General features: G+C 40.1%; 3 protein-coding genes and 2 long non-coding RNA genes across 29 annotated transcripts; 2 read left to right on the top strand and 3 right to left on the bottom strand.

Moving 5' to 3' along the window:
* Positions 1–170206: 170206 nt before the first annotated feature.
* LOC109145069 lies at positions 170207–471529 on the bottom strand. Of its 14 annotated transcripts, XR_005601579.1 has the most exons (12): positions 471350–471529; positions 468077–468375; positions 390605–390693; positions 335675–335788; positions 334455–334546; positions 326156–333716; positions 310539–310611; positions 271560–271714; positions 205568–219996; positions 186627–205334; positions 175597–176795; positions 170207–175259 (listed from the first exon to the last, which is right to left on the bottom strand). XR_005601579.1 is itself a non-coding variant. In XM_039550021.1 (7 exons), exons 3-7 carry the CDS (start codon positions 415571–415573, stop codon positions 219779–219781), a joined length of 615 nt encoding a protein of 204 aa, XP_039405955.1. In that variant the 5' UTR covers positions 415574–415609; positions 468077–468375; positions 471350–471522; the 3' UTR covers positions 214103–219778. The 14 variants fall into 14 exon arrangements, 1 of the variants encoding a protein (XP_039405955.1); XR_005601581.1 differs by having other exon boundaries at positions 333608–334546; XR_005601578.1 differs by having other exon boundaries at positions 326156–334546.
* Positions 173198–179713, top strand: PRL (prolactin). The gene is made up of 5 exons (XM_010402914.3): positions 173198–173562; positions 175063–175244; positions 175636–175743; positions 177169–177348; positions 179228–179713. The coding sequence occupies exons 1-5, from the start codon at positions 173535–173537 to the stop codon at positions 179417–179419; spliced, it is 690 nt and encodes a 229-aa protein (XP_010401216.1). The 5' UTR covers positions 173198–173534; the 3' UTR covers positions 179420–179713.
* A 24049-nt stretch (positions 471530–495578) lies between the features above and the next one.
* SOX4 (SRY-box transcription factor 4) lies at positions 495579–500108 on the bottom strand. Its single transcript, XM_039549547.1, is given in 2 exon segments — positions 495579–498518; positions 498521–500108. Coding segments are annotated over 2 exon segments (1299 nt in total). The 5' UTR covers positions 499212–500108; the 3' UTR covers positions 495579–497910.
* Positions 500109–516788: 16680 nt separating this feature from the next.
* On the bottom strand, positions 516789–533458 carry LOC120409707. Its single transcript, XR_005601474.1, has 3 exons — positions 533394–533458; positions 530581–530663; positions 516789–516832 (listed from the first exon to the last, which is right to left on the bottom strand). It is a non-coding gene; the product is annotated as an uncharacterized LOC120409707 (long non-coding RNA).
* Positions 524744–559811, top strand: LOC104691437. 12 transcript variants are annotated; one of them, XR_002273414.2, is made up of 6 exons: positions 524745–527031; positions 527248–527287; positions 529725–529836; positions 530635–530669; positions 531430–531473; positions 541186–559811. It is a non-coding gene; the product is annotated as an uncharacterized LOC104691437 (long non-coding RNA). The 12 variants fall into 12 exon arrangements; XR_002273415.2 differs by having other exon boundaries at positions 527265–527287; XR_005601472.1 differs by having other exon boundaries at positions 524744–527031; positions 527265–529836.
* Positions 559812–576716: the final 16905 nt, after the last annotated feature.

A 576716-nucleotide genomic window follows, 5' to 3' on the forward strand; every position in this document is an offset into this window, starting at 1 on the left:
GGGGGATGCAGAGATCCACCCACAGCCCGTGGGGGACGTGCTCACGCCAGAGCGGGTGGATGCCTGGAGGAGGCTGTGATCCAGTGGGAGACCCAGTGGAGAGAGGGGGTCCTTGCTTCCGGGCTGCAGCAGCCTGTCCTTGGAGGACTGCACTCCGTGGAATGAGACCCATGGCGCAGCAGTTTTGGGAGGACTGTGTGCCCGTGGGAGGGCCTCACACTGCAGCAGGGGCGGTGTGGCTGCTTCTCATGAGAGTGGATTCACACCAGGGAAGTTCACGGAGAACTGTCCCCCGTGGGAGGGACCCCACGGCCTCACAGGAGAAGACTCCTCTCCCAGAGCAGTGGAAGGAAATCTCGGTGACAGACTGACCAAAGCCCCATGCCCTGTCTCCCTGTGCTGTCGGTGGGAAGGAGGGAGGGGCTGGGGGTGGAAGGTATTCTAAGGGCTTATTTTACATCTCATTATCCTCCTCTGATTTTGTTAGTAATAATTTCACTTCACAACTTAAGTTGAACCTGTTTCACCCTTGAAGTGCTTCTCCTGGTCGTTATCTCACTCACGAAGCGTTTGTTAATTTTTTTCCTTTTCCCTCCTCTGCCCAGCTGTGGCAGGGGAGGGTGAGCGAGTGGCTCTCATGGGTGCCTGGCATTGGGCCAGTGTCGAACCATGACAGAGCCATAAAAGGCTTCCTGGCCATTGGTTGAATTGCTCTGTAAAACTAGCTTGCTTTTGCCTTCTCTTTTATGCTTTCTTTTATTATCTTCATTATTGAACAGACTTCTGTAGTACTTTATATCATGTTATGTATGTTAATATCCTAGACTAAATTTTTATTTCATTGCTTGGTCCTTTGGCTGGTGAATTGGACCCAAACCCAATTCTTCCAGACACAATAGGGGCTATAGAGGTAAATATTTTCTTTCTTGTTAAATACTTAAGAGCATGCTTAAAGAGTTGAGCACATTTTACTCAAAAGACGTCATTCATTGACAGCAGAGAATACGCAGGACTAACAAAGGCAAAATCATCCATCTTTTTTCTGACCTCAGCCTGCTACAGACCTTCACTACTGTGGGGATGTTTTCTTACAAAAGTACTTATTTTACTTATTTTACAAATTTACTTATTTTACAGTGTTTGTCTTCATTGCCGAAAATAGAGAAAGTCCTGCTGGCTCAGAGCAGAGACTCTTTCTCTTGGAAAATAACTTTCTCTGACATTCACTGGGTGTAGAAGAAGCTCACAAAGCTGAGAGGACTCACAAACAGCACCTTCCTGTTACCTCTGTTCACGAGACAGGAATTCTCATGTGCTGACAGTTAAATGAGTGAGAAGTCTCACTGAATCACACTGAGAAATTTTCTCCTTGCTGGAGTGCAACAGTGTGCTGTAAAAAGCTGTTTGAAAGTGAACAAGTCTCAGCTGAAATAAGTGAGAGCTAACAGGTTTGGTCCTGCCTATTACATTCTTTTGTAAACATGGGAGAAGCTTTCTGTGAAGATTTTCCACGATCCATTAGAAAATTAATCTTTTGTCTTGCACATACACCTTAAACAGAGACCACTTAATTGAACGGTGGATGAGATTTGTAAGGAAAGCTACACTTCTAAAGCAAGACAGAAGAAAAATTTCATTCATTTAAAGGATTACATTTCAGACTGTGGACAGATAAGAAAATAAGTTTCACTCAGTGTTGCTAACAACAGAAAGCTACAGGCTGCAGGACTTCAGGGTTCTCCTGTTCTCCGTAAAGTTTAAACTATGAATTGAAGGGAAACATTCAGCCTAATATTTGGCAAACCTACCTCTTTATTCCACTTTGTCATCATCCATAACAACTCATGGCTTTCACATGGAGAGGAAAGAATTGCTGAGGAGGAGGAAGGGATGCAGTTGCAGAATTAATAAGCCGAAGCTGCAGTGGGAGATTTTGGTTAGACTTTAAGGAAAGTCATACCCCAAGCCTCAGATTCTGTGTTGCAGAAGGCAGTTTTCTATCACAAAAGTGAAAAATCGATCTTTCAGATTTCAAATCTAACAAACCTGAGGCATTTTTCCTGTGCACTATAGACAAAGCTTCTTTTTAATACTGAGGAAAAATAAAAAATAACAGTTAAAAATAACATCTGTAAGTAGAACACACATAATTTTCTTCTTAAAAAAATATAAACAAGCATATACACATCAGGAACATACCAGCTGATACATTATCTTTTACCTCTATTTATTGCTCACTTGAGGACAGATGCTGATGCCTTTACTCACAATGAGTCAGCTCTTACTCTTTAAACAATTCTACCATTGCCTAAAACAGACTTGTAAGAGGAGTAAAGAACTGCTTGAGTACTCCTTAGGGGAGTCAGCACCTGGCCCTAGAAGATACATTCATTTTAAGTATACTTCTGAAAACAGACCAATGTTTAGGCATTGCCACTTTTGATTGTTAAATTGCTGTGACAAACTTGCCAACTGGCCCACATATACAAAAAAACAGAATGACAAATATTTGCATCCAGCACAGAGTGGTTACGGAGTAAGTTTTCTATGCTTGCATGTGCACACACAGACACAATTCAGCTTTTTGAAGTAGAACCAAATTGAGCAAAATAGAGTCCAGAAGCTTTTACCACTGCGCTGAAGCAGAGGCTTGGTAACATGGCTCTGCTTGGTGCCCTCTACAAAATGGTGCATTCTAACTGGAAGCATGTCTGCCTGACTCCTTTGGGAGTGAGAAAGCATCCAGCTGCCCTCCTGGTAAGGGTATCACTGGTGAGGGAGCTCGCAAGCCAACATGAGAGGTGTTCAGCAGCAATCAGCCTTTTGAGAGATCAGGTAGTGAATGGAAAATATGAAGCAAAACCTGCACCAAGTGAAAGAATTTCCTTGTTAATCTATTTCCGATATTTGCCCTGCAAGTTGTCTTCATTTGCTGATGCCCCGTCCCTGAAATCAATGACACATATAGCAAATTGTAGTGAAGGGAGACAGAACATAGTGAATGGTCCTCTCAGGTCCTCCAGACCCCCACCTCTCTGCCAATAAACACAGTTGTGTCTGTTAGGATATATCAAATGGTTGCACTTCAGTTCCTATACCTTTTCACTAACAGAAAAACTGGAAATGTAAACTCTGAGAGTACCAGAAACTTAGGCAGAAAGGCAGATGATCGGTTCTGCTTCTGAGAAAGCCCAAGAATACCAGAAGCCAAGAACACCCAAGCAGAAACAAGGACTTATTTTAGGGATTTGAGCCAAATTAAATGTTATTTTAAGAAAAATGTCATGAGTATCAGTGAGATTTGTGTTTGGGGAAAAAACTGTAGTCAACTGCTCTTCTGACCAATTCCACAGAAGAAAATGAGTGCTAGGAGTGAAGAGTTCTAACTTGGGAGATGTTTACTAAGCTTGCCAGAAGACTTTGTTTGCTTCTATGTCTTGCTTGTCTGTGTCCTGGTTTCATGTCTGAGAGTAGCAGGATCACAAGATCAGACTTGTTCAGGCTGGAAGAGACCTTGAGTGTCTCTAATCCAACCTTCTACACAAATTGAAGTCAGGTGCAGGACTAGCTCAGGTCTTTATCCAGGTATATTCCCAAAACAATGTGATGAGAACTTTTACAATCAGAGCTAGTATGAGCATGTCATCAGCTTTATGACAGTAGACTTATTTTCTAAAGGTGGGGTGTTACAAGTCAAGTAATACAGCCATAGCAAAATTGACCAATTCCGACAGAATACAGGGGCAAAATCTTTCATGAGATTAAACATCTACCAAAGTCCGACCAAGACAATTACTTGTTTGAATAAGTTTTTTACAAAGAAACATTATTCAAAAAATTATTTTTCTGTTGGGCCCTCAGAGATAAATACATACACAGAATCTCTCCAAATATTAGACACTTTGATGGCCACTGCCACCACCTACACACCCTCACTGATGCACACAGTGGTAGCTCCATGCTAAAGATTTTTTATAATGCTGTTTTTAAAAGGAAAACTACATCAATAGTCTCTACAACATCTTTTGAATACAGACATGATCTAGGTAGGAGTACAGCAGATGGAAGATCATTATAGATGTAGAAAAGAAGTGTTGTAAAGCAGATGGTGATCAGTTGTTCAAGTTGACTAAAATGAAGCATGATTTTTTTGTATGAACTACCAAAAAATTCCAGTCATGAGGGCAGGGAGGGGTAGACCACACGGGAATTCTGTGAAAGTGGAGTAGGCTCAGTAGAGCCTTTTAAGAACAAATTAACATCTGCTGGAGTTGAAGGGTCTACTTTGGGTTAGTTCTTGCTTTAAGGCAAGAGTTATATGAAGTATACTTTCTATCCGTATTCTGATTTCATGACATGCACTCTGGTCTCATGGATCCAGCTTTTCTTTGTCATTTTCAAGTGTTAGCTCCCAGGCTTGTAATGTCACATGTGAATCTAGAGTTCAGGAGTAATTAAATAAACAAAGAAACAACCACAACAAAAAACCACCACCACCACCCCCCCAAAAAAACCCAACAACAAAAAAATCCAGAAAACAAGAAACACTGGCTGCTGGAGATAAAAAACAGAAAAATCATGGGAATGGCACAGGGACAAAAAGGAGAGCAATGAGTAAGCAAGACAAAGACCTGAAGGACAACAGAGAGGTGAATGCCTAGAGCTTTAATGTTATTCTTGAATTTGTTGACAGAAGAGGTAGACAGTACTGTGCAGCACTTCCCAAGGCATAGGACTTGATTTCTCTTGTCAGCAGACTCACAACATCATGGAAGAGCTGTGGATGGGACAGAACCCAAGAGGGAGAGTAGCAGCCTTGGGTTGGGAAGGGCTTTTATTAGTAAAGACTGTGCACCTTTGTGTGATAAGTATAATTCACCCGCATCACAGATGAGGTAACTGAGAAACAGAACTGTAGACTCCTGGGTGTCAGGATCAGATCCTACCCAATTTGAAGTCCAATAGTGAAATGTTTCTTCATTAACTATGAAATTGTACATTAGCTCTTTGTCAGAAGGACACATGAAAAGAGAATCCTGGTTTTGCCACAGCTCTTGTCCCACAAAACCCTGTTCTCGAGCTCCAGCGTCAAAGGGCTGTTCAAGCTGGCAGAACGGAATCTGATCTGCAAGTTAGAGCAGACTCTGGTAAAGGAACTGTATCTACTGCAGACCCGTGCATCTATCTCAATACTTGCCTTAAACAGGAGGAATGGTTGGCAGTTAAATTGCCTGGCTCCGGCAAAACTTCGAGGGGAACAGCAAAGAGTCATTTGCATAGCTGTAAAAGACTTTAGACTGTTGAGTGATTGAATGAAAAATGAAAATAAATATATTCACCATGAAACAAGACAATTTGAATCCAGAGCACTTTTTTCAACCATCTAAAGAGTATTTAATGGGTATTAAATTGTAGCTTGTCTAGCGTAAGCATAACCCTTCAATTCTACCATGGGTGTCTAACCACAGAAAAAAGGAAAAACATGAGTGTCCTCATAAAGTTGAAGCCTGTGGGTTTGGATTAAGAAAGTGACGTGATTTTTTTTTTTAGATCAAAAGTTCAGTCTGGGATTTTTTTGCAGATTCCCATACCTCTGCCCTGCCAGGCTTTGACTGAAAGCGACAGCAGAAGTATCAAAATATCTCATATATTCCTGTTCTTGAAATATTCCTGGCCCAACCAAACCCAGAATACTACTGCTTTCCCTGACCACTGGCTTATAGAGATTTGTTCTTCCAGGATGGTTATTTAAGAGGTGTGACTGCCATACTCAGCCAAGCAGTGTTTACTTCCTCTGTTGATCCCCTTTCCCAGAGATTGCTGTCATTTTCCCAGGGGAATGTATGCTCAGGGTAGGGCAGTGCTTCATCAGCCTCCCTGAACCATACACAAGGCAGCTATTTCATTGCAGTGATGGGCAAAGTGTTTCCTTCCACTTCTTTTTGTGCAGCCACACGTTATACATCCCCTAATGTGGGGAAAAGCTGCAGACGTGGATCAAAGCTGCTAATAGAATCATGGGATAAACAAGGCTTAATAGGCTAACTACTTCAAATGTGATTAAAGTTACAAGAAACCAATCCTTCTCCTTAACCAGGCCTGGCAGTTCCAGGTTAAAAACTGATTTTGTGAGGTTAGATGCTCTTCTTCCACATTAGTCTTGTTTCTGTGTTTTTCCCCTGTTCCCACAAGCTGCAATTTGCACATTTCCCAGCAGAGCCCTGCCAAGCCATCAAACAGACAAGCTGGCAACTTTAGGGACTGAGCAGCAGTTTCAAGCAGAAGAGAAGGAGCCAGTCAAAGGCTCAGCTCCCTTCCCCCTCCAAGCAAGCCTCTGCTATAGTTCTGTAGGTCCTTGTATTTTTATTCACCTTTCATAACCAGTAATTTATCAAGTCTAGCTCTCCCTGTCGCTTGCAGGCCTGTATATTTTATTGATTTAAAACACAGAAGACACTAAACTTAGACTGTTCCCTTGCAGCAGATACTGCATGTAATCGCAGATTTCTGCATGTTCATCTTTAAAGCTATTTCACATATTACAAACATGAAAAAAGGTTATTTTTGTCATGTTGATAGTTATTGTGACCCAGGATCAGCTAAATGTAAGAGAAATTAATACCATAGTGTCAGATCACATAGATGTTCATATTGTTTCATATCTGTAAAATATTCTGTGTTATTGTTACGTGTTTGTAATCTGCCAACAGTAAGTTCAAGACAGGAACAGAGCTGCAACTGATGTCACCTGGAATACAAAGACATTAAATTGCTAAAGAGAAAAAAGGTAGTATTTAGGAGACATGTTGCAACACCTGATGGATATTTAAAGCATCAATCATTTTCTGTATCAGTGAGTCTAAAATCATTTGCAAGGCCTGTAGCACCTGGTAAGGGACAGCTTTCCTAAAAGGAAGAGTTATTAATCAGATGAGACCTATGCAGAGGTCTGTGTGATCAAGAACACCACAGAGAAGGTGCAGAGGGATTGAACCTGTCACAACACCAGAGCTAGGAGACTCAAATGAAATTAGCAGGTGGTAGGTTTAAAAAAAAAAAAGAGGAAGTACCTTTTTTTAACTCGTTACTCCATGGAAATTCATTACCACAGGAGGTTGCAGTTGCCAAAGGCTTGAAGAGCTCCAAGAAGTGATTAGACAAGATAACAGGAGAAAAGTTAACAAAAGGCTTCCAAGCACAGAGGCACGGTTGAGGTTGCAGGGCACGCCTGAGCCGTGGGAGGCAGGGAGAACAGCTATACTCTTGCCTGTTCTTGTACCCTTCGTGACACATCTGTCCTCAGCTACGTCCAGAGACAGGACACTGCTCTGTGGGGCCCTCTGGTCTAAGCAGGACAGCCATTCTTACACATCGGCATTGACTGGCGGCCGATGTGCCAGATCTGGCCAGTAAAGCACTTCCACCTGGCCTGCTCTCTTTTCCCAGGGGAGCCCACGGAAAGCTGCTCAAGAAGCAGGTGCCACCCAGATGGCTCAGCTACATTCACTCGCAACCCAGCACAGAGATGAAGGGTGGTGGCTGCTGGCAATGCAGTCTCTGCCAGGCAGACACACAGCTCCCCCAACTCCCTCAAAGCAGCAGTCATCAGGCTGCCAGTCTCCCATCCCATCTTCTGCTCCCTCAGGGAAATAGGGATCACCTCAAAGGGTTTGCTCAAGGCAGAATTGGGAGAAGCATTCAGTGTGTGTGGCAAAGGAGAGATATTTTGGACAGAGCAGTTTGAGCACTTACGGTGTGAGAGAGCACAGGGGACAGGTGAACCTATAGCCTAGACTAAGCTACAGTGAATACTGCAGCATTTTCAGCCTCATAATCCATTGAAAGATATCATAAAATCAAAATATAGACCTAAAATCTTTGGCATATCTTTTCTACTCTCCTGGTAAATCCACTGAAGGCAATGGAGCTCTGTTGTCAGCTGCCAGGGCATAGGATCAGACAAAAAATGCAAGACTGGCGAAAAAGGTTTTTCCCCTCTGTTTATCATATTTTTTTCCTCCTTATGTTCCAGGGCAGAATTACATGGAAAATGATTATTAATCTGCTGTATTAATTGAAATAAAATCTCTACTCCAGCTCCCAAATGTATCCCTAACCTGATCTCCTTATTCAGCATAGAATCTATGATTCTGAGGTCTTTGAATGGCAGAAGCCCGAAATACCCTGTAAAGGTACATTGGAATCTATAGAATTTTGTAAGATGGTGTTGATATTCAAGGAACCTAAGCAGCACGAGTTTGTTATCAAGTATTCTGAAACCTGATTGATGTTCATTTATGAATGCATGTATAATGTATATATCTCAGTCACAAGTTCATGGGTTACGTGCCTGTAAAGAAATCTGTGAAAACTTAAACAAGAAGCTGTCATCTCATCACCCTTGAAAAGCTGAGACAGCAGAGAAAGGTACTTTGCTAATGGATCTCTGGTTCTATTTTTGCTTTGTACGCAATGATTTTCCTTCTACCTTTTAGTTAATTCAGCTGCTTTGCAATTTAAAAAATATGTTTAACACAGCAGAATAAAATATTTTGTGTTTTTAGTGATCCTTTGAGAAAAATGGATCAGAACCTTCCTTATAGCCTCCCTCCAGACAGTATTGCCTTTTTAAGAAGTTGGGGTTGTTTTTTCTTGTCTGCTCTGGTTTCACAAGATCAAGTATATCTGGGCAGCAGAAATTATGCAATTGTGAATAACTTAATGGCGGGCAACATATATTTTGAACACATCCGCATAACTAATTTAATTTTCAGGAAACACCACACTATCTCCTCCAGAAAAAACAAAAAAAGTAACAATGAAAGGGACACACACATCCCTTTTTCTTGAGCAGAGAACCCTTATCTTCTTAAAGCATTAAACATGTCAGCTCTTTAAAATACAGCCAGATGTATAAATCACTGAACAATGGAAGGGCTCTTAAAGAGCCTGAAATGTATCAACATTTGCTGCCAAGGGTATATGTTCTTTCAAAACTCTTCAAACCACCTTTTTATTTTTTTCCCTTCCATTTTCCTTTTTTCTTTTCAATATCTGATGAATAATGTTCCCAAGTCCTGTCCCTGCAGAGGGCAACAAAGAGCTTCGCTGCTGGTCAAATGGTTTGTTTGTCACCCTAATGAAATACTATAGCCAGTTATACCATCCTCTGGCTACCAGGTGCTGGCAAGGCCCCAGGAGCCACCCTGAAGCTCTGAGCTGACCCATCACCTCTCTGAACATGCTGCTGCTGCCCAGCTGTGGGTGCACTTCCCCAGCCAGCTGTCCTGGTGGCCAGGCTGCGCATCAAAGCCTTGGTTGTGCTGCCTTATCGACCCACGTGTCTCCCAGCAAAGTGTGTAAGACCTGTAGAAAAAGAAATGTAGGCAGGAAAGATAGATCTGTACTCATTCAAAACATCATACAATGTTTTGAAGGTAGTTTGTTGTTATTTTTTCCCCCTCGTCTAATGCAGTTGTTAGAGTACCAAGCTTTTAGAAATCTTGAATCAATAAACCAGTTTTGCTTTGGAGGAATAGAAACATTGATTAGCAAAAGCACAAAATAATATAAAGAATAAAGATAGATGTAGAAACCACTTTCAGGTTCTGCAGAACCCTTTGCTTGTTCTGCAGGAAGTGTTATTAGAAAGCCTGAAATATTTAAGTATGTGGTAGTTCAAGCTGCATTCTTCCACATACAGAATATATATTCGTATCCGTATTTCTTGTCCTTTGTCTATAGGGCTGACTACCAGTTCCTATAAATGTCTGTGTGTATTTGTGTGTAAGGATGTCAGAGTTGGGGAGAGCAGCCCTCACTCTGCCAGTGCGGCAGCTTCCAGCATGCCATATGCATTATGGCTTGCAGCACAGACCGTGCCCGCAGGCTGACAGGCTCCGTTCTGTATCTCTTCATTATAATGAACCCCTGACAGCACTGAGAAAGGTTCAGGCAGCAGGAGCAGCCGCAGGAGTCCACATCCCAGCTGCATAAATCAGGGCTATCACTCATCAGGTAAAGGCTTAGACTGGCAACTTGGGGAGATGTTGAGGAAAACACAGCAGAGCCCTAAATAGCAGGTAAAGAAAAACCTGACAGCGCTGGATTGTGTGAGCTGTGCTGCCTAGATACATGCAGGTATTAATGCATGCTTGTATCCCTACCAATATACACCTCTACATTACCCAAATACCTCCCAGCTGCAGAGCCTTGTTACTGAACAGCAAGCCAAATGTCCTGTGATAAATAACTCTCTATCACATCTGAAGCCTTGCTCAGATCTTGGAGCTGTGATGGTCGAAGCCTAAGTGCAAGAGAGTAGACAGGATGGAACGACATCTACCAAGAGAAAAACTGAAAGAATTGGGTGGGGAAATCCAGGAAGGCTTTTGGCCAGACCAGTCTTTTTCCAGGTCTGAAACTGTCTGGGAGAGCTCTTCCCACATTTACACAGGAAGGAAGGGTTTTATTCCCGCAGACTTAGTGCGTTGTGGATACAACCACTCCCTCAAGTGACTCAGACTTTCACATGTCATACAACCTACATGTTTTCAAGTTGAGGGCCTAAAACATGTTTAGAAACTTCAGGGCCTGGGAAAAAAAATCCTGGAAATGCATACAGAAAAAGTTACTGTTGGAAGGTTTTTTTTCCTTGGGCCTAGTAGGAAAAAGTTGGAGGAGAAAAAAAAGGGAGTCTTTCATGTGAAATACTCTGTCTCAGAATGAACAGTGAAAGAATGTTTAAATTAATGTTTACAATGATACTGGAATTTTTCCCTAAATGGATATTTTTTCTGAACATCTCCTTCCATCCCCTCACCCTTCATACTTTCCAAGGAAAATATTTGCCATTCAAGCTTGCAACATTTCCAAAATTTTTACATCTGTAATAAGGTTAGGGCCGGGGATAGGACTTGGGCAAAGATCTGGGCCAGTAAGGTAGGATAAAATATGGCAGACATGTTGTAAAATGCAATTTGTTAAACAGAAACTTGAGTCTTGGTTTCTGGCTGGTACAGACATGAGATCCTGACTAGATTTGAGGAGCGGTTTATTCCTGGAAACCCACTGTGAGGTTGACAGCCTGTGCAAGTGTGGGTGACCTGACTAATTCTGAAGCTCACAAGCATCTTTCTGTAACTAACAGTCTAATGGTTCCTTATCATTCAGAGAAAAGGGATAAAATATGCTACAGTTTTAAAATTACGCCAGAGTGTGTCAAAAGGTTACTGGACCCAACCAAGGACTAGAGGAGGCAGCATCTGGGCTCAGGCAGACAGAAATCCTCTCTTGAAAAAGGATGCCCATGTTCATCTTCATCTTTGCTTCTGGAAATGAGCTTTTCTTATCTGTATATTAGAGCTGCAAACTCACTGGGTTTCTCTTTGGAAGCCACAAGTTCTTGTTTCATGTAGAAGTCACCACCAGTCTTGCTTTCTCTTTTCTAGATTTAATTGTTGCTTCCTATCATAGGGATATGTCAGCTGGTAGCAAATACACTCAGGTGTGTAGGGAAGCATCATCTTCAGCATATTGTACAACAATTACTATTCAAAAGCAAGGTACCTATATACATTTATTTTCTATATTAATACTTTCTACATTACTAAGTATATTTAACTAGCTAAATCAGCAGACATTTCTGTTCTTAAAGAAACAAAGTTTCATTTTCATAAAGACAAATATTTTAAATTTGACACAAATTTCTGGGTTTTCCTTTCCTCTAAGGAAAAATAAAGCCCTCTGATATTTCTCTTTTCCTTAAAAAGCGATGTAGATGTTCTGCCTTTCTTAGAGCCCCCTTTGCATAGCTCAAGTGGACCTGTGATAGCTGTCTGTGTTCTCACAGTAAATATAATGTCTCAAAGCAACAGAGAAAGGTTCTTTAGCCCAGGATATGATCCCATATCCCACATTCTTTCAGCCACAGATCCAAATTTGTTAGGTGCCTATTTGCCCTCTGTAAATAACGAGAAGGCTAATTACAGTTCACTACCAGGTGTGATTCAGAAAAGTCTTTCCTAACATAACTCCCTCTAAGGACCCAGCTGACTTCAAGAAAGTGTTTTTGGAAACTCAATTAAGAGCGTGTCTCATGTTTTAATAGTGAGGTCAGACCTTGGAAAAAATTGTATTCATGCTATTTTACACCATCTCTACATAATTTTATATAGTGTAACAATTGTGTTGCTTCTTAGGTTCATCTAGATGATAAGCTCAAGTTGAAAGCAGGAAGAAAAAGCTGGCGCAGAATAAATGTATGAAGGGTAGGAATTAGCCAGTGGCAGTGCTTGTTGCAGAGGCATTCATCTGTAGCTTCCTCTTACATTTCTTCCTCCAGAGGCAAAGTTATACAGTGTCCCTCCTTACAGTGCTGCACAGTTTGCTTTTCACTTTGCATTTTTCACGAATATCAAGTTCTCATACCTCCTCATACCTACAGGTCTGTGGCTCCAGAGTACTTAGAAAGATTTGACAACAGTAAGTTAAACTCTGTTAGCACCCATGCAGCCCCAAAAATTCACACTGGGAAGCTACATACACGTTGACACTGAGCTGAACAGTATCTCAGTTACACCCTCAGGTGACTTAGGGTAAAGGCTAAGAATAACTCCTCGGTGCATACAAAACTTTACAATTGGCACGCAATTACAATACCCACAATTTTCACCATTATTTGCTTAGGTACTGGAATTGTGCTGTGGATTATCTGCCCAAAATACCTGCGCAAACACATCTCAGCCTTCACCAGGTCTCCTCTGTTTTCCATTACAGCTCAGGAAATAGCTGGGAGAGGAAACTGCATTTCAAATATTTGTACTAATACAAAGCTAATTTCTCAGTGAAGGTTTCTACAAATCTTTCATGATTGTTTCATACAAATCCTTGCAAGTTCAAGTTCCTCAAAAAATCCACAGAATAAAATTCTTCCTACCTCATTCACCCTCAGCAAATTTGAGCTGTGCTGTAACCTGACTGCAGACATTATCAATTCCAATAGAGAATTTGATCTCTGAGTTTATAATTCATAGTTTTCAGTGGGAATAGTTACATAAATCACACTGGTTTGCTTTTGTTCCCTATTGCACAATATAGCAGTTTGACCGTAGCAGAGTGAAATTTTCATGTTACACCCAGATATGGATTTCAAAATTTCTTCTCTATTGGCTTATTACTTTGGCCACCAAAAGAGGGAAGGAAACAATATGATATAATTAAAAAACACAATGTACATGTTTAACAAAAAAATTTAACTTTTAAAACTGGAATATCCTAAATGAAACAAGAATAAATAATAGTCTAATAACTATGCTGACTGGATGCTTTAAAATATATACCATGCGTGAGAATTATTGATTACTCAGTATAACTGCATCAGTATAAGAAGGGAGGTACAACTGAGTCCAGGGAAACATGCACAGATCTCTGTACCTCTAAAGAGCTTGGCAGCAAGTTACACTCTGGATCCATCCAAATATCCTTTTGTCAAACACAACTTATGTGTTTCTACCCAATTTGTAGGGGTCTTGAACTCTCACTAAACCAACCAACCTCACAAACACACTCCTGCTCTTCATGAAACAACTCTGAAATATTACAGGAGCCATCAGGAATGCCATCCTGATGGGTTTTAGTCAAGATTCATTTTGGCAAAAGATTTCTAGCAGCATGCTTCAGGTTTAAATTTCCCTGGATATCTGCCCTGGTCTCCTTGGAGCTGTGCCTAAATGTCTAACTACAACCAGGTACAGAGGAGAATGAATTTGCTTTTTCTGGCCCAGAAGACCCGCACTGGGGAGGGAAGAGCAAGGAGCTGGTGAGCCCCAGGGGTAGTTTCAGAAGCAGAGTCCTTTCCAGGGCTAGCCTTGACAGTCTCAGGCACTGAAATACTTTTGGGATGTGGGTTTAGTTTTCCTGTTTGTTCATAGGAGAAGTCTAAGATGCGCAGCTGTTTCATTGGCCTGCCGGTCTGTTCCTGTCCTTTACACTGTCTGGCACTGTGTGCAGCCATTTAAACCATGGAAAGAGCAAGTATATCATTAGGCTTCAGCCAGGAGTTGCAGGTTATTGACAGTTTACATCAGTACCAATTACTAGACTGGGAAAAGCAGTGGAAAATCAGGCCTTTCGTTGAAATACTTAGGTGGTATGGGTAGTGCACATGAAGTGTTCTGAAACTGCTTCCGTCTGTCTGCTGGCTTGCAGAAGGATGCACAAGCCCGCTCCCTCATTCCAGTACATCAGTGAACTTCACGTAACATCAACTGGACTTTATGGATGGTATTTATTTTAATAATTCTGGGTGAAATCCCAGAAAAATCCATGTTTTCTCAGAGGAAGCACATGCATATGAGTTGCAAAAACAATCTATTTTTCCTGGGGGGAAAAAAAGAAAAAATCTTAGGAAGTGGTTAACATAAATAAAGTGAACATAATTTCAGAATGAAATTGTGAGGGATACTGGAGTCACCAGCAAAACTAATTACAGCTTAAATGTCTTGGACTTGAGCCCCTCCTCAGCACAGATTCTCATCCTGACAGGCCATGCTACTGTTCTCCTCAATGAGTGTTAAACTCGGAGAAAGAGGCTACAGCAGCAAAGCTTGAGAAAATTAATCTTCTGTGGTACTTCACTGTACCAGAGTACATTATAACTTTACCTATTAGCAAATACAGTACTGTGCTCATGACTAGCCAGACCAGCAGCATGAACAGGAGCCACTTATTTTCTGAAGGAGAATAACACTTTTTTCCCCCTTTTTTTTCCTCTTTCACCTCTAACCTCCTGTGTGCTCTACTCTAATGAAAGGCCAGAGGTTAGGACTTTATTTTCCTCCAGATCATGAATGCAAAATAGCGCCAGCATGAACAGTTCAATGACCCCTGTGTGTTCTGAAGCCACCGAAAAATGAAAACAAATGTTAATCTGAGGCCTGACTCAGACTCTCTTTGCTGATCTATACTTATGGAGCACATTAGGGCCACTTATGAAATGAGGCTGAGGGTGATCTTTGACCCCGCTCCACTTTCAGATGGCCGTGCTCCATTTGCTGGGGCCTGGCGCTGCTGCTGGCCTCGAGCTCAGGGCTCCTGCTCCTTCTCCCGTGGTGCCCACTGCTTCCCAAGTGCAGCTTACATAAGCCAGAGCAATTGCCAGCACACATCAATGGCAACACTCCAATTTAAGGGTAGATGGCTGGAGTAGGTGTTATTAGTACCCTGTGTCAAGCTGTGATTGCTCACATATGGCTGCAGGCTGAATAGCACTTTTGATTCAGGACAGAGAAAGAAGTTGGTGGTGAGGAAAAAAAAAAAAGGAAGATGAAACAGTCTCGAACTTACCATTTTCTGATTTGAGGTGGTTGGATTAGAAATCCTCTTCTGGATTCCTAGGTGGTCCTGATCTTAAGGTCCTAGTCCTGTGACATTGAAGCCACATATTCAATAGCAAAATAGTTTGTGAAAGACTTCTGATGAATAACACATTCTTCTTGGTAGTATGACAAAAGCAAAATAAATGCCTTCTCTATGAAATTATTATTAAACAAGAGTGAGGTTCTTGAATTTTATCTCATCATTCTGAGACAGACACTTTCAATTCCTTTTTTTTTCTTTACCCTAACCTTTTTCCAGTTCAATGTCTGTAATGCAAATAAGAACCAGAGGTTTAAGTCTACACTGTTTAGCGCTGAAGATTACTGTTGGTTTACAAATGAGACCTGTGAGAAGACTGCTAAAGAATTTGCTTTTTTTTTACCTTTTTTCTTGAAAAATCTTCTGAAGAAAAAATCATATATGTCACATCAGCTTCTATTTTAATATTTCTTACCGCAGAATGGCCTAAAAAGCAAGTATTGTGCATATACAGTGTTGTGCAAGGGAAAAAGGAAGAAAAGAGATATAGTTGACCCTATTAAAGCTTGCATATGGAAATGAACAATTACGTAAAATTGTCCTTATGAAACAGTCACGTCTCAAAACTAAAAAAAAAAGCCAATGAACATTTTGCTTGGGATGGGCTGAATATATTTCTAAGATTACAGGTACATAAAGCCCTGATATACTAATGTATTGTAATTCCCTTCTTCTGCACTTAAAAGTGATGTGCAATTTTCTCTGTTTCAACAGGGCTCTTCAAGTGAAAAGGCTGAGCACTAGGGGTCAGAAATCACTAGATGTTCTCTTTCATTAAACAACAATTGTTTACAAATTTCCTGTATAGTTCAAGTGCAATTAGTTTCAACTGATTTTAAAGAGTATGATTTCATATCTGGTTTTGGGGACATCACCTAGCATGGTACTTGGAACAGTAAAACTAATGTTTGCCCACTGCAGCCTTTGCCAACCTTTGTTTCAGGCTTCAAGGTAAAATTAAGTCAGATGATAATGTCAACAAGTAGTGGTTAGCAATTTTATTGAGAATAACAAAAAAATCATACACTGTTATTATTCATTATTTTTGTATCAGGTAGATGGGTCTGGCATATACTGATTGAGTTATTCAGAAGGTCAAGTCTTTGATGCCCTGATGGATACATGTATTGGCTGGTACTACAAAGTCAGCATTTACTATGAGTTCTTAATGTACTATCAGCAGATACTCAAGAAAAAAGCACTGCAAGCTCTTAATGGTGAGAACCATAAGTGGGTAGATTAGCTGTAGCTGTATATTTACCTTTAAGCCACAGCAATTGGTTAGTCTGAGGAGGAAAAACCTGATGTGTGAGAAGGAAGGGAAGAAGACAATCACATCTATAGGAGCTGTGGATCACCAGCATTGCTGGAAGACAAACCATTTCAATTTAAGGATGTAAAACTAAATATAAACATGTCTTCTTTTGAGTTCCCCAGCTTGCTGTCTTTACTCATGTTTCGAAATCTATCAGTACTTTTCAACAGGTATAGCTTGACAGTGCCTCTTGCAGAAAATATTAGTCTCGAAAATTCCCCTCCTACCTGACTCCCTTGAATCCTGAGTGGACTCACTCAGAAATCCAGGAGCTGAACTGAATGCTGATAGGCAAATGTGTGGAAAATTCACTCTCTTTCTTTAAAATCCTAAATATTGAAGTATTCAATTTAACATGTCTTGCTTTAGGCTAAGTTAATTCATTGATGTAATTTTGAAAGAAACATGGGATGTCAAGTGGTATTTTGCAGAGCTGTTCGGGAGAAAAATCTCTTCCCTTGAGTGCTTCATGTCTAAATTTATGGAATCCTTTAACACCTGTTTCATTCTGACTTGATTCTGATTTTTGCATGTCTCCTTTTTCTTTTACCTTTGCTTTCCTTTTGGGTGCCCATAAAGTGAAAAGCCTTGCACAGACATAACCTTGTTCTTGCTATCTTCAAAGTCTTCTCTAGGTTTTGAGCCTTGATAGCAACTATTTGTATAATCTGTATAAATTTTCTATATATTTATGTAACTTTTGTAAGTATTTTTGTAACTACACATGAGGATACATACCATTATAATAATATAAAGCTTCATTAGCATCACAAAAGAATATAGAACCATACAAAAATATGGGCCCTTTATTCCAAGCCATCTTATCTTCTGTTGTGGTTTTGGAGGAAGGAAAATGCAAAGGGAGCTGAATGTGAAAGGGGGACTTTCCTTTCCCCCAAAAATTAGTTAGATTTAATTACCAGGGTGGTTCTTTCTTTATATATGGAGATAAAAATATTTCATGCTTAAAATATCACTTTTCTGTGAAATATTCTCTTCTGTTTAATCTAGTCTGAACAGAGTTTGGTGTTCTTTCCTTGGATAAGAATCTTAATAGGAATCTGAATTGTCTCTTCAGCAAAGGCTATAAAAACATTGCTGGGAGCAAGACCATGTTTTTTGTTGCCTCTCCTCCAGGCCTGCTGGCTGATTAATACAAACTATCTCCTTTCCAAAACCCCCTGACAAAACTGAGAAGACAGAGCTATGAATCCTGCTTCCTAGGACACACAGCAGCTTTACAACAAAAGGGAAAGAGGGTGTCTTCTTGAATAGTGAGAAGATTTACTTTTCACTGTGATGAGTGAATTGTTTCATAAGTTGCGAGTTTTCATCCCATTTTACCGCTGTCATAAATACTCTGCTCAGAGTATAAAAGAAAATGTAGAATTAAATGGTCATGGAGAAGAGGATACCAGCGTAATGGAAACAGACCATCAGAAACAAATTTTAAAAACAATGCAAAGTTGAAAAAAAATTAAGAAAAGGAAGAAAATGTGTGTTATGTTCCCTATCTTTAAAAAATACACAACTTCCATACTGAGCATCAGTTTCTAGAAAGTTATTGATCCTGTACCAGCAACAATGTTTTTCTACAGAAAGATATCAGAAAGTTTGTTGAATGAACTAGGGGTGTGAAATTTATGTAAGCTGTTTGGAGCAGGAGCTATCTTTTATGCATTTGTACAATAGCTAGCACAAGATATTTGTAAATGTCTCACCAGATAAATGGAGTTATTGAGTAGTGTCACCTAAAATGCAAATAACGGTAGCAAAAATAATAATAAATCTCTCTGTACTGAACAGAATTTTAACTCTAAATCACAAGTTTTTTATCTTCATTTTTTGAAAAGCTGTTGCATGTTTATCCAGCCGAACAAATGAGGTATGCTGGATCTCAAAGCTTTAAGTGTTAAAGGCCAGACTGGATGGGGCTCTGAGTAACCTGGTCTAGTGGAAGATGTCCCTTCCTATGGCAGGGGGCTTGGAACTAGGTGATCTTTAAGGTCCATTCCAACTCAAACCATTCTGTGAGTCTTTGAATCTATAAATCTCTAGAGAAGAAGTGCACAGCATCCTGGAAGACTGAGGTGTAAAACCAATAGGAGCCAAGAACCTGCCAGCAGTCTCCCAGCCTTCCCGTGCAATGCTGAGCCTGCCTCTTCAACCTGAACACCAAGCCTGATGTTGGAGCTTGCCTCTCCACAAACCACCACCAGGTGTTTACCAGGCTGGAAGAAAAGCTCTATCAACACTTTTTGTCCTAGGAATTATAGAATCCATGACCAAAAATATACAGCACAACAATATATGACCTATCCTAGTCAAATGAAGGAAATACAGATGTGTGTCTGTGTATGTCTGTATCATTGAAAATACAGTCTTAGAACCTCCAGGAAACAAAATGGACTATAGAAACAGTGACAGCAGCAACTATAGATGAGTAAAGACAATGGTTGGCTATAATTTTTCCAAAACAAATAGATACACTAAGAATTCACACAAAAAACCCAGTCAGGGTCTCCAGGCTGTCTCTTCCTCATCTTGTCTCGTGGTCCTCATGTTAACATTTTCTCTTAATTTAATTCCTAAAGTGTCTCAACTGAGCTCTACTACACAGTATGTGATAATACTACAATATTTGTAGTATTATCACATATTCTATAATAAAAAAAATTTCTTTGCTTTCACGACACTCTGTTCTCATGAAGTGGCCTTATAGGTGAGTGACAAACTGAGTGTAAACCCCACGTGTGCTAGCTTCTACTCCCAGGGACTTAAACCTTTCTTATTTACTTTCATCTGACTCACCAGTCTACCTGGATGGAAAAAATCCCACCTCAATGACATGCTAAAAGGAAGGGTGACAGTTCTCTGTTCTTGCTTTCCCAAATGCAATAAATACCCACCTGAGGCAAATGCAGTTGTGTTAAGTTGGCACAATGCACACAAGCTCCTATTTGCTCACATTGCCTAGTTATTGGGTAGTCAGGCAGACTGGTGGGATCACATCATGACCACAGAGCTGACAAAAACTCTGGGTCTGGAAAGATGGCCTCATGTTTTCCAGACTCCTGTCCCATGGAAGAGGAGCTGGCGCCAACATTCCAAGATTCAGTTGTAGCTAAAGACCAGCAAGTTTTCCAGAAACTGCAAATTTGCCCAAAAATGCAGTTGCATGGGTATGAATGAAAAGATAATTCCAGATGAAAGAAGAAATTGTAGAGAGCAGAGTTTCAAAAATGTCACACACCCATGGTAACAGGGTTCATTTCTAAAAGGTTTAAATGACATTTTTTCACATAGTTCTCACTGTGGCATTTCGATAAAGCTGCTCTGAGTTGCTTCTGTCTTGGCAGATGCTCAGCAGCTCTTTTTTCCCCTCCTTGCTCTGTCAGCAGCATCTGGCTGCAGTGTTTCCACCTCTGCAGCTGTTTCTCAGCTGTGCACACAGATGGGTAGGGCAAGGGGCTGACACACAGCCATCGGAAAACGAGGCACAAGAGGGAAATGCCAGCTGGAAAAGAGGTTATGAGGGGCCTAGAAGTCATTTCCAACCCTGAAGAAAGGATAAGGCTCAGGTTTGCCAGTGCTCTGTCAGGTGCCGGTGGCAGGACAAAGAGGTCAGTGTTGTGAACATCTGCCTCTGCAGATCCTCTTTAGACCAGAGGATGTGGTGGGCCAGCAGGGTAATGACAACATCAAGGGCAGCCCCTCTGCCTCTGCAGTGTTTTCTCTCTTTCTGTGAAACAACTGCTCATAATCCCGTCATAAAAATCCCAACTGCCGACTGGGAGCAGCTTTAAAGTGGAACACCTGCTCACTGTTAGGTGCAGGGGCACTGACTCCTCCGTGGTCTGTACCAGGTGCTTGACTCCAGGTCGAGCTGGATGGGCAGATGGAGCTACATGGCTCTGTGACACTCTCCTACTTCGCTGGGCCTTTCCTGTCCCTCCTCACACTTCTCTCCCTTTCTCCTGTCTCTCTACCCCACACAATGGAGCTGAGGCCCAGTGAAATGGCAGGGCTGACAAATGCTTTTACATGTTCTTAGTCTGGGGTGATTGTGTTTCTCCAAAGCACACCAAAGGCTTCACAGATCTTATCTTGCACACAGCTGTCACCGCTCCAGAAAGGAACAAGCAGAAGTTAGCTGCTGTTGCTGCTGCTGCTACTGCTGCTGCTGCTTACTTGGATGCAAGGATTGATAAAATTCCTCTTTTACCAGCTCAGCTTTTTGAGAGATTTCTAGCAAGCCAAACCAAGGTGATTTCTTTCTGAGCAGGATTGCTTTCCACCTTCTCAAGGCTCAGAGTCTTCCCCTGCTGCTGTTGGCTGGCATTAATTTTAAAATATACAGTATTAGGAGCTATGCCAGCGCCAATGTGTTTCCTTTTTAGAACAGCTCATAATATAAAAATATTGTTAGTTCAGACATGAAAACAGACCAGACAGGCATATAGACAAGACTTCTGCTAACCAGAGGAAGTATGAATATCAGGATAAGAGGAGGAGGAAACTGCTTTAAATGCTCCTGAGTCCAGCAAGATGTCTTCCAGAGGATCAGGAGCACAAGTGCAGTTCCTCCATTCGCAGCCCTGTGTGCTGCTGACTCACCAGGACCTCAGTCCTGGTTTCCCAGCTCCTCTGGGATCCAGAGTTATGTCAAGGAAAATGAGAAGGAACTAGCTTTTTTGCCCCTCATCCCCAGCCGTTCCCCTTATGTCGCGAAAGAACAGCACATGTCCTGCTTAAACTCGTAGCCCTCTCCAAAACTCCCACCAGACATGGTGACTTTGCATTGCCTCTTATTCAGCCTAGTGAGTAAATATCACTCTTTGGCATTATGCCTGTTTTTTATGCTTAGTTTTCTTCAGCTGTGCTGGGATTGCTGGGGTAGCTGTGGGATGCTGACATGGAAAGAATGAAAATTTTGAAATCTGCTTGGAAAGCATATTCCAAAGACAAACTCTGGAAACCATGTTTTGTTTTATGTCTATACATTAAATTAATCTCTCCAGTAAGCCAGGTTTGCTCAAGAATGTGATTTTTGAGAAGGAGTGGCAATTAAAATTCCTTATGTACTTTCTACCCTTAGAGCTGAGGCCAATGCATCTTAAAAAATAAAAGCAAACCACAAACACATGTGAGTACTCTGAGCATCTGATCACCTGACTTGAATCAATTGATATTTACTTACCTGAACCCTGTTTTTCAAAAGTTTTGACTGACACATGCATTTCCTCTGATCTCTTTATAGGGATGCCTACCAGACATCAAGATGGAGTGGGAAAACTGGCTTTTGCTCCAATGGTTGCCATACAGGTTCTCTTTTTCCTGTGAAACCTTTCTAAAAGCCTCCATGAGCTATTTGAAGGAGAGTCATTAGTGGAGGTGAAGAAAAAAGAAACAGACTTTCATTGCTTTTAATGCAATGGTTAGAAAAACAAGTATGAACCTTTCCTCCAGCCCTTGTGTCCTGTTTTTTCCTTTTATTGGCTTTTCGCAGTCTTGGGCTGTCTATGTGCAGTATAACACTTTGAATAGGGCCCCAGTGGTCCATGATTTTAGTCAAGAACTTAAATCAGACTTAGTCTTTAAAGGACTTTTTTTTTTTTTCTGATAGCAGAATATTTCCACATGATTTGAGGTTTAAAATGTGATTTTTTTAAATTGTATTTTTTTTACATGAGCTGGCTGTTGAATCTCAGTGAGACTCAGCCACCTAACCCTCTTAGGCTTCCTTGGAAATCCCACCCTCAGCCAGATAAAGCATGGTATTTTAGCTGAGGAATGAAGTTAGCATTCACATGGATGTCTGATCCTATGTTTTGTTGTTATTAGAAGACAGACTTAGAGGGGGACTGGACAGCAGAATAATTAACTATGGAACTTTCTCATGCTGTTAAACAATGATTGATGCCAATAACAGAAGCAAGAAATCAAGGTCAGAGCAGAAATGAGGCTCTGAAAGACAGCTGCTGGAATATGAGCCATTTGCTTCCTGCATTTAAAATGGAAGACCTGAATGCCCTACTTGATCTCACTGAGAAATGGAAATAGAATCAAAATGGAGGGAAGGAGGGCCATGCTAAACAGAAGGCACAACTCCCTTTTTTCCTTTCTTTCTTTTTTTCTTTTTGTGCATTTTAGAAGACATTCCTATTCTGAGAAATATGTTTTAGCTTTTATAGACGGGTTTGTTTGCACAGTTTAAAGAGCTACAATTTGAAAAAATAAGATGGGAAAAATTGCAGCCGTGTCTAAAAGTAATTCTAAATATATAATAAATCCAAAGTCTCAGTTATATTCTTCAGTTTTATTCAGAAGATTGCAAACATGAGTTTAAGAAAACTTGTTTGTACGTAAGAAGTAGTATAAATATGCTTATAAAATAAATGTAACCTTTATTGTGTCAGGAATACTACTGAAAACTGTATGTGTGAGTATAGATATATAGAGATATATACGCATGTATATTCACACACACATGCACACACACACACACATACATGTATGGAAGTGGGGGTGATATTCAGACACAGTAATGGAGCAGTATCCAGACTTTCTTCCCTTGTCAATACACTCCTGTCTGGGAGGGAACGTAGCAGCTGTTTGGCAGTGTGATGTTACTAATATGAGTACCTTACACATCACAGACACTTAGCATATATGCAGATAGTGCAGGAAGGTGGACTTAAAGAAGTAGATCCAGTTATGTCTGAAACTAGGTCCCACAAAACATGAATAAAGACAAATAGCACCTTATTTTTCCCTTTTTCATCATGCACTCCATGCTTAAATGCTGGTTCAGTAGGGATGCATGAACACCATCTTCTCTTGAAACATTAACAGCTTGTCCTTCAGCATCTGGACTGTTACTGACTTAACCCAATTCCGTTTAAATAGTAAGGTGTAGTAAGCTGGCTTGTTGGTTTGGCTTGGTTTGTTGCGTTTTGTTTGGTTGGTTGGTTTGGTTTGGGATTTTTTGTTTTGCTTTGTTCTTTAATATGGCCTAGCAGAATAAAACAAGTTAAAGAGCTTTGGCTTAGTTGAGACCCAAGATTATCAGGCTTTAGCTGCACGCAAGCAAATTTAGCAGTGAATAGCAACTTAGTCCAGTCTGTGTCAAGGCCAGGGAAATCACATTTTGGGGAAGAGGCAGTGCCCATTCCACAGCCTTTGAAGATTGCTGCTAAAATTAGATGATGGCTGCTAGCCAGAGAAAGAAAACATTTTTTCCTCTTTTGCAATGTATCCAAAAGCCACACTTTCAGGGGTTTCTATAAACCTTTCATACACTGAAGAAAAAATATAGATCCTCCCATTCACCTGTGAACTAAAAGCTGAGAACTCAGAGATATTTTTTTTCTGGGTTTGAAGGACATTAAGGAAATGTGTATCATATCATTGTACCCATTAATGTCAGTTTAATACAAATACATGATCATTTTTTAGCTGTATTTAGGGGTACCTAGTCCACAAAGTGGGTCTGAATTTCAAGAGTAATTACGAGTCACCCTATGAAAATCAGACCCCTTTTGACTTTAACATTCTTTGCATTAGATCTCTCATCTCTTCTGAAAACCTTAAATTTTCAAAACCTATACCTATGGAAAGAAAACCCAAAAATTTAGTCCTCAGGGGCCCAGGCAAGTCTCTGTGACCAAGTGTGAAAGGCAAAAGGGCGATCAGAGTTCAGACTTGTTACCTTTGAGGGGCCAGATCTCTGAGTCACCATAATAGTGGCTGAAATACCATATTTTCCCAGTTCCTCTGATGAGAAACCTGGATGTCAGATGAGGAAAACTGTGATTCTTATGGGAAAAAAATTTGGTAAACATGTTTCATGTCAAGCATGGTACGCCCACACAGACAAATCCAGCTTGCGGCCCTCTGTTAGTTTTTTCTCCTTATTTAGTAAGAAAACATATATGCCAATATAATCTTTTCCATTTTCTTGTGGCTGAAGCCTCACTTGTGGGCTCCCAAAATGACACCACTGAAGAGCAGGGCCTAACCTCAATGTTTGGTGAAAAAACACAGGAAAGGCAGCACCTCTACTGAAGAAGGGAGTACAAGCTGTGAGCAATATTTTAAAACAAGTGGGCAAGCAAAAACATACAAAGCAGCCACTACAAAGTGAGTGCATCTCTTCTAATTTCTCCTGGATATCTAAGGTGAATCAAAGCCGAGCCAGACTCTTATGCAACTCGAGGGAAAGAGTCCACATGTTTAGGCCATTTTCTCATGGCATTTCCTGATGAAAAACTGCAAAGCACAACAGTTCTTGCTCTAAGTTCCTTTGGGTTTGTATATTGTTCCACATAAAATAGACACTGATAGCAAAGATCCAGCTGCGGTTTTTTGGTTTTTTTGCTTTTTTTTTTTTTTTTTGCTATTTTGAGGAACATTAAGTTTCCATTTGGGATGGGAGAAGAGGAATTTTACTGAGGACAGGTGTCAATGGTGAGACAGAATGTTTTTTCTCCTGTTAATTCACTCTTTCTCAAAGGATCTGGGGTTTGCGGTGAGTATCCATGTTGGAAGCAACATGGCTGACAAGCATTTACCAGTATTATTTACTAGGAGAGATCCTCCTAGAATGCTTTTAGAGGCTGTCAACAAAATTGCTCATTATAACTTATTCCTATCCAAAAGCTGAGTAACTGTTTTACAGAATTCCTGAGGAATATACGAGAAATACCCATATGCACAATGATAGGTGCCAGAGAAATCAAATCCCTCCATCAAAGCTGTATTTATCTTACAATCCTCTTCTTTTTTTTTTTTTTTTTTTTGATAGAAAGGTCATTTCAATTAGCAAGTGGGGGCAGGGAGTTATTGTTGGTAGGCACAGCCCCATATTGATGGTTCCCCTATACGTCAGCACACGAGCATTAACATTGCTCAGATAATCTTGCTGGCAAGCAAAGAAACAACTATCACATTACTTGAAAGAACTGAAGCTATATTGTACAGCAGTCATTAGCCTCCTTGAATCTGCTCATAATGGTGAATGCATCATTCTGCCTGCCTGCAACTTGTGTAACAAACAGCACAGCCAAGTCTTTTCCAGTTCTGTTATTCTGTTTTAAAAAACACTGACATTTTCTTAAACAGACATAATTTACAATTTTAAGTAACACAACAGTGCCTTGGTGTGCAATGGCCAGCAAGCAAACAAGACTCCTTTCACAAAGATAAAAAAAAATAAAAAACACAGTCTCGTGCTCTCTGAGGTCACCACGGCTTAAAACTGGGGTGAGGGGTGAGAAACCGGGACATTGCTGTGACTTATCTTTGGCTTTGGAATATTTACTGTGCTCCCATATCAGAAAGCCCTAGCGCAAGTAGAGTTAAAAGCAGTGTGCAATGCCCTCTGGGGACATCAACTGCCTGTGTCTCCACTATCCTATCCTGTGTCTACACCTACTGCACCTCAGGCAGCAGTTTTGGGGAATGAGCATCCATGCTGTTTTGATCTCTGACTTATATTCCCAGCTTGCCTGACTTCCCCTGACTGCCAACACCACATGAGAAACATCAGGAGTACTCACAGCACCAACCAAAGTGTCTGCCATACACCAGCTGGTTGAACCACCTTGTCAGGCACTTCCTGGAGCATCGTCCACCTGCCACCATGTATCCCCACCATGGCATGCCCCTACTACTCACATTTCAAAGTAGAAATAGATAAAAAATTATTGAATTTTTTAGGATGGGTTTAGCTAGGAGGGGTGCCCTTCACACCCATCATCTATGTGCCACCAATCTATGCCAGAAAACACAAGGTGGTGCTCACGAACTGGCAAGTGAAGTCCTGACATATGGTGAAGTATTAGTAAATAACATGAATTCCCTTCTGGTGGGCACTAAACAGAAAACACTGTTCTGTTTATGGCCCTGGTACAGCTGGGCTTCTCTGCTGCTGCAGTGCTGCCTGGCCAATTCAACTTGTCTGAGTCTAGCAGCTGAAGACAGATCACAAGCACATGACATTGCAGACCTCCAGGATGAAAATAATGGCATAGTTGTCATTGCTGAACTTCTGTGGCATCAGTCAGGGTGCCAGCTAAGGAGTGGATGCACTTCCCTCTCCTGCCTTTTGTAGAAGCTGCTGCAAAGTGCCACAAAAGTGGCCTTTTCTCTCTGGATTTGATTTTTGCTTTCTATTTTTTCACGTTTGGAGGACAATGTGCTTCCCCCTGTGGGAGATGGTAGCACACACCATAAGGTAAATCTGTTTTCTGTCATGGGATGTTAACTGAGGGCATTAGTCTTGAATCACAGCCCCTGAATTAGTGCGGCCTATGGGAATCCCCTTATCCCTGCCTGTCATGACAGTGGGTTCATGTTTCCCCCAGGAGAGCACCTGGCTGCCCACTGTTCCCTCTGTTGTCCCCCCCTCTGTGCAGGCTGCAAAGGGTAAGAGCACCAGCATGGCACTGTCGGATACAAGTGACAAGAGGCAGCTATGGCTTTACATGACCTACTAAGCACTTTTATTTACTCACAGCTAAAGAAATCATCCCATATGTAACTGTCTCAAAATAAATAAATAAAAGTCTTTCTTTACCTGAGTATTATCAACTCTGGGTTAGTGACATGAGGTCCAGAATCCAAAATCCTTCACTAAAAAGTCCCTCGCTCACCAGACTCTGCAATGGCACCAGGAAGGAACAACATCTTGACTGTGGCAGCCTATGAAAAGTATGTGACTGCTACTTTAAATTAGTGATGGATTGAAGACAGCAGGTGACACGCAAACTGCAACACTTGTGTTGTCTAATAAGTGAGCAGAACCACACTGCAAGGGCAAATTGTCGTCTCCCAAAGCAGCTCAAATGAGAAACACAACAGTAACACAGCCTGGAGGGCAAGGAGATGTGCCTTAACAACTGTCCCAGACTTAGACGCTCTGCATCACAACTACGGGTTTTTTTGAGTGTTGGGGCTTTTATTTTTATCAGTGATGTTTAATCGACGTTAGATCATGGAAATACTCAAAAAACAGCATTAATGGAGGGAAGAAAACAATGTCTTTACATTATAGGTTCCAAATGAGATCATAAATGTCCCAAACAGTGTGACAAGTCTGCTGTCAGGAGATGGTTTATGACTGAGCAGAAACAGGAAGCCTGGTGGCTCACACATCATGGCCCACACCTGGACATTTCCAGAAAATTTCTCAAATATGAGTAGTTCAAACAGCTCTGATAAGGATTAGGTAAGAATGCAAATATCAGGGCTTTATATGAAAGTAATTCAAGCTACGAACCTTTTCCAGAACATCTTTGTCGGGAGTAGACTCCCTGTGTACATTCAGCCTTTTGGTCACGTTTACATTTTGCTGAAGAAGCAAGTTTGATATTTTCTTTGCTCACTCTTCCTTATCTTCTTAAAATTCAATGCACATCAGTAAAATAATATGATCCACAGGGGAAATTGTCCTATTTTTCTATTGTCTACAAGCTACAGAAAATTTGAAATCAAATCTGAAATTAAAAAATTGGCAGAATATGAATTGAAGTCAGTATTAACTAGAAACTTCAGCATAAAGTATATTCGTTTGATCAAAGAAATATTCTATATCCCATGGAAGCTTTTGAAGAATATTTAGAAGTAAAACAAGTGGGGAAAATCTCTCTGTGCCAAATTTTGAGCTGTTTTTTAAACACACATCAAGGCAAAGCCATAAAGCAGCCAATTGCCTGTATCTTCTGCCAAGAGCAGCATTCCCTCTCTCTCTCTCTCCCTCACTTTTCCCCTCCTCCTCCCTCCAAATGAACAAGATCAAGATCAAGAAAATTGCATCAAGTCCTTGAAGCACATTTCAAGTTTGCAGGAATATCATATTCACGTGAGTCACCACTCCACACACACACACACACACACACACACTTCTTAGTTGCTTCTGCTGCTGCCACAACCAAGGAGCAACCACAAGGCTTTGGAGGAAGACAAGGAAACAGGGAATCTGGTAGCCAGTGAAAAGCTGAAAAGCAGAAATAGGCTTACAGACTGAAGGAGAGAGCAGGGAACACTTGCTCTAGATGCCAAAAAAATTACACCCCACAGCTGTGTGCTAATATTATGATTATTATTTTGGCAGAGGCTTTTTTGTTTTCTTTCCCAAGCTGATCCTGCTCCCCTCTTGTGCAGGTATTGAGCTTGTGCTGGGCCAAAAAAGCAAGAGAAACAAGGCCATCAGTTTTAGATTTGCTGTGCTCTGTCCAAGATATATAGCACATGGCAGCAAGGGAAAGCAGGAGATGGGGGAGAAAAGAACTGTGTTAATGATTGCAGCCTGGGTAAAGACCTTTGACTTTTTCAATAGTTTTAGTTCAGAATGAAAAGGGGTCAGGGATGAAGAGAAAAATTGCTAATTCCCAATTGTCTCTGATGTAAATAATTAATGTGAACAACTTGGTATACCTGATTAGCCTGAAGCTTCGTGAAGACATTAAAAAGGCTTTAGTACCAGAATATTTTATTGGAGGAGGTTATGGTCAGATCCTTCTCTCTATCAGTCTTCCTTCTTCTGTGAAAATATAGTGTAATTATCATTACAGACCTTTCATAGCCACCACGAGTTTACATCAGCCCAAGCCCCCTGCACATCACATGCTGAATCAGCAGTCTTCCAAACAGCACTGTCCATGACAGGCCCTGATGTCCAATGGTGGCAAGCCAGTTTTAGTTCCTTGATAGTCTGAAAGATGTCTTACATACAGTTAAACTTCTGCACTTGTGCAGAATTATTCCTTAGATACCCCATTCCACAGAATTCCCTCCCCCTGCAATTATTCCTTTAATCCTTAGAAAATAAATTCCTGCACTCATTTTTTTGCATCTGTCCTGTAACTGAGAGTCCCTGCAATACGAGACTTCCAAGCACATTTTATTAAAAAGTCCTTAGCAGAGGGAAGCATGACAAAATGTGAGGCAGTATGGGTACAAATCAGAATTGAGGTTGAATTTGCGAGTGTCAGACAAGCTTGTTTATTTAGGTTATTAACATAAGAAAAGGTGTTCTGCCTTAAACTGAGATTCCAGTATCCCCTATTTCCACTTTCTATTTCCTTTCTTTTTTCCTATTCTGACATTTATTTTCATATGTTGTTTCTCTCTTTAAGCATGTTACTTTTATCATACATCTTTTTCCTTCTTCTGCTTAAAAGCCCTTACAATATTTCATGTACCTTTTGGTCTTTGTGTATCTTTTATGGCAGCCTCCATTTTCTTGTGTCTGGAACAGCTGCACCCATTTGTTCTTTTTAGGCCTCGATCCTGAAAACCATCTTAAATCAGAAAACACTTAGGCGCATGTTTAGCACTGGGGTTAATTTTTACATGAAGTGCAAGGTAAGCATTTACCTGAAGTTGATCAAAGTTCAACTGCTTTGCCAAACAGGTGCAGATTTTATGTATATATATACACATACACACACATCCATGCACATAAGATAAATGTTTTTTTTGAAACTGAACAGCTTTCCAGAAGGAGAACTGCTGGCTCATGAAAAGTATTTGGCAAATTATAACTTCTGTCTTGGGTACCTAAGACATATTACATTCATCACCATCACTCGCCTCAGTGCCTATTAAATAAGACCCTACACAAAACACATCCGCTCTTCATCCATGACACGTGAGTGGGGTTTCTTTCCAAACTGATCATTCCTCTGCTGCACTGGACCTCTGTAGAGAGAAGCAGCCACTGTGGTGGAGTGACAGCCAGGAGAAGCAGCACATCCTGGAGCTGCTCTGGTACAGGGAAGCTGTCCACAAGCTTGGATTGTGCAGGAAGCTCTGCAAAGCAGCTATGCTGACCTGCCTTAGCATGGGCTCTAAAGAGCTTCTCACCAGGGACATGCAGAGGGATGTGGCATGGCCACAGATCAATGGCACACAGATAGACACCCAGAGAGCTCCCTTGTGATCAGCACGCCCCTCTACTCCACTCCTGTGGACACCACCTGCAGTGCTGCACCCGGCTCTGGGACCCCCAACATAAGGAGGATGTTGACCTGTTAGGGTAAATACAAAGGAGGGCCACAAATATGATCAGAGGGATGGAGCACCTTTCCATGAAGATAGGCTGAGAGAGTTGGGGTTGTCCAGCCTGAAGAGAAGGTTCTTGGGAGAGGCCTTATAGAACCTTACGGTACCTAAGGGGGCTACAAAACACCTGCAGAGGACTTTCCACAAGGAATTCTAGTAATTGGATAAGGGATAATGGCTTCAAACTGAAAATGGGTAGATTTAGATTAGATATTAGGAAGAAACTCTTTACTGTGAGGATGGTGAAGCACTAGACCAGTGACACCCAGAGAAGCTGTGGATGCCCCATCCCTGGAATTGTCCAAGGCCAGGCTGGATGGTGCTTTGAGCAATCTGGTCTACTGCAAGGTGTCCCTGCCCATGGCAGGGAAGTTGGAACTAGGTGATCATTAGGATACCTTCCAACACAAACCATTCTGTGATCCTATGATTCTATGATCCAAATTGCAATGCAAACACCTCTATAGCAAAAGGGAACTCAGAAGACCTTTCATTAATATGCATTGCTCCTACTGAAGTTTATGTGTACCCTCAAAAATTCATTTTTCTCACTCAACTCATATTGCAGCATTCTCCCAGGCTGCACACAGACACGCACGTAGGAACCCACATACCTACACATGCCTTTAACGGGGCTTTGTTCCATCTTGACAGGGGCCCCTTCACTTTGTCAGCCAGATAGTCGAAAAGACGGGAGTATTAATTTCAGGCACAGGATAGATATGGCTTTAAAACCAGAGCTGTTTCCCACGCAGAATTCAAGAATGTGGGCAGACGAGTTTGCCTGTGCTTGTGTTATTGGTATCTTCCAGCAATGGGGCTTGACCCCCATGCTCCTTTCACCTCTTTTCCTGGATGAGCCACTTTTTCTAAATCTGTTCTCAGGTGCTCTGTTTTCACACTGTATTGGGACTGTGAATTAATTCTTCTGGCAACAGATTACCTAAATATCTGGGCTTTATGAAGCCTGTATCCATGTGGGGATTCAGTTACTAAATCCATTCAAGTATGCCAACGGTACCAAATGTGTTTAGGTATTTTGCTGAACGGAGACAATATTAGCACTAATAAGAACTAGTTCCACAAGAAAGTAATTGTAAAACTGGGAATCTTTTTGTTTTGTTTTGCTTCTGCTTTCAGAGACTGGTCTCAGAGTAAGACCTTGAGTGAGGAAGCAGAAGGGCAATTACTTCCAGTGTGCTGGGTGAATTTGCCAGAGGAGGGAAACTGAATGTTTGATGTGTTCCCCAAGGCAAATGTTCCACAATTATAAAAATATACTACCTCCCCTGTAACTCTGTGAGTATAAAATGAAGCATCTTACCTACCATTAATTAGCTGTATTTTGTAGTTTTATGGACATTGAACACAGTGTTCTAATTTGCATACATTAACATGTAATTTACATGTTCACTGCAAGGTATTCAGTTTTATTGCCATTACCTTTTGTGGCCTATTTCTCTAATGACTGTAATGGAATACAAAAGAGATTTCTCATTGTGTTTACGCTCTTACCTTATACATGAGTTTCAGAATAATGTGTCATGCTGAGAAGTGGGAATTTTCATGCAAAAGGATTTGCTTTCTAGTTTGAGCCACTTTGTGACCACCCACTCTGCTGAATTTTCTAATTCTTCCTATATTTCCTTAGCCACTGCTCTTTTTTCACCCACATAAGGACACAAAATGTTTTGAAAGTCAGGTACAAGTGTAGAGACTTGCTCCATTGCCTGCACTAAAAAAAGAAAGTCAGACACAAGAATTAATGGGTTCTACTATGTCTATCAGCACCTAAAGGCACAGAGAGAGAAAAATAATCTGCAGCTGGGGAAAGCTGAGCAGGGTCAAAGGGCAGTGCCTGCATCTGCATTCACTGAGAGGCGGAGAGGAAAAATAAAGGGTCTCTTTTTGTTGCAGTTCAGCACTATTTTAGAAAGCGCAGATTCTAACTTAATTACCACAGTTCCCTTTTGCACTAGAGCACTGCAGCAGGCTATAAATCAATACTTAAGGTCACATTGCTAAAAGCACTGAAACAGTCTTTCCTCTCACTATAGCATGTTGTTTGCTGCTCCTGAAGCAGTGTCACGAGAGTTCAATATCAGAGACAGAACAGGACTAAAACAATGATTACAAAAGAAATCAGAATTGCAAAAATGTAAGGTGCAAACCGAGCAAGTCCAGTTATAGCAGATGCCATGATTGCATCAAACCTTCCGTCCTCTCCCAGCTGAGAGACAGGAGACACAGCAGCAGGTGCCCAGGAGTATGAATACATTTCATTTGGGGCTGAATTTTTATTCTGGAGGCCAAGTTGATGGGAAAAGAGCACATCTGAAAAAATTACAGTTATTTCTGCTGAACATATCTCTGGCAACTTTATCACACATCTGAAATCAATTATACATATGCATGCGTGACATCTTATTTCAATAAATTGTTGGAAATGGGGCTCCGGAGTTGCAAAAATAGATTTTTTTTTTTCCATTTGCCTTTCTATTATACCTGCTGACCCAGATATTTCACAACCTTTGGAAAGGAAAACAAGTCATATGAGATTGGGAAGATATGGAAAAAGCCACTTCCAGCTGAGATACACTTGGCACAGCATTTAATGGCTTAGCCAGAGGGAGGTTTCTTTACGTTTGGGTTCACAGTGGCAGTATGCAGCCAATACTAATATTAGATAGATAGACAGAGGACTTGCATCCAGGTGCCCAGGATACTACAGGAACGAGACACAGGATCCCATAAACGCTCAGTTTAGATGCCAGAACATCTACAGCTCTGCTGTTTACAGACTAATTTATGGAGCTTGTAAGAACTGTAATTGCAATTGTGGTTTGAGGGATGTTTGGAATTAAAGTTAGAAAGCTGTCCAATATTAAAACACAAATCTCGAAAAAAATTTATTTTTTAAAACACAAACAGATTTCTACCTAAATTGAAATTTAATTTTCAAACTTGCATGTTTCCTTAGAAGAGACTTGAATCTCAGACACTGGTAAGCACACTGCTAAACAGGGTTTTTATTCTGGGTGTGAAGTAGCACGGATGCATTCAATTTAGAGCTATTGCTTCTAGGTTCCCTGAATTTCAGCCCAAACACAGCCCCTTGAAGTCTGATGTACAAGTGGGAAAGTGTAGACAAACGTCCAGGAGCTAATCATGTCAGGCATGCACTGTGGAACCCATCAAGGCATGCTTTGATTTAAAAGAAGAACCTCAGACACTGCATTTTGGACTCCTCAAATCAGATTTTATGACAGCAATTTTTGCGAAAAATTTCTGAGAAGAAGATAAAGAGTGTGATGTCATTTTGAGTTGATGTGAGGATTATTTTTTATCCTTTTGCACAAGTACAAATAACCTCAGTAACCTGTGACGTGGCTGTCCTGATAGTACAGTCTCCAGATTACTGGAACCAGCTTCCTGAGACATTGCTTGATGAGGAACTGGCCTAGATTCTGGCATGAAGAGGAAAAAATTGTGCATCTTCATATTTAGGTGTAAAGACAAAGCTAATCTGTTCCTTTTGATTCTTTGTCAGCAGGGCTTATGCATGGCTAGTTAACATGTGCTGGCTAGGAAGAAGTAAAAGACATTTTTCCTTTTAAAAATGACATTATTTTTCCTTTTATAAACATTGGTGTTTTGATGATGGGGATTGCTTTAGTTCATAAACAGTTACAGAGACAGGGCTTCCTTTGAAGTTACTAATGCACTTTTGGATGTATTTAGGTTGGAAAATTTTGAAAGCTTACAGACAGAATGGATAAGTATTTGTGGCAAAACTTGATGAAGCTTCTCTATTCCAATAAAAACAAGTAAAATCCCAATATTCAAAGCCATGCCCAGCGTAAATTTACTACTTCCTAATTCAGTGATGTAGTCTTGATTTGAAATCATCAAGTAAGGCTTCTAAGCCTGCTATGATTAAGTTTGATTCAACTTTTTTGAAGGATTAAGTAGTGCTAGAGAAGAAAGGAAGCCTCAATGTACTTTAAATCAAAGGAGATTAGACAATGCCTAAATGTCTGACAACACAATATTTGTAACATTATTTACTACAGCAACAGCTATGAGAACCCCATTAACTATGTCTTCCAAGTGTAACTATATTTCTTTAAAATTGACCATCTGCCAGAGCCCATCCCATTCTTCAAATAGCTTCATCCCACGCTTTAAGGAACAGTTATGGAGCTATAAACAGGAAGGTGGATGGGGATAAAACATTGTGCCAAAAACTTCAGAAAAAAGCAAGTTTTTAGAAGAGATATGCAATACCTTGAAAGAAAGGTGTAAATTATGACTTAAGAAAACCTTAAGGGAATGTTTTCTACATGGCATGTAGAACTAAACTTTTTTGATAGTGACTGCAGCTGTTGTGTGAGACAAGTAGCATAAAACTAAAATAAAAAGTCAGGTTAGGCCTCAGTTTTATGTTATCTGAGATTTGCATCATTGCATTTCTGCCACTGAGGAAGCCTTTTTTATGGAAAAATGGATAGCACTGATCATTAATCACAGGTTTGCTCAAACAGTGCCACCATAAATACTGAATATGCATAAAATCACAGCTGAACCTACAATGACATTATTACCCTTCCACAGACTAACATATGCAGAAGTGATGTAGAGAAAGCCACTTACATAAACTGAATAAAAACAGTAGGATCCCTTACTCATATCCAGCACATTTTGCTTGAGGGATAGACTAAGACAACACTGTTCAGCTTGAAATTCTTGAATACTGTAGTTTTCATCCTTGATACAGGTGGATAGTCTTCAGCCATAATGAGTCTATGCTTTCAGATTTAAGAGAAAAAAATCTGCTAATTTTTTCTACATTACTTGAATACCTTTTCTAACTGCAGCCTCATAAAAGTGCATTTCCTTTACATTCAGTGTGTTGTATTCAGATCTGTGTATGCTGTCAGATTAAAGGTCATGCAGAGAGCTGAAAATGCCCTTACCTAATAATATTACGCATGCATATACATGTGTATATATCTATATATGTATATATCTATATATACACATATTTCTGTGTCTGATATATACAGCACCATCTTGATTCACTAATTGATAAAGACGGAAGGAATACTGTTATTTCTAAATACCTGTTTTATCTATATTCCTTCCATGATCTGACAAATACACAGTATAAAATTAAAGGTGTTTCTCCTTGAGGTGTTACAGAAGCACAAAACTATTTGTGGATTTTGAGGACTAGAACAAGCAACAAAATTCAAACAAATTCAAGTATCCACTCCAGGAAATTTTGTGGATTTTCCACATAAAGGATTAGTCCTTTAAGCATATCGTAGTAATGTTATGAGACTTAGTTACTGTAAATAAGGCACTGAAGTATTTTATATGGTTTTGCAGGAGAGTTTCTGTGTAGGAGGCACATTCCCTCTGTGTATAAAGATATTGTTAAAACAGTACCAGATAAACTACTCCCAGGGAACTTGAATTACCACAAGAATTATTGATACTAAAAAGTTAAGAAACTGTGCAGCATGTTTTTAAGGACCATCTACTGGTTCTTCAAATGGTCAAAAGCATCCATAAACCCATCCACAAACATGTCAGGCTCCAAAAAGTTGAAATTGTACCTAGTAGTAGATGTTCTCTCTGTGGTTTTCAGTTATTTGTTCTGTTCATTTGGTGTTTAGTGATTTGCTTTGTTTTTCTACTGGGGACTGAAAGATTCAGATTTTGGCCAAAATACAAAACAATTATTTGAGATGTGCTGCCACAGCATCCCCTGACCTAGGAAGTTTGTTTACTTTGTGCCTCAGGATTATCAGTTGGTAGATGTCTTTGGCCAGACTCCATGTCCCACACCCTACTCCTTCGTTTTCTTCTTGGGTCAAGATGCAGGAGACGTACCCTTGCTAAAGAGGAGTAAAACCTCAGAAGCAATATCACTTATTAGGCTAGGGAGGTGGATAGACAGGAAGAAATCTTTAATCTTTGTGGAAATGTTAACAGTTTAAGGAGAGGGCACATGTCCACATATCACCACAATAACACCCAGACACAGTCAAACTGTGGCATAAGCCACACCTAGGACTTGGGAAGCCCATGCAGTTCTGGCACACCTAAAGTCAGATTAGTATTTAGAGGTACAGATGATCCTTTCAGCAGAGGAGATAGTTGGACTCCAGTGGGCAGGCATTTCCACTGTGCAGGGTAAAGCACGTCTTTGCTGACATGGGTGCATCCACAGTACAAGTGTTTCAACAGTTTCATGTCACTCTCAAGTGCAGACAGTCCAGGCACCGCTGGAGGGGACATGGAAGGCTGAGAGTCTTTATCACTGGAAGCAGAATGTGCTTGCCAACTCACCTAAGGCAGACAAGTTGTCACTGAGATGCAAAACAAACTCAAGAAAGCAAGAAAGAACTGGGTGCTGCTGCAGATATATTCCTTAAGAGAAGCTGTTCCTTTCCTTGTGTTAACTGACAAGGCCAGTAAGAAGCAAAGTTGGATGATTTTCACTCAGTGATGCCTGCAGATTTTGTGCTTTTAACAGGGGTAAAGCAACTGCCCCTTGCTGACTGTCTTCTGGCAATGTTAGGCACTGTACTCCTGTTTGTAGGATATGCCTTCACAGTGTTTTGGGGATATTGATTAACTCCTTTCTGTGCAGACAAATGGATTCTCCAGTGGCAGGTTTGAATCTATCCAGTAAAGTGCCAGAGGAGAATCAAAGAGTAAAGCCAAAAATGAGAACAGTCACAAGAACTGGAATAAGGCTTAGAAAGCAGTTCAAAGGCCTGAATATTGAAGGCAAAAGTTAGCAGCAGTCCAAGTACTATGGAACTGAGGGGCTTAAAATATTCATAATATGATATTCCTTAGTGTACCAAAAAAGACCAATGTCAATCAGCTGCTCTACCAGTCCATGACAGTGTATCCAGTTCTTAGTCTTAGTACATTATGATTTTCTTAAAGACAGAAGAATAAAAACACTGTGAAAGAAAATAATTTTTCCTTCTTTACAAATAATCTAAAAGAGCAATTTACAAAATACTGTGTACGTTTAATAATTTGTTGATAATATAAATGGTTTTTCCCTAAAAGATTTCAATCTCTGCCTGAAAGGAGCATTTTGAACATCATGAATCCATCCAAACATATACTGAAATCGTAGCAAATTTAAGCAGGATTACTGCAGCAGTATTCAGGCTTTTGATTTTGCTGACAAAGTTTAAACCTCTGCACCTAATACATACCTCCTGTTTCTCCAAGCTACAAGGAACAGTTTCCAAGACCCAATCTCCATAGCAATCCCTCTGGCTTTTTGGTTTGAAGGAATTTTGGCCTGTGTCACTGGTTATGAGACCTGGAGAATCTGGGTTACCTGCCAAAAGTCTGGAAATACATGATGAACTGATAAGCACTCCAAAGCCTTGACTCTGTGATTCCTCATACCTTGAGTCTTTGTACAAAGACCAAGCTCTAATGACCCTGTGGCAATGCCTGCAACCAGAGTGAGGGCTCATAATGTTTCAGAGCACAAGGATGTAAATAGCTGGGTTTTCTGTTCAGATTCCAGTCAGAGGCAAAGCCTGAGGGAACAAGAGTCCAAATCTGAGTGAATGAAGATGTGTTGCTGTGGCTTTACTCACTAAAACATGAGAAGAGTAATTTTTAAGGTTTGTACATTTTTTGTTTGTTGATTGGGTTTTTTTTGAGTTTGAATACAAAATGAAATGTTTAGTTGAAGAAGTTAAGGGTCAGAATCAAAACACTTTTTTTACCCCACTGCTCAGTGAGGAAGACCTGTATCATACAGGAAAGAGATACCAGGTTAAAGTTTCTTCGTCTCCTTCCTGAAGCATGATAATATGACTATCTTCTCATACTTTGGCATTTCTTTGTATCCACTGACATGTTTTCCCCTTCTTCTGTGGTCTGTTCTCTGCGCACGCATAGCTTCTTACCCCACTTTCAGCTGTTCCATTCACAGGATGAGCTTCTTACCCTCATCCTTTTGTGCAAATTTACATATTTATCATAATCTGTCTGTATAAATTGTTAAATACTATTGTGGTAAAGCTAAACATGTTTTTTGCTTACCTAGTTTTCAAAAGAGGGAAGAGAGAGACACGAAGGACAAGCCCAAGAATGATGACAGAACTGGGGAAGGAATTTAGGAATATTCTCCTACGTTCCTGCTACCATACCTCACTCATTCATATGAGAAAACATAATTAATCCACTTTATGTAGCTGTTACTATTTGGGAAAGTATCCCTCTGTTTTTAATTTTTAGTGTATAGCTCTTCTTTATTTCATGAGGTGTTTCATGAAGATATTATCACAGGTGTTTTATTCACTCTCTTTTTTTCCTGAATGTGTACACCAAGATTTTTTTAGTCACCAGATATTTTTATAAGATTTTGATTCAAAAATGGATTGTGTACTTCATTAAAGACAAAAAAAGAAACTCATCCAAAGCAACACATGCGCATGCATGCAAATGCACAAACAAGGAAATAAATGAGAACAAGGATTTAGTGACAACAGCATTTTCCACAGCCCGAGTGATTAGAGAGTCCAGTGTTTTATATCAGATAACCTCTTTCTCTCCCCTAAACCTTTAAATAAACCCTTGTGCTAATTGCAGGTAGCAGCAGAATACAGCACCACGTGTTTCAAAACTGGCATGGATGTGAAAGGGAATAAAAAAGCCATTGTAGATTAAGCCCTGTGGCGTTCTGATTTTCTGTCGCTGTCAGTGTATAGCAAAGAGTCCCGTGCTATTTTACTGTTTCTGTCCTTGTAATGTATGCCCGGATACCTATAATTTATGACACAGAGCCATTGCTTCATGAATTGCACTTCCTTTTAAACTGATGCTGAACTCATTACTGGGGGAAATGTGACAGGTTGATAGTGGTTTCTTATCTCCAGGTTAAACATTTTCAGAATAATTGATGGCCAGCAACTGTTAGGACTGTAATGTTTTTATAATTAGAGCTGGAGTGGACTGTTCACTAAGCTTTTGTGCTCCAGCAAACAAGACCCCATATCACCATCAGTCTGAAGCCTGTTACCTTCCCATCCATCAGATTTCAGGGAGGAAACATTCTGAAACTCAGTCTGCTGAGCTTGAAAGAAATGTCCCAAGCACTGAAGCTACCATCTCTCTGGAAAACTAAGGGTGACTCTATTTCCAGCCATCACTATTCAAAAACAAGTATAATAAGAATGAAGAAATAAGAATATTTACTTAAAAACAGTAACACTTTATTGGGGTGCAATGTTATTTCTTTTTCTGTCCTTGCTACTTTAAATCATTAAGATATGTGCTTTGAAGCTTCTTTATTATCAAGGCCAGAATCTGGATTTCCAGTACCCTGAGAAAAGGCTACAGCTCCTTTGAAATCCCATCATTCAAGGAGACAGAGATTTAGAAAGTGGACCATGAGACTTATGACAAAAATCACAAAAGCTCACTCTAAAAAGGTCACAGTCCAAATGAGATATTCCTAATGCAAGTTTAATTGCTTTGTTAAGCTTTATCAACTTACATCAACTGAAGATCTAGTTTAGTCTCTAATTTCAACAGTGCACATGGTCCAACAATTGTACGAGTTACCTGAAAATGGGTATTTCTCTGTGTTTCTCAAGAATCAGAGTATACTCAAGTACTCAGTACAAAGGCATAAAAGTGTATTCCAGTTTGTGCACTCTGCCTTATAGATCTTTTAATGTTAGGTGAATTGCATCCCAGGTAGGTTTAACCCAAAATTTCCTTGTTGAAATATGCAAGTATTCCAACGGACTGTTTTGTCATAATTGAGACCAACCCCAATAACACCAACATTAGTTTTTGACACCTTGTGTCTGTCTGTTATACAAATTTCTTGTTTATTTTCTTTCACTGATTTTGTACATTCACAGGATCCATGCAAAGTTCTGGGGCTATCCCTTCAAAATGAGTGACATCTACCTCTAACTCCTCTGTCATAAAATATGGCATAAGTCCTAATTAGAGCTCATCCACAGCAAGAAATCTGCCTTGTATCTTTTCTTGTAACAGATGAGTTGTTTTTTCTTTCCAAGTTTGTTGGAAAAATAAAAAATTCAGTGTTTTTAAAAAAGAGGGAAAAATTCACTGTAAATGAATAAATGAGGAAACACACGTGCATTTTTAATAATGCATGAACACTTATTTTAAGAATAATATTCGTGGAAGAGCTATGATTGTTATATGCCTGAAATTCCCAAATGGCAAAATATAATTAAAGTAAGAACTGTTGAACAAATAAACCTGTTAAATACACAATATTACCAGGCAAAATGGCTATGCATTTATCACTTTGCCACTTTAATTACATTGACTGCTGCTCTTCATGCATATATTAATATCTCACTAACATTATGGAGGCTGAGACATAAATTACAAAGCACTGTCTTAAAGGAAGACTTTCATGTAGGCAGAGTACAGTAGTAACAAGTGTTACATTTTTTTACAATAAAACTTAACATTGAAACTAATCACTGCTTTTATTTGCATAGTGTTTCTTGCAGTTTTCAGAAACCTCCTCTCCCTAAAATAGTAATTAATGAAGTGCTGGCTTGGAAAACCCAGATAGAGTGGGTTTCAGATGCATGGGTCAAGAGATTCAGCCTGGGATTCTGAAAGTAGCTGAAGTGTAAAACTCACAGAAGATATTCAGCTTATCTTGAGAAAAGAAAGGAAAGGAAAAACTGTCTATCATTTCTGTTTTCTGTATAAATAAAGACTACTATTTTAAGATTGTATGGATTATTTCAGGAGGTTCTACATCATCATTGATTGGCTGGATGTGGCTTTGAGTGGGTGTGGTAGCTATTCACAGCAAAAAAGGTCAGGAAATTCATTCCCATGGGATGAGCTTTTCTGAACCTGAAATGAGCAGAGACTTGGAAATGACTTTTGACCATTTGGATGAATGATGCCAAAGCTGCCTTCAGCACACTGTAATTCTGTAATGTATGCAGCACTGCCTGTGTTTTGAGACCAAAAGCTGTTAAATACAGTCATTGGGCCTGAGAAACCCCTTGGAATGGGACGTTCAGTTGAACAAAATTCAAGAGATATTCCCACATATCTTGTCACCTTAAGGATCTACTTACAGAGGGCTTATTAAATGTTAATCTCTTGACTAATAGCTGTTAAAACCGTCTTACAGGCATGAGTAAAACATCTTACACAGGGTTCTAGGCAACTCAGAAGAAATTGTCTGAACTGTTAGTGTTCCAAAATATCAAGTACTTTAGAAAATTTTGACCACAAAGTCAAGTCTGTGGATATTTATCTGAATTGTGGATATTTAACCACTCAGTCACATTGTATTTGCTTCATTCTCCCTGCCTTACCCAGACTACAGGAAAGAAAACACTTCCAGAATGGGAATCAATACTCTTTCCATAGTGCCTCATAGGTGAACCTCAGAGCAGAGACAGAATATGTCTTGTTCTGCATAGACATCAATTTCCTCATTGATGCCCAGCATTTTAATGATTTGGGTTTTTTTTATTCCCAACTATTAATGGTTTGATCTACCAAACTTTTTTATGGAAGGAGAGCATAGGATTTTCCCCATGTGTTAAATGAAGAGCTAAGGCATATACATGAGCTCAGAGGAGTTCTTAATTTCTCAGCTGAAAAGCCTAAGATCAAATTTTTCATGTTCCTTCGCTTGTTGTATGATTCTGTGGGTTGACAACTTCAGAAAAGTTAAAATTCAATTGTAAGTACTTAACATACCACGAAGCTGCCACTGGGTGCCTGAAACTGACACTGCAGAATAGTGAGACATGAACAGCTGCCCAAATGCGTGTTTATATCCATGGATTTCCCAGAATCATGCAGAAATTGTATGCTGTTACGAAGTGTAGAATTGCATTTTGATGGCAAGGATTATGCTGCCTTTGTCAAAAAATCATGCAATCCCTTCCTCTCACCGTACCTTACCCATTGCACACTGTCCAAATCCTGCTATTCAAGTAATATCTTTATTTACCAGTCAGTGTTGACTTGTTCCTTGAGTAGGTTTACTCGGTCCTACTGAATGAAACTGAAACAATGTAAGAAAACTCATGGTCACATGCATAAGCAACATGAACTTGTAAAGGGACCCAAATTCAAATTGCATTAACAAATTGAGGGCTGATATCCCAGGCTTCTAACCACAAGATCATGTAACATAAATAATAATAAAAAATAGACAAGACCATTATGTTAAAAACTAATATATAAAACTGCATCAAATGGAAGCATAATGGAACCACAATCTTTGCCTCTGTCACACTGTCTTCTGCTGATTAACCAGACTAACCAGTAGCAATGCAAATCAGGAGGCTGTTATCTTCAGTAATCTGACCTTAGCAGTGGATGGAGGACAAACCTTGAACTGTATTTCACAATTAATTGCTTCACAATTGTTGCAATTCATGAATCTTACATGGTTTTCCAAATCCAAGTGGAAATACAGTTCAAAAGCTTCTGGCTGTTCCCTCCCATGGCTCCTCACATTTCTGTCTCCCAAACATCTATACTATCCATAGTCATCCTTACAGACCTGAGTCCGATCCCTGTTCCATCCTTCTCTACTCCTTACTCCCTGATCCTATAGCCTCAAAGATGCAAGGATGATTGCAGTTAATAAAGAACCTAAGGAATATTGATTTTCAGCCAAATTTGTAGAAATTGCAATTCTTTACGCTGAACACTTTGAAAAATTTGGACAAATCTTTGCATTTTATGTGACTCCTCCAAAGTATAGAAGTGCCTCATTTCCTTCACATCAGGCTTTTTGGATTGAGCCAGTCTACTTTTGTCACTGTAATTTATGAATTTTAAATTTTTTTCATATAATTTGATTTGAGCAGTAGTTTTCTGCAAATGAGACATTGAGAAAAAAAATAATTTTCTTGGTAAATTACCTGTGTGATTTTAAAAATGGCATTTTCTTTAGCAAAGTATAAAGTTCAAAGAACAAGTCTATGGGCTTTTGTTGGTTATTTTGGTTTTGTTTTGTTTTTTTTTTAATGTAGTTACTGCTTTTGAAATAGATTTTCATCATCTTACATTTCATATTGTCTGACCTCAGGAGTGCTCCCACTCAAAGCGGAAAAGGAAGATACTCTGTAAGAAACACTATCAAAATCTAATCCTTGATTCTTGTAGTCCAGTCTTCAAGACATAGCAACATACACTAGGCCCCTTTAGTCATCCACAATTTACAATATGTTTGTCTGCTATATAAATTTGACAATATAGTAAATTTTTTGAACAAAGAATTTCCAAATTCACTATATGTTACTGTAGATTTAAAAAAAAAAGTGCTTTCAAATTCGGCTCCATTACCTTGTAGAACATTCTGAAAAGTTCTTTCATTTTTGCTAAAATAACAATTCTATTTTAACAACAACAACAAAATCTAGCATCTCATATATCAATTAGTGGAAAAGCCAATTTCCAGCTGGTATAAGCTGCAAACACTCATGAACTCCCAAAAAAACTACACCAATTTACACCACTGTCCTTAGGTACAGCCTTGTGGTTTAGAGCAGTAATGGTTAATAGAAAATACCTAAAGGTACTCAAAACCAAAATTTAGGGAAAAATTCCCTGGCAGAAATGACACTGTCACAGGATGGCATAGACCACTGGAATAACAACCATGCTATCAAAACATAGCCAAAGGAACATGGTTTGAAAAGAATTAGAATATCATTATCAATGACATGAAGAAAAAAAGATAAGAACAGCTTAACTACTGCCTGTCAGTGCATGCACCTAGTTCAGCACCCAGCTTCAATAGTATTCAGGCAGCTGCCTGTGTATATACCCAATATTACATGTTAATGTAAAAGTTATGACTGCCAAGATAGCCCTTTTTTTTTCTTGCTCATTCAGATGGAAACACCAGAGACTATGCTAAACTTTTTTGCATGGTGTGTATGTACTATCACTTCAAAATTGAATACCAGGATGTTCAGGGTTGCTACATGAGTGACAGCTTCTCCGTGCTCTACAGCATAGTTGAAAAGGCAATACACCCAGCAGGACTCAGCATCTGGATGGGAATTCAATTTCTTATTAAAAAGACTCTGACCTTTCTCAATGTTAATCTCATCCATGTCTTCACTTCCCAGTAGCTCAGATTTCCCACTTCTAGAATGAATAAGAAGAGAGTTTGTCTGCTTGGATAGACCTGGAAAGGAATTTAATATCCACCTGTCACAAGGAAATCCTTGTTCAACAAATAGGGGAAAGGTACTCAAAATAATGGTCTGGATTCTAGCCCTTATTTTATGGTAAAACCTTGGAGTAACAATAAGCAACTGCTTTTAACATTTTCATCTCTGTTTTCCCTCACCCGTTTTGCATTGGTTGCTAGAGGGTGTATTGGGGTGACTGTCCCTTACTGTGATGTTGCTTCTGTTTCTTTCCTCATGCCCAGTGTAGAGTTCTTTAGTGGTAACATGGTTTAGAGCATCTGTTGCTGTAATTTGAAGAATTTTTAAATTATTTCATCTAACAGCAAAATAATTGTTTTCTTTAATGCACTGAATCCTTCAGACTGTAAACACACAAATCATGAAAGGAATGATAAAGGAAGCACAGTGCAAAATTGAAATAGATGTCAACTTGAAAGGTCCTATGGCTCAAGAGGAATTACAGTCTGTCATTCAAAAAGTCAAATACACAGTGTTTAAATACTAGAAAATATTTATGAGACAAACAGCAGTATTCAGAGTTCAGATAAAGAGGCTGTTCTAAGACATGACAAAAAATGGCATCTGTTGAAATACTTCTAGCTGGAGAAATCCGAGATAGCATTCTTTCTTTCTCAGGTATGGCAGTCTCTATAGCTTCCCTGAGTAGATGGATTAAAATGATGACAGATGAAGATTCATTGCCAAAGTAAATGAAGGATCACATTTAGATATGTAATTACTTGGGTTTGGGCCATTAAAAAATTTGAAAAAAAAAAGGAAGCTAAACACAGATTCAAATCTCTACACTGGTAATATTAAATTGTTCTTTGACATTCAAGCAACTGTCAAAAACTCAAAGTAGCAGTGCTTTTCCATCAGCACACACCACAGTTGTGGAGACATGATGACACTTTCCCTTAGTTTTGGCAAATACCTTTTGTACCGTACAGCTTTTGGCTATAACAGGTGCATAAAGTTGTCTTCTTCAAGAAACCCTGTCCAGTGTGTATGCATGCAGGTTTTCCAGACCTTCTGAAAAATGAAATAGGTAAGTCCTGCTGCAATGTTGAAGACTTGGCTTAATATCTTTACCCTACTGAAATTCCATAAATTTCAGTACGGCTTGGATTTCACCTCTGGATGAGAGAATAACCACTCGATACTACATTTGGTCCTAACCATTCCCTCAAGTCAAACAGGACATAATGTATTTCTGCAATACTCCTCAAAGCCACTGTTTTCGTTTCAATGTGGTGGCAGATGCCAGCCATACTGGAAGCATTTCAAACTGACTCCGAGTGAGACATTAACTTGCTGCCCAGAGAATAAGCTTTCCTCTGCTGTTTGCTGAGTGCTTTAGGGAATGTTTCAGATATGTTTTGCAGAACAAACCCTTTTGTTTTGCTAATAGGGCTCATGTACATATTTCCAGTGGGAAAACATCTGTTTTATAAATCTGTCCTCCTAGATATAGCTGGATTCAAACTACAGACTCTGGAACCACATCCAAATAGTCCCAAAGTTCAGCAGAATTTGGATCAGGAGGCTGGACTGAAGTAATTGCAGAAAAATAGGCCAGGTTTGGGATTTAAGTTCCATACATTTCCAGGGACACTGAGATTTTGTCTTAGAACCAGCTATACTTCTCAGTTCTGAGCACATTCATTTCATGTTCCTCTGGGCAGGCAGGCTGCACCTATGCACAGTGACATAATACATGTATATTTCAGTCAAAGGAACTGTTCTCATGAAAAAATGAGCTGAGGTTAAAACTTACTTTCTAATTCCATTTCATTCATCTACCAGAGAAGTTTTCAAACTTCTGCCTCAGTGCAAACCTTAGTCAGACAATGCAACAAGATCCATAACAAAATCAAGGTTTTTTCTAAATTATTTTATAACAGAGTGTGTTAGCTGGCATCTGAAGATTTTCAGCTTTGACATATTGTCAGGTTTTTTTTTTTTTTTTAATACTGGGCTCATTTTTAAACATAATAATAACTGGGGAAGAAATTATCTTAGTTTTTTGAAAATCTTTAATTTTCGTTCTGCTCCTTAATGAACGGTCATCTGATAAAAATAGACAAAAAAGGATTCAATGAAACCTTGAAAATTTAGACCAAAGAACCTCTGTGAACTTTTAAGGTGAGGGATTAAAGTCTTCTGAAACATCTGCTGCTCAATAGTCTCTATCAGGTCAGAAGTTTCAAATGTAGAATCTACTCTTCATGAACATATAACAGATGTTGTTGTTCCTTGTCTTATAGCTAGTATATGAGTATGTAAGAGAGGGTAGCAAAAAGCTGAAGCTACTCATGAATCCTCCTAGATACAATATCCAGACCTATGCCAGTGAAGGAGCCACACTGAAAATCACAGCTTTGGGTACCTAAACAACTCAAAAAACACACTCAGCAAATGGACTGTCCAAGGAAAACAAAACAGCCTAAAACACTACTCTGAGATAAAAAATAGCCATAGCAAATTACAGTCTACACTCACTGAGCTCCCTAATCAATAGTCTTAAGAATTAAATATTTCTTTAAATCCTTATTAGGAGAGACATTAATTACCAATAATTAAAATAAAGCAAATTACAACATCAGCTATTCAGTATCTAAATGTAACACCTGGCATGAGAGAAACCACTAAGAGGGAAGTTTGAAGACTGCTGAAGCTGATGAAGCCATGGCTGCACAGATCTGTTTCCAACTGAAGCAGTCTCTGTACTACTCTCTCCTTCTGGTGATGCCCTTTCACTTCTTTCTGATGCCGGCACAGCTATGTAACTGCATGTTGATCTGGAGAGAGAAAATTCTGCTCAGAAATATCTTTTTTTTGCCACATCATTCTTTACTCACAGGGAGCGAGAGCTTAGGGAGATGCTAGCAAGGAGCAGGCACTGCCTAAAAGGGCATAAAACATGAAATGGCAGCTAAGGGCTATTTCTGCAGCTACAGTGAGCTTTGGGCTGGGCCTCATCTCCAAAGAAAAAGGATTTGCCACACAGCTACCATCTCCCATCTTAAAGGAGAGAGCCCAGTCTAATTCCATTTTTACCTCTGCCAGCAATAAGTGATGCTGGCAATGACCAATATTTTCTATGGCTTTTCCTCCCCAAATGTAATTGCAACTTATATTATTTTCTGGATGACACAAAAGCCTAGAAGTGGTGCACATACTCAGGAAAACTCATATGCCATACATGAAAGTGCTGTGATTCTGTAAAGCTGGGAGAGAATGGCACTTTGTACTTTGCACAATTGAACAGTGAGTACAAGAATAACAGCTCACCACTGAATGAATGTTTCATCATTTTCCTTGCTGGGAGTTATATGCTTGTGAGTAAAAACTCCTGCCGTAAAAATGCTGCCATTGTAAGAGAACCACAGTATTCTCAAAACCGTGCCTGATGCAGAACACAGTTTTCTCTGAGAAGGGTGGGATTCAAATGCCTTGGAGGCAGGCTAGGGGACTACATGGCATGTTGTTCTATGAGAACTACTTTGCTCTGACAAGGAGATTAAAGGAATCTAGGTTTCTTCCAACCTCCCGAGCAGGACTTTGTGCCTCAGACTGTGGCACGAGGCAAGTGTGCAGAGCAGGTGGTTCACCTCACTCGTCATGAGTCCAAGATTGATGGGAAGGGAGGCAGCTCTTGAGAGATCTCTTGCAGCCTGGCAGGAGTTCAGTCCATTCCAGTCCTTCATGCAAAGCTCTAGCAGGATCTAAGCACTTCAAAAAGTCTCTCCCCTTGGCCAAAAAAGCATCTCTCTCCCCCAAAAAAGCATAAATTCTTTTTCCGTGTGGACTTTGACCTGTAACTCAAGAGGCTCTGATAGTTATAACCAGGAGTGAAAGCCCAGTATTACTTCTAGTGGAGTTATTCTGAGCCAGGACTACTGGCATATGCTCTAGAAGAAAGCACAAAGCAAGCACAGTCTTAAAACATCAGCAGTCAGGTAGATTTGTGGATTTTTTGCCTAGAAAAAAAATTAACATAATGTATTTCTCTTCCCTTGCCATTATGTGGGGCACTGACATCCCAGAGAAACCAAGGGTCACTAAAAATTTTATGCACCATCCTCACAAGTCCTTAGAGACAAGACAGGGAAGACAGGGGTATTCTGAGTATTCCTTTTTGAATTGCTTTCAGACAGAGGTCTCTAAGAATCAGACAGGATATTATTTATGTAATTTTTTTTTTTTTTATCCCAATATTCAACTACCACCCCACTATTGAGAGAAGATCCAATGAATAAAATAGGAAAAGATGCATGGAAGAAATGAGGCCTCCCTCTGCCAATATAGAAGTTAAATTGACGACCTGGAGTTCATAAGAACTAAAGCATTCAGACATTCTGAATCTTTTAGAGTCTTAAAAAAGGATCAGTGACCTACTCAGCAAAGTGTCTCTATAAAGAAATGGGGGCCTCTCTCATCATGATTAAAACTAATCAACATTTCTGTTGGCAACAAAGAAGCTGAGGATTTAATGGACACTGAAAAGAGACAGCCTCCCAGCCTAAGGAACTATACCTCAGCTGCACTTAACTGATAGCTGAGGAAAAAGTCTTGTCCTTGTAAGACTTGCCTAACACATCACACTCAAGAATTATTGTGGAAAAACACAGCAGTTTTTGATCTGTTCTTCAAACATAGAGTATGAAAAGACTTTTCTGTTGGTGACAAAATACTTCAACTCCATCAGTGTAGCATATTCTATCAGGACTCAAAGTAAAACACCCCGTCCTTTCCCTTTAAAGATTCTCAATTTAAGGCAAATTAGAAAATTATAAAAGCTCTTGTGCCCCAAGTTAAAAAAGCAACATTACCATACTATGCTGTTCACAATGTAAGGGCTCTCTTTACTTATGAGGGAGGCTCTACCTCAAGTTGCAGGTCCCAAACTGATAACCAGATAGCTTGCTGAAAAAACAGTATGGCTCATACACAGTGAAAAAAAGACGTCTCTTCTTTCATTATCTAGTTTTTATTTGAAAGGCATCAAAATTAATACAATCTTCCATAAATTAACACACCCTAAAACTTGCAGCTGTTGAAAGAAGCTGTTGTCCCATGGGTTTTGTAACTGAAAATTATGAAAATTCCCAGCAATCACAGGGAAATCAGAAGTTCCCTAAACCTGCTATTGAAAGTGGTAATCTTGATATTGTCAGTGCTTGTAGGGTGCTTGTTTCTCAGCCATGTCTACAAGTTATGTCTATATTAGGATGTAACGCAGGCCAACAGAAGATCACAGAAACAGCCAGTGCTGAGAACCAGCATACAGAGCATACACAGCATCCACATTTCAAGGAGTTTTATCTTGAATACTTATTCTTCTTGTTGACTGAACTCCCATTAGTGATGGAAGGAGGTTGTGGGTGTTCATGGATTATGTCTTTAGGTTTAGATTAATTTGAACTGAATCCAGGTGCGGAGCCTGAGACCTCTGTTCGTTGGAAAGTCCAGCACGTGATGTCCAGGGTACATCTGGAGATTGGCTTCTAGAGAGTGCACTTCAGCCAAAAAAAATGCTCTAGTTCACACCCCTCAAAGATGAAGATGAATAATTTTGAATAGATGAGGAGGAAAAATAAAAAAGGAGAAGTATATCCTGGCTGTGTGGATAGAGAAGTTCACCTTCTCTGCTGTATTTTAGTCCATGCCAAGTGAAACCTGGAGGAACACAGTCCAGCTCAGATGGACAAACATCATGTCTGCAAGAGTAAAGGGAAGGACAGAAGGACAGGTTTCACCAATTAAGTAAATCTGCTCTAATTTTATCACAAATTTTTCTCCAAAGCTAAAAATAACTTTCTTTTTCTATATAACCATTTGTGTTTGCCTTCCCATTGACGGAGGTTGTACATGTTTTCTGGGTGTTTGCTAGGAGCTGTGACAAACAAAGCAAACCACCCTATTTCATCAAGAGTAGGAATAACTTAGTGAACATAAAAGAATCACACAGAAAAATCCAGCTGATGCTAAATATTTGGGCCCAACAAAAAGTTTGCAGAAACTTTGCAAAACTAAGTCGAGACTTTCAGAAACGAGGCACATTCTGCCTTTCTTCTTCTGTGACACTGGAAGATGTACAATTAATGATGAATGAAGGGCCTATGACTTGATTATGAATCACCTCCTGTCTGACTTAGTCTCCTGAATCATTTTTATTGTAAACTAAACTCTTTGTGGATTACTGTCATTCATGAATTGCCTGGTAATACCGGTTTTGTGGCTGATGTCGGCCACTGATCTGACAAATTAGGGAAGATAGACTCTTTTTTTTTCCCAGATCATGGATATCTGCAGAAATTATGTTTGGACTGTTTTATAAAACCTGAGACTGGTAAAATATAACAAGACAGTCAAGCAACTCAAGAACAACTGCAAAAGAAGGTACAGAGACAACTTTAAGCTTCTCATCAGTGTCAGGAAAATTGAACTATGTGGCCCCAAAAGAGGACAAAACTCACATCTGGGACACCATCAAATCTTGTACTTGGCGGGGAAAAGGGAAGGCTGTGGCAGGTGTAGTGGGAAAGTATGGCTGTGAAGCTGGATTTGAACTCCATGGGACTGAGGAAAAAAGGGAATGAACTAGAAGAGTTATAAAGAGATATGGAAACCTGTATTATATTTTGTGGGGGGATTTCATACTCTCCTTGTCCTGTAAGCCTGCAGGACTTCACCGAATCTGTTTGTCTGTGGTAGCTGGACATGACAGTGACATGGGATCATGATTATCTGACCAGTGCATGGTAATGGCCATATTCTACCCACACCCAGCTCTCATCCTTTCCAGAGTAGGGTCATCTAAAATGCCATATTTTGTCTTTGGGAAAGATCCTGTCAAAAGAAAAGTAGTGCTTTTAAAGCTTCAGATAAAGTCAAAATGTTCCAACCCAAATGATTCAGAATGGCAGTTTCTTTCTTTTTTCTTGAAATTATTTTTTTTGTTAGTTTTTACATTAAAACAAAAACAAACAAACTAGAAACCCAGAAAAGTAATATTTTCATTTGTAAGGGATTTTTAAAATATAATTTAATATGCCATGAAACCCCAAATTAATTGTTTTAAGAATTTTAAATTTTAAAATATTATTTGATGCTTTTGGTTTTATCCTGTTATATTATTAAATAAACTAGAGAAACAAAACAAATTGAAAAACCTATCTACCACTGAGTCTTCTTGATTCCTCTGATCAATTCATTATGCTTTTTGTAGAATCACAGAAACATTTAGATTAGAAAAGGCCTTTGATATCATTGAGTACAACCATTAACCCACCACTGCCAAGTGCACCACTAAAACATGCACTTGAGTGCCACATCTATGCATCTTTTAAAATACCTCCAGGGCTGAGGACTCAACCACTACCTTGGGCAGACTAGTCCAGTGCTTGACAACCCTGCTGGTGAAGAAATTTTTCCTAAGATTCAATCTAAACCTCCCCCAACTTGCGGCCATTTCCTCTTGTCCTGTCACTTGTCACTTGGCAGAAGAGACCGACCCCCACCTGGCTATACTCTCCTTTCAGGCAGCTGTAGAGAGGGACAAGGTCCCCCCTGAGCCTTCTTTTCTCCAGGATAAACACCCCCAGCTCCCTCAGCTGCTCCTCATCAGACCTGTGCTCCAGACCCTTCCCCAGCTTCATTGTCCTTCTCTGGACACACTCCAGCACGTCAATGTCCTTCTTGTAGCAAGGGACAAATACTGGACCCAGGATTCAAGGTGCAGCCTCACCAGTGGCCAGGATAGTGGGGCAATCTCTGTCCTGGTCCTGCTGACCACTCTATTGCTGATACCTTTCTGATTTTTGCATCTTTTCAATAATTTAATAAAGAGCCTTTCAAGACATTACTCCACACAGGTCTTAACGATGACCAGAGTGCTTTTTCACTCTGGATATTCATTTCTTCTGCAGCATCTTATCCCAGTTAGGTTTGCAGATGGATTTCTATGATGGGAACACAAGCCATGGCCATCTTCATGGTTCCGAAATTATTGAATTTTTAACACATCACAGAAATATATTCCAGTTTCTCTCTATTAAAATGCGGAAGTAAATTTTTCATTAATTTCTCCAGACTCTAGGTTCCACCTTCTGCCCAGAGATGTTATTAAAAGAACAGTTCTGCACTGTCCGTCAGATATACATTTGGCTGCAAGAACACAGATGCCCTTGGACTCTCATCTTTCCACAGCCACTGTCATGCATGTTGCTTTTGCTGTCACACCCCACAGTTTTACAGACAGGCAAAGCCTGGACTACGGTGGGAATGGTACATTTCGTCTTCACTTAAGAATATGCAGAGCCCATAGAGGGAGTGTCAAAGTATCATTCCCTGCTGTGCAAGTGTGACAAACATATAGACAGCTTTCTCAACAAACTGAGAGAGTAAGAAAAGCATGTTCAGAATTCACATAAATTGCAGGGCTCTGTTGGCCACAGAACTTCATGAGAAGGCCTGCACTTGTAAACTGGAGCAGGCACAGAATTCCGTCTCTCTATTACACTACTAGCAAAAATTTCTATGATGAGAGCTACAAATGTTAGAAATACTAATGATGGGTAGGACTTCATACCAGTGAGCTATTTAATGAGTAAATTTCACATGGTAACAGTGAGGAGAGGGAGGGATAATCCAGTGCATAGGTTGTTCGGATGGGAGCTCACACCACTGGCCAAATCACGACTGCTCAGCTATTGCCAGTAACCACTGGCAACTGCAGCACTGTCAGCTCAGCCTGTTCCAGCTGTAAGACTGCGTAACTCACCTTATAGTCCTTCATTAGGGCTTTAATGACTCATAAATCATGTGCCAGAATCCTAAAGCCTGCTTCTTCCTTCTTTCAACTAAGATTTCCTCTGTCACCTTTGACAAGATATTTCATTTTAGCCCTACCACAGATCCCCATCTACAAAAATGGTGAGCATAATCCTATTTTTTAAGTTCTGTGAAGCCACATACCCAACACAGAGCAAAGCACTCAGAAGTCACCATGCTAACATCTGGACAAATCAGGCAGAAAAAGCAGCTAAGCACAAGGCAACTAAATGAGGTTGATACATGTTTTGTTGCACATTAAACTTTAATTGTTCACAAAGGCAGATGCATTATGAATAAAAAAAAAAATTGTGACAACCTTGTACGAATTTAAAAATTTGATATCATTTGTGATTTTACCTTAGAACAAACTCAGAGAGACAGAGAGGCAGGCACACACCTACATACAAACACATCCATGCATTTACTTACATGTGCAAGTTCAGGTGCATGTGAAAAAATTTTTATTTGCAGGTGCAAACTTTTTCCAGCATTGAGGATTGCAACTCAGGAAATTTTGCACATTTCACAAGGGTGGAAAAAAGTTTTGATTTCGTGGTAAATATTTCATGAAACAAAGACCAGATGTTTGTCTTAGCTCCTGTTTTTACTCTGCCTTACTTTCCCAGCTGGAGTTATTAATTATACCTTTTATTCTCCTACTGCAGCTCTTAACTCCAAAAGATTAAATGGCTTGATTAGCACTGTTTAGCTTTTCCTAGGTGGTTTATTGAATGTCACATTTAACATTCTGGCACCTCACAGATGAAACTAAATTCTTGCAGCCTTGAAGAAATATGACTAATTTTTTTTACCAGAGAGCAAGAGAAGGGCATTTGTTACATATTTATGAACACATCACATTGGACATTTCTATTTACTCTTTAACACAGTCTCACAAACACACAGCCTGTCCTAGGCTGTATATTATTTATAAATGTTGACACATAGCACTTTTGGAAATGCCTCTTGGAAATTTTTTCATAAAATAGCGCCTGGGAGGCTTACAGAGATTTGTAGAAACCTTGAGTCAACAAAGTATTCTAACATAATTTTTCTAACTTTTCTACCTGCTTGGAAGCCTATAGAAAAGGATGCAAGTACACAATCCTTTAGCAGAAATAGAACACTCAACTCTTCAGCCTGGTGCAGCTTATATGGCTGTACCTGTGCTCATGAGACAGAATTGATAATTCGTCATGAGACACCTTTGATGCTGCTCCATCAGTGGCTGGTTAAGATAGTGCCAAGATTCGTTCTTTTAACTTGCCTAAGACCCGAATCCTAAAGCTCTCTATTCAACTGAACCTTGAGCCAGCCACCAGATGATGGCCATCCCAATGTTTGCATTGGACCAGCATCTAAAGCCAGAAGGCTGGGGTGGGTTTGCTGTGAAATAAAAAGCTGCCTTTTTATTTCACAGGCTGTGAGTTAAAGTGCTTGCAAACAGCTTTCTCTATTCTCCCTCCCACCCTCAAAGTCTAGGACTAACATGGGTAGCTGCCTAGCTAGCTTAAGGTGCTTTCAAAAAACCATCTTTTTGATCAATTAAACCCATGTTCTTCAACATCTTTTCAGATTCTAACTTAAGAACTTTTTAGAAAATGTCATAACATTTAGCTTCATGTGTTTCTACTTCCAAGAAAACACAATGATGATCGATCAGCTACTTGTTCTGAAGAGAGAATAGACTATGCAGACTCGGATTGTTAATAGCAGAACACAGTAAGAAATAAAGGCTGAACACAGATTTCAGCCTATGGCAGGACACAGGTCCTACATAACCACTGAAAGCTGTTCCTGTGCAGATGGAGCCAATGTGAGCTCAGTTTGGCCAATTTTTATAATCATTTCTTTGAATTCTGAGGCACCTGATCCTAAAAAGCAGATCTTTTATTTCTTGCATTCATATATGTGCATTCACATCCACATATAAATGCCCACAGAAGAGGGGCTATATCTGCATCATAACAGAGCACAGGGGTGAGGGCACTGCATGGAGCTAGCCAGCTGGAGGAGCTCAAACTACAAAGCTGGAAGCAGCCAGGTCACACTGAGTAAATTAGACAGAGACCCCCTTTCATTCTTTGCACCATATGCCAAGCATCCTGCACGCTGGGCACGGGGCAATAGCAGCACACCACGTTTATATACGTGTCAGGAGCTGTGGCCATCGCCACAAGTGCAGAAGCAATTAAGACTTAGAAAAATTTCTAAACCTGCAATGATTTTTGTTTATCACAGATTACCCCCTCACCCCACTCCCCTGCTGTGGTCTCTCACTCTGCTTGGTTTCCCATTCCATTTACTTCCAAAGTGACCCCCCAAGCCTGAACAAACAAAACCAGATGTGAGACTAAAATGCTATTTTGTGTCACTGCAGCAGCCCTTTGTTTTGCCTCGTTTGTTTAGCTCTAGTTTGTAAGAACTTTGGGGCAGAGGCTCTCAATCGCTCTTTGTTTACATCTCATCTGCAAAAGGGCCTCCTCCTTCTTCGTTGGCTCTTGTACTCTACCACAATAAAGATGACTATTAATAATATGACCTTCAGCTAGCTGGAACGTATTCAGCAATTTAAGGCATTGACATTGGAGAAACCCTTATGAATGCCTGAGATCATATAACCCTTCGATTTGTTTTCAGGCCTATCTCCAAACTGTGGTTAAGTAGCTATCATTTCTAACATTTGCATTCCTCTTACCCCATAGTGTGTGGGGGGGATGGTACTATCATAATTATACCACATTCTTCTGGGTTCCATAACGAGCTATTATTTTGCTAATGGAATATTCAAGCAGTCTGCAGTAATTTATCAAATAGTCCCAAGTCCCATTTTCTCTGTGTGAATCTTTTTGTTCACAGGTAAATTGATGTGTGGGGGGTTATCAAGGCTTTTTTGTAATTCAAATTAACCATTCCACCCCCCTCTCGGAAAAAAAGATCGTTAGACACAGAATGTTATTTTTTTTTCTAATGATGTTTAGAATTAGAATTGTGCAGGCTTCCTGTGAGTGGCAATTTCTGCATTTTAATTCATTCTTACAGTGTTTTTGCATTTTAACGCCTAATTTTGAAAATTTGCCTAAACTAAAGGGGAGCAAAATGTAATTCCATTTCTCCTTACAACTATTGTCTGCTCCACTGTCAGATTAAACTGCCAACAGTGTAGAGCGCCATTGAATTGGAGATGAGAGGGAAAAAAACCACCACCCTCTCCATTTATTTTACTTTCAGTAAAAAGGAGGCCAAAACCCCAAATCTGGACGTGTTCTTAGACCACACTGAAAAAAAACCACACTCACTCACCCACCCCCACACACACACACTCCCTCACATCTCTTCCACTGTGTATTTCTCTGTGCAAGAGGAAGAGGAAGGGGAGGGGTGTGCACACCTTCCCACTCCTGCATGCACACATGCACACGTGTGTGCAGGGTAGCAGGGGGAACAGGTACCTAATAGAAGAGGAGTATGTGCAAATGGTTTCTATGAATGACAAGACTTCTTGTCTTCTCAAAAACTGTCTCTGCCACAGTCCCTCACTTATCTCCTAACTACAGTTGGGAAATTAATGACTGGCAATGTCAAGTGGAGAGCTTTGGCATAGAATGACAGAATGGCTGAGGTGAGAAGGGACCTCTGGAGACTGTCTAGTCCAAGCCCCTGCTTTGATCAAGATCACAGATGACACAAAACTAGGAGAAGTGGTCAATACAGCTGATGGTTGTCAGCATGAGCACGTTGCTCAGGATGTTGTCTGGTTTTGAATATCCTCATGGATGAAGATGGCACAACCTTTCTGGGCAAATGTTTGAAAAACCTCGCTGTTAAAAAAAAAAGTGGTTTTTTGTGTTTAAATGGGAATTTCTGTACTTCAGTTTGTGCCAGTTGCCCCTCTTCCTGCCACTGTGCATCACTATGAAAATTCATCCCAGTCAGGTATTTAAACACAAAGATCTCTCAGAGCCTTCCCACCTCTGGGCTGAATAGCCCCAGCTGTCTCAGCCTCTCCTCCTATGTCAGCTGCTCCAAACCCTTAATGATTTTTGTGGCATTTTGCTGGACCCTCTGCAGTGTGCCCACTTGCACTGGGGAGCCCAGATCTGGACCCAGCAGTCCAGTCACGTCTCATTAGGGCAAGGGAAAGGGTCACCTCACTTCATGTGCTGACATTGCTCTTCCCAATGCATTCCAGGACAATGTTGGCGTTCTTTGCTGCAGGAGCATATTGCCAGCTGATGCCAGTGCCTTCCAAGACCCCCGAGGCCTTTTTTGCCAGGCTATTTTACAATAGTTTGGCCCCAGCCTGGCCTGGTGCATGGGCAGGACCTGACATTTCCCTTTCTTGAACTTCAGGAGGTTCCTGTCACTCATTTCTCTAGGCTGTTTATGTCCCTGTGGATGGCAGCACAACCATCAGCTGTATCAGCCACTTCTCCCATTTTTTGTCATTTGCAACCTTGCTGAAGGCATATTCTGTCTCATCATCCAAGTGACCAATGAAGATACAAAATACTAGCTGCAGGACCGATTTCTGGGATACAACATAGTGACTGGCCTCTTGCTGAACTGTTTGTGTCACTGATCACAAAACACTGAGCCCATCAATTCAACCAATTTTTACCTGACCTCAGAGTCCACATCCTTAATTTTCCTCACCTCATAGTCCATACTTCCTTCATTTTCTATGAAGGTGGAAGGGGAAGCAGTATTGAGTGCTACAGAGGAAATTAAAAGAAAAAAATCCTATGGAGAGGTTATTGCCTTCATCTGCCTCTATAAATGTTCTGTCCAACTCATCTTCTTAGATCGTGTTTTTACCACAAGTATGATAAGTGGTGTCACATGGCTTTTCTAGGGATCTGCCTCTATAAAGTACATTACAAGGAGAGTTCTTTGCTTTTTCAACCTGGAGGGTTAATTTTCCTTTGTATCGGAATGCCATATGCTGCCATGAGTTTGCATTCCACTAAATACAAGAAACTGTTTACTCCCTCTCTTACAGAAACAGCTCCCACTCATTTATCGTGGGGTGGAAGCAGAACCAGCTAATAAGCAATTTCAAGATCAATCCATGGAACATGAAAACAGAAAATCTACTAAGCATAAGGTTTTTAATCTCTGACTCATTATTTCGGGCCAATATTTTATCCTTTAGCCAAACATTCCTCCAGTGAAGGTTTATATTAAAACTGAGACGTTACTGGAGGAAGAGGGAGAGGTACAGATTTGTTTGTGTCTCACTGGTCTTTTCTAATGAGAACCATTCTGTCACAAAGAATTTCTGATTTTTCCCAGTAGTTTATCTTTCTGTAGCCTTAGTTCAGGTGGATACTGAGCCAGGTATCATCTGAATGTGCTGGTCTGGTATGATACATTTGTTCAATGCACTGATAATTTCTTAAGTGCTCTGCTTATTGAAATATGTAAAAATCAGAATAATGAAAGAACTTGAACTTCATCAGTTATCACCCAGTTAGTCTCTCCAGCCTTCAGTTCATGCCTCCAGAATAAACTGGTTTCTTCTCTTACCTGTTGGATAATCAGTGTACACAGGGTAGGATGAGCTCCTCACAGCTGTGCACAGTGTTGACTTCTGGTCTTCCATTCCAAGAACTCGCATCAAATCCTGCAAACCTCAGATGTATGCCTGCCTACTGCAAAGCCTATTATGGGAGGGGCCTTACAGATGGGGTATTGTGGCAGTACAGCATGAAAACAAATGAGTCAGGTATTCATTTTATCCAAATGACACAAACAGTACTGGCAGAGACAGCTGGGGAGGTGGGCAGGAATTTGCAGCTGCGCAAGGAATTCCTACCAGAAGAAGTGTAGCCAACATGTAATGTGGAAATTTTAACCCTGAAGCAATGTTCTGCTATAAACAGCAAATCTCTTGCTACTCTCTGCATGCAGGCATTTTTTTCATTTCCATTTTAGAACATGTGTCAGATCTTGCTCTATTGTGACACATTCGCTTTGAACTGCATCACCCCCATTTATAAATACGTCATCTGAAGTGGCGAAATGCTGGGGGGTGCTCTATTGCCACATTCACTGGACATAAATACTCTGAAGCTGAGCGTCACTAGCCACATTACTAGTTGAAGAAAGTTGTGCAATATAAACATTTGGTTGGTAAATAAACAAGGCATAAATGTCTTAGGATGTTGCCTGCTGCCTGTAGCAGCTTAGGGTAAATGTAAGCGCTCTGTGTTTCCAATAGATTTGTGGCATTATGTGTAAACCAGAATTCACTTGTTTGCTTAGCTCATCTTCTACAGTGAAGGTTGCCATCACTGAAAACCTGTAGTCTTTGCTTAAGACAAAGATCTGTAAAGATAGTTGAAGGTTATCCTCTGGATTTGTGTTTGCTTCTTTGGAAGCGTGAGGTTTGGTACATGTTTTCCTGGAGCAGGGAGGTAAAGCAATGAAGCAAAGCTAAAGGTCTATACTATACTTTGGAACTGTATAGAAAAACAGAGGTATGCTTTGTGCACCACAGTAACAATTCTATGAATACAGTAAGTATTTTCCACTGTTTAAAAACTACACAAGTGAATATCTACACGATACACTAAAAAACTACATTTCATTTGTGATTCCTGCAGATGAAGACAGAATTACATTACATATTTTGCTGGCAAAGATCAGCTGGTCAAAGGTTTCTTGTTTTCATACCAAAAAAACAAAACTGTACCAAAAAAAAGTTCATAAGAAGATATGCTATTAAAAGCATGCTTTGGCTAACACAGCTACATATACTCAGGGGAGTGCTGGGGAAGCTTGAATAAGTCTTGGCAGTGCTGCAACTTTGCCTATGTAAAAGCACTGCAATCCTGAAGGCATTTGCCATCATAACATGTTGATATAACTCTTCAGACTCAGTACAGATTTGTCCTGAAATGGAACTAAACACAAGTGCAGTTTAGCAAGACAGGAAGTTATTGAAGACATACAGGAGACATTCGTTGATTCATGGGTGTGCATAATCTACCACAGCACTTACCAGGGATGATCTTTGCAGCATGGAAAATGATGCAAAATCATTTTGCAGCGGGCTGATGAACAAGACAGAAGAGACCAACAGTTGCCACACTACCAAGTAAAACTGAAGCAGAGCAGCCTGCCTAGGCTGAACTGAGTGCCCCAGTGTTAATCCTGTGAGCCAGACCAGCCTTTATTCGTAGTGTGACAAAATGGAACAAGGGTTTTGGGGAAGGGAGATAAGAGAAGATGATAACCGCATTGGCAATGCAATTCTCTTTTTGATTCTTATTCATGATACTGCAAGAGGCAACACATTATGTGTACCCTCATGATACTGCATTCCATCTGACTAGGATCCTGCTTTTCAGCTCATTTGTTTAGTTCACGTTGTCCAGAGAGGAATCCTATCAATTGTGCTTCAATCCTAAGTTGTCAATGGGCACATATGCACACACTAAGGAAGATTGGCCCAACATTAAAGGCACTGTTCCTTAGGAACCAGGGCTACAGTTCCTGCTTTGCCACTGAATTCTGGTATCACTCATTACCTGGGTATGGGTGAACACTGGGGGAATAAAATTTCTCCCCTTCTACCAAGGCAAGGAGAAGAAGAGTAAAAGTTGTCAGCTGCTCATACATACAGATAGGTTAAACTGTTAAAGACACACTGCCAACTTAGTGTGTAATCAATCATATTTCAGTCATCAACATTTGTGGCCAGACCCAATACTCTGCACTTCTGCCATGGTTGACACAATGTCACTCTGATCTCACTTGTCTCATTCTGCCGCAGAATGTATTAGCGTTGCTTTTAGTATAACAACACACTTTTTCTGAGGCAAATAGAGTTCTGCTTTGCAGAAGCATCTCATATACAAATGAAATAAATCTCACAGGAGAACTGGATGCTGAGCTGCAACGCTCTCTCTTCACCAGACATTTTTCTGCAATTACATGTCCAAAAGAATTTTCCAAAATAAAAACACTTCCACTTTCCTCTTCAATGGAATTAGAAGCCTTCCTGCCTTTTTTCCCCAAGATTCTTCTAGTTCAGCATATTCATTCCAGGGTTACTCTTTCTGTCTTCCATGCTGATGTACAGTGATCTCATTAGTTCATGTGGAAAGGAAGGCTGAAACTGCTTGTTCTGCTAATACCACTGCTTAGTCACACAACTTTTGAGGATCCACATCATCTTTCCAAACCAGTCCCTGTCAAAATATGGTGAGAAAGTCTTTCTTTTCTGAGGGCCAAAATGAATAGAGACTCTAAAAACTGAAAACATAGTCCATTTTGTAATAATTCAGGAGCCTTCATGATTAAGAGACCACTGATACATTTGCTAATTTTTGATCTGCCTTGTTGTTCATGAACAAACACAATCAGCTCCCATGACTAGCAGAGGAATCAAAAAGGGATGCAAATCCTTTCTGAAGAGCGGCATATCACTCCAGTCTTTTACACAGACAGGATCCTGCAACACTCAGAGGCTGTGTCCATGGCCTATTCATGCAGAAAACAGGAGCTTTCCTGTTTCTTGTGACAGATGTCAGGCCAAGATGAGAATCTTCCCTAAAACCCACCCAGTTTAAAGTAACATTGCCCTGCTCTCATCTCTTACTGTTGCCATGGTCTGGTTAATGCAAAACTCAAGTGAAAATACATGATATTGAGTAGGATTTAAACATATGCATATAAGCACAGTAACCACAGTTCATGTGGAGGTCTTCCAGAAGGTTACTGTCCCCTCAGCAATATTGTGGGACAGCGGAATTTATAGCTGGTCCAAGCACAAAAGTTCACATTGCTGTTTTACATTTGACATCCTGGTAAGCTCAGAAAAGGGAAAACTTACAGCTTACCCTTGATCCTGCCAGAGAGCTTACACGAGCCCTACCACTGCAGCTGTTTCAGGTGAGGAGTCTTAATTTTGCTGAAAATCCTTTCCTGCCCTCTTGCCTTCAAAATCAATATGTTGTAGTGAGTTATTTCATTAAGTGCTCCTCATGCTCTGTACACAGCTCGTCTTTGAGGACAACCTTTAGATATACCTGCTGCCTGCAGTGCTGCTAGTAAAAGGACACCTGGTTATTTTGTAACGGGGATATGCCATGTGGGATCTTCATAAATATATATTACAATTGCTCCTGTTACTAAGGAAAGAAAATTGTCTTTTGGTCCTTAGTGAGACATATTTGCTCCCTACCCTCCTTCACTTCCAGGATGACCTCTCGCCTACAGACAGGCATGAAGACAACCTTAAGTGACAATGAGACAAATTTCATTTTGTAGTGAACTGCTTTTTCAATTATTTTTCTCCTCTCTATTTCTTCTGCCTTCTTAGACCAGGCTGTTACTCTGACAGGGGTCCCTAACCTCCAGATTAAAATATGCAAATTATTATCTTTCCTTCCACTTAGCCCAGTATCAGATATATTGAGACTACAAGAAAATCTTTGATTTGGGTTTATATGAGACAAACATAGTTACTTATTTTTGTCATCTTCTTTAATAACACATGCTCAGTTTAACATTATGAAATCAATGTTCAGGTACAATATAGATCACAGGGCACTTTATGTTCTCTGAGGAAGATGCTGCTAAAAAAAATCAAACAATTGAAAATCTCTAACACCCCCTATTTTCTACCTTACATCACCTACCCTCAAATTAGTATTAAGTAAGTTCTACTCAAACAACGTAAAGAAAAGCAAATGCAACTAATCAGCTTTTGGACTTCCTATAGATAATTCATGATGAAGTCTTTAGATTGATATTAATACTAATTGGCTTAAAATTGTACAAATAAATTATTTCCAAAATGCATGGATATATTCCAGTTTTCAATCACTGTAAGCTAAATTTGACTGATATTTTTAAACTACAGAATTATATTACACACAGAATGACTCTGTGCAAGGATTTTCCTTTATACTTCCTCTTGGGTTTTAACTAATTCTAAAAAGCCTGTTCAGTAGTGTCATTACTAATAGTGATAATATAACAAATATCTCCAAGTACACAGAGATATACATAATACAGAGTGTTGAAGGAGAACTCTACGTGTTAAAACAAACTCCAGATTTTTCAGGGAAGTTTGGAGACATGTAGCTAAAAAAAAGAAAAATACTATTTACATAAGCATGAATCCCTTTCTGTCCCAGGTACTGTCACAGTATAACATAATAGCTGAAAATCTGGAATTTCATAAATGCAGTCCTACATAATTGGTATAATTTTATCAACATGTGAAATGAAAGGCGCACTGATTGAAACAAAATGCGTGTGTTAGTAGGGACCTGAGCAAGAGAAAATATAGGTAGCTAGAGATCAGGGTAATCTTCCCAATCTTCCCCAAATACCTGGGGAATGCTGCATTTTATAAAAGGCCCACTTCTAGCCTGTTACACCTTGGCAGCCCCTAGCTAATATAATTGTCTTATTAAATATATGAGTATCTTCATAGGATTTACTCATATTTCATTTCACCCACTTGTACATCTACAAATTGAGAAGTTTCTGAAATTTTGTAATGTGGTAATTTTGGCAAGATGTCATTAAAAGTTTCTAACCTTGCCCTAATGCATTGTAAAGACCATTTCAAGCAGCTGTGCTACAGCATATCAAAAAATTGTTTCTCCTGAAAACTGCATGTTACCACTAATTCAGCTGTGATGTGAGCCTGCACTGACAGTCTCCAAAGCAATGATAAACAAAATTGCTGCAATGACACATTGCCAGCTGTCACAGTAGGGATACTGCAACACACCTATCAAACAACGAGGCCCGTGGAAAAGAAATACATATGGACCGATTCTTGATAGATGTTTCAGAGATGTTTATTTCTCCAGCCGCATGACCAGAGCTCTCCCAAGGAACTGAGACAATCACAAGACCCGAGGGTCCTTGCCCGTGCAGGGAAGCACAAAACAACCAATGGGGAACGAGGCTGACCAGGGGCTAGGGAACCCCCTGTCTCCCCCCCAGGGCCCCTCTCCCAGGGCCCCACGGCAGGGGGGGAGGGCCCCAACATTTCACCCATTTATTTTTAACAAAAAGAGATTTAAAACTTAACATTGAAAACAACTGGATAAACATGAGATAACAAGGACAGTTTCAAAACAAAACAAGCCATCCAATCTCTCCAAACAGATTCTCTGGAACATCTTAAGGCTGACAGAAGGGAGACAGGACTCTCCGAGCATGCTTTGTGGGGAAACTGAGGCAGGAGAGGGTTTCTTCCATTTGTACCTGTTGGAACTCTAAGCAACAATAGCTAATTTCTTCCCTCCCCCTCTTCATCCCCCACTTGGCATTGGAAAGGGATTTTTGGGGAAACAATTGGCAAAAGCATGGTTTTGTGAGGGAAACCATGGGTGAAAAAACGGATTGGGAATACACTGGGGGTAATAGGACATAGGGTAAAAGGGAAAGGTGGAATTAGGAAAGGGAGACTGTAGGGGGGGCTTATAATGGAGATATTGTCTAACATGACTACGATTTTTAGCATATATACTGCCTTTTACAGGAACACCATCAGGCCCAGTGACCTCTGCTGTTTGTAACCCTTTTCTACCTTGCACAATTTTGAACTCTGCTACTTCTCCATCTCCTAAACTTGGGATGTATTTTTCAGGGTTATTCTTTTTAACAGCAGTTCCATGAACAAATATGTCTTCTTGGTTGTCACATCTTGTTATAAAACCATAATTTTGTTTATCATTATACCATTTTACTATTCCTAAAACCTTAGCTACAGTGATTTTTTCCTTTTTCCGAGTGGCTGCTGTTTTCTGTCTCGCTGCGTTTTTGTTTTCTCTTTTGCTTTCGCTTGCTCCTGTGTTGGAGCTGCCAGGGCTGCTGGGGCTGTTGGGGCTGCTCGTGCCTGCGCGCTCTTCCCGGGGTCGCATTCGGGGCCGCGTGGGCTGGGCTGGGCCGCGCTGCTCAGCAACCTGCACACTGCCTCCTCTGCTCTCAGCTGTGCTGCCACTGCCTGGGGCCGTTCCCATGTCTCGGCCGGGCCCCTGAGCGACGACCCCCCCGGGCCCTGCTCCAGCCAGCTCCTTTAGTTAGACCCTGAGTGTGCCCATTGTACGGACTTTTTCACTCAATTACTAACATGCAGCAGAAGGTGCAATAATTACTTAAACCACAAGTTTTAGTTACTTGCAATTGTATAACACACTGTTCACAGAAGCATGGCATGTTTAGCTTGGAAAAGACCTTTAAGATCATCAAGTCCCACCATTAACCCAGCACTGTCCAACATTAAACCATGTACCTCATTGCCACCATGCACACATCTTTAAAATACCTCCAGGGATGGTCACTCAACCACTTTCCTGGGCAGCCTGGTCCAATGCTTGACAACCCTGCTAGTGAAGAATTTTTTTCTAAAATCCAACCTAAACTTTCCCTGGCACAACTTGTAGATGTTTCTTCTTGTCCTGTCACTTGTCACTTGGCAGAAGACCCTGACCTGCATGTCACCACACCTTCCTTTCAGGCAGTTGTAGAGAGTGATAAGGTCTCCCCGAGCCTCCTTTTCTCCAGGCTAAACGCCCCCAGCTCCCTCAGACATTCCTCACCAGACTTGTGCTCCAGACCCTTCCCCAGCTCCATTGCCCTTCTCTGGACATGCTACAGCCCCTCAGTGTCTTTCTCCAAGTGAGAGACCCAAAACTGGATTGGAGATGTGGCCTCACAAGTTCCAAGTTCAGGGAGATGATCACTGCCATGGTCCTGCTGGCCACACTACTGCTGATACAGGCCAGGATGCACTGGCCTTCTTGGCTACCTGGGCATTGCTGGCTCATGTTCAGTCACTGCCAACCAGCATCCCCAGGGCCTTTTCTGCTGGGCAGCTTTCCAGCTACTCTGTCCCCAGCCTGTGGAGCTGCCTGGGGTTGTTGTGACCCAAATGTAGGACCCAGCATTTGGCCTTGTTGAACATCATACTATTGGCCTTTGTCCTTTGATCCAGTCTGTCTAGCTCCATCTGTTTCCCTAGTTTAGGAACCGTCCCTGTGCACTGCCCTAAAGCACCCCACCATGGATCACATTGGTACTGGAGTCATTCACATCAGCTACTCAATTGTCTAGCACAAAAAGAGATTCCTGTGATTTCAGTGTGTTTGGACATGAGTAAGTTACAGGCCAGTAATTATGCCTCTAGGAAGGAATTCAGGTCTCTGTGATAGACTCTGAGCAGCCATAACTACATCACATGGAGCTACATACATAAAATTTACATTTGTCAACAGAAACCAAATCTGGTACTTAAGCACAAATAAGCTTTCCCTTGGAAATGCAGCTGAACACTTGAGAGGCTGCAGGCTTTTGTGCCACTGAAGTAAATCACATCACTTTGTGTGTGCCCACAGGCCAATCTAGCCAAGCTGCAAGTCTTGTAATCCATCTCCACCCCATATCTGAGACTTCATAAATTAGTCTCATGTCATGCCTGTGTTTATGTACAAACAAGCATTTTCATTTGTAATTCTTGTTTTTGTCAAGGTAAAACTAACTGCTTGGTCATTGTTAGAGCTAAAAAAGTAAACCAGGGGTTCATATTCACAGAAACAATTTGAGTAATTCAGTTTCAATCATAAAACCCCAGCTTTATCAACACACAGGTGTTTGCATCACCCACAAGAAAATGTCTAAATCTGAAAAAAGCCAAACACACCTATCCTCAGAGTTTCTTTCTGGCTTAAGCAATCTCTCCCTTCTGCCATCTCAGTGTCTGAATTGCCATATCTATTTGTGAGCAGGTTATCCCAAGTCTTTAACCACTTTGGTTGCTGCTCCCTGAAACACTCCAGCATGCCCACAAGCTACATCCCCATGTGTAACAAAAACCTTCAATTTCATGCTACAAAACATTTCAGTAACTGGCAGCAACAAAGCCCTCCCAGATTTTCCAGAATCTTTGAACAGAAAAAAATTACACAAAAATAACAATGATGTCGTGAGACCCTGTGATGCCCAAAAGAGAACAAAATGCTATGTAACTCTGCAGGGAGCTCTCCCCAAACAGTGTGTGCGCGACCCAGTCCATGCCACCTGGCTCTGGTATTTATTGAGGAGCTTGGCCACAATCTCAGTGATCTTCATTGTTCTCCTTCCCTTCGATCCTTCCTCTCTCCCCCATGACCTTCTGGGGAGGCTGGCATTCCTTCTGTGAGCGATTCAAGTCAGATAACACCAGTTTTTTCTACAGCATGGGCAGCTGCTCAGCTGAACCAATCCAGGACCTGGAAATTTAACGTATCTTAGCATTAGTCAACATATTGTAAGAATTATTCATTAAAACTGTGAAGGATTACAGTCACACTGGTAAGGTAAAAAAAAAAAAAAAAGATTTAGGAACTTGTTACCAATCCCTCAGCCTTCTACTTCATACAAATAATACTGCCTGTGATTTCTTATTAACTGCATTCTATTTAAAATCCTTTCTTAAAGTCTGGTTTGCAAACTTTTAATGGGTATATTAATTAGACATCATTAATAGCTCCAATATCAGACATGAATTTCTGTTGTCTCTTAAACCAAATATGATTAACTTCACTCATCCTCAAGGGCATATTTTTTCAAAATTAGCAAGCACAAGAGTATCAGCTATTATAGTATTAAAAGTGTCATTTTGTGTATGATTTCATGTGCAGGTCTAGACCAGCCTAAAAAGCACCCGGAATCTCATGTGTTTTACACCAATATCCTTGTGGGACTGATGACAGAAATCAAATGGAAAATGCCACATTTTCAGCCACATTTCCTATATTCTAAGGTAAGCTATCTGTAAGAGAATTATCTCACCTCAAATGGACCTTTTTTAAACATAACAGTGTGCTTTGAAATACTGCAGAAGTCCTACCAATGATGCTGAAATCTCTACTATAACGGTGTATGAAGTACACAGTCCTTGATCTGCAGAAAGCAATTTTTAAAAATGCCATTGAATGTTTCCTTTCCTTCCTAAAATTTCAGCCATTTAGTTAGCCTTTAATACTTAAAATATCATCAAGAGCCTGGAAAACAGAAAACTATGCTGTTCCTAGCTCTTTTGCCAGATTTTTGCTTCACTGCTTCATTGAATCTCTCTCGCTATTACTGCAGCAGCTGGCAAACTGTGTGCTGTGCCCAGCAGGAAAGCCCTCAAGCAAGCCAGCGTATCTCAGGCAGCCAGCAGCTACCCTGCTGCACGTAGTTCAGCAACACCCATCTCTCACTCTCTCCAAATGCTACCAAATAGCCTCATCACTCCTGTCTGCTCTTGATATATTTGTTGTCAGCTTGTAGACGTTCTCCACAATCTAGCTCAGGTTCTGTACACAGTTCCCCAAGACTTCCATTACAAGCATAGCATAATCACAGATGCCGGTTGTTTGGAGTTTTTTGTCACAGCATTAGACATTCTGTGTCCAGTTCTTTCACTTGTCCTGACAGAGCCACCTTACCTTTGAGGAAGTTAAGTAATTTATGGAAAGTAGGTCAGCAAATGAAACATTCCCAGTGAATGAGGCTATTATGGAGGCTGGTACTCATTCAAAGGATGGTAAGTCACCTGTTGCTTTTCCTGCCAGTGCACTCTCCATGATACAGAGGGTACCATCTCTTTCACACACCGAGATTATTCTGTTCATGACATTGCATTAAACCCCATGTAATCAGAATTAGAGCTAAATATTCAGGCCCATCTGAGAGAGTAGCCACAATGCCATGCATCTTCTCAATTGTTTACACTCCTGTCTGCTCCTTCCATATGACCTAGTAGTCCTCAGCGCTCAATCAAATAAAGGTGAACACAACAAAGCGTTCACTGCTCCCCGTCTGCACAGGACAGATGATGAATCAGACTTCTGTCACACAACCCCTCCCAAAGGGAGAAGTCAGGGAGTGATCAATTGGTGCTTCATCAAATGAACCTCTTGTCCTCCCAGCTCCAATTCGTCTGATTGTTTTCCATTAAATATCAAAGAACTGTTGACCTCAACTTTTAAACTTCAACTTTCAGCATTGATCAACAGTAAATAATGGACAGGTCTTTGACAATGTATTTCCATGCTATATCAATTTTTCTTCAGCTGGTGTACCAAGTCACAAGGATGCAACTTTGTCCCCAGAGACCACAGAGGTCTTTGAAGTTCCTTCAAACTGAGAGCAATCCAGAACTTTATAGATCTAAATCATCTTCTGATTGGTAGGGACATCAAACAGTTGCCAGACAACGTCTGGGACCATTTATACAATTTTAGGCAAGTCACTGCACAGCTCTCAAGCTTTCAGAGAATTAATTAATTCAGGATAATATCGTCAGCTTAGAGCTGAGAAAGAAAACATCATATTTTTTGAGTGTGTTATAATTTCCCAGGATAGCAGGAAATCAGTGGGCAAGAAACTAAAGCTAATTTTGAATGAGGCAACATGTAAAGCAAATGCCTATATAAAATAAGATAGTGAATAACTAGTGCAGCTATTTAAATATTTAAGCCTGGGAATCAACTGTGATAAGAATGGGGAAAAAGAGATACCTAAATTTTTCTATGTTAAAACTTTTTTTGCTGTAGGCATTTTTTGTATTGCACAGCTTCATCTAGTGACATCCAGCTGTTTCATCACTTTAAAAAGAAATAACACATCTTCAAAATCAAGTCCCTTCCCCGATGAGCTCAGTCACACAAGAGAGTGGGGGATACTTCCTTGCCTTTTCTCACACTACAGATCTTCATATTTTTAGCAAGTTCTCATTTTCTAAGCAACAAAAAACCAGCCTCCTTGGCAGCCTACCTTCCTTGTATGAACCTTATTTTCAGCAGGCAAATGTCCATCCAGACAGAATCCCTAATTTCTTATGCTAATACTGAACCTCTACAAGCAGACAACAAGGAGCTTTTTTTGTATCAGTTACATTTTGGGGAAACATAGCCTTATTTTATACACCAGGGCCTCAGGCTTGCTTATATTAGCTTATATTGTGGAGGAACTTGGCCTAGTAATTCCCAGTGTTGGCTCATCATTGCTAAACTATAAATGGATATCTTCTGTTTGGCTGGGTGCCCAGGCAGCTTTCTTTTAAATTCTTAATCCCACTTAAACAACATGTTCCTAATAGAAACAAGTGGTGGTTTCCACACAGTAACTAAAGTTACTAAATAAAGCACAGCTACCACCAATTACCTTCTCACCAGCATGACTCACCAAAATGCTGGGGGCTAAGGGCTATCTGACCATTCTGTTTCTGATGCTGATACTCCTGCTTTTCCCAGCGAGCTCGTCAGCTCTCTCCCTCAGACAATCCATAAGAACGCTGTATTCTGCATCGCCCTTCTTGGTGCAATGAGCTTGCGTCAGCCTCAACTCACCACATCAATCCCACCTCCAAATGTACCCTAATCCGTTTATGAATCTCGAGCTCCTTGGAACCTTCCAGATATCTTCCCCAATATTCAGTTTTTCTCTCCTCAGAGACTCAAAGAATTGTGGAATCATAGAATGATTTGGGTTGGAAGGGACTGATGCCTCGTTGGGACCACGTAGATCACCTAGTTTCAATCCCCCCCACTGGTGACAGGGACACCTTCCACCAGACCAGGTTGCTCAAAGCCCCATTCAAATGTCCTACACTGCTCACATACCTTATGGGTGGGTCTTATTCTTCTTTTTATGGCTGCAAAGAGTCCTGTTGTCATGACAACTTTATCCCCACAGCTATACCCATTCTGTCTGCTGTGCTTCCATTAAAAACTATCCCAAATCTGGTGCAATTAAATTGTTTTGTACTGGGAAAAAAAAACTAGTACATCAGACAAAGCAAGGAAGGAACACAAAAGAAGGGTAGTGGATAAGTATATACATCAAAAAGGCTGAACAATACTTGAGGAGAGAAGTCAAACATATACCTATTATAAAAGAAATACAGTCCTCTTGTCACAAATATATTTTCTTTCAGCTTGTTCTTTCACTAATAAAATACATAAATACATAATGGCATTGCTGAGCAATAAAAAAACCCAAACCGCTCTTATCCATATACTTTGTAGGCCGTAAAAGGGGGGCCCAGGTTTCCCAATCTCTTTTAAGACTTCCTAAGGTATTTCAGACATGGGGGAATAGAACACATGTATCCGAAACTTTGATTCTTTTCTACAATACAACTTATAGCCACATTTGCTACAATACCCTAACTTGTTTATTACTAAAAATTTGTTTGAACACTTAAACAACTTGGTAAGTCTTGATCACACTTGCACTGATGAATTTTTGTGGCTACTGCTAGCAAGTACCCCAACTATAATTTAGGAGAGCCTGATTTGGGACATTAATCTTCAGAAAGAATAACCCATCTCTAAATTCATGAATAAGCTCTATTTACTTCCATGTTTAATGGATTGTGTAAATACTTATCTATGAATGATTTCTTTAGTTAGGGCCTTGTTTTCTTCACAGAGGGATCCTGAACCATTCCCATGCCTCCACTTTGTTTCTTCTTTTCTTGCAGCCAGAAATGTGAAGGACATCCAGGTCTTCTGGCCAAGCACTGCTGGTGTCACCTGGGACAGACTGCATGGACACAACAGAGAATATGGAAGGTTCACTTCACCGGGGAACTGCAATAGCACTGATGTAGGGGTACAGCCCAAACTTTAGCTCCTCATTAAACAGATTGCCAGAAGCTGATCCCCAAAGCATAGATATGCTTTCAAACCCTAAATATTTTTAACATGGACTCTTCCTCCAGTTCCGACACAGTATCCACTCATTCCGTTCTTTTTTGTAGTAGTTTTTGCCTGTTGAACATTTTAAATAATGCAGTTACTTATCTGTTTGCCTGCAAAAAATAATAAAGAAAAGGTTATAGAGATATGGCTACCTCTAAAGGTCATGTTAAAATTGAGAGAGAATACAAAGAGACTGCGACTTTTACCAGAATGTGGGAGAATACATGTACATGAAGGCTGCAAATATTTCAGTTGAGTGGATTTTATTTTGCGTTCTATCTGGTTTCACTTATATGATAATTGAAGGAAAATTGTGATAGAAAGTAGAGCACTTTCCCATGCTGTGTCTAAAGCTTTTTTAATGATTAAATGTCATCATGTCTCAAGTGTACCAAAAATACTGGTGAAAGTCATCTTAATTTTTAAAAACAAATATGCATGAGAACTGGTTGTAGCTGGACATAGTTTTGGATTAGAGCAGGTCTGTCACTAGAGTAAGTTTTATTGTGATTTACCCAAGAGAGTTTGTATTAGGTTCTTCAGGAAAAAGTAAAGACAAAAATATTTTTAAGTCTTCTACTAAAAGATTTTTAATTTTTTTTTTTTTTTGGCTGAAACACCTCCTCTGTGTGGAAGACTGGCCAATCACTTGTTATTGTTACAAGTGAAAATATCTCTAGGGACATACACATATCTCCTGAGAACAAGAACCAATCTCTGCTCTCACTCCAACAGCCGTACCTTTCTTTTATAAGTGAAGACAGAGTTGGCCCTTAATAACAAATGAAGGCAAGGCAAAAAAAATCAGAGAAAAGCAAGCAGCTAAGGACAGCACAAAAGGGGAAAATGTCCACAGAAAAACTTGTCTCACTTGTTCTCCAGTTGATGTTGCCTAATCAGGAAGTTTCTCCCATTCCTAGTGACTTAACTGTGGGTGAATTAAGAACCTGTCTCCACTTTCATATAATGCAATAGCCAGTTGTCAGGTATATATATCAGTGCACATATTTATACCTCATTTAAATATCCAGTCCTAACTGAAGCAGGCAGCTTTAATTGCTGAGTTTCCATGTATTTTACTGTGGCATTTCAGTGTTCCTTTTAATTTGGTTCTGGATATTTCTGTTGCCTCAGTTTCCTTGCCAATTGGGACAATTTTTTTTAAACAGCAAGTCCTCAATAAAATAATGAAACCTGACTTTTATACTCCCATTGATCACAACAAAGACCAAGTCAGTTAAGTAATTAAGAGATTGCTATTTTTTTATTGCATTTCATTAATTTTAGAACTCAATTGTGGTACTTTACAGGAGATTTTTTTCTTTTAGCACATGCATTCAGAGACTGTTTTATAAATTTCCTCTGAGCTTGGATTTCAGAGGTCTCTATTCCCACCAAAGAATTCTCACAAGATTCCTATTATCTCATTTTCTCTTTTTTTTTGGCCTTGCACTTTGACCCTGGCATTCTCAAAAGGACACTTTGTTTTTTACATTAGGCTTCTACCACAGACTGGTTTTCTAAACAATAAAATAGAGTAACTTGCAGTCCATACTTGTCCAGAGTCCGAGAGACAGGCTCCACAAGCCAAATATATACAGTGGGAAAGTATAATTTAAAATGTTCCAGACTAAACATTTTAAAATCAGACAAAATAAATATTTCAAAGCACTAACCTGAAAACTATTGCTGGAGCTTGATGTTGTTACTGCTGTAGCTCCTTGTTAAAATATCGTGAATTTTTAATGCTTTCAGGCATCCTACAGATAGCACAAGCAGTATATGTTGGCTCACAAATTATTTGCTGTCCTTCAGCACAACCTACAATATCCAGTGCTTTACCTTTGAAATTAGGAGATTCTGTAGTTAATAGAAAGTCTACCTTTGCTAGGATCAGTTGTTTACTTTGCTATGTGTGCTATTTTGAGCAAGAACTTCTAGCTATATGAAATAAGAATGCCAGGCTCAAGATAGTAGTAATAATAAGAATTATTATTGTTTTCATTCTGTGCCTTTCGTTACTCAAAGCTCCAAACCATCAAAACCTGGGTGTAAGGAGTTAGCTGAAGTAAGGACTCACAGCAGGACAGGTTCACCCTTTACAATAAGACACAGCTGCTTCACCCAGGTACTGGATTTTCCAAACCTCTAGGATTCTACCTTTTTGGACAGGCTCTCACCAGGCTCAGAAACAAATGTATATATTATCAAAATACATATGGCATCTGCTGTATTCATTAGACTTTCTTTCTCTTCTTTCAGAGGTTTGAGTTTTTTGGTTGCTGGTTTTGGATCTTTTTGGGGTTTTTCAGTGGGGTTTTTTTGTTGGTGATGCTTTTTAGTTTGGATTCGGGGGGGGGGGAGTTGTTTGTTTGTTTTTCTTTTTTGTTTGTTTTTTTTGGGGGGGTTGCTTTTTTCATCTTTTTGGGGGGGGGGTTTTGCTTTGGGGGGGAGTTTGTGCATTTTTTGTTTGGGTTTTTTGGGGGATGGAAGGATCCTAGCTATAGGATTGAACTTGGTAGGGTATTCAGCTCTACAGGCCACCTAATAATTTATCATTCCTTAACCTTCAGCATGAAGATATGACTATGTCCCATGCAGAAATGGTCATGATATTAAACAGGAAAGCCTTTACAGATTTTTTAGGGCCTGTATCCCAAGAGAATCACCTGCCTAAACATTAAAACCAGTAGTGTAGATAAGGAAGTATTAAATCTGAATTTACTATTCTAACTGGAAAAATGAGATTTCTTTTTTAAAAAGAAAAATAAAAATGTCTTACTGCTCAGGAGCCCAAGAAAAGCTGTGATAAAAATGTCTTGCAATTACACTACTGTAGATCTCATTTTCAGATTATTTCATTTTCCAGCAGGAAGTGTGTCATGGGCTCTGTGTCACATAGAAGTAAACTGAGATGTCACACAAGCTATTTTTAGAGCCTTCAGAAGGATCTGAAGGAGTCAAACTTCTCTCCTCTGACCAATGGGACCATCCCTAGTCTGGCACTTTGTTTCCCAAGTTGCTTTATCCAGCTTACATTGGGAGAAAACATTCTGAAACAAGTGAATGATTAAAACATACAATACTCTTGTCAGTGAGGAATAAGCATTGCACACTACTACTGTTATTATTATCCCTTCCAAAATTAAAGACTGAGCAAAGTACTTCTCAGTCAGTAAGGCATGAAATCTTGGATTCTTTTCTAGCTTTACTCAGAGATTCTGTTAGCAGAGGGTTTATGTACAAAAGCATCACTTACCCTTTTAAAGCTGACTCTGATAACCCCACTCAGGTAAGATTCCAAGAGTAGAAAAAAAAAAAATTTGCACCTTGGATCTACTGCCATGGCTGACATATTTCTAAGAAGGAAAAGAGAAGCAAGTGTTGGCTCTGAGTTAAGATTCAGAGGCAGGAAAGCAGGCCACAAACATGAGAACACTGCATGCTGAAGCTAGTAACGTTTTCTAAATTTCAATTAAGTGTTGAACACCAAGCATCCAGCACAATTTGCAGTGGTAAGCCCAAGAAGCTATGACACAGAGGGAGACAAAAACTGTCCACTTTTATGAGAAAAGTTGTTTTACAGTATTTAATTAGATCTTAATAGGGACCAGGTCATAAAGCAAAAAGAGTAACATGAATTATGGAATTATCTATACGCCAACAGAAAATAACAGAATTTTATTTTAACATACAAAACCATCCTGCAACATCACCAGTAGGACAAGATATTTTGTAACTCATTGTTGGGTGCAAGTGAGGGCTATACAATTTGTGCATGTCTGTGTGTATGTACTTTATTATTTGCATAGTACAAAACTATTCATTAATGGGACTATATATAACATAGTTTTTGAGAGCCACTAGAGAAAACATTTGCACTGCCCTCATATTTCCTGTTTTCTGAATCAAGACTGGCATTAACAGATTACATAAATTTCCAGGATCTGTTAGAAAGCTATTGGTTGATATGTGACACATGCATAGTAAGGAAGACTTTAAGAACGATAAATGAAGTATTTTTCAGCTGTCAAAAGCAAGCAACAACCTGACTCATGACTCCTCTTAGAGTAGCTAGTTACTAGTGTCTTCTTCTAGAACAAGTCCCTGTGTGGACACTCAGGAATAAGAATATTGTCACAGAGGGTTAATACAACCCATACTCTCACCCCTGGGAAAACAAAATAAAATCCTATTACGTCTTTGCAGCATTTATTTCACAGCAGCTATTTTGTAGATTCCCACTATAGTGGTGTGACCCTGGCTGGATGCCAGGTGCCCACAAAAACTGCTCTGTCACTCTCCTCCTCAAGTGGACAGGAGAGAGAGAATGTAATGAAAGGCTCATGTGTTGAGATCAGAATGGGGAGAGATCACTTACCAGTTACCATTAGGGCCAGAACAGACTCAATTTGGGGAAATTAATTTAGTTTATTACCAGTCAAAATCAGAGTAGAATAATGAGAAGTAAAGCAAATAGTAACAACCCCATCAGAAAATTTCTAACAAGCCCAAATATTCCTGGTATGAGAAGCACTTACTATATGTCTTTCTCAAATGCAAAAGGTATAATTTAAATTACATATTGTAAATAACTGACGAGAAGAAACATGCTACAGGGACTTGTCCATGGTTTTATGAGAAAGTTACAAACATGGTTTTCCACTGTGCTGCCAAAAGCAAATTGGCCATACACACACCAAGTCAGCTACTGATGGACTTGAAACACATCCAGCATTGCACTAGAAAGCCTTAGACTTAAGTCACAAAATTCTGAAAAGCAAAGGTATACAGCAGTTGCTGCTAAGGGAAATGCCACCTACTCTGCCACTTAGTACAACACCACACACCCGGTCTGGTAAAATATTTGATCTGAATTGTCCTTTATATCAAGGACAATAGAGAATATATGCATGCCATAGAACCAGTCAGCACCAAGTCACTTCCACCCACATTAAATCCAGAGCCTGAACTCCTTGAGGAGTCACTGCAGGGACACTGGTGCTGATGAGACATGGCACAGAAATAAAATAGACACACTTGAGAGCACTGCACAATGCTCCCAAAGTCATGCTGGTCAGCCTATACAGCTACTGTGCAATACTAAAAAATATGGTGGTCCAGATCTGCACTAAAGGAAAGATCTTAACCTTGTTCTCAGTCAAATGTGATGTGGCCACTACAAGGCCAATTAAACTGCCTCCACAGTGAAGGACTCAGGTTGAGGGAGCTTAACTCAAGAGCAAACAATATTTACTTTTAAAAGAACCCTTTTCAACTACCAAGGCAGAGAGTGGAAACAGGACTTACATGTGAAAGGTAATACATTTCCACTTCTCACATGAATAAAATCACACAGGACCAGTCATACCTGGCATATAAACTTCTGGAAGTTCCTTCTTCCACCTTTCTAAAATATTTACTGTGTCAGAGTGCTAATCCACGTTTTATACATTCACTCTCCAAAAGGTCTGGATTTTCAGCCTGAGACCTTTCCTTCTTTTCCCTAGGAAAAGTGCATATTAAGAATAAATTTCACAATTAATCTCTCAAAGACAAATTATTTCTAATATTTTAAAAGTGAAGGGTAATCTCCTATACCTTTAGATTTGGTGAGATGCAGAGACACACCTGAAGGATTAATATGACCATATAATTCCAGATGAGGTAGTAAAATTCCATTTGCTTTAAGAAGGGACTGTGTGTCAGTTTTCCACGTTCTTCTAATGAATATTTCATATGGGTTTTAATGCAATGCAAGAGCAGATCTTAATGTAGGTAAGTGTAATGGATACAGGATAGCGCATTACTGATGAAAAGCCAAGTAGATGTGGCCAAAGGGAAGAAAGTGCCCCTGTGGAACTTAAGCAGCTCCAGGAAAATTAACAGTTCAGCAAGCTTTACTAAGTACTATGGAATTCTCCCCTGAGTTGTTACTGTTGAAATACATTTTCATGTTCTCCATCAGCCATTTCACTTTGTTGACTGAATGAGATGTTTTGCAGTCCTGAATAAAAAAGAAAAGAAAACCTAACACTCCTTGTCTATAGTTTCACTGCATTCATGAAGGATTCTGGATCATCCCATCAGGAAAGAACACAGACACCACTCAATTCTACACAGTGTAAAATTATTACAGATTTTCAATTAAGGGGCTAAGGATATTTCATAACTTTTTCATAACTAATCAAATTAATTGCAGTTGAGGGACATTTCCTTTGGTTTGCAAAGCATTCTCTGCATCTGCCCTGCAAATCCTTTATTAATTTGAAGCTAAGGAAAGGCAGAACTCAAAAGTACCCACTACTGCATGGAAGATGTGCAAATGTAGCTGATGCTTCATGTTCTCTATTCAACTTCAAGCATCTGAAGGAAGGATGTTGGTTGCCCTTTGTCACCATGGCTGCCTAGGTGTACATTTACTGATCAGAGTATTGAGGCTGAAAAGACAGAGACTAAAAACAACATTTCATGAAACACACTAGGTATTCCAAGACTAAAATGTCAATTTGATGTGGAGGGCATTTCATTTTTTTGTCATCTTAGAAATATGGCCGGTTTCCCTCTAATTGCTAAGAATAAACTATGTTGCAATTTCAGTGAAAGCCTCAGGCTTTTGTCATCTACAAATGTGTTTGAAGTTTCCCAGAATCCAGCTGATATCTTGTACTCCTATTTTGATTAATCTTAATCTGACTAAAGAAAAAAAAAGCTGTTTCACCTTATGCTTTTCAGACTTTAAAAATCTTGCTCATGGTATATATGAGATTGCACTAACAAACACAAGCACAACTCAAAGTCCAAACTATACCTCATGGAGATGGAATAGACTGTTTCCCTAATCCATTTGCTACAGCTCACACTCTAGAAGACTGTAAGGGATGAATAGTAGGGCTCCTTCCACAAAGCACAGGGAATTGACCTCGGCTGCTCTCCTATGAATAATGGGAGCTCCTGCAGCAAGGTGATAGCAAACATAGTAGTATAGCACTTTGTAGCTCCCACTCTTGAGCAAGGCAGGGAAGGAAAAAAATAATTCAGCCCCAAAGACATTTGCTGGTCTAATTTTTTTTTCCTCTTCTTTTTCACAGTCCCAGCATAGTTGTAGTAATGAAGTATTTATTCTGGTGCAGCTAGCAGTCCCCTAAACATAAGACTCACGTCATCAGCAATTTTCAGAGCATTAGAAAAAAAGAATGAGGAAGAGAAATAAAGTTCCCTTCAATAAATTGTCAAACCTAAATGATTCATTATGCACAGCTTCTATGAAGACAGTTGCTGTTATGACATTGATGGCATTCATAAATACACAGGTACCACTAAGAGGTGATGGATGTAGTCAGAACATTGTCCTTCATCATTTCCACTCCCCTCTTTCATTATTCTTCACTTTTTAATTATGACAGGAACTATTTAAAGGCAGACTCCTGTTATAATCAAATCATCATATTCTGCTTTGGAGATTTCATAGGGGGTTCCAAGAATGTTGGTTTGACTAGGATGAGATAAGTGTGTTTTTGCTTCCAAGCACTCTCTGCTTGGTGAGTTCCTCCCTTTCTAGACATTTTCCTGCTCAGCACCTCTACAGATACCAGTCTATGAGATGGAAAACAACGAAAGAACATATTACTCAGAGTGAAATTGTCTCTAGTGTCCTTTTCTTCAAACTGTGAAAAATGAAGACCAGATTTTCAGTTTTAGCCAATATTCAGACAGAAAAAGGAGAAGGTGGTAGCAGGGGCATAGAGTGTATCATAGTATCTCTTCTCCCTCATTTTTGTTTTCTCTGTATAGTCAAAAGCAGCTCAGTCTTGTTCAGGCTAAAGGGGGTAATGCAAGACTGAGCTTAAAACTGAGGTTCACAGATACACCAATGTGAGAACTGCTGCATTCTGGTTATAATTGGTCTTAGCTAAACTGATTCCACTAGAAAATTTTCCTAATAATTCAACAGTTTGATCCAGTACTGTAGTCTGTGTCTAGAATCTCACAGCTTTAACATTTCAGTGTGCTAAATGGAGAAATGCTCATGGTACTGCTTGAAAAGCAAGCTGCCTCCATAAAATACCTCACTATATTGGAGGAACCAAAGCCGCCAGAACACCGAGATCATGGAAGATCTGGATCTCTTTGAAAATGCTTTGGAATAATTCGGGGGTTTTGTAATTTTTCTTATCTAATCCTGTGATGCTCAGCTTTGTTCTCAATGCCCTTGCAGTCTTCAAAATCTATCATTGATCGTTAGGGGCAGAAGAGTAGGTTTCCAGCTGCTAGTGGTAAGACAAATTTTTATCAAAAATAATTGAACCTTGTCAGGTACCAAGGAATTCCACTTTCTCAGAAACCTTATTGGTCTTAAGTTCAGGTGACAGCCACAAACATCACCACTAATTTTCTGGTTTCTCAAACACACAATAGTCAACTTCTCATAGTCAGCATTTAATAGCTGACACTGGTGCTCCCCCAAACTACAACCACATGTTTTATGCATAGGGAAAAAAAGCAAAACAACTGTGCTACATAAGAAATCATGAACTGTTAAATATTTTTTAAATCACTTTTGGTTTGCATTTGCCCATTGTTCCCCAGTGGTGCAAAACATCATTAAGCACCTACTCCTATCATCAGGCTAACTTATCATTGGTTTCAAGAACCATTCTGGTCACACATCTCTTTGCAGAGTATAATAAAGGCATAGTGAAATGCAATAGAGGACACAAATACAGCTAGAAAATGATACTTGCACATGTAAAATAAATTACAAGGATGGCATGCTCCATATTGAATCCACATAATCTTTTGTTGAGGAAAAGAAATCGGAAAATTGTCTCCTAACTTTTTTTTTAAGTGTTCCACAGCATAAAAATAAACCAACTAAAACCCCCCCCAAAAAAGCATTCTGTCTCTTTATTTGAAAGTTTACTTTTAAAAATTTTTCATTCCAAGATGATTATATATTCTCTAAAGAAATATTGAATCATCTAGCCAAGCAAGAAAATAATTTCTACAGAAAAAGTGCAACCAAAAAGTTTCTGACAACTATTACAAAATGATAGCAGTAATTTTATCATATATTTTAAAAACTCCAAAAACCCCAACAAAACAAAACAAAAAACCCAACCAAACAATGGGAGAAGATATATTTGAATATGCTATTATGCCTTGGCTTTAGCATTCAAGCTCAAGGACAAACAAGAACAAAATTTCCATATATAGATATATACTGTAAGCTAAAAATGCTGTGGTACATAACATCCTTGAGATGGTTAATAAGACCAGCAAGAGAAATCTGCACCACAGGGTAAAAACTAATGATTGACAAATACTAAGCACCAAAAGGACTGCATATAAAAGGGGAAAAAGCAGAACTTGTTGACAAGTGAAGAGCAGTGAGAGGAGATGAGCTGAACAAATTTTTTTTTAATGAGGTGTTAAATAGATCAGCTCTGGAGGTTGGATAATGACCGTGCCAATGATTTGGCCATGGATGTGAAAAAAGCTCAATAACATGACATTTGGGAAACTCAGGAGAGCACTGAAACATGAGATAGCTTCTGAGAAAAAAGGTGAAGTTCTTCTGCCACTCAGACAACTTCTAATGATGCTAGGGTTGCAAGGACTTGGCATCTCGTTAAGGTAACATGGTTTTAAAAAGCAAGTACAAATTTAAAGAGAAAAAATCCTACTTTATAGAAACTCCCTCACTCCCAGAGAAAAATTCTGAAAGTGCAGCTTTTCCTTCCTACACATTACCATTCCATTCTATGTCCATAACTGTAGTGGATCTCTGGAAAACTGGGGCACCACCAAGCTGGGTCTACCAAAAAGGCAGTACCACATTAGAGCAACATGCCAATGGAGCAGGGGAAGAAGAGTAAAAAGAACAAGCAGCACTTGCTTCACTGAGTATCAGAATTTAAAAAAAAAAAAGAAAATCAGCCCTGTGGGAACATTTTCATGAGAAAAAGAGCAAGCAACAGAATTGTCAGGTTGTACCAAAAAAAAGAAAAAAAAAAAAAAAAAAAAAAAAAAAAAAAAAAAAGGAGTCTAAAATAGCTAGCAGTTGTTTGAAGGAACATGACAGTGACAAAGGCAGAGGAAGTTTGTGGTGGGTGTTCAAGGATGGCAAGGAACAGGATATGTTTACGTGCAGAGATGCTAAATATAAACTCCAAGGTGCAGCAGAGATGAAAGACACCTCATCAACAGCATCTGTAGAAGGTCAGGATGCAGCATAAAAGAGGGGAAAAAGACATAGGCCCCGATTCACACGGAAGATGGCAAAAAGAGATTTTGTGCCACTTCCCCATGGTTTTGCTGGGCAAATATGTAAAAATACATAAAAGCTGCCCTTGCAAACTGAAGTTTTATTTGTACCAGAATCACAGACAACATAAACTGAAGAACTGGTGACCCATGATGCAAAAGTATTACAAAATTTAACTTGTATTTCATGGAATAAATGTTCTATTAAAGTCAGTGCAACTGTAGCTGACTGTAGCTGCTCATCAGAAGAGATGAATAGAAGTAATAGGGTTTCAGATTTGTCATTTTTTTCCTGAGATGGAAATCGAAATGGTTCCAAATTCTGAGAATGTCATCAAACACTGCCACATAATTTGAAGAAAGGGCTGTATAAATACATAAGGTAAAATTTTCATTTAAGTAGAGCTTGAGATACTGCTGGCATGACAACACTTAAGACCGAGTAAGAAGTTTCAGTTTAAAATTTTATAGTTTCATGGCCTGTGAGTTATATCATATAAAGGATACCACTAAAGGAATTGTTGTGCTGTGTTGCTACACAACAGGTAGGCATGGAAATCCATGCTGTGATGTAAAATTATTAAAGAGGGTTATGACCACATGATTTAGTCCTTTGCTTTGTTTCACAGATGACCAGTTGATAGTCAAAACTCTCTTCATCAGCTCCTCAACACAGACACTTCTGTTCATTACCTGGTACAGTACGGTTTTAATTGATCAAGCTGCTGGATATTTAATTCAGCAGATCATCCATTTCTGACCACAGTTCTTTTCAAGTCAGCTTCCTGAGTGTTATTTCTCAGGTGAAAATCCAATGGTCCTTGTTTCAAGTGATTGTGACAGTGAAATCCATACAGAAAGCTCAAACATAGACAGTCTACCCTTAACTGCTTGTTTATCTTGTGCATCACAGCCCCGTTTAATCAACTGGCATTGATTTAAAATGCAGGGTAATCTCAAAGGAGAGAAGTAGGGTAGATGGGCAGGTATAGATCAGGGCAGGAATGACAGCACAGTTCAGATCTAGTTTTATAGATGTCCTGTGGAGAAAGAAAGCACAGAGAGCTGGGGAATTAGCAGGATGAGCAGACCAATTTTGTTCTTTCTTCTGCTACTGCACCCTTCTTGGCAATTACAAACAATTAAAGCCTACAAAAGCAGACTTTCCTGCTCTGTGTTCTGACACAGGATTTTCCATGTCACCTGGAGCTCCAGCCCAGCAATGCTCACTCTGGCTCAGTGGTACGCAAAAGAATCAAAAAATTCAAAAGACAGGAGGAGCAGAGGAATAAGAGGGAGATGTTAAGGAAAAGAAAAAAAAAGAAGGAACAACACATAAGCCCAGCAAAAAAGAAACAACAGAAGTTTTCAATTTCCATTTCAAATAGAAATACAGAATATTTTCCCAGGAAGCATGTTTTCATGGGCCACCTGAAAAATATATGTGTTTTATTTTACTATTATGCCATACAATCACAGAATGTTCTGTGGCCAGAGGAGATTGCAGCATGAAGTAGATAATGAGGTGCAGTAGTTAAGCAATAGTCAAGAGTTTTAGGGGCATTTTTTTTTAACTGCTCTTAATCAAGACACAGAGACCAGCAGATGGGCCACCTGTGATGAAAGGCAAGTAGAAAAACTGAGCTTGCCATTGTTCTTAAAATTGTTATGCACATATCTGACAGCAACTAAATTAGATCAAAGCAGAATACAGAGGGGATCACAAATCAACAGCCACTGAAGCAGGAAAAGATGTGAAAAGAGCTACAAGCTAACTAGCACAGGGACATGAAATGGGTACTGACCAAAGCTGTGAAACAGCAGAACCCAGCAGTATCAAAGACATTGTTTATTTCAGAACTACAGAAGAAGTGGAAACATGAAGGTGTGGCATGAAAGAAAGAGATGTAATAAAGATGTAACATTGAGAGTCTCTTGCAGAATTAAAGTTACAAACACCCACCAGGGGAGATAAGACACTTTCTGTGCTTTCACTTGCTTAAAAATTATTCATAATAAGGAAACAGGTTTTGATACAATAAAAAGCAGTCCTGCTATTATATATGGGGAGCAGAAGTGGAACTGGAATATCCTTTTCCTTTCCATCTGTTGTGTCATTAAGCTCCAGAAACTATTAAAAACAGTTATTAGAAACAGTTATTAAATATTAGAAACAGGTATCTTTGACCAGTCTTGTTTTTCCCATTACAAGCTGCTGTCATCCTAGTGATCCAGATATAGTGACTGAATTATTATTTGTACACCAGTCATACTCACCCAAGGCCAGACAGCCCTATAGAGAGCTCAAGAGAGCTTGGATATTCCTCAACACCAATCCCTCTGTCAGTGGGAGAGTCAGGTAAGCCAAAGGGCTCTCTCCAGACCATCAACATCAGGTCTAGATAAAATCACGCTGTGGATGTGACACCTCCATGGCTCTCTGGAAGGGAACTCTTAAGAGGTTTTCCTATCTTCTAAACAAACAAAGTCCAGCTAGTACAATCACAATCTTCATTTTCTAAACCAAATTTTTTTCTAAACCAAGTTCACATGGTCACATGTCAATGAAAAAAAAAATCATCAAAGAGAGAAGAGGCCTTTCTTATGGCAACAAACTAGCTCAAGCTTTCCTGGATAAATTGGAGGTGTGGTGGTAGAAGGAAAAAAGTAGGAGTAACATTCTACTCCTCTCTCTTCATTTATTTTCTTCAAACAATAAATTCTTCAGCCTTCTTTTGCCTCACCTCTTGCTTGAATTTACAGAAACTTCGACCAGTGTAAAAGCCACAGCGTCACTCACCTCTCCTAACACATCAGAAATAGCATCAGCTGCCTGTCCTGCCTTCTCTGCAGCTGAAACAGCAATGAGGTGGCAGCAGAAGAGCAAACAAGATGGATGGGAAATGGCTCTCTGCTGAAGTCTGTAGTGCCATGTCAGGAAAAGTTCGAGCAGAGGATGTGGGGGTCAAGGTTCTTCCCTGTGACCTGGCCTTCCTCGGAGAAAATATGTAGTGGGTAGCTGTGTACATGTGTAGCTATTAGAAAAAGGTACTGTAAATTGTTTCCTTTCTGTCAGATTAATTGTCATGTGCTTTATTTAGGAGCAACTTAATCACACAGGACATAAAAATAAATGTGTGTTCAGAATCTCAAATTATTCTCAAGTCCAGCTCAGCCTGCTGTGAGGCTACAGTTTCAATCACGAGATGTGTTTCTCTTCAACGGATAAATTTGCCAGACATTCGGTGGAAAAAAATTCTATTAAAGCACATAGTCAATCTGTAGGGAACCTGGCCTTTGTTGACATTGGCTTCAGTGAATTAAGGGACATCGATCCCAACCTCACCAGTTTTTTTAAGACTCCGGTTTTACAGTGGATTTGAGGAAGCATTTGGTAGTAAGTCTGAAGTTGAAAAATAAATAGGAATCTATGTGCTTGCAGTGAAAAAGAGGTACAAAATGAAAATGATAGGGATTTTTGAAAGAAGTTTACACTGAAATTCTTCCTTCTGCATCATGACCAGGGAGGAAAAGAAGAAAAAAAGAAAAAAACCCAAAACCCAAGCAACCAAAAATCTGGAGGCTCCTGTCCTGAATGTGAAATATGCAATAAAATTTCCCATTAATTCCCATATTGAGCATGAAATGGTTCCTTCACATTGAAAGAATGTGTAAGTATACTCAACAAGAGTTCTGAAAACTATTACCAAATTATTTTTTCACATGTTAAACAGTGAATTCCAAACTATATTTGGAGAGCTGGATATGGCTTCATCTTTTTATTCATCCTTTTAGCACCATCAGAACAAAACAGTGTCAAAACACCTTCCAATTTTCCCATCTAAAGTGGAGAATCTATCTTGAAAGCTGCCTTGCAGAAGAGATTAATGTTTCAATGATAAACCAATATAACTGCTTAAAAATAACACAGGCATGTCATAAAAGTATCACTGTTTAAGTGTTTAATTATTTTTAACTTAATTAAATGACCTTAAACATTTTACAACAGAAATATGGGAATTTGGTTATTGTCAGCATCAATTCTACCATTACCTTAAAAAAACCCATGTATGTTGCAGATTTCTGAGAAAGGATGAAGCAGTTATCAAAAAGAAAAATCCTGTCTTGGAAAAATGTGGACCCACAACAATAGACTCTCAACTGAAGGAATTTATCTTTTAATGAGATGGTGTGTGCATAACCTTTTGCTGCTTTAGAAAGTGTGGTCTCATGCACCTGGAACTCCCTACATGGCAATGGGACTCTCACTATCCCCCCCCTTCACAGCAGAACCATGGGAACTGAAAAAAGAATTCTACATACTAGAAATGCTACTACATTATTAAGAAGAAAAATGCTTCACAGAATGTGGAAAGATACTCTCCAAAACCATGGAGAGTTGGCTTCTCTTTCCTGATGCTTGTATAAAAAGTATGCTGGAGATGAAGGCTATGGCCCAATTGTACAAGACCTTAAACATGACAAAACATTCAAAATTGGTGTAAAGAGAAGGCAAAGACAGAAGAAATCGCTGGAAGTAGCAAGACAGTTTATTCCACTGTCTTTGATCAATGAGAAACAAGAAGAGATAAAATAAGGTACAGTCCTTGGGAATATGAAACACTGCTCCCATACTGAATATTTATTCTAAAGCTTGGTTTTTAACAAAATCTTAACTGAATCAGTAAGTGTGAAAAATGGCATGGAACATCCAGAAAGAAAAAATAAAAGTGTGGTTTTAGGCTTTTTTCATTTGTATGCAGAACTAAATATCTCAAAGTATATTTTGCTTCTGTTCTCTCTTCCTGTTTTGTCCAAAATATGAAATAAGAAACCCAAGCTTATTTATTTAAGACTGTTTGAATCTCAGAAAATGCTGTTCTCAGGATGTGGCAGTTCATATTCTATCAGAAGAGGCTTGCCTATTCCTGAAGAATATCTCTAAACACAAAACAGAAGAGAAAAGCTAGGAATAAAACAACAGGAAGGATTCATGCACCACCGCCAGTGGTAGAGAGAAGAGATTTCAAATGCAACGTAGTGTGCCAATCACCATCACAGCTTTAAAATTAAGTAAAGCTGCCACATCTCCCATTCTGCCATTACTTCTCATTAAAAAAATCAGTTCCGATATTTTCTATTTTATTTGTACATATGGCAGAAGTGTGAATTCCAAACAAATGAGGAACGCATTGCCTGCCTTCCAAGAGACAAATGAAAACCTGGACACTTTAAAGTTGGCATGTATTTTTCTCACACCTGAAAGCTAAGCGAAAAATCCCCTTTTACATCACAGCTGACCCACTTCTGCGCAAGGAATGTTAGGTGATAAGAAGTCCATCATGAAAGACACATCTGTTGGCATTCTATTAAGTTCCTAGCTGAAATTCTGACATGGGAATATGCTAAATGTATTAGCAAAATATAAACAAGTGGTAGAACAGAATACTCTTTTTAATAATATTTTAAATTAACTACATTTATGCTAATGACACACACAGAATGAAGACTGCAGTTAACAATTAAACAATGAAACTATTTTGAAGGGCAGATATGCTGTGCATCAAGGTCAATGCATTTAAATAACTAAACAGCTCATAAATCCCAGATAACAAACATCAAATGAAAGCAACTTAGTGACTATGCTGAAGTAAATATTACTGTCAGTTGTTGCTTCATTTTCAGCAGTTCTGTGTATTTGGATAGTGTGGCATTTTCTTGTTACAGAATCAAAACAAAATTTTGAACTAATTCAGTGACATAATTTAGAAACATCTAGTGCTTCTGGATTTCCAGCTTTTTGTTCAAGGTATAGCCACATCACGTGATTGAACACTCCCTTTACAGTGAACAATTTCATTTCTGCTTCTTCTCCTGTGTCACCACAAATCGAGGACATGAAATTAATGTTGTTTTTACCAAGAAAATATTTCTAAAGGAACTTCACTGCATAAAAAGGGGACCGTAACAGAAGTCAGGAATAGGCATTTTGATAGGCAATGATGTTACCTAATATGCAGGACTGAAAAAGTGGACCTACACTCCTCAGAATTACAAGCCAGTCAGTGAAATGACAGCTGTATAACTTTCATTTAGTACAATTTTGTAGCCTATTCACTTTAGCCAATGCTGAATGGTTTTAGGAAAAAATTACCACTCTCTGCATTTTCTACCTCATCCTAATCTAGAACAATCAACTGCAAACTTGTAAATGATCCTGTGAAATGTTTCTAGAGAGTTGTTTAAAATCAATTCAGAGTTGCCCTACAAACAATATGAGAAGATACTCACTCTTCCTAACATTTGACTGTTCAACTTCTCGATCTAGCTCTAAGCCAGCAAGATGGGAAAAAAAAAAGAAATCTTTTTTAATCACTGCATATGTTCCTACATATTTGAACTCCTAACAGATATACCATTTAAGCTTGTTTTGAGTTTGCATTTTCTTGCTGCAAAGCTGATTAAGCTACACTAACAAACCAAGCCCTTATGTAAAACTCACCTTGAATTCAACAGGGGTTTAGCACAAAGAGAAAATTAAAAACATGGGCCTTAAAGCAGGGGGCAATAAATATGTTTGCGCATTATACATATATTTATGCATAAAACATTTTTTGCCACTTTTTGGACCACCACAGAGGTTTACAGGAATGGTCATTAGGCCAGAAAGAAAGTGCTGCATTTCATAAGCATTTTCATCCTATCAACTTCATGCAATTTTGTGCTCCCCCCTATTGATGATGAGTCTATGAAAAGACATAGTGCATGCTGGACAAAGCAAACTTTCAGCATTCACACTCCGTTAATTAATTCATCACCTAAAAGCTAAGTATTGATTTTTTAATGGCTCTACAAATCTGTTTAAGCTACTATGATGTAATTAAGAGGACGTGTGTTTACTGTAAATTATCTAACAAGTACAAGGGCTGTGCATTCAGCAATAACAAAAATTTTTGCTCAGACAACAGGCAAATTGACTGTTGACAAATATTTTCCCACTAATTTTATAAACTACTGTGATTGTCAAGATGAGTTTTTAGAAACCTCCTACATCAGTAAAAATAGAAAGATATGATACTCCTTGGTTTGAAGGGAACAAGAGATCTTGTGCAAATCCAGTGGTGAGGAATCAGCTTCTTAACATAAGTGTCCACAGGGTTGGTGAAATAGAAATCTCAAGCCAAGCCTTACAGGAAAATTAGTGTACTATAGTGCATGAACTCCTTATAAAACATTCTATGCAAAATGCTAGCAAAATTAGGAGCAAAGTCTTAATTTCCACAGATGGTGTCTGATTACCCACTAAAATCCTACTTTAAATTCAAAGTAACACATGAAACTGATATTGTCTTCTTCCATTAGAAGTATGGAGACTTCTGGTTAAATGCATAATGATGTGCAACATATGAGTGTGAGCAAACCTGCAGCCAAGGGAACCACTGACATGTAGACTATATAAACAATAATTAAGGAGCAACCTAATAAACAGCAGACACAGCTTGTTGCAAATACAAGTAGATTTCTTACCTTATGTTTACACTGCAAAAATGAAATATGCTTCGTACATCATTATCACTGCCAGGAAAAAAAAAAGTATATGAGGGGGGAAAGGAAGGGAGTTTAAACACAGATGCTAAATGAAAAATTCAAGATTTTGTGCTTTTTGGAGCAGGCAAAAATTATGCCAGGTAAATCTCTGATTGATACAATAAAAACCTTTCCAGTATGGAAAGTTCCATGAGATCTTGACTTCTGACCAATGGCCTCTACAACATTTTCAACCTGAGAAGACATCCTGAAGATACCTTTACCTGCAAATCCCTAGCTTTTCAGTTACTGTTGGGAAAAAAAAAATTCTAGGCATCTATACCTCCACGGTCGAAATGTGGCATGCATATTTTATTGTCCAGTAGCCTCCAGAGGGAGGACTTCAACACTTCTGCTGAGACTAGTTACTATTATTACTCAGTTTTCTAATGACATCCGAAGGTTAATGGGAGAAGGGAGGACAGTTGAAGGTATTTATCATGCAGAGATAAAAAGACATCAGAATAATCTGTCTGTGTCTTTTGATAACATTAATTAGCAGTGGAGCTAAGTTAGATTTTTTTAAAATAAAAAATGCACTAGAATTTTGTTCTTCATAGCAAAAATGAAGAGATTTCTAAATATTTAATTACAAAATCATGAAAATATTTTTTTCAATGTCACATTTTGGATGAAAGAAGGACTTTCCCAAAGGTATACTAATTTATTTATTTTTCTGCTTTGCTTTGCAACTGTACTGAAGTTTTGCATAACCAGCCTTTTTCACCAAGGCAATGTTCCATGCTTACTGGTGGAGGCAAAAGAGGAGATGATTTGTACATCTGTACGGCACAGAGGAGACAGACATCTCAGTACTCAGAGCCCGTTCTCCTCAAGTGTTGGGAGAGACAGTGGCCAGATAAAAGAAGCTAGAAGACAATGGAATAGAAGAAAACATGAAGGTACTTATTGTATGTACGCACGACATAAAGTGTGAATCAATAATTAAAGAGTTAATTATCTCACCAGTTATGGGTACAGGCTTGGGATTAATCCCTGCAGATAGAAGAAGAGGCAGTTATGCTCCCTCCATGCAGCACAAGATAACCAGCCCTTCCCTGGCTGCACAGATGGGGATTCACAACGGTGCTGTGCTCCCAGAGAGTAAATAATTTTGAAATCATGAGTGGCAACTGCAATAACCAGTGGCAATGCAGTAATGTTCTACACCTCTGTGTATCCAGACTGAGAATCCTCTAACAGTGATCACAGTGTAGCATTAAAGCACCCTTCTGCAGAAAACCAAAGTGAGTAGCATTAAGTAAACCATACTAATTTGCTCTCTCATCATTGGTGTACACTGAAAACTTTTATTTGTGCTATAGAAAGTGAGCCATGGATTTAATGAAATCTTAATAGGTCATCTGGAAATCTGAAAGACACGATCTGAAAGTCTGAAAGACAATGAAGATAATGTCCTCAGAGCTCATTGACAAAAATTCATAAGGAAACAAAACTCACTAGTTTCATGGCTTACAGAACATTTAGTTAACTATGGGATGTAGTTGTTGAGATTCCACTCTTCTTTCCTGAAGACAGAAAATTGGACTGTCAAACACAGTTTCCTATGACAGCAGATGAGAGCCCACAGCAGAATCCGGCTTTGGTATTATATAACCCTTGAATTAAAAAAAAAAAAATAAAGCTGGTTTTTGCTCTGTATGTGACATTCTATGTATTACGCACTATTGCCAACCTCAAGCTTTTGAAAACCATGAATCAAACCACAAAACATCATGAGATTAGCTGTAACATGAGTTACTGAAAAATAAATAAATACATTTGTGTGGCTTATTTGTCTTTTAATACAGGGTGAGCTCAGGTCATGCTTTTGCAATTTTCCTTCACAAATACCAAGGCTACAGATCCAATTTTTTTTTTTTTTTTTTTTTTGCCAAGCTGATTTGAGCTGAGAAACCATAAGACTTGGTAGCGCTAACACTTTTCAAACATCATGCCTAGCTACATCGACCATGAGGGACTTTCACTTCCACCTCCTCAGTGGTAGTGAAGGCCAATTCAGTGATTACTGGGATACAGCTTCAGCAAAGGTCCCAGCACATGGTGAGTGCACAAGAGAGTCTCAACAGCAGCAATAGGTCTGTGGGAAACCAAAGGATATGTGAGAACCTAGTGACCAGGGTATCCTGCCACCAAACAAGTACTCACAGTCATGGTTGGAACAGATGCTCACTCTCACAAGACACCTCACCTCCCCACCAGCTGAGTGCTAACCACGCAAAGAAACTCTGTTAGGCAAAGGGAGTGGAATTTCAGCCACAATGTCTCATTCCAAAAACATTTTTCTGCAATTAAGATTCATTCTTCCCAAAATATTTGGGCATTCAAAAAGAAAACACAATCTCTACCCCTAGAAACTAAATAGGTCAAAGTCTAAATATGTAGAGGTAAATTGCAGGTTATTGCATCATGTTCAGTTTGTGGGGGGAGTTCCCACCTTCTCATGCCACAGACATAAACCTTCCCTAACTCCTGCAGGCTCCTAACACTTTTTCTTATGGCTAATTTTAATTACATCCATACAGAGCACATAACAATCAACTTTTTGTTTAGCTGCTCCATACTCAGATTTTTCAGACTCTACATTTAAGTCTAGGATGTTGTAGCCATTAACATGCATCACACAGAGCCATTCCTATGCTTTCTCCTGTACTCCTTCTTGGGTGGCAGACATAAAAAATAGTTTTGGGGGATGTTGAAATTAAAACTGCTCCACAGAGGCAGTTTGGAAAAGACTTAGGAAACAGTTTATAGTGGGGCCGTTTTTTTTCCTTTATTACTTTTTGTGAGGGTAATTTCTATTCATCAGAAGAACCAAAACATTCTGTGGGAATGGGCCACACCTTTTCAGCTATGTACAAAGCATCTTCTCAAAGTAAGGGAGATCATTGCACACAGTGAGAGCTGATCACAGTGTGATCATTGCACATACTGCTGAGGGAAGCTATCTGGAGCATCCCACTGAAAATGCCAGCTTTGCCTCATTCAGAGTGGGAGCTTAAAGCTGAAGCAGCATCCTAGACACTGTTTTTATTCCTAGCCTACAGAGTCATTTATAATTTCAAAGTGCATCAAGGAAACTTCTGAGGTTTTAAAAGCTTAGCAGGATAAATTTTCCTTTTCAACTCTCATAAACAATTAGTTTGCAGATTGTCAATTTAAGATATTTACAAGTTTTAGGATTTATACAACTATTAGCCATCCCTACTTGACAAAAGTTCAGTACCAAAAGACTGGGTTGTGATTTGGAATATTTATTCTAGAAACAACATTAAGAAACTGTTTTTCTCATGTTGTTCTAGCTCCTGAGTTCTAGAACTTGCTCTTTTGCACCCATTTAAGTTCCAGTTTCAGGCTTACATAGAAACCTCCTATTTTTAAATCTTGCAGTTCCCCACTACATTTTGCAGCTGGACTATTTAACCTAAAGGCCAAATCCTGCATGCGAAAATTATTTAACCTGTGTGTCTTTTTAACTTGTATTCTTTGACACACGGCCTAGCACTCTACCTCCCAATATCCCTGTGTCCACTCTACCACTGTGTGCACTGTCTGTCACAGTGATAAAAAGGCAAGCACTTGCTGTTTTGTGTTAAGGCTGTGGACAGATGGGTAGCAGGAGTATATGGGCATGTCACATCTTGGGAAAGCCATTAATCTCACTTATCTCCCATGGCTTGCTTTCATAGTAGATTCGAGAAGCCCCTGTGCACAACTTCAGGTGTACGACTCAATACCCTTCAACTGGTCATGTGTCCCATAATGGGACAGTCAAATGATGTGTTTTTATATATTGCATCTGAATACTGCCAGGAAAGCCATAGAGATCTGTCAACATTCCTTTACGCCTTTTTCTTAGAGACACTAAGGGACAGAAGCAGGAGAAATGGTTCTAACTTGTACTTCCAAGGTCAGTTTATTCTAAATTGCTTCTAGAGAGCTTATTATAGAGTGCTTCTAGAAAAGATACCTGGTGCCCACAGGTGAACGAACAGTCAAGCTTCCTTTTCTGATAGGCTTCAACACACACAGGGACTAGCGCCTCGCAACTTCAATTACAAATAAAAAGAATTAGAATGAAACAATTTTAGGGCACTTCTGCAGCCCAGGGTTACCTATAACCCACTGCCCTTGTGTTACACAATTCTATTCCCCTGGTGTCTCTGCTAGTGAACTCATAATATCCAACACAGGATTCCAGCACAGAGCCACCTGTGAGTGAAGGGAAATTCCAATGAGAACAGAGCATGAGGAGCTTGCAGTGCTGCCAGGGACCATTTTGACACCATCTTTATTTTTAGTGTTCCAGCTCTGTTTTCCATGTGTTAAATCAGTATAGGGTGCTGGATTTTTGGTATGCCACAGCCAAACTGTATCAGGAAGACTGCAGAAGTGATTCTTTTAAGCTGATGCAAGCTTCTTCAAAACACACTCTGCTTCATTCAACCCATTATAAACACCAAACATTTTTGTTCATTATTTGAAATTAAATTCCATCTGGCCTAAGAAACTCTATATGCCTCTGGTTTGTGTGCCCAAATCCCTGGTGCTTGCTGCAGTTCTTGTAAACACCACAAATAGGTTTTTACCAAAATCTGTAGCTGAAGAAATGACAAACCACTGCAGATTCGTAACATGAGCGTGTCATTGCTGACTGCAGTTGCAACACAGAGGATACTAAAAATATAACTGTGGTAAAACTGTATTTTGGAGATGAGTGCAAACAGCAAAAGCTCCAGTAAACAAGCTCCATTTTCATCTCTTTGAGGTGTTTAGCTGGACGAAAGGGGGGAGAGGGGAGGAAAAGTTACCTTCAGGAAAATTTCATACATGTCAGTGAATAAACTTTCTGACAACTGGACATTACATTACATGTTTTTACATGTAATGAGACAAACTGAAATTGGACAACAAAAATAGGCATTTTTATATTAGTGGTTAGCAGCAAGTATGTTGTAATTTTACAATGGTGTTTCCTACTCTCCTGAGCTTCCACAACCATACAGCTGAGCTGTCATGTTCTCACAAACAGAAGTTTCACATTTTCCTTTAGATGTTGCATTAGCACATAGAGAAGAGATGATTTAGTATAAAACCACAGGGTCTAAGAAACCATCGAGAGTAGAGTAGGGCAACAATTCCCTGTGGCTTTACTACAGCTCCCCCTTTTTTGTTTAAAGCCTTTGATTTGCTTCAACCTGTTAGGCATATGTTTCCAAACACACTTACTTCTTTCAGCACCCTCTTCAGAGAAATATTTCTAGCTCTACTGGTGATTTATAGTAACTCCTCAAAATAAGCACATTTGTTTTCCTTGTTTGTGACTATATTATACCTGTTATGATGGACTGACTTTTATTGAGCTTCAACTAAAGCTTTTTTATTTGTCCATTTGACTATCACAAAACTGCTGGATAGATTTTCTGTGACTACCTAAAATATATTTCCATCATTTATCACAAAAGTCTGAATTTAGCTGAATTAATATGGCTGATTTAGCCTTCCCTAAAGGAAATGCATAATACTTTATAGAAATAGTGTTTCTTTTTATGCAAAAATCCCACTATAAATCATAGAAAACTAACTTGGACATCCTGCTTACCCATGATAACTCAAAATAGCTTTACCCATAAGCAAATACACACGTGCATGGGCTTCTTTGTCTTTGTTTCACCTGTGTCTGCATGAAAACAGTGTTCAAGGGAAGTGCTGGAAGGGCAGACTTGGAAGCACAAATCCTGATTTTATCTACACAGTCAACAGAACAGAGACTTCCATGACTGTGCCTCAGCAGAGCGAGCTCAATGAACAAGCACGGAGTCCCTCCTGCATGCCCTTTGTTTTCCCTGAGCCCTATCCCAACCACACAGAGTCCCTTGCCAGGGTAGCTGTTCACGAGTGTGCCTCCAGATGCTCTTTTGTTCTTTTAGTAATATTTGATTGCTGTTAACTTAGATTAGTCTTCTGGGGGGAACCTGACTCTTCTCTTTTTTGCTTCTTGAGCTTTCCTTCTCATGTTACCCAGTCAGCAAACAGCTATACTGAATCTCAGAGGCTTAAACGTAGCCTTCCATCCTGAGCCCCAAATTTATCATCTTTGTTTTAAAATTGTGTCAACTTGTACTTCCCTTAAGTCTGAGATACCAGCTCTATCAGCCACTTGTTTGGAAACTGAAAAAACAAGTTTTATCTTATGCTGCCCTTCACATATAAGAGACTTCCTGTCAACAGCAACAGCACTTACACATTATCTGTTTTCAAATCTCACCTTGAATATATTCTTTACTATGATGATCAAGGCAAAAACAAAACAGAAGAAAAAAAACAAAACAAAACCAAGACAGTTTCAGAGACAGGAAAAAAGAAGTCCAGAAAATGGAACATAAAAATGTTTACAATATTTAATGAGTATTTCTATTATTAATTAAAAAAAAAAAGAGAGAAGTTGTATGGGCTTAGTGAAAAAAAAAAGTACAGGGAAAAGAGATACCTTGACAATTTCAAAAATTTTTACTCAATCTTCTCCATCTCTTCTCTGCCCTTCACAAAATCCTAACAACTAGCTTGTATCTTCAATCTCCTTTTGAAACCTTGAACATCTGAGTTTCATGTCTTCCAGCTTTCCTATACTATAGCAAAGGCTAAGAAGTTAATTTATTTTTCAATGAAAAACAACATCACAGGACTCCAGGAGGAAGAATTTAAACAAAGGCATCAAACACCACAAACCTCAAGACACAAACAATCAGATTTCCTAGGAGAGGAGAATTGGGAAATAGTCTGTCTGACACTGATGCCTGAGGTAGTGGTTTGCCTCAGCTCACAGGCTCTCTAAAACAGCCTGACCTACATATTCCTCTTTTTTTCTAGGGCTTGCTGAGAAAACAGACTTCCTACCACTATCATGAGGTTCATTGGGAGGCTAAAAACATGGAGAGTTATCTTCTAGTATAGAAAGAGCAAAGTTTATTGTGTAAACGTTTACACTGTGAGCTGACCTTCTTCTGACTTCAACTGGTAAAGAGTCCAGGGGGAAATGTTTTGGGGCAGGAGTCCAGGAAGCTGAGTGGAATGGGAAGATAAAGAGTGGCCCAAAGTTGAACAGGGAAGTGGGGAGAGAGACAGAGGAATGCTCCTCTGGTCCATTAAAAGGACTGCACAGCTTTGGAAAAGAACTCCATGACACTGATCTCTGAGGTGAGCAGGGGACCAGAGACAAGTTGCTTCCTGTGTCCTTATCAGAACAGTTGATTAGAAATCCAGGAAGACAGAGCACTTCCTTGAGGGTGCAGAGATGGAAGGCGTCTCAGGGGCATGATGTAATACTCCCACTGCGTCATTCTTTGAACTACACAGCCAGAATCAGGATCCTCTGGGCAATTCCCCGTTCGGGCACCTGAGTTCTCCTGAGGTTAAGCTGTGCATTGAGATCCAGCCACCTAAACATGGTGTCATTTTAGATGCCCAAAGGCATCCCACTGCAAATTCACAAAACATGTGTGTGTTGGGGTAGGGGGGAGGGGAGGGCTGTGTCTCTTGTAGATCTGAACTTTCATTTGTCAGCCCCGTGGGAAAGTTCAGATTCTAGGATGCCTCAGGTGGCACCTGATGTGTCTGCATGCTTCCATCTGGAGCTGTCTACAAAACATGCTGCCTCCCAGAAGACTTTGACAGTCTATAGAACTTATATACTAATGTATAATATACATCCTATAATGCATTGAACAAATTATTTCTCATATTTTCAGTAATCTGAACTCTGAGAACCTCAGTTGTCCACACATGGCATATAGTGCATAGGATGTTTAAGGCATCCTAAGGTGTCTAAGACATCCAGATAGCAATATCAGATATTACACAGGACCTGAAAGGAATCTATAACAACTTGACTCTGTGCCAAGTGGGAAAAAATCAGGTAACTCAAGCCACAGCAAATAGATTGAGCAATTGCTTGGTTTTTCCACTGTAGAAATGGGATGCATGTTGGTTAACTTTCACAGTGACCCCTCACCTATCCCCTAATTTCTGCATGCTCAGTGTGATGGGATGTGTGGTTTGTGATGGGGTTTGGCAAGGCTTTCTGCTGGTATCGTCCTAGAGGACTGTAATTTACCGACAACTCAAATGAGCTGCCAGCCCTAAACCACTGGATAATTGACATTTCCCAGTCAAAGCAAGACAGCAGATTTTGTGTAGGTGTGGACATGGGAACAGTGTGTGGAGAGAGATCTGTATAACTTCTCTGCCTGTGAAATAAACAACATACCGTCCCTGTCTATTAAGAACAGGGATGATTAAATGTGTGACATAACTTCTTAAATTTCTTTCTGTGCACTTCAAAGTAAACTCTAGGGTACTTCACCAGGTAGTTATAAAAGACCTTAGAAACAGAAGAAACAATGAAGATATATGAATGTTTTGTGTCAAGCTGAGGCATTTTTTAATGTCCTCAGAAAATGAACCAACATGGTAATGTAAAATCCCAGACACCCCTTCTTCACTTTTTCATTGGTACTTAAGTTTTACATGCAGAGGCACATTTTCACATAGGAAAGAATAATTAATTTGCTTGGGCACATGGATTCCTTGAGCTATCACACCCCTTTCAATCCCAGTTCACTGTGTTTGTCTGTGTGCCTCATATACAAGGTATTGATCCTCCAACAAGCAGTCACCGGGTAAGAAAAAACCAACACAGTTATACAGAAAAAGAAAAACAAAACCAAACAAAAAAACCCAAAACAAAACCAAAAAAACCCACCAAACCAGCAGTCAACACAGAATCACAGGTGTAAACATTCAGTTAAGATTTATTATATATTTCCATCACCATTTATAAAATTCAATAGTCTGGAGTCACATAGCTATTTTGGATTAATTTTTATTTTAATTAATACTTCTGGGCTTCTTTTTCTCATCTATTTTGGGAAATACAGTAGAGAGAGACAGTGCTGACAATATCAGGTGCCTCTGTCAGAGAGTCAAGAATTCAAATAGAATTATAAGGAACGAGTTTTAAGTGAGGCAAGAGCAAGAGGGGCAAAAAGACACGTGGTCATCCTTTGACCAGTGACAGGACAGTTAAAGCTACATCTAAGATACTTTAGAGTGAGATTGGTGGCTTTCCAGGGCAGATGTTTGACTGCAAGTTCAGACCATTCATGTCAGAATTTTATATGAGGTTTAAAGTGGAGAATGATTGAGTTATCTAAGAAAAAGGCATTAATAAGTCTTCAAGCAGGAAAGGCAAATAATTACAGTACTAAGGTATCCAACACCTTTAATAGAGATACCTGCAAGACTGCGTGGTTCTCTGCTGTGGAGAGAACCTCCTCTCTTCTTTACCAAGGCAATTAAAACACTGCACACTCACTATGCAGTGAAGACTCATACAGGTATTGAGCACTAGAGAAGTCAATACATGAAGTCATTAGAGAGATTTCTTATGAAAATTCTCCATCTTTAATCAAAGTGGAGCAATTTCTATGTCCTGCTGCTACCCTACGTTATCCTCTTTCTCCCTCTCTCTCTCTGGGCAAATTCTCAAAGTGTCCCACAAAAGAGATGTGAAAATTTGTAATTAATCAGGCCCTAAAAATCTGACAGCAAATCCCATGCTGAAATCCTAGAGGCAGAATGGAAAATATTTCTGGAGAATAACTGGAATTTTGCCAAGAATTTTTAAGAGCTTGAATATCTTGGGGGAATATATAAAAACAACCTCATGATTCAGCTAACCAAGGCAGTAAAACAAGTTCCCGAAGGCAATGATCAGCACTTTGAATATATTTGGGTGCTTCCTTTAATCCCTGTGTTTCTTTTTCCTTCTTCTGTCCTTTTCCCAGTTCCTTTCTCCTTTGAAGTAAGAAAGGTAGACTTTATAAGTTACTTTTCCTTCTCATCCAGCCAACAAGGAAGGGTCATAAGTAGGGCAGCCAGTTCCCTCTTCTTTGAAAGCTGTATGACTGTTCTACTTTAGACACACATCCTCCTGCCTAAGCCCCAGCACAGTGTGAGCCCTATCACAAATTTATAAGCTCCAGTTCTGTCCTCTATACTACCTAGTCCAGACACGTAACATCATCTCAATTATAACTCAGATGCAGAAAGAATCCCATTGTTATCTTTCATGATTAAAACATAGTAACGCATCTATCGCAGTTTCTTATTAAATGGTGTTTAATTTCCAGCTCAAAAAAGACCACCAGTGCACCACTTAAAAATGCTTGCATGCATTCCCTGTTCTGGAATTGGGATCTCCCTTGTTTGAAGAAGCCTGTCTGACCCCATGAATAATGAACTCTTTAAGAACTTCAAGAAGAATCCTCAAAGAGATCAATCAAGTGAGACCAAAGGGAATGACAAGAATACAAGATTAAAGAAGAGTCTCTGATATAATCTTGACAAAGTTGATTTGAGCACCTAAAAGTTTAATAGATTTAACAGACATTGGCTACAGTTAACTCACATATTATGGTTTGCGTGATCCTAGCTGGAAGCATTTTAGATATGTGTGAGCAGTCTCAAATCATCCGAACTTTCTAAAGTATGTTGCCCTTGGCTATTAGTTATTAAAACATGGTGGCTACTAGAAGCTTATTGGTTCTTAAAGGTATCAGGACAAGGTCATGATTCAATCAACAGAAGAAAAGCTTCTAAGAACAAGTTATATCAGTTATATCTATGCTAGCAAGTGGTGTGACAGTAGATAATCGAGGCAGTCACTGCTGACACCTCTGCCCTTTATGCAGTTCACAGGTTTTATTTCAGACTTCAGCCGATTCTTGTGAAACAAATTACTCTTCCATATACATTGTTCTACACTGCCAAAAGGACTGTTCCCTGGCTAGATTCCACTTGAGGTTGTACTGCATCTGATATGCATCTGGAGCAAACCTTTCAGTTTGTCTTCAGGGATTGTTGTGATAGGACAAAGGGAAATGGTTTTAAAACAAAAGAGTGTAGATTTAGACTAGATAAAAGGAAGACATTTTTTATGGTGAGGGTGGTGAAACACTGGAACGGGTTGCCCAGAAAGCTAGTAGGTATCCATCCCTGGGAATGGGATGGGGTCTCCTGTAACATCCATAGACAGCGAGGCCCGTGGAAAGAAATTGGGACAGATTCTTGATAGAAGTTTCAGAGATCTTTATTTTCCAGCCACATGGGCAGGGGACTGCCCAAAGACTCCGGAATCACCCAACAACCAGGGTCCTCCCCGGGCAGGGGAACACAAAACAACCAATGGGGAACAGGATTAGGGTACATGTGACCAGGGAGCAGGGAGACCCCAGGCCTAGGCCATGCCTCTACCCCAGGGTCCCCTCTCCCAGGACCCCATGGCAGGGGGGAGGAATCCCAACACCTCACCCTTTTGTTTTAACTAAAAGAGATTTAAAACTTAACATTGGAAACAACTGGATAAACATAAGATAACAACAATTTCAAAAGAAAACAAGCCACCCTCCTGAGTCTCTAAATGTCCAAACAGATTTTTTCTCTGGAACATCTTAGGGCTGGCAGAAGGGAGACAGGACTCTCTGAGCATGCTTTGTGGGGAAAATGAGGCAGGAGAGGGTTTCTTCTATTTGTACCTGCTGGAACTTTAAACAACAATAGTTAATTCTTTCTCCCCCCCTTGTCATCCCCCACCTGGCATTGGAAAAGGAGTTTTGGGAAACAGATTGGTAAAGGCATGGTTTTGTGAGGGAAACCATGGGTGGAAAAACGGATTAGGAATACACTGGGGATAACAGGATATAGGATAAAAGGGAAAGGGAGGATTGGGAAAGGGAGACTGTATGTGTTGCTTATAACGGGGATATTGTCTGGGACGACTACGATTTGCAGCATATATACTGCCTTTCACAGAAACACCACCAGGCCCAGCAACATTTGCTGTTTGCAGGCCTTTCCTTCCTTGTATAATCTTAAACTCTAGTACTTCTCCGTCTCCTAAGCTTGGGATAAATTTTTTGGGGTTATTCTTCGTAATGGCAGTACGATGAATGAATATGTCTTCCTTGTTGTCACATCTTGTTATAAAACCATAATTTTGTTTGACATTATACCATTTTACTGTTCCTAAAACCTTAGCTATGAGGATTTTTTCTTTTTTCCGAGTTGCTGCCGTTTTTTGTCTCGTCGTGTTCCTGCTTTCAGTTTTGCTTTTGCTCGCTCCCGCATTGGGGCAGCCGGGGCCACCCGTGTCTGTGCGCTCTCGCTGTGGGGTCTCAACTTCTCGGGGTCACATTCGGGACCATGAGGGCTGGGCTGGGCTGGGCCGTGCCGTGCCGCTGCCGCCTCCAGTCCTGGCAACAGCTGCACTGCTTCTGGCTGGCGCCGCACCCGCATCTTGGCCGGGCCCCTGCGCGACGGCCCCCCTGCACCCTGCAAGCATCTCTGTTTCGGCGCGCGTTTGGGCTTTGCGTGGTTCTGCTCCGCCGCCATCGCCGCCAGTTGCTGCCAGCACGCCGCTTTTCTCAGCCGGCCATTTATGGGGCTCGTACCACCACACACACCGCGGGGCCAGGCGGGCACCGCCAGCTCCGCTCCATCGTGCCGCGCCCGCTGCACCTGGCTCCGCTGCCGACACCACAGCATTCGCTTGCCCACCCATGCACGGGAACTGCCTCACCGCTGCCCGCAGAGCACTGGGTGCACAAGGCCAGGGCCGCACGGTCTCTGAGGTAGTGGAGGAGCCCGCCATAATGCGTGCGCCATCTGACCACGTGGCCCTGTGGTGGACTCCATTGTCCGCCGCCAGGATAGGAAAGGGACATTTCCCTTCGCAGAGACACAGCTGATATTGTTCAACAGTCTCCATAATTAGGTAATATTCATGAAAATATTTTTCCATCGGCATATATTTTTGACTCAGAAATTAACTATGTCCAAACATTCTTCCAAAAGTCTTTGGTAAGAATCAAGTCCCAAGAAATGTAGAAAAAACTTTTAAACAACCATGCCAGGAAGGCTCTCAGTTCTTTTTGAGTCTGAATTAAGCTAAAATTTACATATCGCTGTTCAAGAATCTTTTCAAGTTTAAGATAAATGTCCCTTTGAGGCTCGGAGAGCCAGCAGTCTTTCCATGGTTCCTCCATAGTTTAGAGATGGAACAGCAAAAAAAAAAAAAGCAAGAGAGATCCAGAGAGTTTCTTTACTCATGAATTTTTGGGGATCTTCAAATGTTGGTTGTTTCACAGTCATTGTCTCCAGGGAATCGTTATGTTGCCCGCATTTTCCACCATCTGCTGCAGTGGGGTCTTCTGCAACATCCATAGACAGCGAGGCCCGTGGAAAGAAATTGGGACAGATTCTTGATAGAAGTTTCAGAGATCTTTATTTTCCAGCCACATGGGCAGGGGACTGCCCAAAGACTCCAGAATCACCCAACAACCAGGGTCCTCCCCGGGCAGGGGAACACAAAACAACCAATGGGGAACAGGATTAGGGTACATGTGACCAGGGAGCAGGGAGACCCCAGGCCTAGGCCATGCCTCTACCCCAGGGTCCCCTCTCCCAGGACCCCATGGCAGGGGGGAGGAATCCCAACAGGGAACATTCAAGGCCAGGTTGGATGGGGCTCTGAGCAACCTGATCCAGTTGAAGGTGTCCCTGTTCATTGCAGGGGGTTTGGACTGGGTGGCCTTTAAATGTCCCTTTTAACCCAAACAATTCTATGAATTCAGGGCTCTGAGGAAAAGGAAATCTCAGCATCTGAAAATCCCACTAGTTTAGTAGTGCTTCTGTGGAATGAGAGAATACAGCTGATGAGATTTAAAACAGTGACATCATATCTATGCACACATTAATCTTACGAACAGGAGGAAGTAAAGTACTAAGCCTTGCATCCCAACTCTTTAGCTCTTTTAAAATTTCTAGTCAGTGCTGGATCTCTAGGTCTCCAAAAACACTGAGCTACCAGTCAAGAAAGGAATTTAACATCGTGCCAGACACAAAAAAATCCTTATCCATGACTCAAAGTCCACAGACAAGGCATTTCTGAGTCACACTGAAATTCAGTCCCAGGAACCAACAAATGTAAACACACCATTCCCCCAGCCATGAGATGGGCTCAGAGAATGGTAAGTTGCAAAGTGAGGACATACAGTAAAGTATGTGAAAACTAACCCTCCCCACTAGAGATTACGCCTCCACAGAACTAACCAAGAAAGGACGATGCACCAACTCAAAGAATTTGAGGATCAGAAAACAAAAGAATTGAAACTATCCTATCATTACCCTCCAGAGCTCATTTCATCAAAAGGAACTGACCTTTTGACAGTGGAGACAAAAGTAAACTTAAAGGCACAAAAAATATGAGAATACTTCTACAGTCAAATGTCTGCTTTCAAAACAAGATGGCGTATTTCAATAGCATCTTTCCTCATTTGAAAAGAACAAAAGTTGACCCCAGCAAAGCACACGAAGGAACACATACATAACATCCTTTAAAAATACAAATAACCCCACTGGAGAAGATTGGCCTATTCACAGACTTTAAATGAGGCACAAATTAAGGCACTTCACCAAATCAAGGCCTCAGTTTGCTGAACTAGGCTTTCCAATTGGCAGCAAATGAGCCTGAAGTACAAACAAGAGGTTTCTGTTATCTGTAGCATGAAATGTCAGGTGATACTTGTACATTTAAGTACAAAAGGTCTGCATTTCATAACCCCAGAAGCAAATGTGAGTGCTTTAAAAAAGAAAAGCAATCTTTCTTATTCTTTTCTCATTTTTACCTGCACAAGAAATTAAACCCAAAGGAGTTTCATTGTCATCTGACTTGCAACCATTAATATCAGCATAGAAGAATGTTTATCACAAAAAAGATAATTTAGCAATGAACTTCAGTGTGAAAAAAATAGTTAAAACCCAAGACTCATGTAAAATAAATAACAATCTTCTGCAACACTCTTCTTACATTTTGTACTTTCATGGGCCCCTGTAAGTATTTTAAGTTTTTCAGTTGTTAATTCAAAGAGAAAAAAAGGAGATATTAAGTCTGGGCAGAATATTCATTCTCTCCCCTTCTACTCATGTGAATTTTTTACTATTTTTAGCACACACAGAATCACAAAATCACAGAATGGGCAAGGCTGGAAGGGATCACAGTGGGTCATCTGTTTCAACCTCTCTGCTCAAGCAGGGTAGTCCTAGAGCACATGGCACAGGATTGCATCCAAACAGGTCTTGAATATCTCCAGTGAGGGAAGCTCTTGAAAGTGTGCTAGGAAATACAGCCGTATTAAATTAGTCCGAGATAGGTGCACAGCTGGCTGAAAATTGCTTTTAAAATGTTGATATAACCATTCACAATTAAACAGGACATTTTTTTTTAACATGACCTCTCAAATTCCATGGTATTTTATAGTTTCATTAGCAAACAGAGTAAAGAAAACCTTTGTAGCCTTTGAAAACAGCATCAAACAGGGTGGGTAGCAGGCACTTCTGACAATAAGACTAGAATGGAAAAGATCTATGTCCACTGGACTCATCTGTTTACTCTGATAAACAGATGAGGCCAGAAAGGAGTAATGCACATTCCTGCACTTAAGTCAGAATTAGCAACTCTATAAACATAATAGGGGGAAAATCCAGCTGATCAGAAGCTTTGCAGAAAAGAATCTGAGGGATTTCAAACTGCATATGAGTCAACTAAGTCAGGCTGTTTAAAAAAAAACATACACCATTAAAGAGATAAAAGTAGGAGCTTTATAAGAAGCATATCCTTTTTTATAAGGAATCCTCTCACTTTTCCTTTTCCTGGGCATTTTGTCAGTTGTAGGAGCAGTCTTCTAGGAGGGCAGCAACCCCTGGGTGTCCACAGGAGAATATGCACTGTAAAGAAAGAATGGGACTCTTTAGTCTAGAGAAGAGGGCTCTGTGGAAGAACATGCTTGTCTTAAAATATGGTACAGATTGCCATGAAGAACCATCTGTTCTCTTTATCCACCATGGTTAGGACAAAAATGATAGGTTTAAATACCAGTTGTGAATATACAGAATAAAGATTAGGAAAATGTTTCCAACAATAAGGTGCTAAAAATAAAAAAAAATAAGGCTAGCGATATAAGGGTGAGAACACTATCAGGTCCTTCCTTAAAATTTGGGGAAAAAAAATATCTCTTTTTGATGTTATGTCTCTAAGTTGAGAAGGACAGAGTTGTCCTCTGCATCTTTTGTCAGCAGAGCTGTAGAAGAGCTTCTCTGCTAATCTTAGAAGGCACTAAGATAAAATCTGGCAGACAGGCAGTTTGTCTGAGTCTTTGACCATGTGTGTGTGTGCACTCACATAATGTTCCGTGTGAGCATGTACGTATCTTCCCGTGTGTGTGCCTGTACATGTACAAGCCTGTGTTCATGCACATTCTTGTGTGAATGTAGTGTCCTCCACACCTGAAATTTAGTTTCAAAAACATTTAACAAGGATTTCCCTTCACTGAACCTCAGTAGTATAAAGGGTTGAAGCGTGGAGGATGGCTACTATCCAGGGATGCTGGTATTCTTGCCCACTTTTTTCTTGCAGAGCAGAGCAGGTTTGGAGAGATGAAAGGGTAGATGTGAAGAGGGTTTTCTATCTGAAAGGGAACTTGGCATAGTTCATGTCTCATTTACATCCACATGTATCACTGAATGCAGCAAAGTGACAGTAGTATAAAACTAACTTGAAGAGAAAAACAGATCTTTATATCATTATAGTTATATATGAAGAGCTGTATATTATATACGAAGAGCTATTGATCTGAAGATTTGTTCCACAAAGGTAAGACTATTCAATAAGCGTGTCTGATGAGACTTGCACATAGTAGCCTAATGGTGAAACCAGAATATGATACAAAAAAAACATCCAAGCAACGCAGACTATATCTAAACCTGGTGAATGAAGGAGACAATTCTCCTCAGTATTCAGACCAAATGATTTTAATTTACACTTGGCAGCTCCTTTTCTCCATTTTGGAATATCTAGACAAAGTTTTCCTCAGTATTGCATTCCCACTCTACAGTTTCAGTGCTCTGGGTGCCTGCCCAATGAAAAGCTAATCAACCATGCACATTTCACTTAATCATACCAATGTATCACCTCTACTCATGACCACACAGCCCAGAGAGTGGCAGCACACAAGAAACCTGAGAGCACACTGAAGTTAGATGGGAAGACATGAAGGAAATTAGGTAATTTTATTATGAGAACAAAGTTACTTAATTAAATCCCTTTAAAAGTTTATGAGATGGTCTGAGGAGGCCAGGAAAGAAAGTTTTCCCCAAATGGAACACAGCAAATACTAGCCTGCATTACTTGCAGGAAGGAGGGAATGGGAACTTACCCTAAAAATATTTAGCTGCTTCCAGCAATGAAGAAAAGTATTTTCAGTATTAAAAAAACCTTGAGGTACTTTTGTGGTGGGGGGTTTTGGTTTTTTTAAAAGGCCTACACTCACTCTTGTTGCCTCAACAAAGATATATGCCGGGGGATGGAGGGAGAAAAAAACCCCACAGCTTACACAGAGTCATTAAAAAAATTAGATTCTCTCAGCTAAAAGTCCCTGAAGATATTCTCTGCATTAAATAGACTTGAGGGTCTCACTGTTCTGAGTAGCGACCACTTCATAGGCTGCACATGTAGCTCCCCCGGAGGATGAGTGAGAATATTCCATTCCCTCAGAGATCCCCAGGCTCGCTGGGCTGCACATGTGCAACCAGAACGGATACACTCCAGCCGAAGGCTGCTGTGGCTGGCAGAGCCAGAATTTTGCTGTAATGGCTGAAACTGTGACCAAGAACCTGTCTCTCCACCCTTCCTAGTAATCCCCTTGCTAGCAGCATATGGCAGGAAGTCATCTCATTTCAATGCAGGAAGGATAAGAGGAAAAACTGAATAGCAAAATGAGGGGAGTGGGGCACAAGAAAAAGAGGCAGAAAGATATGTCTAGGCAAATATATTACAAACTTGGAGAATGTGGGAAAGCAAAACAGGGAGGAAATTACCCTTATGAGGTAATAGAGCTTGAGATTGGAGAAGATGCCTGGCAAGGAAATGGAGACATGACAGAAACAGTTTAGCAGAGAAAGAGAAAAAGGCATCAAGCTGCAAAGAGAATGGTAGACAGGTTTGTGCCCAGCAGAGAGAGAATGTGCATATGCAGAGCCTGAAGTCAGGTACAGCATCCCACTTTGTCTGTGTTACCAATGATATTGTCAACATACCTTATGGTCACTTTGTGATGATCATTCACATAGGAACAAAACTTTCAATCAATTGTTCTGTAACTCAAGCACCAGAAATCTGAGCAGTTTGCCTGAACCATTGTGATTAACCACTCTAGAAGACGGTCCCATTTTCAAAACAAGGAGATGTTATACATGCATGCGATGACTATTCTTGCTAAATTTGCAAAGTCAGACACCTAGGAAAAAAGGAAAGGCTAGAATCAAATTATATTTGTCTAATATAAGCTTTGCATGCAGATGTATTAGTATATAAACCTATAAAGTTTGCAGACTGTCTTAATCAAGAATTAGGATACATCAGTTCTGAACTAACACTCTACTCTTTAATATTTTCTTGGGGTTTTTTTCCTGGACTTCTCATTTCCTGCAGTTGGCTGTTCAGTCCTTTTTTTTTTTTTTTTTCATTTTCCCTGTTTACTTTCCATTCTTGTGGCAAATGCAGAGGAGGAGGAGCAGAATTCTATGAACAAATGCATTTTCCTGTAGCAGTCTTCTTTAATCCCCCAAAATAATGTGTGCATCTGTGCCTATGCTACTGAACAAATAAGACTGTTCTGAGAGCAAGCAACAGCACAGTCTACATCTACATGGATAAATTCTGCTTCTCACCCAGAAAGCAGGCTGGCTGCATCAAAACAATCTATTAGGAAATTACCTGGGTTCCCAGCTTGTGTTCATGCATTGACTGTGCAGGTGTTCTCAGGCTCGAACAAAGAAACATACCAAGAGTATCACATATGGAGAACTGTAATCCCACGCTTAAACTCATATACTTTCCCTGTTTTATTTAGTAGAAGTGTAGACAATAAGACCAGAATTCTATGCAAGAAGTAAATAAAGACCATGTAAATGAAGACCATCCTCATGTACATGGGGCAGCACCTTTAGATCTGGTGTTTCCAAATAAATGTACTTGTCTTTGAAACTTCAACAATGTGTTTTTAGTGTCATTTGTCTGCATGCTGCATAATTCATATAGGGACATTATGCCCTGCATAATAAGTTGGCTGGAAAATCCAGAAAGAAACAAAACTAAATATCTGAAGAAAGAATATTAAAGAAACAACTATAGGGCTGGAAATCTAAGCTCTTCTATCAGGAGCATTCCGGTTTTATGCCTTGGCATTGAAAAAAATGCATACATTATGCACATGTATCACTACTTCCTGAAATAATATGCGCAGCATCGCATATCATTCTGCAGACAAGCAATTGGCAGGTGTTTTTTACAATAGCAAGATGAATTCACAGTATGGGATATGTTGATTACTCATGTCAGTCCCTTTGAAATTTTAAAGCGAGAGTAATCAGAGCTATAAATCTCTCCTAAGTATAATTAGATTACTATTTATACCTAGTGTTGTTAAAACCAGCCTAAGAAATTACTTTTAAGGTGCCATTACTGAAAGAATAATCTCTTTAAAACAATAATCACTCAGTTAAGTACAATTCATATACCTATTTTCTATAATGAGAACACATAATTCAAGAATTTAAGAATACTGAATGTCTTTTCCTATTTAAAAGTTTGATAATGGCATTTTCAGACTTCAAAGTTTTTTACATTATATGGCAGGTCTGGGAGCATCCTCCGGTACCATAATGTACTGAGATGAAGGATTAGATACAGTGGCAGCTCTGCATAGAAGGCACCCTTTGAGGGATGCAAGTTTTGTGTTAGAGAAAGTGCAGGTTATGACTACTGTAGGGCCCTATAGGGAGTATTATGATAACGAGGCAATTATGATCAACTGACTAGAACTAGAGTCATCTCCATAGACTTTTTATCTTTTAGGAACATATTAGGAATTCCAAAAGATGGTAAATTTATATAATCTGGTCTAATGGTTCGCTCCTGTTAATTTACATCTTATTTCCCATGGGAACTATCTTGACTTTTTTTTTCTTCTGAAGTAGAGACAAGGCAGAGCAGCATGCAATCAGTAAAACCTGAGTGTCTAGTACCATCTTTTGATTAAGGAGATCTCAATAAAGATATTTAAATGACTCTAAAATAAAAAGAGAGATATTTAATCCCCAGGTAGAAGCATGGCATTCCAGAGGAATAGGCTATTTTTATTTTATCAGAAAGCGTATTCATGTGGAGCTGCAGGCTTTGGTCAAAGAATGCTGATACAGCTTGAAGCTTACTGGCATTCTGCAGGGTGTACCTTCATTAAACTCTAGCAATTGCATGGAGAACACCAATATTTGAAAGCTACTTCCAAACCCATGGCTGGAATAAACCAGGTCAAGAGGTTGGAGTAGTAAGACAAAAATTACATTAATATACATTGTTACAATATCCAGGAGCATAAGAGCCTGTATCTCTCTTGATACGTATAAGCTTTAGCAGATCTTGTTCCTCATTTTTCTAGTGGAAATTCATGATCTTGTAGATTGCTTCATGCAAAACAGATTCCTGAACTCAGCAGCTCTTGGAAAGGCTTGATGACCTACTACTCATGAAGTGAAGGCAAGGGCAAAACTGCCCCCAAGGTCTCACAGCATTTTAAAGTTAGTTCTCATATGAAACGTCCTCCCTTTCCAACGAGTCACTTCATTGCTCCATTAATATTTTATTACACAAAACTCAGAAATGGAAAAAGCATATGTTTGGAATGATATGTAGCAATAAGAATAGGACCCTGTTTTTATGTAGTTTTCCATTGCAGGATCCAACTCATGTATTTAACTGTTTTGGTTCCATTCTCTTTCACTTTTATTTTTGTCCTAGAACCTTCAGCTGAAAAATTATTCTAATAAATGTATTTTATCTTAAATGTTAACAAGCCTCTATTTCAGCATCTAGATATTGCAAAACATAATATTGGTCAGGTTTAGCCACTTACAAAAATCACAGTTAAATTCTTCATGTTTTGCTATTCTACCATAAGACAAAATCTAGTTTTTCTGTGCTATTTCACTTTCTATTAACTCAGAATTTGTCATAAAGGAATGGATGTATGCTGAGATTTTGATTCTTTTTACTTTGTTACACATTACTGACATTTAACAGACAGTATGAGTTCATCCATTTATCTCAATTTTAAGTACCATTTAAAAAGTTAGACCACCTCTACACAGGTGCTCTTTAGGAGTAATATGATGGATCCTTCACAGCATTAGTCTTGCTCCCTGGTACTGTGCTACTATGATAAAACTTTCCACTTCTGCTCTCATGGGTAATAGTGCTGTTGAATTCTTCAGTCACAAGGAATGGAAGACACATCCCTAAACAACACCCATATCTAAAACTTTCTGTTGAAATACCTAACATTTTGATTTTTTTTTTCTTCAGAGTCCCAAACACAGACTCTGCTTGAGCAAACAAGCACCATTATTTAAGACAATACCTACAAATATTGATCACAACCATCAAGCACATTTTAGCACAAGTAACACCTCCATGAGGTGCAAGGTTCTATTCAGACCACAGTCATTCAAATAATCTACTGTGCTGGTTTTGGCTGGGATAGAGTTAAATTTCTTCACAGTGGCTGGTATGGGGATATGTTCTGGATTTGTGCTGAACACACTGATATAACAGAGTAGTTTTTGTTAACAGAGATGTTTTTGTTATTGCTGAGCAGGGCTTGCACAGAGCCAAGGCCTTTTCTGCTTTTCATACTGACACTCTGGCAAGGAATGTGGGGGTGCTTGGGAGGCTGGGAGAAGACACAGCCAGGACAGGTGGCCCCAAACGACCAGAGGGATATCCCAGACCACATGACACGATGCTTATCATGTAAAGTGGGGGAAAGAAGGAGAAAGAGGGGGCCATTTGGAGTGATGGTGTTTGTCATCCCAAGTAACCATTACACATGACGGGGCCCTGCTCTCCTAGGATGGCTGAACACCTGCCTGCCCATGGGAAACAGTGAATTAATGCCTTGTTTTGCTTTGCTTGTGTTCGTGGCTTTTGTTTTCCCTATTAAACTGTCTTTATCTCAACCTACGAGTTTTCCAGCTTTCACCCTTCTGATTCTCACCCCAATCCAGCTGGTGGGCGAGTGAACACGTGGTGGTACTTGGTTGATGGCTGAAGTTAAACCACAACAACTACACACACTCTTTTGTATTTTCTTCTCCCTGTTTGCTAGAGGCACCATGACAGGTGCACGGTGTGGAGTGTTACCAATGCTCACATATGTTATACACAGCCCACACGGTGTTTAAAGGACTTAAAGTCTAGGAGGAAAAAAAAGAGGGGAAGAACCAGGAAAATTTTAAAATGTTTCCAATTTCATATTCACTTAGACTTAGCTGCATGTATCTTTTTGGCCATTTGTTAGCAGCTACCAGTAAGCAACCATGCCCAAAGGGAAAATGTATTCTAGTTAAAGATTGGCTTATAGCCTCATCAGCCGAGTTTTATTGCTCTTAAAGCACAGCAAGAGAAATATTTATACTGAACTTGTTGCATAGGGACTTTAGACAGCAGGACAGTCATTTCTTGCATAAGTACTTTTAGCTGGAGACAGCAGAGTTACACTACGAGGGAAGCAGGGACTTCTAAAACTAAAATGCCTAGAAAATAAGATGAAAACATAGAAATGCTAAGCTCTCAATTTGAAGTAATTTATTTTTTTTTCTGAAAAGGTTCCCAAGACTCAAAATGTTTTATGTGTCCTTTGAGTTCAGAACACCCTAAGTACAGTAGCATATGTCTGTGCTGTTTAACCAAATACTCCAATGATTGGAACTCTTTTTAATTTTTTCCTCTTTTTTTTTTTTTTTTTCTGTGTATGTGTGTGTATAGAAGGGAATATTATTTATAACCATCTACGGTTTGGCACAGCATTTTTGAATCAATGCCATTCTACACATCAATGTTACAGTTGCTCTATATTAATCTAATTGTTTTAACAACATTGGAAAGTTTGTTCTGAACTAACATATATATTTACATGTTCTACAGTTCTAGCCTGTTGGATAATGATGTCCTAAAGAAGGTTTCAGCACCACCTTTTACATTAATATTAAGAAAAAAACTCACCAAAATACATATCTATTCAAGGACCTCCCAGTATTATTAACATCTCCAGGAAGTCACAGTCTAGGTAAACTCATGTGGGATTTGAAGTGGTAAAACTACGGAATGATTTTCTGCAAAGAGAAATACCCTAGGGGACAGTAGAGAAGTAAGATTTCATAGTATTCAAAAATGAGATGGCTAAAAATATTACAGTAGGTAAATAAAAATGTAATAGTCATTTAAGCCAGCAGGGACTGAGAGTGAGAGTTTCCGATTCTATTCTGGAAGGCTGCTGTCCTTGTCTCTGGTAGTCCTTGCTTTTATCTCATCAGTAATGTGTGACGTCACACCCAGTGATAATGTCTGGCATTGATATTGTAGAATAAAATCAGAAAAGTCTAAGGAAAGTCATCAGCTGACTAGAGTTTCATTGCTAAAAGAGAAAAGCACTTTTTCAGTGATTTCACATTCATACAGTCATAGGATGGTTTGGGCTAGAAGAGACTGTAAAGATCATTTAGTTCCAGTGCCCCTGCCATTCACTGAACGTGAAGTCAGTTCTTTTCTAAGAATGTACCCCAATACTGTACTCTGCAACAAACTGCACTCTGAGGTACAGAATGTATAACCTTGTATTTCCTTTGTACACGTGTGGGCATGAATGTGCATGTGTTTGTGTGTGAATGTGCATGCTTCTCTCCTTTTCTCATTTATTTTTAAAACTACAAAAATATTTGCATATAAACATATTATTAGTCCAAACTTTTAGTTCAAATAGCCAAGAATCCTTCTACCACCCACTGGGATGATATTACTGACTTTGATAGATACAAGATGCATTGGGGTGGCAAAAAAAATGTTTATTAGGGCCCATCAAAAAGGACTGTGCAGACTGAGGAAAAGTCACATCATGGCCTGGTGCTAAGACCAAAATTTTAGACACCATTAATGACTCATTCGGGGAGCTGCTAATGAGGAAACCCACAAGAGGGAACCAGCAAGAGGAAACCCTTGAACCTGAGCAGTGCTTCAGGCACTTCCGGAACTATAATTCGTCTAAATAATATACAGCTGTAATTTTAAATTTGTGTTTAAAACCAACTGCCAATGGGGTTCCAGCATCTTTCTTCACAGAAATCTCAACAATGAGTCCAAAATCCTGCATCCATCTTCTCAAAACTGTCAGAGTAGAAATTTAAGATAAAAATCAATAATTTCCACAAAGATCAAGCTGATTGCACCACAGTGGGATTAAGGCCATCATAAAAACAAGCTCAAACTGCCCTCACAGACAAATACCAGAATTTTACTCCAGGATCTAATCACAGTTCATCTCCAATGGAAAAGTGATAGAGGAAGTACAAAATAAGAAACCATCTTATTTTTTCCACATAGAGGTTTCATAACAGTTGAAGAATTCAAACCAATAGACCTCACTTAAGTTTTAAAGCAATAATTCACATACATATGCATGTGTATGTGAACCAACAACAGTTGTTTTCAGTTCTCTTTGTATTTCTTACTTCCAATGCACATACATTTTTAATTGCTTAGCTTCTCTGTATTATCTTTTACTATTCTTAGTCTAGGAAGTATTATTGGATGAGCTTTAGCATTTTAATTGTTTTAATTTAATGTTGTTCTCTTTAGTAGAAAATCTAATTTGAAATGGCAAAGGGTTAATTATGGAATTTTCCAAGGGAATGTCCCAAGGAAAGGAAAAGATATGGGATAAAATCAGTGAAATGCTAATTTTAGAATCTAATTTCTACTCCTAATTTTACTTCATAAGGTACTCATATTAACCCTACATATGGAGAAATATCTCTAAAATAAACTGTTCTTTTAATGTGCTATCATTCCACATGCAAAAAAAAAAAAAAAATAGACCATGTGTTAAAGAAGAACCCTAAGGAAGTTTTTATTTAATTCAATGTATTTACACACCTGATTAAACACGAATATCTGAAGACTTCCATGTGTCATTTAAAGTATAAACAGATGTAATTATATGTAACAAGGTCTTCGTCTTTCCCAAACTCAGGCTCCTGAACTCCACAGTTTAACTATGGCTATTTGTTTAATAATCTCAGTTTGCTGGATTCGAGTGTTTTCAGAGACTCTCTATGAATAGTTGAGATGGGATAGTTTAGGCAAACTAAGATCACAAAAGGTATAAACAAACTGTCTGCTGTTCAACAAACATGCATACAGCCACAGATCCCTCCTGGGAAAGAAGTCCAGACCAAATGTTTTCGCATGTGAAATCTGAACCCAAAATCTTGCATTTGGGGAAGATGCAAGCAGAGTGTTAGCTAAGGAGATTTGTTTTGATGAAAGCTGTGCATTTAGAGAAGGGGATATGGTCTGTTGCTTCCCAAAGAACCAAAATCCCATCCCTGCACTGACATGCCCAGCAACTGCTGAGGTTTAGGCAGAAGAAACTCCTCTGTCACTGAAATTTTCAAAGATATGCACCAAAACTGCAATAAAACACAGAGCAAAAGTGCTTGGGAGAGCACTTCAGCTGGTCTGCCTCTGCTCTCCCTAGTTCCTCATATCTGGGGACTGCTCATTGGTTACTGTCTCAGCTGGCCCGTTTTGTTTGTTCAGACTGTAAAAGGAAAAGTCCATCTTCTCAGGAGTTTGCCAGTGCAATGAAACAATCTTCAGTGCTGACTTCCCAGGAGATTTTCTGATTTGAGAAAGATATTATGTCTCAGAAAGAAACACTGGATTCAAAGGGCAGTAAATCTGTACAACAGTCCCATACTCCTGCATCTGTATTTCTAGTCTCATATACATCTGTGGACAATTAATTTCCTTGGCCACATGAACCTTCCTCTTAGAGGGGCCAGCAGGCCTCACTGTACACAGGAATAAGACACAAGGGAACCAGCTTCATTTTCAACACTGCCTGTTTACCATATCAATTTGAACAAATCAGTTTGAATAAATCAGCAAAGTGCTCAGTTTCCAATTCTACAAAGTGAAAATGACATCACTTTTTGACATTTGCAAGGCACTCAGCTACTTGAACGAAGAGAGGCTGGCTTTGCAAACTTGTTTTTAAACAAATTTCTAATTACTCTTGGGAAAATCTTCCAAGTCCCATTGCATAGTAGGGGAAGTTGAATCCTTTACCTGTCTTTAATAAAGTCACTCTTCCTGCCCACACATATGCACATGCTTCTCATAAATTTCTCAAACCTCTGCACTTTGCTGGCAAGACATTCCTCACAAAATTCTCAAACAGGTCATTTGTATACTGGCTATTAAATACATTCAGAAAAAGACAAAGTTTACAACTGCCAAATGGAAACAAACAAGTTTATTCTTCATATATTAAATAAAATTAGAATCTTGGGTCATGTAGCTGTTACCCAAATTGAATGTTGCATACTGCAGCTGCACAACAGGGCATATGTACTTGTCTCTTCACTTAATTTGTCAGCTCTCCATCAAATTTGTAAATAGATGAAACTTAGATTATATATTATTCTACTACCTTTGATTATTTATTTACATGTGCAGAAGAAAAACATAAATTTGTCTGTACAAAATTACTATATATAGTACATACATATTTATGCACTGTAACTCTGCTCATAAGGAATTCATTGGGAAACCTATTTTCTGGTATTTATGTTCTTTGGAAAATCCTACTTGGAATCTTATCTTTTTAACATCCATCTGTGTGCTTTACTCAACTGAAAGACTAACAATGCACTGTAGTTTGTGTCTGGCCTCTAGATGATGCTACAATGCTTTTAACTCTCTGACATTTAGTAGTATGTAACAGGAAAGCAACTTTCAACTGTACTCACACCATTTGGTACAGTAGCTTAAGAGCAACAGAAAAGTGACGTTGTTTACAAAAACAGAAGCAGAGAAGGACCAAGACCTTTTCCTGTAGAGGGTTTCTACTGCAAGTGGGTCGATGTCAAGCACAAAATAAAAATTTTATTAGAATTGTTTTGCTTTATTTCGCAAGGAAGTCCCTGGAGCATTCTGCAGTCTGTAGCAATAGCTCTCAAAATCCTTATCCCACACCCTCAGAATGCTCCACCACCATAAAGTACCATTCATTCCAATCTAATCTGCCTTACATGCCATGTATCCGCCACACATGTATGTGCCTCACTGGCAGATAACCATTGTTAACATGATGATTATAGAGAATTTCACTAGTTTCAGCATAGAATTTCCTGGCAACTCAGCCTTATTGCAGAGCACATTAACTGCCATGGCACTGTCCATGTTGTTCCACTGAGACATAAGTTTCTCTCACTTTGGGGAGCACTTCTAGCTGTGCCTAACATTGCCCCTGAATAGACCTTGGCTGTTTCCTAATCCTTCTGTTTCCTGTTCCTCACTGATGACTTCCTGCCCACCTGCTGCCCAGATCCATGAAAGGATGCAGGAAGCCTACATTTATGGTTCCAACAGTAAAAAGCTGAAAACAGGAGTTGCAGGCAGGTCACCAAGACAGTAAAAAAAAGAGCTGGGTTTGTTTGGTTTGTTGTTGGGGCTTTTCTAGAAAATCAGAAGCACTATAGCAAACCAGTAAATTTTGCCTCAGATGTTCTCCCACTTGGCATCTTGGGAAAAGGCTTAATGTTGTGAGAAGGATCTAATGAGGTTCTGACAGGTGCTAGTACTTTACACTTAAAAATAGTTCAAAATTTCAATAGAACAAGTCAAATCAGTGACAGAATCTTTGTTTTAATCCTTAGAAAGGAAGCTACATTTTTAAAATTTACTTTTTTCATCTGATTGTTCAAAAATTGATTGTAAAGCAGTAATGAGCCAATGGCAGCCACACTGCCATCATCGTGCCAGGTTATGCTACGTCATCACACAGAAGATCTCCCTTAAGTTGTTTGGCAACTGGAGACATATCAACTTTAAGCGATTAACATATTAAGAATTCACAGATACTGCACTCCCAGTAGTGGTTATATTCTGATTTCTTTAGCATGCAAGGCTGCAAAAAAAGTATTGATCAGCGTTGATGATTTTGCAGGTGGTGCCACCTCCACACATTGAAAGAATTGATCTGTTGGAAAGGCTGACTTTCAGCCTCACATCCAGGTTATTATAAGGATGTCTAGACAACCATCCCTACTTTGCCATGTAGTCTTTTCCCTGCTGCAGAGACCAAGGGAGTCTCCTGGTTTAGACATTCTACTGCCTCAGATGAGCTGACTTTTCTGAAGCACATTTCTAGATTAAACTAACAAACAATAACTATATACTAAACTTTAACGCTAATGCTATTACTAACACTAAACACAAACTGGGGCCCCTATAGCCTGGAGAAGACAGTAAAATAATGAATTTACTGTGTGCCCATATAACTGTAGTTCACTTGTATGAAAGAACTAATTGCCTGCAGGGTGTGCTCAGCATCACTCAGTGGCCTGCAGCCAAATGAGTCCTTGTAAACTGGGGAAGAGGTGGAAAGGAACTCTGCATCTTTCAATTTTTTCACTCCTAGCTGCTGCCAAAGACCTCAGCCTTTGGGGCCAAGAGATAAATATGTCAGTGTCTACAGTTGTGTAGAAGATTATTTATGGGAGATGGGGGAGGGAGTTCACATTTGCCTTTGCATGAGGTAATAAGTTCCTGTGTATACCTCAGGAAGCTGTCACAAGGCTTAAAAAAAAAAATAAGAGGAGATTATCTTATGCTTTCAGTGTCTATCTAAAGTGTTGCACAACAGTTTCTCTAAGCATATGGATCTGTAGTTAGACAACGGTGGTTCATAGATCAGCCAGACAGCAAAGTCTTTCAAAAAGAAGGTGTGGAAAAAAACACCAAGAGGACCAGCAGCTGAAGAATAGGCATGGCTACAGCTTCTGACAGCTCTTCAGGTTGGAGAAAGTGTTTTCCACGACAGCCCCTTTAACATTAACCACTTCCTTGTCTTGATTAGATAGCAATGGCACATCAAGCAATGGGAGAATTCTAGCAGGCAGCGCTGAAACAGATGGCACTCCCACAGTGCTCCTCCTGCCAGGTGCCTGGGAAGGAGCTCTCTCTACCCTGTAATAAAAATGGCATGAGTTCAGCTCCATTCCCACAGCACTCACTCTCTGCATCAGAGGAGAGGCACCTCAGGAGCAGAGGATGGAGCATGGCACAGGAACAAGCAAACCTGCAAGGGAAAGGCTCATGAATGACTAGATTCTAGCAAGTCTGAAATCCCACACAGTTACTAGAAACTCGTGACATTTAGGTTCATTTCCAGTTGTAAATATAAAAGGAAAACATAGCAAATTATGATATAAATGTGCAAAATTAAAGCCTGGTTGAATCAAAAGATTACATGATTTATTTGTTCTCCTTGCTAATGCTCTTGTGTAAGTATTTCTCTTCAATATTGGCTTGCATTTCCACAGATGGCAAGATGAAAAAATACCCTACCATACTAGGACAGGACAGGAAAGATTTCTGAGACAACAGCATTTGCCTACTTACAAATATTGTTGTTTTCATCATGTTTACACTTCTTTTCCCTTTCAGATATGTTTATTTCACTTTTGTTATCGTAATAAGGCACTGGTAATTCAGTGCAATAGTCATGATATAAGACTGGTCACATACCATATGCTCCTGGGTTTATCATTCAATCCTTGCCACTTTTCACGGTTTTCAGAAGATACGTATCTCTGGGTTTTTCTATGCAATATCTCTAGCAGACCCAACTCCCCCACAGTAGTTATAGGTCAGTAGATGTTGTTGAAACATACATTACTAATCATGAAATACACAGGAGCAAACAAAATCTAACCAGTGTAAAAGACTAAGGTGTGTAACTGTAATAAACACCTTTCCCACAATCAAATAGGGCCAGATGATGCACAGGGAGAGTTTTCCTTTGTCCCACCTCTTATGTGTAAATGCTTGCTTCACAGAGTTCCCTCATAAAAATAAAAAATAAATAAAAAAGATCATTCTGCAATAAAAGCTGCAAACAGCATCTCTCTATAATAGCATAGCATTCTAGGTTATTTTGAAACAATGCCATTTAATTTCTAAGAATTAGTAAATCAAGACATAGACTGTAGAGTGCTGTTTTCTTTCACCTATCTGTCAGCAACATTAATCTCTCTACTCCAGATCTCTGACACAGAATAAAATATCTGAAAGAAACCAACAAAAATAACACCTTAAAAAGCTATGCCAGTATACATGAGCTTGGTTACAGCGCTCAACCCTTGCGGCCATATTGTGTAGTCATTAAATCACAGTCATAGAATCATGAAAGTTGTGAGAGACCTCTAAGACTGAGTCCAGCTGTTGACCCAGAACTACCATGTTCACCACTAAACCATGTCACAGAATCATAGGGTCATAGAATGGTTTGGGGTTGGAAGGGACCTTACAGGCCACCCATTTCCAACCCCCCAGCTGCAGGGACAGAGACACCTTTTATTAGATCAGATTGCTCAGAGCCCCATCCAACCTGACCTTGAACACTTTCAGTGATGGGGCATCCATCAATTCTCTGTTCCAGTGCCTCACCACTCTCATAGAAAAAAAATTCTTCCTAATATCTTATCTAAATCTACTCTCTCTCAGTTTGAAGCCATTCTCCTTGTCCTGTCACTACATGCCCTTGTAGAAGTTCCATCTTTCTTGTAGGCTCCCTTCAGGTACTAGACAGCCACAAGTAGGCCACCCTGAAGCCTTTGATGGGCTGAAAAATCCCAATTCTCTCAGCCTTTCCTTAGAGAAGACGTGGTCCACGAACCTCGAGTTTGTCCAGGTTCCTGAGAGTGGCATCGCATCAGGTATGTCAACCTCACCACTCAACTTCATGTCACCTGAAAATTTGCTGATGTCCCCAGGTGCCACATCCACATGTCTTTTGAACACTTCCAGGGGTGGTGACTGGAATTTTTCTAAGGAGACTGTGCTTAGAAAGGGAATGGAGGTAACAGTTCAGCTGGGGCTTCATGTGCAATCCAGTGTGGGCAGTGGGTTGTTCCTGTCTTTGCCAGGTCCAGCTCTGAATGGAACTGACCACAACAAGGGCTGACTGCCTTGTCATATTTTCCACTGATGTAACCAGTTCAGGCTTAATCAGATGCTGGTAGGGGCGCAAGGCAAGAGGACCATGAATTTTCCCAGAATGCAGTTCAGCTGGAAAAAGTTTTTGAGCAACTTTGATTCAGTAATGTGAGGTTAAACTGGAGGGAAGCTGAGTCATGGGCATTTTAATCTGGGATGAGACACCCCAGAGTCTGTTCCTTGCATTGCAGAACTGTGGCCTTGAGGCAAGGCACTGGAGTTAGCAATAGGCTGAAGGTCAGAGCAGAACGTGCAGCGTGTCAAATGATTCAGAGAATAAACAGACTCAGGAAGGGCAAACACACAGGCTCCAGAGGCAACACAATAGACTGACCTTCTCAACTTTCTTTCTTCAGCCTACCGCGTCACCAGACATAAACGCGGGCAAGGAGATAAAATAAATGAAAGATGGATCTCAGCAAGTGGTCAGGCTTTCAGCTACTGGCTGCTCAAGCTGCCTTGTGTAACACAGTGCAGGGATGAACACGAAAACAAGCAGAGTGTTTCTAACCAGCTGTTTCAGCTTTAGTACCAACCTGGAAAATATTAGCAGTTGCATTTTCAAATAGTTCAACCAAAAAAAAAAAAAAAAAAAAGAGGGTGGAGGAGAGCAAAAGCTTAAAAAACGTTCTGTTGCAGGTATAGATTTGATACAATTTCTCAGAGAAGGCATTGGGCAATGGATTTATTTGAACGTATTGTACAATGTAAAAGAGCAATTAGAGCTAAAGAAAGAATTTCAGCTGTTTTTGACTGTCAAAAGACATAAATTCTTATTACCCAAGTTTTTCACAAATACACATCAAGCTCATCAGATTTTCACAGTCAAAAACATTCTCTAAAAGCCAAAACATTTTGAGTTTTGTCAGAACAGATTATTAAGATTCTAGTCTCAAAAGGTTCTGAAAACATTCTACTTTTTATTCAACAGCAAATTAAAATGAAACCAAATGTTTAACCTGGAACAGTCCCCCACACCCTTGATTAAACCCGCAAAACATGAACAAACCAAAAAAAAAAAAAAAAAGTCAATTATTTCCACAGCTGGACTACTAATTAGGAAATAAAGGCAACAAAATTGATGCCCGACTAGTGACTACCACATCCTACTCCAATATGGTCTTTGAATAAAATACAAGCAAGAAAGACTAAAGCAGCTTTGAACAGCTCTTTTGTTAAAGGCTGGATCTCCCAACATATTCTCACATCAGCTGGGTGCTTATATCATTAAAATTCAGCTATAAAAGGTCTGTGACCATCCGGGGAATTTGAGCAGGTGAAATCACCAACAAGAAGCTAATAATTGTCTTTCCTTGAAGGAATAAATTCAAGCCAAACACATATATATAAGAAGTTTCCTTTACAGATTTGAGATCCAGAGCCAAGAGGTGCTGCATGAGGGTTTCACTGCCCTTGAAAACTTTCTTCAGCAATAAAAACGGACCACAGACTAAAAGGAAATAGAGCAAGAGGAAGGAGCTCCTCTGCCCTTATGCTGAGCTGACCCTGGACTGATGACAGCTTCATTTTCCACTTGGCACAGGATGATTTTGGAACGCCCCCAACTGTATGAGAAGTGCTCCCAAAAATCCTGCAGCCCACTTGTGACCTGAAGCAGAGTCCAGCAGCGTGGGTGAATCAGATCAGTTAACACCTTGTCAGAAATAGAATAAAATAATAAAAAATAAATAAAAAATCCAATACAAAAGAGGGAGAGGGAGAAAAAAAGGGAGAGGGAGAGGGAGAGAGAGGAGTAGGAGCACACTCCCACACTTTCTGTTTAAGAGATGTGATCGGAGCAGGGTAGCCCACTTGTTCCTTTCCAAACTGAAAACCAGACCCCATTCCCCAGTGCCTTTCCTGCATACAGAAACCTTTCTGTATTTTAAGCAGCATATTTAAGTTAAAAACTGCTTGTTATTTCCAAGCAAACATAAATTTCAACTGCGTAAGTGCCCAAACGAAGAGAGATCAGTCCTCAGCCTGGCTCTGCTCAGTGACCAAAGGGGTGAAAAAGGGAGGGATTGTCTGTAGCTAGATCCTGAACTAGGATAGCCTCAAAGACAGTTGGAGCAGCCCAGGATTTACTGCCATTTATGCAACAATCTGGACTTTACAGCAGTGGTGGTTTGGCAGAGCGTGACTCTGTTTTGCATTCTCTCTACTGCAAAGGAGTTGTTTTCACTGTGTTTATAGTCAGGGAAGGAGTTCCCTTCTGTCTGAGGCCGTAACAGGCAGCTAATTACATCCAGGACAAGCCCTTTTTGCACTAGAGCAGCGGCAAGTCTGCCTGGCAGAAACCGCCACTCAGGAATTTTCTAGTGCTTAAAAGCAATGAGAACCTGATCCTGCGTGCAAGGCACAGTGGCTGAGTGCTACAGACATTATTTTCTTGCACAGCAGGAGCACGTGGCATTTAGTGACCAAGGGCTTTGGTTATTCTTCATAGGTAATAGGTAAAGTGCCTTCTATCAGAAGGGGCGAACACCTGATTGCTTCTCCAAAAAGACGGGCAGCAGAAGCTTTCCCTAAATTTGAACTTACAAATACATTACTGCTTGAGAGATTTTAAGAGCCTCCGTCATCAGTGTTAGGGCAAGCAACATTCAAAGTGGCTATAGTAGCTGGTTAACCTGCAGTACAAGGGAGAGAGACAGTTCTCTGGTGAGACAGTCCCTAAGATCAGAGAACCCCAGGTTAGGGTAACAAAAGAAACTTCCCCCAGGGTGCTTTGTGTTGCTATGTTAATGTACCCCAGTTCTGCGTTCCTGGTTGGCCATTGGCCTCTCCGCCCCCTTGCTACCTTATATGTCCCATGCCCTAGAAAGTTCTCCACTCCAGGTTCCCCCCCATTGGCCCTTGCCTATTGCCTCTCCCCCAGAGCTTCCCCATTGGCTCCCATTCCCTAGTCCCACCTTGGTATCGCCCTGTGCCCTCAGATCATTGGTCCCTGGTGCTTGCCCTGCTCCCGTACTTAAACCTGGACCCTGCATTGTCTTTTATCTTTGTCCTTTGACCCCTTTGCAGTATGGTTGCAATAAACCTTCGTCTGCGGAACTCCACACGGAGACCCTTCCTGTCTCTTTGCCGTCGATCCATATTACTGGAGCTATCAGTGCGTTTGTGCGTGCACGCGTGTGTGAGTGTGTAGTTGATCCTGCCAAGCGGCTTCGCTAAAGAGACGCTTTTGGAAGATCACAGCACCTCGCACTACGGCACAGAAGCCACAGCGCCACGGCGTAGCAATAAGTGGCCTCAGGACACTGGGACACTGCGAAGGATTTCTGCATGACTACAGCTAATGTAAACTCATTTCTGAGCTGTTTGCTTCTCTTTTGATAAAAGATTATTTTGGTTCAGTGTCCTATTTTACAGGGGGGTTTTTTACTTCCATTTTTTGCTTTACTTTCATTAAACTACAATAATTTATTAGTCCTCCTATTTGAAATATTCCAAATCTTAAGTGGTTTTGTGCTATTGGAAGGTCATGACTTCAGTAAATGAGGAATTCACTGTACCAAGACCTCTTTTCTGGAGAGTGCCATAGCCCTGCACTGCACTGCCCAGCACCTCAGCTCCTGGACTGCAGTGCAAACTCTGCCTTGCTTTTCTCTGGTGCACTGTATTAGTTTGTGTTTCAGACCATATGAAAATAGCTTAAATTGCTTCTGGACTTGAAGTGGCCTGGCAAATAGATGGTTGTTTTAATAGTGCTGTTAGGTGCCCCATGGATGGAGCAAATAACTCATTGACGCGGTGCCAATTGACGAGAGTTCATTGCTCGCTCAGTCGGCAGACTCACTGTTCTATGCCCAGGAATGCCCCGAGCTGCCAGGAGAGACGGCACGGGCGATCCAGCAGCTCAGCGGCTCCGATTTGCGGCAAGTGATAGCTGTTTGGCTATCATCACAAGCTGAAGCAAAGAGGTAGAAATATAGCCTTGACTCCGTGCCTGTGGCTATCATCACAAGCTGAAGCAAAGAGGTAGAAATATAGCCCTGACTCCGTGCCTGTATTCCTGTTTTCTTTATTCCTCCCGTCCCGAGAGGGACGAGAGAACCAGTCTACGGAAGGGAAAGCAGGAGCAGACGGGGCGGGGCAGCTGCGATTGGGCCACCTTTATTTGGGGGAGGGGAACGGGGAGAGCAGGGGGTGGACCCATGGTAACCAGCCAATTGGACTCTGTTTCCGGGGGGTCCGTGCTACTTTCAAGTTCTACCCGCGCTTGGAACAAAGGGGATTCAGAGCACATGGCAGAGACAAGTCTGGACGTACCTGGGCAGTCCCGGGGCCGGGCTGCACCTCGGGCAGGCAGCAACAACTCATATCCCATATAAAGTGACTGTTGGTGCCTTTGAGCTCACTACAAGTAACAGAATGCACAGAAATACTGAACAGTAAAATCACAGTGACCCTACAGCATTTACAGCGAGCACACCTGCTGCCAGACACCTGAAGTGCTGCTTCCACTGATATTTTTGCCCAGAATTCAATGTCTTGAATGTCTTCTTTGCAGACTGCCTTCAATCATGTTACTAAGCAGTTCATCCAAGGCTGGTATTCAGCAGCTGAGATACGGACATCTAATGCCACTCGTGCATCGTTGGATACCTGAGGTGTAAATCTGGTAGATAAAGCTCAGGAGTCCCTACCCTCATGACCAGGCAGCCAGAGGCAGGACGAGACCTCTGAGGGCATATAAAATGTCATTCAGCCCTACTTCTATGCACCTGCGTTGCTCTCTGAGACACCACATGGGCTATTGTTTTCATTTAGCCTCAGCTCCTGTCCATAAAGCTTCAATGAGGAACTCCTCCTTCTAACCCAGTTGAGCAAAGAAGATATCCAGATCTGCTTTAAATGTGTTTATGAAGCCTGTGATAACACAGAGAGATTCTGTAGATAATTAGAATTAATACCAAAGAAAACTTCCAATCTTTTCAATGTGCCCCTAAATCTTGTCCTAAAAGAACTATTTCTCAATTGAATTACCTATCTCCAAAGAGATACTCCACTTAAAATATATATATTGGATGAAATCTTGGACACAGGCTGTGATTTAACTTCTCAGTTTGTATGTGCTGCCTGAATAGCTTTAAGATGTTACAGCAGTCAGTGCCAATTTATTCCAAAGGATTATAATCATACACTATAAATCACAGAGATGCCACACTAAAGCCATGTTACTGTGGGATTCAGAATATTTTGGGCTGGGGATTTGCTGGTTTAGTACTTCTTTTGTTCATTCTAAAACTGCTGTCATATTTTGAGTCTTACAGAGTATGGCTTTGTAAAGTTACGCTCCCTCGTAAATTAAACTGCTTAGCAAAAGTGCTTAGTAATGATTTTACATTTTGGCTTAAACACAAACCTTCTTACTTTGTTGTATTACAGCCTTGTGGAGGTATCAACTGATTTAATAGCCTGCTTTTCTAGCTTCCCTTTTAGCTGAGACTTTCAAATAGTCCTTCAACAGTTTTGATTCTTCTTCCACAATTCACAGCAAAAAAGTCATTTTCCTCTGTAATGGGAACAAAAAAGTGACTTTTGAAATGGGCAAGGATCATTACATAAAAAGTAGTCTCTTCACAGATTTTGTCAGATCCCACAAAAAAGGAGCTTTAAAAATACAGTGTGGCCCATGTATCTATTTAATATAATGCCTGAAATGACAGTAATACTTCTCAGGGGATTTGTGAGAACAAATTCATTAATATTTGCACAAGGTTTTCAGATCAGCCTTTCTCTTTTGCCTTCTTTTGCCGGCTATCTAAAAAGAAGGCTCAGTATGAAAGCGTAGGCTTGATCCCTTGGGAATGCAGTGCATGTCACATTAACAAGTGGTTTTATATGCTCAGTCATTATGATACATTTTAGAAGGGTTTCAAGACAACTTTAAAAATCCAGTGCTTCAAATTTGTGTGGTGGTCTGCAAAAACACCTGATTAAACAAAAGAAAGATGGGGGAAATACGATTTAATTTCTGATTGTGCATTTGCAGGGAGCTAAATTCTCTGAGAACTTTGCCATACCAAAATATTCCTACCTGTTGTGGGTGCACAGTTGAAAACCAGCCTACTACTATGTGAAGGGTTGTTCACAGTTCAGGTACTACATTTCTAGTATGCTGGGAGTAAAATTGATATAAGGCTATCGTAACTCCAATTGTCTTTGTTTTTATTGGATTGCACCTGTGCTTTAACATCAACTCAATTTTTAGAATTTAATATGACATTAATACAAATAAATCATGTAAGGCTTGTTCTTAATGGGTTTGCAGCATGCATACATATCACACACGATAATGTATTTCCAATTCACATTAATCATAGGGGGATAATACATTGGACAATAAGACACATTTTTGACAGGTTTGTGCAAGTTTAGATTCACTCAGTCCATATCTCCTTTTCCTCAAAATCATTCTCTGCCTGATTTATGTTTCAACACTTCCCCAAACACATCCCTCCAGCCTGTAAGATTGTACATTGCTGCAATCCTGCTTACTGTTCCAAGTGACTGCCTGTCTGAATCAAATATTAAACTCCATTTTAGGGCAATTTATGCTCCCAGAAAGATGTATAAAAGCTTTCATTCTTTCTTCGTACTTACACCCTACAACTCTTGCCATTTTATGCTGTTTAAATGAGAGAAACACAAAATGAATCTACTCAAATCATATAAGATCTGTCTACCTGGAATCAAGGCAACGGTCCTTCTCCAAAACAATACAAATCAACAACAACATAATGAAAAACAAAGAAAGAAACAAACAAACAAAACCAAAAAAAATACCAAAGCTGCTACCTTATTTTTACAGGTATCTTCCTCCCAGTCAATTTCTATATAACACACAGGAACTAATTAGAGATGGACCCAGAGCAAAATCCACGCTTCTAAAGACTGGATTTAGATTTTTTCTCCCCCATCTCCCTCATCTCTCTGATATCCAGTCCATGGCCATTTGTAGCATTTAGTTCCTGCCTCCTTTCTCTCCTTTCTGTTTCCGTCTGCAAAGTGCAGATACCCGGCTTGGTGAGAACTCAAGAAAAGATTACCCTAGCACCTGAAAGATTTCCTCTCACAGCAATTCACCTGGAAGCTTTGCTGCTTGTGGGGGTTAAGGGCCTTAGCTATCACACTGTGTACTTTCCATGCAGCAGGAAAGCTTTTTAACTGAATGTTTAACTGAGCTCTAGCCTAGCAGAGACAATGACCATATTGTTATTAAGGAGATGAGCCTGTCTATTATTTTGAGCCCAGATAGTTGTTTTTCTCTCATCATAGCTCTGCTAAGACTACTAAGTTTGAATATTGATCTCTTGTCAAAATAATGCGCTCTACTTGGAAATTCAGGAGCTTCAATATTCTGATTGACTTCCATGTTTTGTGGCCTAGGATTAAGGTTTCTAATTACTATCTTTAAATAAAGATGAAATACTGGGTGTGTGCATATCTTTGAAGACAAATGACCCAACTGCCAATCTAAGCACAACTCAGATTCCACTGATAAGTAATTTTCAAGAAACCTTGACCACACTGACATCAATACATCAGTGTCAAAATTATAACGGTATCTTTTGGCCTCACTTTGTTTATATTTTAGGGTGATATAGAGACAGGAAAGTTCAGTATGTCTTATAGGTTCATAGCAGGAATCAAAGTCCAAAGACTCAGCCTTGTACTTAATATAAATAATACTATTTTTTTTTTTCTAACTTTCTTCTGTGAATTTAGGAGTATTTGTATATATATTTATATATATATATTATATATATATATATATATATATATTTGTATATATATATATTTTTTTTTTTTATCTCAGAAAATTCCTCATACAGTACTGTTGTCGCTGAAGGATCAGCACTGAATTTCAGAGTACTGACTCAGGCACTTGGTAAAGAAAATAGGAAAGATAGCAGTCACGTATCTCGTTTGAGGCAATTATTTCATTACTCCAGGAAGGAGGAACACAGCAGAACCAATTGTCAATCAATGTCTTCCATATCAGTGTTTTTTTAAAATTAAAACCTGGCCATAACAACTGAGTATATTTCAAGTCTACAGAAATGCAGTCATACAGACCAAGACAAAGAAGTTTTCCAGTGCTCTGAAACAATCAATGTTTATATAAATTAGTTTTTGATCCATATTACTCAACTGTATAATTTTATTTTATTGAACACATTAATGTGAAATAAAGACCCACATGTTCATGGTACACAGCCTGAAAGCTCTTCCAGCAAAGGAGAAATAAAAAGTAATTAGAAGAATAGCTGACTAAAAGGATTTAAAATTTTATTGAGACCTCTGGCTTATATAAAGCCTGCATTAAATGTTATTTATCTGAATGTTTTGCTCACCTCATTCCATTTTTTCAGATAGAAACAGAATGAATTTAACAGTTTTGTAAGCATGATTAACCCTATATTATTGTCAGAAAGAAAGGCAAAAGGAGTATAATACACAAGGCAGCAAAATAGGCTATCATAAAATACTGCCCCAGGACTATATCATACCAATCTAAGCGAGTCAACAGCAAACAAGAAAGTATGCCTTGGATGTTTGATTTATCCTTTTCTAATTAAGATGGAGGTGACCTCATTCTTGTTTCCACACACTCATGAAATTATTCTAATTTCAGAGTCAAGCAATGATCTCACAAGAGCTAAGAAATGATTGCTTAGGCTTGATATATCCAGGTCAGTACACTTTAAAGCTCCATGATATGTTACTACATTATTCATTTTTAAAAATATTTAATATTCCTTTCATTGATTTGTTAGTATGTCAGCAAAGTAATGATGTGATAATGTTATCCAATAAAGACATATCTCTTTCTGGAGGTCTTTTAATAATTTTTTTCATCTGTTTTTCCTATTTTCTGTTCCTGGTTTGATTTTGACAATACAACCCTTGAGAGCTTTGGACCAAGTTGCACTAAATCTTCCCTTGCGCCACTGGCTGTAGTAAAGGTTTGCCACTTCTTATCAGTAGCTCTGTCAACGCTCCACTTCCCAGTGAAAAACAAAGCCAGTGATGTTTAGTACTTTCTAAAATCCATTCTACAGAGAGGTTTTTCTCATGAACAGCTGAAAATTCTGCTCCTTTCCAATGAAGATAGGCCTGCACATTTTAAATCAGCACACAGTGAGCATACTGGTCAGATAAGGGCTAAGTTATAGCAGTATATTTTTTCTTCACCCTGGAAGAAGAGAAGGTTACACCGACCCCTGAACTGGTATCACTGTAATAAACTGCTGTTCTTCCTTGCATTCTAGTTGAGAAAGCCCATTATAATCATCAATCAAGTCTCCCAAGGTACGTGGAAAGCAGATGTACCATTGCATCTACTTCACAAAGGAATAACTGAGGAAAAATGGTTTTCCCGAAGTCCAAGAGGCCATAAAAGAGCTGGCAAGTATCCCACAATTTCCAGTCTTTAAATACAGAAATTATCTTCTATAGTGCTCAAGGAAAGGCAGGAAAGCAGTGTGGAAAAGGATTTCCTTCCTAAAAACAAGAACCTTTCTGTGGATTAAGGATTAGGAAACAACACCAGCCCTTAGAAGCAATGTCCATCTTGGAATTGTATTTGTTTCAGTGAAAAATAGGCCAGGAATATCTAGTCCTCATTACTGATAAGAAATCTTCATCACGGATTGCAGATGCTTGTTGACTTTTGCCCTAGTGGTCCCAATTTTCTCATTTCAGTTTGAATGAGCTCCTGTACTGCCAAGAAAACGGAATCACAGCTCTGTTAGTTAGAGTAGGAAAGGAAAAAAAAAACAACAACAAAAAAAAACAACAAAAAAGCCAACACAGAAAACCTTGCACAATGAAGCATTTTGAAATGCTATTTCTTATTGTCCCATTCAACATATTTCAGAGCCAACAGTATCAGAAAGACTTAGAGAGCTGAAGAAACAGGGAGAAGTAGGTGCTGCTTTTAAATGCTTTTTCAAACACAGTGTTGTAATTGGAATCAACAGTATAGTCCAGAAATTCTGTCTCACTGATAACAAACATGTGTGGTAATATCCTTCTCCAGAAGGACCAGATGTCCAAGGCATTCAAGGATTAGCAAGACATTGGCCCAATCTGGCTCTGTATCTCAATTTGCCTAACCTATTGTGCAGCAGCCATTCTCCAGCATAGCTGTAGCACCTGGAGATCTGCAGCAATTGTTAATAAAAACTCCTAACAGCTGATGTGGACTGTGGAAGAAGCTTCTTTCTACATTTCCATCCTTTTTCTTTTCTCTGTCACTGGGATTATACAACGGCTTTTTCAGGGGCCCTTGGTGGTAATAGTTTATTTTCCATACAAGGGCCACAACAAAATTAATGCTGTTCACACTGACAGATTGTGGGATGTGGTTAATCGATGAAGAGAACTGTGATTTCCGTGACACTGTGATTGCTGACACCTTTCCCGTGCTGACAATTATCGTCCACTCAGCCAAACAGAGCAAATAAGCCACTAATGTATCACAGTTATCCCAGAGAGCTATGTCAGCGTGTTTTTTAATAGCGGGACTCAAGTAAGAGCTTCAGATTACATTTGCCACTCATTCCAATATCCCACCACTCTCCCTTTCCTAGTTGGAGCCTTATTTATGCGTGTTGGTTGTGGCATAACCCATGGATGGGACTTTTTCAGCTTGAAAATGAGATACTGTCATACATGTCACAGAAGATCAAATGAAGCTTTCCACTATACTGCCCCAGAGGTATTAACTTCTTAAAGTGGCTCTTCTTTTCCCAAAGGATTGAAATAATCTGCCCAGAAAGCATGAGCCTGGCAGTCAGCTCCAACTGTTTTAGCAGAATACTGGGGGAGCTCCTGGTATTATTTAATAACTGTAGCTTCTGGCAAGGGTTTAATATGCACATTTAAGCACTGTATTTAGCTCCATTTGTCTGCATGCTAGATTGGATCCGTGGGGCGCTGAAGTACAGCACAAAATGTGGTTATGTTCCCTCCGAGAATTTCTCACTCCCTCTGGGTCCAGCCTTAACTACAAATTGTTAGTTTTTCACCTGAGGCAGGTTCTCCTTTGCAAAGCTAACAGTTTTGTCGTTGTAAATAAAGAAACAGGAATAATCAGTGGCCCAAGTAATACAACAGCAATAGGCCCTTTAACTATCAAAATGTCATCTGAAGCCTGCTGTTTTCTCCACTTGTGGCTCCACAGGGCTATAATTTATTTTAGAAATTTGGTTACAATAGATGATAGTGGAGGTTTCTCGAACCAAGCCAACAGAAACATTTTCAAAAAGCAATCCTAGATATTATTCCACAGACCACATATAGCAAGGAGAACAGTAAGATGAAAGACAAAAAAATCCAGTAACAAAGGGTTTGCCTCTATGAAGCAATTTGTCTCTACACTTAATGACTTTAGGTGTGATATAAGTTATGCCTTGGAGTTCAGCAGAATCTAATGTCATGAAGGAATTCTGTAACACATCTCTTCCTGTGGTATGATCGCCCATTTTTTTCACTGTGAGTCTTGCAACAAAAGGAAACACTATTACCTTAAAATGCCCCAAGAGAATTTTGTATCACACCTCCAACCTGATTTAGAAATGCAGAGCAATATGTTTTCTGCATAAAACAGTATATCGAAAGTCTAACAGCAAGAATAAACCTGATTCAGATGGTAACTGGAGTTGTCAGGAAATATTCCATTCCTGCACAAATGGCTAAAAGATGACTACAGTCACCTCTCCCTTCTATGCCTGCTTCTCTTACATGTGCCCACAAACACTGAAAAAGTGCTGTTGAGATCTGCTTCAGACAGCTGTAATAAATCAGCAAAACCCACCAGTCCTTCCAGCACTAGACAGGCTGCTGAACAACTGCTGATCCAGGAGTGTCATGGAAAGTGTTCTGTATACTAGGAACAACAATGCAGAGCATATTTCAATATTGGCCTGTTGGTTTGCTAGGTCATAGATGTTGAATAAGTCAAAATACTCAAATTAACATGTTTCTCACATACTAAATAAGGGAGATTCATAGAATTGCTTTTGACCTGTAGCAGAGCAGTGTTCATAATCACCTCACTTTGGGGAAGACATCGGTAGAAGGTCTGGGCTAAGACGACTTCTGACAGCGCAAAGGAACACAGGAGCAAAAGCAGTCCCAGGGCCAGCACGTGTTCAAGAAATGAGCTTACCCTGTGGAGCCAAAGGAGGCACCTCTGCAATGCATTCCTTAGCATCCCTCTGCACAGCTGACCACAGCAAGCTGACAGAGGGCCCTTGAGCATCTTCGCTCTCTGGAGGCAGCCAGAGAACCCCAAACACTTGTTCTGAGACCTCCAAACAAGAAAGAAAACAAACAAACAAACAAAAAAAGCCCACAACAAACAACACCAAAATAAATCATCTTAAAATGAAAAAAACAAAGAAAGTTTCAATTCAGCTCCACTCTCATTTTTCTCCTCTTGCATACTAAAGTTAAAGAGGAACGCTAGAAGAAAGAAATGAGCTGGCTCACATACTACAATGGATGCACCAACAAACACAGGGAAATAATTTTTTTTATCCAGAAATTTGGAAAAGTGTATGTGTATTGGTTTAAAGTGAAGAAAAATGCTGATTTTTATGTCATTTATGTTTCTTTAACAGTCTTCACACCTGAAAATTACACAAAAATGCATACCAACAAAAAAACTATGTCCCTACTGGCCACTTACTAGCATCCTTATGGGTATTGTCCAGACTCATCTCACTACCTTCATATTTTAAAACCAGGCTTAACTAAAAAGCTTCCAGACATTACTTTTAGAGAAATTTGATCTTATTCATATACAGTTAGTTGCAAATTTAAAAGAGAACATTCACTCTTTGCTTCATGAACTGAAGGCATCTGGATTATTTTATCCTCCCATCATTGTCTGGCTGTGATATTGTCAAATACATGAGTGTGGGAAGTGCCAGAAACTAATTCAATTCTAGAACTTGATTTATATTAACAAACTGGAGGAAGAAAAAAAAAAGGAACATAAATCATTATTACCATTCCCCATTCCTTATTTTAATAAATGAAGTGTCAGGCTTCTTTACCTAATTTGTTAGAGAGGTTTTAAGTCTTTCTGATTTCAATAATCCCACTGTAGTTTTGAGATTCTGTTGTAGCCTGACTCTGGCTGAAAAAAATACATGTTTTTAAAGGGTTAACTTGTGGGACAACTATAAAAGGCCGCAGTAAAATCTGCAATTCTGTTCAAAACGAGACTAGCACTTAGAAGGGGTGAAAAATAAATAAACAAACCACTATAGAGTAGAATCACAAGCTTATAGAGGCCTTGAAGGAAAACTGACCTCCTTCCATTGTAGAATGCAAGTGTGCTATTCTAATTAAATTACATCCTTGCCTTAATATTTCTAACTCTGCTTGGCTTATTTCATCCCAAATATACTCTTTACTGATTGAATAGCATCACTCATAATTCTCTTTTCTTCTCTTTGAGGTTTATACCTTCTGTGCACTGATCCTCCAGCTTGAACAAAGGGTTTTTTCCAACAAAACAATCATGTTTATTCCTCAGCTAATCTGAAGCCAACTTTTAAATGTTTAGCCCACAAGACTAATCCACAGACATAATAGCTATGTTGTTTGAACCATAAAATAAAAACCCAGACAAACTGAATTTTTTTTCTTTTATTTTTCTGACACAGAGAAGTAACCAGATCTAACACATTCTGTTTGCAATTTTCACCCAAGAGTTGCTTAGGCAATTTTCTTGGCAATGAAGATTTAAGAAAGTGAAGCACAAATCTGCTGAAGGTCAGGTTTATTGTTAGCCTTGTTCAATCTTGTCACAATTGCAGTGACTTTGCAGAGCTCGTGAAGCAGGAGGTACCTAGAGTTGGTGGTGAAGCAATCCCAAAATACAGACTTTCTGACTTTATATCAGAGACAGACAATTCTTGTGGGGGAAAAAAAACCAAACAAACAAACAAAAAAAAACCAGCAAGAATGTAACAGCTTCCAGAATCTGTGAAAATGTATGACAATTTGTGGATGGGTCTCCAGTTTTCCCCCTTTCCCATGGAAAAGAATGTACAGTTGGGAATGGACTTAGAACAAGCAGCAACATTTGAATATAGGCATCCATGTCTCATGGCAAACCAGGAATGTTTAACTGTTTTGCCCCACAGTCAGTACTTCGTTTTGATTTAATAAAGAAATCATCAAATGGATATGATTATAAGGTTTGTATACCAGAGACACCAGCTTAGGTGATCAAAGAAACCAGCCTGCCGTATGCAGAGTCAGTCCCTGCCCTCACTGGTCCCTCATTTTCCCTGTCCATGACAGGAATTACCAACTTCTTTCACTAACAGGGATCCACATCATTTCAGTGAAAGGCGGTATAGAGACTGGCTTTAATCTCTCAAAAATCCTACATCAGTGTTTTCCAGGTTGAACACAAACTGCTTATTTGACATCTTCCACTTGTCTCTTCCCACAAACTCTACTAGAGACCGCCTGAGATGCTCACTCACTGTGTGATAGCCTCATTCCTAATTTATTGAACACAAGGTGGGTTTAGTTAATTTTGTAAGTCACACCAATGGCATCAAATTGTCACATCCTCAGCAGCAGCAGCAAGGAGCCAAAAAGGAACATTCCAAGTGACTCGGCCAATGGTTGTATGAAACTCACTGCAAGTTAAGAACATAAGGAACTTAGGAAAAAAATAGCAGACAATGAAATAACAGTATTCTGAAGCCCATAAGCTAAGCCATAGCAATCTGAGGGGAAATACTGAAAAATCAGTCAGAAAAGAAATATCTTTCACTGAATTCACTGTTAAAATTCCAGGATTTGTAAGCACAGCAGAAATTATTTTCTGGTATATTCTGGGTGGGGAGAAATGAAAACTCTGAATGAAAAAAAGCGAGCGGGAGAGCCCCAGCATCATTGAGTAATCAAAGGCTTTCCTTATTTGAAATTTTTTTTCCAGCAAAAACCAAAACAACATCTTTTAAGGGGTTTTTTTATCACTTTTGGACACTAGTCTTATTCACAAACCAGACAAGAAGAGAATCCAGAGACAGATTTTTGCTGATCAACAGAAAACAATGTAAGTGCTTGCAAGCCAATGGCACTGGGCTCTGGATTTGCAGAGTGTATGGGAAAACATTCTGTCCCAACAAGTCCATGAGAGAATGAAGGAAAGAGAGCAGATTCTCATATATACTCATTTGTATTTTATCCTCACAGTTCTAATATTTTTATCTTATCATTGTGAGGATCTCTAGAGCTGCAGGCATTTATTCCTAGGAATGAACAATCAAATTCAGTTTATATAAGGTAACTTGAAAGTTACCTCAATGACTGTCAAGCATTTTTTTGTCAAGAATAACTTCAGAAGATGTAGTTTTTTCATGTCTGCTGGGGATTTGATTTGTTTATTCAAACTTTTCACTTGTTTATTCAAACATTTCTCTGTAACCTAAAACTAACATCCCAAAATTCCAATAAAATCCCTATTATACTAGTATTTCTGAATCAAACATAGCCAAGAATTGCTAGAAATCTCATTTAAAAATTATTTTTTCCTATTATGCTTCACCTACTTTTTTCAATCAACTGTATGGAGCATATTCAGCAAATAAGGCAATGGCCTGGAAATGCATAGTCACAAAAGATGCATCACTAGTTGCTTTTACAGCTTAGTTCTGCTCCCAGTTTTTAAAAGAATGCATGTGTTGTCTTAGTGGTTTGCTCTGGGCATTTACATTGAGTACAGGCACTCACAGCCATCTCACTTTGCAACTGTCTTGCTCATAAAGCACCAGTTTTCCAGAGTGACTCCTTAGTAACAAACCCTGTACAAATAAAAGCCACAGGGAAGAAACACAGGTAAACAGGCACAGGTGAGAGCACATAGCTGCATATTATGGGGTATTTTGCTAGGCATAAACTTAATTTGTACATGCAAACAAATGTATTTTAGGAAAAACTAGCATTATATGCATAGATCCCTTTTCCAAAATCAGTGCCTATTTAAAGAAAAACTGGTATGATCTGCATATGAAAACCATAAATTCTTGTACCACTCTGAACTGGTGTCATCACAGTGTGAATGAACTGATTTTTGTCTTTAGATGCTGCTTTTGCAATGTGGTTTTTGTCAATTCTTCACATTTGTATCAAGTATGACTTCTTTCAAAACAGGCCTATGGTTCTGGTCTTCATTTTAGCTAAAGCTGCAGTGGTCCTTCGAGTGACATGCCCTTCAGTTCTGAGTTTAATTTCTAATCAAAAGCTGAAGAGGTATGACTGGCTCTGGGAGTTGAATCCAATCCACATGATTTCAGTGTGTTCTGACTGAAGATTCTAGTGTTTGGTCTATTTTCCTCCAGCTTGTGCCAAAGCTTTGACAAATTGACAAATATCAGGGACACACCGAGGCTCCACATATGGATGAAAACCAAGGACAGATGGGAGAAGGAGTTACAGTACAAATTGCTGAGCAAAAATTAATGCTTAATAAAATATAAAGCATTTATTTATAATACTACTTTTTATTTTCATCTCAAATTAATGTACATCACAAGATGCAGTTTATAATTTTCTCTTCATTTACAGTTTCAGGTTTTTACATTGGTTAGCAAAATAAAAGCTTAACGTTGTTTTGTTTTGTTTTGTTTTGTTTTGTTTTGTTTTGTTTTTAAAGACAGCCTTGTAGTTGACCCAAGTCACTGACACATGCATCCATGAGATATAACATCATAATTGCTGCATAAGATATATTAAGGTTCTGTGTACATTCCAAACCATTTATATGAACATAATGGGTGTACATGTATTTTGCATATGGAAAAGAAATATCAAGATCTACATCTTTTAAACTGACCATTTACTGAAGGAGCCTGAGTGTAACAGAGATATTCCAAAGGATAAAGAGAAAGCAGAAAAAAGAAAAGCCAGCGGTGCTTTTCAGAGTTCTTTCTAGATGTTTTCCCTCTTTGGTCAATGAACTGAGTTGAGCATCTGAAATTGCGTTTCCTATCTTTCAGCTTCCATCCAGTGATTCTATTAAAGGAGGCAGATACTTCATGTTGTCCATAAAAAAGATTACTATCTACTCACATGGAAAACTATCTCTCTTGCTATTTCCCTCCATGTATAGAATCACCTAATTCACCATTTCCGTGTTTGAACAGCCCCTTTAATGTCCTATCCAAGCAAATCAAGAAAGGCTGTAACAATCACTCTTTGCTCCTTCCCAGCTTATAAGAGGCCCTGCATATCTCATTTGTAGCACACTTAACTTTCGTTTGCATGACATACTGTGTAGTGAGGCTGCTCAGAGGAGGAAACTCAAATAAAGAGACTGGATTTGTATGAGGGAGCAGGGGGAGAAGTGGCTCACTGAAATTTGAAAAATCAAGTACCATGACAGCTGCTGCTGCTGTAACACTATTGCAAACCCCAGATTGCCATGAGGTTATTCAGTGCATCTGCACTGAATTTCCTGGGTTACTGTAACACATTACAGGGATGTGCTTTGATGTGTCCCACATAAATGTCCTCACCACCACACCCTCTTCCTTTCCCTCCCTTCTCAACCTACCCCTGGCCCTAGGACCCCACAGTCCACAGCAATGTTATGCTGCATGCCTTCCTGCTCACATGAGCAGCAGTTGTCAGAGAAATGGATCCAAAAGAAACAGTCAATAAAAACAGAAACAGCTGTAACAATTTTACATGGCATGGTTCTTATTTCTGGGTATATCCTCTGCACACATGTTTTCTTTTTCCCTTTTCTTCTACCTTTCCCAAGTAACAGGGTATGGTGTTGTGAAAAAACAGCCATTAGGAAGGGAACAATGCAGCAAAGAAATTCTGCTCACAGATTTTATCATTTGAAAAATGGGGCTACCTAGATTTTTTAATTTTTTTTTTTTAAGAAGTGGCAAAAAGGGAAATAGATGGCTAGAGAGAAGAAAAATAATTAGTGGGCAGAATGAAAGGGGGCTATGAGTTCTACAGGCAGCTGCAGATTTTTTCCAGAAGAGGTCTGGCAATATTTTAAAGCCCACTGTCTCCACATTCTGCCCCACTTACACCCTTCAAGAGAAGGGCAGGTTGTAGTTGTTGGCACTTGGACAACACTTTTTTAATGTGAGAAGCATCTAAACTGACTAATGAGAGATTGTGCATCAGTTCTGTGTTATTTACAGCAAAACAAAAAGGAGCCTTAGGGTCACCGTACTTAGTTCAGGCAACAAACAGTGGCATCTAAGCCAGAAGCCACACTAATACCCCCAGACAGAAGGGCTCTTGAGATTATCATTCTCCACCGAATATAGGAGGAGCCCAGAGCACCTGAACTTTACCACACTGTCATAACTGACCTGGAGGGATAGAAAGTAATAGGGGTGATCCAACTAGATAATTTTACAAATGTGTTTAGTAAACACAAGGCTCCTTAAGAAGGAAGAAGCAGGCTTGAAAAATAACTATGAAATATTAAAAAAATCTGGCAATTAACTGATGCTTCTCAGCCTAGGAAGGCATGGCTCTGTCATAGCAGACAGGGTGATTTCTGAATCAGTTGCCATAGCCAGGATAGACTACTGGTGACACAGATTTCAGTTCACAGTAGACATTTCAGAAAGTACCCAGAAAACCTGCTCATCTCTCTGATTGCACTGCAGACACATCAAAAGACTTTATTACTGTCTTGAGCATCTATCTGACATCAGACTGCATAGGGAACTCACAGGATTTACACAAGATCAACTCACAAACTCCCTCCTTTAGTCTACCCACTATTTCATTTGCCCAGACCAGAAATGTAAAATAGAGTAAAAATATATTCAACTGTATTTTCAGGCTTGTAAGCAAAAAGAAAAAACATGTGATTGTGGCTGCCTAGGTGACTTGCTTGAAGGTTTTTACTGAGGGGAAAAAAGTGAACAGGTGGTGTGTAATTTTTCCTTAATTGGAATACTCTCCAAAAGGAACAAAATATCTAAATTCTGTTCCTTACTCCTAAATCCACAATCCCCCACAGACCACCCTAAACACTGTGTCATAGAGTATTCTATGAAGATTTTAAAATTACCACTAAAATACTAACCAGCAAGGGTATATCATTTTCCAGCAGAGCAGACACATTATATTACCCCTCAAATGTATTTTAACTTGCTAATATGGCCATATCTGTCAGCCTTATCATCACGGTACAGGAGAGTCCTTCAAAGTCACACTCTCAACCAGTGGCACAAAGGTCCTTAACCCAGACCTCCACAATACAACTTGCTGTCTTAACCCTTGGGCTTCAGAGGAAGAGAAATGAAAATACCATCCCTTCTTCTGTTATGAAGCTTTTTAATCTTATTAAAAATGCCTAAAAGAAAAATGAAAAGCTCAAGTTTTAGCAGCAATTTTTAAGTCTATAGAAATTCTAGTTGAAAGGCATGAGCTTAGCACAGGAGGAATTAGTTACAACAGAAGGTTGCTAACAAGCCCAAGGACCATCTAGTTCATTGTAATGATTTCTTAGTGACTTCAAAATTCTGTGGAAGAGCACACTGCACACAATGTAGTTTGAGTTTTCATAAATAATCCAAAAACATGGTCTAAACCTCTGTGGCAGGAGGTGTCTTAGGAGCAGCTTTTCTTTCAGGTCACATTGCACCTTTTCCATTTCTTTTCCAGTTGGAATCCAGAGTGCTCAAGAGAACAAAAGATGAAGAACAAACCAACTCTTTTCAATTCTTTCCATCTGGGCCAATTTAATCTTTAGACAAACATGGGAATTCTCACTTTAACCCCACTTCCAGCAGTATAATTGAGAATTGTGCCCTAGGCTGAAAAAAATAAGACCAGATTCTGCCTATAGATAATTAAATAAGTCACATATGTTTGAATAAAACAGAAGTTGTGCCAGTATTTCCAAAACCTGCAATTCACATTTGGTGATTTTTCAAACCAGAAATGTCCCTGTTGTGTTTCTTACTTCCAAGGTTTTTTCAGCTGTGTCACTGAAGCCAAACATGGTGTCTCTCAATAAATCAGTCATATTTCAGTCTCTTATAATTGCATTACATTACTTCATCTTTCTTTAAAATAATACTAAAGTGGGCTATTTTCTGTTCAAACCATTTGCACATAGCTAATGGGTTCAGTATGTCTGCACTTCATTGCTATACCCGAGGAGTTTAACAATACAATGTTTAGAGAGCATGAACACCTCACACACTAAAAGTGATATCCCTTCTCAGGTACCCCATGGTCACCCAGCTACCAGTTACAGGTGCTGTGGTATTCACAGAAAGATTGAGGGATAATACTGGCATTTCAGCCAAGTGCTTCCTTTCTCAGTGAAATGTGTCCCAAGGGCCAGGCTATGTGAAGGCTTTGGCCAGGTGTTGAGCCGTGCTATACTGGCCTCTGGCTGTTGTGATGTAGTAAATGATTTTATTGACTAATTCACATATTAAGCAATTAAACAATAATATTTAATAGCACTGAAGCAATTTTAAATAGGTTGTAGGAATTACCTAAAACTGACCTGGAATACAAACTCCTTAAAGCTTAAATGCTTTGTTAATGTAACTGTCAGGCACAACCTGCTTGTTCACAAAGGTCAACACAGAGAAGTGATTGCAAGGGTCCCTGGAGTTCCCTTGAACTCTGTTGTCATATCCAAGGCTGTCCACAGCATACCAGAGCTCACATTTGCCAGATGCCAAAACACAACAGAAAAGGCAGCTTCTTGCTGCTTGTGCTCTGATTTAAAACCACCTCAGACCTCCCCAACACAAGTGAAGCAAGAACAGGGAGAAGAACTGGGCTGCAGGTTGCTGTGAAACACAGGCAGTGCATAAGCAATTGAGATTTGAAGAGATGAAGGACAGAACCTAAGCTTTGACTGTGCTGTCTTGCATATCTAGGGGGAAAAACGGGCTGTCAGAAGTAGCTACAGCATTCTCTTATTTTTTTTTTCAGGATAGTTTCATGAATTTGACAGCATGAGATAGAAGACAAATGGTTGGAACAGAAATTGTCACAGATACTGCAGTTACTAAGAGCAAAGAACTTTTGTTCTGTACTCTTCACATAATAGAGCAGCTTTGTTTATGGATCCTTGTGGAGAAACATCTCTGCAGACAGTCATAAATTCTAACATCCCATGCTTGGGGCATTAGTGGAATTGCAGCCCTTAGGGGGTGAGTACCCCAAACTTATGTGACTCTGAGTTTATTGCCAGAATATGTTGACAAATGCTGACATAATACCTAGGCTGTCCTTTGAAAGATGTAAAACACATCTCTGGAGCAGGTAGCACTAGAGGCTCGAGAAGCCAGCCTGGGGATCATTGAAGTGTTTCAGTTCTGGCAAGCCATCACCAATGTGACTGTTTGACTTGGCATCTACTAAAATTGTGTGGATTTCTCTGCACAGCACACAGGCCAGAGTCCAATATTAGCCAAAAATTCCCAGGTACATAAAATGACCAGAATTCAGCCAAATAATGAATAAGTATGGCAGTCCATGTTTTTTTCTTGCACACCATGTTCGGGAAGCGCATGATGGTGCAGTCTATGTTCATTCTCTGGTCCTAGTTGGATCTCTTCTAAATGACTGCTACCCATCAGAAGAAGGAAGCAAGAGAAGTCTCCACAGAACTCAACTCATCATGAACAATATCTCGGAAATGTATGATGTATGGTCCCCTGGGTTTGCCTCATAAGCACAAAAGATAACTGAAACTTCCTCAGGTGAGATGTCTACTTCCAGAGTTAGAAAATGGAAACCACAAAATGAAGCTGTGATTGCAAAATAGAAAAGCATAAATTTGTGCAAGAATTATTCTGGCTCATGTGGCTAACTATAGCATTGAAGATATGGCCTTTGGTATGAGCTAATAACCATATACACAGGCTTCAGCAGCTCTTGTGCCTTGCCCACCATTTTGAAATATGCAGCAGCACTCTGAATCCACTACCAGAGTAGCTAGTTCATGCTTGTCACCTCTCAGGTCTGCAATCAGCACCACTTCCCTTTTGTAGGTTTATGTTCAGGGCTGCAGGGAGACGATTTTAGTCACTATGATTTTTTCATGCCTCTCTTAAGTTTTCTGATCAAACCACAAAAAATATTTTCAATAAAACTGCTGTAGCCCTAGTCATTGAAAACTGAGTGGCTTTTTAAGCACATGCAATTTCTTAGAGTGTTAAACAGAGATAAATACTTCACAGTAAATATTTATGTTTAGGTAAAATCACATTCTGCAAATGGATTCCTGATGCCATCAAATAACAGAGGTTGAAAAAACAGCCTGATGGCTCATGTGTATTTGTAAAAACATACTTTTTTCACATAAGAATCTAATAAAAATGTGAAAGACAGCTCTTTGTATAATCCCACAAAAGTAATAGTGGCAGGAGAAAAGGGAGATGCTCATCCCTCTCAGGCAGGGCCCCCCTGATCTTTAGACTGCTTTTGACCTTCAATGAAACCCGAGCAGATGAGATCACTGTTGCTACTTTACATCAGATGGGAATCAGCTCAGCACTGGATGACTGTGTCTTAGAGGGCTGTCAAGTAGTGGCATTTTGGAAGGACAGTTCAAAGTACCTGAAAAAGGATTTTAAATATCTCATTGAAAAACCTTGAGGAATACTCACCATAGAGGGAGACTTTTATGAAAGGTCCAGGGGTTGCTGTGAGAAAGTGTCCTTTTCAGCTACATGAGACTTGGCAGGTCTGAGCTCAGCTGCACTCCTATAACTTTCACTGCCAAAGATAATAAATAATTAGTATTCATTCTGACTAAAATGTTAGAGAAATACACTATTCAACTAGATCCCTTCAAAACCATTCAGAAAGGAATGACACACAGGGCAAGAAACTGTATTTCAAGTCATGATCACATTCTTCCAGGGTGCTAGGTCATCTTGTCACTCTGGCATTGAGAATGTCCTCTCTCCCCCATGGCCATAGAGAATTTCTGAAGTACTTTTACTGAAGCACTTTTACTAGCTCTCCCAAGATCATCTACTGCAGTGCCCTGGCTCCTGACAACATTCCCTCCATTACACATCACATTAGCCCAAACGTGTTTGCCTTCAGGGCAAGGTGTAAGGTTCATCTATTCAATCAGGTTTATGCCAGTGGAATGAATGCAAGGCCTTGACTACTAGTTTGCTTATACAAAGGAGGTAGGGTGTGAATTTACAAGCTACGTATGAATTTACACCATGCTGGCTGCTCCCTGCGTGTGTACTTTTACATGCAGTTGAGGAAGCCACTTCATACAAAGGAACCCTCAGTGTGCCCTCTCAGTGTCCACGGGGGGTTTTAGTGCAGAGTCATTTCACATAACACAACGTCATTTCACATCTTAGTTTGCTGCTGGTAATTTTCCTGTATAGGCAAACCTTTGCCCTGTGGTTTTGTCTGATTTCCAGAAAGCATTGGTCAACAGTCAGAACAGTCCCTGTAAAACCGCAACAGGAATAAAGTTGCACAAAAGAAAGTATTGCTTCCCAAATAAAAATTATATTGTCATTGTTTTATGTGTACCTATGTAGCCACTTTTAGGAGTGAAATTAATTTGCCTTTCAAACAAATTTTACTTAAGAATCAATTCTTCTAGTTTACATACTTAGGTGGTATAAAAATATCTGGAATTTCTCCTTACTTCAACGAAAGCATCTCTCTACCTAAGAAAAGTGCACATTCCAAGAAATACCAAGCTGATACCCAAGGTCTCAAATTCATATTTAGCCTTCTGTGAGCTCAGAACCATTAACTTCTTTGGCATATCTTAAAACATGCAGGCACCTGTGTATCTCTTTTGTCAGGGGTCCACCTGATGTAACTTAACAGAGTTGCATCTGCTTCAACAATAGCCTGCCAATTTTCGTACATAAGAGTGTGGCCTAATTTATTTCCCAGAGAGGGAATAGTAAGGTAAGACATGTATGCTTTTCATGACATTTTCTTGCTAGAGCACAAGTAAAAAAGTCTGTTATTTACAGCAGACTGCATTGGGGAAAAAAATCATCTCCCACTCCCAGTTAATTCATTTTAAATTCTTAGTAGGTCAACATCTACTTCAGGGTCTTCAAAGTGCATATTGTCTCATCTATGTTTATCTTCAAAATTATAAACTCCTCAGGGTACGCTCTGTGCTTCTCTCTGTCTTGTTCAGTGCCGATCACATCATTGGAGATTAGCAAATAATTCTTACTATTAGCGAAAATAGATAATATGTGGCAAGATGTTCTCACACGTGCCTTTTGCCTGTGAAGCATGGCACGGGAGAAGATGGCTTGGAATGACTTGGCAAGAAGCAGATTCTTCAGGATATTGAAAGGTCAGGTCCCCAGAGAAAGAACAATTCAACACCCAATCAACACACTTTGGGCAAGCAATTCTCATGTAAGCTGCTTGGTTGGGAAGAGGGATGCTCTTTGGTTGCCCAGGACTCTGCTATAGGCTGGGATTTCCTCTCTCTCCTCTGTCTGTAGCAAGCCAGCCAGGGTAACTAAAGTGCAGTAAAGTAAAATAAACAGATCTGCAAAGTGCTGAGTCCAGTCATTTTCCCCAGGAGAATCTGCAGGACTCTGAGGCTGTACTGGGGATTGTAATTAACACCCGACTGCAGCATGTTTATGAACAGAGTTAAGGAGGGAGAAAGAGAGAGAGAGAGATATTTCAGCCTTAAACGGAATGGTCTTGAATTGGCTCAACTTTTATGGGCTAATTTGGCAGCGGCTGTGATTGAGTATAACACTGAAATGAAAAGGAGCTTGGGGCTTCTTGCCACCTCCTCCTCCCACCCTCATCTAGCTCCTAGTGCAAAGCATGTGTTTCCATTTAACACTGGATAAGAGTCAATTGATGTCTGGATTCTCATTCAAATATTTATTCTTCTGTGGTATTATTAACATTATTTTCCAGTTAGGTGTAGCTTACTTCTGTCTCAGATTATCTTCATTTTTTATGATCACATTGCAGCCTCAGGTTTTTTGAGAAATGTTTTATCTTCCCCTAACTTGAAGCTGTACCCTATTTCTAATTCTCTCTCCTTGTTTAGAGTTAATATCCTTCAAGTTCTTACTGAATTAGAAAGAAAAATCTCCCACTACCATTAGCAATGAGTCTAACAACAAAAACTGAGAACATAATGGTTTCCATCATGTTCACCTCAGAATGGCTGCATGAGCACACCCACTGCATTCTCTCTGTCTTTCAGGGAGAGTTTATGTTTCTGTTTTCCTCTTTGTTCTTGACCGACCTTAGCTTAGCTATGGAAACTCAATTCACATCAAGATCTACTTCTAGATTAGGCTTAGGAGAGAATTTAGATTTTTGCTTCTTCAAGGCTTACCAAAATGGAGTTTAAACTTCAGACCACTCCTATTTTACCAGCACTCCTACAACATTTGAAAACACAGAAACCTGCTATGATTAATTTCCACCATCTTCAGTACTTCCTTTCCTGAAGCTCCTTTGGAGAACTTTCTGTTGTGTGACATGTCCTAATATAATAATCTATTTTCAACAATTTTACTCCAGTTTTATGTTATTAATAAAACCAAAATATTTTCCAAAGAAACCATGCCAAAAGGCAGTAAAAGTACACAAATTCTCTGCCCTTCTGCTCAGCAATTTTTAATCCTAATATATGTGGCACAGCTAAATGAGTCATAATGTCAAATGATTCAAAATTCTAACTTTCCCACAGAGACAGAGAGTGTAAAGCACTATGTGCTATACAGCAGTAATAAAACCAAACAAACAAGAAAATAAAATGCCCTAATAATTTGACCAAATGAGCTATTTTTTAGCCTTTCTCCAAGTTACTAAGATTTCCAGGAATTTGGTCAAATGACTGAAAATATAATCAAAATGATGGTAAACAGACTGTCTATTTTATAAACATCTCTTTGGGCAATCAGTCAAACTCCAGCATAATGCATTCTGTTTCAAAAATCTCAGATGGATTGCTTGTGGCATTTGTATGCCCATCAGCCACAGAACTGGTCTGAGCAGCAGTTAGAGAACAGTTTTCCTGGAGCCTGGTAAAAGGCTGCGTATCTACTTGTTATAATTAGTGAGAGCTTCAGTCTGGGAAGATTGCTACCGCAAATTTAGCAAAAGCATGTTAGGTAAGTCCACTCTATCACAGCAACACAATATTTATCAATTTTGCTGTTTCTTTTTTTTCTAAATGTGTGTTTGTTTCACTGACAGTACTGAGGCAAACACATACTAGGAGACCAGATCTTCAGAAGTTCAGTAGTGCACATTTTAAAGTGGAATTTGCCATGATGAGCAAATCCATATGAACTCCCACACTTTGAAAGTCCTTAGAAGTCTCTCTGGGATTATTTTTGGCACTGGACCAGAGGCAGACACAGTTATAATTCATTTGAAAGGTACAAAGCACATTTGTGTGGGTCTTCCCGCCACACCTCCCATTCAAACATCCATGAGAAGGCTGATTTTGATGTGTGTATGCTACCTTAGCTGACAGTCTAAAGTCCCACCAGGCACCTGGAACCATTCCCTGAGCCTGCAGGGGAGCGTGTCTTCCTTATTTCCCACCATGCCGCTTCTCAGGACTCAGTCCAGTTTTCCAGCCTTCCCTGCCAACATATTTAATCCTGTAATTCAGTCATCAAAATCGCAGTTGGAGTGAAAGTTAAAGAGTCCACATGCAGATTTTGTATGTGTGTGTATGTGAATTTTGTCAGGCCTTTGTGACAAGTTATCAGCAAGAAGACCACATCCTCGGTGCCTTGCTTAAGGAGAGGTGGGTCGGGTTTTTTTGTTGTTATTACTTTTTTGAGGTTGTTTTCCTAGCTCCTTAGTATTCCTGGGAACAGAAATGTGTTGTGAATTAACCCACTACCCTCTTCTTCTGCAATTTTCCATAAACAAAACCGCAACCACACGTTACACTCTACCTTGAGTGCTCCTCCCTATGGAACTGATCATTCTTGGGCAAGATAAGAAATATTAGGAAAAAAATGCTTTTTTGTAAACTTTCTGATTAATCTTTTGACCTATCCATGTGTTCCCCATTACAACATCCTCTAACAGTCACAGTTTTGTCATATTGTCTAGAACCTGAGCACAGTGCATCCTCAACTCTGACTCTCTTCAGGAGAAGGTGACACCCTTAAGTGACAATTCTGTGCTTCACAGATCAAGACTTCTTAACATCTTTGCAAGTAACTCACAATTCATCTTTTCTTTCTTGGGCAGAATGACTTAAGCCTGTTATGAGAGCTATGGATTTAGGAATACAATGAGCACCTTCATGTGAAAATTTGGCTGTGTGGACTGAAATCTGCTTTCATCTGTGTGACTTGTTAGAACCTTCAAAAGGTCTCTCCTGTTTATGAAAACTACAGCATTAAAAAAAAAAAAGTAAATTGAGAAACAGTAGACAAAGTTACCATTTTCTTATTCAGAGTTCATAGTTTGCCTTTAAGCCCACAGAAAGTGATACTGAAAAGGTAAGTAAAAAATCATTATGTATTATTGAGTGTGGCTTAAGCCCTAGTTCTGCAGGCTTAAAAATGTGGTTAATTTTACACATACCCACATTCTCACTGATGTTTCTTCACCTAAATTAAATCAAGAAGATATTTGTGATCTTAAGTTTCAGCACTTGACTATTTACAGGACCAAATATGAGTCTGGTACTGTCCTTTACCTTGCCAGCTTCCCCCTTAGTCCAGGACTCTCTTTTTGTCCTTTGTGGAATTTGGAACAGACTTTCTCTAATGCTGGACTAGAGCCTTTGTTTGTTTATGGAATGATAGATATCTAGACAACAACAACAATAGTGGAAATGTCATCAAGAAATTGCCCTTCTATTTTCAATTAAAATAAATTAAACTTGCTACCCCTTTTGGGTCAAATTCAATGGATTCCCTCTACATTTATGAAAAGAAAATAGAAAGTTGCATTTATCCATCTCTCTATCTCCCTCCTTCACATTCTTTTAAACCTTCTTTCTTTCTTTTTTTTTTTTCTTTTTTTCCCTACTGGTTACTTCACCAGTAGGAAATTTCAAGAATGGCAGAGGAAGAGGTGGGCGTACAGCTCTCTCTGCTCCATACAGCAGTAAGCAAAATGAAGCAGTGAGGCAGGAAATAGCCAGCTGCATTTCGCAGCCAGGACTCCCACTCCTCAGCCTGAGTCATTGCAGAGCTCCCTTGTGTGCCATGCCCCTGCTCCACATCTCAGCCGAGATAGAGGGCTTCATATGCTCAGTCCTACTCCAGGAGCAGAGGAACTGGCCCTCTACCAGCCAGTGCACCCTACAGTCAGGAAACAGACCCAGACGTTCCCTCTCTGAGTACATTTTCATCATTTCAAAATAAAAACATGCCACAGCCAACAATAGTATTGCCTCCTCGACATCCATACACAGTTCAAGAACATTAAAACTATTCCAGTCTCCTCATCTGTTCCCTTCTAGGAGCAGAAATAAATGAGGTTTACATTAGATTATGTCTGACTAGTTACATTGCCAAATGTTTGGAGACTACAAGTGCCTAGCAAAGCTCAAGTATATTATGATACCCCTTGGGGAAGTGGGGCTTTCTCAAGATCTCTGCTGACTCTTTTCTTTTACCTCACATTTACCTTAAATACAACATGAGTGGAGGGAACTCTGCACCGCCCACGAGGCACTCAATATAGGAAATGATGATGCCCATAGATAGCACCTAAAACACACAGAAGTTTTCAGAACAAAATCAATACTTTATGCCCTGAAGCAATTCTGTAAGCCAGGACAGACTTTGGAAAATTAGAATAATAAGCTGCCTGTGAGTTGCTTCACTAAATAAGAAAGCTGCATTTGTGAAACTGTCTCTAAGACATTGGGGTTTTACATGCAGACACCATTTTCTGACATCTGGGAAGGAAATGCGAATTCTATGCTTGCCACATATAGGGTCCCAATCAGATCTAACAGAAATACTTGATTTGAGGCCAATTTATTTGGGATTTGAGTTAATTATTATTTTTTTAAAAACCACAACTGAATGTCAGACAGCAGCACTACAAGATGTATGGAAATGTATATGTAGATTATGGTGAGAAGGAAAGTAGTTTTCCTATGAGACCTCGTGTGCAGGGAAAAAAAGTTACTCTGTAAATTTGCAAAAGGAAAAATGGGACAGGAGAATGGTATCTTTTGGCTAATTGCAGCATACATCTGGAAAATTGAACAGAACTAAAAGATGTTCAGCATCTTGAAAAAACAAAGAAGCATGTTTCCCAGGTTACTAGCCCATAAAACAAAAAGCAGGCATAAAAATTAACTCAGACACTGCACTGCTCTGTGATTGTCTGCACTGGGCTGAAAGTGCTGCATGGAAGTTCAGAGTAATAAAGAATGTAAAATACAAGGGAGAAGGGAAAACTAAAGGAGAAAGGAGAAAAGTTCTGTTTCAAAAGACTTTCCAGTAACTCCTCTGCGCACACACTTCACTCACCTAGGCTAAGAGCTGCTTTCAGATGACACAGCCAGTCTCTCTCTTCCATCTCAGTTGTCACTGCTCTGAGGCTTTTTGCCCATTGTTAGATGGCACATGCCATGTGCCAGACAATGATTTTATTTTAGATTCAATTAAAACAAACTTGAGTCTACCCAAGAGGTATCCTGCCTCAGCTGCACTTCTGCTGTGTTGTACACTCTGTTCCAACCATATTGGAGACAATAAAAGGACTGGGAATGGAGAGACACACTATTTTTAATTAAAACCATTTGTATCATGTAAAATACTCAGGACAGAAGCAAGAGGGGTTTATGAATATCAGCTGAAATCAGCCTCACAGAGCAAGTGCCAATAATTATCTTTCTATTGCTTAACATTGTTTGGGTTGGAAATTATGGCAGTTTTCTGATTAACTACCTGCAGGCATGCACCAGTTTGACCTTTTGCATGCTAAATTGCATGCACAAAATCAAATTTTCCTTCTCTCTGTTACTGAGATAAACAAGGCCAGTTACATGACTCAGGCTGCCCTTTTCCTCCTGCCATTCCATATGCAAAGTCAATCCTAGCCAGTTAATCCTCCAATTTAAGAGCAGACTTCTGTATTTTTATAAGTTATTAGAAGGATTTTGTTTCTTTTAAGTAGTTGTGGGTCAATAATTTTCATTCAGAATGAAGAGCTAGTAGCATCAAAATAAGTTTCCTAATAACAGGTTTGGGTGAGTACTTCAGAGGTAAGTGAATGAGCAATGTTCATTTTCAACTCTTTATAAAATTTGAGGATACAATATCATCAGCTACAATGGCTGCTTAGCATACTTCTCCAGAGAAAGTGGAGCCAAAAAGAAAAAAAAAAGGAGAGGAGAAAATACTACATTTAGCAGGTGATCAGTTGTCCTATTTTACAGGTAATAGGTTAGAAACTATTAGGTCAACTCTAGCTATTTACATTTTCAAATACTAGTAAATAATTTGAGAAATATCTAAATTGCATCATTACTCAGACATTCTCATTATATTCTGAATTGAAATTATGCAGGTCAGGGACAACTTTCTTGAAATCAGATCAAGTTATTCTGAGACCAACCACACATACTTAGTAGTACTCATTCCACAGAGAATCATAAGGAAATACAATCAATTTTCAGACTACATTGCTGAATTTACACAGACAAAAATTACAGCAAAAGCAACAGGCCAGACTGTTCAAGAAAACAAAAATCTGTCCTTTTTTTCAGTGGGAACTAGGAAAAATTTGTGCTCTACTTTTTTCTCTGGTGAAATAAGAAAATTTAGTTACTACACTAAAACTGAGAAAGGGACTCGATGCTTTGTATCTATGATTACATCATTTCAGAGAGGAAATATTTTCTGTGCAAAGGCAATTTCAGACCCTGCCTTCTTTAAATATGTAGAGTAGGCAGCAGTCTAATTTCCCAATAGAACACATCATGTCTGAGTTTGTGCAATGACAGCTTATAAAGCTTATATTCTGTGCCATAACATGGCTCAGAGAAAACACAGATCTCTTTGCAGTCCAGCCATGGCCAACTCAACAGCAAACTCTACACTGTCAGCTCTAGAGGTGACTGGCTAAGCCTCAGTTGACTGCAGTGATGTACCATCACTTCTACAGTCGGAACGAAACTTTAGAAGAAAAAACACTCCAACAGAGACTCCATTGCTCAAACCAATCAGCTCAGCATCTTTCAAACTTTTAGTAGAATGGATCCTTCCGGAGAAATGATTGCCAAACAACATTCACTATCACTCTGAGGAACTCTTGTCACAAACACTTCTCCCTCTTATAATAACAAATAAAACGACAATATGTTTGCAGCTTATCACAACTGTTTTCCCAGAGAATTGTTGATTGGAAAGCATTTATGTGTTTGCTGAAGTTTTGATGAAGGTTTTAGTTGGTTGGTTTTTTAATTTCTAGTTAAATACTTTCTCTTTTTTTCCTAAAAGTTTGAGGTGTTCTAGCTTTACCCTACCTTTTCCACATGGGTTCTCTCAGTCAGAAACAGAAAAAGAGCCAGCATGATGTGAGTAAATATTTCTCCTTCAGCTACAAATCACAGTTTGAAAATTTCAGCTCTACTTACCTGATATAAACAAAAGCAGATGGCAAATCCTGTATTTGCAATGACTGCATTAGGATTTATAGGACATAACTATTTGCTTGTGCCGGTCACTGTTAAATTTTACTGGCTCTTTTTATTAGTATGTGTCTGTGGGGCAAAAAGCATTCTAAACTGATCAAAAGAAACCAATTATCATGCAAGAGGATGTTTTTAACTGCAAGACTAGTTGCCATTTGTTACATGGACACTCTGCCATTTATTCAAGAACATAATGGCGTATATGATCAATTCCTTATCGAGTCAAGATGTATAGGCATAAATCTTCATGATATCCTTAATGTACCTGCTGTGAGAAAATAAACTATTTTCCTTAATTTGGCAAATCTGAGAATAAAGCCAAATAAAAGTGTCATATTCTCACTAAATACTGCACAAAGCTCAGATGTCTTGGCTATGATTTGTACCTGCTCATCCTAGAAAATGATTTGGTCCAAGAGTTGGACCAAAGTCTGTTATAAGAGCCAAGATAGGTCCTGTAGAGACTGTGAAGTCAAAGATAAATTATTCTTCTCTCTGTTAAGCAAAAGTTATTCTCAAAAGAAAAAATGAAGTTATGGCTTAATTTCTGTTTAGTTGCCCCACTACAGTACATGTTCATAAATATTCCCTTTTCTTAACCAGTGTACCTTTAGAAACATGTTTCATTTATTGTATATAAACATACATGAGTTTTTTATCAGCCATGGGTGCCCATAGATACCACAATGAACAAAGAGCAACAAAACCAAAACCCAGACACCGTACACTATATTGGAAAACAGACAAGGGAAATTTCTAGGAGATATCAATACCGAAAATATAAAAGAAGTTGCACTTCTCAAGGTCATATCCCATGAGATGAGTTCAAAGATTTCACAAAACAGAGCCTGCTGGGCCTTGTAAACATTAGGTGAAGGGACGGGAAGGCAAAGAGACTAACCATGCCCAAATGGAAATAATTCTGAAAGGCAAATAATTCAGGCAAACTGATGGTAATCAGCATAGCTGTGAGAAAAAGATAAGATTAACTTGGGAAATTCTGGTAGATACCCATCGTAATTCGTTTAGTCCATAGCTCAGTGTTCTTAATATAGTTTCACATCATTCTCCTCTGTTATACCAAGAGACAATAAAGTCTGTGCCTTCTAACTCATCATTTACAATTTTGCAAGAGTCATTACTAGATCAATATACCAGAATCATACTGGGCTCTTTGACTTGTCTTTGACTTGTTTTTACAGGTATGTGAAGGTACGTACATGTGTGCACTAAGTAAAGCCATACAGAATTTTATAATCCATATTACTGTATAAATTGTGTACGTACATATATTGCATTAAACTTGAATTCTGTTATCAAATGTTTTGTAATATCCCAATTCCAGTTTGCAAAAATTAAAGGAGTACTTGCGTCTATAAAACAAAGTAACAGAAAATTAAGGAGGTAATTAAATAAAAAATAATGTAAAAATATTTTCCTTTATATTCTGGTTGCATTACTTCTGTAATATATTACACCTATGTATAACATAGCATAACGTGTATGCTATATATACATACATTTCTGCCTGTAGGGTATATCTAAACCATTTCTAGATCTCAAAAAAAGTCCTGCCAGGGGCCTGGGGCACATGGTTATCCCAGGAACCACCCAGGAGCAGCCTTCAAGTGGGTAAGAGAAACACACAAATCTTCACATTGAGGCAGGATGCACAAGTTTTTTCATTCCAGACCTCTCTCCACCCACTGCTCTTCACATATGCTTGCACTTCTGACCTGAGCCTCCAGCAGTGTGTGTGGAATTTGTAGTGTATGCCACAATGTGACTGTGTTACTGTGTTTCCCAAAAAGGGTATTGTCTAGTGCATCTCTTTTGTCTTTTTCCTTTTTTTTTTTTTATTTGAGACATTGCATTCTTTTGCAATGGAAATAAATTATTACAGTTCTTGGGTTCTGTTTCACTTAGGTGTTGTTGATTAGCCACAGGTGGGGCAAGCATCCTTTCACATCACTCTCATGGACCCCAGGTGGAAAGTCAAAAGAGCTTTAGCCTCTTGAATAATATCTTGATTACTCAATAGCTCCAGTGGTTGAGAGATTTGCTTCCACAGTTAGCTCCTGATAGTCTAACACAAGGGAACTGAAACTGACTAAGCAGAGAATGCTATCTTGGGTCTTGGAACTAATGGCAAAACTCTCATTGCTCCAAAGAGACAGAAACTTTAGTTCAGGCTTCCAGGCCAGCACAGAAGATGTGAGCAGTTCCTCCACCACCAACTAGTTTTCCCCTTTCACTTTTCCCAGTTTTCTTCCACTTAAATTGTTTAGAATTGGAAGGGGCAGAAGTATTTCCTTCTGTGGCACCAGGATTTACACATGAAAATATTACGCCAAAAGCACCCACATAATACTTCCAATATTTCCAAGCACTGACATACACAATTCTGTCCTGGAACTGAACATTGAAAGGGTATAACCACCTAACCTTTCCTGCAGGAAATATGTGCCCATAGGGAATATGTACTTTTCTGAGGCAGGTAAGTCTGCTCTTGATCAGAACTGGTTCAAGGGATTAGCAGCATAGGTCAATTAATTTCTGCTGTCCTCACGATAAGAGGAAGGCTCACAGGCCTGTCTGCCTGTACTCAGATCTCCAAGATGAATGCCCACTTTTAGCCTGTGCCTAAAGATGGCCTGAGATGCAAGTAAAGCAAAAAAATGGAAGAGAACATACATAGATTTCCTTCTACCTTCTTACTTTTAATAATCCCTTATCTTTACTTTTCCTCAACTGGCCCATGAGAAAAATGGGGATAATTCTGCCCACCTCCTAGAAATATTAAGAGCATGACCCCAAACAAGGTCATAATCTTTGTGTGCTAAACTCTATACCAGCACCCAGTGCGTTTGATCTTCAGATTAAATATTTTTCAGTTTTAAGTAGCAATATAAAGGGTGGCACAGAAGAGCAATAAGGTCAATTTCTCTACACATAGAGAACTAGAACAGAAACTTGTGAAGTAACCTGCATAGTAACATAAAGGAAGAGTCAGAAATTCAACCTAGATCTCCAGGAGATATTTCTTTTACCATGGAGCATAACTGCTCTGGGGAAATAACTTTTATCTTTATTGCAGACTCTTAGCATAAGACTGAACAAGAGAAAAACTCACATTTATTCTGAAAAAGAAGGACAGAGCACATAATGCTCTCTTTCAAGAGCTGTAAGCTTCCAAGTAAAGAGCAAAAATGCAGAATTACCATGTGAATTAATCCTATCACAGTGCTAAAATATTAATCCCATGCCATCTAAAACTTTTTTCACAGGTATATTTTCTATCTCTTACAGATGGATCTTGGCAATTAGGGACTGGGTTAGTAACCTCCAAACTAGTAAAATTCAAATTGCAGTGCCAGGTATATGAGGTGATGGTAGGAGTTAATAAGCCAGAGGATAAGTAATAAGCTGTACTGCCAAGTGTAATCTTTGACAGGAGGGTCAGAAGTCACAGGGCAAATCTAGAAACAGACCAGTTCTTTAAATCTTCCCAGTTACAGGAGTGAACTCTACCTGCTATGTTTGGTTTTGACTGAAAACAAAAATCTTCAGTTTTGATTAAGCTGCAATGACTGCTTCAACTCCTGCCATAGACAGATATTAGGCTGCGATAAGAAACCTCTCATTTATGCTACAAGGTTGGCCGTGTCAAAGGAGAATTAACACAAGAAAGAAGAAACAGATGCTATTTGTCACCAGTTATAAAACTGGAGCTTTCATACACATTCTCAAATTAGTCCTTAAAGGCCAGCATCCTTCACATTCTATAAACATTTAATGAAAGCTTGGCAAGAGAGTAACTTTAATCTCAAATACCTGCTTATGTATAAACACTTTTACACCATGTTTTCAAGTCTACAATTAAGCCCTAACAACCTGAAATTAGATTTTAGAATTAAACACACTGTTCCAGAACAACATTATTGCTGCTTTAATACTTGCATCTCCAAAAGGGCAGCAGAGATAGCCTCACCTGACTCACAAAGCTAGCCAGAGTACTGGAAATTACTAATATTTTTCTTGAAAATGACAGCAAATTAACTCAGAACAAGAATATTCACTCATGTAGCTGACAGCTAATTCTGAAATAATGAATGCATTTAAGAGTAACACAGTTTTTAATTGCAAACTTAAGAAGGGAAAATAAGCAATGTGCTGAATAAATTGTTCATTCTGAATGATTCATCCTAATCTAATAACTATCTGTCTCTACAAATATTGTAATAAGGCATAATCAGTAAGTATAAAACACCAGAAAGAAATGAGCCACCAAAAAATGAAGCTGTATTGCTGCTGTTTCAGTACCAAAGGACAGACTTCATAACTCTCTGACAATCCCTTCTAGCTTCAGATGCTCCTGTAAAAGCCGAATTTAAACTGTGTTTTGCTGCCATGCATCATGGCTGAGACCCACAAGCTCAACGGTAGTCCAACCCTAAAGGCAAAACGAGATTCTTACTCTCTCCTCCTCTCATTTTTACCCCTCTTCTCTTTGGAAACCCAGAACCAGAAGCGTGGGGGGAACTCTCTGACTCAAACTGCTGTGTGAGCAAAACCTACAGGCTCCATGTCGCTGCTATATATGGGCTGGGGGGAAAGATGATGGGCCTGTCTCAAAAGAGCCGCCAACCATCACGTCTGAGAGCTCCTCTTAGGCGTCTTCAGCCTAAACATTTTATGGGTTGGGGGTCGCAGGTCACCAACTGTCAAAACAGAGCACAAGTCACACTGCGCACCCACGAGGAAACTGAGCAGACGGCAAAGCCAGAGTTCAGGGGCCGCACTGCTCAACGCGCACCACAAATGGCAAAGCTGCCCTTAAAAAGTAACAGGCTTTCCCCCCTAAATCTTTCTGATTTTTACAAGTCGAGCTCAAAGTTAAGTGGGCGTGAGTTTTAAAAGATCAATGCACATGTGGAATTAGACTATTCTAAATGTCTTTTTTTTTTTTTTAATGGAGGAAAACAACCACCAAACTTTGAACTTCCAAATTTAACCAGCAGCAAACTCCAAAGCACCAGGTGGTTTCATAAACCCAAAGGTTCATAAATCTTTTCTTTAAAGTTTCCAATTTCAAAAAAGAGCTTGTTCTCTTTGTGGTTATTTTTCAATTTTTCTCCCTCCCTCCCCCTTCTTTCCTGCCTTGGGCGGACGACCTGCCAACCCCTGACAGCCTTTTAAGCTCGCCGTGCTGGCTCCTGCTGACGCTGCCGGAGACAGGCTGCCCACTCATGGGGCAGCGAGCTGTGGGCATGACTTCATCTGCCAGGAGGAATCGCTGGGAAAGGGGCTGCACAGGGGAGCTGTGCTTTCTATTTTTAAACACTGCCTGTCGCATAGCTCAGGAGTGCGAAGAGTTCAAGCGTTCAGTGAATCTGTTCTTGCCACTGCTCGGGCCTTTAAAGTAGTAATAGAGTAATCGAGGCAGTGTAGCCATCAGTCTCCTCAACCTACAGCCCATGGGCTACATACAGGCCATGGGAGCAATTTGTCTGTCCTGTGGGGTAATTTGGGAGACTGCCAGGTGTAGGCAGGGGGATCAGGGTTGGATGAATCAGCGGTGGCGTGTGTTTAACATGGACCAAGGTGTCTTCATGAAAGATGTCAGCTGGGAATAAACTTCTGCTACAAGCAGAGTAAATCGCTTGTACCCTTGCTTGTGCTGTATGAGAATTGCCACTGAGAAAGGCAGCTGTCAGGCATAGCACGAGGTCTTCTTGTGGCCAGAACCAGCTGGTGGCTGTTATGCTTGCAGGAATATATAGGGGTTTTACCTATGCATGTATACAGTGAAGCATGTGAGCAGTACACTCTGAGAAGGCACCAAATTTTCTGTAGTTTCTGTGATGTGAGAAGAGCAGAGCTGCCATAAACAGTCCTTCTCCAATGTTAAAAGAAGCCAGCAAAAAGGCCTCTTTTAGGTACTGCTCTGTAATCAAGAGACACACAGACACAGGGTCCTCTAATCTTCTTAAACTGACAGAAGACAAAGCAGCAAGAGTGGAAGAAATGGTCATAGATTTCTGGCTTCTTTCTTTGTTTCCTAATTACACCTCCAAAACCAGCCTACTTTAACACATGCCTCAAATTATGCAATCACAAAGTCACTCAGGTTGGAAGGGCCTCAGAGGTCACCTATTCAATCCCCCAACAGCTGCCTGCTTCCTCTGCTCCACACATTCTCCCACAGAAAGGCAGCATGGAGAGAGAGCTGAAGAACAGCTGTGGAACCATTAACTCGCTTGCTTTACCTAAGTCAGACAGATGGGACTCTTTAGCCCATTACCACTTCTCTTCTTTAGGAACAGCACCCAAGACGTGGGTCAGTGGAGATAGAGATACACACAGGTGCTGAACTGCATTGCAGGCCTGGGTGAGGGTAGGTTGTTAAATGTCCAGCCACTTGATGGGTGAGAGTGTTGTCTGATCAGACTCAGTACACAAAATCCTCAGATATGAATTGGTTAGTGGTAAATTTCCTATGAAGCCCTCAGGTAAATATCACCCACTTTTACTGATGAAGCTAATGAGGCAAAAATGTTGTGGAATGTGATCAAGGTCACACAGGAATGCCAGAGCTGGGATTACTCAGCACAATCTTAGTCTAAATGCTCTAGCCCCTTCTGGGGTTCAGATTATTCACTCCTGTGGCCTGGGCCGAGCTAGCTGATGAGGTATGGCACTGGCCCACAGACATGAAACTGGATGAAGCAGAGGTTTAGATGCTGGCAAGAGTCACCCAAGCCTTTCTGTCAATCCTTCAGCTGGGCAGTACTCTTCCCTCTGGAATAAGTGTTCCTTACTTTTTGTTGCAGCTTTCTTTTATCCACTTTCATCCCATGTCTTTACTGTCCTCACATATACAAATATACACATGCTTTGCCAGAAAATCAAAGGAAACTACCACTTTTTTTAAAAAAGAGAAACAAGAAGAGCTTTCATGTTTCTCATGTTTTATGCTGCTGTAACTTCGTTTGATATAGTCCCATGAGCAGACCTTCCAATAATAATGACTAAATCTACTTTTATTTTGTAGGCTATTTAGGAGCTATTTGGAGCTGTAACCACAGTTATCCAGACAGCTCTCACCACATACATGTGGTATTATTTACTCAACCTCCTGATTCATTAAATGTATTTTCTGCTCCTAAGAAGTTTATTATTATTCCTCTGTGGCATCTTCATATTGATTATAATTTCAAAATTCTCTGCTGGAGATCAATGAGTATCCACTAAATTAGGTGACAGTTGATGGATATAAAATTGAAACACTGCAACTATTTGCTGTCTACAGCCATCAGAGTAATTAAGATGATTCCATCTCTCCTCGCTCATTCTCTAGAGCTAGCTCTGGTTCTGTGTTGAACTGTAGGCAAAGAAACAGGAGAGCAGACAACTGGTAGACAAGCTAGATAGCAATGGCAAACTCAGCATCTAAAATCTTCCAGAATATTGGCTAGCATGACAAAGAAGCTATTATTTTCTGCTATAGCTCTTCCAAAACCTGGGTCCAGCCTTCCCTTAGCTCAGGAGTGTTACAATATTGCTCTCTTGATCCTCTGTCTCTGAGAATCATAGATTTTGTCAAGAAATAGCTCTCCAGCTAAACAAAAGAAGTGATTTGGCGATCATAAGTGTAAAACAACACTAGCACAAACAAGTTGAAATGACAGACTCTTCAATGATGCAACTCATGCTCCAGTTTTCATAGCAAGGCCTGAACATGAGGTTTCTCTGCATTCAGTATTACTCACCCACAGTTAAAAACAATTGACAGATACAATTTTATGTTGCTCTTTCTCTGAATGGTCAAATTCCAAAATTAATTCCAGATTTGGATTTGGCAGTAGGGATCCATGGTTGTGCTAGTAACTTAAATACCTCTAGCCCAGATGGCCCTTAAGCCTATCTGAAAAATAGTCCTGGGTTCCAACTGCAGCAAGCCAGTTTCCAAGATACAGAGTCCCCTGGGAAGAACATCACACCAATATTTTGCATCTGTTGCTGCCTGTTCCGAGCTTCCCCTCCCCCTCCCAAAGACACGTGCTCCTGCCCACGTGCTCCGAGCTCCTTTGTTCCAAGCGCGGGCAAAGCCAAATGTAACTCAGACTCTTCAGCAGTGTCTGATTGGCCGCTCACCCCGGGTCCGCCCCCAGTCCTCCCCTTTCCCCTTCTCCTAATAAAAGATGGTCGAGGGGAGGCTACGCTCTTTCACTCAGCTCAGCGACTTTCCTGTGAACATCTCTGGTTGTCTGTCTCATTTGAAGGCTTCTAACTGCAGGGAATTGAGCGAGCAGGGAGCTATATTTCTCCCTCTTTGCTTCTGCTGATGGTATTTGCTCTGCAGCTGATTCAGGTACCGATTTTAGAGCTCCTAAAGTGCTAGATCGCCCGTGCTACCTCTCAAGGCTGCTCGAGGCTTTCTAAGGCATTGAAATACAAGCGCTAGCCGGTATAAAGCTGAAAAGATACCTTCCACATGCATCAACTATTATTTTTAAGTATATGAAAATATCTAATCCCTATCTTTTCACCCATAAATAGACTCTAGTCATTTATATATAAATAGATACATATATAAGGCATCTCTTCTCACTCCACCATATTCTGTGATAAAAAATCTGAGCAGGATCTCAGACCTGACAGAATGCAGGTTGGATCTTGGTGGGACTAGGCTTGGATATGGGACTCATTGTTTCCAGAATTATCCAGCAACCGAGAGAGCTGACACCCTGAGGGAATGATAACATGCCTCTTCTTTATTACAAAGCCTGTTCCAAAAAATATCAGAGTAGCTGGTAGCAAACAACTTCAAGGGAATGTGACATGTAATTTTTGCCCTGCCAAGAAGATATATACATTATTAATAATAAAGATATACTTGGTTGATAACATTTTTGATAGTCATTAGCAATGAGATAGATAACTATTCTCAATTTTGCTAAATCCCTATGTGGATTTTGCCAAGATTAAAATAACAGGATAAGGCAACAGCATACTTCCAATAGCTAAAATTCTGAACAAAAATTACAAATTAAAAGGAGTTAAGAAGGCTTTGCCAGAAAAAAAGTAACTTTCAGGTTCTTGAACAGTGGATCAAAGTGACAGTTAAATGATTTCCCTATTACCTGCCATGTTCATGCAAGCAATATTCATTAGCAACAAGATTATAAATGAGACAAAAAAAAAACCCAAAAAACTTGTCTCCTTATAATTCCATCTTTTCTTTGCTAAACCCTATCAGTGTTCAAAACAGTAGATTTCACTGCTATTCAAAATAAGTATCTGAAATTTAGTCCTTCCCTAAATCTACAGGGGTATGTTTTAGAAGAGAATCTGTACCAAACTTCATCCCACACATTGCACTAATTCAGTATCATATCAGGACTATCCCAGGGAAGACCATGGCACTTCTCTAACTTTGGCCATAGGATCATATATGCTAAGAGCATGACCTACTGAGAAAAATAATCCAAGTTCACCTGGCAATATGCTAAGATTAGCTGGTCTTCCATTAACACAAAGTACAATGTGAAAGGAGGCTGAGAGAAGCCAGATCACTCCTTCCGTTGTTTGCATAGAACCTTACTCTGTCAAAAGCATTACAAATCAACATGGACTGTGGCCTTCTAAATTTTTCTGCAACTTTAACTGAGTCTGACACCTGTTACATGCAGTAGGCCTGTGAATTGGGTTTGCATGCACACATGCTTGTATGGGATGTTTCTGGTGTGCATATGACTAGATGTGTCTGTGAAACAAATTTCTGGACTGATCCAGACCACTTGTCCAGAACAAAATGAGGTATGTGCGTGCGTTGTATGATGCAAGTATGTGCATCATTGCATCTAGATACATGAAGACAGGTGGCAGACTAATGGATTTTGGGAGGTCAAACAACCTTTTGTTTTTCATGTGGTGTCACAGCAGGGCATGAATAGAACACATGTAACAGTAGAGAAAGGAAAACCAAAGCCAGTACAAATTAAATAGGGCTATATGATGTGTGGATGATTCTGCAGCAATTAAAATAGGGATTCAGAACAGAGCATAAGTATATGTGCAGTTTATGCACATGACCTATGCCTTTGTATACTGGCAAGTCACACTCCATTAGGGTTATAGAAGTAGTCATAGTTCCAAAGGTATTAGAACATACAATGTTAAAACTCTTCCTGTAGAGATAGCAACATGTCCTCTACTGATTTTATTCCAAACCTCTAGAACTTGTCCCAAAAATACCTTAGATTTACCACAAAACAGAAACACTAGGGACATCTTCCTACAGAAAACAGAACAAACAGAAACACCTGCAGAATATTTTTCTGAAGGGTTTTATGCTAATTATATACTTTTTCTTCCACTGTCGTTTAGAGGCATGTCTGCAGTCCTGGACAATGTGATAGAAATTGTGTCTGCTTTTATTCAGAGCTTAACAGGACTTTCTGAACTGATGTTCTTAGGAAAAAACTTCAGACTAATCACATTCCTCCACAAAATCTCCAGTGGAGAGCACTGAACACTGACACGGGCCTTTCAGATAAGTTAGGTCTATCTCTTGCTGATTGGTCCTTTTACTCATATTTTTTAAAAAACTTTCAGGTTTCAATTCAGAAGGCAAAAAGCAATTTCAAATTCTCTCCAGATGTCAAGGATTTTTGTTGTCTTTTTTCCTCCTCACAGATTCATGTTCTAAATAGAAGAAAATAGAGAAAAAAAAACCAAAAAGAAGATAAGGAGAAATTTTTTTTAAGGCTTTTAAAGATATAAGAGATCTAAATTAAAACCTTTGTGAAGTGAAAGGTGCCTGGAGGGAATGTACAAGAATAGTCAGTTACTGCTGGCATGTTTACAGGCTTTGAAGGTTCTTCACATCTAGCCCAGTGAGAACGGTTAACAGCAGCTCTACCTCACACTAAGATTTTACAGGATTAATGAGGTCTTTATTACAAATACCTGCAGGTTCTGTTACTGCCAGTGTAGTTACAAATCCTTCATACTTGTTCATACAAGGTAGAGAGTAAAATCAGAGCACCGTAAAAATGACTGGCCACTTTGCCTTTCTGTTCTTCTGATGATCACTATTTCTAAGAAGTAAAAGGGTTTATTTCTACTGACACTGCCTAAAATGAAAAGGGTTTGGGGTTTTTTCTTTGTTTGTATTTTCTTTTTTGGTTTTTTTTAACAGCCATAGATTTCTGATCCATGTAGGAAAGAAATTTTTGTGGAAGATAAACTGACTATAACAGGAAGAATTTTCGAGTTACATTAACTGATTTACCTTAAGATGATTTTTTCTCCAGAACAAGTCTGATGTAAAGTAAAAAAAACCTTCTGCCATCTTTTCATCCCCATATAATTATTTGGAATCATCAGCTCACAGCCATGTGTGAATAATCGATCCAGCTACAGGATATGTCTACACACAAACTCAAGAGTCATAGTGGCAAAATGTGCTGCAAACTCATACCACACTTTTAATTTTGCAAGCCAACATGACCTATTCTTTTGCTCCACTGTTATAAAGATGAGAAATAAATATTCAAAAACTGAGATGTTCTGTTCTTCGATCATCATTAATTGTAACCCGGCTCTCTTTCTCCTACACATAACTGAAATATTTTTTTATTATAAGATTTAGAGTAGATTAGAAATCTTTAATACTATGATTGCATCCCTCACAGCAAATACAAACGTAAAAATGCATTATTTTGATACAGGTCTCTCCTCTACTTTCTAAAGACTGATTTAAAAACTCGTAAGTTTAAGGAGGTTGGCAGGATGTTGAGGTTTTTTTTAAAGGAAAGAATATAATAATTTGAATAAAACTTCAGTCCTTTAATTAGAATTACTTTAAGTCTATTTTTTTTAATCAACTACCTCTGTTTAGCATATTCATTTTTATGAAGGACAGAAAGAAGTTAATTTTATTCACTAGGAAAATTTTATCTTTTCTGCTGTCTAGAAGGTGGGATAGTATTGATGTATTTCACAGGTATAAAGCCAAACACTCTTGAAATATGCTCCACAGGGAATATTAGCCCCAAGCTTTGAAACCACAGCCAAATCAGAAAATCTGTAAGGAGAAAGTCATGCAAAGATTGTGCTGCACTCTGCTCCCTCCTATTGGGTTGCTGTTGTGTTTTTTGATTTTTTTCCCAAGGAGGACTGTAACAATATCAAAGCCTTTGTGCCTTGGGAAGAGCTGTGTTTGAAGGGAAGCTCAAATAATGAATTTATAATCGCACTTCAAAAAACCAAAGTAAAATACATAGACAAAACAGGCAACAATTCCTTTACCTCTTCCTGTTTACACAAAAATCCATGGCTAATGAAGTGAGTTGCACAGTTTATTTGACGTTCCTGCTCCTGCTCAGCCACGAAGCTGCACTGTGTCAGCCACTTAAAATGACCAGGCACTTCCGAAAATGGCAGTGTCATGACATTTCCATGGTGACTTTGGCCTCAGCTTTGCAAATCCCACAAGATCAGGTTACAGACTGAGGACTTAGGAAATGAGTAAGAAAGCTCTAAAGGAGAAAAGCTGTGATTATATGCAAATATATTCATTAAAGAAGAGATTGAACAAAAATGCACCTTCAATATTTTTTAATGAATTTTTAAACATAAAAATGTGCTGCAGGTGTGCAATTTAATGTATTTGACCTTTTAAGGACTGGTTAGAGATGTCTGCTACTAAAAAGTTTTCTTGACTATATTTTTTCTATTTCTGTTTAAAAATGTTTCCTTTAAAAGCTTCAGTTGTTTTCATTTTTATTGACATTCATTTCTTTTTTGCTTATATTAATTAATGTCCAATATAGCTATCAGCTATAAGTTTTGAAGTTATAAGCAAATCCTGCCAGATGCCCTGGAATAGTTGACAACCTCGGCACAGAACTTACCATGGCCTATTCCTGCTGTATATATCTATATGTATTTCCATGCATTTTTTACCTTGTAGCAGAATTCCTTTTAATAGCACAGAATATCTAGTAACAGAATAACTATTTTCCCACTTTTCCCTCAAAGAAAATAGTTTTAGGAAGTAGCTCAATGCATTTTACTAAAATAATTTCACATGTCTTTCAAAAAAAATCTATGTCAATATTAATTTCTAGCCAGGGTTCAATAAATATGACAAGCTTAACTTAAATATTTTAAAAATGAGGTAGAATAGAAGAAATATTCTAGTGAGATACTAAATAAGATTTGAGGTTCCAAATTTCCTATGGGAGAGGAGATGCCTGATACACATATACCTCATCCATTAAGGGTTTGTTGGGGTTTTGTATGTTTGGGGTTTTTTTATATATTAGGTTTAGAGACAGTTATGAACAAAGGAAGTAAAGAAAATGTGATAGGTTTTGAAATCACTCAGAGAAAACTGACATTGAATGCTTCCTTAAAGACAATAAGGTAAACATCACATTGTTTCAGTATTACTTCCATTCCATTATGAAACAGAGGATTTTGAGCAATCCTCTGAATGAGAATCCTCCCTCTGATAAATGCATAGCTAAAAGTAAGATCCTCCAAAAAAAGCAAGATCAGAATAGATCTCTGCTTGTTATTTTGCTTTCAGCTAATACCACAGCCCCCAAAAAAATTCTACTCACCTTTTACTCTCCATTCAATCCTGACATATATATCAGAAATTTTTGGACCAATGAGCATTTCACATGCATTTCACATCAGGAGGAAAAATGCATCTTCACAAAATGCACTTCTAAAGAGCGGGACAAAACTGCCATTTGCCATTTTGTGTTACTATCCATTACTAAAATCAAACACTGCATGCTAAAACAGAAGCATGCTTACCACAAACTGGAAATACCTTCCTGTTCAAATGTGCTTAAAATCTCTGTGCACACTTCAGTACTCTTTTCAATGTATTTGCAATTGAAAAAAACATCCTCTTACTTTTACAGACTGTAGTTCCACAAAGCACTTAAGGAAATATTTTTCCAATGATGCATTTATCCATAGAATTAAAAATATGCAAATACTTAAACCAAGTTCTATTTCTCCTGTTCCCCACTTACTGGCAGGAAAATTTCAGCCTTCTGATGGTAATTTTACTGTTTCTTACTTTTTATTAGAAATGTGCTACACAAATATAACACTTAAACCAATACCAATAATTACCCAGCCCACTAGTAAATTCCACTTTGGCATGCCTACCCTAAGTAAAATCTTGCAACTCATTCTACTTTATTCTGAAGAATGATTAGCTAAAATCTGGATCTTATGGAAAATAACCTGATTGTAGCATATTGTAGCTATGATTGTAGCTGAACATTGTCAAGGGAAACAAATCATACATAAAAGCTAATGTGTGGGAAAACAAGCAAAAAACATAGAAACTATTTAAAACACGAGGTCTTCAGTCTTTGGAGCTATGGTGCTCAGTGTGCTTCAGAGTCAAGCATACTTCTTCTTGAGACTAAGAGCTAAAACACTAAACATCACTAAAAAGTGATGTTTTTATAGCAGTATCTTAAAGTGTGCTTAAAGTGTACTTCTTCATTTGGACTGGGCTGTATCTCACAGCTTTGGCAATTAGGCCAACTATGGCACAGCATGTTATTCCACCATCCCAGAAGCAGAACAAGACTCAAACTGGATAGACAGAAGAAGCTGTCACAACTACTCAAAATCTCAACTACACAGCAATGGTCCCAGTAATCCATTCTAAAGATTTTTTGGAGGGTGGAGATTCCCCTTTGTCTTCACTTTCAAAATCACTAGTTTTCACCTCTGGTAAAGGAAAATTGGATTTAAGGTACTGGATAAATAATACCTTATAAATAAACCACATGACATTAAACGCTGAACCAGCATGGGCTAAGTCTGCCATTTCACATTTATACCAAAAGTTTTGTAGTGCATCTCTGTCCTAGCAGATGTCAGATCCTTATCATCCGACCTCCAAGGGTCAGATAAATCTGGTATCAAGTATCAGGCCAGGATAAGTACTGTAACGTGGTCTCTCAATAATTCAGCTGAAGTGCCATAATGCAGTTATGCGTGATCCAGATCAAATTCATACTGCCAAGTTATTTGATAATACACAGATACAGCATTGGGGAGCACTGAGCCACAGGCTTCAAACAACTTCAAGTATCAGGACCAATATATACTAGTCAGCTTTTACTCCATTCTTTGCAAAGTCCCCTGGGTTTTTGCTATCATTAGCTGGAATTCTACTTGGGATTCACAGTTAATATTTCATGGTGTACTTAGATGTATGTCATCATAGTGGCAGTGTTGATAAATTATTTTTAAAACATGTTCTGCCATTTCATTTTTATTTCTACTTCTGAAATTTAATGAAACCACACTGGTATGTGAATTAAAAGTAAACTGAAAATCTCCCAAAGATTTCCACCTTTTTTTTTCTCCGTATGGAGTTATTTTCCTTATGTTCTTATCTGTTTTTTACCAGCCTGCATGCAGAGAGCACACTAAGAAAGGATTAAATCCCCATTTTGCTGGTTTTGCTGAGACAAACATTTGGAAAGAATGTTTTTAAAATTCTCCTGTTCCCTATATGATGAAGATGGGAGAAGAAAGAGTCCTTGTTTAACAGACTCCTAGAAGATCACTTAAATTTTGCACAAAAGTTTCATGGACATTATAGGGAGTTATCATGAAAGACAAAACATTTTTCATTTAAAACTATCTATCTAGATTGAAACAAAATATTCTGTTTATGTTCCTCTTCCAAATTTATTTTCCACAAGTTTGGATGGGGCTTTGAGCAACCTGGTCTAGTGAAAGGTGCCTCTCTCCGTGGCAGGGGGTTGGAACAAGATGAACTTTAAGGTCCCCTCCAACCCAAACCATTATATGGTTTTATGATTTTATGAAAATTTAAAGTGCTCTGAGGATTTGGTTTTCATCCAGATAAAACAGTTTTTCAACTTTTCAAAGCCAACCACTAAGTAAAGTTGACAGGATAACTTAGCAACTATTTTATAAAAGACAAGACCCCCAGGTCCTTCTCCACAGAGCTGCTTTCCACAATATCCACTGCTTTCCCTTGATCTATCCAGGTAGTTTGCTCATCACAGAAAGCAATTAGGTTGGCCAAGCATGATTTACCTTTAGTGTATCCATGCTGACTACTCCTGATCACCTTCTTGTCCTCCATGTGGACAAAGATGGCCCCCAGAATGGGGTACTCCATCACCTTTCCAGGGATTGAGGTGAGGCTGACTGTATGGTAGTTCCCTGGGTCCTCTTACCTTGTCCTTTTTGGAAACCAGAGTGACATTTTTTTGCAGTCCTCAGGCACCTTTCCTGAGTGCCACCAACTTTCAAAGGTGATTGTGAGCAGGCTTGCTATGGTGTCCACCAATTCTCTCAGCACTTGTGGATATATCCTATCAGGGCCCATGGACTTGTGGACATCACGTTTGCCTGGTTGTTCTCTAACCCAATCATCCTTGACCAAGGGAAAACCTTCCTTCCAACACTCCTCTACCCTGGGCTCCCAGGTCAGAGATTCCTGAAGGCTGGTCATGTCCCAATGCAAAGGCAGCATTCAGCAATTCTGCCTTCTCTGCATCCTCTGTTACCAGGGTGTCCCTTCCGTTTGGTAACAGGCCCACATAATCCTTAGCTTTCCTTTTGTTATTCATGTATTTGAAAAAGCCCTTCTTGTTCTTCTTGACATCCTTTGCCAGATTTAATTCCAGAGGGGCCTTGGCCTTCCTTGTATATCTCATTGCATGTGCAAAACAAGAACACAAGAACACACAAATCCTTTTTTTTATTATTGTGTATCCAAAGAGTCAATCATTTAGATCACATACAGGAATATTTTTCTGAACATTCAGCTTTGCATGATCTGCACTTGGGAGTCATCTTTCAAAAACATAACAAAAATTTGGCATTTCAAACTTCTGCATCAACTAATGTTCTGTAATTAAAGACAGATACTTCCAAGTAAGTAAAAGTCAAAATCAAGTGATATTACCAGTCTTCAATTAAACTACTTAAGTAGTTTAAGTAAGGAGCTAGTCTATTAGAAAAGATTTTTCATTCTTCTGCATTAGCCATCAATTAGACACAAGACTTAGCATATCTCAAAAACTTTAAATAAAGTAAAATGAAATAGGAATATTCGATCTTCAGTACTGATCAATAGGTCCTAATCAAGATGCCACAGTCTAATTTATGGTTTTCAACCTGATATGAGATGGAAAGATAAGGTTAGTGAAAAATGAGTACTAAATATTGTTATCTGTAATATCGATACATTACACGTAATGCCTATGAAGCATGAATAATGAGCTAAAGGCTATACAATAAAGTCTGCCTATAGTAAGTCCTGCTTTTGTTATATTGTTTACACTGGGTGGTAAAAACTACTCATTTAATTTCCAGGAAAGATCTTGAAGATAAAAGGAATGTGATAATTTTTTATATATATGCTGCTAATCACAGCCCTGCTTTGTAGATCCTCAAGTTGTTCCAGAGGCTTTTCCCTCAGTACTGATAACTCTCCGGCTATTTACAGTGCTGTCTTGAGCTATTGTTAAAATTAGATGGCTACTGGGGGCTAGGATGAACTTCCTTTCCATGGTTCAGAGAATAATCAGAGACAATGGGATGCCAAGTTTCATACTACTTCTTCCATATACTTCTATAAAGCCAGGTCCCTTTCAAAAGGCAGAAGGAAGCATTTTCAGCTACTTTCAAGTTTTTATTCAACTTTTAAATAGAACCAAATCCCTAATTTATAAAAGAAAATTAGTATTTTAATATATTTATTTCTGGTTATTATAACTTTTCCTCTCTTTTCTTTCTCTCACCTTTGTTTTTCTTTTTTCGTACTAGTAAGAAATTATGTTCTTCACCTAAAATGCAGGTCTGAGAATCAGGAATTTTTTTTTTTTTTCCCCCAAGACTTCCTGTGCAGATACAAATAAACTTAACCTCTGTGTCAGTTCTCACACCTGGCAAAAGAACTTCACCTTTATACTTATCTACTTTATGGAGAGTGTCTTCTCTCCTGCCTATGATTCTTGATTGCTGACAATTTTAATCCATTCATGTTCGTAGAGTATTTGAGGATGAAAGGTGCAAGAGAAAATTAAAGTATATTATTTTGTGGTAGAATGTTTTAATTAAAATGTCATGCAATTGTTTCAAATAAACCACTCTCCTGTGATCTACGTTTAAGGTGCTTGTCTACATTTACACAGCAAAAGACATGTTCTTCTCCAAGCTAGGTCATATGAGGATATTGACTTCAGCTGATGCCGTCAGGCCTCAGAGAGGTCTCCTTCTCCAAAAATGGAAAAGACAGCCTTGGGAGTTTACCTGCTGCCTTTGTTATCTAGTCCCGACTATTAATTAACTGTGTGCCTTATTTTGGCCCCACTACCAAACCCTCAGAATGCCAAGAAAAGGAGACTAGTAAATGAAAGAGCAAGAGGTGGGTTGAACTGTTCATCTAATTCACAGGACTCTTCTAATGTGAGATACCAGGATTTTTCAGTCTCACCTGTAATCTTATTGGGGCAGGTTTTCAAATGAAGCTGAATTAAATCAAGCTCATAAGCCACTAAATCAGTTTAGGAGACAACTGCTTTTTCTAGAGCTTTTGCTGTGGCCCCATTCTAGTATTACTGCCTTCATCAAATTGCCACTTTTCCTGCTGCAGACAACAACTGCTTTGTTTACTCAGCAGAACTTCAATTTCCAATAACAGTGCAGCCTCTAAGCAGAACAAACTGTTCTAAAAAACATCCTAGAACTTAGCAAAGGTAGAGCTCCTGTTACCAGCTCTGATTTATTGCCTAAGCATCTTGTTTCCCAAAGAATGCCTTCCCTAAATGCTTTACTTTTCTTCTCCCTTGTTCAGAATCCTGTCCACAGTTATGAAACACTGAAGGATTCTGAGTTGTATGTATATCCATTCTACAGGTATGGAACAAATTGTCTAAAGGCAAGAAAATTCGTTAACACCGTATACCTTATTCATTATGACCATCTAATTTGGAAAGTTTCTTCATGGGTAAATGGACCTGAGAAACAGATGAAAGGTTATATATTTGCTAACATATTCATGCAGGTGAGCCTCACACAAGGAGAAACCAGGGCCAACCTGCTGAGGCTGGTTTGTAGGTTACCACAGACGCATCAGATTTGAGAACAAACCTCACTGCTGACGACAGCACATGTTTTGCATGTGGTGGAAATGCCCATCTTTTACGCAGAGGGTTTTTGAATATAGAAAATAATTTCATGGGTTTGTAGAGGTGGGGTTTGTTTCTTTTTAGATAATGCTAACTTATTCATGAGACATTTCAGATTAAGCAGTAAACATATAACTCCTACTTCTTCAGTTCTTCTAAATTATTACTTTTTCAATATAAAAACTCAGCCTATTTCTCTAAACATCTCTCAGACTGAGGATCAGTTATACCGAGATTTGTACTGTGCAACATATTTTTTAACCTACCAGAAATGTCATATCTATAATTTTACAGATAGTGACCTGTCTTTCCAGGAGCCTGCATTCCTTTTATGCTGGATAAATTTCTGTACAATTTATGCTATTTCTCTCAATGGGGACATTGCAAACCACTGTTTGCCTCCCACAAATAGCCAGAATTTTAACGTAAGTAAGCTTAGGTGGCTGAAGAAACAAGAAAGGATGAGAAGAGTATTGTGGGTAATGGGAACAGCACGCTAGAAATGTTGAGAATACCTGTCTCAGAACTGGAGATTTCTAGGATCAATGGCATTTTTTACCTCATTCAGGGCAAAATATTGACACATTCTTCATTCAATCAAACTTGGGATCCCATAGCTCAACTTACTAATGAAATTCCCTCTCACAGTTAAAAGGAAAAAAAAAAAAAAAAAAAAAAGGACCAAAAAAATACTGAATATGAATGTGGAAGAAAGGCAATTTGATGTTTGTAATTATCGAGGCAAACTCCACGACCTGCTGAATGTATGCAAAATGGACCCTGGGTGGTGTATATAAAAGTGGTATGTGCAGAGAATAACAGCAAGTATTGAGGTTTCTTTCTGGTAAAGCAAGTCATCATACAGGATCCCTACCATGAGCACCAAGGGGGCTTCACTGAAAGGTAAGACTTTTGACATTCACCTGCTGATAAATTTTATATTTCTTCCCATTTTGATTGAACTAGGAGGCAGCTGAAATGTAACAGATCTAGAAACTGAGGTCTTCCAGCCCCCTAGTTTTCCAGATAGGGTGAAACCTGAAGAAAGGAACTTGATTCCTTTTGTCTTCTAAGAGTACCTTTGCACTGGGCAGTGTCACAGAAAATTGGCTTGAGGGATGTCACACCTTCATGTGAAAGTTTGGATCTGGACAGGTTTGCTACACCACTCAGAAGGCTATGACTGGAAGTCATTATCCACAAGTCTAGAGGTGATGTATTAATGTTCAAATTAATGTTTTCCTAATGGTTGTCAACTTTCCAAGCCAACAAGTCTCAGGTTTTCTTATTCATAGAGTTATTCCTCAGAGTACTTTCCTAACTGCAGCGTGCAGCATGTACCTTGGCCATGGGGGAGAAGGAAGGCTTACTTCAATATTGCGTAAATCCACATTTTTTTAATGTAGAGCTAGAAAGAAACATCACATTATATCATTATGGATAGTTTTGTTGATTTATGAAATACACTTAATTTAGCATTATAAATAACTCTAGTGAACCAATATAGGTAACGGGTCAGTTTCCAGAAGTAAAGTCTCAGAACAAGTACATTCATTTACCAAATATTCTCTTTTAATTATTTTCCATTGTTTTTTTCTGTCTATTTTATTTCACTGAATAAAAAACTTAACTCTGTTAAGTTAATATGGAAAGTTTTAAACAGATGAGGCTTTGTGCTTTAGATAAGGAGAAGTTCTTTATATCAGTTTCAGAAGCTCAGGGAGAAAAGACAAAAACTATCACTGATTTCTTAGAAGTAGGAAATTTAGGGTTAAACTGTAACGAGCAAAGAAGCACAGCTGCTGGAAATCTTTTGAAGAAACTCCCAGGACAATCACAACCTTAAGAGTGACCTAACCCCACTCTCTCACAAAAATTAATTTTAACTCCAAATGTTTTCAAAGAAGAAAAGGACCTCTGGGAGGAGGAGTAAAAAAAAAAAAAAAAAAAAAAAGTAAAGAAAGAAAGAAAGGAAGGAAAAAAAATAAAAAGACCAATCTATTTTCCAAACTTATGTATCTGTGCAAATATAATTATATATCTGTATTTGCACTGTGAAGAAGTTTGATTTGATTTTTCTTCTTTTTATCACTATGGTATAAATTCAGACACACAGTAAAATACTTCAGAATACACTGTACATGCAGCACAGGTTACCTTGTCTCCTCAAACTCTGTAACAGGCTCTGCTATAGCATCAGGATGACGGAGGGGAGAAAGGATGAGAGAATTACAGAATTACAGTGTGTCCGTTCTCCACTGCTGTTCAGCAGCCAGCACAGGGGGTACTCTGAGCTGTATCACAGCACAGCCCAAATCACCCAGCACCTGGCTCTGACAGCCACTTCTAAATGCACCTGCAAGTCAATGTGAGCCTATTTTGCTGTGTTTTAAACTGGAACAGGTTTGTTGCTGGTGGTCCTTCTGGTGTCCCACATGCTTCTGACAAAGGAAGGAGTGACCTCTTTGCCAATCTGCCCCAATGGATCTGTCAATTGCCAACTTTCCCTTGAGGAACTTTTTGACCGAGCAGTTAAACTTTCACACTACATCCACTTCCTCTCTTCGGAAATGTTCAATGAATTTGTAAGTACTCTTTTCCTGAGAGCAAGAAAATATAAAACACCAATTTAATACTTTTAATCACAAACATATGTTAACATACAATAAGTAAACAAATATGACTGCTGCACAGACAGTGATAGTCCCGATGGTGACCAAATCTGTATATAGTCCTGAATGTTGCTAAGATCCCCAGCACCTCTATTAAAAGATACCATTTTCCCATCACTCTTTATCTGTGGAACATATGTTTTTGCTGGGTTCCAGTTCCACTCTAGAGACTCACCAGAAACTTTTGACCATTAAAGCATAAAAGAAGTGATAAAAGCTATGGAACAACAATTAGCTAGCACAGTGTTTGAGCAGAAGCTCTTACCTTTCTGTCTCAATAATGCCTGTCCGTGCTGATCTGCAGGATGAACGCTACGCCCAGGGCCGGGGTTTCATTGCAAAAGCTGTCAATAGCTGCCACACTGCATCTTTAACCACTCCTGAAGATAAGGAGCAGGCTCAGCAGATTCATGTAAGTCTCATTTCTAGGGTCATTCAGTGTAAGACAGAACAGGGGAAGGCAGGGAAGGAGGGTTATGGAACAATTAGGCAGCAGTCAGAGTGAGAGGGAGATCAGCTCTATCAGAATAAAAAAGCCCGGAAGAGGAAAGCACCAAAAAGCCAAAGTTGATTTAACATTTGCTGATACTAAGTTGCAAACCATACAGCATATATAAGTACCAGTGACTTTCACCATACCTTCCATTTCCTGTATGGTACATGTAATCACTGCATCTTATTTCCAATTAAAATACTACCTCATGGAGCAATGCCAGGTACCATGCTTGTGCAGTGCTGAGAACACTACAACTTTTAAACATTATTTTAAAACATCTTATAAACAATTAATATATTTACAAACATAAAAACACATCGCTGTATGTAGACAGAGATAAATAGTTTTCCAGTAACTCAAAACACTGGCATTACTAAAAAAGCATTGAAAATATATTCTTGCTGTTACCAGTAGGCAAAAGTGGTCACATCATCATTCAAATACAAAGACTCTAGTGTGAAAATCTGCAAAATATCTGTAAAGAGAAACACACTACATACATACATCATTTGTAATAATCATAAACTTCAATGAAGATGAAGATAATCTTGTTCAGCCTATGCTCACAGATACAATTTGAAAATTCTCAGGAGAGAAAAATATCAGAGTGATATAAATGGGGCTGTTCCAGAGTGAAATCTCTATCAGTTTCATGGTGGTGGTGGTATCTTCTCAATCCCACAGTATTGCCAGCTTCTCTGTGTGTCATTCAGATGTTCTATTGGGAGCAATAGAATTCACAGCCCTGGGTTGTGCATCTAGCAAAGAAGAAAAGGTTTAATACTGCCACTACCTTAAACCATAAGCTTTATGAATTCCTACGGACCACAAGAAAGGACAATTTTTAAAACCAGAGAGCTACTGCTGGAAGCACTACTGTTCAAAGGGGAGGACAGATGAATTATGTAGAGGCAATAAAAGCTATTTAGTGGTTTCCCAGAATGTGCACCTTCCAGTCAGCACTAAACCTAAAAAAAAAAAAAAAAAAAAAAAATGATCAGTGGATTTTAAAATGTTCATCAAAAATCAGGTAAGGAGTTCTGGGTGTGCTTTCACAGAGATGAGACATAGTTATGCTTGCTAGTTCTTAATATTGAGAGTATTCGATTATATTTTCCGCTGCAATACGGCTTGTGCAAATATTGTAGAACATGATGGCACCAATGACAAACTTCAAAAATGCAATTGCATAGAGCTATCTAAGACTAGGCTATAGGGCACATACAGTGATAGGTCCTGGAATAAGTTCCTAAATCACAGTGTCTGAGGACACTGCTCTAAACATGTTACCAGAATTTAGCTTTCTTCTTTTAACTGCCTTTCCTTACTATGGATGAGCAGCATGAAGACCTACTGAATTTAATATTGGGAGTTCTGCGCTCCTGGAATGATCCCCTGATCCATCTGGCCTCTGAAGTACAAAGAATCAAAGAAGCTCCAGAAACCATTCTCTGGAAGGCTGTGGAGATTGAAGAACAAAACAAACGACTTCTAGAAGGAATGGAGAAAATCGTTGGGCGGGTAAGTATTAGGTCCTTAACACCCTTCCAGCCTATTGCTTTAAGGAAGACACATACACTGATAGGCTCTCCCTGCCTGGAATATGAAAGGAAACAGTAGATGTGAAGATAAAAAAGGGAGACAAAATAGTTGAGTTTGAGAACTTTTCAGCTTTCTTCTTTCAGCTTTCTTTTCTTCTGCTATCTTGCAATTTCTAAAGAGACAATGTGATATGATTGTCAGAGAATAATCCATCATACTCCCAGTCATGCTTCAGGGGAGGGTGTAATCATTAGGACTGGCTGTGGTCACTCTATCTTTGAGTATTTTCAATTTGCAATCCTGATTGTTTAACAAGGCATCTCCATTTTTTCCATATGCACATATATATATGTGTGTGTGTGTGTTTTAGCATATTTATATTTATCTGTATACAAATAGGTATTATGCATAGTTTTTGGAAACAGATACTGTGTTTAAAACAGCTCTGGGAGTCTGGGCTATTGCAAAGATGTGGCATACAGCAAAGTAAACCTGATATCTCTCATTTCTCTTTTCACACCACACTGATTCCTCTGGACTCTGTGTCAGACTTGGTTCCCCCTATATTTGTAAGTTTAGACAACAAGGCTGTTGTTTCACAAAACCCATACTTGAATAGCTCTTGTTACCAGTAATTGATTGAAAGCTTTCCTGAATAAAACCAGCTCTTGCTTGTTTATTTTTAAAGGGGCCTCTGTTAGTCGCTGAATTTATCATTCTGTCAGTGAGTTAGATGTTGACAAGAGGTTCTGACTTCACTGCTCTGAGCAGCTGAACAGCATGAAGAGTGCCACCATCATTGTATCCACCACTTTCCACTAGATTGCTCATGGTCTCTCTTTCAGTGAGGTGTCTCTTCACTCAGAAACCTTATACCATCCAGGCCACAAATACATTTATCAGTGTAATCAAATACATCTCTATCACACATCCATGTGTAAAAAGGATGCAGGTGAGGATTCCAGATAAGAGTAAGTTAGGTGCTGCTCCAGTTGCCCTGTCACCACCTTCTCATTCACATTATTTACTGAAAGAGATAAGACTGGCACATTCATTAGTGTCAAACCACATTTTTGAGTCATAGTGGGTCTGGTTTTTTTGCCTTTTGCTTAAACTGGATTATAGCGACACATATTCTCCTATGTGTCTTTACAAAGTACAACTTGTATGAAATAAGGATGGTGCACAAGCACCAGTAGGCACAGACTTCCTTCTTGCTATGAAAGGTAGATTTATGCGATATGAGAAAATGAATGATTGTCTTCAAACATGGAGAATTAAACCAATCTTCACCACAGATACTAGCTCACTACATGAGTTCCTACATGTAGTTTTCTAACATTAGAGGTCATTGTATCACTCAGTATTTTTTTTAATGGAATCTGAAGCCCAGTACTTCTGAATATGTATTATTGAGAGATTTGTCTGATAAGGGCTGAGGCAAATCTGTTGGTTTCACACAAACAACTTCTAAGAACAAGTGTTAACAAAGTTTTGAAGGTGGAGGGAGCCAAAGAGAGATGTCCCTGATGAGTCCATGCAAGAAGGAAGGTTTGATTTCTTTGCAAAGTCAGGTTTCCCTGAATATTGGCTAGCACACTAGTTCTCTTAAAACACTACTGAGACAGTTATGCTTTTTACATGCTTTAGGGAAATAAACCAGAAAATCTGACAAATTCTTTCAAAATCTGAATGAAGATGTGGAACATTGTATGGAATAGTGTGAGGCACAACAGAAAGCACATTAGAAGCCATACAATAGTAACTAGCATTCTTCAAGGACAGCATTTTAAATGCTGCCTTCTACATCCAGTCAGGTTCACTATCATTTACTATTAGTACCATTTTGTGTATTTAGGTTCATTCTGGGGAGGTCGGAAATGACATTTACACTCCATGGGACGGACTTCCATCCCTGCAGCTTGCTGATGAGGACTCCAGACTCTTTGCCTTTTACAACCTGCTGCACTGCCTCCGCCGAGATTCCCACAAAATCGACAACTATCTCAAGGTTCTGAAGTGCCGCCTAATCCATGATAACAATTGTTGAGTACTCATGGGTCTAATAACATACTGAAATCATTCATTGTGTGTTCTTGATGCTTTGCCACTTTATGAAAAGTCACACTGTGCAGTATCTGTTCCATCAGTAACTTTCAGGCATGTTTGTATGAATTCCGGCTGCAACTATTAGCACCACAGGTGTTGGTGCTTTAAAATATTACCAGCTACTTGTATGACAAGAATACACTTTTCTGTCTAATCTCCTCCCCTAGTAGTATTTCAGTGATTACCAGGTCATGCAGATACAAATAAAAATTATCTTAAATCCAAAAGCACATAACACTGAGTGGTATCAGTGAATAAAAAATAGATGGTATGGTTTATACCTTTAACAGCAGCTTCTCTTTTGGGATCTCAATTTCCAGTTACTGATAACAGGATCTCTTACTTGCATCAGTCTTTACACCCTCTCCAAAAAGAGAGGAAACAAAAAAGAGGGACATAAGAAAGCAGATGAATCACCTCTTACACTAAACTACCCTAAAGTGAAAGTATGGTCTGAAATCCAATCTGCTTAGATCAATTATTTTACTCTGTACAAAAAACTGTCAGAGTAGGGAGAGAAAGGTTAAGGAATCCATCCTGGCTAACACAGCCATTGATTCCACATGCAATTCATGGAGAGAGAAGACACATCCAGAATTTTAAGGACAGAGATACAGATATATCTATGCCTCTACTGACTATTTAGAGAAAAGGCATTTCCAATGGAAAGTTCATTATATTTGAGGTAGCTATTTGAGGGCAAAGGAACCAACTGGTTTCAGTAGGTCTCAAAAGGAAATGATAGGCATTCACATCATATCATATCATATCATATCATATCTCGTATCGTATCATATCATGTCATATCTTCATCTGCTTTTCACATTCCTCCCAAACAATGTGGTGGTTGCGGTTACTTGGAGAACTTTGAAGCCATAAAAGGGCATCAGCTGAGCTGAGGTGTCTTTTGTCCTAAAACCAAAGTGTCTACGTTTACTTTGAGTTGAGTCACAAGGTTTTTAGGGCACTCATTTCAAAACACTATGGTTACATATTGAAAATTTGGAAAGACCAAAACAACTGACTACTTTTGAAAGAATCTGGCTTACAGTCACACAGCAAGTAAGAAGCCAAACTGCAACAAAAGCCGTTGACCAGACCTATATATTGCCCTTGTAAGCAATAAATAAACCCAGCCTTGGCTTCATCACACAGTTTTAGCAAACAGGAGCTTAATTTCCAATCAGCTCCTCATGGAGCTGGCTTCCCACTACACAAGCATGCTGCATTGCTCCAGGTTGGAGCCAGCTCAGAGGAAGAGTGAAACACCAGAGATGGGTTTGAGGGCTTAAGACTTTCATTACCATAACAGAATAAGCACAGCCATCATAGGTATTCATGTAAGAGATTAGATAATACCAACTGCCAGAAAGGTCTCCATCTCTATAAGAACGCAATGATACTTGCATTTCTAATTGTGTATATATATAATGGCCTTTTAATCTCTTTATGTTTTCAATTATTGATTGCCTCAGGCTTTATCTGGATAAGTATACACTAAGCCAAATTTTAATCTATAAAAAATCACCTTTACAGTAAGCAAATTCCTTGTAGGACAGTCACAACTGACATATTTCATAAGCTCTGAAATAGCACAAAACCTGGGGCATATGCAACAGCAGTTTAACAACACAGCTGTACAGCATAGTCAAGCAAGAAAATGGATAAAATTTGCCAAGCAAAATGCAAGTGTCCCAACTAGAATTTAAAATGGTTATAATATTCTACTTTTTGTTATAATGCCAATGGAGGAAAAAGAAGCATTTTAAAGGAAAGGAAAAAAAGAAAAAGAAAAAATGTCCTTTGTAATTATCATAAGTGCTTAGAATTACAGTGTGAGTTCTTATTGAAAAGAAAACATGAATAATGGGACTGGTCTGTATTGAGCTGGAAAAACGATTATGTCTCACTGAGCAAACTCCTACCTCAGAATCTCTTTAGAATTCAAAAGCAACTTGATTAATAGGGCAGACATTCATAATTTTACACTTACATGACTAGATCTAAAACAATGACTTTCATTAACTGCTTAAAAATTACAGTGCTAAAACAATTGTTTAAAACTTGCATGCACTGGCTTTATTACAGCCTATTTTAGCACAATTATGAGTTTTTTAATTTCATAAAGAAAGATACAAGAGAATGACAAAAAAGGAATCTAAACAACTGAAAAGCTATCTGTTTCGCAGCTGCTTAGCTAAAGTAGTATTAAAAGTGATCTGGTTAATATTCTGAGTCATCACAGCTGTCACAGAGACAGAGAGACACAGAAGCCCATGAACACATTCAGGGCTACACCTTCCCTGCCCTGCCGTGGACAAACTCTTCAGACTCTGAATGTTCAAGCCACAATGTAGGTCAATTGGAAATTCTATTTCTTTGAGTTGTTAGTAGGAACAATACATACTTATCTTACTGATAGATAGATATTAGGAAGGACGTCTTTACTGGGAGGGTGGTGAGGCACTGGTACAGGTTGCCCAGAGATGCTGCGAATGCCCCATCCCTGGTGGTGTTCAAGGCCAGGCTGGGCTGTGAGGAGCCTGATCTAGCAAAAAGTGTCCCTGACCACAAGGGAATCAGCTCTGTATTGAAAGATGATCTTCAAGGCCCCTTCCAAACCAGGTTAATTTTATGATTCTATGATTCTAACATTTTGTTAATTAGTCCATATTTGTAAGTCCTGAGCAACTCTTGTCTTTTGTCCAACAAGAAATTACATGGCCAAACTCTTATTTTATATAAAATTGAATTTAAAACAAGCATGTTCTTTCTAAATAAAAGAAGCTGATAACAATAAGTATTTTTTTCCGAGCGTATTAACTTGTGGCTACTTCACAAAATGGCTAGTTTTCTAATTATTTATTCAATGTCCAAATTGGCCATATTTAAAAATCTCTTCATATATTTACTTCTGTTCATTTAAGATTGCATAGTGACAGGAATGGAAAGAAAAGGTCCACTTAGCTGAAATATAGGCTCCTTAGCTGAAATATAGGTTCTGTTCCCTTTTAAAATTATATTCAAGGTTCCATAGATGGCACTAAATTTAAGAAAACACTTTGTGACATGGAATCTAAATGGTATGAAGTTTAAGCCAACTTATTACTGAGAGCATTTATCACTGAACACAACAGAGGAGCAGAGATACACAAAACAGAAATCGACTTGTTATTCAAGACTTGTTTCTAGACTCCAGGATGATAGGTAGCCACTGGAGCAAAAAGAAATAATTTTGAGGATGATTTTAAAGACAATAAGGGAAGATTTTATTGACAGTATATATCATTTGGAATCAGCTGCTTAACTAATAATGTGATAATCTTTCTATCATCCTTTCTATTCCTCTTTTTTATTTGAGATCCTACGAAAAGCCTCCAGTGTTTTAACTATAACTTGACAATTCATCTGTACAATAGAGTTGACCTTTACAATATTATTTCAAAGACAATGCACAATTCTAATAAAAAGGGATACACAGTGTAGACACCACACATATCTTCTAAATTTAATTTCTGAACAACAGAAATTCTCTGGGGGCTACATTTTAAATAGAGTCTGCTTATTATTAATGAAATGTATACGGCAACAAATTATGTCAGAAATGTAAACTCAGTAATCATACTTATGTATATATCCATACACTAAAGAAATCTAGTAGTACAACCATGCATGGGAATAACACCACAGGCATACACATTCCCACTGAAACTACTGGGTTTGCTGATCTGTAAAGCTATTAACATATATGACTATTTCTGTCTCAAGCCCTTAATGACTTGTGCCTGCAAATTACTTTGCTACATCTTGAAGACTGATGTTGAGCCTTGGTGTTCAATTCAATTGCAATTTAAGATTGACTACACACAGATTTATATTAAGTGCTAAAAAACGTTTTAAAACAACAGTTTTAAAACATAATGATACCTTTTTGAAGTTCTTCATGTTCATATCCATCTTAAGGAATGAAGCTAAATTCAACATCAGTCTCAGAAAACAGTAAGAGTGTCAGCCATGGTTTTCCAACTTTTTTTCCTAAAGAACTCAATGACTACCAGATAGCATTTTAACAGTATCTATTATTATTGGGATTTTAAGGCTGTATTTAGATATATCCCCCCACAACTAAATAGTTTTTTTTAATTACATTTTTTCATAGTGATTTTTCATTTCCATTCCTCTATTCAACTGTGGGGAGTAAATGAAAACAGACAAGCAATGGTGCCTAATGTCCTCTGAAATATATCTTTTTTTCCATACAGTGAAAGCAGTACAAACTGTCCTTATTTTTGGAGAAAAAAAGTAAGAATTCAGAGACTTCTCCCATCTGACTTTTGGAACATACAAAAAATGCAAGGCCATTTTGAAGGATACAGAGCCCACCTTCCAATTTACAATTTTAATGTGCATTGAGGAAAGTAAAAAGCCATGTTGCTTACATTGTCACTAATGGTTTTTTATGCCCTTTTAATCACCCACTTAAATCCCATGTTAACATTCTTGGGTTTGGGAAGACATGCCTTGGATGAACCCTTTACTGCAAATTCCTATATTTTTGATATTCTCAATATTTTCATTTTTAAAAAAACGATAACATAGAGAGTAGACAAAATTTGTTAAAGAACACTTTTACAACAAATGCTTTGCTAAATTTCATCAAGTCAGCTACCAGAAAGTGCTTTGCCAAACATAAAAATGAACAGTATTTACCGACAATATTTAATAATAGTAGTCCTTCAAAAACAGAATTTTCTTATCAAACATCACCACACTAATTAGGGGAACAGTTTTCCCTTTTTAATAAATGATAGGGTTCATTACACTGAAGAGTTCAGATCACTTATTAATTCACAAGTGACAGTGTGAGTCATCAAAAATGCTAAGAGCACTCACTCCAGCATATCAAAGAAGCCATAAAGCTCATACCATTTGTACCATATACCACATGTTGCAAAGGATTTTGCAAATATTGAATAGATAACACGCATGTGCACTCAGTGAATAGGAATTGATTTGTGCACTAAATTACTAACTCTAAAAATATTCCCATTCACTAATGGAGTATTTTTCTCTATCAAGATGACTACCGCCCTTCAGCTTTCAGTGTCAAATAAGAATACTATATATTTAACAGTATTATCAGAATTACTAGACCAACACTCATCAACCAAGTCACTGTTACTGTACATTAAGACAGAAGAAAAAAGGAGCCCTTCCCAACAAGGTCCTGCTCTGTTTATTTATAATTCAAAGAAGACAAAAGTGTGGTACATAACATTAACTTGTCTCTCTGCCATTGTTTTCACTCCTTTGCTAAGGTAGAAATAGCTCCTGAAATATATATAGATATTATTGTGCTTACCTTTACTGACTTCATGTTTGAAAACATTGTGCATGGTTTGCAGGATTAGGCCAATAATCACACATGACAATAGGCTCTTTCTTTAGCCAGATGATTGAAATAACAATAATCTTCCCCAGGACCCAGTCTTGGGAGATTTCCAGCCTGATTTCATGGATAAAAATAGTTCATATAGAGCAAAAAACTTTCCAAGCTTTTGATGATTATCCAAGCCTAACTAAAGCCTCAGAGTCTTTTGGATGTTTCAACATCCTGGATCTACAGCATATGTACTGTAACTTAATATGACAAAAGATACTTGAATTGATTGGATTTGCATGGTATCTTCATGAGGCCCATGCAATAGAGACCATGGGTCCTCATGTCAATGCTAATGTAATAAGCAGATCAGCATTTCTTTAAAGTGTTTTTTGTGTTATTTGCAAGGAATTTGTTCTCTGTGTCCCTGTCACATCAAAGTGAGAAAATATAAAGGATTCTGTTCTTTATCATCTCGTACTAGAAAATACTTCATGGTGTTAGAAAATACTCTCATAGTCTCTCAAGGGCCATGAGATGGAAGAAAGTGCAATGCACAGACTGAGTTTATTGAGAGACAAGCTTTTCATGTATGGCACCATGAAAAAGGTAAAGCAAAAGCATCAGAAATGGTTTTCAAGAAGGTTAGGATACCCATTTATTTTTATTTTCACTTGAGATTCCATCTAAGTGAAAGTAATGTTTAGATGAATATAAGACAAAGAAACTAACACCAAAACAAGTGTTGAAGCTTTTAATACAGTGTTAGATAGTAGGATTGCTTCACAAGATCTTTTTGGTCTGCTACACAATCCTCCTTGTGCGTGTCATAACTCAGGAAAAAAAAAAAGCTACATCACTGCTGTGAGGGAAAAAAATTTCCTATGCAATTATTTATACTGTGCACATCACCCTGATATCAAGCCATGCCATAACTGGTATAGCCTTTTTATCAAATGGATTTTGAATCCTGTCTTGGTGTAAATTAAGGGTAATATATATTTTATTGTCATGGCATAAATCTATCTAGGGGCAAAGAGCAGAGCAAAGCTGTAGAATGGTAGTGTTACTGTCTTTTACCCATACTACAGGTTTTAGAGAAGTGGTAAAGAAACACCTCCAAAGCATGCACTGAATCATAGAATTGCTAAATGGTCTGGGTTGGAAGGGACCTTAAAGATCATCTTGTCAAACCCCCCTGCGATGGACTGGGACATTCTCTAGATCAGGTTGCTCAATGCCCCATTCAACCTGACCTTGAACGCTTGTGATAATGGAGCATCCAGAACTTCTCTGAGCAACATTTCAGCATCCCACCACCCCATTTTTAAGAAATTTACTCCTTTTATCCAATCTAAATCTACCCTCTTTCAGTCTAAAACTGTTGTCACTACAGGACAAGACATCCTGTTTATATATGGAAAGGTGACAATACCTTCTCCCTGAAACCTTCTGCCCCACCTTTCCCAGCCTTTCTTCACAGGAGAGGTGTTCCAGCCATCAGATAATTTTTGTGACCCTCTTTTGGATCTGCTCTAACAGTAGTTGTACTGGGCACCCAAAAACTGGACACAGTCATCCAGGTGGCATCTGGAACAGAGTAGAGTGGACAGAATCGCCTCTCTCAACCTGATGGCCAAACTTCCTTTGATGCAGAGTGTGATTGACTTCCTATGTTATAAGTGCACATTGCCAGCTCATACTCAATTTTTTAACCGCCAGTATCCCCAAGTCCTTCTATACAGGGCTGTCCTAAATCCATTCTTACCTCAGGCTGAATTGATGCTGGGGATTGCCATGACCCAGGAGCAGGACTTTGCACTTGGACTTGTTGAACTTCCTGAGGTTTGCATAGGCTCACTCTGCAAGCCTATCAAGGTCCTTCTGGATGGCATTCCTTCCCTCCAGCAAATCAAAAGATGAAAAATGGTTTTTAATGCCTCAGAGATGAAAGATAGTTTTGTTTGAGTTCTAACCCTAAAATCAATCAGCAATACTTCTATTATATATACTTAATTGCAGCTGGGCAAACTGAATTTAAATTTACTCTCCAACAAAATAGATTTATATAGTGGAAGGAGGTGGCACTTATAAGGTTATTTTGAAAGCAGAAACTTATTTTATACTAATCCATATACATAATCCGTAAGCTGATCCTCTTCTTTGTTGTTGCTGGTTTTTGTTAACTGCAAAGTATATCACATTTCAACTGTACATATTGAAGGCATAAGGAAAATGTAACACATATGCACCTCTTTCCTAGAGCTAGTTTCAAGCAGGTAGATATTCCCAAAAAGATCACAAAGTTAAGAAAATCTGAAGAAATGCGTTTTTTTATGTTTACCCTCTCCTTCAAAAAAAAAAACCCCGAAATGCAATTTTTTACATGTAATGAACATGTAGTAGGAAAGTTGACTTTTAGCAAAGAAAAGTCCTTTGATTTGGTTTCAACTTTTACTTCCTCACAGAGACATTCTTAATCAAGACAATCAAATGATGTTTCAGGATTTCTTACCATGCATAGATTGAAATCCATTCTGGATTTACATTTTTCAGCAAGAAAATGAAAATTTTCAGTGAAATTACAATTTTAGTGCATAAGAAGCATGTCATTTCACCATACTTTCTCTCATGAGAAAATTTCCATCAAAACACCATTTTAACAACAGTTCAAGGAGTATTTCTCAATGGGAAAAGAGATTGAGAAAACATTAAGCATGACCATGTACTATGCAAAAGCTTTTGCGACATGCAATATTGTACAAAGTATATCAATACACAGTTCAAGATGAAAACATAAACAGCAAGTGAACAACAACTGTGATGAATATAAGAGGGTTCATTGTCATAATTTTTGAAAAACAAACCTTTTCCTGGAGTCCGAAACTAGCCACAATTCAGCTAAGTAATACAGGCATTCAAGTAACATCCAACAAACGTAACAGATCCAGTAACACTGTGGGTGAAAAAGACTGTCCCAAACCTTATCCCTTTGATAGCATCTACAAAGCAGAAATATACAAGGATTCCATCAAAGAAAAATGGATTTTAGTTTTCTCTCTAGATAAGCTCTTTCTCTTCAGAAATTAGCAGATACTTCCCTATGTGCATTTAGTTATATGGGGTTGCAAGTTATTTAAATTTCTCCAGCAAGTCCCTTCAGATGGGTTATTTCTTTCAAGGGAAACTCAATTTCAATCACAAACTGAACACACCATTTCCACCCCACTGGCTATTTTTAAAGAGCTTCCCTTTTTATCATCATCAAACCTATGGACTTTGAAATCTTGATGGAATTAAACTCCAACTCTGAAATACTGCTTTAAGCAGCCATTGCAAGGTACTGAAAAATGGAAACGAAGGATTAAGCCCATTTTACTACATCTCCAGGGACTGAAGAAAGCAGCTCTGTGCCAGCACCTGGCATTTTTCACGGAAGTGCAGAAGGCTCAGCACTGTCCATCAGGGTACACAGCGCCCAGTCTGTGCAGTGTTCATCATCGCTGTGATACACCACAGCCACCCATGGCACCCCTACTTCCAGGACCGTGGCTGTTGGGCCTAGGCAAGCTGACAACAGGGAGGCAGCCAAGGCAGAATGCCTGGGATGAAGCGGAGTCGGTCATTCACCCTGGCAGCTATAGGTACAGAGATGCTGGTGGCCAAGGCATCCCACTCCCTGCAAGGGTTGTTTGAAAGCTCAGGCCCTGGGGGCATGTGGTGCAGGCTGAGGGTATTGGGAGCTGGAGCTGGAAGGATTTTCCATCAGGCTACAGGGATCCACGCACACATATACATTACTGTAAATAAGGCAACCCCAGTGCCACACGGCTGTCTAATTCAGAACATTCAGCAGTTTTTTTGTGGGGTTCGGTGTGGCTTTTCTTTTCACAAAACTGACAAAATCTGGCAACAATGCACCGTGTAAAAAAGTGACATTTTGACTCTAAGGAAGGAATTATTTGCAATTTGTTTTGAGCAGAAGCTTAGCTCGTGTCAGATGTGAACCTCCAGACAATCATTAGTTTAAACTGCCTGCTATGTGTTTAAAAATTTCAGTCAATTTAGAGCTGATCTGAATTGCAAATGGAATGGTAATAAGCCATTAGGGAATAACATATCTCTCTCTCACACTTGCAACCCTCTGCTTTAAGGGGCCTCGACTGCACTCGAATATGAAAATGCCACTTTAGTCATGCGCATTGACAACAAACATGGTGGTGTAGTGTCCAGCCTTGTAGAGTGGCACTCAGGAGGAGGAGATCAGGAGCGGCCACAGGAGCGAAGGAACAGGTGCAGCCTCTACAGTGAACAAGAGGCAGCAGTCAGTTTTCCACAGAATAGAGAGTGTGGCTTGCTGATGGCACAGTAAAACACAGGCCTGGCATACAACTAGCACTTGGTGATTTGATTTCTGAGGATTTGAGGCACTTCTCATCCACTGTGAAGCCATTTTTTTGTGAATGAGTGTAGGCCTTGCATCACCTAAGATTTTCCAAACAAAGTTACCTGCGTTTCCTCAAAATTGGCTGCCTAACAACCTCCTGTGTTCAATGAGTGAAAAGATACAATGTTTTAATTCTTGAGCTTTCAGATTAAGATAGGGCTCTACAATACACCAATCCATTGATTACGAAATCTGCACAACTAAACCAGAGTAAATATCATACATGACAGCATTTAATAAATAATATTTAAGTAATTAAATTAATTCGTATACTATCCAAATTATATTTTCACACTGAAAAATATTTTAAATCACCTACTGATGTTTTATAGGTGTTCATAGGTGGAAAGACTTTCTTTCACAGCCCTATAGCCACTCTTGTGTAGCTGACAATTTTTTTTATACTGCCTCACAAAATCATATATGAAACTCATCTATTTCATGGTTTCTTGAGTCTGCAGCTGAGGCTGACTCCTTGTCCCACCATATCAGCTGATAAGCAACCTACTCTCTACATTCAAGCAAATTCCCATGCAGAGATAATGAAGGGAGAAATGCAGATCTGATCTGCATCTGTAAAAGTTGAATGCTGGTACTTTGGTATTAACCAGACCAGTAGATGTTCCCACACCACTGGATATTCTTGCAACCCTAGAGATGAACAGTTTCCAAATGGAATTCTGGGACTCCATTTGCTCCCTGAAGCTACATGTCTATATACAGGTCCTGGAGATTTTGTTTCTAGAGAACCTCTTTGTTGAGAGGGGACTCAACAGCAGACCACAGAGACCCTGCAGGGTCTCACCTCACAGGAGGTCCAGGACACAAACACCATGGCATTAGCACATTTGCCGGAATGGATTTCTGCAGACCATGCCTTCATTCTCAGGAGAGCATTAAAGTGGATATTCCATTGATTCCTTTACAGCACATCCACTCAATCCCCTCTGCTTTTCAGAGATAACGCCTTAAAATTGATGGCTGCAGGTGAATGTGGATATTACACCATATCACAACTTTCCTAGAAGGTTCATGTCAGCTCTTTCCAGCTGGCAATATGCTGGAAAGGGAATTGCTTGCACAGTACCTCTACGGAACTACTATGCAGCGGAAAGTAAATGGCCATGAACAAAGAGGTCAATGTCAGACTGCTGAGCCGGAGGCTTTACATAAGTAGGAGGAATCTAAGCAAGGGAAATGCAACTCAGGTAAAACTGTGGGTGCAGATGAAAAGTACAGAAGCTTGATTAACCAGCTTCCCACACAGGACTGATAAAAGCCTCTCTGTCTGAGACTCAAACTGTACCTGCTAGAACACAAATATAACATGGCCTAATTCTATTGACAGAGTCTTCCAAAACTTGGTATGTATCAATATTTATACATGTACAGATATACGCATGTGTAACTTATTGAAAGAAATTCTATTCCACGAATATTATAAACGAGGTGACAAAATATTCTAATACTCAAAATTTCATGTTAGGAGTCTGGAGCAATATGAAGAAGCTTCCGACAGGGAAAACCTGAGGTTTGGGGTTGAATCACCTTTTCAAGGACAGGTACACCTAAAAATACCTGAGAATGCAAACTTTGAAGACAATTATGCACCAGCAAAAGACTTCCAAATTCTTTGTTTCCTGGGAACACAGCAGACTATTCACATCCCTGAAAGCCACATGAAGTAAATTAATCCTTTCCAATTATCTTTGCAAGCTATATTTGGGATAACAATTCCCTACTTTCATATGTACACATGTGGAGCTTCCCTTCATTTTAGTGAGATAAACGACGTTTCCAATTTGGATCTTTGAAAAGGTCTGACATTCAGTATTTATTATTACAGCAAAGATTAAGAACAGTCCTACTGAACTCTAATATTTAAGGACTTAATCCTTTCAGAAGTGATATTATGGCACAGGACAATTAATATATTCCCAGAAGTATATCTTTCAAGCAAAAAATTTCCTGTGATAAATACAGAATTAAAGATGGCATTATATGTTAATTCAGATGGAAATGGAGTAGTTAAATGCTTCAAAATCTAAACTCTAGCTCATTACAATTTTCCCAGCATTTGTAATGTAATAAAAAAATTATAAAAATCTAGTTTTTCTATTATATTGGGTTTAAGCAAGACAGCACACAGAATAAAATAGTCAGAATCTAGCAAAATATTTAAAGTTTAAAACAATATAAAATCCTTTGCTTTAGTGACTTTTAGCAGTTCTGTATTTTAATGTCCTTAGATGAGGTATTCACAATTCACTCCATCAATTACTCTGGCAAAGTGTCTACATGCCAAAGTGCATGCCCTAAACTTATTTTAGCTTCCATACACAAATAGTTTAATTGACATAAATGGGTTCTTGTATGTACAAGTTACCCCTCATAATACAGATGATACACCTGCATAATCTGGTAGTTCAAAGATATATAAGGAAACTGTTGAGATTCAGGTATTTGCCTCATTTACATTTGAAAACTGAGTTCCTGTATTGAGGGTTCTTATCCTTAGTTGACATGTGACACAGGCCAAAGATCTGCAGTTGTATTTACTGAAAGTAAACCAACACAAACAGTGAAAGATATGAGCAACTGGGAGATGTGATTTCTTGGACTTTTAAATGTGTGTGTGTGATAGTCATATGCTTTTTGTGTCAGATATTTGGCTATCTAAATATTACTTCTCAGATGACATAGTCCTGAGAGCATGTAGCATAAATTAACGTATATCAGTTATGAAAAAAGAGTCATGTGAATGGAATCTGAAAGACAAACGATCATCTCTCAGCTGCAACTGAACATAATCTAAGCACAGAGTAATATTTTGGTTTGGTTAAAAGAAGAATGCTACAGGAATCAAAGGCTCAGACCTGGATTCCTTCCTTGTGTGAATACACCTGTTGACCCCAGTGGGATGGCTAATGTAATATGGCATAAACAATCAATGTCATATTTTAATTCCCAAGGAATGCCAATACAAGTGCATGATGTTCATGTGTATAAAAAATACATAGGAGAACATTATTGGCAGTGGCAGTGACCAGACTTACTTGAACACAGAAGGCAGGAAAGTTTTGTTCTTTGCATCCCAAATTGCCTTGTACCAGCTAACTGTGTCACAGGTTTCAGTAGCAGAGGTCAGGCCATAGACTGCTAAGTGAAAATTGGTGTAAAACAGAGTAGATGATTCATGGGAAGAAAGTACTTTGCCAGTGTAGAACAGAGTAAAGGGGGGATCAGCATTCTTCCCTCAGAATATTTAATATTCTGTCTCTCAATGTATTCTACAGATAACCCAAATATTGTGTAGCTCCCTTGAAGTTTCAAAGCAAAGTTACAAAGAAATCTGATGTATATGGATCCTAGGACTGGATGCACAACTTATATGAGGTTCTGCACTGCGATTGTCCTCCGGCTTGATACCCACCAGACATTAGCATGGGATTCAACTTGTGCCACTCCGTTGGGCTGGTGGCAGCGATATTAACTTGTCACAGAAGAGCAGTCTATAAAGGAATTATGCAACCATAGTGCAAAGATAACCATTCTCTCACATAAAAGCAAGCAAAGACAAAAGCAAGTTTAGGTGATACGCAAATCAAGCTTTCAAAAACGCAGTCATTTTGGGTCAGTCACTGCAGATTTCTTTTATACTGAAATACATTTTAATCAAGAAACTCCAGGTTCGAATTGTGAAAATTCAGTTCTTGACTCTAAATCTGTCTATACACTTGCTAATAGATACTGAAGAGGTTTCTTAAGCAGTAGAATGGCAAACACACCTCTTCTGGAAATGTATTTGTGTGAAAATACTGATATGCACTTATTTCATTAGAAGGGTTTAGTGGCCTTTTCCAAACAGAGGACACCTAAAGAAAAGCACCATGCCCTGAGATTAATTCAAATTCTTCCAGAGAGCAGCAGTTCTTACCACAGTAAATCCAGAGGGAAAACAGAAAATTTGGAGGCAAAGTTCCATCTCTTACAGTGTTACTAATTTTGGAGTACCCAACCGCAGTCCATCCAAGCTACTGCATGGTCCTGTTTCTGAATCCATGCTACACCTGCTGCAGGAGATAGAATCTGCTCCTATAAAGTTGGAGCTGAATGTGGTACAGCCTTGCACAAATGGAAGAAATCAAGGCAGCTGCTTCCTACAACCATTTGAATGCAGGAAGGGGTAAATCTGCATAAAGAGCATGAAGAGTGCCTCCTCTATATGTATCTACAGAATTCAGTCCTGGCCTTCACTTCCCATCTTCCAAACATGGGTTTTATTCAAAGAATGAGACATGATAGAATGTATGTGGATAGGAGACAACATGTGCCTGGAAGCTAGTGACAGAGAGAGGTGAAGGTAACAACCCCATGTGAAGGTGAAGACAAAGATGCACAGTGTAGTTCATCTCATGCAGACACAAGCTGAGAAGTCCTGTTTCTGTGAACACAAAAATCCTGGACAACCTGACCATTCCCTTAAAGAAAAACAGCCCTTCCCCAGATGAATCTGTATGAAATGTTCTATCCTCGTTGATACAAAATAGAACACATAACAAGAAGTGAACAAAAAGAAACACAAAAGAACTGCTTTTAAAGCTTAGCAGATCATGCTATGGTAATGTACAGAAAGGAATGACTAAGATACTGAATCACAATGTTATCTAATGACTTCTCAGAATGTGGTGTGAAGCAGTAACTCTTTGCTGGATATCATTGTGGGCATTGCTGTCCTCTCTGCTTCATTCGCTTTCATGCATTGATGTGTGGGTACAAATTACTGATGTTTGCTTTCTATTATTATTTTTTATTTGTATATATATTTCATTATTCAGCTGACATTTATTTTCATTCTAGTTCATTAATGCACAATATTAAACTGTCTTATTACTGCTGACTTATTCAAACCTCCAAACTCTCCGTTGTATACAGTTTTTCCCTCAAAGCTATGGCATGATTTAAGAAAGATGGGATTGGACATACAAACAAGAGTTTATGTGAGACGAGATCTCATGCCTTAAATATATATATATGAAGGCATAAATATATATTTTCTTAAATAATTAACATATTTTCTTATAAAAATATATAAGGTATTGTCCCGGTATGAAGGTATTTCGCACTGAAATACCAAATTATACGTTTGGGTTTTTACCCTCTGCCAAGCAACAGATAGATCAGTCCCAACATGTTAGTATTTGCAGTAAAATATTTTTTTTATGTACTCTCATCATGCTGTTTGTTTAAAAAATTTTTAATCAAAATGAAACAAAACAATCACTACTAATGTTCTACACAGCTACTTTGCAGTTGTTCTTTCTGCTTCACAGTGACTTCGTAAAATTTATCTGTTTCATTCTCAATGAATTTTTATATATGAAAGAGGAATTTTTATTCAGAGACTGACACTTCTCTACCATCCCTTCTCTCCCTTTCTAAAACTGCAACGTGCAAGAAACAAATGTAAATTCTCCCATAGTTTAAGATAAGAACTGTGCCATAGTTTAAGAGAAGAATTGTGCTTTGTTTCTCATACTGAAAGTTGGTGGGAGCTGGGAGTGGTAGGGTTTGGGTTCTTTGCTTGTGGGTTTGGTTTGGGTTTTAAAAAATATTTTAGCAAAATACAAACTTTTTCAAATGGTGAAAATCCATTTCCCTACATATTTAGGGTCCTACAGCACACCACAGTGATTAGAAACTGGCCATTTTGAAGCTGGGTTGTGTCTGACAAATAGAATATATCTAGGAAATGGGGAAATACTGCTTGAAATATCAAGGATTATTTCCAAGACAATAGCTCTAAAAACAAGACATCCACTGTAGAGGCAATCCATTTGTCCATGTACTTATGTGCCTTACACGACTCTAGAAAACACTATTCCCAGATATTAAGGCTCATCTCATCTTTAAAAGCCTCATTAGAACAGGATAAGAATACATCCACAGAGCAGTGGTAGGAAGGATGGCACATCTTCGCAATTCAAGTAGGTATAGGCTGCAATCACAAAGCAGTCAGTTATCTCACCCCCTGGAGCAGCCAGAGAGAACTGGTGCGAAGAGTACCAAAAAGGGTGGGCTTCAGCAAGGCAGTGGGCAAGCAGAAATCCAACAGTAGACTGGATCCTTCGTGTTGGAAAAAAATGGAGAAAGATCACTAGTTCAGTGGTGGTTGTGGATCATGTACTACGAAATGATAGGAAGATTGTGGGAACAGATATGTGTTCTAAGGTTTAACTTCGAACACAGTTGTCCACTCTGCTGGTATATAAGCCTAACATATCCTTTCAGGTGATTTATGTAATGCAGATTACAGAAGCATAACTGTCTGTCTTCTGATACTAAGTCCATTAACATCAGAATTAGATATGTCATCTCTATCCAGTATGCATTATTTTACTCATCATTACATATTTATTCCTTTATCAGATTTTTGTTAAAATGAGCTTCGCTGCAGACAAAAGACCTGAATAATTTGATATGCAATAAATGTGTCCTTGTAGCCCTGTTTCCTTAAACAGAGAAAATAATATGGTTAGATTAGCTCAAATGACAATTCACTGTCTTATATTAGGTTCACTAGGTTACAGAGGGAAACATTCATGCACCCTCAAATGAAAGGGTTCAAAAAAGTGACAGAAGGCATACTTAATTAGTTGACTGGATTGTTCAATCCTTGCATAAAGGCATGAGCTCTGCTTTAGTGAAGAAGCAAGCACTGACAGAAGTTAATGCCTCAGAGATTCTGCTTTAAACATTTTAGACTCTTGTCAAAATTATAATTGCATTCATATGAGATTTCATATATTTGGTTTTGCAGGGGGTTGATCTAATTTTACCTTGTAGGATTTTTTTAGCTAGAAAAGAGAATTGAATACATAGAAAAAACACAGGGGGATGACATGCATCAGGAGCAATTGTGTAGATGTTGTACGAAACACCTTGCAAAAATGCTACTTGTCTGAAAGGCACTTGTAGTAAGAGAGTGGGACAAAAAATGACAAACAGAAAAAGACAGATGGAAGAACAAAGAAGCAGTGACACAGTTGGTCAGTGTGATAGGCAGCATTCTCAGCACATCCCTACTCTGACAGCTGTCAAAAATTTATTAAACTTCACAGCAAAAGAGGCAGAGTTTTAAAGAGGCATCTCTTACAAAAAAAAAAAGTGAGGTGAGACAAGCTAAAAATCTTAAATCTGTGAAACATTTAACTTTATTGCTCTGAAATCCTTTACTTCTAAGGGAATAAAAATAAAGTTACTTGGTTTTCTGTTGTCTGTATTCCTAGACCCATACTTTAGCACAAAACACTTTTTATTCATTGATAGACTGTATTGTCTTAATGTAATTGAAGAAATCCTTATTTTCACTTCAAATTCCCTAACCCTCCAGAAAACTGACATGCCATCCCTGTAAGAAGAAAGCTCCTTTTGCTCTGAACGCTTTTGCCATTTCCAGGCATGCCAGACATTTGCAGGGTGTCAGCTGTGAAGGAAACATGAATATGTTCACATGATCAACAGCTGCACTGTGAAAATGCCTATGGGCCGGGGAAATATTCTAGACCCATACCCATCATCTCTACATGCTGTGAAGTGATTAAAAGGATAAGCCTAAGAGTTACCAGGAAGCCAGGAATTTTTGAGGGCAGAAAAAGACGGAAACTGATTTTCTGTGACATTCAGAATGGATAAAATTCATCCTTCTTCAGGACTCTTGTACAAGAGGTGTTCCTAACAGCACCCTTGTTTCAAAATAATTCTAAGCAGCAAAAATCAAACTTAGACATTCCAACAGTGGAATTATGAATCATAACATTGCCTGAAAACCTATTAATAATTCCTTGAGCCATATGCGAAATCTTATACAGTTTTTCTAAAGCTTGTGAACAGTTTGAGAGCTATTCCTTCATTTCCATTTCCTGTCATTACATGCTCTTGTAAAAAGTCCCCCTCCAACTTTCTTGTAGGCCCATTTTAGGTACTAGGAAGCTGCTATAAGGTCTCCCTGGAGCCTTCTCCAGGCTGAAGATCCCCAACTTTCTCAGCCCGTCTTCTAGGAGAGGTACTCCAGACCTCCAATTATCCTTGTGGCTCTCCTCTGGACTCACTCCAACTGGTTTTTTGGAGGCCAAAGAGATGAACACAGCACTCCGGGTAGGGTCCACAAGAGCAGAGTATTGTGGGAGGATCACCTCTCTAGATCTGCTGGCTACACTGCTTTTGGTGCAGCTCAGGACAGGCTTGGTTTTCTGAGCTGGAAGCTCAGGTCATCTTGAACTTCTCATCGACCAACACCCCGAAGTCCTCCTCACAGATGCTCTCAATCTGTTCTCCCCCCAGCCTGTACTTGTACTTGGGATTGCTCCGACCAAAGGACCTTGCAAACACTTTGAGAGCTATTCTTTGGCCTTGTTGAACTTCCTGAGGTTTGCAAAGACCCACCTCTTAAAAGCCTGCCAAGGTCCCTCTGGATGGCATCCCTTTCCCGCAGAATATCAACAGCTTGCTGTCATCAGCACACTTGCAGAGGGTACACTCAATCCTACCGTCCCTGTTGCCAACAAAGATGTTACACAGGAGCACAAATACCTTGGGAAGCCTGCTATTGATCTAAATCAGTAATGGGATTCCCTATAGAATAAAGCAAAAACTGGGGGAAGGAGACAGGAGATAAATTAAGATCTACTCTGCAAGCTACTCTTGTCTCACTAGAATTCAGCATCTTAGATTTATGTTTGCTTCCTCTCACTGGTCTGCCTCATTTCTATTGTTCTGTTTCTGCTATTACCCAGCAGGCTCTTGAAAAGGGTGCAATTTGCACTTGCTTTTACAAAATATTTCATTGGTGACAGCTCTATTATTTCAAGTAATCCAGGTTGAAGTTCTGCAAATGACTTCTAAGTCAAAAAAACCAAATCTTTATACAGCCCTTGGTGAGCGTAGGTACATTTGTTGTTAAAGAGTGTCACTCCCCTTTGCACACCCACACTACACAAGAACAGAATTTGTAGCTGCTACTCCAAGAACCTATAGGAGGAAAACTGGCTCACCACATTTAATGATACTTCTCACTTACAAAAGAGTGGCAGCTTGGCGTGTTGCAAGTCACTGTGCTACAAGCACATGGGTGGTGGAGTCATTTTCCACATCTCACAGGTAAGGCACTGCCATCATAAGCTCAAGACAGTAGAACATACTATATTAATACCAGTAACACCCATGTTCGAAACTTCCCCTGGCATTTAAGGAGTCCCTGTCTGAAGGCTAATTTCAGCAGTTTCAGCATGATTGCCCTCCTGCATATCCTTTATATATCAGTTGTCTAACGTGCAGTTTACCAAGTTGTCTTCCACCTGTCCTCTGCCTGGACCCAAAGCCAGTTCTGTACACTGAACTTCAACAACTACAATAAAACCATTCTCAGTTCAGTCACTCTGCAATATTAGCCTGTCAGCCCTTCAGATAACGTCCATGAGTGGTCCTCCTGAAATGCATGCATACCTTAATATCTGTGCAAACATACAATAATTAATATTTAGACAACTTAATACTAGATTTTTTTATTTAAAACTATTCCAGTAAAACAGGTGTTCATCATTTTGCTTTTGCTCTCTACTGGTAAGACATTCCATTATCAACAGAACACATTAAAAATAAGAATTTTCCAGGCTGCAGTCCTTGAGTTTGTTGATGATAGATCCTTTATTTCCTCTCTATTTTTGAGACACTGACCTGCACATATCCATGTCAGCATATGTTAAAGGCAAAAAAATTACCCAAGTTTCACTTGGTTTTTTCTAAGCTGCAGAAACCACTTCCCAATCCAGAATTAAACATTAGACTTGAAAAAGTCATCTACATAAGAAAAGCATCTCAGACTGTCACAAAAAGATCTTCCATTTCAGTCTACCTTGAGAAAAATTGGAAATCCCTACAAATAGATGATGTAAACACAGATGATGTAAACCACAAACAAATGTCAGAGAATGCATCCTGCTTCTCACTTACACGATCCCAGAACTGTTCTTTTCATTGTATCTGGTGTCATGTTTATCTATGACCTCAACTTTACATGCAAGGTAGATATGAAAAAGAAGGTATTACCTCTGCCATAAAAAACTTCCAGCATAAACTGGACACTGGCAACGCAGTGCAGGCAAGTTTGGACCTTGAGGGGAGAAGGAAAGCTTTACACAGGATCTGAAGCATTGGTCTGCTCTAAACAAATATCTGGTCCATTGTCATGTTTCTAAAAATGGCAAGTGGGACATGATCAGGAAGAGGCCATTAGAGACAGGCAGCTCTCTTATTCTCAGGTCCTCTGTAGGTATGAGGTGTTGAACATTCTGGAGTGCATAGTGAATGCAACCATCACACTGAACATTACTGTGGGCCTGTTCTGTACAAACCTGGATATTCTTACTTTAAAATCTTATACATTGGTTTTATAAAATTGCCAGAACTTGTTCTGTGTCAATGATTTCTTTTTTTGTTTGCTTTAGATCCTTCTTTGGCTGGAAAAATCAGAAAAAATATCTGCTAAAAAGGGCTTGAATTTGTGTTGGTAAAAATTAAAGGGTCTGAAGAAAAAAAAAAAAGGAGGAATTGTCTACCTGATAGCAATCAGGAATGGGGAACGAGGTGCAAAAGCAGCAAAAATTATTCCAGAGGACAGTCAGAAAGGAATTTGGCTCAATGTCACAAATAGCCCAAATTCCTCTTTAGGTTTCTACTTATATGAGTGAAATCTTGGCTAAAACCAGCATACTGAGATATGCGTAAGAGCACAGTTCATTCATTTGACTGAAAATAAATGAGATCACCTCATTTCTCTTACATCTAGTAACATTGGAAAAGCTTGGTTTTATCTACAGAAGTTAAGGTGCCTGTAGACTGTTGAAAGAATTGCTTAGGTCCATTTCTGCCAGCAGGCACTTTTTCTCCAAGATCAGCAGCTTCATCATGAAGTCAGTCTGCCTCACAAACTTTGATCAGAGGAATCTTCACCTATTCTCCCAAAGAAAAAGAAATTTGACTGAAGAAACATCCTTTAATTTCAAATCAAAATACTAAATTGAAGCAAATCTCTACTCAAAAGTGATCACAGAACTTACTTGTTTTTAGAAAAGGGTATTACCGTGTTCAAGAGGGAAGATGATACAAAGTAAAGAAAGGGTTTGGGGTGGATGGGCGTTGTTGCTGAGCAAACAGTGATGCTCTGTCAGTCTAATCATCGTTCATTGTTCTATGTACGGTGATGGGTAAAGAGAAATGCATTTATGTAGGTCTGGAGAGAATACTGAATGTAAAATTTTATACTGGAAGTGTAGAGTGAGAAGTCCAGAAATAAAATTTAATACCTCTTGTATGTCAAGGCAGATCAATTTCAAGTAGAAAAAAAGTGCACAATTTTATGGGATCTTCTAGAAACACCAATTTTACCCCCTTATATTTCCTCCCCTCTCTGATTTTTTTCAACAAACTCTCCATAAAAAGGAAATATGAATGATGGAGTGCACTTGGAATTCAACCTTAAAATCAAATAATTAACCCTGACATCTTCAGCACTTAAAAATTATTCTTTTTTTTTTTAACTGATGTTTTAGTTATTTTCATTGTTGCAATGCAGTAGCTTTTAATCAGATTTACATAATTAAATGCTCTCCTCTGACACAGGCTGCATTTCTATCACAGCCTCATTTAAGCCACATAGCATGAGTTAACGTAATCAGGAATAGTTTCCACATACCTAGGAACCAATTTTCAAAATTCCCGTGCTGTTTGTATTGTGTAACTAGGAAAATGCATTATTCTGAACATACATTTTAATCCTTTTTCAGGGCCGTAAACATTTTCCATGGTTCTCTTCTTCATATTTCCTTCTGGATCCCTCACTTGTCCTTTTGAATGTTATGCACACAAGTGGTTTTTCGTTCCTTCTCCCTTGCAGTACATTTGTGCTCTGGACTTTATAGCCTCACTGACACCTAAATGGATGCAGCTCTTCTACCCCTACATGTCACATCAAATCTGAATTCTTTTGTGATCAATGAAGTGTTGATTTGTTTTACCTATGTTGATTAGCATTTGTGGCCTTTCAATGCCTCACAAAACAGAGGAGCTCTAACAGCCAGATTTGTTCCAGTCTGAACTCCTAAACCAGCTTCTAGGAAATGCAGGGACAGATAAAGATGCATACACATACATGCACATCCACATGTATATAAGCCTTTTCAGTTAGATTATTAATTGCAGGAATCTGTGTTACTTCTAAATGGAATGTTTTGGTTCTGGATCTCAGGAAATCTAATTCCTCTTTGTATTTAAAGCCTCTCTTTTTCTGAGAAAGAATGATTGAGGATATGCTTTTTAACTTAGAAAATTTTGTCATATAATATCTTATGACTAACTGGCCCTAGTGGTTCTGGAAAAAAAGCTTACACAATTCTGCCTAATTAATATGTTTGTCCTGATGGACATCTTTTGGAGTGTATGGGGAATGGGTAGTGGTCCATGCAAATGTAGGATTGAAGGATCATTACCAGGTATTCATGAAGTAATGGAAATAGTAATCAAAGAGGATGAGAATTATTATCTGTATTGGTTTGGGGTCTGTAAGAAAGCGAGATCTCTCATTAACTCACTTTAGGTTAAAAACAAAAAATAAAACTTTTTTTTTGCCCTATATCTGAGATTAAAATAGACTTACTGCCACAAATACAAGCCCTCTACAGACATGCAGGAAATATTAACCTCAAAAGGAAGTAGTGGGAGTTTTTTATGGCTTTTTTTTTTTAATAATCCTGGTTTTATTTTTCCAATACTCTCAAGCCTTACTGAAACTTTACTATGATAAAAAGGAGGGCTGCTGAAGTAGGACATGTGCTTTTGGGAGGTTTGGAGGTGATATCTGTTTCTGCATTTGGAGTCACTGCTCTCACTGTACCAGCTTCTATTGTCCAACTTACAGGGTGTTCCAACAAGGAAAAGGGGGGATGGAGGTAGGTGCTTCACTAAGGACAACAAAAGGTGGCCTTTATAAAGCAGCATGTATGCTAAGATCTTCTGAGGAGAATTAGGCATTAAAACCAGAAAACGAAAATACCCTCCAGCCCTACAGACACAGCAATGAAAACAAACCACTTTTCCTTCACTCAAATATTTAAAATATTAAAACTTTGAAAGTTCTCCAAATGGAATCCAATTATGCTCACAACCAGAGGCTAATTTCCCCAACTCTCTGAGCCACTGATGCTCAGCAACAGTCTGAGCGGTTTTGCACTCTTAAAATCTAGGGCAGCTGACAGTCAACAGATCTACTTTGCTGAGAGGATTTGCTGTTAATTTTGTCCAGGTTCTGTTTTCCAGTGCCGGCCAATGTTTTCCAAGTAAACTCATCCATGAATTCATGTAAAGACTCAACTTAAAGCCCTTAGGCACTGATGGATCTATTTTCAGTCCTTTAGATGCAGTCCTAACTCAGTCAAAAGGTAGGCATTTTTTTATGCAATATAGTAATTATTTATAAAATCTTAAATTAGTGCAACTATTCAAGCACCTTAAAACATTGAGATGCTATCTCTGAAAGTATTTAACCTAAATGATCAAAACCTGAGAGCACTTAGAAAAAGGATATAAAAAATCTGGCCTTTACAAAACAATGCCACACAGAAAGTCTGTTTATCATTGTCTCAGTGACAATCTAGGGCAAAAAGTCAATATACATTCCTTGGAAGGCCAGATGGAGGGTGGAGAGGAAAAGGGAAGAAAGAGAGGGTGAAAGAAAGAAATGAAAGTAATTTAATCCCTGAGCCATCAAAGTTTTTCTGGTGCATGTGTAACTTTAGGAAGCTGAATAGCTCACTGAGGGACAACATGCTGGTCAGTGTTTGCTGGCTACACCTGAAGTCATCTGGCAATCTTCACACTCCTACAAGTATTGTGTTGGCCACAAATGCCTTGTGAAAGTGCACTTTTGTCAAAACAGACACATTTTTCTGTCAAAATAAGCTTGAGATCAAGTCAGTACTGTAAGCAGCAATCAGCAGGTGAGTAAAAGTGTATTATGCCAGTCAACAAGGAATGGATCAAAATGCCATCCTTCTGCCAAAAGATGACCAGGCAGTCTGTCTGTCATGTTCTACCTGTCTTTTTTCTTATTATAATAAATGTCAATTGCTGCTGGAAATAGTCTCATTTAAGCTAAGCAATTGCGAAATCCGTAACTTCACTATCTCATCGCTACCACTTACATTATGCCCTATCTACTCAAAACTTGAAAAGCCACTGATAATATTTAAACTGTCTCTCGCAAGCCGTATGTCAATAGAGCACAGCAGTTCTGACTATTAGGGATCTGCTTGCTATTGTATAATCTCTCTGTATTTGGTCTCACTTGTGCAAAACTGAAGCATTCAAATGACTGCGCTATGACTATTGAGATAACGCCCATTATGGCAAGGATCTAGGTCACTGGTATTAGAGCTGAGTCACGTCACCAGTAATAAAAACACTGATGCTCTTTGGGAAAGAAAGCAGCTGGGCTTTCTCCTCTAAATAAGTTTTAAGGCCTGTAGGCAGGAAAGGATGACATTAACATGTTGCACTTCTCCATGAAGCGTCTATCGGGCAATGCATAGTGTTTGTTGTGCAAGTCATATGGTCCTCTGTCTGGAGGGAACTAGTACCTTGACAGGAGTAACACAATAATTTCAGAAGAGATTCTCAGAGTAAAGAACAAGGCATGTCAATTAAGCTCTTACATATATGCTAGATTTTAAATAAAAATATCTTAGTTTCATTGGTTTGGAAGTTTCCTTCATTCTTTCTAAGATGGGCACTCATTCATTTCCAGCAAATGATTTTGCTACTCTGTCATTTAATATGTTTAATTTTTTTCTCTCTCTCTTTTAAAATCTGCTCATTCAAATAGACCCTGCTTGACACCAAACTGAAATAGATTTCTGCTATGGTTTAGAAAGTGGACAGAACACGCTCAGCCAGTCAAGAATTAATTCAAAGTGGTGTCCAGTTCTACACACAACACAAAATTCGCACCCTCCTAGGCATGACAGCCCAAGGCCTAGATTTCCAAAATGAGATCTAATATTCCACATTTTTTTCCTAAGCAAAATAAATGTCATTTTTTACCCCTCATTAAGAGGGCATGCATAATATTTCCTCAAGTTCTAAGGGGATCCATGTCAAATTTGGATTATTTTTCTTGGGTTTTCTTGCTTATACTAAGAGAAAAGCATATCTTCTTTCTATGATAAAAACACACTGCTAAGATTATAAACAGAGACAAGGGAAACAGCATACTTGTCATGGATAATACAACCAAATAGCATTCAGAAATAGTACAATTATCCCGTGGTGCATACATCAAAATACATCAAAGTTCCAGTATCTTCTGTGTCCAGGAAGTTTATTTAAAACAGCTTGCAATTAAAATTTTAGATGAAAGAGAGGTTTGACCTGCCTTTTGAAGCCTAGAGAAGGACACCGTTCTGAATTACAGCGTGTCTTAATGTTATGTTAGATATTTTCTTATATTTTCAGGTGCCAGATTTCAAACAGATCTTTTAAGAATACCAAAGTAAGTCGGATCTAGTTTTAAGAGAGCCAAGTGTAAGCAGCTTCACAGTTATGACCAACTTGACACTTAAACTTCTAAGTTACCTGATTGTTTTTTAATACATGTATTAAACACATCAAAAAAAAAGTAGGAAACTGCAACCCAAGCTTTTATCTTCTTACCAGCCCTGTCACTACACACACTGACAGATTGCAGTAATGGTGAAAAGACTTTGCAGGGTCACACAGGTAAGCTCATATTTGTGAAAAGAAGCTGAAGAAACTTTCTGATCTTCAACAGAACTACTCAGTAATTTATGAAGACTTTTCATTATATCTTCCTGTGGATGGTTAATGCATTACTGAATGCCTGCGCAAACTTCTTCCAACCAAGTGGACAATATTAGGAGAATTTCTTCAGTAACTTCTTTATCCACAATACACCTTATTCTTAAAAAAAAAAAAAAAAAAATTAAAAAAAACCAAAATAAAATGTTTTCATTAAATTTTAAAAAATCCAAAACTCACTCAGTCCTGACTGCCTGTCACACATACTCCTGCAACAGAATAATGACCAGAGTAAGAAACTGACAATCTTTTCATACGTCACTAGAGTTTCATTCTTCTTTTATTACATGAAAATGCAGGGATTTTTTTCATCATCATTTCCACATATATTTTACCTTTGCCAAAGCCAGCTTGAGTGTGTATTCTGAGTGGACCTAAATTTGTCCTGGACAGACAACAGAATTGAGCAGGCCAGTCATTGCAAAGCAGTGGACACCAGTGAGTCAAATGAAGTTCTGGCATAACCTGGCTTGCAAGGGTTCAGCAGGGAAGTCTTTGCCCAGCAGGTTGCAGGAGTGGAGGCAGCATGCATGAGAGAGAACACACAGAAGACTGCTAGAGCGGGTTGTTCAGGGATACCTGCAGAGGCAGCTCCAAGAATTGACAATAAGAGTGTCAAATGTACACGTGCAAGTATTTGTCTTGAGTTGGAGACCTGAACCTGAACAATTAATGTGCTGTGTGTGTACATACATTTATCTGAAAAACCCATTACACCCCCTCAATCCCTTTTTAATCTTCAGCATGACAGAAGTTTTCAGCATAGCACTCCACGAAATGATGGGTAATGAAGAGCAATGCTTCAGTTAGTCAGGGGAAAACCCTCGGAACTCCAAAAACTTGTTCATCTAGACAAGTCACACTTAATGCAGCAGAAATTTACAGCAGATACAATCAACAGAGAAATATGCTGGAATAACTTATTTCCCTCAACCCAGATGCTTCAAGCCCCTCTTTCACATTCAGTGACCCGCCCCAGAGAAGAGCTGGATCCCCAGTCAGTGTTAGTCAGCAGGATGTCAGTGAAGTTCATGGCTATGTGTCACCCTGATGACCTGACACGGTACAGCCACAGAAACTGAAGCAAATGACTGCTTTCCAGGCAATTTTATCTTAATCATTCTTCTGAACTCTGGCTACAGGATTTTTCTTTAACTTAAAGTCCTGAAACATTAAAGAACAGAATGCATCAACTTAATTGGAAACAGTTTTGCCGCAACACATCCTGCGTCCGTTCAAGGACTTAGAGAGAGGAAAAGCCCATGCTTTGAAGCACTGTGACAACTTAAGATAAATTTCAGCATTACTTTTCTAACAGAATATAATTGAAAACATACTTCAACACAGACTCTAATCTAACTCTGGTTAGAGATGTGCTCAACCCACAAGTTTCAATCTCAACATTCCCAAGTCTTGAAGGAATCCTGACTCAGACCCAAATTGTCTTCTCTTTCTTTAACAGTCTTTAACACTACTGAATTGAGCTCACCACTTATTAAAAATCAAAATGGCTGCTTCTACCACCACTTGTGTGCTTCTTTTCATCACACTAATGCCTAAAGTTCCCATTTCTTTCAATCCCCCTCAAAGATTTGGGTGAAATACCTGTATATTATAGAAGACAATCCCTCTCCCCCATGCTTCAGTGCCTAAAGAGACAAAACTGGCAGACAGTAAGATAAAGAAGGCATTGTTATCTCCATTTTCAGCTGGGAAACCAGGCCCTAAAATGACTAAGAGTCAGAATCCCAAGGGAGGTCAAGGATCAGATTCTCAAATGCTCAATAACCAGCATCAGAGCCAGACTTTCACAGGAAAAAAAGAAGAAGAAAAAAAAATGGGGGGGAGGGGAAAATAGAAAAGAAACAAGAAGAAAAAAGTCCAAACCCTATAGTTCCTACTTTTATTGCACATTTTCAAAATATCTTTTTGCGGCATCTTGAAGATCTGTCCACTTGGGTACCCATTTGAGCACTGAAATGGGAAGGTATCTCTCTAGGAAATCTCTCTCCAGTTTGGGTGCTACTCCCAGTTTGAAGTGTGGCAATACATGAGTTGCCCAAGGCCATGAAGGAAGTCTCTTGCAGAGCCAGAAATTTGGATCAGCAACCCCTGTGCCCTAACCACAAGTCTATCCTTCCTCTTACTAACAGCACAGTGTATTTCTTTGTTAAGTTGCTTTCTAGTTAGATATAATATAATGGGCCTTTTTCTTTATTCATCCACAATAACATGACATTATGAGATTGGCACTTGTCACTCACAGGAGTGCTCTTTTTCCTCTCACCCCGCAAAACACAAACACACTTAGCAGATTGCCATCTGCAGATGACACTAGAATCTCTTGTATTTTAAAGCCTTTTTTCCAACAGCAATCACATAAGTAAATTGCCCTTTATTAATATTTTTCAGGATATGAGAGGCTGACAAGTTGCAGATCTCAGCTACAAAGAATTATTCCCCTTAACCACGTAACCTCCAGGAAGAGAAAAAACCTTTCTGGTCAAGAAGATCAAGATAACAGCAGCTTGTTCATATAATATCCCTTAGCAGCTGCTGCTGCTACCTACCATGGGAATCCTAAATACTTCAATAATAGGTCAATCACCACTGGCTGCCGCTTTATGTGTGAGCAGCCTTAAGTATCTGTGCAAGATGTGTAGAGTACAACAGCACGGAGTGGAAAACCCAAGCGCAACACCATGTCTTTTGCTACTTTCCCCACTTTAATTAGAGGGATACATGTAATTACTCACCAATTCAAGCTCTGGAAACTACAGGGGGATGTCACTGTGCAAACCAAGAAAATGATAGATTTTCACTATATTTGTGCAGACGAATGCATACGAGACACGCTTGATGTACAGAACTCCATTCATCTCTGAGTTACTATTTTTGCACTTGTCTCAGTTGGGATTTTTTTTTAAATTCTGTTTCTTCAAACCCTGCCCTCTTCTACATGACCTTTTTGATCAATAGTCCTTTGTTGTGCTGTGAGGCGTCAGCAGCAAAGGACAGAATGAATACAGCTAATTCTTATCTAAAGTTTACCTTCAGAATCTTTGGGTCTTGGCACAGGTTTGAGACATTTGTTTTTCTTAGGTTTTATAACTCTAAATGATGAATATTGCTTGAGAATGTAGTCTCCTCTAGAGATCCTAGAGTTCTCAGCTGACCTTTCCCTCTGCTCCTGAAGTTGCCCCTATCTCTAGCCCATTTGCACCTTTCTGCTTCACCACCTCAGAAATTAGTGGATTACCTCAGCCCCTCTGATACATCTTTTGGCAAGTCAATGAAAGTCAGGTTGACAACTATTTTTATGTGGAAAGCAGGCCTCTCCCTGTCTTTTTAAAATTTTTTGTGGTAAGAGGACTCAAAAAATCTCTTTGTCAGATTCTACAGTGGCCTGCCACTTGAAAATCCAACTGGTTTTAGTACTTACACTGTCTTCTCACAAGAGTTTCACTGACAAAAATTTGTGGCTGATTTTTAAATGGCAAATCAGTGTGACACTTTCTATTCTTTTTTACCTTAAAGAAAGCCTGATATCCTATATGTGAAGATCTATTATTGTTTCAGACACTGTAGTGCAACAGTACATCCCTGGCAGCTCCTAGAACAAAACCATTTAGACATATGGGACGCCCTCCCTTTCCCAGCAGCTTTATCTCAACAAGTACTGCATTTAAGCAAACAGCCTAAAGCACGACTCACACTCCAGTGAAAGACAACTATTTGAAAACTTTAGGGCTGTATAAGTGACCACAGAAAGGACAAAAGGATCAAAAATGAGCCTAAAGTTACAATAGCAGATGCAAAACAAATTAATACTCCCATAGAGGGAAAGCCAGATCTGTCAGACTGCCCAAGCCTCTGCAGGAGTTTTGGCTACTGCAGCAGCAGGGAGACAGCCTGGGACCAGGCATGAATACTCTGGCCCTTGGAGTTAGACATATGTGCACTTTAGAAGGGTCTTGGTTGTGGGAAATCCTTGGGCTAAGCATTTCTGTTACTAACCAAGTCTGTCCTTTTGCAAACAGTAATTTACTGTTTTCTGTGAAGTAAGTTTTCACTAGATTTGAAGGTCCTCCTGGTGTACTTCAGAGATGCAAAGTTCTGATGAAAAAAAGTATTTTGTGTTCCTTCGGTTTTGTTAGACTTTGGTTTGGTTTGGTTTTTAATTAGCATGCATACATATCATGCAAAGTTAGAGCTAGTCATTAAAGTTACCTCTAAATGTCCTGTGAAATTTTTTGGGATCTTAAAAAAAAAATTAAAAATTGAATCAGTCTTGCCCTTTTCCCCCTCCCTAAAAGCAGCTGCTGAAAAGCTGCAAGTTACCAACCATTGAAATGCTACATAAAATGCTCTAAAATAAATCAAAAAATTATATCCAAGTAGACATAACCAAGTGAAACTTCCAGATTCACAATGTGCAGTAACATATTAGTGAGTGACTGATCTATTGCTCATGAAAAGAAAAAAAATACAAGAAAAAGTCTTTTCACAGTTCAATTGAAAGTTACAATATTTGAGAAATGAATAAGAAGTCATGTAATGGCTTTGCAGCTTTTGAACTTTCACATGTTTCAGATTTTTCTAATGCTTGTGTGGATTAAAGAGATCCACATCTCAATGGCTGGGGCACCTCGCATTTTTTCTGGATCAGGTTTAATGATTTCCACACTGTAGAAACTTCACTTTGTATGAACACACCCTGAATTTAAGGAATTTTTCATACTTAGGTGCATGTTTTCCAGTATATTTCTTTTAATGTTAACCCTGTCAAAGGGCACAGTGGCTCCATCATAAAAGTGAGCAACTCCTTCAATTTCACACATCAATACACTGGGGCTTTTCAGCATGCTTTTCTTTCCAGACCCCAAAAATAAATTAAGGAGGGGGGGAGTGGGATGTAAGGAAACAATAAAATAGAAGACATCCATATTTTTTTTGCTTCTGTGTATTATCCCAATGTGGACCCCAAAATAAAAGGGGGAACTATTTATTTCAATAATGTGCAAAGTTCATGGTTTTAAAGCTGCAACTACACCCTTTTCATCTCTTTAAAAGATATTTCAAAGCAGGATTGTGAGACCCAAAGAGAGAGAAGAGTCTCTGATGTCCATCCAGCTCACAGAGAAAAAAACCTTGCATTTTCTACCCTTTGACGTAGGATTAAGGAGTAACAAAAAGCCATTTCATCCTTTCTAAGAAAATGCATATGTGCAGGCTTACACTAAATTATAAACTAGCGGCTATCAGGAGGGCATGGGTACCATCTAGAATCCAGTAATAATCACAGACCTCATAAAAATCAGCACAGATGTTAAGTCTTTATGGCTCAATGACAAGATGAACCAAATGTTTAAAAATATTTCCACGCAATAGGTTTGACAACCTAAGATGCAAACTCTGAGCAGCCTGAGCAGAACTGAACGTAGTGGATGAACAGAGGGGTGTTTTTTCCTGGTTGTAGACCCATGGAGTAAGAAAATTTCAGAGCTGTAACTGAATTTATTGGTCCCCATCATTATGCAGAACAGGAATACAGCCAAAACTTCTGACTGCCTTGCAGTTCTAACGTTCTCTACAACAGAAATCTCCAATTCATCCAGAAATCTTCAACTACACAGCACTGCTGTTCCAAAATCCTGGGTGCCTTCTGAATTTTTTTGCATGCTTCAAACTCCTATTATAGTCCATCCTAGACACCCAGGATCACCTAAGGTAAACAAGAAGCCAAGGTTTATGGGGGAGAGCTGATTTAAATAAAGGGCATTTCCTCTCTTTACAATTGCCATGTAGCCAAAACCAGCATCAGTTGGGCTGAACAAAGAAAGGAACCAAATGTGGCAGTACTTGAAACTTTGGAGACTCCCTTTGAACTGGGAGTGCCCCAGTACACCCAGCTCTCCAACTGCTCCATCAGGACCAGCATTTCACTTGGCCTTATAGCTCTGATTTCAGATGATCTACTGTTTGAAAACGCACGACCGAGTTGATCTGCACAGCATTAGCGCCCTGTCCTGCTTCTTAGAAATGCATCATAACATGAATACCTGGTTTGTGAAATCAAATACCATCTGCTCATTTGGGCTCCTTGGCCTGCCATTCACTTGCTTCTAAAAGAAATGGGATTACTCTCATAAAACAAGGGAAAGAAAACATTTCAGAGGGCAGTGCTTAATCATGTCTCATGTTCAGCTAAACTCATACCAACTGTGAACAGATAACACAAATATAGGCACCAGAGGAGGTTATTTTTAACATTTGCCAGTATCTCTTCACAATCACAAAAATCTTGGTGAGTACCATGCCAAGGAACCAAAGTCGAATTTGAAGGCAAGTGTGTGATTCCCTGGCTGTTAACATAAAACACTTGATGGAAAGAAGATCCACTGGCTGTAACACAGCAAATATGGCACTGAAGTGTGCTGGAACTTCTGCTTCTTTATAAACAGATTGCATTCATAAAACTCACAAAGGTGCACAATCTTACCCACCATTGCAAGGAGAAGAAAGAAAAACTGGAACTTGTGATCTCATCTGCAGGGTTGTAAACAATTGTAGGTTTTAAAGAAGTAATATGAAGAGCTGCTGGAGATGACACACCAGCCAATTTAGTTCAGCTAAACCAGTGTATACGTGTGTTAACGCAGTAATTGCTGCTGAGATCTGTAATACACTGCCATCTGTAGAGGTCATGAGCAGGACATTTACATCAAGATTCACCAGTCATTTGTTTCAGTCATAACCAAACCAAATCTGCAGCACCATGTACCACCTCCTCCATTCCTCATGTTTTCTGCTGATAAAATACTGCACAAAATCTATCTCCAATGCCCTCTAACTGCCATTATTTCAAATGTCTCCAGCTTTGAAATATCAAAACCACTTGGACCTCAAAAGAGCCACAGTAATCTGTGTCTGTATGTAAAAAAGAAAAACATGGCAAACCCAGACGTAACTGTGGTATACCTACCTCCAAATGAATAACTCCTTTGAATATTGGTGTGACTGTTTATGCAACACCAAAGTGTCAAGAAAAAAAAAAGATAAATGAATTCACTGTTAATCTTAATGATGATAACAGCACAAGTGGCTAGAGAGCTAGAAAGTGTTTCTTGTTTGAAATTGTTGCGTTCTGCCTCCCTCGACATTTCTAAGAGCCCTAGCTTTGTAGGTCAAGACACCAGCCATCTCATTACCCAAGTTTCTGCAGCCTGTTAAGAGACCGAGTTCTCCTTGGTATATTTGTTTTGTTCACTGCCTGTTCTCTTTCATTAAAAACTAAAGACATTTTATGATGAAAGCAGAAGAAGTATTCAGAAAAACATAATTATAGAGACTCACTGCAATCCAACCTTACTAGCTCAGCAGTGAAGTGATATTTCCCCACATTTTCTCCTACTCAAGAGCAAATTTATAGTATATTGCTCAACAAAAAAAAAGTAAGCATTTTCAGAGGAACAGAGGGGGGGAAAAAAAGGTAGGAATAGAAACACCACACTTTGGAAGAACACTATAGAAAAAAAGACATGTTCAGGGGAAAATACCAGAGATGAAAGCCTGGCCCAACTGAATTCCAGGATAAAACAGCCATTGGTTTCAACAGGGTCACGATCTCTGTCAAGATCTGAGTCTGGATTCACTTTTGAAGTAGGTGTGGCCTAAGAGCAGGAGGGAAGAATTAGCTATAATATAAAGTATCTCTCTCTGCCTTAAACAGCACATCACACATTTCATTTTACCTGGCTACAAAAGGCACGAGTGGTTATGAAACACAGTTATCTAGGTACACCCCATTTTTTACCACTCTATCCCTTTTGTTACCCTTCTATCACACATTATCATGATTTTTTTTTGTCGTTGCTAGTGTTGAATGGGATGACAGCATTAACACAATGGCTGGTGCTACACACCAGAACTGCCCACATTTCATGTCAAGCCACTTTTCATCATAGAAAAAGCAGCATCGTATATCTAAAGGCCCAGGTTTTGGTGCTACACTGAGACAACTGTGATTACATGCTATATGCTTCAGTGCTGTGTTTGTGTAAGTTGTGCTTGTGTCTTGTGTACACACCTACACACTACATGTATGCAGCAACTCTGAGTGCACAGGCACACACGTGCATGGATGCAGGAAAAGCAGGAATGTGGACCCACAGTAATGCTGCTCCTGTCTGTTACAGGAGCATTTGTAACAGAATTTCCTTCCGTGTTAATGGATCACAGAAAAAAAATATTGTAAGGATTATTTTAATTTGTTAAACATTTGTATTCCCTACTGCATTGCAATAAAAGGAATGTGCTAACTGCCAGTCTTTTAAGAAATATGAGACAATTCCTTGTACTTTTGGTTTGAAATTGGAACTGAAACACATCTGCTACAGAAGAACTGATCTGTATGGCCCTGCAGGAGGTGAAGGCTGGGAGTCAACTCACTCTTTGTGGCAAGGGAACCTAGATGGGTTGCTCTATATCCTGTATCCTCTGATCATTTTCAGAAAAACAGAAAGTTGCCATAAAATCACAAAATGCTCAGCACATCCATGACTGTCCAAGACTTTGAAGTCAGGAATACACCAAGCAGTACAGGCACCTCACAGCTGAAAATGGAGGCATGATTCTGGGTATTTTGATGGGAAAAAAAAAAAAATATTGCCTGCATGTGCTCCCAGTAAATCAGCATTCACTTAGCTACCCTAGAGCATGAAACTCAGCACAATAGATCTTTCATAGCTCACAGGAGAGGTCATGGTACAAGAATGTTGAACAATACAACACATTCTTTTGTAGGTAAGAAACTTCAAGGTAGGAGGTGTAAGTTGTAGCAAGAATAGAAACCTCAGAGGAGATCATCAGAAAGTGATTAACATGGTTTTTTCAAAAGAATGTGCACAATTGACAATATTTTCAACACAGACATATATTTCAAACTCCTCTGGCGTTCTGTTTCTTATGCATTATACACACATACAGAGCTCAGATTTTGGGTTTGTTTCATTAACTCCATATTTCTGCTGCTCACAATTACGCAAAGTATTATGATCACATCATTCACATTCATTTGTGTGGAATAATTTTCATTGAAGAGACTTTCAGCAGGGTAACTTTATGTTGAATACAATTTCTGGTGCACTACATTTTTTATAGTTAATATGTCACTTGATGGTTTGTTGAACTATCTGATTTGATGTTTGTTATAAACAGTCACTGTATTGAAATCCCAGATAAACAGCAAGGACACAACTGTTTTCCACAGAGTATATGCTTTATCTTGTTTGTTGCTTTTCTTTGAACTCCCTCTTTTTTAGCACAAATATATCAAGATAAGATAACACTCAGATTTTTTTTTTTCTAGAAAATGGAGTTCTGCATTAATATAGTACTGCACGCTTATTTTGATTTGCTGAAGCCCAAGTCAGCCCAGGTGAACTGGATGAAACTACAACTGGCTACAACCAACAAGGGCAAGAACCTCAAGAGACAATTGTAGACAAAGGCTGTCTTGTTGCCTAGCATCCTGCAGGAAAGTGGAGCAGGACATCAGATCTTGATCAAGAGAATATTGCTGAGGGAAGTGGGACAAAAACTTTCTGGAGTAACCTCCAAGGACAGACAAGGCAAATGTAATTACTGGGCATCAAGAAGTGCCCCTCTTCACTTTCACTTCTCTAAAAATCTGTCACTCCATGAGACTGTCAGGAAGGAGCAGAGAAGGAAGTGGTGCAAGTTTCAGTAATGAATCAATGCCAGGAAAAAGACACAGGAAATTCAACTCTGTAGGAACTGATTGGTTTGCCTCAGCTGCAAAACGCATTCAAATTCATGTCTCCATTTCCAGTTTCTTTTTATTTATACCTTCCCAATAAATTCCAGGGGCCAAGGCAGAACAGCTCTGGCTCCAGGGAAGCAGCTGGCTGTCCAGAGAGATGCACAGGCAGCTCACACTCCTCTAAAAGGTACCTGAGATGTGCAAGCTGTTTGCACCCCTCTAAAAGGTATCTCATTCATCCAAATATTTCAAATTAAACTGTTTCAGAAAAAAATGAGTTCACTACTTTTCAGCACCAAGTCACATTTTTTATTTTGCAGTTCCAAAGACATCTGGGTCCTTCTCTCCCATCCCCTACTGTCTCATATTTTGAAAATTCCCACTTCTTTGAGTGTGATGTCATGAGGCGTTGCCATGAAAATTTAACTTAAAATTATAAGCACTGAATTAGAACTTCTTTGCATGGTAAAAGATCACACAGAGGGAAATAGCTGTTTAAACAAAGATCTTCTATAATTAGTGATAATAACAAAGGAAATATTCATAATTACATCAAAGGATTCTTCACTGAGTATTGTTTTTATTTGCTTCCTAAGGGAGCACAGAGTTCTCTGAAAAGGTAACACTGTTTGAGGCAGATGTAGATAAATAAAAGAAGGCCATCTAGAGAATCCAACTTCAAACCAGAGCCTGGAAAATACTCCAAAATCCAGAAGAGTTCTCTAATTGATCTGATTACACGTCAGGCATCAGCACTGTGCTAGGTATGCAGTGCTGATAAGCCTGCAGTATGTAAATGCCTTTTCAGATGAACATGACACACAACACTGCAGCTACCCTGGGCATCTGTCTCCACATACATGAGGCATAGCCTGGGGATTAATTTCATCCACTAGCATAAACAGGACTAATTTTTTGAAGTACAGCTAGCTAAAAATATCTAAGAGTAATGTTATGCAATAAATAAAATAAATCCTGGTATAGGTTTCCCCTTTCCAGACGAAGGAATCTGACATGGCTTCAAATAGAAAGAGGCAGCAGCCTGACCAGAACACAAAATATATTCATTTGATTCCCTTCCAGAGAGGCAGCATTTTAATCTTCCATACATTAAAGATGCATGCCCACTATCATATCATTTCAATGACCTAAATATTAAATTATGACCAAAAATTCACAACACTTCTGCCCTCCCCTGGAAAAAAAAAAATAGGTCAAAAATAAATGGAAACAAACTGTTTTCTGCTCCTTTTTATGCATTTGACAGAGAGAAAAAAAAATGAGGGAGATAAATCTGCATAATACTGAACCGAATCTCTTTAATTCCAGTCAGCTTTTATCATTCAATCACTGAGTCTGTATGTGGAAAAATTCATGCTAATTCCCCCTAGCAACAGCCGCAGCCTATCCGGGGGAGCCCTGCACCAGGCAGCTGCCAGCCAGCAAGAATAACTCTAAGTAGGTCAGCCCTGCATTTCTAAAAATGCCACGGTCTAGTAACCCCACTGTCCCGTCTGTCTGCCCTACCCCATAATAACCTCGATCGCTTGGTGACACAATGACATACTACCCTGTTAGAGCGCAATCAAATCCCGCTGCATTATTCTGCTGCGAGCATCGCTGCTGGATGAAGGACCCGTCGAGGGGCAGCATTAATCAGGCAGCCATTCATGTCCACTAGCACTTCACTCTGGAGATGGGGCCTGCATTAATGACCAGCTGTTTGAACTAACACAAACAAAATAATGCCTTCCACCCTGTTGGCTGTGCAGAATACATGTTCTAATCAGGCAGGTTATGCTCATTGACTAAACCTAAGATGTAAATTAAACAGCCCCAGACAATGCCAGCTTTTGTAACCTTCTATTAATTAAAGTAAGTATATTTAAATTATACTACACACAATTCAAAGAGCTATTGGTTTAATATACAGAGTCACCTCCTCCTACAAATTTGTGTTCACAGTCTAAAAAAAAAAAAGCCCCAAACCAAAACCAAACCAAAAACCACCCACCCCCACTGTTTGCATAATACAATCTACCTATCCTGGTAAATTAAAGAGCGACTACAACAGAGCCGAACTGCAAGTGACTTCTGCTGGGAGCAGGGAACCACACCAGACCTCCAGTAACTGGTCTTTGGGAACAGTGACAGACATGCACACTGGATGTGGTGGAGGGGTACTGATAAAAGTCCTATAAACATCTCCCAGCCGTGACACAGAGAAAGGCCAGTCGCAGCAGATTAAACACCCCCTGCAATCTCACTGCTTAAACTCCGTCGAGTTGCCTTCACAGACCTAAAAATAATTGCAGAGGTCAGAAAGCCCCTTGGCGGGATCTGGGCATGTGTCTTTAAGAGCACGTCCATCCCTCCTGCTTCCCACAGCCCTGGGGACTTCTGCATGGCTGCAAGATGCTGCAGGAAGCCCTGTCCCTCCCCCCTTGCTCTTAACCAGAGAAGGCTTAATATAAACCACACCAGAGCCTAGCCAGTCTTCTCTGGGGTGGTATTTCAGTATCAAATCTGTAATGCCAGAGCAGAATTTCAGCAGGCTTGCTTTGTGTTTAATTGCACCCTTCCTTTTAAACACCTTTGTGCAGCTCGCTGATCTCTTCCTTCAGAGCATGCCTCCATGTCATGCAGCTGCCTGTACAGGACAGAGCTAGGAAAGACATTTTCAAGGATAGACTATTCATCTGCGCTTTTCCCTGAAGGATTTGCACTTTTGGTGAATGCGTGCCATAATTCAATCTTCACTGCTGCAGAATTCAGCAAACCCTGGGCATGTAATCCATCCACATCTGAGTTAGGAACACAGCAGATTCATTAATCCATTTTGCACTTTCTTGTTTGAGCCAGGCTTGTTAACCAGGTTATGAGAGTCTTCCTTTGCTTTGTGGCACACATCACATAGCTATTATTGGAGAGATACAGTCACTGACGTAACCGTGGGCTCCTAATTACAAGCTGCTGACATTTTGCTCGTCTCCGCAGCTTTGAAGCTGTGAGTTCAGAGTCTCTCCTCCTCCCTCCTTGCTTGCTTTAAACTGCCTGAGTTAGAAGCATACAACAGATTTAGAAAGGTATACGAGTGGCATAAACTCCTTTGCAGAACCTGCTGTATTGCCAAAGTTGTTTTTCTTTAAGCAAACAGAAAACTACAGTTTGGGACTAATAAGACTCCTTAGCCCCCAGCACAAGAATGTTATCCAACAGCTGGCTAAATACAATTCAACATACAGGGCTGCCTTTGTAGGCTGGGGAACAAATAGTGGAAGGACCAGACAGGCGTCTTGCAGGGTAGCTCACTGTGACTATTGGGAAATCCCCTCATACACATTTTAGGATGACATTATGGTCTATGGCATTGTATAAAAGGGAAAAAACAAAAGGAAAAAACCCCTTCTTTCCCAGTAGGCAGCTGCTAGAATCCATGCCAAGCCCTGCTAGCTGAGTGCAGTGCTTTTTTCCCCTATTTCTGCATTGTTCAGATATGGCCAAGCTGAGCTACCTAACAAATGAAATACGCCTGTACTGTGACAATACCTGCTCTAAAACCACCCCAAGCAGGTTCCGCAATATAAAATACACCCAGGTACATTTCACAGAAATCAATTGCCAAATGCAAGCATTGCCTTTTCTCAGTATATGAAGAATCCTTTGCAATTAGAGGCTGATTTGAAAATCTAAAAAAAAAAAAGGGAAAAAGAAAAAGATGCAAGTATAACGCTGAATATAAATGCTCAGTAGAGGATTTAGTCATCTGATGACTGTGGTAGCCAGCTGGTCTAGAAGTCATCTGGGATGCATTTATTTTGATTAGATTGATCACATTTCTATTTACAGTATAGAATTTTTCACCATACTGAATACAGCTGTGTTTATAGAGATTTTAAGATGGAGAAAACGAAACCCCACGGTTTCTCTCAGCACAGTGCAGAAGATTCAGTGCTTCAAGGTGTTAAGCAGAAAGGATCTGCTTTCACATTTCTTAAAAGAATACTGCCTACCATCTGTTTTCACAAAGTGCCACCTCAGTCAGGAAATGGGTGTAGAGCTAGAGCTGAAAATACAAGCTGCAATCAAGTCTGACCCAACAATCTGACAAACGTCCTCTGTAAATTGGTCAGAAATGTCTTTTTTTCATTTCTATACATGTTCACACACACACACAAAAGCACGTACATACACAGATATACACACAGAGTGCGAGGCTGCTGTTTTCCCTGGGGATATTCCTGCAGCCACCTAACTCATCAGTTCACTCCCTGACAGCTCCAGGAGTGCTCAAGCTACAATTTACAGTCCCCCCATCCATACATTGCTTTGTTAATCAAGCCATCCTCTCTGCAACGAGAATCCACAGAATCAGACAAACGGCACGTAGCGTTTCTTCTTCCTTTGCATTTGCATTCGCTCGCTCTCTCCTTCTCCCTTGGCTTTGCCTTAACAGGCAGATGCAACCAATACCTTATTTATCCATCTCCAGCACAACACTGAGGTGAAACCCGACAGCAGCACTGTGACTCCCCATGTTAATCCTCTGGAGCAGCAGAGGCTGGATTCTTGTTGCTGATGCCCTTGTCGAGCACTGGATTACTTTACATATTATTTCTTTAAGCTTTCACCCACCCTATCCTAGATTAACACCCTTCCTTTCTCCTCCCTCCCCCCCCCCCCCCCGCCAAAGAAAACCCCAAAATCACCACATATTGCAACCCTTGGCTTCCAAAACCAATAAAAAAAATTCGCGGCTCCATCACTCCTCTTCCTTAGCAATGTGCAGATGAGAGAGTTTCGAGTCAGCCAAGCCAGGGTGAAGCGCAGGCAGCAAGACTGCAGCAGCCCCAGCAGCAGCAGAAAGAGCAGCAGCCGCCCAGGTAAATGGGGGGAAAAGCAGGCTCTGTCGAAAGCGGTGCAGCATCACAGCTGTGAGGAAAGCCAGTCTTGCTTCTTCCAAACAGTCCAGCTTTATGCCTGCAGGAACAGAGAAAAGGGAAGACCCAGAATTAAAAATAAAAACCAAAACAGTTAAGAAGAAACAGTAACTATAACAAATTGTCATAACTTTATTTATCTGGGCTTTCGGGGTTTTCTGGGAGGCTGTCTCTTTTCCTTTCCCTCCCCAAAGTATCCTACGTTGCTGGATGCTACTGTCCAAGAGTGCGGAGTCACAAAGGCTCACTCTCCAAAGCGCAGTGAGACCAGCATCACATGAGAAACCACATGACGCACCCAAATCGGATGCTGATGTGGTCCACTGTTTCACTCAGGGGGTGGGGGAAATATCTCAACCGAAACATGCCCCTCTCTAGTGGTTAGAATGAATTTCCCTTTAAAAAAGAAAAAAAAAAAAAAAAAAAAAAAAAAAAAAAAAAAAAGCAAGCAGCCCAAAATATAAATAACTCCATATCTATCCATCTTCAATGCCAATGCTTCAGGAGGCAGGAGAATGCTGTTCCACAGACACTAGCTGGATGGCAGCAATATTACTTCCAGGCTACGCTATTCTAAACTGATTGCACTTAAGTGAATTCCTGAAAAGCATACTCCATGTCTCCCTAACATGAACAGACTTAGAAAACCATCTCCATTATCGTTCCCTGCAATCTGTATCCAAACCTGCATGCTGAATAATTTATTTGAGACTAATAAGCCATTTGCCAAGACCACTCCTTTTCCCACTCACCCCCACACTCAATGAGCAACTACAGCAAGAAACGCAGAGGCATTCACCGTTTCCTTAACTGGTAATTTTAGTAAATGCACTGTCCACAAAATAATCAGGAAAAAATGAGCAGAAGAGCTTTTTCCTCATGTATGGACACAACAGGTCTCTCTCTGGTTTGCGGACAGTGGCAACCTTTTCCTCACACTGCCGACTCAAAAGCTTTCAGTCCAAGCCAAGAAGCAAACATTCTTGCCTGCCAATTCCTGCAGAGGTGTTGTGCCACCCTGTTTAACGCAGAAACATCTGGACACCTCTGGCAGCCCCCGAATAAGAGCGTGCAGCTCCACAATGCTGTTTACTGTCAGGGCACCAAGCAGTTAACATCCTTGGCTGCTTTACCATCTTGCCTATAGGAGCATGGAACCGAGTGACTGGTTTGCTCGAGAAACAAAAGCAGAAAAGCTGACCTTGATGATCGATGGAATTGCTGCTCACAAAGTTATCATCCAACAAACAGTCAGCGGTTTGTAGCTTGTTTTATGCCTAACATTTGTTCAAGTGAAAGAGCAGGTGGCACAGAGTCTTCCATCCCCTTTGTTTGCAAAAGCTGGGCACCACCTCGCAACGCTGCGCTCCCTGGCTTTTTACACTGAAATTGTACACAGTGTCGGGGAAATGTAGGAAGAGAGCTGCCATGAATCCACACAGCTGCTTTGCACAGGATCCCATTGCAATCTCTGAAGTTACATAATGGAGATCAAACACAGAATTCCCCCAGAAGAGTCATGCTTAGCCCTTACACAGGGAAGCACAATCAGAGCAAAACCTGAGTGCTCTTTTGTGCCGATTTCAACCTTCCCAACTGTTCACGCAGTAGCAGATTGCAAAAATTTGCACAAGGCAGTTGTAGCTTGTTCTCATTGGCTCCTCTCAGAAAGAGGTTTTGCAATGGGCTGCACCTAGGAGTTGCCTAAATTCAACGTAAAATCCAGTAGTAGCATTCAGCCTCAGCATGATGCTAGTGTTCAGGAGAGGTGCAGGACTGCATGTACAGAAATCACAGGATTACCACAGTTATCCGAGGGCATTTTCACCTGTGGGGTTGATAATTTCAGCACTGGCAAGTCTTTGCTGGGAAATGGTAGAGGTATACCCAAACTCTGACTGTAGCTAATCAATATAATATTTTACTTTCAGATGCAATGTCAGCTAATATGGAGAATCTAGGTTATAGATGACTTTCTCAGTCCAAAATATAAACATTACTGAGGCAGGAACTAACTGCAGCTAAATATGTATCTTCATGGATTTGGACTACAAGATGAGAGGAGCTATCCCGGTGACCAGTCCATTGCTTTTAACCTATAACAATTATAACAGCATGGCTCTGACTGGCTTCTAGTCTGTTCTCATTAGTTTATAAGATAGAGCTCCAGCAGTTTGTGACTCTGTGAGTTGATGATCTTTCCCACTTGATACCAGTAGCTCATTTATCTGTTCTGACTTAGAATCAGAGATATGTTGGAAGGGCCATCTAGAGGTAACTTAGTGAAACCCCTGGATATCATCAACACTGCATCAGGTCAGATGCAACTTCATCCTAAAAACTTTCAGAGATGGAGATACCATGACCTCTTCCAGTGCTGACCTCCCTCCCAGGGAAAATAAATGTGCAGGAAATAAATGTTCATTCTGTATTCCTTACATGAGCAGCCTTCACTGCACTGCTGAGCTGCATACATTTTCCTAGATCTGCCACTGAAAACACAAGGAGGGTGCCAAGGAATGAAAAGACTTTTCATACTAATTTAACCAAGTTCAGCTCAAATCAGTAGCACCTCCAAATTGTTACCACCTGATTATCATTTAATCTCCAGATGCTTCCATTTCAACTATTAACCAAAGCACTAAAATGCTAGTGAACACCCTGATAACAATTCCACTCTTCTACCATGTGTTACCCATGAGAAAGAAGAGAAAACCCAAAGATCACTTGCATATGAAACCTGAACTACACTCAGAAGTCAGAATTAGGGCTGAACCAACATGGTATCTGTAGGATGTTGGTTTATTCAGAATAAAGAAGACATGTTTTTCAATCAGACCTGGGAAAAGGGGGCCTCGAGTATCTATAAATATATATCCACAATCTTGTGAAAAACCTCCTATGCAAGCACATAATGTATATAACTTTAAGGACAGTCCAGGGATACACAGCCATGTTAGGTGTCAATGAAGAGGGAGGAAGAAGAAGAAGCAAGAATTGCAAAGAGGAAGACCAGTCATAATTCCCTCAGAAATGTAAAAAGGTTTAGATGAAGAAAGGCTTTTGTGAGAGACAGCCTTATGCATACAGTGCTTGCAAATCTAATTCTTATACTTCAGATGAACTCCCCACTAAGTTCTTTGTTAACAGCATGGGTAACTACCTTTCTTCCCTCTTCAAATCTCTGACATAGGTACTTTACTCTGTTAGATGTTGCTAGCTCTCAAAGTAATTCACTAGCAGACTCTAAATTAACCCATCTAATGCAACTTTCTCAGTTTAGCTCCAGAGCAGACTTCCTCCCCCTTCCAAGAATGGAGAACTCGGAAGTTGTCCAAACAGAACAGCTGAGGGTACAGGTAAGGATTTTGGGTTGAGATCACTACTGTTTGTGTTCACATGAAAGCTTTTAGGATGAAACACATGAAAAGAACTGGGATTGTTTTGGATGCTGCCTTGACAAGTCATCAATAAAAATTTTCCCAAGACCAATTTGGTGCCAGGATTTGAAGACCTTCTCAAACACTTGATCACAAATCCTGTTCCATATTAGTGGAGCTTTGTGCTGCCTCAGGGATACACTAGCTATCTTGGATTTGATGTAACTGTCCACAAGGGACAGGCTTCAGAGCAAAGATTCAGAAGGTGGGTAGACTCTAGATGAACATGAAGAATTAGAGCAATATACAGAGAGCCCAAAATAATCTTAATTCCTGAGGGCTTAAAGGCTACTGAATTTTGTGGAGTAATTTTCAGATGCTTTCAAACCAAGTACTTCTTTTTATGGCTAATTTTCTGCTCGGTACAGTACTCCAATGCAACATGGATCCCTGCAAGTGTGATGTATTGAATGTCACTGAAAACAAAACTTCTTGTGTGGAAAATGAAACCTTTAGGGTGTCAGCTTTTCCTTCTGGGAAGAGTTCCACTTTGGGTCTTAGTCCCTGAAATCAAAGGAAGCAGAACTTCACCTTGGTTAAGCATAGCACAGGCACTGTAGAGCCTGGGCAGAAAAAACAGAATCAACCATAAATTTAAGTTTTTGCTTACTATAGCCAAAAGCTGCCACCTCTGTGTAGCACTAAACAGTGCTACCTAGGAAGTAGGAACTGAAAAATAACAGAAACTTGGAGAAATGCTATGGTTTCAATTAGAGCAGAATGCCACTAGTACACTTGTGAATATCAGTAAAATATGGAGTTGCTAATTTGGAACTAACTAATGGAACATACAATTGCAGGGAATGGTCCAGTTGATGGTTCTCAGCAAGAATCAGGCTTTGGGGTTCAATTTTCAATGACCTTTCTCTCTGTAATCTGCAGATGGAGAAAGAATGATCATTAGGCTTGAGGTTTCAACCCAAAAGCCAGGCAAAACTTGACGTTTCACTGAACTTGAAACCTCAAAGTGAACCTCAAGCGTGCAAACCTTATGGACTCAAATCAAAACAAACACATGTCAGTGAGCAAAAACCACAGAGCTGCACATGGGTCTGAGCCATACTGGCTACTGGCCAGGGCATGAAGAGCCCTTCGCATCACACAAAATACCAGCAGAAGTTCAGTGACCACAGGGTATGGCTAGACACATACTGCCATAGTTTGGAGACACTTAGGTCAATGTTATCTGAAAGCTCAAGTCCCAAAAGAACCTTCTCTACATTGCACCTCTTCAGCAAGGCAAGAGATCCTCCGAGGAGTTTTGTGTGACCACAGCTAAACTCCTTTGCTACTTGATGGGCTTTTCAAAGCCATCTCTTGGCATCTCCTTGCTAAGCTATAGGGTGCCTGGAATGGAGAATGAACTACCTCCTCATAAAAAAGACATGCTTTAGTTTTCCAAAGAGTTAAAAACAATCACCATTCCACCTTTTTAGTAGAATTTTCAGTAAAATAAGCCAGAATCTGCCTAGACCAGCTGAGTGAATGCATGTAAAAAAAATAGGGAAATGGTGTTTCTGTATTTTCAGCACAGAGATGTTCATGACAAGAAACTGGTAAAGCACCACAGTTCTGCACTTTTCTCTTGCAGTCACCTGAAACCAGAACAATTTATTTCAATTCACTGATTATTCAATACTACTCTTGGAAAAATTTCCCACATGTATTTGATTTTCTATGGATGTGTGATGGACAGTTTATAGCAATTACCCTCTCAAAGTTTCAGGTATTTCAGCACTGGCCACACATGCTTGTATTTGTCAGCTCTTTAATCATATTTGGGAACCTGTTTCCAGTGTGAGTATAAATGCTATCTTTAAAATTTGAGTGATGTTTTCTCTATATTCACCCATGTTTGATTGTTGTAGAAAATGCCTACATAATTTAAAGGACTGAGTCCACATAACTTAAGCCTTGTCCTGTTGGAACTCTGCAAACTGTTTGTGTGAGAAAGAAGATTTTAGCAGCAGTCCTGGACAGGAGCAGAAACAGGGCAATTAACTGAGCAGAATGTGATACATTGATGTAAATGCAACCAAATGATAAACAACACTGAAAAAGATACAGTCTTCTCTGCATTTGTGAAAGTTTCCTAAGGTTAATATTTCCATTACTCTTCAAACTTACTAAAAACTGTTTCCAACAGATAAGTTAATCCTGGGGCCAAACTCTTCTCACAGCTCAAAAGCAACCAGCATAATAAATATGCCAGTGTAAAACAGGTTGGGACATAAGTTAATGTAGAGGACTGTAATTATTGCAATGATGTAAAAATAAAATAACATTTGAAAAAAGTATTTGGAAGCACATGTTAAAATATACAACTTGTAGTAAAATATGAATGCTTCACTAGCTCACTTGTCATTGAATTTCAAGTGATCTTATAATTCCCTTTTATTTTCTTGAAAGTGTAAAATAACACTACTATGACATAATTCTGGAGTATTTAATTGCTACAAAACACATCACTTAAGCTACATCACCAAAAACACAACCACTGAACTGTGTCATAAATCTTCTGTTAGATTTGCATTCATGCTGCATCAAGACCTTGATTTTGACTCCAAAACTCAAATGTTGCTGTGTTCAGTAAACCAGCACTTCAAGAAGAGAATCTAATCTGAACACAAAAGTTCCTCATGCAAATACCCTGATTTCCTTAAAAAGTCTCACGGTCATTAGTACTGGGTTAATGAACATAGAACACTAGGAAAAGTGATGCAAATTTCAGGAAAGGAGGAAGTTGTGCAGTCTCAGTTCTTCAATGTGAGGGTGGGGAGGCACTGGAACAAGTTGGCCAGAGAAGCTGTGGATGTCTCATCCCTGAAGGTGTTCAAGGCCAGGCTGGATGGGGCCCTAAGTGGCCCAGTCTAGTGGAAGGTGTCCCTGCCCATGGCACAGGGGGTTGCAACTACATCATCTTCAAGATCCCTTCCAACACAAACCAGTCAATGATTCTGTGATTCATACGACCCAAACTACAAACCCTAATGTGTTTTACCTGCTTGTAAGAAAGCTATGTGATGAAGAGGTTACATGGAGATCAGAGCTGCACATGCAACACGTAAAAGTCCATGACCTGCTCAAACCTATATACAAATATATATATACCTATATATTATATACCTATATATACACCTATATACAAACCTATATACAAATTTAATAACCAATTCTGGAGGAAGGGGAAGGGTGGGGGGTAATTTTAAATTTTATGCTTCTCAAGGAAAAACACACAGAAAACATTACAACCAACTCCTTAGTGAAACTGCTGACAAGGCAGTTAATATTTGGTCTTGGGCAAAAGACTGGTTTCCTTTCCTTGGCTGCCCAGATTTTAGATGGGTATTTTACATCAAACATGTTACAAGTTCAAACTGGAAGAGCTATGTTTTTTCACCTGTGAGTGGTTTCAACTTAGACTTCAGCACTACTGTCAGGAAGTCAGTTTTTCCATGCTTGTTACGGTAAACAAAGATTGTATGGCACATCTCCAAAAGTGATAGAAGGTCAAGGACCAAACTGCAAGTGTGACAGACTGCTTCCAGAAGCCAAAAGTGTAACGCTGAAGTGAGAAAAACCACACATTCAAACCCTGGTCCATGCTCTCATCACTCAGCTGTTCAGGCAGTATAATGAACGCATGCAAACATAACCTCACATACTGTTTTTTAACACATATACCTATATAAACATATCATTTTTGTATATATATATATCTGTTTTCATATATACTTATACATACGATACACACCTATAAGTATATATAAGTGAAAAGTGTGTAGCTGGCTGAAATGGTGAGAAAAGATTAGGGAGAAGAGCCAGTATCACTTAATACTAACATTGCTTCCCACTCACTTTTTAACCGTTAATTTTGACTCTGTCAAGCTTCATTCCCTTCTCTACTTGGTTTTATTTTACCTCATTCTATAAATGTAGAGTAAAATAATTTCTAAGAAGAGCCCTTCTCCCCAAACCATAATATTTCATTTGATATTTTCATTGTAAAACCTTACCAGTTCCAAGAATTGTTGCCAGAATTTATAACTTTATAACCATATATTTTGTTCATCAGGTTGTTGCTTTTTGCTTCTCCTCAGGTTTGAACTCAAATTTTCTAATGTTAATTATTTTTTTCTTACATCTGAACTTCTAAATGTTATTTTAGTGGACATAATTCACCCCCTTCTGCCCTTGTGTGAGTTTTATAACATTACCTAGTTATACACAAGTTCTATATGTTTATTTTCATCTTCAGGCCCCCAAGCTGAGGTTCTTCAGATGAGTATTTACAACCACAATTGAAGCCTGTAGAAACTGTCTTGTTAATACAACATAGTGCATCCCAAATGGAATACTGTAAACAGGTGGAGACGGAACAAATGTCTACATTACTGAGGAACAATTTCACTGCTGGTGTTTGTCACATTTAAGTGTTTGTGCCCAAAACCTTATAAAGGTTCTTCTAACTTAACTGTGTTTGCAATATCATAAATGGTGTAATTTAGGTCATTATTTGGGACACAGAAGTAACTGGGTGCATATTTCTGTTGACCTATAAACCTTAATCTTTCAATTACCTTAACAAATGTTTGCAGCCCATCTCATCTGCTACTGTACTAACCAAGCAGTATTCATGACAGAACTACAGCCTCCTGGCAGGGGCATGGGAAAAAAAAATAAAAGCAAAGTAACAGCAGAGCTTAAGAAGGTTTGAAGCCTGATTATTATCAGAAATTAAGACAAAGTCCAAAGAACAAACTGAAGAAAAGCAATTGATTCAAAAGCCCTAAAATTAGACCTATTTAAGCTCATGTACTAAGTCCTTGGTTACATTCTACTGTCTTCAGTATGACAGAAGAACATACTTCCCTGGTCTTTGCTGCGAAACCCTTTTCTGAGTCAGGACTACAGATGTTATTCTGACTGAACAACGTAAAAGCCCCAGATGCATGTTATTAATTTGTGAACTGCAGACATGTTTAACTGTACACAAATTGTGAAAAACTTTGAGGAGCTCTAAAAATAATTATGGCCAACAGGCTGAATGTTTCCTGGTCTTACATCCAACCTCGAGAAGTCATTTGAAACTGTCTCTGCGCTCAATTGCCATTTAAAAGTTGATTCGGTCCCTCTGACTCTGACAACCATTACTAGATTCAGCTTTGGAATATTTGTTTTTGCTCATCGTGCTTTCAAGCATTTCAAAATATCTCAAAACAAAACCTGTCGACAGCAAAACATGATCTATAAAAATATGACTCCAGACCAGAAAAACTTGCTATTCATCAGATTTGGACCCAACCAACAGGTCGTGCTCCACTATTTAAGTATTGTTAAATACTTACAATGTTAAATATTTAGAGATACTGCTAAAGGCATTTTAACCAATTTAACAATTTACTGTTAAGTTTAACAATAAATGAAGTTGACAGCCACCCATGCCACCAGCCCATATATGTTTTATGGCTAATGAAGGCCGACCCTCCTTCAATTTAGCAGAGAGGAATTCCTCCTGTAAACACAAATTCTTTTACCTCTGTGGATGCCAAAATAACCTTCAACTGTAAGCTTACAGTTGCACTAACAAGGCCTATGACCACTGCTAACGAACCTTCTGTGAAAAGCCCGAACAAGACTAAGGATGAAATGAAAACAACGTACAAGTTCCTTAGTGTGTCCTTTGCTTTATTCATTACTAGTGTCAGTGATTATGTAATTGCCACAAATCCTAAACTACATCTTTCTGCCCTCAACCTACAGAGGACCATCTCCATGAAATCAGGTGGTTTTTTCAGGTGTCTTTTATCCCTAAACTATGTCTTCTTAAACCAACTATCTTCACCCCATTACCTAAATTTAAAAGACAGCAATTTCTGAGTACTCCTCCAACAAAGCATACTCAATTAACCTGCTGCCTTTGCCCTTCTTGAATCAACAAAAAACTTCTTCAGGCTTGAATGGATTTGAATTTCACATATGGTATCAAAACATCTCGATACGTGCAATGCTACAGCCTTTTCATTTTTACTGAGAGCGACTGCAAAGCTGCTGATGCACTGTGTGCAAAGGCGATTTCTTTTGAGGAAAAATACTACCTTTTTCCAACTTTTTGGTCATGAAGGGGCATTTGCCTGCAACATGAAAATATTTTCCAAACATTAAATTCTTGACAGAGTTACCAGTCAGACAGGAGACAGACTAGTCTCAAAATGAGTAACAACGATACATTCTTTTCTAAAATTACATTTTTAAAGCACTTAAAACCCCACCAACCCAAACCAAAACAACAAAAAAACCCCACAAACAACAACAACAACAAAACCTGTCCTGAAAAGAAGACAAAACCAAACCCCTGCTATTTTTAAACAAATGGGGAGAATGAGAGACACATTTGCATTTGCTGTGCCTGCAACAGGCCATCCTGCAGATCAGCTCTCAGCTGGACCACGGTTCTCTAACACCAAATCCGTTTGTTAGCGTAACCAACGTAAAATGGGTACCTCTGTTACAGGGTCTGGCCATAAGCTGCAATCACAAACTGCCAAACTTATATATACAATACAGATGCATATGGATGCAGCAACCACAGATTTTCACCTGTGCTGTTTCAGTGGCCTTTGCTTGACCAGGGACACCTTTTCAGCCCCAAAGAGCTCTACTTCTTCAGCTTCCCATGCTAGCAAAATGAAAAGAAAGGCTTTCTCCATAAATTGTGTAGCAATACCCCATACCGCCTTCTCCAGAGGAGAAGGATGTGATGCTTAGTCCCCACTCAGATTAAACCATGACACATGCTGCTAAAAAATTAAATGCAAAACCACAATGACTCGCATTCTTTGCATTATTCCTTCAAACCTAAAAATATTTCTGATTAAAAAGCAGTTTTTGTTCCCCTGGATTATGGTTGCATTTGAAAGGAAAACCATCCCCAAAACTAAGGAGCAATCATCCATGCTAACATGAAGTGAAGTGAAGTATGTCCAGGACAGTGGGCCTGGTAAGTACAGCTCAGATAATAAAAAAATGTAGGTAACAGGGGCTCTGGGAAGCACAGTACTATGACTCAAATAAACACAGACATCTGAATATGTTTCTTCTTGGTCCACATGATGAAGATTTTAGCAAAGAATTAATTAGACATTGCTTTTTGAAATGGACAGCCTCATGCAAAATTGCTGGAGGCAGAAGTTACAGGTTTTCATTTCCCACCCTAGAAAGACTACAATTCTCCCTGAAAAAGTTCCAGCATGCATTAAAGAGAAACAAAGTGACAAATCTTAAGGAACTTTTTTTTTTTATAAAAGACATCTAAAATAAAAAAATAACCATTTTAACACCTCTTTGAAAAAAGCTGAAACAAGAAATAATCTAATGCATTTGTATAAATACTTTTCCTCTAATCTTTATTTACAGACAATTTTATTCACAGATCACCAAGTTGTTACATCAGAGAATTAAGGTTGGTGGAGTGTGAATTCACCCACATTTCATGTGTTCTTTTAGATAAAGCTTTCTTCTGAATTTGCCGAGTTTTTAAGCACACTTGAGAAACAGTCCTTGTTTTAATGTTTGAACTTTTAAATTATTGATTAAGTCCACACAGATACTCAAGATTAACTGCAGTTTAATGCTGTCCACTTTTATGAATGTAGGAAAGGGCATCTGTAAAACATGAGTATAACTCAAGGAATACAAGTTTGCACAGCTACAAAGAAAGAGGCAACCAGAGCAAGATAAGAAGAAGTGATTATGTTAAAGATGAAAATGTTTCAGGAAAACATAAAGGACAAGCATTCTCTGTTGGAAAACAGAGCCAGAAGGACACTGTGCAGAGATAAAAACACCACATTGTTTGCACAACACTGTGAAATCCTTCCACAACAGCACACTTTTGCAGTTTGCATATCCATGGTGCACTCTATTTCTCAGAAACAGGTATATCTTAATGATAAACAAAAAAAGATGAAAATGGGTAGGTTTAGTTCTTCCACTAACACTTTTTTTTTTTTTTTGAGATTTGGCCAAGGTTCAAGGATATGGAAACATCCTAGCCTGTTTAGTGCACAGGGGGCTTGGTGGGAATAGAGCCCACTCACCTGCATGCTGTTTTTTTACCTTACCTGAACCTGGGATAAATTTGATCCCCTGCGTACAGTATCTGCAGAAAATAAATACAAGATACAAAGGTGATAAATTGCCATCTGACATTGACTTGTACCCATTTGTACATGTCAATTTTTTTATCATTTTGGTAAGCACACCAAATACTTCTTTACACCAATTTCTACAGTACATTCATTTAAACATCTCTTTTTCAAAATCAAAAATCAGTAGAAACTGCTCATGGAAAATAGGAGAAAAAAATGCTTGAATTAATCCTATCTAAGAAAAGATTTTAGAAAGGGATACATGAATTCCTGCTGAATGCACAGCAGTACAACATTCAGCAGTAATTTAAATCTATATTATATTTAATAAAACCACAGCGTGTTCTCTTGTCCTATTAAAACTGCATTCTACCTTACCAGGTCTGAATAATTTGTGTAAAACTGATTGCTACAGTTCTTAGTAAGAGCTCTAATTGCATTCCTGGTATAACTTAAAATGATAACCTTATCTTAATTAGTAGCATGCTACAGAAATGCTTCTGAAAGCTGTGGAGGATTAACCTGCATTTTTAAACTGAAGCCTTGGGGTTGGGTTTTTTGTGGTGTTTTGTTGTTTTTTTCTTTTCTAATTTCATCTCCAACACAGGAACTACTGCTAATTTATTGTAAAAAAAAAAAAGAGAAGGGGCTGGGACAAGGGAACACTGCCCTTTGCGGACCTGAGGGAAAGCTTCCAACTTCAGCTGCACAGGTAAAAATTCTAATCAATTACAGAATAAATTAAAAAACAAAAAAAAAAGGAAAACAAACACAACCATAAACAAACAAAAACCATCACCTAAAAGAACCAACTTAAACATACCACCACCCCAAAACAAAACCAACTCAAAACATTCACATGGGCAATGTGCTGCAGACACCCACCAAGAGGGTCTCTGATGACAGAACCAAAAGTAACGCCAAAGCTGCAAGTACATCTGCCTGCCCAGCTCATCAGCCACCCAGATGCTGTCCAGCTGATGTTACTTCTGGAAGCATACACTTCACAATATGGCACAGGAATACCACTGCTTTGTCAGAGTCAGAAAAATTAATACTAGTTAAATTTGGTGGCAAGTGACTAAAAGCCCATGATGCAAATGCTGCTATCCTGTTCTAGCCTGAGCTTGGGGGAATATTTTTTTATTTGTTGGCTTTCTTGCTACATTTAAGCATATCCATATTGCTGTTCTGTGGAAAAGTGATACAGCTTTCTAGCTTAATAAACAAACAGTAACCAGGTTTATTTAGAAAGCAACTCATCAAGCAGCAGCTGTATAAGGCATCTCTCACAGAAAGCAGTACTGGAACTGCACTCTGCAACAGAGTCCAAATGCTTCAAAATTTTGTCATGTATTTCACCACTGCTTGTGCTACAGTTCTGCTCAGCACTAATTTCATGAGTCCCATCTTAATCCAGCAAAAATAACAAAACCAAACAAAACAATCCCTATTCCCTACTATTCATTTCCTTGGACTTCTGTGCTGTTGATCATGTACCACAGTATAACTACAGTGAGCTACCAAGCAGTAAAGGCCAGGATTAGGGTTCCAAGAAATTACTTTCTGTAGCTGTATCTTTTCCAAATTAACTTCCATTTCCAACTTTTCAGCAGCAAGGAAATATCCAGTTTTTTTGCCTGGTTCACTAGTTATATCCCAGGCCCCGTAGGGCACAGATCACTCTGAAGGCTTCTGTGTGCACCTATCTGTATGAACACAGCACGATGGGATTCTCCATGCTGTGCTGGAGCTCCACAGAACCAATTATGGATACAGAAGCAATAAGGCGGTGTTTCAGAATTGCTGCTTAAAAATGAACACGTGCAACATGGCCCACATCCATATGTATGTGGGCATCCCTGAACACATCCCTGCACAGTCTCCCGATATTTCACTTTTCACATGCATGTAAAATGATTAAACTCCCCCAGAAATGGTGAGACCTCTGTCAGAGCTGTAGCATTTTCCTCACTGAAGCAATACACCTCCATAAGGTGAAACATGCATTCATTCTTTACTTTAAAGAGAATGCCCACAAAGCAAGGATCTGCATTGCTTTTTTGTTCAGTATAGCCAAGAAATGCCTACAGATTTTTTACATAATTACTAAGGAGTTAGCTTTTTGATATGAGACTAATTCACATCTCAGCCTTTTCTTTAACTTTTACAGATGATCTGAAGTGGAAAGAGAGGAACTGAATGAAAATCATCACTTATCCAAGACTGCCTGCCTACTGTTTCTGCTTATGGCAATGCACGAGCAGCACAATCAGCTTTGCCTCTGGTGTGATCCCAGCCAGTCCGTTAGCTAGTCCTTATAAATCCATCCATCACCTCTATGAAAGTCACTGCCTTCCTTTTACCAAAGATAATGTATGTTATTGGGATTATACCACTGCATGCGAAGTCATTAAAGAAAGATAGACCACAATTTATGACCAAGTGTGTGGACAGCAGGGCATTATTTTAACCATAAAATCACAATCTGCAAGGAGAGTGGCCAAACCAGAGGAGCCATTAAAGACTTATAATTAACATCAATCAATATGACACTACTGTTGACATCTTTATTACTTTAAATACACTAATCAAATACTTCTGCATTCAGATAGAAAGATTGATAGGCAGACAGGCAGAGAGAACATCCCTACAGAGAGCAATTTTAAATTATCTATTCAAAAGGTAACAAAAAATAAGCACACCAGCATAATCACATGGAAATGCAGTGCACTGACTGAAACCATTTTCAGCTGGGATACTGGACCTGGGATGGTCAAGCTTGCATATGAGATAAATCAAATCTGCCCTGTAAAAATACATACCTGTATGCCTTAGCCCTGCAGACAGCTACTGACTCTCCTAAACTGAAAGAACCTATATCCCATAGACATGCCCCGCTGTAGGCTATTTTGTATTAGAAAAATAAATGGAGCACTGGTCCTCACAGCACCACTCCATTTTTCATCTCCACTTTTTCCCAGACAGGAAGTTAGACAGAAGAATATCATGGTATTACTTGCATACTCACCATTGTGACTGTCAATATTATCTAATTGCATCCACGTGCAATTTCCTACCACACAGCCACTAAAACACATTGTTACTGCTGCTGCTCATACAAACATTTCAGTACTAAGGAACAAGGAAATGTTTCACTTCTCAGGCCTTATGTTCTTGTACCTTACTGAATGCCTTTTTGAGAAGCAGCTCCTTTCTCCACAGAACATTGGCTATGACATTCAAGAAAGGAGAATTGAATGAGTACCAGGAATCAAATAAATGCATGCCAGCTCTCTTCAGAAAACATGTTGTTTTGGAAGGAATCAAATGATGGTGCTCCCAACATCAGGTAAGGTTTTAAGAATCCCTGCTTTTTTCCTATTTCTACTTTTCTATTTTCTATTATTCAAGTGGGGATGACAATAATACTTTTTTAAGAAAAAATGCAACAACTGCGTATTTATTTAGATCATATTTGGTTGTAAGTAACAGCTTATTGTAATATTGAGGTTCACTTTGGAAAGACATGCATGGTTTTCTGTCCTCTGGAAATTAAGTAGAAATAAGCATTGCTTTTGCTTATTTAAAACAAACAAACAAACAAAAAAAAACCCAACCAACCAAATAAAAACTCATCCCAACAAAACAAAAGCAGAAACAAAAACACAAATCAAACTCTCAAAAAACCTCCAAATAAACAAACCCCAGACTACTCTACAAGCAACATGAGAGGCTTTATACCGTGGTTATCCTGGTAAGCACTTTTTTGGAGAGGTCAGGAACAGCCTGCAGTGACTGCCTGCGCAATGAGCATGAGGATCAGCAAACCTGTGTGAAAAACACCAGAAAATGGCAGCACCTCTGCCCTAACAGAGCTTCCCGAGGCTGAGCTTCCTGAAGGGCTGATCCACACAGCATCCCTGAGCGATCCAGCCTCCAAAGACCTCGAAAGCATCTTCTGTCAGTGATTTCACTCATCTCTCTCAGCTCCATAGCAGGGAACTGAACTCTCACATACTATGTGAAAGCCTTACAGAGCACTAAGTAATGAGAAAAATGCAGTAATTTGTCTATTGAAAATCCAATTAGTTTAAGCCAATATTTATCAGATCACTTTCCTTAAAACATTTTACTTCAATTTTAAATGAGTTACACTAATTTGGGTTGGACCGTCGTTCTCTAATGAAACTGCCAAGCCTTTCAGATGCTTTCATTCATTTCCAAACAGAGTGGAGCCCCATAAAACAAGCAGAAAGAGGCTGCTCAATGTATGTGGGGGTTGCAGTGCATTAAAACAAACTAATGTATCGAGTGACAAAACATAATGAATGCTTTTACAGGGGGAGGAACTGAGACTGAGGTCTGAAAGGACACATTGCAAACCGGGCAGCCAGCCATCTGTCTACCAGGATCTCCTTTGCGTCCTGCTGGAAAAGCAGCTTCTGCATCAGAGGTCTGCCCAGCTCCCCACCGTCCACTTGAGACATTCCCGGCTGCCGTCGTTTACTGACTCAGTGGGAACACACATCCCCTAATCCGGGCAGAGGATTGCGAAAGAGCCTCCGATTACTTGTTTGATTATTACGACCTTATCATTTGTGGAGAGCAGCACAAACGAGCAGGTAGCCACAGAAAGCTCAGCGGCTGTGAGTCAGCAGCAGAGCCGGCCGTCTCATGGAGGCCGTGCGGTGCGTCCGTAAGAGAGCAGCTGGCAGCAAACAGGAGTCGTGCGCAGGGGAAATGACAGCCGTCAGGGTGCAGCCGCTTCCTGCGCCCCGCTTTCGGCCTCTGCCAGAACCAAACAATGCTTCAATCTGAGCAAACATCCTCAGCGACAAAGGGGAAGGGTACGACTCACAGCGGCATTGTTCGCAAACATCCAGCTCACTCAGCATCCCAGTCCAAAAGGGGCTGACACTGTATTTTCCACAGATACATTTACATAATAAATAATACAAACACCAGGTATGGCGTGTTCACCAGCGTGCACAACACTGCACAGTGCTGCGTATCCAGGTTCTCCAAACTGATTTTTGTGCGCATTAGGCTTGTTTTGGGCAATCATCTATGAACAAAAACTTTGAAAATGCTTCTGCTTTGACAGCAGGGCCCAAACGGCCAGGTGAGAAGCACTGGGACTGTGGGAAAAGGGAACTTGTGAAGGTATCGGTGGATGTTACAGCGGAACAGAAAACACCAAAAAGGAAAGGTGACTATATGGAGAGCAGGAAAAGGTGGGAGAAAGAAGAGATAGCCAGAGCAGTGTTAGAAAGCAGAATGAGGAATATCAGGGTTCCTGTAATACTTTCATTAATTACATATTCATTTCCTACTTGTGTTTGCATTTACGTTCATTGAGCATACACCAGTAGTTTTGCAGATTAAAGTTTTTCATTGCCACAAGGCATACATGCTACATTCTCTTCATCTTTTGTTACCCTACACAGTCAGCCCAGGAACAATCTTTCCCTGCCAAAGATACAGTTTCCAGCAGAATCAGGATGAAATTCTGCACCTTATCCACTCTTCCTTGTTACCTGAGGTCACTGAATGCCCTTTATCCATAAATCCTACATTTTTTACCTGCTAACAGGAGGTTTTAGGATGCTTGTAAGTACAAGGTGGCAGCATAAGAGGCCTTGCAGAAATGCAAGGTATTCATGTGACATGTTTTCTAGCCTGTGTGCTTTCTAGTGTGTTTTGGGTGTTCACCTGACAAACCAGGAAAACGTATGGAAAAAATTATTTCTTGCATGACACCCTCTTTCTTCCTCCTTCACAGTTCCCTTCCACCCTCCATGCCTCTCCACATTGCAATGCACATCACTGCTGTCAGAGCAGCATGAAAATGTATGCAGGTACAACACCGGCCTTATACAACTGTCTGAGCCAAAGATATTAATCATCAACTGGGATTTGAAAATCATAACCAGGAGACAGCAGTCGCGACAGCTCTGCAGCATAATGACTAAATATGCAGAGCAACGTGGAAGAGAACACACTCTGTATCTTTTAGTCTCTGTGCAATTGAGAGGTATGTTAATAAGCGTGTTCATTTGAATGGCTTTTATTGTAACAATAATTTTCTTGCTCCGCTAGATTTTTTATTATATTCCTTAGAGTAATAACATTAATCAAGGCACTGCTACATGGCACTGTCAAAGAAAAAATCATATCCTGAGTGAGCCTGCCTATCATGGAACCACTAGTGAACATTTCAAGATTTATTGTGGGCCCTGAGATCACATACTCCCCACACAGGCACCCGTGTGCACACACACATGCACACACACACATTTTTTCATAAATGATTAGATAGCATAGGCATGGGGGTGGAGAATAACTACTTCTTTAACTTAAAGGTTTATGCCAACATTTAATGCAATCAGTTGAATAATAGGACTCTCCATAAGATAACGTTCTTTTGAATAATACATGGACTAGAAAGACTATATTTAAATGAAAATGCATAAGCTGGGTTTTTAGTCACTTTGTGTGACAGCAGCAAAGGTAAATTTTCAGCAGGGCTTCCTTTGAGGTGGTGTGTGTGCACAGAGCACGTGGTGAGCTTTCACCTCAAATGCGGGTACAGAACCTTGCAGAAATGGTATCACAATCCCTGAATCTGCACCACCAGCACTCTTTGGCCAACAACAGTTCCAGAGTGTCCACACACCCCAACACATAAGCACATGCTTGAAACTTCTGAAGTTCGGACAGAATAAGCACATAAGAAAAGCTGGCTTTCAGAAACACAAACCACAGCTCCCAGCACACAAGCCCTGAAGGCCAGTGCTGTTCTGAGCCCACCAGCCAGAGCCCCAGAAGGCTGGTGGATGCTGATCCCAGCCACTGCCTATGCCTCACTGGAGCGAGTGCTGGAGGAGTGACCTGGGAGAGTTCAGCGCGTGGAACTGCTCTGGCAGCCTCATCCTGTCCTCGCGTTACCCCTCGGGCTTGCCAGCAATGATGACAGCTTTGCTCCCTTTGAACTGTCTGACGGAGCACGAGGGCTGACTTCAGCTGGCTCCTGTGCAAGGCACAGTGTGCCGTGCCTGCACCACAAAAATCTATGGGAGCTCAGCTATTGACTTCAAGGGCTGCAGCACCAAGTCCCTTGGAGCTACTCCTTGTATAACCGTCTTGAGAAACAGTCTGTGGTTTCCTTTAAGAGCCATTAGAGAGCTTTACATAGTTTTATGTCTAGAACTTAAAATGCTGGTATCTAATACAAACCCAAAAATTAATCACAGAATACATTTGATATTTATCCATGGCTAAAACTTGCTCAATTAAACTATTCCAACAAACATGACAAATATTATGCAGCACAGTAACACTCAGCTGAGGACAGCATGTATGCCTCCAAGCAGAGCAAAACATACATCTTAAAAATTAACAGCCTCTTGAGATATGCAAATACCTTAGTTCCATGTAGTTGTCCAAATAGTTGTTGCAACGCGAGCTCTTTTATGGGTTACTTCATATTTACAAGGGTCACAGTACTGCTTACTCATTTAAAGGCAGAGTCAACACGTTTTTCTTCTCCTTAATTTCTATTTTGTTCCAGCTCTGCTTATTCTAGTCTGTTGCACTTGGCATTAGAAGCTGTGACAATTGTTTCTCATATGAACTGCAGTTTACACATTTGCAGTTCTCTTCCCTATGTAATACTCTAACTGCTACCTTGGAAAAAAGAAAATGTATCCTATTGACTGAATGTCACTCGTTCCAACACCATCAATGCTGGATAAAAATAAAAACCCCAAACCCTAGGTGTCTTCATTTTAGCATCTGGAAAACATGTGCATTACGAAGTTTAGACATATTTCAGAAATGATAAACAAACATTGCCAAGTTCTTTCACTGGCCTACAGTAAAAGCCAGCAAAGAAGAAAAAACTCCCATGCTTCAAATCCCAACTATCCCATGTAACTCAGGCTTTGAATATTTAATAGTAAGCAAAACTGTATCTCTACATCTATACCTTTGCACAATAACAAACTTCAGTAACTTATTGCTAATAAAATACATCCCATTTGTCATATTTGTTTATAAAATACCAATTACATGTACAAAAGCCTGAAGCTTAAAACTGAAGCTGCTTGTGATGTTTATGAAACTGAAGGCTAAATGTGCTCCAAAGCAGTGGAATAGTTTGCCAAACTCTGCCGGCCACTCTGCCCCTCCCTACTTGGAAAAACGCTTATGTGGGGAAAAAAGGGCCTTAACTCTGCCTAGAGATATGTTGCAAGGGATTGATAAGCTTTGGGATTTGTTTTTCTTTTTTAAAATGCTATTTTAAACTTCAATTTTTTTTCTTCTTCTTCTATGGGCAGTTTGTTGGAACCGTTCAGATTGTTGGTTTCTATCTCCTGCCTAAAACAATAAAACTGTAATTTCTTGAAACTATTCTTGAGTAACTAGAACAGCCAACGAGGAAACTTTTTTCTATCTCACTGTTAAGAACAGAGGTGGTATGCTGTTGTGTTTGGGCTTTCTAAATTCTCATTTTATTTATTTTTGTATTGTTGTGGGCAAGATACAATGCCTGATTAGTGCAGGAAGAACTTATGTTACATGATGCTAAATCCATTCAAGCCACAGCTTTCTGGTAGTGATGGCATAGTTATGTTATATAGTTATGTTCTTATCTGATGCCTGCTCCATTTCTGTATACATAGCACCATATGAACTATCGAGAGATCTGTAAGTTTTATTACATGCACATTGCCATGATATTTACATTCTGCATGAAAAGAGGGAGAACAGCAAATGTACACGGTCATGAGTCAGGAGCACAAGCTCATCCCTGGTTAGGGAAAGGCCACTACATTAATCACCTCTTGTAAAGACTATGATAGCCTGGGAACCAACTGCTTCTCTTTATGAAGTCCCACAGATATTAGGGAGACAAGTAATATTGGAGACTCTCATGGAGACTGGGTTAGGTTTAAAGCATAAGACGACACTTCCCTGGTGGAAATAAATATTAGAATAAATCAAACCCAGTATAAACATTACCTGTATGCTGACTGTATTTACTCACCATTCCAGCCACTCCCCACTGGCCAAGGGCACCCCTGTAACAGCCTGACCCTGAGCATGCCAAACAAGCCTTGGCACAGGCCCAGTTTCACAAGTCTACATTTCTTGTCTGATTGAAATTCAACATGCACTTGTATCAAGAGGATGAAGAGGACCTAAAGAGCAGGGGTAGATGGCTGCAGTGCTCAGATACACAACTGAAGGCTCAGTTTACCCAGTCCCAAATGGTGGTACTAGAATTTATGAACACTGGCTGCAATGTGCTGGCAATGCCTGCTTGCCCACAGGCATCACACAAGGACCAGCCAAGCCCCATGGCTCCTCTTGTGGAAGACAGACAACAAGTAATTAAGCAACATAACCACAGGGTTTCAAAAGGGAAGCCCCCACCTCATTACACTCCTAGAATGCAGGTATGGTCTTGTTTCACTGTGTCATTTACATGTTGCAATAACTGGCTTGTGACATTTCCATTCCTTTTGGAAGCAGTTGATCACAAGCTGTGTGTTAAGTGGCCTCGTGACTATGGCAGTAAGTGGCAGCAAGTAGAAATTTTTATACAATCCACTTCAGAAAAAGAAGTCTCATTTTGCACCCAGAGACATTAGCTCAAACAATTCAGGAAAGCAAATGTCCTCTTTTCATCACCAACTATAGTTCCTAGACAAGTGAAAAAAAATTCTCAAGAGGACATTACAAGAAAGAAATTTTTTAAAAGTTAAAATTTCAACCCAAACCCAAGAGCTATAGTCTAGATCTGGCAAAAGGTGTCTTCCACTTTTCTGCCCCAGCTCTTTTGGGGCAAGAAAGAGATTTCTTTTGCAAACAAAGCAAAAGTTTACTTTGGAAACAGAAATATTTGCTGAAAGTGCCTTGTCTCAGTTAGTGGTATGCTTTTCAGTTTTTCACAGGCAGTTTTTACAGCCCCATTTATACCCTTGACCTTGGCCTGAAAAAAAAATATAGACCATAGCCATCCAAGTAAGGTATAAACTCTGCTAACCAACTTTATAGCTTTTAAATCCTATTAGGCTCCCTTACACAGTTTAAAGCCCCTCTGAGGCATTTATCCCTAGGAATATACTTGTGTAACTCATGGAAGGTATAAGGATTTGTCTGGAGAAGAATTTGGTTCTGCAGTCACCTTGCAAGTTCCCTACATGTCAGGTCAGAAATTTGACATGCCAAGTAAAATCAAAATCCTGGTACTTCAGCGATAATAAATCTAGGAATTATACTGACCAATATACTGTTTTCTCAGGTCTATTGGTTGATAACACATAAACACCACAATATGATGTGTTCACAGAGATTCCTTACACCTTTCTCATTGGTAGGGAGATTAGAAAATAGACATATCACCTGAATTTACTATGATGAGATCTGCTTTCACATCACTTACCTAAAAAACCCTACTCAAGGTCTATTGTTCCACAGGCACGTGCAGTAAGAGTGATTTTTAAACAAAAATTGGGGGGCCTGTTATAAAAAATCTGAATTCCACTGATTTTACTGGGGATGGGTGGGGAGAAGTTCCATGCAAGTTTCATGGTGTCTCAGTAAAGACAGCAAACTAGGCTTAATAAATTCTTTTCATTTTAAGTTGGTTTTGTTTTTTAAAGAGCTAATAACTTCAAAACTACTACACAAATAACCCAGTCCACCTCTGGGTTCAGCAGTTCCAATTCGCATGTATGTACCTTAGTAAGTGTGTCCTGGTTTAATTATTAAACACAAGTAGTTCTTGTTTAGTTTTAACATTTGGCAACTAAACCTCTTCTGATGGGACTACTTTTATACAAGACTATGCTTTTTCTATTTTGTAAACATTCTGGTTTACTAAGTAAATGTAAGTAACACAACCATAAGTAGCAGAAAGGAGCACATAGTCATTAACAGCATAAATACCAGAGCATAAATTAAATATAGCCAGTTCTAAAATGTAAATAGACAGCAAAATGATTATTCAAAGAGCTGAAAGTCTAAGCTTTCTCTTATTGGTAACATGCTATAGTTATCATAGGTACTGCTGCTTGATTACCTTGTGTGTTATGGAATTCATATGCATAGACATGTAATATTTCTTGATGAAACTCCCAAACTAGGCAAATTGAATATAACAGGAGCCTGTGAGACATCACCAACTCCTAAAGAGAAAATGGTGTGTTCACGTACCAATTAAACCAGACTAGCGAACTTGCTGACACAAAGTGTAGCTTGAAAAGAGGATCCTAAGCACCCAAGTCTTACAGCCGCTGTTGCTGGGGGGAAAAAACTGAGTTAGGGTTACCTGGGATAAATACTACAGACAAGCTGTATTACCATACACACTTTGGTATTTACACTCGACTTGGAAAGCTAACTCAGGAAAAGTTAATGTGGAGCAAGGTCATCACAAAGCTTTTCCCAAGAAAAGTCACAGACAGAGAGGGAAGAGTGCCCTGGCCTGCCTGCATGAGCTTCCAAGCAGCTGGGACTTTCTTTAGAGCTCACTTTCTTGCAGAATTTTTCACAAGCTTACTCTGAATTACTACTCATCTTTTGCGACAAAGTGGCCTAGCACTTACCACTTAAATTAGGTTTATTTACAAACACAAATAATCATATAATGATTATGATGATGATGATGATGTTATTATTTCACCGTGTTTTTCTATTGTGTGTCTTTGAATGAGAAGCGTACGTGGTTTGCAGATCACTCTGGTGGAGGTGTACTGCTGTACCAAGCAACACATCGACAGAACATTATGTGAGGAATAACCTGATTCCATGCTGAAACCAAAATTTTGGACTACCAAAAAAATAACTAGCATAGAAGCGAGAGTCACGGCAATAGGTTACTTTACCTCAATCCCAGGGAGGGGGAGCCCTATAGTGAGGAGAACTACAATGTATCCAAAAAAAAAAACCATCATCGTACGAGATAACAGCAAGAAACTTTGCTGAAGACACTGAAACTGCAAGGAAATCACAACTTTGTAACAAAAAATGCAACTAAGAAATTTCCAGAAAAGACAATCAACAGTTTCTAGATCCTTTTGGTTGATAAATGATCTTCAGAAAAAAACTGTGGCCTGAATTTAATGCAGAAATCATTTATTTAAATTCTCTTGTACAAACATATCAGCCTTTTCAGAATGATTTTGCTTAGCCTAAAACACATGTAAAACAAAATGCAAAATGTATCGCTAATCTGTAGCTTTGATCAAAGATGAAGTAGTGGGGCTGCTGCTGAGGTTGTATGCCTTTAAATCTTTGGTGCTGATGTAAAAGTATGTGCTTGCCAGTCTGATGTTTTTAATAATTGTCAGCACAGTGTCACTGGACTTATATACATCTTGATGAGAAAGTACTAAAACAGGAACTCTGCTTCTGCTTCTTAATCTGTTGTACTCACATCAAAGCCAGACCCTATATAAACAGGAAACTGGAATGGGCCTGATAATGTATCACCCTCAGGACCGAAGATTTAAAGGAGACTGGGCAGACAAACAGAGCTACAGCCACTTTTGCATTTTCACTGATAACAGGCACTCCCCAGCAGATCATCATCCTTCATGAAGCCAATAACTATAAAGTGCTCTGCAATTGCCTAAGGTTAAGTAGCTGTACCTAAAACCAAGTCTCAGTGACACTAAACTATACCCAAGTTTTCAGCCACATTGAAGCATCAAAGGTGAAAATGTCAAAAGAGCCTGAAGTCCCATTCCCAAAGTGACTCAATTCCATCAACTTTGATTTTGATACTCGTCATCCAAATAATGAATTTGCTTTTGAACATTTAATCTCTGGCCTGCTAGATATCCAATAAGGTTCCAAAATCGAGTGTCTATAAACAACTAATTAGTGTGACCAAGAAATGAATCTTGTAAGCACTCATCTCTCGCTTTATTTTTTTTTAATTTGGTAATATGAACAGCTGTAAATTGTTCTTAGAAACAGCAAACACTTTAGTTCTGGCTTGAAAAAAGCCTACAGGAAAATACCACGCAAGAAAGAGCACAATGCCCTCAATTTTAAACAATGTTATTGGGCCAAGTGGACTGCCAGCAATGTGCACATGCCACTGCTATTTAAAGCAATCTTCCAGAGCACTGAGGGAATTCACTGGAAGGCACTAATGAAGTGATCAGGGAGGTTTATTATAACAAGTAGGGCAAAGAGTGGAAAGGAGACTAAGTTTTGCAAAGCCCATGCTGGGGACCTTCAGAGGTGTGATACAACAGAGAAATGTGTGCTAGAACTCTAATCCTGAGGTCTTCCCTCTGGGTCACAGGGTCTTGACTTCTAAGGACACCAACATCCAATTCAAAGTGGAGAGGAAAAAAAAACAAAAACAAAACATAAACCATATCACTTTCCTTCTATAAGATAAAGTTTATGGCATAAATAAATAATAGTGCATAGTATTTTTAACAGGGGTCTAGATTACCAGCATTACAATTTCAAAAATTTACAGATACTGTGCTGTTGTGACTAACTGCACACCTAACCAGGCAGTAATATCTTTCACCAGCTCACAAAGTCATGTTAGAGTAAAAAACACAAAGCAAAGGAACTTACAGGTACAAAAACATTTTCCAAAATGTCAAACAAAACTCTACAGATGTGGTGTGCACGTTATCAAGAAGTGAGATTTTCTTTGCTTTACATCACAGTGAGGTATTCAGTTGCTCTAAAACTGTTTCTCCCCATTTCAGCTCATTAATCTGCAGTGTAAAAATAATTGAGACAAAATCTTTGCTTTTAACTAAAGGTTGAGAAGAAATACATTGGTTAGGTATTTAATGTACAGTTCCTAGATACCCACTAATAGTACTGCATTCAGTTCAAGATTAAAGTTATTTTTCCACTCTACAGTTACTATATTTATAAATTTTGTATTTCAAAGGATCACAGGATGAGTCAGATTGGAAGGCACCACAGTTGGTCACCTGGTCCAACCTCCTGGCTCAAGCAGGGTCATCCTAGAGCACATGGCACAGGATTCCATCCAGACGGTTCTTGAATATCTTGAGTGAGGGAGACTCCACAGCCTCTCTGGGCAATCTGTTCCAGTGCTCGGTCACCTGCACAGGAAAGAAGTTCTTCCTCATATTTAGATGGGACTTCCTGTGCATCAGTTTCTGCCCATTTCTTCTTGTCCTGTTGCTTGACACCGAGAAGAGCCTGGATCCACCTTCTTGACACCCTCCCTTCAAATACTTATACACACTGATGAGGGCCCCTCTCAGTCATCTCTTCCTAAAGCTGAATAGGCCCAGCTCCCTCAGCCTTTCCTCATAAGAGAGATGCTCCAGTCCCTTGAACATCTTTGTTGCCCCCCACTGGACCTGTTCAAGTTGCTCCCTGTCTCTTGTACTGAAGAGCCCAGAAGTGGACACAGCACTCCAGATGCACCTCACCAGAGCTGAGAAGAGGGGCAGGATCACTTCCCTTGACCTGCTGGCAATGCTCTTTCTCATGCACCCCAGGATCCCACTGGCCTTCTTGGCCACCAGGGCACTGATGGCACTCATGGACAGCTTGTTGTCCACCAGAATTCCCAGGTCCTTCACAGAGCTGCTTTTCAGCAGGTCAGCCACTAGTCTGTGCTGGTGCTTGGGGTTTTTCTTCCCCAGGGGCAAGACCTTGCACTTGCCCTGGTTGAAATTCAGAAGGTTCCTCTCTGCCCATCTCTCCAGCCTGTCGAGGTCCCTCTGAAGGGCTGCACAGCTCTCTGCAGTGTCGGCCACTCCTCACAGCTTTGGGTTGTCCGTGAACTTGCTGAGGAGGCATCTGCCCCTTCATGCAAGATACTGATGGGTAAGTTATACAATACTGGGCCCTGGGGGACACCACTAGTGACAGGCCTCCAACTAGACCCTGTCACTGATCACGATCTGCTACTTAGCCAGTTCTTAATCCAACCCACTATCATCCAGTCTGCACTTCCAAAGTTTCCCTATGAGCGTATTGTGAGAGGCAGTTTGAAAAGCCTTGCTGAAGGCAAGGTAAACAATATCCACTGTTCTCCCCTCACCCATCCAGGAAGCTCTTTCAATGTAGAAGGCAATCAGGTTGGTCAAATACCATTTACTTTTAGTGTATCCATGCTGACCATTCCTGATCACCTTCTTGTCCTCCATGTGTCCTCCAGAATGAGGTGCTTCATCACCTTTCCAGGGATTTAGGTAAGGCTGACTAGCCAGTAATTCCCAGGTCCTCCTTCTTGCCCTTTTTGTTTATGTTCCATGAGTCCCACTCACAAACAGCTCCAGCTCTAAGTTGTAGCACACATCACAGACTGGAAAGCTAGAAAACTGAGGAATGCAAGGGTTCTTCCAACCATCTCTACTCACTTCTGACTATATCAGAACACTGATTTGCCTTTTACTTTCTTTTTACAGTAAGGTATGTTGGTCCAGCCTTAATTCCAGCATTGTTGGATTTCCACAGGTTGCACTGTTCAAGGTTTTTAGGACAAGTCTCAACAACAAAAGACTAAATAATAGCAAGATATGTTCAATTGCATGACAGGAGTCATAAACTCTGTTTTGTGTCTTTTCTTAAGCACATACAGAATGTTTTCTCAGCATTTTATTTAAAGATTTTTTATAGTCACAATTATTTCAAAATGCATGCAAAAACAAGTAGAAATTTATTCCTTAATCCTTAATAAAAGAAGAAATAAAGTAAGTCTGGCGGTAAAGAACAGAATGTGATAGAATGGAGTATTTGATTCAAAACTTATCTGAAGGTTTAAGAATATTATATAAGTTTACTGCCTTATTTTCTCTTACTGTGACACATATATCCTGTGTTTTCTGAGAGCACTGATGAGTCACTTAAAAATATATTGTTATTAGGTATTTGGGCTCAGCTCAAATTACTGGATCTCCTCAAAGGACAGGACAGTATCTCAGACGTGGGCAACCATACAGTGCATCATTGACTCATATATCCTTTGGGTTTGCTCCTATAAGACTTTAAGTACGTTGTTCAATGGAAAATCCCTGTATACTTCCCTTTCACAATTTCTGTAATATTCTCCAATTATAGCAGACTAAGTAAAGTTTTCACTTGCTGCTTGTCACCATTGTATCTCATCTCTTTTCTCTCATAATGTTAACTAACTAACAGCATGATGGAAAAGCCAAAAGCAATTTAACTGACCAAAATCTCTTATCCAGTGTAAGACGTTATCCAAGAGTAAAAGAGATCTTCTTTGGCCCTATAAGTAATAACATTTCTAGTGTCACGTTCCATCAATGAATCCCTTCCTACTTCAGGAATCTGGAAGGGGAGATGGCTTTTAAAAGCATGGTCTTTTAGAACAGAGCAGGAAGTGACTATCACTGTTAATAAAAGTCATGTCAATAATGCTCTATGAGCAGCAAGTGTATTCAAATATGGTCCTTTGGGGGAAAAAAGGAGACATATTTTTTCTTTAGCTGTTCTTGGGCTTATTTTGTTCATTATTACTGCTATTCAATAACAATGCATTTGCATTGGCTTTGATCAAAATATCCCAATTCTCAGATTTTAACATACATTATATTTTGATTTGTAAAGGGTTATTGGCATGAGTTACACTATATAAGGCAGAATTCCTTCTTTCAGTGTATCAAATATTACAAATCAACAACAGTTATGAAATTTTCCTCAGGGCTTAAGGTACTTTACTGCCAAGACCCATCTCTCAGAAGTGTAATCAGCCCTTGGTAAGAGCCAGTGTCATCTCTTGCTTCATTTTCTCTTCTAATGTGTTTTGTATCTTCAGATAATTACAGAGGCCCTTAAACATCATTCAAATGAACAGGGAGGGGGACAGAAATATCCTTTGCAAGAAATGAATTCCAGGTTGCAGTAGGATTATTTTGTACTGATATAAAATTGCCACAAAATACTGAAGAATACACCGTTGCCATGTCAATTTTGGAAATACAAAATCTGTGTGTAGCATGTATGCTGTTCCACAGTAAAATTCACATGCATACTGGGTATGTATAATTAATGAAAACAGAATGTACGTTATGAACAGTACAGAAAGCAAGACACATGATAAGCACAGAACAACTTGCCAGAAAAATGTTGTAACTGTATCTTTTGCAAGCAAGCAAATTCATATTTTGATTTAAACCTTAGTTTATCAGCAGTAATTCACCTGAAAAAGTCTCAGTTTTGTGACTTTCCATTTACTCATGCAGCTCTAAAAGAAAAGACTCAGTTCTTCTGGTTAACACATAGGACACAAAATTATTCAGTGGACTGTGAATCACTACAAATGACAGATGCCTGGCTGAGCATCCAAGGATAGAGTTAAAGGTCTTCCCTTATTTATAAACAAGTCAATGAGGAACGGTGCCATAGGCTTTATCTACACAAAGTTTTAAAAGTGAGCTGTTAACATGTCTTAGCTAAAACATATGTTAAAAGTCTTTTATTATTGTATATCTATACTTTGATGCACCTTAAGCTGATCAAAATGTAGCATGACAGGAAATGAATCTTAATCAAGGGAAAAAGATGTACACTAGGGTATGCAAACCAGAATTCTAAAATGCATAAGTCAGAACTTGATAGCTGACTTTTTCTGTCTCCACCTCCAAGTGATTGACTAGAAAAAGCTATGGAGGAGAAAGTTAAGTACTGTTTATGCAAATGATCAGCTAAAATCCCCAATTTTGTTTACATCAAAGTTAAAGCAGTAAGGCATCACCCCATACTGTGTTAACTTCAGCTGCAATGCTCCCAATTATCTGTAAAGTAACCCTACCAAGATAGAATAATAGGAGAAAAAATCATATATGTGGTTAAAGCATATTAAATCAAGAAAACCAAAAAAACTCTTTCCAAGTTTGATAACATTTAAAAAAATGAAGTATGAAGCATTAGGAATGAAGTAAGTCCTTTGGCTCAGAAAACTGAACTATGCTCTTTGAAAGCCAGATGAATAATTTAAAAATACCAAAACATCCCATATTAACCACATTTCACTTTTCTTTACCAAAATCACAACAATGAGGTTATTGGATAACAATGACCCAGGATCTATAAATTTCCTGTCCAACACTGGTACAAGGATGGGTACTGTTTGCATGACTGTTAAGAAGTAATGTGCAACATAATGTAGTATACACATCAGAAGGCAAAGCAGAGATAAATGAGGGCACAATGCAAAACTGAACTAGAATGATTTGACAAATTATGGCTTCATGTTCATTACCATTATTTTCTGTAGAGAATTAGGCATCCAAAAAGTTAAAAAAAAATTTGTTTTCTTAAACACACATATCCATGCATATGTCTATGTACATGTATCAATACCTGTCTCAAAACACAGGCTTCAAAAACATGAAAAATGTTAGCAGCAGGCAGACCAATCCATCTATAAAACTGTGGCTGAATTTTCACCTCCTATTGATGGAGTTGTGTTATTTACTTCAGCCTGCAAGTCTATTAAATAGGCTATCAGCTCTATTTCTAGTGTACACCCTTGGACTGAAACGTTCACTTACAGTGACTCAGGCAGGAGTGGGACAATTAAAAAGTGGAGGACTTATGTCAAGGGAGGTTTTTTAGTGACACATGAGTTGCAAAGAAATGCTAACACAGCAAACAAACAAGCACAAATAATTCCTCGGGTCTGGAAGTGAAAAAGAAAGCAATGCCATTCACCTGGTGGGAAGACACATTTATTATTTCAGTATGGAATTTATTGTGGTTAATGGATTAGACTAAGAGAAGAAAAATCAATAGAATCATGAATGTATTCCATTTGAGAGATGTGGACTCTACTCTAAGGAAGGACAGAAAAGTGGGAAACAGATTTTAATTTTTTTAAAATAGTTTGAAAAACAGTAGCAGATTGAGTTTTACTCATGAAAATTAACTAATTAACTAGAGGATACCATCAACCAGAATCAGGATGGGGAAGCAAAAAGCAGTGCAACTTCCCTTCTGTAAAGAACCCTTAATCATCTTTTATTCATTCATTTTATAACACGACCTGCAGTCAGTACAAATTTACTAGCAGTATGCATTAAGGAAAAGCAAAAAACATTCTGTTTCCTCGCCACTGCCCATACTTCACCTTTTCCCTATAAAGAATGAGATAATGAAAACTCATACAGTTTATGACATTCCCCTTACAAATTCAGAACAGTAAAGTCTGCCCTTCTTATTGGCTTATGCGTAGTGTAATTATCTGGCAAAGGCTCTGATCAACAAATACTTCCAGGGGAACATCAACGCAACTAGTCTCTTTTCTGTGTTCTCTGGGAGAAGCAGAACATGGGTAGAAAAATGTCAAGAGGGAATCCTAAACCTAGGCCAGGCAGTAAAACTCCCAAGGGGAAAATCATGTTTATTAAGTCACTCCTCTTGCTCAGTAAAGGTTAGCAAGCATTTCAATGAATTTCCTCTTGGGTCAAACAAAGCTGGAAGGGGAGTGGATGTGATATCACCTGCCAGGCCTTGATTTTCTGATGGAAGCTACAGTAGTATTTTGGACTATCTGGTTCTGGATCTTGATTTACAATAATAAAACAACATCTCCGTGATTATTTTTTTCAAACAAACAAAAAAAGGTGTTTTATTTTATTTCTGAAGAAATTTTCACAGAAGTTTGTCCAATGTTCCATCATTAGATGTGAATCTAGAGCAGGCTGACAATAACAACTGCCATGACAGCTGCAACTGTAGGGTACTGCAGAAAATTGCTTCTGTTTAACCCTTAAAAGAACTAAAGCATCTATTTATTCTTTTTCAGCCTTACAAAAGTGCATCCTATGAGAGGCTCATTGTGTTCCTCTTAAGGAAAATAAATCCACTGTATTTACTGAGAGATGCATTCCATAGATGATCTAGCATCTCATTAAGATGATTTTATCCCATACTGTTCTGGCACACAGGCACTCACAAACAACATTTTCAATACTCTGCTCTTCAGATCTCATCACAATACCAAACTAGGTCACCCGGAATGATGGTGTGGCACATAAACAAATAGATCAGATCCAACTTTTCCCTTTCTTAAGTACCTGATATTTACAGGTATCTCCCCTGAAAAGGAAAATTTAAGAACAAAAAAAAAAAAAAAATGCTTTCAATAGCCCTTTACCAGCAGCTGGTTCCTCAAATCAAGCTCAGGTTGACAATGAGTGACAGTGACTGCCAGTCAAGGGCTGTTCGATAGGTTTGCATCACCAAAGCTCTCATTTCTAGCAGACCAGGACACAGATTTCCACCTCAGGGGGCTAAGGAGCTGCAGCTGGAATGGCTCTCACACATGAACCATCTCTACCCAAGACAGGAAAGCTCCAGGTCAGAGCTGAGGTCACTCCTGTTGAGGCGGAGAGCAGCAAGACCTATTCTTAGCACACATGAGCTGACATTTGGTAAAACCATAATAAAGACAAGGGCGTATGTGAATACTTTGCCAAGAGGCCAAGAGCCATGTCACCCGGCTAACTCATATTACAACTACAGCTCACCTCATGTTAGTTACTGCACGTTAGCTAAGATGTAGGCAAAAATACATCCATTGTCCAGGGAAGACAAGGAAGCTGAAAATTAATGACAAAATGAACTTGCTATGACATTGGCCATATTTAATTAATTTTATGAATAAACAGCCTAACATTTCAAGGGACATCAAACTAATGTTAATGTTGAACTTAGGATCAATCCATAAGAATGCAGACGCTTAACAGCTGGCATCTTGGAAAAAAAAAAGTGTTTTTATATTCCTTTGGTATTTTGCTTTGTAAAACACATCTAAAAAATTGCTTTAAATGGACAGTCATTATCACCAATGGTATTTATTTTAGCTATCTCACTCTTGCTACTCAGGCAAACCTTCAGGGAGGGGGAGAGGGCCAGGAAGAAAAAGATAAAAGAAGAACAAATAGAAGCAAAGTAAGCAATAAAATATTGAACAAGGACTACTACAGAAAATTGCCAAATATGAAATTAAATTAGTGCCAGGTGCTGTTTGAACCATCAACTCAAATTCCAAGCTAGGTTCTGAAGCAAGGTCCCTGAATGAAAAAAAAAACCAATTTGAATTCCTTGGCCTCCACCTGTTGTAAACAGTTGCAAAACACACACCATCTTCTTTATACCTATAACTTCTGCTGAGTTCAGTAGTTCAAAAAGTCTCATTATTGCAGCAGATAAGACAGAATTATGACTCTGGGTTTAACATAGTGGAGTACCTCATTACACACTGTCATAGACATCACAGGATGCACCAGAGATTTCTTTGTCAAGGAGAAATAATGAGCTGTCCTGGCTCTACAGTCTTTTATAGCTTCCCAGATGTTTGCATTTATTTACTTATTTATTTATTTTTATTTAAAACGCTCCCCAACCTGTATCAACTAAGTAATGAAAAATAAACCTTTATCACCATAAACCTGATAAAGATCAAAATACTGAGATTGCTGACAGGGCACCATAATGGAAATAACCTGTTTATTCAGCATTCTGTTTTGATAATATGGGATGCGTTCAGATTCCTTCCACAATTCCCTCCTCATTAACATCCTGTCCAGTTTGCTGCAGGCCATGACGTAGACCCTGATAATAGTTTTGGCATATGTTTCCTAAGGAAAGGCCCGGCCACCCTTCTCTTGAGCGGATGTCGATTGTGTTGATGCTGAAGGTGCATAAGCACCACCTCCTGCTGGGCCCAAGCCCCAGCACGCACGTGACCTGTCACTGTCACTTAATGTGGCTACTGAAAATCATACACAGAAACTACAGACCTCCTCTATACATGGGCAATGCATGTATGTGTGTGAATATGCAGAGACACACACACCAGGCACGCACTCAAAGCACACAGAAGAGCTTACTATATCTTATACTGAAAAGAAATCACTATCTCACAGGAAGGGCAAAAAGTACCTCATGGAAAAGGCAAGTTCTTTCAGTTCTATCATCCCAGAGCCTCATATACAACTGCCAGTGATATAAGGCTTCTTTTTCAATTTTTAAGTTGTTTTTCCCTCTAAGAGATATGCAGAAGTAGCATGTGTGTCATTTTAACACAAAACCATAACAAAGTCTTCAGCAGTGATAAGACAAAATGAGTTTCCAAACACATGAGACGCATCAATTGGCATGCTGATCCTCAATAAGCATAACCAGAGATAAATAGTCAAACACTCCTCTTTGGCCTCTTCTACATAAGCAAATTAAGCAGCGCCAAGAAGTAAACCCAGACAGTACACTTTAATTGTCTCTGCAGTTCAGTTATTAGACAAGTTCTTGGCACAGGTTTGGCAGACTCCCCAGCACCACAGGGGAAAAACACTGCCCAGAGATAAATCCTGTAAGATTGGATGTGGTCACCTTCTTTTGGAGAGTAAGAGCTGTATGATTTCATCATGGGCTGTCCGTATCCTTAGTGCCAGAGGATACTCCCAGGCAAGTTTAACTTCTTAGTTCAGACACAGTCTGTCTGTCCACTGTCAAAGCAGAGCCTTGGTTAAATACAGGTACCAAATCTCTCTCAAACGTGGAAAAACATCACAGCATCGTTATTTCAGACTAAAATTTCATTACTTTCCCTATCTGGTGAAACAAACTATGTCTGAGCTCCATCATACAGCCCTGTGAAGAACATTTAACAGGACAATATGTAGAACAGCAAGAATTTGCCACATCAAATATTATCCTTACCCAGCATTCTCCAAAGATGAAGTAGTAACAGCAAAACTGACCCTGGAAATAACATCTAAAGGAATAGAAAGCTGTCAAAACTAAAATACCAAGCCTTACCTTTTAAAAATAATTATGGATAGACAAACATGCACATGCAAACATACACATACATGCAATTCACAACATCATAGAAATTTCTGAGCTGTTGGATGTTATGAGCACACTGCCTATGTAGGGACAGGTAATGTACTTCTGCAGGGCCTAAAATCCCCCTAAGGGAAAGGAAGATAATTAATAAGGTCCTAAAGCAAAGTCCAGAGGATGGAGTTCCCAGCTGCTTCCACTGGGATTTCTGAAACCTGTTCACCCATGCTGCACATTCTCTCTAACACCCATGAGAAGAAGCCAGAGTTTTACTCTGCAACAGTATCTACCATGCACTGCTGAACTAGAAGGCACAGTAATCTGGTGACAAAAACTACAGAAAGTCAACAAAGAGCCACCTAGTCTTTATATTCTAGATTCAAGAAAAAGGAGTGAAAAATGGAGAGCAATGTATGTCTCAGTATTTCACATTTTTCCAAGTCAAAAAATCCCCAGTACAATTTCTCACAGAAACCCAGCTTTCACTTGTCCATGCCTGTGTCCCTTCAAAACTGAAACTTTGACTTCTCATCTCCAACAAATAAAAGGACAGCTTTCTGTACAGTTCAAAAAAAGAGGTGACTTGACTGCCTCCTTCACAAATTCTTCCTAAAGAGCTGCATATCTTCACATTCTCTCATTAAAGTAATTAAACAATTCAATAGGGCAACAGATTCTAGTAAAGTTGCCAATATTGATATTACATGCTGGTCTACACTCCTAACCTGTGTTTACAAAGACTTAGCGTAGCATCAATACAAAACACAGCCAAAGTACAAATTGTCTCACTGTTGCTCCATTCTTCACTCAGTCATCCCCCTTTCCTCGCCTCACCCTTCACATGGCAGGTGAATGTGCATTGCAAAGCTTATTCTGACAGAGACAGGCCAAGAGCTATAATCTAGAGCACAAAACCCTCCTAGAAAAACAAGCAGGATGGGCATTTTTTCCTAGTACTATCCATCTCAACGGGGTTCTGAGGGCTGCTGATTTTGGTTTGTTTTTCCTAAAGCCCCATTTCATATAATCCTGTGTTCGGCAACACCCTTCCTGCTGACTTTTCTTAAAATGGCCATAGATTATCCCCAAAAGTGAAGTTCTTTTTAAGGAAAATGGTTGTTCCCTCATATCCATAATTTAGAAAGGAAATATGAGAACACAGACAGGAAGGAAAGTATGGGAAGCTACAAAGGCAAAAATGTGTAAACTATAAGTACAGAGTCTATATATAAATTCTAGACCGAAGTAAAACTCCTTATTTCAAAATACAACTCTCACAGAAGTACATGTATTTTATTGGACAATATTCACCTGCTCTTTGCAATACTGGACTCTAAGGAATTATAACTGGGAAATGTATTTTAGATACGATGCAATATATATTCAGAAGCCAAAAAGGGAAAATATTAAAGTGGGTTAACTGCAAAGCATGGTAAAGATTTGGCCTACTTTCCCCTTCATGCATGTTGCAGCATCTCTGAGGTGGCACAGAAAACCTAGTGTTGAAAGCCGGCCATGAGAAATGTCACTCATCAATGACTGTTTTGGTTATATTTCCCATCACCAAGCAGACAGGAAATGTTCTCAGGCTCACAAAAAGGCAAACAGAAGCCAGAGTTAAAAGTAGACTCCTTTTTCCCTTCCCCTGCTGCACACTAATCTGAAAGACCGGAAGCCGTATGGCGATTGAGTTATTATCCAGCTACTTATTGCCTTCAGGTGGCTCCAAATTAAAAAGAAAGATTGTCAGCAGATGTACCCATCTACTCTGCCCCTTCTTCATACGGCCACAACATTATTACATTTACACCCATCTGCACACTGTAGCCAAAGGTGTGCCAGTACTTCACAATCCAACCTTTTTTTATTCTCCCTCCCTTAAGAACTCCAAGGTAAATAGTCGAGTTTAAAAAAATCACACTGTGCTTCAACACCACAATTTTTTTCTTTTTTAAAGGGATGATCCAGAGATTTATTTTCTGGAGCTGCTGCACCTGGAATGCAGCAGTTATGGCATAGATGTCTCCCCAAGAGTTCTGTCATCTCCCACATCAGCCATCTTTGCTGTAAGCACTGCAGTACCATGCCTCTGTTCTCTTCATCCATATCATCAAATGCATTTTCACTTCTATGGGTTCTAATGTCCCACTAGTCTTAAAGGAATTTTCAAAGGAAGCAGCTACTAAAATGAACAACTCTTCCAAAAGTTTAATTACATCTATCCCTGTGTCTTCTTTTTCACACTTAAGACTGTAGGTGGAATTACTAGTCAGGCAGCAGGTTGTCACTAGCAGTAAACTGGCTACTTGAACAAACTAGGTACATAGAGCAAACATAAATAATAATTATCAATACCCTCTCTCATTTTGTTTTTTGTTTGTGGATATCTGAACAAAAAGAAAAAAGAGCTGTTGTTCATAAAAAAAGTTTTCGTAACAGATATGTGCACAGAAAATCACCACGGATTTCTTCAAATGCAACGTTTTACATATGTTAAATATATTAAATGCACAATATCTCACAAAATAATTGATGGTGCAAACTTGGTCTACTCTAACACTTGTTGGCAATTCATATTGATGAACTGCCAGATGATCAGAGGGCTGGAACATCTCTCCTATGAGGAAAGGCTGAGAGTTGGGGTTGTTCAGCCCAGAGAAGAGATCTTTTTGCAGCCTTCCAATACCTTATGGGGGCTTATAAAAGGAAGGGAGAGGGACTACTTATACAAGCAGATAGTGACAGGATAAGGCACAATGATTTCAAGCTGAAAGAGGGCAGGTTTAATTAGGTATTAGGAAGAAATTATTTGCTGTGAGGGTGGTGAGGCACTGGCACAGGTTGCCCAGAGAAGCTGTTGATGCCCCATCCATCAAAGTGTTCAGGGCCAGGTTGGATGGGGCCCTGAGCAACCTGGTTTAGTGAAAGGTGTCCCTACCCATGGCAGGTGGGTTGGGACGAGATGATCTTTAAGGTCCTTTCCAACCCTAACCATTCTATGCTTCCATTTCATATCCACTTTACAACATGAAAAAATTGTGTACACATCTATAGGTGTAGCATCTCAAACTCACAAACTCATTGTCTTACTTATGCTTTCATAACCTTGTGGGCTAATTTGCAAGAGCAGTAAAATGCAAAAAAACAAGCACTCAAAATACATCCAGAACACTAACTTCAGGACATCTGAGTGTAACCTTTTCTCTGTTCACTCATACATAGAGGTTCACCACAAATAACTGCTAAGACTGACATTTAAAAGCATGGTCAAAAGTTCAGAATTTTTTTTGCCATGTGTGTTGAATTATTTGACATTTTGTTAATGAAAATAATGAGAATTTTTTTCTGCCTTCTATTTTTTTTTCCCAGCTGTACCTTGGTGGAAACACTTCAAAACATTGTTTTTTCTTCTACCACAGAAAAAAATTCTTTGTGCAGAAAGAAATAAAGCTAGTAGTAAAGATTGTATCAGTTGTTGTTCATTTCACAATGCAACCAGAACTATGCTATGGGGAAATGAAGCTGAAGGTTAAATTTAGGAATGCAGCAGGAGAACGTTTCAGCTGCAAATATTGATGCAGCTTCCTCTTGAACACAAACTAGAGATGACTTCATCAATACTAAAATATTATTTTTAACCATGTGAGAAACAAATACAAAAAACCATGTCAGTATTACCTCCAAGATGGACCAGTTGCTCTTTTTCTTTTAAATCTACTTTGAAACACTCTCCTCCAGGCTCAATTATTTTGTTCCCCATGTTGAAGCATCCTTAAAAATCACTTGGTGCAATTGAAGAAGGTCCATGTTCTCCATCAGAAGTGTTCTTACACTAATAAGGGCTCTGAATGGATTTGCAAGGCACTATCCAAGCCGACATGCACTTTACAGTAACACAGGCTTAGTTCCTGCTAGTATTACATGAAATTACTCCAGGGCCCAGGAATGCACATATGCACTCAGGTTTCCCCACACATGTGAATGCATTCAGATACCTTTATTCTGAAATCCTCTTAGAAGACTTCAACAATTCATTTAAAAGGCTTGTCGAGATTTTCTGGTTTTCAATACACTTCAATCTCCCTGGTGATTATAATCGGCCCCAAGGCACACAGCTATGCTCGTAGCATTGCTAAATCCCACTCACCAACTGCAAGCTTTTTATCCTGAGGTCTAAAGAACAGGTACCTATATTTTGCACATGGGTTGGAAATTTTCAAGAAAATTTCCAAACATAGTTTGATGTTAACAAGACAAAAATATATATAAGCATGTTAATATTGTGACTCTAGAATATGTTTCTAATATTCTATTTAAAACTCATACAATTAAATTCTTACTGCTATACTTCTTGTCTTTGAATAGTGTTTCCTTTCTAAACTGTCATTGTCATTAAAATTAAATTAAACATTTACAATATGTTTTTCAAGACACAAAGAAACTATTTATTTATGCACACACTTTCATGGCATGCACTCCGCAAAGAAAAATTGGAAAAGGCAGTATGATTCAATTTCATCATATCATTATTTAGTAATTAATAAAATGCTCCCTCTCGATTCAAATACAACTTTATGCAGTCATTTTTCACTTTAAATAAGAAGCACTACTACAATATAAATTCAGCACTTTTACACAAAGGTAAAGACAAGATGCAATTTGTCCGACAATATGAAATGCAACTCCTAACAACATCATCATGTACAGTTCAGCAAATGCTAGCACTCTGGATCTTTGGTGCACATCAGCATTCCAAATCACAGAATCCTAAAACAGTTGTGCTTGTAAGAGCCCCTAAAGATCATCTAGTTCCAACACCCCACCATGGGCAAGGACACTTTCCACTAGACCAGGTTGCTCAAAGACCCATTCAACATGAATGTTGTCAGAGATGAAGCATCTACCACTTCTCTGGCCAACTTGTTCCACTGTCTCATCATTCTCATAAAAAAATTTCTTCCCTAATACCTGATCTAAATCCACTCTCCTTCAGTTTGAAGCCATTTACTCTTGTCCAACCACTACAGGCCCTTGTACAAGGTCCCTCTCCAGCTCTCTTGCAGATTCCCGTTAGGTACTGGGAGTCTGCTCTAAGGTCACCCTAGAGCCTTCTCCAGACGGAACAACCCCAACTCTCTCTGTCTGTCTTCATAGGTGTTCCAACCCTCTGATCATATGTGTGTCTCCCTCTGCACTTGCTCAAACAAGTCTGCATCCTTCTTATGCTGGGGGTCCCAGAGCTGGATGCAGCACTCCAGGTGGGGTCTCACCAGAGCGGAGTAGAGGGGCTGAATCACCGCCTTTAATCTGCTGTCCACACTTCTGTAGATGCAACCAGAATACGGTTGCCTTTCTGGGCTGCATGCACACATTGCCGGCTCATGTTGAGCTTCCTGTCACTGAACGCTCCCAAGTACTGTTCCTCAGGGCTGCTTTCAATCCATTCTCCAACCACTTAGCCTGTATTTGTGTCTGGTATTGCCCCGGTCCAGGTGCGGGACCTTACATTTGGCCTTGTTGAACGTTGAGGTTAGCAAGGCCCACCTCTTAAGCTGGTCAAGGCCCCTCTGGATGGCACCCCTTCCCTCCTGCATGTTGACTGCACTGTACAGTTTGGTGTTGTCAGCAAACTTGCTGATGGTGCTCCAATTCCACTGTCCATGTCACTGACAAAGATGTTAAACAGTGCTGGCCCCAATGCCAACTCCTGAGGAACACCACTCATCACTGTCCTCCACTTGGACATCGAGGCATTGATTGCAACACTTTGAGTGGAACCATCCAGCCAATTCCTTATTCACCACGTGATCCATCCATCAGATCTGTGCCTTTCCAATTTAGAGATGATGATGTTATGTGTTATTGTGCAATGCTTTGCACAAGTCTAGGTAGATGACATCAGTTGCTCTTCCCTTACCCACCAATATGGTAACCCTGTCACAAAAGGCCACCAAGTTTGTCTGGCATGATTTGCCCTTAGTCAAGCCATGTTGGCTGTCACCAATCACCTCTTTATTTTCCACATGACCTAGCACAGTTTCCAGGAGGATCTTTCCCACAATCTTGCCAGGCACCAAAGTAAGACTGACTGTCCTGAAGTTCCTCATGCTCAGGTCTTCCTTTTTTCCCTTCTGTTTCCCCTTTTCCAGTCAGTGACAAGTTCACTGTACTGGTATGGCTCTTCAAATATGATGACCATTTGCAATCATTTGTTTGCAAATTTGCAATTTTTTCAGGCCCTTTTAAACCCCTTCCCTATCTCTCGTTGAAGTTACTCTGGTCCTATACTTTGAAATTAATGGACTGTAAAACAGATAGTTGGGTATGGGAGGTGATGGTAGAATGAACAGATACTGGGTGCAGAAGGTGACTGATGAGCTGAAGCAGTGTTCAACCTGTTGCACATTGGGACCCACGAGGTCCTGCAGTACAACTAGACATTTTAGAGATACTATTATATTCTCTTTCTAAAGCATGTATTTGCCACAGTACTAAGGCTGAGAAAACCAAAGATATCGAAGAGTCATTGTCGGACAGAACCTCTCAAGGCAATCTTACCCCACTACTCCAGTGACCCACAATTCAGTGATCCTGAGTTGGCTCTTGGGTAGCCCTAGGTCCTCCTCCCAGAAAAACTCTTCTGTTGAGGATATGTTGCCTATCGTACTTTCCTCCCCGCTGCAACACAGCCTCTGTGCCAGGGGATTAGATGAGCTGCTTGAATTCCCTGAGCTTCACAAGGGGAGGAGGAGCTGGCCAGAAATGGTTGGCTCTTGGGTCTCTCAGAGGAAAGGGGGAGGGGGATTAAAAACCCCACCAATGAGTCAGTTGTTTCTTCTTACTGACAGTATGCAATATTCCTATAAATCCGTCATCTGCAGGACAAGACAATTACCTGAAGAGCTAAAATGTACTCTCAGGTCACGAGCAAGGCTGAGATATCTAGGTAATATCAGAGGCACAATTACCTACAGAGAGGAAGCAGCCAGAAAGAGGATGATAAGTACCAACAATTTGCTTATATAACAACAGGGGACAGAGAGCCATATATCTTGAGCAAAATAGCATCTTACTTCTTCCAAGAAATTGAACTATAATCTCAGCTGACAAAATACAAACTTCAGAGTATTATTTCAGCATGAGGAATAATCTTACTGCCAACTTTGCTTCTGTGTTCTGTCTGCCTCGCTTTCCAGTTGCTCTGGTCAGCTGTTCAGAGATGCTTAGGCAGAACGTGTTTGAGGAGGGACTGGAAAGACTGCTGTGATAAAACTGGTGTGAAGTATAGGTCTGTGTTCATTGCCTCCTGTGGAAGTAACAGGATTAATTATTGAGCTGCTCATGGCCTTTGAACCTTAAGGGTTATGATCTGAACAAGAATACACCCTGTCCCTGAAGTTCACTGAAGTGCAGATGCTGAAGCTATGAGGCCAATTCCCTTCCATAAAAGCAATCAAAACACCCTGATGGCACCTGGTGAATATTAAAGGCAGCTTTGGTTTCAAAGTCAGAAGCCCTTGGGAAAAACAGAGGTCACATTTGTCAGGTCACTCTTTGCTCTCCAAACATTGCTTTCCTCCTTTCTTTCTTTATGTTTTCATTAACACTATCAAGCCTGACAAATATTTTCCTTCTTTTTCTGTTTTCTTCTCCCTCTCTCCCTGTCCCCCTTGATTTCTTCCACCATCTGTACCAGCCTATTCTACCCTTACCCTGTGAAAATTTGATAAGAGAGTGAGCTCATTTGTATGGTAAAATAGCAAACCAGGGCTGGTAAAGCCAAGCACGCTGCATCGGTTTTATTACCATCTCATGGTCGCTCTCCTGTGCTTCAACCTGTCAGTCAACATCCATGCAATGTTATTTGATTGCATAGAAAGCAATTCCTGTACCTTAAAGCACAGCCACCACCACCCATGTGGCTCCTGAGTGCGAAACAAGCAGAGAACAGCTTTTATAGGAAAAGCAAAAAAACATTGACACTGAAGCAGCTGGTCTAGGAGTTTGTTTTCAAGAGAGGTTATTGGCAGAAAAGAAAAATAAAGCAGTGGGGAAAGAGAGACTTCTCCCTACAGGGAGATTCTTCTCAACAGTTCAGTGGTCATTGAGTTCACATCCTAAGCCAGAAAGACTCAGACCTCTTTCACAGATGTCACGCCAACCAAAACTTATGTAACATAGCTGAAGATAGTCTCGTTATCTATGTAAGCTACACTCGTGGCAATACTCACTTATACACTTCCAAAGTCATTACATTTCATCACTAAATAAAACAGTGTTTCAAAGCTGGAAATACCTTGTAGAAGTCAGAATTGCTCTACTGCATCTAACAACTCTGCACCGCAGAACTGAAGCCACCTCCTTTCATGGGTCTAGGCATCTATGCCTATTATTATCTGTTGGTGAAATGGAACAGCATGAACACTGTTGGCATGGCAATATAGGGGGAATTTGTTCCCAAGTAGGCCCTTACCCTGTAATTTTAATACGTCTGTGAATACACTTAATCAGGAAGGCGACAGTATTCTAATGGATGAAAAAATGCTTTTTTTTTTCTTTAGAAAGGATTGCTATAGTGATTAACACCACTCCTGAAAATCCTGCTATCTCTTGCTTACATGTAAAGATAAAATAATTGAATAAGCTCTTTAATTTAAATTCTCTGAGTTTCTTCATACACTTGTTCATAAGCAAGGTTTAGACTGCAGCTGGAAGGATGGTACGCATGCATCCTGTCCTCCAGGCTCTGAGAGGGCAGCCTGCTACAGGCAGGTTGAAACACACCTTAAACTTAATTTGTGGAGATATTTAAGTTTTGAGATCCTTCCCACAAATAACGGAGACATCATTCTGCCAACAGTCTTAAGAGCATGCCCAGGTCTGGAGGCACCTACCATCTCCACAGTTCTTGGATGTCCTCCTCTGCCCACTGGCATATGTTACAATAATTTGATCCAATATACTACATCTGCTTAGCAAAATAAGGGCTAATACAGATATCCTATAGAAATCACCAGAAGCTGACACTGAATTCCTCTCTCATATGTGCTCATACAACCCAGAGACACTGTACCGAATTCCCAGGGGCAAATTAAGCCAGTGATGCCCTTCCACACTTACCTGGGCACAAACCGAAGTGCAGACTATTTTCACTATATACAGTCAATTTATTTACAGGTAGGTGTTGGTATACTACAAAACACTGAGATACCAAAATAAAAAGGCTGGGTAGGGTGAGTCTGCATTTATTCTGGGTTCACCTTTTAGAAAACTAAAACAAGGGGAACTATTGGTGCTTAAAAAAAACCCAGTATTAAATAGACATGAAAGCAGTAGCTTTGCAAGAACTTTTCCCCACAGCATCTGTCTGTCCTTCAAAAACTATCCAAAGTTTTGGTCATGACTGATCTAGCCAACTCTTCTTTTGGCTGAACACAGCCTTGGTTTTCCCTCTCTCCCTCTGTTTATAACTGGTTGACACCTTAAAGAGCATGGCATTTTGCAGGGGGTGTTACATGGGGATCTGCAACATCTTCTAAAATCATTCTCCTCATTTTTTCCATCTGTTCTACCCCAAAGCACCTGTGAGAGAAAAGGATGGCTATAGGTGGTCTGAGTGTTGGAGCTGTATGTTTTGCACCACAATTTATTTCAGGAGGTAGACCTGATGTACACAGAACACAGGCCAGGCACTGGAGGTTGCCCCATGGCAATGTGACAGTCATCTGATGTCACCATGAGCTCACACACCTGCCCCAACAGTGCCAGGGGCTGAGGGCTCTCCCTGATTGATGTGTGCAACTGCTCACGGGGCTGTGTGGGTGGAGGATGTGGGCTGGCCCTGGCACCACACGGACCTGAACTTCCCTCTGACATTGCACAAGGAGACAGACCAAGACTCATACCTGCCCACCCACACAGACAAGCCAGCAGATATAAAAATACATGACCTTAAAAAACAGCGCACAATCTCTCCATTTTAATTTTTTTTCCCCTTTCTCACCAGCACCAGCTCTGCAGACTCAAAATCAAGTTACACACACAAACGGGGTTGGCCTGTTGCCTTCACCACATTTGCTACCACACTCCTATGGCCACCCTCCTAGAAATTCCCTCAGATATTTCTAACTTCCCACTTCTCTATTTAATTCCAAAAATAAAAAAGGGGAGGTGGGGAAGAAAAAAGAAAAAAAATTGCACTTCTGTCTGTATGAAAAGTACAAGTTTGGCTTAAGAAAGTATCTATAAAGTACAGAAGGACCAACTTCTCAAGTTTACAAAAACAACCACTTCTACCACATATGCTCACCTATCTCCTGAAAGGAAATTCTGCTCAGAAACCTGATATGCCACATGCTCTAATTAAGGGAAAAGGAAATAGGTTTCAGTCTCTCATGCAAGGGCCAATGAACATAAGTCAAACACTCGCCTAAAACCATGAAAACACTTTGAAAAGAAGTAAAACAAACATTCTGCTAATTTCCCAGATGTATTTCCAGCAATGTTTCTGATATAAAGGCAACGGGTAGGAAAGAGGAAAATAATTTAGTGATGTGGAAAACATACCTTTATAATCCATCCTCAGCCCATTTTATGCATTTGTGATGGAGGGATTTGCTCCTCCCTGCTTTAGCAGGGCTCCCAGGGTGACACAAAATGGACAGTGTCACACCTCAAAAAAGCTACTTTCTGAGAAGCATTGTGGTTGTCTGGTCACACTTATTTCTGTAACACCTCTTAAATGCTTAGGTAAAGTTAGCAAGAGTCAAGGGATACACAGCCCAGTAAGTCTTCATTTACATCCTGAGGCTTCAGGAAGGAAATATTCCTCCTCCAAGTGTTTAGGAAACACCAAGACCTCCTTCACATTGAAAAAACTCTGACTGTGGTGTAACCTTGTTATTTTGCTTGCTTCCAACCAGCTTAGTGATGTTGAGTATTCATCATATTTGTACCAAAGAAAGAGAAAAAAAGGCACTAGCCAGAAGTGTAATTTACGCGCACATTTCCAGTTCCACTGAGCATCACAGTTATCCACCCAAGTGTGGCCCCTCTGAGCTCACCTACAGCACTGAAAGAAGGCGGGTTCTGAAATTAGGGATTGGAACCAAGGGTTGTTCATTAAACAAGCCAGATATGTTTTTTTCCAAATCTAGAGACTTCTAAGAACACAAGTTCTTCAATGTGAATGCACTTCATTTTATTTGGGCCAGTGAAATTGAAAAGGAGACAGTGACAGGAAAGGCATTATTAGTACAGAGATAAAACCTGAGCACTGTCATTTCTGATGCCAAGAGATGGCCATGCATTCTTCCGCCCCTTCTGCCTCAGAGTCAGCTACAACACCAATTGAGATGCAAAGGTACAAATAAGAAATGTAACTCTTCTTATCTATTATATTCCACCAATGTTACTTCAGCGTAAAACATGCTGTTCTTTAGATGCGAATGCTATGGGAGATCTAGCCCCTTCCATCTTGTTTTGCAAATTACAAGGCACCTTCAAAAACAAAGTAAAAGCTAGCTTCCTTTCTCAGTGTGTTTTATTTGTTGATCATTTCCTGGGAAAGTGCTAAACACTTCTGTTGAAAAGCACTGATCTGAAAATACTTTACTGCTATGGGCTATGTTACACAAGAGAAAAAGAAAAGAACTCCAGAATCCTTACAGGCTGTGCCTATGCAATATCTTCAGAGGAACTGCAATGTTTTTGTACCTTTATGTATCTTAGCACTGTTCACAGAAAAATAGACATAATTCTGTCTGGATTAAAATTATGTTGAGAACAAATCAATTATTATCATATATATTATTATTATTATTATTATTATCAGCAGCAGTACTAAACCAATTTTTATACAGCACCTTTTTATTCACAGAACCCAGGGCACCTTACTTATTGTTCTCATTTTACAAATGTAAGACCTCGGGAACTTTGAGATGCAGTTTCTTTATTAACGTCATACAACATGCCACTGACAGACCCTGGGACACAGCACAGGCTCTGCAATCCTTCCAGATGGTAGGCAAAAAAGCTGGATACCCTGCTTTTTTCCTTCTTCTAATTTCCATCTCTGCCTCTGTGTATTTTGATCTGCCTCATTCAGCACTTAACATAGCACTGCTTCAAATCCTGGCTGTCCAGGAACACAACTGCTTTTTTCTCTAGAACTGCCCTGCTTTGTGCAACACTGAACATCTACATGTACAAACACAGTCAACCTCAATTTGTGCCTGAAGAGTTATCCTCCCCCCTGCACTGACTAGAGTGCATATTTGGAAAAATGAGATGAAAAGTTACTCAAAAATTTGAGATAATACCCTGTCTTTTTTCTGGCAGGGTAAAAACATTACCTACTACTGCAATTTCTTCCCCTGGTCAGAGTGCATAATGTCAAAATCGTATCTACAAAAGTAGCATTCTAAATCATTTGTATTTGTCGTGTATCCATTCTCCCTCTAAGACAGCAGCACCTTTGCCTCTCACCCTCAGATGATCTAATAAATGCAGTCTTAGAACTGACAAAAGACAGCAAACATGTCAAAAAAAAAAAAAAAAAAAAAAAAAAAAAAAAAGTCCAAGCCACAAAGAGTCACACATTTCAGGAATAATAAAAAAGCCCACAGTGATTCCTCAATGGCAGATGGTATCAGTAGAATGTCATAACCATCTTTTTTCCCCCCAGCTCCATTTCATCTTGAATACCTGGGACAGCCAGAACTCCCTTTAACAGAGCAGAAATTTCCCTGCCAGCTACAGCTGTTGAAAACATGAGCCAATCAGTCCAACATAGCTGGAAGAATTATAACTAATTAAAGGACCTTCGGCTACCAGCTACACATATTTTCACTGCAGAGGTACCTCTGGAAATGGAAAAGTTGTACAAGTCTGGCCTCCTGCAACTCGAGCGAAGCAAGCAAGAAAAAGCATCCTTTAATCCCACAAAAAAGTTCTATAATTTGCAGTGTGAACTCCACAAGGCCTTTGCTTACATTGCATTGTCTTTTTCGTGCCCTTGCAAAATTTCCCATGCCCGACAGCAACTCCAAATTATGAGGCCCCAATATGTTGGCACAATAGAGTGGAGGATGACTGAGTGGATGCAGTAACCAGTGCCCCCAGCATGCCCAGCCCTACACAACTCTTCCTAAGCCAGGTGTTTTCCTTTCATGGAAAAATATCATCAAGCTGGAGAGTAGCAACACTGTGGTGTTTCACCTTGTGGCTAATAGCAGGTTTTCCTGTAGTTGGGAATTCAAAGCAAAGGGTATGAGAAGCAGGAGATCTTTTAAAGCTCCTCTGCCTATAGTTTGCTGAACTTTCATTTTTGAGATAAAATGTAAAAGTTTCCTCATCTATTCATTTACTAAAAAAAAAATCAACCAACTCAAGGTCCTGCATAACTGCAATACCTAGTACTTTGGAAGTACTTCTCTAAAGCTTCATTGTGCGTTTTCTGACAATTAGCACAATAAATCATTTACAAGCTTTTTCACACTCAGAAATAAGTATCAGCTATTCAGACACTAATCTGCAATTACTGGTGGCAGGACAATAAACACCATGTGAATTTCCTTGCTAAGCAATAACCAAATGGAATGGATCAAATAATTATCTTACATCAAACACATAGTCAGCTTCCAGCTCATATTCTTGTTCATGTCTCTGCACACTCTCAACACAGAAGAAATCTCATCTTTTAAGTAAGTAAACAAACACATAAAGGCACCAACTAAATTGGAAACTCCATGGAGTCGACAGATCTCATCATTTCTTTTTTTTTTCCCATAGCATTTCCTTTCCAAACTGAATTTAATTCATTTGAAAAAATATAAGCACAGAGTATCTTGAACTCTCCGGAGGAGGCAAGTTGCTCAGTCATGACTATGCTACTCCTTAGGCCTGGTTTTAATTTGACTTAAACCAATTTATTAGTTTGATTTAAAGCAAAAACAGAAACCTGATAAGAGTGGATGCCACAGTACTAAATGTCTTTCTATTAAAACCAGCAAATATAAATGCATTTTAAAGAAAAAGAACTCTCCTGTCTTGAGCTAAATGCAATGTATAAGGAGTTAAATTTACAACAATAAACCGTTACATTTTTTTTTCCCCCCAAAGGCAAGACCTTGTAATCAACCCTCAAGGAAAATCATCAACTTCCACATTGCTCAATTTTCTGTCCTTGAGACATTTATGGCAAAAATAAGCCCTGTGAGGCCCTACAGTGCAGAAACGCCCAAGTGCAGGTGTGTCTATGGATATTTGTCTATTTTTTTTTCAACATTTCCACCCTGTGGCTGCTTATCTAGACCGCCCTCTCCTTTCTATATTAATCTCTGTTTATTCTCCTGTTTGGCAGTGAGAAAAACACTCACACACTCCTGTTTATGGTCCTCTGGATCCTGCCTAGTAGCTGTGCTTTGACTCAACAAATTTCAGGAAAGTCAGTGCTGAGAAGAAATGTGCAACTTCCCAGCCACATCGCTCTGGAAGGAAATGAGCTGTGCTCTGTAGGGAAAAGGAAATTGCTTTGGAAGTCTAGACCGAACCCTTCCTTTTCCATCCCTCCTCCTGTTTCCCCCTTGAATATATTTAAGACAAAACAAAAGGAAGCCGAAGAATGAACAAGAATGATTAGGCAGAGTTTCCATCTCTGTGTGTAATAAAAACACAGGTTGATGTGGATTTAAACACTGGCAAAACATCAGCTAGAGGAAAGGTAGGAGAGAGACAGCATTACAGAAGCACCTCAGAGACAAGGGTGTTGGCAGCATCTGTTATAGAAAAATGGGAATCAGCAATGTGGTGAAAGGCAATATACTGCAGGCAGCCACTCTGATCCTCCTCCCAGGCAGGATTTGTCTTTAGAATGCAGTAATGCAGCTGCTGATCTAGTTGCCTAGGATTGTGACAGTGAGAGGGAAAAGGCTGCAAGGTATTTAGTAAATTTCCTCTCTTCCCCCAAACTGAAGACAGAGTAAGAAAAGCAGGTGTGAAATAGGATTGGAAGTGCAGAGAAGCTTGAAACAATCAAATGAACTCAGGTGAATTTCAGAAGAAGCCCATGGAGACTCTATGAACAAAGACACAGGTCAGAGAGTCTGACCAACAAGGCCTCAATTTGGCAGGGAAGGCCAGCAATAAAAATAATGAAACAAAAATATTAGGAGTAAAATATATAAATGTATTATAAAAGAAAATCAAGAAATCACCAGTTAAGCTTGGTACTATTTGATTCAACTGTGGTCCAGAAAACACAAGAGCAAGCTAAGAGAATTTTCCTGATTCAAAGAGCAAAAGAGTGACCAAGGGCTCGGAAAAAGAAGTTTCTGGGTAGAGAGGAAAAATTATCAAGGTGGAAAAAAATTCTGACTGTAAATTTAAAAAATACTAAATTTTATGGCAGAGGAATTTTTAAAACAAATCTGCACAAGGAGCACCAAGGAAAGCAATACTATGAAGGAGAAAGCAAGAAAATACAGGTGCCTGTTGGCATTTAAACTAAACTGCAGCGTGGACAAGCACCAAGTTTCACTAGCTTCCTTTATTTCCTGCTTAAATGAAAGGATATCTTTTGTTTGAGTTTGTTCGGTTTTGATAAGAAGCAACAAAAGGGGAAAGAGTGGGAAACCAATCCATCATAAAATTCTCCTGGTGCGCACCTTGGGAATTTTGCACCATTTGAGTACTCTGAATTCCTTCTGCAGAGATTCACTGCAGCTTATGTGACCTTCCCTCAAACACACATATAGGAAAAGGAAACCAGAGATACATCAAGAGAACAGTGGGGACACAAGATCACAATTTTCTCGTGGTCAGGGCTCAGGCATTGCCCTTGGTCTGTCGTCTCACAGAGATGCAAACCAATACACACGGCACCACTCTCAGCGCATTCTGTCCCACTCCCTATGGACAAAAAATGAAAAGGCAACACTTCGAACCACCCTTTAGCCCCTGCTGGCACGTCTCCATGTGGAGCAGGGGAGAGGAAAGGGAAGCAGTGATGGGACAACGTATCAGCCAAGAGTTCACAGGGAGGAATGCTGCAAATGCCTGCTAAAAAATACACCACTCATATCCTGAGACTATACTGGCCTACAGTATGTGCTGGAGCTTAATGTTGGGTTATTAGTTGTGCTACTTTCCAGTCAAAAAGAAAAAGAAAAAAAAGGAAAGAAGGGTTTGATTTTGTTTTGTTTCCGACCAAGTGCAGGAAAGAAATTTTATTCCTTAAGGAAAGTTCTCAGGAGTGGGAATGAATGTGAGGATTGTATGTCTGAATCATCCTGTTAATTCCCTAAATCCCACACCATGTGGATTTCAGATAATGTTTTCAGCTAGGAAACTTTAAAAAAAAAATTTCAATTTCTTTTTTAAAAGGAAAAACCAAACCAAACAAACAAAAAAAAAATCAAAACAAAAACCAGACAAAACAAAACTAAACAAAATAAAAAAGAAAACAAAGAAGTGGTTTAGAGCTCCTCCCATTCTAAATCACAGTTGGACCCAGAAAGACCAGTTTTGTTTTTAAACAAAGTCAGCAAATTGCCCCTAAGCTGGTCGATTCCAGTAATTGGCATCAGAGTAATAACAGTCACTCAGTCGGTTTCCCCTTTGCCAGACCAAAAATAACCATTCAGCCAAATTCTTCCCAAAAGTGTTTATTTCAGCTAAAGAAAGTACAGTTAGGTTGCAGACACATCTTTTTCACAGCTGGAAAATGAACACCTCTATACATAGCGTTGTTTCCACACCCCTCTCTGTATACCCAGAGTTACCACTGTCCATATTAGAGAAAAAAATAACTAAAAGCATCTCCTCCCTGCCTTTCTTGTTAGGAAGAGCAGCAACTGAATTACTTTTATCAGATGCTGCCTGTAAAATATAGCCTTTGTATTGTTTCCAGCATGCTTGTAATGCACTGCAGGAAAAATACTCATTCACCCTACAATCATAGGAAAGTTATTGTGATTACAGGGACTAACAAATCAATATAACAGCACCTTTCATATTTATTTGAAGCAGGTACATAGTTTCATCCACCTAAAAAGCATAAAATCATCAAAATCATGGTAAGTTTTCCAGATGTTAAGTCAAAGCACTCCTAGTGAACCGACTTGGACATGCCAAGTGGTAGCCACAACATTATTTAGTGTACTCACAGCACAAAGAGCCTGAAGTGCAGTAGTGTGAAGCTTGATCTGCACAGTCCTTCCAAGACACCCCATCACCAGGACACTGAGGATGTTGCTGGGAGCAAGGACTGTACAGCAGTATTGGCCTTGGCAGCTGGTAAAGAGTGATCCATCTGAATCTCCTAAGAGAACAGAGACATTACATACAAGAGATTTGAACAATAATAATTTAGAACCATTAAAAACAGGTATTTCACACCACTGTGGCTACTCATGTCGCCTCCAAGTCCTTCCACTCTTCAAGAACAGGAGAATCACACCTCAGTTTCATCCCAACAGATATAAACCAGCATTTTTCCCAGAGCCCAGAGCTTGGAAAGGAAATTGGTGCCAAGGTTGGGCATAGGAGAATAACATGGAGTTCACAGACATAACTGCTTCATAACTTGAAAAATTTAGCTTAGTGAGTCTACTGGAACAACAACATTAACTAAAAGGAGCAGCTGAAAACATTTTTTCTGCCCATGGTCACTCAGCACGAGACAACAGAAGGAAACAACAAGGAGTAATCTTGACATGGGATGGAGCAAAATCTGAAGGAATACTGGATATAAACCCCAAGAGACAAAGGCCAGAGTAAGATACTGATGAATCTTGATGAAGTCACATCCAAAAGGAATTGATCTTTGAACTCTAAAACACAACACATTTCTTGAATTACATAGCTTTAAGTTAGCTTTAAAAATGTAGTCGGAAACGAAACATTTCCATTTGTTAAAATTCCTCTTGTAAAAATGGATAACATGGCCACACATTCAATACAAATGAGACAATATGGTGGCTGGTGTTGCATCTACAGAACTGCATTTGTGTAGACACGTATGTACATGTACGCACACAGTATAAGCCGATTCTATCTACACACAAACTATATAAGGTTTGTTTCAGACCTGAGAAACGGCCTGTGCTTCCAAAAGATATTTTTCTCCATTAGTTCATCTAATAGAAGACATTTCCTCTCTGATCCACATGGTGTTACACACACTACTTCCATTGTAGTGGTATTTGCAAACATACATCACACATTTATTCCCCTCTCCTTCTTTTCAATTGTTTGACCTACATCAGTTGATTGAAAATAATTACTCAGTACCAACTCATAAAAATACAGTATCTACACAAAAAAAAAAGCAAACAAGTAAGGTGTTCTTCTTACTAACCCACTTGGCTTCCTAAACAGCACTTTAAAAAACATGTATTTAATTTTCCTGCAAACAAAACAGTAGTATTTATGTTTTGTACATAAGCAAAGGATAAAACCTCCACAATGCAACTCTCTAAAGCCCCGTAATTTACACTCTGGTGTCATAAACTAGCAATAAAATATTACAGAGATAGCCATAAAATTGTGATCCAAGTTCTTTCTTTTAAAAATCTCTGCTTCAACTCAGCTGTTAGAGTCTGGGCAGAATTATTTACATTTAATCAGTGGCAAAGTTCACATGTAGTCTGAACTGTTCCAAAGTGTGCCCGTTTTCTCATGGAGCCTCCCAGCTCAGGCTCACCCCTGTGCCTGGAAGGGGCTGGACATTTTGCTGCAAATGCTTTCACCTAAAGAGGTGTCTATCACTGAACCCAAAATGCTCAATTTGAAATAACATGGAAGTTTGGGGCAAGGCAAAGAAAAGCAGGGCTCTCACTGAACTTTCATGTATATTTCTGGTGGGCTGTGATGGATGTGGAATTTGGGGGCTGGCCTTGTAGCAGGGTTTGCCTTAGCTCTCTGGATTTCACTGATTCCATAGCCTGCACCTCTGGGGTGATTGAGCTCTGCACCAACCAAACCCAAAATTTCCCCCACATATCTGAAACACGATAATCTGTGAAATCTTCAAGTCTTACCCATGAACAGATCCAGTGAATCTGAGAGTGGAAACCAGAGGTAGATCCCCTAGGATCTGACTCCTGCCTTACCATTTGGGCTGCCAGAAGCCATTATCCCCAGGCCCAGAGGTGTCCAGGGCAGCTAGCATCAGCTCAGATATCCCAGTGCCTCAACGGGAGGTGCTGTGCCTGCCTTATAGGCTGTGATCCAATTCCAGCTACTACTAGACAGTCTCTGTACAGGAGATGTGTTTGTTTTTGATCACTCATTTTAAGTTTCAGGTCCAAATAATAAATTAAAAATACCACTCCAACTCAAATCAGACTGAAAACTAAAGTTGAAAACATACGAGTAAGGTGTCACACACACCAGAAGGCTTATGTCAACCTGTTCTCTAACAGGACAAAGTAAATAAGAGGAAGTATAGAACAATCCACATTCATAGGATGCTTCACCAGAAATCAAAAGTTACTTCAAAAGTTACTTGAGGTTTAAATCTACACTCATTGCAGTCAGCTGGAACTTTGCATATAAGAAGATGAGACATCGCAGAAGATGAAGCAGTGAACTCTGACAATTCAACGTACTATTACAGAAAATACCAAGTCTAGATCTCATAGTAAGGTGTTTAGACCCAATCCACAAGGAGCAGAGTGGTTATGTTTGTAAGTAACTCACAATCAGTGAGAGATTTTCTTTGATTCTGCTGTTGACCCATTGAACTGGAGCAAAGACATTTGTCTATTACAGCAATGACTTATCAGTAGAGTATTACAATAAGTGAGCGGGTGTCATACAACGGAAAAAAAGCACGGCAAAGTGGTAGACATCGTTACATAAAATGCTAAGGCAAAAGCTTGAATTTCGGTCCTCCTAATACTCATTCCTTTACTTGACTACAGGAAGCAGGCTACAAAACACAACTCTGTCCAGTGAGAAATATTACAGTCAGGAAGTGCATAACAATTAAATTACTCTCATTGCTTCTCCTTTCAAAGAAAAAATTCATTTTACCAAATATATATATTTTTTCATCATTTCCAGATGACTAAGGTTGTGTCATTTCTTTAATTTATTTTAAGGTTACAAAAATGTAAACAGTCTGCTAGCATTTCCTTGACAAGACAAGCATCAGTGATGACCAGATACAGATTTTAAAAGGTTTTCCTGCATGCTTCACAGGCACATGGTGTGGTTTTGTTTTTCAGTTGCAGGTTTTACTCAGCTTGGAAATCAGCATAGTCAGTATTTCAGGATATTCAAGATTCCTGGAAACCTCTAAAAACCATAACGTGTCAGGCCCTGATTTGGGAATGTACCTACCTGTTTCACCTCAAGCACAAGACCTCACATCTTCATTACAAAAAACTTTAATCAAGCATTTAACTTTGAACATATATTGAGTGCTGGGCTGAACGAGGAAGGATCTGGACCTTTGTAAAGCGCAGCGTTGTTAATTGACTGCAAAGATGTTATATCCTACAACTAGGCTCTTAATGAGCCGTGCCTGCCGGCAAGCAGCTCTGATAGCACACAGAAGCCAGCTGGTCCTCAGCAGCAGGGCACGTGGATTGCTGCATTACTCATGGGGTAATGAGTACATACACCCCTCTCTCAAGTAACTGCAGGACAGGTTGCTGCTTGCTCCAAATATGCTGGTTCCTGTGCATACCTGGCCACTAATCACTATAATTGAAAAAAAAAAAAAAAAAAAAATCTCCTTTTTAGAATCATCTATAATACAACACTGAAGTGATTTACTTAAATGGTGGAAGAATATATAAGGCAATAAAACATCTTTTACAGCTGGTTAAGCACTGAAACAAAGCTGAGACATTTGATAACTGCAGGAGGGTTGCTGGTGAGGATATTCAAATGCAGTGAACACTCACAGAATAAAAGGAGATAAAAAAATCAAATCTCATGCTTGTTTCCTTCATGACGTTTCATCTTTTGGAGCCGCACAGAATTACAGCAGCCACTTCCCTCAGACTTTCTGCAGAAGCTGGTACCAAGGACATGCAGTTTGGGCACAAACTGAACAAAGAAAGGTTTTGAAAAGTGTAAATATGTTTGAGGATGGGTAAGTAAATAATTGATCAAAGCCACATCCTTAGTGAAAAAGGAATTCTATGATTAGGAAGTATGTTTCCAAAATATTTGCTTCAGTATCTTCAGCAACCTAACTTTGAAAAGCTGAGGAGATCACACTCGGCCACGACAGAGGCATGCGCAAATCATTTGAATTCAAAGAAATTAAACCCACTACAGCAGCTCTAAATTCATCCTAAGTGTAGAATTACCCATTTTGTGCATGTAAGTGTTACCATCTATCATTACATATATTATTCTGAGAAGCTAAATTGCCTGCTTAAGAAAAGTACTCCATGGTGTCAGTGAAAACTTTGGTGGTGTTCCTCAAGGGAACGTTTGCTGTTTCTAGGCTGCAATTCTTCTCTTGTCATAGACTATCATATTACAGAGCCTGAAAGTAAAACAATCTTGAAATAATGCAGCTCCTTTAGGCTAGTCCAGATTTAAATCAAGCTTCTCACACCTTTCTCAAATAAAAAGCAAAATTAGAGGAATTTAAACAAAACTTCATATATTTTTATTTGAATTGCAACAGATCAACTTAACACCTTTATTCCTTCTCCTTTTTCCCACAACTCTTTATACAACTTTCTTAGGTCACATTTTTACTGTGTGTACCCTCTGTTCTCTCCATACACTGCTCTCTGCTTTTGCATGGAGTCAAGCAATATGGGCCCTCACTTTCAGCTGGAACTTTTATAAAGCTTTTTATAAAACTTTCATACAAATGAAAGAAAATATTTTAGCAGCTTAATCTGGTTATTGTTTCTTCTGCTCCAGCTAGCATTCCTGCTTACTTTGAATGGGTAATTGGCCTGTAGTCTCTAGTTACAAACTTTTACATGACTTAAATAAAATGCAGAGGATAGTTTAAAAAAAAAAAAGTTTTGGGTGCATACTGCATGAAAATACTTTTTCAAACTGTTCTGAAAACCATGGGCCAAATAGTGGAGTTGCTGTTACTAATAATTTATAATATATCTCTGATGAAGAAGGTTATCTTAATGCTTTCAGCTGCTATAGAATAGTTAGATTTCAGCACAAACTGTACCATTTTGACATGCTTCTGTTACCTTATTTGTGGCATCTTGAATAAGGCCATTGCTGTTTATAATAAATAATTTCGTGTTTGAAGAATTCTTGAAAAAATCCACAACTAATGGAACACATCAGAAGACTCTCAGATTTGACATGATTTTCTTTTGTCCACTTTGAAGATGGAGTTGCTTTGGTTACATTGCCAGAATCTCTTAACTAACATGTGACAAGAAAGAATATGTTCTCTTAATGCCACTATTCAAAACTGTAAATCAAGTTTACTTTTCTTCTTTACGATTTTCAGCAGTAGTTTGCACCACGGAAGAGCAGCGTAGCTTTCTGGTTCTTCCACCATCTCCAGAGTCCTGTAAATGACATCTGAAGGATGGAAACAGTGTCAGCTCTTCTATCACCACAATATTTGGGTTCCTACTCATACATTCAAACAAATTCTGAGAGACTTAATTTAAACCAAGCCTGAGTACTTGTGGTTTTCTTAGTCCGCAACCAACTTCCAGGACTTTCAGTTTGCAAAAGTCATCGGAACATTAATAATATTTCTCCCTTGAATCACAGATACTCCACTCCCATTTATCCATCTTCCTGTAAACATATTTTTTGCTTCAACAGAAAGCAGATACATCCTACACATCTAAGCAGCACAGTACTTCAAACCCCCCTTTAATCAAAGCTGTAGTGTCCAGGCTATTTTTATACACAGCTACCACAAGTGTCTTTTTTAGTTGTAGTGGGGAACTCTGCATTTTTTACACATCCCTTTCTGCTTATCAGTGAATAATATATCTCTGTGTAATTAACCTTCACATACACCTAATACCCAGGACTTAGAAGTGACAGACACAGATGAGGCATGATGCAAGTAGGTCATTCTGGCATGACAGTGTTTTACAGCATGTCCCCATTTAAACCTGATCCCCAGGTTTACCAGTATGCTCCCCTTCTTCCTCTGCCCGGGAGGATCCAAATCTGGAGTAGCATGTCCTAATGTCCTATTCCAGCATGTTTAAAAAGCATCTGCTCTTTTCTGCACTTGCTTATTTTAGGCTACCAATAAATTCTTCCTAATGTGATGCTTTCTCTGTCCTTCTCTACTCCCACCACCTCCTTTCCTACAGGTTGTTTTTCCCTCACAGAGATTTCAGTGGGTCTTGTGCACAGAACTGTAGACATACATTGATCTAAACACAGAAGTACAGTAGTACTTGATAGTGGAGAAACTGTTACAAAGACATGATTGTAAAGCTACCAGTATTTCAAGCAAGGCTTTTTTTTTATTTAATTCCCTCCTCCACCACAGTGGACCCTGTAAAACAAGTGTCCCCTTTCTCCCTCATCCAGCCTGATTCTGTGCTGCTCTCTCTCTTGACATTACTGCAAGTCTCATGACTCGAAGACGCAGTTCCCAAAGAGAAATGCTCAAATGAGAATGTCATGACCAGTTGACCACAAATGCTACCATTATTCATCGTTAGGCTGAATTATTCCTGCCCACCATGGATCACATCATTATGCAAAGGCATGAGCTAAGAATATGGGAAAAGACTGGCAAAAGGCCTCCTCAAGAAGCATGCCAAATTTCACCAATTCATTTAAAGAACAAAGCATGTCTATCGAGGTAATCTTTATATATTCAGAATACTTTAATGTTAAAAGAAGTCCAGGTGTTTATTTCTGAAATTCCATGCACACATTTCCCTGACTTATGTTGTAAAAGAGGGGACTAGATATTATAACAACATCAACATATAAAAAGATTCAGCTGTTTTTTCCATAGCTTCATACACTACTGTGGTCATTTCTCTTGGCAGAAACATTTTAAAAGCTGCAAGACCAGAAACAAAGTTGACTTTCAGATTTTTTTTTTACTTCTTTTTTTTATTTTTTTAACTTGAAAATTGTCAGACTCGTGTTTAGAAGGAATATTTAATCTTTTGTCAGTCCATATCCTTTTTCTAGGCTCTATATAGAGAAGTAAGTTTATAATTCAAAAAAAGTATCCACTAACAAAATAAATGAAGAAAAACCTCCCTCAAGGGAAGACTTCTTTTAAATTAGAGAGGAGACTAACCAAAGAGAAAATGACAGCAACCCCTTTTCAAGGCACCACCACATGAAGACCCAGATAGCAATTACACACATACATGACAATAAGGCACACACAGCCTGAATACGCTGGAGCTGGATTGACGCGGTATTGCAGCTCAATGGTTTCATCTCCCTGCTGCCTGAGGTCATAGGGGATGGGCAGTTGTGGTAGGCTTTGGTACACATGCACAACCAGGAATGCTGCAGAACTGTTGTCACCCTCACAGAGGAGATATGAAGGGGTACAGGAAAGAGACCACAGCTCAAGATGTGCATGTGCTGCACCTCTACAAGCACCATCAGAGAATGCTCAGAAAAAGGAGTTACGAGCATCTGGTTTATTCAAGAAATGCAGGATCTGAAATGAAGCCACCAAAGGATCCCATCTGTGAGCACAAACACATCATACCTGATTTCAAACTGACCAAGCCCAAAGCCTCCTGAATATACCAGACTGCTTTGCCAAGGAACAGCATTAGCAGCACAAGCTTTACTTCTCCCCTTTCTGCCTCCACGGTCTGCGTCCTTGGCGTGTTCCCCACAGGAAGAGGCATGGAGCAGAGTTGCTGCAGGAAACACACAGGAGGGAAGCAGCAGCAGCTGCAGTGCAGCTCCCCAGCCAGCTCAAGGCTTCACCTTGCACTGGCACTCAATTTCCCCTTGACAAGTTGTTAAACAACCACCTGACTACAGTCAGCCCCCCTCAGGGACCAAGTCTAAGTGTGTTATTGCACATTTATGCAAGGCAGGTTCTCAGATTTGAAAGTATTTTTATGTAATAAAAGATAAAAACAAATTTACCACACTTAGAGATTAGGTGCATGTATTTTCAGATAAATACCACCTCCCAAAGAAATGGCTTAATGCTTAAAATATTTTGACAGAATGGCATGTTGCCCACAGGCCTCACAGGTTGCTCGGAAAGCAGGAGTAGAAAGAGACGAATAGCAAAGGTTTTGTTAATATGTTCGTCTTCCCTATACCAGCTAGTTTGGCTTGATTAGCAACCTCAGGAAAAAGAGCAGGAGGCACAGAGAGGGAGAAGAACCTTTAAAGCTGCACGTACCCAAGGTTTGTATCATGCTCAGGCTTCTAATCCTTTAGCCATGCTCTAACCTTTTGCCAGTAAAACACACTCAGCAGTGTCCACAACAAAGAAATCAGACCTCTTTACAGCAGCTGAAAATGTGATTTGCCTCCTTCATCTGCAGGCAGTATTAAGGGGCTGGGGCGCTCTCCTCGCTGTGCTGCATCCTCAGCACACACAGAGGCACGGGGAAGGGGAAGAGGGGAGGAAGAGGGGAAGCTGCTCTCCCTAACCTGGGCACAGAAGCCATAAAAAACTGTGCACTTTGTGAAGGCAAGCAGCCTACACAGCATGCCGGCAAAGTAATGTTTGAGGACGGCAAAAAGCTACACTGTGATGAGGTTGTTTAAAGGCCACCCGCAGGTCTAACAAATAGTGGACTTAGGGAGAGATGGAAGAAGTTGCTTAGGCCAAAGGAAAGGAAAAATGTCTTGAAGAAAAAAAAATCAACAGAACATCTCTTCTCCCATCCCATTTTTTCCCCTTCTGTAATGTTGAAAAGAAAAAGCCTCACATTTGGTAATCCTGCCATAACATTCCTAGCAGGTAGGGAGAGACAAATATAGGGGAATTCCATTTACCCCAAAGGTTGGATTTTGTTTTATTTCAGTTCACTTTACCTTTTTTTTTTAACCTAAGGCTTTGAACTTTTTTTTTCTTTAATGTTGCAGGAAACCCTACAGAAACCATGTCCAGGTTTAATCCCTATGCCAAGTTCTCCTCCTCTGTGCTTCACATGCTGCTCAGTCAGTGCACGCCTCACTCACCCAGAGCTCCTCCACACCACCCTGCTGAGACCCAGGGTGAGGGAATAAGAAATGACTCAAGCACCTCCCACTAATGTTGCAGCAGTTACTCATTTCCACTGCTATTCTGAAGTCAAAATAAAACCCAAAATTAACAAACTACATCAAGAGAGTGCTATCTGAGAGCACAACAAAATGGTTGATTTTTCACACTTCATTGGCCATTTTTGCTTCCTGCACCATTTTTTCGCCCTTCCCTTCTGCGAGAAACCATCCCACTTCCCACTACCTCCCTCTTAGGAGGGCTTGCAAAAGACCCCAGGGCAGCAGAGTGCAGATGCCAGAGCCCGACCTCCATCCGTCAGTAGCCCGTCAGTGGCCTGACCTCCATCCATCGCCAGCCAGGCTCAATGTGTGAATGAGGTTTGGTGCCAGTTTCCATGGCAATGACACCTCACACTGAGTGCACGCCACCCATAGGGCTAGTTTTTGCACAGAGGTACACAAAACAATAGACTAAGCTTAGGACATAGAGCTAAGCTTAAGGCATGTAAGGAGGAGCCACCACCGTCACATGAAGACAGGGCATTTCTCTTAATGTTTTCCCATGACTGCCTCTTTTTTTTCCTGCAGCAATCTGTCCTAAGCAAGCATTGAAGAGCACCAGTTTCAGCAGCTCATACATATATGTTTCTGTATACAGTCGTACATGCTTGCAGATGGGAGAGACCATGCCATCTATATATGGTCAAACAGCATTTCCAGTGACCCCTCTTTGCCCTCTTATGTCTGAGAGAGTTTCTTAAGGGCTTTCCTCAGAACCACAAAGCCGGAGCTTTAATTCCTGACCTATTTCCAAAGCTCAGCGAAAGCCAGCACAGATGTATGTTCAACCCAGAAACATCCAGTGATTTTGTAAAGCAATTTAAAAAAAAAAATAAATCTGAAGTTGCAAGGCTAAGCACTCTGAAAGCTCTTGGATCAAAAAAGTCATTAGGAAAAAAAATAGCTATTGTTTGGTTTAATGTTTTCCATTTTAAAAGAAGGTGATTTTCATTAGATGAAAGAGCTTAATGTTTTGAACAAAAATCTAAGGGTTTCAAACCTCCAGCATGGGTGTAGCATTTGATAGCTAAACATTTCCTAAGCTTGTGGAAGGGCAGAAAACTCACAGTGCATAGGACATCCCTCAGCTCCACCACCTTCCTGCCTCACTCCTGCCAAGGGGCTTGAGACATCCCTTGGAGACATAAATTCCTAAATTCAGGTATGCAGCACTCTGTGCAAGAGCCCACAATACTGTACACTGCACATCAAGTTGCTCTTCTCCAAGTCCCATGTCTGGGCTGGCCACTGCTGGATCAATCATTCCCCAGAATCAGGCAAGAAATTGATTCATTTTCTCAAGTCATAAAAATATTTTCCTGCCTTGATAATATTGGACTGTGAAGACCTTTTTCCAGAGCCGAATATCTTACTCAACTGTGCCAAGTAACAAACATACTATTCAGGGCTTTTTAGCTCTCTCATATAACTGTCTTCCACAAATGCCAGACATCAAAGACTAGTGTTGCCTGATGAGCCATAACTGACACAATGACAACCAAGTATCTCATATCATCATATAATCTTTTTTTAAGCAGTGTGGCAACCTTTCCAGCTATGCATATTTCCTTTAGACATTTCATTTTAAACTCAGTGAAATTAATTTTAAAACTGGCAGTTTAGTATAATGAAGCATTTGTGAGAGCTGTAATGTCTTTTTCTCATTTTGGTCCTAATCAGCTCCCATAATTTGCACTTAATTCAGATTATCAACGTACCACTATTATAAATGGGAGAAAATTGCACAGTTTGACTGTAAAATATTAAAAATACTGCTGAAAACCTAGCAGGTAAAATATGAATGCACAAAACAATTGGAAAATTCTCACAGCTGACTTGAGAAAGTGGACATGAATATATTGAGAGTTCCCAAAACCCTTGGTCTCTTTCTTTTGCATACTATATGGAAGAGCATGCCAAACTTCCCACTTCGGGGGGAGGAAGTAAACCACATGCCTTCCATAAATACCACTCTCCTCCCTTAAGTAAACCCTGTGCACTCAGCCTGTGACTTTGCTACAGTTTAAATATTTTGCTAACCTTATGCTATATTTTCAGCACAGCAAAAACCAACACTGCAAAACATCTGCCCCCAAGTTATAAGTGGGAGTGCTTAAGAGGCGGCTTTTCTTCTGTTTAGCAAAAGGGGTGCCCTCGCTAGGAATGCAGCCCAATTCATCCCAGGTCATCTGGAATGGCTCGGCTCAAAGGTCCCGCTATTTACCCACAGCTAAGAAATTGCCTGGCTACGCTGCCTTTATAATGAAGTTGGCTTACCCTGCACAAGGGAAAGAGAGAGAATAGCATCAAAAGAAACAGCCTTACTGGGACTTTTAAATGAGAAATCAGCTGAGCAAGCTGCTATCCAAGGAAAGAGGAGGAGGTTCCCTTGCACACATTATACTATTTAATTAATTAAGGCACATAACCAGAAGCTGTTTGAGTGCAAAGACACAGCTCGACTGAAATGACAGGCTGGTCCAAAGCTGCTCACCAGACTCGGTTTGGCTGCATCTGGGAAGACACAGGCATCAGGAAAGGCCATGTTCAGTCTGCTACAGAAAAGGCAGACATCTTCTGCCTTTAAGCTTTGCATGCTCCACGATACCCTCAGCCACAGAGTGGATCAAAGACCAAAGGATGTTGACAAGAAATCAGCACCCACCCAGCCCTCCTGTAACTCTGACCCCCAAAAGTGAATGTATTAGCACTTTGCATCTTTGGACAGGCCACTCTGGAGGCTATATGTTATATATGTCTCCTTTTCCACTCTCTTATCAACAAAACATTGTTCTTGCTTTTAAAACCTCAGCGATGGGGAGATTAAAAGTAGGGCAATAGGGAGATTACAATGACAAATACACCAAACGTGACCTTTTAGTATAGGAATTCTGGGTTGCAAAAAGCAGGCTCTGGGTAATGCAGTGTAAAGTAAAAAGGAAGAAGCAGAGATAATCAGATAGGTCAACAAAAAAAAAGGTGAAAAAAACCCAACCACACCTCTGAATAACTGAATTAAAAGAGTGAAAATTGTGGTCTTTTGATCTGTCTGTATCACAGACACAGCTATCAACAATCAAGCTTGCTTAAAAATTGGGGTGGTTAAAATAATTCTCTCAACCCCTTATTTGCATTGGAGGAGTATTCAGCAATATAACACACAAAGATTCTGCTTTCAGTATTTTCCTTCACAAAAAATGGCTAGAAAGTTAGTAACAAGAAAACAAAAGCTGAGTCATAGCTGATCATATCATAACAGATAGCTTGAAATTTAAAAATAAATTAGGAAAACATCTGCAAATAACCCCAAACAAACAAAAGAACAACAAAACAAACACACAAAAAACCCAAACCAAAACCAAGCACACCACACAAGTAAAGCCCCCTGCAAACACTGTTGGCAAATTACCATTTACATGTTGGCTACCTCAGATTTCTAAAATCCAGCAGCCTTCCTGGGTTCCCACCACATATGTCTACTTAGGTTACATAAAACAACTTTCCCTTTGCCCTAGTAATGTTTCATCTAGGGTTACAAAGGATGTCACTTCCCTCTACCTTCTTCACCAATTTTCCCATAAAGGAAGAGAAGAAAATTTAAACTATAAACCAGCTATTTCTAGACCAGGAATGTGAAGACTTTGCTAGCTAGAGCTGACTATGATCTGAGCTCATTCTTTGCATTTCCTACCAGAGGTAGCTGCCATGGCTGCACGAATCTTTCCCAGAGTAGAAGGCATTCCTGGGTTCCTCATTCAAAGGCTCTGATTGCCCCCTGTGAAACGACCTGAGTCTTTCTTTAAAAAAATAAAAATCAATGTTTCAGCGCTCTTGATACATGCTGCTAAGGCAGACCCCACAACAGAGCCAGAAGGGCACACCACAAGTCAAATTCTTCATACATTTTAATTACAGTTTACACAAAGTGAAAGGCAGGTTAATAAGCTCAGTTCATAAAAAAAAATTAATAAGAAATGGCATTCTTGTATGGAAGAACAGGGGACTTAGCCTTCAGAGGGCTGATCAGAAAATATGTATTACATCCAAGAGTTACCTATAGTCCTCGGCTGCAAAAGAGGAGGGAGCAAAAGGGGCAGGGAATGGAGAAAGGAACAAGGGACCTTATTTAATAAAATCCTTTTAAAAAGAAGTGCTTCTCATTAAACTGGTCCCTCTATACCAGAGCAGCAGATTCAAAGGGTTTTCTCCCATGTGAGCTTTTTCGAGACCATTGAACACACGCAAATCTGCAGACAGAGGAAGCAAAAGAAAAGCATTTCAAGCAGCAAAGCGGGAAGGGCAGACAATAGGTGCCACCTCCAGATAGCGAGGAAGCACTTTCCCGAGAGACGCCTGGCCACCCATATTTAATGTGGGTAACTGAGAACACACTCCACTCTGGCCAATATGAGACCCACCACTACAGCTGCTCTCTCAAAGCACTGGGTGGCCCTGAATGCTTTTAAATGGAAAACATGAACTCAGAGATCTGGGTGGTGTTCCATGTGCAGTGGCCTGAGAAGGAGGGGGAGGCGGGGCTATCCCCTGCCAAACCCTGAGTCATAGCCCTGTGCCAGGGAATCCCATGCAGAGCCCAGTGCACTGAGGTGCTGGCCTGAGCATCAAGGGAACGCCACCCCAAACCTCCTGATAACACCACCAAAATTACCCAGTTGTGACACATCCTTTCATACATCATGTTTTGGCTACCCAAAGTGTGACACTACTGTTTTTGTGTAAGCAGAGAGCATGAGAAAGGCGCTGTGAGCTGGGCTTACTCTGCACCCTTTTCCTCACCCCATCTTCACAGCTCCACATCCAGGGTTACTCATCACAGGTCCTCACCTGTCCCTTGGCGGTGGCTCTGCCTCCAGTCCTTCATACTAAATTTACTTCTGAATGTGCAGTGGGGAGTGTTAACACATGATTTGGTCTATGATTAAAAAGGGATTACATTTTTCCCACCAAACAGGGTGAAAGGGAAATTAAAAAGTTGCATCCAGAAGAATATCATTTCCAAGTTAGACACCTTCACTTTTAAAAAAACCCTATGAGGTTCTAATTTATTAATGAATAGCTGCTGTCTTTGTAATTTTGTCATACTTATTCCATTACTGTCTGACACTTCCTATTGTCACTGCTTGAATTTTTAAACACTTCCACATGACTAGTGCTAATCTCCATGTTACATGGAGGACTGCTAATAAAAGGATAGAGATGCATGAGTGTATAAGAACGATTATACCTAAACGTGCTCTAAAGCCTGCTCTTAACATCTCTCAATTTCTAGCATTTCTCCCTTCCCTCTAACTCCCAGCATCTGAAAGGAAAAGAAAAATGAAAGAAAGATATTTTTCTCCTTTATTTTGGGCTTGAATGGGATTTCTTTCTGATCAGGAGAGAAAAAGATAACTCCTCAAAGCAAAAGGGCTCCTGGAACAGGGTGCAAAGATACAGGACTCGTGTGTGAAACAAACCTTGGCAAGCAAACAGCAAGCTTCGTATCTTGATTTTTCTTTCCGAAAATCTTGTAGAACTGGTAAAACAAGCTATTGTGAACAGCTGCTTTAAGGATACTACCTCACAATAAACAACCTCTGATTTAAACAAAGGACTACATTCACCTAGACAGTCTTTTATTTGTTTATTCCCAAGGATTTCAACATCTCTTTTACCCGAATTCTCTGTACCACAGATTTTCAGCAGGTAAGTACAAAGACCTTATGATTTGAAACTACTGTTAAAGCACCTTTTAAAATTCATATTTTCTTAAAGTCCTCCTATCCACTCCTTTTAAGAACAGTCAAGGAACAAGACTGACTCTCCACTTCCCGCCTAGCCTGCTTTATTGGGTCTGTTTCCCATCCCCAGATTAGGTCTTAGGTGCTTCTTACTGGCCCATGTCATTCCACACACACTACCTTAAAATAGCTTAAATGCATAAATGTGAGCAGAAAATTTTCTTAAAATTCTATGAAGTTTACACCTTTACCACAAAATCACTATGGTAAACAGGGACAACTGACCCTGGCTGCTCCTTAAACACATGTATTTTGTGCAATCAACATTGTTTTTCACTGCCTCATTCCAATAGCACCTTCTCTCTGGTCTCTGTGCACTGTGTTCACCTGGAAAGCCCTTGATCCATTTAACAGTTTGCAAGTAGCTCTTGCACTTGGTGTGTTGGGTGAAGAAATATTCTCTACTTCACTGTGGTCCCCTATGTCCAGGTAAATGGGGCTCAGCTTATTTTGTATTTCTGTCTTCTCAAATAAAGAGGACCTGCATTACAGTAGCTCTTACCAGATGAAAAGAGGCAGTAGCGAGCATCACTCCTAACCAGTCAATGGCACACCAAGAGAGCTCACTGATGCAGAGAGTAGGTTTAGATTTGATATTGGAAGAACTTCTTACTAAGAGAGTGGTGAGGCACTGGAACAGGTTGCCCAGCGAAGATGTGGATGCCCCATCCATGGAAGTGTTCAAGAACAGATTGGATGGGACTTCGAGCAACCTGGTCAAGTGAATGTGTCCCTGCTAAGACAGGAAAGTTGGGACTAGAAGATCTTTAAGGTCCCTTCCAAACCAAGCCAGTCTGCGATATCTGACAGGCTTGCACGGCACACCTGCTGCAAAGAGAATGGCTAGCACAGCTGCTAAAAAACATTGCTTAGTTGTTTGCATATTAATCTAAGAGCAATCCTGAGCTGAAAACAGTCCATAGGGAATAGTTTTGGCTTTCTATACTTCCATAACTCCCCCCACCCCAAATTCAAACTCACAGTCAGCCCACCTGGCATCCAGCCCTTACTTCCAGAAAAAGTAGCATTTCTAAATGCTACTCCTGCAACTAACAGTGCTGCACATAAGTCAGAGCTGTCCAATTTTAATGCAACTGGCATATACACTGACAGTTTAACAGCAGCCCTAAAGCTATGTCTAGATTGCATATGCACACCTATTTACATGAATTGTTACCAAAAGAAATTCAAACCATCATGAGAGCTGATTGTTCTCGTGATTTCTCTTCAACATTAATGAAAAGCCTGCAAGCAAAAAAATGTTCTTCTCACCTTGAAATGACAGGGAAACTGAATATGCAGGCCAGGCTTTGAGGGCTATACACAGCTTTTAAAGTTCAACCTGGACCTCCCAAAACAAAGTTTCCTAAACTCAAAGGCCCTCAGATCTCATCTACTGAGCTCTTTCAAATACAGGACAAAGTCTAAAATGTACTACTCTTCTCACTACAAAGAAAGAAATATAGCCAATCCTCCAGGCAGTGCTTTGAAAATTTATTCCTTTGTGACTTTATATTTAAATAATGACATTTGTCAAAAACTTACAATGATTGCATTTAAGACCTTTCAATTCGCTTTAGGTAACAAGATCACACTACCAGTGGTATCTTTATTCATCCCTAGGAACCCCCAGGTAAACTGTCAGAAAGGACAAAAAACTCTGAAAGTCATGAGGCAACATGATCTACTTGTCCAGGGATAATAGAAGAGATCTTGTGATCATGACCCTTGTGCAGGTCCAGTTTAGAATGTGAATCAATTTTCTGAATGCAGGGATTGAGCCTAAAATGGCTCGCACTGGCATGGTGCCCTAGTATAATATAAAGCAGTAACTGCTTACTTTCTAAACCTCTCTCTTTCATTCCTCTCCTCAAGGAAATAGTTACAGACTACTTTTTTTCCAGAGAAAATACCTAATTGCCTACTGCAGTCTCAGATCAAACAGGTATTTGCATGCTTTAATTTATGTCTACAAAGTTACTTCTGGGCACAAAATAAGGGCTAGACCAAAGCTAGCTTAACCAGTTTTTGACAGCCAAATATACACCAACCAGCCTTATTGCCTATTTTGCATTTTGCACAGTGTTGATTCACAATTTTAAAAAATAAAACAGTGCAGTCACAGCAGAGTTATGTTGTAAAACATAATTTGAAACATATCTGCCCATTCAATTCATGCACAATATTTGAATGCCAGGCTGATTTTTCTCTCTGCCATGATAAGGGCACATGCACAAAGCAGAGGAGCTCATGAATTCAGAGGCCAGCAAGCGCTCTTGGGAACTGCCCTGATAGGCACTTCTGGTGCATGGGAACCACCTTGCACTACTTCAGATTAACCATAGGTCAAAAACATGTACTGAGGCAGTAAACAACACTGAATTTATAATGAACTCACCCCATACTAATTTTTTTTATAGCCACAGCCACAGTTAGGGGCACTAGCGCTGAGCCAGCTCCTCTCCTCCTGTTATTTTAACACTCATATCCTTCCACCTGTTCTCATCTGTCCCGTGGAGTGAGAACACATTGCACAGTTGCAGGTAAATTTTGTCACATTTGCCTTTTTTTACTTTGACAGTGCAACAAAATGGAATTATCCTACATAATAAATGCCACCACTGCACTTAACCTCACAGAGGTCTGCCAGCCTCCTTTTCCCCCATGCAAGGCTATGATGAGCAGCAGTAAGAGCACACTGCCTTTGCTTGATGAGGCTACTCCCTGAAGTTTAAGCCAACAATAAATAAACCTGTAATATTGACAACTAGGATTTCTATACAAACTTTGTGAAGTTTATACATACCTCAGCAAGTTTGAGGATCTGTAATCCTTAAGCTGTTTTAAGCTTGTAACATTTTCCTGAACTCAAAGATTAACATCTGTTCTAAGTTTCTTCATTCAATTCCATTTTTTGAGTTATCAAAATTCGTAAGATTGCCTACCAGCCAATCTATAAGCAACTGAAACATTACTCTGACCTTAAATGACAGCAACCTATGGTATACTTTACCAGAACTTTTAAAGTTAATTTTTGACCTTTCCTTTATTCCTTCACTTTTCTATATTCCCCGGTTACTTTATACTTTGTCTTCAGTTTCTACTCCTTTTGTTTCTCCTCACACGGTACTTTTGTCCTTTTTTTCAGAGACTTGTGCTCTGTTCCCATCTCCCACATCTATATTATTGTCTCTTACTGAGCAGAGCTGAGCAGTCAAGATGAAGCTAAAATCTAGAGCTAACATTGTCCAAATGGATTTCAGGTAAAGAAAACAATTCTTCTACCACTAAGAGCAACATTGTATAGAATGCACACACAATTAGAGAACTTGCTCATAGGGAAAAGAAAGTGGGTTCCATCTGTGTGGAAGTTATCCTTACACTAGACTCTGCTTTTAAGTGAATATTGAGATGCTAAACATAATATAATTTCACAGAGATTTCATAAAATACTAGCTATGCTTAATCATGTGAGTCACTTTTATTTTTAAGCTGTATAATAGTTAGTATTTTTCCTGCTTACTTCATTTACTAGAAAAGATAAGGTGTTACCATCACCCAATACCAGTCTGCACTTGTATGGTATTTAAGCTGCAAGTTTCTATTTCAATTTTCTGACCTTCTGCCAGTGATATCTTTTCCCTGGGCTGTTAAAGTAAGATGCTGGATCTCCAGAGAGTGCAATGTGAATTACCATTAGTTACAAAAGTGCTTAATGTCCTGATGAACCAAGGGGTTTGAGAAAGCACAGACCTAAATCTACAAAACTAGAAGCCTGTCAAAAGGTGGCCTGCTGAATGAACAGCAAATTAAAGTGATCAGTAACAGTGTCTGGACTCCCAGTATCCATTCTATATCCTTTGCATCAGGAATAAACAGAAATTAAAAAGCGACAGAATTGTTAGAGTAGAAAGGGACCTCTGGAGATCATCTTGTCCGATCCCCGCAAATGTTGACTTCATCTGCAAATTTGGTTACCAAAATATTTTAATTAGGTGCTCAAATATGGAATAATATGATTATTGGCAGGGAAGCTTTTTACAGTTTCTTTGGAAGTTTTACACTGTCTTAGCAATTTGGGTGAAATGCCAGGGAAAATAACGATTACAAAAGAAGACTGTTCTCTTGCAGATGCCAACTGTACTTCTTTGAGTCACAGGGAACCATCTGGTCATCTGGGTTTGATGTTGTCATGATGTGCTGTGATATTATTAGACTGCTTAGCTTGATGCACGGGAAGGATACAGATTTAAGCTAAATCAAAACATGCGCCATATACATATATTTTTGATGTCCAACTATGTATTACTTTGGGGGTTGAGAGCTTAAGGACTAATTTCACTAATTTCACATTGAATGAAGCCAAGACAAAACCTTCTCAGTCCAACAATTTTTGAAACAGAAAAGGTGATTTAGAATTGATATTCAGATCTTTTATTTTCACCGAAAAAACCCAAACAAAAGAAAATAAAACAAAAGAAACCCCCACCCCTCTTAACAAAACTTTGCTCAAATATATCGATCTACTACTTTCACTGTAATTCCTCTCTGTCCCTCTTACACACACAAAGCTCTCACAATCCCCTCTTCTCAAAACACAATTTCAACATCAGCTACCAGTGTATTGCTCCTAGATGTAAGAAATAAGCTTTTTACAGCAAGAATAATCATTCACTGGCATGACATCTCCAGGGACATGGCAGAGTCCACACTGCTGGAGGTTTTCAAGATGCAAGAGGACAGGGTGCTAGATAATCTGACCTTCCTTTCCCAGGAAGAAATAAGAGCTACATCTAATATCTAAAGTAGCCAGTAAGAGCATCTTCCCTGTAATTTGTGTTTTAGAAATCACAGAAAACAGAGGAGCAGTATGTAAGTAGAAAGACTTGAAAACATACTTCAAAAGAACTTTTTTTACAGAGGCATGAGGGGTTTTTTTTTTCCACAATATTTACCATGAAGCAACAGGCAAAAGAGAATTACGTATTTGAGGAATAACGTGTTTTTAGGCTGCGAGAAGTAAATCACCTAGAACGTGTATACCCTCCAAGGAAAATTCTACTATACAGGATAGCCACTGCAGATTACTGCTGCTGTGCTATTTCCAAATGTTCCTTTTTCAAAGGTAAGTGGAAAAAAAAAAAGTTCAAGATGGTGGCAGGCAGTGATTTGAAGCTAATTTTGTATTTTTATCTCCTTTTCCTCTATTCACCTTCTTTTCACCCAAAGTCAAATTTTCCTGTAAGACAATTGGTGCTCGCCCAGGAAACATATTGTAAAAAGCTGTAAAATGGGTATGTCATGACCATGAGCCAAATCTTAAGGAGAAACAACAGAAAGCATCTCACAATCCCAACCTAGGTTAGCATGCTTCTGAACCAATGTCAAGGTTATGACATATATCAGAAACCATACATAGAGTTCTTTTGATGTTGAAAAAACCAGTTTGTGTCAAACGAGCTGGGAACAACAGTTATTTTATTTGTCTCATGTTACTACTTGTCTGCATCGTTGTGTGATTTTGAGATATAAGAAGTATAATAAGTTTAAATGAGGAGTTCTGGTTCTTGCAGACAAGATAATTATTTATGACTTTTTATAAAGAATTTCTTCCAGAGAAGATGTTAGGATGTTGACTTCAGTTCAGTGATTCCTCCTCTGCCCCTTTCACTCTGTCCTGCTTGAGGAGAGATGAACATGCGTGGAAAAGAAGGGAAAAAGATTGTCTTTGAACAACACAGAGAGGCTGGGGACAAAACTATCAGAGATATATAAATACGAAATAAAGAAGAAATGAAGATTATAGAATTTTTAAATTACTACTGCAAATAATGAGAGAGAAACATTAAGAAGTCAGCAGCTAAAAGCAACGGCCATGTTAATTAATATCAAAGTTATGGTTACCAGGGCAACAGCAGCTTCCCTAACTTTTCTTCTTTTAGTACATTTACTTTTTTCACTTTCTTTTTAGTAGCTTGAAAACTTAAGAATCTCTGTTGATATAGAGCACCTTCAAGCACTGCAGGGTTCTCTGGGAATCCTCTATGTTCAGCATGGAGTTGTTAGACTCACTTCACACACTTTTTACCTTCTCAAGGGTTCACAATGTTAAACTGTTTTAAAAGCTAGAGCTCCATATCTTTCTTTCTAACATTCGTTGCATATTTCTAGCACTTGAACGCCCCTAAAAACTTGTTCCCTCAAAAATCATAGTCCCATTTCAGGACCAAAAGGGCACATACTTCCATCCGTACGGTCACCCTTGAAACCAATGAGCAATGCAAAGCTTTCTCCCTGTAGAGATTAAACAAACCACACAGGTTTGTTCAGACCAAGCCTGGGAACAGAAACCAGGTCTTTTGCATGTCTGCACGATGCATTACTGAAAGGTTACTCTGCTGACCTTTGGTCTTGGTCACAAAACATTACTGATAATCCCCATTTTGATTAATATATTTTGTTTGGGTTTTCTTTAAGGCTTGGCCTGCTGCTTATTTAAATTATTCTCAGGTACTCCTGCCCTTGTACCAGTGCCTATCTGCACTGTCTGGCGGGGAAGAGCTGTTGCATTGAATCTCAGAGGAGGTGCAATCTTTAGAATTATATTAGGCTGAAAATTGAATTGAACAAACAAGAAGTGCTACTGCTCCACTGCTTGGGTGATATCAAAATAACCTGCAGAATTGCAGAAAAGCATTTCTACAGCTAGGAACAATAAACATGTTGGAGGGACGGAGAGAAGCAGCAGCATGTGCATAGCGGTGTCTTTCACTAGGATTTCCCAAAAGCAGCTTGGGAAAGTCCCACTGTGGGGAGAGGAAGCTGGTGCACACTGAAGAGGAATGCTTGAGTGGAATAAAGTTATGCTAATTGTAAGGCTGTGAAATATGCACTGCCCAGCTGGAGGCAGAAATCAGAGCACTGCTGTTACTGAGCTAAGTGCAAAGAGAAGAAAGCTAGATACAAGACTGAAAATTTCTGGAGAATTCCACATTGTGTGAACACACAAAGAACTAAGATTTGCTAAAACTGATAAAAGTCTGTCATTTAATTAAATCATCCCAATAGTATCTTAGTGCTCTACTGATAATTACAAAAATGTTTTAGACTTTTTTCAAAGACTATTTTGAGAAAATATTAAGAGTTTTTTTGTTGTTGCTTTGCAGAATCATACTAAAGCCAGGATTATGATCCAAATACCATCACAGCCTCATAGTCAGACAAAAAGTATGAACAAAAATATTTTGTATACAAGAACATATTAATTAAAAAAAACTTTCAAAAAGGTAATAGAAAAAATACTGGCAGCTGTCCTACAGCATCAGAAATACACATGCACCAATACTTCCTAAGGACTGCATAATGTAACTGCCAACTACAATCATAAACATATGACCTCATTCATAAAAGTATGATCTCAAAGCCCATGCCCTGTATCTACTTTCTTTAAATTAGCTGACATTGAGGAGAGATTCCAGATCTGAGGAGGCCAACCTAGCTTTAAAGTGTTTGCAATGCTGCACCAGAAGCTGTTTTGATTTTTACCACCAGGCTGCTAGATAAATTCTAATCTCACCATCAATTATGAAAGATTCTTATGACAACCTTGATTTTACAAAATTAGGTTATCTTCCAGCCTGTGGACATTTTCCTGTTGCATTCTGGGTTAATCCACGTGTAGAGCTCACTTCTGTCAGAATGACAAAAACTAATTGATTTTGTTTCATGGTGTATTCTTATCAATGCTCTCCCCTGCTCTTAGCCAGTCTTTGACTGATAGGGTGTTAGAGGAAAGGTCCATTAATTGATTTGTAAATAATTACAGCTAAGTCTTCACTTTTGACTAGATATCAATAAAGGCCTATCCTTTTTTCACTGTTGAATGCTTTTAAATAAGCTTCAGTGTCCAACTTTCAGCCACAAAATTCATTAAAATCATTAGATACTTTCAGAGTAGCACCCACTGGTGATAGCAGAGGCAAGAGTGTGTCAGCATTTCTCTTATACCACTTATAGGGATGGATTAGAGAGAAGCAAAATAAATAAACAAATAACAAGCCTGGGGAAAAAAAAAGGCAAATCAATTATTTCTTAAAGTGGGATTTAATTTTCAGACCTGGTGGAATTTCGTTACCTGTACAGAGTAAAACAAAAAACAAAACATATGCAGTAGTTGGTACACATGTTCCTCCACACACAAAGAGTATATATTTGTTATCTTTGGGCACACATGGATGCACGTAGTCTGTCCACACATGCTCCCAGCAATTTTTGGACCTGTTGACTACATTCAGACGCATTTAACAAAGGACCCAGAGTCTCAAAGCTAGTAAGTTCCCACAGACTTTGTGAAAATAAGCAGCAGGGTATGTGCAAGGGAGACCTACTTAGCGCCCCGATGGAGCAGGAGTCTGCAGAATGAGCTCCGCAGCACTGAACACTTGAAAATTACACCCATCTGGGGAAACAGACACAGCCAAAGAGGCTAGAAAGTAGACACATACACACACACACACACCCCCTGTTCTCTAGGCCCCCAAATGAGGCGACAAAGTAGCAGTCAGAATTCAACGCGTCCATCAGCGTCTGTGCTCAGACACCCAGGTTTCATTGGTTTTAACAGTTTTGGGTTTAAGGTTCCCATCTTCTCCTTAGCACCTCATGCATAACAGAAAACCCTGCACACAAATGTGAGTTTTCAGAGGAAAGTAGAAACTCAAGTCTGAAAAGTAGCTATAATATGTTAGCGACCCTTTCATAGGCTGTTAATATATTGAAGCTGCAATAAGACCATATTGAAGTTTTTACGCACACAAAGTACAAATACCATTAATACAAGCAACTGCACCATATTTTGAGACTGCATTTCAAGTGGTCAGCACAAGGGAAGTTATGTTTAACTACCTGTACATTAACTACCTGTCATATCAGGAAACTGCCTGTTCAGCATTATAAAACAACTGACCAGAAAACCTTCTTTATTGCTGCTTTCCAGTGATAGCCACCTGCTTCACATTAACAAGCACATAAGCTTTCTACCTAGGTCAACAGAAGAGAAAGGTGCTCCTACAACAACCATGTAAGTTTACTGCACTGTTTTTGTTCTAGTATCTGTTCCAGTTGAAAATTCATGCTTTATACCTGACCAATATCTATGAGACTTTCGATTCCCCCCATCTTCACTAGCAACCTTCCAGAAAGAGCTTAAGCTGCAATGCACCTTAACTAAAAAGGTGTGTGCCAGCACACCATCAGGCCCATGTACAAAGCACAGAAATAGCAGAGATTTGTGGGTTACAGCCTCTCTCCTGAGACATTTCCCATTATAGGCCCAGCCAGCGCATGCTGAGCATCCCACACATTGACCCATTTCAGGTACATTGCTCACGGGGTAAATGTATGAGTCACTGTCACAGCACATTTGCCCTAAGACTTACCAAGAGAAATTCACTAAGAGGAAAAATCCCCCTTGTTCTAATAGCAGAAAGTTGGAAAGCTCAAAGATTCCCAGTCTCATGGATCCAGGGGAGGCCATAGCTGGGGACAGTAAAATCACATTTCTCCAGGTTTCCCAAGTGCAGCCTGGTCTCCTCATCCAGCCTGTACTGGTTCAGCTACAGTAGCACCTATGGACACTGTTTTGCTACCAAGGGAAAAGTCGGTAAAAGACAGAGCAAGCCAAGCCAGCAGGGGGCTGCCAGTTACAGCCTGGCCATGTTGCATGGTCCTCGTGCCCTTGTCCTACCAACAGGAGTTGCTTCAGCAAGGTTTGAGAAATGGGCTTCTGTATTAAGCAGCTTCATTCCACCTGAACATAAATAATCTCACATTTCACATCAGCCCTGCACATGAGGAAGATTTTCTGAGGAATACCTTGTCAGGGACAGCAGTACAACCTCCTACTCATGAAGCAAAAGAACCTCTTATCTAATGGGTATCTTGTCCTAGACTCCATCGCAGTAGGATCCTTGGGTATTGTTAAGGACTTCACGGGAGACCCAGATGTAACTTAGATAAACACAGTGAGGAAAGAAAAGTCAGCAATGTGTTTCAGTTTAAACCTCTCTAACCTAAGAATCTCTCTTTAAGCCACTCAGAAAAGCCTTTAAAATCTGATAATCACTTAATAATATTTCACACTTGCTGCTCAACCTGAAAACCTCAGCTACAGCTTTTGTAAACTGTGTCACCGTTCTTGTTCCAGATGGCTTGCAAAATAATTTATAAACAACAAAGTTCAGCAGGTTCATAGCAGCTCTTCAATTCCAGCACTTTGCCCACCCACTTCAGCATAACTGAGAGGTTTCAATCAGCTCCTTCCTCTCATGGGGCCTTCAAACAGCACCAGAGCATGTGTTCAACTTGCTCTCAGAAAATAGCCAGCCAAACAGGGAGGGTCAGACATCTAGGCAACTCTATAGCATACCCGCAGCATGCTCACACTGCCTTTTTCCTTTATTTTTTTTTATATATAAACCTAGTTGAGAATAAGCAGGAAGATGTTCCAGAGTTTTAAAAACACCTTTGTTAAAATACACAGTTCCTACAAAACAATTTCAGTTTGCCATAGTTCAAATTCTGAATATAATATTCCCAGCAGGAATATACTGTAAATGCAAACATAACATCTCACAGGGTCAGAATGGCTTTTTTTACTGGTTTAACTAAACGTATGCTAAGTGTTATAAGAAATAGAGTATGTCAAAAAGGGCCTTCTCTGTACCCGACAGATTTCCACTGTTATTTCTGTTTCTTCCTCTCCTCTCCTCTCCTCTTCTCTCCTCTCCTCTCCTCTCCTCTCTCCTCTCCTCTCTCCTCTCCTCTCTCCTCTCCTCTCCTCTCCCCTCTCGTCTCTTTCCTTGCTGGTGTTTACATTGTCTCTGTTTTTCTTGTGTCCGTTCAAAACCTCCTTGTCCTGGATTGGCCTTTGGGCCACAGAGGAAAAAGGAAGAGATATTGCTTCACAGTCGCTTTAAAGGTCATGCAGTCTGAACCGGACAGAGACAAATTCCACTTCACTTTCAGCTCCTCTGATCACAGGCATATCCACACAAAGTATTCTGGAAACTGCAGGACAATATTAAGGTTGCATTAAGCCCAATAAAATATACCTTGCCTGTCAACATAGGTGATTAGCCTAGGCTCAATGCCCCATGAATCACAGACATATGGTTTCCAGGAGGCTCAGGATAAATAGAGCAGTATGGAGGCATGCCCTAAGTACTAAATACGTCTGAAGTCTGCAAAGGGTGTCAGGGCATCAGCACATTCAATCGATCCAGGACAGCAGCCCCCAGTGTATCTCATCATTTCAGCTGGTGAGAAAGAGGCAACTTGTCTCCTGAGGAGTGTAGTCCTAGCTTGGCAAGCTTTTTAGAAATTAGGGCTGATTTGAGCTTGTTTTCTGGCCACTGCCAATAAGATGCAGCATGCTGTGGTCTGTGGATATGTTTTCTCACTTCACCTTACACCAGCACGCTGAGCCTGAAGGGATGACTGGCAAGAATAAGGCGCTTGTGGTGGAGGAGACCACCTCTAGGCAAGCATGCAACTGAGAAAAGTGTTCCTTAAAAAAACATTCAGCAGCCCAGAACTCCTGGAGCAACAAACAAAGCCAGTCTGACGCCGAGGTTTGTGTACCATCTCAGTAACCAATGGCTAGTTAATGCTGGATTCTTCTCCAAGGCATTCTCCTCCCCCCACAAACCCTGTGGTTTCCACAGCATACACAAATTTGTCAAAATGGAAATAGCACAGTTTTGCTTTGTGTTTAAACATAATTTGTATTGAGCTATTGTATAAACGTTGCTTAAGAACTAATTCAGGGCTTTTAATGGGTTTATGTCCTGCTCACAATTGCTGGGAAGTATCAGCATATTGAGAAGAAAAAGGATTCCTTTAGTTTTGACACACAGCAGAGGTTTTTAAGTAAAGCAGACAACTGAAACAATCACAAGATCTCCAATATTTGCAAGGAGATTTTCAGTACAAGTGTTTGCCGGCTGTCTTAGTAGTGCCCAGGAACCTTAAAAAAACCCCACAGGCAACAAGTTCTGCCAGCAGGAGTAATTTCAGTAGCACAATGCAATAAAACAGTGTTGCAGAAGCTGGAGAGCAACACAATCACGTACCTAGCCCACAGAGGGATCCCAAACTGCAGAAGCAACCCTTCCAGCTTCTGGAAACAGCCTAAAGGTCTCCATGACACCTGCTGTTCCTGTGTTGTGCTCTCAAGGAGAGGTTGCTCCGTCGGGGCTTTCCCACACCACATCAATAGCCAGCTGCAGGTTTGGACAATGGGAGCAATTTGAAGGTGGACAAATTGAAGAAGCCAAAAGCTTCTCTGGCATATAGTCAAAGTCTGATGAGCCGTATTTAACAGCCTTAGAATTCAGGGAGTAATTAATAAGTAATTTAGTAATAAAAAAGGAAAGAGAAGGAAGGGCAGAAGGAAAGATTCTGCAAACAAGCATAAGTCTCAGGAACTCACTGAGCCCTGGAAAGGTTTCCTAATTGGACAGTGAGGGCAACAGGATACAGTCAGGCATTGTCCGACAGACAGTTGTCTGGCATTCTGGGATTTTAATCCCACTGCTGCTTGATGGGCATAGTATTAAATTCCCTTTTTCAGGTGCAAACTGTTTCAACCCTTTGCCCAGGAAAGTTAAAATTCCTTTCTATTCAAAATGTAATTAAACCACAAAATGCAAAAGTGTCTATGGATATACAAAACAAAAAGCTGTCTAGGTTTAAAAAAAGTCCATCTAGTAAGGGGTTAATTACAAGGAAACTGGTTATCGATTAGCATCTTGTGTAGTAAGATCAAAACCAACAATTCTGGTGTTATCTAGATAGTAATAAGAGTTAAATCTGCATTCATGGAACAGTAAAGCCAGAATTTTTAAGCACAATTGCCACCCTATTGTAGGCCTGGACTTATGTTTGAACACAATCCCAAATCAGCAGATTTTCAGACTGACATCTAAAATTACACAGAACATAATTTTATTATCATAGTGGGGTTTTTCACCCCCTTTTGCTCAAACTGAGACAGGCTGAATTTAACCTTTTGCACAGCACTAATTATGAAGGCATAGGGTTAGGGGTTTTCTTAAGGGAGAAAGAAAGAAAGGGACAGGGGGTGGAAAATTACAAGTTAACCACCTCCCCAGTTCTGTTCTGTTGTCTGCTCCTCACTCCTCTGGGAGATGTCAGGCACCACAGCAGTCCTTGTCCTGAGTTTGCAAAGACTTAACAAATGTAACATACGGTCTCGGCACCCATGGTAGTGGAAGAAATAGGTTGGACTAAGCTCTGGCTGACCAGCATCTCCCACAGAAGCACTCCATGGATGCACTTTCTCACATGCCATGTGTCAAAAGACTCCTTAGTCCCCTGCAAGCACTAAGGATAAGGTGGCAGAGCAGGGGAGCTGTGCCTTACGTGCGGTGCCAGGCGCGCGGCCGAAGGCAGACAGCTTGCAACCACAGAAATAGCTCGGGTAGCCAGTAAATCAATATTTGCGTGTTATTGTTCTCACATACATCCCGTTTGCTGATCCAACACTTGTTCCCGCAGAAACAGGATCAGAGCAGCCGGCGGCAGCCAGCAGGCAACCAGAGCCAGCTCCCCCTGGAGTCGGCACACAGGTGTGCTGCCTCCAACCAGAAGGCAAAGACCGACGACTTCTTTTAATTAGGGAATAATCCGTTTACATTACAAAAAGATCTTGTAGAAGGAGGCACAGTTTCCTCCAGCATTTATCCTCCTCGGCAAAATATCACGGCTCTCTCTCCTCAGCACGCAGCAGCTGCTTTGCACGACTCCTTGTCCTATTTCTGAGCAACCCAGACCAAAAAGCACCATCTTCGTATGTGACCAGCAAAGAGGTTCCCTTCCCTTAGAGGACAAGGAAAAGAAAACTAAAAGGAAGCCAAGGACGTTTTCTGATAGTGTGCATTCAGTCGTGCTCTACACCTCAGTCTAGCAGAAGCAGTCATCATTTCAGGACAGCAGCAACTCAGCAGCTGTGAGGACATCAGAGATGGGCTGCACCCAGGGGTGCTGAGAGAAGGGGTTGCTCTTGTAGTGTGTCCGCTCTCTCTTGGTTTTAAAAAATCACAGAGACCAGCAGAGATGTCCCACACCTGGAGAAAGGCAAGCATTGCACCCACCTCCAGGAAAAGCCTAAGGACAATACAGTGAGTTGCCAGCTGGCCAGCCTCATTCTGCTTTGTAAGAAGCAATCTCTGAATACAGCTGGGGACAGTCAGCACGGACTGACCAAGGGTAAATCATGTTTAACCAATCTAATTGCTCTCTGGGGTGAAATGACTGGATCTGAGGAAAGAGGCAGAGCAGTGGACATACAGCCTCAGTACAGATGGAGGATTAAGGCAAGAAGTAAATTAGTCCTGGATGCTTGTTATATTTAACTTTTAAGGTAGAAGGGATGGCTGGCCTGCCTTGACCAAAGAAGTACAGCTTCTAATCACACAAACAGAGCACTAGCACTCCCTCGTTGTATTTTTGCATAAGGGGAAGTTATGGATGAAATTGCATTACCAAAAAGAAAACTATGTAGAAACGTGTAATTCCCCTCTACATTCCCAACTAGGTGTTTGTAACTTTTGTACAAAATAAAAAATCTTCATGTGCTTAAAATCTGCAAAAGATAAAACAGTCACACCAAGCAATCCACCTGGAATCCAGCCCATTAGAAAAGCTCATGTCAGGATTATCAGACTAGATCTGACAGAAAAATCTTCAAGAGAATACATACATGGATGACCAACTTCTAGAAGCTTTTGTCAGCCCTACAGACAATTCTTCCAATAGGTCCAACATACCAGCCTTCTTTCCTTTCCTTATCTCACCCAGCAAATGAGTGCTATTAAATACGTAATCTTTTTGCAGTGGGCTACACAAACAAAATACACACAGTTAATTAATGCTGCAGTCATTTCTTTGATCTTCCAATGAAAACAAAATTTAAAAGTCATACTATTTCAGCCTAGAAGCTTAGAGTTAAAAAGCTTAGGAATTCATCCGGGACTTTGAATCCAAGAATCATTGGGCTGATGTCATTAGAAGAGCTGAATTAGACTTGTAATTATTCCCTTATGAGTTCCACTGTCTATCTGAGAAAGAAGGGTATTCATTTCTGTCCTCAAAATTGATTTACTTTGGTGAAAAAGCAGAAGGGTTGGAGAGAGCAAGAACTTGGTTTTACTGTGCATCTGACAGAATACAAGAAAATAAGTGTCAAGAGTGAACAACATCTCTGCCAGTCAATAGGAGCCATACCTTCTGTTTACATGGCATGGCAGTTTCCTTGAGATCCTCAGCATAACTCCTATCTCCACAGTTCCAGCTGGCTGTCCACTGCTTAGTGCAGTAGCACTTCAATAACATGCAAATGTTTGACAGTTATTGGGCTTAAGTACATCTGCATATTTATAAACAACCATTCCAAACCACATCCCCATTTAAGGAAACTGCTTAATCACACCAAGCCTAAAGTCTCTCTCATATCCATTAAACAATAAGCTGCAGCCAGATTCACTCATTTTATATTTGTATCATACTTTTTAAAATACTTCTCACATAGCTAGGTCAAAAAAATGTGTCAATCGACTTTTTCTTTTGTGGCAATCAAACTTTTCTCTTTATTAAACCTTATTTTTCTATTGAAAAGGCAAAAATAAGTCAAAAAAAGTTATGCTTTAGAAATCAAGATAATGTAAATTCACAGCAATAAAACACAAGCATCCAGTAAACCATATTTAATGTTTTATCCATAATCTATAAAATATTCAGTCAAAATATGCAACCTCTGAAAATATTCAAAGCAAAAGTTTGAGAAGCACCAGACAAACAATGCACAGAATTGAAAGTTGCCCCAAAAATCTACAGATTTAATTCATCTGGAGCTTTAACATGGAGTCCCATAAATTTGGCCATAAACTCAGATTTCTCAAAAATTTTCATGCAAATTATATTTAGTGATAAAAGACTTTTTAAAAAAATCAGAAGTTATTTTCAAATGGACAACAATACACCTAAACCAGCAGGTTACAAACCAGCCATGAAGTATCAGAGAAACCTACACGAACAGTTTCCGCACATGAACTTGAATCGAGTATGTTGTTACAGACAAGAGGTGAGCGTGAGCTGCACTTGCATGTTTAAAGAAAGCACAGGTCTGAAAGGCAAATGCCTTCTCTGTAGAGACCTAATCTGGGTGATCCCTCTGTATGGATTACATAAAAAGCTTCATTGCATCTCCTGCTTCTGGCCCACTATCTACAGAAACAATTTTAAGGATAACCGTGATGAGGAGAAACTGAAATATCTGAAATGTTAGCACGATAATCTGAAGCATTACATAACTACCACAGTAAAATACAGAAGCATAAGCATTGCAAGCTTCATTTTTCTCATATTTGGCTGTGTATATTTCACTGCATCAGAGTCAAGTATGTTCTCAGCTCTCTTTGGAGTTTTATAAGACACATGCAACAAATGAGAAGTGAAGTCCCGGAACAGAGAAGATATGTCATAACAACTACCAGTGCACAAGAAATCAACTTACTAAGGCAAAAATACAAAAATCTGTGAAACTGAACCTAAAAATTCATGGTGAGTTTCTTGAGGTTGTGCGTTTTTTGGGGGTTTTTTGTTTTGTTTTGTTTTGTTTTGTTTAGTTTAAGAAAATGTGCAATAAACCCAGATATGCGCAAATGAACAAAATATGAAAAAAGATTCTAGAGAGCACTCATTAAAAACCAAATATTTTTCATTTACAGGAGCTTAACTTGCCTGCATATTTCCCATTCTATGTATAGGAAATGCTGCAGAGTAAGAGTAACACAGCAACTACTACAGCAACACAGACACACATATTTTCACATGGGATGTTGAAGTTTAATTACAAGATAATTCCATATACAATTCACATTATATGCTATGACAATTCTCAAAATAAAAGAAAAAAAGTGAAGATAAAACTATTTTATGCAAAGATGCTTGTATCAGTTTTGTGTTTTTAATACAAGCTTTGTGCTTTCTCCACACTTTGATTCGTTTTTTATAGCCTCCAATTAAGAATAGGAATGCACCCAGCTAGGACTTCCATTGTTCCATTGCCTAAAATGTGGCCCCATTACAGCTGATAAAGATTGAAGGTAGCATTTTAAAAACTCCCAAAACGTTTTAGCTTTTAAGACTCTTCTTCAGAACCATGCTCAGAAACATTGTCTCACTGGAATTCAATGTCCAAAGTTTTTATAAAACATTGGCCTTAGAAGTCTTCAATCCATTTGTAATTTCTGAAAGTTTTACAACCAGCCTAGAACTTTTTCCTCCGGTATATCTTCCTATAAAGACAATCAAAAGGACAGGTTTTTTATTGAACAAATACTTCAAAAAGAAAATACTAGAATGTATGGTGGGATGGTTTGTTTTATGAGCAACTGGTTTGGGGTTTTTTGAAGGTAAAAAGTTTAATTTCATGTTTTGAGTTGGCCTGGGTACCAACTTGGCATTAATTTTCTTTCTTGTACCAGTGATGACACACCTGATGAAATAAAGACCTTGTTGGAGGTAATATACTAATGGCATCTCATCATCAGGATAATCTGATTTTGTGACAGCTTACTGTTAAGGTAGAGAGCTGGTCCTTACACAGATCTTTGATGATGCTTACCTTACCTTTCTACCTCAAATGAGTGAAATGCTGCCTACATGAGATTTAATATCAACGTGAGAAATCACATCTTTCATTAATGACGAACATAGCATACCAAAATAAGATCAGCAAAATGGTGTGGGAGGTACAATATCACATGTCTGAGATCTTCACTGGACTTCTTCTCCTGTACCTCAGTGTGTGCTTTTAGCTGAGCTCTCTCTGGTCAATTAAAAGAAAATAATGGATCAAAGAGACTGTAAAAAGAGATCACTGTCTTGCATTTGGGACATACTCTGACCTCCGAGTCACATAGTATGTGCCAGAAAGGTAAGTACACTGAGTGGGTAGATTTTTTTGAGTACACTATGGTTAAACCAACTTTTATCAGGAGTTCCAGGTGGAGAGATGCTTGGGAACAGTCCCTTCCAACTGAGCCTGAGCTATATCTGCTCCTTTCAAGCTTCATCACTTTGCTTAAGGTCAATACCAAGGCTTCAGAAGATAGATAAAGCTCAAGAAAGCAAAATATCTACTCCAAAGAAATACTCCTTAATTTCTTCTTTTGATATGAAGTGTTTACCAGAGTTTAGGGTCTTTGAAAAGACCCTGAAAAATCATGTTACCTCTTTTGACAAAGCCAGCTTTGAAGACCACTGAGTTAACAATCTCATTTTAAAAATGAACACTCACACTGCTTTGAATTAAGTTCTAGTTTATTTCTATTACTGAACATCATAAAAAAAAGAAAAACCGTGATTATATAAGGCCCAGGCAGGAATCTGAAACACAGAAGGCAGATCAGATCCAAAGCATACCTGACCAGCATACTCTTACCAGCACAGCACAGCTGATTATTGCTCACTATGTGCAGAATATTTTGAATATGCTAACAACAGGACATTTTGAAGAAAATCAAAGTTTAGTACACTTTCTTAGTCTTTTACAAAACTAATACTTTTAGCTAAACAGCACCCTCAATTACCAAGTGGGTCAGATATTTTTAGTTTCAAAGACCTATTTTCCAGCAAATTAAACTGTTTGGCCTGAAATTTTCCTTTTCTATAAACATAAACTTCAGTTTTCACAAACAAACGAATTGAAGAATACACACTGTGAAATCCTGGCGGCCTTTCCTTTGGGAAGCCTTAGAAGACACTTGCTTTGGATCAGGAACTGGCAACATGCCTGTCAGTTATGAACATGCCTGCTTTTTCTTTCTGGCTTTTTGTTTTTTTAACTCAGAATCTTCTCAGATCTCTCTACCTGGTAGAAAACCTAAATCTGTGCACAGACACTTTGTAAAAATAACTTAAATTTCAGTACATAAATTCTCTAAGTTTGTGCTGGCTTGCAGTTGCAATTAAAAAGCTGTTGTTAGGTTATAGAGGATCACTCTGCTCCTCAACTGGTGAAGCACCACAGAGAATTGCAGGAAAGAATTAATTATTTTGCCCTCATATCAGGGCTGGAACAGCATATAGTTAGTGCAATTTGCTCTTATACTGCATAAAGGGAAAACAAAACATCAAATAGCTTGTCAGTTTAAAGAATGCTTTCTCTTTGAGGGGAGGGAGAGGTGAGAAGGGATGTTTATGTAAATGAGGCAGAGAAACTACAGAGAAAAAAGATGCAAGCATATAATTAAAATCTGTATCATAATGCCTACATACAACGTACCCACTGAGATTACAGGACCAATATTGATTTCTAGCATCAAACTTTTCAATGTTACATTTTACAACTTAATAACTTTCTTTTAAAATATGCTTTTCATGTGTAATCTCTATTATAGCACAATGGGCCCAAGATAATTTTTCAAACAAAGAAAGACTTTTATCAAACAGAAAGTACAAACTCTTTTAAACTCTGATCCCAGTTCTTTGATGTGATCCAAGCAGCTGAATGTCTGAAGCCACACAGTTTCATACCAGCTTGCACAATACCAGAAGTTCTTCTGCACGTTGTGGTGTACACCTACATAATGAGTGTTTGTAAGAGCTACATGGCTAGGTGTTAAAGACAGATTCACATTTGGGTTTGACCTTAGTAAATTTTGTAATTTTAAGGTGACACTCCTGAAAGTATTTACTTCTGTATTCAAAGGCAGTATTAAAAAAAGGGAAATGGTCTTCTGATACCGGGAAGGTATTTATTCCCCAAACATTTTTACCCCTGTTTTGTTTTACCAATAAAATCAGGACTTTTGACTTGGTAAGAAAGAGGTTTCTTCAAAAAAAGAAAAAGCTGCATCTTTATTAAATCAAAACAGATTTGGACAGCTGTCATTCTCCCAAAATGTAGATGATTATGAGGCCTAAGACAAGAAGCATACGATTAGCAGGTTTTTTTCTTAAGGCTCTGGCTGTCTCATATGTCAGACAGGCATGTGTATTATGCACATCCAGCAGGGGACAAAGATCAGAAATTTAAAGGAGCTGTTTGTGATTTTGGATGGGATGTGGCACACAGATGAAAGAGCAAACATTTTTCCCCTTGGTTTAACGCTAGCACTAGATTCCTAAATTAAGCCCAGCAGGAAATAAACATCCACCACAGATTTCAAAAGATACCTCACATCTTTGTATTAAAATGTGTTATTTTAAGAGTCCCAAATGCTGCATGTCTGAGTTTTATTAAGTCCAGAGCCAACATAGGAAGTGTTATTTGATTTTACTTTAAAAGAACACAGAAAATATCAGTGGACAATGGGATGCAAATTGCAGGAAGCCAAAACAAAATTGAAGAGTATGAGATAATGGGCCTGATGCTATTATCTACAGGAATACTAAGGCCACAGGCTTCAAAACATTACTTTGATGACCTTGAGAGCTCGCTCAGACTACAGAACATCAAGTTAGCAGATTTTCCAGGGGGAGTGGAAGGGCAACAGTCTCAATTTTTCTCTTCCAAACAGACTAGGGAGATGTTTCTGATAGGCATTTCTGATTTCCTTCTACAATAAATAGCTACAATGTTGTACTCCAAAGGAGAACAAAATTAACCATCACTCCACATGTTCCTCACATATTTCATGTGTGTGGTTCTTGGTGAAAAGAATAATTCTATGTCCATATACCAAGCAGTTAAAAGTTCCAGCTCTGAAAATTCTCAATACAAAGTCTAAAACTACCAGGATAGGATTTTGCCCAGATCAATCACAATACACTGAGCTTTTATTTTGGAGTTTGCAGATACTATTTTTTTCCTCTTCTTTCTCACTGACTTTGATGATGTTTTGGGATTAAAATAAGGAGCAGACAGTTCCCATGAGATGAAAGACATAACTGCAAAGAACACTTACTTAGAAGATTAAAAAAAAACCAAAAAACAACCTCTTGGAGTTTGAGATGCTGTTACATATTTATTTAAAGAAACACTCCCTTGAAGGGGCTTAGAGTTCAATATTTTAAATAAGTTTCTGCTTTATCAACTCTGATTGGAAATAAAATGCCTTTTTTAATTGCCAAACTGATCAAAATTATAACAATACATTCCCAAGCAGGCTAAATGTATTCTTACAGGCAGAAAGAATAGCTCCAAGTTCTTCTGCAAACAGTGCCAGTAATAAAACCTAAGCTTCTCTCATTTATGGCCAATTACAACTCCCAGCAACCCCTACTTCAGTGGCACCATTTCAACAAGGTTCCACACATCCCTCCCCCATCAGCTAACTCCCAGCTGGGCACAGGGGTAGCCCCACTATGGCAAAGACTGAGCCATGCTTCAGGAGCTTCAGCCAAGCTCTCAGACCAGACGGACCAGAGACCTGGTAGGCTCACACATCTCTCAGAAAGGACTAATTTATCTTTCTCTTCTAGCCAGTCCCATATTTCATAACATTTTTATTGCTTTCCCCTTCCAACTCTGCCCAAACCTCCTATGGCCAAGACAATCAAAGGTTATTGGGTGAAGGGATGAGGCAGAAGAGGTGTGGAGGGAGAAATAAAAAAAAAAAAGGGAGAGAGGAAAAAAAAAGAAACAAAAAAAGGAAAAAGTCTTGTTTTCTTTGGGAAGTAGGCTAAAGGCTGAAGTAGTTTTGACAGCAGGCAGAATTCTGTGCACATGAATGAGCTTTCTCACACTCCTGGGTCACCTGACCCAGAGGAGAAAGAAGACCTTTGGTTTCTGTTCCTGATACCACTTCTGCATGCAGTGTTAAGCCAAACTGATTTATGTTTCCGTTTGTGCAGGCTTAAAATAAGCCCATAGTAACTTACATACATCTTCCACATTGTGGACAAGAGTAATTTATTAGGTATAACAGGCTTTGAGATCCCTGGGTGAAAAATGGAAAGAACTAACTCAGTAGTTTCTAACTCAGGGCCTGATTGGCATCAGCAAACTCACACACTGCTTCAGGTACCTACATTCACCAGCTTGTGTCTCCAAGTTACAGGTCTCATTATAAGTTTCCAATACCTGCAAACTTTAGAAATCCACCGCTGTGAGGTTGATGAGGTATTGGATTTACTATGAACTCAGATTAAAAATTATGCTGGACCTTAAGAAAATGCTGATAAAGACAGAAGCAAATACCAGTTAACATCCAAAACTCATTTCTCCTAAAAGGCCAGTGAAACTACACTTAAAACTCCCTGAATGTATCAACCTACAGCTGTAATAATTTGGCCCATCTTTGCAAAAGGTAAGTTCTTCCTTTGCAAGTTTCCTGTTTTCATACATTATAGTAAAAAACATTAAAATTATGTTTGCTGTTCTTTGCCAACTTTGGAATCTAGGAAAGAATGCTTCCTCTTTTCATTACATTTCTCTTCTTGCTAATGTACTTAAAGTCCATATTTCTCTACAGTCCTAAAATCCAGATTTATCCCTTTATATTTGATCCTGTGTTTCATTCCAATCACTTGGCTACTATGCAGGTTTTGCCCTCAAAATTTTCCTGAATATTATGAAGCAGTAGCACCTTGTTAAATTGTTCCAGAAGTGTGACATACAGAATTTCTTTTAAAACGTGATTTGCTTTTGTTTATAAAGTGGGTGTGACATAACTGCTATTTATCACACTGAGTAATGTCATTGTATTATGGTGGGCTGTGGCTGTCTCTTGAACATGTCTGTGCTCAGTGGCCTTGCATTTAAAACATTAGAAAATACAGTTACGATACTTTAAAAATTGCATATGTGAATTATAACAGTTTTCATGGAAATGTTGGTTTATTTTTAATGCTGCACTGACAATAGATTTGTCACTGGAAGCAGTGAAATGCTAGAAGTGTGGTATAATTACCTCAGCATAGTCAGGATATTAAACTGATCAAATTACAGAATTGATTTTTAAAGATTCAGCTTAGGGAAGTAGGGAGGAGATGCCTGGGGAAAAAAACATCTGTTCCATCTGCAGAGTGGAATTGAATATATGTTCTGGATGGCTTATGCTCTAGGACTATAAAAACTTGCAGGTGACTTTGGTTACTAGAGGAGCTATTAGTCAGCCTGAATTATTAACATATTTTTGTGTAGTGTAGCTGCAAATACCTCCCTCAGTTTTCTTTTTCACTCTCAAAATGTAAACATTCAGAGCTCTTATGGAAAGGATGGTCAAAAGGTTGAACACAGGAATAAGCTATTCCAGAACCTGAGATTCCATCAAAACTAAACTTTTATCTTGCAGCCAGTACACAGGAGAAAGTTTAAATCTCCTTTTCCATAAGCTGATCTTAAGATCATTTCATATCAAGATATAAGATCCAAACTAAAAAAATATATCCAGAGACTGTACTACAGTGTCCATAGAAGGTGTTGCACCCTTCATTTGATGCTTAAACACCAAAGACCAAAAGGATTCACTGGGCAGCAGGAAACTATGAAAACAGAATAAAAGAAGACATTAGGATTCTCCAATACTATCATATCGTTGCAAAGGGAGATACATGGACTTAAAATCAGGCAATTTTGGAAGTCTAACACACTTCATCTTTGTTCCAAAACACACATCATGACTAATACCAAAGTTCACTGAAAGAACAAAATAAAAGAAAAAACATAAACTATTTTTCTTTATTATTCTTTCCCATCATATACTTACACACAGTCCCTTAGGACATGACCACACTCTTTCCACAAGATGCCATTCCCTTTCAATGCTCTGAATGAACAGTGATAGTTGAACAAGTGATCATTAATTATTTGGCCTTACTCTTACTATTCAGTGTGAAGTCCCATGTCTTGTTTACCATGTACTGTTCAAAGCCTGATTTGAACAATGAATTATTCACTGGCTTGTGGGTTTTCCTACAGTGCTCATCACAACATCTGAATGCATTACAAACATTAAGTGATTCATTTTCACATCATCTTTGTGTGATGATATGAATGATATCATTGTATGCCCATTACAGAAGCAGGGGCATGACACAGGGATAGTAAAGCATCTCTTAATTCCAAGTACACAAATGGAGGCTTGCACGGCCAAGTTTCTTCAAAATACTTACATTTGTCACACCATTCTAGCCAGCTTCAGTAGCACATGTGGATCATAACCAGAGGCGGTCTTAGAGCAGGCCTCTAGAAAATGAGGAGGACAATCAGAATTCCCTGATCACATGAAAACATTTTGGTTTTAAACTGTACATTTTTTTTATACTGTACATTTGATGTGATGAATCAAGAATGTTGACAGTGGAAAGAAAGAAATTCTTAGAAGAAACTGTTACACTGCACAGGTATAAAAGAAGGTAAACAGCAAAAACTCAGATACAACGGATGCACCAATGCACAATAAGAATTGGTGCTGTGTTGCTTTTTCAGAGACCATCATATTTCAGAGGGCATCTATTTCTTATTAGACATGGGGGAAAACAGAGTGACAAACAATCAGGAGAAGGCTGAGCTGCTTAATGCCTTCTTTTCCTTTCTTTTACAGTCAGACCAGTTGATGTCAGGCTGCCCAGCCCCTGAGCTTGAAGACAGGGAGCAAAATGAAGCCCCCATAATCCAAGGGGAAATGGTCAGTGATCTGCTATGCCATTTGGACACATGATTTCATAGAGCCAGACGGAATCCACCCAAGAGTACTGAAGGAGCTGGTGGAGCTGCTCACTGAGCCACTTTCCATCATTTACCAGCAGTCCTTGCTAACTGGGGAGTTCCCATTGACTGGACGTTAGCAAATGTCATGCCCATCTACTAGAAGGGCCAGAAGATCTGGGGAACTACAGGTCTGTCAGCCTAACCTTGATGCTGGGGAAGGTCATGGAACAGATCAGCTTGAGTGTCATCATGCAACTTGTAGAGGACAACCTAGGGATCAGCCTCAGCCAGCAAGGTTTATGACAGGCAGGTCCTCCTTGGCCAAACTTACCTCCTGCTGTGACAGGGTGACCTGCTTGGTGGATGAGGGAAAGCCTGTCGATGTTGTCTACCTGCATGTTAATAGAGCTTTTGACGCTCTTTCCCACAGCACTCTTTTGGAGAAACTGGATGCTAATGGATTGGATGGGTGCACTGCTCACTGAGTAAAACACTGGCTGGATAGCCAGGCCCAGAGAGTGGTGGTGACAGGCCAGTCCTGTTTAGTATCTTTATTGATGACCTGGACAAGGGGACTCAGGGCACCCTCAGTCAGTTTGCAGACAACACCGGGAGTTGTTGGGCAGGAGTCTCGATCTGAGGGAGGGTAGGAAGGCTCTGCAGAGGGATCTGGACAGGCTGGAACAATGGGCAGAGGACACTTGTATGAGGTCCAACAAGGCAAAACCCCAAGTCCTGCACTTCAGTCACAACAACCCCAGGCAGCACTACAGGCTGGGGGCAGAGGGACTGGAAAGCGACCCAGCAGAAAAGAACCTGGGAGTGCTGGTTGAACAGGAGTGGCTGAATAGGAGCCAGTGTGTGCCCAGGTGGCCAAAAGGCCAATGATATGCTGGCCTGTGTCAGCAATCGTGTGACCAGCGGGACATGGGCAGGGATTGTTCCCCTGTACTTTGCACTGGTGAGGCCACACCTCGAGTCCTGTGACCAGTTTTGGGTCCCTCACTACAAGACAGACACTGAAGTGCTGAGAAGTCTCCAGAGAAGGGCAATGGAGCTGAAGAAGGGTCTGGAGCACAAGTCCTGTGAGGAGCAGCTGAGGGAACTGGGGTTGTTTAGCCTGGAGAAAAGGAGGCTCAGGGAGTCTTCTATTACTCACTACAACCTCCTGAAAGGAGGGTGTAGGGAAGTGGAGCTGGTTCCTTCTCCCAAGGGAGAAAGACTCACTGCACAGCCAGGAGCACACCAAGACAGCCATCAGAGGTTAAAAAAGGCTTGAGACTGTGTGTTTAAACAATAGGGATCATCTTTAATTTTTCCCCATTGGATGTAATTCACTCAAACACATCTGATCTCATTTAAATATAATCAAAAATCTCTACATGCTAGTTGTATATATTGTTTCTATTATGACAACTTTTTCCACAGTTTGATCCCTTTCCCAGTGTCTAAACATGACAAAATCATACATCCAGACCATCTGCCATTTTACTTAGCCTTCCAATAAATGGCTATCCTTACACAGGGTTTACCTTTCTACAAGTGAAAACAGCTCCAAATAGTGTTAAACTTTTCTGAGTGGCAGACACGAAGACAAAGCTGCTGTAGTGGAAAAAATTCTTTCACAACTAATGTACTACAAAAATAAAGGGGTTTCTGCTTCAGTTCCAATATCCAGAGTATTTCCATGAGAAACACAGCCAGACGTGCAGGGCAGCACACATTTTGTGTTACAGATCAGCTGTAACACAACCCAACAGGCTGCTCGTTATAGACCAACACCAATTTTTCAGAAGTGACCCAGAATCTGTTCCCTTCTGCAAAAGGTCTTTTACAGACTGTGAACATGTCATTGGAAAATGCCTTCCTCCATGCCTTCAAAAATCTGATTTAATTACTATAATCCAATTCAAATTACAGAGGAAGGGCAAGAGGGTTCGTCCTCTACTCACACTTGCAGAGTCTTTCATTCCTTGATGCCAGTCTTTTTCATGGTTTTCCAGACAGTCTGGGAAAACTCCCTCTGAATTCAGTAATCCCAATGAATTAGACGCAAACCCTAACGGCTCCTCTAGTCTTTGCAGAAGTCCCCGTTCATCATTCAGGAAAACGGGGTTCAACATTAAAAGTAGTGGTGCTACCACACCAGAAACAGGCTGCTTTGGGTTTGTGGCTCTCTGTGAAAGACTTTTGAAATTACCTGGAATGTCTATCATACAGCTGACAGTATCACTGTCACATACCAGACATCAGATGTACAAGTTAAGACTGAATCAAGGGCTAGTGGGAGGGTTTTCTTCCCCTGTGGGAAGGCAGAATGTCTAGGAGAAAAGGTTGTAAGGAATTCAGCAGGGAAGCGCACAAGTCCGTCTCCTGGCATTTATGTGTTATCATTTGCTTGACTCCAATGCTCCAATTTCTGTCAGACAATGGTTTTAAAGAGGCTGAGTTTAAAATGCTAACCACTGTTGAAGTCACAGGCCAGCCATCAGACTACACTGACACCAAAGCTGCTGGAGAGCAGACCACGTGGAAAATCTTCATCTACATGGTCGTTTCTGCTCAGGACTTGAGCTAATGCCCAGCTCTTACTAATTCATGTCACTCATGGTAGCTGTGTCTTCATATAAAATTTTCTACCCTTTTTTTTTGTCTCATTGCATATTACACTAAAGTAAAAGACACTGGCTTAAGTAGACCAAAAAAGTAAAATTTGCTTTGGGAAATAAACTTATCTCAAAAATTCAGCTCAGCCCAATTTTAATACAACACACACTCCTAACCCCTCTACAAGCTTTAGGCTTGTTAGGAGACTGGGGAGTTTTTTCAAACACCATTTCCTTCCTATGTCTGACTGTTTCAAAAGCAAAGTTGACATGTTACCAGTGAGCAAGCCCAGGAAGAAATCAGATCTGAGCACTTCCCGCCCAGAAGAATGGAGAAGCTAAAGCAGAAAAAGTGAATTGAGGGCTTTACTGTAAGACTGAGAACCCAAAGACTAAAGCCTGTGCTTAAGCTTGAGAGAGAAGAGAAACGTAAAGTAGTTCAAGACTCAAGAGTGTAAGCTGGTTACACAAGAGTCACCAGTAGGTAGTTTTAACTGGAACGAACAAGGGCATGGACAAAAAGCATGTTGGCAAATACTAGTTCCACTTCAGCTGTCCATGAAACACCAATTATTTTAGTACATTCAGACAAAAAAATCTGCAGCACAGACATTTGATAGTTATAAATCATATAAAAACTCTTTGTATTTGTGCTGAAATCTGAATCTGCTGTTACTTTATGCTCATCACAACATTTGTAAACAAAAGAATTTCTTGAAAGTATTCAAACACCCACTATGCCAGGCTAATTCATAATTGTGTAAGTAGTTTCACTATGCACTGGTATTCAGTAATAAAATAATCATTTTCTAATGCAGTCTTACTCTGACAATAGCATTCATCTCATTTAAAACTTCTATATTACATACATATATATATATATATATATATATATATATATATATATATATTCCCTTCAGTGTGTTGTTTAGGTTATGGTTTATGTTACACCATCATGTAATTCAAATCACCTTCTGCTTAGGGGGATATCTAGAGGATATAGGAATAAAAAAAGGGTCATTTCTTTGTATCTAGTTAATTTAAAAATCCTTTTTTGAAATAAACTACTTGGATAACTCTTAGATGATATTAGGTAAATATATAAACCTTATGTGTTGCTAAGTTTGAATACAGTAATTTTGCAACTGTGTTTTAACACGGAGCCCAGGTCCCATGGCTGTTACAGACTGAGCACTACAGAAACTTTATTCTTCCCCTCATCAGCTGCTAGAAGATCACTCTAATGGTTCCCTCAGGCTGGGTTCAAGGAGCAACAGCAACACTACAGGAACGGCTACAAAATTTGATACCTTCTTTTGTAGCCTACTTCCCTCAGGCCAAACTGCGGAGCTTTCACAAGAAGGGGTGAAGGGAATAAAAATGAGACTTTTGTCTGCCTTATACACAATAAATAAAATGGATTTCCAGTCTCACAGTAGAGAAAACCACCTTCCTGTGCTGTCACAGGTTGCAAGGCTGTGGCCCCACTGAGTAAGCCCCTGAACGAAGAAGTTTTTTGTTACTGTGAATGTAGTAACACTACTAATCCAAGAACATTCAAACCACACCAACAAAAGAGGATAAGATTGGTGTAAAAATCTTCATTTTTTTAATAAAATTTTTTTCACACATTTTTTAGAAGATGTTTATGCATTTTCTCTCTCTTCTCTCTCCTGAAGCTTTATAATAAAATTCAGTCTTTCTGTCAATTTTTTTTCATCCCTCTCCCTAAAGCTAGAAGTTCTTGAAAGAAACGTTGCTTTTTATAAAAAGGAGCAGCAAGACTTCACAGAATTGTTCTTCTCCAGGTGCAAAGATCACAAATATAAAACAATATCTAGAGGCTACAGTCCTAGACTGAAGCTGGATTAACTGCTCTGCAAAATACTCACTTCATATTTAAAACTAAATTTTTTAAAAAGCCAGCCAGTGACTGATTAGGAAAATGCTGGAAACATGCCAGGTATTCTATTCAAAACACCTTGAAACAAACTGCACTACTGTCTATATTTGGAAACCATAAAAAAGTTGCAAAACTAAAACCTTATACTTGTAAATATATACGTTCAGCCTTCATGGTTTTCAAAGGAAACAAGTACAGATAAACTACAAGGATAACATATGGTTGGATATGAATGTGGTTTACATCTGTTACTGGTTAATTAGTTCAAACTTTACCCACAGTGGAGTTTCAAAGATGCAGGGACACGTGTTAAATAAACGAGACATATTTTGGAATGGTGAACAGTCCTAAAAGTCCCAAAATCCAACTGGTAAGTCTTTCAACCTTGCAGAAACATCTTTCTTGGTTGGAACACTTCTTAGTGGATTAGACATGAAGAACTCTGTCAGGGAAGCTGGATCCTTACCCCAGTTCCCATCCGTTTTCAAGTCAGTCACCCACACATAGTTCTGTCACAGGGAAAGGACACTTGATGTCGCAGATTTGCTCAAGTAATGCATATAACCAAAGCCAGGAGACAAGATAACTCTTGTGTTTCTTGACATAGGTTTTATTTGCACTTAGTAGTCACAATGAGTTTCATGTACACACCTTTCAAAACCAGCAAACAGAATTTTCCCAAAGTAGTCTCCCCACTTTGCAGTTTAATGCAAAATACTGTTTTCTTTTTTTAAAAAAAATGGGTCCATCTATTTTATCATCATTATCAATGTGAAAACAGCAAAACTGAGTTAAGCAAACTATTGAAATGGTTGTATCCTAATTTTGGCAGCTATTTTTCATCTTAGCTAAGAAGTTAAAGCTAACAGTAATACATATTCAGCAGAGGACATGCTTGCTACCTAGTCACAATATTAACCTGTGATAGGGATTGTTATAAGGCACTCCTTTCCATCTGCAGAATCTGATTTTTCATTTTTTACATACATAAAATAATAGCTATAAAATGGCACTAAGACAAAGAAAATTATGTAGCATCATGATCACCTGGCATCTCCTTAAATCTCATTCATCCATGTCTAAACTTTCAAACAAAAAATGAAAGGTGATTGTAAAAGATACGTCATAGTAACAGCCAACTTTTTTTTTTTTTTAATTATCTTAGAATTCTTCAGAGGTGCTAATTTTGATGCAAGCTCTTTAACCCTAAGAAAATCTTGTATCAGCTATGGTTGGTATTGACAGCTGCTGAAAAAACAAATGGGAAAAAGAGAAGTTCCCAGTACTCGGATCAGCATTCTGAGAGCTAACTATAGGACACTACAATTTATTGATCTCTTTTTACTACAATACCACATCTACATTTCAGAATTGTATCAAGGAGTAACTGTAGAGGGTTTCAGAACCAAAAAAAAGGAAAGAATAATACTCCAAAACCAAACAACAAAAATAGAATCAGTTAAGAATGGTTCTATTCCCTATTTTTCCACACACTCAATATATGCATTTTGGAAAGATATTTTAGTGCTGTTTCTTTCTTCATTTTCTTTCTTTTCTTTTCTTTTTTAAGGCTCACTGTTTTAGATTAGCAATTCATATTGGCATCAACACTCACCCATTTTAAAGGAGGAAGCTACTTTCCTCCCACGGCTTTCCCTCATGAAGTCACCTGGTTGAGTTATGAAATCCTGTTAAAGAGGTCATTTAAATAAAACCTAAATCAATAGGAAAAAAAGTCAGCTTTCCTGAACAAGTGTCACTTCTATTTATTTTGAGTGCAAACCCCAGCGATCACAAATTCAGAATATTTATTTTGCAACCCAATCCTCATAGCCCATTGTCAACTGATAGTTCTTTGTTAAGCAGAGCAAAACCTCCATCAGATCCTGACAGTTTTACAGGACTCCTAGCAAGATTTTCCAGCAATAAGACACTACCAGGCCTCGCAGCCTTGTGTTCTTCAACACAAGCTGATGTGAACTCATCTTTGTGCTACACTCCAGTGACACTCTCTGAGCCCCATGAGGTCAGATAATTTTGAGCACTCTGGTCCCTAAGAGATCTCCAGGCATACCTGGATCACCTAGAAAAAGGAAAGATTTGAGTGCAGATGGAAGCATCCATGTACCTAACCGAGCCAGAACAAAGCCATGGTGCACCTCACTACCTCCCAACACAGCACTCTAGAGGCGAGTGGCCTCCCACCAGAATTTATTTTGCTGTGTTCATCAACTGTGAAGGCTCAGCAGTGTTAGCAATAGGGAGTTACAGGCACAGCAGATGAATGAACTGGGGAAAAAATCCCAAACTTACACGTCTCCCAGGACTGAGAAGGTATGACGAGGTACAGAGTTGCAGATGTAGCTGCTGCACTGTAATACACTCTTGGATATGCAGCCTGCTGAGCAAGAAGCTGGAGGCAGCACAAAGTTCCAAGCCATGGCAGCCAGGCAGGTGTACCTATAAACCTCTTAATGCTTCTTCTTACCGCTTCAGTCAAAAGCAAGTGAGATATTTTGTCCCACAGCATTCTAAGTCTTTGATCTGAACAGCGATAATCTAACAGATCATTTGCACAACTGAGTTATTTCCTCCCCTTCTCCTTGCTCCTTCCCGCACAGCCAATCAAATTGTTTCAACGCCATAACACATATCCTATCTCACTAGAAGGACACACAGCTATACGGATGCCATGTTTATTCAAAATCTCAACAGGATAAAGGTGATGTGATAATAGAATAGTTTCCTTTCTACACGGAAGGTGAAAAGACCCAACCAAGTTCAAAAGCTTATCTCAAGTCTACTAAAAATGAAATGAATAAAATAATAATTCTGATCACTAGTACTGGAAATTCTACACTCATCCCAAAACAACGTATTTCTGCCAAAATCTTTCTGAATCTGAATGCTACTTTCTGAAGTATCATTAATATGCTTCCATCCAGTAGCACAGGAAATGAATTGTATCTGGTCTGCATGGAATTCTTTAAATTATGCACATATTTATCAGTCTCGTCCTACATGCATAAATCTACCTTTACAATTTCTGGAAAACACTGATAAACACTGCTTAGGAGACAAGAAATGTACAAAGAAAGAAAAGGAATGAATTTACATGGGAATTTACTGTGTCTGCAGGTCATACAAATGAACCCAATTTTTTCCCACAATTAAATCTATGGTGTTATCAAGACAATCAGTTTATTTTAAGACTGTCAACCCAATATATAAATTTCCTTTTGTGCTTGAAATGCCTTTATAAGATAAGATAGCTTTTGTTTAAACTGCTATTTTCAGCCTTTGCTTTGAGGGTTTTGAATATACACAGTGAAGTAACTTGAGATTTCCTACCCTGTTTTAAAATGTGTTTCTTCTGTCTGTTTGTATTTTGTAATTTCCTGTCAAATAACCTCACCATAACTAACTTTCCTTGCTCCAACCTACTATTTTTTTTTTAAAGCCATTGCCACTTCCTGAGGATGGTAATAAAACACTGATTACATTCGGCTGTTATCTGCCTTTTCTTCCCCTGCTTCCCCCTCTCCCACTCCCTTTGTCAAAGCCAGCACTCAGGTTTCAGCTCTTCATGGCCTGAGAAAGGCACATAACTGGGAGAGGAAGCAAATCAGACTGCAGGAATCCAGATTCATTAGAGTTTATTGGGTCAATCACGAGCTGGAGCAGAGCCAGACAATTAGGCTGTGCAGCCCCTGAAGTCTGGATGCACGGCTCTCCTGCCAGAGCCAAGCGCGCTCCGCAGCAGGGCACACGTCGGCACCGTGCCTGGCTGTCTGCTGCGGCCGTGCAGGGGGAAAGAGGGAAAGGAAAGCAGTAGCACCTTGCTGCTTCAAATCAGTTACCACTAACTGGAGAAAAAGCCAATTTCTTCCTCATTAAGCATGAAGCTGCTGATATTTCCAATTCAGTCACTCATTTTTGCCAATCCCTACCAAAAATCCAGTCTGTTAAAATACCACCATACAGAGCCTATAGACTATTCAACTTCATCTGAAATTCTTTAACCTCTTCTACTTGTCTTCAACTGCACATTTCTGTTTCAGCCAAGCTTAGTTTCCACTTACATTTCTCTCTCTAACTCTGTTCCTCCTTCTCACTACCCACAAGAAGTCAGCCCTACCTATTTCAGCAGTTCTTTTCCTCCTTTCCCTTGTCTGTAAACTTGTTGCAAGCACAGGCTAAAGCCACTGCGCTCGCTTCCTCTTCCAACTCTCTACTGGATCATGTCCAGCCCAGTTTCCGCTGTTTCCCTCTGAATGAAAGTGCTTTCACCACAGTAATTCATGATCTCTTCCTGGGCAAATCTCAAGGATCTCCCTCCTACATGGCCCTTCTGGTTCTTTTGACATTGCTGATCATCATCCTTGCTCTGATGTCTCATCCTCACTGAGGTTTCAGTTCAGTCTCTATCTTTCCTGTCAATGATACTTCTCTTTTCTGGGCAGCCCGCTACATTGATGGACACTTCTGAAAGCTCTGCCACTGCCACAATACTCTTCCCAGTTTAACACAGTTTGGGGATCTCATTAGCCCTCACCTCTGCACCGATGGTTCAGATTCCATTTAAAGATTCCCAAAGCACCCTAAGGTGGTCTGGAAGGAATAGGAGAGGGGCATAGGCCAGAAGTCTTAGATCAAATTGAGAAGCTTAGGAAACCCTGTTGTCAGACACACCTTTTCCCCTTCCAAGACACCTCCTTTGCACTTAAACACATGCATCATTTTACCTCCCAAATTTTCAAACTCTACATTTTGCCACAAACATAAATTAACTTGCCCTAACACTAAATGCCTTCCCTATAAAACTTCCTCCTCTCCCTACAACTGATGCCACCTCAGGGAGTTGCTTACAACAGCAAATTTAACGTCACTTGTGATATTTCATTCTCTTCTTCTGAGTATCAAGTTCAGTCGTACCCTTTCAGTCACTTTCTTTCAGTCTCAGCAGCTTAAAGCTCTCACTCTGTAGTTTATTCTAACCAGTCTGACAGCATTCTCCCCTTGAGTGTCCCAAAAATGCCACTGCCTTCTGACAGGGCAGAAAAGGTACAACAGCTGAAGTCATGTTCCCATCTCTGTTCAGTCAGGAAACCTTCAAGTAAACTCTTCAGTTTCCTAACATGGCGTCACATTTAATGTTCTTTTCACACCCTCTTCTTTAACTTGTTCCTAAAGTTTACATACTTTAAGCATTCCTGAATTGACAAAATGATACTCAGGAACTACAGTGCCAAGCAGTGCAACACCACAAAACTACTCCTGTTCCAGACAGCTGGCACAATTGAGCATAAGGCATAGAGCCCACAGGTGAATAGCAGGTGTTGAAGGATCTGCTAAAAATCCTTGCACTCACACCTTTAATTTCTGAGTGTGCACTTACAAAGTTGATCTATTTCTACACAATTCAGGAGCACTGCCATGTTCAAGCTTTGCTTCCATCACATTCAGATGTTTTTCTGCCGATGGTCACCATCTGGCTTTCTTCAGAGGGGTATGAGGTGGCAGTTGGCTTTTTCACACAGAGGCCACTTAAATCATGCTTAATCCCTGCATAGGCAGCAGCATTACGTAGTAGTCCTCTTCCTATTTGAAAGTTATTTATATGCTTCAATGTCCTTCTTCTTTGTGTCTAAATATCACTTGTTAGCTTCCATTCAGCCTGAGTTCTGGCAACTCTAACTTTTACCCTTTTCTGACAACTTCTTCTCCTTCCTTGGGACACAAAATTCAGACTGCTGAAGTACTTGCAAAAGCTCCCAATTTTTGCACTATTCAGGTCCATGAGTTCTCAGTGCAGCCAACCTGCATTTCTAGCAGTTTAGCAAACTCACATTTGCTATCTCTCAAAGACAAATTTTAATTAAGGACAAACTTTTAATCCTCCCTTCATTTTAATTAAATTGATTCCTGATCACTCGATCTTAAGTTACTTCCCAAGTCTAGCTCTTCTATGATCTCATTATTGGCTGCTAAAACCAGAACAGATACTCCTTTATTCACTATGTCCTTTCTTGTTATGTTTGTGGGGAGGGGAGAAGGTGATTTGGGGTTTTTTTAATGATCTTTCACACTGTTACACTCATGGACAGTCTACTACCTTCTCTTTCTGTTCTTCCTGAACACAGCAAGTACTATATTTCCAGCAAGATTATTATTCTTCTATGCACCTACTGTTCTCTACAACATTTGTCTTCACAGGTAGTTTAGACTCCCCTTCCCTAATGACCTGGTATTTAAGTACAAACCTTTCCCTTGTTTCTAACTGACCACAACCAATCACCTTGTCAAGTTAAGCACAAACCTTTCATTAAGTGACCCGATGATCCAATTAAGATCACTATTATTTCTATCACTTTTTCTTATACTCTTCTTCCATTATCCATTAGTGTATCTTCTCCCTTTTTCACTTCCTGCACACTAAAGCCAAGCACGAATATCATATGACCATCTTCAGACGCTGTCCCATAATTTCTTGACATATTCAACTGCTGTAACAGCCTCAGCAAAAAATACTGTCACTCCACACAGTGACACAGACCATCCCTTAAGAAATATTCTAATTTCTTGAATGCAACCCAGAAGAAACACAGGCCAAGCTTTCCTCCCATCTGCCAATCTCACTTACAGGCCTTCTCTAGGAACTGGGAGAATTCTGATCACCAGAATGCAGATTTTCTGTGGAAATCACGGCAAAAGTGTAACTGAGGAGGGATCTATATATCTTGATGCATTTTTCCTAATAAAGAGCAAAACCACTGAAGTTCCACTTTAAATTGTAGCAAAAAACTGAGGGAGGAAGGCACCATGGGCTGATGGAGAGCAAGAGTCAGTCTCCAAAAATTGTACAAATTACAGAGAGAATAGAGGCAGAATATTAGACGCTTCTAAAATAAAGTTCATTTTTGTTTAAGACAGTGCAAAGTATAGGGAAATCTAGAGTAAAAATAATAAAGGCAATATGGCTGCAAGACTTTTTGTAGAAGCAGTCTAAAGGGACAGTAACAGGATGAAAGAGTACATGCTAAAACCAGAAAAAAAAATAAAGAAAAAAATAAGGCAGAGAGAGTGAATCGTAAGGTGAAGAGAGATGGGGCAAGAGCTTTAGCAGTTTCTTCTTAAGTCCACAAGAACCCAAAAACACCAGATAACTTTTTTTGTGAGAGAAGGTAAAAGAAAAGTCAAACTGAAGGTGGTGTTGGTCAGAATTCTGATCTGTAACCTAAGTATTAAAAAAATGGTGAAATCACCACTAGGAAACACCACATCTTTTTCTTAGAAAGGACTCACGTACAAACACATCTGAGTCATCAGAACAGAAGGTACAGAGAGTAAAGGGAAACCTGCAGAATTATTCCTACACTGAAAGCCGTGTGTAGAATATCCTCACAGACATACAGAGTGATAGAAGGAAACAAGTCATAAAAGTGTAGGGAAAATAAGCCCACTTTAAGAATGAAAAGCATGGTGACTGCTGAAGGTGACTAAGAGATTCTCAGTAGTCCTTAAATAATGAATTAAGCATTCACATATCCACTTACATAATTTTTGTTTCCAAATCAGCAGCATGCCACAACTTATGCTGACATTCTACATAACAGGTCTGACCATTCAAAACCTTCGATGCTTGTTTCTGTCATGCTTCAATTCCACGAAGTTACACTGGTTTTTCAATATAAAGTGCATAGTCTCTGCTTACACTGCATCCCAATACCTGTGGACTCTGTCCAACTGAGTTCCCTATAGGGACACAGCTGCTGAATATTTCTTATGTTTACCATTGGAACAAGTTTGTGTAATACCAGTTAGGGGGATATTTACCAACAGTATAAACATGCAGAGGGATTCAGCACTTGTAGTCTGTAATGAAGCACAATGTATCACAGCAGAGACATCGGCCCAGTGACTAACTCCACTTGAAGAAAGACTGAACAATTTAACTTATTTCTAAAGATGAAACCTCTGTAATTCCCAGTAGAGTAAGTCTATGGGGTTTAAATAAGTTCTCAAAAAAAGGCCGTAGATTATTTCACATCACCAGCTGTCAGCCAATAGCCTGGATAATGAAAATCCACAGTTTCCTGGCTTCCTGCACAGCTCCTTGCAGGCTTCAGAGTAACTGTTTCTCTCATTTGCCTACACTCGCTATGATTTCCTTTCTCTTTACTTCAAGAATTTGGGGTTTTTTTACTACATCTGTAGGAGATGACAAGAGGGATTAACACTACCAGAGATGTTGCATATGACCTCTTCTTTTATGGGCACCATTTGTCACAGAGGCTCATTAGACTTGTGTTTCCTAAACTTACTTCAGTCAAGGAATGAACTTTTAAGATGGATGAACACTCACAGCATAGCTGCTTTAAACAAAACCACCCCAGTTTGTAAATAAGAAGTGATTAGAGAAATTCGCTGCAGAAATCAGTCACATTAATCAGCTGGTCGTAAAGTAGATTGATGTGCACCAACTAGAGCTGTCTAAACAATTTTGTTAACCTTTAGCAAAAATGTGAAGGAATATGCTGCAAAATGGTTCAGCCTTAAATGAATAGGACATGCCTCTTTTAGGAGAAGAGTTAAGTTCCAAGATTATTATTTTGTTCAGATTTCCCCAGAACACTTGGCCCAAAAAGAATAATTTACAGTTACAGCACTCTTTTCCACAAGTTCATTCCAGGTTGCAAAGAGCAACGGCCCATGGCAGGACAGGGAGTGTTTATTCCAAGGCCAGTTGCTGCTGAGGACTTGTGGAGGGAGACTGATGCTCAGTCAATGTACAAAGAAAAATGAAACACCAGAAAGTCTCTAAGAATTTCCTCCAGCAGTGCTTTACCTCCTATGTTGTAGCTAATTTTCTTTTTTTTCTCAGCCAAAATCTCAGTGGAATTGCAGAATAATCTGTGAAATCAGTGCCGATAATAGTCCAGGGAAGGATGGGATGGTTCAACACCTGCAGCAGTGGTCATGCACACCTGAAGATAATGAATCTGAACATAAAACACCCTCCCTTCCCCCAAGACAAACTTAAAAATAACACTTAAATATATTCCTCCATTTTTTTGCGGTAGCATTTGATTCATATTTCCAGGTTTTCTTCCACAACCACCGGAAATAGAAAACTGATTTAAAAGGTGAGGAACAACAGAAGAGAAATCTAACAGTCTTCTAAGTAGTTTTCTTCCAAGAGATACATGTTCCAGAGGAACACCAAAGTAGGCATTGAGAATATCACTCTCACATCAATCACAGTATGTCTCAAAATACCTGGAAGCCAACATTTTCAGAAGAAAACCGTACAAGAGTGATCTTGGCCTGTCTTTAATTTTTCCCACACTAAAAACAGTAGCCAATAAAGGCCTATTATTACGGGTGCAGGTTGCTAGACAGAAGCACTAGAACTTCCAAAGCAGGATGTGCATGTTACATGATGTGGGAAATTTAGACAAAGTTAAGGAATTACCTTTTAATTTTTTTTATATGCATCTACTTCCAATAGTTATCAAACTCTGTTTACACAGGTAGGCCAAAATTAAGTTTGGAGTCAAAGTCTCAGTAAGTTTGATTCAGATTTTAGAGAGTTACAAGCTAGAAGGTGTCTGATAACACCACTCTTCTGTTACAATCGCATCTCTCACTTATACTCAGCAGGGATGTTTGTTTAAGCAACAAAAGAATTTGGTACCAATCCCTCTTGCTGAGTAAGCTGCACTTGATCTGCACAGCCAATGAATAATAAATCAATGCAAATTACACCACTTTATCACTAACAACCATTTTCTGGTCAGCTACACCACAGAATACAGTCTCTCCCACAGGAGACAAATAACCCCCAGTGTCTTAAAATAGGAGTTATTTATAGCCTGCAGGGAAACAATTGTGCTCTAATATATAATTTGCACCACTGTTTTTTATTTCCAGCGAATTTGGCCCTTGAAATCTTCAGCTACAATGAAGGCACAAGCTGCTTTCATCATTAGTGCATCACGCTGCAGATTATTTTAATTGATATTTGAACATTCAGATGTTAGGCAGTTCCCCATACACCACAAGTGCCACCTTACACTTGACAACTGGTCACTCATACACTGTTTCTTAACCATCTGTAGCTTTTCTGGGTAACAGTTTTTGATAGAGATTGCAGCTGGCTTAAGGTAGGAACTATCAAAGATAAAATAAAGTTCCATGTCCAGATGGCAGAAAACTTGAGAGAATAAGGTTTATAACTCACTCTCTATTAGTGCAGTAGAAAGCCATTCTTCTTCCAAAAGATGGATGAGTTTAGCCCCCCAGAGGTGTCAGCAGCTGCACAGATTTGGAGAAAGAGGCCTCGAGGGCACATTGAGGCCAGTCAGGGCCTCACCTTTTGGCAAGAAGATGGATGCTCTTTGTGTAGCACCATTTTCACAAGCATCTATCTAGAGCTCATCACTGAGCACTAGAGAAAAACATCACATCAGTGCAAGCCAAAGCTAACTTCACCTATTCAAAACACATGAGCATGGAACAATACAACACACTACCAAAAATTCATGCAAATCATCCACAGTTCGCTTACCCACAAAGGTTCAGTTCTGATGCATAAGCTTCAACCTGAAGTAAAATTCTCTCCTCATGCTTATATTAACAACAGGCAGCTTTGATGGCACATCCAACAGCAGTTCTCTACTGAAGTCAGGGACCAACCTTCTGGACATGAACACAAAGATGCAACACTTTGGATGCCATTCCGTGAATAAGCCTGTCCCAGGTAATGGCACATGAAGCTTTGTGAATGTTTGAGCCACACTAAGGGCACCAAGCATGGTGACAGCATGCACAGAAAACCTGTGGCACAGAGGGAAGTGATGGGGGAAAGATGCCTCTGAGCCCGGCAGCACCCACCCAGCTCTCCCACTTCAGGGAAACCCCAGCACCCACTAGGCTGGACAACAAAGCCAGCTCTCCAACAGCACCGCCAGCACACCCAGGTCCATCCTGGCTGCAGTGCATGGGCGGCCACAGCAGCCACTGGGAGACCTGCCCATTGTGCCTCCCACACCACTCCAAACTGAGCCAGCGTCAGCTGAGGTCTGAGGTTATCAGGGCAGAGATCTCTGCAAATAAAGAAATACAAACTATGGGTGTCTGTTCTGACTCTTCTCTCTTTGTGACCAAGAAGCTTCTTTCAGGGCTGTCTTGACTTGCCCCGGAGGCTTCCCAGAGAGCTGTATAATAAAGATGATTGAAATGCAGACTATGTCAACAGACACTTCCTTTGAGAGAGGTAAACAGGAGGACAGCACCTTGTTCATCAAAAACAACCAGACATACCTATAGGGCATGCAGAGCCAGCCAAGATCCTTTGGGGCTTTCTCTTTCCTCTTAAGAAGAAAACAGTTATTAAGTATTTTTTCCCAAATTTAATATTAAAAGAAAATGCTGGCAACACCCATGGTGATGTTATGTCAGCTGCTTATGTCAGGTCAAATACAGTGCGACAGGAAGCAGGGGCTCCACATGAATACTATCCCATCAACTCAGTGCCATTCTGCTCCTCCCTCCCAAACACAGACTGCTAAACTGTGCTCGACGTCCAGACCCACAGCTTTCTGCCCAGCCTGCCCAAGAGAAAAGCATCCTCCTAGAAGGAAAAGATAATTACATGCCAGATGGCACTTCTTTTGCAAGCTCCCATATGACCAAGTCCTCCCATCCCAGAAAGGAAAGCAACCAGACATTCTTCCTCGGTCTAGAGGCAGAGGTGGAAACAGCACAGTGTAGGACAGCAAATAAATATCTTCAGCCATCCAGCTTATAAAAGCAAGCAGAAGACAGCAACCTGGCATACCATGACAGCCAAAGTAAATTAACACAGTGAATGAGAAGGTAAAAATCAGAACCTGTTCAGAAAACTATTCACTTTCCAAGTTTCTATTTCTCTAGTTTTAAGATATGCAAATCTATTCTCTAATGCCCTTATTAAAATGCATATTTCTTAATCTTGCCGTCCTTGTTATCCTAGTTCACAGTTTTTCCCTACTGTGTCAGATGAATGGAAGCAATGCACCAGGGCAAAGGCAGCAGCAAGGCTGTTTTGAGCCTTGTCAAGCACCTTTTCCCATGGGAGCCTAGTGGATAGCAGGATATGACTAGAACCTCTCTCAGGAGAAGGCAGATCTTAATTCCTCCAATATATAGCATTAGTGATATTTTCTCTTCAGCTATTTAGTAATTTTCCTGGTACAAAGCACCATAGGCGGTGCCATCGTAACATGAATGGGACACAGGGGCTGGGCTGCTGTAGCCATCTACATGAGAGCCCTTGTTTGTACCCACTGGCTTCTCTGTGCCTCTCCTCCCACCACCAGGAAGTCTTGACATGACCAAAATTTACAGCAGTTTTAACACTCCATGCTAACTGCAAATTTTAATTAGAGAATTTGCCTCTGGTGTAATGCAGCAATAAGGAGAAAATGGGTGTCTCTGCTTTCTTCCGAGGATCTCTGTATGCAGGCAGGTGTGGACAGACCTGAGCTTGCTCTGCCTGTGCTCCAAGCTGGCTCCCAGTTGAAAGCTGTGTAGGCACAGCACGCAGTGCACAAGCAATTAGGCCCTGCACTCAACACACCTCAGCTTGCCTAGATGACTGCTAACAGAAATGAGAATTGTGCCCCTGTAGCAAAGGAATAAAAAAAAAAAGAAAACCAAAACCCACACTTTTTCTTTACACCCAACACTTGTTCATACTTGCCCTAACAAGCTTGCCAGTATTGTCCTTGTCTTCTCATAGGTGTATGCTTTTAGAGGGTTTTCTCGACTTGACGTTCATTATATTTAGGTCATTTGCAAGTATAAAGCTATCATCTGCACAGAGATGACAGCATATATAACACAAGTAATATTCAGAGAGGATAAACCACAGAGGGTAGTGGATTATAATAAGGAACCAGTGAAGCCTGGATGACCCTTATCAGGGTGAGCCACCTCTTGCTAACACCTCTAAATTATGGTCTACCACTTCTGTTTTACTCCGGCTATTTTAAAAAAAGAATCACAGAAGAATAGCAGAAACCAGCAGAAGCATCTATTCTTTTTATTAGGAGGTTTACCAAGTGCCTAACCAGTCAACAATCACGCCACTAAGACAATAAAATTGAAGTTATTTTTTGAAAACTAGAAATTTTAAATACTGAGCAGCCTGTACTTCTGTTGTCTGCCACTGATCTTCTTGTAACTCCTGTTCGGATGATGTTACTGCAAAAAAGAAAAGGTTAGGAACAGCAGGGTTCTTCTTAAGAGTGGACTATGCAAAACTGGCTTCTCCCTAGCACCCCAGAACCACGAGAAGGCACCCATCTCCAGGCAGGATGACAGACTTTTCTTCTTGCTGTTGTTTCACTAGCTGAGCAGGTGCCAGGTGATTTCCAGCTCTAGCCTGGGGGTAAGTAGCCTTCTCTGCCCGTCCCTCAGCTTTCCTACCCTGCCAGGCTAGTCTTCCCAGCAAGGGAGCTACCTAGTGGGAGCTACTGACTCGAACCTCCAGCACGATCCTGCAAGTCCTTCCTCATCATCATCCCCACCTCCCATCTTTGCAGCAGGAGGTTTGTGGAACTGCTTTGGAAGGCAGACTAGTCCCAGAGGCAGCCCAGCTGGAAGATGCCCTCCACTCTCAATGAGGGTATTTGGTTGAGCAGCACAACTTTGCTTTTATATTTGATTTCTGGACTCCACCTGTACTGCAGAACATTAGAGAACTGCCTTTGATCTCTCTTCACTTTCCTATTTTCAGGCTCAAGTTTAGCAAATATTATCCCTTAATACATGGCACCAACTCATGGTTCCGAGCCATCATTACTGGTAGAGAGGAAAAGCACCAGAGACAAATAGATAAACTTCAGAGAGGAAGAACATGTATTATTTCAGTAAATTCATCAGGTAATATTAATAAATTCAGGAAAACCCCAGATTTTTAAAAAAAAAAAAAAAGGAGAAAAAAATCTCTTTAACTTATGGCAAAGCCAAGAGAACATAAGTCCTGAATACCTTTTCCTCTTTTTCCCTTGGCAGCAAGACTGAGATAGGGCAGGTCAAGCAACAACGTAACAACTTTGCATGCTGTCAGGCTGCTATTCAAAAAACAAGACAGAATATGAATGTAACCGGATTTCAAGTGGATCTGGGAGAGCCTTAATGCCTTAGTTTGTATGCCGGCTTTGTAATTACCAAGATCTTAGACCAGCCCTTGTTTCTGAGTACTGGCCTAGATTAGCAAGTCACCTGAAAGTTTGCAGTAGGAAAACCATATGGATATATTCCTGTAGCTACATGTGTACAGTAATTATGGCATAGGTAAGCAATAACACATGCCCACGGCGTCATATGTGGTGAGGCACGAGGCTTACGTGCATATCTTATTATGACTTCAGACTTCAAAGTACCTTATTGCTCAAACAAAATTGGTAGCCTACTTCCTTGTAAAATACACATAAGGGTCTATTGCCATAAAACACTTACAGGTGTTGATATAACAGAAGATTTAAAGTGTGGGTACCAGAACTGTGAAAAGGGGAAGGAGCATCTTAAAATATTTCCCTGTATTGTTTTACAGGGAATGCACTTTAAAGTAGCGGCCAAAACAAAGCATCGCTTAACTTTAAAAACTGCCAGTTTCATGCCAATGCCTGAAATCTGGTTGCTTTGCAGGCACTTAGAAGCTTATGTTCCCCTCTGAGAAACCTGTTTTATCTAATACATCATCTAGTTGATTGGTTTCAGACCTCTAATCAATCAAAAAATCCCATCACAATCGTGTGATCAGCAGCTGACATTTGTGCATGACAATTTATGAAAAAAAAACCAATAATAAGTGTTTCCCTTTTACATGGCTTTTTCAAAATAGCACCACACTTTACAAAAGTACATTTTTATGAAGACTGGTCTCTAAGTGAATAGCACCAACTTCAAAGCTAATGTTTCTGCAAGGGCTGTTGCAACATTCTAGTTCTTAAACGATCTCCAAGGCTGCAGAGTGACCTAGGAGGCAGCCATAATGAGACACAGACAGTGAATAAAACACTGATTTAATTATGTTGTTTGATATATGATGATCTCATCCACTGCTGTTTATACTACTATAGTGCTTGAAATACTCTATCGACATATGGGAAGGCACAGGCTCCAGCCTGAAGAGCTTATAGTCTCCAAGACAGAAACCAGATGAAGGGTGTTCTCTTCCTGTAGCTTACAGCAGGTTTTGAAGCTTTGCTCATTTCCATCAGGTCTCAAATGTGCAGTGAATGCTGGAAGCAGGTTGCTGAGCCAGCTTGCTGGACAAAATGTCCACTCCTTTGATTACAGAAGAGATTTCTGATATGTGAAAGTCTATGCTCTCTTGTACAATAAACAGTGGCAAGAAGAAAACATTGGTGAGAAGGAGGTAAGTTTCAGCTGTTTACAACATTTCCACCAAATTCCTTGAGTTATGGAGATACCCTGTGCCTCAGCAGGAGCTTTGACCCACTGTTACCTTCTGCTACAAAAAAGAAGAGTGGGGGAAGAAATCAGTACAACCTGATAGATCTTCCACCAAGGCAACTGTACTGTAACCATCTCCTTCCAGAAAATTAACTGTCAAGGCTCAGACGTTGGTTAAATATACATGTATGTCTTATTTCGCACTCCTGATTAAGATTCCCTGAAATATATGCAGTAAAGTAACTCTTTATGGTGTTAATGCCATGAAAATCTCCGTGAGGAAATGAGTAGTTCTGTATTCAGTGCACCATCTGCCAACCATGCAGTAAATAAAGCCATACAAGAAATGGTGAGAAACAAAACATCAACAACCTACCCACTCATTAAGCATTAGCCATGCTGTGTGCTGAACAATGTGCAGGCCTTGGGGGGTGGTGGAGGGGGGGAAGCACGCAATCCTCTAATTAAAGGCAATCAAAATGAATATTTACCAAGGGGATGAATGAGGAGCTTTAACTGTAGAATTTTTTAGCCTCCAATTGCCTGGGTTTGCAAGTTCAGCCCTTGAAGTTCAGCCCTGTTCAGTAATCTAAACGCCTAACTTAAGGCATTATTTATCTTATTTCTGTATAGAAGAAAACCCACAAAACACGTGTGGCTGACACACATTTACCCTTATTAGGTACACACACACCTACAAGGACCATTGCTTTCACTGTCTCTTATCATGGATGCCAGACAAAAAGACAGGTTAGAGTAGAGATACCCCAGTTCAATTTTGTTTTAAGGTCATTCTGGAATAGCAACAGGAACTCAGTACATCCTCTCTCTTACAGTGAGCTTTCTCTGTAACACTAGATTAAAAAACTTCTATTTAAAATGGAATCCAAGGAGTCCTTCTAGCAAGGATAAAAGATCCAAAGAGTTTAAATTAAATACAATATTAGCAAAGAAAAATGTGCATATATATACTCACATGTATTTGAAAACCTTCCAAATGGTACACAGAACTTAACCAATGAGAAAACATTTGTCCAGCACAGCTGAAAAATAGCTGAGAGACAGTAACGTGTTTTCATTTTCTTTTCAAACTCCGGTACAAATTCAGCTAATATCACTTTGTATGATCTCATACTGGGATAGAAGCCAAAAGTTTCACTTGAAATCTTTGCAGTTATCAGATCTGGAAAACTTTTCAATCACTTAAGTTTGAGAAACATTAAAAAAAGAAAAAAAATTCAGAGATAAAAGACCAGGGGCTTGAAACATTTATCACTTCATCATACTCCTCCATTTGATGCTAGGTCAGCATACAGATACAATAAAATGTCTGCTTTACCTATATTTTGAGTTGTTTTGAAAAAATAAAATAAAATTGATGAATAGACACTGTTAGAAACAGAGCAACAAGGCCAGGCAATTCATATGGAGGAAAAGCTCCTTAGTGAGCATGTTCAGGAGTAAAAAGCTCCCAGGCATAAATGGAAGTTTCCAATACTTTATTCCAGCAGTGGAAAACTGCAAACACACAGCCACGTTGCTTTGGTGTCAGCCTCGCAAGCAAGCCCCAGCCCTGCCAAACAGTGGGAACGGCCATGGGGCAGTACATAGAGGGTAAGTGTGATGCTCCCAGAAAGGTCAGGATTGCTACAGCTGGACCTGCTCTGCCCTCCGCTTTCCATGGCACTGGGGATCCCAGGCCTGCCCGTACTACAGCTTGGTCAGCACCACCTCCCTTTTACTACTACCAGCAGCCTGGGAAACCAGGACAAGCTCATAAAGCCTCAGACTGACCCAGAGGTTGAAAGAGGAAGACAATGGGATGTCCAGGAGAAGAGTGCCCTGTTGGAAGCAAGTGCTATCAACATATTTTAACGATTGCTAAAATAGGAGTTTCCCAGCTCCATATGACACCGTGTAGGGACCGAATGAGGAAAGATGAGGGTACTCTTCTGGCATGTCTCTGACACCTCCAGTCTCCTCCTGATAAAACAAATATACCACAAACACCTTGCAAGCACAATTGTAGCTAAGAAAAAGCAAACACAAGGTAGAAGTTAATACAACCACAAGCACAGACCAGCCCCTACCTTGCCAAGCTTATCACCTTTTTGAGAGAATATTCCAATTTATGAGCTATTAGGTCAGCTTCAGACCTGCTCTGGTTTCAGGCAGGAGTCACATCTTGCCAAGTGACAGCCACCCTACCCACTACAGGACAAAGGGTACTCATGCAAAGCCCAAATCTTTAAAACATTCACAACCATTTTAATCTTACCATCAAGCAGTGAATATTCAGGCCAGCATATAGCTAGACTTCCTTAGGACAAACTTCAAAATAAAGTTTTAAAACATTGGCTTTGTCTAAGCAAGTCAGTATATGAAAGATAGGGAAAGAAAGAACATCTTTTCAGAAAGCACCACAAGACACTCAGATGTGGGTCTGTAGGCTGATGGTTACCCCAGGCTGTGTCACCATATGCAGCCCCCTCTTCAAAAAATAGAAAATACAAGAAGTAGTATCAAAAAGTTTCTATTGCTCTCCCACACTTACATTAAAGCATTCCTTGTGCATACAAGCAAATACAGTGAGATTTCTCCACTTCCTTGATGAGAAAAGTAATTTTTCTTTCCCTCCAATAAGAGCTGCCATTTACATCATACTGGTAAAAAAAAAAAAAAAAGAAAAACAAGAAAGCTGGAAATTGAATCTTACCACTGTGTATTTCCTGATTAAGATCCCTGCTCTCCCATTACTTTCCAAAACTTTGCTTCAAAACACTTGTTTTCTCATTATTGCCCGCACATTTCTCACCCCTTTGGTCTTTTCTTTTATTCAGAAAGGCCTGATTTCTGGTTCCCTGAATTTTTCACCTCTCTCTCTCAACAGCTGCAGGGGAGACTCCTTCATACTCAGTTTCAAATACAGCCCACCAAGAAACATCTCTGGAGGAAAAAATGTGTTTGGCGTAGATGGCTGAACAGAGATTTTCCCACCCACTTCACTCTCCACTGCATCCTGTCACCCCACTCTCTGTTCTGGAGAGGCCACACAAGTTACTACTTCCATTTGTTTTCCTCCTTCATCCACTGAGCTCCAGATGCTTTCGATGCACCACTGACAACCTCTTTGCTCTGCTGCCTACCCTTTTACCCCCTCCAAGTGCTGGGCTACTCCTGAACCTTGCTGCAGCCTGCTCCTCTCCAGCACACACTTGCACCTGCTGCTGATTTCCACTTCAGGCAAAGCCTCAGCCACTGTCCCTCACACCTTCAACCCAATAATATCACTGCCTTTTCTCCCTACACCACCCAAGGCATGTCCTTTGACTTCAGGGCTGTAGGCAGCATGGCATCATCTTGGTTCTGGCCCTCTGAAGCTGAGTGCTGTCCAGACAGACCTATTGCTTTTAGGTGTTGCGTGCTCCCATGTACAAAAGACTCAGATGGTCATCCAAAGCTGCTCTGGATGGTGCAGCCTCCATTTTCATCCCTGCACACAAATTTAGACAAAATTAATCTAAGCTAGATTCCAGAATTATGATGTTTAAACTAATACAATAATCCTGCTGTCACTCTGCAAGTGTTAGGGCTCATTTTTACTAGTTCTTAAATATTTCTTGTATCACAGATTGGTGAAAGAGCTGCCTGGTCAGCAACACTTGCAATGGAAAACTCATCCTGTTATGCACTGCTCAGCACTGGTACATTCACAGGACCAATGGTCTTGTGTGTATTGGTGCAGAAGTGAGAACCCCCTGCCAAAAGCCAGGGCTTAAACACCATGTGCTTTTCTAACAAGACTTGGATCTTTTCACTTTGAACAGGTTGTACTAAGAAACACAGATCTTATTCATTGGTCACTATGTGAAGGTGACATATGCTAGGTGCTCACTAAGTTGAAAGCAATTAGAATGTCAGGATGTAAATTCCACAGAAAGGTCATGTGCCCTTTTCTAATGATGGCCCCACATATCTACAGGCAGAGCCAGAGAAAGACAACCCAAAGTGAAGTCCCATTTATCCTCCTACAAGGTTTCACCTTGGAGTTTCTTTCCTCCCCTCCACGGGCAGAGATATAGCAAGGGAGGGAGGCAGGAAGACACACAAGCCGCATTTGCAGCCACCAGAACTAACATACCAGCTGCACTCTAACAGGCTTCAGGAGCAGCCCAGGTGTGATATGGGCATTTCCGCTGCTGTTACAGACCTCTCTGTTTCACTAACAAATACATGCAGGGGTCTAATAAAGTTCAACCTTGCACTTTTCTCCAGTAACAGCCTCACTGAGAATCAGTTCAAGAAAAGCTAAATTTATTTTGTCAGTTTAAATTTCTTTGACATTGGACTAAAAGCTTTCAAATACAGAACACTTACGTCAGAGAATTGGTGGGGGCGGGAGGGGGGATGAGATTTACAGAAAACTCACACTATTTTTTTAATGGAAACCCTCTTATTACTAAACAGCACATTCTGAAGGCTGATGTTTGCAATTAGGAGGTGCATCTGTAGTATCTGAAATTTCTTCCATTCTTACATACAGCCAGCCGAATTGTATCTTCCTGTTTTGACTAAAAAGTAAGGACTGAGTTAATTATAAACTATTTCATCATTCACTCACCCGTCCTTCCCGGAGCAGGAAGAAGGGGAGTTCAGAATTTTCCAAGTAAGCCTTTCAATCCCATTCACACCTACTTCAGAAGTGTAAATCCTCACGTTTCTCTGTGACTCCAGCCTGAAATAAAGAAAAACAGGACACAAGCACTTAGTAACTTTATGCTATGCACTAATAAAAAATTAAATTATAATAATAGGTGCTTTAAAACAATTTGTTCCCACTATATTATGTCTTACAGATACTCAAGTCAAAGACATTGCTCTAATTCAAGGTCGAATAACTGTAAGATGACAGAAAACACAATCCTTTTACACAACTACATAGTCTTATATTTCAGGACTTTTCCTGTTCAGTTACAATAAATCCCACTTAGGCACTGCAAGCTCTTCAGTCGCTGGACGAAGTCCAAAATTTCAGTCAGGATGCTTCCTCACTAAAAATTTTCTTGAACAGGAACATAGCCTGGAATGTGGTCTTAAAACACAGCCTTGAGAAATAAAATTTATTGAACATTCATGCTACAGAAAGGAAGCTGGATTGTGTCAGCAGAAGACAAATCCACTCTCAGACACCTATCTTCTTGTTCTCTGCATTTACTAGCTTCCAGTGTTCATCTACTTATCTTCCCAAACCATGTCTAAATGCAGAACAAAGGTGCTGGGCAGCAGCAGTGGATGATGTCCCTGAAACACTCCCAGCACACCTTCACATTGTGCCCTCTCCTAATCCCCAAGGCACACACAGGAACTGCTGCTCATCTCGGAAACATGGGCTACAGCAGGATAGAGACTGCAGTTGCAAGAGCCAAAAGGTAAGATCAAGACTTAAACTCTACTAAGTAAACGGTAATAAAAGATTCAACACAGTAGCTAAAATTAGGTACAAAAACCTCCATATCTGTACATCACTCATGCAAGTACATTCTCATGAAAATATGTTTTCATGCCATTTATTTCTTATTCCTACATTTATAATTCATTTTTATGCAGCAATATTATACATTATACAGTTTTCTCAATTACATCGTGTGCATTTGTGTGTGCATGTGTATAACCTTGAAAGAAAAATCAACCTAAGCAGGCATTCCTGTCTGAAATCAGAAAGTTTTAAAGTGCATGTCCGTAACACTGAACCATGCAGCATGAACTGAAGACACTAAGGCCTGGCAAATTTGTGGCATCCAAGCATTCAACCCTGTGAACAGCATTAGAGATTCTTCCAATGCTCAGAAAGTCAAACAAAAGCTGACTTTTGCAAAACATTCTGAAAGTCCTGAGAAGGATAAAAGACATTTTGTCAGTGATAAACTTTTGTTATATCTAAGAGTGCTAAGTGCACCTTCACTTTTTTTAATGGTATTTCTTCCACACATGCTGGAAACAAGTCCAGAATAACTGCACAGGGCTCAGAGAGCTTTGTCTTTGCAGACTTCTGGTGGTTCTGTTTACACCTGGAGCAGACACAGCATCTACAAACACAAATTACAAACTTCTCTAATTCCATGTGATTAAACATAATTTGCTGCATTCAGTTACCTTGCTCAGGAATGTACAGTGCATGAAACTAGTGATGGAGAAAAGTCCACTGAACTTCATAACTGGAAAGTCCTACCTTCAAAATGCACAGCCTCATGTTTTCTAACTTAAATAATTAAAACTGCAAAAACAAAAGATACCTGTGGAAGCCCCTGACGGATGGAAATTGCACTAGTTTGGACCCCTCTGGCAGTGACAGAAAAAATGAAAATCCTAATTTGATTGATTAATCGAATGTAGCATCATAAAAAAACATTGCTCAGATCCTTAACTTTAGCAACTGGATCATTTTTTGAGGACCATGATGAAGTCATGAGCTTCCCCAGCTCAATTAGGCAGGCTCGTGATTTGAAGACTTACATATGAAGCAAAGTATGGTCTGTAAATGTTCATGACTCACTCCTCATGTACTTTATGTTGACTGCAAAGAACATTTCAAAGCCCAGCTGTCACCACTACCTATGATAACTTCTTCAAACACGGAGACACACACCTTGAAATCTGCTGACAGCTGGAGTGAACAAAGAAAGACAGAAGTTTCAGACAGCTCTAGAAAAAAACCCTTGAAATGTATGCTTTGTTGCTCAAGAGTTTAACAAAAAAAAAAAAAAAAAAAAAAAGATGGGCCTCAAAACAGAGATGAGTTCTTTAATGAGCAGACCTTGAGGTTCCTTCTCAAGCTTGGGTGCACTGAAACCAAAGGGCATCTGGATTTCTTGAACTGGCTCTTAATTGAGACAGCACACTACAGGTATTTGCCTCATTTTTCTGCAAGTGAACATGCACACACAAATCAACCATATTACATTCCCTTTATCATAATCTCTGCAAAAGAAGAATTTTGTTATTTTTAACATATTCAAAACAATACCATCTTTATTGAAGATTGAAGATGGCCAGATAGAATGATTGCTTTATTTTTTTTATGCAACCATGTGCCTGTATTTCATGAGGACCTAACTGAATAATTAAATCAAGATACATGGCTGAGATACTGAAGAGTAAATTGCTTTCTCTGTGTAAGTTATACTCTCCAAGCCACCAATAGCATGTATCTTTTAATACTTTAATCCATAAGGGGAAAAAACTTCAGAATACTCACAGAAGCTCAATCCTTCTTTTCAAAAGCCTGCCAAAGTCATCTGAAACACATATGCCAAACATATATAGCAAAGAAAAACGCTGGGCCTTCGTAGCATTTGGGAAAACATGAGGGAAGAGAGGAGGAGTCAAACCAATCAAATAAAACACAACGGAATAAATCGGGCCGCTTAAATACATATGTCCATACATCTTCCTCCACAGGATCTTCCTAGAAAATGTTCACCCGAGACCGTGTGTACGCACACATGGGTGTGCACCTGGGAAGGCATGGGATACAGCCCTGCCTAAACAGACCCAGCCATCGATCACACCATTAGCCAGGCAAGATGGCGAAATTCCCCTTTTTCCCTGTTTTTAATGCAAGGAAATCGTAGAAAGTAAGGATTCTGCCCACCCCAGGCCTGCAGCTGACAGGCAGCCTTCTGTTAGGGTTATGTGGAATGGCTTCACACATGATGGAGACGGGAGTGCCTGCACAGGGGAACCTCCACCATGGCCCCTCTGCCTTGGCACCACATTTGACAGGGCATGCAGGGCTGCACACGAAGGGTCAGTCAGAGCCAGGCACATGCCAGGGTGCACCAAATCAGTTCAAATGCCCAAGAGAAGCAACTTCAGATGCAGAAAGTCAGCAAATGCCAATTGCTTTTTAACACAACACTTGCAGAAACACCCACGTGCACACACGGACACACACACACACACACAAGGGGGGAGAAGGGGAGGTGCAGAGCACCATCTCTGCTTTAAAACACTGTGAACTAGAGTAAGTTACAGATCAACTGATTGTGAGGTTTTCCTGGAAATGTAAATATACTTCTAAAAAAATCCATCTTGATGTTCTTCCCTCCTCCAAAAAGTGCTATGCCTGCCCCCACAACCAGAAGGTTTCCCGAAAGATTACTTTTCCAATCATCACTACCACTAACGATCTTTTGACTGCTATTTTAACCGATTAAATCATATCACTTAGTCAACACAATGTTGATATGACCTAGAGTTTGGCTGCATTTATTCCAAGGATATTATCAGAGAAGTGAAAAATTGAGCCTTAGAACCTTAGAAAAATAATGAATACTTACTTATACCTATTTCAAGACTGTCCAGTGCAGTCACAGCTTCGTTTTGTGGGGGCAGGGAGGGAGGTTTTGGGGCTTGCTTTCTTAATAAAGACCATAAATAATGTGACCCACAGGGACCTCAGGAGAGAAGATAGTCTGAATCCCCTGTCCCAGCTCACCATCAAGAAACACAGTAGGGTAGAAGGCAAACCCTACAACTGGGTCACATCAATACAAAGCCCACACATGCCATGACAGTCACCCCCAGTGCCCTATTTCATACTGTGACCCCTATCATCCCCCACTGGTATGGAACAGGGAGAGGAACAGCAGCAGCAGGAATCCCTTCATCCCCCATTACAGAGAAAAAGTAGCATCAAGATAACATTGTTTTGCCATCTCCCATAAGAGCAAAGAATCGTACACAGAATCACACACAGAATATGCTGAGTTGGAAGGGACCCACAAGCATCGTTGAGTCCAACTCCAGACCCTGCACAGCACCATCCCAAAGAGTCAGAGCATGTGCCTGAGAGCATTGTCCAATCACTTCTTGATCTCTGGTAGGCTTGGTGCTGTGACCACTCCCCTGGCCTGTTAGGTATGCCCTTGGCTCAGAGCACAGCATAAAACCAGGGGTCAGGATGAGTGAGATAGCTCAAGGGCCCACAAGGATGTGCCTGTGTAGGGGCTGCCCCAGGCAAAGTGCCAAGAAAACAGGGCTGCAAGAAACTCCTCTCCTGGGCCATAGCTGGGGGACCTAGTCTAGGGCTCAGTGCAAAGTTCAGGTTAGAGATAGAGCCAGGCTGAGAGAAAAATGCAAGTGTGGGGGCTCAAGTGATTCACAGCTGCAGGACCTCTCTCCCACTGAACTCATCTGCATGCAGGTGAGATGAAAGCTGTAATCTGCCCCTCACAGCTGCCACTGTAGGCTGTAAATACCTTCAGGCAGACATCATAAACTTCATTACACCTGGCTAGCCTCAGGTTTTTAGTACAGCATCCCAAAACATTACTTGCTCCTGCTCCTCACTTTCAAAGGGGAAAATACATATATATATTCCAACAACATTTCATAACTTCCAGAAATGCATTCCTGCAGACGTGCTGTACCCTAATCTAGCCTTTCAAAGCTGCTGAGAGAGCTGAGGCAGGCACCCAGGGGCCCTGCCTGCCAGACTACCCCCCTGGGGCTCTCTCCCCACCCTGCTCTGGGGCCTCTATATCCCGTGGTCAGCATTGCTCTGTCCCACTTGCTCAACTCCACTGCTGCAGGAAGAGCTCTGTTTCTCCTGGGCTTCTTCATGGGAAGCTTATGGCTAAAAGGAAGGCATGCATGCCCAGCTGCTCACTCTTCTTAGGCCTGTTATGCAGTTATAATAAGGACATACCTTGGGTTACTGCCACTTCATTGCTGGTCACAGCCCTGAATTGCTATTCCAACCTCTTTGGCTGGATTAACAAAAACTTTGCATTACGTAGCTTTTCATCAGAATCAACTTAAAATGGAAAAAGGTGCTCTATTTTCCTCTTTTTTTTCTTGATAGGGAGGTTGTTTTTTTTTAAATAAATCTACAATATGCATAGAAACACACACATTCTTTTGAAAATTAACTGTAAAGCTGGTCATTAACTGTAAAACAATCCTGACATCTAAAATTTTGCTTAAATTTTAAAAAGACTGAAAAAAATATTTTAAATATATCTCCACATGAAAGCTAACCAAGAGTAGTAAGTAACCAAGTCACTAAATCCAGCAGAATAGAAATCTGTGAGTAGAACTCAGGAGATTGCTCCTTTCAAATTAAAAACTAGCACTTCCATGTTTGGGGAAGAGTTGCACACCTCCACAACTTGCCAGCTAAATGTCTGTTGTGGTATTAGCTCTGTTTTTACATTTTTTATATCCTAGGTATAATGTGAATAACAACTATCTATGAACATGGGGTTAATAAAGGAAATAATATTTTACCTTTGCTGATGACAGCAAAAGACATCCAACAATGTCTGCACTCTTAAATCTTTATGCACTCTTAAATGCCTTATTCTATCAAATTGTAGTTCAACCATGACTCTGAGCAGAGGCCAGTGAAGTATCCAGCTTCAAAGTGTTCAGAGAAGGGGCCTTGTAAATAATATACATAATTTTATCTTTTGCATTCATTTTTAACCCTGAAAGAAAATGCAAGCAAAAAATTAATTATTAAAATAATCTATTGCATTCTTGCAGTTTTCATTCTTTAAAAAAATATTAATTATGTGCACCAAGGAATATAAGGAGCATAGAAACAAAACTACAGTGCATCAGCTTGCAGGTTTCCAGACGTTATCAGTGGTCAGATTTCAAAAAGGAAACAGCTTCCTCTGTTTCCACAGCTTCCATTTAGCTATAAACTTTCCTTCTAAAAGTAATTTATTCTGGCAACAATTAGTCCATTACACACAGCCCTCAAAAAAAATTAGCAACTACTCAGAAGTAAGCTAAAATGATGAGCTTAATTGCAACTCATTTGGGGGAGAAGAATAAATCTGGCTTATCTTCAACTATCATTCTTTTAAAAGATAAAGTATAAAAATCCTTAAAATGTTGTGAACTCAGGAAGAGACCATCAGTTTCAGAAGAAATAATAACGTTTGTGTAAAAGCTTTTACCATAGCCAACCTAATACACAGAGTAGGATTCAACAACACACAATTAGGAATATACATTTTGACACTTTTAAGGAAGCTGCCCTGCATAACTCAAAACTTCTTATCCAATGTTTATTCAGTAGATCATTTATGTATAATATTTGATATCAAATATTCAGTAAAGTCTCAGGATACTAAGACTCCAGCCTTGGGCACTGTAAACTTAAAAACTAAGTAAATTTAATTTTCTTCCCATTGAAAACCATGACAATTGAAGCAAATTCTCTACAGTGCCTCTTGCAATACTTAACATACCAAATTCTTCTTAACCTATGTCATCCTGAATCTCACCTTCTGCCATAAGTTACATAGCTAGAATAGAAATTGCCAGAGATAAAATCTTGCAGCCTTCATCTGCCAAGAGCTTTGTAACTTCTAAGACTGGACCAGACACTGTATTATTACCAAAAGGGACACTATTTCAATCTTTATTATTTTTCAGCAGAAAAACAGTTAAAATAGAATACCAAATACTAAATACCAAGCATTTCTGTCCCAGAATTCAACACTACACAGATGAAAGGGACAGTTTAAGCTCCTCTGACCCGTAGCAAAAGAAATCAAGCCTTGCATTCAGATCATGCTTGGAAATTTTCTCTGGTATTATTACAACAATATATTTCTGTGTAACTCCTTTCCCAGCTCTGGCTGGTATTTTCTGACAGGAATCTCACCCATCAGAAAAAAAAACTCATCAGCTGAAAAAAATGTTTTATGAAAACATAACAGATTCAAAGAGATTATGAGGAAACACATACCCTAAATGCTCTGATTCCCACTGGTTTTCCTGGCTCTCCAAAGCAGGCTGGGGCATGGCCTGGGCAGAACACAGCTGAGGGGATTTAGAGGCAGCTACCACCAGTTTGCAAGAAGCAATGTCCTTCAGACATGGACCACGTGCCAAGCAGTTTGTTTCATCAAAGGTGGCCTGGGCAGCAGCAGCAGTACAGCAGGCATCCATCTTTCTGTGGTGCACCAAAACCTCCAATGCCCACAAATGGAGGGGTGGAGAAGTGTTTGCAGTTCTGCATGGAGCAGGTTAGAAGTCAGCGTTGGACATGACTTGCTTTTTGAGTGGGCAATGACTCAGCTCCAGCACTGCCAGCAGGTGCATGAGCCCGGCACTGCCTCTGAGCTGTGGTACAGTCGCACTTTGGGGACCTGAGCTGGTATTTCTATCTTACACTACATAAAAACACTGATTTGCTCCAAGATGGCTCAGCCAGCTCTGAAGCAAGGTGGTCCTGGAGACACAGGTCCTAAACTCTCCATAAACCCTTCCTTGCAAAAAAAGGAAAAGCTATTCCAACCACCAAGGCAGGAACAGCCAGTTCCGATGCTTTTGCTTATCGGTCAGTGGTTTAGGGAGCAAAGGAAGATAAAGATACAAGGAGGGGGATGGAGGGGGGAAAGAGGTTTTTTTAGCAGGCCCAGTGTTAGGTCATCCTGAGTTCAGATTTCAAAAAAAAATCATGATGGCACGTTGCCAAGATGACCAATATTTCTGAAGGAGTTGCTTTTGAAATTATTCTAATAAAACAGACTTAAAAGCATGTCTATATTCAGTATTGGTGCCGGCTCTTGATATTAAAACCTTATCTCTCCTCCTCCCTTCCTGACCCACCATTAAATACAATTAACTCCACTTTCTTTCCAATGCCTTCTGCTTTCTTGGCAAAGACCAGGCTGCAAAGCCTATCAGAAAGCAGAGAATGGAGGCAGGAAGGATGAAACACAGTGGGAGAGCTGTGCCCAAAGCTGATGATCTGAACACAATTTAGCTTACAGTTAATTCTCAGCAGGATTTTTGTAATGTCCTTTATCACCTATGAAGCCATTTCCTCATTATTCATTATCATTACACATAGCAAGACAAGGAAAGATGTTTCTGCACAAAATGGAAAACCATTAGCATAGAATCACAAATCACAAAGGCTCAATGAATTTTAGAAAAGTAACCAATTCTTGCTTCTGTTCACTAGGGAAAAGTAGTAATACTACATCCCACTGAGGTATCTCTAGCAAAACCCCTGAACATTCTGTGCAAAAGTCCTCTGGACTTGTCAGAGCTCCTCTCAGAGGGAAATCAAGAAGTCCCATCCAGTCTGCACCCTCCAGTTCTCACTCTTGTGTCACACAGAGCACATGTTTATGCTGTTTGCCCTGTTACATTTTAATACGGGAAAGTCATCTACAAAGAATAAGACAAAACAGTGTAATACACATTTCAACTTCGCTCCTTCCTGGAATCCACTGCTAATGCATTTCAGCCGCAAAGTGTACCAAAAACATTTAGCTTATTGGTATTTTTTCAAGTCATGTATAGTAGAACGATTCTTAGTCAAGAGTCATAAAGATCTTCTATAGCACTCATTTCTACTAATGCATGAGGGAAAACTTGTTTTCACCATCACAGACAAGAAATCTGCCTCAGTAGATAAAGACAACTAACTCATGAAGCCAAGAGTCAAAAATATTTCAGAGGCAACCACAGGTCAACATGACATTTCCTTTATCTGATCTTGGATTGTGCTTGCACATGGCAAAAGGAAAAACATGCTGATAACATTTGTGGTGTCTTAGTACTGAAATTGAGTTTGTGTGCACCTGTGAGAAAGCACAGGCAGATTGCAAACCATTACCTGCCTTTGGCAACTGAAGGAATTTACTTTTTCAGTGAATGGAAGTCTGAAAGGAACTACTTCCACAGAGAATACTAGAAGCTCACTAAGTCACAGGTATGCTGGAAAGGCAATATGCAAGAAATTAGGCTTTTTGTATTCCTACAAAATAACATTTTGAGCTTCGGGGACAAAGCCAAACTCCTGCATACTAATGTCAACACAAAGACAATTTACCTACACATACGTAACAACCTCATTGCAAAACCTGGCCATTAAACTTCGTCCCTTCTTCTAATCCCCTGTACTATGCACTTTTTGCAACTGACTGTTCCTTCTTATTTGACCTGTTTAACCTCACTGTTTAATCTTTCTACTCCCAGACCACTTTTGCTGCTCTCTCAGCTCACAGAGAGCTTCCATTAGAGCTCTCCTCAGCCTGGAGGAATGTTAATTGTTGTACAAATCACCCTGTAAAAGTGAGTATCATAAAAAAGAGCTGAGCAACAGAAACTCAACCACTAGTCCAACGCATTCAGCTCTGTTTCCGTCATTCAAAAAAAAATGAAGACAAGTCAAAACCAGAAGTTTTGTTTTCAGGTAGAAAAAAAGGAAAAATGTAACACAACTGTGAAAAAGCTGAACACAGAAAGAAAACTAAACTTCTTTGGAGATGAAATAGCACAATGCAAGTATGTAAGGAAACCACAAACAGAAATCTTGGCACAGATTAAACTCCAAAAGACAGATACGATTTTTTTTTTTAAAACTACAGCCTGTTCTAAGAGAGGAGGTTTATCTTTCCTTATTGTTCAATTAAGCATTTGCCCCAGCTCCTTCTCATATGTACACACTATGAAAAGACCCATTAGTTAAAAAAAAAAAAAAGAAAAAAGGGTAGCCCATTTTTATAGTATAGTTCTGGTAACTCCAACAGCCTATCATGAACTTCAATTAAACACACAGGTAAGTGGACAAGAACACACCTCTAGTCATACACTCACTGAACGAGCTGTGAGGACAAGCACTACCAGGAACAAGCCACCGAGTAGTCGGGGACAAGACAGCAATGTCAAGAGAACTGGTGGCGTCAGCAAACAACAGAGAGGCCCACCAAGGTTTCCACAGGAAAAAAACAAGAAGTATTAAGCAGTTTTGGGAGACCCAGTAGTTAGAGGCAAACCTTTTATAAACTCAGTTGGAAAAGCATACAGCACCAGATTACACGAGCCATTACACCAATCTGCCGCAACTGCAATGTTGTGGCCTCTTCACTGGGCTGAATCCTCAGCCTCTGCCTCCACTTCCTCCCACCACAAAAACCTCTCACTAAATGCTCTAGGACTTTGTGGCCTCTCTGCAGTCCAGCTAAAAGTATTCTGCTCTTCCATTTCTCTCCAGCTACAAGTACTGCACCAGATTTTTAGATTCTGAGTTTGAGGGAAAAACAAAAAAGGAGCTCCTATGCTAGATGGCAAATCTCCTGCGGCAATCCACAAGTTGGAACGGATCAGGGGGCCAGATCTGCAGCTCTGACCTGAGCATGAGGCTCTCACAAACACACTTGGGACATCAGCATCAGTGAAGAAGCAGAGGGTGAAAGAACATGCTACTACAGTGGCCTTTCCTATAATCTTATAATGAATGATGCCTCAGAGAGAAACAAATGTCTAGTCAGTGAAGGCACAATTTCCTAATTTCTTTCACTCTTAGAGAAGGCTTTATTTTCATAGTCTTTTTTAACTGCTTAATGGGAACCCAGTATATCTGCCATACTTCAATTTTCTACATTTCCGTTGATTACAACAGCACTTCCCTGCACAGAACACACTGCACACCCTATTCAGCAGCTGACATATTGGTATTTTGGTGGCTTCTGACAGAGCTTAACTTTCTCCCTTTCATTTGCTTCCTTTGAAGTCTTAAAAGGAATACATCTATCATCTTCTTACTAGAAATATAGAAAAGCCCTACAGGTAATAGGTTTACTACCAGCTATGGGTTTTCTAGCAAACACAATGCTATATGGTCAGAAGTGTGTTTCCTGCCCAGAAGCATGTGGGGCTATCAGAACTAACTCCACAGACCAATTCCCTCCCTTCATTGACAACTCACCCTGATACTGTTTTGCCCCCAGGGCATCAAAAACTGTATGAGCTTACGCTCCACAAAAGAAGCAAAAACTGTATGGACTTATCCTCCCCCAAAAAAATAATTTTTATCCTGCTACTGTTTCATCAATCACAGAGTGAGAGAATGCAGGTGTAAGTCTGTGCATGCAAGGGGCTTCAAATCTCCCTCTCTCACCCTGAGGACTTTTATTAGTGTTATAAAGTCAGAATCTCAGCTAGACTGTTTCTTTCATCACATCACTTGGAGACAATCAGTTGTACCCGATAACAAGCTGCCTAACTTCTCCTTTCAGAATCCCAGACTGTCCAGCCTAACCTTGAAGGGGGGAAAGTAAAATAAATGACTTCTCTCTTAGGGTTTGGCTTCAAACAGAAGGCAGAGAGTAGAAATGACTGGGAATTGATGTGTGGAGATGTGAAAACACTAAGAGAGGCATTTCAAACCTCTTCCCAGGTAACTTCATAAGAGACGATTTCAGACTTGAAAGCACTGCCTTGATTAAGGTACCACTACTAAAAAAAAAAAAAAAAAAAAAGTTAACTTCAATCAAATCAAGTGACTGTGGAAACCTCTTTTAAATACCACTGCCTGCAATCTCATAGAGTCCCAGGCAAAGTTCCCAAAGACTTCAATAAAACATTTGTCTGGGATAAGGAGTGCCAGATTTGGCCCACTTTAATACATTAAGTCTGTGGTAGGTGAAAAACTGAAACATGGAGCAGTTGTGAAACTACCCTCATAGCCAAGGAGATAAGAGAAAACAGCACTCATCCTTCCCCACAATGGGAACATGCAGAGGGTGGATGGGAAAGTTAAAAAGGAGGAGGGAGCAGGAATTTTAGGATAAAAATTATTTAATATCCTCCCAGTGTGGGCTGGAAAGGATTGTGTTATGCCTGTTAGAGAAATTGGCTGGAGTGGAAGGCTGAGAAAGTGTTCAAGGACGCGTTTGTGTGAGCGCGCTTGTGAGTGTGTTAAGGGTCAGGTCTGTGCAAGTTCACAAAGTTTAGTCAATTCTCCTGCCAACTCTTCCCAGCTTGAGACAAATACAGATAACCTCGGCTTAACCCAACTTCAAGCAAACCTTCACTTCTCACCCCCACCCTCAATTAGTAACTTTCAATCCAAAGTGCCTAAAAATAAACTGTGAAATCACCTCAGTTACAGCTCTAGTAATGCACTTTTCCATAAACTTCTCCATGTCACTGAACTGATTCAAATACCATTTGCTAAAAGACAAATAAATGTACGGGAGGGGTGCTGTGGCTTGACTTCCCAGGTTTTTACCCCTGCAGAACAGTTTTTCTACCCCCACAGCAAACAAGGCTGCATTAGTGTTACCTGCTGCTGCTTTTAAGATATGCAATGCTAAAATAGCTGGTTGGATTGCTTTTCAAACAAGACGGGTTTCTTGCACAGCAAAACACTGTTATTCAATACATGCATTTCATAATAATTTCAGGACCTTTTTTTTTCTCCCTGTCCCCCAGCTGGGAACATCCATGCTCAAGGCAAACTCCAGCATCAAGACCACCCAGATTCATCTTCATCTCTCAACTGTCTGCCTCTGCTGCACCGAGATAAAAATCTAGACAGAGCCTTTATTATTATTTTATCCAGAACTTGTCTAAACCTTCACCTGCAAAACACTGACTCACTCTGTCTTTAACCACCTGAAGAACGCAAAGGAAGATAAATTAACTCATGGGCATAGAAACTCAACAGGCAACAGCATAAACTTGCAAATCAAACAGTGAAAGTCAGAGCAACAACAGAAGTTTTTCAAACAGATGAAAACTCAAGTCCTAAAAATAGAAGTCAGGGAAGCATGGCTGATCTGTTCCTTTTGCCATAGTTCTATTTTATCATCAGATCATAGCTAATAATATTTAATTTGTGTCTCATCAATCCCAAATTAATAGCTTTGAATACTAAATAATCACCACCACACACAATTTTAGGCAAGAGTTTCCTAAGAAAACAAGATATTGGCAAATAGACAACTCTTTTCACCTCAAGTCTTTTTAGAGAGGAAAGCTGATATAAGCTACAACATTCCAAGTTCGGGTAAAAAGCTGGTGGATCACTAAGTTACCACTTAAAGCTTATCAAATGAACTTTAACGCTACAGCATGTTTGATTTTTCCCTCTTGCCCACCTCATCAGCCCCCATTGCCAAAGCTCAGTGACAAATTGCAACATCTCTGCTTTGAGTGTAATTGCATTGGTCAGAGTCACAAAAGATTCTGTAGAGTGCTAGGAAACAGGAAGCAAAAACCGCTGCCTTTCATTTTGAGAATTAGTATTCTGTGTCTGGAAAAGCCTCCTGCCTGAGACTATTAGCAGGTCACATCTCAATGCCCACCTTGCTCAGTGGAATACCTTAGTAGTGGTGGCAACATACAAAGCTTTCCTGCTGCAAAGGAAGCCAACAGTGCTGTCCCACTAAAAGACAGTGTCAGGCATTTGAAAAGACAGAGGAACCTCTGAAAAATAGGTATTAAAAACCTTAACGCGACCCTTTAGATTACAGGAAAACCTTCACCCATCATTTTGACACTTCACACATCAGTATGATAAGATTATCATACCAGAATGAGCATGCTACATTAGCACAATGGAAGAAAATGAACCATTTTCTTCCAGACCTCACATGTCAGTGAAATTTAGCAAATATTTACCATGTTTTGGATGTTCTAGGAGTCAAAATGTTTAAACTTCCACCATAAATTATAACATAGTATCAAAAGGCTAAGGTAAGTACCATGACTGCATAAAATATTTCTATAGGTGTATTACCAAAACCACTTTTGCTGAATTGTCATCAAATGGGGAATTTATACCTGCAGTCCCTGTTCCCAATTTGAGTAAGAGGGCAGCTGCTCCATTCTGTGATTATCCCAGTGCCCCAGATTCAGGGGAAAGCCAAACAAAACACATTCAGGAGGGCAAGTCAGGAATTCTCTGGCTTTGTCCTCAGCAGTAGAAATGTAATTTTCTTCTGTGTTGTTTGGATTATCATGAGGGGTCAGCACTTAAAAATTCACTGTAAACCATGTTACAAAGAGGCAATTATGGTAATAAGGGAGTATAATAAACTTTGCAGTTTACCCACTGTTATCCACACTTAATTTACTTTACAGGTAGAGTTAAGTGCTTCGTATCAACACTGTTTTTTCAAGCAGATAACCAATACATGATTCTTAATTTGTGGCACTTTGGGGAGGGGGTGAGAGGAAGGGAAAGACAGACAAGGCACTGTTCACTGTCATGCTTTCTCAGTCAATGCTTTTCACCTCTGCAACCAAGTCTTCTGCAGAAAATGGATATGGCTGAAAGTGTTTGGAATAACAACACCTCCATTTGTAAATGACAAATGCTGATTTCTTTCAACAGGAAGGAGACATACTTCTACCACCATTTTCTCCAGGAAGTAAGTCCTCAGCTGCACCAGGCAAAGCAATGGTAAGTACTTAGCATATTCTCGCTTGCAACATAGAATGAGTCGACAAATGCACAATAGGACCTAATGTAACCCTGAATCCAAAGCAAACAATTCAGGAAAAGGTGAATATTTTTTTCTCCCCAGTAGCTACATACTTTGACTCTGTTTGTTTTCTATATGTGCTGTCCTTGCGTTTATGATTTTGCATTTTGGGAGGAGAAAATACAACAGTGTTCAAAATTATTCTCTGCAACTATTCATTATGATTCCAGGAATAAACAAACATTTTCAACTGATTAGAAAACCTCAGTGAAACCAACTTATCATTTCATTAATTCTTCATTCAGTTAAAGTAAACAAATAGGCTTCATGTGAGGTTAGCTCCAGGGTTTATTCAAGTCACATCTGACATTAATGTTTTAACCAAACCCATTATGCAGTGATTTTCATGGCCTTCCTCAGGGAAAAAAAAAAAAAAAAAAAAAAGGACAACCTCAAAAGATTTGGGAAAGGCAGACTTTGTGTTTTCACAGTCCTGGGAAAAACTTGGGGTTGTCCCACACTGCAGTTAGAAGAAAAAAAAAAACAAAACAAAACACTCCCTCTAGGAGTGATGCAGGATTCCCAGACCTCGCCTGAGCAAAGAGAGCAAGTCCAGATGGCACCCAGATTTGCTGCTATTTCACAGGGCCTAGCTAAGCCCAAACCCGGGAAAAATACGGCAGGCCTGCTCCATACAGACTGCAGTCCTGGGCTACGTGCTGCTCTATGAGCTGTTCCTCATAGAGTCAAGGTGATCAAAGACCTGTTACCCCACAAAAAACCCAGTACATTTATCGCTAAAGGTATTACCCTACGGAAGAAATTATTAGTTTGAGAAAGTGGGGAGAAAGCAAATACACTGCAATTATAAAATCTTACAGTGAAAAGTAATATTTTCACAAACTGCTTCAGCGAGTAGAAAGACAGGTTTTCAGGAATTTTAGATTTTTCACCAGAAGTGCTTAGAGCCCAAACAAAAAAAGCACTGTTCTGCAAGGGCAGGAAAAAAGCCATTATGCAGAAGCAGTTGAATTCCTTAATCCAAGCTGCCTGACAGGGTAAAGGTAAGCCAGCAGGTAAAATGATTAAGTACATTGCTTGAAAATATTACTTCTTAATAAAACCAAAATAATTTTCAGTGGAGAATTTTAATACTGAATATATACATATATACATACACACACACATATATATATATATTTATATAAAGATTTAAAACTATATCAGCATAAGCTTCCTGCCCAAAACAAGAACAAGCTTTAGTGGAAACATTCCTTCAAAGCCATCATCTTTTCACCATGTGTTGTCCAGGGCTTATCACAATTGCAACACAGTGAAAAACCTTCTATAACACACAATTTCTATTCCATTTCATACTTGTCATAAACTTTATGAAAAAAAAAAGATTGCTCTTATCTGTGTTTTCTCTATTGGGTCCAACTTCTTTGCAGTCCACCAAAAACACTGCAATAATGTCTTTTGCTACACTGCTCTAAAGGCTAATTTCTCATAGCAGAAATAGAAACAGTAGTGTGGAAAATCCATAGGACACAGTAGCTTCCTTCCCAGTGTACAAATGGTGAAAACAAACAGGAAATAGAGATTAAAATAGGATGAGCAGAAATAGACTTCTGACTCTTAACAGAAAAAAAAGCTTATTTGTAAGCAATGCTTTTCACAAAATACATGGTTTTTATGTAAATGTTCTTTTTTTTTTTATATATATATATATTAAGTAACAGTATTTTAACCAGAACCCAAAATGTTTGCATTTAGTCTCAGCCCATTCTTTTTCACAGCCTGGGCTCCACTCTATTATGTTAGATCTTCATACTTCCCATTTCCCTTATGGGGGGATGAAACATTTCACTGCAGGTGTATTCTGAACAGCGTCCAAACCTACAGGGAAAGAGGGAGCTACACTCCTGTGGGACACAGCCGCAGCAATCTGCAAACCTGAGTTTGCAAATATACTGCAGAGTTTAGACAACAATGTAACACAACACTACAAACAATGTCAAGTTAGAGACATTTGAACGCTGAATTCCCCAAGGGAATTTCCTGCAGGTCAATCAAAACACACCCTGATATGGTGGGGAACACGCAGCAGCCCTTCACCTTCTTGTCTTTCAGTCATTTCTTTCTCATGATGCCAGGGTGTCACCTTTGGCTTTGTCCTCTGCCTGCCTCCATACACCTACAACTGACCTAAAATCCTGCCTGCTTTAGCATTTTAGTGCCTCCCCTTCCTGTTCTATTCATAAAACCAAAACACTCAACCCAGTCCCTCATTATTGTTGCTGAGATGCGAGATAATCTCTTCCCTTCTGGCTGTGACAGAAGTAATCTTGTCCCCTGAAATCCATTCAAAATGCAAAATTCATTTTTTCTGGATTACTGCCTCAAGCACATTCCCCCTATTTCATCCTGCCAGTCCTCCTACTGGCTCCCCCTTTTTCTACTACATTAAGCACAAATTGCTTGCCTTCATCTTAAGGGTTGTTCTTAGATGATGACAACTGACGCAACTGCCCTACACATTCACTTAAAACCCAGGTAACGAAACCTAATTGTAGTTACATACAAAATCTCTTGCATAAGGAGTAGATAGCACTCAAAGCCTTGCACTTTAATAACCAACATAGTAGTGTACAGCTTCTCACAACAAAACCTCTGGCACACAGATGAGGTGCTCTCCTCTCTTTGCAGGTTGAGCCCAGTGCGGGCTTTTAAAACAGCTGAACTTCTGAACCATTTTACAATGGGCTTCCATTTTACTGGGCTTCCAACAGAGACATTCTGGTGTGTGGGAAGTGCTGGGGCATCTTCTTGGCAACAACCGCACCCACAGGAAACCTCACCAAAAACGGCATGGTGGTATTTCAATTCCTTTCTCCCCCTCAGAGCGAGTTCACTCAGAAAAGACTTTTAACTCCTGTGATACATTGTCTCATTTTATCAAGCTGGTACAATTTCAAAGAGGTAGTTCAGGCTCCATGAGACACACTTCGCTACCTGACAGTGCATGTATTTCTTTCCACAATAAGAAGGGTCCACTGCTTGTAGGTATTTAAACCTGCAATTTTTGCAACCATCCCCTAAATCCTCTGCACCTAATGGCCAAAATAAGGGGAAGAAGAGTTCAGAGGGACAACTTGTAATTTCAGTTAATCTCCAAACTAGGGAACTGAGACCAAATTGATTTTCAGGTCCTGCACGTCTACCACACCCGCAATCCAACCCTCTGGCTGGTCAACCTCCAGGAACACATCAGCTCCCCAAACCTTAGACCTGCCTGACCCGGTGTGAATGGAAAGGAAATCCAAAGTGCTCAGATCAAAAGACAATGGAGGCATGTTCTAACATAGTTTCCACAGATCATTTTAGGAGGTGGCATAGTATCTCTGGAAAAGTCCGACAACTGTATAAGCTAACACTTAAGTTAACATTATTAAATGGGTTCAAAAAAAATCCCGAACAACTAATGGTCCTTTATTACGTACTTGAAGGAAAGCTGAAAGATAAATAACAAAGGAAAAAGAAATCTCCAAGCAAACATATGAATGTATAGACTGTGCACCAAAGAAAAGCTTCCACCCAGGAACCATTTTAGAAGCAGCATCACACATCTCACCAGCAGACTAATTTTCACATGCTGAGACAGTGGTAAAACACTTCTACATGGAACTTTAGAAAAAGAACCCCTCTTTTGTTAAGGATAGTGGGTAATTGGAATAGTTTACCAAGGATGACTGGCAAATTGCTGTTACTGAAGGTTTCTAAGAACAGTTTCTAAGTCAGTCATCTGTCAGGAATGATACAAGGCTGTTTCAAGCTCAGGTACAGAGAAGGACATGTTAGCCTGTTTTTCATGACCCAATGCAGCACTTGAAATTTTTGTCAATGTGCACCAAAAGCTAGGGAAGTCTTAGACTCCCCAACATAAAAACAAGATGATAGAAAATGTTGAAATCACTGGATCAGCACGCATTCACATGCCTGCCCAGTCTGGGTGCACTTTGCAAAGCATAGTGGGGATTTTGGTACTGTTACCTCCTGCTCCAGTAGAGCTCCAGTTTCCTCCTCTGAACCTTCTCAGACCTGTGGTATACACCTTGTATCCTTCTGCCCTACTAGGATCCAAGATGCTCTCAAGGTCAGGCAGGCTGCTTACTTTGTTCAAAAGTAAAGAAATGTGCTCTCAAAAGAGAACATCTTCAGGTTCTCCCTGTGCATTTCCTGCCCGTTGGAATAATGGTATAGGAAACAAGTTGCTATCTTACCTGCCTCTCCTTCCTGCCAAGTATGCCATGAGATCCAAGTGGTAGTCCTATCTTTTCTTTCTAGGTCCTGAATGCACTGCAGCCCAGTATAAACCAAAGATTACATTCTGTTTTCATCAAATGCTGTATCAGGATATGTGATGAGGGAAAATTTAAAAAAAAAAGGAACCAAAGTTAGCTTTTGAACCTCCAGACATGTTCTTACATCAAGGCTATTGCAAATGACCTTGCACTCAAATTACCCTTTTCCAACTTACTGCATCCCTGCTCCTTTTGTGTGTCCTGTTACCCAGAAGCTTTCAGGATTCACCAATGCTTCTGTGAAACTTCCAACCTGCAACATATTGTTCCTGTCTATAATTTACTCATCAGAGTTAGAAAAGCCAAAGCCGTTGAATATGGCAAGAGAAGGGAAGAGAACAAGAAAAACCACTACAGAAGTGCCAGCAGCACAAGGAAAACCAGGGGAAATGTGGGTCCTTCATGTGAAAAGGCCAAGGGACCTGGTGGCAAAGGACACGGATAAAGCTGAGGTACTTCACTGTTAAGACTTGTCTTCAGAAATCCCAGATCCTCGAGACCAATGGGAAAGTCTGGAGAAAGGAAGACTTACTGTTGGTGGAGAAGGATCTGGTTAGGATCAGACTTAAACTCTCCATGCTCGAGGCCTTGGGGCCTAACTGGATCTACCCAAAAGTGCTGAGAGAAATAGTCAATGCCATTTTGAGGATGCCCTCAATCTATGAAATGTCACAGCAACTGGCAGACTTTGTCTCAAAGACCAAAAGAAAACAAATGTCCCTTTGAGAAGGGCAAGAAGGACAATCCGAGCAACTAGAGATCAGCCAGTCCTCACTTTAATCCATAGGAAGGTGATGAAGCAAGTAATCCTGGAAACCATTTCAGAGGGATCTGAGCAAAATGGAGACTGAGGTGACAGGAATCTTACAAAGTTCAAAGAGAAATGACAAGTCCCACCTCTGCGCAGGAATAATTCCAGGCACCTCTATCATATGAGGGAGACCAAGAAAGCTGAGACTGCTCAGCGCGGAAAAAAGACAACTTGGGAGATCTTATCAGCAACCTCACACCAGTGGTAATGTGGGACAGGAAAGGAGGGCAGGCAGGAAGGTTGACACAAATCTCAAGACAATTCCAAGTAACCATTGGGGTATCTCCTACTAGAAGCACAAGAAAAGCATAAAGCTGTAGCATTTAGTACGAGGGGGTCTTCCATCAAAAATTAAAGCTGTCAGCTTATAATTAGAGAAACTAATGTATAACTGCAATGACTGTAAATAGAAATGTCATATATTAGATTTTATAAGATTAATTTTTTTCTAATCACACTTAATATGTGATTTATGAAGACAGCAATTACATTAATACAGCTAAACAGTGGTTTGTATCATTTTATACTGGCCTTGCTAAAGAATCAGATTCCTTTATCTCAACATTTCTACAAAATTGACTCCATGGAACCACATCCATCAGTAGGAAACAGACTGGAATGATGAAGAAAGCAAGCTGGTTTATAGCAGCGTGAAAAATTTACAGTTTAACTAAGATTACAGATTTCATGTGATATAAAGACAAAAAGTCCGCAAAGAATGCCAATAAACTAGTATCTTTTTTCTAACTCATCTCCCACATGAGCACAGAATAATCCCTAAAGAGGAATCTGGGGGTGAAGCACAGGACACTCATCTCAGGCAGTGGAAGAGTGTTTCCTACACACATTGTAGAGATATACAGTTCTTTGACAATACATAAGACTAGAGAACTTTTTTTTAGATAAATATCTCCTGCTGATTAAAACAAATGTTTTGATAAATCCAGGTGTTTATTCTAGCAGCAGGAAGGAGTGACAATGATAACATTTCCTCCTTACTCTCAGGCATAACAAATTTTTAAAAACTCCCATGTTCCACCACGAAAGACATTTGTCAGCATTTTCTTTCCATACACAAGAAAAGACTACACTAAACTGGCTGAAATAAATGAATGCATTTATGGTGGTATTCTCACGGGGACCAACAATGCACATGGTAAAATCAAGGATTTGATTTTACATTCTCTGTGATGATAAAACTCAAATAATACATCTAATCATGAAAAATGTCACAGAAAATATGACAACAGAGGAATCCCTTAGAAAAGCTATCTCAGTCCTTGATCTTTGCATTCACTTTCCTTGAAATATATTTGTTAACAAGAACAAATAATCACCCAGTCAGCATTGACCCAAAAATGTGTTAAAGACACCATAACTGTCCTACTAAATAAATTGTCTGCTGAGCAACCCAAGCAGAGAAAATAAACATATGGTATTAGAAGTTTTATTTCGTTACTTTCTTAGACCTTGATTCTTCAGCACCTTCAGAAGTCAAATTGCACAGCATGCAAAAATCATTTGTAAATAGTGGTTATTATGGGTGTAAAAGGTGACAGCACTCCTGCTGGGAACTCTGTAGTCCCCAACTCAGAATAAAGAAAATATACTCAAAATAATGCTGCCACTTACTTACATGTCATGAATCTGGCTGAAAGAGGCACCTGTTTGGGAATTAAGATCTCTCCCATCCTTCTAAATCCCTCACCACTGTTCAAAAAAAGTTGCTACAAACAGTAGCTCTGCAGCACTGGCATGTGCAAGTCAAATGCCCGAAAAGGAGCTGGCAGGATCAAAATACAATGGAAATAAAATATCATGATCACAGACCTCACTGAATGGCCTCATTTGTGTGCATCAATGAAAGTCCCTGGAGTGAATAAAAGGCCTTCATTAAAGTCAGAGATGAAGTCATAAAGCACATGATTAGATACATTTCTGGTTTATTTCATTTATTAGTTGTGGTGGGGTTTTTTGGTTGGTTAGGTTTGGTTTTGTTTTTTTGGTGGTGGTGGTTTTTTGGTTTTTTGCTTGCTTTTTGAGGGGTGAGAAGGACTTTTTTTTGGAGCTCTTTTTAAGATATCCAGAACATATGATGAGATTACTATCTTTCAATCCCAGATATCTAAGCAGATTTCTTTTCCAGCTGTAAGCCAAGGAAACATACCAAGGAAGATGGAAATTCCTGAAGATTCTGAACTTGTTGGGTAGTAGTTAAATATTTAGATGTTGTTTTCCTCCTTCCTAGCCATGACTTCTTTTTTCCATCATTTCACTGGATTTAATTTTTTTCCTACAGAGTGATTTATGAAAAACAACAGCTAGCCAGCAGCAGAAGCAGCAACAGCATGAGCTCCAGGTGTTAGGAAAAACCCCTACATAATTAATTTTCTCTTTGATATATTATCACTTCCCCAAAAATATTATGCTTGCAGATCCAAAGATCTATCACATCCCAACGCAGTTTTAATCCATGTGTAACATTTTCCTTTGTCTTGGGTGAGACCGTATTTCCCAGGAAATACAGATAGCAGGATTCAAAAATGGATTGTTCTGTGGCAACTAATAATATATCAAGTGGTGCTTCAAGACTGACACAGTCTGGTGGTGTTGTTTTAAGGCAGAATCTAGTAAAACAGATGGCATTGGATTTCACACTCCTTTGTCAACTCAGTTCACCAATGAGCTGACACATTGATTTTTCCATTGTTTTTTACAACCTCCAAGAAGTTACAAAAATTCAAATCTAAATTCAACTTTAAGGGGTATTATAGGCCCCTTGGTAGTTTTGCCAGTTTTAACATGTTCATGTAACAGACCATATAATTCTGCAAGTTGATTCTCAGTGCCTATAGCAACACTTGAAGTTGGGATGGTTTTCTGTTGGTTAAACCTTCTCATGTAGAGACCTGAAATTCATAACTGGAATAAGTTTATTTTTCTTCACAGTGATATACACTTCTCCCAAATAAGTATTCTGGTATTACATATACACAATTTATCATCTGCAAAATGGCATCTCTTCCAGAAACATGGAAGCCTTTTAAATAAAATTATCAACTGCCAAAAGTTGACTGGGGCAGGGAATTTTCTTCTCACTCCAAGTAAGAATACAGAAAGCGATCAAGCAAGATGGGGTACCTGAGGATAACTTGGCACTGTAGTAAAGGATGAGCTGGAAAAAGCCATGCCAAGAGATCCCGGAAGCCTCAGAATGAAGACTTAAACAGTCTCAAAAGCAAAAAGAGATACATGGAAAGCTTTTGTAAAGTTGCAACATATGTAAATGCCAGGGGATGAAGACTAACAGAAGTCCAGTTTCCAAGATGTGTTGAGTCCATTTACATAAGCACTGAGGAGCTATATAATTATATCCTTATCACTGGAATAACTGTTTCAAAGAACAGGCAGAACATTCAGGATCTCCTGAAAAACTGAATTCAAACTGAAAGCCTATATTTTTTTTTTCTTCTCTAATCAAAAAATTCCCAAAATGTGGTACACAAGCTTCTTCAAATGTATGTGCAGAGCAAGAACCTCAGCTGACTTCTGCTCTCCAACAAAGAGCCAGGATCTGCTGTCTTGACATGCAGGTCTGGGAATTGCATACAACCAACCCTGGCCTGCACAGGAACAAGGTCTGTGTCCCCATCCTTGCAAAAAGCAGAACAAATATCACTGCCTCCACCACCCATAATCCACACCCCAAGTGTGCCTGGAAACTTCTGTTCCAACCTCAAAAAATCCATATATACCAGTCCAAGTGTGCCCTCCACATTTCCATGGTGATTTTTTTTTCCCCCATCTCTTCAGTAAAATGTTTTTTAAATCTATCAGCATGAAAAATATATGATATTGTTAGAGAAAAACAGCTTTCTTCCCCTGCTCTTTTTGAAGAGACAAAGTTAAAAGAGCATTTCTAGTTTGAAAAAAATGCGTGAGGCAATGAAGACTAACAGAAGTCCAGTTTCCAAGATGTGTTGTTGAGTGCATTTACATAAGCACTGAGGAGCTATATAATTATATCCTTATCACTGGAATAACTGTTTCAAAGAACAGGCAGAACATTCTGCTTTACAGATAAAAAGAGAGGGAGAGAGAGAGAGGAACACCTTCTTCCTTTAACATAGCTCCATTTTTGAAAGCTGGCAGATATTTCATTTGCAGCTTTCTCTTGAAGAATGATCAAGTTGGAGAGATGCTGCTGGCAGCAGGTCTGAAAGAATGAAGAACATCAACAAACAACATATCTTCTTTTTTTATCCTAGCGCTTTCAAATTGAAGGAATTAAGATTCCATTATTCCCCCTCTGAATCTAAACAAGGATACTTTGAAGCAAGAACCAACTAAGATAACTTGTTTAATATCCCAAGTGCTCTGCATGTAAGAGATTGCTTTCTGCATTCTCGAGGGGAAAAAACCTCTGAAGGACAGGAGCTGGCAGAATAAGGCAACAATATCCAATACAGTAAAAATGAAGTGTACACAATACATGTCCACACTGCACCTTCAAGACATCAGTGTAAAATACACTTCACAGCAACCAGAGAGTCTTTCCCTATGCTTTACCCACCCCCATGGAAGATCTGACCATCTCAACCCCCACAGAGGAAACCCTGTCATTGACACCATGAAGAGTGGGTGGCAGAGGCACAGAAGGCCTCTTGCAGAGGGACAAATTTAAAAAGCTTTGATTAAATTTTCCATGGTAACCCAAATCAGTGGCAATATTCCTTCCCTTTAAAAGAGGGTTATCGGGACTTCATGTCATTCTCTTCACCAGCTGAGAAATGTTTCAAAACTAAATGAAAACTGGCAAGTGCAGAAAACAATCACTGTTTTTCACCCCCCTGTAACACGTACAGTTGTTTAAGGACAGCACTATACCGTACTGCAATTTTTGACAGAATTTTTTTCCTTCTTTTTTACCACACAAAAAGTTTGGACACTGGGGAGAAAAAGTGGGTAGTTCTGGCCTGAAAATAAATAAAAACCTTGCCAGAAAGAAATTCACATAAAACCTACCTAGAATGATGTACAGGTTGCATGTGGCGTAATGTAGAGGCAGCCACATACTGAAAATCTGAATAGGCTGTTTTTCAACAAATAAAGTCTTTTAAAACACAGTAATAATATTGGGAGGAGAAAGATGGGACAACAGAGTTGGGCAGAGAGGTGGGAAATCAAATTATGCTTAAACACTGCAGTTCTAAGCATGATTTCATTCAAAGACAAACTGGGCTGCAATGTGTATTTTTAGCTCCTAAGTGGGTGCTCATATGCCATATGTAGCTTTTTACCACAAAGTGTTGTGTCCTAAATATAGGCTCGTGCTCCTGTTCACTGCATAATTGTGGAAATCCTTGCTCCAGTCTGAAGCCACAGGGGAAGCAGAAGCTCTTAGCAGCAATGACTCTGAGGTTAGAAATCCTCCCCCAAAGCCTAGCCAACTTTCTTCAAGACTTGTATTAAGTTAGAACTTAAAGGGTTTTAAGGATCCTTTATTCAGTGCCCAGATTCTCTTTAATCACAGCTCATTTGCTTCCCTTGCCAACACTTCCTAAATTCCCTCTCTCTCTCGTCTTTTCTCCTAAGATATCCCTGTGAAGGCTGTCTCCGGTGTTTTTCAGGGGAGGGGTGTGTAAAGGAGACATGGCAGCTGAAACCGTTCACAGAACCGTAACAGCACCATAATAGAAAGGACCTCTCTGAGGAAAGAAAACATAACCAGCTTTTAACACAAAGATTGGAAAAGAATAGATCACTAGGACTGGAATGAGGTGGAGGAGTCTGGCAAATTCAATCTTTCAGAAGAGGAATGGCTCTATTTGGAGCAGAGATACAGCCAGTGGCAACATCCTGCCTTTTTTTTTTTTCTTTTTTTTTTTTTTTTTTTTTTTTAAGTAGGCTTAAAATCACCCAGTACAGAGAGAAAACAAATAAAAGAACTGGCTTAAAGGTTAGACCACCAACATCAATAAAAGAAAATATGTCTACTTGTCTATAGTTTCCTTTCAGTTGCCTATATTTTTACACAAGAAGTATAAACAACCCTCACTTAACTGCAAAGCAATGTTCACCTCTGCATCTACCCAGGGCTGCTGCAGTGCTGCAGGAAAGCCTTGTGGCAGGCTATGAAGGGGCAGGGGGAGAGAGGAGGAGGAGGAGAAGGAAGACATGGCAGAGAGGAGCATGGAACCTCCAGATGTGAAACATTAATGACTATCACACCTCCCACCCCAGCCATCCGCAAGAGCCCGGCTTTGCAGCCAGCACGACCTTGAGGCCCTCTGTAGTGCCTCAAACTGCACCTGCGTGGGATTAAGTATCCTGATAGTGAGTGATAGCCCTGCCAGCTCAGGCTGAAACAGCTTTCAGCAGATCAAACAGCAGCAGGATGAGGAGGAGGAGGAAGAAAAAGCAGCAGAAGGAAGAGCAGAGCAGTGCCTTCCCAGCTGGAAAGAATAAGCAATAATATTGATTTAGGTTGCTAAACTTGTCCAAGGCACCACCTGCAAAAACCTGTGCATGAAATTCTTATACGTATGTTTGGAACACTGCTGGTTGCAGCTCACCCAAGAGCTACAGCCTGACAGATGTGTATCTGGACTGTAATTCGGAAATATCCCCCACGCAACTTGTAATTACGTTTTCACCTTCTTTGAATCAGCAGGTTTATGGTTACTGGCCATTTGAAATTCAGATGTGCATGGGCAGAAGAGATCTAGCACTAAGAAATTTTCTAAGGCATCAGTCAGGCTGCTTGGTTCAAATATTGCTAATAGCCCTAAAAAGAATCTGTAACATAGCAGCATTCAAAATATTCCTGAGCAGTCACATGAGCTGAGTTAGCCATGATTTTTTTAGTGCCTTGGAAATATAACTCCTGCAACTACACAAGGGGCTACAGCATCAGTTGAAGAGTCACTTCTGGTCAGTTGAGGGAGAGAGATTACAGAAAGGGAGATTTTATTAAAAATGGAAGAAAAGTATTGCAATAACCCTTTTCCAATATGTTTCTACTTACACAATCAAAGCCATTCTACCTGAAGGCTTTGTTTGAAAATAGCATTTCCAAACTTTCAGAAAAAACCAATGCTATTGCTAGATTAGAGCGAGAAGCATAGAATGTGAGAAAGTCCAATTAATGCTAAAATTCAAGAGGTTTTCTTTTTTTTTCTTTTTTTTTTTCTCTTTGCATCCTTTATTAAGAGCAGACTATCACTTCTTAGAATTTCTATTTCCACCCAAAAGTGATAGAAATATTGACTGATTTGACCTGCATGTCATGGCAGGTGGGCGTGCTTAATAAAAAACCTTGAAATGCATTCATAATCTTACAATTCAGCACTGGGTAGAAAAACAGTGTAGTACTCATACAGTGACCTAGCTTCAAGAAGAACAGGTGGATGGCAACCTGAACGTTTCCATAAAGCTACCTTTTATTCCACTCATCTGCATCTATTCATTCTCCCAAATACACACTTCTCTCCTCTAAGCTTGCAATCATAGCAGGTGAGGCATAAACACTAACTTAGATCACCTATTTTATTACCAATTAATTCAGAGGAAAGTCAACTGCTTACATACCAGTGTTAAGAGAAGAAAGCAGAGAGGGAGGCCGCAGGTGCACTTTTATGTTTGCTGAGACAAAATATTGACGGGCTTAAGAAAAGGCCTAGATGTCCTCCAAAACTCAGGAAGTGCAATAATGCCCTAGAAGTGTGCTGCTGTGAAATGGAATTTATACACACAAATAAGGAAAGCTGATCTGTTCATCTGCTGGGTGACATACTGATCACTTTTGAGTGACATTAGAGTGACATCAGTAGCAGCCAATCACAGTGCTCCATATGTATCTGGTGTTCTTTGCACTATTCCATATTTACGGATAAATACTACGAGGGTGTTAATCGTAAGCTGTGTTTTTCTTCCTCATCATGCTCTAAATAAAGCAGCTGTTTCCATCCAGCATCAAACCTGACCAAAAAATATAAAAGAAAATAAAAGAAATTTAAAAATGCAGTCTCTCATCTCAGTGTGTTCTCTGACAAATTCAGAAACAATACGTGGAAAGCGGGGGAGAGCAGCTGGAGTTATATGTCACCGCTTCCTGAAAACCTGTAGGCAGCCAAGAGCTTCAGCTCAGCTCTTCCTTGGCTAGGAGATGGCAACACATGAGAAAAAAGCAGGTAGGGTCAAACATTAGGTCAAGGCTTTTGTTGTCACTAAAAAAACAAATGCGATTGTTATTTCCATCTAAGGCATTTTAAACTATCTGAACAACTGAAGTACCGTTCCTCTTCCTCCAACATCACTGCGTCCTCTGACATGTTTTGAGGGGGAGAAGCTTTTGTAAGGCAGAAGTGCAGCCTGCTTCTCACTGACAGAGCACACAGTCTCAGGCAGGTGCAGCAAGAACAGTTTGGGCAGACCACGCAAGGCTACAGCTCCACACACACCAGCACCCAGGCTCCCACAGCTGGCCCTGGGGGCACAGCAAAGGCCAACAACCTGCACATTTGTAATTGCCAGAGTCTCTGTGCTCCCGAGCTGGGTGCTGCTGAAGGCTGGACCTTTGGCAGCTTGCTGCTTTGGCAAAGCCATCACATAGCAGGGGTGATGCAGGGGTTTTCCTTCGCTGACTGGAAATGGTGTTCCTTGCAAAAGAAAAATTTGTGAAGTCTCTCTTGGTGCCAAGCAACACCAAAACCAACTTGCCATTCTCCTTTCCCATAATCATGCCCATGAACTGACCACCTGGAGGCATGTGTGTGTGAAGGTGTGTGCCTAGGCACGCACACACACACTCTGGGCGTACGCAAGCCTAGCAATAGACTCCTTTTCCAATTTTCAAACCTTTACCACAAGAACAGGGTTTCTGAGGAAGCAGCTGTAGCTGGAAGCAAACATGAGGCTGAGTTCAGGACACTGGCTTTGAGGTGAACTGGCATCTCTCAGACTGGTGTCCCATTTTCACCAACAGATTTAGCAAATTTACAAAGGAAAAAAGAAATGGTCAAAGCTAACTTCAAATGTATCTCATACAGGTACTTTGAAACATACTGTTTCACCATTCATGCAAAATCCATATATAAGCATTCCGATTATGTTATGCACCACCTTATAATTAACATGGCTCAAAGAGCAGAGGGTGCCATATAAATATAAAGCTAATGAGCTGACTTAAAAGGCAGAACACACAACACAAAAACACCATTTTTATTGGCCAGTACTTTATTCCTGTGCCACTTAATCAAACCCAGCTCATTTTACTCGTACTATATTGCTCAGAGCAAAAGCCTAGTGAGCTGGCTCTGCCATTTAACTACATTTTGTTCAGCTATGCCTATTCCCTGGCTGTGATAATACATATATTCATTACATGTAAATAGCACCGCATTATAACCAAATACAACTGAACTGCATCATATTATGATTAAAATATATATTAGTGCCAAAGATATAATTGCCTTCTTTCCTCCAGGACATTCTCTCCTAGTCCAGGAGCCCACATTATAGCCCATCAAGATAGCTTTATTGCTGCAGGAAGGGAAATTCCAGTCTCCTACCAGGCTCTCTCTTTATATTCTTTGTGGGAACGATTCATGGATGAAGGTACAGGAACTCTACCTGTGTCCACAGCTCAGACAGCCACTCAGCACCATACACAGAGTATTACAGAATAAACTGGGATGCATTTAAAACAAAGCTCGAGGGCAGAAAAAAGAAAAATGCGTATCAGGCAGTAGGGCCTAGAGTTACAGCCTAAACCCCATGAGGGAGATTTTAGATAACACGGAAATTTGCCGCAAGAAGGGAATTAGTTTCTAACAGCACACGGAAGGAAATACAGTAAAAGCCTGCTTTCCAAGCCTGTGCTTCCAAAGGATATAAGTACTTTCTCAGAAGTTGACAGCTCATCTCCAGGAAGCTGCATAACCAACAAGGTCCACTCATACAGGGGGGCTAAACCTGAACAATCAAGATGATTTATAATATCAATTAGAGAAAGTTATCCAGAGATACTATTTTCACCACATTCACAGCACTTTTCTATTCTTGTTCTCCAAAATATCCAAAATTCTAAAACTTAACCATGGAAATATAAAAACTGGTTAAAAAATAACCATATATATAAAAACTGGTTAAAAAATAACTATCCAGCTTCTGTGTTTTCCTAAAAGGAAAAAAAAACAGTCAGTGATCAGAACTGTGTTTAGTATGCACTTACAGCTAAAAACAATTTAAAGACCAATGCCTTTTACCTCAATGTTTTATAATTCTCCATATTTTATACTACCTTATAAATGTTGGTACATAAAATCTCACAATGTTCTTCACATAGAATTTATCATTATGTCTGTTCAAAGTCTCATTATGTGAGTTCAAAGCTTTCTTATAAAGTCATCTGCAAATACCACTATCTGAAAAGTGAATAGCAAGAACATTGTTCTTATAACTCTTAGAGGGGAACAGAAAGGTAAGACCTTAAAACAAGGAAAATGACAAACATACTTACCATTCATTCCCTGCCTTACTGATCAGAGCAACTTCCACCAAAAGGCCACAGTCCTGCATTCATCCCCTCTAACTTGTGTCTCTTCCAGAACTGTTGAAACATTCACAAATGCATTTGTGAATTACGGAAGCAAATTAAGTAAATTTAGGCTAGAACATTTGGACTACTATTTTCTAATGATGAAATATACTGCAGTAGCTGAAGGGCAGGACTTCTGGCAAATACAGTCATTACAGCTTTTAGATAAAAACAATCCCCAATAAATAGGGCCTGGTTTCCCTGACTTTCAGGGGGAGGGGGACATTTTGTTTCTAGTGTTTCTGGGGGTTTTTTGATTTGGTGTTGGTTTTGGGTTGGTTTTTTTGGGGGGGGGTTAGTTTTAGGGTTGGTTTGTTTTGGTAATTCTTTGAGAGAGAGAGGGAGTACATGTGCTATAGATCTCATAACCTGCAGAAATCTGCAAAATATTAAAACAGTGATGTAGCTTATGCATTAAAACTTCTCTGTAAAACCCTCCAGTATTCACATTTCATACTATTTAGTCAAACAGAAAATCCGTAGTTAATGTAGATGGAGCAGGTTTTCACAGAAAGGCTTTTCATTCTTTGGATGACCAGAAAACTTTTGCAATACGCTAAATATAGACACTATAGACCAGTGACCTGGGCAGAATAATTAGAGGACTGAAACTTCAGGAAGGGTCCAAATTTAAGTAAGGAAATATGTAACAGCTGCACTTCAACTGCACAATAACAAACTTTTTCAATGACAAAGACCCTTTCTGTGCATTTTGCCATTTCCTGAACAAGCCTTCAGAAGAGACAGGAAGCCTGGCCATGCGGCTGCACAGTTGCTCTGACACTGGAAAGAATAAAGAATCGTGGTCATTATTATTTTAAGTTATACTACCACAGCAGAATCTCAGTTCTTTTATTTGTAATGATTTGAACCAGCTTCTATAAACTCTTATTGAAAACGCCTCTGATTTAAATCATGTGATAAAGTAAGATTCTGCTGGCAAACCTGCTTTCTCCTGCTCTCACATGCACACATCCCACAAAGAAACCAATGCAGCTCTTCCAACACTTGCTGTGTTGGAGGAGAAAGAACAGCAAGACCGCATGAGAGAAGTAGTTCTGGGTTATATCACAGACACCCACTCTAAAACAGAAAACAATATGAACAGTAGGAAAGCAATTTCCATTCTTACAAAAATATGTCTCAGTTCATTTCAAAAAGCACTAGTAAATCTCATCCTTTTACCCAATCATTTTCTAATATTAGCTAGGCCAATCTGAGGGTGTGTGTTACAGTATCAGTGTTCAGAGACAGGAAAAAAAAAAAGCAATTTATCCAGCTGTTTATTCATAACCGGTCCCCGAAGGACAGCTACTGAACAAGTGCTGGCAAGCCCCTCTGGAGGCGCGCCAGCCGCCAAAACCTCTCCACCATGCCAGAAGTTCAGCAGCACATGCATGCTCTGGCACTGTCTTGCCAAAAAGCAGTGACACACACCCCCTCCTCATGTGGCTCCTCGGCTGGCTCACTGCATGGCAGCCACATAAGGCACCCAAAAACCAGCAGTGTTGTGTGGGCAGACACTCCAGAGGAGGAGGGAAGCCTCTGACCATTCCCTCTGGGCTCAGACAGACAAGAGCAGATGCAATGAACCTCCCCATCCCTCCCCTGCTGCCTGGGTGAGTCACCAGCCATCCCACTCGCCCTGCCTTCAGCCTGGTGGAGCTGGAATAAGTGACTCGGTGGCTGGCCCTGCTGGGTTTGTGTGACTGGCATTCACACAGCTGGCTTCTCATAAAGCAAGCACTAGATTTTCATCCTATAAACCCCTTTCCACCAGAAAACAAAAGCCACCAAAAGGTCAAGAGACAAACTATTGACAAAATCACTTCTAACACAGTTCATTCTCATAAGCCAGTCATCTTCGGACTCAAAATACAAATTTCCTGTTGTATGTTAGTTACTAGAATTCAATGGTGTAAGAGGAAACACTGGAAATTCTGCTGGTCAGTTTTCCTCTCTGTAGCCATTGAAATCAACACTTTGTATACGTAATCAACTTTAAATGGGTTGGGTATCGAATATTTGACCCTCTAAACTTCCAAGATGGAGCATTATGTAGTACATCTTTAAAGGCAAATTACTATAATCAAAATACTTGCTTTTGTAACTAAACACTTTTTTTTCCTAAATCTTTTTCCTTCCCAACACTATTGCTGTTTGCATTTTTCACTTCACAAGTGGCATCAGAGTTGGCAAGATATGCAAGAAAAGCCCCACAGACAGAAGCTTACTCAAAAGCAGCTGCGTGTTTAACTCCCAAACACAGCAGCAGCATGAATCCTGCTATCTACTTTTAGGAGGAGGAAAGGGTTATCTTCCCATTAACGCTTCCTTGCAAGGACAACAAGAGAAGGTTCCAAATAATACCAAGTGTTCTGGCAGCAGGCTGTGAGGACAGATACTTGCCCATGGGCAACTCTATGCAAGAAATTTGCCCCACATCAGGTAGTTGCAGGGTGAGCTAAATTACCTCATTAAGAACAGGATCCTGCTTGTCTCAACTTCATGTGCCCAGAAATGAGGCATCTCCCCTGCAATGACAGATGAGCAAGGCAGCCTGTCTGGCGCAGGTCACCAGCTGAAAACACCTCTTCAGGGAGAGCAGAGATCCCCCCTGCCTGCAGGTCTGCCAGGGACACTCCATGCTCCTTCGTCCAGCTGAAGCAGGTTTGAATCATCCAGCCTCCTGCACCCAAGAGCCTGGTCTATTCAGCCTCCTTATTTTTATAACACTGTTCTTTCATTTTTCTTAAGGTATATGATGACGCACATTCAGTTGGCTTAATGTATAAAATTTTTATTTTGTAGCCATAGAGCTGTGAAATAAGTAACTACTGAAATGTATTCCCAGAGATATCATGACAGCATTATCAAGGAGGTGTTTTGTTTTCTTAATATTTTTATTAGTTAATTACATCTCCTATTCCAAAATACCTGAAGTCCACAATGAAGGCTGAAACATAAGTAAGTTAAGTATTTTTTTGATATCAATAGTGTTGCCTTTCTATCATTAGACTAATGGTTTTCATCGCATTCCTTTGGACCGAAAGTTACTTTCGAGGGGGAAGGTGGAGTTTGCTCCAGGCTTAGTCCTTGGATGCCAAGTTTCAGTCAGCAATGAATTTTAATGGTGAAGTTATAAACCCTTGAAAGCCAAAATTTATAATGGAAATGCTGACACAGTAACAGCTATAGCTAACAGCACAGGTGACACCCCTCTAATACATTGATTCTCTGCTGTTAAACTATTCCGAGGGGCTTAAGATTTTGTGCATTTAGAAGTCTGACAAAAAAGATTTCTGTAATTGTATTCACTCAAGTTTGAAGTCAAAGGCTCTACATATGCTCACCATTCCCACTTTGTCAAGAACCTGAAGTACCTGATCAGTAGGATGTGCCCCAGGTTTGGGTGTTGTTTTGGTTTGGTTTTTTTAGCAGGTTGACTATTTTGGAAAAGTACAGTGAAGAGGAGAACCTAACCAAGGCATATGAGCAGAGGACAGAAAGAAGAATGAATATACAACTTGAAGAATGTAAGAAGTAGCAGGTGTGGAGAAACAAGGAAAAGAAAAAGGGATTTTAAAACAGCTAGGAATTGTAATTGTGAGCAGGAAGTGCAAAAGAAAATCCATGTTAATGAAAGAAAAAAGTGCACAAGAGAACAAGAGCACTCCTGGGAGACAGCAGAGCAAGCAGACAGAACCACAGAAATGGAAAAGAGAAGAGGGGAAAAAAAGTATTTTTAATATAAACCTAACAAAATCAGCATAAGGAGCAAAGAATCAGACTCATAAAAGCCTACTTTGGTTTTGCTGGGCTGGTTTTGTTCGTTGGTTGGTTGGTTGGTGGGGTTTTTTCTGTATCCTCCTTCATACATTCAAATTGTACTCCATTTCTTTGGCAGAAGTCCAAAAATTCTGTCAATGCCAGGAAAGGGGTGACCAAAACATTTCACACTTTCAGCTGAAGTCAAACAGCTGTTTGTTTTGGGGTAAATCCTGACGTTAATAAAGGACTTCTTTGATCTGCCTATCTCAATTGCAACAAAATATTGCTTGTATTTCAGATTCTGCATTAATAAATGTCACTGCCACCCAAAACGACTATATAAGTGATGCTAGGGTGCTTTCAAAGCAAGATGGAGAGATTCACAAACAGTCAAAAAACTCTGCAGGAGTCATTTCTGAACATATGCTCACCAAGAATACAGCATATGAAACTGAAGCTCCAGATGCTTACAGGTAAGCATAGTATTTCATGCAGCACAGGAAGAGGGATTTTTTTTGTTTTGTTTTTAATAAACAGCATATGAACAAAAGAACTACACATACATAGGAATTAGGAAAGAAAAAAAAAACAAAACAGTATGACCTGAAGAAATCCAGACCAGGGACATGGCTGCAAAGGCCAGCACAAAGCAAGCTCCTTGTGCAGTATTATGAAGCTCTGAAAACTTCAAGAAGCCAGGAGTGTATCCTGAGGTTCCCCTGGATGCTCCACATCCACAGCTATTTTTATACATCACCCAGAATTATGGAAGCACTATACTTGAAGCAGAAGCCTCTTCTCTTTCCACAGGCTAAGATAATGAGGCATTATTTTAAGAAATGGAAAAAAGCCCCTTCCCTCCCCTCCTCCCTAGCCACTGCATTTTATTTAAGGACACGTTATATGCGGTTAATAGCTCTGACAATCCGCCAGGCCAAACAGCCATAAGCAGCAGTAATTCTTGAGCAGCTCTGAAGCTCAGTCTTAAATACCACTGGAGTCCCGTGTGCTGAGCTCTCCCTCCCAGTCAGGCTTATCCCGTGCTCTCACCACTATTACGCTCCTGCTTAAGAGCAAAGGGCTGCAGGGTAGAGGGTCAGGCAGTACATAAAGCCTGAATTAAGTTTTTAGTCAGTACACTGTGGAATGGCTATGCCATTTCCTCTTAAAAACCAAAACACTGGTGAATCTCAAGTGTACTGGGCATACTACATGACAGGAAAATGATCTTATTTAATCACTGGAAAAAAAAAATGGCATGCAGGTTTCTGCTGGTGTGCTACTGTAACATTTGGCACAATCTCACTGGAAGGATTGTGTCATGCTGACAGATTAATGAGCTCTAGAAGAAATGAACAGATAAATACAGAATAAGCAAGTGACCTGCACTGACAGAGTTACTGCAAGTAGAGGCTCCATGTCTCGCCTTTATTTGTCTGTGCTCAGCAGACTCAACAGATGAGAAAACATAAATGGAACAAAGCCAGGATATAACTTTACAGACAGAGACGATAATTTGATAAAAATTATGCTTTACCCCACCAATTGAACAGGTTTCATATACACTGAGAGAGAAAGAAATAACTGACCTAGTAAATTATATTAAGGGAAAGATAAATCCTCTCTTTCCCTTCTTTCCATTCCTTAAACAGTAACTTTTTAACTCAACGGTACTTTGTATCACTTCAGGTTCATGATTTAACCTATTGAATTAATGCAACATACATTATCTTTCTATAAGAAACTAAAAAAAGAATATTTTAAAGTTCTTCTGTAAGTTTAACCAGTAAATTGATTTCTAACACTTTGCCTATGCAAATAAAAAGCACTAAATTAAACAGAGTAAGTAGGAAATCCTGGTACCAATGGGATACCTTGTGTTTATTATCTATTCCTGAATTGTGTTATCTGACCAAAAATCACCTATTCTAAAGCCAAATAAGGAAATCTATAGTTCACAAAACTTTATAAAGTAATTAAAACCAGGAGAACAATCTGAACTGCTTCTGACTACACCAGAAAATTGGAACAAACAATCTAGCTCAAGACTATTGAGAAATAAGAAATAAAAGGAAAATGTTGAAGTATTTCAGAAAGAATGAGAAAGAAAATTTCAATTCCCATATCCAACTATTCAAAGACAACAAACCCCAAAAGCATAAATCTCAGTCAGCTTAAAAAATGTGAAAAGCATGGCTTACTTCTTATTTCAGTCAAACCTGTTTGCTCACCCCTAAATCAGTATTTTCTAAGATGCTTTGGAAAAAAAATTAAAATTGAATGAAAGAAAAAAAAATTGTAGTCCTGAAGTGCTGGCACTTCCACGATTTTCCAAACATGCTGTGCAGCTGTGATTTGTTTGTGTTCTCTTCTTTCGGGACAGCTAACAAGTTTCAGAATATTGTATTCCTGTGATGAACTGCTGGAGACAGTCACAGCCGAACGCAGGCAGTACCAGTTCAGGAGATGCCGCAGTTATTCCCTTGACACTGCCCATCCTTGCTCCCGGCAGCTGACCACCCAGCAGGAGGCTGGGTTAGCCTCAACAGAATGCTGCTCTGAACTTAAAAATACCAGTTTGGGTTTACTGTGCTGAGCTGGGAGCAACTGAGACGAAGGAGAAGTTTCACAGGAGGATTTTCCAGCTGAAAAGAGTCTCCCCAGGGGAAGTGAAGGGCAAAATACGTCAACATTTTACCATTTTGGTCACCTGAGTTTAGCTCTGCTCTGATCCTGAGCTGACATGAGGCACACAGCAAAGGCAGAGCTTACTGTAATGACAACAGCATGCAGAAGGTAACAGCAATTATGCCAACCACAATCTTAACTGATTATTTATCCAACAGGATGAATGCAGGATTGCAGAAGTTAGGGACTACTAACTTCACTACCAGTGAACACTGCTGCACACCGTCAGCATCTTCCTGCATTTTTAAGGACATTTGGATCCAGAAGTTCAGAATCAATAATTTAGGTTTAAATGATATGGTCTTTAAAACCAAAGAGTCCAACCATTAGCCAGGGACTGCCAAGTCCACCCCTAAACCACATCCGTAAGTGTCACATCTACACATCTTTTAAAGATCTCCATGAAGGTATTTCTGGTAAGCAAGTTTTGTGAGGAAGAAGCTCCTTCACATCCTGCAATCCTCAGTTTTTTACCTCCTCTAGCAACAGAGGTACCTGACACTGCAGATCGACCCTGTTACCTTTGCATTTGGTGGTATTGAACACAAAGGAGATGAGGTAAGTTCAAAGACTGAACCCAAGCAAGAGCAATGGACAATAAAGCAGTGTTGGCTTACATAAAACAGCCTTCCACTTCTGCAGAGCTGCAGACAGGCATCTCTAAAATAATGTACTAAGGCAAAATAACAATATACCACCACAGCCACAAGAGCCCTAAAATAGGAGCCTCAGCAGTTATTGTAACTAGACATTGGTTATTTCTTGGATTATGCAGTCAGAAGATTTCTATTTCAGATTTCTTTCTGTTTATAGTCTATGCTATAAGAGATCATCAACATCAACAAGCTATTCTCTGTTTAGGTAGCAGCAGCAACTTCTTTCTCTAACAGAATATACTGAAAATAGAGAAATTAAAAATTCAGGCAAGATTGTCTCAACAGTTCTTGGGTGCTCAGCAACTATTCTAACACACTCTTCCATAATAGCATTCCTATGATAAGAGATTGTGATTCTTAAATAAACACACAGAACATTCAATGTAAGTATAAGACAGCCGATAATCCCTGTGAAGTTGCTTTTACTCAAAAAGTCTTGGAGGTGGTGGTGTGCCACATGTAGAGTAGTTTATAATGCAACAATAGGTAAAGCAAGGTAAAGACACAACTTCGCAATGAAACCTTTGAGCCTGAGGATCTTTGAGTCGCATTTAATAGTAAATACTTCAATATCGCAACAGATTATCCCGTATTTTTCATCATACTTTCACAGCAATGGCAGGTCACCCTTTCAAGGCTTATGGGGAAGGAGGGAGAAGAAAGAGTAGTGCTCCTGACATTTTGTTTAATTTTGTGATGGCATTTTAAGTTCTAAGGCTATTAAATGGCAAGGTTGCAGGAAATTCATAGTGTATGCTATTACAGAAAAAAAGTTTAGCAGATCACCCAGTGACATGATGTATTTGGCAACTGAAAATTCAGGATCCTTCAGCCTAAAAAATGGGAAGGAGTCACCCCCCCTTCCCATATAATCAGGGGTATTCCCTGCATACCAGACAGCCAAGGCTTGGGGCATTTGCAAACAGCACTTTAAAGTTTATTGGCAGAAGTCAAAACATCTAGCTAGCAGATTATTTCTTTCTGTGCCTCCTATTACTTTAAAACTCCTGGTCTCTTCCTTTTTTCTGGGGACACTGACTGCAGAATGTTTATCTGGGAGGAGTGTGTGTTTGTTTTGTTGGGAGGTTTTTTAATGGTATTTGATGATTCCATTTAGTCCTCTCTGGGCAACAATTTTTTTCTAGCTACTTTCAAATATAACATGGGTTTTGTTAGCTTTTGGAGAGAACTGGCTTTTAAATTATTGTGTAGGTATATTCTCTTCTCCAATCTGTGCCTTGTTGAGGGTCCTGCCTAAGGTTGTAATAGTATTACAGTGGCTTTGAGTTTCCAGGGGCTGCACTAAAGCAGTCTGTTAAGAATGTAGGCATTAGAGTAAGAAAAGGCAGGTGGGTTTTGCTATTAGACCTAGGAACTAGTTTATAGTCAAAGATGTGTTTGAGAGCCAGAGAGTTATTACAATGCTTTCTACTGTCACTGTTTATCTTTAACAAACAGCATCTCCCCAGGTAGCACAGACTTCCAGATTTCTGTATCTCCATCATCTAAGTGAACTCAAAGTTCCCAAGAAACAATATAAAAATGGAAGCACGCATCCAGCATTTCCTTGGTCCACAATTAAAGAAACTATGGTGTCGCGGGTTCGGTTTGTAACCGGGCAGAAACACCAATTTAGTGTAGTGGTTTGGTCCAAAATACTCATTACTGTTTATCTGCTGTGAGATAAGAATTAGGAGAAATGCAAAGCAGGCACCAAACTTGAAAGAATATAAAGAAGTTTATTAACAGACCTAAAAGAAGAAGGAAAAAAAAATTATACCACCTTCAGAACTCTCCTCCTCCCCCCACCTTCCTCCCTTCTCCCACTGACAATGTTCAAAGACAACCCTTAAGATGTTCAGTCTGTTTACCACTTCCATAATAACCTTGTTCAGTCCATTTAGAAAGAGAAGTCTCTTCTTGCTCATGCTATGAAAACATTATCACAACGAGACAGCCGCCCACTTCCAAATATTGTTCAGTCCATTTAGGAAGAGGAGTCTCTCTGCCTGCGTGTGAGTCCTTTCCCCCGACTTGCAGCTTTTCCCGCAACTGCTTTCGAGGGTCCACTCTTGAAGTTTTTTGGGGTACAATTTTAAGGTTGAGCCGTTCAGAAACAAAAACAGAGGCCCTTCTCCTTCCCTGGGAGCAAAGGGTCTTCATCATCTTCATCGTTAGGACTATCTCTGGGAGCATCTCTAGGGACTGAGGTTTTCTCCTTTCCCATTTGGAGCAAAAAGTCCTCATCTGGTTCATCTCTCCCTGTCCAAGTTCTCATGAAATTACAGCTGCGTCAGCATCTGCCTATCTCAGCGCAGGTGCTTTGCTCACGAGTTGAACACTCCACCCCCCATATCTTCATGAAATTACAACAGGATACTCTGATATATCATAGCTTCCCAACAGAATTTCAGCTTTAAGCATCTCCTCTCTCTCTTCCCTCAGGTTTTCAGCTCTTCACAGCAATAAAAGGGTTACTCTCACCTCGGCCTTGCAGCTTTGCAGCTGGAATGTTGAATTTTTCTTATCATAGTGGAGAGGAGGGAGAGCCGAGCCGCTCCAGCTGCCCACGGCAAGGCAGTGGGGGGGGTTCCACGGCTGGAACAGGTCCATGGCTCCAGGATGGCCGTGGCCCGGCCCGGCCTGGCCCAAGCAGGACCTGGCCGGGCCCACTGGGCCCTGCTCGGGCCCTGCAGCCACCTGTCCCAGCGCCAGAAATGAGAGAGAGCTTGGAGGGGTAGTTTGCCTATTCTTAAGTGTGGATCACAGAGGTGATCACAACTTTAAGTGGCTTAGAGAATTGTCCATATTCAAACTGGCCAGCTGATAGGTTCTATCAGTTCCCAGAGGAAACTGTAAGCACCCTTTAGCAAGGACGTCCCTTCCGGGACTATGCTTGCTAACCTATGACATATGGAAAGTCAATCATTGGTCCCCATTTTGACCAAGTTTCTCCAGAAAACAAGGGACAGAACCACCAGCAAACCCAATGAATCTTCTCTATTTTGCAGAGCAGAGTGTCTTCTTCTCACTGTGAACCATAAGAGAGAAGTTTGCTGTCACTTACATGCAAGCAAAGACGAGTAAAAAAAGTTTTGGCAACTGTGGAAGACAGTATCTAGTGGTAACGTGACTACATTTTGACTGATGGTTTTAAAGACACGGCAGAGCAATGACTGCCTGCTATCACGGTGATCCTACCTGTGGCTACTAATATCCTGAGAAGGTGGAAGTCAAAAAAATCCATCCTTGTCACTTAGTTCCTACTCTAACAGGTACATCATGGGATAAAAATGCGTCGAAGGACAGCACTGCCACATACTCGGGACTTTATCAGAAGTCTCCTGGTATTTTGGGGGATTTTCTTACATATGTAAACACCTAGCATGGCAATCATATGAAGTAATTAAAGGAGAAACTCAGCTTTCTTGAGCTTGTTATTTGTGGAGAAGAATTCTTAAAATAAAGATTTTCAGTATCACATCACTGATTGAGCAAAGTTTTGCAGAAGGCATTTAAAATGTAATACTTTTAACATGCCCGCACATAAAATGGACCCCTCCTCAGAGAGAGCATCCTGAAACCAATGGTGCAGCCACTCCTCTGACAAAACTCAATACCCTGCTAAAACCATATAGCCTCAGATCCTGCTCACAGCAAGATAAGTTGTTTGTGAAGAGCTGAGTCTCCTTGTGTGCAGGAGAAAATAGAATCTTCATTAGAAGAGAGGTTAGAGTTTGTTACTACTCATCTCCATGCTATATCCCTACATTAAGTTATATTAAAACATGATGGGCACTGCCTATGATATCGTTCCCTAACCTTGTATATTGTTACTGCCATCTGTTTCTGGGTTTGAGAGGGATTTTTTTCTTATTATATTTGCCAGTTTTCAATTTCGGTGTGACAACTTCCATGAACTCTTCAATTAAACCGATATTTTAAGTAAGAGTTCACAAAAAATATTATGTTACTCCCCCAAAATCAAGTTACAGCTCATGAACTTCCATCTCCTCCTCCTATCAATGTGATAATTTTGACCAAATAAGGTTTTCCAGTTTTTCTGGCCCAACTTCCACATTTATGTAACTAAACTATTTAAGACCCATGATTCTGTTACCCACATAAACAGTTTCTCATTCATGTTTCTCTTATTCACATATGCACAGAATCACAGAATATGCAGAGTTGGAAGGGACCCACAAGGATCATCGAGTCCAACTCCTGGCCCTGCACAGCACCACCCCAAGAGTCGCACCTGGTGCCTGAGAGTGTTGCCCAAAATGCTTCTTGAACTCTGTCAGGCTGGAGCTGTGACCACTTCCCTGGGGAGCCTGTTCCAGTGCCCAACCACCCTCTGGGTGAAGTTCAACAAGTGAAAGTGATGGGTTCTGGTGAGATGCTGAAAAGCAGTGCCACAGAGAGTGCCCTGGGAGCAGGCTGAATCTGAGTCAGCAGTGCCCTGGCAGCCAGGAGGGCCAAGTGTGTCCTGGGGGGCATCAGGCACAGCATCGCCAGCCAGCCAAGGAACAGGATGATCCCATTCTGCTCTGCACTGGGGCAGGCTCACCTCGAGTGCTGGGGGCAGTTTTGGGTGCCACAATGTAAGAAAGATGCTAAACTATTAGAGAGTGTCCTAAGGAGGGCCATGAAGATGGTGAAGGGCCTTGAGGCGAATCTGTGTGAGGAGCGGCTGAGGTCACTTGGTCTGTTCAGCCTGGAGGAGACTGAGGGGAGACCTCATTGCAGTCTACAACTTGCTCATGAGGGGAAGAGGAGGGGCAGATACTGATCTCTTCTCTGTGGTGACCAGTGACAGGACCTGAGGGAATGGCCTGAAGTTGTGTCAGGGGAGGGTTAGGTTGGATATTAGAAAAGAGCTGGTGTATGTGTTTACATGGAGACTAAAAACTGAGGCTCACCAAGTTTGATGTTTGGTTGCCTTTTCTCTGCTTGTTTGAGAGGGAGGACAACAGATGACCTTTTTTTCCTGCTTCTCTTGCTCAACTCACTATTTGTTTCACAATTCATTCAATATAATGGCCAGTTGTGTTTAAAATTCATTCAGATAATCTTCCCAAATCCTTTGGATCTAGATGGTTTGAACCTGCTAGTTTACATGGCAGCTCTAATTTTTTAAATGGCACTCTTAAAATCCTTTCCATGAGCAGCCAGGTTTGCTTGACTGCCAGTCTCTCCCTTGCCTGGTACCTGCACTCTCTTATCAGAAGCATTTTGAACTCACTCTTTACTGGCACATGACACCCACAGCCATTGAACAGTACAGAATATGTGAACTAACTATTCACACACACACAAGGTCCCTTTCTCATTTGGAATAGGATAATTAGTGAAAAAACTTTGATTATCTCAAGCACGTAACTTTTCTCATTTATAAGCAACAAGCTCTGGAATAGTTTGAGAAGTACTACTCTCCATGCCCACTGTGTGCACTTCAGAAAAAATACCATGCACATGATATTATATTTTAAGTCTGATTTACATATCTGCAGTACGAATGGCTTATTGTATAATAATGCACTTACGTTAAAACCAAAAGAGGGTTGGGTTTTGCTGTTAAATGATCCCCCAGCAGCAGCTGCACATACACAGAGAACATGTGGTTCTGGACAGCAGGCCCTGTGACAGACTAACCAAACATCTCGAAAGGGAAGTTTTCAGTTATCACAGTCCAAGTACATCATCTCTACTGGAAGGATATTGCAATCTGCAGATTAACCATGAATTAAATTTATATTAAAAAATAATATCCTGCATTTTACATGCTAAATTAAAACAGATGTAATTAAAGCCTTTGAAAGTAATTTTGGCTGGTGCTTCATTTCTATCTACAGCTAAAGCAGACACTTTCTCAGGCATTTGTGCCAAATTTGACTAATTTTTCTGCTCTGTGTTTTAATTACTGTGTATGCTTTCCTGTCTCAGTTAGAAATATCCATTATACACTTGAACAGCCAATGCTATGAGAACGTGTGTGCTTTTTTTTAAGCCTAGTGGCATTTCAAATCATTATGTGATAATGGCAAACCTCACAGATGCTTCTGCTGTACACTGCTATAGACTGTCTGCACACAGACACACCCCACCATGCCCCACAGCTGACCTTGACTGCAGCAACACAGCACACCCAGAGCAACCTTACAGATGTAAGAGAAGCTGCTCAGCATCGTGCTCCATGTTAGGCTGAAACACCACTGCTAACTTCTCCTGCTATGGCACCTATGTTAAAGCCAACTTCAATAAAACATTTTCTTCTCAAAGAAGACTGACTTGTTTGAAGTTAAGATTCCTTGCATCCCCATTCCTCCTGTGCAAACACACAAAAGGCATTCCAGCCAAGAACCCAGTTCTTACAGCATAGCCCTGTACCAGTACCCGCAGGGAATCCCAGCCTCCTAATGTACAAGTTGAATTTCAGGGTCTTAATAAAAGCTATTCCTTAAGTTCAAGAATCTGTCAGACAGCAAGTTTTGGAGATCACCCCTTTTAGTGCAAGTTTAAGGTTTCCACTCCACTTGTAAAGTTAAACAGGAGGAATTTCAAGTGCGAAAAACCTGTAAGCTGCTGCAATTCGGTCCCTGTTTTGCTTGGCTTAACTGCTGAGTTACCTCCCCAGGCAGCCAGCTACAAGCTGTTAGCAGAATTGGAGTTTTAGATAATTGCATTTGGTGACATCTTCCTGCAAAAACAGCCTTGTTCTCCTCCTTGGCTTTGTAGACCAAACCACATGATGAAGTCACTTCTAAATGTGTGTATCACATAGTATAGGTATGTGTGTACTTACACGTTGTCTGTGGTTAACACTGACAGATTAGTGAGCAAGTTCCCCCTGAATTAAACTAACGATGTCTATAGCAAATGCTTCAAAGAGTCTACATTTTAAGAAAATGGGAACAGCTGCAAGCAGGAGAAGGCAATCACAGCTGTCTTAAAGTGAATTATGCAGAAGGATTTGCAGATTAAAAAAAATCAAGTGGATTTAAAATAGCAATATCTGAAAGTTTGAGATACTTTAAGTAAGAATTAAATGTATACTTTTTAGATAGTTACAGGTCAGAGTCTCCACTCAGTTGTATAAGCAAAAATTTTAACTCATCACAGAGACATCAACAGAACTGGTTTTTTACACCTCTGTGGATCTGAAAAAGTAGAACTTGGCCAAAAATTTTTTTCTAAGAGGAAATATGCCTTTGCGTGTTGACTGGTAAAAATAAGACAAGCTATATATGTGAAATGTTCATGTCCATTCTAACAACATTTACATAATAAATATTCTCTTCATTTCCGTAAAATTCAAAACAATTATATGTGATAATGTAAATTATTTCCCTAATGTGGAGAATATGCAAAGGACCTAATGCAATCTAGTTTTTGTCCTACAAAAGTGTTCAAATTCAGGTTGTACAGGGTTTTGTGCAACCTGATCCAGTGAAAGACGATGCTGCCATGGCAGGGAAGCTGGACTAAATGATATCTTTACATGTCTCTTCCAGCCCAAACCATTCTGTGATTCCATGAACAGAAGAATGCATCATTGTACTCAGAGCAGATATTACAGTGCTCCTTATGAACAGCGTCACTACAAAAAAGACATTTTTTGCCATGTTAGGGGGATTTTTCAGTAAGGATGTCTAATCACAGAAAAAAGAGAGTTAACCAAAACATGAAAGCTACTCAAAGCAAGTCTGAAATTACCAGACATTTTCCTAATAAACAAGTCACACACATGTTTGACCCACACTAAGATTTATCATGAAAATCTCTACAGTCCTGCTGTGGAGATTCAGGCACACCCAGATCTACATCCTGGCTTGGAGCATAAAACCAAGGGACTACCCAGCCCTGTGCCAGGTCTGCACTGTAGGAAGGACTCATGCTCCCAAGTCCTGGAACTAGTTGTAGATACAGAACCTGGAGTATGGCCTTTTTCTTTATGGTGGCAGTGTTTATCTGCAGTGAAATTCAGTGTTTACCATTACAAAGCAGTGGAGCTGGGCAGTAGTCCCCTTTGAACAAACAAAAGCTTGCATGCTATAGTTTTGTACACCTTTTCTGAAGCTTCACAAAATTCTGGACTGCCAAAGCATCAAAACCTCATTTTTGCTTATTTTCAGACTCCTCCTCAGGAAGTACAGCATGCAAATCAAAAACTCCCTGCTTTGCCTGCCATTTCCAGATTTTTAATAGATCTTGGGGTAGTAAGTACTCAACTTTTCCTCATGATAAAGGCTTTATTTTGAAACATACAATGCTCAAAACTTGCAACATAGTCCCCAAAGAAAATAAGATGAAAGTTTTAAACTAGTATGCATTTGGAAAACTCTGAGTAGTCAGCACTTTCCATCTCTTATGCATATTCCTATTTTTATTGTATTCATTCTGTAGAAGAAACACCTACCTTCACTGCATTTCTTTCCACCAGCTTATCAGTGCACGCCCTTGACCAAAGTACAAAAAACCAGCATTTACCAACACTCTGCAGGTGAAAAACTATTCCTCTCTATAAATCATACATCTTGGGAACTCAGCATTTCCTTCATGCTGAAAACCTATTCAAGCCTTCCCACATCTGTGGGCTAAGAGGTTTGCTCCAGCCAGGGGGGAGGCAGACAATTGCTGATATTTCAAGAAACTTAATCTCTTAATGTTTGGGATCAGACGAAGGGTATGGCCATAAAAGAGACAGCTTGAAACAGGCCTAATCTCCAGCATATCTGAACCTACAGATGGCAGAGACTCTGAGCTGCCACCAACATAGATTCGACTGACTGGAGTCTGCCTGCCCAGGGGTGGTCCAAGCAGAGCAATTCAATCGCACACAGAAATCTCTCACACCGACATTTCTGTCCTGGGCAAGTAAAGAAAGGATTGGTGCTGGTGTGAATCGAGCACGCACCACTTTCATCAGATGGCAGCAGCGCTAGACTGCTGACCAGACAATGTTCCTGCTCAGTCCTGCCCTGACCATACCTAAATTCCTAGTTCTCGGTTTCCAGACTACCAGTTTCCTTACGTCTGCCACCTCACTGGTGACTCTGTGCCTGAAGATTTCCTGACCAGACAACCCCGTGCTGCCTTTCCCAGACATTTTCTCCAGCAAATGCAGCACTGATCAGTGCTGGGATACACAGCAGAGGCTCAGCTATTCCATTCAGCCCGCTCCATACCATGATACATAAGGCTACATACCCTTGTCTCTCCTCCAACAGAGCAATAAGCACTATATGCTTTCATGCCCTGTAAAATATGAGCATTTCCACCTCAGCTTAACTTCTCCCTATTAGGGGGTCTACATCCTAGTGGTGACTCCCAAAATATTATTAAAAAAAACAACTTTGTATAGTAAACATTCTAAAACAAGTTTAAACTTTCAAGCTGAATTTTCAGTTGACTACAATCTAAACCTATGAGTCACCACATGCACCCAAAGACCAAAACCAGTGATATACAATGTGCAACACAGCCCTCCTGCAGTGGTCCCTGAAATAAGAAAAGAGACCGCCCTGACTGTATGCAGAGCAGCAATGTAACCAGAATTAATAATTTCCAAGAGGGATGATCTGAGGAGCTCAGAGTCCAAGAGAGGGCCATCCTCCCTGGAACACAGCACATCTGCAAAGCAGGATGTTTTCCAAGCTAAGAGCTGATGTGTTTTTCTGGTGAGGAAGCCGGAGGCGTAAGGAATATGGTTACTTTTGAGGGTCCTGGGAAGGTGGGGGAGGGAGGTCAGGCACATGGGGCACATTCACACAATTATCCAGGCACCAAAAAAAAAAAAAACAAACCAACAAAAAAGCTATTCTGATCCCTCCTTCAGCAGAACAGCAGCAGTGCTCAGCAAGTCATGAATTTACTGCGTGGGAGTTGCTTCAGCTCTCTCAGGGAGCTTTTTCTGCCTATACTGCATATACTGAGTTATGTGACTGGTGTGTCTTTCATTAACTTATAGAGCCCAAATATAAGAGAAGGCACATGAGGGCTGGGGAAGTGACAAAGCAAAGCTGATTTCCAGACTGGCATTTCAAGAGTTAAGCTGAATTTTCCAAAAGTATTCATCACCATAGACTATTTAATAATAAATTAGCTGAAAGAAAAAAAAAATGAGTTAAGGCTATCACTCCCCATTTAACTTGATTCAACAGGTTAAAGGTCAGTTTTTAAATACCCCAAGACAGAAAGACTTTTGTTACTAAAGTTTCAAACACTAGAGCCCATTATGACTGGCTAAATACTTATACCTATAATTAAAGTGTAGATTACAAGGGAAAAAACAATACAGAAACCACTGAACAGAAAGTCAGCATGACAAAAATTAGTTCCATGCTCCTACTAGAAATCCACTCTAAATAGCCCACAGCTGGCTAAAGAACCAACATCTAGCTGTACACCTGAAAGAACACATCCATCCAAGTACAGGGCTCAGACAGGTTGGGCCAAAAATGTCAAAACAACAAATTTTTGTATTTGCCAATAACTGAGTTTTCACTTTAATATCTATGGTAGAAATACATGCTTATTCTTTGAAAAAGTGTCATATAAGAATGTAACTGAAAGTATAAGCCCAAAGACAACACAGAAAAGAGCAAACCTAAACCAGTAGCTTTAAAGAGACTGAAATGACAAGGAAATCTTTATCACAGAAACAGAAGTTTGTAATTTCTTAGGAAGTTTTATTAATTCATTTCACCTAAAGCTTCTTGCATACTGACTGTCATGTACCCACAACCTTTGCAGTGGTTCTCACTACCTGCTGCCAATACCAAAGCATGCACTGTTTTTCCTCATTAGGACCATCAAAGCCAGCTGTAAGGACAAGGCTGTATTTTAACTGATGAATCTGAAATTTACTACTCTACCTCTTCCAAGCAATTCCACTTTAATAATTTGCCACATGTTAGGATGCCTGGAAGAATTTAGAATCCAAGGTCTTCCCTGGAAAACAAGCGTCCAAATTTTTCAGACGTATGTCTTTTACAGTTACGAAGGTTGTGACTCACTCAAGGACAGGTTAGAAAGATGGCACACTTGACAAGATTGTCATCGAAAGAAAGGTAGGTTGGACCAAAATCTGGTGGCTGATTTAAAGAAAACAATTCCTCCTATTCTGAAGGCATAAACTAGAGACACAGAGCAGTTTTCTTTTAAGTCCTGGTATTAGACTCTGCTTTTTATGACAGATCAATGCAACTTCAAGATAGTTGTTTCACACTGTGGTGCAGAAGATACATTTTGATTAATTTTTAAAGGTGAAAATGGTTGTGATAGAACTTTCATACTTACTGACCAAACCTTAAATCCTGAGATCATTAAATCTTAAAAGAAGCATACATACAGTACCATTCTCCAAGAAGGACTAAGTATTCTCTGGCAACATGAAAAGTTGGGTTTATGCCATGGGCACCTTATTTTCACTTAGCAGCTTAACATTTTACTTTTACCTTACTTTTACCTAGTGCTGCTGAAGCAGTGGCTGAACAGCACTCCTGAGCTCCTGTAAGGAACAATCTTGCAGGTGACCAAAGTAAATTTATTACAAGCAATGTACAAAGTTTCTACAGTCCTCTACAAGATCAGAGAGTTGTGATATCACACGGGAGGTTCAGAGTTAGGGAATTCACTTAAAATGTAAGTTAGAGGGCGGGAGAGCAAAGGGAACCTCTGCCAGGTCTACTGGCAGTTCAGTTCTCACCCTCTCTCTGCTGCTGCTGCCCTGCATCTCTTAGAGTGAGGCACTTGTCTGCATCACTGGGAATACCCAACCATTCAGCAACAGAAACAGAGATGATTCATGAATGCACATGAAGTGATATTTCCCATGGAATGGAAGAGACCATGAGAAGCCAATTCTAGAAATGAAAAGTTTCTTATATTTCTTCTTAGACATACTCACAATGATTGTCCTTGGCAAAAACCACAGTCTTTAAGGCAAAGCAAGCCTGTGTGCAAGCCAACAGGCAAGCACATGACATCTTTTTCTTGAAACACATATTAGGAGTCAAGAAGTCAAACCCCATAATTTGCTCTTTAGCAACATCACCACCATCACCAGTAGCCTTTACGTAAGTTAATAAATAGACATGATATCAGCATTAATTTAAAGGAAAACACTTGACAGTTTATTTCCACCATTTCCATCCCAGGTTTAAATTCCATTCCCTAAGACGTTTGGGTTCTGATTTAAACTACTACAGCCGACAGCTTGAGTAGAGCTGATCAAAAAGTTTATTTAAAATTTGTGTTAAACAAACAATTTTCTTGTGAGAAGAGTTTCTGACAACTTCAGCATTTTTAAGCTGAACTGTGGGACAGGAGGAATGCCCCAGAGGGCTCCCGTTGCACAGTGCTTGCCTGAATTTCCAAAGCCCTGTCTTGCCAGGGTCATGGCAAACAGTGAAAAACAGATCAGCTCTTTCACCAAGGACTACTTCTTCATTCAGCTGATCACTGATTAGGCAAAATAACTGCATGCTATAATTATTAAGGAGTGTAATGACTGTGCATGATGGAGAGAAAAGAAAGTTCAAGACCTAAAGTCGATATCTGAATCCCCACTCTCACAGATTCTGGTAAGATTCAAGAAGTACTTTTGATGATTTTCACCATTTTTTTAAAACAGCTGCACTGCCTGAGCTATTCAGAATTTTGATGTAACAGATATAATGTATTTTGCTGCTACTTTCTTCTCATTATAAATGAAATGCCCAAGCCATATTCATTTAATACCACAGAGAAAAGAGAAACAAAGAAGAAAAGAGAAGAAAGGTCACTGTCAGGCCAAGATCAAGTCTGGAAAATTTCAGCTTGAGACATGAGAATTCCAGGAAGTTATAAGCAACTGAAACAATAAAGGAATTATAATTGAAACACTGGAAGAATTTTAACTATAGTTCTTTCCATGCTAACCAAGTATTATTTAATGTATTTCAGCAGCATTCAGAAACTCTTCTTGACGTGAATGATCTGTGCTTTTAAGATCACTCCCAAGCTCCTTGGAAAAGCAGAAAAAAAGGGATGATTGGTATTGGCCATAGCTGCAGCTGATGGAGATCAGCACAGTCCCCTCACTTTCAGTTACATCAGTGAGTCACAGGAAAAGCAAGAAAAAGGAAACAAACCAAAACCCCCCAACTTGTACCAGCTGATCTAGTTTACTTATGCATTGCTTCCCCCCCAGCATAGAAGTGGTGTCTCTGCCAGCCTCTCACCAGAGCAGCTAATTGAAATGTGGCCTGTTCTGATGCTTCCTGCAAGGCTACATTTCTCCAGTTGAAGAGAATTGGATGCACAAAGCCCAAATTCAGTGTTTTTCTTCCCACCTCCTCTGAGCACATCATGTCCTTGCCCTGCTCCTCACAGGACAGCCACGAATGGAATGAAGCCTAATCAAAATTATCCCTGTCTCTCCAGAACAGATTTATAATTGTGAACAGAATAAACGCACCTTTTTTTCCCCCTTCACTGCTCCAAGCACAGAATCTAAAAAGGCATCCTATAATTGCTGAATTCCTGTTGGGATAATCCTAGAATGATCATTTTTCCAAACAGTGCTCTGTCAAAAAATTCAGACATCAATGAAAATTCTGCATGCCAACTCAGGCATTTAACTGTCTACACCTACTAAAAAAAAAAAAAAAAGGCAAACAATGTTTCAAATACACTCCATTTGACTCCAATTAACAAGTGTTTGTGAAGGGCAATACATCAAGTTTCTAAGAGGATGTGCTAGAGTCACTGCCACCAGCATCTTCACTTAAGTTCTTTCCACACACTGTGATGGTGTGTTTCAGTCAGAAACTAGGTCATAAACTTCCCTATTGGAAAGCGTTTATAGCTGTTTGGATGGGACTATTCTGTTCAAGAGGTTATAATAATAAAGGAAGCTTGCAAGCATACTTTTTCCAAACTCTTGGTATGTCAATGCCAGTTTGAAAAATTGGCTCATCATTTGTCCTTGTTTGGCTCCTCCAATCTCAATTTCTTGTTTGTTTTTACCTCCTTCTGGACAAATATAAAACTTACTGTTTCATCTAATTAACAGGAGGAAGACTAGAAAAATCTCTCATTTATTCCTGTTCCAGAATCAGTTTTACAAAAACATTGTCAGAGTTTCAGGAAGCATTCAGATGTTAAGAGTCCTGCCAAAGTTTACAATCTAGTTATATCCTGCTACAGAAAAAAAAATTTACAAAAAACCCAACCCTGCTCTGTTTTTACGATTTTATACAAATCTCTGGCAAGAAACAATCCACCTCCACATATTCACATGCATCCAGAGGATCTGTGGATAAACCTTATTCTCTTTAGTCTAATCAAATTGTCCAATTCACTTTCTCCATTTCCAAACTCTCTCAAACACATTTTTCTCAGCCACTCCTTCCTGTACAGGAAAACAAAGAAGATTTGCCCTTCTCCCCACCACATCTCCATTTTGAGGCTTAAAACAGCGAGCAAGCAATTCACCCACAGTTCCAGTATTGCTAAGTTTTTCCATTTGAGGTTCCTTCTTTTGGTTCTCCATTAAATATCTGGTCATTTTGTACCACAAGCAAGTTCAGCATCCATCAGCCTCACAAAAGGGATTCAGGGAAAAACCTTCGCCCATTTTCTGGGGACTTGAGGAACAAGGTGCCCAGCAGTTTCCTCTAAGTGAGCAAGCTGGCTTGGCAGTCTTTTACATGTTTTTCCATGAGCCATCAGAATGCTCACAGTGGAGTCATCCTCAAGTGAAATAGCCTTAAATGATATGCTACATCCAATTTGCCCTGTATCTCATAAGGATTTAGCCCCAAATACAGACACAGAAGGGAAAATAAGGGCACTTGGGATAGAAAAAAGTGTACAACATTCATCTGGATATGTAATCATTTATTAAGTCCAAGATCTCCACTGTTTTTAACAGAAAAAAATCAAGAGCAAAAATAAACCAAACTTCTATCCAGCTGCATAAATTCTGTCTCCCAAATATTCTCTGCCAAGAAAGAGAATCAGTATAACTAAATTATTCTCCTTCAACTGGCTCTAAGATTTTAGCTAAGAGCTGTTTTGGTTTCTGCTTGCTTTTACAGAATTTGAAATGCCTTTACTCTTGAAAGTGTCGTACTCTGAATTCTGTAGTTAGCACATTCACAGCGTCAAATTTTTACCTTTTCAGAGAGGCTCAGAGAGGCTCAGAGAGGCCTACCTTCAGCCTTTTCCAGTTCAGCAATCCTACCACAGTAGTTAACATCATATATATTGCATAGTGTTTTTCTGAGACTCCATCTAAGCAAGTCAGGTAGATTTTTGCAATATTCACACTTCCTTCCACAGCCTTGACACATCAGGTGCAATATGTACAGTCAGGTTATTCAGTGCAATGATTTTACTGCAAAGGCATCATTGGGCAATTCCTTTTTTTTTCTCTTTTAGTCCACCTGAAGTTTCTGTGAACCCAAAAGAAATGTTTTAAACGTGCAAAAGAAAAACAACAAGAAAAAATACAGTTCAGTTCTGATTAATGGTCCTATATTTTAATGTCTTGCTGGGAGGCTCAACCCATTGAGTGTGGATCCCCAGGATATTTTAAATTTATGGTACTTTCTTCCACGCAATCTTGAATCCTATCAGGAAAAAAAATGGCAGGATGACTGCTTAAAAGATGACATAGCATATTCTCTGTTGCTTTCTGTAACTCTAGGAGGTACAGAACATAAACCCCAAATTACTATTAAAATCACAGGAAATAAACTGAAAGAGAAAAGCAAGACAGGTCTGAGCAGCTGCCTCAAACCTACTCATTAGGAAGGCACTACCAGTGGGAGGGCCACAGAAGTCCTGCAGTTTCATTCCATTTCAATGAGATTTTAGTGTAGCTGCTTTTTAAACTCTCTTTAAATCTTCCCAGCCATCATCCTTTCCTACCACTCCACTGAAGCAGAAAAGGCTCAGCTCAACTCCTGAGTCTCCTGGCATGTCAACCCAGTCCCCAGCTTAAATGAAATTAGCAAGTAGGAGGTTCAAAACTAACTTCACGGACTACTTGCTTCCTCCCTCCTGGAATTCAGCTGGGGAATCCAGAACACTACAAAGTGGCAGAGCCTAAAAATCTACCTGGGATCAAAACATAACCTCACAAATTCACAGAAATGGAAAGCATAGCCAAGACTAGTTAGCACAGAAGCCAGCACTGACTCAGATGCCCATGTGTAGAGCATGAGAGATTGATCCGGGAAGCAACCGCATACTCCACTCTCCTTTCTTGGCATCAGCTGTCAGCCACTCCATGGGACAGGAGGCTACTATGCCTTCCCTAAATCTCTAGGCCTAACCTTGATCCACAGATACTGACATTTTGATGTGTCTGACATGTTTATGCTCTAACACCCCACAAGTTGAAGAATAAAGTAAACTCCAGGATCATTCCTTCGTATATTTTATGTCCTTGCCTTAAGACACCTCTTCAACACTGTACACATCTGGCTCCAACCTGAACACAACGCAGTCTTCACTACGTCTATCTTCACAATACTCTTACAAAGGAAGGAAAGAAGAGGGCAATCGGAAGCCCGAAGATCCTCAAGCCCACGTGTGACTTAAGACAGCACTTATATCTAAGCCCAAGCCTTTCACTTTAGCTGAAATGGGCACTCAGCAGTACCCACCTTCATTTTGGAGCACTGGCTGCCTGGCAGCTCTACCCTGCCAGCACAACAAGGTCATCCTCAGGCACACAGGAAGCTCAATGTAGCCCTGGGCATATCAGAGTTGTGCAAAAAACTGTACTCTGGACACACTGTTTTCCCTACCAGAAATGCCAGCATATTGGTATGTAGGCGTATATGGTATGTAGGCACTTAGTTCCCACTGATACGGAAACTGAAGAATTTGTCCATGTTTTCCCAGGAAGCTTGTGGAACAGCAAGCATTAAATCAATACCAACTTTTGCCTGCCTTTGTGCATGAAGGCTTTAACAAGCTTGCGTTAACTTCCAAGGATTATCAACAACTTGACAACTATAACCTGAATTGGCATAGCCTTAAAGAACAAGTTAAGTTACCTAAACCACTCAAGAAATGCTGAAATTATCCTTATATTCAGACCTATAGTCGTAACCGCTAATGTGAAATAAAATTCTTATGGAAATTTATACAGTAGCAAGGGTAAAGGCTGTAATAGCAGCAGCAGCATCTGTTACCAGGGTTACCAAATCTAGAAGGAAAACAAAAAACCAGCTGACACTGATTTACAGAGAAATATATGTAAACATTCATGTAGACAAGAGATTTATATTTTATATTCAGTGAATTTTAGTGGTGTAACATTAAAGACTGCTACTATTGAAGCTGAAGTGAAACAATGTGAGGAAAGTTAATGAATAGCCACACCAAATGGCATACATCTGATTTCTTACCTGAAGTGTGTTCTGTTCATGCATCCATCATCACTGCTGTCCCAGGATAATGCTTCATCAACCACATAGCAAAAAGATCTGGTGAACTCCTAAGTGTTTAAAAAGAAACAGCATGTTACACGATATAAAAGCCACCAAATCCACTGCAAATAGAACAGTAATACTTCAGAATTCAGTGTGACACTGAATTTGCAAGGACTTTTTTTAGTTCCAATGATACATTTTTTAATTTTTTTTTTTATTTGGACTTTGTCCATGCATTCAAACAAAGTTGTGATACATTCTGCTGTTGCAGAATCAGAACCACAAGTAACACAATTACTAGCAAGGCTAATTACAGATGGAGAAATCAACATGACATGTAAAAACAGAAGAATCCAAAGAGCAACAGTCTTCCACAGTCAATTTATTGATTTGGCACCTATGCCCCATCTACGTATTCAACTTGTTGGTATTAATTCACACGAATTCTAGAGAAGTTTTTCAGTTCTCAGAAAAAGAAATAATATTTCCAAATTATGGTTGCATTTATACAGAAACAATGACTTATGCTAAACATGAAATATGTCTTTCCTTAATATTTTTCCTTTATTTTCAGACAGAAAGCTCTGTGTTTAAGTGTCCAGGTACAAATAATACTTTAAAATTCTGGACACAGCCATTTTTAGTGCTGCATTTTGACTTTAGAGCCAGAACATGGGTATATCAAAAAGCTCGGCAACTTACATCAGTTAAATGGTATCCCTGCAAAGTCTTCTTTTTATAAATCAAATACCAAATTGGAAAAAATGTGCCCTGCTAGTGTTACATGCATCTGCTTGATTAACAGAGTAATGATGCAGTCAGGAAATTAACCTTTCAGGTTTCAGGTACTGCAGTTAACTCCCATGTCTGCAAGCATAGCACCATAAACTTCACGGGCAAAACATGCTTTCCAGGGCACAGGAAAAGTCTTTCTTCATAACAGCACACAGATGGGTCTGCTTTTACAAAGGACACCATATTTTATTGTGAACTACATCTACATCACACATTTCTTCCCTGTTGCACATTATAAAACTATTTTCATCAGATCTAAGGTACACAATGCAATCTCCACATAGGTCCCACTCAATTTCCAGCAATCTGTAGCACATGGAAGAACATTCTGGTTTCTGCTGCTTCAGTGAAGTTGCTTCTCATGGACAGTCCAGCTGCCTGCTCCAGTAAGTGAGGCTTAGCGAAGCATCGCTCAGGATACGGCTACAATTGTGTTCGACTGTACTTCATTTATGATGAGATGAAGCTTACAAAATCCACAAGCTCATCTCATACCCATCTCATCATCTACAAAACCTGAAATGTTTTATCTAATATTCGTTTTTCTGTTTTCTGTCTTTTCACATCACCCCAATTTTACATAACTGCCTAAAAGTCTAGAGAACCTCACCCCCAACTACACAGCAGAGGCTTCAGCATATCTCTGTGTAAAGAAATAACTTGAAATACAGCAGGATCAGGTGATATTCTTATTTCATTAGTGACTCCTCTCATATTTGTTCTGTTTATAAATTAAATCAATAAATCAAGTAGATAAATGTAAGTTAGTCTTACCCAGAATGCATCTTATAAACTTGGTGTACATTCAAGCTATTATATACAGGAGGGGGAGACCCTAAACTACAGTTTGTGTAGTTTAAATTCATGTTTAAATCTCATTTGTGTGAACTCAACAATGAGCCAATGAAAGACCTAACATACATAGAGACACCTGACAGTTGTACCACTACCTGCAGTGGCTTTGATCTATAATTTTCACCTTATAACTCTAAGGTCCTGAAAATCCAGCCAAAATATCAGCCAACTGTTCCCATAAAACATGCTGTTAAAACTCGAGTCTCTTCCAACAGAATTCTCTGCAATTTCTGCAAGGAGACCCAAGATCACTGAAGAATGTAGGAAAAACAGAAACATCCCTAAAGCACAAGCTGCTTACATGAACACAGTCATTAAAAAAAAATCAAACCAACCCATGATAAAATTAGTTGATAGAAGAGCATGCCTAATTTATTTAACTGCAATTCCTAACTTTAGAGGCTAATTGCCACTTGTGACTAATTAAAGCCACATTAAGTATTAAAGAAGAGACCATCAAAAACACTTGGCTCAAAGAGTGCTGGAGCAAGGGTATAGCGAAGAACAAAAGTTCATGTGGAATTCCATCCAGACTGCGGCTCCTACGCCATCCCTATGGACTGTTGGTAGTTTCTAGAGTTTCAGGAGGTGTTCTACAAAATACATTCCTGAGCATGCAAGCAAGAAAACTGGAGAGAAATAAAAAGAGTAGGTCAACAGTCAAAGTTGAGTGTGATTCTCATCTGGTGACAAATGAAAAACATTGCTGAAACAAAGTACAATGTTATCCATACATTTTTCTTTTCTCTGAAAAAAGAAAAATGTATTAGGTGGCCTACTGACGAAAGACAGATTGATGAATATTTTTACAAGTTATATTTCTTTGAAAATACATGCTAGGCACATAAAACGTCTCTCAAAGGTGCAGAATCTTTGAGGAAAAATAAGGAACACAAAAGCACAAGACAGAACCCAAAATGCTCTCCAGTTCCTGGTGCTAAGTGTGTACTCAAGCAGAACCTCAGACCATTTTTGGGGACACCTGTTCATGCACCAGCCTTCATGCCTTCGCTTCAACATCAGGAGCTCCCAGCAGGTAACCCACATGGGCACTGTGGCACGTTTTAGACAGGGGTTCATGAGGGTCACCCACCTACCAACCAGGACTTGCTCACCACCCCCAAAGCCCAAATGAAGCACAAGACAAAACTAATATCAAGATTTAAACTTTAAAATTAGACAACTTTCATCTATTTGATTTCTTAATCCAATCAGGGCAGTCACATTAGTCAATTTTAATTACCTGATTTCCTTCCCAAGGAAATGGATACAAGTATTGCTTTGTCTACCCAGACAATAGTGCTGCCTGAGGCTGGAAGTCCTAAAATGCTTGGGAGAGAGTCAAGATCACTGTGATCAAAATCCTTCCGCCCTCTCCTTACATCTCCATCAGAGACAGGAGAGCCCCGAAGGATCAGTTATTTTCCTGAGCAGGGGCTTGGCCCTTTACACCACTTGCTTGAGTGGAAAGCAGCTGTTCCACAGTCATCACCAGCCAACTGAGATATTACTGAGTGAGGAAGCCCCTGCCAGCAGCCCCTCTGCTCTCCCCCATTGCTGGGCAGAGGTGCTGCTTGGAGATGAGACAATGAGGTCTATATATATGCAACTGAAGAGAGTCACTCACCCCAGAAATCCTCCTTTTCTGCCAGGAATCATTAAAAGCAGTTTGTGCTAGCTGTGGAAATCAGTCATGCTCTTCTGGAGCAATGAGATGTATCATCTGGGTATTGCTGGCTGCCAGGCTCAGTTCCAGCATCACTGTCCACATGATGCCCCTTCTTCCTTCACACCAAGCCAAGTTTTGGGGCAGAAGATTGTGTGAAATGCACCAAAAAACATTGTTTCCTTCATAAATACTATCAATGCTTCCTAAAAGAACTAGACTAGGAATTATTTTACAATAAAAAGATCATTTGTAGGCCAGGGACTAAAGCACTACCATGAACTAGGTCAATCCCATCATTTGTTACTGTTCAAAAGTACAGTAACAGTGGGAAGAGAGGGTCAGGGCGGAATAATCATTTGTTAACAATTTTAATAGTAAAGCTTTATTGGTTTTCCCTATGGATTCTCATAGTTATTATAGTGAAATTAAGTGTTTTTCCTCCAAGTGAACTCTTGTTAATCCTTTTATTTAGGTTCAGAGCTACAGTACATGACCCTGCAAGAACATTCATCTACAGTCACAGCTGGAGCTGCAGACTCACTGGCTTGAAGGAATTAATTTCTTTGCAAGGCGGAAGCAACTGAAAAGCCAAGGGCTTATCTACAGGAAAACCTGAATTTCACCAACTTTTACAAAGAACAGGACAAACCAAAAAATCTGTGATCAGACACCTCATCAATAAGCAGACGTGAAAAAACTCTGGCACATTAGAGGGATACAATTTGGTGGGGGAAGGAACATTCTGATGGTTTGTCACAACTCATAACAATCTAGCCTTAAAAAAAAAAAATCTGAATTTTAAAGCCAGATTAAATTTCATTCCAATGAACTGCCACCAAGAGATCATTCAGACTTCACAGTGCTCAACCCCAGCCACCCAGGCTTTCTATTATCTCATATCATTGACAGTAACTTACTCACTTGCAAGACTTATCTGAAAACAGTTATAACATTACCAAGTGAAAACCCTGTTCTTGCTTCACCTTGCTTGTCAACTTCTCAGTCCATTTTCTCCCACGTAAGTAAATAACAATAAAAGTGTGAAGAATGCTGGAAAGTCAGACTGACTGGGCATAATAGAAAATATTGTCACCAAAAAAAATACTACAAAGTAGAACCATGGCCATCAGGTCAGCAAGTGTAGATACTGAAACAGGTCATGAGCAGGCAGAACTTAAAACATGAGTGACAACCTGCACTTGGAACCTAAAATCTGGATTTTCTGCTTTTGACAGTATTCAAGAAAGTACTTCAAAAGCAGTTTTTAATAGTTTAATTTTCTCAATATAAAAAAAAAAAAGGAAAAGAAAATTTGTAAAGCAGTGTTCAGATTCAACACTTCTTACAAGAAGCCTTAGATAAGCATTCACTAGATGCATCACGCTCCTGTTTGACACAGAATGCAGTGAGACATTATTAACTTGATCGCACATGGGTACAGTCAGCGCCTTTCTAATTATCTGAAAGTTTGACCCATTAAACTGATCAGAAATATTTGTATATCCACAAGCATTCACAGCAATTTATTTCAAGTACATTGCACTGAAATGTTTACTTATGCTTTCTGAAGCTGAGCATCCCTGACACTTTTGAGACCTCAATATCTTGAATTTTTCAAATCATTGCTTTCCTAATCAAGAAATATAGAGACATAAAAGCTCCACTTAATGAAAATAATTTAGAAGCAGATTTTTTTTTTTTTAGGAGAATTTAAGCACAGGAAACCCAGAGTAGTTTTCATTCTCGCCCACATTTTAATTTAAATATTAAACTTGGTTACATTTACAAGAGATTTCCAGCACATTCTATATGAGAAAATATTACAGTCACACTGAAATTCTTACAAGCCTCTGAAACAGCATGAACAGCTCTTTACTAGAATTGTTAAATAAGTAGCAACTGTCAATGAAAATTTTAAAAACCTAAATAAATTTCAATTAATTTTATTTAGATATAGGATTTTTATCCGTATGGAGTGAAAATATATTTAATTAAATCACACCAGTGATGGAGCATTCTCATTCCACATTTATTTTATCCTACTAGTGCATTTAGCATAGATGCCCTCAACAGTTTGTTCTCAGAGACACTACTTAGATTATTCAGGTCAGACTTCTCTGATTAAAACTATTACATCAGCATAGGGCATCCACTAAGGAATCCACATGCAGGAAAGAGCAAGTCCTGTGCAGCCTTTGGAGGCTTTCCTGCTGCGATCTTCTAGGATGAGGAGGACAAGATTTCAGCAGTAAAGGCCAAAGGGAACACCAAGCCCCTTCACACTAGAGCTGGAGGGTGGGCTGGAGCTGCCAAGGTTACACAGATCCTTCCTCCCACTATACAAAGAGGTTCCCTTCTAAGCACTACTTGCTAAACAGCTTATTCCTTAAGAGATATCTATCAATATAAATTCATATTACACTAACATTGCTACGCATGTTGCAATCATCAGCTGGCAAAGAATGATGCAGTAATGCTGTTCTGATGTTTTTTGCTCTTCTAGTGTTTCTTAATACTGCTGATTCCCCCAAAGGAACAAATTCCCTGAGCAGAAGCCATCAGGTTACACAGATTAGAGTGGCCTTTGAAGATGAGCTGTGCCAACAGCATTTAGAAGTTAATAAGGATGTGAGCAATGAAACCAGAGCTTGACACAGAAATATTATGGCTCTCCAGCAGTAACCTGGCTGACCTAGTGGCATCACATTGCCAAACAGTCAGAAAACTCAATCTTTGTTTCTTTAAAAAGGACCAAAAATAATAACCAGCCTTCAAGTTAAAAGCTGACTTAATTCACTTACAAAAGCCATCATGAGCTGTAATGGCACCACCTCCCCCCCGTTTTTAATTTTGTTCTTTTCATTATCATTATCCCAGGTGGCTTCCAGGAAGTCCCTTGCAAACTAGTCACTTTTATGAAGATGGCCTATTTTAATCACAGTCCCTTGACAAGAACAGCTAATTATCTAACTTTTCTGTCTGAACTACCAGATGGCTTTAGTTCTGTACTTAACTTGCTTTTAGTTTTCAGTGACTAGTAATCTTTGCACACTGGAAAATGTCAGGGATTACACAGAACAGAAATAATACCAGTACCTCAGACACACACAGGATAGAAATGTATGTATCTACTGCATTCTTCCACTAAAATAATAAAGTTATTTAAGATGGCAAGCATCTGTCACATTTTCTTTTCTTATGGGACTCCCCAAAGGTGTGCCAGTAGGTTTTTGCTGTTATTGCATTGTTTGGTTTTTTGTCTTTAAACAACATTAGCATCCATTTCAAGGGAAGCAAGTGGGAGTTCTCACGTTGTTCCCACCAACCCCTTTTCCACTGTCCCAGTTGTCTTCCTCCTGAGACCCCACTTTTGGCTGCACCTACTAGCCTGAGACAGCAGGAAGCATGTCCACACTGCACGCCGTGGCCCAGCACACCTCGGGACTGAGCATCTAAGCCTGGTGTCCCATGGGAATACACAAACACTCAAGTTCAGGGGGATGGGATTGCAAGACTGTCATCACTGACTGCAATTAGCAAGTACAGCTTCCATGTGCTTGCTAAGACATGTACCAAAGCAGGCAGATTTCCACTGGTTCCAAAAGCAGGAGTTTAGGTGGGGTTTGAGAGCATCCCTGTGAATAACATAAAAAAAAAAGGAGGGAATCTGGCCTGAGTGCATTGGAGCACTATTTTCCCCTGGTGAGCACTAGGAAAATACAGCTGACTCTGACTAAAGACAGTGGAGATCAACCAAAAACAACGCCAAAGATCAGCCAAGTGAAGGAGTTTTGTGCACAAGACATGGTACTTCAGGAGGGCAAAACCCACTGGATATTAACTATAGCAAATATATCCCTCATGAGTCATGCTCATAAAAATACAGGCAATTTCCTCCTATATTCTTCTCACTATATTTAAAATCTAGAGCTCATTACATACACCTATTCTTCACTGCCAAAAATCTTTTTTCCAAGCTGTAGCAACAATGCAAACATTGATTTGGTTTTTTCTATTGGTTACAATTTGTGTGAATAACTGTAGCCACTCAGTGATATTGCAACATTCACTACAAAATAATTGAAGAAGCCGGACTTGAGAAAATTCCTATGACTCTGACAACACAGAAGAAGCTTTAACTTCTTTTAAAAAAAAAAAAAAGAATAGAAATTGAGTCTATTGTCTCAATACAAAAACAAATTAAAAAGCATTGATAGGGAAGAAACACTCAAGTTTCTACAAAGGCACCACAAGTAACAGTAAATAAGATGTAAAACAATTTTTTTTTTTTTTGGTGTCTATATATCTTTAGACAGTTGGTCACTTTTAACCACCTGCTCTAAAAGCTTTAGGATGTATTTCTAGAACAAAGAAAATACCATCACATTCAGAAAGCAAATTTTAGTCATATTAGATCTAAGAACATACATACTTAATTTAATTACACTAATAGCAAATCTGAAGGAAGAATCACTGTTTTTTTAAAATATAGCTTTTGCTATCAGTTACTTCTGTGAATAACTAGAAACAGCAACATTATCATATTATCATAGTTTATACTATAGCAAACACCATCAGACAAGTGTCCCTGGGTACCATCACAGCAACATTAGGGTGCCTAAGCGTAAACAACAATCAGAGTTTTCTCAGGTTTACAGCAGTGGCTCTGGGGCAGAACAGCAGAAAAGAAAGGCTGGCTGAACACCTGCCACTCCAGTGACAAAACCAATTTTTGCTGGTGTAATGGTTGTTACAGCTTCCATTTGTAAGGCTGCTCATCTCCGAATTCATCATGGCAAGGACGCTCATTGAATCAGTGGAACACCTTTAGACTGACGAACTTGGAACAGTTCTCAGATTTGGATCTGGATTCCAAAACTGGTTTGACCTTCTCAATCCTTAGTGGAAATTACGTCAGGTTTCATTTTCTGCCACTAGAGACCAAATCAAGCCAGTTCTTGGAACAAGTACTCCAATAGAAAACCAAAACAGAAGATTCTCCACCCCTTTAATATTTGCTTGAATGTATTCATGAGAGATTTATACATGCAAAGCCTCCCAAACTGAACTATAATTTACATCTGTAGATTCCATAACATTAATCTTGTAACAATCACACTGTAATATCTATTTTTAGCGGTTTTGGAGTCAATTTAAGAGTCAGTGTTGAATGTAAGAGGTCTTGGGAAGCTGACTTGTAACGACAATCTCTAGTTATACTTCACAGAGCCCTAGATCCTCCTGAAATGGAAAACAAGGGTAACTATTGCCAAGAAAACTAGGTTTGCTTGATTTTTCCCACATAGTGCTGTTCAATGCTCAGTTAACCACAGGATCACAGAATCAATGCTACATCCAGTCTTAAACACTTCCAGGGACAGTGATTCGGCCACCTCCCTGGGAAGCCCATTCCAATGCCCAACCACCCTTTTTGTGAAGAAATTCTTCCTAATGTCCAACTTAAACCTTCCCTGGCACAGCTTAAGACTGTGTCTGTCCTCTTGTCCTGTCACTTCTTGCCTGGGAGAAGAGACCAACCCCCACCTGGCTACAACCTCCTTTCAAGCAGTTGAAGAGATCAACAAGGCCCCTGAGCCTCCTTTTCTCCAGGCTGAATACCCCCAGCTCCCTCAGATGCTTCTCACAGGACTTGTGCTCCAGACCCTTCACCAGCCTTACTGCCCTTCTCTGGACATGCTCCAGCATCTCAACATCCTTCCTAAAAAGGGGGGCACAGAACTGGACACAGCACTCAAGGTGTGGCCTCACCAGTGCCAAGTACAGGGGAAGAATCACTGCTGGCCACACTGTTCCTAATACAGGCCAGGATGCCATTGGCCTTCTTGGTCACCTGGGCACTGCTGGCTCATGTTCAGCTGCTGTCAATCAGTACCCAAGGTCCCTTTCTGCCTGGGCACTTCCAGTCACTCTGTCCCCAACCTGTGGTGCTGCAGGGGGTTTTTGTGGCCAAAATGCAGGACCAGCCTGGGCTCTGAGCAGTTTGTAACACTGCAGCATCTGTTGCCACTCCTCAGTTTGGTTAAATAAGTGGGGGAGTGACTTCAAGTTATGATTTTAAATGAACATGTCCTGGATTGTCTAGCTTCTGTCACATAGTCATTTGCCCAAGCAGCAGCAGCATGAGAGAGATCTCATCTGCCTGCCCTGTCCTGGCTGCCCAGGCAGCCTTGGCCAAGTCAGTTTTAGGCTACATCCCATCCTGAGCTCAGCTGCACATCATCTCCTCACCTAGAGGAACCCCTAGCTTTGTCCTGCCGTAGTGCTGGGATAAGACCCCTCTCTTTTCCCTACATCTTGGTTCCCACGGACCCAGAGGGAGACCAAAAATAGCTGTAACATCTCTGCAGCAAGCCCTGAATGGCAAACTTAAACACTGCTTGGGTGTTCTGTAACTTCAATTTCCCACTGAAACAAAGAGCTACCTCACCACAAAAGTGATATAAAGTTATCATATATATTAATGAACACAAATAACCCAATCAATAATGCCTATATAGGCAAATATTGACAAAGGGCAACAATTTCACAGAAGCAACTCAAGTACAGAGTCCTCCTGAGTCATTCCTCTGTGGGATTACTGCTCCATGGTGACTTTCTTTCAAAGCCCTGACTATCTCACAGCATCTTCTCATGCATATGCATGTTGCCAGTGTCCATTCTGCAATCTGAATCACTTCCTGTCTGCAGCTTCATTAAGTGGAAGCCTCCTAAAAGAAAAATGAGGGGGTGGAGGGGTGGGAACCTCAAGGGGAAAAAATATTTACAGCTAGAAAACACAAGGACAAAACTCTTTTTCTTGACAGAGACTACTGCATATTTAAAGCACAGCAGATAACACCTCTGAGAGCATATATAAACAATTGCATATTAATACAAAGCATTTCCTTCCTTTTTTCATGAAAGGAGTCATTTGAATAAGACAAGAAATAATTTCTTCCTTTTATGTTCATCCATCCTTGGTACATATCTGTGCAACATCATTTAAGCATTAAGAGCATACACATGGTATATAAAGACCTGTGTTCCTGCAGACATTCATAATATCATGTAAGAACTCTGATTAACAGCCATATCTTAACATCATCTAATAAAATTACTAACATGGGTGATATACAACAGTATCAGAAGGCCTGCAGATACAGACCAGCTTGGGCAAGTCACATGAGTGAGTTATCTTTAGTACTGGAAGGAACTGATGAGGTAATTCCTTCAGTAACTTATCAAAGAAAAAAAAATACACAGCTTTAAATCCTAACTCACACTTTATCCCACGTAGCAGCAGGAGGGTTTTACTAATTGCAATCTGCAGAACATATGGACTGGAATACATCCCATCATCCGGCACCTCAAAACTACAGGCATTAAGTCACTAAGCTTTAGCACACTGTTTACAATTTGCCTTATGAATATGTCACTGCATTTTACATTACTAAGGCATACATGTAAAGAATAAAAAGAAGCTTTATTGGTTGCAACTAACACAAACATCAAAGACATACAGTGCAAAGAAATCCATGATTACCCTGCCTTTCCATTGAAGCTAAGCAAGGACAGTGGCTTTACAACCCCCTTTTTACACAAAACAGATTCAGAATCTTTTTTTTCCTGCCTTCACATTTCCTGACTGCATCCTTGTGTAAGGAAGCCTGTGAGCCTTTGAAGCCTCCACCCAAAACAAACATGAATCTTTATAACTTTTGTAATCTGCTTTTTGGCCACCCAGTGAGAATCTAACAGGATCCCTTGTTTGAAGGCCACCACAGAATAATACTAGCAGGAGAAAAGAAAAAGAAGACGAGATCCAAATATAATCATTACATAATATTTTACTAATGAAGTATAAAGCTGCTATAATTTAAACAGCATGTTAAAATCTTTATTAATCAACTTCAAATAAAGGACTATATTCATCAGTTTAGCAGAGTGAAAACAAAACAAGCAGAAAATAATTCTAATGTTTGAACAAGAATTCTAAAAATGACACATCTCTCAGATAAATAGGCAGTATTATTGTAAATTTTGAAACCTCTCCTAAACAGGCATCCCCTGGAGACACATCAACCTGTGACTGACATGGTTCCTTCCAAGAATAATCAAGCTGTGTTACCAAGAGCACACACTATGCAGGACTGTGGTGTTGAAACCCCAGACCAAACACTGAGGAGAAGCTGCCTCAAGTTTCTGGAATCCCAGAAACATGTTTTGGGAAGGCTCTCTCACCGCAACCACCATCCCTGGTGCAAACGGAACAGTATAGCAAGTGTTGGTGCACAGGTGACAATTCAGTGCCGGAGGGATGCTTCCTTCCATCCTGAAATAGGTTATGCCTCCCCACAACTTTAATCTTCACTCTAAAAAAACTATGGATGGAGCAGTACAGCTAAAAAGGTATTAGCTGTCCCATTATCATGATCCAAAACTGTATTTGGCTCCTATTTATTTCACACTGTCATGATATACAACTTCACAGCCCCTTTTTATCTCCCCTCCATTCACATTTCTGAGAGCATTTTAATTTGCAAGGAAGTTTTCATTCTGAAGGATTCTGAAGTTACTTTCATATCATATAGGTTACTTCTAAAGAAAACCCAGATGTAATTCCAGTTTAATGTCTTTTTGCTACCAAGTTATGCACCCCTGGGAAATCCTTCAAACAAAAAACCATAGTCTCGGGATTTTTCTTATCAAAAACAACCTGTAACTTTTAGATATTTCAAACTCTTCCATGTAGTTTGTCTTACATTCATTTATTAGCACTTTCATTTATCATCCCACAGCTGTATTTCAAAATAATTTTTAAAAGAATACTCAGAAGTGCACTGCTATGATATATTGTAACAGTTACTTATTAATTACAATCATTAACTGCAAAGGCAGAGATACTGAAATAACGCTCACGGTGAAGCATTCTCAGAAAAGAAACAGAAGAAGCACTGATCAAGACATATGGACACATATCTGTCTCATATTGGCTGCTTTGTTTTTCCTTCACATTCATATGAAAGTTGCAAAGCACGTTTCTGCCATTACTCTTAAGGAAAAACTGAAAAAAAAAAAAAAGGAGTAGAAACACAGATCAATATGTGGAAGCTCTGTGGTCCACCTATAGGATTCCTTCCCAGCTCACAAACTGTCAATATAACACAGGAAAGATTAGGAAAAAATTGCACTGTTTAAGTGTTCTGGAACTTTTCAGAAAATTAAAGGATATGTCCTGAGGAAAAAGCACCCTAGAGATTCAGGCCTTTTAAAAGCATTCTCCTTTTCTTACACCTTCTGATTTGACAGCATCTCTTCACAATATGAAATCCTTTGATCTCCACTTATTTGCTGTGGCACCTGCATCCTAGGGCTGGGTTTTCTTTGTTTGTGGTTTTAGAAAATCATACTCTAGAAATACACTGAAGTGTCCAAAAGGTCTCCTAAAGTACAGAAAACCAAGGTTCCTGAAGAGAGGAGGAAAAATAGGCTGCTAGACACAGCATTTCTGCAGTGAAACAGAGCCATATGCACACATAATACAGGTCACACCAAAAGTGAGAGTGAGTGGCAATGTGAAATAGCTCCACAGAAATGAACACTGCAGTCAAAGAACACATTTTCCAAATCAGGGCAATGAATATTTGATCCATAGTGACAACTCTGTTATTTTTTAAAGTGTGAGAAGAACTTTATGATATAGTAAATGTATCCCAGCTCACACGTTATCTCATGTAAGAAGGTTCTGGGTATTGAACGAGCCAAAGGTAGGAAATTGCCTAAAGGTGAATGTACTGCAATGCCCTGATGCAAGCAGCCAACAACGGCAGGGCCCAGAGCCCTGGAATCCACTGACGCCAGGCAAGAATGCATCTGCAAAATATATCTGGGACCACTCAAACCTCCAACCCCAAAATACCATCAACAGGAAGTTTGCTGTGAGGTGCATTTAGGTTTGCAAAAAGGCAAATTGATACAATATTTTGTATCTTCAGCTACCTTCACTCAGTGCTACAGATCATCTCACAGGACCTATCTACACGTTTAGCAATTATATTCAAAGAATTGCTAGAAAATAAATAAAAATCTTACCAACATCTTAAGCAGAAACATATCTTGAACTGTATTTCATAATGTTTAGGATTTTTTTTGACAATTAATTAAATTTTTTTTAAGCAGGTCATTGTAACATACAGTAAGTACCACACCCTGTGAGGAGACACAGTACTGGGGAAACACTACTGTCACCTTTTTTCCCCTACAATGTCTGTCACTGCCATTCTGGAAACAGGCATTGCTCTCCCTTTAAGACAGTGCTGCTCACAGCTCTCTACTTAGCACATGGAAAGAGGAAAACTTTCCTAAAGGCAACATCTTGGATACATGTAAACTGCTGAGAATTTAAGAAGGATACACTACAGAATTACCAGCTTTATTAAAACCTGAAAATACAGAATGGGCACCCAGCAAGAGGAGGATAAACTTGTCAATTTCTCACTGTATTTCCATTTTTTCCAAATTCTACACAAAGAATGAGGGATTCAGTATGACCCACTTTGCTGCTGCCTCATCTTCCCTCCATCACAAGAACAGTTCAAGTGAAAATAATCCCTTCTCACTCACTACATATTCTCTGTAAAGCAATACATGAGCTGAACAACCCACATCATCACAGTGAAGATACTGAATGGTTATCTTTCAAACTGAATCTTTTTCTGCTAGACTTACACAGTGCTAGATACCAGTTGCACGGAAAATTCTAATATATATACATCTACACACAAGTTGTGTACACACACACACACTTCCCATGAATAAGAAAGGCCTTCTGTGAGATTCTGGCTATGCACAAGCATTCCTTCCCTTGCCAGTAACCAGCATGTAAAATAACTCTCCTCCCCTGAAAATTTCTTTTATTGGGATATTTGTTTCGAATTCATCCAAAAAAACTGAATCAACTGACAAATCTGAAATAGCTAAACTGCCATTTACAACTGCAATCTGGCTCTGGTCAAACATTTATTATTTTTATTTGCAGAAGATCAAAATTACTTTCAGAGTAAAGCACTTTTTCAAAGGCCCTTGGTGCGAATTCAAATTATGAAAACTCATCACTGACAACATTAGTATATTCCTTTCTGTGAGATCCAGTTCTGCATTCCCCATAGAAAGTACATTAACCTCTTAAATAAGCAACCTCTATAGGCTTGCTTCCAGCTGCTTGTAAGCAGAATAATTCAAACCTGGAGGCTGGAACCAGCTGCTGTCTTTTAAAGAAGCATTTGTTTCATCCCAACATCCTTGTCGATAAGATAAAAATAAATATTCTCACAATTCAAAAATCTCCTTTCCTGAGTCACGGAAAAAAGAATTAACCTTTTATTTCCAAGAAAGCACTCATCAATCTTAAGAGAATGGAACAGTAATAAGAAAATTCATAAGACACTAACAAAATTAATATGAACTAAATATGCAGCTCAAAAAAAAAAAAAAAATAAAATAAGGGATGTCTTCGGTATTTCCACAAACCACCTTGAAATAGAAATTGGTTTTTGGGTTACTTAATATTGTGATTTTGAAAGGGAAAAAACAAAAAACACCAAAAAATACTCCAACTGTCATACCTGATATTCACAGAATAGTAAACTTTTTCATAAGGTAAGACCATCCATCTTCTGTACCTCCAAGCAAGGATTCCATATACAGAACATTCCATGTATTTTGACCACCAGAAATGTTAATTTCTACACCAGAAGTCACCTAGCTATCCATCCTACACCACCACACACAAATTAATCCAACACCACCACACACAAATCATCATTTATTTTAAAACATTGTAAGAAAAGAAGTGGCAATGACTCCTCCAGAAAGAGCTACCAGAGACACTTCTCCAGGGTGTTGATGTCCTTGGGAACTCCTCCTCCCACTCACAAACAAGCAGCAGGAATTAGACAGCATTTGCTTACTTGGGGGAGGCATGAGGGTGCTGAGAGCATTGGGAAAGTGGCGGGGGAAGCATTCAAAGTGGTTTTAGCTGCTTTTTGCATGATTTGATCTCTGGCAAGAAGCCTGAGAGCAGCTGCCACAGTGCGTCAGCTCCCTGAAGACCTGAAGTGATCTGTAGGATCATGGTTTGGGAATCTTTAGACCAGGTCACTGGGAAAAGCCATTTAATAATGGAGTTACAAACCCCAGTCAGCGATGGCATACAGCTTTAAGCAAAAACATCCTTTCTAATTACAGCTGTGTTTGCACTCCAGTTAAACACTGACATTTAATAAGTCTCACACAAGAGGGTCCTAAAGAAAAACACTCACTAAATATTTGTTTTAATTTAAATACAGTGTGACTCAGTTTTGGGTAGGTCTCATCACCGCTAACTGGAATTCCCCGCCAGGTCAGGGACCGGTGATGGAAGCGGCAGAGCTCAGCAGAATGCCCCACGGCAGATCCCGCCCAGCGCCTCTCCTTCCCACATGGACTCTCCGTGAGAACAGCTCGGGCTGGGCTGGCTCTGCACTAGCTCATGCTCAAATCCGCATGAAATCATCCCTGAAGAGGCTGCTGGGTACCGGGGGGAGGAATTCCGCCTCTGCCCCAGCCCCCAGGCAGACGCTTCTGCCCTCTCTGTATTCTTCACAGCACAGCAACATGCTGCAAGTATGAAACCTCCTAGATTAATAATGAGAACAGGGCAACGATCTCCCTGGACTGCATCCATTTCATGTGAACTATGAGAACTTGGATTTATTTCAGTAATGGAAAGGAATAAAATGCAAGGAGCAAGAGGAGGTTTTCCACACGGGCGTTCTACATCTCCAAGGAAAGAATGGGGACAAAACCCATGCTGAGACATTTCTGGTGCATGGTGTGGGCCAAATTTCTAAACTTTCAACCTTTTTTGCATTTTCAACTTTGTGCACTTAATAGTATTCCTCTTACTGATTTTACACAGTACTTTTATTGTGCTCTTTTATTATGCTTAGATAAATCTACGTGATTGGCACAGAGCAAACATCCTCACCTCACAGGAGATATGCACTCAGGTTTGAATGCACACACAGTGAAAAAAAAAAACAGACACTGGGGAAAAGTTGGCAGAGTTTTTGGTCACAGTTTTATTTATAAGCCACTATGTCCCAGATGCAAGCCACATGCATCCTATTTCCAGTGGTGTCAGTGTATCAAGCTTAGCCCTAAAATTACTAGGTTAAAGTAAGTATGGGGTATTTGCTTTCCTAAAAAATGATGCATTTATTTAAGGCATTAATAACTCACACACATGAGAAAGAGGAAGGTACTCACCAAGAAAGCACAAGAACTGTTCCATAGGTCCTATCTCTATCACACTGTTTCTCTCCTCTTTTTGCTCTGACTCTTCAGCCGAGGAATTGCCAAGGGTATTCGTTACTCCTCCGGCAGGCTACCAGCTTTGAATGCAAAAGCCTGATGGAGACTGTTTGGAAGATACCTATAATGCACAAAAAGGCCACAGACCAGGTACAGAGAGGTCCAGGCTAACCTGTAGACTCTTTTAATACGGAGTGACTCCAGGCCTGCTGCAACTAGTAAGGTGAGTGGATACACACAAAAAGAATTTCACCAATGACAACTTCTATATGGAACAAATTCTTTTTCCCTTTCTGACACTACAATATGCTGCTTCTTTTACCTTGTTTGATAAGGGTTGCCCCCCCCAAAAAATGTCTGAGACCTACCCCCTATTACTGAGGAGACTATTTTCATAAACAAGAAAAAAAATGAGATAAATCTATTTTAACCACTGCTTTAGTGAAAAGGAAAGACTGGATAGAAAAGTTGACCGTCAAAAATTGCTGCATATGTCAATTTATTGAGAAGCATCAAACAGACAAAAGTAAATGCAATGGGGACTTCAGGATCTTAGAATGGTAAATTTTGAGAAACCAAGGAAATTACTGAGGCTGTCCTCAAACACAGAAATACCTCACTTGAAAAAGGCAAATGTTATTCACACTCCCATTCCAAGCAGGAAGGGAAAAAATGGTAAGGAAAGATTGGAAGCTTGCCCGGATGAATAAACACTTCAAACAGGATATTGAGAGGAAGTCCAGACTCCACAAAGAATGAAAAGATTAATTAGGAAGAAGACAATGTCTCAGGGCTATGAAGTGTTGAAACTGTAAAAGAGGACAGAAGCTCAGCCAAAGGGAATTCAGCCCAGGCAACCCAAAATGAGTTTGCCACGCGTATGAGGATGACTTCTAGAATTTCACTGTGGCTGCTGACTGATTCGGGAGTGCTGGGAGCCAGGCACATGGACAGAAAGACTGGGTGGGAGGGATCCCCTCCCCAGCTCCTCCCAGCCCAGAGTAATTTAGATTTACATCTACACAGCCTACCAATTCATCTAAAGCAATTACTCTAGATGCACCTTTTCTCTCATCAGGTGAAGAGAAAGGAAAGTCCAGTTCCACTGGACTGAAGTGTCTCCCACAGAGCTAAGTGAAGCAGACTGAAGTGCTGTAAATGACACAGACAATTCCAGAAGCAGAGAGGAAAGGTGAAAGACAACCACTGCCTGGCCATTTCTGCCATCACACAAACGACACAGGCCAAGGCAGTCAAGCTGAAAGCCTCAACAGGTCACAGGCTCAGCATGGCGACTGCCAGAGTATTTCTGATGCTCACAGTGGGCTCTGGCTACTCCTCCAAGCAAAAGAATCTGCTGCATCTTCTCCCACTCATTTCCTGCCAAGCAGGAGGCCACAGGGCCCAGAGAAAGTTACTCTAGATAGATATTTCCATAAACATAAGTTATAATGTCTCTTCTTCACAGTGCGCTATGAAACAAGGGAAATAAAGATGCACTAGTAGCCCCTTTGGAGCAATAGCTTTCTCTACTTTCTCCTCTATTTTATTATAGTTGCAGTACCCATAATATTTCTCTCCACACTTCGCTCCCTTCATAACCAAAACATAACAGTTTGTTAGACAAAGCAGATTTAGAACCATACTCATTTCATCTTTTATCTATCCCTCCATCCATGTACAAAAACACATTCCATAGAAAACTTTTGCTTTACTGGGCTCTCTAAGTATGTACATATATATACTGGGGGGAAGGCCTGATGGTGATGTGGTTAGGAACAGTTCCTTGTCACTAACCAAATCATTCCTGTAATCCTTACCCAACAACAGATGACACAGAACACAATACAAATCTGACTGTCTGATGGAAAAAGTTAACATGGAGTATCATTTTTGGCAAAAGAAGAGTACTTTTGCCAGTGCTAGTTTGGTCAGCTCAACAGGCCCCAAAATAAAGAGATACATTTGCATATTCACTATGCATGTCAACTCAAACTTTTTAAGGATTAAAATGGAAGCTGTACCTGAACTTAAGGATATATGGAAACAGGAGAAATGCAATATCCTAATTGAAAACAAGAATACATCTCATTTCTCTAATGCATTTGAATGCTTTTACGTGAATACAAAACTGACATTAAAGTCCAATGTTGCTGCAGGTGTCAGTCAACTTTCTGTGATTTCTCATTAAATCATATCTCATTTTATTAATTTCTTATTGGACTTGATATTTTCAGATTTTCCTAGAAAAATAACTCCGCAATCAGTCAATCAAAAATATTTTGAAAGACAGTAATTTACAGAGCTTTGTTCCTTTGGGGCCTAGGAGCATGCCTGCCATGACCAAGGTGCATGCATAAAAATTGCTGCAAAGACACAGCCATGCATCAGCTGAACCAATGTGATTGGTGCTCCCAGAAACTCAAAGCCTCAGACACACTCCACTCCCTCCAGGCAGCAGGCTTTGAAACAGGCCATGAAGGTCAATAAATATCTGGTCTCCCCAAGCCTAAGAAAAAAAAAAATAAATTCAAGAATACGACATCCACAAAGCCATACTACCCCAGCTGAAATGGGTTCTCAGACACTGAAACCATTTTGCACTAAGAGCAGCAGAGAAAAGGGAGAACAATTTCAAAATCTACCTTGAATGGCACTCAGAAGTAGACAGTTAAAAAAAAAAGGAAACCACAAAAACATCACACAAATAAAATAAAAACACACATACACTTGTAAATAAACAGCATGTTTTACAATAGCATCAGCTCCTGTGGAAACTGTGGTAAGCAGCCACTGATGGAGCACATTAACGCAATATCAAATGGCAGGAGCCGACAACTGTGTCAGGGCTCGTAAGGAAGCAAAATCAGCTCAGCCTCTTCACCGAGGAAGGACTAGAAAGACATAGTCACAGGCCTTCTGCCTTTGAAGCACTTCACAGGACAGTGCTCCAAGCAGAGCACCTATAGATGGAAAACTTGTGGAGTGGGAGAAGAAAATGCAAAACAATTAGAAGAAACCTGCAATTCTCTGCCAAATGATTTCCTATGATCCAGCAGGTATCATCTTAACCAAATGAAGTTCAGCTACTTGGTTCTGATAAACTCTAGCCCTGCCAAGGGTGCAAGAAAGATGAAGAAGCTGCAAAAGCAGCTGGTCTTGTGCTAAGAAACACAAGGAGAGGTGGCACAGAGCCACAAACAGCCTCGGAGCTCTGCTGAGTACCATGGGCAAATTACAAAGATTGCTTTACCAGTTCCGGACCTTGGCACCTCAGCAATTACCTACTTGTCCCTGAGCAGTCAAAATTAAGGTCAGACAAAGTGATGAAGGTAGGAGAGCTTGCAAAAGGATAAGAACAAACATAGACCTGGAATTTTCCATACAGGGTACCAGTTCTGAACCTTTCTTCTAGGCTTGGTGCATGACAGAACATATCTGTCAGCATCTCAAATAACTGTGAAGATGATATTGATTTCAATGTATTTCACTGGAAACCTGAGGGAAGGTTAATGATTTGCTTTTATTGTTGTTTCCTTATAAAATTTTGATCTGAACATCTGGAAGGAGTTATCTGTTTTACTTTCATTTTCTCATCCTCTTGTACCTCCTCTAAAAACCAGTGGTGTACAACTCATCTACAGAAATATTTAACAAAAAATGTAAGTTTCACAAAAAGGAGTCCTGCAAAAATATGAACAGAGGAACTAATACAGAAATTTTTCTTCAGGAGTTTTTCCAGGATTCCTTTGAGAGGAACACAACCCAAGTTTTTCTCCTGTGATGAGCAGCACCCTTCTGTAGACATGTTCTGCTCTCCCCAAAATATTACTTCATCAAAACTAAAAAGCAGAAAAAAATGTTACTCCCAAAGTCTGTGTATCAGCTCTGTACTAGTCCATTGGTAGTAGGATTTAGTCATGAAACCTGTATAAAATCCAACAGAGAAGTAGATTAAAAATTTCCTAAGACTCGAGCCTATGCATTTAAATTACTGAACTAGAACTAAGAGAGATGATGATAAAGAGTCACATCTAAATAATCCTCAGATATTTCAGCCACTCTAGCAAATATTTGCTGTTTCTATAAATCTCCTCTCAGCACCTGTCAAGAGTACAGCCAGCAACATGGGGAAATAAATACATTCAGCAGGCACAGATTTCCAATAAATCCAGTGAATTTGGGAGCTTACTAATTCCCCTCTACAAGCAAGAAAAAAAATTTACTAAAAACCTTAATCTCCCATGTGCTGATACAGCACTTCCCAACTCCAAATCACACTGAATTTCCCCCAGCTGTCAGCACTGAGCTCAGCAGGGGCATCAGCAGGGGAGCAAGGGCAGGAGCAGGACTTAGGGAGCACAACATTCACTACGCTGAGACTGGAGGTCAATGCTGAGAGACAAGAAGTCATAGTGGGAGGAGGAAAAGGAAGCAACGCATCAAATCAAAGCCACACATTTAAACTGGCTTGTTCTTCCCCTTCTACCCATCCTTTAAACATCCTTTTTTCCTGGGTTGCATCTTTCACCATGTGAAAGGGGGGGCAGTTGTTTGTTTTCTCCAATATTTATTTATTTATTCTGCTGGCATTTTACTCTCCTCAAAACCCTTGCTATTAAAAGATAATGTATTTCTTCAGCTGAGCCCCAGTGTCAAATCTCACACAGGGGACCTGAACTGCTATTTTAAAGCAAGCCATATTCAAGAAAAATCATTAAAAGGAGACACAAATAAGGCCCTGTTGGTGTTTACAACCATGTTGTATTAATGCTACTGTGTCTCCTGCACCTGTAAAGCCTGATACCATTTGTGTCTACAAGCCACTATACTGCCACACAGCCAGAAAGTCTGACAGAGCTGCTAAACCCCAGGAGGAAAAGAAAAAAAATTGAGTAAGCAGGTCTCTGTGTAACAGATAAAAGAAAACCTGAAGGCTGCAAGATTTTTTTACTTTTCCTTAACACCACAGAAGAAAAGCAGTATTTTCTTGGTTGAATTGCACACTCTCATTTCTTCTCTTACTCTGATTTCTCTAGATCTTTATAGAATTATACAATCCTTTAGGTTGGAAAGGACATTTAATATCATCAAATACAAGTGTTAACCTAACACTGTCAAGCTTCCCATTAAACCATGTCCCCAAGCACCCCATCTATACATGTTTTAAATACCTCCAGGGGTGGTGACAAACACTACTCTGGGCAGACTGGCGCAAATGTGGCTACCCTTTTAATGAAGAAATTTTTCCCAATATCCAATCTAAACCTCCCCTGGCACAACTTGAGGCCATTTCCTCTTGTCCTGTCACTTGTCCCTTAGGAGAAGAGACCAACCCTCACCTCCCTACAACCTTTCTTCAGGTAGTTGTAGAGAGTGATGAGGTTCTACCTGAGCCTCCTTTTCTCCAGGTTAAACAAACCCAACTCCCTCAGCTGTTCCTCATATGATTTGTGATTCAAACCCCTCACCAGCTCTGTTGCCCTTCTCTGGACAGCTCCAGCACCTCAATGTCTTTATTGAAGTGACTGGCAGAAATTAAACACAGGATTTGAGGTGTGGCCTCACCAGTGTTGAGTACAGGGGGACGTAGTAGGGAGTACTTCTGCGGGCCACACTATTGCTGATACAGGCCAGGATGCCATCGGCATGCTTGGCCACCAGGGCACACACTGGCTCATGCTCAGCCACTATTGACCAGCAGCCCCAGGTCCTTTTCTGCTTGGCACCTCTCCACCCACATTCCCTCAGCCTTTAGCGCTGCAAGGGCTTCTTCTGAACCAAGTGCAGGACTCAGCACTTCACTTTTTTGAGCCTCATACAACTGGCCTTGAGCCATCAATCCAGCCTCTCCAGATTCCTCAGAAGAGCTTTCCTACCCTCCAAGACCAACATTCCTGTCCAGCTTGCTGCCATCTGCGAACTCACTAAGGGTGCCCTCAGTCCCCTCATCAAGATCATCAATAAAGATATTAAACAAAACTGGCCCCGATACTGAGCCCTGGGGAACAGCACTGTGGCACAGAACACAGGCACTGATGACATCCCTCTGCAAAAATTACTGGGGAATGGTTGCAGAGTACAGTAATGCCAAAAGTTCTGAGCTACCTCAGAGGAAGGAAAAAAAAATTAATGTGGTCGGAAACAGCCAGTCAGTACTACAGGCTACAGATACAAAACAAATAGAGTGCAGCAAGAGTCAGCTTTTGACCCCCCGTCACTTGTGTATTTGCATCCTTTCCAGTCAACCTTCCTCATTTCACAGCCATCCCACTACAAATACCTTCTGTGTCTGTTCAACATCTCTGCCAAGCTGAGCTCATGCTCTTATCAAAGAAAAACATTTCAAGAGAGTTTAGCTGTTGATTATTCACCTCCAGATCCCAGGAAAGGCTATCGCCAAATTCTCTGTCTGACTCACAGGTTTATTTGAATGCTTTGCACAAGTTTCTTCAGCCAAGGCAATGGAAAAACACTTTGGAAATCCCCAAAGGGTGGGCTTGTGCGCCTCAAATGAAGCTTGGCAGAATTAAAAGGCCTGGTGTGTCCCACATGCCTGCCACCTCCTGTGCCTGGAAGCCCATGGAGATGTATACTTTCACCATTAACTTCCACACACCAAGAAGACCTCCTTGCTTTTTCACACATTTCACACCACAATGTGGTTTGGAGAGAGCATGAGGAGCCCCAGACAAAGGGAAACTGTGGGAGCCTGTGGCCCGTAGGAAGGGGTAAAATGGAATCTCACCAGCGGCAAGATGTAAAACTGTTCAACACGTGCTGGCAGGCCATACCTGGAGCTCCAGAAAAAAGATGGCAGCAACTTGAATAATTTTCACTAAAAACAATCCCAAAACAAAAACAAACCAAAAAACCAACCAACCAAAAAAAAAGAAAAACCCCACACAAACAGTCCCACTGACAGGGAGAAATGCTAAGTGTGCTCCGTGGGCCACTTGGGGCTCACAGATGCCACATCAGCTTCTCAACCCCACAGTCCTCCCCTTCCTGAGGGACATCAGACCCACAAAAATGCATCAGAACAGCACTTTTTTGTATTGTGCCACTTAACAGAATAGCACCCAGGATTAACTCAGCCAGGGAAAAACACTATGGTTTATCAGGTCAGGACACTCCCTAGGAAGAAGACAACATGGTTTCCATTATCAAACTGCTTATGGCTTTTAATCCTGTGATAGTTAAAAGCCAAAATATATAAATAATAAAACTAATATGAGGGAAGGAACAAAGCCCTTGAGACAGATACCTCACTGCATGTCTGGACTAAATGTAAAACTGGCACCCTGGCGGCTTTACATCCACTTCACAACCAACCACCGTGACAATGAACCCACATGTGGTAGGAAACAAGCCTCATATGAGATCCTCACATTGTGTTGGGCTGCAGGATGTTAAAAGAGTTAAAAATTAAGGCATGCATGCATTGGTGTGATATTAGTCACTGTGTCACTTGTTCCACCAGTAGCCCATTAGACAGCAAAGGCTGGAAATCAATGAACACAAGCATCCTGTTCTTAATTAAAAAAAAAATATATATATATAAACTTTTTAAATGTGTATGTATGTATAAAAACTCACACTTCTTTTAACAGTTCAAGTTTTTCATTAACGAGTCTTGTTTCATCAAGCAGTAAGAGCACAATCATTTTGACTACATAATTTTACTACAATAATTTACATTACCACCACCCCAAAAAAAGTTTAAAAAAAAAAAAATCAATGACAAAATCAAGACCAAAACAGCCTATAACTTCAGTTGAGATGATTGTATACATTACAATCCCTCAGACTGAAAGCATTCGATGTGAATTTGGCAACAGCTTTCCCAGTGCATCTCATTTATAAGCTTTGACAGGCCAAGTTCTGCAAGCGAGAGATTTGTTGAAATTTTACTCTTCTAATGTTCCTTCCAGCTGACAACATGGCTACACAAATGAATTCTTTCTCATGTTTATTGGACATACTTCACTTTCAAAGGAGCCAGGTACTGGGAAGTAAATCAATAGGAGCATCAGCTGCCTTCCTCTGGGCATTCCCAACTGGTCTCCAGAATTTCCCATGGAGAGGTAAGGAGTTTACGCCTGACGATACATGGCAATGAAGGAAAACAACCTCAAGAAGCTGACCTCCTCTCACTTGTGTACGCTAAACACAGAGCAAACAAAACAAGAGCCTCAAACAGAAGTATTACTGCTAAAAATACTTTCACTCACCTCAAATAAGATCTCCATGGAATCTTCTACTCTGCACATAGACACTTCTACAGTAATATGGCCTTTTTCCTATTACTACAAACAGAACAGCATAAAAATTTAGCAAACCACATATATATTAAGATTTACATATCATCACTTTCCCATAATTAAAATTGAGTGGTTCAGGACACTATTCTCACTGCAAACCCCTCCTTCATGGATCTTTGATGGAATCCTGCTGCTTTTAGAAAAATACTGGAATTAATATTTAATCATCATTTAAGTAGAACCCATCAGAACAGCAACCACTTTGTTCCCAGGTAATAAGCAACACAAATTCTAATCTGGGGAGCAACTTCGGATTGCCAATACAAAAATAGGTAGCAACAGCAAAAAGGAGGAAATATAAAAAGGAAGGAAGAGGAAATATTAGTACTTTTTTACAAGTGAGGAATTAGGCACAAAAAGTTGCAAGAAAGGATGAAGGCATCATGAAACATACCCTAAATGGAATTTGAATAAGAGGTAAGGAAAAAACATGCAGCCAGGAAGTGGACAAAAGCAATTTTTAAAATATGAATCTCCTACATTTGCAGAGCTCTTTTGCATATGTCACCCATCAAAACAAATGCAGTGCAACAGAGACTAAATGCCTTCAAGCTAAGCTAATTATCTCTACCTGTAGCATCCCATGGATAAATTCTGCATTACTGACTATAAAATAGAATAAATTTAAAAAGAACAGCACTGTTATGGTAAGCATCACCACGCTGAAACACTGCACTGAATTCACTGCTATACTAAACTCAAAATTGGTTCAAAGGGGGAGGGGACGTGTCCCCAGTGAGGAAAAATAACAGCTGAAGTAGACTTTTTTATTCATACAGATTTCAATGCATTGCCTAGAGGCACTCTGCATCATAGAATCAGTAAACTACGGAAAATAAGTGTTGCAACCAAAGTTTATTTAAAAAGAAAGCTTTCTGTTTTCCAAAGTACTAGGCCATTCAAGAGGTTTCACCTTTTCTCTCCCTCCACTGTCCTGCAGATTATTCAGAATAAAGTAAATTTCAAGCCTTATTAACAGTAACTCTTCTGATCATGTTTTCTTGTTCTTAGTCTATATTAACTTTAGAAAAATTGTTGAAGGTTCGTTTTCTTTTCTGAAGCTGCTTTGAATGCGGCACAGGTCTCAAAGAAGATAAGCTGCTTTATCTCATTTTTCCAGGCACTGAAAAGAATAAGGACAAAAAAGCTGACAGGACATATCTGGGTAAATTATGTACACTCCCACCACACACCACTTGGAAACAAGCAGAATCTGGCCATGGAAACATTCATCAGTACTTCATTTAATAGCATTAAAACACCATTCCTTAAAAAAAAAGGGAAGGAGAAGAGACAGTGCTCAATGATAACACTGTTAATATATGAAGCTGCATAATCTTACCACGGTCACAGTCAACACAGACATCTAAACACTGCACATTCATATGCATGGGGACTCCATTTACTATATAATTTGTCTTTAGCCTAGAGATTCAAAGCTTCGCTTAGAAATAAATGAAGAGTAATGACTTCTCGTGAACTTTCCCTAATTTGTAGCCAGTTAATTTCCTCCTCCTGGTGAAAGTCTGTTGTATACCACACATCCTGCTTCAGGCTATCGCTGAGATGGGAAAACTGTGATTCCTTTCTTCCTATCAAAGATTTTAAAACCAGGAAATACATCCGTTATGAATTTTTAAAGAATAAAACAAATATTAAAGACATTAGCAGAATGCTGGAAGAAAATTCCCAAGACTATAATTATACATATGAGGAAAGGAACATTTAAAAATATATTAACAAATACAATGCTTTCAAATTTATCAGGAAACAGTGATAGAATTAACACCACAGACAGCTGAACAGCATTCCAAAAAAAAAAGTCAACAATTCAGCGTGTGAAGGAAAAGTTGGCACAAGTAAAATACACTCAAAATCGAGTTTTTTGTTGCAGACTGCATGAAGGCAAGAATGCTGTAGTCCCAAAGGAGACCTGACCCCATTCTCCCTCTTCCATCCTTCCCTTGGTGGGTGGGAGAGTTCTTCATTAATACACAATTCTACAAAAGGTCTTTAAAGGTCCTGCAATTTAAATGTAGCTTCCAGAAACTATCTTGAAATCAGGACAGTTCATTAACTAGCCTGATATGCATAACTTCTTCATAGTTACTCACACAAAAAATACTATCAGTTCTTCACAAGCCCATTGAGAAAAACCGGAACAACCTGGAATTTAAGCCCCATGGCCTCAGCCTGGGAAGCTTGGCAAGAGAAGGCACAACAGTGATTCACACTTCAGTTTCTTACTTCCCAATACAGAGCTTCTCACTGGGAAGACTCCCAGAGCATTTTACAAGCAAACTATCAGTACCAACCCCATTCATCATTGAAACACGGTTCTTTGCATCAAGTCAGAAGTTCAGGAGAAGGAAGGTGACTGCAGCACCACAGAGGTGAGACTCAAAGGAGAGATCAGGAGAGCAGCACTCCCCTCCTCACACTGGGCCTGGCCCCATCAGATGAGATTTGAACAGGATAACTGCTGCTGGCAGCTTCAAGCTATCTTTCATTGACAAGTGGTCATAAGCACAAAGGGAGAGGCTCCACATGGAGCCATCCTCAGCACCCTACTGGCTTTTGGAGTCTGAGGTTACTACATAGAACAGCCTCCCACTGAACTGATCATAACACTCAAGAAATCAGGGCACACACTCCTGTAAAGGATAGATTACTACAGCTATGCTTAACTTCACACCCTATGGCATAGCTTCTGCAAGGGAAGGACAGACACCCTGACACGTTATAAAATGAGCCTCCTCCTACACAAAGAGCTAAAGCAATTTATCTCCTACATACAGAGCTACAACACACACTTCAAAATTCAAAAAGTGAGCTAAATGGTTGAGGACAACCCTCCCAGCATACATTATACAGGACCACAGACCTGTTCAGGCTGGAAGCAACCTTCAGAGGTCAGCTTCAGCCTCCTGCTGAAAGCAAAGTCATCCATTGGATCAGTTTGCTCAGGTCTGGGCAAGACCCAGCTGGGTCTTGAAAACCTCAAGGGGTGCAGATGGCAGTCTCCCTGCGCTTGCTGAGCTCTCAAGTAATCCATGACACTCTGTGGCCCAAGAGAGACTTCTTGCCCTCCCTGAATTCCTTCACTACAAGTACAGAAGCTTGTGAGATCTCACTGATGAAAAGGGAAGTGCACAAGGCACAAGTATCTCAACCTTACCTGTGCCCACTGCTGCCTGTCCCACTCAGCAGCAGATCCACACTTTCCTCATTCAGTCTTTTCCTATGAGTGTAAGTGGTAGAAACTGTGCTGCAGCCCTTTTCACTTGTACCCACCAACACCAGCAGAGTTTTTGTAACACCAGCCCCTGGACAACGTTTCCAAGTTCCTCTTTTACTGCTTCCTCCTCTATTTTGGACTGGTGCTCTATCATGTGCTTCCTGCCTAGCCAGTCTGATCTACCAGTACATCCTTTTGTTTTCTAAGTAAGGACTGCTCCTGCACTTCCAACGGATTGTCCTTCAAGACCTGTCGAGCTTTCATGAACTCCTATGTGTTTTAGAGCTTCAGTGTTTCCTGGTACCAGTTGCCTGAATAAGCTGAATCCTGCCTTCCTCAAGTCCAGAGTCTGTCACTCTTTGTGAAACCTTGTGCTTCTCATGCCCCTAACAACCTTGAACTCCTCTATTTCATGGTGGCTACAGCCAAGGCTGCCATTATGACTCTCTCAATCACATCTGCCAACTTTGTGCATAGCAGATGCAATCAGATGTCACATCCATTTGACCCTTCCAAGGTCTGTATCAAGAAGTTAAACATGATATCCTCAAAAAATGCCCTGGCTAATTTGCAGCCAACCATACCACTCTTCCAGCAGATGTCAAAGACCTTCAAGTCACTCAAAAGACCCACAAGTTGTGAGACAGAGACCCCCTCAAATTTTCTAAAGACTTGGTCTGTTTCCTCCTTACTATCAGGTGAGCTATTAGAAACACCTAACACAATGTCCTTTTTACTCACCTATCCCAGATCATGACCCACAAGCTCCCTGCCTGCCTGTTATCTGTCCCACAGAAGAGCGCCATACATTCGAAGTGCTCCTTCACTTGCAGGAGTGAAACTCCCTCAATCCTCCCTTTCCTCTCTGTCCTCAAGAACCTGCATCTGTTCTCCACAGCACCACAGTCCAGCGCTGGCAGTGTCACAGCTGTCACCACACACGCAATGCTGCTTCCCAGGCTGCATGTATTTCTGCAGGTGACACTTCTCTTTCTTACACCAACACTCTCCTTACCAGGCTCACCATCTGGCTGGACCGTACAATTTTGCTCCACGTTGTCAGGTGGGAATACAACACCGAGTGATCACAAGAGCCCTGCTGTACTATGGCAAACAACACTCCCTGCCCCAGAGAGCTGGCAAAACTGGCTAGGAAGGGGAAAGGCATGATCACCTCTGCACCATAAGGGGACACAGAAGAATGGGAGATCAAGACAAACAGGAAGTTTATAGCAGTGTGCCTTAACCACAAAACTGTTCTTTCTGCCTCTGGCATAACTGTCTAGCAATCTGTGACTGCACAAGGTATCTAGGAGCTGCCTGAGGAGCATTTATAATCCCACTTTCTAAATGAGCTTTGCTCTATCTGCTTTAGCTCCCTCTGGTTACCCACTTTAATATTCAGCCCATGTCTGACTGTGGTCTTCGGTGACAAGGAAGTAACAGAACAGCTACACTGCACATCACATACTTCAGGCCTCATCTTTGATCCTAGGAAGCACTCCATACAGAGGACTTTCCTACTGATCACTGTATGGTGAGAGGTGTTTCAATGTGAGAAAACCAGGGGCACATCACCCACTGCAGTGGCCTGCGTTTTTAACTCTAAGAGCTTTTGACATGCACTCACCTAAACAGCTGCTGTGGGTTAGGTTTTAATATCTCTCCCACCCTCCTCCTCCTTTCTTGCCTGTTACCACTTGCCAGACCAGCAAGCCAAGCCCTGGAAGCAGCTGCATGTGTCCATCAACACCAGCTGCTCTTCAAGCTAAAGACACTGGACGCTGAAGCAGCTTAGATGCACTCCCAAGCCCTGGTCTCTCTGCAATGACCCTGGGAGAGGGGTATAACAACCAGCAGCACCTAGCAGGTTCTAAATCAACATTGGTTGGTTGGCATTCCCAGGGATGGTACCACCACTCAAGTCACTTGCGTCAGTTTGGAGCAGAATGCCCACTAAAGAGAAAAGCACAAAAATATTATGCTTAGCTGTTGATTCTCTTCAAAGCTCTTACTGTATACAATGAACAACCATTTAGGAAGTCACTTCCACTAGTACATAAAAAAAAAAACCACTACCATTCAATTCTGTAGTACATTTCCCATTTTTAGAGCGTGTGTTGACATTGCTACCTTGTTAAGCACATCTGAAAAATGTTCTTTCAGCAGCTCCCAAAGCCTAGAGTATACCAAAAAAATCACTTGTTACTATTTTAATGTAACACAGGAATGCACCAAACCAACATTCACTCTGCTACAATAACTAAATACACGTAATTACTTGTTAGGAAAAAATGCTTAGCTGAGTAGCACAAATACTGAAATGCACTCTTCGCACACAGGGCACTGATGTCACTGCTGACTAAAGTTCTTGTTCAGACACTTTTGATTTCTGGGGTGTTGTGAGGGTTTTTTTGAACCCAAACTTGTCTATATTTTCTGAGTTGGTACTACTTAATGTGGGGACAAATAGTAAAGTGAAGAGGCAATAGTGGCATGGTTATTTTTAGCAATTAGCATTTACCTTAAAACAATCCTAGGTATAAAATCCAAACCAAAACACTACATTTGAGCTAATACACAGAAACCCAAGTGGAGAAACCAGTTGTGAATACATATCACGGAACACAGACTGACAACCCTACAGCTAACTGAAGAACTGTGACTATCACTTCTTTTGTCATTGCAGTGGAATGAACTCTTACAGCTAAGATTCTTGCTTTCACACCACACTGCACATTACACAAGTTGTGCAATAAGGACATTCCAACTTCGCATTATTTTTTCTTATTATAGAAGGTACAGTGTGCCCCTCTACAAATCACAGTAATTGTTCAACAGTATTCAAATCAGCTGTAACAGAAAAGTAAATTTTTTTCCTTTACCTAATCACATAGTTTTATAGTAAAAGCTCGGCTATTCCTTTGCTAATGCTGCAGTATTTTTATCTAAACCAAGATCATCAACAGAAAATTGATTTGTTATTGAAGGAAATGGACAGACTACTAACTTTTGCAAGCTAAAAGCCTCAAACAAAAAAAAAAAAAAAATCCTCAGTGTCTTACTTATCTGTTCCATATTTACATCATAAACAACATAAACACACATAAGCTGATTCCAGGACTGTGATTAAATTTGACCAGCAAGGTCATATTCATCCTCTTCTAGTGTAAGGAAAGAAGCTCAGGATCTCTGCTACTATAAGGATGACAAATCTTTTATCAAGTCTTAAGAGTTCCTGAGAAAGTGTCATTTTCCCAGATCTCTGTGGGTGACACTTCCAAATCTTGTTCAGTTAAGAAGTAAGAGCCTCTGGTGCTTTAACTTACATGACAGCTTGGAGCTGCAGGTACATCAACCTTTTGCTTTTTGTTCCAGTAATTTTTCACTCCTGTGACCCTGAGCACTCACCTATTTCCACCCCAACACCTTATTTACCTCCAATGGAGACAAAAAAACAACCCTACCTACACACAGCATCTAACAAGATATTTGGAGAAAGAATAAAACCAGAGGAGAGCTGTCAACCATCCTATATTCCAAAATTAATGTATGGGAGGGTGAAGGAGATGGGGAAGCGATGTAAAAAAAACTGCACAAACAAAACAAAAACAAAAAAAGAAAGCAATAACCAATCAAAAAAAACAAAACAAAAGAAAAACACATACGCACACAACCCACCAAACATTGCCAGCTGCTGCTTTGAAGAGGAAGGGCAGAGGGAAGGAGGAGCCTTTGATACTCTACTCCACCCTCAGATTTCTGGATGCTATTGTGCAGCTGCTGGATGTCACATCTGGTAGCAATATACTAACACACACCACCCAGCTTTATCTCTCCTTGTTAGCGAGCACACCCACCCCATCATGAAAATGTCAACAGAACAGCAAGAGATCTGTGTCCACGTGGAAAGGAACTGGCACAAGAGAAGCCACACTGATAAGAACAGAGGAAACATTTGGAAAACCAAGCCCAAAAATCAACCTTCCCCCGCAATCTAAGCCACATGTACTGCATCCATCACATCAGTATGAAACCTTGAACCTTATTTGATTACAGTTCCTGGCAACGCTAACGATGTCCTGGCAACTATTATAAGTGTCTCCTGTCTCCAGCTCGCCAGGAAATGAGGTGCCACTGGGGTTGCTATTGTGTGGGACAGAGTGAGGGCAGCAGAAGTTCCAGCGTACGTGTGAATACTGACAGAGTAGGAAGCCTCACAAAGAGCATGTCAGTAGGTGCAGCATATACTCCACTTTCTGCCAGACTAGCTCAGGAATCCCAGTCATAGCCTTCAGGGATTTCCAGAGGTTTGGCTCTAAATACCTTCACGGGCCACACAGATACTCCTGGGAAAATGCAGCTGTCACCACTGAAGGCAACAAGAGTCAACGAACAAATAGTTCATATTCCCCACAGCAACATAGCAAATGAGAAACAAAACTGGGACTGAAAAACAAAAGCTTCACAATGGACTGTCCTCAGAGCCTCTTATCTGTGATATTTAATTTTAAGATTCTGGGAAGGCTATACCTTTTCCCATAAAACCACACAAATGCAATTCCCGTGACTGGGCATAGACTAGACCTTGTCTTACAACCTAAAATATTTTCAAAGTGAGGAGAAAAAGTGCTCAAAGACATTTATACGTTGAATCTCTAGCTTTTTTGGAAATACGAGAAAAATATCTACCTCCATTTTTAATTACATTATCATTACAGGATTTTATTTTGTCAAGACAACTGATGGTAGGAAGGAAGAAGTTTTATGCCTATCTCTGTCTCAAGTTACATCAAATCTCTAAAATTCCACTAATAGAATTACTTAAAACAAGGACAAGTTTTTTTCAAAATTAAAGGCCATGTGCTTCCTTTCTCACTCTCCAGACATTAATTGCTCTCAGAAGACAGAATATGGACTTCAGGTCCATAAAATAATTTTTTCATCCTCTTAAAACTCTGCCAGGAGAGACTTACAGAGGCCAACAGAGGAAACATCAACAGATTCTACAGGCAATTTTACATTTAACTGTCATATTTAAAACCACACACACTATTATTTTTTTTCAACTGCTGTTACTTTAGAAAAATAAATAACCACCTATTCACATGCAGGAAGTGTAATCAACACACACTATCACCTTGTCCCATTAACTGAAACTGTCTAAGTTGTCATTACAACCTCTGATAAAATCCGTTTTGATAGACACTCTGACTCGCCTTGTGAATGAGAGTAAATGTTACCCAGTATTTCATTAGGCTGATAGCAGCACCTCTTTGAATAACCATGTATGCAGATCATTTGCCAGAAACTGAAAAAAATTAAACTGCATATTTTTATTAAACTGCATATTTCCAGAAGGCCTATACAAATGCTGGAGGAATGTTAGAAGTCTTAAAATTTTTAGGACGAGGGCTACCTATTTAAATTGCTTTGCAGACCTAACAACCGCGAGCATCTATCAGAAGACCAAAGTAACTTGGGCTAAGCAAAGTGTTTCTTAAATATCTTCAAGAATGTTGCAACGTTTAAATTCCCAAAAGTCTACTCAGAAGTTTAGTGCACAATGAAAACAACTGCCTACAAATCATGTAGATAATATTAAATAAATAAATAATGTAGTTTCTTCCCAAAATGAGAATGCTGAGGTCTCCTGTCAACACACAGACATTGCATTTCAGTGTGCCAAGATGCAATGTCTGCAGTCTTCCAGAACTGGAAGAAGCCAATGCCATTAACTTCTTAATAGTGCAATGTACTGATTTACTACAGTTCCTGTTTTGCTTCTACCAAAGACACCTACCCTTACAAGCCAGGGCAGTTATGTATTAAAATACCTACGAGATTTACATGAGGAAGCTTTCTGCCCCTTCAGCAGGTCTCTCTCAGAAGGGAGGCCTTGGGTACAAACAACTATTTTACTCTAAGCACAGAAATGTGAGTAAAATGCTTGCCAAGGCATAAAAGAATATGTGACTAAATATTTTCTGCTTGATGAAAGAAGAGAAATAAGAATTACGCTTCCAAGGACAACATTTCCTCATAAAGCCAGGGCAAAGCCAGCAAGGCCAGTGCAGCATCTCAGCAGGCCTTTTCCCTCTCCTCTAACCATGACCAGCTGCATCTGACAGCCAAAGTATTTACTTCAGTATCACTAGAGTAATTATATTAGCAGGATTACATCATGAGCTGGGCATCATAATAACGCAGGCTATTTTCTTTCCCCCCACAGCTATAACTGTCCTCTAATTTTAACAGGTAACACTGAAAATGATCAGAGGTTTGCAAACGCAGTCTAGCAAACAAATTCAAATTTAAATTAGAACATGTTAAGAAATCAGACAGTTACGGAATAAGCAAGCACCAAGACAAAGCATTCAGTACCCAGGAAGACATTCAGTAAATAGCACCCTGAGCCCCATCCCCTGCACAGCAGACACTTAGTAATGATCAAGCCTGAAAGCCCTAAAGTGCTAATATTTTTCCTAGGAGACATTTTAACTACTCTGGAGTCCTATAAACCTGATGGTTTTGGACCTGTTAAAATCTCTCAATTCTCAACTCAAGTGCCAGTCAGTGGATCTCTGTGGTGAGACTACAGACACAAAAGGGCATGCACACTACAACAGCTGGCTTGGAAAGGACTAACAAGTTATAAAAGCATGAACGAGAGGTCTCATCTCAGATTGGTGTCTTCAATGGAGTAACAAGCACAAAGGAAACCCGTGATGAATGCCAGTATCAGATTATTTTGAGAAGCCAAAGAGAAACTACAGCAATGCAACACACTACTGACAGGGGTGATCCTCAAAAGAGTTAAAAGATACTAGCCCTGCATTCATCCTATCCCTGCATACAGTCAGAGATCATAGAATCATAAAATGGTTTGGGTTGGAAGGGATCTTAAAGATCATCTGATTCCAACACCACTACTATGGGCAGGGACACCTTTCACTAGACCAGGTTGCTCAGTCTCATCCAACCTGGCCTCAAACACTTACAGAGATGGAGTATCCACAGCTTCTCTGGGCAACCTATTTCAGTGTCTCACCACCTTCACAGTAAAGAATTTTTTCCTAATATCTAATCTAAACCTACTCTCTTACAGTTTGAATCCATTCCTCTTTGTCCTGTTGCTACCTACTCTTCTAAAAGTCCCTTTCCATCTTTTTTGTAGTCTCCCTTCAGGTACTGGAAAGCTACAATAAGTTCTCTTTTCCAGGCTGAAAAATCGCAATCCTCTCAGGCTTTCCTTGTATGAGAAATGTTCTATCCCTCTGATCATCTTGGCAGCCTTCTCTGGACTCACTCCAACAGGCCCATGTCCTCCCTGTGCTTGGCAGCACAGAGCTGGATGCAGCACTGCAGGTGGAAGCAGAGAGGCACCAGGGCAGAGGGGCAGAATTACCTCCTTCACCCTGCTGGTCACATTTTGATGCAGCCCAGGACATGACTGACTGTCTGCGCTGCAAGTGCACATCACCAGGTCATGTCCAGTCTCTCATCCACCAGTAGCCCCAAAGCTCTTTGGAAACCGAATCTCCCAGCACAGTCCTGAACTGCCTCTTACAAAGCTACTCCAGCTTTCATGGGATGGGTGTCACAGGTTACTTTGCTTCACGCAACGGTGTTGAGCAGCACCACTGATGGCAGTCAACCCACCTGTACCCAAGGCTGGATGTAATGACAAAGGATGGAGGTGCACTCCTTGCCCTTGAGCTCCAAGACACTTTGTCAGTGCCAGGGTACAGTGGGAAAGCAGGGTGACTGAACAGAGTTGCCTGCACCTCTGGAAAAGGAAGCACAGGCCTCCATCCACATCTGTAAGAGCCAAGGCAAAGCCTGCCTGGGAGTGGCACTAACACAGACAGGCATATGAAATAATTCAAGCAGCATCATCAACCTGGATAAGTGTTAAATCTTCTGTTTCAGAAGAACAGTTTTTCCCTAGACACTGAAACAGTCACCTCTCTCAAGTAACAAAACTTCATTAACTTAAAAATGGCTGAGCACATATGGCATAAATTAATCCAGAACAGGGCTAAACTACACCCACAGACCAAGAAAGCTGTACTTACTGAATCTTTACTGCAGTACAAAAATGGTGGTGGCAATTAGATTTTGGAACAATATACTCACATTTATTCCTTCAAAAAGAGAAAAATTACACACATGACACTAAAAAGGCAGTGCCATCACTATCTTCATTCCAAATCACTAGTCTAAGGATTATAAAAGAAGTCTTTTCAGGCTGAACTTTGACACAAGTTCTCAACATGAGACAGCATCCCTATCTTTGAAAGGTTAGTGAATTTGGCCAAAAGTGAGGGGAAATGGCTTGTGTACATGATGTTCACTTGAAAAACTTTATTTTACTTTCCAAAGAAAATATAAGCATTTGCATGAAATTAGAGCTGGTCGATCTTTATGTACTTTCATAAATGTGTTTACGGCATGTGGGTTCTTTGTATTTTATCCTTAAACAAAAGGTATACAATCCATGGGGAGTGGGACAGAATTTATGTCTAAGACACTGAACCTGCAGAAGCTACTGCTATTTTTTCAGCCCTCTGCATGATGAATCTGTTTCACTGTTTTCTTGACAGTTACTTGCATTTGCACCCGATGCATCAGCACAGGACAACTCCTTGAGATTGTTCTAACGCAGCTAATCCCAAACAAGGGGTCATGACCCCCATGAAGGGTCACAGCAGTTATGACTGGGGTCATGAGCCCAACAGAAGAACACTTGTTTGTAAGGATATCTGGATCACAAAACCAACAAAAAGCAAAGCTCATAACTGGAAGGCTTTGAAGCAGCTGATGTAAGAATGCATTGAAGGCAGGCTTTGCGTGACAGTCTTACCTGATATCAAAGCAAGAGAAATGCTAACTGTGCTTAAGTGGTTATTAATAATGAATATTTGGTGTTTTATCTGCATTACTGTAGCAGTGATGGTGTTAAATTTTAAACTACTCAATTCAGTAATGAACTTTAAAAAGCCAGAAGTAAAACACATTATATCCACAATCACAGAAGAGAAGCCAGCTGGCAACTGCCAAAATTCACTGAGAGGAGCTCCAGAAACCTCACAATCTAGTAATTTCAAATAAAAAGAAGTCTTGTTTAATTTAAATATTGTTACTCAAAGCCAAAGATGTATTCCAAGTGAGGCACTTTTACAACTTGACAAAAATCTCCATCAAGTCCAGAAAAAACAAACTTTTCCAGAGAGTTCATCCAAGCTAGAGGAGAAATTTCAACCTACACTGCTCCTCTTATTCATTTCATTGCCATTTAGGCAGCCTCCTGGCTACTCCTACATTGTCTCATCAGGCTGCCCACTGGAAGGGGATGAGTAGAGCAACATGGTTGATATTCAGGGCTCAGCATTTGGCACACAGCATGTTTCAGGAGCTTTATTTCAGATCAGCTCCACTATTCCCCCTTGATGGAGCAGGGACTGGGAGGTGAAGTGCTGAGAGTGCTCTGGATGCAAGTCTTTTGTCTTGGTATTATCTGAAATGAGTTCAAATTGGGCTCTCAGGCTTTCCCCACAACACAGACCAACTCTCAGTGCCCTGACTCCACTCCAAAACTGAGCTCCTGAACCAAACCAAAACATTAACATGGCAATGAATGGCTGTAATGTGTAACTTTGACTGCAAAGCATTACACCCTTTGGATCATTATGGGATGAATGAAAGATACTTCGATGAACTGAAAAAATGACACCTATTTTAGCCAAACAAGAAGGAAAACTCAGTAACTCAATTAACATGGAATACATAAATCCAGATCCTTTCTCCACTCCTTCCCGCAAACACTCCTGGGAATTACTTTCCTACTATGGAAACTACACTTCATACTAATATCCACAAGCATATGAAAAGTGTGGGTTGCTAGAAAACGGAAAGAAAAGCCTATGCCTTCTGTCACACATTCTTAAATAAAGTATGTTCACACTTAGAATTTAAAGATGCTAAAAAAAAGTTGGTAAAAGCATGAGCAAACTATTGGGAGCTGGTCTAATTTTCACTCTGCCTTCATTTTCCTCATTTAGGAGCATCAGCCTACGCAGTACTTTCTGCTTTGGGGCTGAGAAGAATATATGACTATTTTTTCTTTTTTAACTACAAATCACATATTATGGGCTTACATATTCATTTTTATGAAATCATAAGTACCTCTCACTGCGCAACACAGGAAAATTTAGCAAACAAAAAGTTGAGCAGCTTCTTTTGGGACCTCCACAAAGACGACTGCCAATGCTCAAACTCAAATTTTCAAACAGGATTGACAAGCTGTCCCCTATTGTCACAATCAACTAAGCATACTGACCTGATACCAGGATATCAGAGGTATTTAGCAGTTATTTTAGTGGGAAAGAATGTGTTTCCTTCATTAACTAGACAAAAAATGGAAATGTTTCTTTATGGAAGTGAGGGGGGAAAAAATGGTAATAAATTTGTGTCTTTTTCAAGCAGTAAGATATGGAAAATACAGAACTGGCAGACTGTGTTAGTAGTAGGATGGCCATACACTCAGTTCTCACAAGATGTATCACACCCATGAGTCAACTACTTTTCCCTGAATGCAACTTATTTTAAAATCAATAACACAAAAATTGTCACAGAAATAGTGTACCTGAAGAGAAATAAGAGTCTAACTCTGGTGCCTGCATTCGGACTCAATATGCACAGACACACAATATGCATTCAGACTTACAATCAAGAAAGACCACAACATCAAACAAAAAGTCAAAGTTACTCATTCAACTTCAGGGTGACATATGCAAATTTGGAAACCCCCTACTTCTGCTTCCCAAGGTAGAAAAAAAAAATCTCAGTTTGCACACTGCACTCAGAGTTGTAGAGGTAACTTTGTAACAACAGATAACTGCAAACTAATACAGTTGCACTTGCGGGGCTGTAGGTATGGAGTCTGAAGCCATCAGCTGAGCTACGAGCTGCCTTAACCATCTCAGTCATTAAAATTCACCATGTTCCAAAGCATCTTTCAAAGTCTGTACAACTGTCAAAACACAATTTACCTTTCTCTGACTTGCCAAAGTATGTAGGTTTCCCCTGCTAATTTATACAAAACAGTGAGCTGTCAATATGATAGGCTGCAAAACACCACAGTTAAGATATGGAAACACCATCAAATATTTGGAAATTAAAGATGTATCTTACCCTACATTGAAACTAGAGTACCAACAGTTTGGCAAAGAGAATAGAAAACCAAAAGCATGTTTGGGAAAAAAGAAAAAATGCCACGTGTGGAGGCCTTTGTACCACAGGTCCAGCCTACCACAGGAGTGAGAGACTGTATTATCTGTCGAGCATAACTATTATTTTTCAATAAATATAGTCTCCCACTGATTGAATTTGAGAGGGTAGCAAAGGGATTTTAAAGGTAGAAATTATAACAAGAAATGGAATATGTAAGAATTCAGACTCATTAACACTGGTGATGTGCTTGGTCCAGAAATCAAAAGAGGTAGGAAATAAGCTAAATATAGCACCGCCAAGTCTCAAAGAAGAAAAACAAATGGCACCCATACAATTTCTGCCCACCAAGTGTAAAGTTCAGATCCAAATCCGCAGCAAGGAATACAAAACCTCTGTGGGAATACTACATGCTCAGGCAGACTCAGCTCTGCTGATTACTCAGCTCTAACCTTCGCATATGCACGAGAACCCTTTCAAGATGTGCCTAGTGTACATTAAAAAAATCTATGATCCAAAATGATAGCACAAGTGAAGACATCCTCAGGAAAAAAAAGAGATGAAATAGAACTGAAGACTTAGTGCTCCCACTTATGACCTATATTTTACAAAGGTATGGGCCCATCCACACCCTCACAGAAGGCTGAAGGATTTCTTACTTCAGAAACTTAGCACCTCACGTTCACAACTCATATTGCCACCTCCTTGCTCACACAGCCTCTCCTCCTGCCCCATTACCTTGACATTTTAGAGCATGATCTCTAATAAATATGCAGAAGGTAAAAATTTATGCCACATGAAAATTTTGTTATCGTACTTCTGGAAGAAAAAGATGAAGTTCTCATTTTATAGCAACTGTTTGAGCAGCTAAGTCTTTTAAAAATGGGTCAAGAAACAAGCTGGGTAGCAGCAAGCAAACTAATGGCATAATCAACCTAACATTATCCTGTATGCTATTTGTTCTCTCCATGTGCTACATACATACACAGCTTTATCTACCAACTAATGATGATGATCAGTTTAAAGATGCAGTTGTACCACATGAAAAGAAATACATTCCCCTACATTTGTGAAAGGGTATTTTCAGTTGAACAAATAGCCATGGCTTAAAACATCTCCATTGTGCAGTTCCTTATTCTGCAGGCCTTTCTCAACATGTAATTAGAATACACAATGGGTAACAAGTGCCCTGAAGCAAATACTATCTTGGGATAATACAGTTTACTTCACCTTATAGAATCATAGAATAACCTGAGTTGGAAGAGACTCATCAGGATCATCAAGTCCAACTCCTGGCCCTGCACAGGACACTCCAACAATCACACCATGTGCCTGAGTGCCTTGTCCAAAAACTTCTTCAACTCTGTCACGCTTGGTGGTCTGAATACTGCCCTGGGGAGCCTGATCCAGTGCCCAGCCACACTCTGGGTGAAAAACCTTTTCCTAATACTCATCCTAAACCTACCCTGACTCAGCTTCATGCTGTTGATCCTCAAGTCCTATCTCTGCTCATCAGAGTGAAGAGCTCAGTGCCTGCCACTCCTCTTCCCCTCACAAGGAAGTTGTAGACTGTGACGAGGTCTCCCCTCAGTCTCCTCCTCTCCAGGCTGAACCAAGTGACCTCAGCCACCCCTCACACAGCTTCCCCTCAGGGCCCTTCCACCATCCTTGAGGCACTCCTTTGGACACTCTGTACAAGCTTAATGTCTTTTTTACATGGTGTTTACATAGGGCTCTGTTTCCCCACCACCATCCCCTAAATTCTCTTACTCTATTTTTAAAGATAAAATCAAAAAGGCATTGTTCCACAGAACACTATCTGTTACCCCCTAACACTACAAGGAGCACTGCTGCTGGTGATGAACTAGAACAATTCTTGAGTTCCTGTGACACAAAGACTTCTTCCACCCTCTTAAGAACATAGTTCACAAATCCCTTTGAAGGGATATAGCATATAAATATCACCATCAGTAATATAAATATCATCTGATGGTATTTTCAAATGAAAGTTTTGTAACTGTATTTCATCAGTTCAGATGACCAAGCACAGAACAGATATGTCTTCTAGACAGAAAACTAGTTATTTTGGTCTCTGTTTCTTGCTTAAAACAGAAGTATAACAGTGTCATAAATATCCATCACACGTGCCTCACAGCAGCAACCGCGTAAGACATAAAACCTGTGCTGCTGCTACCCTGCAAACTTCTGCCAGCTCTCCCTGACTCTGAAACTGAGACACGCTCCTCCTGAACCTGCAGAAAAGAGCGCAGCACTGACAACTCAAAAGGATGAGGGATTGCAAATCCCATGGCTGCTCCAAGTCAGAGAAAGTGAACGGTTAAGAAATAAGTCTTCCCAGTCCATCCCAAGATGCACTGCAGGTACAGCTGGCTTGGCAGCACAGCCACCCTGGGAATTGGGAAACTGTGGCACCCGCAGCTTAGGAAGTGGCAAAGCTTTATGCTTGGCTGCAGATTTTGGAGTGCACTGCTTCACGACAAGTTATTTCTTGGGCTTTGTAACAAACAGAAGAGACAAAAACAAGCAAAAAAATACATAGCAGAAAGTTAAAACAAGTGCTAATTTGTATTAGGTTTTTGCTTTATTCACTGTGTGCTTTTTTGCACTGGTTGGTTTTGGGGGGAGGGGGTGGGACAGAATCATTGTCTTACACAGAAGTGTTTGTGAGTGGAGTGTGGCATTTGCAAGATACTGGACTCTGCAAGAAGCCCCTCTGCACAAACACAAAATAGCCCCTTTCTGGCAAGCTCCAAAGCAATTTAAAATGCAGCAACAGCATTTACACTGTAAAATCTGTGGGGCAAGAGTTACCCTTAAGTTTGCAAATTTCTAGCAAAACTGCATCTCTGCCCTTGACAAAGACTCCCAATGCCTATAAATAACAACACAAAAGATCACAAAAAGTTTTGGCGTACCAATTTTAAAAATGTAAGTTGACAAACAGAGTATTCCCATAAAAGTAAATCCAAATACGTGCAGTGCTGAAATTAAGCATATAAATGAAGATCACGGCCCTACTCATTTTGGCCAGAACAGTTCAGTTATCACAGCCTTAAGGTAGCATAAAACACAGAAACAAACGTGGAACTCATGTCAGTCTCTTGCACTGCTGTGGATCACCACCTCTTGCCACTTAAGAGCGAAAATTATAGTTTCACTTGTACTGGAAACTCTACCTTGTGATTACACCAAGGTCAAAAGGAGGGCACGATACTATTAACACATCTTCTCTACACATATTCTCCGTATACAAATAAGTACTTTAGACGTGTTTTAAAAACTTAGGAAACAGCTTATGCTAAATGTGACATCAGCTAAAGAGTTTTATTTAGACTGGAAAATGCTTCGTGACAGAAAATCAGTTTTAGTCAATTTAACTGGTAATGGACAACATAATTAACAATGTAAGCACTTACATATCATGAAATGCTGTATTTTGTGATGTTGTATTAGAAATCAAGGGAAACTGATTAGTATCATCCTGATATGCAATTGTGAAAAGAGCATTAGCTGGATGCAGAGTAAGTCACCTGTTGTATTTCATACACTTCTGAAAACAGCTTGGCTTTTCTGGCCATTAAATCTTTATCTGCAATTGTCTAGATTTTATTTCATGTTTTTATTCAGTTTCACGTTTTTAAGTTATTTGGCAAGCACATCTCAATTTTCTGTACACTGAGGGTACCTTCTTCATAATCTTAAATGTATTTCTGCTTTTGTTGAGAGAGCCAATGAAAAAGTCTTCTCAAAATTGTCCACATGATTCAGTCTGGTTTAACACATGCCCTGGATCCAGCCAGAACAAGGTTAATGTCTGTAGTAGTCAGGAGGGAACATGGCTAGGACCTGGAGGTTATTCTGTACCACTGGGGGTGGGAGGGAGGGAGTCTCTTCCAGCAATGAGGGACTCCTTCTGCTCGAGTAACCTTGGCAGAAGGAGTGGTGGGATGGCCCTGCTTCTGAGCCAGAGGGAGTGGTCAGGATGGCGTGGATGCTGTCGGGTCAGGTCTGGCTTGGGGAGCATCTTGCCTGTGAATCACTCTCCCTCTTTCGTACACTTCTGTTAATATTGTTGCTGTTACTGTTCCTTGTCTCATCTCATTGCTGTTTGCACTAAATTGTTGTTACCTCAGCCTGTGATCTTTACCTTTTGTGCCTCCAAGTTCTCCTCTCCAACCTGCCGTAGAGGATGGGGGAAGGGGAGGGAGTAGCAAGCAGTGCATGGTTTTAGTGGGAGCATTAAATTGGGGAATACCATTCCTAAAAACGTGACAACAGATTATTAGTGTGAATTTTACAACAGTTTTAGAGAAAAAAAGTTCTTTTATAGCCATTAAGTAAATGCTGATCAGTCACATTCACGGTGTTTAAAGTGGGTTTTGTTGTTGTCTAGAGTTATTTTTGTATTCTTATGCCATGACAGTGTTTGTGACACTGAATCATTTCTGATTAATTTACAGCAAGAAATAAAATAACAATGTTCAAAGTATTCTAAAAAGAAAAATGTAAAAAATCATTGGAAAACAGAAGGGAAAACTACAGTCCAAATAGCAAGACACATGCCATCAAGTCCACCAGTCGCTCCAGTGACTGAAAAAAGGAAGAAGTTTAAGCTTTAGAAATGCAGAGTAGTAGTATCACCTTACAGCATGTGTTGAAAGCTCTTGGAATATACCAGCATTTCAAAAATCTAGTTTAATAAACCAAATAGGTTTCTCTTTTATCTGATTAAAAAAAAAAAAAAGAAGTAATACAAAAGCAGAAATAAAGCAGAAACACATTACAGACTTGGGGTAAATAAAGCTAAGTTTATGTATCTGAAAAAACAGAAGAACATCAGAATTTCTAGAAATACACTACAGTAAAATAGTAAGATAGGATTGTTAGGACTGAAATAACGTGATATGAATTACCATCATAAACTGGAAGAAAAAAAAAAATGCAACCCAAACTCATTCTTTAAAATCCTTGAAAATTAATGAAGGGCTAAAATAGATCACTAATCAGTCAGTCACAAGCAATTTGCCCATGTTGGACTCAGCACCTTTTCAGGAACCTGCAGCATCAGGAAAATGCACAATTACAACTTTTGCTCCTCTCCACACATACAGGCACAAAAACACTGTTATGGGTGTTCTGTTTCAGAAGACTGACATGTAAATTAAAAATAAATCTCTCCTGGAAATAACACACAGACGATGCAAGTTTGAATCCCAGGTACTGTCTCAAAACCATGAAATATTCTTGTAGTCTGGTGGCTTTTATATTGACTATTTGAAGGCATTACTGATGAAAAGTTGCACCACTCCTTTTTTGACTCTGGCAAAGACGTGAGAAGCTAACACAAGTAAGACATTAAATAAATATACACAAACTCCTACAAACACTCAAGCAACATTAAGGCTATTGGAAGAGACGGAATAAATCACTAACAAACAGGCAAAAGGCAGACTTTTCTGGGGCAAGTTTGAGCCCCAAGATGAATATGCAGCCTGTGGCACCTTACCCACTCCCTTCCAGAGGGCAATTCAACTGGACATAACATTCATGAGGTAATTCCCAAGTGCACAGCCATACAAGCACAGAGATGCTCTCACTTTGGTAGTGACATGAGACCACCATAAAAACCACGTGACGGTACCTAGAATCCATGGGATTATTTTTGGAATAAAGATCTTACCATGTAGACTCTATTCCTGAAGCAGATGACTTCGATTGTCTTTCAGTATACAAAAATCAACATATGATACAGAAGGATATTTCAAATGCACTTCAGTGCCTTCAGAAGGAACAAAGTTAATATGACATGTCTTTTAGTGATTGGTAATTTCTGAAAAACTATCACAATCTTACTTGACTCCTAGTCTTTTTATGTAGGGAAAAAAATTTGTGTAAAGAATCAATAAAAGCATTTCAATCACAGCCGACCTTATGAGTGAAAAACCATATGAGATCCTATTCAGCACATTACTAAACAAGAACGTCTTACAGCAACAAGAAAAGCTTCAAGTTTTATTTTGGAGGCAGCACAATAAACAAAGACATGCCTGGGCACTGTATTCTCATGCTTATGTTTTTTATCTTCATGCCCCTACAGATCTAAAATCAATGCATTCTACCATAATGGTAAAATTTGAACAGAAATGCCTACAGGAGGCGGGGAAACATCTCCAGGCAGTCTTTGTCGAAGCTTAAGAGAGAAGGGCCATGTGAAAGACTTTCATTTCTTTTCCTTGTACAACATCTCTTGTTCTTCCTGTAGTTAAACTCACAGGTGAGGGCCACCATCACTTTCAGGACAAGAGCAGCATTTCTCACCTAATAAGCAAAGCATGCTTGTGCATGGGAAAAAAAAAAAGAAATAATAACAACAAAAAAAAAAAAGAGCGCAGACCAAGATGAGTACTGGCAGAGAAATGACCTGAGCTGCAATAAACGCTTGTGGGGGAGGGGGAGTACTTGCCACAGCATCAGTGTCTTGCTTCTGCTACAACAGCATCATCTAGCTGATCTCACCACCAAGCTGAATTGAACAAACTGAACAGGAAGTATAAAGGAAAAAAAATAGACAAGATATGATTTATTATGTACTATACAAGAACCACTGGTTTAACTGTCTGCATTTCAGTACATCCTGACAGAAAGGGGGGGGAAAAATCAATATTTATTTTTAAAAGCAACGGTTCTTACAAGGGGAAAAAAAAAAAAGAGAGAACTAAAAACCCAGTTGCACTTGCTTCTCAATTAAAAACCAAATGAAAGCACAGCTGGAAGAAGTAATATTAAGGCACTGATAGATCTTAGAAATGTACAATTTCGTTGCTAACAGATTAAGGTAAGAAAGACCATCTTTTGAATGCTATGAGAATAGCACATGTGTCCCCCTCTAATGAGTGGCAAGACTCATAAATCATGAACAGCAAAATCACGAGCTCCAAGGGAGGTCTACCTCTTCATCTGTGACAATTAATGTGTCACCCTCACAGCAACCCAGAGGCAAATTCCTTATGCTATTTTTTATGCATGTATTGTCTTAAAACATATCTCTTCCAAAATTACACTTGACATTTCTTTAATGGACTGACTTGCACTCCAGCCAACCAGCATCATAGATTTACAGACATCAGACACAATAAAGATCTTATAAAATCCATCTGATGTTCTATTCCCCCCCTCAACATAAAGGGACAAAAGGCATTGAAGTATCTTTTTTTACTTATTACCAGTAGCACTTACTTATACAGGGAGACAGTCTTCTCAAGGTTTGTCATGAATTTTTCATGATTAAAAGCACTGTAAAATAGTCTATGGTTGTGACCTATATTCACAAAAGAAGGGAACATAAATGTAAATAAGAATAACAAGGGAACAACAAAATGTAAATACCCATTCCACAGTATGCACAGAAATCAAAAGGCTTACCTTAGGGTAAGCTTATACTATGCCTAATTTTTAGGTTAGTCCCTGATAAAGGCTGATAAAGATCACAGCCTGCATCATCCGCCTAGCACTTTAAACTTGCTTCAGTGCAATTTTCTTTAATACCTTTGCACACTACTTGTGTGCAAATAGACCTCAACTCGTGCCATTTCCCGGAGTTTTTTCTCTCTCTTACTTTCATCATATATTTTGTGCCATCTGCAGACAAGCAGCACTACTCACATAAGTTGTCTTACTAAAACAGTCAGTTGGATCATTCAGCAGACAAAGCCTGAAAGCTTGTCTCTCCCTATAAACGAGGGGAGAGGACGAGGTTTACAGCAGTAAATGAGGGCTTTGACAGGGAAGCTGCAGCAGTTTTCTGCCAGGGGGTAGGACACCGTCCTCTCCCATTCCATTCCTGCCCAAGGACTGCCATCTGTGTAGCTGAGACAGCAGAAGAGAACGAATGCCCTTGCCACCCTCACCACTTTTCACCCTCGACGTATTCATTTAATTTGTAATGCTATGAGCTAGGATAGAAAATAATTGCCTGTATTTTATATTTATTCACCTTACAGGACATTAAAAGAATTTTTAAGTAGTAGAACATAGACCCAACTTTGTTTATTCAGTACCACACTTTAAAAGCTGGCAATCTAAATTTTTTTCCCTACAATGAGCACATGCCAGTAGGCATGCCACTAGAAAAATAGCTTTCCTTCTGCAGGTACTAGTATCCAAAGTGGGAGATAAAAAGAAGTCAAGAACTCTTTAACACCTGGGGTTTGCGACATCGGTATCTCTGTCAGCACACATCCAAGCAGTGAGAAGCAAGAGCAGGTGAGCATCTACAGGGAAGCATTGAATGGGTCTTGGACCTGTGAGCTCTGGCAGCCAGCACACCCCTCCTCCTCCTCCTCAGTTGCTGTTAGAGGTCAGGAATAAAGATGAAACAAGGAATTCACAACCTGATTCTTGTGTCCTACCCGAAGGCTTCAAAACTCCAGCTCTTTCAGCAGACTTAATTTTAGTGCCCCAGTGACAATCTCAACATGCACTGAGCACAGACAAAAAAAAAAATCTGTGATAAAGAGCTGTAAGATCTCCAGCTATCACACAAATTATTTAGGACTTTAAATCAATATTTGAGATATATCCTGAAATTCTGAATCATAGGGGGAAAAAAAAAAGGAAAACCTCAGTTTTTAAAGACGGGGAAAGATGGAAAAGTGTCTCTTGCTATGTTTCACTATCTCACTACTATTTGTAATGTTAGAAAATTAACAAGAGCATCTCTTCTTGCATCAGCTCTGTGGCTGTTTCTTTCACTACAGTGACTCTGGAAGTGACTAACACCATAAGCACGTGAATGCCACACTACAGCACAACCAGTGCCTACATGCTGGGACCTGAAAGACTTTGGCACCAATCAGAAAATGAGATGGTGAGATTTACATTTGCATGTCAGAGGCTGCTATCACGTCTCTGGGGGATGGTCACACATTTTTCCAAATCCCTGCAAGACTACTCGGAACTCAAACCATGCAAATCTGGCACTCACTGGAGAGGAGACAGCTGCCCTGCAGAGACTGCAAGCCCAGGAGGATAGATACTTGCCATTGAAAGCCAGGCCTTATTTTTCACATCCCCTGCTACTCCAGCAGCAGGCCACCTGGCACCAGCTGGCCAGGCACTCTCAAGCAGCACAGAAAGAATATAATTTCACCAAATTGCCTGCTGCCTCCAGTCCCCTGCCTGACATGCACGTCCCTGTTGCATAGGTAGGGTAACATTCATAGGGTTCCTAAAAGCTTCCTATTACAGCCTAAAAGGGGAAAAAAAAAAAAAAACAACTGACAGAAAACCCTGGTGAGGGTCCTGTGGAGCAGATGCAAGCCAAAGGAACAGAAGAGATCATTATGACTTTCATTTCTTCATACTTATACTAGAGAACTCTAGTGGGCTACACAAAATTAATGAGGACCTGTATTAAGCATGTAGCCACTCCCTCTATATAATGAATATGTGGGCATTAAAAACCCCTGCTGCTCTTCTCAAAGCAGATGGGGTAATGCTCGGCAGCTCTGGCTTTGAATGCATCTGGTAGCCTACTGTTATCTTTCACAAAGCTCCTTCTCAGTCCCCAGGCAGGGGCTGCTGGTGTTAGACACAATGCAAGGCTCCACCGCAGAATGGAACTCAAACCTTAGCGGCATAAACAGGCTTCCTCACGCTACCTTGCAACATGAAAACACAAATTATACCCTGGACTGGATTTGCAGAATTGCTGAACAAGCTTGCTCAAAGAAATTAGGTGATGGGAGCCATGTACCTGCAAATACACCAGAGATCAGCACAACAAATAGAACTCGTGACGAGAAAAGCCGGGCTTTCATTGAAATGCTTGCTTCATCACCGGTGAAAAAATCTTCACCACCACAACACCAGAGGACAGTTCTGAGAATGCATAACTTCACAATGAATATTTTGTGTGACTCTCTCCATGCTGGCATATAGCTTTTCTATATGTTAACTAGTTATTAAATAAATACTAGTAATTAAAAATTTAATTATTAAATAAATAGTTCTTTAATAGTAACTAATATTAAATAAAAATTATTCTTCTTGTATCGTTGAAACCACAGCAACAGCCACGGCCAAGAACTCTGCACCAGAGATGTTTATGAAGCCATGCACTTTTTTTAATGAATACCCAGGGACTCTTCATTACGAAGCGGTGACAATGGAGTAACGGTTGGAGCAAGTGCAGATGTACAGCCCCATTCATATGCATATGGCCGGGTCTAGTCAATCCCAGGCTCGCTGGGGGGATCCTTTGTCCACCCGCCCGCCCTTTGGGAAGCAAAGGGCTGTAGCAGTGCAGCGCAGTGACTCCTTTGGACAGGCAATCAATGGTATTAAAGCACAGCCAAAAGGCTTGGGCCAGGCGCCTGTGCAAGACCCAGATACTCTGGGTGCATGTGCAACGGTGAGAAATATCTCCTAAAACAGTGAGAAATATCTCCTAAAATGTAGAAGGGCCTTCAGATGCACATGGCAGGGAGCAAGGGATCAGGCAGTTACAACGCTCCAAGAGCCTCCCGAGAAGCAAAGGTGTGTTTGTATGTGCATGTAGCACTGCAGAGGGATGGAAATGCAGCCACTGTGAGAAGAGAAGCACCAGCATTTCAAAATGGCAGTCTCAGCCCCCCACACGGCTTGACACGCAAAGCTGCAACAGTGCAAGCTTGCACTTGAAATTAAATGCATCCAAAACCAGAAGCATTTGTCACCAGGGTCCCACCCCCACAAAAAGGCCTCTCAGACAAAAAAAGAAAGTGACCACTGTGAGAACACAGCAGGACCCACTGTGTAGGAAAGGCTGTCAAAGGTGCCCGTTCAACTAGCAAAAGATTTAGAACAGAGCATTTTATTTCTCATCTGGCTTTGAGATAACATTACGCTACAAGTGAGAGGAAGTCAAAATGGTTTTTAACATTTAAACCAACACAAAAAACTGTGATTTTAACTCGATTGCATTCCTTTAAAACACCAATTTCAGCAAAGCACTCTGTAACAAATCTGTTCAGACTAGGATCCAAATCCATACCACAAATGCTTCCCATGACCAAAATAGTGTTAATCAAACATGTACACATCCTTAAAAGAAAACATAATGGCTTTAGGGGATCAACGCAACCCCATTTTATAAATGTGTCGTCCTCAATTTGCATTTGCATGACATTTCTGGCTCCAAAATCTCCAAAACGCAATACAATCCATCATTCGCCTAGTCGTTATCAACCCACAACATGTAATATGTGCTTTAATTTCATGCCACCCTGCACTGAAAAAAAAAAAATTAAATCTTTGAAATATTAAATAATTAAAATATATGACTTGCCACTGAGGTCCAAATAAGATATTTGTAACAAATCCTGCCAGTTTATTGCTTTACCAGCTGCTTATGAACAGGGATAACGCTTTCAAAAAGGTTCTTTAAAGGCTTATATTATTCATCAGTTTTCTGAAACTATTAAGTTACACTCCCATTTCCCACCCCCATCACCAATTGTAGGTCTTTGTTAAACATTCTTTTAGCTTTTACCATGGCAAAGAAAAAAAGCAATGAATTGTGGGATTCCTCTTACTCTGGGGGAGAGGTTTTGAATAGAACAGCTGTCCAGAGGTCAGGCAAAAACACATTCCCCTCTGACAATAAGGGGCTTTTTGTGGGGAAGGAATAGGAATTCAGAAAAAGAATTTATGGAATTGGGTAGATACAATAAGAGGCTAAGGAGAGAACTTCAATCAAAAGGAAAGTGGGAAAATAAGGCACTGCAAAAGAGAAGGGAGATATCACCAGCCACACTGGCAGGGAGCAAAATGCTGGAACAGTTGTTCTATAAGAAAGAAATAGAGAGAGAGAGAGAAAGAGAGAGAGAGGCTTGCTGGAGAGGAAGAGTTGACGATAGCTGGCCCAGGGAATGCAGGCCTGCACCACGGTAGGGGCTCCCTTTCCCTCTCCCTTCTGCAGACTGAAACTCTCTCAGCAAAATGACACCCCCGCAACAACAGACTATGGGAGTGGGCGGATGAGGCACTCTCCAGGAAGGTGGGAAATGAGGCCTTGACTGTTTTTGCAGCGAAAGAGCAGTGAATCCAGCATTTGCTTCGAAAAGACCCATTTCAGAGGAAAACTGAAGCCACAGCTCAGTTTGTGTGGTTCAGATTTAAAGACATCTCCTGGGCACCCTCCGGGTCTTATTGGCTCCATGACATTAAAACAAAGCTTTTGTCAAAACATATCACACCTCTTACACGCATCTTTCTTGCCTCAGAAAGAGGGGAAAAAAAAAGGGAAGGGTAGTTCTGAGACAGTGAACACCTGCATTTCCAAGCTATATAACAAGCAGGTCTCACACTTGCCAAAGGCGTTATTAACAAACATCACCAGAAAATCCTGTGTTGTAACATTTTTGAGAGGGTATCCTTGTGTCAGGGTTATTTAATGCTTATCAGCATAAGACACAGGACAGTGCTGAGGTGGAAGTTACTTCACTTGTTAACCCATTGTGTTGCCCAAGGGCCTGGCAGCTGCTTACATGACCTGGAGGAAGCACAGCATCCTGTTCAGAAGGATTGTGTGCCCCTACAGCTACAAGGCAACTACCATAAACACACACACACCCCCCCCCTCCATTTTCAGAAATTTATCACATTATGTAGGATCCCATCACATACTCATATAAATCCTTTATTCTGTATGTTGTAATAGAAATTACAAAATGTTAATGCAGATGCAATTTTTACAGGCACAAGCCTGCACCCTTGCATGACTTTGCAATGTGATTAAAAATACAGTTTTAAGTTAGACTTCTTCATATTTCTCAGTCAAAACAGAAATGAAAGGAAGTGACAGGTATTGGAGTTCATGAACTTCCTTAAATCTGAGCTTTGAGGATGGCTAAGCACATAGTGCTCAAATGCCTGAATCTGGACTGGTTTTGTGATGGTGAAGGACTACCCAGCACTCACTGCTTCAGAGGCTACTTTTTTCCCCCACACTGCATTAATAGTTGGATTAAGAATGCAGCAGTCCAGAGAGAAAGAGGATGCTATCCTACAAGAAAAGAAAACCAAACAAACCAACAAAAAAACCACACTCAACTTGAGGCCCTGATCCATCAAAGCATTTTCACGCTCTGAATTCTGATGTTATTTAAGCATTCATTTTCTACACTTCGCTGAAACAAGGCTGGTACGTAGTCCATCCAAAATGCTGAGCAGCAGAAATGAGGCTTGTTAGCCTCATGCAGAACTGGAACTCCAAGACCTGATGCATCAAAAGTGCTGTGAAATGAACCCCTGGCTGGTCCTGACAATAACTCCAGTGCTGCTGGCACCTACAGCAACGCTCTCCAATCCACTGGAACAGTCACTGGCCTGCGCAGCACAGAATTATTTTCACTGCACCTGCAGCACACAGACAGGAGATAATTTACAATAATTTGTCAAGATTAACCTTTTAATAAGGCCTAAATTTTTCCTAGGTATAAAGCACTTTATAGAGGTACAAAGGTTCATTTATATTAAGCAAATGCTGCATCAGCAGTTTGACAGTAGCAAAAACTGTGATGCTGAGACTGGTTACGACTCTGTTGGCCTTAATCTCTATCGCAGTAAAACGAAGCTTGGCATTTCAGCGTGGCAAGATATGATTCATAACTAACCATCTCTCTTCTTTAGCTTTGGAAATGTCAAACAGGATAATTAACAGGAGATACTCGTGGGTTCACACATTCCAGATGTAGAGATTTATGTGGACTCTGCATCACCAAACACTGACAAGTTATTTGTAGCCACATGTTTTAAAACTGCCTTTGTAGTTTCCTCAGATTCAGCGCAGCGAAACAGAATGAGTCAGGTCTGAACAGTTCCTGCTCCTGACCTTATCCAACATAACAAATAAAACACAGTGTTGGTTCCTTATCGTTTTATATGCCACATCCAGCTATTTATAAACATATAAATAAAAAATAAATTCTATGGCCTGCCATCCACATATGAGTTCCTTTCTTTCTCAAACAACAGCCCCAAGGAGCCTACAGTGAATGTTACCCAGCTCTCAGCCATTCACACCACCTACGTTTGTATTTACAGTGCTGTTCTTCACTCTACTGAAGTAGGCAGGTATTTTTAGCCATGCCATGATGCATGTTTAAAAATTGATTAAAATAAATACTCCTACAGCACTTCCATTAGAAGACTACACATCCCACACGCTCTTCTGCTGGACCAAACCACACAGAATAAAGTGCCAAAATATTTTCTTGCAAGAGAGACACTTCCAAACATTATACCAGCAGAAGCTACCTTGATACTTTGCCAAGAGCCCAAAGCAACAACTAGAAACTATGAAATACAGTCATCCTCATGGGTAACACAGAGAGGGAAACTCTTCCCACGCAGAAAGCACAGGCTCTGGGTACAGCTCTACACTGCATTTTGAATCCATATTGAGCACAGGCCACTCCCATATAACAGAGATGTAAGGAGCAGGATTGCTCAGTAGATTATCGTGTGCTTCATAACACCTAATCTGGTTTTCACTTTTTCTTTGTGATAAAGGAAAAAAATCTACCGAGGAACAGTTTGATACCTAAAAAGCAACTTGAAGTTTTTGGTTTGACTTGCCATCAACAAATATTTTTATCATTACATCATTGAAACATTTTAACAGTATCTAGACTCACACATAAGAATATGACTGGTTACTAACAAAGTTAGGTTTACAAGCCTTCAAACTTATTGCTATGTCCATTCAAAACAATATTATTTTCCGTATTTTCTCTTTTGAATTACTACCATTTTCTTCTTTGGAGAGTGCAGAATAGGTAAATACACACCAAACTGTGAGAATCACATTTGCAATTAGTAGAGCATTAGAAATACAATTTCTAGACAGTGCACACACACGTCTATCATCCATGACAAATGCCAGACACTTTACATCTCATACCCCAACTCAGTAAAGTACTTTCTGTTCAGAACAAAATCTAGACCTCAGTATTGGCCTTAGTAGGACTAAATGTAACCACGCATTTAAATATTTTGTTAAAAGTAGGTTCTTGACACTTAACTTCATGGACAGGTCTACCAGCATGCACCAGGGCAACAAATTCCAAAACAAAGATGTACAGGTTCTCTTTTTGTTTGGAATCAGAAAAGGGGAGTGTGTGTGTGTGTGATTTTGTTTCACCTTTTGTGTTTTGAAGGAAAGAAAAAGAGAGCAAAGCAGATGATGGAAACAAAAAAATACTATCTAGAGGTTTTGCTGGAAGAAACCAGTTTTTAAATGCTCTATTTAAAAAAAGGTTCTAAATGTTTTATTATAAACTGCTGCCTTCTGCTTACTGTTTCTGCTCTTGAACTATGAAAAATTAAAGAGCCATTCAAAAGAAAACATATCATTACTTGAAAAACATAGATAAATTGCTGCTAAGCAAAAAGAAAGCTTTTGATTGACAAAGTTCAAGTGAAGGAAAAACACACCCACAGAAAGCATTCATGCCACAGATGAAAACTTGGATGCCAGAGAGAAAGAAATTAGTTTATAGCTTCAAATATTTGTACAGATCCTTTATTCCTAACCTATCATTAATGCCACTAAGTTCACAAGCTTCCACAAGAAATTTCAAAATATAGATACAATTTTCATTTCTGGACTCACTGAAACAGGTCTCTAAGGGGAAGATGATAAAATGCAGCTGGAGACAATGGAAGAAATAGTGCTTATGTATGGCCCACTGTCTTTTTTTTTTTAATACTAATAAAAATAAAAATTAATAAAAAGGAAATACCCTTCACAGACTCTTACCTTCATCACATTATTTAAATGAAGGAACTTAAAACAACAGTTTAAATCACCATTTGTGTCAATTAAAAAAAAAAAATTCAAACTTGCTTTTTATGTATGCTTAGTTATTTTCCTTAAGAGAAAGAAATCCTGTGTTGGTGATCTTCAAGACCTTTTCATTTGAAATTAACTGCTATCCTTGCATTAGCTCCAGCACTTTGCCATAAATTCTATTTATATTTAATCAATGTGATTGACTCTGTTGGTGACCATGCACTGCAATGTTTAGAATTACTACATCCTCACCTACTACACCCACTGCTGTCTTATGCCAGAAGATGGAAAAGAAGCTCTCCTGTCTTCTCTTCCAATTTGCTTTTAATTTTGAATGGAATAGCTACTCTACTGAACTAAATGGAAAGAAAATATTTCTTCTATATGACCAGGCTGGCTTTGTCAAATGCTCACACCTCAGGCATAAATCCAGCAGCCTCCCACCACTAAGTGAGCTGATTTTTCTCTCCAAGTTCAACAGAAAATTTGAATTTATTTTTTAACTTACAGTAATTTCCTCAAGCCTAAATAAACTCATGCCTCACTCTCCTGTCAGTTTTAAGCTCCATGTCATTTCAAGAAAATACTGAACTGCTACGTGCTTTTTCAAAATAAAAATACTTTCATCAACCTAAGTCTTTCAGAAAGAGGCCTTTGCAAATAATAAATTTTGCTTTTCTCTCTAAATAAAAGTGTAAGTACTGATTTTACAGCATTTATTTCCTTGTTCATAGGATCAACTGTTGTGATTTTATTAGTGCATTTGGTCATTTAAAAGAAACAGGAAGAAATGAAGCCTACCCAACCATTATGTACAAAAATCACCCAAACCTTGGAACCAACAAATCCTCATCCTGTTTCTCTGCATAACATTTATTCCTACCCTTACACCAAGTAAGCCTTTTTGCTTTTTAAACACAGAAATATTTTCCCAAAGTGGCAGCAATTGAAACAACACTGTCATTTCTCTGGTTTTGTACTGACAAAGCAAAACTGGTCAAACACAAAGCTCATGTAAGTAACAAAAACACAGAGTAGCTGTATTGCATGCTACACAAGGTGAAGCCAAAAGAGATAAGCCACTCCACCCACATCTCCATGACAGCACAAACACATTTAATATCTTGACTCCACTCATAGCACCGCAATCCTCCACTGCAACCATTTGCACTACAGGCATTATACGATCTCTAAGTGTCCTTATTTGTCTGCAGACATGGTAAAGCCAGGCTCTCTGTTACTCCATCACAGAACAAACTCCAAAGGCCTGTGGCCAGCAAGCTGGACGGGAACAAGGGAAGGTTTCATGTGCTCTCTGCAGGATTTGCATTTCAAGGTCTGCACAAATAAAAATCACCAGATCAACGAAACGAGAAGCACACTCGTTTCCTAGGTCCTACAGCTCATGTTTCAGATGATGAGGAACTGGGATCTGCTCTTCTCCGGTCCACACAGGCACAGGCAGCAGCCCATCTTTAATCTCCCCCAGCCGAGCCTCTCGCTAAACTCATCACGTGCAGTGGGACACAGTACAGCGGTCAAGGACAGTGCAGAGGCCACACAAAAAGCTGACAACTCCTCCTGGCCCCACTCCCACCATAGAGCAGAGCAGAGCCTGGCACAGGCCAGCCTGGAGGGCAGCAGCAGCTTTAAGGAGTCCCGTGCCCCCCAGGGGGACAGCCCTCGAGTGCACCCCACAGCCTCCTGCAGCAGCCTGGCTCTCTCTCTCCTCTCCTTCACCAGCACCGATCTAAACTGGTTTAAAAGCAGGTAGGAGATCCTCCAGTTGTACCACAGCTCAAATCATCACACTGTGCTTCTAAAATAAAAAAGGCTCCTCCATTTATGGCAGAGCAGGAGGTGACAGCACTGTGGCATGTGGAAAATATATGAAAGGACAGATGTTTTTAAGAAAAGAACTAATTCCTCCTTCAAATGCTAAACTAAAACATTTTGTCACCTTCTAGAGAGGATTTTTTTCCATTGCACAAGAACAGACAATAAATTAAGACTACTGCATTTAGAAGCTGTTTTTTACTTTGAGCTAGGTAAGTTTGTTAGACAGCACTTGGAACCAGAAGTCTGTCTTATCTTCTAAACAGCTCTGATGGCCTTTATTTAAAATTACATCATTTTTAGCTGAAGTAAATGAATATGTTTCTAATTTCTCCAGAAATACATTTTTTTGCCTGAGTTATATACCAGAGGATCTATTTTATCCTCAATACATAGCAAAGAAAGATCCCAGTTTCAAGTGCCAGATCCAGCTGTAGAGATGTAAACTTAATTATACCATGTCACAATTTCTAATCTCAGACACATGTCAACATGTAAAGGTTCCACCTAGATACAGACTAATGCTGGAAACAGAGGACAGACTTCATTTCAATTTAAATGGGTTTGCTTGCAAAGTATATTGTTCTTCTTAGACAAGGGAAAGGAATGACAAGCAGAAATACCCTACTAGATTATTTAAGCATTAACTGTAAAGTTGAAAAATAAAGCACTGTGTGAATACAAAAAGACAGAGTTAGTGATGAAGGTATGATCACTTACTGGGATACTACATTGATGCATGTGTTAAGCACACCAGTCACACAGTATGGTACTACTATCAAAAATAAACTTCTGATTAGGACTCCTTTAAAAGTGCATAATTTTTTTGATTTTTTAAAATGCTCACACAAAGGTTCACAGGGTACTTTTAACTGGACGGTGAAATTAATTATAATTCTCCCAATAATTTTTTTTTTAAAAAAACACTCAACTATATCAGCATTTCTTCACTGAAGAGAAATTAGAAAAAAATACTATTCTTTCAACTGATCTGCTTCTTAGGAAGCACCACCTTTCAAAATGCAGTCCTGATATCTTTGAATTCAAAAAGACTGTTATCAACAGATTATCCTTTTTTCAACACAAGAGGTATCATTCTTTAATATTCACTGAAGAAGGAAAGAGCTCTTAATAAATCTGATAGCTATGCAATATTCAACTCCCCTTTGATACCACGGACAAGACATGATTCATCAGACATGCTTGGTTCTACCTGCATTTCAGCACGCTTAGCAGGTACTGTTTGAATAGGCAGGTCTCTGGATTATTCCCATTTTCTCCTTTCAGCATTGCTCCAGTGATCCAGCACACAGCTATCAAGCACTGACAACTTCTCAGAAGCCCTGTCCTTCCCAGGCTCACCCTGAACGGGAGAGGGCAGCTTGCAACAAAGCCATCCATCACTTTTCCCTAACAAGAATTTTGAAAGCAGCCACTTCTCTCAGGCAGGCCCCCCAACACAGCCTGAAGGATACCATTTGCACTTGGAGCCAAGCACTGTGGGAAAAGGGCCACGTGTTTGGAACTTCCTCTTCTGTTTTGGAATCATCAGAGAGGGGGGGAAAAAAAAAAGAAAAAAGAGGTGGCACAATAAACATAGGTAAGCTGTATTCTTCTAAAATCCATTATCTCTAAACAGACTCATTTTCCTAGCTACCAAACCCCAGCCTAACGTAACCCAGAGAAATTTTGCTCCCCTTGATGAGTTCTGCCCATTTCTACCTGAGCCTACCAGCTACTGAAGAATGAAGAAAAACATTAGAAACTAAATACCTGTGCAAATGATTCCTGGAACTCATTTTTTTACACATTTATTTACAAATAAGCACAGTTTTGCAGCTCACACCAAGTAAACTGGGCTCGTGGAATTTGCAAAGCAGGTGCACCAGGGGTTGATGTCTGTTGGGGAATTGCAAACTCATTCACTCAAAATAAAGGCTGCCCTACAGAGCACAAAGGGTTGGCCATTCAAAAACCTGCTTGACAGGAAGTAAATACCAGGCATGCTAATCTCAAAACTGCAAAATAGAACTAATTCTGAGAAGTTCATGCCAAAGTCGGTATAGTTCCCTGCATCACTCTTCTCAAGGCAAACACACACTACTCAGCCATCATCACTGACAGACAACTTCCAGCACTTATAACCGGATAACCAATGTTTGGTTTTGAAGTGCAACGTGCAATAAACAGACGCCTGAATCTCCTACAGGAAATCACCATCACTGGTACTGCACAACAGAAATCCACCAGCACTGTCTTTTTCTTTCCTAATTTGTTACAGCTACTCCCCAAGGCCTCCGTGGGCAAAATAACTGGATCAAGTGATTGCTCTTTCTTTCCTGCTGTTTAGGGTATGGAGACATGATGCCTATTTTCCTAAACTGACACACACAATTAACAAGAGAGTCTTAAAAGATCCCCTGTGTTGCATCTTGGAAACCACAGTTTCCATTTATAGCCAAGCAAAGTATAAATTTCATAATGCAGTGGAAACACCCAAGAACAGGATTTCAGTTTTGCCTTACATTTCTCTTTACACATCTACAAGCCCCTGGTGACTGAAATCAGTTTCCAACAGTGCAGACAGAGTTTCTTCTGCCACTTCTTGAAGAAAGTGCCAGCAGGTGATGGCCCATGCCCTGTTGATACTGTTCAATAATTTAACATGGCTAATACAAGATCAATCTGATTCCACATTCTTTTTAAAAGGTACTTCTTAATTTTTACATAGATGCACTAACCTATTAGACATAGCTACTGAAGTCTAAACATTACATATTTAAATCCACAGTTCCTGAAACTCAGGTTCACTGAACTTACAAGACAATTTGCACACATTATAATCAGCTGTACCATCTCCACAGGGAAAAAACACTTCTAGCAACAGCCATTTAACTAACTCATGCCTGCTTTGCTCACAGGGCTGTTTTTTCCTATAAAACAGAGATGGGTTCTTTGGCAAGGTTTGTGTTTTAGTTCTGGGTTATGCAAGAAGAATAATTATTGGCTTCTTTGGCCACACCATTCCTCTGAAACCAGTTCAGAAGAGCTCTGATCTTCCTGTTACCTTTTCGATCCTAATACACTTTCATATTGCTTCTTCAAAAAGCTTAACATCTAAATCACAATTCAAATGTCTTTAGTCGAAATACTGCCTAGAATGGATATAGTTAAATTGGTAATAAAGAATGGAGTACCCTGTCTGGCTGTCTGTTGTATACCTCTCTGAAGCAGCTCTAGTGGTTGAAGCCCACATATAACCAAACCAAAAGTGCAATTTTTAGTTTTTCTTTTAAACAGAGGAGAACACACAGTCTGACTGACTTTTAGGGTTTTTTTATTTTTTTCCAGGAATCAATAGAAAACACATTTGCAACTATCAGATATCGACTGGGTCTGTATGCAATTTGCAAACCATACGCGGAAAGCTGGCACAAAAAATACTTCCAATATCTGTAATATGCATGGGAATGCTCCCTATTCCTAAGGCCTCTTCGTTCAGCTGCTACATCACAGTTCCCACTAATCCCTGAAGTCTTCCCTGTCTGTCGAGTCCGTATGCAGGCATGATGACAGCAGCCTCCATCTTAATATGCTGTAGCTATACATCTTGCTCAGCTAACAAAGAAATGAGGTATTTTCATTGACTTTGGCATAGTTTTAGGGCAGCACCACTAGTTCTTTCCAAATGCACTTGAAGCATCTAGTTGCTTTCCTTCTCTAGCCTCAGGATGTTTTATCTATATGAAAAATTTAGGTGGATTTCATCAGGAGAAATATTTTACATTCTTTTTCTGTGAAACTCTCAGGACCCAAAAATGTATGGCTGTCAGAGAAGTAACTTTCCTTTTTTAAATAAAAATGTAGCTGGAAAAATGCAAAAAAACACACACCAGTTTCTTGCTACAACTACTTGTCAAAATAGTAATGACTCGACAATCGGAAGATTTGTTTAAAATCCTCTGCTTCACCAAGGTCTCTAAGTGGTAAAATTTGTTTTCATTTAGTTATAGTAGATACAAAAATAAAACACAGTTTCTGTATTTTTAGCCAACGATGAGGACAGACTACCTCTACTCTGCAGATTCTTGTACTCGCTATCTGACTCCCAGAGGAATGAGCCCTTCCAGCTCCTCTTTGGTCTGCACCGCCAGCTGAGACAGCTCCAGAAGGGCTATATTCTGGCTTTATTCTGATGAGTGTTTCTTTAACCTCTGAAAAATGTTATCAGCATCTTCAGTGACTACAGCACTTAAGTTATAGGTGAAATTGAATAAAAAACAACAAAACACAAATGTGGAGTGAGAGGTTGATATGGCACATGTAGTATTCCATTTACATAGAGAGCCACGAGTCCTACCAGTAAGGAACAAAGTTTTGTGGCAACAACAGATTATTTTAATAGTTTAATTCTTTGTACCAGTCCAAAAGGAAACACCAAATGTTATTAATTATCATTTTTATGGAATGCCTATGGAATATGAAAACAAAAAAAAAAAAAAAGAAAAAAAAGCTGTATCCCTACATAAAACTCATTTCTGCTTCTCCAAGATCCTTGCTGGCAGAGGGAGGCAAGCAGGAAACAATTACCTTTACTATTGTAACAGCAGAGGGGCATTGGAAGAACTGGCTCATAGCAGGTCAAATCAAACAAAATTAGATTTCTTCACATGAAGACCATTGTGGAATTCAGCACCACTGGGTGCAGTGAATACTACCAGTCCTGACTGGTTCCAAAAGTGATGGGAATAAAAATCCTTAGATGATTAATAGCTACAAAAACACTTTCACTCAGGCAAGCTCAAGACTTACAAGCCATAAATCACTGGAAACTGTGAAAGCGCAAATACAAACTCTTCCTTTTCCCACACTCTTCCTGAAGTGCCCACAACAGCTCAGTGAGAATCTTGAGCTTAACAGCCTTGAATCAAACCACTTATACCAGCTACAATAAAGCCTCTGAGCTACCAACTACATAGTCATTGTTTCTGTGCATACTCTTGCACTTGAACGTACCACAAAAAAGGAAGTTCTAATGCATTTGTTGTAACTTTTTCCATCCAGGAGACAAAACTTCGATTAAATATCATTTTTCCTGCCCCTGACTTCTTCCCCCTCCTTACCAATACTGTAAAATCTTTTCTTTTATAGGTAGGCAAAATATCATTTTCATATTCACACCTTCAGATTAGGTGTAGATACAAATAACAAGGAAAAATTATAGTGAAGTAGACAATGCAATGCTGAGCCAATGCAGATGTTCACTGAAACTTCCCCACCCAAAGGACTGGGAAAGGTAGTAAGAAATTGACAGTTTGCTTCTCCCAGGTACTAAATTTGTGGATTTCATTTACAGTAAACCAGAGAACTTCAAGGATTCCAGTTCCAACAGTGATATAAGAAAAGGAAAGGAATGGGGGGAAACAAAAAAAAAAAAAATCTAACCAAAACATAAAAACAAACAAACAAGTCCAACCAAACAAAAACACATTAACTAAACAACAAAACCCAAACCAACGAAACATAGCACACACAACATCCAAAAATCCTGATCATAGAGCACACAAGTTGAAGCTTACCAAAGTACCCAAACTGAAACTAAAAATCCTGGTATAATGATTAAACAGTTTCCACATAAAAATGATAGACAGTCCTCCCTAGTGTATTACCTCTTACAGCAAAATTATCAGAACTGATGGGGTAAAAAAAAGCAAATTCCCACTACACAGGCAAAAAAGAAAAATCTCAGAGAGGGATGTAAAACTCTCATCTGAGATACTCTACAGAGACAGATCCTCAAATGATATTCCCATTCCAATTGACACTACTGGTGCAGAAGGAAGGAGGATCCTTCCTGGGATTTCAGTGCCCTGCATTTCAGAAGCATCACTCCATCCAGAGAAAAAAAGGATCCAACTACAGAAGCAATACAGGAAAACCCTAGGCAATGCTGAAAGCAAAGCAAATGTTTTTACCCCTCCCACAATGCACCCAGGGAGAGGATACCTGTTTCTCACAGTCATGAAGAAACAGCTATGACCACTGGCATCCAGCCAGGGGCAAGTGCCATCAGTTGAGCATGTTTCAAATGAATCACAACTGTATGACAAGGATCATGATCCCATGGATTGATGTGTCCACTTTTAACCATTTCCTAACACGGCCTTCCTCTACTGTGGTAATACTTCACTCCTCCAGCGTGCAGCCTATGTCCTACCACAGAGAGACTCCAAGCCAAAGCTCCCCCCACCACCACCCACTTTTTAAGTTTGGACTCAGAAATATTAAAATACATTGGGTTAGATTTATTGCATCCAGACCTGGACCAGATAACCTCCAGCAACTAATCAAGCAACCTGCAGTATCACAGCACTCATCAGGGGTATTGCCAGATGCTAAGAAGAGTTTATGATGGGGTTACCTGGGATTATCCCATCAGAGTTCTTAGGAAAATGAGATACACTGACCAACCCTCAATTGGATTAAACTGCTGTGGAGGGGTCTGTTTTTCAAACTGTATTCCAAAAAAAAAAAAAACCCCATACTTCTCAAAACCAACAACAGAGCAAGAACATCTGCTTCCCCTGCCCCTCTTCAACATAATCAGGTGCATGATCTGAAAGATATTAAAAAATACTAAAGTAGGTCCCACAGAAAAACTGTTTTATGTGGATGATACCCTGGTCCTACTTTCCAGCCCTCAACGGTCAATATGCAAATTACAAGAATTCCTTGAAAACCTTGGGCACTCACCCAGATGTGTGAATTTACTGGAGCAAATCCCAAGCATTAAGATTGAGTGCTCATAAATCAGGACTTGCTTACTCACTGCAGTTTATAATGACAGTTACAGGTATTAAAACATCTAGGAATTCTAATCCCCAGAGATTACAGGCGAATAGTTAAACTTGGACCCAATCACCCACAAATCACTAATGACTTGGGAAGTGGAAAGCGCACAGACACTCCCTAAACCTTTGGACAAAAACAAGAAAACTCCACCTACCCACACTCCAGAGAACCCCAGGCCTAATATGCCACTATTATTTTTGGAACGTCAGGTTTTTTGTTCAGCTTTTAAATGGGAAATGGGCACACAATTACTTTAAGGGAGAGAGAAAGGCTTAGTAAAGCAGCAACACACTACTTCTGTAGTAAATTAAGCAACACAGCATAAGCTAAATGTGGACAAAATCCAACGAGCACGAAAGGTATTTTCCTACCTTCTACATAGAGGTCAGCACAGGATTCTTTACGAAAAGAATCTAAATCCTACCTCATACACACAGAAAGCTAGGTAAGTGCCTGATGTCACATACTGAAACGATTCCGTATCTCACAGGAGATGCCCCACTATGGTAAAATCCAGGTGTAAATGAGCAGAAACAGAGCCAGAGATAATATGATAACAGAAAGCAATCTGGAAGGTAACATGCCTAAGACGCACAACTGAGAAACCAAAAACACAGAAACATGTGTTCTCCTCATATACAAAAATAACTTACCTCACCTGACTACAATACTGACACCTCTCCAATATATTTACTACATGTATTCAAAATAAACCAAAACAATCCCATTTTTTCTCCTAAACAACAAAACAACTCATAAACCTAGAGAATACTATGATTTCCTGAGCTAAGCAGCTACTTCATAATGAGAACTTCTCATAACCCTTCACAAAAGCAGCACAAGTCTAATGAAGCAGGAATAGAAAACTGGCAAAACACTCAACAGCTAAAGCCAAATGAGCAATAATGAAAAACTAAGAGAATTCCATACTCAGCCTCCAGTTGCCTTTCTACCAATAAAATCCTACCAATAAAATTATTTTTAGGGTGCTCAGAGGTGCCAAAGACTTTTTAGTACATTTAAGGACTCCCCAATGATCAGAGGCAAGAGAAAACAAGAGCACATATATCGCTACAAGTTTTTGGGATGACATGAAAATCAAAGTTAATGAGATCCTTGTAGCTTCACTTGTTCTTTAAGCAAGTAACCTACACCATTGGATTTGCAGTCAGCAAACAGCCACTCATTATATTAAAAGAATGGCTGCCAGAAGCAGCTTTAGGACATGAAATTTTGCTGCACTGGAAATTAAATTCTCATTTTCCCCTACATTCTGCTCTCTTATCTCCATTCCCATCAAATAAAGCAAAAAATACGACAAAAGCTTTTATACTGCACTAGAAAATCTACGTGCAAATGGAAGAAACCTAGACAATTGACAGAAATCCCCAGAAATGTAAGTGCAACTGAAACAAGTTTCCAAAGTTCACTGCCTAAAGAATCCTAGAGAAAACGTAAATAAACTATCAAAGGTAAACACACAAACTTCTTTTAAGGTTCCCTGTCCCACTCCTTACCCTGCAATGCAGGCACACACAAACATACACACAGGTGTTCTCCCTTTTGCTCAGGTTTCCACTTTTTTTTGGTGGTTTGATATATGCCCTAAGATCAATACATGGGAAATAGTGTTTAATGTAATCAGTTTTTCTAAAAATCCATCTTCTCCTAATTGTAATCAAATGTATAGAATTATTGTATGTATCCTATATACTGGCACTTAAATTTTGAGTAATAAACATAAAACAAAAGCAAACCTCCAAACTGCTTTGATGTAAGACATTCAACCAGAGCAAGCCAATCACATCGTGAAGTTTAAGAGCAAGCAAACAAAGGGCATTACAAAAAAAAAAAAAAAAAGCTTTTTTCCTCTTATTTAATACAACTATATTTTTCCACATGTTATGTGACATAATCTGTAATATGTTATACAGTTTGAGAATTCAGAAACGTAAGAATCAAATCTATTTCATTTTATTATAGGGGACATCACTGATCCTCCCACTTTCAAGAAGATTCAAGTGTGACATTAAACTAGCCAACAGAAGTTGCACTAAATTGCTTCGAAACCAGCAAAGATCCCTTTCAGCCTGATACATCCTGCTGACCTGGACCTGACAGACAGCAGTAACTTAGGGAAGTGCAGGCGTTTATTTGCACATCTTGGGTCTATTTTATAGCCACCAAAATACATGATGCTTCCTATCATACCACAGAGATGCTGCTCTGACAGCAGGCTAGTGAATCTGAGACACAGAATTATCCAAAGTGGTAATAATAACCACCTCTAGTGTACTTTTTCCTACACCAATAGGATGACAGACTTCCACATAGGCACACTCAAGCCATTTCCTGCCTCCACAAAAGTTAGCCAAATAAATAAAAAGATACCTTAATTTTCCTCAGACCTGTTCCACTAATTAATATTTTCAAACAAGAAGTAGAACATATCAAGGTTACTGTATTCCTGCTCCAGTTTTAATGTACCTTACCGTGTATTTCCAAGGATGCACACAATTTAAAAAAAAATCCACGTATTAAATACAATCCATATTCACAGGAATTTGCATATGGATTTCTAGTTAAAGTTATTATTAATAAGCACAGTAAGATTACCAGCATGTGCATTACTACTCTGCATACATTAAAGATGCATCTTTGTCTGCCTTTTTCTTCTGCTTATCTACCCTGTTTAGAATGTTAAACTTCTGTGCTATGTAAATGAAAATATTTAATTATGCAAAGCAAAGTGGAAAGGTTTACATTATTATAATTGAGTTAAATTCTTTCTGCTTTAAGCTCAAATACTGAGAAAACAGCTGAGCATCTGTTAAGAATTTCAAAGTCTTAAACTGCTGCTTTATAAATTTTAAGAGCTACATGTGAACAATTTGAAGCCTTTTGATGTTAATAAAATTACTGTAATATATTCAGTTTTCATGGTTAAAATTAAAGGAAGTCTGAAAGCTTAATGCAAATCCAAGGTGAGAAGCAAATTCAGAAAGAAGTCGCTCATTTGCTGCAATTTTTCAACTCTCATGGTAACCAGAATTTATAATTGCAAACAAATGAATGAACAAATGGCTAAGGAAGCTAAAATAGAACTGTCTCATGAAAACATCACCTTAAGAGCAACCTCTCCATAGAAAGAGGTCTCCTTTAGCTAGAGAAAACCTAATGTTCACAGTTGCATACACAAGAGTGATTAACTCATTAAAAGGTCAGGGTGACATACTGAAGATTGTAGTCACTTCACAGGGAAAGTTGTCTCATGTCTTCACCTAACTATGCTGAGGCACTCAGCAAATACACCAGTGTTATGAGCTGTAAAGCAGAATGTCAAAGAACAGCGTATTTTTATTTACACAATTTCATTGAATCCTCACACTACAAATAATCACCAGATTGGCCTTCTGCTGAGGTACAGAAATACAAGTAGTCCAAAGGAGCTCAGACACACCTTTCAATTTGAAAGGAGGTAGAAGAACACCACTCCTGTTCTTCTGCCAGCTCCACCTGCTGCAAAGCAGCCATTTCTCAGATCTGAAACACCGAACTTAGCAGGACACCTGAAAATATTAAAGCGATAACCTAGTTTATGTTGATGTTCAGACTGTGAGATGCTAGAACATGCTAGCTGTTTACTTTCACAAGTAGCAGTAACCCTCTTTTCTCTGATCAACCTCACCATGTTTACCTGGCCACAAAGCTACAGGATCTGCTGCACAGGGAAACAAACGCAGTTTGCAAGAAAACACATCTGGTTCACTAATTTGGAGCTGCCCCCCAAAGTTTCAGGCATTCCCTGCCACATACTGGAGTGACTGGCCTTGCTCCTGTGCCATGTAAGTGCTTACGACCTTTAGCAAGGTCGTAAAGCTTTAAACTTTTTTACATTAGTATTTCGGATGGAAAGCTCTTGACCATCCCTGCCCGTGCTGTTCCAGTCAAACTCCACCAACCTTCAAGATCTAACACCTTCTCCTCACCCAGGCTTCCTCAGGCAGAGGAAGCAACAACATCCTCAAATACTTACTCAATTGCTCATTGCCATTCAGATGCTGATGGTTTAGACAAACAAAGAAATATGGGCAGCAGCTTTTGGCTAGAGGTTTGATCAGACTAATTTGCTTTGCCCATCCCATATCCTGGAATACCTGTACCAGCTGAGGAGGATGACAGGACTCAGTGCAGGCTCACTGCTGTGTTGGCAGCACCACAGAATCTCCTCCTCCAAGAGGCTGGGGGATTATTTTGAAATAAAGGATTATAGTGTCTCACTAACCACTCCATAATCACGACTGAAATTTGCTTTCCACCACAGGCCCAGTTCTAATGCTTCTCTCAGGGCACAAATGGATGAAACTACCTAGGTAATTACAAGCATGCATACTTAAATGTGTTGTTAATATCTAATTATTTGAGCTCTAAATATAAGCAGATTTGACCTTTTTTACCACTGTTGATGTATGCTTTCTTTGGGTAACCCAACACTGGCCAGTTGTGGGGTTTTTAAGGTTAAATTGGTATTACAGAATCCGGGCCCCAACCCCAGCCTGAGCCAGCATTTCTGCTGGGTTTCTCACTTGGCACAGGCTACACTTTATCCTGACTGCATAATTTGAAGGCTCTACCTCACTTGCTTATCCCCCACACAGCCTCCCAAGGAAAAACCTCACACCACCGAAGGCATTAAAATGCATTAAGCTGGATAACTGCAAAATGTCATGAGCTCTTACTGACTCCACGGTTTAAGTGTGGGTTTTAATAGAGGTAATATTTCTTCATTGCTAGCCAGTGCAAGATTTGTTACCTACACAATGACTCAACTATGACATCTTTTATGAGTGATATGTTAAACTAATTAACATTAACCTAGCAGAAGAATCAAGCATAAACTAGAAACCATTTCAGTTAAAGATACAGAGAGCTTCTATACTGATAATTTTCCCCAAACAAAAGATGCTAGCCCTTGAAGTATAAGATTTTCTTTTAAAATCAACTGGTTCAGAATTATTTGGCTGCTTTTTTTTAAATACAATTTCTATTTATTTCAACATAAAATAATAAGGCATGTGAAGCTAGCACAGCAATTCTAAATCTAAGAATTGAAGAGCCAAGACAGAACACGAACCTTACAAAAACTGTAAGAGACATTGAATACTCTATTGTGCTTATTGAATTGTTTGTTCCCCTTCAGCCAGTAATGCCTATAGATTTTGCCAGTTCTGCTGTACAGCAAGTATGACCCTACACCCAAATGCTTACACCCTACATCGACTGTTTATGGCAATATTCTTTAGAGTCCATATCTCTCATATTTTAACACCTATTTTTACAATAGGTAGATTAAGCAAAAAACTCACCAAAAATATATATGTTGTCCGACAGATACACCAATATCCTTCCAGTGAGCACACCCTGGTTCTCTTTAGAGACACACTAAGTGGCTGTAACTCCCCCAGAAGCTAACTACTATCAAGTAGCTCTCTGGCAAGTGGTTATTATATTACATTCAACCCCCGCCTCTCCACAGATATTCTCTCTTTGTTTTGCATAGAAGAAACTGATCTTACCTAAACAGAACTAGAGATACCCTGCCTGACTTACTCTGTTTTGCTGTGATGGCAGTATATGATCCATAACAAGTTTTTGCCAAGAAGTTAATCCAGGCATTGACCTGAAAAAAACGGGTCTTCTTCATCTCTCTTTTCAGCCTGGGAGCATTCAGGAAAAAAATTAAGAATAAAGACACCCTGCTCCTGTTACACAAATCATTGACATAAACCACTACACAGGGTAGAAAACCACACGGGAACATGTTAGATACAAAATGGCTCCTGGAAGCTCCTGGGGTTCTGGCTCCTGTTCACACTAAGAAACCAGAAGCCTATAATATACACTGCTTTGATCCAGCAACCATCACTCGGATACATCATTTCTGATACAGCAGAGCAACAAACCAGAGAGCTCCCCTCCACTTCGTTTTCAGGAACAATCTACCAGACTACAGCACGTGTGCAAATCCTTATTTTTAATAATGACATTTTTCAACATCTACAATATGCTCTCCTACAAAGTCATCGGACAGCCCAACTATGCTTCACAGGACTTCACCAACACTATAAGAAAATGCCCAAGATGTATAAACCTGAGCAACAATCTCAACAAAAGAATGAATTCTTATTCTGCCTCTCTACTGTCTTACTCTCTCTGAACTGTCATATCTTAACTTACTGCCTTTTGAAACAGTGTTCAGGGGAAAAAACCTATTTCAACTGCAGCATGCAACCCAAGGTCAAAGTGGCAGATTGATTTCTTTGCATTTGCAAATGCAAAGAAATCAATCTGGGAATGGTTCTGGTCTTCCTTTGCAAACATCATTTCACTTGTCTCAAACTGAGATCCACTAATACATCTACCCTGCATGAAGTCCACAAGCAACATTCCACACATAGTTTTGATAGCACTCAAAACAATTACTACTGAAAATATTAAAAAAAAAATTAAAAATCACCTCTAGCCATTTCAAGTATTACACTATGCATAATTTAAAGCAATGAATTCCACAAATACCAACATACATGGTGGGTACATATATATATACACACATTATACATACATCAAAAATTAAGCCATATTGATTACCAGTTGAAGAAACTAATTTTTTTAAGTGCTTGTCAAAGGTACATTTCATCTATGCCTTGTTGCTCTTCAGTGGTGCCTTGTGGAGGGGTGGAGGGGAGGAGCAGCGGTGTGCCTGAGACTGAAAGTGTTTCACAGCTGATTACAATGAATTCTTTCAGTATTTTCCTGATCGCTACAGACACTTTCCCATTACATGTTTCTTAACTCATCAGAATATGCACACAGGATGGATGTATTTTAAGAAACAAACTGTTAAATTGGAATAGGACACATGTTTCATTTTGAGTATCTAAACTCCAAAACAAAGAGGGAAGACAGCATTGAAGACAACCAATGAAAGACAACAAGAAGCAAGGTCTGGGAAAGAACAAGACACCGCTCCAAACAGAGAGGAAAAAAATCACTTGTCTCCTTCCTGAAGCTGCCTCAGGCACACCTTTGGTTTTGCACTCCATGGTATGCATGTGTATGTGCCTATATATGTCTGTATCTAAAATATAAACACATAATGTATGTGTATATACACACACGGGTGCTCTGGTGTCTGACTTGCTTTTCCAAAAACTTCAGTCATCAGTATCACCACTGAGGTCAGCAGCTGCCCTTAAAACTTCCTTTTCAGTCCTATTACTAGGTGAACTGCTGTCAGGAACATACACCAGGCTATAGACCCCTTCCTGCACTGCCCAAGCACTGGAATTCCTGCAGGGGCTGTGTATCAAACCCTGCCAGGATCTTGGACACAGATTTTAACCGTATGCAAAAGGAAAGCTGTAAAGCCACATAACACATAGATTTAAGGCAAAAAAGATAATGTATACAAATACTGAAGCTGAGAGGCAACCGCGCGATAAAGAACAAGCTTTTGGGTTTAGAATTACATTTCTTTCATTCCTTCTTTTTCATAAATATCTTTTGATAAATAAATTTTAAAATCCCCAGGCACTGAAAACACAAAGTTGTGAACCTGAACCACCCTTCTTTCCAGTGTCTGATTTTCAGTGCGGAGCCATGCCTATAGATGATACACAAGTCCAGTCCCGGAGCTCAAATGAATAAAGCTACTGGCTACATGGCATCATAAAACTTTGAATACAGCAAAATTAAGCCCCAGAGATAGATGATGAAAGGTGTGCTATCTCATCCATGTTTTTAACAAAAAGGCAAAGCAGCTTTTGTAAGGGCAAGAGAGCATCTCTTTCAGCGCTTGAAGCCCAAAGCCTTGAAACAACAGCCTCTCCACAAAGCACAATTGAGTTCATGTTCACACACACGCCCAGGGGAACCCAAGGAAAAGCCCCCTGAGCTACCACCAGCTCAGATCAGTTCCAGCACCAGCAGAGCTGAAGCCACATCATAGCCAAGCCCAGCAGAGAAGCAACAATTGACAGATGAAGTGCAGTAGCACGATTACACAAAGCAGCTTACAGGCCTCATTTAATACCCTGCATAGCACCACACCAGCCTGCACCAAAAGCATCAAGTTGCTTAAAAACACCTCAGCTTTTGCTGCATAATCTAGGGTACCTTCTTAGGTACTCTGGAGCCATCACAAATTTCATTATTTTCAGAGGATATGCACAGACCAACACTGGTACCAACCAAAAACCCATTTTCAAATTCTGAGAGATAACTAAATGAGCAGCTGCACAAAGTCTCACCTCTGAGATCATCTGAAACCAACACGTGCAACTCCTGAATCACTTACCTAAATTAATCTTTGCCTTGAACACTGTTGCAAAGAGAAACAGAAGACAGTAAGTTGTATACTCAATTGAAGACTGCACTTACTTGGGGAGTAATTTAATGCAAAATGTGTAAAGTTAAAGTTAACTTTGTTTCCTTCCACAGCATTAAACAGCACAATTTTATCATACACCAAAAAGAAGCCAATACTACTGATGCCTGAGATATTTATAACTTATGCCACAGCCATTTAAAGATTTCACTCAATTTTCCTATTAGAAATGCTCTGATGGCACAGGCGTCCTGACACATAAATTATGACAAACAGCTTCTCATCCATTCCCACAAAATCCCCCTCTTTTTTCTCTATCCCATCCATCACTAGCAACTAGCCCTTATTTTCAAAATTATCTCACCACTTCCTTTCCTCACCAATCATCACTGGCTCACAACCAAGCCAGACACCATCCTTATCAGCCCAGAATCCCCACTCCCACTGCCCACTTATTAATTTTTATGGCAATCACATGCCTCCTCGTTCCATGCCACCTGCCTCCCACGCTTGCAAGAAATTCCATTAAAACATTCATGGTTCTACTTCAGTGCTCTCTCTTATCTCTGACAGGGAAGTAATGCTGGCATCCAGAGCAACACCACACTCATCGCCCCATGGTGGGACTTAAGGCTTTGAAAACAATTTAAAAAAAAAGACAAAAACAACCAACCACACACAGAAAAATTTATACTGGAACCTCTAAGATGTATCAAAATGCAGTTTATTTCATAGAGTTGCAACATTGTTCTTAAATAGAAGGACTTGGGTTACAAGTATAAAGAAATGAAATCATTTTTCTGTTTTTAGCAGTAGCAGACACATCTGGACTAGGTAGGAGCTTTTTCTCTTTTTTCTTCTTTATACAGAATCAAACACAATTTGTTCTCACTAACAATATTCATGGATTTAAATACAGAATCCACACTTGTAATAGTCTCATAACCTTTTGGGGGAAGTACTGTCCCTGTCCTCGAAGGCCAGAACTAATTTTGTGTTAAAATATTCTAAGCCCCCCCAGGTTATCCATTTCCCCCTACCAAACCCAAACACATCTATGCATTTCAATCAAGGAAAGGTCAAGGTATCAAGCACAATATCACCCTACCTCAGGCTTCACAAATAGTTTGTGATAAATTTCATGTTATGACAATGCAAGCAAAAAAAAAAAGAATAAAAATAGAATCCATTAGTGAGTTGGAAAGCTTCCTGTTACATAAAAAATCCAATCAAGAAGCAGAAAACTGTTCCAGACACCATATGCTTTCATCCTGACATAACTGAGAGCACTTTACAGAAAAAGCAGGTCACATGTTGGAAGCTTTGTTTTCATGCAGTTATTTCTCAATCATAATTGTAATATAAGGTGTGGGGGATTGTGGTTTGTGTAAACCCACACTCAGATTTCAAGTGGAAGCTCTATCTTTCCAGCCTTGGTTGACTTTCTTGTACCTCTCATAAAAATTTGCTCTGACAAGAAAAGAAACATACTCCAATGGTTATATTGATTCTGTAAGAATACTGTACCTCAAGTTGCATAATAAGGTGACAAACCAGTGAAAGCAGAAAAATAAAAAAAAAAAAGAAAATATCGTATTTGCAATTATGATTTCTACTATAGTAAGCTATATGATTCCACACATGAGATTCAACCAGCCTTGAGCAAAATAAGGAGGAAAAAAAAACCAGACAAAATTATCAACAGCATTTTCTATGGAACCAAAGACACAGAGACAACTCCATTCTAGTAACTTGCTCTGACCTACTGCTTTCATCTTGCTTTCTCAGTGAAGATCCTGAAATGACTATTTACCATGCCAGTCTCCTCATAGATACCCAATACTCTTTGGACTGCTTGGGAACCCTTTCAGAGACTAACAATCCTATGTCCAAAATTTTACTCAAGAATCAAACTGTGCCTCTAAATCCTGAGGAGGACACTCTGGTGAAGCCTCCAGAGAAGAAGCCTTTTTTGTCCTTCATTGCCAGGAGTGGGGCCTCTCACAGAAGGGGTGAAAGGCAGCAGACCCTCAGAACAGCATCCCTATCTTCATTTTGTATCAGGAACCCCCCAGAGTGGGGCACTCATGGGCCTACAGAACTTTGTACTTCACTTGGGAATTCTGGAGTTCATGCATCCAGAGAAACACTTCAACCAAAGGGAGGGAACAGTCAAAGAAACAAAGTCCTTATCACATTTTCCTTTCCACTTTCCTAGATGTTAATGGATAGGAAGTTACTCCATATACTGTCTCCTCTTCCACCTAAAAATCCGGCAGTAACAAAACCTGCCCTGTTCTCCTCAGCACATTCTTCACAAAGCACAACTCCAACAATGCAATTCACCTGCCCACACACACCACACTGTAAAATCTGCACTCCTTGCAGCCTGTTAAATCTCTTCCACATTCGGGCTGGGTTGGCCTGAAAGACCCTCATGTTTACTCTCACCTCAGTTACACAGAGCAAAACACTTTCTCAAACAACCAAGTACATTGGCTAGAAGACTTTCTTAACTGAGAGCACAGCTCAAAAGACAAATCACTGTTGAAACTGTCTGGATTTGGTTTCATCTGTTTTAGGTGTAAATTCTGCTACCAGATTACAATTGCAGGGTAGGCTTGTGAGGGGCAGTTCAGAACTCCATCCCCTCCCCCCCCCGCCAAAAACACGCTACCTCAGACACCTGCAAGGATTTCAATCACCTTCCAGGACTGTCACAAGCAAAGCAAGCAACTGACAAACTGCAACCAAAGACAAATCACAGAAACAACCTCGTTCCCACACTTCAGGTTCCCATACCTAAAACCCTTCTCTCAAGCAGCAGCTCCTCACAGCCAGGCCCTCTGAGAGCAGCAAGGCTCCTTCCCACCCCAAGTAAGGCAGGTGGCCCACATCACCCCTCCCAGGGCCCAAGTGCTGCTCCTTCTCACAGTTCTCAGCCTCCACTCAACCCCTGCTCCACCTGGCCCCTTTGCTGGGACTGCTCCCAGGAGAAAGGTACAGGAACACTCCAGCCAGGGCCCCCAGAAAGCATTTCCCTATCTCTTTGCAAGACCCAAAAGGGTCTCATCTCCTGCCAGCACAGCACAGATGCCAGCTGGGATCTTACATACTGAACACTTTCTATCTGGCCCTGCTTGTCCTCTCTCTGCAGATCTCATCTCCAAATAGGAGAATGATTCTTTGTGTTTTATGGGAAATAATCCAAAGAAACTTGATGACAGATAAGTTGAAAAGCTTAAGTTTGTCACCAAGTTATTAATGTTTGAAATGTTCCAAGTATAAACAAATGCAAATACATCTAATAATTTGCCTTCTATATCCAGAATCTTATGGCGATGATGAAATTCAATCTACACAAACTCTCAGATTAAGCTAAGGAGTAGTTTCTATATCTTATTAATTATAAGTAAAAATTTCCCTCAGTTTTCAGTGTTGACAAATATTAATAGCTTCCATGCAGATAAATGAAGTGTACCTCTATGTTCAATTTAGTTTTCCTAAAGAGTGGCAAGAACCTGAGAAGAAACTCAACTAGAATAAAATATTCACAGAAACCAAAAAGGATTGCAGTTTTAGTTTTCTTTAAATACAGGAACATAATAACTGGGCTTCTTTTCCAAGACGACACTAGATAGCAGCTCTAAATATTTTTATCCACACAATCCATTTATTATTCTTTGCTTTCTCTTTCCACAAACAGCCCAAGACTTTCTATTTCTGAGGCTTCAAATTAAAGACTTTCATATGGCTGGCTTCACTCATGCAAAGTTCAAAAATAGTATAAATGCAGAACAATATTAAGACCATAAATCTAAATGTACATTAATTGCATCCAGTACACAACAAAAAGCTTACCCGCAATAATCGAGACAATTAAGAGTAGGTCTTTATTAAAACACAGTCAGAACCAGGAAATTAGAACTGTCTCGCTTCTTGTATCTCTGTTTACAACGGGAAAGGATCACAAGTGATTATTTGTTCAGATTTCTGTTTTGCTCTAAAGTAGGCCAGCCAGCTCAGCACTTTTCTTAAGATTATGAATACTTGTCTGCCCTACATATGGTTTAGGCTGAAACCAATCAGTTGAGCCGAAACATGCAGCAAAACCGACTATTTTCATGTCACTCATTTTCAGGTCACTCATTTTCAGCTATAATGAAGAAGTGCACAGAACAGGTATAAAAGGATGAGATTTTAAATACTTCTAAAATTTGCTCTGCCATTAGCACAGTTCACTAAAGAGTTCAGTGATTTCCTCACTATTGGATTCACACCATCTAGATTCAAGAATAATTTGTTATTCATTAATAACACTTTAACCACTTGTTTTCTCTGCTGCTTTCCAGTTCACTTTCATACACTGATTACCTCATTCAGTAAGAAGACTGAGCACTGAACTGCATCCACTAGACTTTCACATTACTAGGACATTCAGGATGCAAACGCCCTCTGCAAGAAGCCTTGTATCAAAACTTTAAAAACATATGAAACAAAACAATTCCTTGAATTTTTAACCGATAATAACTAATACTTTTTTTTTACTCTTTTTCCCCCACACAAGCCATCCTTAAGATTTCTGTTACTATTTGGAGGAAGAGAGGTTAAATAATAGAAGGTTGCTATCTTGAGTTCAAAATAGTAACGTCTTCAAACAAACTGCGCTATTTGGAAGATCAGAACTGCAGAAAGTGCTATGCTTAAATTGTCCTTAACTTTGTTTTTTTAGAAGTTGTCTCATTTTCTAGAGCTGCTAAGCACTTCTAGACTCTATGAAGTCATTACGTTGAAAATGTAAGTTAATTATGAAAAAACGAAAAACTTTCACATTCAGTTTTTCCTTTTACATTTAAGATATAAACATTGTCAAACCATTAGTATGACATTTCTGTCAGATTAACACCACTCAAAACTATTGGTAGGTATCAGTTGCAAGGCGAAACAAAAAAAGATAAAAGGCTACAAAACAAGTTTGTTTAAAACAAAGACACTGTGCTTAGTATTTTGATGTATGAGACACAGTATTTTTGCAGCAGGGGAGAAGCATACCTTTCATCAGCTGCAGAACCTTGGTGTCAGATGGCAGTATAATCCAAACGGGTCACAGCAGCATGTTCCACAATATCCACAAGTTTCAGCATGGGGCTCTTCCACTTCCTCCAGGAGTCCATTAACCATTAGTATGAATCCAAACAGTTAAGCAGCTGTATGGTCCAGTTTGAACCATGTTAAGCAGCCCTGAAGAATCCCAAGCTGTATTCCACCATTCGAAGAGTAATGCAATATGGCATCCATCACAGACTGACATTCTGGTAACCGTCCCATTTTCCCAACAATCATGTTGTGACCTGTTCAAATACAAGGAAGAAGTGTTAGTTCAGCACAGTAACTCTGCCACACCGCTCGGGGACTAACATACAAATATAAACTTACATTCTTCTGAATAATTTCAAACATATATATCTTCACAGATTTAGACACATCCTAAGCTCGAAGCCTGGTGATGGCATTTTGCTTTAAAAACATCACAGCGCTGGAGTGTAACAGAAGAAGGTTTAAGAAAAAGGCTTTCATATATCTCTACAGATTGCACAGTCTTACATTCCAGAAAGCACTGAAATGACTGGAAAGAAAGGTAATAGAAAGGTAATATAAAGGCTCTTCAACTGCCCTAACAGGTATTTAAAAACTAATGAAAACAGTAAGTCAATAAAAAAACCCAAGTATCAAAAAAAATCTCATCAACCCTTTTGAGGGAAACATATGTGATCTTCTCTGCCTCTTAGCCTTGCCTCCCCACAGCACCTCCACCAGCAAATATGCTACTTCATTTGGGACCTGATGGCATCAGGAAGAAGCCAAAGTAGCCAAAACTGCGTCAATCTACTTTGGTAGTCCCTCTGTGCAATCCTTTCAGAGGTACAAAACGCAAATTTTACTTAGGTTGGGAAGGGGACTATGAAGAATGGAGAGAAAAGTCTGAGTACTCTGCACAGGAGGGAACAATGACGTGAAGAACAGCGTCGGGTCTGCCAAGATGGAGTAGGGGAAACAGAAAAGAACTAACTTCCACACTAAGGACCACGGAGAGGAACTAGAAGAAGCTCTTAGAGACTGGAAGATGCATGCACACAGAGATTAAGACGAGAAGAAAGGAGAAAGCGAACATTGGTGAACAAGAATTATTGCTGGAAGCTCTCTCTGCGTAACTGGGTAACATGGATGTAGGGCAGTCCATAGAAGAATAAGTTTAGAAGAAAGTAAGAAGAAGCTTTATGTTTGTTTCTCATCAGGAGAAACAAGGATATCTATGCATGGAGGAAAGGAAAGATCCTGGCAAAAGGAGTTTTTCATGAGAAATCCAAGCAAGCATACAGATAGAAGAGTAGGTGGAAAGGGATCAGGAAGGAGGAGAATTGAGTAACAATAGAAAGTGAAAAAGTAGACACTTCAGAAATTCTGAAATGTGTAGATCTAAGGATAGAGAGGGACGATTAGGAAATTGGGACAAGAAAACACAAGAAAGTAGGGTACTAGGATGAAAAAAGAGAAAAATTAATAGTTATTACATAGCACAGAAAAAGAGGATGGGGAAATAAGATACTAAATTGATCAAGTTAATTAAGAAAAGTACAAAGAGCGCACAAGTTCTCTGGAGCTGTGATGCTTGCTCTAGAAAGCATGAACCAAAAGGAATGAACAAAACCCAAGGCAACTACTGCGTTTCCAAAGGGACGAAGGAGTCCTTGCACTGTGCAGGAGAAGCCCAGCCGAGGAAGGGCCAGCCTGCACTGACCCTTCCCACTCTCCCCTTCCCTATGATCAATCCATTCAAAAGAACAAAGTCCTCCCTCTGGTCCGTCCCTCTTCTCCTAAAATTGTCCCTCGGCACTTCTGCGCACCTTGGTTCCCTGGGAGATGGTCCCACAGGAGCAATGTGTTACCCTCAGTGGTGTTTTGGCCCCCGCGACCCAAACTGGCACACGGCGGAGCCCCCACCTTGTCCCTGCTGCGCGCTGCCCTGCCCAGCCCCACGGCCTTCACTTAGCCCCCCACTCCCTGGCCAGGGACGCCAGGACTCCCTACAATCCCATCAAGTTTACCCTGTCTTCAGCTTTTCTCTGTCCCAACTGTGAAAAACACAGCCCGATCCAGAAAGCCTTCCGAGTCCACTTCCCTCCCCCACAAAAAAAAAAAAAAAAGTTAAACCTCTAAAAACACAAAGCAGGCACAAGAAGGAGGCAAGACCCTCCCGAGTAGTGCCCCCCAGCCCGCTTTACGGGAGTTGGGGCGGAATGACTGCCCTACCCTCCCCAAAAATACCTGCATGTGCTCCCAAAAGTACAAAGGAAAGGCTTGGGCTGGCCCGCAGCCGCCTCCGTTGCGCTCCCAGACCCGGGCGCGGATGGCAGGGCGGAGGGGGGGGGGGCGACGAGGGAGCCGGGAAAGAACAATAAACCCCAAGTCCAAACGTACCTTCTCCTTTCTCTAAACTGTGAAACCAGATTTCCTTAGAAGCCTACGACGAGGCTCTTTGCTTTTAAGCGGCGGGAGAGCTCGAAGAAAGTTGAGTAAATCTCTTCGGATAAAGTTGCCGAAGATGAGTTAACCCGGGAGAGGCGAGGGAGAGATGGAGAGTTCATCCGAGTTTCTCCTTTTGTTCAAGTTGCCCGAGCAGACAAAGAGCCGGCAGCGGCGGCAGGTCCCCCTCGCCCCTGCTCCCCCCGCGGTCCGGGCGCCGCCGGGGTCCCGTACTGCCCTCGCCCCCCGCCTCCTCCCACCATCGCAACTTTCCGTCTGCTCCATCCCTCCTCAGCCCCGACCTCGGCTCCGGCGCAAAACTTCCCTCGAACTGAACCTCCCAGAAAAGAAAACAATTTAATTCAAGGCGGGGGAGTGGGGGGTGGAAAGGGAGAGAACCATCTCTCAAATCATTATTTCCGGTAGATGCACCTCTTTGTTTGGATTCCCCCGACTGTCAGTGAGGACAAGCCTCTGGGGATCTGCTTTCGGACAGTTTGATCTGCCGGAATGAGACGGGCAAACGCAGGGCATAAAGAAAAATAACTTTAAAAGAAAGGAGGCGGGGGGGGAGGGGGAATAAATAGAAAACAATATAAAACTCCGGAGTTGCGAAACGTACCCTTTTTTCATGGACACGGGAAGTACATAAATAAACAACTGAAGGGGAATTTCGGAAAACTGTTGTTCTCCTCCCCCTCCCCTTCGCACTTTTCCAAAGAGCTTAACAAAAAAAAGCCCCCCGAAACCTCCTGGCCGCGGCTCCGTGCCGCCGCCGCCGCCAGCTCCTGGCATCCCTACCTGTTGCGTAAAGCGCAAAGATGGGGCCGATCGCATCCGTCCCAAAGAAACCAAACGGGAAGGAGGGGACCGCCCTCACCCCACGGTCCCTTCACCTGCCCTCCGGCCGCCCCCACGGGGACACCCGACACGGGCGTCGCCGGCAGCCCCGGCGCGTCCCCGGCCGAACGCGCGGCTCCCCCGCGCCCTGCCCGGCCCCGGCTCCGCGGGCGGCCGTCGGGGCGCCCAGGTCCCCGCCGAAAGTTTGGCGGGGCGGGGCCGGGGTGCGCCGCGGCCTCGCACCGAGACAAAAGGAGCGCGGAGCAGCGCTGCAACTCACCTTGGAGGGAGAGAGTGAGGCTGAAGAGACACCTTCCGCCTCAGTCCTCCTCCTCCTCCTTCCCACTCCCGGCCCTGTGGCGACGGCGGGGCCGTGGGACAGGCTCATGCTGCGGACCCGGGCACGACCACCCGGCTCAGCCCCGCCAAGGGTCCGCTCCCCGGCGCTAAACAAAAGCGGGGTGGAGCGGCCCTGCCGCCCCCGGCCCGGCCGCCCCTCGCTGTCCCTAACTTTTTGGTGCCCACCTAGCATCCCAGCGAGCCGGTCCCGCGCTCGGGAAGGACAGGGGGAAGCGCGGCGCACGCCCGGAGCGGGACCCCCACGTCGGGGCAGCCGCGCCGGGGCTGCAGGCAGGGCGGGAGCGCTGCCAGGAGGTGCCGCCGAGTGGGGGGGCCACGACACGGACCCGCTGCTCATTGTCTGTCCGAGGGTGTGCCCGTGGCAGGGCGGCGTGGAGGGGGCGTGGGCGTCCAGAGCACGCATGGGGGCCTTGTGAGTTTGTGCACTGCGTGTGCACAGTGGGCATGGGTGCCAGAGGCTCCAGCCCTCAGGACCTTGCTTACTAGGCCTGAAAGATGTCCCCAGTGCTGTTTACTTTTTTTTCTTTACTCTCTTTGGTTTGTTCGTTTGTTTCTATGTTGGTTTGGGTTTGGGTTGTTTTGTTTGTTTTTTTTGCCTTAGAAGCAAGAGGAACCTTGAAGAAGTTACTAGGAAATGGCAGCTAATAGCAGCCCACACCCAACATGGTAGGGCTAGTTTTCAAAGTCAGATAACAGAGGATGATCTTGAGATGTGGGGTTTTTTAGAAGGAAGAAGAGAATGGAAAGGGCACACTATTTAGCCTTTGGTTAAGTTGTCCTGTTGACAGCTTCTACAGTCCCTGCTCACCTATGACTCTTCCTATTTTCCTTCAGTTCATGTTCATTTCATGCTAACAACCCCAACTTGTCCTTCCAGCTCCTTTCCCCCTGCCCATCTTCCCTAGCTTTGAGGCTCATGCAAACCATTTCCTCCTACCCAATACTGTCAGCCTCAAAATTTTGTTCTTCAAAACGTTTTGCAACTCCCCACGCAGGATCATCTTTTTTATTCTTGTGCCCCAGAGAAACTGCCCCCCAGCTCTCCCACTGGTGCCTGTGATTTATGTTGCTCTAGAGCATTGTCTTCCTACATTCTGCTGCAATGTACATTGCTGTTGGTTTACATTATAGATTTCTGAAGTGAAATGATAATACTTACCACAGTGTAACGCCTGGCATGAGAAGTGCATCCTTGTAGTCATTCTTTACCATTCACCTTCTTTGGCCCTTCTGCATTGAGTGCTCTAGAGCAACTATCAAAACACTCTTAAAATTTCCTCCTAAATTATTTTCTACACACTGTTTCTCCCTCCCATCCATTTCTGACTTTTCACAGATTTTTATTCTCTCCATCCACACTATTTCCATGGTTGTTTTGTCTTTCCACCTCTGCACTTTTGTTTCCTTAATCCTTTGGTTTCATGGTGGAAGAGGAATGTCGACTGCACCTTTCCTTAATTCCATCCTTATTTTCTCTAGTTTTCACATGCACTCTCTTAGCAGGGCACACTGAAGTTCAGCAAACATGTACTCTTCTGCTAACATATATATAGTTTTTTGCTGTGTTTCTTTCCCAGATAATTCCCAAATACAGTGGAAGACTGTGCATTGTGGCACAACCAGCAAACATCTTAAAAAGGGCTACTCTTAGTGGCTTTCTCTGGAAAAACACAATCTGTACAAGTAGCTCCTTGTGTCGTGGGATTTTGGCTTTGGCAGACATCAATAACGTTGCATAAAGGTATAACTTGCTGAGAATTCGTAAAGATGTTGACTTGCCCCCTGGTCTGCTAGCTGAGTTAGATTTTGTGGGGCAGGTAAATAGGATCACCCATGTGCACTTCTCTTTCTTCACTTGGAAGCTGGAGGCCAAAAGCTTCCAAAAAAATATAACCATATACATTTTAATTTTCTGGTACTGGCAGTATTTAAGCAAGGTATGTGCCTACTTTATTACTTCATTATGAGTGATTAAGATTAACTAATCATTGGATCAGAGATCATGAGTTGCCTACGGTCCCATAATCATGGATCACATTCAATACACACAAAGAGAGGAGAGTCACCATTGATAATATCTAGTTAAGAGCTAACTGAGCAAGGATGGGAAAAATAGAAAAATTGTTTGAAAGGACAAAAAATGTCAGAAACATTTCAGTAAAAGCTATTGTATCTTATAGAAGGGATTATTTGATGGATAAGTGGCCATCTGCCATCGAGACAGTAAAATTTGGTTGAAATTCCCTCGTGGTTCATTGGCCAGGTAAAGAGAAGCATTAAACAGTAAAAAGGAGTACATAAGAGGCAATAAAAAAAGGAGCAGTTTATGATAATTAACATGAAGTAGAAATTATATAATGTAGAAAATTATTTGGAAAAGTCAAAAACATGATATAAAAATCCACTTCTTGATGAGATGAAATTCAAATGATTTTACAGCAAGTGGGTAATGAAGCATCTCCTAATAATGTTCATAGGCCTGTCAGTAGAAATAGTAATATTTGTAATTATGAGACAAAATGTACTAATAATGATGCCTGTGTTCTGTAAGTGGAAAGACAAATATTGCACACAGAAAATGACCTGCTTTTTGGTCTTTGGGCAGCACCTATCTCCAATAAACACTGAATCCTTAGCCCCAGATGTCTTGCACCCTAACATCAGAAAATACTTGGTACTTTATGTCACAGTGATGTTCAGTTTAATAACTCCTGGAATGTCATGGAAATTATGGGAATCTATTGCCAACGTTGTGCCAATATGAAAAAAGGGGCAAACAGAATGACACAGATTACAATACTCCATTTTGCCTGACATTCATCCCTTAAAAAATAGTGGAAAGATTGACATGGGATTAAACTCAAGGAGAACTAAGGGTAAGTATAATGATTCTAAAGCAGTTTTCCTTCATCTTTAATTCCTTTTTTGCCCTTGTATTTAAATTTCACTGTGGATGTAGGATGGGTTGGAATACAGATCTAGTGACAGCTCCACATGCTGACTGCTCTGGCTTGAAGAAAGTCATAACAGTGAAGAAATTTCCAACAGGGTGCCAATATTTTAACATTTCCAAATGGCAGTGACATAGTGTCTTCTGGCTCCCAAATAATGGAAACAAGTGGACTATACTACCTGTGTTTAGTTTTTAAATCCTTGATTCCCACACTGCACAATCACATTTTTCTTAATTCTTTCAGCTATCTGACCTCTTTCTGTTTCCACATGACTTTTACTCTGCTTCCCAAGCCTCCTCCAGGAAAGGCTTCATCAAAATTAACTCTAGACACAATTTCAGGACTTTTAAGATCACAAAAGTTCATTAAATCATCATATAAAAGGTCAGACTTTTTTTTTTTTTTTTTTTTTTTGCAAACGAGACAGAAAATGTAATCCAGATTCTCCTGTATTTGTCCTGGTTGTCCATATTCTTCTGAAATCTGACTTCCAGAAAGGTGTTCCATTTTGCTAAAACATTGCACATTACACAGTCAACCACTTCTCTTAAGAACAAAGCCAACTATAACTCGCACTGTTAAGAAAAGAAAACAACAAAACAAAAACAAGGGCTGGACTTCACTTTAAATCAAAATTTGTTTGGCTTTAGCTTCTAGTTATTTTTTAATTTATTTTATGTCTCGCCACCACATTAAATTAGCGTACAGCTAATTTTATAAATGGGGGCCTGAAAGCAAGACTGGCTGCACAGGACAGGAAACCTTCCTGCAGAGATAATGTACTTACAGGATTGTTTTAGTCTCTTTGAGGGATTACTTACATTAACTTGTTTAGGTTCCATTACATTTACCAAGAGAACATACAATTGCTTGAAGTTTGCCAGCCGAGTGGGTTTCTGGGGCTGTAACACTCTTTGAACACTTGGTTGCCACACCATGGCCATTTAGAAGCACGTCAGTGCCACAAGTGATGTGAAGACTGGAACCCCCGAGCCCTGCATTTCGTGTAGCTGCTGTAAGCACCTACCATGCAGATCAAAATGAAGAGCAGCCCAGCCTGCAGCAGGGAGCTAGCTGGGTGCTGATTGTGTCTCACTCCCATTACCACAGAGCGCCCCAGAAGACGAGGGTTGGTTTCAGTTCTTTCTATTTTAATACATCAGTATTAAACTCACAGAACTCATAGAAAAATTAGAGTATATCAGCTACAGTAACTGTCTTTGCTTTCACTGTGAGAAAAAAATCTGCACAAAAAGTTCAGTGTTGCTTGACCCTGCTTCCCTGAGAAGTGAACTACCACTCATCCTTCAAGAGCATGTGAAAGTTCTGACTTGACTGTGAGTTTTGGATGTTGACATGTGTAGGACGATGAGCAATACATCAGATGATCAGCAAAATGTGGTCTTTTAAGGCATAATTCAGAGGACCTGCTGAGTTTTGCTGTCCTAGCAAATTTCTTTGCTTCTCATTTTTATTTTTTCTGTATTTCACCACTACTCTTTTGTAGAAGCGTGAATCAAATCAATAGGTCAAGCCACTCCTGTAAGTGTAAAGACCAAGAAAGACAAACCTGCAAATGAAAGAATTGCTTTGGCATGAATATATTCTCTGTAGACACATACCCAGCAAATTCATAGAGTGTTTTTTTGGGGGGAGGAGAAGGAAAAACTCAAAACAAAAACCCAATCCAAACTATATTATTCTAAAAGGGTAGAAAACCATGAGCTTTCCAGATCTTTTTAAAAATCACCTAAAGGTTGTTCATAACATCTGTACTCTTGAGAAAGAAAATACCATTTGTAATTGATTTGCAACCAGCTGTATTTTCCTAGTGTTTTTTCTGAAGCCAGAAAAAGGGTAGTGAAATACTCTCTCTTCTTTTCCATCAAGTCTCCATTTTGACCAAGCCAAGGAAAGTCTTAGCTTGTAGACCCCATAAACATAGCTTTTTTTTTAAGATATGTACACCAGAGCCTCTTTGTCACCTCCATTTATATCTTATTTTGTAGGGATTTTGGTTTGAGGGGGGGTTGGATTTTTTTTGTCCAAACCCCCCCTTTTTATTTGGCTAATAATAATCAGACACAGACATGACTTCATTCCAACTGTCTCTTTCACCTTTTCTTCCAGAGCCTATGGTTTTACTCACAGATCTTGTACAAGAGTCCCTAGAGAAATAGCTAATACCCAAGAAAATTCAGAAAAAGGGTTTAGTTCAGCAATATGTTCATATATGATGATTGCTAATGCCATTTCTATTCCTCACAAATGAAAATTTTTATTTTGAAGAGTGAAATCTCCATTGCAAGTTGAACAAATGAACAGGTCCATTTTATACTATTCTTAATAGATAAGGTCAAAATCATCACTTTTCCATATTATTGTTCCCATTTACTCTATATATGTGTACTACTTAAATAAATTATTTTCATCAAAATGAGACTAAGTTTGGGGAGCTCTGTTTCAGCCTTACTTTTTTCAGCCTGAAGGTTTTAAAATACTAACTTGGACCTATCCTTTCCTGAAAATTTTGATTTGTTTGACACATATTAAGTATAGCTACAAAATTAGATTCTGCATAGAGATTACCTAATGTATATATACCTTCACCTTCAAAACTGTAAGAAAAATATGGCAATTTGTTTTGAATGTTTGAGCCTAATATTCTGAATGTAGTGTTTGATAATATCCATTCTTCCCACCCCCAGACAATGTTCAAGTCATTTCTAGCTGCTTTTCAACTGATTTAATTAATTGTCCTCCTCTCTGGTGTATATTGAAAATGTCAGCCTTTCTAGCTCACCGTTTTGTGATTTAAGAAATCACCCCACAATATTGACAAAGGTGCTGGACTAGAATTGTTGTCAATATGAACTCCTTGGTTCATAAAACTTATTGAGCAGTCACCTGAATATTGGAGAAGCAGGGAGACTATAAAAGCCTTGTCCTGAATTCCCTCATATAGCAAATATACAGGACAATGCCAGGAAAAAGATTTTAATCCTATTTACAATCTTGGCCTTGTTTAGCAGGGCTTTGTGCACCTTGTTTTCATATGAAAAACCTGTTTGTAGCTTAATAATGTATCTTTGTGTCTTCATAATATGACCAGATAGATACACAGACAGAGGTTTCTGTGGCCAGCACAAAATCTAATTTGGGACTTCCCCATCTCCACAACCATAGCCAGTCCTACAAAAAAAAAAACAAAAATGCACTTCCGCTCCATTTGGGTGCGGTTACACCGTCTGCAGCCCTCAAAAAAAAAAAAAAAAAAAAAGAGTCTGTGAGACAGCACACACTTCCCCTGCAGACACAAAGGGACAAGAGAAAGAACCAGCCTAGAGAGAGCAAAGCTGCTCCTCCTCTCCTGGCTCTGGACATTCTCAGTGCCAGCAAGGACCAGAGCACAGGAAGCTTGTGCAACCAGAGGGGTCCTCTGCTTCTGGGGCAGCTGGAAAGCGCCGGATGAAGAAGGGAGCAAGTGAAGAGCTGAGGAAAGGGAAGAGGATGAAGGACAGATTCCACCATCCTGTCAGAGGCCATGCAAGCAGGCAAAGCCTCCTCTGAGCACAAGAATGCCAGGCCCACCATGAGACTGCACTGCAGTTCCACCCACACCAGCACAACAAGGCTTGTTCGCCCTGCATAATACCACGTTCTCCTGCCACAGATCCAGCAAACCAGCCCAGCCTCCCTGCTTTGATTTTGGCCTAAGTATTGACCTACTGTATCTTTAGGTCTTATGAGTTTGACCCTTTCCACACAGAAATAGGTACGGCAAAAATGTGGACATACACCTGCCATTCTGAAGGACGATGGAATAGAATTTGTTTTTGCAAGAAATACCAAGGTCACCCTAAGCACGGAAATACCATACAGCTCTGGTAAAACCAGCATAGTAAGTATAGACATGAGATAAACTAACTGTCTGGTTTTCCATTTGCCTGTGACCTCTATTACCGTTCTTTGTTCCTTTGCCTATAACCTCTATAATTGCCTTTTTGGTCCTTTGGGTCAATATGATTATCAGTCTCAACACTGCCACTGCTTTCAAATTTTTCAAATAAAACCTCATGTGGAAAGTTACAACCCTATTCTGTTTGTGAGTTATTCAAAAATTTGTGCCTTTGACTAATACAGAATACTTTCAATAGTAGATCCATATTAATAAAAGTGTATCTATTCAGTCTTATCACTTAATTTCTCTTTGTCACTATTTACATAAAATAATTTACCACCTTCCACCCCTCGCCTCTGTGATCCACATATTTAAGAACTATCATTAAAATCCACATTCATCACATAATCTACACTCACAGCAACAAAATCAAGCAAATGAAACATAACAAAAATTCCCTACGCAAAGAGCAAGATAACATCATCACAAAAAAGATTTACACAAAATCCACCCCTTGTCACTTCACCACAATCACAACAAAAACTCCTCATGACCATTTCAGTCTCTAACATTGTTCAGTACTTGTTTTGCCAGTTACTTCTCCCCGTTACTATCCTTATCTCAAAATCTTCATGATCCCGGGTTTTGGCACCAGAAAGACTATAGCGGGTTGACTGTGGTTGGACACCAGGCACCCACCAAAGCTGCTCTATCACTCCCCTCCACAACTGGACAGGGGAGAGAAAATACACTTAAGGGTTCATGGATTGAGATAAGGCCCAGGAGAGATCACTCACTAAACATCGTCAAGGGCAAAGCATACTCAAATTTGGGATATTAATGAATTTATTAACTAACAAAATCAGAGCAGGACAATGAGAAGTAAAATACATCTTTAAAGCACCTTCCCCCCACCCATCGCTCCCTCCTTCCCAAGCTCTACCTCCTACTCCAGTGGTGCAAGGAGACATGGAATGGGAGTTATGATCAGTTCATCACACATTGTTTCTCCTGCTGCTCAGGGAGAGGACTCCTTCCCCTGCCCCAATGTGGGATCCCTCAGTTCTCCATGAACTTCTCCAACATGAGTCCATCTCACAAGCAACAGTTCTCCATGAACTGCTGCAACATGGGTCACTCTTCCATGGGGTGCAGTCTTTTGGGCACAGCCTGCTCCAGGGTGGGACCCCCACAGGGTTAAAAGCCCTACCAGGAAACCTGCTCCAGCGTGGGCTCCTCTCTCCATGGGACCCTGCTCCAGCACAGGCCTCCCTCAGGGTCATAACCTCCTTTCAGGCATCCACCTGCTCCGACGTGGGCCTCTTCCATGGGCTACAGGTGGATCTCTGCATCCCCATGGACCTCCATAGGCTGCAGGGGCACAGCTGCTTCACCATGGCCTGCCCAGGGATTGCAGAGGAATCCCAGCTCCAGGCCCTGGAGCACCTCCTCCCCCTCCTTCTTCAGTGATTTTGGTGTCTGTGGAGTTGCTTCTCTCACGTATCTCACGCTGCTCTTCTCTGACCGCAATTACATCTGCACAAGAACTTTTTTTTCTTCTAAAATATGTTATCACAGAGGCCTTACAACTATTTCTAATTGCCCCACCCTTGGCCAGCAGTTGGTCCATCTTGGAGCCAGCTGACATTGGCTCTGCTGAACATAGGGGAAGCTTCAGGCAGCTTCTCACAGAAGACACCCCTTTAGCCCATGCTCCTATACTGAAACCTGGCCAAGCAAACCCAATGCTCAACCCTGATAACATTTTTCAAAGCATATCCTTGTTTCAATAAGGACTAAAATACAAACTGTACACTGAAAACCAGCATCTGAAGGAGTCCCAGTCTTGATAAAGGTTACCTGGTATGAGTGCAATACATGTAATAACAATGCCAGTCTGATATAAGTTGAATTTATCTCTGCATTCCATGAGTAAGAAGATTTGTGTAGTCTCAATGAGAGACTGCTTGTGCTCCCTCAAGAATGCTGAGGTGTATATTTGTCAGTATTGGTAAACCAGGAGATTGTTTTGCTTAATCCTGGGATTTCTAAGTAGAGATTCAATCCAGCTGTCAGTGGAATGACTAAAAAAATGTCATTGACACCAATATTGATGATGTCTGCCCACGTGCAAACACAAGCACAATAAGAGGTCAGTGCTTTCTCCAGCCCCACTCATGCGATCTCCCACACAAGTGAGTTCATGCATATGTGTCTGACTAATACATGAAAGCTGTAATTTAGGATGTCTCAGTCAAGTTCTATGGTGAGTTCCAAAGGGAACAGCTTGAAACATTAAAACCTATCCCCAGCCTCTTTCCCCCCCACCCCAATATTTTTTCTGACTTGTTATTTTTGAGAAAATGTAACAAATTAAAAAATAATAAAGCTCAAATAAGCCTATTCTCTTCAAATTTGTGCTTCACACATGCCAGAGGTGTCGTGAAAGGAAAATATCATTGATAATATGCGACTGTTTGGAATCAGATTTGAGAGATGCATAATCTGTCAGTAACCTCTGCCTGGAAATTCAAATTACAAATTCTGTATTTATTACACATGAACACTATGTTTCCAGATTCTGCCTCCACAGACAAGGGGTAACTTATGGGCTCCATAGGTCAATTGGTATTTTATATTAGACTCCAACTATACATAACTATTTTCAATAATACATTCACAGGGTCAGTGATCAATTTTTTTTAATGTTTTTTATTTTTACAAAGTGAAATAAAGTGTGGAAGAGGATAAGGAGAGGGTGAGCCCTTGGTGATGACAGGAAAAGCCTGGAGAAAATCACCATATGCATAAAAAGAGGCAAATATTTACTAGATGAAATCCAGGCAGAGGGGAAATTACTACCTAAAGGCTGCAGCTGGTTGTCTCTACAGATTTAAAGGATCAGCTACCAAGACTGTAATTCTAAGAAAATCTCCTATTAATGGATAAAATTCAACTGCACTGTTTAGTACAGGCTGGGCAGTGAGAAATGAGGTGTTCCTTAAGAAAAAGAAAAACTCTGGCTTCCATAATTGCAGGAATACTGAATTTGCTTCACTGGTGTGATACATAACCACATGTTGGTGGCAACTGGTGGCTCCCATCACCAGTTCATTTCATAGGTCACCAACTGGCGATCAGATTGTAATGACTTCTGGCTATTTCTAACTGGGATTTAAATCAGTGACCTGAAGTAAAGACACTCATCCTATTACGAGCCTCCTGAGCCATGTAAATTCCAGTGAAGCAGGTTTTTTTTTTAATTCTTCTTAAGCTTATTTCGCACAGATATAAATGCTCACAAAGGATCTGAGATGAAGAAGAGTTGGGCCTTTAATATTGATAGGGAGCTTCATTCCTCTTTTCTGTAGTGAAAAATCTAGAAACCTCTGGTTTGCATTATTCATTCACTAAGCCACCTACATATGCGATGTGTGTGTGAGAGCAGCTTCAGCAATTTATCAGCTTTAGTGATGGCTGCATATGCAGATTTTATATTCTAAGGCATCTATCAGAAACACCTGGATGCAGATATCAAAAACACTGAGAGTATTTCATGAGGTGGTTTTTTTCATGCAGACACCCTGTACTGAAAAGGTCAGTTTAAAAGCACTGGAATGACTTCTGGGAAATTTCCTTTGCTCTTAAATCATCTACAATTACATCAAATAACAGTCCATAAGGTCAGCACTTCCACTGCCGCAGACAATTAAAAACAGAAAATAAAAAAGCAGTGGAACCCAATTTCTCCCATCTTCATTGAAAAACAGAAGCTGAAAGTTCCACTCCAGGAAAAAAAGTTTCTGCTAATTCAGAATACGAATTGCAGGGAAGGCACAGGATTTGGGGGGGAAAAAAAAAAAACAACACTTTTCTAGACAGCTAAAAAAGCTTTTTTACCTAAACATGTAAAGTTTAGGTCATTATATTTAATCACATAAAATGAACAAATGTATGTGAAAAACTGGAATTCATGGAAATCATATTGATAACTAGCCACAACCAGAAACTGCAGTGCTGTTATCAGCCTACTGATGATGAGCTTCCAGCCACCATATCATCATCAGACTATGGTTTTTAATCTATTTTAGTTAGAAAATGCCTAGTTACATTGTTTCCTGCATTTCTTTCTGAAAATTACATAAATATGATATTTATATACCCAGTAAAAATCAAATTATTCTAATAAAGAATTCCAAGAAAAATAAAAACGCTGAAGTTAAAATCAGTGTGAAAAGAGATACTTTCCTTGTTCTATCATCAAGGAAAGAATGTTCTAGTGTCGTAACGTTTTTAAATATTCAACATTTTAAAATATTCTTGATTTTGAACTATAAATAAATATGACTATCTGAAGCGGGAAATGTCCCTTGAAGTGACCACAGACAACTTGGCTGTCTAGAAACAGGAAACATTTTACACCATGAGACTAAACACCCAGTTGGATGACAGATAGCAAATAAACTGTAGACAAATTAGATTCTTAGCCAGGCCTGATCTCTGTATATAAAACATTGTGTACCCACACACACTCCCCAAACAGAAATGATTTTGTAAGAAAATTATCAGAACTTGCTAGGTAGAGAAGCATTTAGATATAACTGCAGCCCAAACAACACAAACTTACTAAATTATCTCTGAAATCAGAAACAGAGCTATTGAGAGGGGACGAAAGAGTAGCATGAAGCGATATGATTCATTTGCCTTAGGCAATTCTCTTCCACGGGAAAAAGCTGCTGTTACCTTTTGGTGCCTAGAGGAGGGTACTTACCCCCTTGGAGGGGCATTCTGAGCACAAAGCAGAGAAATGGGATTTATTGATAAACATCTGAAACCTATCGTGCTCTCGCCTCTTCTGGCAGCCAGGACTGATTATTCAAGACTTTCAGCATTAGAGAGGGCTCACACACGACTTTCTTCACTGTCCTCCCCATCACACAGTGCCCATTGTGAAGCCTGTGCAGACCTTTGCAGAAGAAAAACACCAGCTCGTTCAACCCAGTGCTTCCCAGTGAGCACCTGGCTCTCTGCTCACACAGCCTACAGACACCCCGAGCCCACACGACTCCTTCACTCCTGGGAAAGGCAGGTGACCTTGCAGAAGGAGGGACAGAGATGGCCAGTCACAGTATGTGAACGCTGGCACATTGATGCTGCAGGATGTCCCCAGCCTACAGGCTGGTCCTGGCACTGCCAGGTTTATTCTGTGCATGGGCGTACAGAGCTGATCAGCCAGCAGAAACTGGGTGTTATTGCAGGATAGCATCCTGCAATATGTTATAACACTTCATTGTATTTGGTTTTTGAAAGGTAATGACAAGGATTCTTGGAGTCATGGGATTGTGACTTGCTCCTCTGGAAGAGGCACAGCCACCTACCTTGGTGGCTTAAAGTGTGCAGTAGTATCTATTAAAAAGAAAAAAAATAAAATCAAGATTTCCCTTTCTGAACACTCCTGCACTTCCTAGCTTAAGCTAGTTCACATCACCCTCTTCTCTGCTGAGTGACACAGCCCCAGCTGGAACTGTCATGTGGTTTATACCACATCCTGCAGGTCCTGCAGGAGGTTCTTCTTGTACTAAATTATTCCTCAGCTTTCCAGTCATTGGTGAAGAGAATTGTCTCAGCTTTTACTGACAAAAAATACCTTTAAAGTCAGAGCATATATGTATAAACAAGCCCTACTGAACAAAGTAGAGTTCAGAAGTAGAAGACAATTATTTCAGAAGGGGAATGCCTGACAAGAAAGTTACTTCTTGTCCCACTATGGGCATAATCCAAAGCAGATTTAAAGCACTGGTGCCTTTTCTGCTTGAGTTCAGTCCATGTTGCATCAAATTTCATAAAATATAACTTTGGATGTTCTATTTAGAAAAGCATGAACTACGACAACCAACCAGAAACACCAAGGCATATTTTCACAATTCTAGGTTGCATTGTGGATGATAAAGTGAAGCTAGCTAACTAACATGTGAGCCAATCTTCGTTTTCTCATCTCTGGTGCTGCAGTGTGATTTTTGGATTTCATGGTGTTTAAGTGATTTTTGGGTCTCATGGTGTTTCAGATGAAGTGCAGAATAGAACAAGTAGAGCACAAAAGGCCTTTAGCCTTTAGTAGAGCTGCAATGGGGATCACTTCTTGCTCCTCCTGAGCCTGCACAGCCTTTGTCAGGCAAAGCCGTTTGCCCCCAGGAGTGGGGATTAGGATATTTATTCATAATTTATGCCATTTGGAAAAGCTACTGTCAACTCAAACCCAGCTTCAAGCCAGCATAAAATGACAGGGATGGAACACAAAACTTCATTGCCTTGTGAGGTTTCTCTGGTCTCTCTCCACTGTTGCCTTTGCTACCAAATCCAAAATATTCAGTTTGGGTTTGGGTGTGTTTGAGAAAATTGCACTGTTTCGCTTATTCAACAAGATTTCTATAGCAGAACCAAAAGTAGTCTCTTTTCCTTCTTAATTAAGGACAACATTATTTTGTTTACTTTTCATTATAACCTGTTTAAATAGTTAAAACCCCTTTATTTTTGGAATGCAGTTTCTAGGACATACTTATATTCCACTGAACAATAACAAGAAGTATTTGATCAGAGTAAGTAATTTCTGTGATAGCATCAGAGGTAACACATTACCCAATTCCACACTTATTACTATAAATAATATATTAATCCCTACTTTAATCTGAATGGCTACTTTATTAAAAAATTCTTTGCACAAAGGATGAAATTAAATCTAATCTCTGATATGACATCCAGTAAAATGGACAAGGCCTAAAGCAACTTATATCCTCTTTCATCTCCCATGTTGTTAGATATGGCAGGAAACCTTAGAGAACTGTTTATCAGCTGTTAATCAAAACTCAACGTACAAGCACAGCACTCTCAGAATTTTATACATTTCCTAACTTCTATTTGTGTACACATTAAAGGAATTTATATTCCACCTGTGCAGAAGATCTTGTGAGATTCTATCACTATTGGGTATGTTAATTTGTTGCAGAGAAATATTTGGAAATGACTTTGAACTAAAGAAAGTGAGAGGAAAAGAAACACTGTTAGTGAGAGCTCCAAGGTGTTGCACATAAAGATATGCAGGGCTGGAGAGGAATCAAGATCTTGAGCAAAAAGGCAAGAAAATTTCCAAGAGTAGCTACTTGAGGATCAGAGGAAAGGGATGTTTTGAAGTTAAGAGGACTATATTTGTTCCTCTACAAAGTATTAAAAAATAAAGAAAAAAAATCATCATCCTCAAATTTGATAGACTTAGTCATGGCTATGACACATAAAAACAATCTCATTAACATCATTTTCATCACCATATAAAGTGTCATTTTGTCTTTTTTTCTTAGGTTGTTTTCTATGTGTCTCTTTTTACATTTGCTACATGTTTGAGATGGGAGGTTCAGGCATTATGGGCTCTGCCTTTACAGAGACAAGGCACTACCAAGCACTTGGAACCACAATGACAGAAATGCTGACACAAGTACGTGAGATGAGTACCTTGTAGTGCAAGAGCTGAATTAATAGTCCATTAATTTCAATTAGCACAGCTGGCTGTTTTAAGTGGTTAGTGCCTTTAAACCTGAGAAACATTATGAGCATGGATGGCCAGATAAGACTCAGATTAGACAGGACTTAATTAGCATTTTGTTACATTTTCTAGGTTTGGCTGTCACAACAAAAATTTTAATAGTAAAAAAGTCAGACTTACGTAAGCAGAAATCAAAAGTTAGAGGTTAAGTCGTCTATTCTAAATAAAAAAAGTTTCTGGCAATTTGTTACCTTATTCATACCTAAAGCTACCTTGGTCAAGCAGTTTAAGAGGACCAAGAGATTTTAGAAGGGTAATTTTAGAGAAAGTTTCAACCATTATTTAAGTTTGTCCTTTTACAATTCAGAGCATCCACTTTGCATACATCTTCCATGTTTTGGAATATATTTAGGGAACCTTTGCTGTGTTCAGTTTTATCACATGTAAAAATGAGGGTGACACTGAGGGTCACACAGAGCTTCCAAATAGTTTCATTGGAAGTTTCCTACAGGCACAGTAGCTTCACTACCAGAAGAAACAGACAGTGATTAACCAGTCCACACTCACAAGTAATCTTTTGTCATCAGGATGAAAGGTTAAAAAAAGATTTTTTTTTACTATCTAGTTTATAAAATCAATATGTTCAAGATACCAGAGGTAGCAAAGGAAAAACTGTGTCTTCCTCATTATTCTATACACAAAAGAATGTTACAGACACTGTATATGTATTTAAATCTAAAAAAAATTAATTATCACAAAACTTGGCTCCATTTTTGCTGATTAATAAGTATAAATGCCTTGTTTAGTGTCAAAAATTAAATAACCGATACTTCCCAGCACAACAAATCAAGAACCTTCTCCAATAACCAGGTCTTCCAGGAAAGCACAAGATACTCAAACTAAACAACAGGGATTAAAAGTAGAGTGGTCCATTTTTTTCCTGTTCTGTCAGGCTGAGACACATGACAAGGCACTGAAATTTGTCTCTAAAATATTGGAAGATGCAGTGACAGTTCAGCTCACCAGCCACAGACTATCCAGCCAATCTAACAGCCAATTAGGACACGCTCTGCAGAAGCATGTTGGCATTAAACTCCACGATGGTGAGGGGGTAGAAAGAAGCCACTTTTGTCAGAACCACTGTTACAAGCTGCCTCCAAGCAAGTTCTGAACCAGAGTTCTTTGTCCTTGCCCTGGGGGCTCAAGAGGGCTGGTGACCTTACCTCTCCAATGGCACCAGCTTGGCTGGAAAAGTCACCATGGACATTGCAGGAGCTCCTGTCCTCGGTGGTTTACTCCCATCTCTCCTGGCACAGACCGCAGCTTCAACACAGCATCTCTGCACCCTTAAAGAGGTGTGTGAAGGTTTTAGAAAGGCAGCCCTTCCTGGCTGGGTAACACTGCAACTAATGCCCTGCTAAAATAACTTATCAGAGGTACAAGTCTGAAGTCCACAGCAGACCTAGACCTTGTTTTTTAACGGGAACACATTCTAACAAAACTAGTATTTAGCTACCCAGCATATTCAAACTAACATCCCCCTTCCCTTCCAGATTTTACGTATTTTTAATGAAAGTCTAATTACCATCCAAATACAGCTTGAATGAATGCATGAGGAAAAATAAACATCACTTAGAAAGTCAGAAAATATTCATTAATAATTTTTCTAGCATGATAAAAGTGTATAAATTAAGAATCTGTGTAAATATATGTTAAACTACTTAAATATATGCAGACGTAATATGTACTTAAGCCTAATGGTTAGCAAAAGGAAATGCTGAATTACAACAGCCAATGAGAATCAGCCCTTATTTAGAAAAATACTTAGGAAGCACAAATGCAAAACAAGATGAAAATCAATTATTTAAATCAAGGTTTCCAACTTGACAATTTAAATCATGATTAAAATTGGCAATTTAAATGACTTTGATGTAAATCTATCCCTGTGATGTGAAACCAGCCCATTTTGTTTGTCATCATTTTTGTTCTCAGAGCCCCTGATGATTTGTAAATGCGCACATGTGGATACTTCCTTATGAGTGCACTTTGCTCTGCAAGTTTACAATTAATTTATGACAAAAAGAGTATTAACTACACTTTAGCATACCAATGGCACAACTCTATTTATCAAGAAATAATATTAAATGGGAATTTTATATTTTAAGTAATAATATTTCCATTCCTGCAAAATATTCCCATATTTCATAACATTACAGGAAAATTTAAAATTAACTGAGTTTCAGATCACCAACAGACCTGCCAGTAACAAGCAGAGCCACAAAAGCTTTAGATCTGTCATTTAGCATCCAACATCCTTCAAAGGAGGCTACAAAAAACATATGTAATCTGTAAGGCCATCGGACACCAGATCCTCTATTGAGTGCCAGAGTCACTCAGAGTAGCACAAGCACAACTCTCAAATGCTTCCAAAACCCGTTTCACCAGCTGGTGGTGGCTATAGGCAAAATGCTCTTTGGACTTGCTTTTTCAACTTGCTTTCCTGAAGAGGTGTCATACACTTGTCTTCATCCATTCATCCATCCATCCATCCATCCACCCAGCCGTAACTTTTATAGAGGGAAGCTGAGTTCAAAAGACACTACATTTCTACATGTTTTGCACAGGGAGATGCCTAGGAGAAAGGACAGAGGCCCCGCTTCAGCTTAGATGAGCTCATCAGGGCTGGGTGAGGGCTCCAGCTGGAGTTGGCCAGAGGAATGAAGCTAATGTGCTCCAGGCCCTGCCAGATAGGTTGTAGCAGGAGCTCTCCTACAATATGGATCTGTAGAAACCAGGTTCCATTGGCTGACACAGTGATTTGCTGATATCCTTGCCTCACGAGAAATTAAAACCTATCCTTTGTCTCTAACATTGCCTGTGGATACCCAGGTTGTATGCTCTGCCAGAATTAAACTAAGACACAATTTTCTATCTTCACTAGGCTCTTAAAGCCTTGTTCCTACCTGCTCCTTTAAAACACCGGTTTCATTTTAGTCACCAGCAATATTTCTCCTTTAATATCCAGGCTACAGTTTAACAGTACTGGTTTTTTTCTAGTTTTTCTTGAAGTTCACATCCCCTTGGGTCCCTGCTACTGCAGTATGTTTTTTCTCCTCTTCTTCCCATGCATCCAGACCTTCTAATTCAATTACCATTTTCATGGCCCATAGGCTACACCATGATAACCTGATTTGTGCTCTTGGCCATGAGCCCTTTTCCACAGGTGAGTTTACATCGGGGTCCTTTCCAGCACCACAACATGCTTATCAACTATCTCAGTGTTTGCAGAATTGAAGTCGGACACATTCGACTTGTGATCCCAACTTCTTAACTGTTTGCTTATTATGTTTTGTATTTTCTCTTATCATGACAAACACTTTGGAAGAGGTCCCTGTTCACAGGTGCAAATTTATATGTGTTCTCTTCCAAATCCCTCATTAATACCTGTCTTCATCTGTGACACCTACAAAAAATGAAAGAGCAGCTAACCCAGGCTGCTTCTGTAGTGAGATCAGTGCTGCCAGACCAAATGGCAATATTAGTTTGTTTTCTCCTCATATCCATGGCTGCTTTTCTGTCCTGCATTTAAATTATAAACAATCTAAAGTGGATCTTCTCTTTTTGTCCCATATTAATAGTGCATCAAGGCCATGAGCTGCTGATCTAGGATTAAGGGCACCAACATAACAACAATAATAATGCAGTAGAAGAGGAGGAGACACTATGATTTCATTTCTATCTAAATCTGCAATAGTTTGTTAATGGAATTAGGAAGCTTCCTTTATGTAATTATCACTAAGTACGTCAGTCAAAGTCTAACTCATGGTGTGTATCTTTCACCGTGATAATACAGTGTTTTAGAACTACATGAAGTACACCATTTAGATAAGCTGAGCTGGAATTTACGATTCTCCATTTGCAAACAGCTCCAGAGCACTAATAGGCATTTCCAACTCAAGATAGGAAAGCAAAGGACTCAGTTTGTAAGGCTTCATGCTAAAAGTGAGGAGAGATCAATCAAAGAACATTTACACACTTTCTTTCCCCCAAAGTTGATACAAGAGAACAAAACTAAATGTTTTTAAAATACTCAGGATTCCTCCTTCTTATTTTTTTAATAAGAATGTACAGATGTATTCTTACTCTGCTCCTTTACCCTGCTTCCTAGAAACCTTCTAAATTTATTAGTTTAAAAAAAAGCAAAAAACCCACAACAAAAAGAAACAAACCACAAACAAACATTTAAACCAATCCAAAGGGAAGCAGCCTAATAAGATTTTCTGAATGACATTGAGCCTTGGAAAAAGTTTGCAGGAAGACTAGGAATTAATCTGAAGATGCCTGTTTCCGACTGCCTGTTTTATCCACTGTACCTTTTGTTTCCCACAGCTGGAACTATGCAAGTCCTTTAATTTGAAAATAATTTTATTGTTTTCTTATTTACAGAAAATATGCCCCCTCCTTGAATATTAAGCCTTAAAACTATAAAAAATTGGAGCACGTAAGTACTTACATGTAAACAGGAACTACCCCACATAATGATAAATTTTTTTGCCTTTCTTGGTGCCCTGAGTAAGTCTGAATCAATGGCATCACAGTCACATCAAATGCCACATTTCTGAATGACAGCAGTCTCTAGCAAAAAGTCTGATGAGCCTGAAGACAGCTGAATTTGCTTTCATGGAAATAAAGCAATCCAGTTTCTGGTGTTCAAGTCTCCAGAAATGCCCAGACCCACCTTCAAACTGCCATTCCCTTTGCCAGTCACTGTCTAACTCACTGTCATCAGCACAGCACTTTACATCTGATCAATGTACCCTCAATGGGGACCATTAGGTGCCAGGAATTATGGCTTCAGCAGTTCCAGGGGCCAAATGTGGATATTTTCTTCACTTCCTTGAGAGGGACAGACCATGAGGTACATGCAGTCACAAACTTCAGGCAGGCTGCTACAGCAAAGGGTCACTCTGTCCTGTTTCTCCTGTTTTCTCTGACACATCAAGAATGTGACTATTTGAAAGATGCAGTCAGACATGAACTGAGTGTAAAGGTTTCAGTGACCTGTGCTGAGATCACACAGTCAGATCTTGTCTAGTTTCATAGCAATTTCACTTCTTCAAAACAGTCAACCTGAGCAAGCACTTTTTAAATTATTCAGTTAGATACCAGCTGTTTTCATCTAGCTTTCAGAAATACAATCACAGTTTGTACCCAGATTGGTGATATTTTTGAGCCAGTGTGCAGAGAGACCCTCATCTGAGAGCCTTGGTCTAAGTTCAGCATGATAATGTAGCATGGGTACATCTTGGATACATCTTAAATTAGATTCTTTTCATTCTAGTGGAAATGCAATGTGCCTTTTGCAAAGGGTGGAGATAAATGCTTAAACATGAGAAAAACGGGGTCTGGGAAGAAGGTAAGATGTAATGTTCTGGGTCCACTATTGTATTGTCCTTTGGTTCAAATAAAACTCACTTAAAAGGGAAGGTGTAACAGGGGCCATTTGAAGTTTCAGGATGTTCTTTTGCCAAGTAGGAGAGTTAAGCTTTGTTTGCAAGAAACATGGAGGAGCTATTACAGGGGGAGAAAGGATACTAGGAGTTAGCGTACTGATAGGAAAAAAAAGGCATAGGAAGTGACTCACACTAGTATAATCTGGTCAAAGATGCTGTATTAGCCATGCTTCGAGTTATGCTTATAGGGGGGATTTCATTCTGTTGGTGTTCTATAGGTTGGTTACTATAGGTTCAGTGAATGCTGCTCCTTGCCTTGCTTTGTTTATGTACAATGCACAAAACAGAGCATTACTGACCAGGAAATTGCTAAGACCTGAATAAGTCATCTTTTTTGCCATGGCACACCCATCTTGGAAAAAACCACATATATTTTCTTCATGTTGGTGACAAAAATCTTACCTGATGTTTAGAGCTCATTTGAGGGCCCTGGAGAGGAGAGGTCGAAATGGCGGGAGGTGGATAATAATTTTTGAACTCTGGCATATTAAGATGATCACAACATGTGTAGACCCAGGAGGTCTCATTGTAATACCTTGTTAACGTCTTCAAAGCTTTTCAGAGACCTTTACAGAGTTATTCTAAATGAAAAAAATTAACCCTAAGAGGTACATTCAGTAACTGGAACCAACACGTGGAATAAAAGAGCCCTTGGGAGGAAGGTTAAGCTCTAATCTGCTTCTTTTCCACTTTGTTGTGGAAGCAGATGTGGCAGAGAAGGGGCCGACCAGCGTGAAGCCTGTGCACTCACATGGCTGATCCTCTGTCATGTATGATGTGTGTGTGTCCCAACAGCTAGCAGGGAGGCTGGGGAGGCCTCTGGCTCCTTACTGTCCTTTCCACTCAGACAGGCCATTTCTGCTGGAAGCATAACACAGGAGCACAAAGCTTGCAAATGTGTTCAGCATTGCTGACTCTCAGGGAACCCTACATTGGTGTTGGAAAAGAAAGAAAATACAATACTGTCTATGTATGCAATCACATCACACACTGCTTCACAAGGATGGGAAGGAAATGAAATTATACACAGGGGAGGCAGATCTGATTACTGGAAATTATATATACACTCTTGAGGTGAACAGTCTTCATCTAATTTGCAGGTAAATTAATGATTAACAAAGAAGCATGATCTATTAAAAATAAATTTTAGCGACAGACATATGCAACCTATTATGCTGATTTTTTTCACTTAAATCTAGTTCAATTTTTTTCTGTATCTCTGTGCACTATGCAATGAACTGATGGAGAAACAGCAAAGTTTTAAAAATTAGTGTCTTAGCAAAGATGAAGAGACAAAATTGTCACAGTACAAGAACAAACCATATTATCTATACCAAAGTTAAAACAAAAAATGGAAACTTTGTTTTTTCACTCAGCACACAAATGAATTCCCTCATCATTACCACAAGATGTTGCAGAGGCCACAAGCAGGAAGGGAATGCCATGGAGGACAGAATAATTAATTAGTGGAGTGGGATTCACTGGTGACAATGACCATGTGTGGCTGTAGAAGTCTCTAAAATGCTGACTACCAAGGTGGAGGTACAGCAGGTAAGGAGCAATTTTTCTTTGCCTTGTGTGCTGAAGCATGGTTACACCTACCAGGAGCAGAGCTGGGGCCTCTCAGAGCAGCTCTGGCAGAGGCTCTGGCAGTGGTGGCAGGGCAGTAGGAGGGAACGACAGCTACAGCAATCTCGAGTTGGAGATTTCACAATGCTGTGGAAATACAGCTCTACATAGGCATCCACCACTCTGGCCCACATCCAAGAGATGATCCAGTGTTAGGCAATCCTAGTCATACACCAGTTGAGATTCCTAAAATCTGCTTTCTTTTATATCAATCTTCATTAAAAAAACTTTTCAGTAAATTTTCTTTCTTTCACCTTTGCTAAAGGGCTACTACTTTTGCTTCCAAAGCAATTACACTAGAAATATGGTCTATTACAAAAAAAAAAAAGCGGGGGGGGGGGATGGGGGAGTATCTTTGGTGATATATCTTTGTGTGGCTTTGCTCTGGGAACTTCCTGTAGTGAGAGACTTGTCTTATTGCAAGCAGCAAGGAGCACTGAAATATTTGCCATTTATGTATATATGCCCGTATGTAACTGTTGTGTAGCCTGACTTCCCACAGCTATCTGGAAGCAACAACTTGTGTCACCAAAGAGTCCCCAGAGAAACAATCCGTTTGCCAGCACTGGACTTTATTATAATGGAGAACAAAAACCACATAGGCAGGAAACCATAAAACCCCTCAAGTCAACTGTAGCCAACGGCCAAGGGGCCTGGAGTGGCAGCGGGCACTGGAGCCAGGCACAGGGAGGGATGCAGCCAGTCCCAGGCCTGTTGCTTGCCAGTGGCTGTAGCTGGATGTTGTCGCCTGTCCCATCGCCACCCCTGGCCGTTTTCTTCGCTGATTTTGACCAGTGCCCAGATCCAAGGGGAAGTTAATGACTAACAACACCGCCTGGACACAGCAAGGTGCCCCGGCCGGGCGCGTCTGGGTGCACCCCTGCTGTGGGCTGCCTATCCGCCCCCACCGCACCGCCCGGGCGGGGATGCCCCGGGGGACACGCGAGGCCACCGGCACAGACATCGGTTTTGCAAGTGACCCTGGACAGGAAAGGCGTTGTATGCAAAGGGGTAACTGGGAAAGCTCCCAGGCAATGAGTGGCGTGGAGCTGCTGATGGGGTTTTTTTGCAAGGCAAATACAACCCAGGAATTCACGGGGATAAGGCAGAGCAAACATTAACCGCCTGTGCCGGTGGCTATGCGGAACAGCCGCTACCACGGTTCCTCTCGTTTGCTGCTCCTTTTTCATGGAAAAAGAGTTCGTGGCTCAAAGCCAGCTGTAAATCAACAGCTAAGTGAAACCATTATGTCAGGAGGATGCTTTAATCGGTTTACAAAACACTGCTCGAGGTACGATGCATATTCGTAGTCAGGAAGGGAATGCAGGCGGGTACCCGGGACGTCGAAACCCAGCGGGGTCACCGGCCTCAGCCCCGTCTGGTGACCAGCGGGGAGGTGGGAACAAGGACCTCCCCGCGAGCCCCCGAACCCCCGCCCCGAGCATCCCCACGGCTGACGGCCGGGCGTTTGCAAACGTTTTGCCTTAGGAAGTCTTCCTTAAAGTGCCCCGGAGAAACTATTTTGGATGATTGGATGGGCGGCGGGACCTCACTGCCCCTCGCTCGTTCGCTCCGGCGGATCTCACCCGAAACACCAGGGCAGAAAGGAAAAAAGAAGGGGAATCTCTTTAAAGGGAAAATAAACTCAACCCGGGGTCCGCCAGGGCGAGCTGCCCCAGGAGGCGAGGCGCGGCGCCGGGGATCGGGATTCCCCCTGCCCTGGAGCCGGCGAGCCCGCAGCCCCCATCCGCACGGGCGCTTCCCGGCGGCCGCCGCCACTCCCCGGCCGTGCCCCGGCCGCGGCCCCGGGTGGGCGGTCCGGCAGCGCTGCCGCCCCTCCCTCCCCAGGCCCCTCCCGGCCGGAGAAACAAGACACACCTGCCCCGAAGGGGCTGGGGGTGTAGCAATGATGACAAGAGCAGCGCAGTGTTAGGGTTCAGTTCCAGCTGATTTTATTTCCTTCCCGAAGAAAAAAAAACAAAACAAAACAAAACAAAGAAAAAAAAAAAAAACCAAACAAAAAAACAGAAAAAAAAAAACCCCAAACAAAACAAAAAAAAGAGAGGTTATTTACAGAAGGTATATCAACAATCTGACAGGCAGTGAACTTGACATGGTTAGCTGGCATGATTTTTTTTCTTTTTCTTTTACTCCTTTCCCCACGTTGTGTTGTGGGTGATCGTAGACAAAAAAAAAAAAAATCTACACAGCATATTGCACAGGATGGATGACCAAAAAAGAACAAAAAAAAAGAACAAAAAAGTTAAACCCTTAACGGAACCACCTCATTAGGCAGACGTCCTAGTGCCTGTCATGTTATATTAACATACATAAACACACAATCTTCTTTTTTGCTTATTATAATACAGACTTAAATGTACAAAGATGTTTTCACTTTCTTCATCTTAAACACAACAGCTATAAACCTGAATACATATGCTATCATCATGCCATAAGAGACTAAAACAATTATATTTAGCGACAAATAGAAAGGATTAAATAGTCAAATACAAGAATGAAAAATGCAGTACATAGTGTCGCGAACTCAAACCGGCATTTCGATAGATCCAGTGGTTTAAACGGCACGTTTTTGCTTAGAAAAAAAGTGCAAAAGATGTGGTTTACAAGTTAAAGGTACAGGATCCCTTCTGTGTAAATGCACCAGTTGCTTCACTTCATCCGGGGACAGGTGGCTCCCCAAAACGGTAGCATACAGCGTAAATCCCTTCCCCCGGCCCCCTCCGCGCAGAGGCAGGGGGCTGCGGAGCGGGCAGCGGCGGGGGCGGTGAGGGATGCTGTCACTTTAAGATGCCTGCAGATTGGAGTGTAAACATGGACAAAATAGGGGCTGATTCGTGGGTGTGTGAGAGTGTGAGTGAGCGTGAGCGCGCACACGCGTGTGAGATACTAACCAGCGGCCCTGTTGTTAAAATCAGGAAATCCAAACAGCGATTTACACCGATTTACACCCCCTTTATATATTTTTTACAAAAATACACTGAGAAAATAATCAAACGTTTTCATCTCTCTTCTCTTTTTGTTTTTAAAAGTGTCAAAAGTCTACATTTAAATATAAAAAATTAAAAGTTAAAACTCTAGCCCTTCAGTGAAGGAGACATAAAAATGGTGCGGGTAACAACGAGAACTACCAAAAAAGGACAAAGAAATACAAAGTCAAAAATGTTTGGCCAGTATAAATACGTCCACTTATAAAATGGCATCCGATTACATTTACAAGAAAAAAAAAAAAAAAAAAAAAACAAAACAATACGAGGATGGAGCATCGGTGAGAAAAAACAGTCTTTTCATTTACAGCTATAAGGAACAAACACATACATACTCTGAGAAAAAATTTGGTCCTGAATTTTCATTTTTTTTAAAGTCCAGCACAGATTTGAGTTGCGTTTGAATCCTTTAAAGAGTTAAGAATGAAAAAAAGCTGGTGATATTTTTGTAGGAATCAAACATAGCGCCATCTATCTGCTTTTATATTATCCTAACACTAGTTTTGTTTTTCTTAAACTGTTCAACAGTCTTACAGAAATCTTGAAAAGATAGACAGTATAACATGCTATATTAAACCCCACCAGTGAAATAATCCAACACCATCACGATTCTGAGTAAGAAGAAAAAAACTACTTTTTTTTTGTATTTTCGGGTTTGTTTTTTTTTTGTTGTTGGTTTTTTGTTTTTTTTTTTGCAAAAGCCATCGCCCTCCGTTTCCCCTGTACCACATCATGACAGAAACTGTTCCCATTCGGTCTCTGTTTCAAAAGAAGTTTTCAGTGTTCTTGAACTTTCAGCCTTATTTTTCTCTCTACATATTACATGAGGTGACTGAGAAAAGCGCTGCCGCCACCTCATCTGTACGTGCAAATCCATTTCAGTTCATTATTATTTCCCCCCATCGTATTTCCAAGACAGCTCTCAAGTGTAAGTCTGGCTCTTCTCCGCTTAACTAGGATCTCAGTCCAGCTCCATCCGCCTCCTCCTCCTCCTCCTCCCAGCATTGTTGCCTCCTCTCACCGCAGAAGAAACCGGGACAAGATTTCTCCCCACAAATGTGAACCTTGCAAAGGGTTTGGGTGGATTTTTTTTTTTCCAGGCAGTTCTGATTGCGCTTTCATAGGAAAGAGGGAATACTCAAGACATCCAGTATGCGCTCAGCACAACGCATCGCTCCCCCTCCTCTTTATTCGTATAAAATGGGCAGTAACAAAGAACCCAGAGGTGTATGTGGTTTCCCCCTCCCTCCCCCTTTCTCTGTCTCTCTTTTCAGGAAATAAAAAAAGGAAAAAGGACAGCGTTTCGCTCCCGCCAGTCTCTCAAAAAGCACCGTCAGGCTCCTCTCTCGGAGGGGGTGTGTGCGGGTCCGTCTGCAGCTGGAGGAAGGGGACTGCTGGGCGTTCCGCAAGGAGAGGGCGATCCCGCTCCTTCCCCGAGCACAAGAAGCAATTTCTCAACAGCCCCTTCCCAGAAACAAACAAAACACCTCCTCCCCCCCTAAAAAAAACCCAAAACACAAACACCAAACAAAACAGAAAAAGACACAAAAGCACCCGGCGAGGTGGGCGAGTCCTGCCGACAGCCACGCGCGCCGGCGCCTCCTCCAGCAGGGCCCGGCTCTCGCCTCAGTAAGTGAAGACCAGGTTGGAAATGCTGGACTCCAGCCAGTCCCCCGAGATCATCTCACTTACCTCCGGCGTGCAATAGTCCGGGAACTCAAAGTGCGAGCCCGAGCCGGGCTCGAAGTTAAAATCCAGGTCCCGGTCGAGCACCGAGGAGCTGAAGCTGCCCAGGGACATGCTCTCAAAGCCGGGGCTGGGGTTCAGGTCCAAGAGGTCGTCCTCAAACTCGTCGTCCGACGAAGAGGAGCCGGAGGAGGAAGAGGAGGAGGAGTGGGAGGACGCGGAGGAGGAATGCGCCGTCGAAGGGGCCGGGGAGGAGGCGCGCAAGCTGGTGTAGCTGCGGTGATCCGAGGGCGAGCCGGAGCCGGAGGGCGAGGGGCAAGCGACGCCGCCGCAGTCCCCGTCGGGCCGGCCCGCGCCGCCGCCCCCCTCCTCGTAGAGGCTCAAGGGGTCTCCGGTCTCCGCCGAGCTGCTCAGCGTGGGGCTGCCGGGCACGGCGCCACTGGGGGAGGCGGAGGCGGCCGCCGCCTGCCCGCTACCGAAGATGTAGACCCGCTTCAGCTTCTTCTCGGCCAGCGGCTTGCCGGGTCCCGAGGGCGCGCCCGCCGCCCCCGGGGCTTGTAGAGCGCCTGGTGCTCGGGCGGCAGCAGCGCGGCCGACGGCTCCCCGGGGAAGGGGGCGGCCTTGCCCCCCGCCGCCTTGCCGTGGGGCTTGCCGCCCGCGCCCGCGCCACCGCCGCCCGCGGGGGAGGGCTTGGAGCCGCCGCCGCCGCCCTTCTTCGGGGCGGGCTTGGCGGGGGCCGCGGGGCCGCCGGAGCCGCCGCCCGCGCTGCCCCCGCCGGCGCCGCCCCCGCCGCCCTTGTCCGCCTTGTCGCCGGGCTTGGCGGAGCTGTTGCCCGACTTCACCTTCTTCCTGGGCCGGTACTTGTAGTCAGGGTAGTCCGCCATGTGCTTGAGGCGCAGCCGCTCCGCCTCCCGGATGAAGGGGATCTTGTCGCTGTCCTTGAGCAGCTTCCAGCGCTTGCCCAGGCGCTTGGAGATCTCGGCGTTGTGCATGTCAGGGGACTGCTCCATAATCTTTCGCCGCTCGATCTGTGACCACACCATGAAGGCATTCATGGGCCGCTTTATGTGCCCGCTGGGCGTCTTACACCAGCTCGGGTCATCCGCCTTGCCCCCCGTGGAGGCGGTGGAACCCGGCGTGGGGGAGGAGGCGATGCCCAGCTCAATGCCGGCCCCGGAGTCGGAGGTCTCGGCGGCCAGCAGCGCCTCCGTGTTCTCCGCCGTGTTGGTCTGCTGCACCATCGCGGCGGCGGCGGCGGCGGCGGGGGGCTCGCCGGGGCTCAGCGCCGCTCCGGAGCTCAGCGCCGCTCCGGCGCGGGGCAGGGCGCGCAACTTCTCACAGCGGCACCGGGACGGCGCAGCCCCCCGCGGCCGCGCCCCCGCTCCCCGCACCACTTGTACGTCCACACCGGCGCCTCGTCCCCGGCGGCGCGGTCCTCTCCCCCTCGAGGCGGCGGCGGCAGCAGCAGCAGGAGCGGCGGCGCCGCCCGCGGTCAGACAAGAGTTTCTGCAAAAGCAGCGCCGCGAGCCGCCCGTCCAAGTTTGCTAGATTTTTCTTGGGGTGTTTTGGGCTTTTTTAGTTTGTTTTTTTTTTTTTTGGAGGGGGGTGTCGGTCTGCTTTTTTTCCTCACCACATCGGGTTTCCCCCCTCCCCGAAGCAGCTGGTCCAGTTCACAAGTGCGTTCCGCCTGCCCGCAGCGTTTCAGAAGAGCGGCACTCCTGCCGCCGAAAGTCTCTCAGCGCTGGGCACGGCCAGCGTGCACGGCCGCGGGGGAGGGGGGAGGCGGCGCGCCCCCGAAGCCCCGAAAATCCCGGCTCCAGGACCCGTGGTGGCGGCGGGGTCGGCGGCCAGGAGTTTGTGCAGGCTGAATTTGGCAGTTGCGAGGTACCGAGCGAAAAGGAAACCCCTCGGGAAAAAAAAGAAAAAAAAAAAAAAAGAAATAAGAAGAATGAAAAAATAATAATTGAAAAAATCGCCGTAAAAAAAGAAAAATTAAAAAGCGCTCTTGCATGAACGAGTCTGTACGTCCCCGGCAGGAAGAGCGGCGAGCCGGGCGCCCAGTCCCGTCCTCCTCCTCCTCTGCCGACGGCGGTGGTGGTGCTGCTGCTGCTCCGCGCGCGCGGAGCCCCGCGGAGCCGCCGCCGCCCCCCACGCTCGCCCGCCCGCCGGGCGCTGCCCCGCGCCCCCCGCACGCCGCGCTCCGCCGGCCGCAGCTGAGAGCGGACCCCGCGCCCGCCCCGCGCCGCTTTATCCTTTCGCAGCCCGCCCCGCGGCCAATCGCACGCTGTATCCAACGCCCTCCGCGTGCCAAGCCCCGCCCGCCTCCCCGGGATTGGCGGCCGGCGCGGAGCGGTAATAATGGCCGCGTGCAATGGGAAGCGCCCGCGCTGACCTCATTCCCGGCGGCGGGGCGAACTTTTTAAAAGGGGCAGGAGGGCAGCTCCGCGCGCCGCCCCGCGCCTCGCCGCGCACGTGCCCGCGACCCCCTTACCCCCCGCCTCCCGGCCACGCTCCTCCCTCCCCTCCTCCCTGCCGGGGAAAAAAGATTAGGAAATCAGCAAAAATCATCATAGTACAAATAATTATTTAAAAAAAAAAAAGAAAGGGAGAGAGGGGAATCAAGCTGTTCCGCCCCCACACGCCGCGGCTGCGGGGCGGCGAGCGGGGACACCTGCCCGCACAAAGGGCCGGGAGGGTGTTCCTGCCGTCCCGGAGCCACCTCACGCCCAGCGGGCAGCGCTGCCCGGGGGATGCCGGAGGGTGCCCCGTGCCCGTCCCCACGCCCACACGCGCAGTGTCACGGAGGGGTCGCCAGCCCTGGAGAAGCGCCCGCGAGGCGCTGCCGTCACGCCCCCTCCGCCACGGAGCTGGAGCGGAGCGGCGCAGGGCGTGGGATGGGACAGGCAGCGGGCACATCCCGCGGAGCGCCGGGCCCCGCACCAGTCACGGCGCTGAGCAACCGCTGCCACCCTTCCCAAATTCCCCGGCGCCGAACGAGGAAGAGGTGTTGCCCTTATCGCGCTTTTACCCTCCGACCCCCCTTCTGCGTTTCGCTACCTGCCGCTCCCGTATGGCGCGGTCCCGCCGCGACGCCCGATCCCAATCCCGGTGAGAAGCTGTGGCTGGGGGTCCAGGCCCGGCCCCGCCGGGTCCCCAGAGAGCGGGAGAGGCCGCGGGAGGAAGGAGCGGTGAGCAGCCGGCGGGCAGGTACCGGCCCTGGGGCGGAGGTGCTGCCGTGCGTCTGCCAGTCCGCCTCGCCGAGCAGGGCCCCCCTCTCCGGGGCCCTTCCTAGGGTGCAAGGTGCTTTTCGGGGATTGCTGTTTGATCTCATGTGCCCCTCCCTCTGCCCTGCCATGAGTAATAGTGAAGAAAAGCAGGGCAGCGAGGTCAGGCACTGTGCAGCAGCCCTTAAGGCCTCATAACATCAACCTCCCCCTCCGATATTCAGGCAAAGGGGGCCGGGTAAGACCATAAAAACAATGGCAGTGTTACTTCCCAAAGATTCCTCACATCATTCATCAGGCCAGGGACCAGAAAAGCTTTTAGGCAAAACAGCTGTGAAAATTTTTGTTCTACACAACACCAGTTAAAAACACCTTTTAAATCAGAAGCAAAATAATGGCTGGATACAGCTAAAATGTCTAAGATAGAGGTCTAAAAATAAAGTACACATTTTTGCAAGAAAATTTATGGTAGGATCTTTTAGCAGACTTCCTAGCTGGCTTGAGAACAGACTTTGAATATTAAGATCTCATACTGGACTCAATGTACACTGCTTGTGAAGCGCTGAGAAAAATCCTGAATTCTCAGTACCTCCTTGGGTAGGCCACCTACATTACTGAGACTGTTTACAAAGGTGCAAATTAAATTTTTGGGTTTTTTTGCAAAAATAATACATTGATTCCTCATACAGCCTCTGGCCAAGACTGGATAAAATACTGCTTTCCTCTAGGTTGACGACATCCAGTGACATCAGTGGAGTTTCTCACCTTTACACTTCGTAAGTAGTAAATCACGCTGTGTTTTTCCCCTGCAGCCCCAAAGCTAAGATCAAATCTGTTTTACCCTATACCACCAACATCTACAGAAATGGAGGCTCGCAGTGGGTTTGGTGTCAGGAATAAGCGCTGGCTTTTGCTTACACTCTTGGTATTCATGTGCAGCAGCGTGAAAAACTGGGACTGGGAGCAGTCAGTAGCTTCTGGCTGCTCCACCTGTCAGCACGGTATCCAGCAGGATTTCAACCCCCAACTGTCGTATTTTACATATAAATATCAATTTGTTTAAACTACAAAGCAAGTAAAATATTCTCATGTTTCTAGACACAAATTAAAGCAAAACAAACAAAACCCAAACTGATAGGCAAACATAGAAAGAAAAAGCTTCAGAAGCTTTTCACTTGGTTAAGTTCTGCAAGGTCTTGACCACCATGAATAAAATTTATCTCCAGGTGAGGAGTTAAGTGTCTTCCTGATCAAAGCGGCCGCATCAATTTAATCTTGGTTCAATAAGCATGTATGTGGTATGGAGAGAAGAGTATTTTTTCCTGAACAAAAACTTCACGAAAGTGAAATTTAGAGCTGCTTAATAAAGCAAGTGTAAGAACACGATGTGAAACTCTATAAAAGCATTTTACTACAATTTCTTAGCTGTTTCCTCAAAGTTAATTGCTTCCATCCCTAATCCTCCAGTGGCGAACTGAAAGTACCTTCCAGCTCCCCAAATTTTTAAGCCTACGCGTAAAGCGCGACCATTCAGCTTCCGTCTAAAAATGAAGTTTTCAGAGCATTGGCAAGACTTCTCCGCGTTTTACAACTTAAAAAGCCTTGAAACTCCATTCTGTTTCCTGCAGGCTCGATGAGGCCGGGGATGCGGCACGGGACGCGAGGTGGCAGCGCTGAGCCTCTTCTGCCAAACGTGGGAAAACGCGGAGCTAGCGAACCCACGATTAGTATTTTTTAAATTATTTTTTCCCCCCTGTGGTTTTACGGAGCAGCATAACGCTGCAAGTTTCTGACTGAAATTCGGTGGGTTTGCATCAAAGAGCGGCAGTGCCCACGCAGTCAGCTGTACGCCGCCGGAACAGGGTGCGAGTGATGCCAAACCGCGATGCGGGGTTTAAGGGCAGGGGCACTGAGAACACCCTTCTAACACACCGGGATCTGCAGTTCGCCTTGCGCTTGGAGCAAGAGATATTGTTCAGGAACAATGCTATGGACAAATCTACTGCAGGGCTGGGCGCCTCAAGCATTGATTCCATCATTCCCATCTCTGGAAGTGTTCAAGACGAGGTTGAATGGGGCCCTAAGCAACATGATCTAGTGGGTGGTACCCCTGCCCATGGCAGGGGGGGTTGGAACTAGGTGATCTTTAAGGTCCCTTTCGACCCAAACCAATCTATGAATCTATGATTCTATGATTGATTGCAGATTTTATGTGTGAATGAGCACGCAGTCCCCACCGGTTAAAACGTCTTAAGGACACGCAGATTTAGCACCGTTCTTTTTTCCCCTCCTCTTCTGCTTTCAACTGAGGATTACCAGCGCACAGGCTCCTTTAACTGCAGCCCTTGCCGTTGATCTTTTCCACACCCCCAGCTCCGTAGGCTGTGGGAAGTGCTTTGCAGCTTACTCCATCTGAGCTCTCGGGAGCAGACCTTCCCTCCCGTGAGCGTGTTCCTGCGTGCCCTCGCGGGCTCGGAGCGCTTCCCTGCCCTGGCGCTGAGCAGCCAGAGGCCCCCGCAGCTGCTGCGGCCGCCTCTTCCCCTCTGCAGCCGCCCGCGCTCCGCAGCCGCCGGGGCCCGGCGAGCTCGGCTTCATTAACACGCTCGTCAATTCCGCGCTGTGACCCGAGCAGGCGCCCCCGCCGCGCTGCGCACAGCCGCCGCTCGCAGGGCTGCGCGGAGCCGCGCGGTGGGCGCTCCGCGGGGATGTGTGCCCGCAGGGCGCGGCTCCCCGCGCCCCCCGCCGTCCCCCGAGGTCCCCGCGGCGGGGCGGGGCCAGGTGGCGGCGGCCCCGCGGGACTGAACGCGCGTGGGCCGTGCTCACCCGCACGGGAGGAGCAGGGCTCTCACCCCGGCGCGTCCGGAGCAGTGACATCCGAGGGTCGCCCAGCGACCCTACAGGACGCGCTGCAGGGAATGAATGAAAGGCGATTCACAGACATCTTGCTTCCGTGCCCCCGTGATAGGCATCCACAGGGTGTGGAAAGGCAGCATCTTATTTATCTTGAAAAAACCCCAGTATTATTTCTGAGTGTTTTCCTCTCTGCGACCAAAATTCGCCTCTGTAATACACATTTTTCCTGGCATTCTGTGCCACATTTGAAATAGGTGTATTTGGGTTATTTTAGCCTTTTTGAACTGCAAATGAGGAGGCCAGAGCGGAGGTATGCTGCTGAAGAACACATTCCCCACCACCTTTCTATTGCCTATTTTGATCCAAAGAAAATAGATGAGATTCTTGCCATTAAGGGAAAAAAAAGAAAAAAAAAAAAAGGAGCCGTGTCTTTTAAAATAACGTGATGATAACACATATTCATCAAAGATCAAAGAAGAGCGCGCTTAAGGATCAGAGGTGTAAACTGAGACATGAAAGTGGGCCCTCCTTCTTCGTCCTGTTTGCAAGAAGAAAACTCCATTGTACAATTGCATCGCTCCTATTCACAGTGTACCTTTATTTAACGTGATTCATAAGTGCTTTGAACTCTCTCCGATAGCTTTGTGGAAAAGAACTTTTATTACTGGGAAGTGTTTTATGGAGGACATTATTTACTTAGGAGTGAAAATCTGTTGCCTAAAGTTGTACGGTATTGTTTCCTTCCAGACTGTATATTCACTTGCGTTTTACTTGAATACAAGCCGGCACATAGACACCCAGTGCTCCTGCTATGAGAATGCCAACACATTTCTAGCTCATTTAATACCCTAGGTAGGTAAGAATCCATTTACATATACATATTTATATTAATTCAGATATTTATCGCTTATATGTAAATGTTTTTTTGGGAGGGCAGGAACACCTCTCCAGTGATTTCAGTAAGAAAACATAATACTTTCTATCCTTTATCCACTTTGGTGACTTTTTAAGTTTAAACGTGTTCTCTAAGAGTAAAACAAGTTCAAAAAGCTCTGTTAAAAATAATAAAAAAGAAACTTGGAAAACACATTGTTTGCATTTACTTAGAAGGAGAATTGCAATTCAATCCTTATTCAATCCTGTAAGGTTTAGTAACTTTTTTTTTGTTTTTAGCAGCTTCATATAGGAAGAGCTTTTAGTTCATTTTTGAAGACGTTTTGGCAAGCCTTTGCTGCGAAGTGAAAAGCCACAAGGTTGAAGAGGAATTACCGGTCTGCTGCATATGTAGCAGCAGATTGCATATGCATGAGCTGCAGCTGCGTGAAGGCCACCCCGGGAAGGGGAGCCCAGGAGGAGAGCCAGCGGAGGGGAGCAGCGGCTGGCGGTGCCTGCAGCCAGCTCTCTGACAGTGCCGATCCTTCCTCCCTGCAGGAGGGTCAGGGAGGGAGGGCCCCACTTCTTTGGACCACTACACTTTTTGAACGTGTTCCTCGCCTCTGCCCCGTACGCTCCCTCCCAGCCATCTGTGTTCTCCTTCCTGCTTGCTCTCACCTTCCCCTGCCTTCTCCTACAACCTTATCATCACCACCACCCGGCTAACGTTCAGCTCATCTTTTCCTGCCATCTCTATGAAAGAGCAAACAGCTGCAAGCAGGCAGTTCAGCAGAAGCCCACATAGTACCAAGAATGTAGTAATATTTGTGCCCACTTCCACAACATCATGACGTCACCCAGACTTTAGCATCATTGATAAGAGGGAGCTACAAAACCACTGTGCATTGAACTAAATGTGGGTTGTTTCCAAAGATCCTCAAGTGGGATGTTGTGCACTATTAAATTCGGTGTATGAATATCTTCTTGTATTAAGAAAAATGTTGGTTGTACTTAGTCCTTCTGGAAAGGAGGCATAAGGTATTCCCTGTGCACATAGAAAAAAAGGGGTTTTGTAAAATGTAGATCTTAGCATTTCTAACTCAGTTTTTGTGAGGTCATTTCTTGAGTGATGTAGTCAAGATAATTAAATCAAAGAGGAAAAAAAGAGAAAAATATATTACATACTATTTAGTTGTGAAAATAGTCCTTTCTTTCTTTTGCAAGCTCTGGGTTATTAACAAGCGCTTATCCACAGGATCCAGCTCTAAATAAAGAAAATTCCTCTGACAACATGCAAGCAGTTGGGGTTATCCATGTACTCTAAGGTATTCTGGCAGAGGTAGACTAAGAGTGGTCTATCATTTACATCCTTAGAGAGTGTTTAGTACTTTTTATCATAAAATTGCCTTTGTACTCAAAAAATCAATCCCCTTCATTCAGTCCCATAGTCCTCAGACATTAATGGATTAATTCCTGTCAAACAATTTTTATTTAATTTTTCTGATGCACAGATCAAAAAAGCTACAGGAGGTTCTGGTGGAAAGAGGAAAAATACATTTAAATCTAAAATGAATGAGAGAAAAAAGTAATTTTTTCCCCCTTTTGTGCTCAGGACAAATAGAAGTCTGGCTTTCATCCTGATTTCCTTCCATATAATTGTTCTTAATGATGGTGCTGGTGTGACAACTAGTAAGTAGATTTGTTTTTAATCTTTCTGAATAGACTGCTCAAATGATACAACTCTGTACTTGCCAGGATCTCTTCTATAATCTGTGACCTACCTTGCTTAGGCTGTTTGTGCGGAATAAGTTTATTAGTTTGATATTAAACATGAATATTTATTTTTAAAATAAATATTTTTTCAAAACCTTGTTTTCTCTAAGAATTGTACCTTTTTGAACAGAATGCCGGAAGAAGGTGGTGGAATTCTACACTACCCTGTGTAATCCTGGTCTAGCTGTCACACTCAAGAACTGTATTTGGAGTTATCTCAATGTGCAGGTGTGCTCAAGTGAGGCAGGATGTCTGAATTTGCATTGCTCTATAGAGTTTGTATTTAAGCTAAGATTAGTTGCTATGAGAGATAAATTGTCCATATGTAACCTTGGGAAACTGGAATATTATACACTACAAGAATCAGGCATTTTCTATGTATTATTCAAAAAATTTAATCATGAGCTCCTGTGTTTCCACCAATAACACAAAGTCTGGTGTCTTAAATAAATATCAGAAATTAATTTAAAAAAAACCCTGAACTGTTCAATTTTGCTTTATAAAATTACTACATTATTTAAATTGTATAAGAGTATGCTAGTGTATAGTAATTTTGTGAGTTACAAATGCAGTAGTTGAAAAACGTGACAAATGTTGCGTTTCTGCTTAATTAAAGCTCTTCCATAGAAAGATTACCTGCTAAGCCCTTTGTTTGTTTTTTGGGACTGCCTTTGAAATTGGAGGTGTAAATCTTGTTGTTGAGTTAGAAGACATTGCTGTGTTCAGGAAAGACTGTGCACATCCAAATAGTCAGTTCTTATTCTAATTTAATTCAAATTTTTTTAAAAATCCTTATTTTAATGTCTGGCTGATGGGCAGTTCAGGATGGGGGTCACTTCCACAAGTTAGTAATCTGCTCAGAGCTACTGATAAGTTACACGATTTGATGCCAAGTAAGATGCTTTATAATGGCCTTACAACCCAGGCATCTCCCAGATAATACAGAAAGTCAGCATTTACACCAGCATTGCTTAGACTTCATCAAACCTGCTTTCACCAGGATTTTGAGGTCTACTCCTTCATGCACTCCTCCTGGTCTTTGTGGAGCTCCGAGGTGGAAGGTAGCGGTGCTGGTGGGCGATGCTGCAGCATCCCTACCCACAGACCATTCCAGCCCCAGGGATGGAATAACCAGCAGCTGCCCAAGTGTGCCCCAGGGCGGGGACGTTGAGGCACTTATTTTGTTTCACTGCAGATCTTACGGTTTTCCTCAGGCTCTCACCCCTGTGACATAAAGCACCAGAGAAAGCCTCTGCTGGGGCGGCCCGGGTGTTGTGTGGAAACAGTGTAGATGTTTCACAGGGTATGAAAGCAACCGGGATACAAGGCTGTCTCTTGGGTGTCTTGTACCTGGTGTGTTAAGTAAGGCTCATTCCGGAGGTGTGCGACTGTCAAGGAACAGCGCTGAGGCACCACAGCATGTGGCTAAAACGAGCACGTGCGTATGCACAGCCACTGTACTCAAGACTTCTGTGCATGACCTTGTCAAGGGGGAGAAAAAAATCGCTGGCAGAAAAAAATAGTGAGACCACTGGGGAAAAATCCCCAGTATTTAGACCATAGAACTTAAAAGGCAGAAGTGTGTCAAGTTCCTATAGAAATACACACTGGAGACACTTGCTTTTTAGGATAGATATACACTGCAGACTGTGGTGTGGAGTAAAAATACCTGAGCTAGCTGTAAATGAGCCATCTCAGGCACCAGAAACAATAATAATAGCCTTTTAGGTTCTTACCCTTGTTTAATGCATTCCATCGGCAGTGATTCCAGGGTGGCTCCAGTTCTCTGAGGTATTTACACAGCAGCTGGGTATGGGCTGTGGTGCTGCCCAGCTCTTGTCCTGCTGCTCCCCTGTGCACAAGTCTGCTCCCCATTCCATCCTGAGGGGAGGGTTCCACCAAGCAAGCACCAGCAGGCTTTTGGCTCCTTTGCCTAATATCACCAGCCCACAGCTTTTTGTGTCTTGAACTTTGTTTCCCTGTTCTCAGCCTCCAGTATAACTTCTGCACTAATTTCTTATTAATCACATAAAGGAAATTTAAACAGCATTCACCCACAGCACAGCTCTCATTCCATCCAGCTTTGCAAAACTTTACCTATGGGTAGTTTATTGATTTTGTCTTGGGAATCACACAGAGCACATAAGCAGAAAAATTGGCCACCTACTGATGAAGATAAAAATCATACATCACTTAAACTTTCTCAAGTAATCTATTTTTGCTTTTCCATTTTCTTATCCTAGAAATATATTACCATCTTTACTGCTATAAATGGAAGAAGTTTTGCTGTTCTTACATATATATATGCTGATGTATTTTGTAATCTTATATGCTTCATATCTATATTCAGTAACTGAGGTTTCAAAATGCATGCTGCTGTACATCCTGGTGTTAAACAGGCTTGAAGCTGCTTCTCAGAAAAGCTCAACATGTAATGCCAAAATTACTGCAAACTAGGGGAGCAGAAGTGGTGTCTGACTCTCTTTGGATTGTTCACAGATTTCTAAGCAAATCCAGCTGTGAAAGGATATCTGACACTCAACTATCTCACAGCCATGGTTAGACTTCAACTCAGACATTTGATTTTATTTACTTTTTTTTTCACCCCCTGCAATTGTTCTTCTTTTGGAACACAGGGCAACAGCGCTATATTAAGCAGACAGTGACAGGAGCAGTGGAATCTGTTGCTTAATGAGATCTGTAATATTCATGTTGGCTGCTATGATATGCCATTACTTAAATGAGAGACTTGTATAGCTGATACTGTCATTTGAAACAAAGAAAAATTATAGCACAGGTACATTTTCAGCAGTATGGTTGAGCAGTTTTTTAAGGTTTAGTTAATGGAATAGAGGATAATGTCTAGCTGGAGTAAAAAAATTATTCAGCTGGAGTAAAAAAAGGTTCTATATTCAGAGCACTCCTTATTAATCATTAAGCACTCCTTATTTATCATTCTGGCTTTTGATTCTTCAAATTGACTTGTGACTGCTAGGTCTGGTTGCACATTTGGCAAGTCTACTCAGGGCTGGTAATTCTTCAAGACACCTCTCGGGCAGCTTCCTTCCATGATAAAGCAGGAAAACTTCCTGCTGATTTGGGCTGTGGTACCAAGCTGTCCTGCCCCTGGGAAGAGTGGCCAGGCACCCATGAGCTCATGGCACTGCCTCTGGAGAGGAGTGGGTGCTGGCTGGGTGTTTTCCAGCCACGGGTGTGCTCCCTGGGCCCACTCAGGTTTGCTGCCCTCCCTGAGGAGACGCCAACCCCAGCACTGATGTGTATAGGGGCACAGCAGCTTTGGAGGGGACGAGCGCTGCTTTCTAGGGGGTGACAGAAGCTTTGCATGCCTTGGTCTCTGCAGCAGCCCCATGCTGCTCTTCACAGACACCCTCTTCTGCTCAGCATTTTGACGCCCACTCATGGGTAGGCAAGGCAGCATTCGAACACCACACGTGCAATGAGCCTCCTCTTCTTGTGTGGTTTTCCTAGGCAGAAAATAAGGGATAACCATCATCATCATCAACACCATCACCTGTTACTCAGGAGCTGTTTGTGACTCTCTCAACTGCTGGTAACTTAACCTACACTGTAGTTTTGTTCAAAACCTCAGGACGTCTTGCAAGGCCTTTGGAGTCCTGAAGACAATTTTGCTACAGAGTACTATTTCCTCTCTCCATCGGAAACACATTTAGATGCCTTATTCTGTCCACACTGGTGAGATACAGTCTCATTTATTTGATTTGCTCCTTCTTTCTTTAAAAGCAGGAGAACACCAGGGCAAACTTCGCACAAACTGTAGAAAAACAAATCCACTGCATACCAATTTTTTCTTATTATTTCCTCTATTGTTTACCAAAGGGAAAAAACCACCCCACCAACAACAGTTACTCTGCATTTATCAGAGTGACTAGTAGAAAGCATGTGATTCTTATGGTAAGCAGCAATTTACAGATGGCCAGGTGCAAACAACATATCTAATCTTATCATGAATTTGTTTTATTCGCAGCTGCAACAGTTGGTGTCAGTTAATAGGTTACCAACCATGAAGTATATTTATTTCCTTTTATCCTGCTTTGGGGCCACAAAAGTGATTTGCAAACTGTCCTAGATGTTGAATTTACATTTCATTTTTGTGTGTGTGGCTTTTTTGTTATTTAGTTAATGCTACTCAGGAAGAAAATGACAACATCTTTCAAAGAACCCATTTTGTTTTCATTTTATCTATTTCCTTTTCTAGGAATTTAGAAACTCTGAAGTAGTGTGCTCTCTGGATTTCTAATTTACAGTAAAGCACAGTGTTTTTTCAAGCATAATTTTTTTTTTTTTTTTAAGACTATCATCAATGAGGACTCATTTTTGCCTGTTTAGTTCCATCAAGTCATGTGATGGATTCACTATCAGCCTTTCCAAATAATCAAACACAATCTTTATAAGCTGGTCATAAAAGAAATAAGTATTAAATTCTCTGGCCATAAAATAAATTTAAATTTTAAATACCGGTCATAAAAGAAAGAAGCATTAAATTCTCTTCTTAGCTCCATGGCTCACACTGTGAACACCAGGATGTATAGATATATATACAGCAGTGAACCAACCAAATAAACCACATAACCTACAGAGCTTTCCATATTCTGGTACAAAAATAAAGATGCTGTTTAAAATAAATGTCCTTACTAATGAGTCTTTTCCAGTTTTTGTAAGGTGTGACAGTATTGGTTGTGCTATTTTTGGGGTTTTGCCTTCACTTATATCAAGACTATTTTGTGTTAGGTAAAGAGTGATAAAATAAATAATTCCTTGATAGCTATATATATATATATTGCTTACATTTATCTTCAAATCTGCTTCCCAACAAAAGGAGTTTTAATAATAAAGAGCACAATTATTAACACATTTCCATGTGTGTAAGTCAGATGTTCTTGAAAGTAATGAAGTTGCACACGTAAATGAGTTTAAAAAAATACAAAGAGAAAAGAACTCCAAATTTTGATCCTGATGATGGTTTTAAAATACACAACCAGCAGAATCTTATCATTGGCATAGAGCACTATATATGCATAGTAATTGGAAATAGTTAAATGTATGAATTTAATGGACCTGAAGAAATAATTGCAGAGAATAAGATTAGCCCCCTTCTCTGCACACATGGTTTTGAGGCAGATTGGAAATCCCTCTGACTTTTTATTCTGAATTATGTTTCCCTTTTTAACACATTTTTGTTGCTCTGATTCTTAGTCCTAGCATTGTATTTGCACTGCTGCATAAAACACTAAAATTAATATCTTTGCTAAAAAAGCCTATTAGCAGTTTTTCATAGACTGAGCATCTAAGATGAAGGTTTTAAAGCATTTTGTAATTTGATATAAATAATGATTGGGTGCATGCCAAGATTTTGCACAAATCGACCTTTTCTCACCATTGGCCTGTCTTCGAAGGCTCTGGTGTTTATCCTTCTTATTGCTCAGCACATTATTGTAGATGGAAAGTCTTCTCCAGCTAAGGCTAAAATCTCTCCAGATGTATCTACATGAGTTACTCTGTCACTGGGATTGGAGACAGAGTTGTCCAGATTGAATAATAAATACATTGTAAGAATGCATGAATTTACAGTTAAGGAAATCGGGCCATAACAGCAATTTTTAAGCTTCCAGCTTAAGGAGCTTTAGTTGTTGCAAGGTATAGTTACTGCCTTACCTGGTCTACTTGTCAAATCTGTACTTAACTTTCATAGACTGAGTATTTGAGTAGTTGACTGCTTATGCTTGTTCAAATGTGCTACTTCCAGTCTAAGGCAGAAGTTACTAACACGTGTACGCACATCTTACTGCTGTGATGCTACGGACATCACACCAAGTGAGTTCACTCCCTACCTGCATGTGGGGTGGGGATGGGGGTGCACGTGGCCTCACATCACCAGTGTGGGGCTTGAACCTTCTCCTTTTGCGCTTTTCTCTAAGACTGAGACCTGCTCTTAACAGCAGCAAGGACTATAACATGCTTTCCTTATCTCTGGCCCATCCTTAGCTCCTTATCTCCAGTACCCATCGATGTGATTTCAGTGGTTTACTGCCAAGCAAATCAAAGAAGAAAAGCATAGGAGCAGTGGCCCGTTTTGATGCTGAGGCAGGAGGATGTTTAGGCAAATGCTGCTGCTCTCTGGCCAGGTCAGTCCACAGAGTGGGACACCCTGTAGAGATGCTCAGGGCATCAGAGGTTCCCATCCACCCCACACTGAAGGGAAACCAACTGCAAAAGTGCGGAGCACTACCACTCCCAGCCAGGCTATTCCTCACTGGAGATCCACCTCTTCTCTAGAAGCTGGGGCAAGGTGTTGGAATCTCCCAATTCTCATGACATCTGCTTGCTGACCAAGGCATGCATCTCAGTAGCTTTAACACTTGGGTCATGTTTTCATGTTTTTTTTTTCTCCCAAAGCAAGGAGAGTGAGAACCTTCTGGCTGTTTGCCAAGGAAATACTGGCTTGGGTGCCATCAAAGGTCTCAGGGTATCATGATTCAACATACTTCCTTATTATATTACTATTTTTGACTGCAGCCCTCTGTAATCCACTGAAGGAAGTTTTAGTCTTAGGAAGGGCAGGGTTCATATCCTTTTCTTTAGAAACACAGGTGAGTGCACAGCTGAAATGGGTGCCATGTTGGAGAGAGGTGCTGCTCTCTGCCTCACTGTGACAGTTCCAAGTGCAGAACAAACCACCAGGTGCTGAAGTGCTCATCACCCTCTTTGTGTCTGTCTGTTCTTTTACTAATTGAATGTGGGCAACTTCCTAATGCGGGACACAACTTCATAAAACTGCCTAATCTGATGGGTTCTCTAGGGAGTGTTTTATTTTGTGTTTGCCTTTTGTAGTGCAGAGCATGGTCTGACTCCTAATACCATGCAGTCAGTCCTCAAAGCCCATACACCATTGCAGAGGCAGCAGCAACCCTGAACTGACCTGGCTCTCCTGTGCCATGAAACTTTTGGCTTTTGCCCTTTCATTGTAGGTACATAGAGTTGTTTTGGCCCTGGGAGTTCATCAGTTCAGAACCTGCATTACTGTACTCTGCCAGGGTCGAGCCTCTCTCCCTGCAGGTGGGTTAGGGAAGGAGTTCCCCACTCCCAAGATGACTTCTTAAGTCAGTCTGAGAGCTTTCTGCAAATTTGCCAGTTTAGAACTTGAAATGGTATTGGATTCATTTTGCTTTTTAATGACTAAACACTTCTTTATTTTAATAATGGTGCTTCAGTCACCCAAGTAGTCATTATTCCTGACAGTGTACAGGTGAGCATATGGAATTCAGAATATGCTACTAAAACAATGCTCTGTCAGATTTCAGAGCAAGAAAACACAACTTTTTTTACCCTCACAGAATATTATTTTTTATTATGGACAGTTTTGTTGAAGTACAGAATTTTAGATTTTAGAAGTAATCTTCTGTCTCTTGGCTTAGGGGAGAGATTTATGAGAAGGGGTAAGAAATGCTTCCTGTCCTTCCTAAATTTATTAAGATACACCTTGATTCCAAGCCTTAAAAAGACTGTTACCAGTCTCAGATGCTGCCTCTACAGCAGGTGGGCATAAATTTAAACATTAGCCTCAGCTAAGGGAAGTGAGTGCTGTTATTTGAAGGATGCAGGAACTTCCCTTTCCATTCACAGCAAACCTTCTGGAGAGTGACCGTTCTCCCTGGACTGTGCAGCACCATTTGTTGCCCGCATCAGTGTGTAGGAGAAAGCATGGCTCTCAGCGGTCTCTAAACTCTAACAAACCTCATAGGTATCCCACAGCAGGAACCCTTCTGTTTGTGCTCCAGACTTGAGATTTCATTTTGTCAGCCAAAGTCCTCTGCTGGATATAAACTCAGCCAGGGAAAGACAGGATCATCCATTGGAGCCAGGAAACGACCTTTAGTTTTGACACAAGTCTAAACAGGGACAGATGATACTGTTGGTACCTTTGGTGCTCCCAGTAATAATTGAGTTTTCAGAGCAAAATTAGATTGAGGTGATAAAAAGAAATATCTTTGATCCTCATCAGTCCAGGCAGTATAGTGTACAGATGGTAGATGGGACAAACACAGTCTTGGCTCTACAAAAGGGGTCTTCTGGCCGAGTAACTCAAAGGCTGCAGTAGATAAAATAAAGAATTCTCTAGGAAAACAAAAAGAAGGATTTAGAGGTCGGTAAAATATTTGATTCAGTGGTGCACAGGAAATAATTAAAGTGGAGAAGATGGGGAAATTTCATTTGTGAGGTTAGTGAGGCATGGGGGCAGGGAGATCAGCTCTGGGGGCTGCTGAAAAGGGAAGGTTTGACCTGGAGGGAAGCTCATCGTGAAGTCAACAAGGATTGGCCCTGACATTGTTTTCATTTTAGTATTTTCATTAATGATTTGGAAGCACATTAAGGAAATCTGCTCATAACTCAAAGAGGCACTGGGTTACCATATGAATGGGGCAGGAGAAAAGGGCTGCAAAAGTACAGAGTGCAAGTCCAAGCTTGTAGAGGCTACCAGCAATCATTACTCCTGTGGGATAAGCGTTTGGTGCTTATAAATGATAAAGGCAGATGGAGCATTCTGGATATACAAGTCTGTCACAGCAAGGTTAGTATCTTTCAAGGTGCAGCAGCCACAGAAAGCCATAAATTTAATAATTTCATAAATCATAGTGATCCTAAGATCAATCTCATTTTCTTCAACGGAGGTTTTGCAAAGCATTAATACTGTTATACACGGCCCTGGTAAGATACCAGTGAGAAACCTGGGACACTAGTCATTGATTTTTCAGAAAAGATGAATTCAGACTAGTATAGATTTAGAGAATAGTCAGTCCCTAAGGGAGTGGAGATATCTGACAGGTGTATGGAGGCTAAAAAAGATGGGCTTCTTTAATCTGGCAGTCTAGAGGCAGAGGCGGGGGGACTTCTACTTACTTAAAATAAACAGCAAATAGGGTAAAGAGCTCTAGGAAAGCTAAGCTATGAGTGGGGTTATCAAAGGATTAAATGGCTATAAAATACCTATGAGCAAATTGAGAACTAATTATTAAATACAAAGTTCTGCACAATGAAATTATGTGGTGAGAGCAGGACTATTTAAAACATAATTTAAAATGCTGGCCCAGCAGTCTGTAGGATATATTAGTAATGCATTTCTTTCATTTTAACCTTAATCTTGGTATTCTGTAAAAACACTTTTTGTATTTAATATATACATTTTTATTATGTAAGAAAATAGATTCTCTCTTGTCAAGTAGTATGACACTCTTCTTTGGATTGCAGCAGCCTTTAATGGTCAAAAAGCACAAGTACAGGGAAATTCTGTAGCCTCAGACTATATCATGCTTCCTTGGAATGACATGTGCATTGGCCAGCCTCATACCAAGAAGTGCAAGAGGATGGAGCACCATCAGTCACTCTGGGGATGGAACAAGCAGAGCCTGGTGGGCAGCTCCTAATTTTCCAAAACACTGAATACTAAACCTAAAACCCCAAATACGTGAGCTTTCATATTTCGAGCATTCATTATTTCATCACACTGTTTCACAGTGATGCAGTTCTTTGGGCTCTCAGATTTTCAGTCCATGCTTCAACCAAGCAGCTTCTCAAGAGAGCTGACCATAAAATGTGGTGGTGTTCCTAAGGAGGACATGTTCTTTTTTGGTCACAATATCAAAATGGACTTAACTCCCACTTCTCAGTAAAATGCCAGTCTGAGCTAGATGTGTGCCATGGAACATTTCAGCCTAAGCAATTTTAAGTATTGCAACAGTAAAATTAAGACAGTATCTTGCAGTAGGAAAAGAGTTGCTCATTCATAAGTTTCGGAATCACTTAATTTTACACTGATTTTGTTATATCTTTGTTATATCTTTGTTATATCTTTCAGATATCTGTTACATCTTTCAGAAGCATTGGTATAATATTTTTTAAATACATTATGACTAATTTCATTATATGGTAAATATACACAACTTTGTTTATACTGTCATAGATGCACAGTATATTTTGAACCTAGAATTTCGGTCTAACTCAACACATTCAATTGCTTAAACTTATTACCAAATAAATAACAACCATACAGCAACTCACCAGCCCAAAACTTGCTCACAGACCATGGAACTAAGAAGTTCGACCTGGAAAACAAATAAAAACCATTCACCTGAGTGAACTTTCAGGAAAATGGTTAACAGAGATCAGAGAAACCTCTTTACAGGAAAGTGCTTTAAGTAATTTTAAGCATATACTTAAATTGAGGCTTCTGTTACTTTTGAAGCCATTTAGTTCAGTTTTTAAACTATGCCAGAAAGGAATGAGGGGATAAATTTGAGGCGAGTGTTAATTGCATCTAATGGCTCAACTAGAAGAACTGGTTGAGCTTTGTTTGCTGATTTTTTTAAAAAAATCATTAATTACTTTGTTGTTTAGCATAACAGCACTTTATAGTTCCAGATAAGATCAGAGATACACTGCATTTTATGTTAAGAAACATGATTCCCATCCTCAGACTGCAGAGCAAAGGAAGTACTGCACATCAAATGCTGGCCTTGTTAAGTCAATGGGAAAATATAACCACTATTATTCTTTTCAAGTTTCAAAACAGAATGGCACATTTTTATTTCCCCTGAGAGAGATTTAAATTCTGTTTTCTTTTTGATCAAGCTATATTTGATTTTCAGATAGAAGGAGGAATGACTAATTTTCAGGGGCTATATAAAACTACAGACACGTTAAATAGAGCAAAACTGAAAATGTAAAGTGAAGAAGTCTGTAAACTGTGGGTGACTGTGAAGCACTTTCACGTGGCTGGTGAATGAGCTGTGGATGTAAGTGCACGTCTGCTAAGTGATGTGTGCTTGCCATGTGCTTAATATAATTGCTTTAGAGTTCCTCTGAGTGGGTGAGAGTCCATCAGACACAGTTTTCTGCTTCTGGGAAGTGGAATGTTGATGAAAAACAAAGCATGAGAAAGTGGTTAAGTCTAGGGTGGTATTTCCACAGATACATGCCTCTAGACTTAGCAATTTGCTTGTCATACATGCATAGCGGTGAGTTTGCCTGCCTGCATTTGTGTCTTGGAATGAAATGTGGTGATGCAAGTGTGGTTTACCCCTGCCTAAAAAGGAGGAAAGTTCCTGGGTGAAGGATGAAACAGAGGTCATTGGGTGTAGGGTCTTTATGTGCACAGGAGCCTCCAGTGTTCCAGGTGCTCAAGTCTGAATCTGTTTGCAGGTGTGCCCATGTGTCTTACAGATGAATTGTGCATGAGATGGGCCTGTCAAAAATCCATGTACATGTATGGAAGATGGTCTTCTAGATGTTACCTTTGGGTGCACTTGCACAAGAGAAGCCTTTATTCCTTTATACAGGAGCTTATGTACACCATCTTCTCTTAATTTAAAAACTAAATCACAGTGGTTGCCTTCAGCAGCATCGAAACCAGTTTTAATAATCTTATTAATTCTGACTAATAATACTTCATTCTATAAGCGACCTCACAGCTTCGGAAGAGTGAGCTATGCTGTGTACAGTATAAGGGCCATACACAAGTGCAAGTGTTCTTCTGGTTCAGCAGTAGAACAAGTAACAAATCTGCATATAAAATGGTTTCCATTAAGCCAGTGAGCAGACTGATGATTTGGTTAATTCTAACTAAGTGGCTGCATTGCCACAGCTCCACAGATCCCAGCAGACCAAACATGAAACCTGCATTACACTGTGATTTATTGCCCTACTTACTCTAGAATGTCAGAAAGAATATTTGCAGAGAAAGCTTGCTAAGGCTCATTAAAAATATGTATTTTAGTTTTAGGAAAGCTAAGCTGACATCCAGGGTATGGAGAGTCCTGTGTCTAGAGAGGAGGACTGTGCAGGAAGATTTAACAGGTTTGTCTGCAGCCAAGCCAGGCTCTCAGGACATTTTCGCTTGACTCTTGGGTTTTTTTCCTTGGGAGAGAGGGAGATTAGCTCCTTGCTACCTCACAGCTAGGTGATTTTTTTAATGCCCTGAAAGGCAGGGTATTTAGACCCTGAACTTTCCACTGTACACATGTAGGAGAACTTCAAGCTGGGACTTGCCAAATCAATGCACCTGGATGGGTGGGACAAAAGGCTGAGCTCTTGCCCCTCTAGTAGGGGAGGTCAGACCGAGTCACAGTTGTGCCTCAGAACCACAGTGAAATGGCAAGTGGCTGTCAGAGTTGTGCTGTGAGAAAGGGAAAAGTAAGGAATATGCGAGTTAAAACTAGTAGAAATGCAATATCCTTTAAAGTTCTTATTTAATAACTGAATGGGAACAAAAAAATAATAAGCAACTGTGTTAATTGGTTACTTAATTACATTACACTAACCCACACAGTATTATCTAAATATTTCTACAATGTTCTTTTTTAATTTTACACAAAACCCTGGGTGCTGATATCCTTTTGGGTATTAAGCAGTTTTGTATCACACAGGGCCTGACAGGACACAGAGCAGATGGGGGCTGGCAAGGGAGTAGAGGTCAGAATGGCAGCTCTGTCTGTTTCACTGAAATAGTCCAGTGTTATGACTGACCATAAGATGGGAACAGAGTCTCTGTGGCTCTACTACCCCTTCAGTTTGGATCAAGAGGGTTCTTTTGAAGCACAGCTTTCAGCTGTAAAGTACCAAATCAGCCTCATAAGTTTATATAGGGCCAGTACCTGGTGCTTGGCATCAAATGTTATGCTCTATCACTCAGCTGCTAGTGGGCTGCATCCCTTGCTAATTCCTGGGAGCGCAGCCCTTGCCCATCCCGCCTGTCTGTCAGAGATTGCCCTCTATAAACCTAGTAGGATCCATCCTGAGGGATAACAAATTTCCGTGGTTTTTCAGCTCAACTTCTCCATACCGTAAGCCTTCTCCAGACTCCCGCTGCTCCACTGATTAGGAACACTCTGCCACCATTTTAGGAGGCTGCTTCCTTAATTTTGAAACTTAGTGCAGAACATGTAGAAAATTAAGCCAATACCTCTGTTTCTTCCCATTTTTAAATGAGTGAAAATAGAAGTCTGGAATGACTCTAAAGAAAACCACTGGTAACTGCCATGCGTCCGTGACCACCCAGTAGTGGAAAGGGGGGGGAGGGTGAGTGTGGGGAGGCTGTTTTAAATCTGGAACTGATTGCATTCATTTTAGCACTTCCCTGCATGTTTGTTTCTATTTGCAATTTTTAATTTCAATTTTTATTTTTAGCTGTGTGCATTTTAATAATTTAACTCAACATATTGATTTATTTTCCAATTCTGCAAGTAACAGTGGTCATTAAAATGGCATCTATTAAGAGTATGAGATTTTTTAATAAAATCATTACGTACCAAACACAAAAAATACCAACTATGTAAGCACTGACAGCTTGGGGCTCTGGACATAGGTGTGAATTTTTTTTTTTTGGAGGATTAAGTTCCTGAAAGTTTGTGGAGAATTTCAAGTTTCTGGGTGGGCTGTAGCTGATTAATGGCTTTATCTGCAGACTGCTGCATTTGGCTAATACATTCAGTGCACTCACTCAGTTCTTTCCTTTTATAGAGGTTCCCCTTCTTTACACCATATTTTTTCATTTTTTCTTTCTCTCCTGGATTGTTTCCTCATTCACCCCTGGCACTACTGCAGTCTTTCTCAGCAAACAGAACTACCAAGTGAAGCACAAACAAAAGCTGAAACAACAGAGGCCCCAAATGGATAATCTCATAGATTATTCCATGATTAATTATCCCAGATTTATCAAATGCCACATCCAAATAAGGTCAAACATGTAATTGTAATCTTCCTCAAGACACGCAACCACCCCTTTGCACAAGCCTTGGTTTCTATCATGGAAAGTTTAAACCGACTTCCAGTAGAAATGATAGAAAAAAGAAGTAATGTTGATACATTCTGAGCTATATACTCAACATGTCAAGGAGATCATTAGTGAATGACACCAATGATGTGTCACAGACAACAAGATGTCTCTTTTGCGCCTGTCCTTTACTGACATCCCTGTCACATCCTATTCACCAACCTTGTGCAGTGATCCTCTCGCACTTTGGATCAAAAAATTTCCATGTTATTGTTAGTCAGTTTTGCATACAACCATTTTGTTCTATTTTTCACGCAGTCTTGTTTGTATTTTAATCACTTGAATGAGGAAAGGTTATTCATAGCAGAAATTAGCACTGATAAATATATATCTCTATCAAAATATACCGGTACCTGTACCTAGTTGAATATCACCTTTTTAACAGGTTATAAGCCTCAAGTCCCAGAGATACGCGCAAATTCACTTAATTTCCCTGATTTCACATATAAGTCTCCACATTAGCTATAAATGTGTAAACCCACGTGGAGGTAGTTCCTATTTACTACATAGCTGAGGAGGCACATGGCTCTTTTTTTCTTCCACCATATGGCTGAAGTAACTCATACACAAGCAATTTGTTCTGATTCAGCTGTTTCAGCAGGAAGGATTTGCAGAAGCAGGATTGGGAAATACACAGGATTCTCTTTCACTTCCGTGACAGGAGTTATATTTTTAATTAGCCCCTGTTAGTCCTCTGAGGGCAGCTTGTAAAAGTTTAATTCTATGTCTCAAGTTTGAGTCCCATTTGATAAGGCCATTTTTAAAGTGCATTTAGGGACTATTTCTGAAAGCCTTTTCTGGTTTTTAGAAAAGTCAGATCCTTGGCAAATTCTGTGGAAGAAAAGTAAGAGTTTTGGAGTTTCTATTCTCCCAGTAGACCCGACTTACATGAAGCTAATTGAAGGTATAGAGAAGAGGGGGTAGTGGTCAATATGGTACTTCCTGAAATCTTAAAAGAGCCAGCTGTTGGGGAGATCTTATACAGTATGTGCATATCATTTTAAATACCTGAAGGCCCCAGGCTTGTACACTAGGAAGTAATGACAAAAAATAGGTCAATGAACAATGGACACGAAAAACCTGCTAGGTTAATGTATTCCCTGTTACTTGCTTACACAATAGTATCATTAAAATCAAAATAATCAGATTTACTTAAATCTGACAAGTAAAAAGAAAAAAACTGAAAAGGTCCATTTGATATAAATATTATTTAATGAAAAAATAGGATTTAATTATATACATTGACTAAAAATTATAAGCAATATAAGAAACATAGAAAAAATGTAGAACATAAACCAGCCTTATTAATTTGCAGTGATGCCCTGAGAATTTAAAATAATATCTCCTAAACGGATATAGTGTTGCACATTTTTATGAAGGGGGAACACAACATCCAAAAGACTTGCAAAACATTTTGAGTTTGTAATTTATGTAGGATCATATGGCAGATATATTTGGTGATGCCTTAAAAATTTATCTCTAACACAGCATTCTGTCAGAAGTGCTATGGTTGAGAGCCTGTGAGAGAGCGTCCCTTAAACGTCATTGGCCCCTCAGCTTTCAGTTTAATACTTAAGCTGTTTCTAATTGTGTTCAGTTGAAACTTGGCATCCAGTTTAATTTCAGTGAAAAAGAAAAAGGGGAGAAAAGAGGCAAAACTTAAATCTGTTCTGTTCCTGGAGTGCTTAAGTGGTAAATGAGGTAAAAGTTTCAATCTCTTTTCCCAAATTTGTCCAAGTGTGATTTCTTACCCAAAACATAATGCAATATCATTCAGTGTAACACAGTACAAACACATGGATACATAGCCAAGAACTAATCAAAACACTCAACTTTGAACCTTCTGCAACAGTCTTCAAGAAAACCAAATTAGGATCTTTTTCATGGGGGAAAATGTGTGTGTTAATGACTAGAAAAGGAGCTCTGCACACATTTCAGGAAATTGCATTAGCCTTCATCAACACCAGAAAACTAAAGTGAAAAGTTAGTCTCAGAAACAAACCCTGATGTGGGCTTTAAAAGAGCTTCTGAATGGTTCTCAGTGGATATGTCCCATCCTGCATTTCACACATCACTGACCCCCCCCCCCAGGCACTGCTGGCTTTCCTCACCCTCTCCTCAGCAGAGGCTGCAAGACGTATTTCAGCCTATAGGGCTTTGGGGGAATAAAATGCCTCTACCTACCCCCAAAGTGACAACAGGATTGCAGGGAAAAAAACATGGTGGAAAATTCAGATTTACAATTGTTACAGCTGTAGCTGGCCCCAGAGAGCTGGTGACTGGAGGAGCGAAGTGCTCCCTCCTTCCCTCTCCAAAGGCTGTAATGGTTGGCGGAAACACAAATTCTGCCATCTACAGACCATCCTTCACTTAGGAAGAGCTGTGGCTTGAAAGGCCCTTGTTGAAGGAACAGCCATCCAGCTTATCTTGAAGCCAAAAAGTGGGGCTATGCAGAGCTCAGCAGAAAAAGAGCCTTTATAAGCACAGTCAAGACAACACTAGTCACTCAGCAAATTCTGTAAGGCAGGAAAACTGGCATCCTTGGCTTCCAGGAGTTTGGTTAGACTTCATGCTTCTTCCCTAGGCTTCTGTAGGAGATCCCAGAAGAGCAAATAAAAAGATAGTCTTGAACATGAAATGTATGGGGCTGAGAAGACACAGCCTGTAATTGAGGAGTGTGGTCTGGGGGTTGTAAAGGGAGGGGGGCAGAGCACAGGCATTTCCCCACTAGACATCTGTGCTGATTTTGCTGATTGCAGGAATAGCGGCCTTCAGGGCATTTAATAAAAAATGATTAAGGAAGAGACAGGACTGTGGCTATATTACTCATCCATTAACTGTCTGCACATGAGATCAGACATCCCTCCCCCTGAAGCAATCCAGCAATGGACTACAGTCTTTGCATGGGTGCTCTGCTTTTCATGTTGTCCAAGAGAATTGCACTTTAAAGATACAGCAAGACTTCTACGAGTTTTATGGCTTTATTACATTTTGTTTGGGTTTTGGTGCAAACTGCTGTATTCTAACAGAATTTTGTATTATGTCCATTTTAATGCTTATGTAATTTAGCATGAGTATGGAAATCACAGGAAATACCAGCCTGGTGTATAATGCCTGCTCCTTACCTGGCTGTTGCTAAACTCTAGGATAAGACTTTCTGAGCACTTTACAATGAACTTATAAAGTGTCTCACTGAAATGCACAGTCTACAGTAGTAGCAGTGAGAGCCAATTTAGCTCTGGCCTGAGCACGTAGAACACATCCACTGAGATGAGTGGAAGCTGATCTGTCCTTGGCCAAGGATAACGCAATGTAATATAAATTCTTTCAGTAAGTGACTGGCAAGCTGATTTATGGCAATTTCTGACAAACCTGCTCTAGCTTTAGGTATAATTTAAGTAGGCAGACACATGCTGGAGGTTTTCGAGAGCTTGCCTGATGCTCCCCATGGGAACTTTCAAAGCCCCAGGTGGTGGTGGGGCACTTGACTCCTGTTGACTCAGAACTCTAATAAATTCCCATATTTGCCAACTGTAAGTTTAAAGTTCTCCCCTCTGATTTCCCAGAGGCAAGAACAACCAACTGTTCCCAGTGAATTTAGTTGGGAGCTACAGAGAACCGTGAAAATTTGTCTAGCTAGTCAGATGCCTCAATGAGAACTCAGAAATACACTCGCCAATTATGATTTGCCTTTCAGGGGTGTTCACCTGATAACTTTCTCCTGGAGCACATTGATAGTCACAGAGAGGAGGAAGTTAATAAAAACCCCTGATTTCTTGTGGAAATGTGGTTTAAAAGCAATATTTTAAAAACAGTTTACCTAAACACTGTCATTAATGATAATTGTTGTCATCGGCTGTACATGATCATATTGACTGCTTCATGATAGAAGAAAAACTGCTCAACAGATGTCAAGTTGTGTTTGGCAAAGGAGGAAAGGAGAGAGGGAAAAGAGACCTTTAAAGACCAACACACTCCCGATCATAATGCTATACATCACCACAAAATCACTTGCAGGTGTACACAAGTCTTGCTGCTCCTTCTAGCCCAGTTTCTGCATGCAAGGTCATCCTCCTGGTGCTACCTTAGAAACTGGCCTTATTCTATAGAGGACATTGAATGATAACACTGTGAGTCAGCTGACTGCTGTGTCACAGAGCTGCTGCTTTCTACATTATCGCAACTGCCAGAGCTCTTACTGCTGCAGTTTTCTAGTCGCAGTGCGGCAAAGCAGACGCATAGAACCAGGCACAAAGCAGCATAGATTTTTTTTTATTCTTATCTTTTTCATACGAAGGGAATATTCCTGGTGTTAGCGTAGGAACAGACACAGCTTGGATGTGTTGGCTTCAGCCTGGCAGCATTTTCAGCTGAGCAGGGACTGCTCGGAGCTCTGTACCCAAATTGCCTCTGAGGAAGGACGCCTGATTTCCCACTTTGTGTACTAAAAGGGTTTTTTCTTTATGCTACGGTGATGTACCTGCAGCAATCGGACAAAGGAGGTGGTACTTGTCACTGTCTGTCCAACTGGGGCCTTTTGCAGGTACTCCACGGCCGAAGCTGTGCCAGCATCCCAGGGTCAGATAGATTGGTAATACAGGTTGCTGCAATTTCTTACATCAGTTAGAGCAAAGCTCAAACAAGAAACCAGACTCTCTGACCTAAATCAGTCCCAGTCCTTCTGGATACAGGGCAGCAGTCGACTAGCAATGACACAACCAGCCATCAAGTGGAGAGTCTCTGGGATTGCAATCTGTATCAGTTGGAGTCTGAGAGAACGAAACCCTTTCGGGTATCCAGTCGCTTCTCCTTCTAATACTACAAATACTACAACTACAACTACTGCTACTACTGCTTCTGGTTTTCTTGCCTGTAAGAAGCTGTTAATTGTGGTTGGTCTCTGACTGTACATTTGCGTGGATTAGTCTGCCTATAACGCAGTCCTTATCTGCTCCTGCTGGAAATCGGGGCATGAAGTCAGCCTGCTTTAACAGTTGTTTCTTTCTGCGTGATGCTATGCAACTAGAATGGGTTACACTGACAACAAAGGAACAAGCACAAAGCACCACTTTCTTTGCTGGACTGTTACAGGAACATAGCTCTTCTTCGATATGACACCCTGGTCTCTTCTCTTTGCTGGCTTTTTATTATTTTTTAAATTTAATTCATCTAATCGAAGAGCCTAACAGACACCATTGTGAATGTGGCTTTTAATGATTTGGAAAAGACAGCCTGTGGAGACTGCGATTCGAGACAGCAACACATTTAGGTTATTGCCAATTTTAAATACTTGGTTTGTGAAGCACAGCCCTAAGGGACGAGCTCAGTAACTGAGAAAGAGATTGTAGATAAAGAAATAAAAATGACAAGCGTAATGGAGGCTCTGCAAAAGAGACTGTCAGAGAATCAGTTCATGGATGGCAATTTCACCAGTCTGAATCTGAATAATTCATAGATTGAAATTACCCTGCTTTCACCTTTCCATTTAAACCGGCATGATCTGAATCTCTAATAAATTTTCAAGATAAAGTAAAATGCCAATTTGAATCTGAAGAGCTTTTAAAACCAGATGCTACACCCTGAATCTTTCGATACCTTTCACAATTATCCTGTGAGAACCGCACTTCATCACGAAGCACCATTACCAGTGAAAATTACTGTGATTACAATAGCAACAATAGAATACCATCAAATGATCTCTAATCTACCTAATTTACCAAGGCTGACTGTGTGCCCATTGTGTTTCACTACGTCTGGCATTGGATCAATATCACAGTGGAACAAAAATGCCTTAGTATGTGCTTCCTTTTGGTACCTTTAACTTTGACAGCACAGGAAAAAAATCTACCTACTGTAAAATATTTTTACAGCCAATCTACATGCCTGCTGTAGGACCTGATTGATTTTCTATGATTTTCTTTACTTCTTGGGTATCAGATGTCTTTGTGTTACTAATTAGTTTATAATGTATACTCATGCACAAAGACTGCAGCAAGCGAGTGCCAGCACAGGGACCCTGCACTGCTGCTGCAGTTGCAGCACTCTCACTGGGGAAGCCAAAATGAGTTCGGTGCCTTATGTGAATAATTACTCCTGTATGAGTTAGAAATGCTTTGTAGCATCACCGGTCTTGGTTGTACTACATGCAAAATGTATGCAAAAGCCATGGTCAAGAAAAACGATCGCTTGCAATACTAACAAGATTTTCCCCCCTGTTCAGCAATTAGCATGTGGTTGTGAGAGACAGGCTGCGATTCCTTCTGTGCGTGTGTGTGTATGTGTGTGTGTAGGTACACATGCACATACATAAATGTAAAGCTACTGTGCTCTGTGAATGAATATGTGCTGATCTCTGAAAGTAACAACTTTCTCTGACAAGCCAGGCGCTGTGTTTTGCCGCAATCTGCTCAGTTGTAACAAATCCCTCTTTGGAGGCGTAAATTTCCTATAGGATGATGCATGACTTCTGGAGCAGTAAGTACCCTTTATGCAATATGTTGGTGCCTATAGCTATGCTGCAGAATAGCATTTTAAGCATAGTTTGAGTCCTTGTATCATAACTAGAATGTGAAGAAGTGAGAAACGTGTAAAGAAGGCTAGAAACAGGCATTCTTCATGGAGGCGACTGTATCTGCTGTTTGTTTGTGTGTGAATTATATACTTCAGGCTTGTTTTTCATTTTATAATCAGATTTCCTCTGCCTTCAGGGAATATTTTCTAAGGGAGGAAGGTAAGCAGTATTTCATCTTATTTCTATGACTGTGTTGTATTTCTGTTGAGGGAAATGCATGTTTACAGCACATAGTTATATAATACAGCATGATCTCATGACATCTAATTAAATGTTTCAATATTTGTTCACATTAAAACTGGGTGAGAAAGCATATTTAAAATATGGATTTTTATTGAAAATACATTTCTAGAAATGCTATGCAAAAAGCAATTTACAGACTGTGTTTGCATTCATCTTTTGCTCTTTACTGTTGTTAAATAAGTGCCTATTCTACTGAAATACTGATGGCCTTGAAACCTTTGGATTTATGTATTTTGTTTTCTCAAAACACAATTTACTGTACTTCTAAATTTTCTGTATATTAGTGGAGACTGTTCTCTAGAGGTAGAAGAGGCAAAAGGTTTTACAGCTTGAGCTGTGATAACAAAGGAACTTGAAAGGGCACAAAATATGACTATACAAAAGTCTCAAATTTTAAATTATTCAGTAATGTGATTTAGCAAACTGCTGTTCTTAGACTACACACTCTCAAGTTACTACACTATCTGGAAATATTAAGTCCATTCAGTGCTGTATTTATATTCTTCATTTTCATGTAGTATTCAAACTTAGCAAAGAAAAATCTGAGAGCAAATACCGAAACTTTGGTAAAAGTGTAAAACCTCCATTATGTTACTTTGGTAATAAAATCAAGAGATTTAGACTGAGCTTTGCTGAAGAGAACTAGGCATTGTGGTTTAACTATTTTATGAAAAGTGTTTTATGTTTTCATGTACAGAAATATAACATATACTGCTTTAGCTATTGTACTGCAAGGACCATGCAAACAGGAATGTGAATGTTTTGCAAAATACCATACAAGTACCTGGCAGCATTTACAGTATTATTATTACTGCCACAGTATTCCAGTATCATATGCTACATTGAAATCACTGGTCTGTTAACCAGTTGGATTTCATGGAGTTTTTACAATCCTAATTTTTTTATCAGTCCTATCTGCTGCGACAGCCTGTGGAAAGTAGCTGGCCATGGGGTACCAGGTGTCCTCACTAACAAGTGCAGAGCAGAGCTAAAGGAGAGTTTACAAGCTATTGGTGGGCTTAATGTAAGGGCCCAATTCGAATCCTTCTGTGGAGCCATGTTGGAGTCGTCTAACTTTGTGTTTCTGTTACTGAAACAAATAGTTTAAGCTTGCCCCTGGCTTTCTCCCACTGCTCCATACTGGCCTCACATTTCCAAACATGCAGTGCTGGTCAGGCCTAATGCTGTTTGCCAGTGTGAGCCCCTGCAGTAGTTGCCAGAAGCTGTTAGGACAGCACAATCAGATGGCAAGAGTATCTGTGAGACTCTGCTAAAAGTACTCTGGAAAAGTTTGGAAACCTTGGGAAGTGAACTCTGCCTTTTGGGGTGGTGTGTGTTTCAAAGGTAGCAGGACTGCAGTCTGTCAGCAGGATATGCTGCACATACAAATGGAAAAAAAGCCTTTAAACCTTTTCAGACACAGGATTGCGAAGAGAATCTTAGCACTATTACCTCATAGAAAGTATTAAAATGCAGTCATATCATCCATGTGTTTTCTGATATGGCTACAGCCAATCACGTAGCTACAGCTGACCTATACAGTTTAGGATATATAATTATATGTGTCAAAATAAATGGCAGACTGCAACATGAATCTTCTAATTTAAGGCCACTAATTTCAGAAATAGAGATTCAACAGTTAATATACATCATATTGAAAGATGATACATGAAAAACATACTGGAGCCCATTCTACTACCACAGAATTTAATAACAAGTCTCCCTGTGCCATCAACATAAAAGATAGATGCACTAATTTCCTTCCATTACATCCTTCTTGTGAAAGTTGCTACTATTTTGTTGGGTTTTGTTCTCCTTGGTTACAAGAGTTCTGTATAGTCGACACAACGTTGAACAGAAGATCCTTTCTGTTCACCAGGACTCAAAACCTGAGCTAAACATACACTGAAATCAACATCTCAGAATAGGTTTATTTGACAGCTGCAGGGACCTTTTGTCTGTAGTTTTGTTGATTATATTTGTGCTCACTTGCTTGTTAATTCTGCATGATCACCTGCTATAAAACACAAGTTCTGATCTGTAATGGTTGCATCTATTTGGACAAAAGCCCTGAGGATAGGAGGGTCTGTTGTGGGTTTCATTGTTTTGTGGGTTTTTTTCACTGTACTGTTGCTTTGAATTAATTGCAACGCCTATGGAAATATGATCCCTTAAGAATGTAGAGAAATGCATTATTAATGATTATGTATGAAGAATTGCTAGATTCTCCTGCACTCTGGTTGCTATGAATTTCACACCATTATTCCCAAAGAAAAACATTAGGAAGAAAGCAAGACCAATGTAACTTGGAATGAAAAGAGCAGCATTTCCAAACCAATCATTTTTGACACAGGAAATTCAGAGTTAAACAGAAGAAAATCCAAATGGTTCATTGACGCAATTAAAATACCTGAGCAGCTCACTTCCTCTTTGATGCCATGTGATAACTCCAGGATGTGATAGAGGTAAATAATTTTGCTATGTCAGTTTATACTATATGGACAGGATCAAAAACCACCTTTGGCTTTAAAAGTATTTGCACTGCATCTCACAGTATCAGTTCAGTTTCTTTATGGACTATAAATGTACACCTGCTCTGTGCTTTTAACTGTTTAACATAACCAGAAGTTCTGAAAACTGAATGATTTCTGATCAACCAAAAGAGGGAAATGAAATCCTAAATGGGAACTGCAGAAGAGCCGATGGGTTTCCCAGGTCTCATGCCAGCAGACACTCTGGCTGTGGGTTTTCCAGGTCAGGTTAAACTTCTTATTGTGTTAGGACTTGTTCTAAAAAAACCCCATAGTTAAAAATGAGGGGGAATTCAAAAGAGGGCCAAAGTTGTGCCCAAAAACATAGGGTTTTTTTCTTTTCTAATTACATTTGATATTATTTCTGCCACAGGTCTTTTCTCAAAGTTTACCAAGAAATTGTATCCAGAAGAATATTTGCAATAGTATACCTCAATTTTAACTGGTCATGTATAGTGAAGCACACACAATGAATTAGCAGTTGTGGTAAATGCTAAACTGGGAAACATTGTTGAAAGGGAAAAAACATAATAGATTGTGGTATTGACTTGGCTGTGGCTGTACTGTTCACTTATACTCAGTATTTCACAGAGGTAGTGCAGAAATGCATGTACAGCTAAATTATATGCAGTTACACTCAGCGAAATGCTCAATAGAAAAGCCTTTTGTTGTACTCACCTGTTTCTGTTTCTTCTGCCTATGTTCGTTCAAAACCCATCTCCACTGGCACAGCAGTCACAGCAACTGGCTGCCCCTCTGACCTGCAGGTAAGAACTTTCACTGAGATAACAAATGGGTGAGATCCCACATCCTGTGCTCCTAAAGTCAACGTCCTGGTTGGTGGGGCCAGGAGAGAGGCAGGTGTACAGAGGGGCATTGATGTGACAAACTTCTGACTCCCATACAAAGCAAAAGCCATTATTAAGTAATTAAGGAGGAGTAGGAACATCTTTAATTTCTACATTTTCAGAGGTAGCTCTTCTGCAAACTTGTCAAATTCATACCTAGCATGAGTATCACGTGGTGAAACTCCGAGTCACGCAGAAAATTTAAACTGTCAAACTGACATTGTGGGAAAAGGATCCATAACCCAAGAGACTACACCAGCGTTCACTCATACACATATACACAGTGCTAGCACTACTGTTCAGATACAGCTTTAAGGCCCTTTAATGTGCATGTAAATGCAGCTGCCTATGCCACTGCACCCATAATGTCTGCAAAGTGACCATGTATTTCAGATTTGGCTTAAGCAGCTGCATCCCACTTAAACTGGCCTTTTTGGTAATGGTATTTTTGCTTTTCCTTTGAGTGACATAGCATGCCCAGTGTTATGCATACAAGTAAGCATGAATTGTTGCAACTCCTGTTCTCAAAAGATATTGTTTTACTCAAAGCTTGTCTGTACTAAACTTACCACCTTTTCATGAGGGGCAGCCTGTCTTTGCAAGCTGATGGGCTTGATATGGTTATGAATTGCTTGCAGTTTGTGTTTTCTGTATTCTGTCTTTGTTTCATTATATTTAGGAGCTGGAGTGCACCCTTTCCTCTGCCACAGAACTTGATGCTAGGTAATTATTTAAAAAAACATTTTAGGGACATGTGCTTCATCTTCTGAATGTCCCACAGTGTGTGTGACTTGCTGAGCTCTCAGAACAGTATCTGGAGTCCATGGGGGTATGTGCAGGATGGATTTCATTAGGGAAAAAACCAAAAAAAAGTAATTTTCTGGTGCTTCTGATGGTTTGCCTCAATTTACACAATACTTTTAACCATAATCTCTGAGTCTTTATTTTATTTTTTGTAAATAAGTACATCTATAAACACAGTTCTTTCACCTTACAGGGCACTTCATGAAAATAATTTAGCAAATGTGAGTCACATAATGAATCAGTAACAGTTGGGGGAAATCCTGATGGAAAATAGTTCTCTCATCTTTAGTGCTGTGTGTGGTAAATTAGGAGCAGGCTCTTCAGGAAATGAGGACAAAAAGACGGAATTGCTGCTCGTTGAGAGTTTGTCTTGAGCACAGAGTTCATGCTCTTTAAGAACAATAAGAACATCCTAAGTCTGTGTTTGATATATATATATATGCATATATATATATACACACATATATGTACATAACTCGGGGGAATTTTGATCACTAGCTAATACACAAAAGTTATAAAATAGGCTACTCTAAAGAATTTTAAGTTTCAGTGGTACATGGGAATGTTAGGGGCAAAAATAAAATACAGTTGTTAAGGGGCATCATAAATGTGTGAAAAAGACTGAATACCTGACCATAATATTTTTTAATTTATAATGCATTAAAATACTGTCATAATGTAGTACTGAAAAATTCCCAACCTCCCTTCTGTTTCAGATTTGGAGAGGTCCTTTCATCTTCCACTATAGCAGTAGCCTAGGGCTCTTGGCAGGTACATATTTCTACCCAGATAGTTTATATTATTTGTAGATAAGTAGTCCACTTTCTTCCACAATTTCTGTGCATTCATAACAACACACTGGAAAATAGTTGCATTATTATATCTTTAACCACAATACCTGTCAAGAAAAAACAATTTTATTGTGCAAGGCACTGTATGAAGGGAAAACAAAAGGTCCATACTTTGGAGTTGATTTTTATCTGAATGAAGAATGATCACTAAATACTTGAGAAAACAATGTGCCATTTTCATATAGAGAAGACAATTTTTAGAAAACATACAACAAATAAAGTTATAAACTATAGCTGAAAGATTCATATTAAAAGGGTAACCCAGTTTTTGAACAACCTTATTGCAAGCCTCACCTATTTTTATCAAAAACGAAATGCGCTTGCAGTGATGAATTGATGATTGCTTTTAAAAGAAAGTGTGGCTCCCACTCCCTCCAAAGAATAACTGCTTTCAGTACCTGATTAGGTGGTAGAAATAACAATAACAATAATAATACCCCTAACCAATCATTCTTGCACCATTCATAAACTTACATGTAGCAGAAAGCAATTTAATTTGTGTGTGAGTCTTGAAAAGCTATTCATCTGCTGGCACCAGTTTTGCAAACTTCCTGTGTCTTCTGCAAAGATTTAAGAACTTATCAGGCCTGGGTTGGAGTGACTTCTAGAAATGAGGTAGCCTATATTCTGTATATTTATCAGTGGTCACTTAAATACAATGCAAACAGATATTTTCATGTTCATGAACAATCTACCATGGTAACAGGGAAGTTTCTGTATTTTCATTTAAACGACTCACAGTAAGTTGCTGATTTTTACTACCCACAGACAGAACACTGAATTTTATGAGACAGATTTGAAGTAAGAAAATCAACTATGTATCCTGGAATATAAAAAGTAGGGAAACTTTTTGGTTTAGACAGACAAGTAATTTATACCAGAAGTATTTGTGATTATTTCCGTTACGTGCATTTGGTTTTCTAATCATTGTAATTATTAAATTGGGCTTGGTTTTTAGTTAGTTTTTGTAAAAAAAGTGGTCATTAACCTGCATCAGAGCTGTGAGTTCATTTAAATTCCTTCATAATTCAGGTTCAGTCAATCTTCTTGTATCTGCAGGAGAAAATGATTTAAATTAGTAAGGTGAAGTTATATGAAGGGACAAGGTGGCTTTTGCACAATTAGGAATGCAATTTTCATTGATGATGGATAAGTATCTAGTTATTTTAGAAGTGCCTGTCACCAAGTTTCTTAAAAGTATATTTACTCTTTTCCCCCATCTTTTAAGATTTATCACCATTTGCAAAGTACTTTTATTTAATATTCTTCCCTACTCCAAAACAGGTTTATTCAGTTTTCTGATAATTAATAGACACCACCGAGGGTATTGAAACTGTATTTAATAGCTTCCCAAATATTATATTTTTTTCTGCTGGATTAGAACATACTCTGTTGAGAAAACTTACTTCAAAAATCAGCACATCCAATAGCCAGAGACAGACATTAAAACTAGTCCAACACAAAGATAAATCAGAAACCATAGGTTACTGCCTCTATTTCATGATATTTCCAATGTTGATGACCACTAGAGCCTTGCTACTAATTTCATTCTTTGAAGCTCAGTTTGCTAGTTAAATCATTAATCCTTCCAGAGCTGGAAAACTACTTGAAGTAGAATTTTGGATCTTGCCTGTCCCATTGCATCACAGCAGAGACGTGAGTCTCAAGTAAAACCTGGAGATTGTAAATTGAGGTTGAATGTAACTATAGTATATAAAGACTGCTAGCAGTGGGCCATGGGGGCCAGGATCAAGAATCAGTCAGAAGTTACAAGGGACAGGACTAAAATCTGGTCTTCTTCATTGCATTTAAAGAATCAGCTTTGGTAGGATGTGCTACCTAGTATAAACCAAACCGTCTTTTGAATCCTTACCAATGGTTTGGGTTTTGCTCATGAGCTCTCCACCATGAGCAAAGGTGTAAAACTTAATGGAGAGAGACACCTTTGCTTTCATCTACCTGACCTCTACTGAGCACTGATCACACCCAATGTGTTAAATTTCATCCCATATTGTAGTTGCATTTCCATTGCTCACAGCCTTCAGAAACACACAATAACCCAGCACTTACAGTTGCTTCTCTTTGTTTCTCCTCCTTGGAAATCGTGGTTTCACTTTCAAAAACCAAATCAGGGGCTATTCATTTACAAGCCACAGTAAAACTTTACCAAGTCCCACCTCTGGCTGGGTGCTATTGGGATGGGCAGACCAGACTTCGCAGAGGGGAAACACATTCCTCTGTTTAACAGACAAGACATGGTGTCCTCCCAAAAGTTTACTGAGGCCTTCAGGCTTGTAGCTTTAGTTAGATGTAAATGGCAAAAACTACTGAACACTGTAGCTAGTAACTATGGGTAAGAAGAGGTTAAAAAAAAGAAGAGAAAAAACATTTTCATACAAAGGTGAGTTTAATCGAACTGAATATTATGTTTTGACGTTTTCACAATAAGCTAACAGCTATGCAGTTGATAATACAGCTTCTTCCATAGTAAATCTTTTGCAAGTGGGCTTACAGAGAACACAACTTATAAATCATTTATGATAAAATTACATTTATAATTACAGACATAGATGCACAGATACTCTTGAAAATAAGAATTTTTAACACAACTTCATGCATATGCAGTCATTTTATTTCCAGTAGGGTTCTGTCACTTATTTATATTTTTATACTGATAGGGAAATACCACTATTTTGCCTTTGCAATGTTTTGGTATTCTTTCTGCTGCTTGGCTTTGCTGATGAGACAACACAGATTAGTTTTTAAATAGCTATAGTTCTTCAGATGGCATAGTGGTATACCACAGATCTGAATTTCAAGAGCCACTACAGTGTTGGGTGAATCATATTTATTAGCTATTAATAGTGAGACTATAAAAGGCATCAGAAGCTGCACAAGAAAACCTTAAGAAGTGCTTTCATTTTGGGTCTCTAGACTAAATCCCTGACTGCAATCTCAGCAAATTCTTTCTGTGTTAGTGGAAATTAGCTTCATAATATTTTCCTTGTTTTCTTTGGACACCCTTTCTGAATTTTAAGTTATTCTTCTAACTCAAATATGTTTGGTTTATGCTTGCATCTTTCTTTCTGATATTCAGATTCCATCTTTCCATGGTGACCATCAGGGGCTTTTTTCCCTAGTACTGGGTTAGAGTTACAGCAAATGCTCATCTGAAGAACTCAGGGGCCAAATGTGGATCAACTGGTATAAATAAATAGGCAGATGTTTTTTTCCATCTGTCTCTCATTGTTGTTCACACAGTGATAATATTGTTGTCTACACCTTTAAAGAAAACAAGGCAAAATAAAAGTAGTAGAAAGATACGCTATGAAAATTAGAATATGACAAATTGCTTCTTCACATTAAAAATAATTAACTTCCAACCATTGAAGTACAATGCGATACCTATTTATCAAGTTAAATTGTTTTCCTGTTGCAAAGCACAAATATAATTACAGAGGCCTTTTACACATGGATGGCACTTGCTTAAGGACTATTTTTAACACTGTATGCATAAATAAGGTTGAATTTCAATTTCTTTTTTTTGGGTTTTTTTTTTTACCCCATACTTTCAAAATGCAGTCCTTTACTTATTCACGGAACTATGTTTGTGGCATTTTCCATGAGCTCAACAATCCTCATCATTAAATATCCTGAGCTGTTATTTTTTTGTCCCCACAATTTGTATTGAAAAACTACTCTAGAACCTCACCACTTTTATGGCCAGAATCTCTCTAGCTTTCAGCCTAAATTTATTCATGGCCAAATTACACCCATTTGTTCTTGTGCCAACATTGTCTGCTAGAGTAAATAGTTCTTTTCCTTGCCTACTGTTTACCACCCTATTGTGTTTTTAGAGAATAATTATTTCCTGTATCAGTTTTTGTTTCTACTAGACTAAACAAGCAAAAATTTTTGAGCCTTGCTCTTAAAAAGACTTCACTCTGGTATTCTATCCAGCTGTACACCTGTTTCACTCTCCACAAATGTGATGAAAAAGATCTATGTGAGACCTCTCAGGTGCTTTAAGCAGTGGCATAGATTTTTTACTTTTCTCTAAATAGTTTTTCTGGTTCATGCCTGGGTGGCATCTGCTTTTTCATGGTTGTATCCCACTGGCAACTTAATAACCCTGCAGTCAGCTAATATGCATATGTAGATCTATCTCCAGTGTTATTTACAACTGATGTGCTCCTAGTTTATAGCAGATTTTTAAATTAATCCTAGAGTACATGTCTCCACTGCCAACACCATGTGTTTCAAGAGTGAGTTTAGCAGTGTGTATTTTTAATGTGCTTTTTCCAAGGGTAACACATGTTTGGGATAAGCTGATGCCAAAGATAATAGAAAAATAAAAAGGAATAATGTTGTGAGACCAAAGGGAGGCACTCAGCACACTGACAGGACCAGGCATGATATATTAAGGGATAAGGAGTTTTCACAAATGCTTCAGTGTAATATGATTAAACATAAAGGTTTGAGTGTGATACACTGCATACAATACATTAGGACATTCTTTTTTGGCCTTACAAAAAAAAAAGGCTGCTTAAATACTGCATTCAAAATAATTAGGATTATTATGTCAATTACTTCCAGGGTAAAAAAAAGCATTAATACTGCCTGGTCGTAAAGGTTCCATTTAAGGACCATACATTCTGGAATGAAGATTATATAATTCTTATGTTTCAACAGACATGGACATTTTCACAAGCATGGTGATGATTTTGGACTGCAAGTTCAGATAGCTAAGAATTTGGAAACTTTGAATCCTTAAGAAAATGATGGACATTTCCTCCTTTTGATGTGGAAGCCAGCAATTTATAAAATACCTTTGGCTGTGCAATAATAGATAGCAGAAGGGTAATGAATTTCCACACTTACCAGCTTTGCCCTTTATTAGAAAGATAAACTAGATTCTTGAAGGATTTTTTTAGAGGGAGAAAGATTATTTAAAAGTCATATGATAGCGCTTTTAAAAAAAAATTTTGTGTAAGAGTGCTGGATGAGAAAATTTATTTAAAAGAGTTATCTGCTAGGGCTTGCAGCTTTAGAGAATTCTTGAAAAAACTTTTTTGTCAGTTTTAAATTTGATGGGAATCTGCTTATTGGGAAGGGAGTCTGTATCTGCTCAGGATTATTTTATTAAGTTATTAAGAGGTAGTTTTACTTAGGGTGCCCTCCTTGACTATTGCTACATAATACCTTCTTTGATGGTTGAAGTGGTAAAGCAAGCACATTAACTTTTTGATGCATTATAATTAATGTTTAATACATTATGTTTTGTTTGGGGCAGGGGCACCCCTGTGGAACTGATAGCTGTGCAATAATCACTGCTACAGAAAGCAGGGGAGTGCCTGGAGCGCCACATCCAGCTCTGGGGTCCCCAGACAGGAAGGACATCAACCTGTTGGAGAGAGTCCAGATGAGGCCCAACACAATGATCAGAGAGCTGGAGCATGTCCCCAGTGAGGAAAGGCTGAGAGAATCGGGATTGTTCAGCCTGGAGAAGAGAAGGCTTTGGGGTGGACTAATTGTGGCCTTCCAGTACCTGAAGGGAACCTGCAAAAAAGGGCATGTAGTGAAAGGACAAAGGGAAATGGCTTCAAACTGAAAGAGAGTAGGTTTAGATTAGGTATTAGGAAAAACTTCTTGACTGTGAGGGTGGTGAGGCACTGGAACAGGTTGCCCAGAGAAGATGTGGATGCCCCTCCCCTGAAAGTACTCAGGTCTAGGTTGGAGGAGGCTTTGAACGACCTGGTCCAGTGAAAGGTGTCTCTGCAGTTCACAGAGGGTTTGAAGCTAGATGGTCTTTAGGGTTCCTTCCAACGAAGCCATTCTATGATTCTATGATATGTAAATAGTGGCTTCAAGAAGTAAATTGTTTGATATTTCTGTCATAAGAGTTTATTTTCTTTACCCACAATTCACTGTATTTTTAGAAATATTTGAAACATCATAAACTTGCAGGCCTTCACTGCAGCAGGGTGCAACCAAGTGATCATTTTAACTTGACAAGATTAATTTTAAAACAGTTCTTTCCCTTAATACACCTCTTTCTTTTGTCCTAGCTGTAGCTAGTAAGAGTATTTGTCAAACCGGGACAAAGATTCGTTATTAGTCTTTCCTCTTTAGAGAATGATACACTTTTTGTGTTGATAAAGGAAAAGGATTTGCAAAGTGCCTGACAAAGAGAAACATCACAGAAAGTAGAACATGTAGTAGAGGATAACACTACCCTACTGATTTTAATCTCATAGAGGTGTTGGGCTAATTAAGAAAGAATTAAACTACACATGACAGATACCAGTCACATTGCTTCATATACTGCTGGAGGATACACAGGACCATAGGGGTGATGAAAGCAAGAACGTACAGGAAAAATGAAATACAATTGCTGCATCCAAGTACGGTGGGTTTGGCATACTTGTTTGACAAGATGTTCTTTTGCACAGCATAATTTTGTTATTAATACAGATTCTATATGGAAAAATATTTGTTAAGTGATTTAATATAGGCTGGGGGTGGGGGGCAAAGAAGAACAGAGAATCACCCTTCAGCAGGTATTTACATGGCGAATGCTTGTATTACTATCTTAATACAAAATAAGAGTTTCTCCTTTTGTGCAGTACTTTCTGGCGCCATTTTGTAATTAAAATCAATAATAATTTCCCAAGCTGAGAAAATTTATGTTTCTCTGAGAAGCTGACCTCATCAATAAGTTAATACTGTTTGGCACTTATAGGGAGAAGCATCCAGAAAATATTTTCTGTGTAAAACAGAAGGGGTTTTTTCCTCAGTTATTTTCATTAAATGTGTTAGCTTCTTTGCCATTAGATTTCTTGGAGCTCTGATTCAGGGCAAAATAGATCTGTTGTTTCCTGAAAGAAAATTAATTAGTATGGAGATGGTAAGGTAACTTTGGTGAAATAAATCTGTTTTAAGAGGGTTAAGGTGGAGGTAAAACAGAAGGATATGATAAGTTTCAATTTCACATTGTAAGAAGTGCCATGTTAATTCAAGAGAAAAGGTAGAACAAAAATCCACTCTGCGGATTAGGAGCTGTGCACCAGCATGGATGCTGCTGGGCCATGCAGGCTAATGCAGGCACATGGCAGCTGATGGGACAGACCCCTGTGCCTTGCTCCAGCACTGACTCCAGCTTCCCCTTCAGTCTGGGATGGGAGTGGTTTAAAATGACATGGTCTACAATGGTATAGTCTTATAATATGAGGGTTTTGGCAACTTGGTCCTGCTTCAGAGTAGTTTAATGCTGAGAGCAACTCTATAGCTGATGAGGATTTTTCTGTCTTTCAACTGACCCCTTAAAATCAGGTGTTTCACGGCATATTTTGTGTAGATGACTGGAGTGTTGCATGCAAATAGTTGGCGACTTGTGGTTTCAGAGAAGGCAGTGTGTGTACTGTGCACAGCCTGTGTGACTACTGAAATGATACAGCGAGCCACAAATGTGCTCCCAGTTTCAATGCCCACACATTTCCTGCTTCTTCACACACAGAACTGCAATAGGCAGGGCTGGTTTAGGAGGCTCTTTGGGATCTTAGCAGAGCAAGTATTTCCCCACTGGAGTCGGGAAGTGAAAGAAACTGTACCAATTGGGAGCCAAACAGCAGCAATGCAGGACCTATGGCAAGATGCTGCAGCTCATGAAGGTTTGTAATACCATAGGTTACTGTAATTATTAAAGAAACAGGAAATAAATAATCAATTCCTCCCTTATAAGCACTTTATATACGAGATGTGCAAAATGGTGGAGTTGAAAGGGAGATAAGGCTGTTCACACTCTCTGCCCGAGCTGGATGTGGGTTACTCCCTTTCAGGTGTGTGGTCTAAGCTTCAGGTGATGGGAGTGGTTCCATGTTTTTTGAAGTTTTACTTTTTCTTCTTTTTTCATCTTCCTCTTGGCATATCTCAGGCCTTTCCCATGAGCAGTGTCAGTAGCAAAGATTGAGCAGATGTCTCACAGTGCTGTTCCCATTTTGCTACCACAGTATTACATACACTGGGTCACCAAGCTTTCTTTTTGCCTGTTCCCCTCTCTGTCTAAGCCTCAGCTGAACAGTCTGTTCATTTAAAAAACACTATCAAACCCCAAAACCCCCACAAAATTGCCCTCAGAAATCCCCTGCAAGTTCACTTCCAAATTTGAAGCTGCTCTTTCTTTTTCTTCCAATTCTGAGACTTTATCTTCAACTTTGTTGAGTCTTTGCAGGCTTTGTGTCACTTGCAGAGTCCTAGAAGGTGGATTACTGTACATTAAGAATAGACTCTTAGAGGCTTCCAGTGTGACTATCCAGGTTAAAAGTCCTTCTAACAAACTTAATCAGTTTAATCATTTAAAAAAAAAGAAACTTTCAAACCATTTTGCCTTCAATAGCAGAAAAAACCCCCAGCAAAACAGACACCCTGAGAAAATGAAAACAGCAAATCCACTTGTTATTAAAAAGTAAAAAATGTTAACAGAAAAGGTATATTTAAAGTAATATTTATGAGTGCTATACACATGAACATTGAACATATATTCCCTTAAAATAATCTAGTGAGGAAATAATACTACCATTTGCATTTCACTTTTGCACATAGATTTATTAAGATAATATATGTATCTTCTTGTTTGATGAGCCATTGCTTTGTCTCTGTCTCAGCCTGTCCAAGATGTATGAATATTGACTAATGTACACCCCATGGTGTATTATTGCTTACTTGAAGCATAATACTGCATGACCTTGTTTTTTCTCTTAATTATATTTTTCCCCTTGTAGGAAAGTAAGTTTACTCACTCTGAATCATGCCAAACCGCATAATTTGGAAAGGAATATTGTGGCTCTACTTGGAAAGTACTAATTGGGCTCCAGCCATCACTGGGAAAGCTGTATAGTCTTTTATTATTTTAACTGGCCAAATGCCCTTTGTTACCACATTAACAGTCTCCCTATGGTGCATGTAACTTTGATATTATTTTCACTTTTAAGCTAAATTTGACCAGATGAAAGACACAAACCCTCCAATTTTGAAATAAAAAATAGCATGTTTTGTTAATCCTGCATTTCAGAAGGAAAGTCTGTGAAAACGATAACCTTTGTCTGCTGGCCAAAATTTTGTTCAATAAACCCATCCTGCCAGCTGTTCTCATTGGCAAGAGGAAAGATAATGTTTTGGTATCTTTAATATCTCCATTTTGAGCCGAAGTTTTGCTTGTGCCATCATTTAAATCATGCATGTTAACGTCAGTCTGGCAAACAATACTGCACTTTATAAAAAGACCTCAGTTTGGATGGTTTCACTGCAGTGTTGCAATAAAGCTGCTTCAGACTACCACATACAGCTTCGGTCACTCACTGCCTATGGACTCTTGCAGGCTCTCTGGACTCTGCTGCTGAGGAACTGCTTTCAAAGTCCTAAAGAAGACACTGAAAGAGATATAAAGGTGCACTGTAGTCCAGTGTCACTAGGAGCTAAAGGCACAAAACATCTCAAAAGACTGGGCTCTCACTCACATGCCTTTGGACCTCATCTCTCGAAGCAGACTGGACAAGGACCAGCTTGGTGACTAAGATCCAGACCCCAGCAGATGAGGAGGGATGGCCAGACAGAAACACTGGCATTTCTAAGAGACAAAATGTGGTCACCTAAAGCTCTAGGCCTAGACAGATACACTTCCCACACTAAGAATATCTGAATCAACATGCGCATAGGGAATGCTCTCTCTCCAGATCCATCTTTGACTACAAGTTTTAATTTCTGCTGGAACATAAAGGGTGCTCTCATCAAGTTTAAGAGCATTTAAGAATGTCTTTCTCAGTTTACAGGTAACCTGAAGCCAGAGTGGTTACAGGATCCCACACCTTGGCAGAGGATTATTTCTGCACATGTTTCGAGACAGCTCAGTACTAAAAACTTACAAGGGGAGGAAAAAAAATTATGATCCTGCAAAAATTTGCTTGGGTCTTGTCCTGAAAGAGTATGCTTGAGGTTGCTCAAAAAAACACAGATCCCTTGAAGGTTTCAAAGATTTCTTAAAGCCTTCAATGAGCACAAGCAAATTGATTGGGATAAAAGTAGGTCTCAAGTCTTTGCCTGTCTAGACATAAAGCCTCTTTCACTAAAATGAAGCATGAGGGAAGACAAGAAAGTCTCATAAAACAAGAATTTCATTCATTTGTGCATTACTATAATTATACTACTGTCTTAAATGCTCTCAGGTTGATGGTCCTTGTGACCTTCCCAGTATGTTTCAAAAAGGGGGACAGTGCAACCTTGCAAAATCTGAAACAGAACTGAGCCCTCCCTGAACCTTATTGGCTCCTTTATAGCCTTCTACTTGTATTTGACAGTGTAGGGCACATTCCAAAGAAAATGAGCATAGTTCCTATGTCCTGCTCACCTACTGCTGTTGTAACACCTTGATGTAAAAGCTAATAACAAAATAGAGGGTGCATTTTGTTAGCAGGCCCAACCCAATAACCATGCTAATGATAGCGCAGTTATACTTGGGATGCAAGTTTTCATTTAAGTACATCTCCCCTGGCATCTCCAGTATGTGATTTTTGAAAAAAAAAAGTATTTTTTCAACTTTTAATTTCCTCCAGAAGCATATAATCATTCAATACCTTTTCCTCTCCTTCAGGTTAGCTTTCATCACCTCAGATACAGCTACAAGTACTTATTTGAAGTTTTCTTGCCTGCTGAACTGCCAGAGCCTTTCAGAGTACATTTCAGGTAAGGTAAATCCATCAATCAAGTGCAAAAGCACCAGGGAAACACACTTTAAAATGACAAATACTTTTAGGTAGCACTCTCTCAAATTACTTCCTCAAATTTGGCTTTTTGCAGTTAGCATGCCTCATGCACCAGCCTGCCCGCTCCCCATATGTCTCTATGTTATTATTAATGTCTACTGCAGTTCCACAAAGGTGTTCTGGGTGGAACTTGGCCCAGAGACCTTGGTCAGAGGGAAACTGTAAACCCTGGCCTCTCTGGAAGGCCAGTGTTCCTACGCCCCTGCTCCAAACCCTGCAGTGGGTGGCTGAGCACCCTGGGCAGCGTTGTCCCAAGCAGCACAACAGGACAGCTCCCGGGACATGGCCAGGAAACATGCCAGGCTCAGCCCTGCAGGTTGAGTTACTGACACTTGCCAGCTGCTCCTTGTGTGGAAGAACTTCGACACCTTCCTCTTGCCTTATAAATACAGGTATTGTAAATAATACAATTATGCCAATAAATAAAGGTAGTGAGTTGAGAGAAAAAGACACGTTCCATTTTTAAACATCAGTCAGAACAACTTGAAAAAGGTAGATGATCGCATCATCTTAAATGAAAGGAAAAGTAATTGGGGAAAAAAAATCCACAGCCACAGTACGTGAAGCAGACCATGAAAGCCATCTGACCTGTCATGTGAATCCTTCTGTATGAAAGAACTATGTTAACAATAACTGTAATGAAATTAGACTTATTATGCATGCATGAGCAATAAACCTCCCCCAGAAAATCTACTACAGTAGTAATCAAGGTTAAGAAAAAGAAAGTGGAAGCTTGTAAAAGATGTATCAAAAGTGACAAGCCCAAGAGGAAGATACCTCCCAGAAGTTCAAGGCCTCAGAGAAGGCACTTTCGAAAAAGCTGCTGTGGTTACAGAAGTAGTTTTTTACCAAAGATTACATCCCTCACAAAGTTTAAGGTGAAAATAAGCCCTAATAAATCACATGCCCAAAAAGACATTGACAGCCATCAAAAACTTGTAGCTAATACTTTTCTGTAGCAAGCAAGACACCTGTCGAAGAATGTTGTAGTAGATTGCTAAGATATAAAAGGAGCACACAGGAGAGAGAAGGTCATGCCAGTGAGCTGCAGGAATTCTTTGCATCCCTGTTTGCTATAAACTCAAGGACGTTCCCTTGTTGGAAGCCCATTATACAGCATATATTGGAGAGATCACTGAAAATTATATAACTGTTTCTAAGAAAGAGAAAATAGAAGAAATAGAAAACTAAGTTGTAGCAATTTCAAAGGATAACGAAAACTAGGATTAGTTTGGCAAAGAGAAGTCAAAGAAGTGAACTCTCTAAAATCATGAGTAGCAAAGACAGGTCAAATAGGGAATGGAACTTTTTTGTATCATGGGAGGCAGTGAACAAGGATGCATCAAATCATTAGCTGTTTGAAAACAAATGAAACCAAAAGCATTTCTTCATACAGCATGGTGGTAACCTTGAACCTCTTTGCCACAAAATGCTGTGGTTTACAGAATTTGGCATGAGTTAAAGATCTCCTGGACAAACTCATCCATCAGTACTTGTTAAATAGAAAGTCTCTACCTCTGACTTTGGAAGTCAGATTGCTAGAAGTTCAGAACACAAGGCAGGTAGCTATCACTACATGATTGTTGTTTTATAATAATCTTTAGTAATTATCCTCCATTTTTGACCACTTTTCATCACTCTTGGAGCCAGAATACCTGGCTAGATGGACTAGCCTGGCTAGATGAACCTAGATGGTTCAGCCTGAGCCAGAACAGCCCTTCTTACATCCTGCTTTTGAAGTAGCCTCTGCAGTCTGTGAGGAGTCCTCCATGGATTCACTTGAGTTAAACTGTATAACAAGATAACAAGAGTCAGATAAAGGATTCCAAACAGAATTAAGACTGAAAATACTAAGTAGATTTTGCTAAGAGAGCAGGATCACCAAGTAATGTAAAGAAAAGGTAAAGCAGAATTAAACTTGCATATATTCTGTAACTCTCAGAGTAAAAAATGACACCACACATGAGGAGACAGAAAATAATTCTTCATGCCTGCAAAAGAGAAAAATATTCCCTTCCTCCCAGCTGGTGAAATGGCAAGAAAATTGTAATGTGTCCTTAAACTGAAAGAAACTTAATTCTCAGGTCAAAACTTTGTCAACACAAGTTAAAAAAAAAACAGCAAAAAACCCCCTCTGCAAATGGACAAATAAGTATACATTGAAAATGAAAAATATATTAATATACAGAAGTGCAAAACCAATAGAAACTTAACATTATCTGCCTTTTTTTATAAAAAAACCCCCTGAGGTAATATAGCTATGTAACCCAATAAAATGGTCTTGGTCATGTCAGTCCTCTGTCATGGAAAATGTTTAAATACAAAATGTTCTTTCATATTCGTTCTGTTAAAGAAATCCTTACACAGTGTGAATTACTCGGGATTCACCCACTTCTGCAGATCTATAACAAGGCACAGCAGCTGAGAGCCCACCCAGAACATTCCATGTTGGCTGACACAGCAAAATTGGAAATCCAGCCTGACAAAGCAGTTTTCAGTGACCTCATTGCACATGAGACTGTCAATTGACCATTAACTGAGCTTTCCATGCACCAACCTCTACCAAAAGGGAGAGAGGAAAGAGAAGCAATGGTGCGGGGTCTGCAGTCCCCCTTTCCTGCAGCCCTTTTCTCACAGGGGGTATTCTAGGATCTACACAGTACAGCGACGAAGTGAGGCCAGGAAGCTGTGGGACCTGCAGCTTTCATTTCCATGGATCGTTTTCAGTACAAGCCTCAGCTGAAACCTGTTCCCTTTTTCCCATACACTCAAGAAAATATCCCTGATGGTACATGCTTCTTCTACAATTCTTCACAGTGAGACTTAAATTGCTCACCTCTAGTTGTCCCACCTAAACTTTCTTTCACTCCAATTTCTAGGTCAAATAACTGCGTCAAGTAATTTAAACTTTATAATTCATAGGAAACACTTTGCTTTGAACTAAAATGAATTTTTTTTTTTTGCATTTTCAACCACTGAAATAAAACTGCAGTCATTTAGCAAACATCATAACCTGAAGTTAGCCAGCAATTTCTTTCATGACATACACTGAGAGAGAATTTTGCTTTTGTAATGCAATTCCCTAATGATCCATAGTGAACACAATAGGTTGCTTTCTGTATAACCTTGAGAAAAATACAAAAGGTATTTTGTTATTGTATGAGATATGTAAACATGAAAAAGTTTCCTGTTGTTTTAAGGAATGACTTCTGTAAGCAGTTATCCATAGTACATCTAAATTAAATAGCCACATTAGAAGGAAGAGAAGCCATTTTGTATTCAGTCATTAAACAGAATCAGGAACAGTTGCTAAAATAATGTATCCCCATTATTCATTACTATTATGCTTCACTTGTAGGAATAGATACCTGATAAGAATTGTACCAGAACTAAAGCTGCTAATGAATGATTAAAGACTAGGCAGCAGATGTGAAGGACAAGTAGAACAAGAATACCTCATTCCTTTTTTTTCCTGAGTACACTTATGTGTTCTCCTTCATTCTCCTCTACTAAGTTTTGGTTTCAGATCTCTACCATATAATGGGCTGAACTAGGATGGGATTTGGACTCTTTCCAACCTTGCGGAAAGCTGTCTTTCTTAAACTGTGACAAAATAATCAAAAACTTGACAAATTTTATTAACTACTACTACTACTACTACTATTAATGTCCTAAATGTCAATAGAAATACTTCATTTAGATGATTTTCAAAGCATTTCAACTATACTTATGTCTTATAACTAGAAGCCATTTTCGGGAAAACCATAATTTTTAATTTGATGTGTCAAAATCTTGCTTTATAAAAAACTAATTTTTCATGGCCTTGAAATCTGATTTGACCTACTTCTGACAAAGTTTTGGCTAAGAAAAATAGAGGCATTTTTGGATGAAACTCATTTTGTCAAAAAGCTCCAAGCTAACTTTGCTGTCTGTGACAGTCTGTACAAATATCACAAGAAACTTCTGGTATACGCAACGGCTTAATCAGCTGGAACTTGAATAACACGCAGACACGTATCTAACTGATCCCCAGCTGACTAGGAAATCTGTGTCCCATATGCTGTTTAAAAAGGGAGGTCGTAAAATTTAATTAGACAGGAGAAAGAATTGGAGCTTGGTTTCCCGGGATCTTTGTTTATTTGTTTGTTTTTAAAATCATCATTCAATGTTTAAAAAAATTTATATGCCTATTCAAACTCCATATATTCACCTAATCCACAGATTGCTCCTGCTTACAAGGTTTGTCATGTACTACCTAAATTCACTGAGAATTTTATTTGCATCCCAAGAATTCAGGTCACAGAGAAACCACCTTGAGAACCCAGGAGATGAGTAAACCCATTATGGACACACATGCTAGATTGCCTGGGAAATTAGCATGCAGTCATTTATACCACAAATGAATGCTTCACCAAATCAGTGTCTTTCAGTCATAGCTGTCAGCAGACTCCTCGTTTTTTTCTTCTTCCTAGTGAAACGGCTCAGGTTTAGGTAGCAAATCAAAACTCCCTGACTCTTCATAGGTAAATTTGCACAGATCTTTCGTAAAAAGCTCACAGACCTCCTGAATCCATGGACTACATGGAGAAAGCAGCACTAGCACCAGTGCTACAAACTTCTTTCCACATAGAAACTCTTCACAATGCACAAAGACTGTGAAGTACCTTTACACTGCTTTCAAAAAAATCCATCTATTTCTAGTGCAGCGACTTTCTGGTTACAAACACAGACCTGTGTTTCTAAGTGACCTGTCCAAGTGACAACGGGAGATCTTTGGGTTATGATTAGAAAGCAGATTGATTATCTAGTCACATAGTCCTGTGTTTTCTGGTTCCAATTCTGGGGATTTTACCCAACCACATTGAGAAAATTTTCCTCCTGCTAAATGAAGAATTGTGCTGGTGGTGCAAAATAGAAATGTTGCTACATTTCTTGGGCGTAATGAAGTGCTCGTGGCACCAGCAGAGACTTCGACTTTATACTTAAGCCTTATTAAGGCTTAGTTAGCTTTTAGGGTGGTAGGAGAGCAAGCAAAGAGCCTGATGTGCTCTGCCAGAGCAGCTTTATCAAGCCCTGCAGTGGCAGTCCAGGGGATTACCAGCTGCAGCTGCCTGCCTTCGGCAGGGCGGGATGCCAGCCCTCAGCTGCTCCCCTTGCTCTCGTGACTGCAGAACGTGTACAAACACAGTTGGGTCTCCTCATGTCATCTGCACTTAAAAAGCAAGAGGAAAATGCAGGGCCTGGAAAAGACCATCTCCCTGATGGCAGGGCACAAACAGCTAGCTGTCCTCTAGCAAATCTAACCACAGTCATCCCTGCACTGAACCGGGTGTGAGAGTCAGTTCAGGCTAAAAATAATCAGATCGTTTTGGGGAGTGTGGCAGGGCAGGATCCAGGTTGTTGGCCCCATAAACAATTTTACAAGAGCTAAAGGAGGGCATAGGCTGGGAATGAGCAGCTGGGGGCTGTTAAGATGTCATTGTCAGTGAAGGGCACCGCTTCCCTGAATTTTCACTGTAACAGAGCTTGAGTGTTCAGATAATCAGCCACGACATCTGAGATACGGGAGCAGATGGGCCAATACCTGCTTAGAGTGCTCTAGTTTGAGTCACTGAAAAGGACATCTGTCTCTGCTCTCAGGCTGGGTGCCTCAGTGACCCCACTGCAGCTGGGGAGCATCTTCTGTGTGTTTATGAGTGGGTATTTCTCAGAAGCCTGTACTCTGAGTGCTATTTTGAATGAATTTTCACAAGGCAGCCAAAACCCCTCCTGCTGTTAAAATGTACTGAATATTGAGCCCTTGTTGCAACACATGAAGGTACCACAGCTCCCCAGAGCAACAGCTGCAAGAATGTTTTTAAGATGCCAAGCCCAGCAACCTTTTCCCTTAGCCTTGTTCAACAAAATAATACAGTATCTGAAACTTTTCACTCTGAGGCACACAAGTTTTTGAGACTTCAGCCTTCAGAATGAAAATTTAGCATAGTTAGTGACATCTGAAAGCTGAATTTCAGAAGACAAATACTGGACACCTGTGGCTACATTATCCTTAAATCTAAAAACTTGCCCTGTCTTTTTCCTTGTATCAAACTCCAGGCCCATCACGTTTTTGTCAGTAACACTTGGGACAGCATACAACACTAAAAGCATATAGAAGTGACTAATATGAAAGGGCTGAGTAAAAGGCACTAAAAAACTAAACCAGAAATAAATCATTGCTTAAGAATTATTGTTTTATTTGCTTGTCATTAAACATCTGTTCATAGGCACTGCAAACGTTCCACTTTGTGCCTGGGCTTAATAGTGTCAACTTTGCAGAGATGCCTTCTTCCTCCTCATTGTTTTCACTTGGTTTCTAGGGCAAACAAAACCCTCTTTTTTTTTTTTTAAGTCCTTTAATAAATTAAAGCTGTTATAGAGACAGAAGTAAATAACTGCACAGTATGGAAATTTTTATCCAGCAAGCCTCAGAGCATAACAAAGGTCACTATATGCACCGTATCAAACTCTTTCTTGCTCCCTTTGTGCCCCCCACTCCACATCACTCCAGTAATCCCCAGAACTCTGTGGTGACTGAGTAGAATTTGAAGTCAAGTTTTGTCCTGAAAAAATGTAGAGCTAGCCGTCCTCTTCCTCCCCTCTCCCTGTCATCTGCTGACATTTCCAGATGACAGTGTACTGAATCCGAACTGTTTCTTTTGCTGGGAATGCCATCTGTGAGGTGGCAGCTGGGGTGGGAGGGAAGGCACATAGCAAATGAACAGTGATAAATATAGACAGTAGACTAAATTAGGGGAAGTTCCACTTCTTTCCAGTGTTATGGATCTTTGCACGCTTCCATTAAGTGGATACAGCTTCTCTTTAACTGGTGTTTGAACATCTGGGTTGTTTAGCAAGAGAGCAAAGTCGAAATATTGGAATAGAGATGTCAAACAAGTCAGTTTGGGAAAAATGCAAAAACTACTGAAATTTCCTAAGTCATTTATGGTTCCACTCCATTTCTATCATGTTACACTATCCTGGAACTAGCAAGATGAGTGTACATATTGTCAAAAGGAATATGTCATAAATCATCCAAAATGAAAAATCAGTGAACATCTGAAGGTCATACTTCTTGCAGAGAAAAGATAACACCAATGACCAGATCATTGACAACTGAACATGAATTCTACAAAAAAAATGGTGGCATAACATTTTAATTTCTCATTTTAATATTCAAAAGATTACATTTGAATCACCTTTTTTGCTGCATCACAGAAAGAATAACTCAATAATTAAAACCCCATATTAAGGCATTGAGTTCTGTAAATAAGATGATGGCAGAGGAAATTCTACACACTAAAATTTTGTTCATATCTCTTCCCTAGAAGATTGCTAACAGCATCATGCCTACACAGAGACACAGAAGGCTAAGGTGGGAAGGGACCTCTGGAGATCTTCAGGTCCAACCCCTCTCAAAGCAGGGTCCAAAAGGTAGCAGGTTGCTCAGGGCCATATTCAGTTGCATACTGAACTCTCTCCAAAGACACAGACTCCACTTCCTATTTGACTCAGTGTTTGATTACCCCCATGGGACAAAAGTTTCTTCTTCTGTTTAATGGAATTCCCTTTGTTTCAATTTGTGCCCACTGCCTCTTACCCTTCCCTGGATACCAGTGAGAAGGGACCAGTTGTGTTCTTCTTTGCACCCTCCTGTATTTATAGACATGGATAAGATCCCACCTAAGCCATCTCTTCTCAAGGATAACATATTAATAAATATTAGTAAAACATTAATAAAATATGTAAATATATACGTTTACTTTGGAATCACTTCAGGAATATCTGCCCTGATTTATCCATGGTTTTCACACTGAATTCAGCTTCCAAGATACCTTTTAGGCAAGTGCCATTGTTGTTAGGAGTTTTATGAACTGGAGAAGGAGACATTATTTCAGCAACGTTGTATCCTTTCCAACTAAATATACCTAGGTAAGTAATTTGGTAAGACATTCTTCTCTTCCTTTCAGTGTTCAATTAGAACATTTCAACTTTTTTTATCTCACTCCTGGGGTTTTTCTAAAGTTCATTAATTTTAACAGCAAACAATCACAAGAAGTGAGCTCAGGCCTTGAGCAGCTCTACAGCCTACAGCTGCACTACACCAGGAGGAACTAAACCACACAGAAGCCTTTTAGTGCATTTTAATTTACAGAAGTTGGATTCACATCCCAAATTCACTTGTTTTACCTTAACTTTCTTGGCTGACTTTATTTAGCATTGCCTGGAAGTAAAGGTCCTATACTCAGTGCTGCAGTTCTACATACACAAGACTTGAAGAGAAGGAAAGGATATGTCATACCAGCAAACAAACTTAGCTGATGTTGGTTCGCTTCAGCAGAATCTGTGTAATCAAAAGTGTAAAACTACATACACATGTCAGTTGTAATAAGCTTGTCACTCTATCCACTCTTCAGATTTCCTAAAAATGCAGTCCACTGTGGCAGTAATATTTACCTGTAGTGCAAGATAAGACTTTTTCTGTTACGATAATGCACAGACATCTTATATCTTCATTTAGGCATCAGATCTTTTAAAGCTGATACCCCATGCTGATAAACAGGGTTCTCAATGGACAGCATGAAGTTCATATCACCAGCAGTACATATCTCCTCTGGGTGTGGGAAACCACACAGTAGCTACCTGTATAGGTTGCAGTTCCATGTTTCCCCTTCAGGTGACAAGCCAGCTCCCTCCTCCCTGCTGGTAGAGCTGTCCTCACTTTATCCTTGCACCACTGAGTGACATTTCTGCATGGTTGCCCACCAAAAAACCACAAGGTGTCTGCTGCTGGGTTGGATTCCTGATGCCTTACCACACCGAAACACTTCAGTGACCGTGGTCAGCCAGCACCCAGCCAAGCCACAGCGTCAAGAGCTGACTGTCTTTGCACTCTGAATGACACTCTTGGAACTTTCCAAAGGTATTGGGAAAGTGAGCAGAAGTGTTCTGGTTTAAAAATGGGTCCCCAATGCTCAGAGAACCAGCTGAAACAAGGGGACATGCTATTAACTGAGCCAATTGCAAGCATCAGTCATATTCTAAACATGTATTATTATGTGTAATCGTCCTCTCCAGTGTCCATGATGGATTGGTAAACAAAGGTGAGCTAACATGCATCACATAAAAATTAAGAATAGTCCACACCTCCAGTTTTCAATGGGGGATATATTACAACCATTCTGATAACTCCTGTGGGTTCACTTTCTGGCCTTGGTGGAGCAGTTTTCTTTGTCCTTCTCGGTTTACCTTAAAATCTTTCAGTTTGATTAAGAACTTACAATTTTTCTTGAGGAAGAACCTGGAACCAGAGGTCATCTGCAATAAATTCAGAAAAGGTTTTTCACCACTTCCAGTGAGTGGCTCACAGAACAGTAAAGAAAGCACAAGCAGATTATTATGATATTTTAAGAATATTCAATCCCATTGCTTTGCATAAAATTCTACAGAAATTCTTAAGGTGTCAAGTAAGCGTCTGAATTGTATTTAAATAAAATTAACCTTACAAAACCACTGTGTTCTTAGTCTAATAATTTTTCAGGTATCTTGATATTTAAGACCTCTCCCCATGAAAAAATCAAATACACTCATAAAAATATAAAGTTTATTGACCCATTTAAGGTTATGTATGAAAATGGAGAAACTACATGACTTCTGAGAGTGAAGTAGAGAGAGAACCATTTGAGTGAACTGCTTCTTATTCCTGAATGGTTCATGCAGCTCATATACTCCCAAAACCAGAAATGGAGTCAATATAATGCATGAGGATCAGATTTTGATCATCCAAGGCCATTTATACCACATCAGAGAACTTCAGCAGGCATTTACACAAACTCCACAGTCACCTTCAATATCGTAATTCAAATTTGCATCAGAAAACCTGCAAGAAAGCAGGAGTACTATGTATATCCTAGTTTTCTTGAACTCTTTTCTGACACAAAAGCTTTGGTGCTCAGCAAACACTTTCCTGTATTTTGCTATTTGTGGATTTATTTCTTTTAAGTGGCAGGTACTATACATCTGTTTTGCTCTAAAAGAAATATTTGCCAATTCAGAAATGGAGTGATGGTTGAGCTGGGTAACTAGCTTAATAATGAGGAGGTTTGGTAACAAAGCAACTTACTGAAATGGCCACAGAGATTTTCATTGAGGTCCCAAGGGACTTTGTGCCTCCTCTCCTGTAGGAACCTCTCATGGATGATCCAGTCTCCACCTCAACCATCCAAAGTTACTTAGTTCTAACTAAAATGATGTATGCAGAGGATAACTGTGAGAATGACAATCTTAAAAAGAGGCAAATTGTAATTTTAGTTGTGAAGAATGAGCCTACTTTTGAACATCTTACGGGAGCAGTATAGCACTGCTTCTTACACAGCATCCCTCCCCACCAGCATTTTCTGTGCTGGAGTAAAATAAAGCAGCTGGAGTAGGATGACAGTTTGCTTCCCTTCTGATAGTGGTGCTTGAGAAACATCCGTGTTTCCTGGGATGGGTTACACGGGTACATGGTAGCACAGCGGCCACTGCAGACACACAAGAAGAGAACAGTCCAAGGAAACCAAATGCTTCAGCCTGACTCTTCCTGGCCTTCCTGGCTCTGACCTCCGTGTGTACAGTGCAGCCCTCACACAGATACATGTAAAGCAGTTTTTTGTGTTAAAGGAATCCATTAGAGATGGATTTGAACTTTTGTTCAGCCTCCTGCCACCAATGTGCACTGTGATCACACAGAGAACATAGCCCACTTGTCTCCATTTTCTTCCTTCATGAGCCAGAAAGTGAATATGATGTGCTAGTAGTAGTTCAGAATTGGTCAAACTGGTGAATGAATAAGCTTTTAAGCTAATGAATAAGTTGTCATTCAAACACTGATTTTTTTAAATATCCTTTTCCATTGCTTAGTAAGCCTTGATAAATAGGTGCACCAGAAACCAGTATATGCTAGAAATTACATCGAAGATGAAATCACCACTTTGTCAGGAGGGAAAAAGTTTACACAGAAAAAGGATAAATAAGGTGAAAGAGAAAGGATGGCAGTATGAACAACAGGGGAAAAAACCCAACAGTGAGACATAAGTGCTGTGGTTCAAACTATTTTCTCTGTTGTTCTCTTGGGAGAACATTCAGTGAACCTGGGCAGAAATGCCTTTTATTGCCACCTAAACGTCTTCTGAGGTTTCCCCTCCAGCACGTGGAGAGGAATGGAGTCCTCTGAGAGGCAGTGAGAGCAGAAGTTTGGGTAGGTGCACTAAACACTGCCTGGAGGAACCTTCTCCTTCACACACTACTGAAAATTAGGACACTGTCTGGCTAAGTGAAGTACTTCACCTTGGGTGTTCCACATTAAAAAGACTCTTTAGCATTTTAAAAGGGAAGATAGAGGTGTTACCTGAGTATAATTATTATAGAATCCTGGAAATTCAAATTCTTGTTTTTACACATATTCATTCATGCAAATGTGGAACTTGACCCAGAAATTTTATTCAGGTGAGTAATCTGCCTTTGACTTCAGTGGGATTCTACTATATATGAACAGAGCAATCAAGCCAGGTTTTGCACTTGCAGTCACCTCCATTTATCTTCAAGGGGGACTGTTGAGTTGTAAAAATGCCCAAATCATGCCAATTTGTCCAGACGAGATATCAAGTCTCCTTTTTAATATTCAGCTTCAGCAATATGGAAAGCAACACTGCCAAATACTCCATAACCATTTTACTGCGATTACTCACATTTTGATTAGAAAATTCTCATTTCACATGGGTGTTGTCACCTGCCCTGTGCTAGATACATCATGTCTGCTGTGCAGTTAATTACACAAACACTGAAAAATGAGTTTATGACCTGGAATGGAGTTTTGATAAACTCATCTGGAGACATACCTGAAACACAACCCAGGAGAATCTTGAACAGATTCAAATGATTTATGCATATACAATAGCACACACAGCCTCCAAACAAGCTGAAGACCTGCCAGGAGCAGAAGTAGTTCAATATCTGGTTTGAAATGAAGAATGTAGAAGAGACCATAATTGAGGAATGAGGCACTGAATCCTGCAGCAGTGGGAAGGTAAGAAGAATGCTAATAATTTGGGAGATTTACAGCATCTGTGTACTTTCTGATGGGCAAAAGGGCGAGGAAGGGACACAGAACCAGAATGGTGAGGACAACAGATATGGAAAGCTTCACATCAACAGTGCTCTGCTGTTTTCTTACTTAAGTAATTAATACTTGGCCTTCTGAGCCACAGGTCTAATTCGTCTATCACTCTGTAACAAGAGCAACCCTACCACCTCTCCTATTTTGCCTCCTGTCCTGCACAGGCTGACCGCTGACTGTCCCACTGGCTCAGCTGCCCGTGAGTGAGATCAGGTCAATGCTCCGGCTCTACCGGGGCTGAGGCTGTGGCTCCAAATGTCAGCAAAGCTGAGGCAGCAACCAGCTGCCGCAACAAGGAGTGTCCCCACATCTCACTTGCTGTCACCTTCTCCCTACCACCAGCCGTGGTCCTTATCTGGCCCCTGGGTGAACTGGTGCAGGTAGAGGGACATCACAAGCCAACCCTCCTCAGAGAGGCAGTTGTCAGTGTGGTGTTGGCTTAGTCAAGCCAGTCATTAAACAGCAGCAAGCACAAACCATTGCTAAAAGCTCTCTGAGTGTCTTTTCACATGTGGGCTAGAAAAGTGGGGGGCTGTGGTATTGCTGCAGCAACCACGAGACCTGAAATAACCAGTATGGTGAGCACCATTCTGAAAACACATTCCCTTATTCCTTGGAGCAAATACATTGGGTGCCTCATACCAAAAAAGAAATAAACTAAACAAACCAAAACAGTAGGTTAGGAGCTGGAAAACAAAACCAGCTAAACATAAATAAATCATGGACATCTTGCAATATAGTAAAATACTTAGGCATTGTCATCTGTTGCTTATTACAGTTTCATTTACATTGGAATTTTCTTTGTTTTCCTGCAACAGTTGTGTTACTGTATTATTTTAAAACTAGTCAGTAATGTGAATAGAAGAGTCTATCTATGCATTATTCTGGCCAATATTACATTATACTGTGTAAGAAATGAGAGTTAAATCAATTTTAATGCACCATTTTAATAAGATGACAACCACAGTTCTCGATTGCAATTATGGAGAAAATTACAATTTCATTGGTACTGCTTAATATTAAGAATACAAAATTTACCTTGATGAACAGTTCATTGTGTAAGATGAACCCAAGCTATTTTTCTTTTAAATAGTGTCTTGGCTTGTTTTATTTCTTAACTTTGACTGTTCAATAAAGGCATAAAGAGTTTACAGGTAGGGTATACAGAAATGGGCTGACTGGTTCGACATCAAATTCCTGTACAGTGATTTGAGAAAAAAACATTAATTTTGAAGCAGCTCTGGAGGCTGAGTATAGAGACTATTAAACATAAGTTTTATATATGCAGAAAAATTGCTTTTGCATGAATTCACTTTTAAAATGTTAATATATGCATAAGAAAATTGTGTTTCTTAATCTCTGAAGAAACACTTACCACTAGGAACCACTTAATTCTTTTCCTGTGCTTGATTTATTAGCTTATGAAATTATGGTAATAGTTTGCATGTTAATGGTTTTGGGGCTCAAATGACCTGATTTTAATAATGAAGTAATTTATGCAGTAAATGTAATCAGCATCTATGAATCTCACTTAAAAGAACATATCAGTGATTACCTATGCTAAAAACAAATGACTGTCAGCATGGTATACACTGTATGTTATGACAGGCAACCAGGATGTGTTCAGCTCAGCACACCCTTTAGGCTGTCTGGGTTCTGCTCTGACAAACACCACTGAGGCTGGAAACTGCAGCTCTAACAACTGTTCACAGATCTTCCACTGCAGACTGACTTCCTCTATTAGTCATCTTCTAAGGAAAAGGACAAGGATAGGAGATGGGCATCATCAGAACTGAAGTCTAAGCTGGAACCTGAAGGAATTCCTCCATGCATAGAAGAGTCCTGTGGCACAGAGACCTCACACATCTGGACGAAGCGGGTTGCAGGAAGAGAGGAAAGTGTTTGTTTAGGGAAGAACTTGTAAGTTTTATGAATTACAAGAAAAAGGAGACTTTTATTAAGGATTTGACCTGCATGGCATATAAAAGATGCAACCCCCTGCAACATTTGGTAAGCCTATGTCAAATGGATCCATCACAAGGATTCTTTCCTAAAACATCTGTATTTACAGACCTGCTCACTGTCAGGATGTATATGAACCATGCCTCTGTTTCCTTGTGTCATTAACAGTGTTGCTCCCCAACATGAGCAGAAATACGAGACTGGGCTTTGAAAAGCAAACAGCAATGCTCTCTTTGCAGTAAGGCAAACTTGTGTTTTGATAACCTGCTGAACAGTGAGATTCATTTTGGTATAAAAGATTCAAAAATACATTACTAGCTGCCAAATATGATCTAACTGTTCAAACACACAGACAGAAGCGGAGGGAGGTCAGATTGGACATTAGCCAAAATGTATAAAGTCAGTGGAAGAAATCCCATTGATTCAGCAGAGATGGATCATTCGTTCACCAAAGAAATCTCTAAGGGCCAGAAGTCCTCACCACTTCCAAGGACCCAAACTGAACAACTACGTTTTGTAATTAATAAATACTTGGCATGCAGCACCTCAAGTATGATACAAAACTGTCTTCAAACACCATTTCCAGAGCTGCACATTTTCAAATCAAAAAGGTGTTCTGTTCTAGAGTATGGCTAATGCTCTCTATTCCAGAATTCAGACTGTTAGCTTTATGAAATTTATGTCATATCCTAACGGGGAAAACAAGCAAAAGGACAAGATACTTTAGCATTTTTAGACTTTTATTATCTCAGTCATAGGCTCCATGTAAGCCCAAGGAAGGTATGGATCATGCAACAGAAGTCCTTCAAATCTTGCTCCTTCCCATGACTGTGTATTCAGGTGCTGAGTAGGGCCTCCCAGAACCTCACTAAGGAGCCGTGGGAGTGAAGGCAACCTAAAGCCAAGGCTGCTGCCTGCACGGCAGCTTCAGAGAATGGCGAAGCTAACCCTCCCCGTTAGCCCTGGATAGGGACTGGACACGGCAACACGACACCTGATAAAAGCGTCCCTGCAGAGGCAGAGACAGAGACAGGGCTTATTCTTCAAGCGGCAAAATCCCCAGCTCTGAGGAGCCCCGGCTCAGCTGAACTCCGCTGGTGTAATCAGAGCAAACCTGATCCAAGGCTGTGTGTTTGCTTAGGACGCGGATGCCGTGCACGCTGTTACCATGGCACCGTGACAGCTTAGTGAGCTGTCGCCCGTCACCCGAGTCGCTGTTACCCGGGCACACGCGGCCGCCCTGCCCCCGCTCCCCGGAGAGAGGAGCTTGTGCCGGCTCCGGGAGAGGCTCATCCATGAGCCCTGGCTGCTCCGAGCTGCCTGCTCCGGCCCTCTCGCAGGCCCAGACATCCCTGTCTCGCCAAACAGGATTTCTGGAGGTGAAATTTCCCCTCCTCCATTTCCCTGTGTTGTGCCTGGAGGACATTCCCCTGACAAGAGGGACCTGCTGTCGGCGGCAGAGGCAGGGTCAGGAAGGCGGAAAATAAAAGGAGAAATTTCAAAGTTCAGACAGTTTTCTTGGCAGACTGTGACAGCTCAAAGGGGTAAGGATCTGTCTGATGTTTACTTGGAAATCCAACAAGAATAGCTTGCCGCTGACAAACTACGCTCACAAGCACAAGCCCAAGCCGCAGAGCCCCGGCACTGGTTCACGCTTCCCATGGGACACACACTCAGACACCCGGACAGCCAGCACCTGCCTTTCAAAAACAAACGGGAAAATCCCGGCATGCTCCGTCTCCCCTGCTTGTGGGAATCTCAGCCTCCCTGGCTGGGTCAGGACGGGGGGCCCTGTGGTTTCCCTGGCTGGGAGAGGAAAGGGAGTGCTGCCATAAGGGCCCTCTGCTCCCAGACAAAGGCTGGGTGCTGGGAAAGCGGCAGCATCCCCTGCCTGGCATTCTGGCTGAGAGCTTTCCACAAGCAAAGGGGAATGGAGGCTCACATTTGTAGGGGGAAGAGTGTGAAATCTGCAAGGAAGAGCCAGGGGAACTGTAGTGCTTCCTCATCTGCTATGCCTTGGGTAGGAAGGCACATGTAACCATGGCTGCTTAGCTGCAGCATGGAAGGCTGGGATACTGGCATTTATCTCCAAGCATTGAAACACAGTATTTACAGATGGACTAATTTGCTCTGGGTATAACACTGCACCTCCAGAAAATAGCTTGGTAGAAACCAGTTTTGTATTTACTTATCTGCGTTAAAGCAGAACAGAAATATACCACAACATGCACAAAATGTTAGGTGATTTGAAGCTATCAATTTGTTCACTAGCTGGCTTAAATAACAGCAGACTGTTAGCACAACCATCTTTGTTTCACGCTAGTATTGTATCTTACATCGTGTCTTGATTTAATATCAGGCTTTAAATAATCTGGGCAATAATTTGTTTCCCTATATACTTGTTTTATCCTCAATAAATAAGCCTATGTTCTAACGATGCCTGTAGTTTCTAAAATGTAATCAGCAATAATATTTATTGCTTTTTTGTGTGCCCATCCAGAAAAAGAAAATTGTTGCCAGAATAACGCTGAGAACAATAACACGATGCAAATGTGCACCCTATTCTTGCAGCTTGCATGCTTCACTCAAGAATCATGTCAGCTCGTGGGGAAGTAGTGGGAAACCTGACCAAATGAGGAGTTCTGATTTGTGTTCCAGGCATCTTTTTGCTGGATTTGTCACAACTAATGCCCTTTTGCTTGTCTCTCTTCACATGCTAGAAATGTACATAGGCCACAACGGGAAATCTACAGATTTGGTAAAAAAATTGCCGTGATTTCAAAAACAGGTGAGAAGAACAGCATATTGCAAGCTGAGAGGAGAATAAAAATATGAGATTCAATGTATTCATGATTTCACAAACAAAAAGGAGAGAAAAAGCCCATCTTCTAGTAACTGAATACCCTGATAATGCCTAGAAATGGTTAACCATAGAGATACGAGGTTTTGCACATCTCTGCCTCTTTCACTCCCCACTCCCACTCCTGAATCTAACATCTCCTGCCTCCTTCAGTGCTGTTTCACGGCTCTGTGACTCCTCTCCTCCTCCTGTGACCTGCCTCTCAGAGCATCTTTCTTGCTCCCCCCTCCCCAGCAGAGCAGCCCCAGGACAGGGTGACCTCTCCCTTGGGATCTTTTGTCTCATGGTCTCAGACAGCGCGGAGTGACAGGGAGCAGGAGTGACAGTGAGCAGGATCCCCACCCCAGCGCCTCCCTAATCAAGCAGCGCTCACACAGCTCACATGCCTGCCTGCAGGCTTCTTTCTTTAATGTGACATTGATCATCATGACACAAAATGGTCACAGATATCACTTCCTAAAATTCAGGAATGTGACAGCTAGAGACAGAATCGCTAGTCTATGGCCTGAAGACTATACGGATTATTCAGGTCAGGATAAATCAGGATGGATATTTGCCCTACTTCCATATTCTAGCTATTAATAACCAAAAGCACGCCAGATTGTGGCTTGTTCTGTGCGACTGCACAAGGGAGCAACGCACCCTCCCCCACGCCTCCACATACACAAGCACAGACGAATATTTTTGGCTTACATTCGAAAGCCATTCGCAAACCCAGCCCCTGAGCTCAGAGTAAAGCCCTGAGCACATGGAGGCCCTCCTTCACCAGGCAAGAAAGGGAAGCCAAAGCACGCTGAAAAAAGATACGGGAGACCTCTCCTGGTCTACTGCCCCAGAAACCCTGAAGAATGCAAGCTGCTGCTCTCCTCTGTTTTCTTCAAGGCACAGCACAGTTCAGTCAGTCAGGGCTCACCCCTTTTCCCAAGTACACTGCCACAAAATGAATGTGCTCTTGAGAAGGTAGAGCAGCTACCTAGGGAAGCACAGCCACACTGCTCCTGGCAAGATTTCTGTCCACCACACCTATACAGGATTTCAGTAGGAAGAAGCAGCACTTCCTCCCCAATACTGAAAAGGAGAGACCATACAGCTACAGAATTAAATTAAGTTGCACCTTCCCCAGCTTTAAAATAGCAAGTGAATTATCCTCCCTATTTAGTCAGCAGTCACCTTTTAGGAAGATGCAAGGCAGAAATTGCACAGTGTCTCTTTGCAGAATACTAGCTTTTGAGAGCCACCTTTAAAATTTTGGAAGATCAAGCCTCAGAAGCCTGTAGCTCTGCTACTTTTAAAATAGTCTTTCAAGAGCCAGCTTTTGCTTTTGGTTGCAAAGGGGGAAAATAGAGATATTTTTCAGATCACTGACATGGAAGAAAAACTGCCCTGACAGCTGAGACAACTTCCCTGAATAGGATCCCTCTGCTCTTGGGAGTTGGAAAGCTACTCTCTGCCATCCCTTTTGGGGCACTTATGCAATCTGCTCTAGCAACTGGTGCCAGTTCAGTTCAACTACAGACCAGACTCTCTGGACTGTCTAAATGCCATTCCCTGGATTTGCCTAGGAATAAAGCCTTTATACTTCTCCCAACCACCATATTCATGGTCTGTTACTGTAAACCATTATGGCTACTCCCAGACCATAAAATGCCACTGGTTCCCATTTTAATTCCAAAAAGACAGCTCTTAAGCAGCAACTGCAGCACATGGCAATTAGGCAGCACTAGATGAACTGTCTTCTGTGTTTCTAGACACTACTCCATATTTTATTTATCAGTTAAAAGCCAAGCAAAGTAACAATAACAAGAGTAGGTGCAGTGCCAAGAGCAGCACACAAGCCTCAACAACACTCATTTTCCCTCTCCTGCTTCTCCCGCTCTTGACTCTGATCTTAGTTAACACGAAGCCTCAGTGACTGCAGTTCATAATCCTTGCATCTTTGGTCCTCTGCTGAGCAGAGTGCTCGTATTTCTATGCAGTTTCAAACAGGCTCTTCCTGCTCAGCTCATTTAATAACTTGATTTGCTAGATCTCTATGCATTATTTGGCACAGAGCATAATAAGCAGGTGCCAAGTCCTATCTTGAGTTACTTTTCCAGAGATTCTTTAAGCTGGGGAAATAAAAAGTGCCCTTCACTTTATTTCAGTAAGAAAACTTATTTTTTTTCTGCTTCCTTTGATTCTAATCATAATATTATCCTGGACAGAGACATCTTCAAATAAATACTGGTCAGAGGTTTCCTGAGGACCTGAACAGAGAAATGTTAATAAAATAACAGAAAGCACACTCTAGTCTCCCCTCTGCATTGGATTGTTCAGCTAAAGCAACTGTATTTTTGCTTATGAAGGTACAAGTTGGTCTAAATCATCCAGAGCAGTCCAGGAATCTAGATGTGCTGATAATTGCTCAATCACTTAGTGATTAACACAGGTATCTCTATTTCCAGGAGTACTTATGGAGCTTCCCCACTGAAAACAAGAAGAAAAATCTCCAGGCTTGTTATGTTGAAAGGTCAGCAAGGAAATGAGAGACAGTTTGGGAAAGAAGAAAAGATGTGTAGCACTCCCATATTACCAATAGAATTTTAAATGGACTTTAAGGATATAGGTAAATGGGAAAAAATTTAATATTTCCTTCTTTTTGCATCCCTGCTAAAAGAAAAAACAATAACCTGGGTCACTGGCCTTTCTAAATTCAGGGAGTCAAACATATCATTAAGGATGGCAGAGGGAACAAACCCTCTGAGGAAGCACAGAGAAAAGACAATAGAGAGAGCAAGGAAATAGATGGAGTCCAAAGGTTTTGAATTGAGCTAATCTATGAGCAGAGATAGAAGGTGAGAGGGAGATTTCTCTTCTTCTTGCTTGTCCCTATCAGTCAAAACCTGAAGCAGGAGATCTGATGTACCCTTCCTTCATGGCTCAATAGCTATGATAGAATATGGTCCTCCTTTTCAGACCTAAGTTATATTAGTCAAGAATGACTGCTGGGTTGACAGCTGGGACAGCTTGTAACATGGAAAAAAAAACTTTGGAGAGAGAATAAGGAAAAATGGGATTATGTACACTTAGAAGTGAGATTCAAATATGGGAAAAGCTTACTCTTGAGCTGCAGTCAGTGTCTATTTACTGTAAGTGCTTATTGCTATATTGGATCCCACATTGTAATTAGCAATTGAAGCATCAAATGATGGAAGTTTGATTTCATTTGCAAACATACATATATGTGTATATATATGTACATATTTACACAAGATGATGTCTCATCAATGCAAAATACAAAGGCTTAACAAATTGTGCAATTATACAGTTCCTGCACATTTTCTGCTACTTTTCATATAGTATTTGAACATGGCTCACCATGCTATCAACATCTTTTCGTTATTTAAATGTTTAAGCTGCTAATTATCATATTTATTTCATTATAGAACAATGAGATTTCATGGCCTCTTATAAAAGATACAAATATAAAATTGACATTGTATGAGAGGACGTTTTATTCAAATACAATACTGGCTTTGTGGACAACAAAAACATATATAAAATGTGTTTTTCTATAGTTACTACTAATTTTTCTTATTCTCTGTATCATAGAACATGTGCTAATATTTAGGGAGGCCTGCTGGAGCTCTTACACAGTTATTTTTTCCTGCCTGACATTACCAGTGCTATTTTCCTTTATACATCCTTCAGAGAAGCACTTGTCCAATAAAAACCTTTCTTCCTAAGGGAGATTCCCTTGCAGAACACCGCCAGCAAGAACTGATACCAGGGAAACAGGAGGAAGCCGCATCAGAGTCAGCTTCCCAAAGAAATCTAAACTCGCCCTCATGTTCCTCTGCTTAATGAGGCAACAGCTCTAAGTTCCAGCGCTGTGAACAAGCGATGCAAACATGCTAACACATTTCCTGGGAGGCTGCTGGGAGACAAACAACTTTGCAGCAGCACGCTATGGACTTATCAAATACATACACATACTTATGACAGTCCTATTAAAACAACAGGCTGCTTCTATCCCATGTCTGTGTAGGCTGTGCGCAATGGGAGCCTCTTTCTCTTCAGTCTCTCTGGGTGCTACTCCGTTTTTCGATCCAAAAAAAAAGAGAAGCAATGGCCTCTCCCTCTTTCTTCCCTTACATGAGCTTTTGAGATTTACAAGGTTTTGTTTGCTTTGCTGAGAAGTGGAAAAAAGACCAAAGAAAGGTCAGATGCTCACAACAGCATATCTTTTTTCTTGTTCTTATGAAAGGGTAATATTTACCTATCTAAAAGCATTTTATTTATTTGCTGAGCGGAAGGTAGGAAGGACTTTGGAGGCAGAAAATATAAAGTTAAACCTGGTTTTGCAGAGGCAATCAAGAAGGGTTCTCAGGAGATAATTCTGAGAGACTGAAAGTCAGTTTAGCTCTTGGACACAACTTGGGTGTTCTTACTGACAAACATTGTCACCTAATTCCTGTGAAGATTTCATCAGCGTTTCAAAGGACAGCAATAATCCCACTTAAAATGCTTTTTACAAAAAGACTTCTTTCACCAAGGAATTGATTCACTAGGAAAGTCTCATTTCTCTAACTAGCACCAAAAATCCAAACTCATGCTACTCTCTGATATGTTCCTGTAAAAGATATATATATGAAAAATGCATGCACTTATTGATTGTAGCTGTCCATGTATGCCAATCCAAGATTCATTTATATTTCTATTGAACCAAACAGGAAACTCTAAGAAAAATCCATGTTGTACAACAATTATTGGGCAGCCTTTGGACCCTGACTAGGATATTATGTAAGCTTCAACACTTAAACATGAGTATGTTTAATGAACAAATTTCTTATGAGAGCAAAAAATTGAGAAGATTCTTTGTTAAACATCATCTATGTCTTGAGAGTTTGTTACACATTTTGACAGTAGCTCACCAGGCCCTAATAAATATTTTATTCAACTATCTCTGCTTTGAGGCTCTAAGCAGTAAAAATATTTTTCTTAAATGACGGATGAAGAACCAGTTTTGGTCACAGCATGATACTGAGCCAGCTTGGCAAAATAGAAAAAGCATCAGCTACCACTGTGCACTGGTGTGCCCAAGAAGTCACAACTGGATTTACAAGGTGAATTAAAAGTTTGGGATGTGTTCCATATAGAAATGAAATGGAGTATCTCCAGGTGGGTGGTGAGAATTTGTTGGGGGCTTTTTTTTTCTTGACCACATCAATCACTAGTAATTTGATTATTAATATTCAGTGACTCAGTAACTAGGGAATACAAAATAAAAATAGTGATTTTTTTTGACACTTTACGAGCACGTATATAAATCTTGAAGTTCAGAGAGGGACTGGCTATGGCAGATAAGTTTAAGAAGTTAGTTACTTCTCCACAATTATTTTCTATCCCTTTATCAATACTAAGATGGATATATGAAGTTAGAATAACTGAACTAACTATTAATCGAGCACTAGAGATTAGAAGACTTTCACCTGCACCTTTTCCTCCTCCTCTGCCCCATGCATCAGGCTAGGGAAAAAAAGCAAGTAACAACCAGTCCTCCAGGCAAACAACCTCAACCTTCAAGATGCTGTAGGCTAGAAAAATAATCTTATATCAAGTAAGCAGACAGACCTTCTTGAGGAATCATCCTGGCTTGGGAAAGAGACCTTCTACCATAAAGCTATCTCTTAAATAGCTGCTAGAAGAACCATCTGTATATCATCTGGCCTGGAGGCAAACTGGGAATATGAATGGGAAGTCTGAAAAAAGTAAACTATTCTTGGACCATCATTGCCTTTTAACCCACCAGGTTAAAAACCATTAGGACTTCCATGTTAACCCTGGTGTATGGACACTGTGTGGAATTCCACAAAGGTGAAGAGCCTCCTTCTGAGCAAAATAAGCTTCATTTTCAAAGCAGTGGTTTGAGGTTCACCCAGGAAGGAGTGAAATCATCAAACCAAGGTCAGTGATGTCATTCAGGACAGTCCCAGACCACAAAGCACAAGCGTGACTCACTTCTCAGGGTCTAGGAGTATCTGGAAGTGCCCAAGGTGCTGTTTGAACTTTCTTCTAGAGGTGAATTTCAACCACAGATCTGAAAATGATTGAGGGTCAAATATACAGTGAAATGGATATTCTGGAAAGGGAAGGGAAGAGGGAGGAAAAGAAAAAAATAATACTGGCATACTGGAGATGAGGGCACTGAAGGAAGCACATAAGATAGGGCAGAGAGCCTCCATGACTTTGAGCTTTGAAGCTGAGTACCCCAGGAAAGCCTGGCTCTCTTGCCTGTGTCTGGTACTCTGAGCTAAAATCTTTAGTGACTGAAATAAAACGGAAACACAAACTCTTACTTCTCAGCTGTACTTTCCCAAAGTTTGGCTCAGGATATCTAAAGGGGCAGGAGCCAAAGTTTTATGGTTTTAGGCTTTTTAACCTGGGGCATACAAGCTGGCCAGTGCTCTTGGTGATTGTACAACAGATTGCACTACCCCATGTGCCACAAAATCATCTGGTGAGCTGCAGTGCAGTTTGCAGCATCTATCCTGCAGACATCCAAGATGATGACAGCAGAGGCTGCTAACTATGGCAATAGGTGTCTTAGGAATAGCAAAGGAGGTGTAGGTACCATCTGCGTCTTTATGTGTTAAGTTCAACCCAGTTAGTTCATCAGGATTGAAAAACTTTATTACACCCAACAAAAAAACCAAGGAATTAAAAAAAAAAAGCGAAAATTCTCTCATGTTCAATCACTGAAGGTGGAACAAGAACAACTCTGGTACAAATATTTCAGTTAAATAAACAGAGGAATTCAGTAGATGCCAAGAAATCTATAGTAAATAGTCTCATTTAGGAAACTGTAACAGCCTGCACAGTAGGCTTCAGCATAGTATTTTCATATGACATCCTAACAACAAAAGCTGAAGAAATTTCATATTGTTCACAGTGAAAACACTAGTTCTTTTTTCACTGTCTTTGTATTGGTTTAATCTTGCCCCAGTGTATTTTAACTTAAGCCAGTCTGGGATGTTAACAGCATACAAATATGCTTTTCCCGTGAGCTGCCTGGGAAAGGTTTTTTTGAGCTGAAACTGTGTTAAGCTGATTACTTCTTTTAATTTCTCCTTAATAATTGAGCATTTTTAATTGTTTGAATCTTAACAGCTGATATAGCTGTTTAGAGAGTCAGGGGATGCAAATGAATTCTGAGAAATTATTTCAATATAAACGTATGAACTCTATGCCAGGGCAACAGCAATTTTTCATTAAATTATAGATTCCTCAGGGTTGATTTTGCCATATTGACAAGATCATTTCATAGGGAGAGGAGGTAAGGGAAAAGAGAGATCTTACTGAAGAAACAGAATTGTTATGACGAGCAATTAACAACATATATCCCAGCATGTCACAGTGGGTCTTCTTTCATTTCACGAAATAGACTGATTATAAAAATGCTTCCCATTTGAGTGCCACAACCCTAATGCAGTTTGCGTCAGGCTGCATTTTCCCTCAGGCTGAAAAATACTGACATTGGCAGGAACACTGGATGTGTTGAACCTGCCATCAGCAGCCTGAAAAACCTCTGTCCTCACTATTGCTCACAACTTCTAGTGAAAGACCTGCTTGTGCAGATGGGGCTAGTTCAGTTCCACTAAAGAGTCTGCTGTCACACGGATTCACACTTTTCCATTTCCCCTATAATTATATATATATATGCTCTTTTCTTAATGTAATCTCTTCTCTTTAAAATCCATGCAAACCAAACCAAACCCCAAACCCACTACACCAAAACCAGCCCAGAAGCCTCTACTCCACAGGCACTCTAGGTAAATGATCCACAAGGAGTGAAAATAATGTAAAGGTATATTTACATGACTTCATTACTTGCATTTGCAGATCACATCAAAGATGGTATTGACAGAGCTGTGAAAAAACACGTCCTGGTACATACTAAGGTTTTGTTGTTGTTTTTTTCATATTTTCATGGCTTAGAGGAACTGTGGTGTCTTCCCCTCTGAGTATCACTACACAGTTTCTTAATGGAAAACTAAATGAGTCCTTGGGTTTTCTTTTCCAAGGTTCCACTCCTGATTATAAAGAGCTATCCTTTAAACTAAATAGTTAGAGAGTGAAGGTGTTTCTCTTTTATTTACATAGGCCAGAGTGAGAAACAATACTGAGCAGTAAATCAAAGCTCAGTAGTAGCTTTCTGAAGGTGTTGTGTCTAAACTGAATGTTAGACAGTGTAACCCTGGCGTGCTAATGGTGGCCTACAGTCTTTATTTGAGTGAAAAATCTGGGTACAGCTAAAATTTCTACTACTGGAAGACTTAACCTGGAGCAAAAGGTTTACACAGACTCCATTGTTTGCTATTGCTAAGACTTCGGTCTGCACCAAAGTCCTCCATTTCAACCTCAGTTCCACAAGTCTTTCCTATGGAAAAACAGCAAAAATGAACCCTCAGAGTTTTCTCTACTTCCAAACTGCTGGGCTATCTTCCACCCTTGAAATCATGGCTTCTTCATGGCAACTTAAAGAGCTTAATGACATCTGTACAAAAAAACAGAGTGCTGAAAAAATCTAACTCAGAATTTTTCTCATTCTGATTTCAAGTTTTAAAAACATTTAAATGGCACAAACCTAGAGGCATTACAGAAAGCAGTCACAGAAAGGAGAGCACAAACACTTATTTTTTGGTCTAGAAAATAAACCCTACCTCCAAAATCAAAACTTTACAAGACTTCATATTTTATTGGACTTATTATTTCAACACACTGAAAGAAAACAGGCTGTCCCCCTGATATTGTGGAGAACATGGTAAAAGGCAATCCCATACATGGCAATAATCGGTGATGGTTAAGATTTTGCATATCAGGATTTCCAGAAACTAAAGTTGTATAAGATAAAGCAGAAAAATAGGGTGGAATGTGCAATTTGATTTTCTGTTTGCAGTGTTCAAATTCTAATACTGATCCTCAGTGATGGGGTGGTACCAAAGGCCTTAAACCTCCTATGTAGAAATAGTATTTTTGAGGTCCATAACTGGCAGCTAAACTAAGTTTTCTCTCTCTGTTTTTCCTAAGATTATCTTAGAGAAAAGGCCCCATCTTCAAAAGACATTTATCGAAGACTCATCTATAAAAGCTCTATCTTCAAAAGTCATATTTGCACATACTAAAGCAGTACCTCTTCCTGCAGTGGGCTCTCTAGTATAAGCAAGTGCTGGCCTGAGATTACAACACATGCACACACAGAGAGCCATAAGAGATATTAAATCTGATGTTTCCAAATACTTAGATAGGAATAAATTCAATTTTAACATTAGGCAGTCCATTTTTGGTGCTATCCTAGGCTGACCTCCCTCGCCTTTGAAGTCCCTCCTTACAAAATCTGATTGGGGATTTCCCTGTCACAGTATCTAAAGTCCAACCTTTATCACAGCACATGGACTCCTTCCTCTCATAACACTTGTGAGGAGTTTGTTTGGTGCTTTTTTTTAAAATGTTTGGTTCGGTTTGGGTTTCTTTATTTGTTTGTTTGCTTTTAAGGGCTCCCATTAGCTTGACCTATTCAGAAATCTGGTAAAAATGCCAGAAAATGCTAGCAGGGTGATCTTGCCCCCTCATTTGTTAGCTTCTGTTAGGAGCGCTGGGAGGTGACTGCCTCCTGCTGCTAGCCAGCCCTACACCAGCCATGGCAGAGCATTAGAGGAAATTACAGAATCACAGCTGGCTACTGGTTAGCAAAACCCAATCTTCTGCTCTAATTTTGAGGTGAAGGGAGGCAGGACAATATGCTGCAAAAGTTTTTTACAAATTCCATCAAGTTATACATAGAAAGGAAAATAACATAAATACTTGCAACACGTTTCTCTCTTCCCTGTGCCTTCCAAATGCAGTTTGTCCACATTTTCTAACCAATCATTCCACTAAAAACAGTTTATTAATGGTGGAAGGTTTACTGATATGTTTGGAAAGTATACACTTGTCACAGAACAAATTGCCCTCTGTGTTTTACATACAGTGGGTCAATTATTTCATTTGAAGGCTTGAAATTACTTTAGGGAGAAGTGCACAAAGGCACAATTTCAGATGCAGTAGTGGCTTTGCCTCATTTTAGATGGCAATCATCCAGTACTTCAGCCTGTTCAAAATGATCCATCTCACTCCTGCTTTAGGTTGTATTTGCTTCATTATTTCTCCAGAGCGACCTACAAAGTTTCTAGAAGCAGCAAGTTGTCTGCTCTAACACTCTCTAGGTATGTAAATGAGCTGGTTAGTACATCAACTGTTCTCAGGAAGATTTCACTGGCTAGAGTTGTAAAAGAGGAGCAATAAAAATTAACTGTTATTTAGACAATAAAAATGGCAGATCTTTACTAAAGGATCACTTCTAAAACCTGTTTTCTAAGCATTCCACTCACCCAGAGTACAGGGGCTGCCTGTTGGCACTGAAGGTTGTATTTAATGCTTCAGAAAAGCAAGGAAAGGAAAAGCACAAGCCTGTTCCCCTCTATAGATTTATTCATCATGGAGAGAAGCCACTGAAAATGGGGTGTGTTTTTCCCAGACTATTTTATATTCAAAACAACAGCCCTGTCTGCACTGGAAAATTCCACAGTATGTGGAGACCTACAGAGGGACTGAACGAAGGGACTTGGAGAAAAAGGTACATGTCTGAACTAGATTGAATAAGGGTAACTATGCTCAGAATAAATCTCACTCAGATCTTCTGAAGTTCCTCCAGGAAAGTTAAAAAAAAAAAAATCCAGATTGTAATTTGCCTGATATTTCTAAAATGAATAGAATTTCCAACAAGCAAAAAAACACTCCCATGCTTCTCCACCTGACATTTACCTCCTTTCAGACATTGTTAGATAAGAAAATCAAGTTTTAGAATGGAGAAGTTGCATAGTCTTGAACAATCATTCGTGGAGATTGTCAGTGATGTCAGTGAAAACTGATTGTGCTCAGCTCCCTACACTAAACAGTGGCTGTGCTGAACAAAATGTGTGCACACATGCACACAGCCCCACTCTGACAAAGATACAGGAGCTTCTTTTCCCTGTTCATCAGGTGTTCATAAACTCTTCAGTGCTAGCTCAAGCTGCATTGCTGTGAAATCATAAGCAACCTGAGAAAGGCTTCTATATGAAGAGTATGTGCATTCAGTACTCCAATGGTCTCCGTAAAACACATTTAGCACAACTCATGTGCATAACACACTGAGGTAAACACAAACTGTCCATGCGGGAAGCATGTTCACTATGGCTATTCAGAAACCTCATTAAAAACTACAAGGTGTGTTCAACTGGATCTAAATCTTTGTTCTTAAAATTCAGATGCTAGTAGAGATGGGAAAATACCCTGAGAGCCACGAGAGCATTCAGGGAACTAGACTGAAAGTTAAACAGAGCTTCCACTTTGCTTCTAGAATAGCTATGTTATAAAAATTTTACTCTAAGAGCCTTTCCAGATGTAGCTAGATAGTACTGAACTCTGTTTCCACTAAGAGATTTAGGAATTGTATTAGCTCACATGGAAATAATTTTTTAACTAGCTGGGAGTGGTTCCCTGACAGTTCCTGAAGCTGTTCCCCCATGCTCATATCCCCTCCTCTCTGGCTCATTTTAGGAGCTACACCCAGTGTGCAAAATGACCTCTGCACCTAAAGAGGCACAAACTATTTTGTGCATGGAAAGAAAGTAATATGGTCACTGACAGGCTAAGAGCACTGTAACAGCCAAAGCCAAGCTTTGTACAGTTTTTACCTGACAAAAGCCAACTAGATGGACCTGTCTTCATAGTGCTGTGATGACATACAGTGACTTCAGCTTTACTGGGTCCTCAAATATTATGACCAATGCAGCTTCCCATGTGATGAGGTAAGAAACTGAGAAGCTTGGAAAACCTGGGCTTGTATTTTCTTAAAGTCTGTAAACTTGAAAGATCCTCTTCATACAGTCTGAAGTTCAGAGAAACTAGATTATATAAAAATCAGTGATGGTGGAAGAAAATACAGTTGTATTTAGAAATAACAGCAAAGATTCAGTGCTGTATACTGAGCCATCAGGATGTCTTTTCAATTGAACTTTGTCTCTTGTCTCTCACCAGATTCTTGGGCCTACTTACATAATTTTTTTTTTCAGCCATCTATCTGGGTATATTTCCAGGACATTATACTCCAAAATATCACAGCAGTCAGGATAGTTTATGAAGAACAAGATACAAGCATGCAAGATGGTGAAAGGGGAGGCTGAGGAACAAAACTCAAGTGGAGGACACTAGAGTGTCATCCAGCAGCTGGATGACAACCCCAATGCAGAAGAAAAAAGAAGTGAGTAAGGCATTCAGCCAGAGAGATTAATCATCTGCAGTATAATAAATATACTGAATTACTGTCCAAATAAAAGACTACTAGGGTAGATAATGATGATTGGTCAGAAGAACAGAGCAAAGGAAAAAGCACAAGGAAGAAAATGGGACCACATTGTCTCTTCAAGGCAGCTTTAAATATGCTGTTCTCTGCTTAGGATCTGGCTCATTGTAAGAAGCCAAATACCTCAAGGAACCACATCTGCTTACCTTAGGATCTCCCTTCTCTCTGCTCTCCACCACTACAGTGGAATCAGGTTTTCTACACTGATGTTTTGTGCAATGTCTATATGAAGGGCCATCACTCTGTGGCCATGGTCTTCCACATTTGTATGTCACTATAACAACAAGCCCACCACCAAATGTAGGACATGCAGCAGATGGAGCCTCCACAGACTCTGTGCTTGCCTTGTGTTATCTAAGGGCCCTATGACCAACACCAAGCTGCAGCCACAGCACCAGTTTACAGGTGTTTCTCCAGCTTAGATTCCCTTGTGTAAGTTTCTATACACAAAACTGGCACAAATGAGACAAGTTATTCTTCCTACATAAGCCACTTATTATAACTATAGTTACATATTTAGGAGTAAGACACCCCCAGCCCCCAAACTTCAGTATGAATGAATGGATAGAGATATTCAGCCTAGTTATCTTATTAACAATTTAATCTGTCTTTCAAACTGCATTAAATCTGCCCAATGCATAGCCTCTACTCAGAATTTAAATTGTCAAAATAGTTTATTGATTAACTTAATTTTCTGCTGACTACAGCATCTGCATTTTAAAATGAGGCTTCATTACTTCTTTATTTTTGTTGTTTATCATTCACTGGGAAACAGACCCCCAAAATTTCATTATTCTGTATTCATATACAGCATTAATGGCTATTTTACTCACAATCCTCAGAATGCAAATAGAGGAGCTGACATGGTGTTTTAATTGAATTTTACATGCCAGTTTGGAGTCACTTCCATTTAAATACAACTTAAATGTGGGTGACAGTTTGAATATCACTATGCTGTAAGTCAAAAAGACAGACCAGTCAACCAGAGCCTCGCTAACTATATGGATTTCCCATCTTGCTAATGTAATTCCCTCCAGTTTACATGTCTCGTAAGCAGTATTTTTGGAAGTAAACAACTGCAGGAAGAAAACACCAGATTCAAAGAAGGCTTATCTTATTTCCATTGAACGAATTGGCCATGTGAGATCTGGGGCCATGCTCTGGGAGGAACAGAGCTGGCAGGTACAAGACCTTTGTTACATCTGGACCCACTGGTTATTTCCCTGTGAGTTGCTAAAGCATTCTTAGCTCCAAATCAAACAAATATGAGCTAGTGTGCCTTGCTGTCCTGAAACTGTACAAGCCAAAGACAAAGTGTATGGAGCATGACATGTACACCACAGTCCCCCAAAACGAGGGGAGCCTGTGCTTCTCCTCATCAGACTGGTTTGATTCAAATCGGGATCATATGCAGTCTGTTGAAAAAAACCAGGCAATTCTTATTATCACGCACCAGGGAAGCAGCTGCCCTTTCAGAGCTATGTATGCTGGAACAACCTTCACTGTCAGTCTGTCTTTTTACCCTCTTTCCCTCCTTTTATTTTCAAAAACTTAATTTTTGCTATTTACTTTAGTGTATGAAACAGCTGCTTCAAAGTAACACAAACTTGCCAAGTCTGAGGCATCGAAGCATGCCCAAGTTTTGCAAGGTATGATTTATAGTTCTATTTTTCTTGTACAGTATGTGGGTAAGCCAAGAGTAAACAATCCTTTTAGATATCAGGAATCCAACAGTCTTTTAACCTAGGATAGCCAGTGTGAGGCAACCGGTCTAAATATATTTTTGTTACATTTTGGCAATACTGTTTCTCACCAGGCTTCATGTAAACCTGTAGGGATCATAGTATATTCCAAATTCACTTAAGTGGCCCATGTCATATAATTTGCCTATAGAATAGACAGTTCACAAAAATTAGGAGATGCCACCAGTGCAACAAATGCAAAATATTTTTTAAAGAGAATCCCATTTATTTTTAAAATAAATCCTAGAAATAGAAACACCCATATACACCTGATTTTAGAAACAGGGGGAGACATACTCATTTGGACAAGATTTGCATAGCCACATGGCTTGGATTTTATTAGCTGGCTAGATTTTATTTAAAAGAGAAAAAAAAAAAGGTTGGATTTTATAAAAGCACTACCTTTTTGTTGTTGTTGCTTTTATTTATTTGTTTGTTTGTGGTTTTGGTTTTTGTGTAGCCAGAAGTATCACAAAACAATTCCAGCTAATTTGGGCCAAAAATATTGAATACATATTGTATTCTATTTTCACATACCAGAGAATGGTTTCTTTTAAAACCAAATCAACCAGAAAAAAATCAGCACCTCCGGTACAAAAATACACATCAGAGACCCAGGATCTGAAGTCTGAAGAGTGCTGCTGAGATATTTATTTCACAAAGGGCTGTACATCGCAGGAGTCACTCTCAGCCTCCACCAGTGCCAGACAACACTGATGTCAGTGGCTCATCACTGCCAGTCTCCTCGCTGAAACGTGACCCTCCTTGTGACAATAAAGTGAAAGCGAAGCTCACAGTGAAAATGAAAACAGAAGGTTTACTGAGCTGAATGCCATTCTGCAAACACCTGAGCATGTACAGCACGAAGAATTGTCCTGTGTCTGTGGTGCCAAGAGTGTCCACTGCTCTGCTGAACTCATCGAGAAGTGCAGCATGCTCCTCAAAGGGCTCTGTCTGCAGAACTGTGTGGGACACTAAGAAAAGTTATTGTCTCCTCTCCAGATTCTCGATCAGTTCAGTAGGAAATAATATCTTGAAGCTCAGGGTGTTGGGACTGATTTTAATGCCCTGTTTTGCTGAATTTTGAAAGGTACACCTTATATGCAGTCCTCACCTTTTTACTTGGATGCATGTGGAGCTCTTGAAAAGCAACATGCTTTTCAATGAGGATGGAAGGAGGTTTTATGCCACTGGAACAAAAAACTTCATGTTGATCTTTTGTAAGTAGAGATTCCAAAAGTAAACCTGTCTTGCCAAAACCAAGAAAAGGGATGACACCTGAAAGTCATATTTGGATGGAAAAGAGCAGCAGTTGCTGGAGAGAGTGAGCAGAGATTCATAGGAAGAAAAGTGTAAATTTTCTGTGTCTGTGTGGATGTTTGTAAACATTCTGTCATCTCAATTAAACAAAAAAATTAGAAAAAATATTAGCTTTTAGAAGACAGGGCTCTGTCTCTACAGCAACAAAGCAAAGACCTGTAATGACAGAGCTGCACCAGACAGGGCAGGTACACAGACCTGAGGTGGCTGTGTGGAGACTAAAGCCTGACTTTTTTTTCTGATTTCCAAGTTACCCATTCAGGGCTTGACAATATCAAATTAAAATAAGCACTCTTGTAAACAAAGCACATTACAAGGCAGGATAACTTAAAAAAATACCATTATCTCTACAATGAAAATCTACTTCTACAGTTAAAATTAATTTTGCTTAGGAGCTGAGGTTTCATGATGAGATGGAAGCAGTGGGATGGGGAGGAAATGTAAGATCTGGTCACTAGGAGAATTTGCCTTTAGGTCTTGCTTTTGACTGTTCATGAATAGGGTTTTTACACCTTTCTCTGCCAAACATTTAGCAGGGAAGCTGGCACAGCTACAATAGGCACAGTCTCTCCATCTGAACCTGCAAGACATACCTGATGATAAAGTATATGAAAAAACCTGTGTGCAAGACATGAGGTAGTTGATAGGAAATAAAAGACTCTCTCACTCTTCACTCCACACACATGCTTTGGGTAATATTTGTAACAATAATCAGGCTTTATTTAAGTCAGATTTATTTAAGACAGTTTCTTGGTCCAAAAAACAGTTCATTTCTTTGGGAAAGATGGGTAGAACATGAAAAAAAAAGAGAGAAAAAAAAATTAGTTGATTAAAAAAGAAAACTAGTAAAGACCAGGATCAGGAAACAGCAGTTTGTATCAACCTATTAAACTGATGGATAACAAGCTCCGGAGGGAGGAATTAAACTGTTGAATGAGCCTTCAAGTCTCAGAAGAGAATTAAAACGCATAATGTCTCATGTTGGGAAGA

Source organism: Corvus cornix, chromosome 2, assembly GCF_000738735.6.
Source record: "Corvus cornix cornix isolate S_Up_H32 chromosome 2, ASM73873v5, whole genome shotgun sequence".
NCBI lineage: Eukaryota > Metazoa > Chordata > Aves > Passeriformes > Corvidae > Corvus > Corvus cornix.

Coding starts and splice junctions, on each gene's coding strand:
- PRL (XM_010402914.3), top strand. CDS start 173,535: ATGAGCACCAAGGGGGCTTCACTGAAAG. Junction 175,744..177,168: donor AGCAGGCTCAGCAGATTCAT/GTAAGTCTCATT, acceptor ATGGATGAGCAG/CATGAAGACCTACTGAATTT. Junction 177,349..179,227: donor TGGAGAAAATCGTTGGGCGG/GTAAGTATTAGG, acceptor TTGTGTATTTAG/GTTCATTCTGGGGAGGTCGG.
- LOC109145069 (XM_039550021.1), bottom strand. CDS start 415,573: ATGTGCAGAGTAGAAGATTCCATGGAGATCTTATTTGAG. Junction 390,694..415,534: donor CCATGGAGATCTTATTTGAG/GTGAGTGAAAGT, acceptor TTAAACACTTAG/GAGTTCACCAGATCTTTTTG. Junction 219,997..271,559: donor CACTTCAGGCTCTTTGTGCT/GTGAGTACACTA, acceptor CTGTTCCTGCAG/GCATAAAGCTGGACTGTTTG.